Genomic DNA, 576,716 nt, shown 5'->3' on the forward strand with positions numbered 1-576,716 from the left:
GCATACCTATTTCTGAAATATTCCTGAGGACATTTATTTTTTTAGACTTTGACAACTGAGGCTTTTCCATAGTAAAATTACTACATTCTTTAAAGATATTATGAAACATAGCTGGAAGGAAAAATAACACCAACAACCCTGTTTTGTTTTTCACCAAATGTTTTGGAAATGCTATCCTATTTTCAAGGGACAAAATATTTCATGTCTAACCAGTATAACTTTAATGTATTTTTAAAGTTTTAAATAAAAGAGGCAAAACATTATGGAATCCCAGAATTATCAAACATTATCATAAGATATCTTGCCACACAACTTAATCCTTACTAGACCATCAATAATATTTAATTCTCAACCAATATTTAATTCTTAAAAAACAAATCTTCCTTATGAATATCAATTTCACTGATCAATTTCCCACTGTTAAAAATCTCTTTCCCAGAGTGAATATAAATGCTTCACAGTGATGATTATTTCTCTTATTCTAGATTTAGTAATGGTAGCCATAGTGGGTATTTATCCTTTATTAACTTTTCTTGAAATCACTACTGTACCTCTTCTTTAAGCTAATGTATAATCTTTATAAATAGGTCTCTTCTTAATTATTTAATAACTTTTCATTTTCTCCAAGTCCTCCAAATTATTCTTATTGAAACAGAACTGTATATGAAAAAAGGATCTGACGAATCATGAGTTGATTGGAAAGATTAATTCTAGGGTCCTGTATACCCCTGTGCACCCAGACCAAAGGCAATTTATTGCTCCTTTTTATTTTTTTACCTAAGAAAATTCTCAATAGGAAAGCATTTCTGAATTCTATTCTTTCCAGTATGGTAATTGTGCTTACTTTTTAAAGTCTTGCCAGTTATTTTTAATCTTTGCCCACTGTGTTTGTAATAATTAGCCAGTATTTTCATTATAGTTCTATAGTTGGTTTTTCTACCCCAAGTCTGTCTTCAACTAGCCTTACTGAGATTCATTCTTTTTTTGTTTTCACTAGTTCTTCAGTTTTCCAATTTCTTTTTAAATCCTGATGTTTACAGGTACTGATTTTTATCAATGCTACACATATCTGGCCATTTTAAATGCCTATAAACAAATATAGATATGGCTCAGTTTAAACTATACTAAGTGATGCCACCATTTAAATACATGGAATTCTCTCTTACTGCTTAGGGACTATTATCTATTTTTGTGCTGAAAATGAGAAATTTATTTCCAAATTTCTATATATTTTTGGCAAAATTTGCTAAAATTAATATTTTCATAGAATTGCTATTTCAAAACAAGCATTCCCCACTCTATTAATATAATGAATTGAAATAAAACTAGTATATAATAGACTTAATGATGAACTTTTATTGGAAGAAATAAATGTTTTATCTATGGCCCAGCTTTTCAGCTGGTCACAAATACACAGTGGGGAAGCACAAACGCCCTGTAGTTACACATAGACGATATGTACTTTTTACTGCTGAATTCCCTGTACCACCAATGAAACTGAGGAGGCAAAATAGGAAAATGTTCTGAGGTACTTTTTAAAAAGGCATATTTTCCCTCAGGCACAGTTTTTACTAAAAGTCAACTTAGCAGCTATGCCACTTTTCAGGTCCAAACACATGATACTTGAAAAAGAAAAAGCAGGGGCAGGGGTGGGGGAGCTTCCTTTAATTGAACTCTAATAAAATCCATGCTGTCTCACTAAGACTAGTACCAGGCGGATACACCACCAACAAAATAAAGAAAATGTTTAGGTACAGCAAGTCAGTGCAGGTGGAAAGAGCAGAAGGTTAGGTTGCCATGATCAGGGCTTTATGAAGATTTGTCTCTTTTCCCATATTTTAACCTGAATCTCTATTTGGATAAAGATTTTCAGCTACTGCAAGTTGCATAATAAATGACACTGTTGAAAATAGCACACATGTAAGGAACTCAAAATCTCTTGGTGGCTTTGGTAACAGTGACTACTTAAAAGGTGTATGACTGATAGGGCTCCTGCTCTGTGCTTTAAGACTTGCCGACTGGCTGCCACCTTTGATGGGTCACCCTGCTAGTGCTCCAATACTTCCACTCAGTCAGCTGAGTGACTCCTACTGGGTCGTCATTATTAGAGCCCTGCATTGTTAACTATCTTTTGTTAACAGTGAGGATTCTTTTGTTTTAAAGAGAAGTTACAGATATCATTACAGGAAAAGGTCAAACCATTATGGATTTAAACAAGTTAAGGCTACCTGACTAGACAAGGAATCAGGGCTAGGAGCAGGTGTGTGGGCAGCACTTGATATAAGGAGCCCAAGAGTATTAGACCTTTCAGCTCAATTAGCTGTTTTCCTTGTTTGTCAGATTATGTGCAAAATAAATTTTGCTGTGAAAATCCACTGCCTTAAATTAAGTCATAAAAGTTACCCAGCAGAATCTGTAAATTAACTAGGAACATGAATTATCTTAATATAATATAATGATTGTAGGCACCTGAGTGTTTGTCAAAAGTAGACAATGAGCTAAGGTTTATTACCTCTTGTTTTTTTTGGCAAGGAAGATTCATTATGAGAAAAACTAACAACAATAAAACATACAATTTTAATCAAAACTTGAACACTTTCTGGGTAAGTTAATTAACCAAAGGCTAACTTACATCTGTATATGTATATATTTCCCATTTATACTTGATATCTTATAGCAGGAAAGACTCTTATTAGGACCCTGAATTTGGGAGAAGTAAAAAAAATTCTGGTCATTAAATAAACACACCATTTTTTCCCATCATGTTATTTAGCCTTCTTTAACGTTATTACATACGCTCACACACACACACACACACAAAGGAGCAGCACCAGTGCGTCTACTGATCTGCAATTAAAAAAAATTAAAGACGCCGTCAAAAGTTGAATAAGTCAATGAACCATAACATAGTCTCTTTTTGAGATTTACTTAATAACGTCCAATGAAGAATTCTATTTAAAAAACAAAACAAAAACAACCTAGCGGTCAGTGAGCTACTGATTAGAAAGTAAGTGCATAAACAATATCAGTGTAGCAGCAAAATACAGTTATTGTTAACATTCCGATGCACCTCGTTTATCATTTTGTGCAAGAAAAATGACCAGTCTGGCCAATTCCAGATTTCAAACTAAATTAAAACTCATACTTAATTGAGCATATTATGTATATCTTAAAATAAATGAAGTTCACCTCTCACAGAAATGATTTTTACAGACATATATATGTGGCAAGTAAAGTACAAAATAAATATCAATGACCAAAAAATTAGAATTAACTTCTATAGCTGAAATTGAAGTATAAGGAAAGATGATTTTACAATATATGTATTTTACATTGTCTTAGGTCTCTCTTATGCTATCGAGGTAAAGCCAGCCATCTGAGATACATATTTCCTGGTTCGTTTTATTTTGATTTAATTTAACTGTAGCCATTTGATTACAGAAGTTTATCTGTGATTTAGAGAAACCATAAAGTATTTTGCTACACTGGAGTCTGTGCTTTGTGTTTTTCTTCCCAGCTTCCTCTTATCTTCCAAAATGATGGCCATTAATGCAATCAAACATCTAACCAAAGAGAAGAAACCAGCCGCTGGATCTTGGGCAGTATCCTGTGTATGGCTACAAAACGTTCACCACAAGTGTTTGTCCGCGGGAGATGAAGACTAGGGGTAAGGAGGCTTGGAGAGACAGTGGAGAGGGGCGCACTGCGAGCTGGAATGTGGCTGCTCATCAGGCAGAGCTACGTCAGGACTGCAAATGAGAAACAAGCATGTCAGCAAGAGGCAAATAGCAAAGGGCTATGCACAGTGGTAAAGGTTCGACAGACATTATTTTCACAGGAATTTTGCACAGAAAATGGCCTAAATCTAAAGCATGCCAAGACAACTGTAGATTTAAAAAAAAAAAAAAAAGCCCTCCAGAAGAAAAATGAAACATATTAGGGAAACAACATATGAACTCCTTCCCGGCAGTCACTGTTTTCAATTTCTGCACCCAGTCATTCCCCTAGGTCTCTGGGTTAGTTGCAAGATTAGTTCTTTTCAAAATGTAATGATTATATAGCAATTACCTGGGAGTGATTCTGATATAATAGGTCTGAGGTGGGACCTGAGAATCTGCATTTCTAACAAGGTCCTGGGGCCATGGACCTACTGAACCAAGGCTTCTGAGGATTCTGCATTGCTCAAGTAGATCCAGATTCAGTAGAAATAATTTGCCTGTGGAAGTCTAATTTGCTCTAAGGGTTCCCTCTACCTGTTCTAGCTTGGTGGTGTAAAGATGATAGAAGAGTAACTATATGATGCATGTGGTTGTTCCCACATGACCACTTCTGAGAGCCTCTAGTTTAAATGAACACAGAAATGCTCAGGCTCATCAATGGCTTGATGAATAATATTGCAGCATAAGGATGCAAAATCATTGCATTTTCTAAGGTAATATTACAAATACATTTGGGTTCAGACCTTTTAAAATGTGGCTAATTGGGGGAAATCACATTATGGGGAATTTTTTCAATTGAAAAAGACTGGCATTTTTCTAAAACTTTGCTTTTTTCCTTTATACTTTGGAACTCAGTACCACAGAATAATTTCTGCCAGGAGTGTTATTTGAGAAAGCTATTCAAGGTTTATTATTGTTATTTATTAACTTAATCATAATTTTAAAAAGCTAATATAATCATTCAAGTCATCAAAAATGAGCATTAACAGTTTTTATGTTTGCTTTTTCATGTATATCTCTTGAGTTTTAATACAAAATCATAATTATGTACAATACTACTCTACTTGGGGTCTCTCTTCCCAAAATCTTTGAACTCTTGTAAATGTAGTTTAAATGGAGATATGCTCTAGTTAGGACAACCAGTGATAAAAATGATTTTTCTTTTCTATTTTTAAAATGTAGTAAGTAAACACGGGAGAGCTGGAGGTTCAGCACGAGGACTAAGAAAATACTGCATGGCAGGATGTTTCCTCCATCCTCAGACGACCTGGAAATAGAGAGGCAGACTTTCCCACGGACCTGAGTTTCTGTCTCTTAAGTTTGCATGATTTAAAACAAGTTTCTTTTTAGGGAAGGAAATATATTATTCAGCATAAGTTATGGCAAGTAGCATAAGGTGGTCACATCATACAAGAGGGATAAGTGTTTGAAGACCCATGGAGTTCAATAATCTTCTGTATAAAGGAAGGCAAGCATTTCTGTTTGACCCAGTGAAGTGTATAGCGGCAGTGACTTCCCTAGTGTATTAGATGGTAAAGCATCTGCCTACAATGCGGGAGACCCGGGTTCAATCCCTGGTTTGGGAAGATCTCCTGGAGAAAGAAATGGCAACCCACTCCAGTACTCTTGCCTGGAAAATCCCATGGACGGAAGAGCCTGGTAGGCTACAGTCCATGGGGTGGCAAAGAGTCGGACACGACTGAGCAACTTCACTTTCACACACAGGTTACAGCTCACTTGGCCCAACACATGTTGTTGTTCATGATAATTAAAATTATTTTTCATTATTTCTGATTTCTTAAAGTGACAGGTTACAAATATTTCATATTATACTATTACTATTTTTAATTTGCACAAAATATAATTGTACTGTGTATTTTATGTGACAGAGGCATATTTTTGGCTTATAGATTAAGGAATCACTTCTTGAATATAAATACTGTATTTGATAAATTCTAATAAAATAATTTAATCATAATGATCATAATCACTTAATCATAATAAGTTCTAATCATTTAGTCAAACTGGTTCTCAAAAAAAAAACAGAAAAAAAACAAAAGTGAAGTAAAATTAAACTTAGAAAGATTCCTCATTAGCCTTTCCATTTCTTATCTAACTGAAACACTTAAAACAGTAGCTTTCTCCACTCTTTGCCCAGGCAAGTTAGAGAGATTATGAGAGATTGCAGATATCTGTCTTGAGAAATGGTTAGGTACTAACAGTGGTTAGTAGTAATTAAAGATATTGAGAACACACTGTGGGCCAGGCCTGTGCCTCCCTGAATCCTCCCAATATCCATTCTCTTTCTCATTTTACAAGTAAAGAAATGGAATCTTAACCAGCAAAAGCAACTTCCAAGATTACACAGCTAGTAGGTATTAGAAGTGGGAACCAAACCCAGATAATGTGACTCCAGAATTCATTCACTCACTGAACTTCTGTCATGTGCCTGGCACTACCCCAGCCTTGGGTGGGGTGAAGGTACTTTTCAGAGAACAACTAAGTTAAGAGCCCATGTTCTTCTGCCTTACAAACAGAGAATTCCACTGAGATGGATTTGAACATTTGTTATTATATTAGTTACTTAGTAATTGAAATTGCTTTACAGTTGGCTGCTGTTATTAAATAGCATTTGTATGTTAGTGAAGAACTTTCCTGAAGTAAAAACCTTGTTGCTGGAAGGGGTGGGAACAGCAGGCTGAGACATCAATTGGAAGACACTGGCTTGGGGCCTATTTAATCACATACTTTCTCCTGCTGACTTGATGTTCCACTTAAATAGCTGGCTGCCCAGCTGCCTCAGAGACCAAGTCACACTGGGGCTTTGGCTGCTGCTGCTTGTGGAAAACATCTGCAGCTCTCAGCTCTAACCCATGACCAACATGCAGCCTGCTACTGATGTCTACTCCTCAGACACACATGGAAGTACGTCTGGGCCTGCCCTTACTCAAAAGAAACCTTGCCCTGGAAGAAGAGCAACAGTCATATTAAAATAAGGAGAGAACAACAAGCTGGCTACAAAAGCCAGAGCCAGATTTTAAAAACTAGATACCATCAGAGGCCAGTAACTGGAGATGAAGGATTTCAAGAAAATGTTTAGGTCTTGATGGGGTGCTCTGATGCTTGTGTCAAAGTTTGCCCATGAAATTTACCATGAAAGTAAATTCATGATGTATTTGCAATGCTTTCATTGGAATAGAAATCGTTTAGCTTACTCTCCAGGTTACCATCCAGGGAGTCTGTAGATTTGCCTTTAAAATTGTTTAGTGAATCTTACATAAAGGCACTGTCACTGAAAATATTCTTTTTTGAATGCCAATTACAACGTTCTCTTCATCTTTCGATTTCAGTTTCACTGAGGGTACTGAGTGGACAGAAAACGGAAACACTTCTGTAAAATTGTCTTGGAACAGACATTAGATATGCTTTTCACTTTCCTAATTGTTTGCCTGAGTAATATATTCTAAAGCAAAAGACAAACAACTCCAGGTTTTATGTTTTGAAAGGTAATGAAACCCTGGACTAATCCAAGGATTTACTCACAAAAGGAAGCTGAAGGCAGCCTGTGGTCTACCTGTTAGTGACAGGTAAAATAAATTCTAGCTCTCTTGTATTTTCAGTGGGCACATGTGAATTTCAGGAATCCAATGTGTGTTTGTATAGTCCATGTTTGAAATAAAATGTGGCAAGTATAAGAAGTCATCATGTGGGAAAGGAGAGCTTGCGGTCTGTGGAACTGACATGCGGCTGTGTGGGAAGAGTAAGGACGTCTGAATTTACCTGACAGTTGGGCAGTCTTGCCTCCCGGCTAGTTGTGAGCACTGTGGCGGTACGGAGGCAGCAGGCTGCTGACAATCTATAAGAAACTGATAAATTAGACATGTATACAAACAGATGGCAGAGCAACGTGTTAGTAACAGTAACTTAGGCAGTTGCCTGAGAGATTTAGTGAGGAATGTGTAGTCACACAGAAACATCTGAATTAAGCTTTTTTTCCCTGAATGATGCCAATAGAGAAGACAAGGCTTTTTCCTTAATTAAACACAGTATTTAAAAATTAGTGAAACAAAATTAGTAGTGAGATTTCTCAAGTACATTAGGACATACATAGCCATTCATATTTGATGCTGTTACATCTAAAAATAAAAGATGTATTAACATAATGAAAGATCCTCAAGTTCTAAACTTAGATTTGCTATTCCAAAATGTTTTATATTCAGATAGCTGACTTTATATTTGGACACACAGGTATATTGTTAATCCCACAGGTACATTGAGAAAAGCATGCAATACACACTTTTCCATGATTAACAGAAGGATATCTGAGAAGAAAATTAGCTTCACAGTTTTCTGAAAATAGATTTTATTTATCAAAAGTAAGACTTGTTAGAAGTCTTAGAATGTTTATCTTATTATATTAAATTGTTAGTAACTTGGATTGATGGAGAAAGCTACCCTGAATGAGAAGTCTTTTATTTTTGTCTTCTGAAAATCACATAATTCACATTAGGTTGACAAATCACTAGCTGCTAAAAATTCATTCTTTAGCTGATCAGGTATGTTACTAATCTACTCCAAGAAAGACTGTGTTCTGAAATAATGAAAGAGCAGTCTGTTTGCTGATGTACTATAATCACCTGCTAAGCTAGTTAGAAATGCATATATTATATTTCTACAAAAAATTTTGCAGAAGAAGTTCAAATTAAAACAAAAATTCAATTATTTTTAATTGCAGAATTTCTTCTTACTAATTGCTTAGACTATAAAATATCTTTCCCTATATGTAATATAGGTAATAGTTAAGCCAAATTAATTACAAATTCTGGATTTAAAGTCTTGAATTAATGAACTTTTACTGAAATTTACATTCAAAGGCTTGAATCTAAGCACTACTTGTTCTAAAGTCAATATATTCTCTGTTACAACAAAACTTGCTGTATAACTTGAAAATATTAAAATTCATGATGCTTTTATAGAAGACATTGCAAATACACTAAAGTTGTCTGTGATGGAAAGTAGAATATAAGATAGGCTTGATTTAAATTCATTCAAGAGAACATCACTGAAGAGAGAGGACCTTTTCATAAGCTGGTCTTGGTTCCAGAGTAACTTATTAATTACTGTTTTTTAATAGGGACAATATCTGATTAGTTGAGTAGCTGTTGTTCAGATTATCATACTCAGTAAAAAGTCTTTCAAATATAACAAATATTTCCATTTTCTTAGCTTTGGCAAATTCTTTTCATTTTTGTCTTTAAGTCTTTGTTTCTCCATTTTGCAGCTTGATTAGCTCAATGATTCCCTTTTGTAGAACCTCAGGAGTCTTAAAGGATGAATTCCTTTATGCGCTTTTCATTTTTTTCAATAGCCATGATAAAGGATAATTTTAGACAAAGCTGTACAAATTTAGACAACTGTTTTAATCTCGCCAGCAGACCTAAGTTAAACAGATGTATGCTGCCCTCTTATGTTACATTTGAGTAAATGCAATAAGTACAAATACAAACACTTAGGAGTCTCGCTTGCTTTTTCCTATTGCCAGCTCTTCTTGCCATTCTGCGGAATGGCAAGCCTCAGAATTAGAGTTTTTAAATGGTTTAAATTCTTTTCTATCTCATTTCCATAAGATTTTTCTTTTCTTTTCTTTTTTTGTTGTTACAGTCAGAGATTTTTGTTCCTTTGAAATATACTTTGTGATGAAATTCAGAAAACAGGCAAGCAGGACCACAATGCACCTTCTTAATGAATTGTTTGATATGTGGTGGATATTTCTTACATTTGTAGTGAAATTATAATGCTTCCAGCTAATTATTATTATTATTTTGTATTTATTATTTACAAGTACTTAGCTAAGTGTTATACTTAAAGAATTAAAAACAAATTCTATAGATAAGGTGGTAAAAGATTTTAAAAAGAAATCTGAAAAATAATTAATTGCTCTGACTCAATTGTCTTCTGAATTCCTCTTCTGTGGTCAACAGTCCTCCAACGTGGACTCGGCCAACCCAGTTGAACAGCAATGTGTATTTACCATGTACTTTGAAAATGAAAGGGGAGGTTGGGAGGTTGAGAAAATCCCTTCCAGCTACGAGATGCTGTGGGCTTTACATGATCTCATGTGTTCTTTGTACGTTCTACTCTGGTAGACTTATTCACAAAGGAACTAGGCCTCATCTCATTGCTTTTGAGGACATAGAAAAGTAGAATTATGTGACTTAAGGAGGAGGAGTCTCAGAACATTGGAAGTCACTGCTGTCATCTGGGGCCACCAGAATTTGTTTCAACCATTCAGCAATTTCGTTACTAAACTCCCATTGTGTGTCTGAAACTGTTAGGTGGTAGAGATAAAAGGAAAACAGAAAATATGGTCCCTGGTCAATTGAGAAAGATGAGCATATTCAACAAACAAAATAAACTGTCATGACGATGATGATGATGATGAGATGTAGCGGTGGTGGTAACACCTAGTAGTACTCATTCATTGCTTATCATGTACCAGGCACTGTGTAGGCGCTTAATATGTGTGCTCTCCTTTAACCGTGTTTTATTAATCCCAATTTGTGGATTACAGAAGGGGGAGAAATAGGTTAAATAACTTGCCAAAGTTCACTAAGAGGTGGAGCTGGAATTTAAATCCAGGATTGAATGATCCAAGGGCTGAGTTATATTTTGAGACACTTCACTGCATTGTTTCCCATGACAGGGAAAAGTTGGGCTCTTAGAGCAGAAACAATTCACTAATCTAAGTGGTCAGGAAATGCTTCTTGGAGGTTGTAATATCTAGGTTGTACACCTAGAAAAGAAATTAGTTAAAGAATTTAGCAACTATAAGCTGTTTATGGCCTCTACTAATAGTAATACAATATTTTACAAAATTAAAGTGCTTACTCAAAATGCCCAGAATTTGATAACACTGAACATTTATATTATAAAGCTATAGGCCTGAGAAATGTCATAAAACTGAAGAGATTGTTAGTGCCTCAAGGGCAGAGATGAATAAGGGATATTATTGTTTAACACGTCTATATGTCCTGAGATACATATGAACTTATTTTACATTCCTCCATAAACAAAGACTCCAGTAGAAAGGAAGATAGAAAAGTGGAGAAGGAAGGAAGGAAATTATTTCATGAATCAATATGATGTTACTTCTCCTAGGAACTAAATTATTTCATGAATCAATATGATGTTACTTCTCCTAGGAACTATATATAAGTTTTAAATCTTAACAACACTCTGCAGTTGTTATTTTCACTATTCCTAAGAGGAATAGTAAGTATTTTTGATCTATGGGACTCTACTGAAATCTCTTATCTACCGAGACTATTTTTTCTCTACATTTTTCATGATCTCTCCCACCAAAAACAAATACAGAACTTGGCATCATGGTAGGTTCTCCACAAACATTCGTTGATTTAGTTAATACATGACTACTTGCTAGGAAGCGACTGAGCAAAGATATAGACTTTTCTGATGTTAGGGCTTATTTTCTACTCACCACTCTGGTTGTCTCTCTGATTGATGCCAGCTACCTCTAGAAATACCTCTAGATACCTCTGGCATCACTGATTCAATGGACATGAACTTGGGCAAACTCTGGGAGAGGGTGAAGGAAAGGGAAGCCTGGCATGCTGTAGTCCATGGGGTCACAAAGAGTTGGACACGACTTGGCAACTGAACACCACCAACCTCTAGAAAATATCAGACCCATATTGCCAAAGAAACATAAGAACTTCATTAGACAGTTGACAGCAATTTGAAGGCAGCTAGTTACCTCAAAAACACAGAGAAAGATAAAAGGTACAAGAATGAGGATAATATCCAGTTTCTATAAGGAGGTGGCTGAAAGTGGCGAATTTCATTGGCAGGAAGGAAAGTCTTGTCGTATGGTTTTCCTTCACGTATCTACCATTTTTAAACTTTTCCATGCAGTTTAGAACACCAACCAATTTTCTAAAAGTCAATACCTTTGGGAGTCCATGAGCCCACTGGTGACTGTTTGGGAGAGCCTCTTGAGGAAGGAGGCTAGGAACACCTCTATGTTTTTGGCCCCATGTGTGTCTCAGATGGCAGTGAGAGGAGTTGGTAAGGACAGTGTGCAGCTTCAGGGGTGGCTTCCTACAGCCAGGATATTCTGATGGGGGCAGAGCAGCAGCTCCTTGTGGCTAACAGTTTCCTACAGAATGGCCTGCACTCCAGTGCCTGGTTTTCCTGACTTAAGAATTAATGCATCCTTATTATTTCATGAGGTATTTTCTATACCACATCTCCTTCCCTCATGACCATACACTGTGTCAGATGCTTCATACTTTACCCTGGAATGATTTCTATCTCCTGAGTTTTCCTCAGGCTAAATAATTCAAGTTCTTCCTCGCAGGACATAATCTCAACCTCCCATACCCTCCTCTTTGCTCTCTGACCATGCTCCAGTTTGTGTACAATCTTCTAAAACTGAAGTGCTCAGAGAGGAAACCATGCATAATAAGATGTAACAGCTTGACTGGGGTGGCAGCATCCTGCCTCACCTGAGACACACAAAAAAAACAGAAGCCTGTGTGTCATTTTTTGGGGCAGCAACATCAGAATACCAACTTCACAGGAGCTTAGTTTGTTTGAAGATGGTGCTGTCAAGTCATAGCTCCTCCATCCTGTACTTACAGTGTCAGGAATTCCAATGCAATATTTTATATACTTTTAACTTTAAGTTAATTTCTAATAAGTTTCACCTCTTCCTACCTGGTGCATCTCTTAGGTCCTATTCTGTCATCTACCATATCAACTTCCTCTTCCTTTTTTTCTCAAGTTAGAAAATCTGACAGTCATGACCTTGATTCTTCTCAACTCTACGCAGGTGAAGGGTTGAAATAAGCATTTTTAATTCAAGGAAACTCACAGAAAAAGATATACACAAGCACAAACTCTAAATGAAAATCCATACTCCAATTTCAGCTGACTTTCTTTTTAGCAAAAATCAAAATAGAGTGAAGTTAAAGTGATCAAATCAGTCTTGGAGAAAACAAAATTGATGATAGAATGTGAAATTTGAGTTGGTAGAAAACAAATTTTTAGGCATTGTGTACCAAAGTAGATACATAAAACTCGCATATTGTATGTTTTTAGTCTCCCAACTTAGGAACTCTGAATATTTGTGGATAATAGCACAAAGGTGTTCTTCACAATTAATTACTGATATACTTAGGCACACACTCAGCTCTTAAATGAGGGTTTTACACAGTAACCCATGGGACTGGATAGTGAGTACATCACAATTTCCTTCCATTGCCCAGCGATGCTTCTGCAGCAATTTTTTTTATGGTCTCTTTGCCTTCCTCTTTATTCTTTCTCTTCTGTGCTCTTCAACTTTCATCCATATCAGCATAAGATGTAGGTCCATCAGAGAGATCTTAATGTTTAGACTCCCTGCTCCACAAACCAGTAGGTGAGGGACATTGAAGAAGTGAATTCAGTCCTAGCCTCAGCTTTTCTGTTAAGTGAGGACATTAAATATCAATCCTGCAGATCAGGTGAGAGGATGTTTGTGGAAGTATGAAGCCCAGGGCCCATGGATAAGAAATGGTCATTGAATAACACATGAGGGGCCAAAAGGAGAAGTCAAGATGACCTTGAGATTTTCAGTTTCAAGAAACAAAGTCACTGCCATTAAAACAGAAATTAAAAGGCCAAAATAGACCATATGATAAAATCATCTCAGCAAGTCTTTGCTCCTTTTATTACATTCATCTAAAATACTCTTTTCTTCTCTTGGACTGTTCAGAACTAACAAGTTTCAATTTTTACTCCTGACCACCCCAGAAGGAAGTATCTGCTTCCTCTAAACTCCGTTAGTACTTATCTCATTGTCTTCAGCTTTTGAACACTGCTTTCCTTGCAGTGTATCTAAATTCTTCAGTCATGCTACGCAATTGACAGAGAAGACCCTGCCTTATAATTCTTTGTTTTCCCACAGTCCTTTACTTTAAGAATTTGCACATGATGCAGAATACCTGCTAATATACTGATTTTGCCTTCCCTAAAGGATCACTAGATTTGTTTATTAGTTACATTATCAATGTCATTGTGTGATGGGTTGATTTGAGAAAGAAAGAGTACAATTTAGACATTCCTGTCATCATAACATCCTCCTAACAAAAGGAATAGGAAAGAGAAAATACTCGCCAATACTCTCCAATAAAGATTTTAATGCTAGTTTAGTGATATCAGGTAACTAATGATTCTTTAATAAATTTTAAGTCTTTGATGTATAAATCTTGAAAATAATTATAATTGCTATTATTTAAAATAGGTCAAATACATCAATACTAAATTATTCCTCACTAAATCTATAAAATGAGTAATAGTGTGTTAGTGAATAAACAGAAAAGTAAATGGAAAGAAGCATGAAAATACATTCTTCTTGTAGTAATAACTTGAACACTTAAGTAGTCTTATGGATGCCTATACACATAAACTGAAAAAACAGACATATACAGTAGAGAATTTAAGAAAAATTTAAGATAGAAACATCATATAAAGAAAAATGAAAGCATGAGATAGAAACATTTACATGAATATAAACAGTAGATAAGAAAAGTTGAAATACTTTAAAAAATCTAACGATGAACTTAATGGTACATCAGCACTAGTAAAAATGGATAGCTGTGAACAGCTTTTAACATTTGATAATCAAACACATAGAGCTGGCTATCTCATCCCTTTTTGCCAAACATATCACATGAATTTCTCTGGAAGTACCCAAAAATAAAAGTTACATAATTTCCGGCTACTCAGGAGTGTAGTCTACAATTTATGTCACCAGTCACTTCAGCCTTAACTTTACATCAGCGTTTAACACAGCAAATCCCCTTATTTGTTTATACCCTTATTATAGTCAGAAACAATAACTATTCATTAAAAATTTCCAGGGAAAAAAGCAGAATTGTTGAAACACATAAAAATATTTCAGTATAGACAATGAAAAACTATGATCTTTAAAAACATATGACTCTTTAAAACATCTGGCTCTGCCTTCATATAAATGACAACTGTGCATAGGTTATCATGCTTAGGGGACAAGCATTAAAATTGTCTTCAATAATACAGAATCAGAGCATGACTTGCTAAAGACAGGGAACATTTATAGACTTTTCAGTGATTATAGATTAGATAAAAACTTTCACACAGCTTTCCACTTGCTGTCCTGAGGAATATCACATGACTAGCTGATAAAACAAAGCAATATTAATAAACCTGTATTTATTTCAAACCTTGAAAAAGAGAAATATAAAAATGCCCTGCAGTATTGTCAACTTTCTGCTTCTGAACAATTTACAATTAAACCATGAGCATGTGTGTAATTAACAGCCTATGTAGGAAGACATGGAAGATAAAGGGGAAGAGGGTAATTAGATACAGTGGCACCAAGAGGTAAAAGTACATTTTGCTTCCAGATTCTTACATCAATTAAGTACCTTTTAGAAAATAACTTTGTTCAGAAATGGCCTTCTCAAGAACAGTGTCAGCTGGTACAAAGTTAACTCAGGATGGTGTGATGGTCTATTCTCATTAAACAATCTCAATAATAGCATGTATCAGATGAAGACCATCTACTCCTTTGAAATGTCAGAATTAATTCATCATCAAAAAGAAGAGAGAAATAAGTTAAACTACAAATAAGAGGCCACTAAAAAAATCAAGTGAAAATATATCCCAAACAAGAAAAATATATAAAAGACCACTCAGTGAAATGGGTTTGATTTTCTTATTTTATAGCCATTTCAAAAAAATAGGGGCTCTGTATCAACCCAGAGGGGTGGGATGGGGAAGGAGATGGGAGGGAGTTTCAAAAGGGAGGGGATATATGTATACCTATGGCTGATTCATGTTGAGGTTTGACAGAAAACAGCAAAATTCTGTAAAGCAATTATCCTTCAATAAAAAATAAATTAATTTAAAAAATAACACACACACTAAAAAATAATCACACTAGAAAATATTCTGAGAGGTTCAGGGCATCCTCTTCTGTAAAGCAATGGATCAGAAAATTATACACTTTCACCAATATCAGTTGTTTCTTGGCTTTTTTTAAGTAAAGAAGAACTACTTATAACATGTAATCCTCCATATGTGAGGAGGAAGACGACTCAGAAACCCCAAAACTAAACCAACGTTCCTCACGAGAAAATTAAACCATATGTATAACTTGGTTAAAGGAAAAGCAGTCTGTTTGAATATTAAATATTTTTAAAACCCAAGTTTACAGAAGGTGCTTATTCAGCTTTCAAAGAAAAGATTAAAGATCTACAATAAGTTCCTAATGCAAAAGTACTTGATTTGTAGAAAACTGAAGCAAAGCTCTTTCAGAAATAAATCTATTAAATAAAATAAGGTTCACTCAGGTTTATAGCCAACTTACCTCTTTTTGCTTTTGATGTCAAGTAGTGCATAAAAAGAGAAAAACATTTATGTTTAACTGATTCTCTGATCATAATGGCTTATTCCATAAATACCTACTCAGAGTAAATGACTATACTATACTTTTTGTTTGTTTGTTTGTTTTACAGAATCCTACCAATAGTGGTGGAGCTGGGGCTTCCTGGAAAGTCAGAATAGGTATTTAAGATGAATTAAACAACATCCACATTGGGCATCTCTTCCTACTCTAAATTTCTGATTTCAGTTCTTATGACCCAAACAGATCATAGGCTGATTTTCCATTATTAATAAGACAAAATCTTAAGTGCAATGAAGGACTGTCAGTTTAGAGCAAAAATGGACTAGATGAACAGCATCAGAGCAGCAAAAAAGTCCTTAACATGAGGAAAGCATATCTCCTTAAACTAAAAAATGTACCAATTATATAGCCACCAAAAGCATGTTTAATTAAAACCACTGTCCTGCTCTAAACCATTATCCTGCAAAGTAAATGTATATAATTTCATATAAATTTTTAAATCATATAAATGCAAATATTTGAAGTTATCAAAGTTTCTTTTAAATAATTATTTTAAGAGTAACAATCTAACCTAGCCCATCTTTCAAGAACATTCACTGACAATGGAGGTTACATGAGGGGCTCAGCTCAGGAAGCAGTCCCCCTAAAGGACACTTGATTTATGAATTGGACACACTGAAGTGACATAAAAATAATGTATACACCAAAAAAAAAGAAAGAAAAGAGGACATCTACACTCTAGTAATGAACATAGCCAAAACAAATTTGGCTCTTATATGTACAGTTTATAAAAACTTTAAATTTGTGATATGGAGAGTATACCAATGACTTCTTTTTTGGCTCAGAGGTGACTATGAAATTAATGGTTATATGACATCTTTATAACTTTACATTTACTTTTTTAGTAAACAATAGAAAGCAATAAAGTCAACCATTTTGAGTTGTGTTTGTTTGTTTGTTTTTTTGTCCTCTCATACCTTTTATGCATAATACACTGGGAAACAGCCAAGAAAACCAAACAAGCATCAGCAGATGGCTAAAGAGAAGGATGTGTGGAAGAAGGCACATACAGCTATGCAAGAGCAAAACAAGAGGGTGGCAGGGCGTTTCACTGTTGTACAATGAATACAGTGCACTGTGAATCTTTCTGGTTGGTTAGCTGTATGAGTTCAATGCCTAAGTCCCTTTAAGTAGTCTAAATTTAGTAAGTGTAAGGAACTATATTACATAATTTAAAACAAAGGAATAGGAAGTAGCAAGTGTAGGCTTTTTGTGAGCATCAGAACTACTTATCATTTGTACCATGCTTTCAGCCAGAATTAAGCTGCTCCTTCAGACCCTGCCCAAGGAGGGGTCTCAGGGAGCCACTGGAACCAGGTTTAGAGTGTACAAAGGCCACTCCCCAAACTGCTAATGTGCCTCAGAAGAGTCTGATTGGCTGCCATGTTGATGAGTACCAGAGAAGCATTTCTCAGTTAAGTCAGTGGCCCCCGTAGCCAGTGTAACAATATAGATATACCTTTAGAAACTGAATCTCATATGTTTTGGGAAAGAAAGCAAAATGTTAGCACGCTTCAAGAATTCAGCATTAATTCTGAATTAATTCTGAGTTTCGTGCCTTGTAGAGTCAGATTATAACACTTAGACACTTTAAATTGTACCAAAAAAAGTTTGCATTATTAGATAATGGGAATTTTACTTTTTCTTGATGAAAACTATACTATCCGGTACTGATATATTTTAATATATTTAAAAAATGGATTGTACACAATAAGACCCAGTCCCAGTCATGGAAAGAAGAATTTGTATTCATTGAATCAGAGAGACTCAGAGTTGAGAGAGCTCCCTCACTATTCCTTCATTGTAGCTGTTCACGTATCCTCATAAATGTAAAGGAGAGCCTGCAGTTGTTAATTTAAAGATTAGCTTTCCTGGGTATCCACTGTGTCTTTTTAAATTATGTTTTCCTTATTAGTCCTTGTAGGTGAAAGACATTCCTTTGAAAATTGCAGTTTGAATATAACATCCCAGGGAATGCTCATAATAGAGCATTTTTATAATAGAGTAGTTACAGTGAGGACATGTATACAGTAGAAATCAATAGTCTGATGCCAGCAAGTTAGATTAAATAGTGTCAGGAGCATAGCATAGCTGATGGCCTTTTTCCTGGGAATACAATGAGGGAGAGGCCCTACTGGCCATCACAATGGAGTATTGTACATTTTCTTTGCATATGGAGGGCTTTGGGATCTGAAGGCAGGGCCATGCCAATGGCAGGCCGTTATACACCTGACTCCCTGACGCAAAGGATACCAAAGAAACCAAGGGTTAAGTGCAGTAGGTAAGTAATTGAGTGTAGTCTGGTAGAATAAAAGCTGTTCTCTGACTTACAGGTGAGGAGCATGCATAGTAGAAGGTGGTGAGATAATGTGCAGTTTTAATATTCAGTATCTGGACAAGTCTGTCCTTTGGTGGCAGAGGTTGGTCACTTCCGTGAGTCTGCTTGCAGACCTAGGTGCTTATCTCTTTGGAGTTTTCTACCTGCCTGTCGATACTTTGTAGTGAGCCAGAAGTATCATTTGGGCAGGGTCAAGGAGGGATAATCCCCTACAATGTCCTGGGCCTTCCATGTGTCTCAGCCCACCTGTGCCTCCCCATTATTTCTCCAGACTCAGCCCCCTTCTGGAGGCTTCTCTCTTCATACCACATGGGTGAATTCTGGTGGACACAAGCATGATGTGATCACTTTTGCCCTAAATATGTAATAATTAGAAATGTCAAATAAGTGTATTTTTTTTTCACTTAATGGATATATTAGAGAAAGATTGTAGTTATTTTCCCTTGAGGATTTTAATTAAAAATTTTAAATTTCCATGGGTTTATTAAAATATTAATAAAACTTAGAAGACTCGAAAGCATATAAAAGACTTATATGACAGTTATATTAGAAGAGTCAACATGGATTGAAAGTATGATCTAATTTAATAGGTACATTCCTATTACAGTGTTGGTTTTCATGTTGATCCTCAGTAATTAAGTAATTCCATCATTTTATCATAACTTATTTTGCTTACGATGCTTAGGTTTTGGAAATGAAATCTTTTAAGAAAACACAAGTTCTGGATAGTGTACCTGCCAGAGGAGGTAGTAGAAGACAAAAACCAAAAATAAGACAAAGATGCTGCTAGAACTGTGGTCATCAAATGTTCCATTCATCATTGCATTATTTATTGCATGGCTCTAAGTTGTACCATGGAATAGTTTACTTAGTATTATCTTTATCTTCTCTTTTATCCAAAACACATGGAATACACCTTGGAAAAGTGTGATGTGTTTTCAGTCTAAATATGAAGTAGTTAAATGCTGCCATTTAAAATTGGCAGGAAATATTTTCCAGGCACTCCTTGCTTTGAATAAATAACATAGACTTTTTACAAGCTTGATTACACATACACACACAAATTAAGCTGTTTTTTACTATTTCAAGAACATTTAAAAGTAGGGTTTCCTAGGATATCTAAACAATAGGAATTAAATTCTTAATGACAAGGACACCTAGTAAACAAAGGGGATGTACAGAGAAGGGTACACAAACATTTGATATGTATCTATTTGAAAGAATATTGCTACCAGAGACAAATAAAGCAGAATCAATTAGTAACAACAAACATTTGGCCCAATATTTCATTTTAAAAGAAAACCGAAGTGTGTTACCTTAAATCTGTTAGTGATTAGATTTCACTGTAGAAATTAAATCTAGTTGGAGCCATTGGTAAGTAAGGTCTATAACTGCATTGTCTAATAGTAGCTACTAGCCAAATCTGGCTATTGGGCACTTGAAATATGGCTAGTTCAGATTGAGATGTGCTGTCAGTGCAAAATACACCCTGCATTTCAAAGACTGAGTAAGAAGAACAGATGCAAAATCTCATTAATAATTGCTTCTACTTAGTCCATGTTACAATCGTAGTATTATGGACATATTGTGTTAAATAAAATATATTACTAAAATTAAGTTTATCTGTTTCTTTTTACTTTTTCTCACATGGCTACCACATTATTAAAACTGAACAGCTTTGGTCTAGAAGGTGAAACATTCTTGTCGCTGTCATTTTATTGTTTGGCAAGATATATTTCAATTCTACACGTAAAGACATTTCAAACTTTCTTAAAGGGTTCAAGTATATCTTCCTTCTCCTCCAGACATCTAGTTAAAAATAAAAAAAGATGAATAGTAATATGAAAGGAGAAAAAAGTCAAGATGGATTAAGTGGAAAACAATAGCATGCATAATGATGTTTGTGGTTGTGCCAATGTTATTGTAATGCATATATAAAACACATATATGTGATTATATATGCATATATTTACATATATTTGCTTGTATATGTACAGAATGTTTCTGAAAGGATACCCAAATTTGGCTGGGCACAGTTGTGGCAGAGAGAACTACTTTCTATTTGTATACCCTTTTGTAATTATACCTTTTCAATTTTGAATAACTATTATCTATTGAGAAATATACTTGAAAAATATAAAACACATAAAATGGAATAAGAGAAAGTAATAAGTAAGGAAAGCCTATATATTTATATACAGCCTTTTGGTGTGTATTACATGGGTCATACATTGTTGCTCTGTAAAATGAATATTTTCAGGGGAATTCCTTGACAGTCCAGTGGTTAGGACACTGTGCTTCCACTGCAGGGAGCATGGGTTCAATCCTTGGTCAGGGAACTAAGATCCCACATGCTGTGGGGCCTGGCCAAAAATAGTGAGTATTTTCTTATAACTGCCTTGATTTTTAGGCATAATATATTAAAACAACCAAATCAAGAAACTTTAAATGATACATATGCTGCCTAAATTAAATGATAAGCGAAATGAATAACTAATTTGAAAATTTTCCTAATGCAACTGTTATTTAGATCTTTATTACATCACCTACTTTAAACCACATCTGAAATGTACTATATTTCTGTACATGAAGAATTACATGTAGAGATGATAAACCACAATAAAGCTGTATATTTTGAGATACTGTAGAAAATTTGGATTAATTACCAATTATCCAACAAATTGAGGGCCTACTATGTGCCAGGTACAGTGGAAGATTCTGGGGATTAAAAGAGACAAGGTTTCTGCCCAAAAGCTTACAGACTTATAGAGGAATTCATTTTTAACACAAACTTTGAGTTATCTGTAGTGAGGCATAGAGGGCTAAGCGTGGAGGCAAGGGATAAGAAAACTTAAAAATTTTGTGCATTTATGCACACAATTTCAAAACTGGTATAAAAGATACATCTAGCTTAAACTATTTGCAAGAAAAAGTAAAGAAGGGGAAAAAAACCCCTAAAATTCCAAAATATTTTTATATGAAACTAGTTATCTGGATGAAAATCAAAATATTCAGCTAAACTGGAGGATATTTGAGATTTACTTAAACAAAGCAAATACAGAGCTATTTGAGAAAGATGAAATAATTTCTTATATTTTTCCGTTTTCCATTAGGTATCTGTCATTATGTGCTTCCCTAGTGGCTCAGTGGTAAAGAATCTGCCTGCCAATGCAGGAGACATGGGTTTAATCCCTGGGTCAGGAAGATTCCCTGGAGAAGGAAATGGGAACCCACTCCAGTACTCTTGCTTGAGAGAGTCCCATGGACAGAGGAGTCTGGCAGGCTACAGTCCATGGGGCTGCAAAAGAGTTGAACACAATTTAGCAACTAAACAACATCTGTCATCACATAGATGGACAGAATCTAAAGATGAGATATATTTCTCCAATGACATTCTTTGCACATTCCAACCCAAGATCATTCTATACTGAAAGATTTCTTGCACAAATGGAATTGCTACTTGAAGAAATACTGAAAGAATTAAAATTTGATGATATGCACATTTCCACTGTGCAATGAATCAGAGCTAACCCAGAAGAAGAGAGAAAATACTCTTGTAGCATACATAATTCCTTGGTGAAGGAGGCAAGTGAAAAAGCTGGCTTAAAACTCAACATTAAAAAACTATGATCATGGCATCTGGTCCCATCACTTCATGGCAAACAGAAGGAGGAAAAGTGAGAGCAGTGACAGATTTTCTCTTCTTGGGCTCCAAAACCACTGCGGATAGTGACTGCAGCCATGAAATTAGAAGATGCTTGCTTCTTAGAAGGAAGGCTGTGAAAAACCTAGACAGTGTATTAAAAAGCAAAGACATCACTTCGCCGACAAATGTCCATATAGTCAAAGCTATGGTCTTTTCATTAGTCAAGTAAGGATGTGACAGTTGGACCATAAAGAAGGCTAAGCACCAAAGAATCGATGCTTTTGAATTGTGGTTCTGGAGAAGACTCTTGAGAGTCCCCTGGACAGCAAGGAGATCAAACTAGTCAACTGTAAGGGAAATCAATCCTGAATACTCACTGGAAGGAGTAATGCTGAAGCGCCACTACTTTGGCCACCTGATGCAAACAGCTGACTCATTGGAAAAGACACTAAAGCTGGGAAAGTTTGAAGGCAAAAGGAGAAGAAGGAGGCAGAGGATGAGACGGTTGGATAGCATCACCAATTCAACAGACACGAACTTGGGTGAATTCTGGGAGATGGTGAGGGACAGGGAGCCCTGGCATGCTGCAGTTCATGGGGCAGTCCATGGGGTCGCAAAGAGTTGGACACGACTTAGGGACTGAACAACAACAACAAGCATACAAGATTCAGTAAAATTTAGAAATCTGAACAAATTTTTGATTGCATATTACATTGGAGCAAGATACAAAAATGTATTTTTAAACATATAGTTGATAATTTTGTGAAGTAGCATTTTAAAATTAATTTTTGTTTCAGCAGATTCCAAACTAAGGGCAACACGCTCTAGCATGAGAAAATGCCCAAGCTTTCCTCTGGAGGGAAAACTGCAGAAGCTGTGTTAAAAGCAAATACAACCCTAAAAGATTACAGGTTCAACAGAATGCTGTTCACTCCTGCTATTTCAAGAAATGAATCCTGTGAACAAAGAAAGTATATGGGGAAGTAGAACACACAAAAATGAAGAAGCCTCTATAGGGAATAAAGACACTTTAGGCAAAAAACCAGTAAGGCTGTTAGTTCAGAAAGTCAGTTCAATTAGCATTAGCCAAGCTCCTTCCATACATGACCACTGGAAAAATCATAGCCTTGACTAGACAGACCTTTGTGAAAGTGAAGTTGCTCAGTCGTGTCCGACTCTTTGCGACCCCGTGGACTGTAGCCTACCAGGCTCCTCTGTCCGTGAGATTCTCCAGGCAAGAATACTGGAGTGGGTTGCCATTTCCTTCTCCAGGGAGATCTTCCCGACCCAGGGATCGAACCCAGGTCTCCTGCATTGGAGTCAGACACTTTAACCTCTGAGCCACCAGTTCCTCACTTCCTAGACAGACCTTTGTAGGCAATGTAATGTCTTTGCTTTTCAATATGCTATCTAGGTTGGTCAGAACTTTTCTTCCAAGGAGTAAACGTCTTTTAATTTCATGGCTGCAATCACCATCTGCAGTGATTTTGGAGCCCCCCAAAATAAAGTCTGACACTGTTTCCACTGTTTCCCCATCTATTTCCCATGAAGTGATAGGACCAGATGCCATGATCTTTGTTTAAGCCAACTTTTTCACTCTCCTCTTTCACTTTCATCAAGAGGCTTTTTAGTTCCTCTCCACTTTCTGCCATAAGGGTGGTATCATCTGCATATCTGAGGTTAGTGATATTTCTCCCGGCAATCTTGATCCCAGCTTGCGCTTCTTCCAGCCCAGCCTTTCTCATGATGTACTCTGCATATAAGTTAAATAAGCAAGGTGACAGTATACAGCCTTGACGTACTCCTTTCCACAGACAAATCATGAGAGGATGAATGAGCAGTTAGAGTAGGTTGCATGCACACAGGACACTCTGGCTCAAGCACAGAGTTGAACCTGTCTGATTTCAGACACTTACAAACATTCATATTCTTCACAGTTTCCTTTCTGAGTCTCTGCCACCTCTCATCTCACATTTCATTAGACTCTATAGTTGCTTCTTTATCTCAGGTATTGCTGTAAGCAGTTAGGGCAGGAGGGTTGAAGAGAAAGAGAACCAAGACAGCTTTCTTGACAGAAGAGAAACCATTTTGGCCCTAAGCCATTTTGTGATCTAAGCCAGGCCTTAAACAAGTCTCAGTAATTAACATCTTAAGGGAACTAAAGAATGCAGAAACATTGCCTGTTATCAAGCAAGAGAAGTAAGGACACTCCCAGTTCTGTGTCAGTGGTAAAGATTGGCCTGGGGCACTCAACTACCAGATCAACTGGAACCTAAGGAATGATGATGTTGACCTTTTTCTGACCCTCCTGACTTCAACCAGCTATAGTTTGGACTCAATCAAACCCCTTCATGAATACACTTATACTTAAAACTTTCTCAATTTTACTGTTGGGGAGACACTGCTTTGGGCAAGATCCCTAGTATTCTTACTTGCTGCAAGTAATAAATCTTTCTTTCCCAAATCTTTGATTTGGTTGTAAAACAGGAGGGAAGGGGGCAGGGTACAACCTTTAAAAGAAACATAGCCATAGGACATGACAAAAACTGGTTAGAACTAACAAGGTCCAAGGTGGCAAAAGATTTGACTTCCAGTGGACCTTGAGCCACATTTCATGCTCATTGTACCACATTAGCCCTCTGATGGATACTGATAAGAAACTTACAGAAATTCCTGATGGGAGAGACTGACTGTGGGAGAAACTGGGTCTTGTTCTGATGGGTGGGGTCATGCTCAGTAAATCTTTAATCCAATTTTCTGAAGATGGGCAGGGCTGTGTTCCCTCTGTTGGTTGGCCTCGGGCCAAACTATGGAAGGGATAATGAAGGTAATGGCAATCTCCTTCCAAAGGATTTGTACATGCACTGTGGTAGTCAGTGCCCCTGACCCTACAGCAGGCCATTATTGACCTACGCCTCTGCTGGAGACTCCTGGACATTCACAGCCTTGTCTAAATCAATGAAACTATGAGCCACGCCATGGAGGGCCACCCAAAATGGACGGGTCATGGTGGGGAATTACGACAAAACGTGGTCCACTGGAGAAGGAAACGGCAAACCACTTCAGTATTTCTGCCGCGAGAATCCCATGAACAGTATGAAAAGGCAGAAAGATATGACACTGAAAGATGAGCTCCCCAAGTCAGGAGGTGCCCAATATGCTACTGGAAAAGAGTGGAGACATAACTCCAGAAAGAATGAAAGTACAGAGCCAAAGCAAAAACAACACCCAGGTGTGGATGTCACTGGTGATGGAAGTAAAGTCCGATGCTATAAAGAACAATATTGTATAAAAACCTGGAATATTAGGGCTATGAATCAAGGTAAGTTGGAAGTGGTCAAACAGGAGATGGCAAGAGTGAACATTGATATGTTAGGAATCAGTGAACTAAAATGGACTGGAATGGGCGAATTTAATTCAGATGATCATTGTATCTACTATCATGGGCAAGAATCCCTTAGAAGAAATGGAATAGCCTTCATAGTCAACAAACGAGTCTGAAATGCAGTACTTGAGTGCAAGCTCAAAAACGACAGAATGATCTCTGTTTGTTTACAAGGCAAACCATTCAATAACAGAGTAATCCATGTCTATGCCCTAACCACTAATGCTGAAGAAGCTGAAGTTGAACAGTTCTATGAAGACCTACAAGACCTTCTAAAATTAACACCCAAAAAAGATGTCCTTTTCATCAGAGGCGACTGGAATGCAAAAGTAGGAAGTCAAGAGATAACCTGGAGTAACAGGTAAGTTTGTCCTTGGAGTAGAGAATGAAGCAGGGCAAAGGCTAATAGAGTTTTGCCAAGAGACCACACTGGTCATAGCAAACACCCTCTTCCAACAGCACAAGAGAAGACTCTACACATGGATATCACAGATGGTCAATACTGAAAAAGATTGATTATATTCTTTGCAGCCAAAGACGGAGAAGCTCTATACAGTCAGCAAAAACAAGACTGGGAGTTGACTGTGGCTCAGATCATGAACTCCTTACTGCAAAATTCAGACTTAAATTGAAGAAAGTAGGGAAAACCACTAGACCATTCAGTTCAGTTCAGTTCAGTCGCTCTGTGACCTAAATCAAATCCCTTATGATTAATACAGTGGAAGTGACAAATAAATTCAAGGGATTAGATCTGATAGAGTGCCTGAAGAACTATGGATGGAGGTTTGTGACACTGTACAGGAGGCAGTGATCAAGATCATTCCCAAGAAAAAGAAATGCAAAAAGGCAAAATAGTTGTCTAAGGAGGCCTTACAAATAGCTGAGAAAAGAAAAGATGTGAAAGGCAAAGGAGAAAAGGAAAGATATACCCATTTGAATGCAGAGTTCCAAAGAATAGCAAGGAGAGATAAGAAAGCCTTCCTCAGTGATCAATGTAATGAAATAGAGGAAAACATTAGAATGGGAAAGACTAGAGATCTCTTCAAGAAAATTGGAGACCCCAAGATAACATTTCATGCAAAGAATGGTACAATAAAGGACAGAAATCATATGGACCTAACAGATGCAGAAAATATTAAGAAGAGGTGGCAAGAATACACAGAACAACTATACGAAACGATCATTATGACCCAGATAACCATGATGGTGTGATCACTCACCTAGAACCAGACATCCTGGAAGGTGAAGTCAAGGGGGCCTTAGGAAGCATCACTATGAACAAAGCTAGTGGAGGTGATGGAATTCCAGCTGAGCTATTTCAGCCTAAAAGATGATGCTGTGAAAGTGCTGCACTCAATATGCCAACAAATTTGAAAAGCCCAGCCGTGGCCATAGGACTCCAAAAGGTCCGTTTTCATTCCAATTCCAAAGAAAGGCAATGCCAAAGAATGCTCAAACTACTGCACAATTGCACTCATTTCACATGTTAACAAAGTAATGCTCAAAATTCTACAAGCCAGGCTTCAACAGCACGTGAACTGAGAACTTCAGGATGTACAAGCTGAATTTAGAAAAGGCAGAGGAACCATAGATCAAATTGCCAACATCTGCTGGATCATTGAAAAAGCAAGAGAGTTCCAGAAAAACACCTACTTCTGCTTTATTGACTATGCCAAAGCTTTTGACTGTGTGGATCACTACAAACTGTGGAAAATTCGAGGGTAGGAAATACCAGACCACCTTACCTGCCTCCTGAGAAATCTGTATGCAGGTCAAGAAGCAACAGTTAGAACGGACATGGAACAATGGACTGGTTCCAAATTGGGAGAAGAGTACATCAAAACTGCATTTTGTCACCCTGCTTATTTAACATATGCAGAATACATCATGTGAAATGCTGGGCTGGATGAAGCACAAGCTAGAATCAAAATTACAGGGAGGAATATCAATCGCCTCAGATATGTAGATGACACCACCTTTAAGGCAGAAAGCGAAGAGGAACTAAAAACTTCTTGATGAAAATGAAAGTAGAGAGTGAAAAAGCTGGCTTAAATCTCAACATTCAAAAAATGAAGATAATTTCATCTGGTCCCATCACTTCACGGCAAATAGATGGGAAACAATGGAAATAGTGACAGACTTCATTTTGTTGGGCTCCAGAATCACTGCTGTGGTGATTGCAGCCATGAAATTAAAAGTCGCTTGCTCCTTGGAAGTAAAGCTATGACCAACCTAGACAGCATGCTGAAAAGCAGAGACATTACTTTGCTGACAAAGTTCCATCTAGTCACGGCTATGGTTTTTCCCGTAGTCATGTATGGATGTGAGAGTTGGATCACAAAGAAAGCTGAGCGTAGAAGAATTGATGCTTTTGAACTGTGGTGTTGGAGAAGACTCTTGAGAGTCCCTTGGATTGCAAGGATATCAAACCAGGCAATCATAAAGGAAATCAGTCCTGAATATTCATTGGAAGGACTGATGCTAAAGCTGAAGCTCCAATACTTTGGCTACCTGATGTGAAGAACTAACTCACTGGAAAAGACCCTGATGCTGGTAAAGACTGAAAGCATTAGGGGACAACAGAGGGATTAGATGGTTGGATGACATCACAGACTCAGTGGGCATGACTCTGAGCAAGCTCCAGGTGATGGGGATGGACAGGGAAGCCTAGAGTCCTGCAGTCCATGGGGTTACAAAGAGTCAGACAGGACTGAGCAACTGAACTGAACGGAGTATACTAGCATATGCTAAATGACACGCCCACCAGCACCATCACAGTTCTGAGGCTGATCATCAAAGGCAAAACAGAGGACAGCAACCCAACTCCTGGAAAAACCTGCCCCTTCCCCAAAATAGTTGGAATAATCCTTCCAGTCATTAGCCTATGAAATTACCCAGCCCATAAAAACACTAACCATGCCATACTCAGGGGCTGCTCTTGCCTTCTGAGATGGCCCACACTCTGTGGAGTGTATTTCTCGCAAAATCCATTTCTTACCTATTTCTTTGTCTCTCACTGAATTATTTCTGTGATGGGACTTCAAGAAACTGAGTTTCATTAAGTCCTGAAATTCAGTGTGATATCAGTTAAAAGACCATGGTTCAAGTCCCAATCTGAGTTATATGGTTTCAGTTGTGTTTTGGCTTGACACTCATCAAGAGGAGAACCCAGTTTTTTGGGTAACATTCAGTCAGTCAACCAGTCAGTTTAGTCACTGAGTCATGTCCAACTCTTTGCAACTCCATGGACTTCAGCATGCCAGGTTTCCCTGTCCATCACCAGCTCCTGGAGCCTACTCAAACTCATGCCGATCACATCAGTGATGCCATCTAACCATCTCATCCTCTGTTGTCCCCTTCTCCTCCTGCCTTAAATCTTTCCTAGCATCGGTTAACATTACCCACATCTAATCCACTCTCCACCTCGTTGTCAGGTGGAGACTAAATACACTATGTAGACTTATAAACTAAAAATCTTCTCCTCTTCTGAAAACTTATCTGTGCCCTTGGAATAAAGTCTACTCTCACTAACCTGGCCCTCTACCTTCAAGTCCCTGTCTGACTTCCTAGAGTCATTCCCATCACTCCCAAGTCCTGATCCAGTTTCTAGCCCCTAATTCATCAGCCTTTGTGCAAGCTGATCTCCTATAAGGCTTTTCTCTTTATCCACACCTGCGCCTCTGCCTTCTGCCTATTAAGGTCTACAGTTACCTCTCATGACCAGTACTTGCATTTCTTTGGGCAGGATTTCCTCATCACCCCAATCCTTCTATTTACCAGGAATATTTACTAATATCATTACTTATTTGCCTATCTACTGCCCCTTAAAGGGGATAACAGAGGTGAGGTTTTACTTGAATATCACTGGGTTGGGAAGATCCCCTGGAGAAGGAAATAGCAACCCAGTATTCTTGCCTGGAGAATCCCATGGAGTGAGGAGCCCAACAGGATACCATCCATGGGGTTGCAAAGAGTCAGACATGACTGAGCAACTAACACTTTCACATTATACGTAAGTAAATGAAAATCGCTCAGTCATGTCCAACTCTTTGCAATCCCATGGATTATACCAAAAGCAAAAAAAAGTGCCTGACACATAGTAGGTGCTCAATATACTTTGCTAAATTTTGACAAACAAGTGAATGAGAAAATGAGTTAATGAAAGAAATGTGATTTGGGTACATATTTAAGAATATAGGCTTTGCAATACAACAAACACATAAACATTTATTATTTGAATGTAGGGAAATGCAAAGGCAATTTTCACTAATGAACATGTTTAGTAACGTGTTTGTTACTAAAGGAGTGAGTACATACTAAGGTTAATATATTTCTATGAGCTTCTTTAAAAATTGGTAAGATCTAAAATATCATAGAAAAATTTCAGATTTCAAAACCATTCTTTCACATTAGTTCAGTAATGGTCTCAGAGAGAGAGGAGGAAGGAAAATAGTGAAGTAGGGAGGAACAGAGGAACTGAAATGACACCGGGAAGCAGAACATTCAAAAGAAAAAGCTTCTACAGGGAAAACACAAGTTCATGAAGAGCAAACTGCTCAGGGTATTACTTCAAGAAGAAAGTTCAAGCTTGCTTTTTGAAGTTTCAGATTTCTTATTTATCCTGTTGCGATACTATGATTGATAAGAAATGTATATTTGGTCTTTGTCCAGGATTCCTGGCTCTTAGCTCCCCAAATGTTGGAACTTCTTAAGTGCTAAGAATGACAAAAGTGTCTCTTATTGTGTTAATGAGATGACTTTAGGACCCCACCTAAGGGTGGAGGCTGGTTGCCAGGGGAACCAACCACAGAATTAGAGAGTTGGAACTTTCTGTTTCAACCCCTGAAGGTTGAATCATTCATCAAACGGCCAATGATTTAATCAAACTCATGCTTCTGTAATGAAGCCGCCATAGAAATCTTAAAGGACAGGGTTCACAGAACTTCTGGGTTGGTGAACACGTGGAGATTACAGGAGGAGTGTCACACTGGAAGAGTAGGCAAACTGTGGCACATTTCCCTGTTTCTTGCCCTTCAAATCTCTTCTGTCTGGCTGTTCCTGAGTTACTTTAAAAAATAAAAAAATAAACCAGTGATTGAGGAAGTAGCAAATTAACTGAACCTGAAGAGGGGTCGTGGTAACCTTTGGTTTATAGTCAGTCGTTCAGAAGGAAACAACCTGGACTTTGGACTGGCATCTGAAGTCTAAAGAGGGGTCATGGGAACTCCAATCTATAGTGGTGGGTCAGAGACACAGGTAATAAATAGCCCAGGCTTTTGATTGGCTTAAGAAGTGGGGATAAGGGTGTGGGGCAGTCTTGTCAGATTGAGTCCTCAGTGTGTGGAATTGGATGCCATCTCCAGGTAGCTAGTGTCAGAATTGAGTTGAATCCTATGGCAACCAGCTGATATCAAAGAACTGCTTGGTGTGCTGAAGCATTTCCCTTCTCCCCCTCTTCACGCTGCAATCGGGTCCAGGAACCTAATACACTTGTACAAATGGTGCAGTTAGGTCTTTACCACAGAAGTAACATCTCTGGCCTATGATCTGAACAGATTCCTTTCATATACTCTGGTAGATTGATTTTAATTATTGATTAAATTGTAAGTTTCTATTAATTACATAGACCTAGGTAGTTAAGGCATTGAGATGAATTGTTGGCTACAAAATAACCACTAATATTATGCAGATATACTATCTGCTGTCTGATTGTAAACTTGATATCAGAAGGGAACACTTTGATTCAAGTTCTTCAGTGCTACATGTTGAAGTTTGTATGCTGGATGAGGATAAGTCAGGAGAAAGAGAGTCAGTAAGTCACGGCCAGAAACTCTGGAATTTCTAGAGCTGAGGTAGCAGAGGCTGAGCCATAGCCAGAATTTTCCTCCACAAAGTTTTACTAATATTAGAAATCAATCAGAACAATGTACTAATAAATTAGCACAAAACAGTCTACTAATTTTGAAAATTAATGCCCTATTCTAGAACTGATTTTCCAGAAATTGAGAAATTGTGCCTTGAAGATGATGGGGTTTTCTGCTAACCATCTCATAGAAGTGAAATCTATTTGTAAATATTCTATATATGGTAAATAATATTCTATGTTTTAATTTAAAATTTACATTAGATTTATATCTCTTGGAATTCCTCAACCAAAGAATCCAAAACAAATTAGACTAATATAATTTACATTGATTTAATTTCTTCAATGATTCTCAATAGAAACAATCTGTATATAGACTTACTAGAATAATTAAAAACACCTAAAAAATAAACTAAAAAATATATTATAGAAAACATTAAAAATATATTTTAGAAAACAATGCCTATCAAAAAATTCTGATAAATTAACAGGAAATCATCCTTTTAAAATGATGAATATAGATTGTTACCAGCAAGTAAATCTATAATAATCAATAAATTATATTAAACTCAAGAATAAAAAATACTCATAAAACCTATTACTTGCCATGGGTTTAAGATATTCTTGCATAGAACATAGGATTGGATATAAATGGCACACTTTCCTTCTCTCAGCTTAATGAAACATTTTATATAGTGAAAGCATTGTAAATAATATTTAATATTCCTTATCCAATATAATTTATTCTAGGAAAAATATATACTGTCAATAATGCAAATATTTGTAGAAGGTACAGTTTGATGTAGACGGCTAATCAGTTTCTATTTATTTAAACAGAACCTTTCAGAAAATGTTGCTAGGTTGATCTAAGAATTTATTAAGGACTAATCTGGTTGGTTCCATGACATAAGATTGAAAAATCTTTAGGCTATAATAACAGATTTACTTCCTTCATACTTTTATTATTTTAACTTCAAATAAATGGTTAAAATATAAGTTTCATCAATATGCTAAGTTGTAATTAAAATGCTTTTCTGGCCTAATGATGATTCTGAATTCCACATTATTTATATCTCATCTTATATATAGCAATCATTTCTAAGGTCTATGGCATTTTCTTATTATTCAAAACTAACGAATTTCAGGCCACATAATAGTATTCTTATTCAAGTATTCTGACTAGCAGTAGCAGAAAGATTCAGAATGTATGAAAATGGGGAAAATGTAAGACTTTCAGCACATTGATATGCCCTTTTGGACATCACATCAGAACATCAAAATAGACCAAAAAACATAAAGATGTTCATACTTTAACCCAGTGATCTCACTCTTGAAAAAAGAATGGAATAGATGAGAAGTTGAATGCATATTTCTAACAGCATCTTATAACAAATAATGGAAAACCATCTAGTGGTTAACAGAGAGGAAGTGGTGATTAATGCAATGATAATATCTGAAGTAAAATTTATGATACAACCTTTAAAAATAAAAATAAGACTAGATAGTAACAGAAAAATTTATGATATCTGTTAGTGGTTTGATGTAAAATAGATATTAACATAAGCAAGGATCAAATAGTCATATACAAAATGAAAATAGCTGTTATTAATATTTATTAATTTTAGTATTATTGATATGTCACTTTAAAAATTAAAATACAATAGGTTTACTTATTAATCACAGAATTTCTTTTCTAAGTTCTAGGAGATAATGCTACTAAGTCCAGTTGGAACACAATAAGATCTTTGGATTTTATTTAACTTAGGTGTTCTGATGAATCAGGACCACTATGCGACTCACAGATACTTCAAGGTAGCTTCCAAAGGGGTCTAAAACAACAGCAAAAGGATCACGAAAGGAGGAACCTCCAGGAAAGTCTGGCTTTTTATTTTAGGTGAACATTTTGGCTGTTAGTCTCCTCCAACTCCTTATCACACTACCTATGTCCTCAAAGATTCTTAGAATGTTTAACTTGTTCTATAAATTTTCACACCATATCTTTTAATCCCAATCAGTAGGCTGATTCATGAATGAGATAAGGGAAGTACAGTATTGGAGATCCAAAGGCTGAGGTTTCCAAAAAGGAATTAAGATAAAATTGAAGTAATTAAAAAAAAATTTTTTTTTGTGGCAAAGGTGACAAACTCAAAGGTTACATTAGGGGCCAGATGACAACAGAAACAAGTGCAGCAGGATGGGTATATGTAATTGGCAGTGAGGGGACCTGTGGTAAACTGCAGTTTGCCCTGTGTAAAAGCAGCAGCTACTACAGAGCTCCAGCAAGTTGCTGAAATGCATGAATGCAGACTTAAGCCTGCCAGGATCATTCAAGGGAGACCAGAAATACAGCTGTCCCGGTGAAATCTCTTGAATTTCTAACTGTTGACAACTAACTAGAATTAGCTTTTAATTTTTCATTTATTAGATAGGCTAATAACAGCTGCCTTTGGGCATATTTTGTTTCACAGAATTAAAGTGCACCACCTCTTGACCTATAGTTAACATGTGGGGATTTCCCAAAAGAATGATGTTTATCTGCCAGAAGTCATATTTTCAAATGAGGCCCTTCAGAGAAAAAATAAAAAATATTAGAAAAATGCAAAACAGTGAAGCTAAAATAAGTTGTGAGCATGCTGATAAGCACAAATCAATAAGGGCTTACAAACTATAAGAACATTATATTAAGACCTAAATGTTCCTGAGGAGCAAAACCTCAGAGGATTTTACTTTTATATTTTCAATAATTGAGAAGACATTCTGAGTCACTGCAAAAGGAGATCAGCCCAAAGAGCTTTTCATAAAGATGGCTCCCTTGACTGAAATTATGTTAAAAATGATCAGAAGAAAATGTCAAAATTTGACCAAGACAGAATTGCTAGGAGCTACCAAACTGCAAATAGGACTGTGTGTCTTGCATTGTGCCTGTTGCTAGTTTCCCTTCATCTATCCCATTCCTTCCAACTCTCATTTTTCATCCTTGGCTGCTAAAAAGGGAAGTCCCTGGAGACACCTAAGAAATGACTGTCTGGCTGAGTAAAGAAGGAATCAGGAAGCAAAGTATAAAGATGTTTTTACTTTAACAGTAGGAATTTATCATCATGAAAGTTAGACTCTGTGGATGGGTGGGTGTGAGTAGCTGGAAGGAAGGGGAGAGTTGGTCTATTCAACTCATCATTTGCATCACATGCACCCAAGGAAAAAGTGTTTACCTGGTGGAGCCACGGTTAACCTTTTTTCCTTGCTGAGCCGGTGCCCTTGGATGAATTCACTCATGGAAGGGGGGCCCTTCAGAAGAAATGACTCTGTGGAGGTGGGATCAGGGGGAACTCTTAATAAATTCTGTAGGTAGGAAGCCCCTGAAGTCCTGGGACGGCTCTGATCACAAAGGGAAGGTGAAAATTGTCTTGCAGGAGATCCAAGAAAATACATATAGGAAACAAAAAAGTTTTACTTTAATTACCTTTCAAAGCCTCACCAGTGACAACATTATTTATATTGGCATTTAATTTTTTTAACAAGTAAATCAAGATTTTCACTAAATGTTTAGTTTCCATACCAGGATACAACCCTATTTGGAAATTGTACTGGATACTGGAAAAGAGATTTATTATAGTTAGTCAGTTTGAACCACAAACAGAAAATATTTATATTGTTTGATTCTTAATTGAAAGCTCCTAAAATAAAATTTCACTTTTAACTGAAAAATACAGGGTAAGTAATTCAACATCCAGGACTCTAGAGAAAGGTCATAAAATCAAGCCATTAATAACCTTATGAGTGATTTTTTAAAACAATATTCATATACTAAAAGAAAAAGCACAAAAACCTGCTTTTAAGAAAAACGCTATACATATTCCATTCTATTTGACTGAAATAGAGACATCTTTCAGTCAGTCATCAGTTTTCAGCATATGAACAAAAGCTCCCCTAAAAGAACACATTCATCTTCTTGCCTCATTAGAGAGAAGCTGGTAAATAGCACCATTACCATTCAAATTATCACCCATGTAAAACATAGCTTCATTCTTAATATCCACTTTTCATCTACCAATTTTTAGGTTGGAGGTAAGGGAGAGGCATATTTATGCATACAAGGAACAGCAAACATGTTAACAGACACTTGAAAAGTATATTATGGTTAACCAAGAGATGGGGTGTGGGGGACAGAAACAAATAAACACAATGATCAAAAGGTTTTAATTTGGAAAAACCAACATTGGCAAGGCCCATTTATACACCCACTCCCACTTTTTCTCTTCCTTCCCTTCCTCCATCCTCCACAATAACAGCACATTAATTTTTGCAGTTAACTAAAATCTGGCCACTGCACCATACTATGAAGATCGCTGCATGCATACCTTTTCCTCTGAGTGCCACTGCTGACCCGAATGTTGGGTGTCTGTGGGCCCTGACTATGCAGGAGGTAAGTGTCTATGGTGGGCACGGTGACTGATGCCTCCCCACTTACTTTAGGGCTGCCGATCTTGCTCTTCCCAAGTTTGCCTTTGCTGCGACGGGACTGCTCATGGTCAAACTCTAAGTCCTCCAGCCGCTGGGTCAGGGCGAGTTTTTGCTGGATAGCCATTCGTAACAAAGTGTTTAGAGTCTTCTTTTCATCCTCTGCAGCTGCTAACTGTCTCTGCATCTCATCCAACTGTGTGACATATTCATCACATCTAGAACCACCAACAGAAAAGTGGTCAGGAGAAAATCTTTGTGCAATTAAATCTGGAGCTTCAGTTGAAAGTAATGAATTTTGCTAGGATTTGGAAGTAATGGATGTAATCCCATTACAATGGAAGTAATGGAATAGAAGTAATCTATTTCAGTAGAAAGTTGGAAACAGAGCAGGTTCAATAACTGATAGTTCATCTATACGATGAAGTACATAGGGGGGCATTCTTTCTGTTTTGTTTCGGCCTTGCTGTGAAGCATGCAGGATCTTAGGTCCCTGACCAGGGAACCAGGGATTGAACGTGCACCACCTGCAGTGGAAGCACAGAGTGTTAACCACTGGGCTGCCAGGGAAGTCCTAGGGACATTCTTAATAGGCAGTATCTTAAACTCCAGAGATAGAATTATTGTGAGGGCTGCTCCATGACGCAAAAAAACCAACAGTAAAGTCTCAGGTAATGTACACAGCCTCATAGATGTGTTATAATAATTGTATAGTCTTGCCTGTAGCATAAAAATAATAACAATATTTATAAAGAAAACATGTAGTTTATTTATATTTTTGAGTTCAGATTATAGTTGCTACTGATTTCAACATGGCACATCTGCCTGAACTAGAAACCTGAGTATCTTCAATGATTTCCCAACCAAATGATAAAGCAATAGGTGTCAGAGAAGACCAAGATTTGCAGAGGGTTTGATACAAATATAGTTGGCTTTGTTCAGGTTTGATACTGCTGCACCAGGAGGATAAGCTCAGTGGTCTTTTTTCCACCAAAAGTGACACCTGAGCGAGCACATGTTCATTTGGAATGAAGAATTATTCACACAATTATTCAGAGCTTTTTCTGAGTTTATTTACCCACTAAGAACACTCTTCACAAATCAGAAGATAGTTAATGACTTTCCAGAGTTACCAAATGTATTGTATAAACTTTGAAATTAACACAAGACTTATGGCATTAAAAAAAAAATAGACTTTGTAGTGAAAGAACTTGAGCTCCAGGTGGGTCTCAATATTTTTTAACACTGAATGTCAAGAAGCACAGTAGGAATATTATAAGAAAAATCAGGGCTTAGTAAAATAACATGTGGATTTCGGGACCCTGGATTTATTTTACTTGGTTAGATAACAATATTTTTAAAAATACAATGGAGTAGGCAGTTAATAACCTGAAAAAACAAATTTCTGTGAGAATACATTACTTTGGGGTAATAATTCTTATAGAAGCCAGATCAAGACATTAAGTCAAGTCAAGTCACTCAGTCGTGTCCAAGTCTTTGCGACCCCATGGACTGTAGCCCACTAAGTTCCTCCTTCCATGGGATTCTCCAGGAAAGAATACTGGAGTGGGTTGCCATTTCCTTCTCCAGGGGATCTTCCCGACCCAGGGATCGAACCTTGGTCTCCCGCATTGCAGGCAGACGCTTTAACCTCTGAGCCACCAGAAAAGCCCAAGATCGAGATATTAAATGTCCCTTTAAAATTTTTTTGATTTCCTTTTCAAAGAGGGAGGCGTTATGCATGAAACCCATTCTCCTGTCCCTACCTCCCCATAGAGGCCAGAGGTATGCAAACTCTTCTGTGCTCAGACCAAGAAGTCAGTTCCCTTCAGTTCTCCCATACCCTTGTGGTCTCTTAGGCACTTAGCCTCCTCATTGCCACGTCCAGGAGTCGATCAAAAAGTATGAGCTTGAGCCTTTTCTCTCCTGACACAAAAAGGAAGCTGGACAGATTTCAGGGCCTAGGATTTATTTTTACATTTATATTAGCTATATGCAAGTAATTTACTGAATCTGCAAATAAAGCATAACATAGTTATGCTTTGTGAATTTTATACCATTTGTATCATATAAAATATAGAATTATTTTTATTTTGATACTGAATTGTGACAGCAAAAAGGAAATTGCATCACTATACTGAACATCTCAAGATTTTGAAACCACTGAATCAATACTTTCTTTTTTTGAATCAATACTTTTTGAACAATCATTTCAAGTCTAAAAATAAAATACAGTGGTGCTTCATAACAAAACTGGTGGGGGGAGGTAGTAACTAACATTTGTCTAAATAATTAGTTGGGTAGTATGAAAAATTTGGTGATATATATTATAACATCTTAGAAATCATAATTTAATTCACAGTATATTAAATCTAGGCTTCCCTGGTGGCTCAGTGGTAAAGAATCTGCCTGCTAATGCAGAGACATGGATTCAGTCCCTCAGATGGGAAGATTCCCTGGAGAAGGAAATGGCAACCCACTCCAGTATTCTTGCCTGGGAAATTCCAGACAGAGGAGTCTGACAGGCTACAGTCCATGGGGTTGCAAAAGAGTTGGACACAACTTAGCAACTAAACAAGAACAACATATTAAGTCTAAGTAATTAGCTGATATGATGAATATTAATCTTCATTATGAAGATATCTTTTCATACAAATACTTGCTAATGATAAACACTTTTATGTACACAAAAATAAATGTCAATCGTGATAATGTAATATTTAGCTATTTCAGGAAGTGGGTTTTTCCCCCTTATTGGAGGTTTTGTTTTCCTTGGTCTAATTCTTTTGGGTACAGAAGGCTCTAGAAAAAATCTATTATATTAACTTAAAAACGTTTGTATAGGGAATTCCCTGGAGGGCGAGTGATTAAGACTCTGTGTTTCCACTAATGGGGGCCCGGGTTCGACCCTGGGCTGGGGAACTAAGGTTTTGCAAGCCACGTGGCATGGCCAAAAAAAATAAAATAAAAACACCTTCATGTAAAAGAATTGCTTGATCCAGGGTGTCCAGTAGAGGGCTTTGGAAAACAGCACAAAAGGTTTTATTTTAGATTTGTTAGAGTGGAATCTCATGTATTTACTCTACACTTTGCCTTTTTAGATGACACACTAAATAACACTCATTCTGCAGGAAGATGAACAAATACATTTTAAAGTCTTATCCCCATAAAGGAAAGTGAAGTTGCTCAGTTGTGTCCGACTCTTTATGACCCCACGGACTGCAGCATACAAGGCTCCTCCGTCCATGGGATTTTCCAGGCAAGGGTACTAGAGCGGGTTGCCATTTCCTTCTCCAGAGGATCTTCCTGACCCAGGCATCGAACCCGGGTCTTCCACATCGCAGGCAGATGCTTTACCATTTGAGCCACCAGGGAAGCCATGTACCACACCTTATCCCCATGTACCACACCTAAACTTGCAAGAGAAAAGTGTTACCTTGTTGCAAACATTGCTCTCAGGGATGAGAAAGTTGCTGCATCTTCTTTCAAAGCCTTCAGTTCATTTCTAAGTTTTGTCATAGTTTCAGTCACCATTGCTTTTTCATTTTCATATTTGTTCTTGAGATTAGCTAATGCCACCTCAGCTGTCTAAAGCAGAAAAATGATAGGGCTTACAATTTTCATATCAGGAAAATCTATCATATACATTTCTTCATGCTGGGTCTATTTCTTTCATAAATAAAAAGTAAAATTGTCTAGGTTGAATTTAATATAAACATGAATTTCATATAAACATACTTTGCATATAGGGCAATTTTTTATGTCAAAACATAAATATCAATCTATAATATGGATAAATTGCCCTAGAAACCAGCTGTGAACCAGAGTCATTATCAGTGACTAAGGGAAAGATATATAATAGTTCAGTAAATATTTAATGCAGATTGTTGAGAATATGGGATTTTCAGATATGAATGAATCAAAATGAAACTTTATATAAGAAGGATTTTATCAAGAAGTTAGGGAAGAAGCACATCTTCCAAATGAAATACAACAGAACTCAAATATTCTTGTGTCATCCGTGCACAGTGGATCTGAAACATAATAGAATAAAAGGCACAAGTCATTGCGATTTATAACATGAGTATGACAAACTATAAACCTGTATTGTATATTTAAGGAAAAGAATTAACAAAGAATCAATTCTTTCCTACGTCTTAGTATATAACTTCTTTACTAAATTACAGTCAAATTCTTTTTCACAATCTTCATAGAAGCAGATACGTACATATATATATATATATATATATATATATATATATATGCATGCTCAGTTTCTCCATCATGTCCAACTCTTTGTGATCTCATGGGCTGTAGCCCTCCAGGCTCCTCTGTCCATGGAATTCTCTAGGCAAGAGTGGGTTGCCATTTCCTACTCCAGCTATATATATATATATATATATATGTAAAATTGGATGTGCTACCCAAGCAAGCACCACAATATTGAATGAATTAAAATATTTGTTTGAATTTGGGCATGTTTAAAGTTATTGGAATTAAGAGTGTTTCTAAGTGAGAACTAGCCTGACACAGAGTATGAAATAAAAACAAACAAACAAAAAATGCTGGCCAAATCAATGTATGAAATCAATGTACATTTAGGGACTGCCTGTTTGAAGCATAGCCTCCATGGTATTCATACTGAAGCCAAACTAGAAACACACCATTTTTACAAACTACTAACTACAGTTTTTCAGAGTATGTAAAATATTCAATGCTAATGAAAAAAGCTCATCACTAATGAAAAAACCCACTAGTAACAGGATTTCCCAGAAAGACTACCATGGTTTCTTAGCATTTCTTTTCGTGCTTCAAGTGGATAGCTTCAACTTTCTTATACAAAGTGCCAATCCACCCATAGAGATAGATTCTTTTTTAAATTAAAACAATGTTAGGATAGCAGTGTAGTTGGTTAATGTTTTTATTCTAAAGTCATAACTTAATAGCTTTAAAAATTTCTATTGTTAACATAACAATAATTTTGATAGAATTTAACTTTAGATTAAAAGAAGTTACTCATAAAATACTTCAGTATGTTCTGTAGTGCTGTAACTCAGTGGAATCTTTAGAAACATTATACATTCAGAAAGTTATCCATAATGCAGAAATCAACCTGGGGACAATGGGAGCTGTTTAAATTTTTTAAAAATTTACACACAAAATCATTAAGAACAGAGAGTGAAGTTGTGAAAATGTAGATGTAACGAGTTTGTAAGCATGTGGAAGCACATGGTCAGTTATCTAAGAAGAGAAGAGAAGAAAGTGACGGTAGAGCAAGATCTGAAATAGAAGTACAAAGTCATTTATTATTTGTGAAAAATGCCCCAAAGGACTCAGGATCGTTTGTAGATTTTTGTTCACAAGACTGCACAAAGCTTTTTGGAATTGAGGAAGTCTAAGACCCATTAGCAGACTTGCTGACATCTGCATTTACCACATTCTCCTGAAGTTTATTTTTTAAACAAAAAAATCTTGTTTCTAGCCACAGAGATCTAGATCTAGGATTCATTAGTTACTTTCTTTGCAATGTTCCCATAAATTGGATTATAGTATATCCAATATCAAACTGTAATTATCTGTTCAACTCTGACATCCCCATAAGTCTGTGAATCCTTTCCTGGAAGGCAGGGACCATGTACTGGCCTTCTTTGAATCTTTGGCATTCATCATAGCATAGTAGTATACAGAGGGTCCTTTCTAAACATTTATTTATTTCATCAGAAGACACTGTGCTTACAAAAAACCCTAAGATATATGAAAAGAGTTATAAAGAATGCAGAACACTTAATAAAAACAGGATCCTCTTTTTTTCCTCTATGACAGAATTCTTAGCTTAGCCTTAACGATAAACATTCCACAATGTCTAAATATAGTGGATGTTCTCTGTAGATACCTCAGCCATTCATGGCACACAGCATCACAGCAATAGCCCTAACATCATTAAAATGTAAACTAAAGGCATGGCTAGAAATGTGTTTACATTTAATTTACTGAGGCCATATGGGATGTGACAGTAATGTAATGCAAATAGTACCACAAACCACTGTGAAAATTAAAATTCACCCAGAAATGCTTTGTACTGCTCTTAATTCCTACAGCACTGTTTACACCACTCTAAGGTGCTTGATGATTGGTCCTATCTTGTAAACAGTTACAGGCATATGCTGAAATTCTACTAGATTACTAATCACTTATTTTTGCATCCCTACTTACTAACTGCCATGAAATATGCAATTAGTGAATGCTTATTTGACAAATTCTCTTGGTTGATCAATCATGCTTACCTATACATCTATGTCAGTTAAACATTTCAATACTTGTATTATAGACCTCCAAATTATACCAACAGGTTTATGGTAACTGAAGACAAAGAGGGTAGAAAGCTTCATTGTAGATACCCATTTAAATGCAAACAGAAAAGGACGTCTGAATCTGAAATTAACTTTCACTTTCCAACACTGCTGCTGCTACTGCTGCTAAGTCGCTTCAATCGTGTCCGACTCTGTGAGAGTGGAGCAGCTCATCAGGCTCCACTGTCCCTGGGATTCTCCAGGCAAGAACACTGGAGTGGGTTGCCATTTCCTTCTCCATTCCAACACTAGTATTGTTTACATTTGCAAGAAGGTATTTGATGCTCTGTTGCTTTTCTTTATTGATATTCTTTATTCACCACTCTTTTCAAAGGTGTTTGTCAAGTCTCACTTTCCAGAGAAACTAGACGGAGGTTAAAAATATCTTCCCACCTGTATTTCACAGCACTGTCACTCAGGTAAAGTTTGAGGGAAAAACACAAATACAGACATCAAAGAGATCTAGGAGTTGGTAGAATCATGTGGTAGCATTCCTGCTTATGTCCTAAGGACAAGATCTATGATTAGGAAATTTTTTCTACTTTTTAAGCTGTGACTCAGGTGAATTAACATTCCAAGTGGAACTAAATTTCAGATAAGTGGTCACTGACAGAGTTAGTGCATAATTTATTTTCTCTCTCTGCCTCTCTCTCTGCTCCAACTGCCTACCAGAGAGCCTTGCCAGCCTATTCTGCATCCCTCCATCTCCCTTCTCTACTCAATGATTGCTGGGCTCCAGGTAAGTACCGCCGGGACTGCCTTTCTACATATGCACCTGGATTTTCTCTGTTCCTGCTTTAAATTCCTCACTTCTACCTTAGTAAGGCAGCGCTACTCTCCTGTCTCATCCATTCATGCACTTCAGGGAAACTATTACGTTCCGATCTGGCTCTGATCACAGTTCATTTTATTTCTCTGCTGACCGGGAATCTGAACTCTCATCCTGATGGTAGTAATAGTAGTGTTAGTCACTTAGTCGTGTCCGACTCTTTGTGACCCCATGGACTGTAGCCCTCCAGGCTCTTCTGTCCATGAAATTCTCTAGGTAAGAACACAGGAGTGTGTTGCCATTTCCTTCTCCTATCCTCATGGTAGTGGATACTAAAAGCATTCAGGCATAAACTAAAGTGTTGGCTAGCATAGCTCATCAGTAGAATGAGATCACCTGTTTGTTGGCTTTCAGCACTGCTCTCAGTGTGGCGATCTGCTCCCGTTTGGTGCTCAGTAGGGACTTGAGCTTGAGGATCTCTTCCATTAGGGCTTCCTTGTCTTTATCGATCATGGGGGCCAGTTCCCGTGCTGCAGCTCTTTGACGAGACAGTTGCAAGGACCGGTCCACAGCTTTCTGCAGATGTTTGATTTGGTCCCGGATTATGGCATTAAGGTTATAGATATTCATTGGCTCTTTGCGAATGTCACTTGTATCTAATACTGGAGATGATGGTGGGGCAGTAATAACAGGAGAGACGGTGGGGGTCTTAGTTGGACTTGGTTCTTTGCTGGCCTCTGTGTTTTCTTTTGAAACTGGTTCAGGTGAGGTCCTTGTTTCTACCGGGGATGACACACCCCGCCTGACCAACCGTGGAGACAAAAGTCCCCTGGGATCATCCGGGCCTTTCAGGCTGCCACTACGGGTGACTCTACTTTGCCTGTAGTAGTCCAACATGACCCTGTTAGGGGTTTCATTATTACACAGACATACATGATGGTAAAGCTGAGCAAGCTCCTCACTAAATGTCACCAATTCATCCTGGGCTGTATTAAGGGTACTGTGATTTTCATTGGCGATGCTGGTCATCTTTTGCAACTCATTCTCCATGTGGGCCATCTTCTCTCCACTCTCCTTGGTGGTCTTCTCAAGGCTTGTAACCTGCTCATCATACATTTGGATCTTACTCTCATACTTGGCCTTCTCTTCGGTATAGTTTTCTATAGATTTATTATATTTCTCCTTTAAGGCCTTAATTTCAGCTTTCAAATCGATCACCTCAGTTACTGCCACCCTGTATTTGCATTCAAGGATCTCTAAGCCATTGATGTCCACCTCATAGTCATGGGCCTCCTCCCCTGAGTCCTGGCCCTTTTCCCCATCTAGCTCCTTGAGCTCCTTGCTGCTCTGCAGGCCCCTCATGGCATTAACATGCTCCGTGAGCCGGTGCACCCGTTCGTGCTGCTCCGTCAGTGCCCCCTTGGTGTGTTCCAGCTGTGTCTGTGACTCCTGGAGATTGGCCAGAAGAATGGCCTTTTCCCGTTCTACCTGCAATGGTAAAAGAAAGTCTTTGAGTGACTTCAAGGCAATGCCAGTGATGAACTTGACCTATTCACATTTGGACATATACACATTTAAAAAATGCAGAAGAGACAATATTCCCATTACTACAAATTGAATTGGAGTGTGTTTTCTTATTTCAGTTCTGGTAGGTCAATCAATCAAAAGGTACATCATTCCAAAAGAATTATGCTCTGTATATTTACCTATCCAAATTCTTATGCCTTATACACAAGTAAATCTGGGTAAGCTTCAGTTTGATAATCTATAAAATGAGCATAACAACCCTTGTCTCCTAGGGACGTTTGGGTGATTCAGTAAGACAGTGAACTTAAAGATCAAGGTATTATAATGCTGGGCTTCCCTGATGACTCAGTGGTAAAGAATCCACCTGCCATTGCAGGAGATACGGGTTCTATTCCTGGGTCAGGAAGATCCCCTGGAGAAGGAAATGGCAACCCATCCCAGTATTCTTGTTTGGGAAATCCCATGGACAGAGGAGTCTGGTGGGCTACAGTCCATGGCGTCACAAAGAATTGGACACCACTTGGTGACTAAAAAACCACAACAATAATTATAACGTTAGATCTTATTAACATTTGGGTAACTGTGGTCCAGTTCCCATACCTAAATGGTTCTACATGACAAACACATTTATTTTACAAATTTGTATTTGTATATGCAAAAATAACTCATCTCAGAGTTAGGATACATTTGAATACAAATCCTCTTAGCTGGGTTTCATTAGATACAACAGACTGTATTTGTATATAGCTGAAGATGAACTGATTTAGTCAGACTACTAAGCAATAATTTCAAGTGAAAATCCATATGGTATTTGATGAAAAGTCAAGACATTTGAATTTTTGATGATAAAAGAGACGGAAAATCTCAATTGTTGGTATTGTACACAATCTCAGTGAAATGGATTGTTTCAGGAGCTTAGCACCTCCAGAAAACATCAGATAGAACACTGTCTCTGTCATATATATATGCTCCACATACAGTACTAATTTCCACACTTAATATATTTCTGGTGGAATCTTTTGAATAGGGAATGATATCCAAATTTTATACACACATACACACATATGTATATGTGTGTGTGTATATTTTTTCTGGACAATAAGGTTGCTCTGCCCTCTTCCAAAAAAAAGATAACTAAATTGTGGATAATTTTGTATAACTCTGGCATTACATTTTCACTCAGCTATTGAGGCTTGAAGTACTACTGAGGCTTGAAGTACTAAATTGTATTTGAATTTCAGAGCAGAGTTTAAACTATTTAAAATACATGGTGCTTTGAATTATTAAATGCAAAGCACTTTAAAGTTTAAAATTACTATTCATTTTAATTGTATATTTTAATCTCCATTTGTGAAGAACTTATTCAAGAGAGACTTGCTGAGTTAATTATAGTCTTCTATAATTATATATATAAATAATACATAATCTGCAGTGACTAAGAACATTTGCTTTATTTCTCTTCCTAAAATCTCTATCTTCTATCTGAAACTGAAGATTTTATTTTGTGTAGTAGGGCTGGTTGTTTTGCCAGAAAACCTGAATGAGTAATTGTTTGGCCACATGGCATGCAGGACCTTAGTTCCCTGACTAGGGATTGAACCTGTTTACCCTGAAGTGGAAGCACAGAGCCCTAACCACTGGACAACCAGGGAAGTCCCATCCCATAGAAATTATTTTTAATTTCACTGAGTGTTTACTTTTAAATAAACACATTAACATGTATCAAGTACTGATAAATTCTTTTGTGAAGGAACAAAAGAAAAGACAGCGGAATTTGCTCATTAATATTAGGACTTTCACAGGAAGAGAAATAAAAGCTGTTCTATGAGTTATTAACCTCCATAAAGTCTTTATCCTGGTTATCTGACTCTCAATTTGACACCTGAATGACTGGTGTGATTTTTGTAATGGGATACATAGTAGGGCTTCCCAGGTGTGGTAAAGAACCTGCCTGTCAATGCAAAAGACAGAAGAGACTTGGGTTCAATCCCTGGATTGGGACGATCCCCTGGAGGAGGTCATAGCAACCCATTCCAGTATTCTTGCCCGGAGAATCCCATTCCTGAGGGGCCTGGCAGGCTATGGTCCATAGGGTCACAAAGAGTTGGACATGACTGAAGCGACTTAGCATACAAATAGTATGAGTATGCAAAACAGAATTCAGAAATAAATAATTTATTCTTCTCTGCTTGAAGTGAAGCAACCCTGGCAAATCTGCGCCCTGAGAAACAAGAGCATGAGAGCTATGAAAACAGATCAGCCCAGAACCAAGAAACTGAGGAGAGGGAATCTAGTAGTTGGGAAAGAAGGGAATATATTTTGGACAGTGTGGTGAGACAGAATCTCTTCCTCTCTCTTTCTGTCTTTCTCTCTCTCACACACACTCACACACATGTATATGCAAGTTAGTAAGCTGGACAAAGACTCGAAAAAAAAAAAAAGGGGTTGGGGGAGGGGAGGGACTTTTTCAAGTCATTTTAAGAGCCAGTATTACTCTGATACCAAAACCAGACAGAGAAAAGAAAACCCCAGGCCAGTGTCTCTTATGAATACAGACAAAAATCTTGAACAAAATACTTGCAAACTGAATCCAGCAACATATAAAAAAGGGCTAGAAAACATGACCAAGTTGGGTTCTTTTTGGTGTAATGAATTGACTGTGGTGATGACTGTACAACTGTGTGATTTACTAAAAAACACTGAATTATACTCTTTAAATGGGTGGATTGTGTGAATAATCACCATAAAGCAGTTCTTAAAAAAAAACTGTATAGACTCATCCCTTGTTGTTCAATCATGGATGATTTTATTATGTTTATTGGTGGATGGTTTAAAAAAAAGTAAGACTTCTGAGAAATATGTTTGCCTAAAGCTTATTAAAGGTAATCTTTAACTGTAAAGTTTATAATAGTTTGACAACTTAAGCTGTCAACTTTGTCCTAGGAAACTGTATTTGTCACATTATGTTTTAAAAACCAGGAACTGACCAATCTTATCTTAATTAATTTCATCTCATAAATATTCTGTGAGTCTTTGTTAAACACAGATAATTGATTGGTTTGACTCTCTTTCTGTGTAGCAACTCTACTTCCAAGGCTTTTGACTTTGAGCAAATGACATAATATATTTGTGCCTCAGTATCCCTGTCTGTAAAATGGGATAACACCATATACCTCTTAGCTGTTATAAACACCCACCAATAAAGCAAACATACATAAATTGCTTTGAACTCTTTGGAGACATACATAAAATTTTCATTACTATAGGGAAAGTTAAAATTACCTTTAACAACCTGTATCTGAACACAATATGAATTGTGATTTCTTCCACATCCAGAAGGAAACAATAAAACTTATTAATTTCAATTTTACAGAAATATTACTGTTTTCTCACATGACACGTGAAATTACATAGCTAGAATGATATTGAAGAAAACAATCCAGAGTTTCTCCTGTTTAGTCTGACTCTGTGTGATATGAAGTTGAGTTCAGTTCAGTTCAGTTGCTCAGTCGTGTCCTACTCTTTGCGACCCCATGGACTGCAGCACGCCAGGCTGCATGAACAGAAGTTCACAGTGAACAGAGGTTATTTATCAAAGGTACAAATTTTAGCACAAGCATACAGACTCCTTTAATAGATTATATTATTTAGTGTTCCCAGGCAGGATCTACTTATTTTCATTCTAATAAAATGAATTAAGCTACTTGTCACTGGGAATTATTATTATACTCTATTTGAAATAATTGAGTTTTGTCAGTGATCCAATTTCGGGAGTCACTATTTACATTGTAGTCAGTATAGGTTTTTGTATTTATTATTACCATTTCCCAGCAGATGGCAGTATGATACCTTGGAAAAAAACAAAAAAGGCCTACTTCCTCAAGATATAATACTGCCATCTCCATCTGCTGGGAAATGGTAATTATAAATATAAAGGGGATCTCCCCTACCTGCCCCCAACCCTCGCCATTTCCAAGCAAGGTATCATAGAGACTAGTGATGGGGGCTAATTTATTACCTTCCCCTTTGTAAATGCACCTCAGAGAAGTAAAGCAATTCACCCAACATTCCTGATACCCACAGCTGAAACACAGGGTTTTTTTTTTCTTTTCAGAAAGAAGTTAAGTAAATACTGTTAGATGGGAAAACAATTTATATGCACAGATGGAATCTTATAAGTTAAGAAAAAGAGGATAGGCTTTGACTCAGGCCTGCTGTTTTCAAAGGGTTTCTTTAACCCTAAGAAAGAAAATCTTAAAAGCTGCATATTCCTTGGTAGAGGGTGTTACATCCCTGTCTCTGCCCTTCTACAAATGAAATTAAATTTGTTTTTCACTTGTGAATCTGTTTTCACTTTAATTATTAGACCAGCCAAAGAACCTAGAAGGGAAGAGGGGAAATCTTTTCCGTCCCTACACTTTCTATAGTCAGAATATTTAATTTCAAAACACATCTGGCCCGAAGTGTTTCAGATGGCCATAGTGAAAGTGCATTTATTGCCTCCTCTGAATGTCCAAAACAATGATACTGACACAGTATGTGTTACAAGGGGCTGAGAAATGGAATACTTCCTGTCATATCAAGAAACAAAAGATGTCACAGCCATCAGCGATTGTACCCACAACTCAGATGAACTGGTGAGCCCTGAGGGAACTCAGGAAGGAAAGAATACCTGCTATCTAGCAGCCATCAGACTGCAGCCACTTCCAACAGTGAACCCTGAGAAAAGTCAGGATGTGAAAGCAGAGGATACCGGCCCCAGACAGCTGAGGTGCATATCAAAGGAATGATTTCAGTGAGCCCAGCCTCTTGCATCTTCCCTTACATGGAAAAGTGCTAAATTCCTTGAGATATCTGGTTTTCCTTTAATCAACAATAATCTTTTGACATTCAGACCATTTGCCCTTTATTGCAAAACTTCTGTATAACTTGGCTCATTCCCTTGCCTCTTCAGAGCAATTCTTTCAGGGTTACCTTTAATGATGCTTCCCAGGCTTGAAGTCCTAAAAATTGTCGCTGTATAAAACATAACTCTCAACTTTTGAGAGGCTCAGTTGGTAAAGAATCCGCCTGTAATGAAGGAGACCTGGGTTTGATTCCTGGATTGGGAAGATCCCTGGAGAAGGGAAAGGCTGCCCACTCCAGTATTCTGACCTAGAGAATTCCATGGACTGTATAGTCCCGAGGGTCGCAAAGAGTCAGGCATGACTGAGCGAATTTTACTTCCTTCACTAAATGTTATTAGAATTGCCATTTTATTTTCAAGGCTTATTCACATCAGTGCCAACTGCAATAACTTCTAGGTAACGTCTACTGTAATGTTTATATAATTTACAGGAATTAAACAAAGAAACACACAGCTAAGGAAAAGTTCAGATTATAAAGAAATTATGCACAAGAGTATACGTTCTGCTATACTTGTATTCAACAGTTCAAATGAGATAAGTTCTTACAAAAAATGCTGATTACAAGAAAAACAGGTGTTCACTTTACTTACAACAAAATTAGAAGTTAGTGTTCCTAGGGTGAGACTGGAAGCTTCAAATTCATTCCTGTGTTAAGCCTGGCTTTTTAACTAAATTAGAAGCATACTTTGGGAATAAAAGGCCCTATGCATGTCCCTCTACAGCTTAACAAATTGTCACATCAATTAAGCGCCCATGAAAGATTCAAAGGTACAAAGTTTTCTCATATCCTAAAGAATAGTTTACCCAGCCAAGTTTTTCTCACTCTAACTTTTTGCTGAATGAATATCTCTTTTCAGACTGTTTCATACTCTGAGTTTTAGCTGTCACCTTTCTGTATTCCTACCAGCGACGACATTACTCCCATGTGAGATTACAATCCTTGAGCTAATCACCCGTAGTAACAGTTAATAATAATAATAGTTAAATAAATGGAGTGGTTAACAAATTAAAGATACTGTGGAGTTGAAATAGTGATAATAGTTCATAATTATTGAGCATTTATCATGTGTTTGGCCTTGTTCTAAGCACTCTATGTACATTAATTCATAAATTCATGACACTTTGAGGAAAGTAAAATGTGTCCCAATTTTATGCGAGAAAAAGCTGTCCTTCTAAGAATGACTCTCAACTAGAGTCTGACCCTTGGGACATCTGAAAAGTGTGGGACTTTTTGGTCAGTACATCTATGAGGAGAGGTAACTACATTTAATGGTTGGGAGCAGAGATGCTAAACCTCCTGTAAATCATCAGCCAGGCTCAGACAATGAGGAACTACCCCATCACAAAAGCTTCAAGGTGGTTCCCACTGAGAACCACTCTCTTACTGAGAACTTGTTCTCCAGCATTCTTTTATTAAACTACTCTTCTCTTTTGGACTTTTGTATTTCCCAGCTCAGATGATATTTAGTATTACATAAAACTGAGAACAACTCTGAGCCTTCAACCAAATAGGTGATCTGGTTGAAAACTTTAAAGCTCTTTTACATGTAAAACCCCTACTTCCTTATATATTTTACACACTATCACCAAAATAAAAAGAAGCAAAAGCTTCCATTCAGTAACCTTTCATCCTAAAGCAACAAACATGATAGTTTCAGAAAAAATTTTACATTAATTCTATTCAGTTTGAGGGCATACATTCTTATAAATACATGTCACATAAAGTTTTTTTTACAAGGAAATATGTTTTTTTATTCACTTGCATATATTAGTGTAAACTAATAGAAAAGTATTAACTACACGGAACTGGACTTTGCAGCCAATTAAATCTTTAAGAAATTAATTTTCTTCCAGTGTCTATATTTTCTTACCTTGATTGAAACTGAACACTGAGAAAACAAATTCTCACTAATTATCTTTCAGCAGCTAAAAGCACTGGGCAGGTAAAGTTAAAAGTAAAAGGCTATGTTAACTCTTGATATAGTATTAAAAATGAGTCTATCATATTAATTTCATTGGTTCTCTAGTCTCATTTCTTTCTGCTAACTACATTTTCAGTCATCATTTCTATAGATGCAGAAAATTATAAGCCCTGTTTGCTATAAAAATAAGTGATTGCCAGAGTCTTAAGGCCTCTAAAAACCAGCTTTATGCAAAGAACCTTGGCAGGATAACAGACTGAAGAATAAGTCTTAAACTCATCACCTGATCATCAAAAAAGCAAGAGAGTTCCAGAAAAACATCTATTTCTGCTTTATTGACTATGCCAAAGCCTTTGACTGTGTGGATCACAATAAACTGTGGAAAATTCTGAAAGAGATGGGAATACCAGACAACCTAACCTGCCTCTTGAGAAATCTGTATGCAGGTCAGGAAGCAACAGTTAGAACTGGACATGGAACAACAGACTGGTTTCAAAAAGGAAAAGGAGTATGTCAAGGCTGTACATTGTCACCCTGCTTATTTAACTTCTATGTAGAGTACATCATGAGAAACGCCGGGCTGGATGAGGAATGAGCTGGAATCAAGATTGCTGGGAGAAATATCAATAACCTCATATATGCAGATGACACCACCCTTATGGCAGAAAATGAAGAAGAACTAAAAAGCCTCTTGATGAAAGTGAAAGAGGAGAGTGAAAAAGTTGGCTTTAAAGTCAACATTCAGAAAACAATCATGGCATCTGGTCCCATCACTTCATGGGAAATAGATGGGGAAACAAGAAAACAGTGTCAGACTTTATTTTTCTGGGCTCCAAAATCACTGCAGATGGTGATTGCAGCCATGAAATTAAAAGACGCTTACTCCTTGGAAGAAAAGTTATGACCAACCTAGATAGCATATTCAAAAGCAGAGACATTACTTTGCCAACAAAGGTCTGTCTAGTCAAGGCTATGGTTTTTCCTATGGTCATGTATGGATGTGAGAGTTGGACTATAAACAATGCTGAGCACTATGAATTGATGCTTTTGAACTGTGGTGTTGGAGAAGACTCTTGAGAGTCTCTTTGACTGCAAGGAGATCCAACCAGTCAATCCTAAAGGAAATCAATCCTGAATATTCACTGGAAAGACTGATGCTTAAGTTAACACTCCAATACTTTGGCCACCTGATGTGAAGAGCTGGCTCATTTGAAAAGACCCTGATGCTGGGAAAGATTGAAGGTGGGAAGAGAAGGGGATGACAGAGGATGAGATGGTGGGATGGCATCACGGACTCAATGGGCATGAGTTTGAGTAAACTCTGGAAGTTGGTGATGGACAGGGACACCTGGCATGCTGTGGTCCATGGGGTAGCAAACAGTCGGACATGACTGAGTGACTGAACTGAACCGAACTGAATCACCTGACAAGCTGGTTGAACTGGATTCCTGGCTCAGTAGATCTGTGAAGAACCCAACAACTGTCTCCTAAAAAGCCCCCACATGATGGTGGCTGTGGTGATGCTGTTCCTCAGACAACATTTCCATTATCACAGGATTAAGGTATGGTCATGAGGCAAGACTCTACACTAGCAACAGAAAGCCATTTCACAGAGACATAAGCTTAAAGACTGGGACTCTCCCCAAGATGTTTGATTTGAAGATGCTAAAAATTTAAGGCTTAGCTCAAGTATGAGTAAGAATGCCTTGCTTTCAGATTTATACCTCTTCTGTATTTTTAATCATACAATATCCTAGCTAGTTTATATATAGAAAATCCTTCTTGTCTTTTAGAGCTTAAAATACTGTTGTGAAGTATAACCATTAATCTTGAATATATACATAGAGTTGCTTGTGACAGGAAACTTCATTTTGTATCATTTTTCCCATATAAAGTTTTTGAATTTTTTTTGTGAGAAATGCGTCAAGATGCCATCTTTCTCCCTTCATACTCAATTGCCATCTAATTTATCTAAGAGATAAATTTCATAAAACAATGTAAATGAGAGATTCCTTTAACACCACTTTTGTATCTTGCTAAAATATTGTGCTTTCAAAGTGGCTAGTTAAAGAATATTAAAAAAAAAAAATTGGGAAGTAAAATATGACAATAAGAAATCCCACAGCATGCTACACATAACTTCCAGAAAAGTCACTAAACAAGCCCTAAACAAAATTCTTACCTGCATAAGTTGCTGCTTCAATTTCTGTATTTCTGAAATGTTCAGCTCACTGAACAAGTCAGAAACAGGGTGGAGAGACTCTCCTTTCCTTAAAGTGGGAGTCCGATAGTCTCCATTCAGTTTCACAAGGGGCCCATGGATATGTCCATTCATTTTGTCATCATTGTTGGGTTCACTCCCATCCTCAGCAAACTTGAGCCCATCAACTGAGATGCTGATATGGTTATCATTGAGGGTGATGTACTGGGAGAGCTCCTTCCGCAGGCTGTTCTTTTGCTCCCTTTCATTTTTTAAGGTCTCAAGGGCTTCTTCCAGTTGGTGCTCAGCGATCTCTTTCAACCGGATGGCATCTTCCAGTTGGCTGTTCAGCAGCACTGTCTCCTCCTCAAATCGCTTAATCTCATGCTTTAAGCCTTCATATTCAACCTGAATCAGATAGGATAAAGAAGATTCATAAAACTAAAATTTGGGTCTTACAAAACTGCCATTAAACACGCTAGTGGACCTAACATTTAAAAAATTAAAAGTCTACAAAATAAATCTAAAAAGCATGTGATATATATACATTTAAGGTAACACAGAATGATTTCTCTAGAAACTCATATATATAAATTCAGTTCCTAGCAGAAATGAAAAAGGTACCTCTCTTAGAATTTCTTTTATAGGTTCCAATGATCAAAAGGAGACACTATTTGCTTAATAAATCAATAACATGTTTTGTAACAGTATATCAGAATACTCACAATCCAAGAAAAGGCTTTTATCATCACTATTACTTTGTTTTAAATTATTAATAATGAGGAAATTTTTATACTCAGGGCTAAGTTAAAAGATCACAGTATGAATATAATCTCAATAAAATATGTATGAGTGTAAGATGAGAAAGCAAAGAAATACTTCACATGCTTAAGGAAAGAATCTGGAATAACAGTGTCAATTACTCCAAAACAAAAGTGGAAGTGGATCAAGATAGCAGAGCAGGAGGACATGGACCTCACCTCCTCCCCAAACACATCAAAAATACATGTGCATGTGCAACAATTCTCACAGGAAACCGACTGGAGACTGGCAGAAGATCTCTCACACAAGCAAAGCTGCAAGAAAGAGCCCCCAGTAACCAGGTGACTGTGCACCAGCCCTGGCAGCTCTGCTTCAGGATGCCAGCTGGACAGACTTGGCGTCAGGCTTCAGACTGAGCTCAAGCCTGCTGTACACATCTTGTTTTAGGATCAAACTTGAAGGGTCACGCTCCCTGGGGTGTGGTTTCCTCATTGTGATACAGGAAAATAAGGGGATTAGTCAAACCAAGGCTGGATGTCTGAAATCTGTGCTCCATATGTCTGCTAATATTCCAATGTCAACGGAGCCGACGAATACTATTGTCAATGGAGCAGATGAATTTACTCTGCTACTTTTAAGGCACTGCCAGGTTATGGCAGTGGGAGAGAGTAAAGAATCGAGAACAATATAAATCTACCACACACTTTTATAATCATATAATGAGACTTTAAAAAAAAAAACTTTTTATTGTGGGTAATGTAAAAATACTCAAGTAGTGAGAAGAGTTCAATAACTCCCAGGAAACCTACCACTCAGTTTCAACAGTCATCAACTCCCGGCTATTCCTTTCATTTATATTTCCATTCAGTCTCCTAGTTGGATTTATTAACTCCAAGATATCACATACTTTAGGATCTATTTCTAAAAGATGACTTTTTAAAAAAAGCATAGCCGTAATTCCTTAATTTCTTAAGAACAAGATATAATCTTAGTTATCAAAAACAATGTCAACAATTAGTTTGTATTGATATAGGAAATAAATAAAACTCAGTGAAAAAGGATAATATATTATTACAACTGTGCAATACAAGAGAGCAATTGGAAATTAAAGAATATGTTAACAGTTGATCTTTAATGGTGGGAATAAAGGTGATTTTTAAGAAAAAAATACCTATATATTGTTATCAATATAATATTCTTTTGAATTACAACTAAATAAGAGTCTGTTCAAACACCTCCTTGGCTGTGAAAGTCCACAAATGAAAGAGATATCCCACTCTGAACACAACTGCCTTCTTTGGGCCCTTTTCCATGGCTCTTGCCACAGGCCATCCTTTAATAAGTGTTTTTATCTCCGCAACAACTAAGAGGAAATATTTTTTATGCACCTAGGTGTCCCTCAGAGTGCTTTAATATCCCTTCTTGTGTCTCAATAAAATTCTGCTCTTGATAAATATTTGCTGAATAAACTATTGTGAATGAAAAAATGAAATAGAAAACAATATGACAATGTCAATTATGATTTTAGATAGTAATATGAACTGTGTTTACCTTTAAATATATTTTAATATTTATATGATTTTAAACCTTTGTTTTGTAAAGGATTTTAAAAACTAAAGGACAAGGCTTCCCTGGTGGTCTAGTGGTTGAGAATCTGCTTGCCAATGCAGGGGTCACAGGTTTGATCCCTGGTCTGTGACGATTCCTGTAGGTCCCAGAGCATCTAAGCTCATGTGTCACAACTACTGAGCCCATGTGCTGCCATTACTGAAGCCCACATGCCTAGGGCCAGTGCTCTGCAGCAAGAGAAACCATGGCAACGAGAAGCCCGTGAACTGCAATGCAGCAAAGAATAGTTCCCCTTCGTCAGAAGCAGAGAAAACCTGCGCACAATGATGACCCAGCACAAACAAAATAAATAAATCTTAAAACAAACAAATAAACAAATGAAAAAACCACTAAAGGATAGAGATCACAAATAATGATCATTTTCATATATTTGTATTCCTTCCCACACCTCTACCCCTTTTTCACATAATCTTAATTCAGTGACTTGTCTTGCAAACTTTAGATAAGAGTCTTGATACGGATTTAATTAGGGTGTAGGTTTGGCTGATGTGAGAGACCTAAGTAAGAGTGACTTATTTGAGAAAGAAATTTGTTTCTCTTGCATGTAATTGTACGGAGGTAAATAGTCAAGATTCAACATTCAAAAAACTAAGATCATGGCATTTGGTTCTATGACTTCATGGCAAATAAAAGGGAAAAAAATGGAAATAGTGACAGATTTTATTTTTCTGAGCTCCAAAATCACTGAGGACAGTGACCAAAGCCATGAAATTAAAAAGATGCTGCTCTTTGGAAGAAAAGCTATGACAAACCTGGACAGTGTATTAAAAAACAGAGACATTATTTTGCCGACAAAGGTCCAACAAAGGTATAGTCAAAGCTATGGTTTCTCCAGTAGGCATGTACGGATGTGAGAGCTGGATTATAAAGAAGGCTGAGCACAGAAGAACTGATGTTTTTGAAATGTAGTGCTGGAGAAGACTCTCGAGAGTCCCTTGGACTGCAAAGAGATCAAACCAGTCAATCTTAAAGGAAATCAACCTTGAATATTCATTGGAAGGACTAATGCTGAAACTCCAATACTTTGGCCACCTGATGTGAAGAGCCGACTCACTGGAAAAGACTCTGATGCTGGGAAAGATTGAGGCCAAGAGGAGAACGGGGCAAGAGAAGATAAGATGGTTGGGTGGCATCATCGACTCAATGAATATGAGTTTGAGGAAACTCTGGGAGATAGGGACAGACAGGGAAGCCTGGTGCACTACAGTCCATAGGGTTGCAAAGAGTCAGACACAACTTAGTGAGTGAACAGCATCAAACAGTCAAGAGTCAATATAAAATCTCTGTTTAATGAGGTCATCCAAGAATCAGACTCCTCCCATCTTAGCATTGCCTCCTACACTAGTCTACATGATCTAAGGTTGCTTGACTTCTTGATCATGTTCCAAGCAGTGGGACAAAATAAGGGTACACCCTCCTGTCTCTCTAAAGACCTATCTCAAAGTTGGCCATATCATTTCTCTTCACATCCCATTGGCTAGTACCAGTTGCAAAGAAGGTGAAGAATGTAGTCTTCACTCTCAGTAGCCTTGCGCCCAGTTAAAAATTGGGTAATATATTGGAAAAAGGAAACAATGGATATTGATGGATAGTCAGCACTCACCACCACTCACTCAGACAGTGGTGGTGACCTGTGGAAATTCACAGGTCCATGATAGAATCACTTAAAAGAGTCAAATCATAAAATTTACTAGTATAACAGTCTGTTTCCTTGTATCATGGCTTCTTCCAGGCCTTACATACTGTAGAGTCATTTTCCTCCTGACCTTTACCTTTTCTATCCTTGGACAAACTGGGACACTGGCTTGCCAGTCTTTCCCAGTATTTCAAGCAATCTTCTGACTGGCCTCAGATTATGTCATAGCTTACATTTGCAGATATTAATTTAGTTGGCAATGCAGAAATTTTATCCTGTAATCCTTGATAGACTGATGTCTTAGACCAGGCATTTTCAAATATTACTGTGTCCTCTGGACTAAATCCAGCTCACAGCCTATTTTTGTAAACAAAGTTTTATTGGAATATAGTCACATTATTTTGTTTTTATATTGTCTATGGCTGCTTTTCATACCAGAACAGCAGAGTAGGGTAGTTGCAAGAAAGACTATATGGCTTGTAAAACCTAACATATTTGCTACCTAACCCTTTATAGAAAAATTTTGCTGACTCCTGGTCTATAGGAGGAAGGAAGGAAGACATTAATTAATGAAGTAAGACATTAATTTAGTTTGTATTGTAGATTTTTTTATTCTGTAACTTTTACTTAGTTGATAGCAGACTTCCTTACTTGATCTCTTTGATCTCTTGATCTCTTCCAGACTTGATCTCTTTCTATCTGGTCAGCTTCACTCATACTCACTCAAATGTGGTTTGTGCTTCTATTTACCCAGCTGTTTCATGTTTCTCTGCCTAGGCAAAGACAGTATGCTGGAAAACTCTTATTCATTCTTCAAGACCCAAATCAAGACTGATACTATCTGAAGTCTTTGTTGACCCACTCAGGCAAACAAATCACTCTATTCTTCTACCATTATAGCAAGGCTGCATCATAGGATTAGAATCACAGCAAAGTGGAAGCACCAGAAATAGAATGGGAGGGCACTTAAAAATCGGTAATTGACATTTTGAAGACAGCATCAAAGTAGTCACCATTATAAAAATCAATACTTCGTTGCATTTCCTTACAACAGCTTCATAGTTTAGTAATTCTATTTTTAACTACGTGAGGATTGGAGACAGCATTTAACACTGTAATCTTTTCAGAGTTTAGGAACTTTTGTTCCTAAACTTAAAATCTTTTGTTTTCTTTTGGGGTTTTATTTGGCAATTGTGAAGATCTTAATTTCAACCTATATTGCTAAACCTAACAGATAGCTTTACTCTTCAATTACATGGGACCCTAAGCTCTTTGAGCCAGTAACAATGTTTTTTGTCCTCAAAAAAGTACATGGCTTCTGTATGACAAACCCACAGCAAACATTCTCAGTGGTGAAAAACTGAAAGCATTTCCTCTAAGATCAGGAATAAGACAAGAGTGCTCACTCTTGCAACTATTACACAACATAGTTTTGGAAGTCCTAGCCATGGCAATCAGAGAAGAAAAAGAAATTAAAGGAATCCAGATTGGAAAGAAGAAGTAAAACTCTCACTGTTCAGTTGCTCAGTTGTGTCTGACTCTTTGCGACCCCATGGACTATACAGCACACCAGGCCTCTCTGTCCATCACCAACTCCTGGAATTTACTCAAACTCATGTCCATTTAGTCAGTGATGCCATCCAATCATCTCATCCTCTGTCATCCCCTTCTCCTCCTGCCTTCAATCTTTCCCAGCATCAAGGTCTTTTCCAATAGTCAGTTTTTCACATCAGGTGGCCAAAGTATTGGAGTCTCAGCTTCAGCATCAGTCTTTTCAATGAATATTCAGTACTGATTTTCTTTAGGATGGACTGGTTGGATCTCCTGCACTCCAAGGGACTCTCAAGAGTGCTCTGCAGTACCACAGTTTAAAAGCATCAATTCGTCAGTGCTCAGCTTTCTTTATAGTCCAACTCTCACATCCATACATGACTACTGGAAAAACCATAGCTTTGACTAGATGGACCTTTGCTGGCAGAGTAATGTCTCTGCTTTTTAACATGCTGTCTAAGTTGGTAATAACCTTTCTTCCAAGGAGCAAGCATCTTTTAATTTCATGGCTGCAGTTACCATCTGCAGTGATTTTGGAGCCCCCCAAAATAAAGTCTGTCTCTGTTTCCATTGTTTCCTCTTCTATTTGCCATGAAGTGATGTGACCAGATGCCATGATCTTAGAGCTAATCAATGAACTTATTAAAGATGCAGGATATAAAATTAACAGAAATTCTTTGAATTACTATGCACTAACAATGAAAAATCAGAAAGAGAAATTAAAGAAACAACCCCATTCACCATTTCAACAAAAGAAGAAAATAAAATACCTAGGAATAAATCTACCTAAGGAGAAAAAAGATCTATATGCAGAAAATTATAATACAATGATGAAAGAAATAAAGATGGCACAGATAGAAAGATATATCATGCTCTTGGATTGGAAGAATCAATATTGTGAAAATAACTATACTACCCAAAGCCTTCTACAGATTCAGTGCAATCCCTATCAAATTACTAATAGCATTTTTCACAGAACTAGAATAAAAAATTTTACAGTTTGTTTGGAAACACAAAAGACCCTCAATAGACAAAGCAATCTTGAGAAAGAAAAATGCAGCTGGAGGAATCTATCTTCCTGACTTCAGACTATACTATAAAGCTACCATCATCACAAAAACAAAATATAGATCAATGTAACAAGACTGAAAGTCCAGAGATAAGCTGATGCACTTATCGTTGACAACGGAGGCAAGAATATACAATGGAGAAAAGACAGCCTCTCTTCAATAAGTGGTGCCGGAAAAACTGGACAGCTATGTGTAAAAGAATGAAATTAGAACACTTCCTAACACTATGCACAAAAATAAACTCAAAATGGATTAAAGACCTAAATGTAAGGCCAGAAACTAAAAACTCTTAGAGAAAAAAGGCAAAACATTCTTTGACATAAATCACAGCAAGGTCCTCTTCGACTCATCTCCTAGATAAACGAAAAAAAAAAAAAAAACCCAACAACCAAAACTAAACAAATGGGGCCTAATTAAATGTAAAATCTTTTGCATAGCAAAGGAAACTATACACAAGATGAAAAGACAACCCTCCGAATGGGAGAAAATAATTGCAAATGAAGTAACTGACAAAGGGTTAATTTCCAAAATATACAAGCAACTCACGAAGTTCAATATCAGAAAAACAAACAACCCAAACAAACAAACAAAAAGGGGCCAAAGTCCAAAGGCAAGGGTGGGAGCAGTCAGTGCCAGGACCCCGCACTTACTGAGTACCCTCCAAGATTCATGGTGAGGAGGATATTCTCCCTGTAAACCTCTCTTCTGAACTCGGATGCCCTGGGGGAGAAGTTTGTGCTTTTCAGTTCAGATGGTAGAGTAGAGGGATGTGTGTTCATCTTCTCCTGTGAGAACACCAAAATTGCAACTAGCTGCTGAACAACCATCGACAGGAGGATGTTGGCAAAAAAAGATACCCTACATCCAAGGACAAAGAAGAAGCTGCAACAAGACAGTAGAAGGGATGCAATCATGTTAAAATCAAAACCCATATCTGCCAGAGACTCTTATAGGGTACAAACAAAACCTTGTGCACACCAGGATCCAGGAAAAAGGAACAGTGATCCCCACAAGAGACTGAGTCAGACCTGCTTGTTAATGTCTGAGGGTCTCCTGTGGAGGTGTGGGTCAGCAGTGGCCTGCTGCAGGAACAGAGGCACTGGTAGAAGCAGTCCTAGTAGGCATGGCATGTGGCCTAAGTCTTCTTGGAGGAGATTGCCCTTAGCCCTACCATAGAGCTTGCAGCCCTAACATAGAGCTGCTGGCTGGGCAACCCACAAACTGGAGAACAGTTATATCAAAGAAGTTTCTTGCACTGTTGCAAAGGTTCTAGGCCCCACATCAGACTTCCCAACCTGGGGATCTGGCAAAAGGACTGGTAATCCCAAGGGAATCTGACTTTGAAGGTCAGAGGGATTTGATTACAGAATTTCCACAGGACTATGGGAAATGGAGATTCTTGGAGGGCACAAACAAAACCTTGTGTGCACCAGGACCCAAGGGAAAGGAGCAGTGACCCCACAAGAGACTGAGTCACACTTCCCTGTGAGTGTTTGGGGGGTCTTCTGTGGAGGTATAGCTCAACAGTGGCCTGCCGTGGGGTCAGGGGCACTGGCAGCAGCAGTCCAGTGAGGCACACCTTGGCATCTCTTGGAGGAGGTCATCATTAGCCCTACCATACAGTCTGCAGACTTCAGGACTGGGCTGCCTCAGGACAAACAACTAACAAGGAGGGAGCACAGCCCCACTCATCAACAGAAAATTGGATTAAAGATTTACTGAGCATGGCCCAGCCCACCAGAGCAAGAGCCAGTTTTCTCCATGGAACACAGCCAGTCCCTCCCATCAGGAAGCTTGCACAAGCCTCTTATCCTCATCCATCCGAGGGCAGACAGAAGAAGCAAGAACTACAATCTCATGGCCTACAGAATGAAAACCACCATCACAGAAAACTAACCCAAATGATCATGTGGATCACAGCCTTCTGTAACTTAGTAAAGCTATGGGCCACATAGTATAGAGCAACCCAAGAGGGACAGGTCTCATGGAGAGTCTGAGATGGGTCATGGTCTGACAAAATGTGGTCCACTGAAGAAGGGAATGGCAAACCACTTCAGTATTCTTGCCTTAAGAACCCCATGAACAGTATGAAAAGGCAAAAAGATATGACACTGAAAGATGAACCCCCCAGGTCAGTAGGTGTCCAATATGCTACTTGGGAAGAGCAGAGAAATAGCTCCAGAAAGAATGAAGAGGCTGAGCCAAAGTGGAAACAACACTGAGTTGTGGATGTGTCTGGTGGTGAAAGTAAAGCCAGTGCTGTAAATAACAACACTGCACAGGAGCCTGGAATGTTAGGTCCATGAATCAAGGTAAACTGGATGTGGTCAAACAGGAGATGGCAAGAGTGAACATCAACATTATACGAATGAATCAGTGAACTACAATGGAATGGAATGGATGAATTTAATTCAGATGACCATTATATCTACTACTGTGGGCAAGAATCCCTTAGAAGAAATGGAGTAGCCCTCACAGTCAACAAAAGAGTCTGAAATGCAATAACTGGATGTAGTCTCAACAATGACAGGACGATCTTGACTTGTTTCCAAGGCAAACCATTCAAAATCACAGTAATCCCAGCCTATGCCCCCACCACTAATGCCAAAGAAGCTGAAGTTAAAAGAGTCTACAAAGACCTACAAGACCTAGAACTAATACACACATAAACAAAAACATCCTTTTCATCAGGGAATTGGAATGCAAAAGTTGGAAGCCAAGAGATAACTGGACTAACAGGCAAGTTTGGCCTTGGAGTAAAAAATGTAGCAGGGCAAAGGTTAACAGATCTTTGCCAGGAGAACACACTAGTCAAAGCAGACACCCTCTTCCAGCAACACAAGAGATGACTCTACACATGGACATCACCAGATGGTCAATACTGAAATCAGATGGATTATATTCTTTGCAATTAAAGATGGAAAAGCTCTATATAGCCAGCAAAACAAGACCTGGAGCTAACTATGGCTCAGATCATTTGAGCTCCTCATTGCAAAGTACAGGCTTAAATTGAAGAAAGTAGGGAAAACCACTAGGCCATTCAAGCATGACCTAAATCACATCCTTTATGATTACACAGTGGAAGTGACAAATAGACTCAAGGAATTAGATCTGATAGAGAGAGTGCCTGAAGAACTATGGACGGAGGTCAGTAGCATTGGACAGGAGGCAGTGATCAAAACCATCCCCAATAGAAAGAAATGCAACAAGGCAAGATGGTTGTCTGAGGAGGCCTTACAAATAGCTTAGAAGAAGAGAAATGAAAAGCAAAGGAGAAAGGGAAAGATATACCCAACTAAATGCAGAGTTCCAGAGAAGAGCAAGGAGAGATAAGAAAGTCTCCTTAAATGAACAATGCAAAGAAATAGAGGAAAACAATAGAATGGGAAAGACTAACAATCACTTAAAGAAAATTATAGATTCAAGGGAACATTTCATTCAAAAACAGGCATAATAAAGGACAGAAACAGCAAGGACCTAACAGGAAGCAGATGAGATTAAGAAGAGGTGGCAAGAATACACAGAAGAATTGTACCAGAATGATCTTAATGAACTGGATAATCATGATGGTGTGGTCACTCACCTAGGAGACATCCTGGAGTGTGAAGTCAAGTGGGCATTAGGAAGCATTACTACAAATAAAGCTAGTGGAGGTGATGGAATTCCAGCTGAGCTATTTCAAATCCTAAAGGATAATGCTGTTAAAGGGCTGTACTCAATATGCCAGCACATTTGGAAAACTCAGCAATGGCTACAGTATTGGAAAAGTTTTCATTCTAATCCCAAAGAAAGGCAATGCCAAACAATGTTCAAACTACCATACAATTGTGCTTATTTCACCTGCTAGCAAGGTAATGTTCAAAATTCTTCTAAAAAAAAAGCAAGGCTTCGAAAGTATGTGAACCAAGAACTTCCAGATGTACAAGTTGGATTTAGAAAAGGTAGCAGAACTGGAGATCAAACTGCCAACATCCACCAGATGATATAAAAAGCGAAAGAATTAAAAAAAAACCACATACTTCTGTTTCACTGACTATGCTAAAGCCTTGGCTGTGTGGATCACAACAAACTGTGGAAAATTCTTAAAGGGACAGGAATACCAGACCACCTTACCTGTCCCATGAGAAACCAGTATGGAGGTCAAGAGTCAACAGCTAGAACTGGACAGGGAACAACAGACTGGTTCCAAATTGGGAAAGGAGTATGTCAAGGCTGTATATTGTCACCCTGCTTATTTAACTTCTATGCAGATTACATCATGCGAAATGCCAGCTGGATGAATCACAAGCTGGATACAAGATTGCTGGGAGAAGTATCAACAACCTCAGAAATGCAGATGATACTACTTCAGTTGCAGAAAGTGAAGAGGAATTACAGAGCCTCATGATGAGGGTGAAAAGAGAGAGCGAAAAAGCTAGCTTAATCTCAGTATTCAAAAAACTAAGATCATGGCATCTGGTCCCATCACTTCATGGCAAATAGAAGCGGAAAAAGTGGAAGCAGTGGCAGATTTTATTTTCCTAGACACTAAAATCACTGAGGATGGTGACTGCAGCCAAGATATTTAAAGACATTTGCTCTTTGGAATAAAACTACAACAAACCCAGACAGCGTATTAAAAAGCGAAGACATCACTTTGCTGACACAGATCCATATAGTCAAAGCTATGGTTTTCCTAGTAGTCATGTATGGATGTGAGAGTTGGACCATAAAGAGAGGGCTAAAGTTTTGATGATTTTCCATTGTGGTACTGGAGAAGACTCCTGATAGTCTGTTGCACTGCAAGGAGCTCAAACCAGTAAAGGAAATCAGCCCTAACCATTCATAGAAAGAACTGATGCTAAAGCTGAAGTTCCAATACTCTGGCTACCTGATGGGAAGAGGAGATTCATTTGAAAAGACCCTGATGGCAGCAGAGATTGAAGGCAAAAGGAGAAGAGGGCAACAAAGGATGAGATGGTTAAATAGCATCACTGACTCTGTGGACATGAATTAGAGCAAACTCCAGGAGATAGTGAAGAACAGGAAGCTTCTTGTGCTGCAGTCCATAGGGTTGCAAAGAGTCGGACACAACTTAGTGACTGAACAACAACAGCAATATGGAATCTATAAAAATGATACTGATGAAACTATTTGCAGGGCAGGAATAGAAACACAGATGTAGAAAATGGACTTGTGGACATAGTGGGGGAAAAAGAGGGTGGGAGGAATTGAGAGCATAACATTGAACTACAAATATTGCCATGTGTAAGAGATAGTGGGAAGTTGCTGTATAACACAGGGAGCTCAGCCTCGCTTTCTGACAACCTAAGGGAGTGGGATGGAGGCTAGAGCGAGAGGGAGGCTCAGGATAGAGGGGATGTATGTATACTTGTGGCTGATTCACATTGTTGTATGGCAGAATCCAACACAACATTGTAAAGCAATTATCCTCCAATTAAAGATAAAGTAAAATAAATTTAAAAAATATGGCTTCATAGAAAGCTACATCTGAAATATTGGTTAAATGAAATCAAACTGCATTGATTCCAGGGTCTCTTATGACATAATTACTTGATATAGAAATAATATCAGATATTATATATCTGATTACTTGATATAGAGGAAATATTCTTCATAATAAAAATATGATTAAACTGGTAATTGAAAACTATAGTTTTCAGTGCTCAGACAATAAATATTGAGTGTCTTAGTTCAGTATGTGAGACAGGAGGGACATGGAATTTATTATTTCTCTCTTCTACCATCACATCTCTAAGAATTGAATATGATTTCCTGTCCTACGTTAGTCTTTCCTCTATGTTAACCAATAACTGGGATGAGGCATAAAAAACTAGCTACTTGAATGAAAAACATGCTCCTGGAAGATAACACCCAACTAAACCAGCTTCTTCAAGACTCGAATCAAGACCCTCACTTTGTTGTACCTCCTTACTCAAAGCTATTATGTCATAAACTCTGTCTATCCCAACCACTTTCCCACCATGCAAGAGCCACCACTTCAGATCCTCAAATCATATGAACATCCTTCCCCTGGACACCCCATTTTGAGATTCTGCTAAATCTCTATTGAGGTGATATTTTACTGCAAGAGGTCTAATTATCAGCTTTTTAAAATAATCAATGAATTTTTCTGATGGTTTGTTGGGAACATGACAATTGATACCTTCATATGACTTCTTCTGCTTATTGCACTTTTGGATATTTGGGTTTGAAAAGCATAAAGGTATAAAGCATATTTAATATAAGGCAAGGCCTGGTTTTATTTTAGACAAAGTGAAGTGAAAGTCGCTCAGTTGTGTCTAACTCTTCGCGACCCCATGGACTGTCCAAGGAATTCTTCAGGCCAGAATACTGGAGTGGGTAGCCATTCTCTTCTCCAGGGGATCTTCCCAACCCAGGGATCAAACCCAGGTATCCTGCATTGCAAGTGGATTCTTTACCAGCTGAGCCACAAGGGAAGCCCAAGAACACTGGAGTAGGTAACCTATCCCTTCTCCAGCAGATCTTCCCGATCCAGGAATTAAACCAGTGTCCCTGCATTGCAGGCAGGTTCTTTACCAACTGAGCTATTTGGGACATAGACCCAAACGTGAGGAATATGGCTAAAGGGTGTTTCTATACTTCATAATTAGGATCACAGATAAAAATTGACATGGTTAATAATAACAATCTTAAATTTTAGTTTCCTTTCTAAGCTGACTGTGGATGTAAGATAAAGAAAAAAAGTTTACATATTCTTTAACAATTATTTAACGCCTACTATCGGAGAAGGCAATGGCACCCCACTCCAGTACTCTTGCCTGGAGAATCCCAGGGACGGTGGAGCCTGGTGGGCAGCCGTCTACGGGGTCGCACAGAGTCAGACACGACTGAAGCGACTTAGCAGCAGCAGCAACTATGGACCAGGCCCTGTTTTAGGTGTTATGTTGTAATGAAGAGAGCTAGAAACAGACTATAAAATATAGAAACTACATAGGGAGTAAGAAGTGCTATTTAAGCAACTATTTAGAAAATAATCTATTGATTGTTTAGTTCTTAGAACTAAACACTTCACAATCCTAGCAGCTTTGCTATTTAGGGAAACCTCAAACCAAGCTGGAGGAGTATATTGTGTATAGGAAGCTTCAGTACAAAGCAACATTCAGACCAATTCTGAAAGTGAAAGCCAGCCATTGTTATGTATTTGAATGCCAGATTCTGTAAGTAAAGGCCAATAGGAAAAAAAAAACCAAAATCAGTGTTTCGTTAATTAGGAGAAACATGTGGTACTACAGTGCACTCACTTGTTAAGTAAGCCAGAATGACCCTTTGTATGGAAAATGATTTTACATTAATTAATTCAACACTTAATTGGGAAAATTACCATGTTATATCTAGAAAATAAAATTTAAAAGATGTATATATTTTCCTGTTTTGTTTTTCCAACTTCTGAGTTAAGCATTTGATTTCCATGTTTCAATTACTCATGGGAGGGCATGAGTACACAGTAAACAGAAATCAGCCAAACTCGTAGTACAAATTCCCATAGAAATGGCATCTGGGCTAATGAATTCTCACAAGATACCTTGGCAGTCTTTCAAGAATACCTAATACTGGCCTAAATTAACCTCCTGAGGACATCAGTCTACCACGTCCAGTGATGGGGCTCCCTACAGTGCAGATGGGTGCTCTCACACTCTGGCCCGTGCAGAGAGCTGTGAGGGCTTTAGGGATCAGGAGAAATGACCACTTTATTTGCACTTCAAGTCCTCTACATTCTTCACCAATAACAAAAAACCAAAACAACAAAAAATACCCTTCTTATTTTAAGACATTTCTGAGAAACAGTTTTTTTTTCTAATTTTCTCCACTGTGAGCTTACTGACCTCAGCCAAATCAAGAGCTGGGACCTCAAGTACTGCCAGCCTCAGCACACACAACGATTCAGTGCTTAAAGGGAAAGGAATGAGGTAAAAACACATGGAATATGCAGGTAACTCTTTTTTTAATGGTCTAGAACCACCTCCTGCACTCCTTAGCAGACATCTTGCTCCCCAACACTGGGGGGAAGTGGCAATGATCAGAAATCAGATTTCAATTGTGTCAATACATGGATTTTTTTTTCCTTCTGGATTTTACCACTCCCCTCTTCATCTTTATATCTATCAAAACCACACCACTGTCCCTCAGTATCCATGGGGTACTGGTTCCAGGAGCCCCCACAGATACCAAGTTGTGTGGATGCTCAAATTCCTTAGATAAAGCAGTCATAGTATTTGCATATGACCTATGAACACTGGCACATCTTTAAATCAATTCTAGATTATTTAAAAATACCTAATACAATATAAATGCTATGTACCTGACAGTGTGAGGCAAATTCAAGTTTTGCTTTTTGGAATTTTCTGGAATTTCTTTCTTTCTTTTTTTTTTTTTTTTAAAGAAAAATTTCAATCTGTGGTTGGCTGAACCCATGGATCAGTTCTAGAGGGAGATGCTAACTTGGGAAGGGAGAGAAGTGGAAGCATACATCTGGACTGACCTCCAAATTGACAGAGGATGAGAATCCTACCTTTTGGATTCTGAATTCAGCCTAGCACAGTGCCTGGTGCAGTTTGTTGACCTGATCTGAGAGCTTATGACAACGTTTAGACCAGAATAGGGTTGTGGTGGAAAAACCACCTTTAAAAACACCCTGAAATCCAGCTTACCTTTGCTTAACTACCTATAAATTTTACTCATAAGTAAATCCTACTAAAAGTACAGACTCAAGAATGCTATTACTAATAGCTATAACAAACCAGAAAGCAAACTGATCAGGAAAATTAAATGATTAAGTTTTCTAAGCCTCATTACTCACAAAATTATGCAAATGTACACATGCAATCTTTTTTGTCAGGTTACAGCAGAACAAAGAAATTAGGCATCTTCTTGTTCTGACTGATTTACGTTTCATAATACCCTTCCTTGCATGATTTGAAAACAATTTACGAGATGGAGAGTGAAAGAGATAGATTGCAGGGAAACTTTAAGCTTGTATTACAAGTTTATAATAAGGCTTTTAGTAAGTCATCAGGTTAGATTAATTACAACACATTTAGCTTACTCCAGAAATAAATAAACATATAACTAAAGAATAAAGTAAATTTTTTCTATCCAATAAAGTTTTTTTGGTTAATTATAGTACTTCTAGGTTTGCCTTTTAAATTTTAGCTGAAATAGGAGGGTTGGGAAATTCAGCACATAATTAATGTTGGGAGATTGAGGCAAATTTCAATAGTTTATTTTCTGATAAAGTCTCCCATACTCCTATATGATTACCTTTATTGATCAGAATTTTAGTATAGAGATTTTAAAAGGGTTAAGATTTAAGATTAAGAAGGAAGAAGATTTCAGATTTCAGAAAGTGTGAATCCAGTGGAGTGCAACCAAAAATCTTAAACCTCACCTGATTCTGTTTTAATGTGGACACCAGTTTCTGCAGCGTGATGTTTTCCTCCTCTAGTTCAGTGTAGTCCTGAAGGAGACGGGCCTCTCGGAATTTATATTCTCGGATTTCATCCTTCATCCGTATTCTTTGTAGCTCCCCCATCTCATTATTCTGAAACAAGAGAATAAACAGTAAATACAAAAGTTTCTTATAATAGATTTTAATAAGTATAGATAAAGTCTTGGTAGTTAATAATAATAAAAATATCACATGGAGTGTAAATTGGTACTGGTACCATCTTTTTTAGAGTAACAATTTAAAATCTGTCAAACTTTACAAGCACATACACATAACCCAGCAATTCTAAAATCATTCTTAAGCATACTCTCTTAGAAGTAAACAAAAAGAAAAATGCAGTCATGCCTATTTACACAAAGAACAGGAAAAGTCTAAATGTTTGCTAATAATAGAGAACAATGACATGATCATGCATCCTTTAGTGGAATAATATAAAATTATTTAAAATAATGAGAAAAAGGAATGAGTAGTAGTTTTATGCACTAAAATGGAAATAGAGCTACAATATATTTAGAAAATTATAGATTAATATGCTTCCCAAGTGGCACAGTGGTAAAGAATCCACCTGTCAGTGCAGGAGATATGGTTTGATTCTTGGGTCAGGAAGATCCCCTGGAGTGGGAAATGGCAACTCACTCCAATATCCTTGAAAGGAGCCTGGCAGTCTACAGTCCACTGGGTTGCAAAGAGTCAGACACGACTGAACACACACACATACACACACACACATGCATAAAACACCAATTTTCCAAACTCTGATGGGGGAGTCCTTCTACAAGTTTCAAAATCTTCCAACTAAAGCCACATGGCCTAATTCTGCCTTGCTCCAGCTACCCTGGCTTTAGCCACAGAAACTTCTTTCTGCTCCCACGAGATGTTGAACTTGGCAGCTCATTCCTGCCTTCAGACTTTTGCATTCCCCCTCCCAGACTCCCTGCCTCCAGATTAAGGTGCCATGAGCCTCTTCGACAATGTGGTAAAGCTGATAGACTACTTCTCAGAATATTTTAAAGGGCATTGAAAGAGTTCAGATCCTCCAATGCCAAAATATGGCACTTTAGTATATTGATTATTTTGAGCTGAAGGCATTTGACAGACAGCAGATTCAGGAAGGGCTCTCTGCCCTCCCCTTTTCTACATAAAAGCTGGACACGAAATTTCCCTTGGAAAGGTGCCCTCCTTGTACTGGAAGAGAACATTCTTATCGCCAGAGACTGGGAGTCAGTGCGAAAATGGACCTGTGCAAACAGGCCTACTAAAATGACCTTCCATTCATTCCCTCTATTTACTTCCTAGTCACTGTCCCATGATATACTACCCCTAGTCCAAGCTCCTTTGTCTTCTCATATCCCCATAATTTATCATTCTTTGTGCAAAAAAGGTATATAAGTTTTTGGGCCTAATGATTTCTGGTCTTCATTTTCCTTTTGACGACTCCCATGTACTTGTAAAAAAATTCAGTAAGTTTATATGCTTTTTTTCCTGTTAATCGGCTTTATGTCAGTTTAATTCTTCATCCCAGTCACAGAATCTAAGAGGATAGAAGGAAATTTTCTTCCCTTACAGCATAAAAGACAACATTATAAAGGACATTATGTTAAAATTAATGTAATATTTTATAAAATTATGATATGGTAATCAGATAATTATTTACGGTAAAAAGAAAGTGTTAGTTGCTCATTCATGTATGACTCTTTGCAACCCCATGGACTGTAGCCCACCAGGCTCCTCTGTCCATGGAATTCTCCAGACAAGAATATGGAGTGGGTAGTGATTCCCTTCTCTAGGGTATCTTCCTGACCCAGGGATGGAACCTGGGTCTCCTGCATTACAGTCAGATTCTTTCCCACCTGAGCCATCAGGGAAACCCCAGATTATTCATGGTAGTGGCCCTCAATTAATCATACTTTCCTGTGGCCACACGCATAGAGTCTCCTTTCAAGTCAACCCTGAACTGGCCTACAGAATGCAGTGGAAGCCTTAAGAGGCCTTGAAGCTATTGTTCTTCCTCTCTTGGAACTCCACCACCACGTGAAGAAGCCCAGGCTAGCCTGCTGGAGCATGTGGCCAGCAAACAGTCAGCACCAGCTGCCAGGCATGGGAGTGAGACACCTTGAATTCTTCGGCTCAGATGGCTGCGATGATGGCTGCCACATGAGTGACCCCAGGCTAGTTGGTAAGAACTGCCCAGCTGAGTACAGCTTGAATATCTGATCTATTGAATCATGGGGTATTATTTTAAGCCCTTAAATTTGGGGTGACTAGTAATATATAACTGACACACTAATACATGTGACTCTTTATTAATGGAATGTATAATCAGATCCAGTGGTAGATCTAAGAAATATATTTTCAAAGCAATGATGATATTTAAAGATCCTGCAATATGATATGATATGAAAATACACAAAGTAACGGTGTTGCTAATGCTACTGAAGTTTGTTGCCTACATTCAAACAGAAGAAAACATTAAATTTTAGTTTGAGTCTAGAGAAAAAGGAGATGTAATAATTTTTCCCTCCAAGTTTATAGGTCTTCTGCATTTGATCCACAGATTCCCTTGACCCAAGTTAGGAAACTCTTCTGCTTCTATTTGTCATTTAGGTCTCAGTTCAAATGTTATTTCCTCAGAGAGGCCTTCCCTGAACAACTCCCCCAACCCTGCCCTTCAGTCTCCCATATTCCAATATGGTTTCCTTTATAGATCAGAATTTTAGTATAGATATTGAAAAAATAACTGTTGAAAGAATAGCACTAAACATTACTTGAAATTAGTAATTTACATACCTTTTACATTTTTAACATCTGAATATAATCAATCTTTTCTATAGTGTTGCTCATGTGTCCCTAATACCTGACATATTTTAGGTCTTTATAACCATGGAATGAATAAACAGGTATACAAATAGCTGAAAACAAGATCTAAAAAATATTATTGTAGGGATTATGGTTTTTTTCTGGGTTCTTAGAGCAGGGAACAAAGTAAGAAAACACATTTTCAAATAAACATACCTAAATCTGTGAAATGCCTTGACTTGTTACAATTCTTCAATATACTGTCCAGCTATTTGGAGGCAGAAACATTACTTTATTCCCTGCTCCTTGAAAAATACTTTAAGCATATATGTTCAATAAGTATAGAATGAAAAACAGAAGAGTTTGGAGGTAAAGCCAAATTACAATATTTTATTAAAGTCTTTTATTTTGTAGAAATAGGAAATTTTAAATAATATTTTTCTGTATCTTTAAAGGTCTACCATTAACTGAATGATTTATAGTTATTTAGTTTTCCTCATTTATATGCATGAACATATGGCGGAAACTAACAAACTGGATGCCAGTCATTTACATAAAATTATAGACAAAAATGTTATAAGAGATTCTGTAAAATGTGACTGTATACAATGCAAATATAATGGCCAGGAAATCTAGCTCATATAAACTCAGAATTAACCATAAAATCTTATATAGTGAGACAGGAAATGCAAGGACAAATTTAAGGTCATGGCAAAGCTAATAAGGGTCACCAACAAATAACTCATAAAACAGTGAATGAAAACTTCTGATGTTAATTAAGGAAAAGGAAGAGCTTGGTGTGGAGACTGGTTAAATTGAAAGACTTTCTAGCAATAAAACACACATAAGATCCAGAGGGAGGCCTGGCATGCTGCGATTCATGGGGTCGCAAAGAGTCGGACACGACTGAGCGACTGAACTGAAGTGAACTGAAGATCCAGAGGAAGAAAACTGATCTCATTTATTTTGCTAGAAACTCATGTTTTTTTGAATTGCCAAAGGTTAAATTTTCGGGTAATGCTTCCACAGCAAATTTAAAAATTTGCTATGTTTGTTTTTTGCATACTAACCATCCACTCATCACTGACTTTTTTTTTTTTTTTCCTTTCTGGGATAAGATGATGCTGAGCTCTACTAAAAACCCTTATCAAGAATAATTAGAGTGAGGAAAATAAAGCATGAGAAAGTAGAGAAAATGGCATAACCAGGGAATACTCTAGGCTTTCACCTCCAAAGACCTGAGTCCCAGCCTCTTCTCAAGGGACAGGGGAGTCCCAGGAATGTTTGGGGTAGACGATCCTCATAGTATGCATTGCACTTGACTGTAGCAGCATTCTGAGAGTTTTATTTTAATTAACATTAAGAGGATTTCTTTTTGTGGGAATAATAAATTCCCTCTATTATTGGCCAGAGATATGAAAATATAAACACTTATTATTACACAAAGGCTAAAAAGTATAAACACTAATAGTGCCTTCCAGGTCTATAGCTCTTAGCTTTTTATAACTTAATTATATTCATTGTCATATTAGATCTTAATAATAGCTTGTGTGAGTTGGGTGACAAGTTCTTGCCCACAGCTTACTCATCTGTAAAGTGGGGATACTAATACTTAATATTATATGGTAGTTATGAGTATTTAATGATATAATATGGGGAAATGAGCAGAGATGCCCAGCACACAGAAAATTTCCCTAACAGTGGAATATGTGCTTCTACAGAGAAACATTCACATCTAAAGGCTGAAAGCAATTATTATTATTTCTAATTACTCCTGGATGAGTCAGGGGTAGCTTTATAATGGACATAATATTTGACTAGAACCTTGAAGGACAAGTAGAGTTGACTAAATGGGTAAAGAGGTGGATGAACCTTCCAGTTGAAAGTAAACTTTTGGCCAAAAGGAGAGTTTTATTTGTGTTGAGGACAATACTAAAATAGCCAATAGCCAGACTGAGTATTTCCTTAAGGCACCAGTGAAGCTGGAGCACTGATAGAGAGAAAGAGAAGAGAGAAATTCAGGAAAATCTAAAAAAGCTAATTATTTTCAACTTATGCCTACATTTGGTGTTATTTCATAAAATAAAATTTTAAATTACGATCTAGTGTGGTTAACCTATGAGGCAGTAGGAGGAACCAAAACATTGTCATTACTTGGAATCTTTCAAGTTCTTTACTAGGCTGTGGTTTAGGAAAAAGGGCAGTTTGGTGTGGTTGGTGCAAAGTAACAAGATAGATTTTACAGGAAATTCTACATTAAACAAAGGAATTTGGGGAATCATCAAAGTCTTTTAAACAAAGTGGTCATGTAACAAGACCCATGTTTTGAAAAGTCACTCTGAGAGGTGGGAAGGTGGACAGGAGAACAAGCTAAGCCATCGGCTAAAAGTCAGCATGAGGGAGAGGATAAGGAATATTGAGGAACATCTCAGCGTGAACAGCATTTGGTCACTGACTGATGCAACAATCAATGAAAGAGGAAGAAGAGTAGAGTGAAGAAACAACAGCCTAATAAGGATAACAGAACTGTAAGAAAGGAAGAAATTTTACAACAAAGTGAACATGAGAGTTAAAGATGTGTCTTCTTAATAATTACATGTAATATTAATTTGGGTAGTCAAACCAGGAATTTCTGGATCTGTGAGTGGAGGGAAGACAACTGGAGAGGGGAAAGAATGGGATAGGCAGTACTGACCTTCTTACTTCTCTCCCATAGAGTTGCTGCTGATGGGGAGTTCTGGCACTTCAAGACCTTAATATTTATTTTCCTTCTTTTGGCCAAAAATGAACTCTTCTCTTGTTGGTGAGAGGAGTGGATGACAGTTCTTCTTGCCTGACCTCTCATGTCCTCAGTGTCCTCAGCTCAGGTGATTTGTTCTCTGTCCCACATAACGAATAACTTACTTCCTATTTTTCTAAGTCATCTCCAGTTCTCCCCAGAGGAAAGAGATTCTTCCATCAAAGTTTGTTATGCTTTGATCTCCAACGTTCTCATTATATGCAACCCTGTGTCTTAACTTCCATCTTTACCCAGGTTTGATTCCACTGTCATCACATACTGTCTTACAAACACATTTTACTCTCTTGCATCTCTTTCCCTTGATCACAGAACCCAACTTTCTGCCTTGTTATGCCCAAAGAAGGACAGAACTGGACAAAATACAAATCCATGCCCTGTGGTTTCAATTACAACTCATAAAGAGGTAGTGGGATGTGGTGGTGAAGAGCCCTGACTCTGGACCAAACTTCCTTGGGTTCAAACCCCTGCTTCAACACAGTAACTTTGGTCAAGGTTACTAATTCTCTGTGCCTGTTTCCTTTCCTGTCAGGGCAATAACCTCCAGGAAAATAACCTCCATCCGTTAGGTGGATCAGAATGGTGCCTGGTATGAGTGGACACAGATGTACAGAACAGTCTTTTGGACTCTGTGGGAGAGGGAGAGGGTGGGATGATTTGGGAGAATGGCATTGAAACATGTATAATATCATATATGAAACAAGATGCCAGCCCAGGTTTGATGCATAATACTGAATGCTTGGGGCTGGTGCACTAGGATAACCCAGAGGGATGGTACGGGGAGAGAGGAGGGGGGTTCAGGATGGGGAACACGTGTATACCTGTGGTGGATACATGTTGACGTGTGGCAAAACCAATACAATATTTTAAAGTAATTAACCTCCAATTAAAATAAATAAATTTATTTTAAAAAAGTAAAAAAAACAAACTAGTTCTGAATCTCTAAAACAAGCCTTCAGTTCAGTTCAGTTCAGTCACTCAGTCATGTCCGATCCCATTTGTGACTCCATGAATTGCAGCATGCCAGGCCTCCCTGTCCAACTCCCAGAGTTTACCCAAACTCACATCCATCGAGTTGGTGATGCCATCCAGCCATCTCATCCTCTGTTGTCCCCTTCTCCACCTGCCCTCAATCCCTCCCAGGATCAGGGTCGTTTCCAATGAGTCAACTCTTCATATGAGGTGGCCAAAGTATTGGAGTTTCAGCTTTAGCATGAGTCCTTCCAATGAACACCCAGGACTGATCTCCTTTAGAATGGACTGGTTGGATCTCCTTGCAGTCCAAGGGACTCTCAAGAGTCTTCTCCAACACCATAGTTCAAAAGCATCAATTCTTCAGCACTCAGCTTTCTTCACAGTCCAACTCTCACATCCATACATGACCACTGGAAAAACCACAGCCTTGACTAGACGGACCTTTGATGGCAAAGTAATGTCTCTGCTTTTCAATATGCTATCTAGGTTGGTCATAACTTTCCTTTCAAGGAGTAAGCATCTTTTAATTTCATGGCTGCAATCACCATCTGCAGTGATTTTGGAGCCCCCCAAAATAAAGTCTGACACTGTTTCCACTGTTTCTGCATTTATTTCCCATGAAGTGATGGGACCTTAGGCATTCTTTATTGGTCATTCATATACATATCCACAGTGTGGTAAGTTCCCAACTTCTCTCTTCCTACTATCAGTCTCCTCTCTCCTGAGAATCTTGCCTCATGTTTACTTGGATTGGAGGTAGGACAGAAGATAAGAGGTATGGTTCATATTCCCATTCTCATTATTTTCTTCTAAGCTACTGTATACAGTTTAAAGACTAAATCCAGTCTTAAACAAACTCTAACTTTTACATCCATATTTCAATTTCTACAGTCATGATTTTTTTTTTTTAATCCATTCCAATGAACACTGCATCTGCTCTTGTCAAAGCCATCAATAACTTCCATGTTGCCACTGGATTTGGTGGCTATGCCTGTGTTTTCCTCTCACCCCACTCCTTCAACAGTGTTTACCAATCCCTCCTTTCTGAAACTCTTTATGCTATTGGCTTTTCAGACATCTAAACTCTAATCTCATTGGCTGTTTCTTTGCAGTCCTTTCTGACCTGCTCTTCTTCTCAGCTCAACCTCTCTACTATCCAGTGTACCAAATCTATACGGAGCCCCTCCCTTTTCTGGCTACTCTCCAAAGGTAACCTCATCCAGGGCTCTGGCTTTAAATATACCACTGATATGCTGATGACTCTCAAATCCCCACTAGGGCTAACAGAACCCTACTGGGCCTGATTCTTGCCTTACTTAAAGTGCTCATACTATAGCTTTCTCCAACAAATACATCATGCTCCCACTTCCTGAGCTTCTGATTTCCAAACCATCTCAAGCTGGGGCCTGCTTTAGAGTCCTTGCACCAGGTGTCTCCTCTGCTTGGATTTCCCTCTTTGTTCACACTTTTTTGGTCTCTTTATTAGGATCTCAAATGTCATCTCCACAAGAGATGACCATGGAATCTAAAGTACCCAATAGCTGCCCAGTCACACTCACATAACCCTGTTTTAATGGTCGGAAAAGTGCTTATCACTATTTATTTGTTTTCTGGGTACTGGTTATTTTTCCTTCACTAGATGTCAGAAGGACCAGATATCCTTCACTAGTTTTCAATAATTGGTCCCCATGTACCCCAGAATGTCACTTATGGTAGTCATATCCCACAGCTCAGACTCATCACTTCCAGCCTGGGGTGGATTGCTGGTAACTGTGAGGAAAGTTGGGAAGTCTTTGAATGGATGAACTTAGCTGGGTATAGCCAAAAAAGTACAGGTATATTTGTACATTTCATATATGTGAGTTTATAGACTGGAAAAAAATTCACATATACAAAGCAAGCCACAGGTAAAATTCTCCAGTGTTTAAAAACCCTTTTAATGACATCCAACCCATGTATATTTATACTTTATTCCATCTCTGTAGAAATTTGTAACAAGAAAAGGGTTTGATAAACATCTATAGATGCAGATATATAGGACTGACACAACTTATTATGTAATCTCTCTTAAGAATGGGTATAATCCTGTGTGCACACAACAGTGCTATTTGTTTGCAGCATCCCCCCTCCCCACAGCGCGACTGAACTAGTGAGCCTAAAAACCAGCAAACAGAAGAAGTTAAACAGAGGGAACCACCTTGGAAGTGAGCCCACACGGCCCATAACATCAGAGAAGAGCCAGATATATTTTTAATTTTTTAATATTTTTAAAATCATTCTTTTTTTTTTTTTTTGCTTTTTGCTTTTTTTTTTCATTTTTTTCCGAGCTTTTTTTTAATTGTTAAGTCTTCTATTTCTCCTCTAATTTTTATTTCTATAACCTAGTATTACTATTTTTAAAAAAAAAAGACTTTTTTTTTTTTTTTTAAGGCAAACACCATATATACTCTTTGGATGGTTGTTGGTGTTTTTTTTTTTTTTTTGTTTGTTTTTTAATAATTCTTTTTTTTTTCTCTCTCTTTCTTCCTTTTTCCTTCTGCTTTTCTTTAATATTGTATCTTTGAAAATCCAAACTCTACTCCAGATTTTTAATCTTTGCTCTTAGGTTTTTGCTGTCAATTTTGTACATTTAAAAACCCAAACTTCACTACCCAAGTTTACCTGAGAGCGAGATTACTGGCTTGACCACTCTCTCCTCCTCTGGCCTCTCCTTTTTCTCCACAAGGTGGCCTCTGTCTCTTTTCTCCCCCATCTCTTCTCTATCCAACTCTGTGAATCTCTGTGTGTTCCAGACGGTAGAGAACACCTAAGGAACTGGTTACTGGCAGGATTTGTCTCTCTCCTACTCATTCCTCTCTCTTATCCTCCTGGTCACCTCTGTCTACTTCCTCCCTCTCCTCTTCCCCGTATAACTCTGTAAATACCTCTGAGCGGTCCAGACTATAGAGCGCACATAAGGAAGTGACTACTGGCTAGCTTGCTCTCTCCTCTCTTGATCTCACCGCATCTCATTCCAGTTACCTCTAACTACCCCCTCCATCTTCTCTTCTCCTTGTAACTCAGTGAACCTCTCTGAGTGTCCCTCAAGGTGGAGAAACTTTTCATCTTTAACCTAGATGTTTTATCATCAGTGCTGTATAGATGGAGAAGTCTAGAGGCTACTGTAAAAATAAAACTGAAAACCAGAAGCAGGAAGCTTAAACCCAAAGCCTGAAAACATTAGAGAACTCTTGAATTCAGGGAACATTAAGCAATAGGAGCTCATCAAATGCCTTCATACCTACACCGAAACCAAGCTCCACCCAAGGGCCAACAAGTTCCAAAACAAGACATACCACCCAAATTCTCCAGCAACACAGGAACACTCCCCTGAGCCTCAATATACAGGCAGCTCAAAATTATCCCAAAACCTTTGATGTCTCATAACCCATTACGGGTCACTCCACTGCACTCCAGAGAGAAGAAACCCAGCTCCACCCACCAAAACTCCAACACAAGCCTCCCTAACCAGGAAACCTTGACAAGCCACTGATAGAACCCCACCCAAAGTGAGGAAGCTCCATAATAAAGAGAACTCCACAAATTATCAGAATATAAAAAGGCCACCCCAAACGCAGCAATATAACCAAGATGAAGAGACAGAGGAATACTCAGCAGGTAAAGGAACAGGAGAGTTGCTCACCAAACCAAACAAAAGAGGAAGAAGTAGGGAATCTACCGGAGAAGGAATTCCGAATATTGATAGTGAAAATGATCCAAAATCTTGAAATCAAAATGGAAACACAGATAAATAGCCTAGAGACAAGGATGGAGAAGATGCAAGAAAGGTTTAACAAGGACCTAGAAGAAATAAAAAAGAGTCAAAATATAATGAATAACACAATAAATGAGATCAGAAACACTCTGGAGGCAACAAATAGTAGAATAACGGAGGCAGAAGATAGGATTAGTGAAATAGAAGATAGAATGGTAGAAATAAATGAATCAGAGAGGAAACAAGAAAAACGAATTAAAAGAAACGAGGACAATCTCAGAGACCTCCAGGACAATATGAAACGCTCCAACATTCGAATTATAGGAGTCCCAGAAGAAGAAGACAGAAAGAAAGATCATGAGAAAATCCTTGAGGAGATAACAGTTGAAAACTTCCCTAAAATGGGAAAGGAAATAATCACCCAAGTCCAAGAAACACAGAGAGTCCCAAATAGGATAAACCCAAGGCGAAACACCCCAAGACACATATTAATCAAATTAACAAAGATCAAACACAAAGAACAAATATTAAAAGCAGCAAGGGAAAAACAACAAATAACACACAAGGGGATTCCCATAAGGATAACAGCTGATCTGTCAATAGAAACTCTTCAGGCCAGGAGGGAATGGCAAGACATACTTAAAGTGATGAAAGACAATAACCTACAGCCCAGATTACTGTACCCAGCAAGGATCTCATTCAAATACGAAGGAGAAATCAAAAGCTTTACAGACAAGCAAAAGCTGAGAGAATTCAGCACCACCAAACCAGCTCTCCAACAAATTCTAAAGGATATCCTCTAGACAGGAAACACGAAAAGGGTGTATAAACCCGAACCCAAAACAGTAAAGTAAATGGCAACGGGATCATACTTATCAATAATTACCTTAAACGTAAATGGGTTGAACGCCCCAACCAAAAGACAAAGACTGGCCGAATGGATACAAAAACAAGACCCGTCTATATGCTGCTTACAAGAGACCCACCTCAAAACAAGGGACACATACAGACTGAAAGTGAAGGGATGGAAAAAGACATACCACGCGAATAGAGACCAAAAGAAAGCAGGAGTGGCAATACTCATATCCGATAAAATAGACTTTAAAACAAAGGCTGTGAAAAGAGACAAAGAAGGCCACTACATAATGATCAAAGGAACAATCCAAGAAGAAGATATAACAATTATAAATATATATGCACCCAATATAGGAGCACCGCAATATGTAAGACAAATGCTAACAAGTATGAAAGGGGAAATCAACAATAACACAATAATAGTGGGAGACTTTAATACCCCACTCACACCTATGGACAGATCAACTAAACAGAAAATTAACAAAGAAACGCAAACTTTAAATGATACACTAGATCAGTTAGACCTAATTGATATCTATAGGACATTTCACCCCAAAACAACGAATTTCACCTTTTTTTCAAGTGCTCATGGAACCTTCTCCAGGATAGATCACATCCTGGGCCATAAATCTAAACTTGATAAATTCAAAAAAATCGAAATCATTCCAAGCATCTTTTCTGACCACAATGCATTAAGATTAGATCTCAATTACAGGAGAAAAACTATTAAAAATTCCAACATATGGAGGTTGAACAACACACTTCTGAATAACCAACAAATCACAGAAGAAATCAAAAAAGAAATCAAAATATGCATAGAAACTAATGAAAATGAAAACACAACAACCCAAAACCTGTGGGACACTATAAAAGCAGTGCTAAGAGGAAAGTTCATAGCAATACAGGCATACCTCAAGAAACAAGAAAAAAGTCAAATAAATAACCTAACTCTACAACTAAAGCAACTAGAAAAGGAAGAGTTGGAGAACCCCAGAGTTAGTAGAAGGAAAGAAATCTTAAAAATTAGGGCAGAAATAAATGCAAAAGAAACAAAAGAGACCATAGCAAAAATCAACAAAGCCAAAAGCTGGTTCTTTGAAAGGATAAATAAAATTGACAAACCATTAGCCAGACTCATCAAGAAGCAAAGAGAGAAAAATCAAATCAATAAAATTAGAAATGAAAATGGAGAGATCACAACAGACAACACAGAAATACAAAGGATCATAAGAGACTACTATCAGCAGTTGTATGCCAATAAAATGGACAATGTGGAAGAAATGGACAAATTCTTAGAAAAGTACAATTTTCCAAAACTGAACCAGGAAGAAATAGAAAATCTTAACAGACCCATCACAAGCACGGAAATTGATACTGTAATCAGAAATCTTCCAGCAAACAAAAGCCCAGGTCCAGACGGCTTCACAGCTGAATTCTACCAAAAATTTCGAGAAGAGCTAACACCTATCCTCCTCAAACTCTTCCAGAAAATTGCAGAGGAAGGTAAACTTCCAAACTCATTCTATGAGGCCACCATCACCCTAATACCAAAACCTGACAAAGATGCCACAAAAAAAGAAAACTACAGGCCAATATCTCTGATGAACATAGATGCAAAAATCCTCAACAAAATTCTAGCAATCAGAATCCAACAACACATTAAAAAGATCATACACCATGACCAAGTGGGCTTTATCCCAGGGATGCAAGGATTCTTCAATATCCGCAAATCAATCAATGTAATTCACCACATTAACAAATTGAAAAATAAAAACCATATGATTATCTCAATAGATGCAGAGAAGGCCTTTGACAAAATTCAACATCCATTTATGATAAAAACTCTCCAGAAAGCAGGAATAGAAGGAACATACCTCAACATAATAAAAGCTATCTATGACAAACCCACAGCAAACATTATCCTCAATGGTGAAAAATTGAAAGCATTTCCCCTAAAGTCAGGAACAAGACAAGGGTGTCCACTTTCACCGCTACTATTCAACATAGTTCTGGAAGTTTTGGCCACAGCAATCAGAGCAGAAAAAGAAATAAAAGGAATCCAAATTGGAAAAGAAGAAGTAAAACTCTCACTGTTTGCAGATGACATGATCCTCTACATGGAAAACCCTAAAGACTCCACCAGAAAATTACTAGAGCTCATCAATGAATATAGTAAAGTTGCAGGATATAAAATCAACACACAGAAATCCCTTGCATTCCTATACACTAATAATGAGAAAGTAGAAAAAGAAATTAAGGAAACAATTCCATTCACCATTGCAACGAAAAGAATAAAATACTTAGGAATATATCTTCCTAAAGAAACTAAAGACCTATATATGGAAAACTATAAAACACTGATGAAAGAAATCAAAGAGGACACTAATAGATGGAGAAATATACCATGTTCATGGATTGGAAGAATCAATATAGTGAAAATGAGTATACTACCCAAAGCAATTTACAAATTCAATGCAATCCCTATCAAGCTACCAGCCACATTTTTCACAGAACTAGAACAAATAATTTCAAGATTTGTATGGAAATACAAAAAACCTCGAATAGCCAAAGCAATCTTGAGAAAGAAGAATGGAACTGGAGGAATCAACTTGCCTGACTTCAGGCTCTACTACAAAGCCACAGTCATCAAGACAGTATGGTACTGGCACAAAGACAGACATATAGATCAATGGAACAAAATAGAAAGCCCAGAGATAAATCCACATACATATGGACACCTTATCTTTGACAAAGGAGGCAAGAATATACAATGGAGTAAAGACAATCTCTTTAACAAGTGATGCTGGGAAAACTGGTCAACCACTTGTAAAAGAATGAAACTAGATCACTTTCTAACACCGCACACAAAAATAAACTCAAAATGGATTAAAGATCTAAATGTAAGATCAGAAACTATAAAACTCCTAGAGGAGAACATAGGCAAAACACTCTCAGACATAAATCACAGCAGGATCCTCTATGATCCACCTCCCAGAATGCTGGAAATAAAAGCAAAAATAAACAAATGGGATCTAATTAAAATTAAAAGCTTCTGCACAACAAAGGAAAATATAAGCAAGGTGAAAAGACAGCCTTCTGAATGGGAGAAAATAATAGCAAATGAAGCAACTGACAAACAACTAATCTCAAGAATATACAAGCAACTTATGCAGCTCAACTCCAGAAAAATAAACGACCCAATCAAAAAATGGGCCAAAGAACTAAATAGACATTTCTCCAAAGAAGACATCCGGATGGCTAACAAACACATGAAAAGATGCTCAACATCACTCATTATTAGAGAAATGCAAATCAAAACCACAATGAGGTACCACTTCACACCAGTCAGAATGGCTGCGATCCAAAAATCTGCAAGCAATAAATGCTGGAGAGGGTGTGGAGAAAGGGGAACCCTCCTACACTGTTGGTGGGAATGCAAACTAGTACAGCCACTATGGAGAACAGTGTGGAGATTCCTTAAAAAATTGCAAATAGAACTACCTTATGACCCAGCAATCCCACTGCTGGGCATACACACCGAGGAAACCAGAATTGAAAGAGACACATGTACCCCAATGTTCATCGCAGCACTGTTTATAATAGCCAGGACATGGAAACAACCTAGATGTCCATCAGCAGATGAATGGATAAGAAAGCTGTGGTACATATACACAATGGAGTATTACTCAGCGGTTAAAAAGAATTCATTTGAATCAGTTCTGTTGAGATGGATGAAACTGGAGCCGATTATACAGAGTGAAGTAAGCCAGAAAGAAAAACACCAATACAGTATACTAACACATATATATGGAATTTAGGAAGATGGCAATGACGACCCTGTATGCAAGACAGGGAAAGAGACACAGATGTATATAACGGACTTTTGGACTCAGAGGGAGAGGGAGAGGGTGGGATGATTTGGGAGAATGACATTCTAACATGTATACTATCATGTGAATTGAATCGCCAGTCTATGTCTGACGCAGGATGCAGCATGCTTGGGGCTGGTGCATGGGGATGACCCAGAAAGATGTTATGGGGAGGGAGGTGGGAGGGGGGTTCATGTTTGAGAATGCATGTAAGAATTAAAGATTTTAAAATTTAAATAAATAAATAAATAAATAAAAGGAAAAAAAAATAAAAAATAATAATAATAAAAAAAATGACTTGGAAAAAAAAAAAAAGAATGGGTATAATCAATGAGGGACATTGACACTGTGATGTCTTTGTGAGATCAGCCAAAAACAAGCCTATAGACAAAGAGGTCTTTTTCCAAAATCACAATAAAGGAAGACCAGTTGCTCTATCAGGCAGTCATGTGGGCTTCGCAGTCTTCAGGAGAGCTATCAATGAAGAAAACAAAGATACCAGAGCACCATACAGACAGCATCTCCAAGTGCAATCCAGACTAAACAACTGGGAAATAGCTAGGAAAAACAAACAAGGTGAGTTTAAAATGTGGCTTAAAACAAAAAAGCTCAGTGAGGGAAAAAAAGCATGTAAAGAGATTTGCCTTGGCTGGGAAAGAGAAATAGAGAAGATTACCACTTTAGGACAGCATTGCCCATTAGTGAGCTCCACATGAGGCTAGTTCTGTTACTGGAATATTAAAGTTACACACATCGTTTTTCTGCTAGACTTCTCAGAGCCCTTAATATGCTAGCATGCATTGAGACTTTGTAAGAGTAAGATGTGGTATGTAGCATTTGCTAAATTTTTTTTTGACCACATATCTTTGCCTTTCAAAAGGAGCATTTTTATCAATCCACAGACCAAACCATTGAAAAATGTTACACTAAGACAGTAGAAAATGATAGTGCCTATACAGTTGAGTGGAGAAGGCAATGGCACCCCACTTCAGTACTCTTGCCTGGCAAATCCCATGGACAGAGGAGCCTGGTAGGCTGCAGTCCATGGGGTCACCAAGAGTCAGGCACGACTGAGCGACATCACTTTCACTTTTCACTTTCATGCATTGAAGAAGGAAATGGCAACCCACTCCAGTATTCTTGCCTGGAGAATCCCAGGGACAGAGGAGCCTAGTGGGCTGCCGTTTGTGGGGTCTCACAGAGTTGGACACAACTGAAGTGACTTAGCAGCAGCAGCAGCATACAGTTGAGTGGGGGTAAACCACCAAGCTCTTTACAGCACAACTCCAGATTCCTCCAATTGCCAAGCACTGACTGAATGGATCATCAGATTTAAATAATGGAATAAGATTAAAAGCAAACGAGTGAATAGGTATGAAAAGGGGTGAGACAAGATGATCAGGTATACAAGAGTAATATAGCTATAACAAAGCAAGACTCTGTAATCTTCACTTTAAAAGTACCTGCAAATCTTGTTCTGAAGAACGTGGCATCATGAAGAGTTATCTATCCTAGATTGCATTTGAAGCAATATCAGCATCTTTCCCATGGGATATCAGCCTCCATTAGAAGTCAAGGACCAGCCATCTCACAAGCAGTTCACATTTCAATGCCTCATTTTAAACATTCTTCTTAAGCAAAATCTTGACAGCAACATAAAATCCACCTTTTTAGTGTAAACATTTGAGATGGCACAAAATAACTAAGAGATGACTGAATTTCTTATACCCTGATTTACCATTTTTCCCTTCTTTTACTTATATAAAAGGACATTAAAATAATATAGATATTATTCTAATAGCTTAATAAACATTTATATTGCATCTTAATTGGGTGGAAGATGTGTTTTACAGGAGAACTTTTTGTGTAAAAATTTTTTGGTATCAACTTTATTAAAGATGTAATTCACATACCTAAAATTCACTCATTTAAAGCATACAGTTCAATAGTTTTTAATATAGTCACAGAGTTGTGATCATAACCACACTCAATTTCAGAACATATTCATCACCGCAAAAAACAAATTCCAGGGACTTCCCTGGCAGTTCCAGTGCTGAGGACCCTGTGCTTTCACTGCTGAGGGCACAGGTTCAATCCTCAGTCAAGGAACTCAGATCACAAAAAGCTGTACAATGAGGTAAAAAGAAAAAAAAAAATCCATGTATTTTAGCCCTCGCCACTCCCATCCCCTCTAGCTCAAGGCAACCACTAATCTACTTCCTATTTGCTTATAGTCTTTTGAGAGACTATAACATTTTTAACTGCTGATAAAATACTTTTTTTTGCAAAGTTGATATGAAACAGTGCAGTCCTTACCCCTCCCTCCCCATGTCCTTTGCCTGCCTTTTGTCTGTAGAAAACTTTAGTCAAAGAATAAATTTAATAAGATAAATGAAACATTTAGAAACAAAGGAAAACAGTCAAAGGAGACCAAATAATAATGCAGTCACTAGTCAAGTCGCTCAGTCATGTCCAACTCTTTGTGACCCCATGGACTGTAGCCTACCAAGCTCCTCTGTCCACGGGATTTTCCAGGCAATAGTACTGGAGTGGGTTGCCATTTCCTTCTTCAGGGGATCTTCCCAACCCAGGGATTGAACCCAGGTCTCTTGCATTGTAGACAGACGCTTTACCGTCTGAGCTACCAGGGAAGCCCAGTCACTAAGTATAGTCAAAGACCTTTAGTTCTTTCTCAAAGATTATAGATGATATTCTGAGCCACATCCTGTGAGCTGTTTTATAGATACTAAAACACCAGGGGGAAGAAGTTAACTATATAATCGACTGTACCCACGACATAAGCTGCCACAATTCTGAGAACTGACCTCAGAGAAATGGAAACAAATGGACCTGAAACTGAAGATTAACTGTACCTAAAACAACCAAGATCATGATGGTCAAGCCACAGATGATCAATTTGAAGATGACTGTCGGAACTGACTGTCCTGTTTCTGCATATGCCCCCTCCTTCTGTCTATAAAAGCTCTTGCCCCAGTGGCTGCCACTGGGGGGAAATCAGTCTTTGGACAGATGTCCGCCCTCCTCCCGGCGCCACCTGGAGGCATATGAAATAAAGCAAACTTTCCTTTCCACCACCTTGGACTGTTTATTGGCTTTTGGGAGGTGAGCAGCCAGACCCTCCACATTCTTTCAGTAACAGATAGAGTTTTCCTGCAGCATGAATACTCCACATGATATCAGCAAATTGTGCTGGCAGTGTCCAGTACATATCAGATCCAGTAACAGAGAACTGTGTTTCACAAAGTAGTATGTTCATTTGAAGTTCACTTAAGGAACTGTTGCTGCTGCTACTGCTGCTGCTAAGTCGCTTCAGTCGTGTCCGACTCTATGCAACCCCATAAATGGCAGCCCACCAGGCTCCCCTGTCCCTGGGATTCTCCAGGCAAGAACACTGGAGTGGGTTGCCATTTCCTTCTCCAGTGCATGAAAGTGAAAAGTGAAAATGAAGTCACTCAGTCGTGTCCAACTCTTAGCCACCCCACGGACTGCAGCCCACCAGGCTTCTCCATCTGTAAGTTACTTTTTAATCAGTGAAAGTGTGGCTTTGAGAGGTGGGTATTGTAACCAGGATATACGGATTTATTTTGGAATTAGCTTTTGTAGATATTAAATACTGGAATCTTTCTTTTTTCCATAATGAAACTTGAAGTCAGGAAACCATGATCATTTCCCAAAATAGTCTAGTTACCTCTTACTTACTACTTTGGTTTTTCTTTTTAAAATTTCTCTTTTTTTAACTTTAATGATGCAAGACATCATAATGAATGATGGTATGACAGTTTTCTTTTCCGATAGTATCTCCTTATAATTATGAATATCCATGCTGCCCTGATTACACAATAACTGTAATAATTCATTAAATGGAAAAGGGAAATTTAGGAAAAGGGAAACGTACACTAAGCAGATTTGAAATTTAGATTGTACAATAACCATCAAGGCTCAACTGACAAATATTCCAGAGATAGTTCGATCTCTAGCACCTCACCTATTTCACCTCAGCTTCACAGACTTTCTTGTGACCTTGCTGTAAAGAATAACCTCAATAGTTTCAAAATCATTGATTATAATAATTTAGTTTCCATTTCCAAGGGAACACCCTATATAAAGATTTTTAATGAGAAGAAAGACCATGAAAAGGAAAGAAGTGAACAAAAGTGGAAGTAATGGTATGTATTTAAAACAATTTTTTAAAATAGCAGTGAACACTGAAATAAAGAAAAAATTAGAGGAATGAAAAAGAAGTGATTGAAAAATGACAAAATATGAGCTAAGTATCAGGGGGATAAAACCCTGAACAGAAAGGGAGGTATTGATACAATTTATAACTTGATTGAAAGATACAAGTTAACCCCTCAGGGGGCTGAAGGTTATTAGAGACACTGTTTATATTTATTCCTTAAGTATATGCATATAGTAGAAGCTGACTGATTCATCCATATGGTTCTGAAACTTTTACAGGGTCTGACTGGTCTGATTTACTTGCTTATTTTTGTTAATGTGTGTGTGTGTGCACGTGCACACACATGTGCTTGGTCACTCTATCTTGTTCGACAATTTGCAACCCTATGGACTATAGGCCGCCAGGCTCCTCTGTTCACGGGATTCTCCAGCAAGAATACTGGAGTGGGTTGCCAATTCCTTCTCCAGGGGATCTTCCCAATCCAAGGGTCAAACTTGGGTCTCCTGCATTGCAGGCAATTCTTTACTGTCTGAGCCATTATAAAGCACCTTTATTACCCAGGAAACAAATAACCCAAACATTGGTAATAAAGAAGAAAGTTTAAACTAATAGAGAATATAATTACTCAAATGAAGTTTTCAATATATAGAATAGTATGAAAAATAACACCTTCAGAAAAACAACTATTTTACAAAGAAGTGGGTGGTAGAGTAAAAATAGCTCTGGACCTGGATTTGAATGCTAGCTTACACCAAAAAAGTTCCAGGACTTTCAATTTTCTTACCTCTAAAAACATAAAAATACCTTTCTACTCCACTCCAGAGTAGTCAGAAATAATGAGATAATATTTCTAAAAGCACTTTGTAAATTGTAATGAGCCATCCTACATCCTTATTAAGAGGCAGTTTTTTTAAAAGGTCAGTTAAACACTTTTATAGAACAATGTTGGAAATTCTTCAGAATGTTCTTTATCAATAATCATTTGAAGATTCTTTAAAAAAACCCCATCAACATGTAGATATGCTTCTAGCCCAGCATATGAATAATTTAAAATGAGGAGATATTGATTCCAGACCCAGAAATTATAAAAATATATGCAATGAATAAAAATCTCACTCTCAACTTGTTCTATCCCTCCAACCCACTGTTCTTAGTATCTTATGTATATTTGCAGAGTTTCTTTACATTTTGCTTATTTCAAACTGTATCTACAAAGCCAACTCATTCCCACATGAGAATGAACATGGTTAACATAATTATATAATAGACCAATCATGATAAAATTATTTATATATATATGTGGTATATGTATACATATATATCACATACACATCTAGTGATATACATACATATCACTAGAATCCATATCTCATATAGCATTCGTCAGTTACAAGCTAGAATTTATTTATTTAATAAGCACTTACCTAATGTTTACAATGTGCCAAGACCATTCTAAGCACTTCAGAAATATAACACTCTTTTAACTTTTTGTCTCCATAACAACTCTATGAAGTAGAGCCCATTATAAACCCATTTTACAGCTAGGCTAATGGAGGCATGGGTAGGTTATAGAATGATTTCCTCCAAGTTCAAGAATAAGCACAGAGTTAGGAGTTCAATCTAGCTCTAGAACATGTGTTCTGAACCATTAAATTCTGCTTTCTTCTTCTTTTTATAAATTATGTTTTTTTTATTTGGCTGCGCTGGGGTCTTAGTTGCATGCAGTATCTTTAGTTGAGATATGTGAACTCCTAGTTGTGGCATGTAGGATCTAGTTCTCTCACCAGGGACTGAACCTGGGACCCCTGCACTGGGAGCATGAAGTCCCAGTTACTAGGCTACCAGGGAAGTTCCAAGCCTAAAAACGGCTTATTAAGTGAATTGTTGCTTGAATGGCTTATGATGGCTATTATGAAGCAGATGATTGTAAATTCTCTAGGTTTTAGTTTCCTTCTATGAAATAAGAAATGGATAGAAATACAAATGCCTCAGTAAATTTGCTCCATTTTATAATAAGTTAGTGGATACTATTTCTGAAAAATAAATTATTTTATTATTTTCAATACATAACTTCTTGCAAAGAACTGATTCTACAGATAATGATGTAATAGTAGCAAGAGGTGCCCAAGTTTTAAAACATTCACTGTCTCTTAAGTTTCAGAGTAAAACCTCTGACTGCTAAAGCAAAGCCATAACTTTGACCCTGACTGTTAAGTGTCTCTAGAATCTTTCCCTTCTGAAGGCTTTCAATATTCTGGGCATGTGAGTACTATAGGTTAACTAATACTACAGGAATTCAGTTGTATATGTGCTTATTAAGATGTCAGCTCCAAACCCTGAAGTATCTTAAGATGCCCAGCATTCTGCTTTTCAACACATATTAAAAGTCTAAGAAATTCAAGATATATTTTTTTAGGTAATTATTAAAGATGATCAATTTGCTACCATTACAATCTATATTAACCTTTCAAAAAGATGTCTCCTTACCAACATCTTCCTGGTACTGGCTTTTCCTTTTGTTTCAAAATAAGTGGAAATTGAACTTTAGAAAAACCTAGAGAAAGGAATTTTGCTATGGCAGGAGTGATAACTTGAGAGATAGGTGAAGACTTAGTGAAATTTAAAACTGATAAGCTCAAGGTGTGAGGGAAGCAATACTGGCAAAGAATATGGACTATTGTGTAAGGTTGGGGTTAATCAGTAGTTAAAGGTCACTCTTCACTCATCTTCAGAGACCCCAGACATCTGCGACTGACCCTGGCCCCTAATAGGATGAACTAGTGACTAATTAGTGACTTACCAGTGACTTATAATGTGCTGCTTAAACCTGAAACTCCTTTGACACACACTCTACTAGTACAACTCCATTACTTATAGAAAATTTGTAAGCTGATGATTGGTACTTGGCTCCACAGGTTATACCTCATGTGAAGAGTTGACTCATTGGAAAAGACTCTGATGCTGGGAGGGATTGGGGACAGGAGGAGAAGGGGACGACGGAGGATGAGATGGCTGGATGGCATCACTGACTCGATGGACGTGAGTTTGAGTGAACTCCGGGAGTTGGTGATGGACAGGGAGGCCTGGCGTGCTCCGATTCATGGGGTCGCAAAAAGTCGGACACGACTGGGCGACTGAACTGAACTGAACTGAACTGAATGAGCAGCTGGGTATAAAAGATTCTTCTGTAAAATCATATGAAAACAGGTATCTTTTGTGTTTCTTAGTGGTTCACAACCTGAAAACAAAACACATCCAGTGGTATTAAGAAAGGGCCCTGCAGCTGCGCTGGAAGTCTCAGACCTCTGTCTGACTGTTTCCTCTCTCTCCTGCTGTACCAATTCTTCAGTTGATCAAAGTTGAGGGAGAGCGGAATAAGTCATCCCAGTATATGCCACTTTGGAACATGGATTACTTTGAGCTGAAAACAATGGGGATCCAGCAGACTTAGGAAGAGCTTTTAATCTGCCTCTTACTTGTTTAAAAGAATTTAGATCAAGGGCTTAAATCAGGAAAACAGCTATTATCAGAAATAACTTTTTGTATCAGAAAGATTCGTCTGCATGGTGCAGCAAAAAATTGCTCATCAAACATTTGCTCTTCTAATCTGTGAATTGTCTTTCTCCCCTTTGAACTTCCAGACCCACAATTCCTCCTGAGCTGAGGATAGTACAAAAGCTTTGATAATCTGGCTTCTGGGGAGTCTCATATTTTATGGGGTCTCCTTATGTTTTTTTTTTTTTTCTTAGGGATGGTCTTGATCACTGCCTCCTGTACAATGTTATGAACCTCTGGCCATAGTTCTTCAAGCACTCTGTCTATCAGACCTAATCCCTTGAATCTATTTGTCACTTCCACTGTATAATCGTAAGGGATTTGATTTAGGTCATACCTGAACGGTCTTGTGGTTTTCCCTACTTTCTTCAGTTTAACTCTGAATTTGGCAATAAGGAGTTTGGCAATAAGCTAATCTGAGCCACAGTCAGCTTCCAGTCTTGTTTTTGCTGACTGTATAGGCTTCTCCATCTTTGGCTGCAAAGAATATAATCAATCTGATTTTGGTATTGACCATCTGGTGATATCCAGATGTAGAGTCTTCTCTTGTGCTGTTGGAAGAGGGTGTTTGCTATGACTGGTGCATTCTCTTGGCAAAAATCTGTTAGCCTTTGCTCTGCTTCATTTTGTACTTTGAGGCCAAACTTGCCGGTTACTCCGCTGTCCCTTGACTTCCTACTTTTGCATTCCAGTCCCCTCTGATGAAAAGGACATCTTTTTGGGTGTTAGTTCTAGAATATCTTGTATGGTAGTTGGGGCATAGACTTGGATTACTGTGATATTGAGTGGTTTGCCTTGGAAATGAACAGAGATCATTCTGTTGTGTTTGAGATTGCACCCAAGTACTGCATTTCAGACTCTTTTGTTGACTATGAGGGCTACTCCATTTTTTTTTTAAGGGATACTTGCCCACAGTAGTAGATATAATGGTCATCTGAATTAAATTCACACATCACAGTCCATTTTAGTTCACTGATTCCTATAATGTCAATATTCATTCTTACCATCTCCTGTTTGACCACTTCCAATTTACCTTGATTCATGGAACTAACATTCCACGTACCTATGCAAACTTGTTCTTTACAGCATCGGACTTTACTTGCATCACCAGTCTTACCCACACCTGGGTATTGTTTTCACTTTGGCTCCATCTCTTCATTCTTTCTGGAGTTATTTCTCAACTCTTCTCCAGTAGCATATTGGGCACCTACTGACCTGGGGAGTTCATATTTCAGTGTCATATTTTTTTTGTCTTTTCATACTGTTCATGGGGTTCTCAAGGCAAGAATTACATGCCAGCAAATTTGGAAAACTCAGCAGTGGCCACAGGACTGGAAATGGTCATGTTTCATTCCAATCTCCAAGAAAGGCAATGCCAAAGAATGTTCAAACTACCACAAAATTGAAATCATATCACATGCTAGCAAAGTAATGCTCAAAATTCTCCAAGCCAGGCTTCAACAGGACATGAACTGTGAATTCCAGATGTTCAAGCTTGATTTAGAAAAGGCAAAGGAACCAGAGATAAAATTGCCAATATCTGCTGGATCATTGATAAAACAAGAGAGTTCCAGAAAAACATCTATTTCTGATTTGTTGACTATACCAAAGCCTTTGACTGTGTGGATCACAAAAAAAAAAAAAAATGTGGAAAATTCTTCAAGAGATGGCAATACCAGACCACCTTACCTGCCTACTGAGAAATCTGTATGCAGGTCAAGAAGCAACACTTAGAACTGGATATGGAACAATGGACTGGTTCCAAATCCATGAACTGCAGCATGCCAGGCTTCCTTGTCCATCACCAACTCCCAGAGCTTCCTTAAACTCATGTCCATCAAGTCAGTGATGCCATTCTACCATCTCATCCTCTGTCGTCCCCTTCTCCTCCTGCCTTCAATTGTTCCCAGAATTCTGCCCTCAGTCTTTCCCAGCATCATGGTCTTTTCAAATGAGTCAGCTCTTTGCATCAGGTGGCCAAAGTATTGGAGTTTCAGCTTCAACATCAGTCCTTTCAATGAACACCCAGGACTGATCTCCTTTAGGATGGATTGGTTGGATCTCCTTGCAGTCCAAGGGACTCTCAGGAGCCTTCTCCAACACCGCAGTTAAAAAAAAAAAAGCATCAATTCTTCGGTGCTCAGCTTTCTTCACACATCCATACATGATTACTGGAAAAACCATAGCCTTGACTAGACGGACCTTAGTCGGCAAAGTAATGTCTCTGCTTTTGAATATGCTGTCTAGGTTGGTCATAACTTTCCTTCCAAGGAGTAAGCATCTTTTAATTTCATGGCTGCAATCACCATCTACAGTGATTTTGGAGCCCCCCAAAATAAAGTCAGCCACTGTTTCCACTGTTTCCCCATCTATTTCCCATGAAGTGATGGGTGGGACCAGATGCTATGATCTTAGTTTTCTGAATGTTGAGTTTTAAGCCAACTTTTTCAGTCTCCTCTTTCACTTTCATCAAGAGGCTCTTTAATTCTTCTTCACTTTCTGCCATAATGCTGTGTCATCTGCATATCTGAGGTTATTGATATTTCTCCCTGAAATCTTGATTCCAGCTTGTACTTCTTCCAGCCCAGCATTTCTCATGATGTATTCTGTATATAAGTTAAATAAGCATGGTGACAATATACAGCCTCGACATACTCCTTTTCTTATTTTGGATCCAGTCCATTGTTCCATGTCCGTTGTGACTGTTGTTTCTTGACCTGTATACAGATTTCTCCGTAGGGAGGTAAATGGTCTGGTATTCCGATCTCTTTAAAAATTTTCCATAGTTTGTTTGGATCCACACAGTCAAAAGCTTTGGAATAGTCAATAAAGCAGAGGTAGATGTTTTTTCTGGAATTTTCTTGCTTTTTCTATGGTCCAACAGATGTTGGCAATTTGATCTCTGGCTCCTCTTCCTTTTCTAAATCCAGCTTGTACATCTGGAAGTTCTCAGTTCATGTACTGTTGAAGTCTAGCTTGGAGGATCTTGAGCATTACTTTGCTAGCATGTGAGATGAGTGCAGTTGTGTGTAATCTGAACATTTTTTGGCATTGCCTTTCTTTGGGATTGGGATGAAAACTGACCTTTTCCAGTCCTGTGACCACTGCTGAGTTTTCCACTGCTGAGATTCATTTGCTGGCATATTGAGGGCAGCACTTTCACAGCATCATCTTTTAGGATTTGAAATAGCTCAACTGGAATCCATCCACCTCCACTAGCTTTATTTGTAGTGATGCTTCCTAAGGCCCACTTGAATTTGGACTCCAGGATGTCTGGCTGTAGATGAGTGATCACACCATTGTGGTTATCTGGGTCATGAAGATCTTTTTTATATAGTTCTTCTGTGTATTCTTGCCATCTTTTCTTAATATCTTCTGCCTCTGTTAGGTCCATACAGTTTCTGTCCTTTATTGTACTCATCTGTGCATGAAATGTTCCCTTGATAGCTCTGATTTTCTTGAATAGATCTCTAGTCTTTCCCATTCTTTTGTTTTCTTCTATTTCTTTTCATTGATCACTGAGGAAGGCTTTCTTATCTCTCCTTGCTATTCCTTGGAACTCTGCATTCAGATGGGTATGTCTTTCCTCTTCTCTTTTGCCTTTAGCTTCTCATCTTTTCTCAGCTATTTGTTTTTAAAATAGTTGTTTTAATGCTTACAAATTACTTATCAGACATAGGATAGAAATTTCTTGGGCATAAAAGAAAAGACCGCAAAAGAATGCTATGATTCAAACATATTCAACTAATATATAATATTAATTGCTGGTAATTAAATATGGTACAAATAGTTAAATAAAAAGAACTCGTAGTATATATTTTACTACAATATACACCAGTAAATCTCTTTGGGATTAAGGAAGGAGATTAAGGAAATTGAAGTAGCTCATAGAAGTAGGAAATGATAGCTCTAGGCTTTGATCCAAGTACTCCACACTCTAATTCTGAACTCTTCATTAAGACACCTTGACTTTGCCTCCTGGGTTCATGCCAAAAGCCAAAGAAAACAGACTGAAACAAAAAGAAAAAAATACGCAAAGGGAAAACTAAGAATTCTCTCCAAATCAAAACGAATTCCTCATTTTCCAGGCCTCCAATCTCAGGAGAAGGCTGGGAGTACTATAAAACAGAGAACAAAGGGGCCATAGCCTTAAGTTCTGGGAGCTATCTAGTTTGGCTCAAAGTTTCAAAGGACATTAACTCAGGGACAAAATAGTGTTTGGGGGATGAAAACATGATTTCCTTCCCTGGAAATTCAAAGTTCTGTACAGAAGCTCAAAAGATGGCTCCCATCCCCCAGCCCTGGGAAAGAAGTTTAGATAGATGAGTGGGCGTCTTCTTTTGGCACCCGATGGTCAGGGGCTCCCTGCTGAGCAGTGTGCATGAGGGCTTCTGGCTGGTGAGCGACTGGTGTCTACATTGTTCTTGAAGACACGACTGGACACACTTCACACATAGGGTCCCTCTCAGTTTGCAGAGAAGAGAAGATTTTGCACTGAACAAAGTCTAATAAGAAGGCCTTTCATAGACACACAAAAGCCAGTGATGTAGTTTTCCCTGCCCTGAATTTCAATTAGCATCCTAAGCAACAAACCTGAAAATGACTGAGAAATATCTGCATTTAGTCTGTGGGTCCAAGCCAAAGACATAAAATATATATTAAGATTCACGATTAGACAAATGAATTCTCAGAGTGTACATAAGAGGAATATTGCCTAAGAGCATTCTGTTGGAGTTTCATATTTTTTAAATCTTTCCTAAAAACTCCTGATAATGACTTTTTTTGTTTTACCTATTTAACATTTTACTGAGTTACACAGTGGGATAAAATATGTTTCCACTCACCATTTGTTTAATCAAAGTATGTGTGAGATATATTTGATTCTTTGGTGGCACCTCAGTTATTTAATTCTGCTCTTGTTAATTTTGTATACTTTCAGTAAAGCTCACATTCTCCAGAAACATTTTACTGAGCCTCTCAGGGTATCAGAAAAAAAACAAGGACTACCTTCTCCCAGGCCCCTCTCCCCCACCATGTCTTTATCAAGAATTCTGCTTTTCTCTGGAGAAGATTTCTCTTTGGAGAAGTGGTTCCACTGACAAACACATATTTGAAAAATACTGAACTTGAGGATCCCTCATAAGGAATAATGGGTAGATTCGATCCCATTTTCATGAAGAAAGGCAAGCTGTGGGCTGAATCAAAGTATCACATTATTAATCTCAATTTTCTATGATATAAACTCATATGGTTCCCTGATCTGGGACCTCCAGCTTACAGAAATAAATGTCTGTTCATTGAGTCCCCCAGTCTGTTACTCTGTTAGAGCAACTGAGTGGACAGAGACCCCCGCCACAGCCCTCCAGTCCCTGACGGTCTTGGATGGGGGCTGAAACTGGTGCTGGGGTGGGGGTAGCAGGGCCTCAAAGGTCAGCTCTGAATCAGGAAGGTCTGCCTCTCTTTGGGCTGTGAGCATACTTACGGACTTTAACTTGTGTGACTTGGCTGAAATTCTGAGATAACAGAAGGCAGCTAAACACCAGTTATTTACACAGCTCAGCAGAGGAAAAAGCCCTGGTTCCTCGGAAGTGAAGAGTTTGAAAAATGCCTTCTGCAATATGCCAATCGGAAGCACTTTGCCAAGGTGTTCACTTCTGTGTGTTGGCACCACTTTATGGAACCTTGTGTGCATAGGATTCGGTGAAAATGAATGAAAATAATTAATTCCCTGCTATTCAGTGAGAACCCAAACCTAGTCCAGAAGAAGGACCAAGAAAACCCTTCCAAGGAGAGATGTCATATTTCTCTTCCCTCTGAGGCTCATTCCAACAAAGGCACCAGACCCAGGTTGCATGGCAACATCGCCTCGCGTGGAGGATGACTTGCAGACTCAGGGTGTTTCGTGTCCTCTTGTTGGGCTCAGAAGAACTGCAGTGTCTCAGGTCTCTAGTTTTGTCATTTTCCCCCTCACAGCTTTTCATCCCTGCTCCAGTGTTTGACAGTTTCATTTCTATAACTCATTAAATATTCAATGATTCATAAAAAAAAAAAGTTTTAATTAAGTCAGAGATGCTTTTTGTAAAGAATCAGCCATAACACAAATATGTTATCAGTTATGTTCAGATTTTGAAGATATATTGTATTATTTTATTACTATCCATATATTTTATTCATCATTATTTTAATATCTTTCATTAGTGAATTGAGGATATAAGTCTAAATAACAATATCTTGAAGCAATCACAATGGTAAATTAATATACTCCTGGGCCCAAGATATGATTGGTTTAAAACAAGCCAAATTTAGGGGAATATAAAATTAAAGATCATTTTTAAAAAAAGGAAATAATTTTAGCATGTATTCCTAATGAGTTACCGACCAGTGTCTCAGCCATCAGATTTATGGTGATACTCAAAAGGTACTTTTAAAGTGTTATAAACCCAGAGAATTTAATATTTCTCTATAAAACTGCATCATAAATACCAAAATGATGTACTATTTACCTATCTCTGCTGATAAGTTTTTCTGTGTAATTTTTTTCTTTTGGATTAAGATCAAATTAGAAAGCTGTATTGACTAGTAAAAATGATTTTTTTGCATATGAAGAATATACTATTAAATTATTTAACTTATATTTAGCTCCTATAATTAAGTCTGAAGAGAAATATCCTCTACATTTCAGTCTAAGAAGATAGTTTGCAGTAAAAAAACCAACAACTCCTACTATTAAAACCTGGGAGGACACTATTCATATTTAAATTCCTTAAAAAAATCACGGCAACATTTACTTTCATATTATGTATTCATGTGTTTATTTTTGATATTATATTTTAAATAAATCTGCCTTTCTAATATCATATTCCATCTTAATATATACACTACTGTTTAGATCTAGTAACATATTAATTCTAGGGGAAAAGGAATTAATAACGACTACTTGAAATCTCCCAGTGATCTGTGTTTTAATAAGCAATTGTGATGCACCTTAAATTTGACAACCACTAGTCCAGATAAAAAAGATCAACTCACAAATGCTGAAGTTCATCCAGAAAACAAATGCTCAGAGCAGGTTGGTCTATTATCTACTCAATGACATAAACAAGACAGACAAACAAACAATGGAGCAAAATAGAGAGCCTAGAAATAGACCACATTTATATTGAAACTTAATAAACAACAGAAATGTCACTGCAGATCAACAGGGGAATGATGGGCTATAAGAAAATTCAGAAGAACATATTTATGACTTTGCAGCACAGAATTTCTTCAATAATAAACAAAGATGGCTTACTTATAGAAGAAAAGACTGATATACTTGAGTGTGAGTGAAATAGCTCAGCCATGTCCAACTGTTTGCAACCCCATGGACTGTAGCCTACCAGGCTCCTTAGTCCATGGGATTTTCTAGGCAAGAATACTAGAGTGGGTTGCCATTTCCTTCTCCAGGGGATCTTCCCAACCCAGGGATCGAGCCCAGGTCTCCTGCATTGTAGGCAGACACTTTACCATCTGAGCTACTAGGGAACCCTTTTACTTGTAGAAGAAAAGGCTGATATACTTAACTATACTAAAATTTAATATTTCTGTCCTTCTGAGTATCACTTACAATAAAGTTAATGATAAGACAATAGTATAACTAAATATATTTCTCATACATATTGGCAAAGACTCGTATTTAGTATTTATTCATTCAACAACTATTCATAGAATGCTTACTATGTGCAAGACACTATTACAAGTGCTAGGGATGAGATAGTTTGGGACCTGGGACCCTTTGCTGCAGTGCTGCAATGCTCCTACCTGGACACACCTCTCCTCTAGCACAAAATAGAAAGAAACTATATGGGACTAAAAATAACTGCATGCATGTGCAGTTAGATCAAATTTTGGATAAAAGATACAACGAGACCAAAAAACCCAACTGTCACTTCTGAAGAGCCTAGAACAAAAGCAGAGGGTTGAGAGCAAAGGTGGGAGACTGCACATGTCCCTGAACACGAGACCACCTAAGGGGTAAGCAAATCACCTAAGCCACCCTCTAACCTGACCCCTGGAGACACACACCTACCCAGGAGCAGGCAAACAAGAGAACCTGTTACTTGTTCTTACTCCTTCCTGCTATAGCAGGGGCTCCAATAAAGCCTTGCCTGAATTTCCTGTCTGACTTCTGATCAATTTCTATGGATTAAGGAGGCCAAGAACCCTGGTTGGTAACAGGGATACAGTAAACAACAACAAACTATGACAATCTGTGTTCTTAAACTTATATGCCTTGCTTACAACAGACATGAGTAAGTTATGTAGTTTATTTACTTGAATTATATGTATATATTATACACACACACACATATACATGTATACAGGGACTCAGAAGAAAGTTTATATTGGGGAGGTCTGGACAAGAGGTGTATAGATAGATGGGTATGTGGTAGTGCTCACACAGTATGGAGACTTTTGTCTCCATTAACACTTAGAGAACATCTACCCTGGAAGAGACGATAAGCAACCTGGCAGAAAGAATGCCTTATATGTTGACATCTGCCAGTCTCTGTCACCAGCAACTCTCGTGCTGACAAACGGAACCATGAAGGTAGTGTGATACAGGGAGGTCCTATCTGTAGATAACAGACTTCAAGCCTCAGGGCCAGAGTTCTCCAGCCAGGGCTCAATTCCCCTGAAATGACAGAGGTTATTATTCATTAACTTCTTGTTCATTCTATTCCAGCTATCATTATGTTGGATTTTGGACCATATGTGAACCCCAGATTTCTTAATTGATGGGGCTCATTCGCTGTTCTGGCAGCTCACGTAAAGGAGCTTTTAAGAGTCAGATCAAAATTAACAAGGAAATGAATATTCAGAATGTGGCCTGATTGCTATCACAGTAAATAATCATTATGCTGAAAAGAAAATAATCTTTTATAAAATTGAAAATTGTAATAAAATTTGAAATCTTGGGAAAACATAATTTCAGGAGTGTTCTCAGACGAGAAAATCCTCCAGTAGATATAATGCACTTCTTTGATGAAATGACTCCCGCAACAATCTATTAACATAGATTGTTTATGTATGACATGGCTATAGGGCTATGACCTTGAAGGGGAAACGACTGACTGCACAGAAATAACATAAATAGAAATGGCCTCTGTGCTCAGCTGAGGAAATCTGTATCTATCATTGTTAAAAGTTGAAACCAATTTGTGAAAAGCAATAGAGGATCCTAATAGAATATGACCATATGAAAAGGAATGCACAAATAAATGGGAGAGAGATAACATTCTTACTACTCTGCCTAACAGGTTATGAGATATGTGCTTTGGTACAGGCAACAGTATACAATCTTTACTTATACTTTAGAATTCTCTTCTCCACTCTTATTTCTTTAAGCCAGAAGTAAAGATGGAAGGGTGTATCCCTGAAGCAAACTGCTGACATAGCCTGAAAAATTCCCTAGCAAAACCTCTTCAAAACTAAGGAAGGGCCCTGTAGTTCTTCATCAACAAAAGAACCAATGAAATAAAGGTAGAAGTCTTAGTTTATAGTTACTCTTTTTTTTTTTCCCTCTTTTAACCAAGATACCTGCTTGGTTAAAAGCAACAAAAACTTCACTCTCACTGTGAACAATTAGAAAACTAAACAAAACACATGAAACAGCTGTTTTCAGACACTGAACAAGAGGCCTGTAAGACTGACCTCCGGGAGAAGGGAAACAGAGGAGATGAGTGCTATGAACATCCTGGAGGCAATTCATGGACTGCAGATGTAGGGAGGGGGACCCTAGAGAACCTAGAGGCCTCGCTGAGGTGAGGAGTTCAGAGCTCAGGAAGCTGAGGTGGAAGGAAGCTGCAGGGTAGAATTCCGGAAAGGACTGACAAAGAGAAAGACCTCCAGAAATCTGTGTGTTTCCTGTGTTCTTCCTGGGTTGGAAGCAAAACATGATGCACAATTCTAGAATTACAAGGAAACGTAGGACAAGTTGCCAGAGTCCAGGGGCTAAAATAGGATGAACAATTTCACATTGGTAGTATTTTTTTACTTTTCTTAATTATATTTGTAGTTCTTTTCATTTAACCATTTAATTTCTTAATACATTTTTATTGCAACATGTCAACAAATGTTTATTGATTCTGTATGATTTGTGGGCAAGAAAGTATTATAAACAGGTAACCATTCACTCATTCATTTCTTCTATTAGTTCAACAAATACTTATTAAACAAATATACTATGCAAAAAATTGTGTAGGTTCTGAGATTATGAAAAACACTGGGCATTTCTCTATCTCAAAGAGTTTGTAATTTAGTTGGGAAATGTGTTTAGTGCTAATAATAGTTAACATTTATTTAATCCTGGTATGCAGGTACTAGTCTTAATTCTACGAACTTTCTATGTAATATGGAGTAGAAAATGGCAACCCATTCCAGTACTCTTGCCTGAAAAATTCCATAGACAGAGAAGCCTGGCAGGCTACAGTCCAGGGGGTCGCAAAAAGTTGGACACGACTGAGCATGCACTCTATATGTAATAATTTACTAACTCCTCACAACATTATGTGGTAGGTATAATTATTATTATTCCAACTTGATAAACAAATAAATTGAGGCACAGAGAGTTTACATAATTTGCTTAAACATTCTGGAGGTGGCAGGGCCAAGATTTTTAGATTCCAGAACAGATGCTATTAAACACTATTGTATGATGCTTAAAAATGAACTATTCAAAGAGAGTTTATTGGTACTGGGGGTGTCTATCATATGCAAATCAGTCTGCGTGGTAGTGAATTTATATATGTACAGCATAATCCCGAGTTTTAGGAAATCTATAGTCCACACGTGACTACTATTAAAACAATTATTATGGGTTAATATCTGGAAAATATCCATAATATATCACATGACTCCTGCAGGAAAAGATGTATTATGAGTCTCAAACAATTTGTTTATGCCTTAACTTTCATTTCAGTTCAGTTCAGTCACTCAGTTGTGTCTGACTGTCCGACTCTTTGTGACCCCACAAACGGTAGCACGCCAGGCCTCCCTGTCCATCACCAACTCCTGCAGTTCACCCAAACCCATGTCCACTGAGTCAGTGATGCCATCCAACCATCTCATCCTCTGTCATCCCCTTCTCCTCCTGCCCTCAATCTTTCCCAGCCAGCATCAGGGTCTTTTCAAATGAGTCAGCTCTTCACATCAGGTGGCCAAAGTATTGGAGTTTCAGCTTCAACATCAGTCCTTCCAATGAACACCCAGGACTATTAACTTTAGGAGCACTTTATTGTCAGATGAGAACTGGCTCTATAATTGGGTTAAAAATAATTATTTAGCAAATGTTAAAAATATTTAGCAAAGTCTTTTAATTAATAATGATTGAAAATATGTACATATTCTTTTCTAGAACATTTTTTATTATTTTAAAATATTCACCAATTGTGAAATAAATGTTTCTTTGGTGCTGTTTGGTGTTTCACTGTCCAAGTTTCCCAGGCCCGCCATAACTAACTGCAGAAAGTTTGGTAGCTTAAACAACAGAATTTATTGTCTCACAGTTCTAGATCCCGAAGTCTGAAATTGAGGGGTGGGGAGGGCCGCCCTCCTTCTGCAGGCACTAGAGGCGAATCCTTCCTTGAGTTTTCCAGCATTGTGTGGCCCCCGGCATTCTTTGCCTTGGTCAGCAGAACTGTGATTTCTGCCTCTGTCTTCACAGGGCTTCTTCCCTGGGTCTCTGTCTGTCTTCTCCTTATCTGTCTCTTATAAGACACTTGTCATTGGATATAAGGCACACTTTAATCCAGGATGATCTCATGTCAAGATCTTTACAGTAATTGCATTTGCAAAGACACTTATTACAAATAAAGTCATAGTCTGAGGTACTAGAGGTTAGCATGTGTTGAGCCATACGACATTACTTTAGGAGCTGTAATTCTGTCAACTATACCCACCTTAGCTATTATTTTTTGCTGTTTTGCTAACTGAGGATAGTAGGAAGATAAAGGGGATATGGCCAGGACATCAGGGAGGGACTTGTTAGTAATAAGAATAGAGGCGAGGGAGATGAATGAGTAGAAAAGGCAGATAGAAGTAGAAGACACAAGTAACAGCACAGCCAAGGAGTTCATGACTCTCCTCTCCTTAGGCCTGGATATAGACACGAGACATCAAGGACAGGTGGGCAGAAAAGGAGACAAGTTTAAGAGAAAGACAAAAAAAAATGTCAAGGTAATGGGAAAGGTTTGGGGACAGTGTTCAAGGATTTTGGGTAATGAGCTGCATTCATGCTTCTATAAAAGGACATTTTTAGGTGAAGCACATACATAGAGAAGGAGAAATAATCTTGCTGTCTAATCCATGACTTACCCTGGGGTCACATTACTAATAGTCCGTATATTACTGGTTCTCGCCTCTATCAGCTACTGCAATATCTCTAAATATAAACTCATCTCATCCTTATAATTATTTCTGGGAGTCTCCTTTAGCTGTCCTCCTGGAATCAGAAACATGTTAGCCATTTCCTTCCTCTCCAGTTCTGGCCCTGTCCCGCAATGTCCACTGTGGGGCTTCCACTGCCTCCAGCTGGCAGGAAGGGGCATTACTACTGCTTTGAACGATCCTGGTAAGCCCCTCTTGCCATGTTCCACCAGGCCTTGCTGCCCGATTATGCTGGGTACACCTGACACCAACGCTACTTAGGTGGTTGAATTGCTTCCAGAGACCAACACCATGGAGATGGTGGAATCCTCTAGGTATCACAAGTGCACTGCTCCTGAAAATGCAAAGCTTCACCAAACCCTATGAAAACATGAAGATACTTCTTTCCCTCTAGTACAACCCTTTTCACTTGGTTTTATATCAATACTGCTTGTGTCGTAGTGGCCAAGAGACTTTTACTTGGTGTCTCATCATCTCCATACCCTCTACCTACAACATCACACATAAATACAGACAGACAGCAGTTAGAATCAACAAACATCTGAGCAGGAGGACACATCTGAGTAACAAACCCTTAACTAGAACTGCCCTCTGACAATGGATGAATTTCTGGGTCAAGAGAAGAAAACAGCAAACAGCAAGGCCATAAAACACAGAAATAAATGATTACTATCTACACCAGGTAGATCTAGACCTATTCTAGATCTTTGTACAAAGTTTGGATGAGTTCCCTAGGACAGGGAACACAGATGAACAATAAATATTTGTTAAGTGAATCCATGATACAGAGGAATCGATCTGTGGAAAACATGTCCTTGGGTCCCCCGAGGTAATACAGTCATCATTCACAGTCCCTAGGCTCTGAGAACGCTCCTTCCTGAACCCATGGTAATACCCGCTTGTGCTGCTCACTTGCTCAGTCGTGCTCTGTGTGACCCTATGGACTGTAGCCCACCGGGCTCCTCTATCAATGGGATTCTCCAGGCAAGACTACTGGAGTGGGGACCTCCTTCAGGGAATCTTCCAGACCCAGGGATCGAACTGGCGTCTGTCTTCTGCATTGTCAGCCGGGTTCTTTACCACTAACACCATCTGGGAAGCCCAAGACTTACTTACATTTCATCCTTTATTCCCTAGCCCAGCCAGGAAGTTGTGATAGTTTGAACTGGAGATCTATTTGCCTAAAAAGCTATTTTGATTGAAACAGAAAGTCAAATAAGGGAAGGGTAATCATAGTAACTTGCAGGTATTCAAGCAGTATACATTTTATTTATTTGGGCTTCCCTAGTGGCTCAGATGGTAAAGCGCGTGTCTGCAATGCAGGAGACCCAGGTTCGATCCCTGGGTTGGAAAGATCCCCTGGAGAAGGAAATGGCAGCCCACTCCAGTATTCTTGCCTGGAAAATCCCATGGACCGCGGAGCCTGGTAGGTTATCGTCCTTGGGGTCACAAAGAGTCAGACATGGCTGAGTGACTTCACTTTAGTCATAGTAACTTGCAGGTATTCAAGCAGTATAAATTTTATCTAAGACTTTTGGGCAAAGCCAGTAAATGCACAGGCTTAAATCACTGAGGGAAAGCAGCTGCTGCTCACCCACACAACAAGCTGTCCCAGGAATCTGGAAATGTTTACACAGAAATTCAATCGCCAGTCTATGTCTGACGCAGGATGCAGCATGCTTGGGGCTGGTGCATGGGGATGACCCAGAGAGATGTTATGGGGAGGGAGGTGGGAGGGGGGTTCATGTTTGGGAACGCATGTAAGAATTAAAGATATTAAAATTAAAAAAATAAAAAACTAAAAAAAATTAAAAAAAAAAAAGAAAAGTAACCGGTGGCATTCAGAGGAACAGCAGACAGTAATATGATCGAGAGCAGTGTTTTCAACTTGTGGCCTGTGACCTAGCAATGGTTTGTGATATCAATTTAGAGGTTGATTTCACATTTTAAAGAAAGGAAAGAATGAGGTAAAGTAGGATAGAATAGAAGAGACGATATCAGCATGCACTGTAGAAAACAGTAAGCATTATTTCATGGATTTGCTTTGGAAATATGTAAGTATATGCACGTGTATACCTGTACCTGAACGTGTACACCTGCATATGTACACATGTGAGGAGTAATGCAAAATGCGTTGTTTATTGTGGGTTATGTAAGAAATGTTTGCAAGGCACTAGTGCAGTGCACATCCCATCTAGAATGGTGATGCCACTCAGCTCCAAATGGTTCTTCCTGTAACTTAGATTTCCAAGAAAAGCCAGAAACCTGCATCTTTGTGAAATGTCATGATTTTTAAATGATGACAACTAATTAACAAAACAGACGTGCAGCACAATATGTGTGTTGAAGACAGCCCACCCATAGACAAACAGTTTGAGTGCTCCATCCTAGACTATTATTGTTACAAACTTCCTCTGCAGAAAGAGATGCTATGGGTCACTTTCTTGTTTACAAATATTTAATGCCCTTTCCTCTGAGCCTCTTCTTTGTGGAAGATCACACAATGCTCTCACTGATGTTAATCAGGGCCACAAAATTTGCTTGGGCCAGTAGAATGTGAGGAAGTAAAGTACATGTCGTCTCTAAGCAGAAGCTTTAGGAGCTTGTGTGTGATCCACTGCATTGCCACCTCTTTTTTTACTCTGTCTGGAGGCCAGCAATGACACAACTAGGGGCTGTCCCTTCCCAAGCTACCATAATGGTTGGCATGTGGAGCAGAGCCACCGACCATCAGAAAAAGACATGTGGCAAGAGCAAGAATTAAATCTTGCTGTTTTAAGCCACTGAGATTCTCAAGTTTTATGTTATCGTAGGCTGCTGCTGCTGCTGCTAAGTCGCTTCAGTTGTGTCCGACTCTATGCGACTCCATAGACAGCAGCTCACCAGGCTCCTCCGTCCCTGGGATTCTCTAGGCAAGAATACTGGAGTGGGTTGCCATTTCCTTCTTCACATTGTAGGATAATTCAGCTTTAATTCACTGATATGATGATTTATATAAACATTTCATAATCAACTTTATTAAATAGTGCTTCTAAAGATCTTTTATTAATAATATCTTACTTTTAACATAATAGCATACCAAATGACCAACAGACATACCAAAAGAACTCCGGTTTTATTAGTCATCAGGAAATTGCTCATTAAAATCATGGTACACTACCACTGTACACTCACTATGACTAAAATGAAAAAGAAAGAAAATACCAAGCACTGGTGAAGATGTGATATAACCAAGCTCTCACTTCCTAGGCATGTACAATCACTCTGGAAAATTGTTTGGCAATCTCTACTAAAGCTGAACAGGCATAGTCTGCTGGAGTACTACTACCAGGCACGTAACTGACAGAAACGTACATATACATGTTCCAAAATACACAAACAAAGATGTTCATAGCAGTCTTATTCCTAATTGCATGCTCGTGTTCTCAGTCGTGTCTGACGTTTTGTGACGCCATGGACTGTAGCCCGCCAGGTGCCTCTGCTCATGGGATTCTCCAGGCAAGAATACTGGAACAGGTTGCCATTTCCTATTCCAGGGGACCTTCCTGACCCAGGGATCTAACTCGCATCTTTTGAGTCTCCTATATTGCCAAGCGGGTTCTTTCCCAGCTGAACTGCCAAAAATCTCAACTCAAATGTCAATTGACAATGGAAAAATAAATTGATATATTCATATAATGAGATATATGCATATATATATGTATAATTGATATATAATGTATGTCATGTACAAAGTTGCTATGAACTTTGTTGTGTACATCTCCTGACTCAAAAGTGCAGTTTTCTAGGGTATAGACCTAGGATTTGGAGAAGGAAATGGCAACCCACTCCAGTGGTCTTGCCTAGAGAATCCCAAGGACGGGGGAGCCTCATGGGCTGCTGTCTATGGGGTCGCACAGAGTCAGACACGACTGAAGCGACTTAGCAGCAGCAGCAGCAGCAGACCTAGGATTGGAATTGCTAGATCTTAGGATCTATACAGCTTTAGTTTTACTAGATAAGACCCACCAGTTTTTCAAGGCTGTTGTACTAAATTGCTTGCCCACCCTTAATGTTCCTGAGGGTCCCAACTTCACTTACATTTGGTGTTATCCATACCTTATTTATATCCTGGTGCAGCTTTGAAGAGACAGAGAGGCTCAACCAAATGCTACACAAATGTGTATGATCATTGGATCTATACTAATACAAGTAATATATTTCATATTCCAGAATAAATAAAATAACTTTATATAATTGTATATATTTCTACTTCCCTAACACAATACCTGATCTTTTCTCCATAGCTTGGACATTTCCAGAAAATTTACATTTCTAATTTTAGTGATGCTTAGAAAAAGGTTTATATCATTAAAAAGAAATTATTGAATGCATATTTGTGCTTTGTGGTGAACTGCACAAAATAATTAGGTACTTGAATTTTGTTAATATCCAAGGAATCAAATTATCATTGAATGAATCTGTTAGTTCCAGTGTTTCTTTTATTTTTTTTACATTTTTATTGGCATATAGCTGATTTAATATGTTGTGTTAGTGTATGCTGTACAGCAAAGTGAATCAGCTATGCATATACATACATCCAATCTTTTTTAAGATTCTTTTCCCATATAGGTCATTACAGAGTATTAAGAGTTCCCTTGCTACACCCTAGGTCCATATTAGTTATCTATTTCACACACAGTAGTGTATATATGTCAATCCTAATCTAATTTATCCTTCTTCCCTTTCCCCAATGATAACTGTAACTTTGTTTTTTACATCTGTGACTCTATTTCTCTTTTGTAAATAAGTTTATTTGTACCTTTCTTTAAGAATCCACATATAAGTGATATCATATGACATTTGTCTTTCTCTGACTTACTTCACTGAGTAAGACAGTCTCTGCTGCTGCTGCTAAGTCGCTTCAGTCGAGTCTGACTCTGTGCGACCCCATAGACGGCAGCCCACCAGGCTCCCCCGTCCCTGGGATTCTCCAGGCAAGAACACTGGAGTGGGTTGCCATTTCCTTCTCCAATGCATGAAAGTGAAAAGTGAAAGTGAAGTCACTCAGTCGTGTCCAACTCTTAGCGACCCCATGGACTGCAGCCTATCAGGCTCCTCCATCCATGGGATCTTCCAGGCAAGAGTACTGGCTGCTGCTGCTGCTAAGTTGCTTCAGTTGTGTCCGACTCTGTGCAACTGGAGTGGGGTGAATATAGTCTCTAGATGCATTCATATTGCTGCAATGACATTAAGTGAGTAAGTAAGTAAGTAAAGTCACTCAGTCGTGTCAGACTCTTTGTGACCCTGTGGACTGCAGCCCACCAGGTTCCTCAGTCCATGGGATTCTCCAGGCAAGAATACTGGAGTGGGTTGCCATTTCCTTCTCCAGCGGATCTTCCCAACCCAGGTCTCGAACCCGGGTCTCCCACATTGGAGGCAGATGCTTTAACCTCTGAGCCACCAGGGAAGCCCTTATTTCGTTCTTTTTCAAGAAAGCCAATGTTTCACTTAAGTCACTCAGTCATATATGATTCTTTGAGACCCCATGGATTGTCCATGGAATTCTCCAGACAAGAATACTGGAGTGGGTAGCCTTTCCCTTCTCCAGGGGATCTTCCCAATCCAAAGATCGAAGCCAGGTCTCCCACACTGCAGGAGGATTCTTTACCAGCTGAGCCACCAGGGAAGCCTAAGAATACTGGAGTGGGTAACCTATCCCTTCTCCAGTGGATATTCCTGACCCAGGGATCAAACCAGGATCTCCTGCATTGCAGGTGGCTTTTTTACCAGCTGAGCTACCAGGAAAGCCCTCTTTTTCATGAGAGCCAATGTTTCTTATCTCATGTAATCTCATAAATTCCTTTTTACACATAAGAAACAGATGATAAAAGAAGTGACAGAGCCAGTTGGTGGCCGGGTCAGAATTCAAAGTCATGTCTGTCTGATTACAAAATACCTTTATCTTTATGAATCATTGCTGCCTCTTTTCATAATTTTGTTTCTGAGCTATTATTTTCCAAGTCTTTCAAAACAAAGATACATTGTAGTTTTTATTTTTGTTTATCATTTGGCAAAAGAGAAATCCTGTTGGGCTTAAAATTTGAAGCCCAAGGAAACTGAATAAATCCCTGCTCTATTACTTTCTTGTGAATGGCCTTTGGCAAGTGAGTGAATCTCCTTAAACTGCAGATTACTCATGTGATGAAACATGAGGATAACAATCATATGTACATCAGAGGATTAAATCAGAGAAATAATCGTAAATCTTTGGCATAGTACTTCATACATAGTAGGTGTTCAATATATGCTAGCTATTATTAATAACACTACAAACATGCCAACATTTACTAAGGGTAACAGTTAGAACTGGACATGGAACAATAGACTGGTTCCAAATAGGAAAAGGAGTACGTCAAGGCTGTATATTGTCACCCTGCTTATTTAACTTCTGTGCAGAGTACATCATGAGAAACGCTGGACTGGAAGAAACACAAGCTGGAATCAAGATTGCCGGGAGAAATATCAATAACCTCAGATATGCAGATGACACCACCCTTATGGCAGAAACTGAAGAGAAGCTAAAAAGCCTCCTGATTAAAGTGAAAGAGGAGAGTGAAAAAGTTGGCTTAAAGCTCAACATTCAGAAAACGAAGATCATGGCATCCGGTCCCATCACTTCATGGGAAATAGATGGGGAAACAGTAGAAACAGTGTCAGACTTTATTTTTCTAGGCTCCAAAATCAGTGCAGATGGTGACTGCAGCCATGAAATTAAAAGACGCTTACTCCTTAGAAGAAAAGTTATGACCAACCTAGATAGTATATTCAAAAGCAGAGACATTACTTTGCCGACTAAAGTCCGTCTAGTCAAGGCTATGGTTTTTCCTGTGGTCATGTATGGATGTGAGAGTTGGACTGTGAAGAAGGCTGAGTACCTAAAAACTGATGCTTTTGAACTGTGGTGTTGGAGAAGACTCTTGAGAGTCCCTTGGACAGCAAGGAGATCCAACCAATCCATTCTGAAGGAGATCAACCCTGGGATTTCTTTGGAAGGAATGATGCTAAAGCTGAAGCTCCAGTACTTTCGCCACCTCATGAGAAGAGTTGACTCATTGGAAAAAACTCTGATGCTGGGAGGGATTGGGGCAGGAGGAGAAGGGGATGACCGAGGATGAGATGGCCGGACGGCATCATGGACTCGATGGACGTGAGTCTGAGTGAACTCCAGGAGATGGTGATGGACAGGGAGGCCTGGCATGCTGCGATTCATGGGGTCGCAAAGAGTCGGACACGACTGAGCGACTGAACTGAACTGAACGCTATAAAGACAGGGAAGCCTGGCGTGCTGCAGTTTATGGGGTCACAAAAAATCAGACATGACTTTGCAACTGAACAACAGTAACAACACTATAAGAAGCCTGGCTTTTTACTACTGATCTTTGCCTTCTTTTATATACAGCAAAGCATCTGGCACAGAGCAGCAAGCCAGGGAAATTGTGATTGGGTGTCAGGGATGTGCTATGCAGGATGACATTTAGTTAAAGTTAGAAACAGACAGCTTTGTTAACGTCTCCATTTTACCCCAGGGAGATGAATTTCAGACTTCTGAACTACAGATCTATAAGAATGTACTTTTTAATCCACAAAGTTTATGGTAATTTGTCACAACAAACTAATAGAAGTGGTTACTTCTGTAGAGTGGGGCTGGAGGTTGGGCAGCATGAAGAAAGATTTCATGTTTATGTCATTCCACTTTAGTTAAGTATTTTGACATGTATATATAACTTTTAAAATACATAACAACAATGAAGGGTTGAGTTAACTGGCACTTCGAGAACTGTATTTCCCTTTATAGCAGCAATAACTTAAAAGAAAATTCTCTATTATAGACAGAAATAATGAGGTAAACATAAGAAAAAATTTAAAGAGGGGAAATTTTGTACAGGTGCTAATAAACTCAAAGAGACAAGAAACTGAGTTTGCAATTTCACCCTTACAAATTACACAAGGTGACCTAAACATACTTAGAGTATGTCTGTGTGTAATAAAGATTAAAATAACACAATTTTTAAAAGTAGGTGGATTGGGAACTCATGTACATCTGTGGCGGATTCATGTTGATGTATGGCAAAACCAATACAGTATTGTAAAGTAAAATAAAGTAAAATAAAAAATAAAAAAAGTAGGCGGAATACCTAGTGAAAGGCAAAAACAAAACAAGATAAGATTAGAGTTTCCTTTCTCATCCCTGGGTATTCAATAGGTTTGCTTCATTGCCCTATAGTTTCACTATCTCTTAAAATTAACCAAGTGATAAATATGCACTGCTAGTTGCACAATGTTTTCTAGACAGTCATTTCGTGTGTGTGTGTGTGTGTGTGTGTGTGTACACGTATGTGCTCTCAGTCGTGTCTGACTCTATGCAAACTCATGGACTCCTCATGAGTCCGTGGGCTCCTCCTCCTCCCATCAGGTGCCCCAGTCCATGGAATTTTCCAAGCAAGAATACTGGAGTGGGTTGCCACTTTCTACTCCAGGGGATCTTCCTGACCCAGGGATCAAACTGATGTCTCTTGAGTCTCCTGCACTGGCAAGTGGATTCTTTACCAATGAGAAGCCAGACAGTCATCCTATTATATCACAATGCAATAATAATAAAAAAAAATCTAACCCATGCCATTGATATTATTCTAATTATTCACTATGTATTGCATTTTATCTTCATAGTACCCTACTAAGGTAGGCACTATTATCATGCCTATTTCTTTGAGGCACAAAGAAGTTACCTGCCCCAAATCCATATAGCTAATAAATGATGACACCCAGATTTGAATAGTAAGAGGAAAATTGCAGAGTGTACAGTATTGCCTGTACTTAACCAGTCCATTCTGAAGGAGATCTGCCCTGGGATTTCTTTGGAAGGAATGATGCTAAAGCTGAAACTCCAGTACTTTGGCCACCTCATGCGAAGAGTTGACTCATTGGAAAAGACTTTGATGCTGGGAGGGATTGGGGGCAGGAGGAGAAGGGGACGACAGAGGATGAGATGGCTGGATGGCATCACTGCCTCTATGGACGTGAGTTTGAGTGAACTCCGGGAGTTGGTGATGGACAGGGAGGCCTGGCGTGCTGCGATTCATGGGGTCGCAAAGAGTCGGACACGACTGAGCGACTGAACTGAACTGAATATAGTCAGGAAAGTCTGACTCAGTGTGTGCTTTGTGATTAATATAGTGTAGGAAAAGCTTTAGTTTTAGTGGTACTTTAAACATCACAGATCTAAGGCTGTGGAATTAACATAACGATAAGCTTTTTAGTATTTTTCGTTAAAATAGTTTAGCGCCTCTTTCATACAGGTTCTCCCAACAATCCTTCTTGTGTCTCCTATTTCAAGGGGTGGATCAGTAAACTAAAATGGACTGGTATACCAACATTTATTATTAACTCCCATTTTTGTCCTTTTCAAGTCTCTATCGTAGGACCCATGCTTCAATATTCCTGGAACCCAACCTAGTGCTGCAACACAATCACTTGCAAATGACCGGTATTATCAACTCACATAGGAAGATATTTGTGCATAAAAATAAACAGAATAAAATAATGGAAAAACTTCAATTCAATGCTGCCAATTAAACAAATAAAATTTAAAATATGAGAGAGCAAACAAACTCATCCTCAGATCCCCTTAGTGATCTCTAAGAAAACAGTCCCAAACACATAGCATTTTAACTTAGACTCCATTTGAATGTTGTCAGAGACAACTATATTCCCTCCCTCCCCAGCCATAATGATCTCTATCATTTTCCTCTGTGAAAATCACACCAGAAAGTCTCTTCTCTCTTGTTTTAACTCTAGATGAGAGAGGAAGAGACAAAAGGAAAGAGACACTCACAGACAAATCAATAAACAACTTTAAAGTAGATTTATATTTTGAGTGAACTCCAGGAGTTGGTGATGGACAGGGAGGCCTGGTGTGCTGTGATTCATGGGGTCGCAAAGTGTCAGACGTGACTGAGCAACTGAACTGAACTGAACTGAACTGAACCATAATACAGGATCAATGACATCATTTGAAAGATCAGGCACAAGAATATATTTTGTTTTCAAGAGATACTTGTACATATCAGGCTTCCTGCCAGACCCACTTTTTCATCCCAGGTCACCAGGAAGTTTGCTTGTTTAAATCTTTTTTTTATTGGCCAGCTGTTACCATACTTTCTAGGCTTCCCTTGTGGCTCAACTGGTAAGGAATCCGCCTGCAGTGCAAGAGACCTGGCTTCGATCCCTGGGCTGGGAAGATACCCTGGAAAAGGGAATGGCAATCTACTCCAGTATTCTTGCCTGGAGAACTCCATGGACAGAGGAGCCTGGCGGGCTACAGTCCATGGGGTCACAAAGAGCCAGACATGACGGAGTGACCCTACCTATGTGAGGTTCTTCTCCCTAGAAAATAGTACTGAGTAACATACTGGCGCCTCAGTTTCCCAGTTCCCCCTTTCCCCTACCCACATCATCTTCACCCTGTCCTAACTTAGAGTTCTTGAAATCTGTACAAGTATTTTTGGTTTTCATTTTAAGATTTGCATTTTCATGCGTATCAGGAAGGCAGATTTCAGCTGCTCAAGGACTTCACTTTTGCAATTACCCCCTCTACCTCTCTTCTCCAATTTATCCTTCTTTAAGGTTTTTCAGTTAACAAACATCTCCCATTAAAAGAAACCACCACCACAGAAAGAAATAGTAACCAAGAAAGCAAAATAATAACATCCCCATCCCTCTGCTGCCTTTCATGCCAAAATCCTCAATTAAATTTGCTTATACCTGATATCTCCATTTCTTTGCATTCTCTCTATGGCCCACTCTAATTAGGCCTTGACTCCCTCTACTCCAGGGAAATCTCTTGCCAAGGTCATTGGCCACCTCCATCCTCCCAATCTAATGATCAGTTGTTAGTTTCATCTTATTTGCACAGTTCTTTATTTTCTCCGTTTGGAAGCACATTTATCTCTAGGATTTAGTCTCCTTTAATGACTCCTTGTTTTCTTCACTGACTTCTGTATATCGGAGTGTCTGAGGTCTGATTGGCGGATGTCTTCTCTTGTCACTTCATAGGTGATCACATCTGGGCCCATGGCCTGGATTATCTGCCTCACTTGGATATCTAATAGGCATCTCAAAACCTAATGTGATCAAAACAGAACTCCTGATGTCCAACCACCCCCCAACACACCAACCCAGTCCCTCCATGAAGATTTCTCATTTTATAATGTGACATTATATTTGCTCTCCATCTCACCCACACAAATTTCATGAGAACAAGGATGTTGTCTTGTTTCTTGTCTTGTCTTGTCTTCAGGGCCTAGACCAGTATCTGGCAACTAAAACACGTTCAATAAATATTTGATGAATGCAGTATAGTGGGAGTAAGAAAGTAAAAACAATAAGCACTTGAAAAACTACAAGTTTCAGTTCAGTCGCTCAGTTGTGTCCACCTTCTTGCAACCCCATGGAATGCAGCATGCCAGGCTTCCCTGTCCTGCACTAAGTCCTGGAGCTTGCTCAAACTCATGTCCATTTAGTCAGTGATGCCATCCAACTATCTCATCCTCTGTCATCCCCTTCTCTTCCTGCCTTCTATCTTTCCCAGCATCAAGGTCTTTTCCAATGAGTCAGTTCTTCACATCAGGTGACCAAAGTATTAGAGCTTCAGCTTCAGCATTAGTTCTTCCAATGAATATTCAGGACTGATTTCCTTAAGACTGACTGGTTTGATCTTCCAGTCCAAGGACTCTCAAAAGTTTTCTCCAACAACACAGTTCAAAATTATTAATTCTTTGGCACTCAGCTTTCTTTACGGTCCAACTCTCACACCCATACATGACTATTGGAAAAACCATAACCTTGACTAGACAGACCTTTGTTGGCAAAGTAATGGCCCTGCTTTTTAATATGCTATTTAATATTTATTTAATATCAAATATCAAATAAATATAAAATGTTTTCCTAGTAGTTCTTCCTAATCAGTAGAAAAGTGGATTTTAAAAAAGGGTTTAGTAGAAATCTGCCATATAAATATAGTGGTATTTCTGAAGGTAAAGATAATAAATTTTCCTCTTTAAAGACTAATCTCTCCCATCCTTCTCCTAGTTATCCTGAGAAGGAGAACAAATAACTGAACTGAAAGGCCATTCAAGTGTACCTAGACTCAAAGGTATTAATTGCCTTATTTACCAGTGGGCAGTTGCTTTTCAATCTAAATGTTCTTTCTACACTAAAATGGAAAAGTCAAGTTAGGCAGCAGTTCATAAATTTTCCATTTAGTAGAGAAAGAAATGGAAGCAATGTTGGCTGCTCCTTGGATATCCGGATATCTTTATTTTAAAACTAAAGTGAATACCAGGTCCATTTCCAGCTCTGGAATTTGGAATTAGACTATCTCAGAAAATTTAACCAAAATCAGGGCTTTGTGATATTCTTTAAATAATCCTTAAACTTAGCAGGACCAGGTTAAAGTTAAGCACTTTTTTGTCTACTGCAGTTCATGTTTCTTGATTTAAAAATGCCAACGGACACTTTTTCTCTCCAAATCTCAATTTTGCTTCAACACAATACTCAATCTTTAAAATGCCAAGTTGTGATTTCATCCTTTTTTCTTAAACTGTTTATTGGAAACTTAACTACTCCAAACATTATCTCTATCTTATTTAATCCTCAAAGTAGCCCTATTTAGCAATATTATGCTCATCTAACAAATTAAGAAACTGAGACAGCAAGAAGTAAATAACTTGCTCAGGGCCATGATTAAAACCCATGTCTGACCAAGATCCCATACATTAACCATTATAGCATAGAGCCTCTTTTGCTTTCTTTGCACCTGCTCATGGTTTGGATACTATCACTTTTATTATTATTATTACCACTTATAACTTCTGCTTTAAATGTTTTGAGGCCATTACAGTAAAATATGTGTACATAACAAGGCAGTTAAAACAGGAAATTGGGGGGGAAAAAAAGCAGCAGCAAATATCCTTGAGAAGCATGACCAGTCTATGGCCATACCACCATGAATGCACCCAATCTCGTCTGTCTCAGAAGCTAAGCAGTCAGGCCAGGTTAGCATTTGGATGGGAGAAGCATGACTATTAGGACTTCCCTGGTGGCTCAGACGGTAAAGCGTCTGTCTACAATGCAGGAGACCCGGCTTCGATCCCTGGGTTGGGAAGATCCCCTGGAGAAGGAAATGGCAATCCACTCCAGTACTACTGCCTAGAAAATCCCATGGACAGAGGAGCCTGGTAGGCTATAGTCCGTGGGGTCACAAAGAGTCAGACACAACTGCGTGACTTTATTTCACTTCATTTCACTTCAGCATGACTATAAACACTGACATGATGGAGATATTGGGACTGAGAACTGAAGCCCTTGTGTCAATATGGCTTAGTTGTTTGTTCCAGGGAAACTGCTCAGGGCAGGTAAGATTATGGAAAATCCATTGATCTTAGACAAAAGACTGCTCACCTTACCAAATAGTGATATCTTGACCAGATCTCAAATACTCATTTTAATTGAGCTTTAAACAGAGTGAGTTCTTTGTTTCCCAGACAACAAGTAAAAAAGGAAATACAACAGTCATAACAGTTCTAGTTATTTGCTTTAACAAAATACCATTGGTTTATCGAGAGAAATATATTTCTTCACCATTATTTTTTGTCCCTATTTTGAAGATAAAGAAATGAAGTTTAGAAAGATTATGAGATTTAGATAAGGTTCCACTGAAAGTAAGTGGTGGGGTCTCATTCTGAACTCAACTCTTATCTGACTTCTGAGTCTCTATTTTTAAACATTACATCATACTGCTGATAAGTGTTTACAGCTTTCTAACACTTTATATCAAGAGAAGGCTAAAATTTAAGACAAAATTGTGGGAATTGGCAGGTTGCATGTCACTTGGGCTATGACCTTTGAATATCTGTCAGCTGAATTTCTGATGGGAATAGAATAAAAAGTAGGCCACTGACGATAACTCTCTCTGATGACAGCCTTTGTTGACTAGTTTATGTTGCAGACTGAAGGGGGATAAAAGCAGGTGGCAAAGCTGATATTCCATTAAAAATGATGAAAAGCCTGTTGTGATGATTTGACTAGATGTAAGAGTCATCTTATTTACATAAGGGGGAAGGGTGAAGACAGTCACAGGGTGAAATGGTCCTTAAGACTTCTGTCAGAATGATTATCCATTAGCAGAAAAAGAGATGAGGTTGGAAATTTCTATGAGTAGATATTACTAGCTTTCTATTTCAAATATGAAAGAATCTTAGCACTGATTTGTGCAATTTCTGGTTGTGAATATGATTTTGTGTCCATATTTCATTTTAGAGAATGTATATGAAATCAATGATTTTAATTTTCCAACAGTTGATGAAGGATAATTCTTCTTACCTGGAGACAACTGAACTAATGTTTAAAGTCACTCCTAGAAAAAAATATTAAATCAGCACAGGAAAAAAAAAAAGCAGGAGAGCCTAAGCTTGTCTTACAAATCAAGCATACAAGTATACTGATAATCTAAAAACTGAACCTGACCATTTCAGTTCAGTCGTGTCCGACTCTGCGACCTCATGAATCGCAGCACGCCAGGCCTCCCTGTCTATCACCAACTCATGGAGTTCACGCAGATTCACGTCCATTGAGTCACTGATGCCATCCAGCCATCTCATCCTCTGTTGCCCCCTTCTCCTCCTGCCCCCAATCCCTCCCAGCAACAGAGTCTTTTCCAATGAGTCAACTCTTCGCATGAGGTGGCCAAAGTACTGGAGTTTCAGCTTTAGCATCATTCCTTCCAAAGAAATCCCAGGGCTGATCTCCTTTAGAATGGACTGGTTGGATCTCCTTGCAGTCCAAGGGACTCTCAAGAGTCTTCTCCAAAACCACACTTCAAAAGCATCAATTCTTCAGCGCTCAGCTTTCTTCACAGTCCAACTCTCACATCCATACATGACCACAGGAAAAACCATAGCCTTGACTAGACAGATATTTGTTGGCAAAGTAATGTCTCTGCTTTTGAATATGTTATCTAGGTTGGTCATAACTTTTCTCCCAAGGAGTAAGCATCTTTTAATTTTATGGCTGCAGTCACCATCTGCGGTGATTTTGGAGCCCCCCAAAATAAAGTCTGACGCTGTTTCCTTGTTTCCCCATCTATTTCCAATGAAGTGACGGGACCAGATGCCATGATCTTCGTTTTCTGAATGTTGAGCTTTAAGCCAACTTTTTCACTCTCCACTTTCACTTTCATCAAGAGGCTTTTTAGTTCCTCTTCACTTTCTGCCATAAGGGTGGTATCATCTGAATATCTGAGGTTATTGATATTTCTCCCAGCAATCTTGATTCCAGCTTGTGTTTCTTCTAGTCCAGCGTTTCTCATGATGTACTCTGCATATAAGTTAAATAAGCAGGGTGACAATATACAGCCTTGATGTACTCCTTTTCCTATTTGGAACCAGTCTGTTGTTCCATGTCCAGTTCTAACTGTTGCTTCCTGACCTGCATATAGGTTTCTCAAGAGGCAGGTCAGGTGGTCTGCTATTCCCATCTCTCTCAGAATTTTCCACAGTTTATTGTGATCCACACAGTCAAAGGCTTTGGCATAGTCAATAAAGCAGAAATAGATGTTTTTCTGGAACTCTCTTGCTTTTTCCATGATCCAGCAGATGTTGGCAATTTGATCTCTGGTTCCTCTGCCTTTTCTAAAACCAGCTTGAACATCTGGAAGTTCACAGTTCACATATTGCTGAAGCCTGGTTGCAGAATTTTGAGCATTACCTTACTAGCGTGTGAGATGAGTGCAATTGTGTGGTAGTTTGAGCATTCTTTGGCATTGCCTTTCTTTGGGATTGGAATGAAAACTGACCTTTTCCAGTCCTGTGGCCGCTGCTGAGTTTTCCAAATTTGCTGGCATATTGAGTGCAGCACTTTCACAGCATCATCTTTCAGGATTTGAAATAGCTCAACTGGAATTCCATCAGCTCCACTAGCTTTGTTCAGATTGACACTTTCTAAGGATCACCTGACCATTTAACATGAAATAAAAATGAAAGGGCCACCAAAATAACTGAAATATTAAAAAGAAAGGGAAAGAGAAACAGTACCAGTAATCTTTAACATATTGTTACATGGCAATCATTACAAAGTGAATCTCTGGCATAAGAGTAGGTAGAGAGAATAACAGAATATGATAGAAATAAGACAAAATAGGCCAGAAATAGGATAGATAGGTAGACAGGATATAAGAACACAATACAGTGACGATAGAGTACTGTAGGAGTTCTTTTAGAAAATAAAAGTGTCTTTTGAAACAGGAATCCATTTTAATTAAAGAAAAATCATGAAGAAACTCATTCAGGCCAAAAAGAATGCTTTATTTATTCAGAAACCTGATAAGAAACCCGTAGGCTAGTGAATATTTAGGTCACAGGAAGCTAATCAAATCCTACTGCTGATGAATCAGGCTGGGGAAAATAAGATTAAATCTGATTATTGATTATACTTTTATGTTTTCCTGAGATTGAAACTTATCAGAAATGGAAATCCTTAACCCCAGCCTTAGCACATTCTTTGGTACTACCCTTCCTGGGGATTGGGATGAGGACCATTTCCAGTCCTGTGGCCAGTGCTGAGTCTTCCAGATTTGTTGACATAATGAATAAAAAACCTTGATGGCATCATCCTTTAGGGATTTGAATAATTCTTCTGGAATTTCATCACATCCACTAGCTTGATTAACAACTGTGCTTCTTAAGGCCCACTTGACTTTGCGCTCCAGAATGTCTGGCTCTGGGTGAACTTTTTGACACAGTTCTTCTAAACCCAGTCCAAAGTGGGTTTAGAAAAGTTAGAGAAACTAGAGATCAAATTGCCAACATTCAGTGGATTATAGAGAAAGCAAGGGAATTTCAGAAAAACATCTATCTCTGTTTCACTTACTATGCTAAAGCCTTTGACTGTGTAGATCAGGACAAACTGTGGAAAGCTCTTAGAGAGATGGGAATACCAGACCATCTTACTTGTCTCCTGAGAAACCTGTATGTGGGTCAAGAAGCAATAGTAGAACCCTGTATGGAACAACTGATTGGTTTAAGATCGAAAAAGGAGTGCCAGGGCTGTCTGCTGTCACCCTGTTTGTTAAACTTATATGCTGAGCACATCATGAGAAATGCTGGGCTGGATGAGTTATAAGCCGGAATCAAGGTAGGAAGGAGAAACATCAACAACCTCAGATATGTGGATGATATGACTCTAATGGCAGAAAGCAAAGAGGAACTAAAGAGCCTCTTGATGAGGGTGAAGAAGGAGAGTGAAAGAGCCGGCTTGAGACTAAATACTGAAAAGACGGAAGATCATGCGATCTAGTCGCATGGCACGTAGAAGGGAAAAGGTGGACATAGTGACAGGTTTCCTCTTCTTGGGCTCCAAAATCACTGCAGATGGTGACTGCAGCCATGAAATCAGAAGACATTTGCTTCTTGGTAGGAAAGCTATGACAAACCTAGACAGTGTGTGCAAAACCAGAGACATACTCTGCTGGCAAAGATCCGTGTAGTCAAGGCTATGGTCTTCCAAGTGGTCACACACAGTTGTGAGAACTGAACCATTAACAAAGCAGAATGCCAAAGAATTGATACCTTAGAACTGTGGTGCTAGAGAAGACTCTTGAAAGTCTCCTGGGCAGCAAGGAGATCAAACAAGTCAATAATAAGGGAGATCAGTCCTGAATATTCACTGGAAGGACTGATGCTAAAGCTGAAGTTCCAGTATTTTGGTCATCTGATGTGAATATAGGACTCATTGGAAAAGTCCCAATGATGCTGGGAAAGACTGAGGGCAGGAGAAGGGGGGGGGGGTCAAAGAATGAGATGGCTGGATGGCATCACTGATGGAATGAACATGAAGTTGGGCAAACTCCAGGAAATGGTGAGGGAAAGGGAGGTCTGGCATGCTGTAGTCCATGTGGTCAAAAAGAGTCAGAAATGACTGGGCAACGGAATAACAACAACCACCCCAGGACTAGCACTTAACTCTAAAACAAAATATAAAGCTTTTAACTTCAATGAATCACAGCCTTGTCATGGTGAAGGTATTTGCATAACTCAATGAACCTATGAGTCATACCATGCAGGGCCACCAAAAACAGACGGGTCACAGTGGAGAGTTCTGACAAAACATGGTCCACTGGAGGAGGGAATGGCAAACCACTCCAGTATTCTTGCCATGAGAACCCCATTAACAGTATGAAAAGGCGAAAAGATATGACACTGGAAAATGAGCACCCAGGTCACAAAGTGTCCAAAATGCTGCTGGGGAAGAGTGGAAGGGAATTACTAATAGCTCCAGAAAGAACAAAGTAAGTGGGCCAAAGAAGAAATGACGCTCAGTTGTGGATGTGTCTGGTGGTGAAACTGAAGTCTGATGCAGTAAATACAATATTGCATAGAAACCTGGAATGATAGGTGCATGAACCAAGATAAATTGGACATGGTCAATCAGGAGATGTCAAGAGTGAACACTGACATCTTAGGAATTAGCGAACTAAAATGGATGGAAATGGGTGAATTTCACTCAGATGACTATATTTTATTCATAATTCATCTGAATTTCATTCAAATGACCACTGTGGCAAGAATTCCTTAGAAGAAACAGAGTAGTCCCTAGGTTCAACAAAAGAACCCAAAATGCAGTACCTTGAGTGCAATCTCAAAAATGACAGAATGATCTTGGTTTTCTTCCAAGGTAAACATTCTTTATCACAGTAATCCAACTCTATACCCCAAACACTAATGCCAAAGAAGCTGAAGTTGATTGGGTCTATGAAGACTTATAAGACCTTATAGCTGCTGCTGCTGCTGCTAAGTCATTTCAGTCGTGTCTGACTCTGTGTGACCTCATAGACGGCAGCCCATCAGGCTCCCCCATCCCTGGGATTTTCCAGGCAAGAACACTGGAGTGGGTTGCCATTTCCTTCTCCAATGCATGAAAGTGAAAAGTGAAAGTGAAGTCGTGTCTGACTCTTTGCGACCCCATGGACTGCAGCCTACCGGGCTCCTCTGTCCATGGGATTTTCCAGGCAAGAGTACTGGAGTGGGTGGCCATTGCCTTCTCCAAGACCTTACAGAACTAACATCAAAAAAAGATGTCCTTTTCATCAGAGGTGACTGGAGTGCAAAAGTAGGTCAAGAGACACCTGGAGTAACAGGCAAGTTTGGCTTTGGGGTACAAAATGAAGCAGGGCAAAGGCTAACAGCATTTTGCAAGAGAACACATTAGTGACAGCAAATACCTTTTTCCAATAGTACAAGAGACAACTCTATACATGGACATCACCAAATGGTCAATACCAAAATCAGATTTATTACATTCTTTGCAGTCAAGATGGAGAAGCTCTATAGAGTCAGTGAAAACAAAACCTGGAGCTGACTATGGCTCAGATCATGCATTTCTTATTGCAAAATTCAGACTTAAATTGAAAGAAGTAGGGAAAACCACTAGGCCATTCAGGTATGACCTAAATCAAATTCCTTAGGATTATACAGTGGAAGTGACAAATAGATTCAAGGGATTAGATCTGGAAGACAGAGTACCTGAAGAATTATGGACAGAGATTTGTAAACTGTACAAGATGTAGTGACCAAAACCAATCCCAAGAAAAAGAAATGTAAGAAAAGAAAATTGGTTGTCTGAGGAGGCTTTATATATATATTAAATATAAATTTATTTATTTTAATTGGATGCTAATAACTTTGCAATATTGTATTGGTTTTGCCATACATCAGCGTGAATCTGCCACAGGTGTACACGTGTTCCCAATCTTGAACCCCCCTCCCACCTCCCTCCCTGTACCATCCCTCTGGGTCATCCCAGTGCACCAGCCCCAAGCGTCCAGTATCCTGCATCGAACCTGGACTGGTGATTCATTTCACATATGATAATATACATGTTTCAATGCCATTCTCCCAAATCATCCCACCCTCTCCCTCTCCCTCTGAGTCCAAAAGACTATTCTATACATCTGTGTCTCTTTTGCTGTCTCGCATACAGGGTTATCATTACCATCTTTCTAAATTCCATATATATGTGTTAGTATACTGTATTGGTGTTTTTCTTTCTGGCTTACTTCACTCTGTATAATAGGCTCCAGTTTCATCCACCTCATTAGAACTGATTCAAATGTATTCTTTTTAATGGCTGAATAATATTCCATTGTGTATAGGTACCACAGCTTTCTTATCCATTCATCTGCTGATGGACATCTAGGTTGCTTCCATGTCCTGGCTATTATAAACAGTGCTGCGATGAACACTGGGGTACACGTGTCTCTTTCAATTCTGGTTTCCTCAGTGTGTATGCCCAGCAGTGGGATTGCTGGGTCATAAAGCAGTTCTATTTCCAGTTTTTTAAGGAATCTCCACACTGTTCTCCATAGAGGCTGTACTAGTTTGCATTCCCACCAACAGTGTCAGAGGGTTCCCTTTTCTTCACACCCTCTCCAGCATTTATTGCTTGTAGACTTTTTGACAGCAGCCATTCTGACTGGTGTGAAATGGTACCTCATTGTGGTTTTGATTTGCATTTCTCTGATAATGAGTGATGTTGAACATCTTTTCATGTGTTTGTTAGCCATCTATATGTCTTCTTCGGAGAAATGTCTGTTTAGTTCTTTGGCCCACTTTTTGATTGGGTCTTTTATTTTTCTGGAATTGAGCCGCAGGAGTTGCTTGTATATTTTTGAGATTAATTCTTTGTCAGTTGCTTCATTTACTATTATTTTCTCCCATTCTGAAGGCTGAGGCTTTATAAATAGCTGAGGAAAGAAGAAAAATGAAAGGTAAAGGAGAAAGGGAAAGATATACCCAACTGAATACAGAGTTCCAGACAATAACAAGAAGAGATAAGAAAGCTTCCTTAAATGAACAATGCAAAGAAACAGAAGAAAACAATAGAAGGGGAAGGCTAGAAATCTCTTCAAGAAAATTGGAGATATTAAGGGACCATTTTGTCCAAGGATGGAAATGACAAAGAACAGAAATGATAAGGATCTAACAGAAGCAGAAGAGATGGCAAGAATACATTGAAGAACTATACAAAAAAGGTCTTAATGACCTGGATATCCACGATGGTATGTTCACTCGCCTAGAGCCAGACATCCTGGAGTGTGAAGTCAAGTGGGTGTTAAGAAGCATTATTATGAACAAAGCTAGTGGAGGTGATGGAATTCCAGCTGAGCTATTTCAAATCTTAAAAGATGATGCTGTGAAAGTGTTGCATTCAATATGAACAAATTTGGAAAACTCAGCAGTGGCCACAGGACTGGAAAAGGTCAGTGTTCATTCCAATCCCAAAGAAGGGCAATGCCAAAGAATGTTCAAACTATAGTACAATTGTGCTTATTTCACACGCTAGTAAGGTTATGCTTCAAGGTAGGCTGTAGCACTATGTAAACTTAGAACTTTCAGATGTACAAGCTGGGTTTAGAAAAGGCAGACGAACCAGAGATCAAATTGCCAGTATTTGTTGGATCATGAAGAAAGCTGAGCACTGAAGAATTGATGCTTTTGAACTGTGGTGTTGGAGAAGACTCTTGAGAGTCCCTTGGACTGCAAGGAGATCCAACCAATCCATCCTAAAGGTGATCAGTCCTGGGTGTCATTGGAAGGACTGATGCTGAAGCTGAAACTCCGATACTTTGGCCATCTCATGCGAAGAGTTGACTCACTGGAAAAGACCCTGATGCTGGGAGGGATTGGGGGCAGGAGGAGAAGGGGACGACAGAAGATGAGATGGCTGGATGGTATCACTGACTCGATGGACATGAATTTGGGTAAACTCCGGGAGTTGGTGATGGACAGGGAGGCCTGGTGTGCTGCGATTCATGGGGTTGCAAAGAGTCAGACATGACTGAATGACTGAACTGAACTGAACTGAACTGAAAGAAAGCAAGGGAATTTCAGAAAAACACCTACTTCTGCTCGACTGACTATCCTAAAGTCTTTGACTGGATCACAACAAACTGTGGAAAATTCTTAAAGAGATGGGAATACTAGAGCACTTTACCTGTCTCCTGAAAAACCTGTATGCAGGTCAAGTAGGAAAGTTAAAACTGGACATGAACAACTGGTTCAAAATTGAGAAAGGAATAAGACCAAGGCTTGCTTATTTAACTTCTATGCATAGTACATCATGTGAAATGCCAGGCTGGATGAATCACAACCTGGAATCAAGATTGCCAGAAGAAATATCAACAAGCTCAGATATGCAGATGATACCACTCTAACAGCAGAAAATGAAGAGGAATTAAAGAGCCTATTGATGAAGATGAAAGAGGAGAGTGAAAAAGCTGGTGTAAAACTCAACATTCAAAAAACTAAGATCATGCATCCACTCCCATAAGTTCATGGCAAATTGAAGGGGAAAAAGTGGAAGCAGTGACAGATTTTCTGCAGCCATGAAATTAAAAGACACTTGCTCCTTGGAAGAAAAACTATGACTAACCTAGACAGGGTTTTAAAAGCAAAGACATCACTTTGCCAACAAAAGTCCATACAGTCAAAGCTATGGTTTTTCCAGAAACCATGTATGGGTGTGAGATATGGACCATAAAGAGGCTGAGCACTGCAGAATTGATGCTTTCAAACTGTAATGCTGGAGAAGACTCTTGAGAGTCCCTTGGGAAGCAAGGAGATCAAACCAGTCAGTCCTAAAGGAAATCAACCCTGAATATTCATTGGAAGGACTGATGCTGAAGCTCCAATACTTTGGCCACCTGATGAAAAGAGCCAATAACTGGAATAGACCCTGATGCTGGAAAAGACTGAAGGCAAAGGAGAAGGTAGAGGCAGAGGATGAGATGGTTAGACAGCATCACTGACTCAATGGACATGAATTTGAGCAAATTCTGAGAGATCGTGAAGGACAGAGGAGTCTGGTGTGCTGCAGTCCACGGGGTCATGAAGAACGGGACATGAGTTAGTGACTAGACAACAATAACAAGGAATTTTACTGAATACAATTATTTTTGTGCATCTGCTCTATCCAACATGAAATATATTACTAGGCTTCAGTAACATTCTCTGACAATCTTGTTTTTTTTAATATTTATTTATTTATTTGGGTCACACTGAGTCTTAGTTGAGGCATGTGACTTGTGGGATCTTTAGTTGTGGCTTGTGGGAGCTAGTTTCCTGACCAGGGATTGAACCCGGCTCTCCTGCATTAGGAGCATGGGGTCTGTATCAGGGAAACTGTATCTCCAAAAGCAGCTAGAGCAGAGTACTAAGAAATCAGTTGACTTCAAAAGTATTCTTGTTGAATTCAACCTTATTTTTATATTAAATATATTACTCAATCTCCATGATAACCTCTATGCATTTCAAATGAGAGTATGATACATGGATTCTTAATAGAGAAGAGATCAATCAGCCCCATCTAAGATCACCATTACAATAAACAAAGAAGACGTTGGCATCGAGTCTTTAATTAATAATACTTAGGTTGGAGAGCCAACTGGTATCCACTGGATGTTTCCCAGAGGGCTCTAATCAGTCTGCGTGCTTAGAGGATGTCAGGTAGGTGTTTCCTGTTTTACTTCAGACAGCTATCTTCAAAGAAGTAGCCCAGGGGGAGAGACATGCCTTCCAGTACTAGAATTAATTACGTATTCATTTTATTCCTCAACATTCTAATAGAGGCTGATTTGCAGAGTGGTGCTCACTAGAATGGTTGTTCTTAAAGGAGAAATTTTGCAGCAAATTAAAATACAGCACAGAATTTTCATTTCTCTTTGCCACAGAGTCTGAAAAATTGTGGTTACATATGATGATCTACATATATACATTGAAAACATTTGCCAACTCAGTAGAATTTCTATCAATCTGAAGCTTAATGGCGGATTTGCCCATTATAATTAGAGTTAGGTAGTAACACTGTCTGACCTTGGAGTGTCATTGCCCTTCTCTGCTGACTGACTCCAGCAGAAACAGTGATGCAAAGTAAATGGATGGGTTAGTACATCATAATAAGATGGGCATCACCAACTATTTGGCTTCTGAATCTTACTAATGTTAATCATATATTCTGTTCTAATGGCAAATGCCCCAAGAAGATTAGGATATAATAAAAAATCGATTACTAGCAAAAGTTACAGGGCTTCCCTGGTGGCTCAGCGGTAAAAAAAATCCACCTGCCAATGCAGGAGACACGGGTCTGGTCCCTGATCCGAGAAGATCCCATATGCTGGGGAGCAACTAAGACCGTGTGCCTCAACTACTGAGCCTGTGCTCTAGAGCCTGGGAGCCATAACGACTGAGCCTGAGCACCCTGGAGCCTGTGCTCTGAAACAAGAGAAACTACTGCAGTGAGAAGCCCATGTACCGTTAACTGGAGAGTGAGCCCCTGCTCTTCACATCTAGAGAAAAGCCCCCACAGCAAAGACCCAATACAGCCACAATAAACAAATAAAATGAAAAATATATATATTTTAAAAGCTACATATTTATTATCTTTATTCTTTCTTTCTTTTCTTTTTTAATGGTGTAGATATGTATTTCCAGTAGGGGTTGGTATCACCTCTGTGGTAACCTGAATAAAGGCCTCCAAAAATATCTAGGTCCTAATTCCTAGAGTCTGTGGATGTGGTGGCTTATGTGGTAACAGAGGCATTGCAGATGTGATTAAGTTAAGATTTTTGAGTCAGAGAGATTATCCTGGATTCTGGGTAGATCAATGTGGTTCAGACGGTAAAGAATTTGTCTGCAGTACAGGAGGCCTCAGTTTGATCCCAGCATCGGGAAGATACCTGGAGAAGGGAATGGCAACCCACTCCAGTATTCTTGCCTGGAGAATTCCATGGACAGAAGAGCCTGGTGGGCTACAGTCCATGGAGTCACAGAGTTGGACACAACTGAGGGAGTTAACACTTACACTTATCAGAGGGAAGCAGAGGAAATTTTGACACAAAAGAGGAAGGTGATATGACACTGAAATAAGATGCTATAATGCCGGCTTTGAAACATGGAGAAAGGGGCCATGAGTCAGTAAATGCAAGGGGTGCAGTCCTAGCAGCTGGAAGAGGAGAAGGACATTCTTTTAGCACCTCCAGAGGAAGTAGAGCCCTGCCAACAACTTAGCCCAGTGAACTGCAGACTTCTGTCCTGCAGAAGTGTAACACAATAAGTTTGTATTTTCATTAAGACACCAAATATTAAGTATTTCATTACAGTATCTCTCAAGAATTAATACAGCCCCCAAAGAGGTAAAAATTAATTCTTGGGGAAGCAAAAAAATTCATATATTACAACAGCTTCTGATACTCTCAAGCTCAACACTACCCTACAAAATCTTATTCCTCAGTATTTTGTTTTGTGGCAATTAGGGGAAAAAATATCTGAACTGCTCTTTTTTTTTTTCCTGTGCTGGGTCTTCTTTGCTGCACACAGGCTTTCTCTAGTTACAGAGAGTGGGGGCTACTCTCTAGTTTCAATTTGCCAGCTTCTTATTCTTGTGGCTTCTCTTGTTGTGGGTCGAGGACTCTAAAGCTCAGGCTCAATAGTTGTGGAACTTGGTCTTGCCCCATGACATGCGGGATCTTCCCAGATAAGGGATCGAACAGGTATCCCCTGCACTGTAAGGTAGACTGTTAACCAAGGAAGAGTCTATAACCAAGGAAGCCCCCAAACTGCTCTTTAAGGAGTTGAAAATGAAAAACATGTTGTGAAACAATAGTTCATTGGCAAGCACTGTCAATGACAGTTTGATTCAAATATTGATGCAACACTTTTATTACTCTCAAGGCCCATTTCATCACCATTAGCAGTTAGATAATGCTATTAGACAAAAAAAGTATTGCTACCTTGACACCATTAGACAAAATAGATATTACTATCTTGACAGGTTCTTCTATACTTTCATTCTAACAGAATTTACCAATCCAGAAAAGGCTTGCTGACCACTTCTTTGTGCAAGTAGCCAAATCTCTACTTCATTTTTAGACAGGCGTTCTCTCCTATACTCCACAACAAGACACAGGAATAATTTGGCTCATAAATAGTGTCAATCTATTAATGTGTATGTTTGAAATTGTGTGCCAAAGCCCATTACAAAGTACATTTTAATATTCCAGATTTTAAAAATGTAACACAGGAAGGTTTATGACTATTGTGACAGCCTCAGAAGAGATTGTTTAATCATAATCCTACCTTTGGCATAATTGTTTTAGTGAAACCAAAACTCTATCAGAAACCTATTTCTAATGTACTTTTAGCATTACTGAACAAATGATGATGAAAAAGCTATATAAGTGGTTAACCAGTGGATAGCCTTTCTTATGGGATACATTCAGCTTTCACACAAATTGAAAGTTAAAAATCTGGGTATATTAATGTATCCAGTATGATTCAGTCTACAGTTATTTTTTAAAATATCTTTATTGATTAAGCATTAAAAAATATAAGTCAAGATACATATCAACATTCATTATATAACTAAGCTTACTCATTAATTTGCTCTTTCTGCCTTGCTCAAATAAAAGTTTCCTGTAACCTTCAAGAAATTAAGTTCTGAGTAGATTCAGGTATTGTTGACTGTTAGATTAAGCTATAAATTCCCTTAGGAGCATTAAATGCCTGAATAGAATCTTAATCAGGCTAGATCTGCCAACTAGGGTCTTCTATGGAAAGAGGTCAAGATGTAAAAAAAAGATTAAAATTGTCCACTAAGCATTCTAGCAGACATGCTGATTGTGCATTACTATGCCTTCTACCCAGTCCACACAGGGAGCAAAATCTGAGCCTGTGGTGGGAGAAAATTTTTGAAACAGAATCAAGCTATTTATAGTCCAAGAAACAGTGTGTACAAAATGGATTGTGCACTGATCTTTATTCTTATGTTCCAAGAGGTAAGAAGTCTGGTGTTTGACCATAATTCACAGGACAGGAAAGAGAAGGGAGGGAGGGTAGGTAGGAGGAGGAAAGAAGGAAGGAAAGGAAAGGAAAGATAGCTATCTATATATTATATATATCTCATATATATAACCTATATATATATATGATATATACATCAAGTATATACCATACCAGTTCTACATTTTAAAAAAGTAGATTGGCTTTCACTGCTTTTTTTTTTTTTCATGCTGAATGATAACTGATAAAACCTGATTACCTTAGAAACTGTAAAGAAACTACACATGAATATTTGAAAAAAAAAAGATTTTATTTTTTAACCTATGCCAGCTCCAGAGTTGCCATTTCTGCCTCCTGCCCCAAGGGCATCCCAGGTGGCTCAGTGGTAAAGAAACCCCATGCCAAGCAGGAGATGTGGGTTTGATCCCTGAGTTGGGAAGATCTCCTAGGGAAGGAAATGGCAATGCACACCACTGTTCTTGCCTGAAAATCCCATGGACAGGGGAGCCTGGTGGGCTACAGTCCATGGGGTCGCAAAGAGTCGGAAATGACTTGGTGACTAAAGAACAACATCCTGCCCCAAGCAAAGCTCCCTCGCCATTTCTAACATTAGCTTGACTGCGGTGAAGTTTCCCATTTAATTCTATATTTGGCACTAGTTTAATGACTGGCTGTTACACAGGAAGTTGATCCAACTGTCGTTATCAGGCCAGAAGTTTATGCCTCTTCTTATTGTCTAATGCAGAAAGAAATGATTCACAAATGAAAATGGTAGTATTTTGAACCTGTGTCCTAATGCTGTTCAACATCTGGATACTGGATGCAACATTTACACATGCCTTCAATTTTGAAGGTTCCCCCAGAATGTATGGGATTAAAAGACTAAAATCATTTTTGACTAAAGATCAATTGATGTTGTTTTGAGAGCTATTTAAAAGTTGTCTTGTTATTTCTCATTGACAAATACAACAACTCAACTGTCTAAATCATAGGGAAAAAGTATTTTCAACTCTTAAAAAGAGAAATTATCTGAAGATGACCAGAATCTACTTGCTGGCTATAAAGACAACCCGGTAGGAATGTGGCAAGTGACCATCAGCACCTTCTAGAAACAAATATGGCAGAGCTTTCAAAATTAAAACAAACAAACAAACATACAAACAAATAAAAAACTGGTTTTCTGACTTTAAAAACAAAGAGAAATTAAATGTATATGCTCCTTACAATGAGGCATGCATTTTAATCAGCATTCACTGACTCCATGAGCATATGGGATTACAGCAGGCATGATGATTTTACTGATGTCAATAATGCACTCCTCAATTAATGGAAACCTGATTCTCCCTTGGGGACATTGTTTCCCCTGCAACTCTCTTGAGCATGGCCCTGGAGGTGAGATGGGTGCTCCTCTTGCCTCTCATGGTTGTTTCATTCGTCCTCCTTCTCCTTCACCCCTAAAACTACCTGCTTTAAATCTCATGTCATCATGAGATTTTTTAAGTTAGCAAATGTATATTTTTAAAAGCCAAATTAACACTAACTTCCTCAAGGGACAGGGTAACAGCAGTCGGAGAGGCTCAGACACTGCATACTATCCGCTGCTCAGCACTGTTCTTGTCCCTTAGCAAACACCAACTCACTCCCCCTCATTCTTCTAAGACTTTAGCTTCTGGTTCACTGCCAATGTTTCCTAACTTCTGGTCTTAATTCCTAGTATTCTCAATATGCATAAAGATGATCTCAATTCCTGGAATTCCTCCTCTTGGGGGATCCGCTCCTGTCAACCACTCATTTCCAAGATCATGCCTTAGTGACTCACGCTTTTCTAAGTAATTATGTCACCACTTCTCTATCCTCAAATACCCCACACCCCATCTTCCCTCTCAGCTGCTGACCTTGCTTCCTTCCGTGAAAAAACTGAAGCAACCTGAAAAGAACCTGCAAAGACTCTCTTCATTCAAACCTGCGAGGGTACCAGTGATGCATCTACAAACTCCTCTTTCCCTGGCTGTCTACCATAGAAAAATGATTACTTATGTTCACATTAAAATATAAATGTACATGAATGTATATAGCAGCTCTATTTGTAATTGCCAAAATCTGAAAATAACCCAAATGTTCTTCAATAGGTGAACTGATTAAAAAGTAAAAACTGTGGTATATGCATACGGCAGTATTTGACAATAAAAAGGAAGGAAGACAACTGACATACAACAACTAGATGAATCTCAGAGGCATTATGCTGCGGGAAAGAACCCACTCTCAAAGGGTACGTATCATACAGTTCCATTCACATGATATGCCTGAAAAGACACAACTACAGTGATAGGAACTAGATGACTCTCAGAGATTGAAGAGGGGATTTTATGACTGCAAAGGAGTAGAAGAGGAGATGGGAGATTTTGGGGGTGAGAAAACTTCTGCATCCTAAGTGTGGTTACATAAATCTATATTTGTTAAAATTCACAGAACTACCCACACATACATTTTAAAAATTCTGTGACCGTGTAATTTTAAATTAATCCTATAAACAAACTCATTAATGTAAATTATTATTCCCAAAGGCACAATGAAATCACAATAATTCAAAAGTGAACTGTTTGCATATTGTTGAACTTTCCTTTCAAATTCTTTTCTTTTTTTTTTTTTACTTTATTTTACTTTACAATACTGTATTGGTTTTGCCATACGTTGACATGAATCCACCACGGGTGTACATGATGGTAATAGGGATGTCTGTTTACTGCAGCTCAGCAAGTGTGGGAAAGAAGCAAGGACTCTTAACCATGCCTGGTTTAGGAAAACAGTCTGACTGCTTGGTGGACAAGTTGTTAGCCTCTCTGTCTCACCTGTAAAGGGGGGACAGAAACAGTACATGCCTCATAAGTTTAAGAGAATTAGGTGAGATAATTGAAGGAATGTAAAATGCTAAGTATTGTGCTTGGTACATGATAAGCTCTCATAAATGTTAGGTATCATGTTATTTAAACCAATTAAAAAGAATGAGCATTCTTTTAAAATTAAATTTAAAAGATCACTTTTTGACACTTTAGAACATTCCAGGGAGGTGTGAGGTCCATTCCCAACAAGTACAAAGAGCAGGACAGAAACTGGAATATTTCAGGGAAATAACTTTTCAGCTATGGCCAAGCCATGCCTTTACAGAATGGAAAATCATCATTCATTGGGAGTGTCAATCTTATTCAGCTGTGTGTAAATCCAGCTCTCACTGACCAATCATTTAACCAGATCTCAGAGACCATAAGAAAAGCTTTGCTATTATTGGAGGCCTTAATTTAAATAGTTCAACTTCTCCCCACCAGTAAGCACATTCAATGTTGTACTGAGAAATAATGCAGTGACCCTTTTGAGAACCAGCCAGGTACAGCAGGCTATTTACACTGATAGTATTTAAAAACACCTAGAAGACTCTCCTCTTGCAACCTATGGGCTTTCTTTTTTTTTTTTTCACTTGGTAAGATGACAGTTTATTATGAAAAATTGGAGAATGCACATATTCTCCTTATCCTTAGCATCAAAAATGAATCATTGAGATACTTGTTGACAAAAAAGTAACTTGCTCTTCAATATATTTTTTTGTTTTTTTTTACATGTTATTAGTTTTTTATTTTTTTAATTTTAAAATCTTTAATTCTTACATGCGTTCCCAAACATGAACCCCCCTCCCACCTCCCTCCCCATAACATCTCTGTGGGTCATCCCCATGCACCAGCCCCAAGCATGCTGTATCCTGTGTCAGACATAGACTGGCGATTCAATTCTTACATGATAGTATACATGTTAGAATGCCATTCTCCCAAATCATCCCACCCTCTCCCTCTCCCTCTGAGTCCAAAAGTCCGTTATACACATCTGTGTCTTTTTTCCTGTCTTGCATACAGGGTCGTCATTGCCATCTTTCTAAATTCCATATGTATGTGTTAGTATACTGTAAGCCAGAAAGAAAAACCTATGGGCTTTTAAACATGTGATGTTTCTTATTTTGGTGTCAGGATGTCAGCCATTACTTCTTGCTGTCAGAAGGTGCTGGGGCCTTCTGACAGTAGACCCCAATACATCTTTCTACATTTATTGTTTCCATCTTGCCGTGTATAAATAAGCCTGATTACCAAACTTTGAGACAATAAATAACACTAACATAGTCCTCTACTTCCTGTGAAGCACTTTCATAAAAAATATAAATATAAATATCATGAGGAGTAGGAGAGGGGTTATTATAATGTTTATGTGGAAAAATGAGAAGTTTAATCACACATCTGATTGATTGTTTAGATGCTTCTTGCTTAGTCACAGCAGGTACCATCTATCTGTGGTTTTAATGAGACTAAGATGAGGGTAATTTACTGTACAAAATGTTATACGTTTTTTTAGTCCATGTGAGCTGCTCTAACAATAACACAATAGGCTAGGTGGCTTAAACAGACATTTATTTCTCATAGCTCTGGAGACTAGGATGTCTAAAATTGAGGCTCCAGCAGATTCAGTGTCAGGTGAAGGCCCACTTCCTGGTTCAGAGACGGCCATCCTCTTGCTGCGTCCTCACATAGTAGGAGGGGTAAGGGAGCTTCTCTGCAGTATTTATAGCGTCTCATTCATGTGGGCTCCACTCTCATGACCTACTCATCCCCAAAGGCCCTACCACCAAGCACCATCACATCAGGGATTAGGTTTCAACATATTAACGCTGGGTGGACACAAACATTGAAGTCGCTCAGTCGTGTCCGACTCTTTGCGACCGCATGGACTGTAGCCTACCAGGCTCCTCTGTCCATGGGATTTTCCAGGCAATAGTACTGGAATGGATTGCCATTTCCTTCTCCAGTGGATCTGCCTGACCCAGGGATGGAACCCAGGTCTCCCGGATTGTAGACAGACGCTTTACCATATGAGCCACCAGGGAAGTCATCTATAGTACATGTTGTCTAAAACACAGCTCACTATCTCTGGAGATACTAAGGTATAGAAGAAAGAGTTTCTGAACACACTGAGTTGCCTTAGCATTGAAAACAACCACTCATTGTTGAATTTTTGTTCACTGATGCTTTCAGGTACCCAAGCATCTGACTCATAGCAAGCACTGGAGACCTCTGTTGAATAAATTAATGTATGATTTCAAAGTAGAAAATCTAAGAAGATGAAAACCCTAATATAAGAAACTCAAACCCTACATTCAGCAGTTCACATTTTCAAAAATTTCCAGTGGGGTAAAGACAGTCAATACTATGTCGTTAAAGAGCAGACACACATTTTTAAGAGACACTGGATGTCAGTCTAAGAAGGTAATGACGAGGATGCTCAGGCATCCTGAAACCATGCCACATGAGGAAGTGCTAGTGGATCCAGATATGTTTAGTTTGAAAAAGAGAAAATAAGATTGCTCTTTCCAAATATTTTAAGTTGTTGGACATGGGCTACAATTGTCAAGTGGAATAGAAAACTTAAAAAAAAAAAAGTATTCTCTGTAGATCCAGTGGCTAGAAATATGACCAGTTAGTGAAAACTACAAAGAATCAATTTTTCACTGAACAAAACAGGGCAGATTAACAATTGGAGCTGCCAAGCACCAGGATGGGCAGCCTTGGGAGGGAGCTGGAAGACAGGAGTGAACAGTAATTTAACATCTCCATAGGACATAGGACCTGTATAATGTATAGGACTTTACATTAGTATTACCATCTCCAGGTCAGAAGTGAGGAAAGTGATGCTTACAGAACAAAAGTGACTTGTCCAATATCACACAGTTGCTAAGTGGCACATCTGGAATTCAAACCAGAGGTAGCTAACTCCTAACATAAGTTATTTCTGTTCAGTTCAACTCAACAAACATTCTTTTTTTAATGTCTGCTTTTGACCAGGAACTATACTGAGTCCTGGGAAATACCAAGATAAATGACAGACAGAAGATAGTCCCTTCCTTGGAAAGATTCTGAGTTTACCATCTCCACAGTGCTAGAAGTATTTGAATAAAGGCTACATGACCATTAGCCTTTAATGGAGACTGGAGAAAGAATTACTGATCTAGGAGTAGTCTTTATCAAATAATCATTTAAGGTGCCTACATGCCCAAATTCATAGATGTGGCTATAACAGATTTCTGGAAATTGAGCTGGTATATTATAAAATCTGATTATTCCACTGAGGGGAAAATGGAGCTTCAGAAGTGATAAAAATCAGATGAATTAAGCAACTTTTGAAATATGAAATGACCATATCCTAATGCTACCAATAGGTAACATTTTGTTACTGGACTTGAAGGATTAACACTTAATTTGATTAACTCCCATTTGGTCCTTTGATTAGGTGACATTTTTCCTTTATACTCCCTGTCCATAAACATCTTATTTACTTCCCTGGTGGCTCATATGGTAAAGCATCTGTCTACAATGCAGGAGACCTGGATTCGATCCCTGGGTGGGGAAAATTCCCTGGAGAAGGAAATGGCAACTCACTCCAGTACTCTTGCCTAGAAAATCCCATGGATGGAGGAGCCTGGTGTCCATGGGGTCACAAAGAGTCAGACACGACTGAGCAACTTCACACTTTCACTCTTTAAAAACACATACAATAATTCTGTTTAAAATGTCTAAAAATGAGAATTACATGAAAAATCTCAGTTAGGTTTTACAGTCACACATAGTGCTGGAGCTTTCCAACAACTAAAGCAATAATAAAAACATATTGTAATTCCTACCATCTGATTCATATCTCAACAGCAAGAATTTTCAAGGCAATAAATTCAGAGAGGTATTTATCTAATATTTCTTTAACCTAAGAATATGGACTTACATGATAAATGATATCTTCAACGATATTTTTATGGAGGATTTGTAAAGTTATTAATGATAACGGTTTATGTTTATTATATATTCACAATACAATAAAATAATCTTTAACAAATACCACAAGTATAATTCTAAAACTTTTAGCAGAGCTGAGACTAGAATATTGATTTTCTGACGCCTAATTCAGAAGTGCTTCCATTTTTTTTCGCTATACTATCCTATACATACCACATATAGAAAAGAATTTGGCCATGGAATTACAGATACATACACACACACACGTGCACACACGCATGCATGCAAATGTGAGTGTAAGATGTCCATAACACACACAGCACACATACAAACACAGGTACCTTGACCAGTATTACTCAGCCGTTAAAAAGAATTCATTTGAATCAGTTCTGATGAGATGGATGAAACTGGAGCCAATTATACAGAGTGAAGTAAGCCAGAAAGAAAAACACCAATACAGTATACTAACACATATATATGGAATTTAGGAAGATGGCAATGACGACCCTGCATGCAAGACAGGGAAAGAGACACAGATGTGTATAATGGACTTTTGGACTCAGAGGGAGAGGGAGAGGGTGGGATGATTTGGGAGAATGCCATTCTAACATGTATACTATCATGTGAATTGAATCGCCAGTCTATGTCTGACGCAGGATGCAGCATGCTTGGGGCTGGTGCATGGGGATGACCCAGAAATATTTTATGGGGAGGGAGGTGGGAGGGGGGTTCATGTTTGGGAATGCATGTAAGAATTAAAGATTTTAAAATTTAAAAAATAAAAAAATAAATAAAAAAAAAAGAAATTAGAGATTAGTTCTTTTAGCAAATAAAAATAATTGCATTAATTAACTTATCAAATTCACACAGCATCTGTCAAGCTGATGATTTACTATGCTTTACATTGGTTATCTCTGTCTACTTCTCATGGTCCTATCATGTCTCTTTCAGTCACTATGCACCCGTCCATAGCCAGAATACAAAACGACCATTAAAATTGAGCCTACAATAAAAACAAATCTGGGATTTCAACTTAACACAAGTCATCAAAAGTCTATATCAACATACCAAGAAATAGAATTTATTCCTTTTCTCCTTTTTCAAATGTACTCAACCCTGCATGCTAATAATAATTTTATTAGTGACATTGAAACCTAAGGTCTGTATGAAAAACAGCAGGGCTCCAGGGTGTAGTAATACCACTCACTAGCTTTCAGCCCATCAGAAAGAATATTAACAGATACACTGTTGGCACACTTAGAAAACCAGGAAACTGACCATCTGATTTTTTCTTTTAGTTACTGACAAACCCAAATGGCTACAGTGCCTTGAGCTGTTTTAGACTGACAAAATACATAAATTCGGATGTAATAAGAATGCATAGAAATCAGAGGATTATAACCAAGTAATCATTCAGCAATTCCCCCAAACTGTGAGCCTTATGATACTCCAATACCCAGCCAAAAAAAAAGTCTAAATTAATGTTTCTTAAAGTGTGGTCTCTTTGTGCTGTGAATGTGTTAGAAATGCAAATTCTTGAATTCCACCTAGACTTTGAATCAGAATTTTAGGGGGTGGAGCGCAAGACTAGGTTTTGATGAGTTGTCTAGGTTTCTCTGGTGCTCACTAAAATTTGAGAAATGATCTGAATGAAGGGGTTCTCAGCATTTTGTTTCCTTTATGGCCTCAGTTCATTTCTACCTTGCATGCTCATTCATAACCAACTCCTGTATCATAAGCCTACTCTTTGGAAACTGCAATCAAGCACAGTGTAAGTGAGGATGCTCTGTCAATCCCCATAGTCTTGCATCAACAGAAAAACATCTATGGATACCCTTTCCTCAACCTTTGCTATTCTTCCCTCAGCTGCAACTGCCACGCACAAGACGGGGTGTGCAGCTTTCAGAAGATCCATCCAATTGGCAACCAAAACTGCCCGACTCACTGGTTTCAGTCCTATACAAACCACCTGCGCATGGGTACCCAAGGCCCAGGTTGCCCATGTCACAGCCCCCCTGCCAACCTGCTATGTGAGCCTGCTGTTCCTGGTGGCTGAGGGCCCTGCCTGTGGATGTTTTGGGTTTTGCTTAATCCAGGAAGGTAGCCTATGGCACCTTGAGTCCACTTGGAGGAGGAGGTTTGATACTCCAAAGGATAAGTAAGTGATGATGAAAACCCAGCACATACAGATGTGACAGATGAAGAACTGGAGATGGGCTTTGTTTTTAATAATCATTTAGAAAAGTGAGGCAGAGTGTCCTGAAAACTCTCATGCTCTTCTCGGTACCCAACACTTAATTCCCCTTGGTTGGCTCCTTTCTTTGTCTCCAGAGTCATACTGCTATATTTGGGGCATGCCCAAAGGCAACAAGCTAGGTAAAGCAGATACTTTACTGTCAATTTTCACTGACTTCATCGTAATATAGATGCAGGCTAATGTAAATTATTTATTAAATTTAAGTAAATTTGGGGCAACTTATATCTCATAATAATGAAACTTTACTTGTAATACTCCACTAATTTCAAGAGAAGGGTATCAGTGGGTTGCTTTGGATGCATTTCACAGTATCAAACAATTTTTTCATCCACTGTTTTTCTATTATTATGCTCGGTTAAGGAGCCTACTTGGTAGTGTACCCGGCATTTGTTCATTAACCTCCACTGCACTGGTGTAGGAATTAGAGGATACCTGCACCTCTTCTACAGCTTTCTTAATCAAAAAATGGAGTGAACAATTTAATATGAAGTTTTCAAAACTACTCCTAAAAGGGTAGTGGATGAAGCTGCTTTTGGCTATTTCTGTCCCCGGGATCACCTCCTCCGCGCAGGGCAGAATGACTCTGCCACTCTGAAACCATCTGGCATGAGACACTGCTAAGTACAAAGCTGAAGGGAAAGAGTGAGTTCAGGGGAGGCCCTGGGAATGAAGAAGGCTCCTAATCTGATTCATACCAGCTATAATTTGCTACTTGTCTACAACCAGCAAAACAGTTTATGGTTCTCTAATGCCAGACTCTCAGACTCCCTCAAAACACTCCTCTGCCAGTCTCTCTCCCTCAGTGAGGAGAGTCCTGTGCTAACACCACTGTCATTTTGAATTAGTGCTGACACTGAGCGTAAGAACCAACCATTCCTCTCCACATTGTATTGAAACAGGTAAAGGGAAAGAAGTGTTAAGGTCACTATATTTTTTAAGTACCTCTGCAGAAATAGCAAGACCAGGTCCCAAGTACTCAATAAATAAAGGCTTTAACTCTCAACAAATGATAAGAGAGAGAAAAGCTCACCTCAGAACAAGCTTTCATTTCACTAAAAAAGCAGAAAAAATTGCTAGCATTGACATTATGTGCTTCTTGTTTAATATAGCTCCTCTGATTAGTGAAAAAGTTTTACTCCTCTTTCCTAGCAAGAATTTTATCTTCTTTCTCCCACAGCTCTCTCACAGGGAATATGTTTGCTATTTGTTTACCTCCTTCAGATCCTGCACGACAGCTGTGAGCCTCTCATTTTCTGCCTGGACATTAGTGACCACAGCCCGGCTCTGTTTCAGTTCGTTCTGCATATCCAAAATCTTCCCCAGGTAGTAAGCTTCCTTTGATGCTGACTCCTGCAGAAGCGTTTCCTCCCGAGTCTCTCCATCCTCAGCAACCTTACGGTGGATGGAGAAGGACTGCCCAAACGCCTGCAGAGGATTTGGAAAGAGAAAGGACACAAAATGAAACGCACCGCTGCACTACTCAACTGAACTGGGAACATGATTCATTTTGCTTTGTGTACAAGAAAAGCTATTCAACAAGACTTTCAGAAGCAAAAACTACATGGTTCATGTAACAGGCTAGCAGCTCTCACTGACACTTGAAATAATTCAATTTAATAAGGAGAAAGAAAAACTTTAAATATTTTGCTAAAATATAGATATAATGTGCTAAAACTTGAAAAACATTACTGCTTGTTTTATGTTACCATTTTTTAGACAAATCCTATCAAGGAATAGACAGCTAAGCACTAATGAGACCATAAAAATTCATATTCTAATTTTCAGTCTAGAAAAAAATCCCCAAAATAATTTTCAAGAAAGAAAATGATAGTTTCATTAGCTTTCTAATACATTAGTGGTAAGAATATATCAATTACAAACAATACCTTTAAGAGAGAAAACCACCAAACAGCATTCAAACTTCTGGTACCACAAAAAGACACTAAAATGCGATCAATATATAAGAAAACATATCTATGTACAAAGAAATAAAAAACAGGAATTAATGAAGTTGATAAGCTACAGTTGGTGAGTGGGAACAGGGTAGAAAGGGTGAGGGAATGAAATGCTATACAACAGATCACGTTTCATAGGAGCGACACTTTTTGAGACTGTCTTATATCATTCTGACTCTTAGCACTACAGCATATAGTTTCACATTTTGTTGTTCAGTCCCTCAGTTGTGTCGACTCTTTGTGACCCCATGGACTGTAGCACGCCAGGCTTCCCTGTCCTTCACGATCTCCCAGAGTTTGCTCAAACTCATGTCCATTGAATCGATGATGCCATCCAACCATCTTGTCCTGTCATCCCCTTCTCATCCTGCCTTCTTTCCCAGCATCAGGGTCTTTTCCTGTGAGTCAGCTCTTTGCATCAGGTGGCCAAAGTATTGGAGCTTCAGCTTTAGCATCAGTCCTTCCAATGAATACTCAAGATTGATTTCCTTTAGGATTGACTGGTTGGATCTCCTTGCAGTCCAAGGGACTCCCAAGAGTCTTCTCTAAACCACAGTTCAAAAGCATCAATTCTTTGGTGCTCAGCTTTTCTTTATGGTGCAACTCTCACATCCATACATGACTACTGGAAAAATGATAGCTTTAACTAGATGGACCTTTGTTAGCAAAGTAATGCCTCTACTCTTTATAATGTTTCACGTACCTCCCAAATGAATAATAATTAGCATCAACCTCTATGTGTCCAGGGACCCAATGGAATACAAATAGTAACAAATGGACCCAGTTGTACTACAAATGAACAACATGACTACATTGAAAGGAGTTGAGAAAAAAGATCTAACCTGAGTAATTTTGGAAATTGGTATTTTTGCTATACATTGTAAAGCTAAAGACAAAACGAATTGTACCCAAACACTATAGTCTATTTAGTAAATTTGCTTCTCACGGGGATTATAGAGGCACAATTCTACAACTTCTTTACATGTATACTAGGTTTGAGGAAATAAGTAAACATATTATGGATAATGAAAGCCAAATTTCTCCCTGCTGGAGAAAGGCATTACAAATAAAGAAAGGGAGAAGGAAACTAGTGGTATTAAGTTGTAATTAGAAGTATCAGGATAGTCTTTAATAGGGAAGTAGTTCAATAGATGGAGACACAAAGGTGCTTATGTGTGGTTGTATACACAGATTGTCTAGCTCTGTCAGCAAACCTTGCAGCCAAATTTTGTTTCTAAATATCAATCCTCGATTAAAAGAACTAGGGCTCTTTGAAGAAATGACTGAGTCCCTGGCTGGAGCAAAAAGAACTTGGTGAAAGCTGTGGTGCCAAACAGTAATACAATGCTTTTAAAAAATGATGTGGATATGTCAAAGGAAACAAGAGTCTAACTAAAGAGTCTCCCAAATGGCCAAATCTGGGATAATTGGGGGGAACAAAATAGTTACAGTAGTGAATTATAATCCATAGAACAAAATCCATATTCATGAGTCTACATTGATGTAAAGCTGAATAAATAAGGGAAGACAGAACAGCTTTTCTTCACAGTAGAATTCTAATAATTTAATTCTAACAGAAATAAAATACATCAGCATTACTTGGCATATACTAAGTAATAATTATTGCAGGTAAAGATTATCAATGAAACACATGGAATATAAAATAATAGGCAAAAAATATGATGAGAAACAGGATATTTGCATAGCCTTAAAGCATTTTCTCCCAAGATATTTATTAATTCCAATGGGAAAAACAGTAACTTTGTAATGGAGTAACCCAGTAGATCTTAACTAAGTGACCAAAACTTAGTTCAGCAGCAACAAGACATCCTGACATTGTGTACCCTCTAATCAACACATGAGGCGGGCACAGGGTCATTTCTGTGATATTCTTGCCAAAAATGCATAAGCCAGTTTTTACCACAAGAAAGCATGAAGCAAATCAAAATGGAAACATTCTACAAAATAACTGGCCAGGACCCTTCAAAAGTATTAAGGTTAGGAAAAAGAGAGAAAGACTTCTCCAGACAAGATGAGACTAAGGAAACATAACAATTAAATGCAGTAGAGGAATCTGGATTGGAGCCTGCCCTGAAAAAAAGATATTAGTAGGACATTTGGCAAAATCAGAATACACTCTTAATACTGGCTAATAATATGTAGCAATGTCAATTTCTGGTCTCCATAGTTGTACTCTGGTTACATTAGGGTAGCTCAGACGGTAAAATATTTGCCTGCAGGTTCAGTCCCTGGGTTGGGAAGATCCCCTAGAGAAAGGAATGGCTACCCACTGCAGTATTATTGCCTGGAGAATTCCATGGACAGAGAAGCCTGGTGAGTTACAGTCCAAGGGGTTGCAAAGAGCCACGCATGACTGAAGTGACTCAGCACACACACACACACACACACACACACACACACACACACACATTTTAAAATTTCAAATGTTATTAAATGGTGCTTCTGGACTGTGTACAGATCATGAAGAAATAAGGCTGGAATTAACAGAGAAGGATACTCTTGGTGTTTAGCTTCTTCTGTCTCAGGACAGAAAGACATACTTTATTGGAGTAGCCAAGATTCTACATGTGATAATAAGCATATAGACTTATTAAGAGATGAAAAATTAACTTTGCAGGTGCCATTGACCTTGCTTTTCCATTGGTAATGTTCAGGTTCTGTGAGAGCAATTCTGAATTCATTATTCATTAAAAAGCCTTTGGAAAGATGTCTGGCAGCACATCTCTCCATGGTGACCTGGGGACATCTTCAGGAGACCCTCACCCTGGCAAAGGAACCTTAACTATTTCTTCTTCTTAGTTTAGTCACTAAGTCATGCCCAACTCTTTTGCTACCCCCATAGACTACACCCCACCAGGCTCCTCTGTCCATGGGATTTTCCAGGCAAGAATACTGGAGTGGATTGCCATTTTCTCTTCCAGTAGATCTTCCCGACTGAGGGATCGAACCTGGGTCTTCTGCATTGTCAGGTGGATTCTTTATCACTGAACCACCAGTGAAGCCTGACTATATACTTAAGTACTAGTAAAATTTAAAATTAGCATGAACTCTGTGTCAAGCACCTCAGCCTGCCTCTTTTTCCACAACTACTTCCTCACTTCTATGTAACAGAAAACTTCCACAGGCCATTTTCTTAACTCTGCCTGAGTAAAATCAATAGACTAAGGCAACCTATGGTTCTCACATTATTCTCAGCAAACAGGCAATGCTCCTTTGGTGGCTAAATTGACCCCTAAGATCTTAACAGCACGTGTACTCTGGATCCAGCACCAAAGGAAATAAAACATTTCAGTCATACACACAGACCAGATCTTCAAAATACAGTCAAGAATTGAAACTGAAAATACAAATTGATGAATTCATTTTTGACAAATTCATCTTTGATGAATCCTTAACTCATATTTATTATAGCTCAGAAACTTTAACTGAGCATTTTTATGAGGAATGTGCATTCACTAGGCCTGATTTAAAACCAGTGTAAGTATGGAAGGTTATCCAAGAACACTTATTATGGTGTAATTTTTTTTTTACTTGAAATATAAAAATAACACCAATCCAGCACAGGCTACAGATGTTCCATCATCTATATTTGCAAATTCTTTGTGAACTAACATGACTCAGAAAAATCTGCATTAAGGGAGAGTGAAGGAGAAAACACTCCTATTTTACCCAATTCCTAACTGTTGGTAACCGGAACTGGCCGTGAAAGCCAGCTGGCAAATATCGTGCAGCTAATTGTTGAAGCTGATTTACCAGGCCCTCCCTCCTCCACCACCATTCCAAGTAACTCCTGACAAAGTTGGACCCAAGAGAAGAGAGGCAATCTCTTATAAGACTATTGAAGCTGCATGCTTGGCAGAAATCACAAAACTAGCTTTGCTATTTATAGGCAAACCTAGGGCAGTCATGCTTCTAGTTATCTTTTGTTCAGATAGCAAATTCTTTTTAGGCACTGCAGTCATTTCATGGACGATCTTTATCTGAAATTCATTTGAGATAAACTGACATTTCTATACAATTTTAGAATGTACTAGGATTTCTCATCATATGTGTAGCTATAATTCCACAATTATCACCTTTAATATAGTGCATTGCAGTGTATCAGTTGATTTCAACTGTAGGGCAGTCAAATCCATTTAACTATATAATAAGTATACCTTGCTTTCTTATTCTACTCACATGACCTCTTAATCCATGAAAACTGGTATATTTTACCTTCATATTCAAGACAATATGTTAACTGTAAAGCAGAATTTTCATGCTTCTTGTCTTTCATAATATGAAAGACAAAGTTCAGCTAGTATATTTAATAATATCCTATCATCTCTCAAATATGATCCTTGTTTCAGGATTTTCATTCTTTTATCTTAAAAATTGTGACAAAATGGTACACTAGGTTATTCAAGGACATTAGACAAAATATTTTTACTTGAAATGCTAAAACTTGTTCATACATTTGTTTGTTCATTAAATAAGCATTTACAGGCATTGCTATAAATAGGCATTGCTTGAGGCGCTGAGGATTCAGCAATATTTTAGAAAAAAAATCTCTGCTATTGTGAGAATTCTAGTGGAACACAAATAAATAAATAAGTATGTGGTATAATGTTAGCAAAATTTAAAAAGAAAATAAAATCCAGGGTAAGAGCATAAAACAGCACTGCCAAATAGAACTTCCATCAATGATATATCTGTGTTGTCCAATATAGTAACCACTGTCCACGTGTGGCAAAAGAGCTCTTGAAATGTGGCAATATGACCGAAGAAATAAGTTTTTAATTTTATGTACTCTAACCCATTTTGGAGAAGGAAACAGCAACCCACTCTAATATTCTTATCTGGAGAATCCCATGGATGGGTCGCAAAGAGTCAGTCACGACTGAGCGATTTCACTCATTCAATCACAGTAATCCAAGTCTATGCCCCAAGCAGTAATGCTGAAGCTGAAGTTGAATCATTCTATGAAGACCTACAAGACCTTGTAGTACCAGCACCCAAAAAAGATATCCTATTCATCATAGGGGACTCTAATGAAAAAGTAGGAAGTCAAGAAATACCTGGAATAATAGGCAAATTTGGCCTTGGCATACAAAATGAAGCAGGGCAAGGGTAACAGAGTTTTGTACAGAGAACGCACTGGTCATAGCAAACACCCTCTTCCAACACGCTGGTCGTAGCAAACACCCTCTTCCACAACACAAGAGATGAGTCTACACTTTGACATCACTAGGTGATCAATACTGAAATCAGATTGATTATATTCTTTGTAGGCAAAGATGGAGAAGCTCTATACAGTCAACAAAAGACAAGACCCAGAGCTGGCTGTGGCTCAGATCATGAATTCCTTATTGCCAAATTCAGACTTAAATTGAAAAAAGTAGGGAAAACCACTATACCACTCAGATCAGATCAGTTCAGTCACTCAGTCGCGTTCCTACTCTTTGCGACTCCATGGACTGCAGCACACCAGGGCTCCCTGTCTATCACCAGCTCCTAGAGGTTACTCGAATTCATGTCTATTGAGTCAGTGATGCCATCCAACTATCTCATCCTCTGTCGTCCCCTTCTCCACCTGCCTTCAATCTTTCCCAGCATCAGGTCTTTTCAAATAAGTCAGTTCTTCGCATTAGGTGGCCAAATTACTGGAGGTTCAGCTTCAGCATCAGTCCTTCCAATGAATATTCAAGACTGATTTCCTTTAGGATGGACTGGTTAGATCTCCTTGCAGTCCGAGGGACTCTCAAGAGTCTTTTCCAACACCACAGTTCAAAAGCAACAATTCTTCAGCACTCAGCTTTTTTTTACAGTCCAACTCTCACGTCCATACATGACTACTAAAACCATAGCCTTGACTAGATGGGCCTTTGTCAGCAAAGTAATGTCTCTTTTTTTTATATATGCTGTCTAGGTTGGTCATAACTTTTCTTCCAAAGAGTAAGTGTCTTTTAATTTCGTTCAGGTATGACCTAAATCAAATCCCTTAAGGTTATACAGTGGAAGTGATTAATAGATTCAAGGGATTAGGTCTGGTAGACAGTGCCTGAAGAACTATGAACAGAGGCTCTTGACATTGTACAGGAGGCAGGGAGCGAGACCATCCCCAAGAAAAAGAAATGCAAAAAGGCAAAATAGTTGTCTGAGGAGGATTTACAAGAGCTGAGAAAAGAAGAGAAGCTAAAGGCAAAGAAGAAAAGGGAAGATATACCCATCTGAATGCAGAGTTCCAAAGAATAGCAAGGAGAGATAAAGCCTTCCTCAGTGATCAATGCAAAGAAATAGAGGAAAACAACAGAATGGGAAAGACTAGAGATCTCTTCAAGACAATTAGACATAACAGGGGAACATTTCATGCAAAGAGAGGCACAATAACGGACAGAAATGGTACGGACCCAACAGAAGCAGAATATATTAAGAAGAGGTGGCAAGAATACACAAAAGGACTGTACAAAAAAGATTTTCATGACTCAGATAACCACCATAGTGTGATCACTCATCAAGAGCCAGACATCCTGGAATGTGAAGTCAAGTGGGCCTTAGAAAGCATCACTACAAACAAAGCTAGCAGAGGTGATGGAATTCCAGTTGAGCTATTTCAAATCCTGAAAGATGGTGCTATGAAAGTGCTTCACTCAACATGCCAGCAAATTTGGAAAACTCAGCAGTGGTCACAGGACTGGAAAAGGTCAGTTTTCATTCCAATCGCAAAGAAAGGCAATGCCAAAGAATGCTCAAACTACCACACAGTTGCACTCATCTCACATACTAGCATAAGTAATGCTCAAAATTCCCCAAGCCAGGCTTCAACAGTACATGAACCATGACCTTCTGGATGTTCAAGCTGGTTTTAGAAAAGGCAGAGGAACCAGAGATCAAATTGCCAACATCTGTTGGATCATCAAAAAAGCAAGAGAGTTCCAGAGAAACATCTACCTCTTCTTTCTTAACTACACCAAAGCATTTGACTAGGTGGATCATAGGAAATAGATTATGACACATTCGCCTCAAAAGCTTCTGTATACCCTTCCTTGATCCCATCTCCCCTGCTGTACCCCAACCTCTCTTCAGGGAAGTAATACCCTATTTTGTAGTTACCATTTTCTTGCTTTTCTTTATACTTTACTATATATCTATGTACTTGGAAGCAACAAATAATTTAATATTGTTGTTGTTGTTCAGTTGCTCAGTCGTATCCAACTCTTTGAGACCCCATAGACTGCAGCACACCAGGCTTCCTTGTCCTTCACCATCTCACGGAGCTTGCTTAATCTCGTGTCCATAGCATTGGTGATGCCATCCAACCATCTCATTCTCTGTCATCCCCTTCTCCTCCTGCCTTCAATCTTTTCCAGCATCAGGGTCTTTTCCAGTGAGTCAGCTCTTCACATCAGGTAGCCAAAGTATTGGAGCTTCAGCTTCAGCATCAGTCCTCCCAGAGAATACTCAGGATTGATTTCCTTTAGATTAACTGGTTTGATCTCCTTTCTGTCCAAGGGACTCAAGAGTCTTCTCCAACACCCCACTTAAAAAGCATCAATTCTTTGATATTTAGCCTTCGGTATGATACAAGTCTCACATCCATACGTGACTCACTCCATAGCTGTGACTATATGGACATTTGTTGGCAAAGTAATGTCTCTGCTTTTAAAAATATTGTCTAAATTCCATATATATGTGCTAGTATACTGTATTGATGACTTTTTCTGGCTTACTTCACTCTGTATAATAGGCTCCAGTTTCATCCACCTCATTAGAACTAATTCAAATGTATTCTTTTTAATGGCTGAGTAATATTCCATTGTGTATATGTACCACAGCTTTCTTATCCATTTGTCTGCTAACGGACATCTAGGTTGCTTCCATGTCCTGGCTATTATAAACAGTGCTGCGATGAACACTGGGGTACATGTGTCTCTTTCAATTCTGGTTTCCTCAGTGTGTATGCCCAGCAGTGGGATTGGTGGGTCATAAAGCAGTTCTATTTCCAGTTTTTTAAGGAATCTCCACACTGTTCTCCATAGTGGCTGTACTACTTTGCATTTCCACCAACAGTGTAAGAGGGTTTCCTTTTCTCCATACCCTCTCCAGCATTTATTGCTTGTAGACTTTTGGATCGCAGCCATTCTGACTGGTGTGAAATGGTACCTCATTGTGGTTTTGGATTTGCATTTCTCTGATAATGAGTGATGTTGAACATCTTTTCATGTGTTTGTTAGCCATCTATATGTCTTCTTTGGAGAAATGTCTGTTTAGTTCTTTGGCCCACTTTTTGATTGGATCTTTTATTTTTTCTGGGATTGAGCTGCAGGAGTTGGTTGTGTATTTTTGAGGTTAATTCTTCCTCTGTTGCTTTGTTTGCTATTATTTTCTCCCAGTCCAGGTTTGATGCATGATACAAGGGTGCTCGGGGCTGGTGCACTGGGATGACCCAGAGGGATGGGATGGGGCGGGAGGTGGGAGGGGGGGTTCAGGATGGGGAACACATGTACACTCATGGTGGATTCAAGTCAATGTATGGCAAAACCAATACAATATTGCAAAGTAAAATAAATAAATTAATTAAAAAAATAAAAATAAGAAAATCAGTTTATATAAATGAGTTTTGGGATACTCCAATGCTTGGAGGTCCATTAGATTTGAAATAAGATGTTCATGAACTATATAACTGTATTAATCTTTAATCCACAATAAATCAAGGAAGAAACAAGATTGTCATTGCATAAAAATAAATAAATAAATAAATAAAATATTGTCTAGGTTTGTCATAGCTTTGCTTCCAAGGAGCAAGTGTCTTTTAATTTCATGACTGCAGTCACCATCTGCAGTGATTCTGGAGTTCAAGAAAATAAAGTCTCTCACTGTTTCCATTGTTTCCCCATCTATTTGCCATGAAGTGATGGGACTAGATGCCATGATCCTAGTGTTTTGAATGTTGAATTTAAAGCCAGCTTTTTCAGTCTCATCTTTCACTTTCATCAGGAGGCTCTTTAGTTCCTCTTCACTTTCTGCCAGAAGTATGGTGTCATCTGCATATCTGAGGTTACTGATATTTCTCCCAGAAATCTTGATTCTAGCTTGTGCTTCATCCAGCCCAGCATTTCACGATATACTCTGCATATAAGTTAAATAAGCAGAGTGACGTACTCCCTTCCCAATTTTGATCCAGTCCATTGTTCCATGTCCAGTTCTAACTGTTGCTTCTGGACCTGCATACAGGTTTCTCTGGAGGCAGGTAAGGTGGGCTGGTATTCCCATCTCTAAGAATTTTCCACAGATTGTTGTGATCTACACAGTCAAAGGTTGTAGCATAGTCAATGAAGCAGAATTAGATGTTTTCCTGGAATTCTCTTGCTTTTTTGATGATCCAATGGATGTTGGCAATTTGACCTCTGGTTCCTCTGCCTTTTCTAAATCCAGTTTGAACATCTGGAAGTTCTCAGTTCACGTACTGTTGAAGCCTGGCTTGGAGAATTTTGAGCATTACTTTGCTAGCATGTGAAATGAGTACAGTTCTGTGGTAGTTTGAACATTCTTTGGCATTGCTTTTCTTTAGGATTGGAATGAAAACTGACCTTTTCCAGTCCTGTGACCACTGCTGAGTTTTCCAAATTTGCTGGCATGTTGAGTGAAGCACTTTCATAGCACCATCTTTTAGGATATGAAATAGCTCAACTGGAATTCCATCACCTCTGCTAGCTTTGTTTGTAGTGATGCTTTCTAAGGCCCACTTGACTTCACACTCCAAGACGTCTGAGTCTAGATGAGTGATCACACCATCTTGCTTATCTGGGTCATTGAGATATTTTTGTATAGTTCTTCTTTGTATTCTTGCCACATCTTCTTAATATTTAATATCATTTTCTTTTAAAATTTGCATAATGGAATCATTCCACAGGCATTCTTTTGCAATTTGCTTTTTAAACTCAACTTTCAATTTCTAATATTTAACCATTTTGATAAATGTAGCTATTATTGATCTATTTTCATTGTTATATTATTCTGAATAAGTATATACCTCATTTTAATATTCCATTCTCCTAATCCTAACAATGGATGATTGGATCCATTGCATCCAGTTATTTTGCTATCATAACCATGTGCATATCTCCGTGGTTAGTACGTATCAAAATACATTTTGGGAAGGAACTGTTTTATTTCCAATCATTGGTGGACTAACACTTTTGCAAAATACAATAAAAATGTACTACTGTAACCATGTATCTATGACATGACCCAACCATGTCCATATAGATTTGTACACAAATGTGCACACCTTTATATGTAATAGACAAAAACTGAAATGCCCACCAACAGATGAATGAACAAAGAAATTGCAGTATATCCATAAAATGGAATATTACTCAGAAGTTAAAATGAATGAACTATTGATACATGCAACATGGTTGAATTGTAAAATAATTATGCTGAGCAGAATAGGTCAGACAAATCTTAACTACAGTGACAGAAAGCAGATGAACGGTTGCCCTGGAGAGGGGTGTGGGTGGCGGAGAGCTGGGGGAGCTTAAGGAAGCAGCGAAGCAGTGTGGAAAGGAAAAAGGAAGGATTATGATGGTACACAAAAACATTTTAAAGCCTAATGGATATATTCATTATCTTGTCTGTGATGATGATTTCACAAATGTATACATTCCCTGGTGGCTCAGAGGTTAAAGAGTCTGCCTCCAATGTGGGAAACCCAGGTTTGATCCCTGGGTCGGGAAGATCCCCTGGAGAAGGAAATGGCAACCCACTCCAGTATTCTTGCCTGGAGAATCCCATGGACAGAGGAGCTGGGTAGGCTACAGTCAACGGGGTCACAAAGAGTTGGAGACGACTGACTGACTTCACTTTCACTTTCATACATATGTCAAAATTCATCCAGTTGTACACTTTAAGTATGTGCAGTTTGTTGTATGTCAATTATACTTTAATAAAACTATATAAATAATAAATTACTAGAAAAATATTAGAAGAAAAGCACAGAATGTAAGCCCCAATGATTTTTTTAAAGACTTCCTTTAGAGTGGTTTTGGTTCACAGCAAAATTGAGAGGAAAGTACAGAGATTTCCCAAATACTCCCTGCCCTCCGACATGCATAGCCTCCCCAGCCAGAGAGCTACTTTCATTACAATTCAAGAACCTACACTAACACGTCATAATCACCCAAAGTCTACCGTTTACATTAGGGTTCACTCTTGGTGGTGTATATTCTGTGGATTCAGACACAGCCGTAATGACATGTATCTACCATTATAGTATCATACAGAGTAGTTTCACTGCCCTAAAAACTCTTTGCTCTATCTGTTCTGCTATACTCTCCAATTCCTGCCAATTACTGACTTATTCACAGTCCTAGAATTTTGCCTTTTTCTGAACGTCATATACTTGGAATCATATGGTATGAGGTCTTCTCAGATTGGCTTCTATCATTTAGTAACATGCATTTAAGTCTCCTCTATGTCTTTTCTTGGCTTATCTCTCATTTACTTTTAGCCCTGAATAATATTGCATTGTCTGGATGTATCACAGTTTAGTTGTCCATTCACCTTACTGAAGGACATCCTTGGTTGCTTGCAAGTTTTGACAATTACGAACAAAGCTGCTATAAACATATGTGAGCAGGTTTCTATGTAGATATAAATATTCAACTTCTTTGGGGAAAGCCAAGGATTATGATTAGTAGATAGTATGGTAAAAGTATGTTAACTTTTGTAAAACACCACCAAACTGTCTTCCAAAATACCTGCACCATTTGGCTGCAATGAGTGAGTTCATGTTGTCCAACTATCCATTCTTTTTATTATTATTGTTTTATTATTAGATTTAACAGTCAGGAAATTACATTTCAATAAATTTAACCAGAACAAATGTAACATAGGGATAAAAAAAGATGACAAAATCTGTACCATTATTCACTGAAGATGTGATTAATACAAACTACACCTTGACAAAGACCTGTAGAAAATCACGTGCAAAACAGCACTGGTCCCCAGATATACTTTGAATAGTGTTATCTTTAGCCACATGTGTATGAGTTTCCCTAGCAGTGCTTCTCAGTTCTAGGGGCCATTGGAATCACCTGGGAAGTTTTTCAAAAACAAAGACACACAGACTCCAACCCCAAATATTCTCAGTTAACTAATTTGGGATAGAGATTCTCAAACATTCTTGGTTCAAGATACACTTGGTGTTTCAAAACTTTTTTTAAATGGCACCCCAGGACAAAAGAAATACCAAACCAGTCCATTTACTAAATAGTTCCAAACAACTTACTAAGTCTTCATCTCCAAATGAGGCACTGTGTGTGTTAGCAGCTCAGTTGTGTCTGACTCTTTTCAACCCATGGACTGTAGCCCCCCAGAATCCTCTGCCCATGGAATTTCCCAGGCAAGAATACTGGAGTGGGTTGCCATTTCCTTCTCCAAAATGATGCAAAAGCTGTCTGAAAAACTAATGTGCAAAAACTGAAAGAAAAAATATTTTAGTTTCATTCTTAAAAAACCACAATTGCTTAGGAATGGTATACGTGTACCTGTTCGGCTCTGTACAACTTCTCAAACCCTGGAATCAGAGTGGACTAAGCCATCTTTATTTCCTGTTCCACAGTGATTTTCCTATGGTTTTCCTATCTGCTTTTTATTTAAGCAACCACTGAAAGATCTAGTTTTGCAAAATACTGCATAGTAGAAAAGAATGGAGCAAGTCTAACAAGGAAACTGACCTGAACCATCTTGAGTTAGTAGTTCATACAGTGTCCAGCAGAGTACCACAGTATTCTCTTGAACATGTAAAATACCCCACAGTCCTCTGTGAGTTTGTGGTAGTGCCCCTGGGCACCTACAGACACAATCTGGTAACTACACGTCTGGGGTAATGTCCAGCCAAACTATTTCTGATCAGCTCATTTTTAGATTCTAACACAAGGGTTGACCCTGATGATCAGAAAAGACCGTGATGCTGGGAAAGATTGAAGGCAGGAGCAGAAGGGTACGACAGAGGGCAAGATGGTTGGATGGCATCACTGACTCAATGGCCATGAGTTTGAGCAAGCTCTGAGAGATGGTGAAGGCCTGGCGTGTTGTAGTACATGGGGTCGCAAAGAGTTGGACATGACTAGCGACTGAAAAACAGCGTTCTTAGATTCTAACATAAGGGTTGAGAATCACTATTCTAGAGTGTGGGCTAGGAGCTAAATGACCAGCCTATAGATCACACACAGCTTCAAAGGGGCTGCCCTGATTCACATTGCCACCAGCGTCCTATTGTTTCATGTTCTTACTGTTGACTTTTCGACTTTAAAGTTTTTCCCGCTCTGGGGAGTGTGACATAGTGTGACATCTGGTGGTTTTAATTTGAAAGTGAAGTGAAAGTGAAGTCGCTCAGTCATGTGCTCTTTGTGGCCCCATGGACTGTAGCCCACCAGGCTCCTCTGTCCATGGGATTTTCCAGGCAAGAGTACTGGAGTGGGTTGCCATTTCCTTCTCCTAATTTCTAATGAAACTAAAGTACTTAGTATTTGGTATAAAGTATATACTTTATTTAGTATAAAGTATTTCATATTTTATTGACCATTCACATTTCCACTTCTGCATAATTTCTATTCAAGGCTTTTTTCAATTTTCAATAGAGTGCTTTTTATCATATTTAATTATTTGTCAGCCATATGCAAAACAAATATCTCTCCCCAGAATTTATGGCTCGATTTTTCACCCATATCGCAGCATCTTTTGATGAAATCATTATCTGAAGGACAGTTTCCTGTATCTTTATAATTTTTCAGTTACATGGGTGTCAAATACTTTCTGACAGTTCACGGTTTCTACCTCTCCCAGCTCTTTTTAGTGATGTCTTTTAATGAAGTAATATCCTTGATTTTAAAGTAGTCCAATGACCAATCTTGCTTTCTGGCTAGCACTTTTCCATCTCATTTAATAACTTTCCATCTTCCAAAGTCAAAAAGCTATTCTATATTTCTGCTTACAAAACTTCTATGCAGAGTACATTATGCAAAATGCTGGGCTGGATGAATCACAAGCTAGAAGCAAGATTGCTGGAAGAAATATCAATAGTCCCAGATATGCAGATGATACCCCTGTAATGGAAGAAAAGTGAAGAGGAACTAAAAAGCCTCTTGATGAAGGAGAAAGAGGAGAGTGAAAAAGCTGGCTTCAAACTCAACATTCAAAAAACCAAGATCATGGCATCCTGTCCCATTATTTCATGGCAAATAGATGGGGAAACAGTGGAAGAGTGACAGGCTATTTTCTTGGGCTCCAAAATCACTTTGGACAATGACTGCAGCCACAAAATTAAAAGATGATTGCTCCTTGGAAGGAAAGCTATGACAAACCCAGACAGCATATTCAAAAGCAGAGACATCACTTTGCCAACAAAGATCCATATAGCAAAACTATGGTTTTTCCAGTAGTCATGTATGGATGTAAGAGTTGGACCATAATGAAGGCTGCTGCTGAAGAATTGAGGCTTTCGAACTGTGGTGCAGGAGAAGACTCTTAAGGGTCCCTTGGACAGAAAAGAGATCAAACCAGTCAATCTTAAAGGAAATAAATCCAAAATATTCATTGGAAGGACTGATGCTGAAGCTGAAGCTCCAATACTCTGTCCACCTGACGTGAAGAATGACTCACTAGAAGAGATGCTGATGCTGGGAAAGATTAAGTGCAAGAGAACGAGGGGACGACAGAGCATGAGATGGCTGGATGGCATCACCGACTCAATGGACATGAGTTTGAGGGAACTCCAGGAGTTGGTGATGGACAGGGAGGCCTGGCGTGCTGCGATTCATGGGGTTGCAAAGAGTCAGACACGACTGAGCAACTGAACTGAACTGAACTGACTTTAGGGTTTATATGGTACCTCTGTTTTCTCATCTGCAATATTATAATATCCCATTTACTTTAGGAAAGAGCTTTTGAAAAGTACAATACTGTGTTTCCTGAGGAAAGGCTCATCAACTTTTTTCCTTGCCAGCATTTTCAGTATAAAATAATTCAAACATACAGACAAGTAGAAACAACTGTGGCATGAACACCACTCTGTATATTACACCTAATTTCTATCATTTCCATCACATTCTTCATACTTTAAACCATCTTATTTTTTTGATACATCTGTTGCAGACTTCAGTATCCTTTATCTTCAAACATTTCAGCATGTACATCCATTAACTAGAGTTCAAAGTTTATTCATTGTTCTTTTATTGAGGTGACATTTATATTCAATGAAATACACAAATCTTAAACAGGACAATTCTGAGTTTTGACAAATGTATACACCTGCAAAATTTGAACCCCTGTTGAGAGGTTACCATAACCCCAGAAAAAACTCTCTCCTATTCCTTCCTAGGCATGCACCATCCACACTGTTCAGAATTTTTCACTCTAGTCTTACCTGTCCTAGAATTCCATCTAAATAAAATCATACTGTGTGTCCTGTATATGTATGTGAAAGACTTATTTTGCTTTAAATGTATTTTAGACTGATTCATATGTTCACGTAAATAAGTAGGTTGTTACTTTTTACTGCTGAGTAGTATTCCATTTAGAAATACTATTCTGTTGAACACTTGTTTCAGTGTTGGCTCTATACATAAAGGTGCATTGAATGTTGCTGTTTTTCTGTCATTCAATCATGTCTGACTCTTTGCAACCCCAAGCAGTTTGGCAAGCTAGACTTCTCTGTCCTTCACCATCTGGAGGAGCTTGCTCAAACTCATGTCCATTGAGTCGGTGATACCATCCAACCATCTCACCCTCTGTTGTCCCGTTCTCTTCCTGCCTTCTATCTTTCCCAGCATCAGGGTCTTTTCCAATGAGTCAGCTCTTCACAACATGTGGCCAACATATTGGAGCTTGAGCATCAGTACTTCCAATGAATATTCAGGGTTGAGTTACTTTAGGATCAATTGATTTGATCTCCTTGCAATCCAAGGGACTCTCAAGAGGCTTCTCCAACACCCCACTTCAAAAGCATCAATTCTTTGGCACTCAGCCTTTTTTATGGTACAACTCGCACATCCATAAATGACTTCTGGAAAAACATGGCTTTAACTACTCAGACCTTTGTTGGCAAAGTAATGTCTCTGGTTTTTAATATGTTGTCTAGTTTTTTCATAGTTTTTCTTCCAAGGAGCAGGCGCCTTTTAATTTCATGGCTATAGTCACCACCTGCAGTGATTTTGGAGCCCAAGAAAATAAAGTCCATCACTGTTTCCATCGTTTCTCCATCTATTTGCCATGATGGGTGCTATGAATATATGTGTTCAAAAGAAGAAGGGGTAGATTGTACCAACTAAACTTTATACATTAAGTTATTTAAACCTTGAAATATCTCCATCAAACTGGATGTCTCTTCTAAAGTACACTACTGGCAATGAAAACAACATGTTTCCTAGAAAAGGACTGAATCCACATTGACTCCACTGACACACTGAAATTTAGTCAGTGAATACATAAAACCCAGAGGTTTTCCCTTTATGTAAGTGATATAATGACCACTTCCTATATGATCAATGCAAAGACATAGAGGAAAACAATCGGATGGGAAAGACTAGAGATCTCTTCAAGAAAATTAGAGATAACAAGAGAACATTTCATGCAAAGATGGGCACAATGAAGGACAGAAGTGTATGGACCTAACAGAAGCAGATTATTAAGAAGAGGTAGAAAGAATACAAAGAACTATATAAAAGAGATCTTAATGACCCAGATAACCATGGTGGTGTGATCACACACCTAGAACCAGACATCCTGGAGTGCAAAGTCAAGTGGGCCTTAGGAAGCATCACTATGAACAAAGCTAGTGGAGGTGATGGAATTCCAGCTGAGCTATTTCAAATCCTAAAAGATGGTGCTATGAAAGTGCTGCACTCAATATGCCAGCACATTTGGAAAACTCAGCAGTGGTCACAGGACTGGAAAAGGTGAGTTTCATTCCAATCCCAAAGAAAGGCAATGCCAAAGAATGTTCAAACTACCGCAAATTATATTCATCTCACACACTAACAAATTAATGTTCAAAATTCTCCAAGCTAGGCTTCAACAGTACACGAACTGAGAACTTCCAGATGTTCAAACTGGATTTAGAAAAGGCAGAAGAAGCAGAGATCAAACTGCCAACATCTATTGGATCATAGAAAAAGCAAGAGAATTCCAAAAGACTATCTACTTCTGCTTCATTGACTATGCCAAAGCCTTTGGCTGTGTGGATCACTACAAACTGGAAAATTCTTAAAGAGATGGGCATATCAGACCACCTTACCTGCCCCCTCAGAAACCTGTATGCAGGTCAAGAAGTAACAGTTAGAACCAGACAGGGAACAAAGGACTGGGTCAAACTGGGAAAGAAGTATATCAAGGCTGTATTTTGTCACCCTGCTTATTTTACTTATATGCAAATTATATCATGTGAAATGCCAGGCTGGATGAAGCACAAGCTGGAATCAAGATCACCAGGAGAAATATCAATATCCTCAGCTATGCAGACGACACAACCCTTATAGCAGAAAGTGAAGAGGGACTGAAAAGACTCTTAAAGAAGATGAAAGAGAGTAAGAAATGGCTTAAAACTCAACATTCAAAAAATGAAGATCATGGCATCCAGTCTTATCACTTCATGACAAATAGATGGGGAAACAATGGAAACAGAGAAAGACTTCATTTTCTTGGGCTCCAAAATTACTGCAGACGGTGACTGCAGCCATGAAATTAAAAGACACTTGCTCCTTGGAAGAAAAGCTATGACAAACCTAGAAAGCATGTTAAAAGCAGAGACATTAGTCTGTCAACAAATGTTTGGATAATCAAAGCTATAGTTTTTCCAGGAGTCATGTATGGATGCGAGAGTTGTACCATAAAGAAGGCTGAGTGTCAAAGAATTGATGCTTTTGAACTGTGCTGTTGGAGAAGACTCTTGAGAGTCCCTTGAACTGCAAGGAGATCAAACCAGTCAATCCTAAAGGAAATCAATCCTGAATATTCATTGGAAGTACTGATGCTGAAGCTCCAATAGTTTGGCCACCTGATACAAAGAGCCCACTCATTAGAAAAGACCCTAATGCTAGAAAATTAAAGGCAGGAGGAGAAGGGATAACAAAGGACAAGATGGTTCGATGGCATCACTGACTCAATGGACAAGAGTTTGAGGAAGCTCTGGGAGATGGTGAAGGATAGGGGAATCTGGTGTGCTTCAGTCCATGGGGTCGCAAAGAGTCAGACACGACTGAGCGACTGAACAACGAAGTGATATATGTAAGTATTAAAATATAGTTAATACAAAAATCAGAAAAAGAAAATTTACCACTTGTGTCCCCATCCTTACAATACAGGCAAATTGAGGACCTTCAAATCTTAGACAACCATTGCTTACCAGGCCCCTGGATATCCTGAACACTTCTGACTTATCAGGGTTTGGGCCTCAAATTAGCATCTGGTCTTCTATCCTTGAATACTTGGCTCTACCAAAAAGACTATATTTGCCCAGGCCGGCAGTCCCAAATGTTCCCACTCCCTTAGCTCTCCTGAGGTTTCTAGTTTTTCTTTTTGTTGCTAGAATGAGATAAACTATAAGAAATCTTGGGATCAAAAGTATGGGACAACCACTGTACCCTAATTGTTGTTTCTGATCGATGTTATTTCTGATAGTTCACTTCACTGCCTTTGGATAGGTTGGAATCTAGTCTCTTTCTACAAGAGCTACTATTCAAACTACAGAGACATTAATTATCAGCATAAGGAAAAATATATGTGCTCAGCAAGCAATGCCAAAAGAGATTGCTAAGCAGAATACGTCTGCCCAGAAGCAAAACTCAAATGTTCACATTTTGTGAGAAAAATAGCCCAGAAAGAAATTCTTCAATTTTTCTTATAGATTCTTTTTTTTTTAACAAAACATGTATAAAAAATGAGTAAATTGTTTTTCTGTGTCTTTACATTTAAATGTAGATAAAAGGCAATTACTTCCTAAGCCATCATAAATTATATTCTGGGTTCACAAGTATAACAATAACAAATTTCATATTCCTTTTGCCAATTAAAAATCATATCTATCTCCAGTGAAAAAAAATTTTTTCTGCTAACTTTTCCTCCCTTCTCTTTCTTGCTTTCTACCACCCTTCCTTCCAGCAAACACTTTTTGAGTGCCTATGCTAGCAACAGCAGCAGCAGCATGCTATTTACGCAGAAAATGTCTGAAACGTCAAGACCTCATTACACTGTATGAAGAAATTTGGTGGTTTTACTTATATGCAAGTTCATCCCTTTAGAAGATATCATGTGAAGCCATTCATACAATTCAGCTCAAGAAAATGAACTGAAATCAGCTCAGGCAGTGACCTCACTATAATCCCTCTAAATAAAAGGGATTCCCCAAGGAAATTATTTCAGTTCAGGGCTCAGAAAAGGAAAGCTTTGTTTCAGGAGAAAGAACTATATAAGGAAGGTCTTCACTCAGGAAGAGGGTTATTTGACACTATTCCAGGAGAATAAATACAGTAGGCTTTTTTGAAACCTAAAGAAGAATGAGTGAACATTTCTGATCTTGCAAAAAGCAGTATTGACCTGGAGTTATCAATATGAACTGAATTTTCTTATAATTTAGTTGTGACTAGGAATGTAAAGAGAAGGTAATGGTACCCCACTCCAGTACTCTTGCCTGGAAAATCCCATGGACAGAGGAGCCTGGTGGGCTGCAGTCCACGGGGTCACTAAGAGTTGGACATGACTGAGCGACTTCACTTTCACTTTTCACTTTCATGCATTGGAGAAGGAAATGGCAACCCATTCCCGTGTTCTTGCCTGGAGAATCCCAGGGACGGGGGAGCCTGGTGGCTGCCGTCTATGGGGCCGCACAGAGTCGGACACGACTGAAGTGACTTAACAGCAGCAGGAATGTAAAAGAATAGATAAGTGACCTTTATTTCTAATCTCAACCTGCAAGCAAGACTGGAAAAATACATAATTTAAGAAACTGTCTCCAACCTGGATGGAAGGGCCTTTTTATCAGGTGGCACTAGGGGTAAAGAACCCACCTGTCAATGCAGGATATGCTAGAGATGCAGGTTTGATCCCTGGATTGGGAAGATCCTCTGGAGGAGGAAATGGCAACCCACTGCAGTATTCTTGCCTGGAGAATCCACTGGACAATGGAGCCTGGCAGGCTATCGTTCATAGGGTTGCAAGAGTTGGACATGACTGAAGCAACTTAGCAGCAGCAAGAAAAGAAAAACGTTTCTCAGACATGTTTCCTTTACTCTGTACATGGGCACTTAGGACTTACTGGTTACCGAAGTGAATGAAACATAAGCTTGGCGTGTGTCTTCTCCTGACAAGAAGCAATGTGATCTTTCAGTTGAAGGTTTTAAAATTGCCTCAGTTTATTAAAGACTTTAAATATAAGATATGATACCACAAAACTATGAGAAGAGAACATGCAGGCAAAACATTCTCTAATGTAAATCAGATCAATGTTTTCTGAGGTGAGTCTCGTAAGGCAGTAGGAAAAAAAAGGAAAAATAACAAGTAATCTCAAAAGAGACTGCCAAGCAGAATATGTCTGTTCAGAAGCAAAACTTAAATGTACACATTTTAGGAGAATAATAACCAGAAATTATTCAACTTTTCTTATAAATTCTGTTTTTTTGAACAAAACGCGTATAAAATATAGGTAAATCTGTTTTTCTGGGACCAAATGAAACAAAAGCTTTGCTGTACAAATGGAAACCATAAAAAAACTGAAAAGTCAACCTACGGACTGGGAGAAAATATTTGCAAATAATGAGACTGACAAGGACTGAATTTCCAAATATACAAATAGCTCATACAACTCGGTAACAAAAAATATCAACACAATTAAAAATAGGCAGAAGGTCTACACAGACATTTCTTCAAAGTAAACATACAGATGGCCAAAAAGCACACGAAAAGATGCTCAACATCACTAATTACTAGAGAAATGCAAATCAGTGCTGCAGTGAGGAACCATCAAACTCTGGTCAGAATGGCCATTGTTAAAAAGTCTATGAATAACAAATGCTGGAGAGGGTGTGGAGAAAAGGGAACCCTTCTATACTTTTGGTGAGAACATAAATTGAAACAGCCATCCAATGTATCCAACAGCCACTAAATTGGAAATCAGTATAGAGGTTCTTCAAAAAACTCAAAATAGAGTTACTATATGATCTAGCAATTCCACTCCTTGGCATATATCCAGACAAAACTATAATTCAAAAAGATAAAGGCACTTCAGTGTTCATAGCAGCACTATTTACAATAGCCAGGACATGGAAACAACCCAAATGTCCATCAACAGATGAATCGATAAAGAAGATATGGTATATAAATATATATATACCCACACAATGGAATACTAAACAATAACAAGAAGAAAATAATGTCATTTGCAGCAACATGGATGGACCTAGAGATTATCGTACTAAGTAATAAAGTCAGAAAGAGAAAGACAAATACCATATGATATCACTTATACATGGAATATAAAATATGGCATCAATGGACATTTTTACAAAACAGAAACAGACCCACAGGCATAGAGAACAGATTTGTGGTTGCCAAACTGATGGGTAGAGACAGATTATGAATTTGGGGTTAGCAGATTCAAACTATTGTATATAGGATGGATAAACAAGATCGTACTATACAGCACATAGAACTATATTCAGTATCCTACAATAAACCATAATAGAAAAGAATATGAAAAAGAATGTATATATATGTATAACTGAATCACTACTGTACAGCAGAAACTAACACAACATTCCAAGTCAACTATACTTCAATAAAAAAATCAATTAAAAACTGATTCAGCCTAAAAAGCATTATTTATGATAACAAATAACATTATTTCCTATTTTGCATCTAACTTGCCAAGTCACAAGCTGATAAGTGGCATGGCCAGGATTCAAAGTCCAGTAAATTGTCCCATCCCAGAGCCGGTGCATCAACAGTCCCACGCTGTGTATAGCAGAACTACAGCAAGAGATTAGACTTAAGGAATATAATAAGAAACATTAATTAAATAACATGAAACTTTTGCTATGAACTTATAGGAAGTTAAGAAATGCTGAAGTAGCTTAAGCAGAGAAAGATATGAGCTTGTTTAGGCTAAACTAGAGCAAAATCATCATCAAATTATCTCTGCCCTAGTTTGCAATTGTAGAAGGGCCTGTGAGCTACCTATACAAAATGCACTCTTCTCTCTTCCCTAGTAAGAAATGCTGATGTTATTTGGGGTGGCAATGTGCCCAACTATAAGACTAATTTTCTTAATCTCCTTGGCTTCTAGGGATATTCAAGGAAATGTAAGCAGAAGTCAAATTAGTAGAAACCAGGAAATCTCTTTCAAAGGCGGCTGTATCAGTTGAGAGAGATGCACTTTTGCCATTCCATTTTCTTTTAGCTTGGAATGTGGACATGATGACTGGAGCACTAGGAGCATCTTGTGACCATGAGGAGACTTCTGGCAAGTAAACTGGCACTAAGGATTGTAGAAAAGAAGATAAAAAGGAGCCTGGGTCCCTTGTGACTATGGATTTGCCATATGAGGCCTGAACTACTTACCTTTGGACTTTTATGTTTAAACTGCTCCTGTTTGAGTTTTTTCCATGAAATGCTGCTGAATCCTAGGTGATTACATAATGTAATCATATTACAATCAGATTACATATATATCTTACATATTTTTTAAACTTTTAATTATCCTCAATACTTTCTTGCCAGAAATATATAAGAACTCTTAATAAATTTTATTCTAATTCACAATAACTTCCTTTTTTTCTTCCATTTATTTCTCTTTACAACTCATCCCTACTAACATCATCTTCACTTCTTCTTAAAGATGTGAATTTCTCTCAGTCCTACTCAGGAGCATAGTAACACTGACCTTTCACGGGGTTCATAGTATATACTGTTAATAGGAAAAAACTGAAAATCAGTAAAGGCAGCAATGAAAGGTAGATGCAGAAGTCAACAGCTTGACTCATGATGTCAAAGGGAAAACAGATCACGGGAAATTAAAGTTAAGAATCTTGTCCAGAAACACAGGTTCAGTAACTGATGAAACCAGGGCTGAAACATAAAGACTCCTTTATGATGTTGGTCCTCCAGTACTCTTGCCTGGAAAATCCATGGATAGAGGAGCCTGGTAGGCTGCAGTCCAGGGGGTCGCTAAGAGTCGGACACGACTGAGCGACTTCACTTTCACTTTTCACTTTCATGCACTGGAGAAGGAAATGGCAGCCCACTCCAGTGTTCTTGCCTGGAGGATCCCAGGGACAGAGGAGCCTGGTGGGCTGCCGTCTATGGGGTCACACAGAGTCAGACACGACTGAAGCGACTTGGCAGCAGCAGCAGCATGATGTTGGTCTTAAAGGATGCCACTGACTGAACCAGCAAGAAGGAAGTGGAAAGAAGTTGAGGGTGACAGGTTTAGCAAAGGCCTTGGAGGGAGGGGAAGAGGGTAAAGAGTCCTTGCTATGGACCATCAGAAGCCATGAGAGTGGTGGCTAATTTAAGAAAAGCAGAGCCTGGCGAAGTACAAGGAACTAAAGGTGTAGTGTGAGATAATAAAGTAAGTAGGCTTAGAGGTACCTAAGCATGGGAAGGATGCGGGTGGCAAAACAGAATAACAAGTGGGAGCACCCAGCTACAAAGCAGGGTATTAAGACAGTCTTGTCAAAATGCACAATTGCTGTTTGTTTTTTTTTTTTAACCAAATAATGCAACATTCATCTCTAACCCTGTTCTGAGTATGGAGGACTTCCACCCTCCTCATGAATTTTTTTTTCAGTACTTTTGGAGCAGTTTTCAAAATGTATTACTCTTATAACCATTCCTCTCCCAAAATGTATTTACAAGTCTGTGAGAATTTCAAGGACATTTTGGACCTTTCCCAAAAATCATTATAAAAGATTTTTGAAAATATGATTCACATTAGTTATTCAGAGATTTGTTTTACAGCTAGATGATACAGGTGGAGGCCAGTCAGACTACTTATTTAGGAGAGAAAGTTTCTAAGACTATAAATCCTAACTCATGCTGGTGAAGGCTCTTTCTTTCCTATGGCTGATTTTTATCTTGTCATCATAAAAAGTGTCTTAACTAGCTTGTGGCAAGTTACTTTGAGATATCTAGACTTCATAAGGTTAATCCTATTTCTTGGAAAATATAGTCATTAATTTTGAAGGAATACATAATCAATGGTCTGTCAAGAAAGCTGTCTTCGGCTTTCTATATGTTCCTCTTTGGTAACTGCTGAAAATTCCTTTAAGAAAACATTAAAAGCTTTTTCTCATGGGCCTGACTGCAGTAATTTGATAATCATAAGCAGATTCTTTTCTTTGAACAAATATTAATATGAGGACTTCCCTGTTGATACACTGGATAGGAATCCACCTGTGAATGTGGGGGCAGGATTTCAATCTCTGGTCCAGGATATTCCACATGGTACAGAGCAACAAAGCCCAAGTGCCACAGCTACTAAATCTGTGCTCTAGCGCCTACAAGATGCAACTAGGGAGTCCAAAAGATACAGCTACAGAGCCCACATGCTACAACGATTGAAGCTCACACGCCTAGAGACTGTGCTCCATGATGAGAGAAGCCACCACAATGATGCCTGCACAGAGCAACAAAGAGTAGCCCTTGCTTGTCGCAACTAGAGAAAACATGCCCACAGCATCAAAGACCCAGTGAAATAAAAAAATAAATACTAATATGAACTTTTCTTCCACAGGCCCAAACGTTTTCACCCCACCCCTACTACCATCAGTGACTTTAACTTTTGGCTAGAAAAGAGAGAAGTGGAATTTGAGGTAAGGACATAATAAGTAAAATCTCAGATAGGAGAAGATCCTTTGCTTTGAGTGACAGACAGCTTTTCCTGAGATGGTGGCTGGTAAACTGACAGCTGGTAAATTTCTAATGTCGATCATATGTGGTTGGCCTGCCAGATGTTAGTTAACTATCAACCCATCTCACACTTCCTTTTGATTTTAAGTCACCACATCTCTAATCCACCATAGTATCAAAATGGACAGGGCAGGGCAGGAAGTAAGGGAACCGGGGGGAGGAAGAGAAAGGGCTGGTCAACAGTGAGGCGGGAGGCTTGTAAAGTGAGTGTGTACACTTTCTACATTTAACTGAAAATCCATGTGTTCTCCAGTCTATATCAAATGCTTCCAATCAAAATGGCCATGTCAAAGCAATCGATCTGAATGTCACGGAACTCTTTCTCAGGGCACATTCCAAGTTCTAACTTCATATCCTCAACAAGCCACTCTCAGATCTGTGATTAAACTTCCTGAGGAAAAGGTGTGAACCTAAAGACAAAGCTTTTCCTATTGAGCTTCATGAAGAAATAAAAACCAGAAACTTGAGAACAATTTAATTTAGCCTTAGTGAAAATTAATGAGAACTCATGAATGAGAAAGGTATTTAGTGAGAAACTTCGAGAAAAATAACTCAGGTTATTTAAAAATTCAGAGTACTTTCTTAAGAGCATGTTCAGCAAACAACACTTAAGCAACAGGCACAAACTTCTGCTCTAAGTTTAAATTTGCACCTGCTCTGTCTCTTGTCGAAAAAGTAGCTCTTAACATTCGGGAAGTAATGTCAGGGAATCTCTGGGGTCTGTAATTTCAAACTACAAAGTCTTTAAGCTTTAACTTTACTCTCCTCAATGTTATGTGACAGCCTGGATCAGAGGAGGGTTTGGAGAAGAATGGATACATGCATATAAATGGCTGAGCCCCTTCACTGTTCACCTGAAACTACCACAACATTGTTAACTGGCTATGTCCGTGTGAAGTCGCTTCAGTCGTGTCTCTTTGTGACCCTATGGACTGACTGTAGGCCATCAAGCTCCTCTGTCTATAGGATTCTCCAGGCAAGAATAATGGAGTGGGTTGCCATGCTCTCCTCTTGGGGATCTTCCCAACCCAGGGATTGAACACATGGCTCCTGCACTGACAGGCAGATTTTTACCACTAGCACCATCCACACAAAATAAAAAATTTAGTTTGGTGACAAAAAAAGAGTATGTATATCTGCCATAGAAAACTGAATATTTTAGAATGTATATTATAGACAAGTGGTTGTTTATGTAAGATTATAAACTACATTTGACAAAGGAAACTGATTTTGCTCACCTACCTTGTTACAATTAACTCAATGGCTATGACTTCACTCATCTTGTTATAATTAACCTCATGCATACACAAACAGTGTAGAGTCTCAGGCCAGACACGAAACACATGCTAGACTCACATACTAAGATGTTTTCCTCCCAGGTAGATAATAAAAAAAGATAGCATCTACAGTAGATTCACTTTCAAGACCACAATGCATATCATCCTTCCATGTACTTGTCAAGTTGTTTACCCAGGTGAATGATATATTATTCTAATAAGAGAGCTGTTTGCCCAGATGAGCAAACTGTTTGTCCTGATAAATTGATTTGCAAGAATTCTGTAAAGCAAACAGTGGAGTTATTTATTAATTTACTGTCTCATGTCTATGGGCAAGAATCTTCTGGAGTAAAGAGTCAAGTCATGTTGACATGGGTGGGCTCATTCTAATACCTCCCTTTCCACATGTGAAAATAAACGGTTAAGGAGGAAAAAAGGGACTGAAACAGAGATATGTTCAACCCTGTAGTTTTAGAGGTTGATGAATAGCCCAGAAAGAATGAAGAGACAGAGCCAAAGCAAAAACAACATCCAGTGTGGATGTGACTGGTGATGGAAGTAAACTCCAAGGCTATAAACAGCAGTGTCGCATAGGAAACCTGGAATGTTAAGTCCATGAATCAAGGCAAATTGGAAGCGGTCAAACAGGAGATGGCAAGAGTGAACATCAACATTTTAGGAATCAAAAACGAAAATGGACTGGAATGGGTAAATTTAACTCAGATGACCTTTATATCTTACTAGTGTGGGCAAGAATCCCTTAGAAGAAATGGAGTAGCCATCATAGTCAACAAAAGAGTTTGAAATACAGTACTTGGATACAACCTCAAAATGATAGAATTATCTCTGTTCATTTCCAAGGTAAACCATTCAATATCACAGTAATCCAAGTCTAGGCCCTGACCAGTAATGCTGAAGAAGCTGAAGTTGATGGTTCTATGAAGACCTATAAGACCTTCTAGAACTAACACTCAAAAAAGATGTCCTTTTCATTATAGGGGACTGGAATGCAAAAGTAGGAAGTCAAGAGATACCTGGACTAACAGGCAAATTTAGCCTTGGAGTACAGAAGGTAGCAGGGAAAAGGCTAACAGAGTTTTGCCAAGAAAATGCACTCGTCATAGCAAACGCCCTTTTCCAACAACACAAGAGAAGACTCTACACATGGAGATCACCAGATGGTCAATACTGAAATCAGATTGACGAGATTCTTTGCAGCTGAAGATGGAGAAGCTCTATACAGTCAACAAAAGACCAGGATCTGACACTGGCTCAGATCATTATTGCCAAATTCAGACTTAAATTGAAGAAAGTAGGGAAAACCACTAGATCATTCAGGTATGATCTAAATCAAATCCCTCATGATTATACAGTGGAAGTGACAATAAATTCCTGGGATTAGATCTGATAGACAGAGGGCCTGAAGAACTATGGATGGAGGTTCGCGACATCGTACAGGAGGCAGTGATCAAGACTATTCCCAAGGAAAAGAAATGCAAAAAGCAAAATGGCTGTCTGAGGAGGCCTTACAAATAGCTGTGAAAAGAAGAGAAGCGAAAAGCAATGGAGAAAATGAAATATAGACCCGTTTGAGTGCAGAGTTCCAAAGAATAGCAAGGAAAGATAAGAAAGACTTCTTCAGTGATCAATGCAAAGAAATAGAGGAAAACAATACAATCGGAAGGTCTAGAGATCTCAATGGCACCCCACTCCAGTACTCTTGCCTGGAAAATCCCATGGACGGAGGAGCCTGGTAGGCTGCAGTCCGCTTCTGCACAACAAAGGAAAATATAAGCAAGGTGAAAAGACAGCCTTCTGAATGGGAGAAAATAATAGCAAATGAAGCAACTGACAAACAACTAATCTCAAAAATATACAAGCAACTTATGCAGCTCAATTCCAGAAAAATAAACGACCCAATCAAAAAATGGGCCAAAGAACTAAATAGACATTTCTCCAAAGAAGACATATGGATGGCTAACAAACACATGAAAAGATGCTCAACATCACTCATTATTAGAGAAATGCAAATCAAAACCACAATGAGGTACCACTTCACACCAGTCAGAATGGCTGCGATCCAAAAATCTGCAAGCAATAAATGCTGGAGAGGGTGTGGAGAAAAGGGAACCCTCTTACACTGTTGGTGGAAATGCAAAGTAGTACAGCCACTGTGGAGAACGATGTGGAGATTCCTTAAAAAATTGCAAATAGAACTCCCTTATGACCCAGCAATCCCACTGCTGGGCATACACACCGAGGACACCAGAATTGAAAGAGACACATGTACCCCAATGTTCATCGCAGCACTGTTTATAATAGCCAGGACATGGAAACAACCTAGATGTCCATCAGCAGATGAATGGATAAGAAAGCTGTGGTACATATACACAATGGAGTATTACTCAGCCGTTAAAAAGAATTCATTTGAATCAGTTCTGATGAGATGGATGAAACTGGAGCCAATTATACAGAGTGAAGTAAGCCAGAAAGAAAAACACCAATACAGTATACTAACACATATATATGGAAATTAGGAAGATGGCAATGACGACCCTGTATGCAAGACAGGAAAAAAGACACAGATGTGTATAACGGACTTTTGGACTCAGAGGGAGAGGGAGAGGGTGGGATGATTTGGGAGAATGGGAATTCTAACATGTATACTATCATGTAAGAATTGAATCGCCAGTCTATGTCTGACACAGGGTGCAGCATGCTTGGGGCTGGTGCATGGGGATGACCCAGAGAGATGTTGTGGAGAAGGAGGTGGGAGGGGGGTTCATGTTTGGGAACACATGTAAGAATTAAAGATTTTAACATTTAAAAAATAAAAAACTGAAAAAAAAAAAACTAAAAATAAATAAAAATAAATAAATTTTTTAAAAAAGAATATGCATTTAGTTCTTATACAAATTGTTAAGCATCTTTAACATGTCAAATATTTTAAATAAAGTTATTTGTCCTTATTAAAAAAAAGAAGAAGAAGAAGAAATGGAGTAGCCATCATGATCAACAAAAGAGTCCGAAATGCAGTACTTGGGATGCAGTCTCAAAAACGACAGAATGATCTCTGTTCGTTTCCAAGGCAAACCATTCAATATCACGGTAATCCAAGTCTATGCCCCAACCAGTAATGCTGAAGAAGCTGAAGTTGAATCGTTCTATGAAGACCTACAAGAGCTTTGATTTTTTTTTTTACAAGACCTTTTAGAACACCCCAAAAAAGATGTCCTTTTCATCATAGGGGACTGGAATGCAAAAGTAGGAAATCAAGAAACACCTGGAGTAACCAGCAATTTTGGCCTTGGAATGCGGAATGAAGCAGGGCAAAGACTAACAGAGTTTTGCCAAGAAAATGCACTGGTCATAGCAAACACCCTCTTCCAACAACACAAGAGAAGATTCTACACATGGACATCACCAGATGGTCAACACCGAAATCAGATTGATTATATTCTTTGCAGCCAAAGATGGAGAAGATCTATACAGTCAACAAAAACAAGACCAGGAGCTGACTGTGGCTCTGATCAAGAACTCCTTATTACCAAATTCAGACTCAAATTGAAGAAAGTAGGGAAAACTGCTACACCATTCAGGTATGACCTAGATCAAATTCCTTATGATTATACAGTGGAAGTGAGAAATAGATTTAAGGGTCTAGCTCTGATAGATAGAGTGCCTGATGAACTATGGAATGAGGTTCGTGACACTATACAGGAGACAGGGATCAAGACCATCCCCATGGAAAAGAAATGCAAAAAAGCAAAATGGCTTTCTGGGGAGACCTTACAAATAGCTGTGAAAAGAATGGAAGCGAAAAGCAAAGGAGAAAAGGAAAGATATAAGCATCTGAATGCAGAGTTCCAAAGAATAGCAAGAAGAGATAAGAAAGCCTTCTTCAGCGAACAATGCAAAGAAATAAAGAAAAGAACAGAATAGTAAAGACTAGAGATCTCTTTAAGAAAATGAGAGATACCAAGGGAATATTTCATGCAAAGATGGGCTCGATAAAGGACAGAAACGGTATGGACCTAACAGAAGCAGAAGATATTAAGAAGGGGTGGCAAGAATGCAAAGAAGAACTGTACAAAAAAGATCTTCATGACCAAGATAATCATGATGGTCTTATCACTCACCTAGAGCCAGACATCCTGGAAAGTGAAGTCAAGTGGGCCTAAGAAAGCATCACTATGAACAAAGCTAATGGAGGTGATGGAATTCCAGTAGAGCTATTTCAAATCCTGAAAGATGATGCTGTGAAAGTGCTGCACTCAATATGCCAGCACATTTGGAAAACTCAGCAGTGGCCACAGGACTGGAAAAGGTCAGTTTTCATTCCAATCCCAAAGAAAGGCAATGCCAAAGAATGCTCAAACTACTGCACAATTGCACTCATCTCACATGCTAGTAAAGTAATGCTCAAAATTCTCCAAGCCAGGCTTCAGCAATACGTGAACTGTGAACTTCCTGATGTTCAAGCTAGTTTTAGATAAGGCAGAGGAACCAGAGATCAAATTGCCAACATCCGCTGGATCATGGAAAAAGCAAGAGAGTTCCAGAAAAATATCTATTTCTGCTTTATTGACTATGCCAAAGACTTTGACTGTGTGGATCACAACAAACTGTGGAAAATTCTGAAAGAGATGGGAATACCAGCCCACCTGACCTGCGTCTTGAGAAACCTGTATGCAGGTCAGGAAGCAACAGTTAGAACTGGACATGGAACAACAGACTGGTTCTAAATCGGGAAATGAGTACGTCAAGGCTGTATATTGTCACCCTGCTTATTTAACTTACATGCAGAGTACATCATGAGAAAGGCTGGGCTGGAAGAAACACAAGCTGGAATCAAGATTGCCGGGAGAAATATCAGTAACCTCAGATATGCAAATTACACTACACTTCTGGCAGAAAACGAAGAAGAACTAAAGAGCCTCTTGATGAAAGTGAAAGAGGAGAGTGAAAAAGTTGGCTTCAAACTCAACAGTCAAAAAACTAAGATAATGGCATCCGGTTTCATCACTTTATGGGAAATAGATGGGGAACAGTGGAAATAGTGACAGACTTTATTTTTGGGGGCTCCAAAATCACTGCAGATGGTGACTGCAGCCATGAAACTAAAAGACACTTGCTCCTTGGAAGAAAAGCTATGACAAATCTAGATAGCATATTAAAAAGCAGAGACATTACTTTGCCAACAAAGGTCCATCTAGTCAAATTTTTGGTTTTTCCAGTCAAGTATGGATGTGAGAGCTGGACTGTCAAGAAAGCTGAGTGCTGAAGAATTGATGCTTTTGAACTGTAGTGTTGGAGAAGACTCTTGAGAGTCCCTTGGACAGCAAGGAAATCCAACCAGTCCATCCTAAAGGAAATCAGTCCTGAATATTCTTTGGAAGGACTGATGCTCAAGCTGAAACTCCAGTACTTTGGCCACCTTATGCAAAGAACTGACTCATTTGACAAGACACTGAAGCTGGGAATGATTGAAGGCAGGAGGAGAAGGGGACGACAGAGGATGAAATGATTGGATGGTATCACCAATTCCATGGACGTGAGTTTCAGTAAGCTCTTGGAATTGGTGACGGACAGGGAAGCTTGGCATGCTGTATTTCATGGAGTTGCAAAGAGTCAAACATGATTGAATGACTGAACTGAACTGAACTAGAGTAGTCCAAGCTCATTAAGTTCACTGTGGAAGAAATTGAGACTCAAAGAGTTTAAATAACCTACCCAAATTCATATAGACATATAGAGAGAGTGGACAATAGATATTTTGCTCTGAATCTAATGTTCTTTCATTGCATGACTCAGCTCCTTGATATAGTCTTTTAAATTAGAAAAACTTAGCCTTTTATAATACTTGTAAACAGTTCCCTGCATTGCAACCACCCCTACAAATGTAATACAGAAATTTAAGCAAGGTTATCAACTCTAACACCTCACATACTTCACAATGTGAAACGCAGAAATGAATGTGAAGTCTCATTCATTTTACATTTATTTTATGTCACTAAAGACCACATTTATCCTTTGGGGAAAAAAGGTCCATTCCACCATTTGCCCTTCTGCACTTTACATTTGGAAGCTAATTAACATATACCCTTCATATCAATTTGTACTAGAAAAGAACTTTGACTAGTACTCTAATGTCACAACCATCACAAATAAAACATTATATGAAGACATAGTTATTTTTGATGCTCGCTTTTATGGTGTCTAGTCATCCATAAAGTGTCTAATTTAGACAATGTGTTGGTTTTATGTTTGGATTGCTGAGATGGTGGTAAGATTTATAATACATCACATAGCCAAAAAATCTTTCTACTCTCAAGGCTATGTGGTCCAATAAGGTAGCTATTCGCCACCACATGTGGCCTTTTAAATTTAAACTAATTAAAATTAAATAAAAATATAAATCAATTCTTTGTTCACATATTTATATTTCTACAGTAGAACTGTTCATGTACATTAGCCATTTTAGGGGGTATGTTGTATTTGGCCACTTTGCTACAAAATGTTCATCACACCAGTAAATGCATATCATTAAATAAACCCAGAAAGCAAGGTTATATTGATAAGGATAGCATAACACAGAACCATGGAACCACAGAATCTCAGTGTCTTACTTAACAAAGGATGTTCTAACCCATAGTTCAAAGTAGATGTTTCTGGACAGATAGTTCTCTTGGATACTGTCTCTGAGCAGTGATTTGAAGAGACAGGCTCCTCTGTATTCACCTAGTCAATACTGAGAAAGAGAGAGAGAGAGGAAATGGATTTTTTCAGATGTATGGGAGCTAGGTCCAAACATGCCACGTGCCATTTCTTCCCACAATCCACTGGGCAAAAATAGTCTTCTAGCCCCACACATATGTGAAGGGGTTGAGAAAGGTTATCTTCCAATAGACTGAGAAAGAAAATAAAATGAGGTGGTGAGTATACAGGGCTATCTCTGCCATAGAAGTCAGATACATTCAGATCTTATCACACAAACAGATGAGAACTTATTTACAGCAAGTCTCAAGATTTCATAACTGTAATAGACTATGTCCTTATTCAAACGTAGTCATTGTCCCTCACCATGGAATAATTATACATCCCTGACCCACTGACACCAAGCCTCACTGTTCCTCTCTGTAGGACTACACATCCCCAGAGCCATCTGACTGGGTTTGGAAACGTGTGAGGTATGACATGCATCCCTTTCAAGCAGAAGCTTTAAGATGTGTCACGTTGCCACCTTTCTCTCCCTCAGAGAGGGACTGCTCCTTCAGCTCATGTCTCAAGAATGACACTGACGTATTAATAGAGTCTTAAATTTCCTGCAATGGAGGTACAGCATGAGAGTTAAACCTTTGTTGTTTCAAGTCTCTAAAATGCTGAAGTTTGAAGAAAATTTAATGGGTTCATAAACTTTTCACACAACAATGAAAATCAAGAAATCAAGAGGATTTAGCTATCTAATTTATCTACCTATTTCCAAAGTTTCAGACAAAAGGAGTCTTACAGCAAAAGGATTTTTATCATTCTCATTTTGCTTTTCTACAGTCTAAGTCTCTTTGCTGTTATTTTAAGCAAATCCTCCTTAGGTATTCACCTAGGATGAAAACAACCATATTTCATATAATACTTTCATTACAGTCAATTACTGATTGTTCAAGGCCACAGAGTAGCAAGAGATCAGTGCATAGTATACCATGAAATCAAATCAATAAATGTTTTCTCCATACAAGGCACTGCACTGGATACCATCAGAGTGGCTCAGATGGCAAAGCATCAGCCTGCAATGTGGGAGACCCAGGTTCAATCCCTGGGTCAGGAAGATCTGCTAGAGAAGAAATGGCAACCCACTCCAGTATTCTTGCCTGGAAAATCCCATGGACAGAGGTAGGCTATAGTCCATGGGGTTGCAAAGAGTAGGACATGACTGAGTGACTTCACTTTGCAAGAACCTAAAATGTCAGCTTTCTTTTCAACTAATAGCAAAATGGCCTCAAAGACTGTAGAAACACAGAAAATAAGAAAATTCACACAGATTTCTTTCAAATCCATTGAACAAATAAAGCTCTGTGGATGATAGCCACAAAATTTCATGATAAATTATAATAATACTTTTAATTCTCCTTCATTTCCAACCTTTTGGTTTTCTCAAAACAATTCTAAAATTTCTCATGAATGGAAATACTACATATCTCATGTATTTTCTATGCACAGTGCCAGACAGTGGGGACTGCAAAGATCCTTTTCTTTGGGAATGAATCATCTGCTTAGGACAGAAATTTACATATATAAAAACTGGAAAACTATAATACAGAATGTAATTGTCTGTACCTTAGGAAACTGAGTTTTTCTCCTTCCCATAAAATCATAAGGGTATATTCAGATATTTACCACCAACTTCTTTGAACCTGGGCTTCCCTGGTGGCTCAGCTGGTAAAGAATCCACCTGCTATGCGCAAGACCTGGGTTTGATCCCTGGGTTGGGAAGATCCCCTGGAGAAGGGAACGGCTATCCACTCCAGTATTCTGGCCTGGAGAATTCCCTGGACTACAGTCAATAGGGTCGCAAAGAGGCGGACAGGGCTAAGAGACTTTTATTTTCAATAACTTTTCCTTGAACCTGATTGTTAATGTACAGTTTCTTCTTCTACACTAATATCTTTAAATTCTCCTTTATTTGGAATGGAATAAGTTTAACTAGATCTAAAAAGCATACACCGGCAATTTTTCATTTGCAGCAGCTAATTAAAAACAGCTGCAACATTAGTCTTTGTAAACAGAATGCATCTTAGAGCAATTACTATCATAATTCCACCAGACTCCAGGGTCTTACAGTGCAGAAACATCAGCAAAATACCTCTTCCCCTGCAATCTGCTGCAGGGACTTCTAGCTTTGCTTTTGTTTTGGCTAAATTGATGAGGTACAAATAAATGTAAAAGACAAATTTAATGACACTAAGTCCAACTCTTTGTGACCCCAAGGACTATAACCCACAAGGCTCCTCTGTCCGTGGAATTCTCCAGGCAAGAATACTAGAGTGGGTTGCCATTCCCTTCTCCAGGGAATCTTCCCAAACCAGGGAGAGAACCCAGGTCTCCCAAATTACAGGCAGATTCTTAACTATCTGAGCCATCAGGAAAGCCCAAAATTACATAGGTCAGTGTATTTTTTTTTTGTTAGAATTATAACAAGCACCTCCCACTAATAAGCAAAATTTGCTAAGAAAACTGAATCTTGTTCCAAAAGCCTGTAAGTAAAAAATATTTTCTTTATAATTAGCTTAGCTGACTTTGAAAATGTGTTAAAACATAATCCTTCCTATAATGCATAAGATAACCAGCTGTCCTGTTGCATTTATATGCATAAAATGAAGGGCTCCTAATAGTAACTTCAAATGATTTCAAATGTTAATTAGAGAAAAAATCAAGTCTAAAAATAATTCTTTTCATTTTATAGCCAGAATGACTATATACCTTGGCAGAGGATGAGATGGTTAGATAGCATCATTATGACATGAATCTGAGTAAACTCTGGGAGAGAGTGGAGGACAGAAGAGTCTGATGTGCTGCAATACACCAGATTGCAAAGAGTAAGACACAACTTAGTGACTGAACACATACACACAGCATTCAATTTGACAAATTAATAAAAAGTAGACTCTTTCATAAACTCTTTACTTCTTTTATACACCTGTTCAAATGCCAAAAATATTTCTAAATTCACTTCTGATCCTACTGTGAAAGATAATACTTCAACTTCTGGATAAAGATGGATTAAAAACATTTTTTTTTCTACCTCCTGAAACTCCTCTAAAGCTACAGTAGAAAAAAATTTAAATGTGCATGTATATATAGATACATATATACACACACAAATATAAAAGAATGTGATAGGAAGCAACAGCAACAATCTGTTAAAAGCTGGGATACACGGGAATGAGGAGTCACTGACATCCCAGACTGAGAAAGCAAATATCTCTTAATAACATTAACAACAGAATGGGAAAGACTAGAGATCTCTTAAAGAAAATTAGAGATACCAAGGGAACATTTCATGCAAAGATGGGTTTGATAAAGGACAGAAATGGTATGGACCTAACAGAAGCAGAAGATATTAAGAAGAGATGGCAAGAATACACACAAGAACTGTACAAAAAAGATCTTCATGACCTAGATAATCATGATGGTGTGATCACTCACCTAGAGCCAGACATCCTGGAATGTGAAGTCAAGCGGGCCTTAGAAAGCATCACTACGAACAAAGCTAGTGGAGGTGATGGAATTCCAGTAGAGCTATTTCAAATCCTGAAAGATGATGCTGTGAAAGTGCTGCACTCAATATGCCAGCACATTTGGAAAACTCAGCAGTGGCCACAGGAAAAGGTCAGTTTTCCTTCCAATCCCAAAGAAAGGCAAAGCCAAAGAGTGCTCAAACTACTGCACAATTGCACTCATCTCACATGCTAGTAAAGTAATGCTCAAAATTCTTCAAGCCAGGCTTCAGCAGTACGTGAACTGTGAACTCTCAGATGTTCAAGCTGGATTTAGAAAAAAGCAGAGGAACCAGAGATCAAACTGCCAACATCCGCTGGATCATGGAAAAAGCAAGAGAGTTCCAGAAAAACATCTATTTCTGCTTTATTGACTATGCCAAAGCCTTGGACTGTGTGGATCACAATAAACTGTGGAAAATTCTGAAAGAGATGGGAATACCAGCCCACCTGACCTGCCTCTTGAGAAACCTGTATGCAGGTCAGGAAGCAACAGTTAGAACTGGACATGGAACAACAGACTGGTTCCAAATAGGAAAAGGAGTATGTCAAGGCTGTATACTGTCACCCTGCTTATTTAACTTATATGCAGAGTACATCATGAGAAACACTGGGCTGGAAGAAGCACAAGCTGGAATCAAGATTGCCGGAAGAAGTATCACTAACCTCAGATATGCAGATGACACCACCCTTATGGCAGAAAGTGAAGAGGAACTAAAAAGCCTCTTGATGAAAGTGAAAGAGGAGAGTGAAAAGACTGGCTTAAAGCTCAACATTCAGAAAACAAAGATCATGGCATCTGGTCCTATCACTTCATGGGAAATAGATGGGGAAACAGTGGAAACAGCGTCAGACTTTATTTTTTGGAGCTCCAAGATCACTGCAGATGGTGATTGCAGTCATGAAATTAAAAGATGCTTGCTCCTCGGAAGGAAAGTTATGACCAACCTAGATAGCATATTAAAAAGCAGAGATATTACTTTGCCAACAAAGGTCCGTCTAGTCAAGGCTATGGTTTTTCCAGTGGTCATATATGGATGTGAGAGTTGGACTATGAAGAAAGCTGAGCACCAAAGAATTGATGCTTTTGAACTGTGGTGTTGCAGAAGACTCTTGAGAGTCCCTTGGACTGCAAGGAGATCCAACCAGTCCATCCTAAAGGAGATCAGTCCTGGATGTTCGTTGGAAAGACAGATGCTGAAGCTGAAATTCCAGTACTTTGGCCCCCTCACGTGAAGAGTTGACTCACTGGAAAAGACTCTGATGCTGGGAGGGATTGGGGGCAGGAGGAGAAGGGGACAACAGAGGATGAGATGGCTGGATGGCATCACCGACTCGATAGACGTCTGTCTGAGTGAACTCTGGGAGTTGGTGATGGACAGGGAGGCCTGGCGTGCTGCGATTCATGGGGTCGCAAAGAGTCAGACAAGACTGAGCGACTGAACTGAACTGAAGGATTACATGAAATAATGGATGTTAAAAAATGTGTTCAATAAATGCAGTTTTATTATTAATAAAATGTTTTCAAACAGTGACCTTTTGGAAGATGGCATGATATTTGATTTAGCAGGACGCTTAGGAGGAAAATATAACCTCTTGATACCAGTTGTGAATTACTGAAGGAAAGGCTCTATTATAGACTCCTCTAGGGGACTGTGTACCTGCAGCAGGATAAGGGTAATCTTGTGTAGGAAACCCTTTGCAGAAGGGAATGAAGAGACCCAAGGGAAAAGTATCTTTGGAAATCTGATAAAGTTCAGAAACAAAAAATATGACCACAGGAATTATCAAGAGAGGGCCTCACTCCAGAATCATAAGTAGATGTGTACCAGGTACCTTTTTTAAGGCATCTGAGTCCCTCTTTAGATGGACAGCTATATGCAGCTGGCACTTTTGCAGAAGATATCAGAGAAGACACCCATACACCCACAAGGAAGGTGGGAAAGCAGACCTGGAAGGCAAATCTCAGTGGGTGACCTCAAGGTCCAGACAGAAATCCTCAGGGTTCTCTGAGCACACTAGAGCTATCAGGCCAAACTGATAGCTCGAAGCCTACATCTGAACATCTCCAGCTGTGCACCGAATAAAAGAAAGGATGAATTTGGAAAGAAATTCTGGTTTGGGCTCAGTGAATATACAGGGCTTTGCTTCTTTGCCTCGTAGAGGGGAATCCTCCACTTTAGGTTCCCCTTTAGTCTTACTACAAAAATATGGATTACTTCAGCCTAATACACAAACTACATATATACATATATTTAAAAAATCAGTATTATAGCTATTAAAATATTTTGCTTATTTTCATAGTTTTAGTATCAAGAAAGTGGAAATTTAAATTCCTTTACTATTTAACTTACTGTTGGGATTCAGTACATGCTATCTGAAAATATGGTACCTTGGTATATAAAATATTTTAGGATAAAGGAGTTTAAGAAAATGACAGAGGCAGGGAAGGTCATAAAACTCTCATGTGAGACATGCCCTTCTTACATGGGTAGAAAGGCACATCCTTCATTCTGGACACAGAGGGACCCAGAAGAATCCAAAGAAACAGTCCTTGCTAAGTTTCCCCCAGCTTACTTCAGTAATCTCATACTCTGACATACCATATTTCTCCACAAATGTTCACATTTCATCAGACTTACTCAAAATACTGAGTATTATAAAAAATACTCAGGTATAATAGTTTCTATGGGTCTTCACTTCCTGATAAACATATCACGTAAATAAAATTTGTATTCTTTTCTCCTGTTAACCTGTCTTTGTTAGTTTAATTTTCAGACCCTGTCAGGGACCCTAAGAGAGTTGAGGAAAGCTTCTTTTATCCCTGTACTATCCTATCATTAGATTTTAAGCACTGGCACAAATAGGAAGAAAAATAATTTACTTCAAAATATGTTTTACCTATTTTAAGAAGGGGTCAATATTTTCTGTTAGCTTTAACTTTAGTTAATATGGATTGATAAAAACACCAATAACACAAAGTTTCTATCTTGCAATGTGCACATCATCTAGAAATTGCTTTTATCATTTATTTAAAATGTAAGTATTTTCTTGGAATTGGTTCTGGTGGAAATGGCATCCGGAATCTTGTATAAATGGCTTTCTCTGCAGAATTGCTTTATCACTTGAGGTGTGGCCTGCGGTTTCTATTAAGGCATAAACAGATTACACAGAAAAATGCAAAGCACAGTCTGTTCACTTGTGGAGTAATCCCTCTTAAAGAATTATTTACTTTTCAGTGGGCTTAAAATAACTATGAAGTACTTCGCATTCTACTGGTTAATATTTTACACTCTCCAAAGCTTATTCCTGTCATATGCGGAAAGAAGTGGCTGCTCTCTGTTACAAATGGTGTGCTTGCTTTATCTAAGAAACAATGATTTTAGTGGAAATGAAGCCCCTTACACACAATGCAAGACAAAGCCTCACCCATTCCAGGGGAAAGGTATTGAACTGAGTGACCCCCAGATGCCAGCCTGCAGTGCTCCAGGACAGTCACCGCAGTAACAGAGCAACTCCCTACATCAGCAGTGGGGAGGGCTACCTGCTTTTTACCAGCCTGACCAGTTCCCAGGCTCCTGCAGATGTAGAGACCACTGAGAACCAATCAGGGCTTCCCCAGTGGCGCAAGTGGTAAAGAACCAGCCTGCCAGTGCAGGAGATGTAAGAGATGCAAGTTTGATCCCTGGGTCAGGAAGATTCCCCTGGAGAAGGGCATGGCAACCCACTCCTTTATTCTTGTCTGAAGAATCCCTTGGAGAGAGAAGCCTGGTAGGCTATGGTCCACAGACTCACAAAGTGTTGGACAAGATTGAGTCAACTTAGCATGCGTGCACGAGAACCAAACCTGCCTGACTTCTTAATATTTCAAAGTCATGAGATTCATGCTTTTGTGGTCTGTCTACTAGACAGTATATCCTGGAGTATCTCCAGTTTGACTCAAACTGAAGTTAATCAAATTTAAATAAAATCCAATCTTAAGTTTCTGTAAATCAGGGGTTGATTTGCTGACCTGGCAAACAGATTAATTCCATTTAACCCTGGTCCTGCCCTGTGTCACCTTTCTGTCCTCTTCCCAGGAACTGAACCTTAAGTCCCAGTGAGAACTGCAGTTAAGACTTATAATCACAACAGGCAGGCAGCCAGCTCTGCAGTCAGTGGGTAATACTTTCGCCATGACCTACTCTTTTTAAAGCTCCTGTCTTGATCTCTTTGATGCTGAGCCCATTCTCACATTTACAATGTACAATTGTGATCTCTTGATATTATGAATCAGAATTGCTCTGAGTTCTGAGTGACACACAGAAGTTATTCTTCTCCTCAAGCAGCTTTCTAGACAAATTAAAGATATGACTAAATCTAAATGACTAAATGAAATTACAGCTATACCAGGAAGAGTATAATTCAGGTAATACAAACTACAAGTGGTTTAGTAGTTCATATCCCTAGAAATGACTTTTGTGCATTTTCTCTATAAAATTAAACAAACAAACCAAAAAATGCCCACCATCACAAACCACATTAGCATATATATATGTCTACTTTGTAAACTGGATCATCATATATATATACACTTCTGCAATCTAAATATTCATTGATACACATTCTAAACACATTTATATCATTATTTATAACAGCTGCAAATAACTTCACTAATCATTAATGCTGTTTCCAAATTTTTACCATGATATGAAGTTATTTTATATAAATATTTAGACTCTTTTAAAATCACTTTTTTTCCAATATATTTTTACTCGTTTCCCTTAAATAAACACTCAGCTTCTTCCCTCTTCTCTTTAGCCATCCTCACTCCTCCAGCCAGAAAACCAGGGTTAGCATCCCAGTGGACAGGTTTGAATCTTTTCCCTTGCCTGTAAGACTGTAAACACTCACCTACAAATTGGCACTTGCCATCTACCTCCACAAGGATCCAACTAAGAGCCACTGCAGCTGCTGACTTTCAACACCCCCTGAAAGGAGTTCAAGAGTGGAGATCAGGAATGAGGCACTCTGTGCTCTGGGAAATACTGGCAGAACAGGTCTTCAGATAGGTAGATATTTTCAGGAGACTACATTATGAGTCCAATTCTTAACACCTCCTAGTATCTAGAAAAGCTCTAAAATCCTTCAGTGGCATCTGCTCCTCATGACTAGCATTAACTTTCACAAAACTAGAAGAAACCTTCTGCAAAAAGATGTGTGCCTGATTGCATGTTCTCCTCCTATACCAAAATTGTATATACACTGACCTTCCCTCCTATCTCTTTGGAGCAGTTTCTCAGAGCTACCTGAAATCCTGTCTCCTTGGCTACAATCCTCAGCTCCGTTCAGTCATTCAGTTGTGTCCGACTCTTTGCAATCTCATGCACTGCAGCATGCCAGGCTTCCCTGTCCATCACCAACTCCTGGAGCTCGCTCAAACTCATGTCCATCAAGTCGGTGATGCCATCAACCAGCTCATCCTCAGTCATTCCCTTCTCCTCCTGCCTTCAATCATTCCCAGAATCAGGGTCTTTCCCAATCAGTCAGTTCTTTGTATCAGGTGGCCAAGTATCTGAGCTTCAGCTTCACCATCAGTATTTCCAATAAATATTCAGGACTGATTTCCTTTAGGATTGACTGGTTTGATCTCCTTGCAGTCCAAAGGACTCTCAAGAGTCTTCTCCAACACCACAGTTCAAAAGCATCGATTCTTCAGCGCTCAGCTTTCTTTATAGTCCAACTCTCACATCCATACAGGACTACTGGAAAAACCATAGCTGTGACTAGATGAACCTTAGTTGGCAAAGTAATGTCTCTGCTTTTTAATATGCTGTCTAGGTTTGTCATAGCTTTTCTTCCAAGGAGCAAGTGTCTTTTAATATCATGGCTGCAGTCACCATCTGCAGTGATTTTGGAGCCCCCCAAAATAAAATCTGTCACTGTTTCCATTGTTTCCCCACCTATTTGCCATTAAGTGAAGGCACCAGATGCCATGATCTTCGTTTTCTGAATGTTGAGTTTTAAGCCAGCTTTTTCATGCTCCTCTTTCACTTTCATCAAGAGGCTCTTCAATTCTTCTTCGCTTTCTGCCATAAATGTGGTGTCATCTGCATATCTGAGGTTATTGATATTTCTCCCAGCAATCTTGATTTCAGCTTGTCCTCATTTTGCCCCAAATAAGACTTAGCTCACTTAAATGCACTCTAATGTGTATTTTTACAGTCAACAAAACAAATGCATATTAATGCTTGTCTTATAAAATTTGTTTTATATTATATACATTTTCAAAAATATACATAGCATATTTACTCAGCAATTGCTTATTTCATTAAAAAATAAATCCTAGGGGGCTTCCCTGGTGACTCAGTGGTAAAGATCCATCTGCCAGTGCAGGAGACATGAGTCCAATCCCTGGTCCAGGAAGATCCCACATGTCAAGAAGCAACTAGGCCCATTCACAGCTACTGAGGCTGTGCTCTAGACCTGTGAGCCACAGCTGTTAAGCCCTTGTGCTGTAACTACTGAAGCCCTCAAGCCCTAGAGAATGTGCTCAGCAACAAGAGAAGCCACTGCAGTGAGAAGCTTGTGTACCTCCACTAGAGAGTGGCCCCTGCTCTTCACAACTATAGAAATCCTATGCGGCACAAAGACTCAGTGCAGCCCCCACGAAAATTAATTAATTTAAAAAAGTATTCAGAAACTATTCCTAATCAATAGATAAAGATCTAGCTCATTCTTTTTATTACCTGTATAAATTCCATGCTATGGATTTTATTCAACCATTCTCTTACTGATGGGCTTTAGATATTTTTTAATTCTTGACATTAAGAAAAATAACATAAAATTGACTTTGCATACATACACTTGAATCCTGGCACTTTTATTTCTTTAGGATAGATCCTTTTTTTTTTTCTTAACTGTACAAAGTTTTATTTTGTTGGAATGATATGAACAGAAAAACTACCCATAATATTAATATTGAAGAATATAAAATTTAGCTGGAGTTTTAATCCAAACATTACTATTACTACTATTACTGTATACAATAAATCTAAATAAATAGAAATCTAATATGTAAAAGGGGAGAAAATGCACAGTTTAAGAAAAATATACAATGTTAAAGAAAGAGAATTGTAGAAAATAAAGAATATATGCCATCTTTAAATTACTCTTACTTAAAAAGTATGAAAAATAAAGCATTTTTTCTTTCCTATTGTAAAACATTTTTACTAGAAGCCAGGAGCACGTAATACAAGAAACTTTTATGTACATGTAGGAAACTTTAAACTTATAAACATTAATGACTCCTTTACAAAACAATTATCTCATTAACTCCTGGACTTGTCCATTTTGGAAGACCATTATCATTTCTATTACAAATTTCTTAAAGGATGCCACTCTTTAATACTTACTTCACTCATTCTCCCTATTCTATTTATTACTATACAAAATCCTAGTGTTTATTACACTATAAAAATAATGACCTGATAATTAGAATTTTGACTATGCCAAAGCCTTTGACTGTGTGGATCACAATAAACTGTGGAAAATTCTGAAAGAGATGGGAATACCAGACCACCTGACCTGCCTCTTGAGAAACCTATATGCAGGTCAGGAAGCAACAGTTAGAACTGGACATGGAACAACAGACTGGTTCCAAATAGGAAAAGGAGTACTTCAAGGCTGTATACTGTTACCCTGCTTATTTAACTTACATTCAGAGTACATCACGAGAAACACTGGGCTGGAAGAAGCACAAGCTGGAATCAAGATTGCTGGGAGAAATATCAATAACCTCAGATATGCAGATGATACCACCCTTATGGCAGAAAGTGAAGAGGAACTAAAAAGCCTCTTGATGAAAGTGAAAGAGGAGAGTGAAAAGGCTGGCTTAAAGCTCAACATTCAGAAATCGAAGATCATGGCATCTGGTCCCATCACTTCATGGGAAATAGATGGGGAAACAGTGGAAACAGTGTCAGACTTTATTTTGGGGGGCTCCAAAATCACTGCAGATGGTAACTGCAGCCATGAAATTAAAAGACGCTTATTCCTTGGAAGGAAAGTTATGACCAACCTAGATAGCATATTAAAAAGCAGAGATATTACTTTGCCAACAAAGGTCCATCTTGTTAAGGCTATGGTTTTTCCTGTGGTCATGTAAGGATGTTGAGAGTTGGACTATGAAGACAGCTGAGTGACAAAGAATTGATGCTTTTGAACTGTGGTGTTGGAGAAGACTCTTGAGAGTCCCTTGGACTGCAAGGAGATCCAACCTGTCCATTCTAAAGGAGATCAGCCCTGGATGTTCTTTGGAAGGAATGATGCTAAAGCTGCAACTCCAGTACTTTGGCCACCTCATGCGAAGAGTTGACTCATTGGAAAAGACTCTGTTGCTGGGAGGGATTGGGGGCAGGAGGAGAAGGGGACGACAGAGGATGAGATGACTGGATGGCATCACTGACTCAATGGAGGTGAGTTTGAGTGAACTCTGGGAGTTGGTGATGGACAGGGAGGCCTGGCATGCTACGATTCATGGGGTCACAAAGAGGTGGACATGATTGAGCAACTGAACTGAATTAGAATTTTATTATAATGTTATTTCAAAACTATCAAAAGCCTGGATATGTACTATCACTTTATGTGCTAATCAGAGGTAGCATTAATTCTTCAAGAACTCAGTGTTCTGATTTTAAGACTGTCTCATTCACTCCCAAGATCAAATTCAACTCTTATATGGCATAAAAGTCATGAAAAATATAAAGCTACTCCAACATAAACAAAAATGATAATTATTAGATCACAGATCTTAGATATATGATCTAATAATTGTATATATTATTAGGTTTTAAATATTTCCCAGCTAGCTTTCCCAAAAGGCTGTAATTCCCAAAAGTAATTCACATTCCCTCCAGTAAATATGAGTGTGTTCTCTTCTTAAATTCTCACTACCACCAGGTATCATTACTCTTTTTGCTAATCTGACAGAGATAAACAATAGTATTTCAACATTACATTAATACACATTTTTTTTTTTTTAGTAAAACTAAGGCTGAGCCTCTTTTTATGTTTGCTGGTCATTTAGATTTCCTCTTCTGTAGAATCCTATTCTTATTTTTTGTCTTTGGTATGATTTATTTCAGGAATGCTAAAATAGTTCACTTTCAGGAAATCTACTAACATAATGTACTATATCAACAAAAAGAGAAGAGACACAAAAAAACACTGAAAGAGTCCCACAATATTTTGGTAAAACTCGGCAGTTAGGAAAAATAGGGAAAGCTTAAAAATTTAAATATGATAAAGACAATCTGCCAAACACAAACATCATACCAAGTGACGCATCAAAACCATATCCACTAAAATAAGCAACAAAACAAGAATGACAAACATCATCATTACAACTGAATTTTTAAGAAGTTCTATACAAGAAAATAAATACTCAGTTGTTGTTCAGTCATTCAGTCATGTCCAACTCTTTGCTACCCCATGGACTGCAACACACCAGGCTTCCCTGTCCTTCACCATCTCCCAGAGTTTACTCAAACTCATGTCCAATGAGTCAGTGATGCCATCCGACCATCTGATCCTCTGTGGTCCCCTTCTCCTCTTGCCCTCAATCTTTCATAGCATCAGAGTCTTTTCCAATGAGTCAGCTCTTTGCATCAGGTGACCAAAGTACTGGAGCTTCAGCTTCAGCACCAGTCCTTCCAATGAATATTCAGGGTTGATTTCCTTTTGGATTGACTAGTTCGATCTTGCTGCCCAAGAGACTCTCAAGAGACTTCTCCAGCACCACACCTGGAAGGCATCAATTCTTCGGCACTCAGTCTTTTTCATTGTCCAGCTCTCACATCCAAAAGGGCTTCCCTGTTGGCTCAGATGGTAAAGAATCTGCCTGCAATGTAGGAAACCCAGGTTCAATCCCTGGGTCAGGTAGATCTCCTGGAGAAGGGAATGGCTACCCACTCCAGCATTCTTTCCTGGAGAATTCCTGGAGAGAGGAGCCTGGCAGACTACAGTCCATGGGGTTGCAAAGAGTCAGACATGACTGAACGACTAACACTTTCATTTTCACATCCATACATGACTACTGGACAAACCATAGCTTTGACTATATGGACCTTTGTAGGTAAACACTCAGTAAAATATCGTAGAAGATAAAATTATATATCAGGAAATTGTACAATTATTTAGAAAACCAAAGACATGATATTTCAAAAACTGTGATCCTTTTTTAAAATTAATTTTCATTGGAAGATAATTACTTTACAATATTGTGATAGTTTTTGCCATATATCAACATAAATTGGCCACAGGTATACATGTGTCTCCCCCATCCCAAACTCCCCTCCACCACCTTCCCTACCCTATCCATCTGGGTTGTCCCAAAGCACCAGTTTTGGGTACCCTGCTTCATGCATTGAATTTTCAATGGTCTTCTAGTTTACATATGGTAATGTACATGTTTTAATGCTACTCTCTCAAATCATCCCACCCTTGCCTTCTCCTACTGAGTCCAAAAGTCTCTTATTTACATCTGTGTCTCCTTTGCTGCCCTGCATGTAGGGTTGTTGGTACCGCCCTTCTAAATTCCAATATATGCATTAATATACAGTATTTGTCTTTTTCTTTCTGACTTACTTCACTCTGTAAAATAGGCTCTAGGTTCATCCACCTCATCAGAACTGACTCAAATGCATTCCTTTTTATAACTGAGAATCCCAACTACAACTTCCTTATCCATTCATCTTCTGATGACATCTAGGTTGTTTCCATGCCCTAGCTACTGTGAAGAGTGTTGCAATGAACATTGGGATACGTGTGTCTCTTTCAATTCTGGTTTCCTTAGGGTGTATGCACAGCAGTGGGATTGCTGGGTTATATGGCAAAAAACTGTGATTCTTATAGAATTTTGTAAGATGACTTAATGTTACATACATATCAGTAGATACCATACAAGTGTCTTACTACTACTACTAAGTTGCATCAGTTGTGTCCGACTCTGTGCAACCCCATAGACGGCACCCCACCAGGCTCTGCCATCCCTGGGATTCTCCAGGCAAGAACACTACAGTAGGTTGCCATGTCTTAGGACCTAGAAATTACACTCTTGCCTATTTACAAAAGAAAAATAAAATCATGTCCATCAAAAGACTTATCCAAGAATGCTTCATAGTATCTTTGTTCCTAATAACTATAAACTAAGGTCCATCAGTAGGTAGACTGATAAACAAAATGTGATGCATTAGTAAACAGAAATACTCTCAGCAGTAAAAAAAGAACTACTGAGATAAACACAGTAATACTGATGAACCTCAAAAACCTTATGTTAAGTGAAAGAAATCAACACAAAAGAGCAGATCTCTGTGAGTTGGTTTATACAATATTCTACAGTAGATAGTACCAATCTATAATGATAGGAATAGAAACAGTAATTACATCTGAGGGGCAAGAGACAAGGGGACTTTCTAGATGATGGGCATGTTCCATATCTTGACTGACGTACTGGTCACTGAATTGTAAACTTAAGATCTGAGTACTGTGGCATGTAAACTATACCTCAATGCAAATAATATCTCAATCATACATTAATAAAATTGAGAGGAAAAAGTTAAAGGAGAAACTGAAAAACTGGTATTGCATATAAAACGGTGTAGTCACTTTGGAAAACAATTTGGTAGTTTCTCAAAAACCAGAAAATGAACTAGCAAGTCTATTCCAAGGTACCTATCCAAGAAAAATGAAAACATGTCTACAAAAGGCTTGCATGTCAGGATTGTTCACAATAACCAAAAAGTGGAAACAACAATCCAACAACTAATGGATGAATAGGCAAAATGTGGTATATCCTTTCAATAGAATATTTTTAGCAACAAAGGAAGAAAGGACGGCTACAACACATGCTACATGTATGAACCTTAATTAACACTACGCTAAGTGAAAGAAGCCAGTCACACACATCACATATTATATGATCCCATTCATATGAAATGCCCAGAAAAGGCAAACCCAAGGAAACAAACCCCAATGGCTTGGCGGTGAAGAATCTGCCTGCAATGCAGTAGCTGCAGGACATGCGGGTTTGATCCCTGGGTGGTAAAGATCCCCTGGAGAAGGAAATGGCAACCCACTCCAGTATTTTTGCTGGGGAAATCCCATGGACAGAGGAGCCTGGTGGGCTACAGTCCATGGGGTGGCGAAGAGTCAGACACGACTGAGCACACAAGGCAAAAGATACATAAAGATCCAATAGAGAAATAGTATACCAGGAAAAACTATTTTTGAGACAAAGTTATAATATCCATAATAGACAAAGAACATCTATGAATTATGGGGGAAAACAATGAAATACCCAAAGGAAAAATGTGATGATGCCTTTTCATGTCAACCATAAACAAGATCAAAATATGTTCAAGATTATTATGCAAAAACTGGGAAGAAGCAGACAGTTTCTTTGTGTTTTCTTTTTTGATATAATACAAAAATAGTTTTTGAAAATCTTGGTGAGGGATAATTTATGGAATAAGTGGTTCCTACAGACTTCACATTCCTTTATTCAATATTTATTGAATCCCAAATATGTACAAGTTTCTTAAGAAATGTTTGATGGCAGCTGTATTTAAATAATTTTTCAGAGGGAAACTAAAATGAAAAAAGTGGCTAATAATTTCTAAAGAGTTGGTAAGAATTGCGTATGGAGTGAGAGATTACTTTAGGGTTGATCTAGCTCTGAGCTACTGCATTTGTAAGAAAAGAGACAACACTCTAAAGTTAAAATTAGGTGAGCATGACTCCCTAGCTGTTGTCTGTTTACTCTGTCTTTTCTTTTCTCTCCCTCCCTCCCTTCCTTTCTCTTATTTTCTTTCTTTTTACTTTGTCTTCCTCCATCCTTTCGCCCTTCCTCCCTTCCTTAAGAAAGTATTTATAAAAATGATCTTGTAAGCTAAAGTTCTCATTGATAGCTGAGAAATAAGTCAACACTAAGCTTATCTCCAGAGAAGGCAATGGCACCCCACTCCAGTACTCTTGCCTGGAAAATCCCATGGACGGAGGAGCCTGGTGGGCTGCAGTCCATGGGGTTGCTAGGTGTCTGACACGACTGAGCAACTTCCACTTTCACTTTTCACTTTCATGCACTGGAGAAGGAACTGGCAACCCACTCCAGTGTTCTTGCCTGGAGAATCCCAGGGACCAAGGAGCCTGGTGGGCTGCCATCTACGGGGTCGCACAGAGTCAGACACAACTGAAGTGACTTAGCAGCAGCAGCAGCAGCAGCAGCAGCAAGCTTATCTCAACAGCAGTTAGTGTTGAGATAGCTAATCAGGTAAGCAAGATAGAGCTTTAAGGAATTTAAGGGGAAATTAGTAGCTCTAAATGGAGTAGCAGCCCTAGCCAGAGAGTTGAGAGCAGAGGTAGGTAGTAAATTCATGCATTTTATGTTGCTGGTATTAGTTGGATTATGCTGTCATAACCCAACAGCATAACCATATAGGCATATCCATACCCAGTGATGCTGGCTGAAAAACTGAACAATGCATAATTAATGATAATAATCACAACAGACAATGACTTGGCCTAGGGTATAGTATAGAATAGAGATTAATATAATTAATGTCTAGAACATAAGCACCTTGAGGGCAAAGACAAGGCCTGTCTTATTTAGCAGTGTATCCCCAATTTTGGTGCCGGCAAAGCACATGTAGGAATGAATAGATACTCTGTCCTACCCACCAACCATTCACAAAAGCATAAGAGCATTAAACACTTCAGACTTCTCTATACAGGAAAGAGGTAAGAAGGCCTGAGCCTTGGGACTTCTCCACCCCTTCAAAAGATGCGAAATGGTGAGTAGGACTAACGGTGGGCAGGAGGTGAGTGAGAAGAAGGTGAATGGAGCCAGATCTACTCTTAGAAAGGTCTTGACTCTGACTTTGCTACTACCTTTTCTCTGAAAGGGCTTTTTCTTCCACAGCAAAGTGCTATGATCCGATATTCAAATGTGAGGTTAGGGATAAAGAAGCAAAGTAGCTTGCTGGCAAGTCTATTTCCCATGAAAAAAGACTCTAAGGTTTTTGGGTAAAGAAACCTTGTCTTTCCCTCTGTTTATCACTAGTTACCTAGTATAAAAGAAAACCAATCCCTCCCGCTCACAAAGATCCCAGCAGCAGTGGTGACCCCAACTAACAATAATCCACCAGCCACTGACTCTGTCCTCGTTGGACAACTGGTTGTTCTACACTTACCACATGGACACAGATAAAAGCCAGCCAGTACTGAATATATTAGCACTCAGTCCTAAGTAGAAACAAATTTTAAAATAAGGAAGGGAGGAAGGCAGGGAAAACTGATGCAAAGAAGGGAGAAAGGAAAGAAAAGTCTATCTTAAAGACTAGTGCTCAGTTCTAGCAGTTTTAGTAATTTAATTTTAAAAATACAAATACATAAATAACAAAAAAAGAAAAGCATTTACATTGCTAGCTCAGCCATAACATAACTGTGATGTAAGCCTTACTGTTTATTCCAGATGGGGAAGAACAAAGGGTATCCTGAGTGAGGTACCGTAGAAAAAAAGCGAAAAGAAAAAAAAAAAGTACTGACTGCTGCATGTAGATCTTAAGTTATTAAGGAAAGGAAAACATCAAAATCTTGTTCTATGTGGGAATACTATGTATCACACTTCCTAGGGACCTAATTTATGATGTGATTACATTTTCTAAATGACAGTCAAGTCTTAACTTTTAGTGCTTACCACATCCCCATCAGGAGTTGGCCGTGGCCCTGAGTAGGCCAACAGACCTGCCCTGCCCGGAGCACCGCCAACGATGCTGGCAGAGGGAGAAGAAACATGGCACGTTGTGCGAGCTCCCAAGGCTCCCACCTGAGAGGGATGTCTGTCTCACATTTCACAGGTCCAAACTAGTCAAGGTGCCATGTTTGAGCTCAGCAGGGCAGGCATGTACAATGTTCCTACAGAGAGGCACCCAAAGAGAGGGTCTTCTTCCATAGTGAACATCTTTGTTTTGATCTCAGTCTCTAAAAGGAATTTCTTATCATTTTACTATTTTAAGAACGAGTCTGGGTGATTATTTGCAATCTTATATTTGAAGGACAAGTCACTTAACTTCTGTGGGCCTCAATTTGCCTGAAATACTGGGACTGGACTAAATCAGGGTCTCCAACCTCAGCAGTATTGACATTTGGGTGTGAGCGCTTCCCTGCATATTGTGGGTGTTTAGGAGCATTCCCGGCTGGCCTTTACTTCTGGACACCAAAGCTCCCAACCCAGAAGAGACAACCAAAATGTCTCCAGACATTGAGGGCTACATTCTCTTTTATGTCACTTCAAATTCTCAAATTCAATGCTCCACTAACCTATGTTTAAACCAATAAGACTCTTTGCCAAATTTTGGGCATACAAAATATGCCAGTCCAGGAAAGTAGTAACTACAATCTGTAAATAACATTTTGAAAGTGAGGCTTCATTTGCTGTAAACACAAAATATAGATCCATGAGCCTTCTATTATGCTAACTAAAGTTCTTTAACCTTTAAAAAATAAAGTACACTACAAGGAAATGAGCAAACAATATTTCTGCAGAAGGCGGGAAACCAGATCCTTTTATGTGAGTAATCTTTAGGCTCTGTCCCAAAAAGGTTTCAAACATTTAAGTGGTTTAGACATATTTTATTTATTGAATTTATATCCTGCCTTAATTCCAAAAAGCATCTGTGGCAGGTTTCAAAGAAGCATAGATAACAAAAGTGGAAATAACATAATAAAAATAGAGGGAAATATGTAATGATCAAGAAGAAACAAATATTCTAGTCCTACAAGTCAGCATTATTTCTGCAATTGCGCATAAAATGTAGCTCAGAATTTCAGGATGTCCAAGTAAAAGTCAGAAATAAAACAATTATATAATTTGCATTATTGGTTGGTAAAGAATCCACCTGCAAAGCAGGAGACCCAGGTTCAATCCCTGGGTCAGGAAGATCCCCTGGAAAAGGAAATGGCAACCCACTCCAGTATTCTTACCTGGAGAATTCCATGGATCGAGGAGCCTGGTGGGCTATAGTCCATGAGGTCGCAAACAGTTGGACATGGCTTAGTGAGTAAGCACACACAAGCACACATTTGCATTGTCAGACAGAGAAGAAAAATTATTCTCTAGAGAAACAAGGTTTTATTTAGGATTAAACTCAGAGATATGTTTCATCTGAGAAGGACTCATATTCTATGGTTTCACAGGGAAAGGTGCTTCTTGTATAATAGCTGAATATAATTTAAAAACATAACTTTAAAACACAATTTGGTGAAGGTGTTTCTTTGGGAAGCTAAAGCAACATGAAGAGCTTTCCATAAAAGCTTCCAGTGACCTAGACGATCCAAGGATGAGATGTCATTTGCCTACAAAAGTGGTTTTCAAAATGTGGTTGGTGGAGAAAACTTTTCTTCAGAGAGAACCTTCTAGAGAAGTCAGACTGAGGTAAAGCTGCACTTTCCCTCCCATCACTGTCTGTCCTGCTCGGAAGGCTCCTGTAACAGAATTCAAAAGGCACCAACCTAGAGAATAAAACTTTAAATGCCTAGAATGGATTCAACAATTCAACAAATATATGTTATGTTCCTGCTAAGTATCAGAGTAACCATTGTTGTATGTATTATTATCCTTAAAATATTTTTTTCAGTTACACTTCTAATGAGAAAAGTGACAGTTCCCAATACAATTCCAACAGAGCCTGAAGTGCTAAATAAGCCCAGATGCTTAGACTTAGAGTTTATCACTGAGCCCACTTGTATCACAGAAATGAAAGCTCCTGACCAGGATTCACTCCAGGTGCAGGCAGCCCCATTTCCTTAGAACAGACAGGGCACAAAGTCAGGATTCTTCTCACGAATCTATTTTGGATCCACTCAGGACCTAACCTAATGATTGTTCACATAAAAATCGCCACATTGCTGAGAGTTGCTGAGGCAATCTGAGCCTAAAAAGTTTTCTACATTAATGTTACCAGCGACCATCCACTGTTTTGACTTTCTGGCCCCTGTCAGCCAAATGCCAAGTAACTGTTCTCACCTCAGCCTCAAGGACTGCCTCCCTGACCCCTCTCCCTCAAGGTCAGGCTAGAACCACCCTGAGCAGCTGGCTTTCATTCCCTGCCCTGAGTCCCTCACCAGGCCTTGTTCCTCTGTCCTGAATGGGATCTTTTAAGCAGAAGGCTCATCAAGGCTGTCTTAACAGGTAAGTAGAAAGCAAGGGGCTTGCATAGAAAACAATGGAGCTTTCCTGGTGGCTCAGACAGTAAAGAATCTGCCTGCAATGTGGGAGACCAGGGTTCGATCCCTGGGTTGGGAACATTCCCTGGAGAAAGGAATGGCAACCTACTCCAGTATTCTGACCTGGAGAATTCCATGGACAGAGGACACTAGTGAGCTACAGTGTATGGGGTTGCAAAGTGTCCAACACAACTGAGCAACTAATGTTGCTCATACACACACACACACACACACACACACACACACACACACATACAAAACAAGGAACAAAACACTGAACTGGGGAAAGGGAACTTTGAAACCTTCACTCTCCCTCCCACCAAGAATACAAAAGTATGCATTCTCAGATTTATTTTATGATTCAAATGTAAATTCAAGGTCCTCTTTGAGAAGAGTGGGAGAAAGGTGTTTGACCAAGAACTATAACTTGGCAAAGCTTAGTCACGTGTTAGTAGCTAGTTCTAAATAACACTACATAATCTGATGTAACTGTCAGCATGAATAAGCTGCAGAATGCAATCCTGTAACTGAACTAAATAACACAGAGCAGTCTGATACTTCTCATTCACACACTGAAAAGTGTCAATCAAAATTATCTTTGCTTTATCAAAATTAGTATTGCCAATTTCTTCTTTGTAAATAGGCTTAAATACATCGACATTAAAAAATATATCCAGGGACTTCGCTGGTGGTCCAGTGGTTAAGACTCTGCACTCTCAATGCAGGAGGCATGGGTTCCAACCATGGTCAGGGAACTAAGATCCCACACGCCTCTCTTTGTGTCAAAAAAAATTTTTTTTAATAAAAAACAAAACCCAACTTTCAATAATAATAGCAAACACTTACAAACACTTACATAGCCAGACATTATTTAGAGGGAAGAACATACATTTATTTACATAAATATAAATACATGCCATCTCCTTTAACCTTAATATTATTGAGTACATTATTATTTCCTTTTTAAATGTGAGGAAACTAACCCACAAAGAAATTAAGTTATTTCCCCAAGATCAAAAAGCTTATGAGTGGTAGCCCTGGGATTGGTTTGCAGACATTTGGTTCTGTTCAAAACGTCCCTAAGTCATTTGGTCCACACCAAAAGGTCCTTGATATTTAGTCCTGCTCAAACCCCTTGGCAAAGACCACATATGCTCATGGACATTTGGACAAAATTTCAAGCACTTTTTTGGCATGGACCAAATGGATCGCGGATGTTCTGGACAGAACCAAATGTCCTGCAAGGCTGGGATTTGATGCAAGGAAGCTGGGCTACAGAATCTGTGCTTTTAACCAGTATGAAAGACCCTCTCTGGATTTCACATGTGACCTAACATTAGGAAGATCCATGTCAATAAGAATGACTCTCAGCTACTTCCTTATAACTGCTGCTACTGCTAAGTCACTTCAGTCGTGTCCGACTCTGTGAGACCCCATAGACGGCAGCCCACCAGGCTCCCCTGACCCTGGGATTCTCCAGGCAAGAACACTGGAGTGGGTTGCCATTTCCTTCTCCAATGCATGAAAATGAAAAGTGAAACTGAAGTCGATCAGTAGTGTACGACTCCTAGCGACCCCATGGTCTGCAGCCTACCAGGCTCCTCCATCCATGGGATTTGCCAGGCAAGAGTACTGGAGTGGGTTGCTATTGCCTTCTCTAGGTGCCCGTAAAAGGGGAAATATGTTTAAATTCTAAGCAAAACATGAATACATATGAATAACTTCAACCAAGCCAGGCCCTGTAATCTCTTCTCCAGTCTGTCATAAACGCATCTTTGCTCTTCTATTTCAGAATACTGGCAAACATTTTACTTCTCATTTTCATTTCATTCCAGTAACACAGCTTTTGCACACTTATGAATTAGGTAGTAGCTGAAAATATCTGATTATCTGGTGATCTACATAACCTAGACTTGATTCTGGAAAAGGGAAAAGAATATCTAGAATTTAAGAAATGGAATCTGAAGCATTCTTTTGAATTTATTTAAAACAAGTTATTTTCTTCTTATAAAAATAATGCATGTTATGGTAGAAATTTTAAAAATACGATCTGAGAAAAACAAAGTTAAAACTTATGGCCTAGTGATAACCAATGCAAACACTGTCACTTTTATTTCTATGCTGAAACCACCTACCACTTGGAATTTAAAGATGGTAAGGTACCATGCCAAGCCCTTATGTTTTCTTGTTAAATCTTCACAAAAACCTACAAGGCAAATATTATTATTATTCCCATTTTGGAGGGTAACTGAAGCTTAGAGAAGTCTAGAAACCTCAGCCAAGTGTTCCAACCTAGGACTAGAAAATTGCTAACACAATGAGTCCAAAGAGGCAGGCACCCCACCTACAGCTCCGCTTTAGGCACTGTGTTGGATAGAGGTTTAACAAATGTGGTTAGCTATCATTCTCCCCCAGTTTTATCCCTTTTTTCATTTAAACACAGGTTTACTTTAACTCAGGATTTCTCAACTTGGGCAGTAATGACATTGTTGGCTGAATGACTTTGCTGTGGGCCCTGTCCTATGCAATGCAGGACTTCGGATGTTTAGCAGCATCCCTGGCCTCTACCCACTAGATGCCAGTAGCGTTGCTCCCCTAGTTGTGAAAACCAAAAATGTCACCAGACACTGCGGAAGGGGGAGGGTGGACAAAATAGCCCCCAACTGTTATAGCCTGATTTTAAGATAGTCTGTTAACTGAAATAGACTATTCTCATAAAACTAATTCAATAAAAATTACCTACAAATCTCCTTTTATAAATGTGCCCTTCAGAGTTCTTAAAGGGGTCCACATGTACTTCTCTCTAGTTTCTAGGTATTCTGCATCATTTTAAAGTTTAGTTTTTGAATAGTCGAATCCTTACAAATCTTCAAATCAGTCAAATTATAAATCAGTTTAAGGCTAACTGCCAAATCTTGAAAAATGAACTTTGCCCAAGTATCTCCTCAGATACCTTTATAGAAATCTGAACAGTCAATTACTGCAGTCTCTTTTCAAAGAGACTTCTAGTAATTCCAGTTTTTGTTCTCATAATATTCTATGAGTATATATACTCTCTCTATACATTCTATATCATGAGTTTATATACTCACGAACCCCATTCATCTTTATTGCAGTTCCTGAGTCTGAAATGAAATACAAGCTCCCAAGGAATGCTTTGTCTAACCTATCATGATCCCCTTTGGATCCTTCTTAGGGAAGATCTCCCTCTGGTTTAGCAAAAGCAGGGTAGTGTCATCTAATTATGCCCTGATGATCCTAGACTTGCCATTTCCCCCACACTGTCAGGATGCACAGCTATTAGGGAGCTCATAAAAAATAATTTTGATTAAGAGCAGAAACACTGACAATTAGCTCCGGTGACCTTCTAAAATTCATTTTACCGCTTGATTTTTTTTTTCCCACCGCAGCAGTCAGATTGTTTTCTAGACTGTTAATGGATTCACTTTTGTCCTTTGAGGCCCTTGAAGAACAATCTTTTCCTCTTTAACTATCAATGTGCTATTGAAGGGGATTTTTGATCTATACAGCAATGTTCCCCCTTTGACTCTCAGAAATAAGGAACAGAGATAAAGACAGGTTATATTTGGCTTTCTCTAAGTACCCTAATTGCCTCTATAACAAATACCATAGAGTTTCATTTAACAACAAGGTTTTTCCCAGTCCATTCACTTTCCTCCATGCAGTGAACATCTGTAGTCTAAAATACTGACTGCTTTGACATCAATAAAAAAGAGAAAAAAGAAAACATAAATTATGTGGTAGTAAACTTTCTTTAGTCTCTCACTTTTGAATCACCTATTCTGATTTATCTTCAGTTTACACAGTCGAAAGAACTGATTGTTAAGTGAACTCCTGATAATTGGTACATAATAACCCCACTCCAGTACTCTCGCCTGGAAAATCCCATGGACGGAGGAGCCTGGTGGGCTGCAGTCCACAGGGTCGCTGAGAGTCAGACACGACTGAGAGACTTCACTTTCACTTTTCATTTTCATGCACTGGAGAAGGAAATGGCAACCTACTCCAGTGTTCTTGCCTGGAGAATCCCAGGGATGGGGGAGCCTGGTGGGCTGCCATCTATGGGGTTGCACAGAGTCGGACACGACTGAAGCGACTTAGCAGCAGCAGTAGCAGCAGCCTGTCCATTAAAGTCACCAAAAAAAAAACCAAACAAACAAACACCTGTAATAGTAAGTCTCATTGATAAAACAAGATAAAGTCTGTAAATTATCAGGGTAATTAACAGAAGCTGCTATAATAGACAAACCTGTAAATTTCAATGGTTTAACTCAACAAATGTCTATTTTCCACTCAGGTAAAGTCTAAAGTAGATTGGACGGCCCTCCTCCAGCTATGCCTCTCCAAGTTCATTTCAGCAGGGGAAGAAAGGAACAAAGGAAACACACTGTCTCCCAACACCTTGGCCTGTAAGTGACACTAGTGAATTCTGCGAATTCTATTCACAGGTCATAGTCTAAAACTAGTCTCAGGACCGTAATTCAACTAAAAGGGAAGTGGGCCATGAACAGGCACATGGAGTATTTGGTAAGCACTAGAATCTATGTTCAAAAGATGTTACTATAATATTGAAAAACTGAAAATAGAAACTTTTCTATTCCACTTAAATATTATGATCAAACCATTAAAATGTTTTCCAAGCTCCTAATATAACCTCGGGAGAAGGCAATGGCAACCCACTCCAGTACTCTTGCCTGGAAAATCCCATGGACGGAGGAGCCTGGTAGGCTGCAGTCCATGGGGTCGCTAGGAGTCAGACACGGCTGAGCAGCTTCACTTTGACTTTTCACTTTCATGCGTTGGAGAAGGAAATGGCAATCCCACTCCAGTGTTCTTGCCTGGAGAATCCCAGGGACGGGGGAGCCTGGTGGGCTGCCTTCTATGGGGTCGCACAGAGTCGGACACGACTGAAGCGACTTAGCAGCAGCAGCAGCAATATAACCTTGAGTAAATAAGCAAGATACAAACTGAATATATATTATCTTTTAAAGGAAAAAAAACGATAGGAAAACAATGTTGTTGTTACCAACAGTTATCTCTGTATACTATGATTCCAAATATTTAATGTTATCCTTTATATACATCCTTATTGTCAAATTCTCCACAATGAGCAAGTATTAAGAATTTATATCAATCAAATAAAATTAGAGTATCAACCCACTTCAGTACATTGTGCATAATAAACCCTCTATTACTGCATGAATGAAACGGAAAAAGAAAGAATTAAATAAGATTTGTTACATTCTTACATAAAAATCTATTACAATAGAACTCAAATTTTATTTTTTAATCAAATAATTTCTATTTCCTATTAGAAAACAAAGCTTTGATGAATATGGGTTAGAATTACAACAGGTAACATTATTGGCAAGTTACCACTGGCCAGGCATGTGCTAAGCATATCACGTTCTTTACCTCATTTATTCCTCAAACTTATATTTTGAAACAAGATTATATCCAGTTCCAGATTTGGAAGTTGGGGCACACAGAAGGGAAAGAGGATTTGATTTCAGATAGCATGACTTTGGAGCCTGCCCTCTTAACAACTACCCCATACATATTAATTATTTTTTGACACTGAAAAATCATAATTTACATTGCATTCTTCCAGAGATTGCTAAATGAATATAAACTTTCAAGGAGGCAAAATGGATACTGTAGGTTGGTGCTTAACATTCATTCTAACTTCTTTCTAATGAGCCTTCTTTCCAAGTAGAAGCTGGAATATTAAAAATTACATTTTCTAGGACTGCCTTGCTGGTAGGTTTTTGAGTGTGATTTAGAGTCACTGTAGACACACTTTTGTGGGATTTAACTGGAGGAAGTAAGGCTGAGGTTAACGCTGGTTCTGCTGTCTAGCATGGTCATGGTGGAATTTTCCTTCTCAGTTACAATCCTACCAGAGACTGCAGCATCAACTCCCTTGCTTCACGGATGTTCAAGGGTGTGACGAGGGACATCCTTTTACTGGGCATATTACAGCAGGCAGGGCATGATTCTGCAACTAGCAACAGTATCTGCAATTTCCTGATCATGTTGGCATCTTTACTACTGTCATGGTGGTATAACTCTGAAGCTGACAGCTTCCCAATATCAGAAAATTGGACAAAAATCCATGAAGAGTCACAGACACATTAAAAAATATTCATCAGAGCATTCTATTTGTAGACATTATTCCATTGTATGTGATGGGAATACACTCACAAGTAAAATATACATGTCCCTGTACTTAGGGAGCTTTCAGCCTAGTTGGGTGGGGGGAGCAGAAATTAACAAATTAATTATACAAATAAATGTTTATTTACAAATACTAATTACCCTTGAAGTTCAGCCTTTCATCTTACTCTCTGGGCAGTGAATACCATCAAGAATTTCTAGAATTCACTTCAACTTACTCAATGTTTAGTCCAGTTTATCGATCAAAAATTTCAAGTTAAGGTAAGTTATAATCAGGAGTTTAGATATCAAATAAAGACAAATTCAAGCCAGTAATGATGACAATGCAAAACTTCCAAGAAGATCTTCTGGCAAATAGCTACAGTTCAACAGTTACCGTGAGCAAAAGCATTCTCTCCTAAAGACAAAGAAAAAAAATATAATCATGATGTCAGTGCTGTGGAAAATAATTGGTCATATTGACATGCCTTTAATGGAGTCTATGTCTCTGGTTGAATGACATTGATCTCACTAATGTTCTTTCTAATGTCAGCTCCCTTTCATTTGTTATACTGCATGCCATTTTTCAGCTTGGAAGGATTACTACTCAGCATTAGGATAAGTAATAATTTGGCAAGGTTGTCATCAGGCTCAAATTTTTGACAATGAGGTGGGGAGGGGTTCTGCAAGTCAAGTAAAAGATTGGATTTAGGTGAGTCTCAAGAAATATTGTCATCCAAATCTTCTCCTTTCTGGATCTGAATAGATTATGGGCAATATCAGGTAATATTGTACATTAAGACTTCCAGACAAAAGATAAATATATTGCTCATAGAGTGGTAGAGTTGACCTATCCCATTAAAATATTTTTTTAAAAAATAAATGATGTTAGATATTTATAAGGTTTTATCATACATAGTTTTGTTGCAAATAAAGCAAATTTGGGTAGAGCTTAAGTACAAGTGAAACATTATCCACGTTCATTTGTTTTAACTTAATTATATAAGGAGGAAAATGGAAAATTAGTACAGGTATGTATATTTGTGTGTGTGTGTGTGTGTGTGTGTGTGTGTGTGTACATCTGAAAGAGAGAGAGAGGGAGAGATCTGAAACTTAATTATACTAAAATAGCTTTCACCAATAACAGGAGAATCTACTCAGTATCTTATATATAATATACTCTAAATTATTGCATAAATGAATGAACATGAAAGACAAAAACGATTTTAACTGGCACCACTGTATTTTGAAATAATTCATATTTTCATACCAGATTAGAAGGATTAAAATTGATTTCAATAAACTAGCTCTTCTTACCTAGATTTAATATTGAAAAACTCATGCTTCCTGACTGTTCAAAATCTGTACTGAGGCGCAAAAAAAAAAAATTTTTTTAAGTGAGGCACTTTCATTTTCAAGATAAATGAACAAAAACATCTCAACAAGACTGGTTACTTTGAACCATATTTATGGAATATGACATGACAGATTTTTAAAGATGCCTTAGCTTTCCTGGTGGTTCAAAGGTTAAAGCGTCTGCCTGCAATGCAGGAGACCTGGGTTCAATCCCTGGGTCAGGAAGATCCCCTGGAGAAGGAAATGGCAACCCACTCCAGTATTCTTACCTGGAGAATCCCATGGACAGAGAAGCCTGGTGGGCTACAGTCCGTGGGGTTGCAAAGAGTTGGACACGACTGAGTGACTTCCTTTCACTTTCTTTAGCTTGCAACAATTTAGTTTTGTGTTAGAGGTGTCAGATGCCCATACACACATGTCATTGTCACAACTGGGCAATATCCTCCCCATTTTGCAAGTGAGAAATCCGAGGCTTGGAGAAATCAATACTTCCCAAGAGTGACAACTTCACAGGCTGATTTGAACTTCAGCCTGTTAGGCCCAACGCATCCTATACAAAGAAAGCTCTGTGTTCCAAGTGGGCAGCCATGTGACTCCTGCTGAAGGGGAAGCCCAACTATAGGTAGGAATTAACTGCCCTACTTCCCGCCTGGGCATAGGGATGGCAAGACAATTGGGGAAGAATGTCAATACACCAGGGAAACAGAGTTCAAGCCAGAGTCCCAGTAAGATGGTTAACATGGTGACTTTTGCCTGGGGACATATATAACCAGCAATCATGGTGACATATCAAACACGGGGTCTTTGGATTCAAGACAATTCCAAATCCCACCTGCTGGTGAACTGTTTCTCTCTGAACACTTTGCCAGGATGGGCTCTTGGAACCAAGATGTTGGAGCAGCATTGACAGATGAAGAACAGTAAAGGCTGAAGCTAACAGGACTGGGAGGACACACAGACTTTGGTTACTGTACCATGATGTTACAGGAATGCCTGACAGGGCTACAGGTATGTGTAGCATTACTGAGTCTACAATAAATGGCCCTAGACCACTACATTTCTTGTAGTTTTTCTCTCTTCCTTCCCTGGCAGCCTACTGGGAGTCACTTTTTGCTGTCAGTATGCCTGATGAGCAGCTTCTCTCTCCCCTACTCTCCCTATCAGCCTCTCCAAAAACAAACATCTTACCAATATAGCTAAATCTATATTCTAGAAAACTTGTAAACCAAACTTGTTTGATGGTATACAAATTATACTCATATCACTGGTCCCATTCTTTCATTCATTCACACAACAGACATTTCTTAAGCATTTTTAATCAAAAGTGGCAGGCATTGTGCAAGACCCTAGGAAAAGAACACCAAAGACCAAGTTCCTGCATTTGAAGAGCTCATAAACCAGCAGGGACAGAGAGGAGGGACTATAAAATGACACTTCGGGACCTCACAGGGGCTGTAACAGAGTTCTGTACAAGTGTGAAAGTTGCATAGAGTTGGAAGCAAAGCTCTCATGAGACTCATGGAGGGTTGCTGGCAAATAAATTACATGAACTTCTCTGCATCCTGGGACAGGGGCCAAATCCGCCACCATAAGAATTTAAAGAAGATGAATAGCTAACATTTGTTGAATGCTTACTCTGTGTCAAAGGTATTCTTTTCACATATTAACTCATTTAGTTCTTATGAAACCTTAATGTGTTGCTATTATTTTTATTTTCCTTTTACATCTGGAAAATGAGCCACAGAGAAGTTAAATAACATGCCCAAGCTCATACCACTAGAGATGCCATGATCTAAAACCAGGCAATCTAATTCCAAAGCCCACACCTTAACTACTTAACTATATTACTGCCTCAATCCTCATTGGGCACACAGTAGGTACCCAATAGTTAATGGTCATATTTAAATTAAATAAACTTTGTGACATCTGTTGGCTAAAGGTCCTTTAGGTACTAAAGGTACAACTGTAGAGGAGACCACCCTTATTACCAACCTTCATGTATATTTTCATTCGGCATCAAAACCCTTTGGGGATTATTATCCCCATTTTGCAGATGTAGAGACTGACACAAAGGGAAGTTAAACTTGCCCAGAATCACACAGCCAGTCCAAGGCAGACAGTGAATTTGGTCCAGGCAGTCAGTGTTCAGAACACTCTTAATCATGACAGCAAAATGAATATGGGAATTTTTTTTTAAGTGAATAGATGAAATAGTAAATTTCCAAGGTAAAATTCATTAAGCTACACCCAATGAACACAGGAATAAAAGGAGAGAGAGACTGAAAGAATACCTAGGAAATAAACTATCATGCTGAGAAGACAAATGGCTAAGAAGATTTAGGGCTGGATGCCTCCTAGTACCTCCCAGTAGGTACCCTTGAGCCCCCAGAATCTTGTTTCCTTCCAAGAATGAGCAGGAATGGGCACCCTTGATTTATCACTTTTAATATCTGGACATAGACTGTGCAGGCTTCTGTTTATCCTCTTGTCCTAGGCCCCCAAAGTGCTTAGGGGTGGCTCTGAAAATCTATTAATGTAAACTAGCCAAAATAATAACACAACACATGCATTTTGCTCCCAGACAAAGAGGTTCGTCCTACTGACATTTCATCCATTCTACAGAAGTTAGATTCCTCAGCATCCATAAGAGTGAATCTGAGTTCTTCATTAACATTTGTTTCTGTACACAAAGGATACTACAAAAAGGAATAAGCATTAAAAAATGAAATTCAAATGGACACAGAGAGGCAGGAATCAAGTACTTATTTCTGAAAATAAGGCTCTAGACTCAAAATAATTAGAATAGTACAGAAGTGTGACTTCTAAAGAACTTCATCTGTTGAATTAACACCTAATATTTTAAAACATATGCCAATTACACCCACATTTGCTAAATCTGTAAAAACCAGACCTTTCATTTAGAAAAATAATAATTATAACTAATACACACATACCAGTAATTATATTTCAGGCAACAGTTTAAAGTATTTTATATTTACTAACTCATTTAGTGTATGTACGTGTGTACCTGTCTCTCTATATATGTATATACATGATACACACTCACACAAATATATTTAGATTGACAATAGCTAATTTATGCTAATCCAGAGATAGTCACCTTAGCCATATTGACATTTTTGGTCAGATCAGTCTTTGTTTTGGAGGGATGTCCAATGCATTGTAAGACATTTAGCAGTCAGCAGCAATGTCCAATTGCCACGGCCAAAAATGTCTCCAGACACTGCCAAATGTCTCCCAAGGTGGAGGACGGAGACGAAGAGGGCAAATGACTCCCAGTTAAGAACCACAAATACATACTAATCCATTCTATATATGTATATAGGGGTGGAGATGTATATATATATATCTATATTATACATCTATAGAGAGCGAGGAAAAATGATGTATAAATATGCAAGTGTGTGTGTGGCTAAGTCACTTCAGCTGTGTCCAACTTTTTGTGACCCTATGGACTGTAGCCTGCCAGGCTCCTCTGTCCATGGGATTCTCCAGGCAAGAATACTGGAGTGGGGTGCCATGCCCTCCTCCAGGGATCTTCGCTGACGCAGGGATCGACTCTGCATCTCTTCCATCTCCTGCATGGGCAGGTGGGTTCTTTACTACCAGTGCCACCTGGGAAGCCCTATGTATAAACAGATAAATGGTGGTGGTGGTTTGGTGGCGGTTTAGTCACTATTCGTATCTGACTCTTGCGACACCCTGGACTGTAACCTGCCAGGCTCTTCTGTCCACAGGATTCTCCAGCAAGAATACTGGAATGGGTTGCCATTTCCTTCTCCAATAAATAGATAAATATGTATAGATAAATATGTAAAACGCCACAAGGTAATACATATATTTTACAAATAAGACTGAGGCACAGGGATGTAATGTCCCACAGTTTAGCAAGTAACAAACCTAGAATTAAACCCATACATTTTTACTCTGGAAGCCATGCTCCTAAACACTCAACTACACTGTATGATATAAACAATTTAAGAAATAAATAAAAGTCTAAACTGCAGTCTACAGCTCCTTCTTGGAAGACAACATGGTACAAAAGATCACAGTATTTGATGTCTGGAAAATCTAGTTTTGGCTCCTATCTCTTCTGGTTATGTACCCTCAGGCAAATTATTTACTATGTTATAGCTCAGTTGGTAAAGAATCCGCCTGCAATGCAGGAGACCCCAGTTCAATTCCTGGGTCAGGAAGATCCGCTGGAGAAGGGATAGGCTACCCACTCCAGTATTGTTGAGCTTCCCTTGTGGCTAAGCTAGTAAAGAATCTGCCTGCAATGCGGGAGACCTGGGTTCGATCCCTGGGTTGGGAAGATCCACTGGAGAAGATAAGGCTGCCCACTCCAGTATTCTGGCCCAGAGAATTCCATGGACTGTATAGTCCATGGACAGTCCATGGGGTCCCAAAGAGTTGGACACAACTGAGGGACTTTCACTTTCACTTCAAACACAAAAATAACAATTACACCATAAAATAATTTTGAGGATTAAATGATTGTAAAAAGTAATCTACAAGTCAGAGAATTAGCTTGACTACGAAAATACTACTTGATTTGCAAACGTCAAGTTAAAAGATATTTTTAATATAAATTTATTTATTTTAATTAGAGGTTAATTACTTTACAGTATTGTATTGGTTTTGCTATACATCAACATGAATCCGCCACAGGTATACACGTGTTCCCCATCCTGAACCCCCCTCCTTCCTCCCTCCTCATGCCATCCCTTTGGGTCGTCCCAGTGCACCTGCCCCAAGCATCCAGTATCATGCATCGAACCTGGCCTGGCTATTCATTTCATATATTATATTATACATGTTTTAAAATAGGCCAGTGGCATTTATACAGTCAGCAAAAAGCTCTATACAGTCAGCAAAAAAACGACCAGGAGCTGATTGTGGCTCAGATCATGAACTCCTTATTGCCAAACTCAGACTTAAACTGAAGAAAGTAGGGAAAACCACTAGACCATTCAGGTGTGACCTAAATCAAATCTCTTACAGTGGAAGTGACAAATAGAGCCAAGAGATTAGATATGATAGAGTGCCTGAAGAACTATGGACGGAGGTTTCTGACATTGTACAGGAGGCAGTGATCAAGACAATGCCCAAGAAAAAAATATGCAAAAAGGCAAAATGGTTGTCTGAGGAGGCCTTACAGATAGCTGAGAAAAGAGGAGAAGCAAAAGGTAAAGGAGAAAAGGAACGATATACCCATATGAATGCAGAGTTCCAAAGAATAGCAAGAAGAGATAAGAAAGCCTTCTTCAGTGGTCAGTGCAAAGAAATAGAGGAAAACAATAGAATGGGAAAGACTAGAGATCTCTTCAGGAAAATTAGAGATAATGAGTTGGTGATGGACAGGGAAGCCTGGCATGCTGCAGTCCATTGGGTCACAAAGAACTGGGCACGACTGAGTGACTGAACTGAACTGAAGGGAACATTTCATGCAAAGAAGGGCACAATGAAGGGCAGAAATGGTATGGACCTAACAGAAGCAGAAGATATTAAGAAGACTTGGCAAGAATACACAGAACTATACAAAAAAGATCTTCATGACCCAGATAACCACCATGGTGTGATAACTAACCTAGAGCCAGACATCCTGGAATGCAAAGTCAAGTGGGCTTTAGAAAGCATCACTACAAACAAAGCTAGTGGAGGGAATGGAATTCCAGTTGAACTATTTCAAATCCTAAAAGATGAAAGTGCTGCAATCAATATGCGAGCAAATCTGAAAAACTCAGCATTGGCCTCAGGACTGAAAAATGTCAGTTTTCATTCCAATCCCAAAGAAGGGCAGTGCCAAAGAATGTTCAGACCACCGCCCAATTGCACTCATCTCACATGCTTGCAAAGTAATGCTCAAAATTCTCCAAGCCAGGCTTCAACAGTATGTGAACCGTGAACCTCCAGATGTTCAAGTTGGATTTAGAAAAGGCAGAGGAACCAGAGATCAAATTGCCAGCATCCGTTGGATCATAGAAAAAGCAACGGAATTCTAGGGAATTCTGTTATTGTATTCTGTATATTGTTACCTTGCTTATTTAACTTATATGCAGAGTGCCTCATGTGAAATGCTGGGCTGGATGAAGCACAAGCTGGAATCAAGATTGCCGGGAGAAATATCAATAACCTCAAATATGCAGATGACACTACCCTTATGCCAGAAAGTGAAGAGGTAAAGGGCCTCTTGATGAAAGTGAAAGAGGAGAGTGAAAAAGCTGGCTTAAAACTCAACATTCAGAAAACGAAGATCACGGCATCTGGTCCCATCACTTCATGGCAAATAGATGGAGAAACAATGGAAACAGTGACAGACTTTATTTTCCTGGGCTCCAAAATCACTGCAGGTGATAACTATAGCCATAAAACTTAAAGACGCTTGCTCCTTGGAAGAAAAGCTATGACCAACCTAGACAGCATATAGAAAAGCAGAGACATTACTTTGCTGACAAAGGTTCATCTAGTCAAAGCTATTGTTTTTCCAAAAGTTGTATATGGATATGAGAGCTGGACTATAAAGAAAGCTGAGTGCCAAAGAACTGATGCTTTTGAACTGTGGTGTTGGAGAAGAGTCTTGAGAGTGCCTTGGACTGCAAGGAGATCAAACCAGTCAATCCTAAAATAAATGAGTCCTGAATACTCATTGGAAGAACTGATGCTAAAGCTGAAACTCAATACTTTGGCCACCTGATGCAAAGAACTGACTCATTGGAAAAGACCATGATTCTGGGAAAGATTGAAGGGGCCGATAGAGGATGAGATGGTTGGATGGCATCACCTACTGGGTAGACCTGAGTTAGATAGGGTGATAGACAGGGAAGCTGGTGTGCTGCAGTCCGTGGGTTTGCAAAGAGTCAGACACAACTGAGTAACTAAACTGATTGAGTAGCATTTACGGGCTGTGCTTCCCTGGTGGTTCAGGGCTAAAGAATCTGCCTGCCAGTGCAGGAGATGCGGGTTTATTCCTGGGTCAGGAAGATCCCCTGGAGACGGAAATGGCAACCCACTCCTGTATTCTTGCCTGGGAAATGCCATGGACAGAGGAGCCAGGTGGATTACAGTCCATGGGTCATAGGAGTCAAATACAACTTAGCAACTAACCACCAACACCAGCAAAGCATTTATCCAGTATAAAACAGTACTATAATTTTTGAGAAATTGTTTTGAGAGCTAAAACGTAAGAATTTCCTGAGATTTATTCTTATATCACAACATTATAGTGCCAATACTGTCAAATGGGTAGTAATCTTAAGATACAAAATCAAAAATACATTAGTAAACAGTACATCACACACACATCACAAAACAGTATCACACACTGCATGACATGAAACAAAATCTCTTATATGCACATATTTAAATTTATGTGTGTTAGTATTTACATTTATATGTACATGTATATGTAAGAATTTTTTACTTTGCAGAAGAGAATTCAAATAGTTAGAGTTTTTCTTGAAAACAAGAAATGATTTCAAATGATTTGTTAAGAATACAAAAAGTTTCAACTGCTTCTAGCTTCAATTGCTGTGTTACAGCAGCTCTCCTGGTTGATCTAAACATATGTGTTCTGAAATACATACATGTTTTGCCTGTGGTAAGTAACACCAAGACAAGCTTAGAGATGTCATCACAGTATAATCTCAAAGTGTAAACTGACAGGCAGCTCATAGCTCTTTCAAAAAGAATAATACCAAAACACCAAAAACTATTTGAAATTTTAGGGGAAATAGTCTAGGCTTCCAGTACCAAATAACTCCCACAAGGCTGTTCACACAGTGATCTCCCAGAGTGTCCCATCTGGAGCCAATACGATCCTGCTGTGCTTTGCTTCAGTACCCTGGACTTCACCAGCATGACAGCTGGGAACCCGAGCCATGGCTAAAACCGCCCTCGGCTCTATCCCATTACTAATTCATCCCTGGGGCTGGGCCTGAGCTGTGCTGAGGAGCAGAGATGATGGCATTGCATCCCTGTAGGTACAGGCAGGCACTTTGCACACACAGATATTCAATGAGAGCTGTTTACCTGCTGCCTGGACTGCAGTGAGTCTTAATAGCGCACACAAAAACCCTGGAGGAGCAACCATTTTTAAGTGCAGTTTTACTGCAGAAAGGCCTGAGTCTGCTTCTGTCTCTTTACAAATGTCTGATAATCCACTCCTGTCACGGACTGACAGGAGCTGCTATTTTCCTTCCAGCCGTTGGGACAGACCTCAAGAGAGTAGTTATCTCTCAGTGGGCAGCAACAGCAATGGCTATTTCAAGACCGCACTGCAATTTGAAAATGTTATTCTCCAGAGTTAAAAAAGTCACCACGGAACTACTTCTCTGAACTATATTGGTCAGTAGGATTCCTGGATAATTCCCAATAGGCTGGTGTCACTGGAAGGGAGGGCTTAGTACCTCTAGCCAGACAGTTGAATTTGAGACTCTTTCAGGGTTACATGTTGTAATAAAGGGGCAGAAAATTTTCAACAATTTTAAGTCATTGTTATAAAACCCATTTAATATAATCAAATATATCTTACTATCTAAACACATACTGCTCCCAACAGTTTATTTTATTTTAATGCAGTTGAAACATTAAAAATAAAGCTTTTTTTTTTCTCTTAGGATTTGGTGTGCAAGCAGATGTATGAAAGAAAGGCACTGCTATTGTGATATTCTAGAACACCAATAGCAATCTTGCTTTTTACAATAATTTACCTTTCTTTGTAGGGTTCGAATTTTTTTTTTTACCATAAACATTTATTAAAGAAGATACTTTCATTTTGAGATGTTCTTATCTCAGTGGAGAAGAGGGCTATATTATTCTTTTTGAGAATCTTAAAACAGTGGGTCCTTGAAATAGATACTACAATTAAAAAAAAATTCAGCTGAAATAGCCTACTAAAGGTTGAATTTTAATCTCCATAGCTGGACAGCTGAAACCCTCCTTTTTGCATATCAATTAGATGGAGCTGCTCATCATTGTACCTTATGGTGTTACAATTCACAGATGGTTACGCCGGGGATGGATGCATTTCAGTAACAGTTTGAAATGCCCCTGGGTAATAAAGAGTGTAAATGATTGCTATGTCTTTGAAATAATGTGGACTGTTAGTGGCTGATAGGGTACAGCTGTGGACGAAGTTCACATTTGCTTTTAGGCCCTGTCTGCATTGTGAATTAAATAAATTAAAAAATATGTTGATTAACTGGAAAAAATAACAATAAATTGTATTCCAGATACTTGATTTTAAGAAAACAACAACTTTTTTTTCATTGCATTTCAAGTAAGAAAAGCAAAAAGGTTAATTTTGCAGATGCAGAAACAATATGGGGTAAAACGCTTGAATTAGGGGAAAGCCTTAAATGGGTTCATTTTAACTGGATGCAGAGTAAAGCAATAGTTTTATCCACAGTACAGATATTATTTAGTGTATGATTAAGTTCATTTATAGTACCAGGCTATGCTGAACTATATACAGGATATCAAATACTTTCCTTCTCTTAAGAAACTGAAAATCTGCTTTGATAGAAAAGAGTCATGCATACAAGACAAAACATAATAAAGTATTAGGTTACAAGCACTACAGGCCGTAAGACCCCAGGAATTTGAGGAGAGGAGAGGAGAATATGAGTGAGCTACACTCACTGGAAAAGCTTTGAGGAGAAGGTGGGCCTTGAGGGAAGTTAAAAAAGACCTACTTTTCTGAGGCCAGTAAGGTCATGGAGTGAACGCAACTGTGGCAGACAAAGGAAACACTAGCTCCTCAGAGTTCAGGGCTCACTTGCAGGAATAGTGAGCAGCAGTGACTGTCAGATTAAGAAACTTGACTTTGAGCTGACAGACCGGAGGAGACTGTTCACAAAGGAAGGTTTTAAGTGGTATTAAAACAACAGATCTAACAATGGTGAGTATGATAGACTGGAGTGGAGACCAGAGCAGTAATTCTTAACCCAGGGTATATATCAGAATTACCTAGGAACATTTCTACTCTAAATCTTGCTTTTATTTTTCAAGATCACTCCAGATATTGTGATTAGAATGGAGCTCAGAGCAATTCTTCAAGTAATTCTGTTATGATTCGTGTCTGAGCTACTTAACTAAACCAGAAGTTTTTAAAAAACAAAACAAATGCCCCTCCCTGCCAAAAGAAAAACCCAACAACAACAAAACCCTCTTGGGAGAACAGGGAAGACATTTCAATGAGAATACGTAGCCATGGCAACAGGAACGGAGAAGAAGGAATTATTCCTACAGTCACTACCTAGGAAAACTCAACTGGACTTGGTAGTGGGACTCAATGAAGGAAAAGCTGCCAAAGATAAATGAGTTCACGGTATTAAACATAGGTAACTGGGAAAATTTCACTGGCATTGATAAAATTATAGGAATGTTAGTAATTGAACGACATGAAGCCACAGAGTTGTCACTCAGTTGGCATCTGTGTCTAACAAAAAATGGTTAAATGAAAGGTCAAGCCTAGACACGTGCCTCCTTAATAAGATGTTGGAAAAACTCATGAAGAAGAGTAAAAATGAAGAGCAGAGGCCAAGGGCTAACCTGGGTCCCTATTCACAGAGGGGAGAGATAAAGAGCATTTGGGGAAATTTGGAGGAAGAGACTTAGAATGAGGGAAAAGAATGTCATAGAAGCTCAGAGAAGAAGGAAATAATTTTAAAGTGTTAGGTCCAGAACACTCAACACTGAAAAAACAATATTCCTGACTTTAAGATAAGGTCCGTGATGAACTTGGAGACTTAACCAAAAAATCTTAGCATAGGTTAAGTTTTGACTCATGTCTCTGATTTCAAGCACTAGGCATCTGGTAAGTGTTAACTGATTTAAGGTTTTGAATTTCTTCTCCTGTCAGGTGGGCTTTGTGGACTGACTTCTTAAGAGCAGTTTACTGCGAAGCTTCTCGAATGAACTGAAGAATCTGCTCTCAGACCCAGGTGTCAGATGAGCACTCAAATCTAACCAGATAGAGCTGTGCATTTCTTTGATGATATTATTACTATATGAAGTAGGTTTGATTTCTTTAAAAGAAAAAATAAAGAAATAAAAGATTAGGATATATGCTTGTTTATATCCTTAAACAGAAGAAATAACTCCTTAAACAGGAGAATTTATTCTCACTTTGCTCATATTTCTGTTTTCTCAGGACTGGGTCCCAGAAGCCATGTTTGCACACACAAATCTCCCTGGTTATAGCTAAATGGACCAACTGCTTATCCCAGGTGGGCCAACCCATTTCTCTCTCACTGGCAGGTGCAGTTGGGATTTGCACCAGCCTCTGCCAACTGCTTAAACTAGACATCTAGTCTCAGGAATTATGGAGCATCCACTTTCCACCATGGAAAGTGAAAGTTAAAGTTAGTCACTAAGTCATGTCTGACTTTTTGTGACCCCATGGATTGTAGCCCACCAGGCTCCTCTGTCCATGGAATTCTCCAGGCAAGAATTCTGGAGTGGGTTGCCATTTCCTTCTCCAGGAGATCTTCCTGAATCAGGGATCAAACCTAGGTCACCCACATTGTGAAAGACTATTTACCGACTGACCCACCAGGGAAGCCTTGGAGAAGCCTTCCACCATGAAGAAAACGGCAAACCCGAGGCAGGAAAGAGAGGCAGAGTTGGGGACGGCCCTCAGCGTGAGTCCACTGAGATATTCATTGCGACTCAGCTGCTCTCAGGGGCTGCTCCTCTTCCTTCTACAGCCTCTGCTTCCACAGCTGGCACTTCTGCTCCTCCCTGTCTCACAAACTCCCAGGAGGAGAATCTGCTAAAGCTTGGTTAGTCATCACCCAACACATAGTAACCACAATGGACAGGTAAAAGCCTAAGGATGCCTGGAAATATGACCATCACAAAGCTATGACAAACCTAGAGAGTGTATTAGAAATCAGAGACATCATGTTGCTGACCAAGGTCTGTGTAGTCAAAGCTATGATTTTTCCCAGTATTCATGTACGGATGTGATAGTTGGACCATAAAGAAGGCTGAGTGCCAAAGAATTGATGCTTACAAATTGTAGTGCTTTAGAGTCCCTTGGACTGCAAGGAGATCAAAGCAGTCAATCCTAAAGGAAATCAACTCTGGATATTCACAGGGACTGTTGACCTGATGCTAAGAGCCGACTCATTAGAAAAGACCCTGATACTGGGAAATACTGAAGGCAGGAGGAGATGAGGACAACAGAGGATGAAATGGTTGGATGGCATCATCAATTCAATAAACATGAGTTTGAACAAGCTCCGGGAGATAGTAGACAGAGGATCCTAGCATGCTGCAGTCCACGGGGTTGCAAAGAGTTGGATACGACTTAGCAACTGAACAATAACAACACACTGTTACATGCTTTGAGCAGAAATTCCCAGACACATAAATCTCAGTATTCTTTTACATCAAGGAAATTTTATATCTTTAAGCGACTGTGTCTGCTCCATTTTTCTGACAATGCCACCACCATCTGTTTTGATGCCTACAGTAAAGACATAAGCCAGCAGACCCTACATTTTTGGGGAATATTTGCTGAAGTACAAAGATTTACCATAATTGCTGAGAAGCACAGTGCAGTTTATATGAAGATTACAAGTAAGAGCTATAATGAAAATGACAGGGAAATGCTCAGAAAGAAGAGTCAAAGAATTTATTTGAGTCTTGTCTGCTTCCTTCACTATGGAAAGGGCTCTCCTCTTTAGACTACTGTCTCTAAACAACAGCCAGCATAGTCTTATCTATTTCATAAGATACGAGAAGACCTCTTCTCTAGTGGGATATCGGACTATCATACACTCAGCACCCACCATGGACCCACCAAGGTTTCTGTACCAGGCTGTGCAGACTTGCATTGCATAATATCTGGGGTAGCATTTCTGTCACTACTCTGCAAAGCTGTGCAACACAGTAGCCCTGGAAATTACATGTCTATAGCATGGGAAAGCAAAAACAGGAATTCAGAGATGTTAACAAGCACTACATGGGTGCAGCTAAAGATAAGCATCTTCCTGGGTGTCCTTTCAGATCATCATTCTCTCTGTTCAGCCCCAAAGCCCAGTTCTTCTAATCCCTATCTTTATCCACATGCCTTTCTAAAACTGAGTAGGGCAACTCCTAGGATCGTCCTGTTTGTACACAGCAAACCAAGCTAAATTCTCCAGGTCGAGAAGAAAATACATGCATTTTCTCTTATTTCTTTTGACAAAACCCTTTCAGACAGACCAAAATGCTAGGACTACTGCAGAATCTCAAACTGGTTACTCACATGTCTTAAGATCACGTGACCAGAATTCTTCCAAGTCAGACAGGGTTGATGTTTTTGCCTTTATTCTTGTTTTGCATCTTTTTAATTCTGACATTAGTTTTTTCTTAGTTCACCTAAATCATCTAAAGCCCCAACTTTATTTCTACATTTCAGATGATTTTCTGGCAGTACTTCTCTGACAAAGCACACAAATTTAGCAACATAAAACAATATGTATTTCTTGACTTCAGAAAAAAAATGGTTTGTCAGGTAACACATATAGAAACATATAAAAGGCAGACTGGATAATTAAGTAATGTGGCTTATGCAACTTATTACAAAGCTACATGCATTATTAAATAATGTCAATATACAAGAACATATAGCTGTACAAATGCTGTCATTCATAAGAAACCAGCCCATCACCACAGAGAAAATCTTTATTGATGACCAGCACTGACTCCAGTACTACCCAGGATCTATACTTAATACGTGTTTAGGAACATCATTCAAAGGATGATTCAGAAGACCTATTCAGAGAACCATGCTATAGAAATGGCCTGGCTCATACAATTGAGCACAAGGAGATACAATGCAATATGGGAACAATTATGACATTTACAACTGATCAGTCATTCAAGTAATATCTGTTTCACATTTTTACTATTACAGAATTGCTGCTGCTGCTAAGTCACTTCAGTTGTGTCTGACTCTACGCGACCCCATAGACAGCAGCCCACCAGGCTCCTCCGTCCCTGGGATTCTCCAGGCAAGAACACTGCAGTGGGCTGCCATTTCCTTCTCCAATGCATGAAAGTGAAAAGTGAAAGTGACGTCGCTCAGTCATGTCCGACTCTCAGTGACCCCACGGACTGCAGCCCACCAGGCTCCTGTGTCCATGGGATTTTCCAGGCAAGAATACTGGAGTGGGGTGCCACTGCCTTTTCCAATTACAGAATTAAGTCTTACTATATTAAATTTTATCATTTTTAGAAAAATAACTAACATGTAATTGGCCAGTGGAAGGCCTTATGGTGAAACAGAGGAATCTCTCCAGGAAAGTGCCTACCTGCCTGCTGGCCTAGAGATCTTAACAAGGAGCATAACTTGATGAATCTTATGATCTAGGTCATGAGTCGTGGACGAGGAAACTATCCCTTTCCAGACTCATTCAGGCCCATGATACTCTGGCACACAAATTAAACCCACGGGAGATTGATGCACAAAACCAGAACAATTTTTTTTTTGGCCTTACGGCATATGGGATCTTAGTACCCCAACCAGGGATCAGGCCCAATGCCCCCTGCATTGAAAGCATGAAGCCTTAACCACTGGACCACCACGGAAGTTCTTAGACATTTATTTTACAGTAAAACTTAAAGAACCGCCAAGAGGGCAGGGAAAGACATCAGTAGAAAAATCACATTTTCTCTTCAAAGCCAAGCTCTCCAGAAACTAATTAACCAAGTATGCAGGTGGGGAGAGCATGGGTGAAGAGTCAGCATGAGATCTGCCCACTTTAAATGTAATTGCATCAGACCCTAACAACCCAACACACCTGTCTCCACAGCACAGGTCTCTTAGGAGAACTGACCACTACAGGGTCCAGGCAGGGTAGCCACCCCTGCTCAGATCTTGGATAGACATGGCAAACAACTGCTTCCAGATCCTTTTGGTTCTTTGCTTCTTTTTTTAAACAAAGCTGCCTTGGATTGCTGCAGTCTTAATACAGATATTACTTTTTCTTAAGATTGTAGTCAAAGCTTGCTGGCCATGCTGTCTCTCTCAGATATTTCCTTCTCTTCTCTGGCCCTTTAAGTGTTTGTTTGTTTGTTTTTTTAATTTTTAATTTACACAATCATTAACAGCTGCTGTCAAAAGTTGCCTTTTTTCAATTTGCATATGGTATCCTTTATTTACATATCTACATATAAAAATTAGTAAAACTTAAAACCAAATGTGACTTGTATAGAAATCTTTTAATTTGATTTATTTTTACACATTAAGTAGTGAAACTATACAAATGTTTTTTCACAGCAGATTACACATGGGTCCATTTAGACTTGCTCTCAAAGTGCTGCCAATACTTAAGTGCCGCCTGAGATGGCAGCTGTTAATCACAGAGCCAGTTACTCACTGCCCACATTCACTAAGCCATTGTGCATTTATGTTTCAAGAAAACTTGAAAAAGCTTTAAAAATTATCACCATGGAAACTATAAAGATAGTAGCCTTGAAGCAGATGTTAAAAAGCAAAACAAAAGAAAGAAACTGAGTGAGCAGTGAACAATGAACTTGAATGATTTTAATCACAAATCATTTAAACAGCACAGAAATTCTCCTTGGTAAATCTTAACTACCAAGAAATAGGAAGTTTAGCTGTCTAATAGGTAATCAAATATCCAAAATGGTGGCCAAGGAAAAAAATCATCACCCAATCTCCCTTTTAGTAAAATGAGAGCTGGGTTTCAGAATTCAGAATTCTGTGAACCTCCAATCCAGCTGCTTTCTAGCTCTGCTTTTCCTGGCCTCTTTCAGCTTTGGTTTTTCTCATGAAACACTTGAAGTGTTTTCTCTTGAAACACTTCACATGTTGGTTTCCATTCACCACTCCCGCCTGGTCCTTCTCACAGCTCTCCTTTCCCTGCATCCTCTTCCTCCACCAGCTCTGAGAAGGTGACCCCCAAGACTCCACCTATAGCTCTTTCCTTTTTCCTCTGCTTTCATCTCATTCACTCCATGACTCCAAGAATGACGTATATGCAGTAATTTGACATCATATATTGCACAATCAGAGCAAGATACCTGTTAATGGCTCCTTATTGTTAATTTTCTTGCTTTTTCATTTGGTGAGATTCAGAAGTGTATTTGCACTAGCCTGTTCAGTACTGTTCAGTACCTTCACTCGAATGTCTTATAGTTCCCTTAAACTCCATCTGTTCAAACATTTTTTTCTTAGTCTCAAACCTTTTCCCCTATGTTTTCTACTTCAGTTGATGACCTCTTCATCTACCTGCTTTCCCAAGTTGAAAATCTGGAAGCCAACGTGGCTATGATGCACTACTGGCCAAGAGTGATTAAAACAGCAGCAATTGTTAGCAAAAATGTGCAACCTGGTTGATAAATAAGCCTGACATATAACTGTTAACTTATACATATGGTATAATTAGGAAGAAGATTGAAAGAGAAGAATGGATGGGTTATGAGAGAGCCTTTACTTCTATGTGTATGTCATTTGTAATTATAAACATGGAAAGCTGATTAATTCCATTTTTCCTACTCTAAGTGCTAGGAAGACAGAACTCACGCCTGTTTTGCTCATCTTCGTGTGGCTAGCACCTATACAGTGTTTCACATATAGTAGGTGCTTAGTAAACTCCTGCTGGGATATATAATTGCTAACACAATTAGGTGAAAACACAATGGATCTCTACTTTCACTTGTCAAATTAGATAAAAGTAGGCTTACAGAATGCCAATATATAATATCAGTCTAATACCACCACAAAAAAAGAAAGATGTTTAGTGGGACAAATAAAACTGTCTCAGCACATCTGCTGAGTCTTCAGTTCATCATTTGACCAGAAATTTCTCTGTTTCACTAGCTCAAAGACTCAAATTGTGACAGTGATCTTCACTTCAACAAAACTGAACTGGCTTTGAGGGTCATTTCAAAGATTAAACAGGTCTAAATGTCTCTGTTATCAGATTTCCTGGACATCAATAGATCAGGAAGGTATGACACAAACAAAATATCTAATCAAAATCTTTGAACTTACGGAAAAATAGAAAGAACTAAAAGAAAGAAGCTTCTCTGAAAGCATTCCACCCAAACACCCACTGGAGGAAGACCTGGCTCCCTGTTCTCTATGTCCAAAGCTGACAGCTCAGACTGAGAGAAGGTAAATATTACATGAATATTTATGTACAAGGGTGAGCATGTCTGTAAGTGAATTCTCATAATTTATAAATATGCAGAAAATAGAAATCTGCTGTCTTCTAGCACTTTCATCACTCAGAAATAATATTCATCCAGCCGTAAAACAACCAAATGAAAAAACCTCTCCATAACACATCAAATCTAACTGAACATTAAAGTTTATCAAGCTGGCCCTTCAAGATCAGTTCAAAAACTGTTTTCTCTGTGTAAAATTACAGGTTCTCTGTGCTCCCAACACATTCTTCACATTATGGTGTATGATAAGAATGTATTATAATTATTTTAGCATCTCCCTCCTCCTCTCCTCTTCTCAGATTCAGTTCAGTTCAGTCACTCAGTCGTATCTGACTCTTTGCGACCCCATGAACTGCAGCACAGCAGGCCTCCCTGTCCATCCCAGAGGCCACCCAAACCCATATCCATTGAGTCGGTGATGCCATCCAACCATCTCATCCTCTGTCATCCCCTTCTCCTCCTGCCCTCAATCTTGAAAAGAGCATCAGGCTCTTTTCAAATGAGTCAGCTCCTCGCATCAAGTGGCCAATATATTGGAGTTTCAGCTTCTACATCAGTCCTACCAATGAACACCCAGGACTGATCTCCTTTAGGAGCTACTTAAAGATGTTCAGGATCTCCTATGTAATAACACGGTGTCTGGTAACTTAATTGGTAACCTCTAATTGAAGAAAGCAGGGAAAACCACTAGACCATTCAGGTATGACCTAAATCAAATTTCTTATGATTATACAGTGGAAGTGAGAAATAGATTTAAGGGACTAGACCTGATAGATAGAGTGCCTGATAACTATGGATGGAGGTTCATGACATTGTAAAGGAGACAGGGATCAAGACCATCCCCATAGAAAAGAAATGCTTTTTTGCATGGGGAGGCCTTACAAATAGCTGTGAAAAGAAAAGAAGTGAAAAGCAAAGGAGAAAAGGAAATATATAAGCATCTGAATGCAGAGTTCCAAAGAATAGCAAGGAGAAATAAGAAAGCCTTCCTCAGTGATCAATGCAAAGAAATAGAGGAAAAGAATAGAATGGGAAAGACTAGGGATCTCTTCAAGAAAATTAGAGATATCAAGGGAACATTTCATGCAAAGATGGGCTCGATAAAGGACAGAAATGGTATGGACCTAACAGAAGCAGAAGATATTAAGAAGAGGTGGCAAGAATACACAGAAGAACTGCACAAAAAAAGATCTTCACAACCAAGATAATCACAATGGTGTGATCACTCACCTAGAGCCAGACATCCTGGAATGTGAAGGCAAGTGGGCCTTAGAAAGCATCACTACGAACAAAGCTAGTGGAGGTGATGGCATTCCAGTGGAGCTATTTCAAATCCTGAAAGATCATGCTATCAAAGTGCTGCACTCAATATGCCAACAAATTTGGAAAACTCAGCAGTGGCCACAGGACTGGTCAGTTTTCATTCCAATCCCAAAGAAAGGCAATGCCAAAGAATGCTCAAACTGCCACACAATTGCACTCATCTCACATGCTAGTAAAGTAATACTCAAAATTCTCCAAGCGAGGCTTCAGCAATATGTGAACCGTGAACTTCCTGATGTTCAAGCTGGTTTTAGAAAAGGCAGAGGAACCAGAGATCAAATTGCCAACATCCGCTGGATCATGGAAAAAGCAAGAGAGTTCCAGAAAAACATCTATTTCTGCTTTATTGACTATGCCAAAGCCTTTCTGCTTTATTGACTATGCCAAAGCCTTTGACTATGTGGATCACAATAAACTGTGGAAGATTCTGAGAGAGATGGAATACCAGACCACCAGACCTGCCTCTTGAGAAATCTGTATGCAGGTCAGGAAGCAACAGTTAGAACTGGACATGGAACAACAGACTGGTTCCAAATAGGAAAAGGAGTATGTCAAGGCTGTATATAGTCACCCTGCTTATTTAACTTCTTTGCAGAGTACATCATGAGAAACGCTGGGCTGGAAGAAGCACAAGCTGGAATCAAGATTGCCGGGAGAAATATCAATAACTTCAGATATGCAGATGACACCACCCTTATGGCAGAAAGTGAAGAGGATCTAAAAAGCTGTTGTTTTAGTTGCTAAGTCATGTCCAGTGCTTTTGCTTCCCCAAGAATCACAGCCCACCAGGTTCCTCAGTCTATGGGATTTCCCAGGCAAGAATACTGGAATGGGTTGCCATTTCCTTCTCCATGGATCTTCTCCACTCAGGGACTGAACCCGAGGCTCCTCATTGGCAGGTGGAGTCTTTACCACTGAGTCCCAGGGAAAGTCCAGGAACATGTATCTGAATACAAAAGGAGGAGGACTCTGAGCTCTGGGATGGCTGATAATGCAGCTTGGCCTCTCTTGCAGGAGAATGGGGAGGGGTGTCAGAAATGTGAAGTAGACAACATGATTTTGAGTAATTTGGATTAATATTTGAATCTTAATGAAGGAAATAAACACCTAAACCTGCTGTATAAAAGGTTTCAGTAGATGAGAGATTTTTTTGACATTGTTACGCAAGTAGACAGTAAATTAACCTGCTTTGATTAATGAAAGCAATTACTAAATGCTGTTAGCCTAAATGGATTCATTTTACTATGTAACATCTCTGGGTGATTTGTCAAGTGGCCCAGATATAGCTATAGGCTATCTGACAAAATATTTCTTGTATCTCATAAAGTATATTTTGCTGATTTAAACCATAATATTTGGCATTCACCCCAAGGACTAGAGGAGAAGGCGATGGCAACCGACTCCAGTACTCTTGCCCAGAGAATCCCAGGGACAGCGGCGCCTGGCAGGCTGCTGTCTATGGGGTAACACAGAGTCGGACACGACTGAGCAACTTCACTTTCACTTTTCGCTTTCATGCATTGGAGAAGGAACTGGCAACCTACTCCAGTGTTCTTGCCTAGAGAATCCCAGGGACGGAGGAGCCTGGTGGGCTGCCGTCTATGGGGCCACACAGAGTCAGACACAACTGATGTGACTTAGCAGCAGCAGCAGCCAAGGACTAGAATTCAGAATATATATAAAGAACTCCTAAATCTTTTTTTAAAAAAGACAGATAACCTAATATTTCAAATGGCTAAAGAGTTAAATAGGCATTTCATAAAACAGGAAATTCAAAACTATGCATTACCTGGGGTGGAAGAATTGCAATGGAGGAGGGGCACAAAGGGAGATTTTGGGATGCTCACATACTCTATTCCCTGTATTCTATTCAGTTACTTGGGTGGTGACTACATGAATAGTGGCTTTATATTATTTATTAGACTGTACATTTGTGTTTGTGTACTTTTCCTGTACATATAGCATATTTCACAGTTTAAGATGTTTTTTATATGCAGAGTACATCATGAGAAACGCCGGGCTGGAAGAAGCACAAGCTGGAATCAAGATTGCCGGGAGAAATGTCAATCACCTCAGATATGCAGATGACACCACCCTTATGGCAGAAAGTGAAGAGGAACTAAAAAGCCTCTTGATGAAAGTGAAAGAGGAGAGCGAAAAAGTTGGCTTAAAGCTCAACATTCAGAAAACTAAGATCACGGTATCTGGTCCCATCACTTTATGGGAAATAGATGGGGAAACAGTGGAAACACTGTCAGACTTTATTTTGGGGGGCTCCAAAATCACTGCAGATGGTGACTGTAGCCATGAAATTAAAAGACGCTTACTCCTTGGAAGGACAGTTATGACCAACCTAGATAGCATATTAAAAAGCAGAGACATTATTTTGCCAACAAAGGTCTGTCTAGTCAAGGCTATGGTTTTTCCAGTGGTCATGTATGGATGTGAAAGTTGGACTGTGAAAAAGCTGAGCGCCGAAGAATTGATGCTTTTGAACTGTGGTGTTGGAGAAGACTCTTGAGAGTCCCTTGGACTGCAAGGAGATCCAACCTGTCCACTCTAAAGGAGATCAGTCCTGGGTGTTCATTGGAAGGACTGATGCTAAAGCTGAAACTCCAGTACTTTGGCCCCCTGATGAGAATAGCTGACTCTTTGGAAAAGACTCTGATGCTGGGAGGGATTGGGGGCAGGAGAAGAAGGGGACAACAGAGGATGAGATGGCTGGATGGCATCACCGATTAGATGGACATAAGTTTGGGTGAACTCCGGGAGTTGGTAATGGACAGGGAGGCCTGGCTTGCTGCGATTCATGGGGTAGCAAAGAGTCCGGCACGACTGAGCGACTCAACTGAACTGAACTGATGCAGACATATACGACTAGTTCTGGAAACTAGATGGGAGGAGACAAATGACAAAAAATACAGTCAAGAGATAATAACAGCCACAAAAAAACAGAAAGCAGGATAAGGGGAATGGGTGGAACTGAGAGAACTATTTATAGTCAGAGAATCAGTGTCTCTGCAGTGATTTCACGGAGTGCTGCTGTGGACATAGCAAAGGCAATCCAAACAGAATTCACTATAAAATTTCAAATTGTTCAGGATTTCATAAGGTCCTCAAAAGATGCAGGATTTCATAAAACCCACAAAATACGGCTCCAGTAACACCCCAATTCCCTGATAGATAAGAATTTTGCAGACTTAAGACTGTTCATAATTGAAGAAAAGAAAATAAGAAAGCCTGTTTATATTTTGGATGCTTCATAAGAAAATAATTATAATGATTTAAGAATTTTTTTAACCCTTGGAAAGTTAATGAAGTCCTCAAATTTAGTTTGAGATCTATTTAAAGAAATGCTTGCAGAGTCATATGTGAAGTGAATTCTGTTGCAATGTGCTTTTTTGTAGAGGAAAAAATGCCATATGTAACAATAAACCATTTTCAATTTGAAAATTGGTTTACTTTTATTTTTCCAACATATTTCCACATATTAATGCATAGTTTCACATGTATATATATGTGTGTATATATATATATATTCTTTAATAAAGAATTCAAATTTTTTTCTTGACTATCCACTACGAAATATTGGTCCTAATTTTTAAGTAAATTATTTTGCTTTGACTTTTTACACTTACCAGTTGTTCTCAGATAACAGAGATTCCCAAAATGGATTAAACTTTAAGCCCTCACATCTATAACTTTTTCCTTATTATATTAGACTGAGCTATTTGGGATTAAAATGTTCTATCATTTTCGATCTATAAAAATGGAAATTTCATACAATTCATCCCTCCTGCACAGGTCTTGCCCAGTGATGCCTGAAGAGTTGACTTTATGCAGAGAAAAGTGATGGAGAAGGCAGCGGCAACCCACTCCGGTACTCTTGCCTGGAAAATCCCATGGATAGAGGAGTCTGGTAGGCTGCAGTCCATGCAGTCGCGAAGTCAGACACGACTGAGCGACTTCACTTTCACTTTTCACTTTCATGCATTGGAGAAGGAAATGGCAACCCACTTCAGTGTTCTTGCCTGGAGAGTCCCAGGGACGGGGGACCCTGGTGGGCTGCTGTCTATGGGGTCAACACAGAGTCGGACACGACTGAAGCGACTTAGCAGCAGCAGCAGCAACAGAGAAAAGTGAAGAGACTTTTATATTTTTTATTATGACTTTTCCTTCCTATTAGGGAGATAGTAATAATAGGAGAAAGGAATCCATTATCTCCTCTTTTGTTCAGCAAAATGGAAAACATTGATAAAATTTAGACCTTTTAAAAATGAGACCATGATTTAGGTCTTCATTTAATAAACATTGGTTGACCACCTTCTGTGTACTAGGCCCTAAGGAGATACAAAACAAGAAAGGCAAGGCTGCTGACTCATGAAGTTCACAAAGAATGGGGAATGAAAAAGGGAAGGAAACCAACATGTAGAGGATAGTGTGGTATGCGCTACACAAAAGTTTGTCCAAAGGAGGGGACTCCACATCGAAGTTCTTATTGGGCATTAGAAATACAGGATACTGTTCTGAGACATCTTTTCATACATGTTTAACCTAACAAAAACAAAACAATTTGTCAAAAGCAGATTAAAAGGGCAAAAAATAAATCAAAAATATAAATTCTGAATAAGTCACAAAGAAGATAGCAAGGTCTTGAATAATTCTATTGTCTTAAATTTTAAGACATGAGTATAAGATCTAAACGCTGTCCTGTTTGAACTGTAAATCTTCACTTTAAAACGGCAGATGGAGCGCCTTCTGTTCACAGAAAGAGAGCCAAGGACTCAGAAAAAGTAACTACTTGTCAGGGCAAAGAAACAAAACAGAGAACCCTAGTTCTGCACTTTTATACCCTCAGGAGGTAACAGATTTTTACAGAATTATAAGGTAACTAGTGTTACCCAACATATTTTCCGAGTCAAGGAAACAAGTACATTCTAAGGAAGATTTCAACTACAATGAAAAATCAAGTTTCTTTTTTTTTTTTTTGTTTTTATTTGTTTTTATTTTTTATTTTTTAGTTTTTTATTTTTTAAATTTTAAAATCTTTAATTCTTACATGCATTCCCAAACATGAACCCCCCTCCCACCTCCCTCCCCATAACATCTTTCTGGGTCATCCCCATGCACCAGCCCCAAGCATGCTGCATCCTGTGTCAGACATAGACTGGCGATTCAATTCACATGATAGTATACATGTTAGAATACCATTCTCCCAAATCATCCCACCCTCTCCCTCTCCCTCTGAGTCCAAAAGTCCGTTATACACATCTGTGTCTCTTTCCCTGTCTTGCATACAGGGTCGTCATTGCCATCTTCCTAAATTCCATATATATGTGTTAGTATACTGTATTGGTGTTTTTCTTTCTGGCTTACTTCACTCTGTATAATCGGCTCCAGTTTCATCCATCTCATCAGAACTGATTCAAATGAATTCTTTTTAACGGCTGAGTAATACTCCATTGTGTATATGTACCACAGCTTTCTTATCCATTCATCTGCTGATGGACATCTAGGTTGTTTCCATGTTCTGGCTATTATAAACAGTGCTGCGATGAACATTGGGGTACATGTGTCTCTTTCAATTCTGGTTTCCTCGGTGTGTATGCCCAGCAGTGGGATTGCTGGGTCATAAGGGAGTTCTATTTGCAATTTTTTAAGGAATCTCCACACTGTTCTCCATAGTGGCTGTACTAGTTTGCATTCCCACCAACAGTGTAAGAGGGTTCCCTTTTCTCCACACCCTCTCCAGCATTTATTGCTTGTAGATTTTTGGATTGCAGCCATTCTGACTGGTGTGAAGTGGTACCTCATTGTGGTTTTGATTTGCATTTCTCTAATAATGAGTGATGTTGAGCATCTTTTCATGTGTTTGTTAGCCATCCGTATGTCTTCTTTGGAGAAATGTCTATTTAGTTCTTTGGCCCATTTTTTGATTGGGTCGTTTATTTTTCTGGAGTTGAGCTGCATAAGTTGCTTGTATATTTTTGAGATTAGTTGTTTGTCAGTTGCTTCATTTGCTATTATTTCCTCCCATTCAGAAGGCTGTCTTTTCACCTTGCTTATAGTTTCCTTTGTTGTGCAGAAGCTTTTAATTTTAATTAGATCCCATTTGTTTATTTTTGCTTTTATTTCCAGAATTCTGGGAGGTGGATCATAGAGGATCCTGCTGTGATTTATGTCTGAGAGTGTTTTGCCTATGTTCTCCTCTAGGAGTTTTATAGTTTCTGATCTTACATTTAGTTTCTAGTCATTGAATTTAACTCACCACATTTCCTCTGGTGTATATCATGCTGTTAATGCAATTATTAATGTCTTTTTCTTTTCAGTTCTGCTTTCTCAAATGACAAAACTGCTACTCTTATATAACCCCATGAGAATGAGGATACACATGTAAAATTTTATTTTTCCAAACAAATTAAAACTCAACATTTTGCTTATTTGAGGATCTAGTTCTTATAAACATTTAATCAAATAATCTGTCTGCTTAGAAAATAAAAGTCCTCTCAAACTATATGGCACTTCTTTCAGTGGAAGCATTGACATGCAGTCTGGTAAGACAAAGGACACACCCCCAAAACAATCTAACAACAGAAGACAAATTTAAAATGGTAAGCAACATGAAAAAAATTGTTCAACTTTATTAATACTATAAAAATTCAAAATAGCATGACATTCTATGTTTCATCTATCCAGTAAGTAAGGATTTTTGGCAAAGAAGGCAGTAGATTTCTATTTCTTATGTGACAGGTCAGTAACACTTGTAACCACAAATAAATTCCAGCATTTATTATAACCTACATTTCTAATCACATGTTTATTCCTACTGATACACCCTCAGAGCAAAGCAGGCTTCCAAAGGTCAGCCCTGGGAAGACTTCCGGCAAGAAATGAAAGTGCCATAAAACGCTTCCTGAAAAACTGAAGTCCATTTTTGACTTGATTTACCTGACATTTTAAGATAAGATTATGCATCTTACCAGTGGACTAATACTGTTTCTACCTTCAACTTAAATATCCAAACTTTATATTATTATTCTTGGAGCTGCCTTATACTCAGCCATGTTAGTCAGATCTGTGTGCTTATGAATGCAGTGATAGGTTCTCATAAAGAAGTAAAAGCATTACATCATAATGTATTTGCTGAAGAATTCTCCCCCTGTGTCTCCTCATCTGAGTACTTGAGTCTATTCTTTCTCACTGAATGATTCAGTCAAAAAAGACTAACGACAAGGATGCATAGCAAAAGTAGAGGCAGTGATAGAAGAATAATGGCCTGGAGATTGCAATGGGGGTTGAGGGGAGACGATGCCACTGGCTCTGGAGTCTTAGATTTGTAGGATATGGGAGAAAACGAGCACTATCTTCTACAGGGCGCAGCAGGGACAGACAAGTAAACCCAGCTGAGGTGATGGAAAGAATATCCTGGGAGGAGATTAAGACACAAGAAAGTTTTCTTACCATGGAGAAGGGTAGCAAACAGGTAAGTAGAAAGTTTGGCAAGAGATGGGTGAGAGAGTAAGAAAATGGATGAGAGGAGGGAGGCTTGCTTACGGGAGAGAACATAAGGCTTTATGAAGGTAAGAATAAGAGAAAAGATGAATAAAGGGTATTCAAATCCAAGTATAACCATCTTATTTATAGCCTTTCCTTTTATTAGCCCACAGTGAGAGGTTAATAAGGATATTATGTTCTTTTAGGCATTTTTTAAAAATATTACATTTTTATAAAAATTTCTCTGCCATAAAAAAACCACTTTTGCCAGAGCAGGAAGGAAGCCAGTGAACCAAGTTACTCGCTGGGAGCATAACTATAAACATTTAGGATTGTTTTGAACATGAGAAACAGAAAAGCTTTTATTTATTTTCAGAATCTCAAGAAAGAATTCATCCTCCATTTATTTTCAGGGAGATGCGGTGCTTCTTGGAAGAAGCCCCAAGGATCCTGCTGTTAAATCAAGACCTGTGCGGGGGAAAAAAAATTATCCACTCCACAATAACATGGCATGTAACACAAAGGCAGTGGTACTTATCCAGCAGGGAGAGAACCCCTTCAATACCGGGACCCCACCGGCTGACTTAATTACAACGCAGCAAGGCGATCCACTACAAAGACAGTGCAACCCAAAGGAGACCACTGAGATCCACCCGAGGTGCAGGGACAGATGGTTCCTTTGCTTCTTGTTTAGTATGAGACCTTCTAGAAAAATCTGAAAATGGATACATGCCAACAAGCTTTCAACTACCAGTATTTTTTTTTAAGCCTACCATATGTTACTATAAAAATAATCCATAACTTGAGAGTCAATCAGCAAGGATTTACTGAGCTGGGACTGTGTATAAGGGATAAGAAAAGGCCAAAATCAGCTTACCATAGAGTTTAAGGACATGGATTAAACTCTGATTTAATTTAAGGGCTTTTGGTTTTTTTTCATCATGCTGCACACACACACAAAATTACAGCAGAAGCCATGAAACAACTGCCTTAAAATATTTTAGATGATAACAAACACAAATTTACAGAAACAGAGTGGTTCCACACTGGGAAACATGGTTTTAAACAAGTGATGGTGCACTGGAACTTAATTCAGCAGTCAAGGTAACTGAATGTTATTAAAGCAGTCACCATAGTAACCACAGCGACTAGGGCACAAAACAGATAATTAGCCCCTCCAATTATGAAGTTATAATACAGTCACTAAATAATAGCCCTGAGTAAATCCTATCTTGTAAAAAGTCTTAAGGAAAATGAAAATTTAACTACAAACTTACTAAAGGACCAAGCTATTACTGTCATACTTTTTAAACAAACAAATCACAAATGAAGCCTTTCTGCATGCAGCAAATTCTACCTTCCTGGTCACTTCAAAGGATATGAATTAATCAAAATAATAAAATTCATGCTTTTTTTTTTTTGTAGTGGCTTACAGGATCTTGGTTCCCCAGCCATGACACTGAAAGTTCCAAGTCCTAACCACTAGACCACTAGGGAATTCTCAAAAATCATAAAATTCTTCATTCCCTATGTGTGAGTGTACAATAATGCCACCCAAGAAATTGAGTTAACTTAAAATTTCTATAGTATACACAATTCATATTTAATACTTGTAACAAATCTAAGAACTAAGAAAGCACAGTTCAATACATTTGAATAAATTAAATGAATGTGTAACACCTGGAAAAATGCCTGTCACACAACCAGCACTTTGTTAGTCCAATTATTACTCCTACCATTACAGTAATATTATTGCTGATATTACCATTATTGTTAATGCAAGTTTTGAAGTCACACTGCCTGACTCAAATTTTGGTTCCATCATTAACTGGACAAGTTACCTAATCGACCTGACTCAATATTCTCATCTATATAATGTAAATAATAAACATCTATTTCATAGACTATTTAGGGTGTTGAGATCACACAGACTACATATTTAGCAGACTACCTGGTATGGTAGGCAGTGAACACAGTTTAGCAGTTTTAACAGTTTAAATATTTGGTCTTGGTCTCCTAGCAAGTACACAGGGAACTGGAATTAAAACTCAGGTTTCCTGACAAAGTTTAGATTAGTTTCTATAGCCACACTGCTGGGAAACATATAAACAGTCCATTTAATCAAACAGATACACCCAAATATTAATATAATACAGAAACAATAAGTAATATTGGTTGCATATGCTGACACTAGGTGTGGAAAGGCTTTATATGATGTAAAATAATCAAGCCAGATGCCCCAGCTGAAACATACACCACCAAACATGCTACCCCATTCTCTTTTTTTTCTACTATGATTTGTTTCCTTTTTGAAACACAGAGAAAAATTATATATCTAAGTAATGATTCACCACAGTAAAAATCTGAGAGTATTTCAGGCCACAAAAGCAAAATAACTTGTTAATAAAACAGCCACTTTAAAATGCTAAGTATTCAGTGAAAACCAGAGTCATGATAAACCAAAACAGTGTATATAGTAACTGTTTCAGAAGCCTTAAGCAAACCTGATAATAAAGCTCCTGATACACTTAACAAAGAACCACCTTCCTAATTTCTTTAAGAATGTTCGACGTGGGCACACTGTGGTCCAGGGTACGGGTGGACATCCATCTAGAGACTGGAGCTCAGGGCAGACCTAGGAGACTGAGGATCCAGGAAGGAGGGGAGGAGCATCTAAGAAACAGGGAAGGAAGGAGATGCCCAGTCATACATTTTCTCGGTTCTCTCTTCCCTCTCAAAATTCACTCCATTCATTCATCAAAACGTCAAGTTCAGTGCTTGGTGATATAAAGTTGAATAAGACAGAAAGAGAAAACAGACATGAAAATCAACAATCACTGAACAGGGGAACACCAGAGATGCCTTCAGTTATACAGGAAAGCATAGAGAGACATTAGCTAACCAGAACATGTACTTTGAGCAAAGTCACGTGCCAGGCACTCCTGCACTTACCAGCTCATTCAAAAGTAAACATAGACCTGTTTACTGTCCTTATTTAGTAGATGAAGAAATGGAGGCTTTGAGATATGAGGAAGACTCAGAGTAAAATTTGAGTCCTTTTAACCCAAGTCCAGAGCTCTTGGAAATGCACAATGATTCGATTCTAACTCCTCTGCTTTCTCATTCTTGACTTTGCTTTCTTCTTTCTTTCTGTTTTTCCATAGAAAGTCAAGAGTGTCAGCATCTAGATCAGAAGTCAAAACTCAAATGTCAGGGACTTCCCTGGTGGTCCAGTCGTTAGGACTCCAACTTTCACTGCACGGGGCATGGTTTCTATCCCTGGTCTGGGAACTAAGATCCTGAGAGGAGCCTGGCCAAAACACAAAAACAAACATACACACACACACACACACACACACAAAACCTAACAACTTTCAAATGCCAACAAGGAAGTGACAGATAATGCAAATAAGAGGGCAGACAGTAAGGTGTTATGGATGAGATAGAATGGTGGTGACTGTGATGAACTGGAGACTCCATGCCCTTTCTGAAGAAAAGAGACTTGGCTCCAGCCCACTGTGTTCATAAAGAAATGAGGGCCACAGGCTTTGTGAAACCTTCCAGTTTTTTGAAAGAGCTTTCAAATCCAGATTTTTCACATGACTTTCCTTTTTGTAAATAAAAAGAGGCTCCCTACATCAAATGTTCCTAAGTCGATGGGCTGGCTGCCTTTCGCCTATGAGAGTAGAGTGTGTGATCTCTGCTCTGGCGAGGCTGGCCAATCTCATGGACACTGCTCTCCACTGTTCTCTGTCACTCTGGTATTTCACCTGCAGAGTTTAACAACCAAGCAGCCATTGCAAAACAGCACTGGTACAGCTGTTGTCATCAGGATTTTAATTCTGCAGTATCAGTGAGACAGGCACGTTTAATGATAGAGTTACAATGCTGAAAACAATTTAGATGACCTCTGTTCCAAAGTCCATCAGTGCCTGACTCACTTCCTTGACATTCCTACCAAACAGTTTCTTGGCTTCTACTTAAACATCTCCATTAGCCAACAAGAAGTCTCTCTCCTCAGAAAATCTGCTACTTCTCCCCTCTGCTCTTAGTCTTCCATAAAGGAAGGTCCTTCTTCATATTAAGTTGAGCTCTGTTCTCTTGTTTCTGCTGTCCATTGTTTCTGCCTGGATCATGATACCTAGAACAAAATATTTCTGGAGTGGATGGACAGACATTTACCATCACCTTCTGGACAGCATTTCTGTTCCTGCAGACTAGGGTCACATCAGCATGTTCACAGTTGGGTACACTTGCCTCCCGGGCCCTCAGGGACTATAATATGATCTAGCACTGCAAGCAAGCCAACAAAGACCCACAGCAGAGGAAAACGAAAGCTGTTAACTTGTACCAGTCGCATTTTTTACTTTAATTCCAGTTTAACGATATATCTATGCCCCACTCTCCTTGTTTCTAATCTACAGTATACACATTGCTTCCTATAAATAATTAACTCTTTAGTTTAAAAAACACTGATATCCATTTTAGTAACTGGATGGGGTTGCTGTCACAGAAAATCAGGAGAGTATATATGGCTAGCTTGCTTTATTTTATAGGAAGAAAGATGACAACATTTTAGCTTTGTAATAAAAGGAAGAAAAATGGCTACATAATGTGTATTGTGAAATGTAGCCAACTTAAATCCAGTAAATTACATCATTGAGCAAAACAACTATAGGATGCTTGTTTTTCTGTCAAAGTCATGACTCCTTTCCAAATGTTAAATGCTTTTGGCAGACACATTTTAAAATTCTTTTCTAAACAAAAGCATCAACATTGGGATCCATAAGAATTTTCAAATTCAAATAAATATGGAATATTTCATTTCATAAATTTAATTGTGAAATATTATTCCTTTACTTTCGTATCTCATCATATATATATTCCTTTATAATCATCTTAGCTTGTTACAAAGACTCTTAGGAGCCATCCTGATTTCTCCCTTTCTTTTGCTCTTACAATCAATTAATCAGCAAATTCTTCAGCATGCATTCTTAATTATTCTTTTCTCACCCCCAAGCCACCATCACCTGGCACTGGAACTACTGTAATAGCTTCCTTACTTGGATCACTCCTTTGAGAGTCTGCAAAGAAGAGACAGAGTAATCTTTCCTGAAATATTTATCAGATCACACCACTCCAGTGGCTGCCCGTTATGCTTAAAATAAAGTCCAGCCTTCTTGCCAGGGCTCAAGGATTTGTTTGCTGTCCCCTGCTCCATCCTCCTAACATCCATACTATCCCCTCGTTCCAGACTGTATGGGTTCTCTACTGAGGGTAGTCTAGCTTCACCCTGGGGGTGGGGGGAGGGAGGGGAAAGTGTGAGGGTGGTTTTTTTGTTTATTCTTTGTTTTTTAAAATTTTATTTGAGACATAATTGATATATAACATCGTATCAGTTTTTAGGTATACAACACAATTTGTTATATGGTAACTGCAAAAAGATCACCACAATAACTCTAGTTACTAAACTCCATCACCTCACATAGTTTTATTTTTTCTCTAGTGATGAGAACTAAGATCTACTTTCTTCAGTTCAGTCGCTCAGTCGTGTCCGACTCTTTGCGACCCCATGAATCACAGCACGCCAGGCCTCCCTGTCCATCACCAACTCCCGGAGTTCACTCAGACTCACGTCCATCGAGTCGGTGATGCCATCCAGCCATCTCATCCTCTGTCATCCCTTCTCCTCCTGCCCCCAATCCCTCCCAGCATCAGTATCTTTTCCAATGAGTCAACTCTTCACATGAGGTGGCCAAAGTACTGGAGTTTCAGCCTCAGCATCAGTCCTTCCAAGGAACACCCAGGACTGATCTCCTTTAGGATGAACAGGTTGGATCTCCTTGCAGTCCAAGGGACTCTCAAGAGTCTTCTCTTAGCAACTTTCAAATATATAAAACAGTAACATTAACTATAGCTACCATGCTGTGCGGCAAGAATATTTCTGTAATCACAATGACCTGAGAGTGGGGACACCCCGGCAATATTGTGGGTGAGGCCAGGGGTGCTAACATCCTCCAGGAGCCCCAAAGTCCCACAGTGCATAGCACAGTTCTACCCTACAAAGGACTGCTGTACCCCCAAATGCCAGTAACACCAAGCTCATTCACATCTCAAGGTCTTCACATTTGCTGTTACCTTCAGCCCAGGACATTGAAATCTTTTCCAGGCTTGCTGTTTCTTATCACCTGAGATGCAATCTCCTTTGAAAGGCCATATCTGGCCCTCACTTCTGAAATAGCCTCCCCCACCAGTATATCTGGCATAATAATAGTCTTATTATTTCTTTACCCTGCTTTCTTCACTGTTTGGCACACATCATCATGCAAAATTATTTATTTCCTTACTCTTTTATGCTTTTCTCCCCCATTGGTATGTCAAGTCCCTCCAGCAGGAACTTTGTACTCCACAGCACCTAACTGCAATGCCTAGGACATGGCAGGTGTTCAATTATCATCTGTGAAAAAATAAGTGTCCATAATAATTTTTCCTGTTTAGGATTAGGAATGAAAAAAACTTCATTTGGACCTAAAGGATCATCTAATCTTCATTTCTAGTTACTTTTTCCTATGTTAAGTTTTCCTTTTTGTAATGGATTCTCAGTCAAAAGTTGCTTTTACATGCCACAACTTTTATTATTACATAAATACAGAGAGGTAACAGTAAGCTTAAAATATCTCAAATCAGCACCTAGCTTGTTCACAGAGTGTGAAAGAGAGTTTTCTTATAAATATTTTTGTAAATCTCAGAGTGAATGTGTTACTTCTTCAGTCCGTAGGGTCAGGAGTCCAGTGGTAGTACTGCTCCTGAGGACAACAAGCACACTGGTGGTGGTCCCTTCACTTTGAGAGTAGCAGCCCCGAACCCACCAGAATAGAGAATAAGTATCACTTTTTTTGTCAAAAATGCTCACAAACATATTTTCAAGACCAAGAAGAGTTGAAAAGTATAAATGTTTTAAAAGTCACACTCCAAGAGCACTAAGCCAAAAGCTTAAACCAGGTCTATGAAATGGGCTAAGAGAGGAGTGATAAGTAGGGAATTAATGCTAGATTTTAAGATAGGATTCTACCTACACATATAGCAATCTGCTAGGATACCTAAGAAAAAAGAGTATAATTTGATTTCTCTTATGTTCCACACATATACAATACATGTTTAGAGTTATGAGGGTCTGCTGCTGCTGCTGCTGCTAGTTAGGTAGCAATGCTAACCAGTGCTTCGCTTTATGCATGGTATTTGAGAACTGGTATACACTTGCCTATGGTTTGTGAGAGACTGTTGGGCCAGAATACTACATGCATTTAACACCTTAATATAGACTGCTAAATCACATTCTCAAAGCTCATAGCAATTCATACTCCCACAAACAATGTATAAGAATGCTCACATTTCTACACACTCTGCAATCTGTATGCTATCAATATTTGAAATTTTTGTAAGTTGCTTAGTAAAAAAGTGAAAACTCCCTATTATTTAATTTGCATTAACTGACTACTGACATAGAGCATCTTTTACACATTTATTATCTGCAAACCCTCTTCTGTTTGTCTAGTTACAGTCTTTACCCTTTTTCTATTATTGCTGCTTTCAATCAACTCAAGGGTACCTGGATATGAGGGGTAATAATCCTTTGTAAATCAATCATATTGCATTGTTTTCTAGTCTGTTGTCTGTATTGCACTTCTGCTTATGATGCCTATCCACTTTCAAAAAACATTTCTATGTTGCTGAATATGTCAGTCTTGCCTTTTGAGTCTAAGTTCTATGTCTTGCTTAGATTTCTTCCACACTGACATATAAAATTCTGGGAATTTTCTCCTAATTAGAGTTCATTCTTTCATATTCCATTAAATCCCTGATATTCTGGTATGAAGTTAATGTAAAGTGAGGGGATAAAAGAAGATGAGAAAGAAAAGTATACAAGGAGAAAGAAAAGTATACAAGGAGAAAAAAGGGACTGGAGAAGTCTAATTTTTTTTAACATTAAATAGAGAGTTTTAAATGTGATGCTGGATCACTGAGTTTTTACTCTCCATATTATTAATATTAGATTATCAAAGAGGAAACCCTCAAGTAGTTTTGACTTGAAAACATAATTAAGCTATAAACATAAGGGGAAAAGTATTGATTTATAACTATCTGAACACAAGTAACACTATGAAGTATTTTTAAATAAAAAGAGAAACTATTATATTTTTCATATTGTGAAAAATGAAATAATATAAGATGATAAAAATAAATTTCAGCTCAGGTAATAGTTCATCTAAGTCTTTTTCATAAAAGTTTTAAATTTTACAGGAGTATAATATTATTTATTATTAAAGAGATCAGTTAATTGAGAATTAGTGTAGAAATTTATTTTTCCAATGACTGAGATAAGAAAATAACTAAGGGCAGAATTTTTATAGAGCTACAGGTAATAAATACCTTTTGCTACTCAAGGCAAAAGTGTTGATGCACTGCTTTCTTCTAAAGGTTCTTGCTTGAATTCCATTTAACCTCTGAGCACTCTTACTAAGAAATCAATTCATTCATGCATTTTATATTTTTATATATTATATAAAACTATATATTATAGTATATATGCATATATTCTAGTTTTATATTTTATCTAGTATTTTTAATTGTTTCCAGCAGAAGGGTTAGTCAGAGGTCCTAGACTACTGTACAATCAGAATCAAAAGTCAAAAATCACTGTTATCAAACATAAAGTTAATGATATTACTGTCCTGCTTTGACACTATCAGTGCTTTTCCCATGGTAAATAGATGAAGCTCCTTATCACTCCCACAAGTGACCTGACTCCATTCTAAAGGTATAAAGGAGACTCCCAGAACAGCTGCAAAATGGAGGTTGAAGCTGAGTCAATGGCAACCGAGAGAAAAGACAAGAGAGGAGGCAAATAGCCATTAGTCCTAAGCAGCAAAGCCAAGGAGCAAGGAAATATTAAGTCTAGTATGAACAGAACTCAACATCTGAGGCTTCATCACCAGGTTTGAATCCAGGTCAAGACCACAGGGCATGAGACTCTCAGAGCCAAGAGAATCAGGAACTAGAGGGAGTGGGAGTGATGAGGGCTGTAAGGAACAGGAGCAGCCCAGCCTCAAGGAAGGCCAGCGGCACTGAGGTCCCAGAAAGAAGGGGCAATTAGGCGATCTGTTCACAATGGAGGTAAGACTGAGAAGCTGCCAGTCTCCAGTTGACAAGAGGCCAGGAGGCTAAAACAAATGGGGCACAAGAGCAGCAGAGACTTGAAGACACCTTGTTAGTTGGAGGTACTTCTCACCCTATCACGAAGTCCGGCTCTCGGGGCAAAGCCTTCCCTGCAGAGGTCACAGAGTTAGCCATGCCAAGCCTCATTACAAGGCCCTCTGTGGTCAGGCCCCAAACCACCTCCCCAGGTTCACCTCCCACCCTTCATCCCATTTCAAATACCACCTGCAACAACACAGATGCTGATGAGCAACAATCTCTCCAATCCTCCCTTCTCTGCAGGCTATTTCTCTCCTGAATGACTCTGCCCCTTACCTGCCTGGAAAATCCGTCCTCACATGTTCTTTACAACTCCTCACATGTCCTCCTGATCAGAAAGTTTCCTGATTCCTTTGAGTTTACTGCTCTCCACTCTGGTGGCCTATCAAACACAGCCAAAAACCTATTGTTTTTACTATTTTATTATTATGATGAATTATCATTACCACATCCACCATTTATCAAGTGCTTACTATGTGTCAGGGATTGTATTAAAGGCTTTACATGGACTTTTCTTTAACATTCATAGTTACTATCTTCCTCCATTTTACAGGAGGAAAGTGAGATTCATAAAATTTTAAGTATTTGCCTAAGATCGCAGAGCTACTAAACAGATTTTAATGCAGTTTGTTCTGACCCCAAAACCTGTGATCTTTCCAATAAAATACCCTAATCATATTTGCTCATGTCTTCCCTTCTAAAAACAAATAACAAACTTAAAGACCATATCTTCCTCATTTTTGGATTAATACACTCAGTAGAAACTTGGCATATAACCGATGCTCTCTAAATAATAAATCCATGAATGAATGAATGACCAAGCATCCATTCCAGTCCCTCAGGGACTAGAATATCATGGCACAGAACCAGTAATCAATATAAAACTGTCCTTACATCACATTAGACTAGTGGCTACCAAGTGGCTCAGATGGTCCAGAATAAGGGACAGAGAGTAGAAGAAAGCAGGTAAAGATTCTGGTTCAAGGAACAAGGCAAGACAACACAGTATCTTTTTTTGGAAGGTGGTTTACTTCGTCAAACAAATAATTATTTTTAAAACAAGGAGAGTCTAGTTCAATTTCTTTTCAAAATAACTACTTTAATTACTTCATCTCTTTTTTCACCCTAAATGAACGCAATACCATAAACATCTCTTAAACACTTGCTATAGGTAAGGCAGAGAGGAGAATACAACAAATCTCATAAATTACCAGATTAATTTAAATTCCTTTCCCTGAAGGAGGTTATAGTCTCCTTGAATGTACACACAGGTGAGGGGAGGGAAGAGTAGGCCATTGTGACTCTTGTACTCAAATCCTCCAGAAATTTCCCATGTAACTCAGGACAAATGCCAAAGTCCTGGTGATAATTTAAAAGCTGTTGCCTCACTGATACTCATTCCTTCTCTGACCTCATCTACTGCGCACACCGCTCCCCACCTCCCTCCAGCTATACACTCTCTTTGGCCATCCCTCTTGAGGCTTCCTCTGGCCTTTCCCCACTTCTCATGCCATTTCCCCCTTCCCTGCTCTATTTTTCTCTATCTAACATTCTACTTTACTTATTTGTTTATTGTCTCCTCTTCCATTCTCCTGCAGAATCTAAACTTCATGAGCACGTATATTCCTGTTGGTCTTGTGTCTGCTGCATTCTCAGCACCTAGATTTATGCTTAACACATAGGAGGTATTAAGTATATTGTAATTGTAGAAAAGAATGAATGAACCTTAGCCACCTTTATGCAATAACCTACTTGTTCTTGGTATTTACTTTTGTGTCTATTGTCCACATTTCTAAATCACATTTAGCATCACAAATTAAAAAGCAACTTATAAAATTTTCTCTTGGAATTGACGATTCTTTTCATTGTCATTTCCTGAAATGTCTTACTGTAACCATTGTCTAAAAATATAATTGTGGTTTGAGATCCTGGTCTCAATTTTAGCAAATAATAGCTCATATTATCCCAAAGGCTTCAATGTGACTTGCAAAGATATATTATCTATTTGGCTAAAATGAAAAAGCACATAAAACTTGATTAGAAATAACTGCAGTGATTAAGACAGAGAACCTAATAATTCTTTAAAAAAATGATTCTAGTTCTAAATTATTTTAAAATATTAACAAAAGGGTTATTGCTGTTTAGATCATTAAAATGAAATCATTAAATCATAGTTAATTGTGAATTACCAACACTAATAATCTTTATCAACTTAAAATATAAATCAAAGGGCCCAAAATTCAAAAGTATTTATAATTTGTTTTCAAGTGTATTATATCCTTCTTTCTAATGGTTGCTTTTTCTCCTAATTGTATGTCCTTGAGGTTTCAAGCTTAAAGGTTTCATGCATATATCAGCATTAGCAGAAAGAATATCAGATTACGATTTAAAGGGGAGGAAAATGGCCATGTATGCCAGAAAGATAGTCTGTAAGACGACATTACTTTCAGCTCATCAAACAAAATCATGTACAAGATTAAATTTATCCTGTCTCCATCTAGTTACCTCACATCGAGATCAACTTCAAAAAATCTTCTAATACTATCTAGAGAACGGCAATCAGTGAGGCTTATCAACAAGGCACATTCATGTTATAAACCTTTTTCAATTTCAAAAAATTGATGGCTAAGAGCTCTTTAGCAGTGGCATTTGATTCCACATTAGTCTGCAGTGTGCCAGAGTAAAACAAAGACCCATCATTCTGAGCCTTCTATTTACAGACTCAGGCCAAACTGCAAAAAACATTCTTAAGGAAATTGCTACTGTTATTATGCACTGCCCATGAATGTAAACAGGTCTCTTTATTTCAACTCTAAATAGAAAGATAGAAACACAACAGTTAAACATTACATTTTAGAGTTGTGCTATTTCTCCATAAAATATTGAAAACACTAAGCATAACTAAAAGAACAGGTAAGAATAACCTCTGGAAGTTAAAGATCAACCCATCAAAGCAATTCTCTTAATAAATATTTATGAATTTTCAAAGAAATAGAGGAAAACAACAGAATGGAGAAGACTGGAGACTTCAAGAAGAAAATGGAGATACCGAGGGAATATTTCACGCAAAGATGGGCACAATCAAAGACAGAAATGGTAAGGACCTAACAAAAGCAGAAGAGATTAAGAAGAGGTGGCAAGAATATACAGAGGAACTATACAAAAAAGGTCTTAACGACCCATATAACCATAATGGTGTGGTCGCTCACCTAGAGCCAGATATCCTGGACTATGAAGTCAAGTGGGCCTTAGGAAGCATCACTACGAACAGAGCTAGTGGAGGTGATGGAATCCCAGCTGAGCTATTTCAAATCCTAAAAGATGATGCTGTTACAGTGCTGCACTCAACATACCAGCAAATGTGAAAAACTCAGCAGCAGCCACAGCACTGGAAAAGGTCAGTTTTCATTCCAATCGCAAAGAAGGGCAATGCCAAAGAATGTTCAAACTACAGTACAACTGTGCTCATTTCACATACTAGCAAGGTAATAGTCAATATCCTTCAAGGTAGGCTTCAACAGTACAAGAACCAAGAACTTCCAGTTGTACAAGGTGGATTTCGAAAAGGCAGAGGAACCAGAGATCAAATTGCCAACATCCACTGGATCATAGAGAAAGCAAGGGAATTTCAAAAACACATCTACTTCTGCTTCATTAACTATGCTAAAGCCTGTGACTGTGTGGATCACAACAAACTGGAAAGTCCTTAAAGAGATGAAAGTAGCAGACCACCTGACCTGCCTCCTGAGAAACCTGTGTGCAGGTCAAGAAGCAACAGAACCAGACATGGAACAACGGACTGGTTCCAAATTGGGAAAGGAGTATGTCAAGGCTGTGTATTTCACCCTGCTTATGTGACCCTTACATGCAGAGTACATCATGTGAAATGCTGGGCTGGATGAAGCACAAGCTGAAATCAAGATTACTGGGAGATTCAAAAGGGAGGGGATGTATGTATACCTATGGCTGATTCTTATTGAGATCTGCCAGAAAACAACAAAATTCTGTAAAGCAATTATCCTTCAATTAAAAAAAAAAAAAGATTGCTGGGAGAAATATCAACAATCTTAGATATGCAGATGATACTACCCTAATGGCAGACAGTGAAGGGGAACTGAAGAGACTCTTGATGAAGGTGAAATAGGAGAGTGAAAAACCTGGCTTAAAATTCAACATTCAAAAAATTAAGATCATGGCATCTAGTCCCATCACTTCATGGCAAATAGATGGGGAAACAATGGAAACAGTGACAGACTTTATTTTCTTGGGCTCCAAAATCACTGCAGATGGTGACTACAATCACAAAATTAAAAGACGCTTGCTCCCTGGTGGCTCAGACAGTAAAATCGGCTGCCTACAATGTGGGAGACCTGGGTTCATTCCCTGGGTCAGGAAGATCCCCTGGAGAAGGAAATGGCAACCCACTCCAGTACTTCTGCCTGGAAAATTCCACTGATGGAGGAGCCTGGTGAGCTACAGTCCATGGGGTCACAAAGAGTCAGACATGACTGAGCAACTTCACTTTCACTGGAAAAAAAGGTATGACAAATCTACACAGTGTATTGAAAAGCAGAGACATCACCCTGCCGACGAAGGTCTGTATAGACATAGCTATGGTCTTCAGAAGGCTGAGCGCCGAAGAATTGATACTTTTGATTTGTGGTGTTGGAGAAGACTCATTGAGAGTCTCTTGAACTGCGAAGTGATCAAACTAGTCAATCCTAAATGAAATCAACCCTGAATATTCATTGGAAGGACTGATGCTGAAGCTCCAATACTTTGGCCACTTGAAGCAAAGAGCCAATTCATTGGAAAATACCCTGATGCTGGGAAAGATTGAGGGCAGGAAAAGGGGATGACAGGATGAGGTGGTTGGATGGCATCACCAACTCAATGGACATGAGTTTGGGCAAACTCCAGGAGCTAGTGAACGACAGGGAAGCCTGGCATGCTGTAGTCTATGGAATCGCAGAGTCGGACACAACTTAGTGACTGAACAACAACAAAATTTGTAACAGAGCAAAAAAACAGACACAACAAAGGAGACAAACAACTTTTAAAAGAAATTTCATACAAAAGGAGACAACTTTTTTAAAAAAACTTTAAAGAACCCTGAAAGATCAGAAATTACACACTTTTAGCACACATCTTCACTGTCTGATGCAATTAAGTTTCTGATGATGTTTGTTGGTTTCTCATGTCTTCACTTACAGAAAAAAAGGCTTTCCTGTGTCTTCATTTATAGAAATTAAAGAAGTAAAAACACGCGTGACTTAGGTCTACGTACTAGCTTATAACTTTCCAGTTTTTCTTACTAAACACTCACATTTCTACAGAGTCACTTACTCCTAGAGTTGGAAGTTTGTAGGAGAGAGGCTATCAGCCCTGGCTGCACCCATGAGGGGAGTGGGGTTACCATGCTGAAGCCCCACTCTACCTCCAATGACTGAACTGTCTCAGATGGGGTCCAGGCAGCAGTAGCTTTACAAATCACCTGCCAACTGATCCTAGTGAGTAGTCTGTCACCTCTTCAAAAAGAAGACCACAGCGGGTATCCAGGCTCTGTACAAACACTTCCAATGTTGACCTCCAAAATCTTATATGAAGAATCTAAAGACAATATACTACTTTATAGATGGTCATTTTTCAAATGAATGTTTCTAATTTTCCTTTTTTCACTGAGGTATCATTGATTTACAATATTATATCAGTTCTCAGATGTATAACATAATGAATCAAATTTTTTATATATTACACTCCACTTAAAGTTATTATAAAATATTGGCTATAGTTGTTGCTGTTTGCAACAACATGGATGGACCTGAAGGGTATTATGCTTAGTGAAATGTCAGACAGAGATAGGACTTCCCTGGTGGTCCAGTGGTTAAGACTTTGCTCTTCCACTTCAGGGGGCTTGGGTTCAATCCCTGGTCAGGGAACTAAGATCTCGCATGCCACATGGCATGCCCTATGTTGTACAATATATCCTTGAAGCTTATTTATTTAATACATAATAGTCTGTATTTCTTAATCCCCCGTCCTTGTCTTGCCCCTCTCCACTGGCAACCCCTAGTTTGTTTTCTATATCTGGGAGCTTGTTTCTGTTTTGATACATTCATTCATTTATTTTTTAGATCCCATATTCAAGTGATAATGGGCTTCCCAGGTAGCTTAGTGATAAAGAATCTGCCTGCAATGCAGGAGCCATAGGAGATGCAGGTTTGATCCCTGGGTCGGGAAAATCTCCTGGAGGAGGGCATGGCAACCCGCTCCAGTATTCTTGCCTAGAGAATCTCATGGACAGAGGAACCTGTGGGCTACAGTCCATACAGTCACAAAGAGTCAGACATGAGTGAAGCGACTAAGCATGCACACGTATGTGATAACACTCAGTCTTTGTCTTCCTCTTTTTTTTTTTTGGCCATGCCATGTGGCATGTGAGATCTTAGTTCCCTGACCAGGGATTGAACCCAAGCCCCCTGAAGTGGAAGAGCAAAGTCTTAACCACTGAACCACCAGGGAAGTCCCATCTCTGTCTGACATTTCACTAAGCATAATACCCTTCAGGTCCATCCATGTTGTTGAAAACAGCAAAATTTGTCATCCTTTTTATGGCTAAGTAGTATTCCATTGTACCACATCTTCTTTATATGAACGGCTGATTTTACAGGGCACAATGACCCACCATTTCCCCTAACAACTACCAGCAGAGTTCCACAATCTTTGTACTTGTCCCTTTTCCTAAAATTCACTTCCCTCAATCTCTACCTGACTGGCTCATTCTAACCACTCAGATCTGGGCTCAGATGTCGTCCCTGGGAGAGGTTTTTCCTGATCATGTTTTCCCCAGCAAGCCTTCATCTCTTCACTCATGGCACTTCTCACATCTGTGTGTGTGTGCTTGCTGACTCCCCATAAGCTTCATTCAGGGAGTCCCATCTTGCTATCTTCAGAAAGCAGCACAGTGCTGCCAACATAGTAGCCACGGAGTAAAAATTTTTAAATGAATTAATGAAATAGAACAAGAAGTAATGGACATGCCTCTGATGAAGCCTGTGTTTTTTAAAAAAGAAGTAATGGACAATCTAAAGAAAAAAAAAAATCCAGTTGGTACAAAATGTAAAATAGTTGACAATGTAGATTATAAAATACTAGGCCAATAAAAATTATGGATGGTTTTAATTTTCTTCATGCTTTTGTGTACTTTATTGTCTCCAATAAAAGTAAATTATATTTATAATTATAACCAATATAGTATTATAATAAAAGTAATTTTTTTCTGAAAAGTTAAAAACAAAAAAACCCTCAAGTATTACAGGGCAAAGATGGGATCACGTAATGAGTCCCAGGTGCTTCTGCATCATCTTGGCTTCTCCCCAGGACCCGGCATGGACAGGATGTGGCCATACTGCAGGATGCAGGACCAGCTCTTGCGGGCCCTGGAAACCAGCCACCTACTATGGTGATCCATGTAGCTCCAACACCAACCAAGAAGACAAGGAATCAAAATCACTGCTAATTCACCCAGAAAACTTTCCATCATTTCCCTTGGTATTATCACACAGGCCTGTCATAGGGCAACCCAACAAATTCCACCAGTTTCTATGACACACACACGCATGTTTTCTCTCTCACAGACCACCCAGGCTATCCTTAGGGCCAACTCTGGCCACCTCCCCCCGCTCCAGCCTCCAGTGCCAACCACACTCCCTGAGGCTCTCTGGTTTCCTTCCCGAATCAGTCCCATTTGCTTCACACTTGAAACATCAGTGCCTTAAAAATACAGTCCTGCCCTAGAAATACTTCATTTTAAAAGGATATGCTATTAAATTTAAATGTCAGGTTACAAAGTAATATGTATGACATTATTCCATTTTAATAAAAACAAAAGAACAACAAAAAACTTGCATGTGGATTCACACGTTTAAAGATATTTAAAACAAGTATAAGAGAATACTCACTAAAGTGCTAACACAGAGACAGAACTGGGAGGAAAGGAAGGGGAAACTACTTAACTGTGTACACTTTTACTTGACTAGGATCATTGCCACAAATGGTCATAATTATACAACTATAATTCTTAAAGAGCAGTCAAACTCTCATGGCCAAAAAAAGAAAAAGTGCTAATGCACTCAAGTCAGTGAGGGTTGGGGTGCTGTTGCTCCTACCACCCCTAACCCACGAGGTCTGCAAGGGCTGGTTTTCCTCCCTGGGCCAGCCCAGCTTCTTGCCCACTGTTTATGAGTTGGCACATCTCCTAATTCAAAATGCAATAAGAGTAACTGGTGAAAACATTGTTAAATTATTTGTATATTCCATATTCTGGAAATTAGGACTGAATGACAACCAACTGCACAAATTATTCATTTGTTTTATTAAACTAAGAGTTGAGTATTTTAATTTATCAAGCAACTTATGCCTCCCCTCAAGGAAAACATGAATTTTAAAAACTCATATAACACAGGCACCAACTTTGCCTTCTAAAACTTTCCCCCTAGAACCTTCCTTTGTGAATGAAACCACCTTCTAATCCACCCTGGTATTCTCACACCTACTCTCTTCTTCGCTTTCCACAACCAGTCACATCCAACACCACCTTCCACCCTACACCCCCTTAACAGCCCTCAGGTTTGTCCCCCCTCACACCACCACCCCTACTGCCTCTGCAGTTCCAATCCACCCTCTATGACCAACACCATGACCTTCTTAACCACATGCTGACTCAGGTGTTGGAGCCTCTCAGGTAATAAGTGCAAAGAAAGTGGTTTCTTCCTGAACCAGGTTTCACCACTTCACTTTGTGGCCTTGGGAAGGACCCCTAGCTTCCCAAAGACTAGGTTTTCTCTTTCGTATGATACAAGCCATATCTATGGAGAAGGCAATGGCACCCCACGCCAGTGCTCTTGCCTAGAAAATCCCATGGACAGAGGAGCCTGGTAGGCTGCAGTCCATGGGGTCGCTGGGAGTCGGGCACGACTGAGCGACTTCCCTTTCACTTTTCACATTTCATGCATTGGAGAAGGAAATGGCAACCCACTCCAGTGTTCTTGCCTGGAGAATCCCAGGGACAGAGGAGCCTGGTGGGCTGCTGTCTATGGGGTCGCACAGAGTTGGACACGACTGAAGTGACTTAGCAGCAGCAGCAGCCATATCTATCTTGTAAAAAGATTGCTGTAAGAATTACAGATAAGGCATACAAAGTGCCTAGTCCTAAATGGGGCTGTATACATAGTTCAAGTCTTTATTACTTTAATTATTTTCTTATCTGTTAAAAAAAAAGGCAATAAACCTCTGAGTTACTTTGAAGATTAAATAAGATGTAAGGCACCGAACAGTTACTGTTTCCTTTCATTTCCTTTTAATGGTTTCCCATCTCCAAGACAAAATACAGTCATTGATACTTTCCCAATTTCATTTTCTGCTACTTCTCCTTCAGCACAGTGAATTATTTAACAGTCAGACTCTGCACCTCTTTATACTCTCCTCTCCTTCAAAGCCATGTTTACAGGTAATATCTTAGGTGTGGAAAAGTCCTTTACTATGTATTTCAACATGGAAGCTAATTATCATATTTTCAAATTTGGAATGCAATATCATACAGTACAAGCATATTTAAGGGGAAGACAGGGGAGAATATTTGTAAGTATTAAATTTTGAAAACCATCTTCAAATCATGGCTGCTGTACATGTTCATGCAAATATAATTAATGTGATGAGAGATGATAAAATTTTGCTAAGTGGTATCTGAGGAATAACTTCGCTGAGACGAAATTTTGAGTTGAAATAAAAAGAAAAAAATGGTGCAAGTTAGAGAAAAAGTGAAAGTTGCTCAGTCGTGTCCGACTCTTTGCAACCCCGTGGACTATACAGTCCATGGAATTCTCCAGGCCAGAATACTGGAGTGGGTAGCCTTTCCCTTCTTCAGGGGCTCTTTCCAATCCAGGGATAGAACCCAGATCTCCCATATTACAGGAGGATTCTTCACCAGGTGAGCCACAAGGGAAGCCCACAAGTTAGAGAAACTAGGTAAAATAAAAAAGAAGAAGAAATATGATTGAAAGTGTGGTTATGTTTGCTTGTTGAGGTTGCTTTCCAGAAGTATATGTCCACATACTTTGGATGTTTTCATTAACTTGATAATAAATGCAGCAGTAAGTATAACATTTCTTCTTTAAAAACAATAAAACTACTAGCTTAGATAAATAAATTAAATACTTTCTCTATGTTTCTTCATAGACTGGAAAATAAATTTGGGTTTTTCCGCCCATATGATTTTATGATTTAGAATTTACAAAGAGAAGAGTAACTAACAATCTTTCTAAGCATAAGAGGGGTAAAAATGAGTTCTGTTTACAGCTGAACTCAGGTACTTAAATGACTTTCGTCAGGTCCCTAATATGACAATCTCTAAAAACATGTAAGTTCAGTGTTTATTTCTTGGACAATTTAATTAGAATCCTGAAAAAGCGTCAAGTTGGCTATAAGAGGAAAAACTGCTCTGTGTCCTCAAAGTGCTTCCTCAGCACAGGGTATCTACCCTTAGCGTCAGGCTGACAAAACGAGGAAATGAGGTAAAGATTCTTAGTAGAGAGTGCACTGTAACCTAGCTGCAAAACTTTTCTAAAGTTGTCACATGGATGTTTTCTAAAATGCTACCAGGAATGCTGAATCATTCCTTTTGAAGAGGATCTTTTAACACTTCTCTACATTAAAAAAAAAAAAAAAAAAAACTTCTCTAGATTTTAAACATTTTTAAAGCCAAAAAACAAACAAAACTCTTAAAGTTAAATTTTAGGTTTGTTTTTTTTTAATGAATGTTTAATTTTCAAATTATTTTAGAACCATGACTCTTCTTCAGATACTATTTTGGCCTGGGTGACAGGCACAGTGCTCATTTACACACATCCCAAAATTACAACCAGGCAGGCCCTCAGGTCACTGAAAAGCAAGCATTATCCGTGAAGTCATAAAGCCATGGTCAAGTATTTTAGTGGACATGTATTTTTTCCAGCTCTCCAAAGATAATGAAAAGGAGAGCAGTATGATGATGTCAGAAGTCCTTCTTTTTTCACAGCATTAGTACTCTTTTTTCTTCAAGTATGTTCTTTTGTAACTACAATAGTCACGTAGGCACAGGGCAGAGCCCTAATGTTATGAAGCCAAGACAAAGAGCATTCCAGGCTTAGGAAAGAACGTAACTAGATAACAACTAAGGAATGAATCGCTTTGATTCTGCACATCTTCAGCGATACTGCTCACTTGCATTACAGTCAGAACTGTACCCAGCCTGGGAAAGGGGGGCAGCAGCATTGCTGGTGCTGACTCTAGAAAACAACATGGCCTGTAGGGACAGAGCCATGCCGCGACACTGCAAATTACTAATGTCCAACTTGAACTCAGCGCAGTATTTTTCTGTTGACTGGTCCAGTTACTTTTAGATAGATTATATCTGTTGAAACAGCTTGGAAATAAACCAAAGATTTTATACTTGGCTTTATAGTTTAGTGCAGCAACATCATTTCCTATATATACCTTCAAACGAACAAAACTTCCTTTTGAGAAATCAGAGCACCAACAATATGTGGTTTTCAAAAATGGCTCCTATGTGATATCATCACTGCAATATTTTAGTTTCCACAATTATTTTATATTTACTTTTCATACAGGAAATATTATTGAGACTGATTTAGCTCATTTAAATAATACTCCCACCTAAAGGATACATCATGTTTAAAGGGTAAAAATAACAGGTCTCACTATCAAATATAATGATTAATTTTATTACCCTAAAATATACTTTTATATAATTGTATAAGCCAGTTCACTGGGAACTTTCAATTACATTTATGCTAAATGCAAACTCAAAATACACATGTAAACAAGTATCATTTGCTGAAAATAATTTTAATAAAGTTTTGTTAATCTCCTGATATACAGAGCAAAATACACCTCAATTTTTGTAGAAAAAAATTGTAATTGGTATTTGCATTATTCTATATTAGGAAAAATGTCACACTATTCTTATAAAACATTTTTTCTCATTTTTCCTATGATGCTGATGAGGGTAATACAGGTAGCTTTTAACACTAGTCACTTCGTATACTTCCTCATTTTCTTAGTCTTTCTCTGACACTAACCAATACGGACTGGTGAATGCTTGATAAAGTATATATTCTTCCAGTATAAATTTATTCTTTCATAAAATATTTACTGTACACTCACTATGTGGTGGGCTTTGTGTTAAAGACTTTGGATGCAGTATTAATTAAGACAGATTCCTTGCCTAGAGAACACACGGTCTAGTAAAGGCAGAGGACAACTGCATTAAAGTTTACTATATATGTTGAATGCAATGACACAGAAAAACCCTAGTAGGGTTATTTGAATCAAGCAGGAAAGCTAGTTAACTGTTGTATTCCATTTCATTAAATTAAGTCTACCATCTTTATCAAAGAGGTGATGGCTTAACATTGCCTGGTTTGCACTTCTTGTCTTGGTAAAACAGTGTTGATAAGTGTAGACAACATCAAAACACCTCTGAAAATTACATTCACCATCCTGTTTCCTGACTTCACCAGGTTTAGCATTATTGAATTTAAACCTATCAGGTAAAGACCTAATATAAGTTGGAAAATACCATTAAATCTAGTTGTAGTTAAGAACAGACACATACTTGGTAAAAACAAAAACAAAAGACAAAACCAAAAGAACATAAACTAGAAATTTACAGCCTAACACACAAAAAATCAGATTTCCAATTGCGGTTTTTACCATATATTTATTTTTTTGACATTTTGGCATAAGAATAAAAATAATATATATCTGAAAGTATAAATGTTTTCCATATTATGTATTAAATTAGAAGGCAGGTTGATTAGATATGTCATAGATCACGCTTACAAAATAAGACAGCCCCTGAGAAACTGTTTGAGTACATTATAAGAAAAACATGTATGATTAACATTATATACCAGATTAGAATTAACATTTTAAATGCCAATGGGCACATAAAAATAAAGACATGCCACACAGAAAAGCAGTGTGTACATTTTCATTTATACTACACATAGTCCCTCAGGAATTGGGTAAAACAGACTGAATTTCTTCAACAATATGTATATTCCTCTAGTCTTTTGATAGGAAATCAAAGCATATTCACTACATATTTTTTTCCAAACATTAGCTAGTCTTTAAAAGAAGCCAATACTAAAAGATTAAAGAGGACAACTGTTATATATACATGGTCCATTTGTGACATTCTGGTTTTATATATAGAGTCATTTAAAACAGAAGAGCCTTATCTGAAATGCACCGCTGCTCATGCATTTGATATATGCCATTCTTTCAGACCATCTGTAGGGGAGTTAATTTTCCCTGGTCAGGGTGACCTTATAAGACTTTGGGTATGGCCCATCCTCACTCAGAGGGGAAATTGAGGCAGCAGCAATCCCCAGCAGTAGAGTTGTTTTTCTCCTGCAGCCAGACAAGAATAACTAAAGCCAAGGAGAAAGAGTGCTCACTCTTTTTCAAATGGGATTGGCGGGGAATTCTCTTAATAACGGTTTCCAATCTTACCAAGGAGTGGCTACATTCAGCAGAAGGCTGAGGTTCTACATCCTTTGAAACTGTGGCTCCTCAACACAATCCTACACAAAGCCTTTGTGGATTATGGGATTGTCACTGAAACCTGAGCTTGATGGAACAGCAGTTTTGAGAAGTTTGATTTATGCATTCCGACCCGGCTGAATGTCGCCTCTGAGTGCTGAGACTTGAGGACTCTTACGAATCTCCCTCCCCCACAGGCCAAACAGCCATCGCCTCCAAATTCCAGATTATACATTCATTTCCTGGGCAATTTCCCTCTTGGGGCTAAAACAATGGACTCTTTCAATCTTCTCTTATCTACAAGGGTTCTAAGTGAAGAAACAGTCCTTTCAATAGTAAGCTTCCCGACTACTTTATAAATGATGAGTGGGCGCCGAGGGTGGGGGGACCAGGCCGAGCGGGCAAGAGGTGACAGGCAACTCACCTCTTTCAGCTGCTCCAGCTCCTGTTTGAGGCTGTCGTATTCAGCCTCCAGCTCATCATACTGCTGTTTGAGGGTCAGCTTCTCCTCCAGTACCACCAGTCCGTATTCGGCCGCCTGGATCTTTTCGTGGGTGGTCTCCGTGAGCTCCTTGGTCAGCCTCTCTATCTCGGTCTTATAATGGTCCACAGTCTGCAATACCTCTTCCGCGGCCATAGCCCCGGTGGATGGAGGTAGGAGGGGTAACCGGGTGGAGGAGATGGATGCAAAGCAGGCGGGGGAAGGGAGAAGGAACTAAAGAGGGAAGGATGAAAATGGGAAAAGAATTGCCTCTCCGGCAGCCGCAGCTACACTTCCCGAGAACCCGGCGAGAAACGCAACATGGAGAATGCAGGGGAGAGGATCAACGGCGAGGTGGCAGCTGCTGCGGCATGTGTCCTCCGGGCCGGACCCTGCCTGCGGTCAGCAGCGGTGCGGCATGGTCCAGCTGCGGCGGCCGGGGGCGGCAAGGGGCTCCGATTCTGCTTATTCAGAGGCGCGCGGCCGCCATGTCTCGGGGCAGCGTCACTGCAGTCTCCCCACGTCCCGCGCTCCGGCTCGCCGCGCCCGCCCGCTCCACCTGCTCCCTCCGGCCGCGCCGCAGCCGGTGCGGAATGATGCAGCGTCGGCCCGCTCCCTCCCTGCGTGCTGGCCGGGGCTCCGAGCGGGAGGCGGGGAGGCGGACGGAGTCGGCGCGGGGGGAGGGGGAGGGACCAGACGGAAACCTCCAGAGGCGCCTCCCGCCGGTCCGCACCGCGGGTGCCGGGGGAAGGCTGGACGCGTGCGGGGTGGGACCCCAGCCCGGCCTGGCCCTGCCCGCCCGGCTGGCCGCCGGATGGGTGTCGAGGCCCCGGAGGGTGGCTTAGGCGCCTGGCTCTCGCTGAGACGTGAGCCCAAGCTCAGGGAGCTGCCTGGAATCGGTGCCTTCCTCGAAGAGAAGCAAACGGTAACTAGCGCGCTCGTGCCCGGGGCCCGAGCATTCTCTTTCAGACCCCCTGGTCTCGCAGCACCCTTCCCGGTCTTCTGCACCCAAACGCTGTGCTTCCAAAGCCTTCTAGGAGCCCCCCGCCCCCCGACACACACACAGATACACACACACAAGGTTCCTGCTTCGGCCCCTTCCGCCTCCTTCGTCTCCCCTTCTGCCCGCTCCTTTCCCTATCCTTCACCTCTGCTCTCTCCAAATAACCTTACTGTCTCAGGACAGTCTTTGCTAAAGATTGTTTGCCCTCACCCAAGCTTTCTGTGTCCAGTTTATCACATCACTGCTTAGAAAAAGATCTATAATGTAAGCCTCTGGGTACTATTATTTCTTGCCCCAGTAGTTCTACTTCACAGATTCTTCAATAAAGGAGAACTGCATGAAATTCCCTCTATATAGTATTAACAGTACCCTACAATAGTCTTAAAAAGAGCTAATACTTCTGGAGACCATGTGCCAAGCATTCTTCTAAGTATGGTACATGCAATCTCTCCCATCCTAACAGCAACTCTGAGGTCTGGAGCATTACAATTCACAGGTGATGAAAGAAAGGCACAGGGAATTTGAGTGATTGGCCCAAAGTCAGGCAACTCTTAACTGATGAAGCCAAAATTTAATCATAACTCTAGAGCTGTAACCTGAATCATTATGTTTATTCACCTTTACTCATTACTAATGCAAAACCAAAAACTATATATTACATGCTCATAAAATGACCACTGTAATCAACATGAAGAGTGATAATGAAGAGTCACAAAAGGAAATGAAGGCAAGGTCAGAGTGAAAGAGAATAAAGAATGAAGAAGAAATGGGAATTGAGAACAACCAAGAAGAAAGGCAGCAATAGGAACAGAAAATGAGCTATTCTGTGTAACTAGGCACCCCACCCCAGTACTCTTGCCTGGAAAATCCCATGGACGGAGGAGCCTGGTAGGCTGCAGTCCATGGGGTCGCTAAGAGTCGGACATGACTGAGCGACTTCACTTTCACTTTTCACATTCATGCATTGGAGAAGGAAATGGCAATCCACTCCAGTATTCTTGCCTGGAGAATCCCAGGGATGGGGGAGCCCGGTGGGCTGCCATCTATGGGGTCACACAGAGACACGACTGAAGTGACTTAGCAGCAGCAGCAGTAGATTGTGGAGGCGCTTCCCAGGTGGAGCTAGTGGTAAAGAACCTGCCTGCCGGTGCAGGAGATGTGGCAGTAAAAGACGTGGGGTTCAATACCTGGGTCAGGAATATTCCCTGGAGAATGAACAGCAACCCAATCCAATATTCTTGCCTGGAAAATTCCATGGACAGAGGAGCCTGGCAGGCTACAGTCCTTATGGTTGAAAAGAGTCGTACTTGATTGAAGTAACTTAGCATGCAGTAGGCTATGGAGTCAATAGATCAAGGACCTGACCAGTTTCTTCCCTCTCTCCTGGTGACACTTATTGCAGAGTTGTTTCTAAGTGGCCAAGAGGTGTTCAAATACACACACACACACACACACACACACACATGCTGCTCTTTAAGCAGGACTCTCCCTTCATTGTGTACAAGGTGAAGGGGAAAAAGACAGTGGTTGATGGTGTGGGAGGAGGAGCAAATGACAATGTCCTTATAAAGCCTTGACTAATAGGTTCTCTGGATGTGATTCTTCAAAAATAGACCAAAACAAGAGATTCCTTCCACATGCTCACAGTTACGACAAGATATTCTCTTGTGATTATCTGATCAAGAAAGAGAAGAGAAGGTAAGGGAAGGAGAGGGGAGAGGAGGAAAGGGAAGGGAAAGGAAAAAGAAAACACATGAAATTTGTTTTGGGTTTGGGTCACCATAAATTCTATTCCAGCTTTGCAGCCTTGATCTCACTGCAGTTAAGAAGCCCATCCACACCCCATGTTCTCCTGTAGAGCCTAGTCTCCGTGACAATGATGAATGACCATGAACTGCTGAAGAAGAGGAGAGGAAACCTGTAATTGCAGTTAGCTAAACTGCCTTCTTCCCAAAGTATAAGCACAGCTCTTCAAAGGGATCACAACACTTGGGGTAGATTGCTGTGTCTCTTTTTCCTCTGGACAGAACAAAGAATGGAGTCTTCTTCTGTAACTTTCCTAAGTTTCCATTGCCACCCATTGCCTATGCCCCATTTTCCTGATTGATACAGTTTTGTTAATATATTCAGCCTGACTTCATTAAGACATGTATACTAGTTTAATAGTTTAAGATTTGATTACAACTTTTATCCTTTCTAAGTCAGTATTTAACTTGAAAAAAGTAAGCATTTCCTTATACATCATACTCTTCCAGTATTGCAGTTATATTTCTCTCTTTATTCATATATGTGTCATAGTGAAAGAAAGTGAAGTTGCTCAGTTGTGTCCGACTCTTTGCGACCACATGGACTGTAGCCTACCAGGCTCCTCCATCCATGGGATTTTCCAGGCAAGAATACTGGAGTGGGTTACCATTTCTGTCTCCCATATCATATATACATGCATACATATATATATGTATATATAAATCAATGTCAGGTAGCCAGAAAATGATTTCTTAAATCATTTGTAGAAGCACAGTTCCCTCATATTTATCTTTGCAGCCTCCAATCATTTATGATACTTTCTAACAAATATATTTTTAAAAGTTGTGTTTTTGTGGTCTAGTACCTCAAACCAGAGCTTCCCAGGTGGCTCAGTGGCAAAGAATCTGCCTGCCAAACAGGAGACATGGTTTTGATCCCTGGGTTGGGAAGACCCCCTGGAGAAGGAAATGGCAGCCCACTCCAGTATTTTCACTTGGGAAATCCCATGGACAGAGGAGCCTGGCATGACTTTGCAACTAAACTGCCACCACCACCACCTCAAACCAACCTTTCACCAACTTTGTCAGCATGAATATTGTTTTCTCTTGCTCTCATTCATTCATTCAGTGATTAAACCAATGTTTATTAAGTACTCATTGTGTCCAAGGTACAACAGTTAAGCCTTGTGAAATCAATGACCAATAAGATGTCAATGCTCAAATATCCCTGACTCACAGAGTTTATGTTCTGGGAGGGATAGAGAAAGAATAACGTAAATAAAAAAACAGCAACAACAAAAGGAAATGAATACAATAATTCTAAATTTTGACATTGACAGGCTGCTGCTGCTAAGTCACTTCAGTCGTGTCCGACTCTGTGAGACCCCATAGACAGCAGCCCACCAGGCTGCCCCAACTCTGGGATTCTCCAGGCAAGAACACTGGAGTGGGTTGCCATTTCCTTCTCCAATGCATGAAAGTGAAAAGTGAAAGTGAAGTCGCTCAGTCATGTCTGACTCCTAGCGACCCCGTGGACTGCAGCCTACCAGGCTCCTCCATCCATGGGATTTTCCAGGCGAGAGTACTGGAGTGGGGTGCCATTGCCTTCCCCTATTGACAGGCAGAATACAGCATAAATGGTTAAGAGCACAAGCTGGTTGGCTTGGGGCAAAACCCAAATTCGCCACTTACTCATTATTGTGCCTCAGTTGCCTCATCCTTAAAGAGGGAATAATTAATTAATCAACTAGTGAGATTGCTGTGAATAGTATTTGATACCTAATACACAGCATATGGGCTTCCCTGATGGCTCAGACAGTAAAGAATTTGCCTGCAATGCCGGAGACCCAGATTCAATCCCTGGGTCGGAAAGATGCCCTGGAAAAGAGAATGGCAATCCACTCCAGTATTCTTACCTGGAGAATTCCATGGACAGAGGAGCCTGATGGGTTATACAGTCCATACTGACACAAACAGTTGGACACAACTGAGCAACTAACACTTTCTGCTTTCAAGCAGCATGTGTGTGCTTGTTTCTTTAAATTTTTGAAGAAAAATAAGGATAAAATTGGAGTTTCCCAGGTGGCACAGTGGTAAAGAATCCACCTGCCAATACAGGAGACAAGGGTGTGATTCCTGGGTCAGGAAGATGCTCTAAAGGAGGAAATGGCAATCCACTCACTCCTGTGTTCTTGCTTGGAAAATTCCATGAACAAGAGGAGCCTGGAGGGCTACAGTCCACAGGGTCGCAAAGAGTCAGACATGACTGAACATACACATAAGGATAAAATTGAGATAGAAAAAATAAATAACAGGATAATCAATGGAGATCTCTCTGAAGAAGTGATTTTATCTTGGTATCTATGGAACATGAAGGAATTAGATACGGAAAATGCAGGGGAAGACCTTTCCAGGGAGTGGGAATAGCATGTGTAAAAATCTAAGGCACAAAATAACTTGGTGAGTGCAAAGAATAAAAATCAGAGGCTGAAGTTGATTAAGCAAAGGGGACATGGTTTAAGACTACGCTAGAGAGACAGGCAACACTGGAACATACTCGGAAATACCTTGCAGGTTAGGATAGGGAGTTTGGCTGTTGCCCACCTGAAACTAATACAATGTTCTATGTCAATTATATCTCAATTAGAAAAATAGAGTCTGGTGTTTCAAAGTATAAATGTTCACAGAGGAAAAATTTTCCAAGGGAAATGAGTTTCAAATCACAGAAACAAGAAGAGACAAGATAGTTCTGTTTAGCTTCTCAACATGAACTAGAAAATTTGTTAAATAGCCCTACTAACTCAACCTGGGCTTCCCAGGTGGCACTAGTGATAAAGAACCCATCTGCTGATGCAGGTAGACATAAGAGACGCGGGTGCAATCCCTGGGTTGACAAGATCCGCTAGAGAAGAACACAGCAACCCACTCCAGTATTCTTGCCTGGAGAATCCCATGGACAGAGGACACTGACAGGCTACAGTCCACAGAGTCACAAAGAGTCAGACATGACTGAAATGACTTAGCACAGCTGAATCAGCCTTAAAGTCAGAAGAGCTGATGGATTATGAGTTATGATTTTTGAGACTCCTAGAAAGGACTTTTTAAACCCTCTGCCCTTCTTTCTGCTGCTGCTGCTGCTAAGTCGCTTCAGTCGTGTCCGACTCTGTGCGACCCCATAGACGCCAGCTTACCAAGCTCCCCGCATCCCTGGGATTCTCCAGGCAAGAATACTGGAGTGGGTTGCCATGTCCTTCTCCAAAGCATAAAAGTGAAAAGTGAAAGTGAAGTCGCTCAGTCGTATCTGACTCTTCGCAACCCCATGGACTGCAGCCCACCATGCTCCTCCGTCCATGGGATTTTCCAGGCAAGAGTACTGGAGTGGGTTGCCATTGCCTTCTCCGCCCTTCTTTCTAATCCCCCTCAATGACATCTGAAACTTCTTTGGTAATAAAAAAGTCTATTATCTCATAATTAGAAGTACATTTTTAAAAAATGCAAAAAGTTACTAAACTTACAGTTATAATTGCTTTTTTCCCCCTGATTCTGATAGTTACACCAAAGAAGTAACAGAATGGTTGAAAAGGAGGAGGCTAGGAACACTGAAGACAAATATCATTTGTGCCTAAGGCAACTTTTCAGGGCTTCCCTGGTAGCTCAGCTGGTAAAGAATCCACCTGCAATGCAGGAGACTCCAGTTCGATTCCTGGGTCGGGAAGATCTGCTGGAGAAAGGATAGGCTACCCACTCTAGTATTCTTGGGCTTCCCTTGTGGCTCAGAATCTGGTAAAGAATTCTGCCTGCAATGCAGGATACTGCAGTTCAGTCCCTGGGTTGGGAAGATGCCCTGAAGTCGGGAAAGGCTACCCACTCCAATGTTCTGCCTGGAGAATTCCATGGACTGTATAGTCCAAGGTGTTGCAAAGAGTTGAACACGACTGAGCGACTTTCATTTCACAACTCTTCAAAATTTGAGTAGAATTCCTTAAATGCTTCTTTTTATTAACATATGTTCTTTTCTCTTGGTTTTTGGTGGCCTCAGAATTTATACAGAGATCCCAAATCTGTTCAGAAGCTTTCCTTTGCCTAACAGTCAAAAAAAAAAAAAAGAATAAGAAATTTGGGTTTTAGTCTCAGTGCAGTGGGATATTATTGGTTATTCAGCCAGGAATGAAATTATTTGATTTGTATCTTAAGAATATCACTACTATGCACAAAAAAGTTTGGAGGAGATAGAAGTAGGGTCACTAGTTAGGAAGCTGTTGAAATTGTCCCATAGGAAAAAAAATGGTGGCCTGAATTAAGGTGGTGGCAGTAGAAAAAAGAAGTGGATGCATTCAGAATACACTGGGAGAGGGGATGGAAAAAGTCTCAAGACTTGGTTGGAGATTAGATATAGGATGGAGAAAGGAGAAAAAAGAACCATTAATAAATTCTAATTTCCTGACTTGGGCAGTCAGGACAATGGTTTGCATTAGTTAGATTGGAAGGCTGGGGCAGGGGAGTTGCTGGAGATTAAGAGCTCTACTTTGGACATATTAAGTTCAAGACACTTTTGAGACATTTGAATAAAAATATTTAGTAGATAATTGGATGTAAGACCAGATTTAAGAAAGACTTCTTGGGAGATACAAAAAATTCTCCTCTGAAAAATCACTAGTATTAAATGGTATTTAAAGCAAAGAAAATGAATGGGATTACCTAATAAAAGAATGTAAATAGAGAAGAGAAGGGATCCAGGACCTATCCCTAAGGAACCCCTAGTAAATGTTGAAGAGGAAAAGCCTGCAGAGAGGGGACCACTCAGTGTGGTAGGAGGAAAATCAGGAGAGAAAGATCTGAAAGGAACAAAAGATGTATACACAGAAATGTTACTGAATTTGGCAACACGAAGGTAAGTACTCTTTTTTTTCCTTTAATTTCTTTCTCTTTTTTTGGTGGGAGGGAGTGTAATACACTTTATTTTTTTAATTGAAGTATCAGTTCAGTTCAGTTCAGTCGCTCAGTCGTGTCCAACTCTTTGCAACCCCATGAACCATAGCACCAGGCCTCCCTGTCCATCACCAACTCCCAGAGCTTACCCAAACTCGTGTTCATTGAGTCAGTGATGCCATCTAACCATCTCATCCTCTGTCATCCCCTTCTCCTCCTGCCTTCAATCTTTCCCAACATTGGGGTCTTTTCAAATGAGTCAGCTCTTCACATCAGGTGGCCAAAATATGGAGTTTCAGCTTTAACATCCGTCCTTCCAGTGAACACCCAGGACCTGTTTCCCTGAGGATGGACTGGTTGGATCTCCTTGCAGTCCAAGGGACTCTTAAGAGTCTTCTCCAACACCACAGTTCAGAAGCATCAATTTTTCTGTGCTTAGCCTTCTTTATAGTCCAATTCTCACATCCAGACATGACCACTGGAAAAACCGTAGCCTTAACTAGACTGACCTTTGTTGACAAGTATAGTTGATTTAAAATATTGTGTTAGTTTCAGATATATACCAAAATGATTCAGCTATATGTATATTTTTTCAGATTATTTCCCATTATAGGTAATTATAAGATACTGAATATAGTTCCCTGTGCTATACAGTAAATTCTCTCTTGTTTTTTACATATAATAATGTGTATCTGTTAATCCCATATTCCTAATTGATCCATCCCCCCTGCTAACTTCCTCCTTTGGTGACCGTGTTTGTTTTCTGTGCTTGACTCTGTTTCTGTTCTGTATATAGGTTCATTTGTATTATTTTTTAGATTTCATATGTAAGTGATACCATATATTTGTCCTTCTCAATCTGACTGACTTCACCCAGTATGATAACCTTTAGTCTAGTCAAGGCTATGGTTTTTCCTGTGGTCATGTATGGATGTGAGAATTGGACTGTGAAGAAGGCTGAGTGCTGAAGAATTTATGCTTTTGAACTGTGGTGTTGGAGAAAACTCTTGAAAGTCCCTTAGACTACAAGGAGATGGAACCAGTCCATTCTGAAGGAGATCAGCCCTGGGATTTCTTTGGAAGGAATGATGCTAAAGCTGAAACTCCAGTACTTTGGCCACCTCATGCGAAGAGTTGACTCATTGGAAAAGACTCTGATGCTGGGAGGGATTGGGGGCAGGAGGAGAAGAGAACAACAGAGGATGAGATGGCTGGATGGCATCACTGACTCGATGGACGTGAGTCTGAGTGAGCTCTGGGAGTTGGTGATGAACAGGGAGGCCTGGCGTGCTATGATTCATGGGGTCGCAAAGAGTCGGACATGACTGAGCGATTGAACTGAACTGAACTGAGGTACATCCATGTTGCAGATGGCATTATTTCATTTGTTTGTGCTAAGTTGCTCAGTCAAGACCACCTGTTTGTGACCCCATGGTCTGTAGTCTGCCAGGCTCCTCTGTCCATGAGATTCTCCAGGCAAGAATACTGGAGTGGGTTGGCATTTCCTCCTCCAGGGGATCTTCCTGGCTCAGGGATCAAACTCTTAATCTTATGACTCTTGCATTGGCAGGTGGGTTTTTTACCACTAGCACCACCTGGGAAACCAATATTCCATTGTATATGTATACATCTTCTTTATACATTCATCTCTTGATGGGCACTTAGATTGATTCCATATCTTGGCTATTATAAATAATACTATCATAAACATTGGGATGCATGTAGTCTTTCCTGGTTTATTTTATGATTTCCTTTGCTGTGCAAAAGCTTTTAAGTTTGATTAGATTCCATTTGTTTATTTTTGCTTTTACTTCTTTGGTCTTGGGAGATTGATCTAAGAAAATATTGCTACAGTTTATGTCAGAGAATGTTTTCCCTGTGTTCTCACCTAGGAGTTTTATAGTATATGGTCTTACATTTATGTCTTTAAGCAACTTTGAGTTTATTTTTATATACTGTGTGAAGACTTCATGGATTTATATGTAGCTGTCCAGCTTTCCCAACTCCACTTGCTGAAGACACTGTCTTTTCTTTATTGTATATTCTTGCCTCTTCTGTTGAAGATTAATTGATCATAGGTGTATGGGTTTATCTGGGGGCTCTCTATTCTGTTCCATTGAGGTAAATGTCTGTTTGTGCCAGTGCCATGTTGTTCTGATTACTGTAGCTTTATAATATTCTCTGAGGTCTGGGAAGGTTATACCTCCAGCTTTATTCTTTTTCTTAGGATTGCTTTGGCAATTTTTGGTCTTTTGTTGTTCCACATATGTTTTAGGATTATGTGTTCTAGTTCTGTGAAAAAATATCATGGGTAATTTAATCTGTAGATTGCTTTGGGTATTATGGCCATTTGAACAATATTAGTTCTTCCAATCCAAGAGCATAGGATATCTTTCCATTTCTTTGAATCATCTTCAATTTCCTTCATCAGTGTTTTATAGTTTTCAGATTATAGATCTTTTTAAAAAATTTCCCTATAAGTTTATTTTTTCTTCTAGTCTTATTGAGATATAATTGATATACAGCATGGTATAAGGATAAGAAGTACAGCATAATGGTTTGACTTATATACATCATGAAGTAATTATCACAGTAAGTCTAGTGAACATCTACCATCTCATATAGATACAAAATTTAATAAATAGAAACAAAACATTTTTTCTTGTGATGAGAATTCTTAGAACCTACTCTCTTAATGACTTTCATATATAATATACAGCAGTGTTCATTATATTTATCATATACATATATTTATCATATACATATACATATATTTATACATTATATTTATCATAACATATATTTATCATGTTACATCCCTCAGAGGTTCATATTCTTGACAAGAGTAGCTTGCATGGAACATAGATGGTAGAAACCAGATTGCTGCAGATTAATTCATGAAGAGAAGTTTAAGATGTGGAGACAGCCTGAGCAGACAATTTCATGACTGCAGAAACATGGAGGGGAAAACATACAATAAGAAGGTGCATCTGTGGTTCATTGGAATCCTCTGCTATGAACTGCTGGTAGGAAATCCAAGCTTCAAAACAACCTCATGCACTGAGACCTCCAAGTGAATCCTCAAGGTAGATGTGAAGTTCCCCCATCAATGCCTTCTGAAGTTGGGACTTGATTTTCAAGCTGCTCAAATATAAGCCCTCTGGGCAGCTGCCCTTGGCCCAGATCCTGGAGCACCCCTGGGTCCAGGGGCACTCCCAGAGGATGCTGGCTCCCTCTGCTCACATGACTTCCTGAGTCCTATCTGCCCTATTTTGTGTGTTTATTCAGAGAGCCTTCCCAGTTCTGCTACCTCATCTTTTGTCTCTTCTAAGATGCCTGATACTAATTAATAAAAGCTGGAATATTTTGTGTCGGGGGGCAGGGGGGAAAAGCCACATGACTGTTTTCTCCCTGTTTTATATATTCAAAATTAGTGGTGATTAGATTCTCTAGGTTTGTCTCTTAGCCACAGCCTGAATACTTAAGCATCTTCCCGCTAGAACAGCACTGGTATTCTCAAAGCACTCAATTTAATTTTAGTTGGGATTGCATTTTTCCATCTTTTTTTTTTTCATTTACTTTCTAAATGATGTTTTGTTTTGTGTTTTCAAAATTCTTGGTTTTTACCATTTTTGTTATCAGCATTTGCCTATTTGGGGGGCAGTGTCATCTCATTAGTTCTTTCTTCATTGTTAAATCTATCCTTCATTTATTTCATCTGGAAAGAATCAGAATCTACAGCACACTACAGCACACAAGCTAATATAACTACTCTTTCATTAATAGAAGACTAAAAAATTCTGACTGCTGCTGCTGCTGCTAAGTCGCTTTAGTCGTGTCCGACTCTGTGTGACCCCAGAGACGGCAGCCCACCAGGCTCCCCCGTCCCTGGGATTCTCCAGGCAAGAACACTGGAGTGGGTTGCCATTTCCTTCTCCAATGCATGAAAGTGAAAAGTGAAAATGAAGTCACTCAGTCATGTCCAAATCTTTGTGATCCCATGGACTATGGCCCACCAGGCTCTTCCATCCATGGGATTTTCCAGGCAAGAGTGCTGGAGTGGGGTGCCATTGCCTTCTCTGAAAATTCTGACTACCAGGTCTTATTGTTACTGAGTCTGTGCTCACTCTGCTTGCCACATGACAGGCCAGTTAAATGAGAGATGAGGTGTGGAGGCAAGGAATGCAACTTAATTCTGAAAGCCAACTGACCAAGAAGATGGCAGACTAATGTCTAAAAATAGCCATCTTATCAGGGTCTGGACACTAGATTCTGTTATAGAAAAGAGATGGGGGGAGGTGAGGAAGTAAAGTAAAAATTTCATTAATCTTGCAGTTATCTCCTGGAATGGCCAGCCTCGGAAAGGGGATGTGTTAATTTCTTCCTTCCTGTAGCCATCTACAGTTAGACAGGGTTTTGAACAAAGGCATTTTGGTTTAAAGGCATTCAGGCAGAGAGGCAGCATTCCCCAAGGCAGGCTGTTATGTATGAACAGTATCCTTTCAATGAACAAAAGCAACAAGAAGCAAAAATTAAAGTAAAGGAAACAGATCCAAGATGGAGTCAGTTCTTCCCTGTAACATTATTTCTTTAGAATTTATCCTCTGATGAGCCTAGATTTTCCTGATCTGAGACAATGTTCTGAGTCACCTGCTTTAAAATACCAATTCCTCTTTTTTATAAAGCTTATTTTCAGAACCACTTTAGTGTGCAGAACCATATGTTAGCAGTTCAAGTGATAAATCCATCTAAGGTTTTACAAGGTGCTGTGGATCAAAGACAGAGTAGAAAATGGCAACCCATACCAGTATTCTTGCCTGGAGAATCCAATGGACAGAGGAATCTGGGTATCTGCAGTCCATTGGGTGGCAAAGAGTTGGACAGGACTGAAGCTACTTGGCATGTACATGGATCAAAGAGTGGCTTCCCAGGTGGCGCTAATGGTAAAGAACCCAGCTGCCAATATAGGAGACATGGGTTCTGTATAGAGGAGCCTGGCGAGATACAGTCCCGGAACTGCAGAGTAGGACACAACTGAACCAACTTAGCACACATGCATGGATCAAAGAACTATATATGTTTTTAAATAAATGTTATGTCACCCAGTTGAGTCAAAAGTCCAGCTGAAATTAAAAACAATTTATAGAAGTGCTAAAAACCGCATAGTTGTATGTTTTTTTTTCCAGAGGACCGAGTTGTAACAGTAGAGATGATATTAATAGTAGTTGTATCAATGTAGAATTATAGTTTTGTCTGTGAGTGTGCAAGGGGACTAGGATACATGGAAACTGAAGATATTGATGAAAAGATAGCTGATGAGTTAAATCATGGCATATGGCTGTTTCATGTCTTTCAACATCTATTCCCTTCTATAATGATTGCATTTCCAATTTCTCACTATGTACATGGTCATGTAATAAATATGGCCATTTAAGTTAAGACATTAGGTCACTTGCTAGTGACTAAGATCTGGCTGTGTTTAAAAGTGTGTAGAACTGCTGGTAAGTGTCCTTCTTTTCCCCTTCCCTTTCCTTTTAGTGTCATATCTAAGAATCCATTACCAATTCTGAAGTTATGAAGATTTAAACCTATGTTTTATTCTAAGTATTTTAGTAGTTTTAGCCCTTATGTTTCGGAGAAGGCAATGGCACCCCACTCCAGTATTCTTGCCTGGAAAATCCCATGAATGGAGGAGCCTGGTAGGCTGCAGTCCATGGGGTCACTAAGAGTCAGACACGACTGAGTGACTTTCACTTTCATTTTTCACTTTCATGCATTGGAGAAGGAAATAGCAACCCACTCCAGTGTTCTTGCCTGGAGAATCCCAGGGATGGGGGAGCCTGGTGGGCTGCCGTCTCTGGGGTCACACAGAGTTGTACACGACTGAAGCGACTTAGCAGCAACAGCAGCCCTTACATTTAGGTCTCTGATCGACTTTGAATTTAATATTCATATGCTGAGTGAGGTAAGGGTATAACTTCCCTTACCTGGAAGGGAATGTGAAGGGAATGCATCCTGGAATGTAAAGTCAAGTAGGCCTTAGGAAGCATCACTATGAACAAAGCTAGTGGAGGTGATGAAATTTCAGTTGCTGCTGCTGCTAAGTCACTTAGCAGGCTCCCCTATCCATGGGATTTTCCAGGCAAGAGTACATGAGTTTCAGTAAACTCTGGGAGTTGGTGATGAACAGGGAGGCCTGGCGTGCTGCAGTCCATGGGGTCACAGAGTAAGACACAACTGAGTGACTGAACTGAACTGATAGCCGATTAACAAAAAACTTTGTGATAGTTGCTGGTGAACAGTGAAGAGACTCAGCCATAGATATACCTATATCCATTCTCCATCAAACCCCTCTCTCATTCAGGCACCACATAACATTGAGCAGAGTTCCTTGTGCTATACAGTAGGTTCTTGTTGGTTATCCATTTTAAATACAGCATTGTGTACCTGTCCATCTCAAATTCCCTAAGTATTCCAGCCCCCTTTCCTCCCCCCAGCAACCATGAATTTGTTTTCTAAGTCTGTGAGTCTCCTGTTTTGTAAGTAAGTTCATTTGTATCATTTTCTTTTCCATTCCAAATATAAGGGATGTCATATGACATTTCTCCTTCTCTGTCTGACTGACTTCACTCATTATGACAATTTCTAGGTCCATCCATGTTGCTACAAATAGCATTTATTTCATTCTTTTTAGTGGCTGAGTAATGTTCCATTGCATATATGTACCACATTTTCTTTATCCATTCTTCTGTCCATGGACATTTAGGTTGCTTCCATGTCTTGGATGTTGTCAACAGTGCTTCAGTGAACACTGGGATGCATCTATTCTTTCAGATCATGTTTTTCTCCCGATATATGCCCAGGAGTGGGATTGCAGGGTCATATGATAGCTCTATTTTTAGTTTTTTAAGGAACCCCCATATTATTCTCCATAGTGGCTGAACCAATTTACATTCCCACTGATAGTGTAGGAACATTCCCTTCTCTCCACACCCTCTCCAGCATTTATTTTTTGTGGATTTTTTGATGATAACCACTCTTGCTGGTGTGAGGTGATACCTCATTGTAGTTTTGATTTGCATTTATTTAATAACTAGCAATGTTGAACATCTTTTTATGTGTCTCTTGGCTATCTGTATGTCTTCTTTAGTGAAATGTCTACTAAGGTCTTCTGCCCATTTTTGATTGGATTGTTTGTTTTGATGCTGTTAAGCATCATGAACAGTTAGTAAGTTTTGGAGACTAATTCTTTGTCAGTCACATCATTTGCAATTTTCTCTTAATCTGTGGGTAGTCTTTTCACCTTGTTTATTGTTTTGTTTGCTGGCATAGAGCTCTTTAAACCCTTGGAATTTCCTAAGTGATAAGAGCAGTGGGAGCATCTTTGGTTATATTATGTGGTCTTTGGTACTGAATAGCTCCAGATCCATAAGGGTGAAAGAGTATCTTGTTGTTCATAACAAGCCCCTCTCAACCACATCTGAGTTTATGTTAATGAGGTAGGTGACTTTTGAAGTGTTCCTAAGGAAAGGGGCTTGTTGCTAAGGGGATCAATCAAAATTAGAGAGTTGGAACTTTCAGCCCCACCTCCAAGGAGGGGAGAAGGATTGGAAATTGAATCAATCACTGTTGGTCAATTACTTAATTAATCCTACATAATGAATCCTCCATAAGAACCCAGAAGGATGTGGTTTGGGGAGCTTCTGGGTTGGTGAACATATCCATGTGCCAGTAAGGTAGTATACAACCCACTTCCATGAAGAGAGAAGCTATGTTTGAGGCCCTTCCCAATCTTGCCCTATGTAGCTCTTCATCTATTTATCTATATCCATTATTATATCTTTTATAATAAATCAGTAATTGGGCTTTCCTGGTGGCTCAGTGGTAAAGAATCTGCCTGCCAGTGCAGGGGACATAAATTCAATCCCTAGTCCAGGAAAATCCCACATGCCATGGGACACTAAGCCAGTGCACCACAACTACTGAGCCAGTGCTCTAAAGCCCGTGCTCTAAAGCCCGTGCTCTGCAACAAAAGAAACCACTGTAACGAGAATCCCATGCACCACAGCTAGAGAGTAGCCCCTGCTTGCCACAACTGGAGAAGGCCTGCATGCAGCAACAAAGACCCAGCATAGACATAAATTAAATAAATAAAATCTCTTTTTAAAAAGAGAGATAACACTTTATAAAATATATTCAATGTTTTTAAAAATCAGTAATCTAGTAAGTGGGCTTCCCTGGTGGCTCAGAGGTTAAAACGTCTGCTTCCAATGTGGGAAACCCGGGTTCGATCCCCGGGTCAGGAAGATCCTCTGGAGAAGGAAAAGGCAACCCACTCCGGTATTGTTGCCTGGAGAATCCTATGGATGGAGGAGCTTGGTAAGTAAACTATTTTCTTAAATTCTGGAGCAACAAACTAATTGAAGCCGAAGACTAGGGTCTGGAAACCTCTGGTTTATAGCTGATGGTGAAACCAAGCCAGACCATGTTCCCTATTTCTTGTTTGTAGGGGAAAGAGCTTCAGCCTCCTAGACCTTCTGTGCATTACAAAGGAGATTCAAACATTTTGATAAAAAGCCTTAGTTCCTCCTCAAGGGATATAAATACATAACAATCTGATGCATGTCTGAGTTCTTCTACAGGAACTAAGGCCTCCATCCAGGTGGAGGATGGTAACTTTAGGCTGAACTTAAGTACATGGACCCCAGACTGGTCAGAACCAGAAGACTGAGGACTGAGATTCTTGGAACACCTCCTGTTACCTCACCACCAGTGAATCAAAAGAAGGTCACACACCCTGTGGCTCTCACTCCAAATTTGCTTTTAAATACCCTTCCCTGAAACACATTGGAGAGTTCAGTCTTTTGAGCATGAGTGGCCCATTATCCTTGATTGGCTCTTGTAATAAATTTTTCTCTGCTCCAAACTGATGTTTCAGTTTGTTTGGCCTCACTGTGTGTCAGGTACACACACTTTGGTTCAACCACAGTGGGAAGCACAGGTAACAACCTAGACTTTCAATTGGTGTCTGAAGTGGGGAGCAGAGAGGACAATCTTATGGAACTGAGCCTTTAACCCTGTGGGATCTGATACTATCTAAAGGTAGGTAGTGTCAGAATTAAGTTGTAAGACATCTAGCTAGTGTTGGAGAATTGTTTGATGTATGGGAAACTGACACATCTGGTAGTAATTGAGGGTAAAGCAGACACAAGCAGAGAAGTGTTTCTCTTTATAGCTGATTTCTTTTTGCCAGATAGCCTGAGGTCCCAGGTAATATCAGAGGATAGATGAAGCTAAAGAGTCAGAGCCTTTACTCAGTATTAAAAGGTTATGGTGACTTAGTCTCACATATAACATGTCCTCAGAGAATAATTAGTATTTCATGATTAACATATTATCCCAAATCCTGGGAACAAAGAATTTGATTCCATAACATGAAACCATCAACCTTCTTTCTTAGGTGGATACATAGACCTGGCTTTAATCCTTAATCATCTTCCCTTCAAGCTCTTTGATCTTGCACGAGGTATTTACCTGTTCCAAGCCTCAATTTTCTCAGATAGGAATGAGTACACTTCCTTCACAGAGTGGTTAAGAGATTTATGAGACATCATTTCTTTTTCTTCCCAAGACTCTCCTTCTTAGAACAAAGCAATATTCATCAAGAATTTAGACATTGAGAAACAAAAGCAAAGACGAAGGTAAAAAGTTTATAGATGAGAAACTAGATGTGTTTCTGTGTGGTAACTATTATAGATGTCATTAAACTATAAGGAGGCTCATATTGGTGATTTCAGATTTAGCATGCATCAGAATTTGTATGGCAGCTGAATGAGCCCAGGGAAATGTATCTAGAATGAAGAAGAGGGCTAAGAGTAGATCTTGGGGAACACTCATATTTAGGGGCAGAAAGGGAAGGTAGGTAGGCTCCTTGCAGGAGGTATAGTTTTTTCCTAGTACTTTGTGTCCTGTGTGAATGTGTGTGTGCACAGAGGTGCACAAGTACTATTAAAATAACCTCAAGATTGTCTAACTCAACCTTTTCTCTCTAGATAAAGGAGTTTCCCTCCCCCTACCCCCATCTACCCACTGCCCTCCTGTACTGGTGTCCTAGGGCATGTTTATAGAGGATGCTTATTCAGGGTAATGAATGAGGGAGCCAGCAAAGCCTTCTGATGAGGCAGTTATCCATTTAATGCAAATTCAGGAAGGAGCAATATCTCTCTATATCTAAGAAGAAACTGGTCTAGACTCTGGGGTGCTGATGAGCATGTTGTTGTTCAAGTGGTAGGTCTATCTGATTGGGTATCAGGACTCAGCAACTAACCTCTCCTGAGCACAGAAATCTCCTAGCCTTAAACCCTCACTTCATGGGCAACTTTAAGGACCAACTTCTAGGTTTCTGAAGGCCCGTCTGAAAATCTTGCTCATTGCTAGTCTACTCTCCATTGTTTCCTCCACATTGTTATTATGCCTTCCTGCATTTTCTCCTGCACCCCAAATAAATCAAATGAATATCCGTTTTCTCCTTCTTTCTCCTTAGTTTGTTGAAAATCAAACCTAGAGTCAAGCAATTAGGAACCAAAACTAGTGCCTGTTTCTGAGATATTCCAATTCAGCTAGAAAGTATCTTCCATTCTTCTATTGCAATAAATAGAAGGAAAAAAGATTCTGGGTTTCCCTGGTGGTCTATTGGTTAAGAATCCACCTGCCAATGCAAGGGACACAGATTCAATCCCTGGTCCGGGAAGATCCCTTATGCTGTGGAAACAGCTAGGCCTGTGAGCCACAACTACTGAGCCTACGTTCCAGAGCCCAGGAGTTGCAGCTACTGAAGCCTGTGTGCCTAGAGCCCGTGCTCTGGAACAAGCGAAGCCACCGCATTGAGAAGCCTGCACACCACAACAAAGAGTAGCCCCTGCTTGCTGCAATTGAAGAAAGCCCATGCGGCCAAAAATAAATCTTTTAAAAAACAATTGCATATTAAGAAAAACTGAAGATTCATATCTTGCTAACATATATTTTAAACACAGTTGAGATCATGTTATACCTAGTTTTGTATCCTGCTTTATTTACTTAATAGTATAGTCTGAAAAATTTTTTCACATTATCAGAACTCTTCCTAAGTATCATCTTTAAAACCTGCATAATTGACCACTTTATATCATACTTTTTGAAACTATTCCTACCTCCAATCCAGTGGTCCTAATGCAAATAAAAACTGTATAGCAAAATAAGTACTGAATTCTAGGTACTTGCTGAAAGACATAGTCTCAATCTCAGGCCTTTGATCAAAGGAGGGTTATTAAGACTATCACCCCAGTCACTCTCAGGTACTCTATAATCTTTAGACCAGTACAGAACAAGGTGGTTGGCCCACATCCAGCTGCCTGTTACCATGTTTTAATGTTGGGTCATGTGTCTTATGAGAAAAGCTGGGACACTCAACCCACCAAAAGTGGTCGTCTTGTCTACACAAGGATGCCATTGAGGTCATTAACCATGACCTTACATACTGTCTCTCTTTATGAGGACCTTATGTGTTCTGTGGAATAAATCTGCATCTGTATTACCAAGAATAGTTGGTCTTTCCTGGAGCAATTGATCTGCTTTTACTTCATGAATACTGTGAACTGTATAACAGATCAGATGTTGTGTTATTCAAAGGCTGATAGAAAGCTTCCAGGCAAATTTGTGGCGTTCTTTTAGCAAGTGTATAGCTTGCATAGTATGTATTTCAGCCTCACTCCTAGCCCTGTTTTGCATCCCCACCATTGCTTTCCTTTATATATAACTCCACCTGATGCCTTAAGTCTTTTCTAGAATGAAGCAGTAGAGCATAGTGGTTCAGGGTCTGGTTCTAGAGCTGGAGCCACTTCCTGTCTGTGTGACCTTGGGCAAGTAAATTACTTACCCTCTCTCTGTACCTCAGTCTCTTATTTGTAGAAAAGGAATAATAGTTTCTGCCTTGCAGAGTTCTGATGAAGGCTAAATGACAAAATAAATGCAAAGACCTGATTTGTCTTTAGCTCATAGTCAAGTGCTTAAGAGAAATTGTAAAATAATTTAAAAGAAATCATTATAATCATTCTTCTATTATTAGAGTGTCAGTTCAGTTCAATGTCAGTAGCTCAGTTGTGTCTTACTCTTTCTGACCCATGGACTGCAGCACACCAGGCTTCCCTGTCCATCACCAACTCCCAGAACTTGCTCAAACTCATGTCCATCAAGTCGGTGATGCCATCCAACCATCTTATCTTCTGTTGTCCCCTTCTCCTGCCTTCAATCTTTCCCAGCATCAGGGTCTTTTCGGGTGAGTCAGTTATTCACATCAGGTAGCCAAAGTATTGGAGTTTCAGCTTCAGCATCAGTCCTTCCAATGAATATTCAGGACTGATCTCCTTTAGGATGGACTGGTTGGGTCTCCTTGCAGTCCAAGGGACTCTCAAGACTCTTCTCTAACACCACAGTTCAAAAGCATCAATTCTTTGATGCTCAGCTTTCGTATGGTCCAACTCTCACATCCATACATGACTACTGGAAAAACCATAGCTTTGACTAAATGGACCTTTGTTGGCAAAGTAATGTCTCTGCTTTTTAATATGCTGTCTAAGTTGTTCATAGCTTTTCTTTCAAGGAGCAAGCATCTTTTAATTTCATGGCTGCCGTCACCATCTGCAGTGATTTTGGAGCCCAAGAAAATAAAGTCTGTCACTATTTCACTGTGTCCCCATCTATTTGCCATGAAGTGCTGGGACCAGATGCCATGATCTTAGCTTTTTGAACGTTGAGTTTTAAGCCAACTTTTTCACTCTCCTCTTTCACTTTCATCAAGAGGCTCTTCATTTCCTCTTCACTTTCTGCCATAAGGAAGAAGAACTCACTCCAAGTGAAATTACTGGGTCAAAGAACATGCATGTTTTGAAGGCTGTGTGCTAAATTTCACATCAATTGAAGTAGAAGAAGCTTCAGGTTTTTTAAAAAATAATTAATTTTAATTGGAGGCTAATTACTTTACAATATTGTGGTGGTTTTTGCCATACATTGACATGAATCAGCCATGGGTGTACTTGTGTCCCGCATCCCGAGCCACCACCTCACCCACCTCCCTCCCCATCCCATGCCTCAGGGTTGTCCTAGTGCACCAGCCTCGAGTGCCCTGTTTCATGCATTGAACTTGGACTGGTCATCTATATCACATGTGGTAATATACACTTTTCAATGTTATTCTCTCAAATCATCCCACCCTCACCTTCTCCCATAGAGTCCAAAAGTCTGTTCTTTATACGTGTGTCTCTTTTGCTGTCTCATGTATAGGGTCATTGTTACCATCTTTCTAAATTCCATATATGTGTGTTAATGTACTGTATTGGTGTTTTTCTTTCTGGCTTACTTTACTCTGTTTAATAGGCTCCAGTTTCATCCACCTCATTAGAACTGATTCAAATACATTCTTTTTAATAGCTGGGTAATATTCCATTGTGTGTATGTACCACATCTTTCTTATCCATTCGTCTGCCGATGGACATCTAGGTTGCTTCCATGTCCTAAATATTGTAAACAGTCATGTGATGAACATTGGGGTACTCGTGTCTCTTTCAATTCTGGTTTCCTTGGTGTGTATGCCCAGCAGTGGGATTGCTGGGTTGTATGGAAGTTCTATTTGCCATTTTTTCAGGAATCTCCACACTGTTTTCCATAGTGGCTGCAGTAGCTTGCATTCCCACCAACAGTGTAAGAGGGTTCCCTTTTCTCCACACCCTCTCCAGCACTTGTTGTTTATAGACTTTTTGATAGCAGCCATTCTGACTGGCATGAGATGGTACCTCATTGTGGTTTTAATTTGCATTTCTCTGATAATGAGTGATGTTGAGCACATCATTGAGCACATGATGTTTCATGTGTTTTTTAGCCATCTGTATGTCTTTGGAGAAATGTCTGTTTAGTTCTTTGGCCCATTTTTTGATTGGGTCATTTATTTTTCTGGTGTTGAAATGCATGAGCTGCTTGTATATTTTTTGAGATTAATTCTTTGTCAGTTGCTCCATTTGCTATTATTTTCTCCCATTCTGAAGGTTGTCTTTTCACCTTGCTTATAGTTTCCTTCATTGTACAAAAGCTTTTAAGTTTAATTAGGTCTTATTTGTTTAGTTTTGCTTTTATTTCCATTACTCTGGGAGGTGGGTAATAGAAGATCTTTCTGTGGTTTATGTCAGAGAGTATTTTGCCTATGTTTTCATCTAGGAGTTTTATAGTTTCTGGTTTTACATTTAGATCTTTAATCCATTTTGAGTTCATTTTTGCGTATGGTGTCAGAAAGTGTTCTAGTTTCATTCTTTTACAGGTGGTTTACCAGTTTTCCAAGCACCACTTGTTAAAGAGATTTTTTCCCCATTGTATATTTTTGCCTCCTTTGTCAAAGATAAGGTGTCCATAGGTATGTGGATTTATCTCTGGGCTTTCTATTTTGTTTCATTGATCTATATTTCTGTCTTTGTGCCAGTACCAAACTGTCTTGATGACTGTAGCTTTGTAGTGTAGTCTGAAATTAAGCAGGTTGATTCCTCCAGTTCCATTCTTCTTTCTCAAGATTGCTTTGGCTATCTGAGGGTTTTTGTATTTTCATACAAACTGTGACATTATTAGCTATAACAAATTGTATTCTGTGTAAAATACCATTGGTACCTTGATAGGGATTGCATTGAATCTGTGGATTGCTTTGGATAATATACTCATTTGAAGAAGTTTTAGTTTTATCTTATTTTTATCTGTGCATGCATGAATCTGCAGTCGCTAAGTCGTGTTTGACTTTTTGGGACTCCATGGACTATAGCCTACCAGGCTCATCTGTCCATGGGATTTTCCAGACAAGAATACTGGAGTGGGTAGCCAGTCCCTTCTCCAGGGGATCGTCCTGATCCAGGAATAGAACCTGCAACTCCTACATTGGCAAGCGGATTCTTTACCACTGCACCACATTTTGTTGATAGCTAATGAGAAGGACTGATGCTGAAGCTGAAACTCCAATACTTTGGCCACCTCATGTGAAGAGTTGACTCATTGGAAAAGACCCTTATGCTGGGAGGGATTGAGGGCAGGAGGAGAAGGGGACAACAGAGGATGAGATGGTGGGATGGCATCACCAACTCGATGGACGTGAGTTTGAGTGAACTCCGGGAGTTGGTGATGGATAGGGAGGCCTGACGTGCTGTGATTCATGGGGTTGCAAAGAGTTGGACATGACTGAGTGACTGAACTCAATTGAACTGAATGAGAATGAGCCTTTTGACCAAAACTGCTATGTTTATTTATTTATCATTTATATTTCTTCTCTCTCTTCCCATCATTCACAATTTTCTTATTGAGGTCTTTGTATTTGCCCTTTTATCTGTTTAAATAGATTGTTATTGTTCAGTTGCTTCAGGCATGTCCAACTGTTCATGACCCCATGGACTGTAGCCCAGCAGGCTTCTCTGTCCATGGGATTCTCCAGGCAAGAATACTGGAGTGGGTAGCCATTTCCTTCTTCAGGGGATCTTCTTGACCCAGGGATTAAACTAGGGTTTCCTGCATTGCAGACAAATTCTTTATTGTCTGAGCCACCTAAACTCTATACTTTAAAATACGACCAATTCCAGAAAAAAAAAATAGTTAAAGATTAAGTTTTAACATTCTTTGTTATTTCAAAGAAATAACATTCTTTGAATTACAATACAACTGTAAAATCATAATCAAAGACTTCTCTGTTGCAAAGATTGTAGGAGAATAATTATTTTTCATAACCATGGAAACCCAACTGATGCCATGGCTACACAACCAGCTTGCACAGACAATTTTTAGTAACAAAGTCAAACAAATCACTATATCTACTAAAATCATTCCACTTTACTTTTTTGTTTTTGGCCTTACAACTTGCATGATCTTTCTTTCCCAACCAGAACAGTGAAAGCACAGAGTCATAAGCCCTGGACCACCAGGGAATTCCTCTAAAATCATTTCGTTTTAGATAAGCTTTCTCTCATTGCCAGTGGAGGGAAGTTAAATGGTTTGGCATTGTGTTGCACACCTAACTCAACTTCTTAGTTTCTCTTCTGTGACATTTTAGCTTTTTGTCTTCTTTCTAAAGATTCTTAATAAGTGCAAAGCACATGCTATAACAGCTCTCTCATCTGTTTTCTGATTTCTCCTAATAAGGGCCCTGTGTATAGCAGCAGCCTATTTTCATGAGGCTACTTTGAGAAAAAGATGTACCCAGCCCATAGCCAAACTTGACAAACCACTGGCAGTTTATTTCATGTATAAATACAGTCTTTGGGTACTTAAGGAAAACCCAGTTACAAGCTTTTGAAATCCAATTTGGAAAACAGGTATAAAGGTTAATTCCTTCCTAACTCATGGTTTTTTCTTCAACTTTTTTTTAAAAAGATAATTTGTCTTGAATACCACTCTATGCCAAGCCCTGTTCTAAGCGTTTTACATATATTAACTAAGGAGATTGAAGGTTATTATAACGATAGGGTAATATTCCAATTTGACAGAGGAAATGAAGGCACAGAGAGATTAGGTATCTTGCCAAAGATCTCGCAGCTGGCGAATGATGTTTACCGGCTGTTAATACAAACTTCTCTCCTAGGCCATGTACTCCTTGCCTACTGAATTTTCTACCCCTTTCTCCTCTATCACCAATGAATAACTATGTTTGCTACCACAATGTTGTAGTGTACAAAACAACAGACTAGTAGTCATAGGACTTGGATTCATGTCCTTTGTGGCTTCAGTAAAGTTTTAATCCTGCTGGGCTTTGGTCTTACCATCTGTCAGATGGGAATAATAATAATAACCTCCCATGGCAGTCATAGAAGTCAGATGAGATGATAGAGAGGAAAGGTCTTTGATAAGGTGAAAAAGCTTGAGCAACCCAGTGACTTTTTATATCCATGCTCTTGGGAATTTGTCAAGGAGGCTTCACAGAAGAGGCAATATTGGAGCTAAGTTTTGAAAGATGTATGTGTGTCCTGATATGATCACTGATAACATTTACTGAGCAATTACTAAGTTCTAGGCTCTGTGCAAAGGATTTTACGTGCATTATCTCACTTAACTCTTACAGCAACTCTATGAGGTCATTCAGTTAGTTCCTACCTACCTTACTCATGTAGATACTGTTGGCATGATTCAAGAATGGATCTGCCATGCCATCCACCAGTCACAGCCCAAAGAGAGAAGTGCTGGTGGCTGAAACCACAAACTGCACAAGCCTTGAAGGTGGTGAATCTTGTCCCAACCATGGTCTGATGAGCTGAATAAAGACATGATGGGAACAATTCACTTTGGTTAGCAGACACATCCTGAGACATAACTGGCATTGGGAGACTTAAGAGGCTTTTCTTTACTAGTTTTGACAATCATTCTGGCTTAAGCTTTGCCTGCTCAGTCAGACCAAGGGCACAACAAGAGACCCCAGTGAAAAGTCTAGAAACCGAGTTGTCCAGAGAACACACTCCTAACTGACATAACCACAAATTTGGGGATGTATTTTAAGCAATGTGGAATGAGTCAAGTGAAAAGCCATTGATGATTTTTGTTCATGTTTCCAAACAACTCTCCTGAAGCAGTTAATATGACTAAAAATTGAAATGGACCATTGAAGCAATTGTTGCACAAAATAGGAGTCAGTAAGAACATGAGGGGCAGGTTTTTCAGACTATGGAAACATAATGAAGCTGAACATGTCCCAAGAAAGGACAACTAGATGAAGTATGTGAGTCATATCACAACACATCAAATTAATTTTTAAAAATCATTTTTTTCACTTCAATACCAGAAATTGTGTCACTTAGCCCCAAGACAAAGTTAAAGAAATCTCAAACTCTTTTGATTTTTGTTTACCTGAATGTGACAAGTAGAATTCTCTTGAGATGAGTGAGTAAGGTTGGCTCTGTCTCAAATGTGGCTCAGGCAAGATTGATGCTTTCAGGACCCATCTTACCCTATGGAAAGCATTCTCCATAAATACTTATTACACCTTTCAAAAGTGCCTGGGAATAGACAGAAGCAGAGCAGCAGGCAAAACTTGTTCTTCTATCAGAGTGAGGGTGTGGGCTAAGAAGGACTCCTAGTGGAGAACATGGGAGGTGAGTAGAAGAAATTTTAATCCTCAGGAGAGTCCCTGTACCAGGCCACACTGAAAGTGAAAGGCGCTCAGTCATGTCCGACTCTTTGTGATCCCATGGACTATACAGGAATTCTCCAGACCAGAATATTGGAGCAAGTAACCTTTCCCTTCTCCAGGGGATCTTCCCAACCCAGGGATCTAGCCCAGGTCTCCTGCGTTGCAGGTGGATTCTTTCCCAGCTGAACCACAAGGGAAGCCCAAGCTAACTTTGTCCTAAAAAGAATTCTCTTACCCAGGGAGATCTTGTAGATACAACCAATCCCTATCGTGGTGCTAGTAGTAAAGAATCTGCCTGCCAATGCAGGAGATGCAGTTGGATATCTGGGCTGGGAAGATCCCCTGGAGTAGGAAATGGCAATTCGCTCTGGTATTCTTGCCCAGAAAACTCCAAGGACAGAGGAGGCTGGGGGGCTACAGTCCATGGGGCCACAAAGAGTCAGACACGATGGACAACAAAGGGAATTATTTTAATTATGCCTTCATTGAGCTCACCAGTTCACAACTTGGGCTCCTATAAATCATTCATTTTGAGGGACACAATTTGCCATCTTTAAAACCTGTGCAAGATGATGTTACTTCACAAGGGCACTGCAGTGTTTTTCATAATAAACTTGTGAACTAGGAGCTAGGAAAAAAAAGACCCTGTGCAAAATGCTATAATTTTTGAAAAAAAAAAAAATGAGACACAGAATAATTTGAGTTAGAGAAACCAATGAAATGGTAGTTATGATAATAATGGTATTGAACCAAGCCTCCAGTGAAAATTGAACTATGGCCACTAATTTGCCTGAGGAAAAATTAAAAATGTTAGGGGCAGGCAGCAGGAACTAAGAAATCCTAAATCATTCAATTAAGCACAGGCGGAGGCGGCAACCGACTTACTAAGCGTGGCCGAGAGATACCCCATGTCTGAGGTCAGGGACAATGGCCTAGAGCGCCAGGCTGTGAAGGCGCAGGAAGGGCCGAGAGAAGCTACCCCGCGTCCAAGGTCAAGGGCAGCGGCCGAGAGGAGCTACCCCGCATCTGAGGCCAGGGACGGCAGCCAGGAGGAGCTACCCCACATCCGAGGTCAAGGGCGACTACCGAGAGGAGCCACCCTGCGTCCGAGGCCAGGGCAGAGACCGGGAGGAGCAACCCCACGTCCAAGGAGTGGTGGCTGTGTGGGCACAGGAGGGCCTAGAGGAGCCACCCCACATGGAAGGTCAGGAAGGGTGGCAGGAGGAGATACCCCTCATCCAAGGTAAGGAGCAGCGGCTGTGCTTTGCTGGAGCAACCGTGAAGAGATACCACATGTCCAAGGTAAGAGAAAGCCAAGTAAGATGGTAGATGTTGCAAGAGGGCATCAGAGGGCAGACACAGTGAAACCATACTCACAGAAAATTACTCAATCTAATCACACTAGGACCACAGCCTTATCTAATTCAATGAAACTAAGCCATGCCTGCAGGGCAACCCGGGCGGGTCATGGTGGAGAGGTCTGACAGAATGTGGTCCACTGGAGAAGGGAATGGCAAACCACTTCAGTATTCTTGCCTTGAGAACCCCATAAACAGTATGAAAAGGCAAAATGATAGGATACTGAAAGAGGTAGTCCCCAGGTCAGTAGGTGCCCAATATGCTACTGGAGGTCAGTGGAGAAATAACTCCAGAAACAATGAAGGGATGAAGCCAAAGCAAAAACAATAACCAGCTGTGGATGTGACTGGTGATAGAAGCAAGGTCTGATGCTGTAAAGAGAAATATTGCATAGGAACCTGGAAAGTCAGGTCCATGAATCAAGGCAAATTGGAAGTCATCAAACAGGAGATGGCAAGAGTGAATATGGACATTCTAGGAATCAGTGAACTAAAATGGACTGGAATGGGTGCATTTAATTCAGATGACCATTATATCTACTACTGCAGGCAGGAATCCCTCAGAAGAAATGGAATAGCCATCATGGTCAACAAAAGAGTCCAAAATGCAGTACTTGGATGCAATCTCAAAAACGACAGAATGATCTCTGTTCGTTTCCAAGTCAAACCATTCAGTATCACAGTAATCCAAGTCTATGCCCCAACCAGTAACTCTGAAGAAGCTGAAGTTGAACGGTTCTGTGAAGACCTACCAGACATTTTAGAACTAACACCTAAAAAAGATGTCCTTTTCATTATAGGGGACTGGAATGCAAAAGTAAGAAGTCAAAAAACCCCTGGAGTAACAGGCAAATTTGGCCTTGGAGTGTGGAATGAAGCAGGGCAAAGACTAATAGAGTTTTGCCAAGAAAATGCACTGGTCATAGCAAACACCCTCTTCCAACAACACAAGACAAGACTCTACACATGGACATCACCAGATGGTCAACACCGAAATCAGATTGATTATATTCTCTGCAGCCAAAGATGGAGAAGCTTTATACAGTCAACAAAAACAAGACCAGGAGCTGACTGTGGCTCAGATCATGAACTCCTTATTACCAAATTCAGACTTAAATTGAAGAAAGCAGGGAAAACCACTAGATCATTCAGGTATGACTTAAATCAAATCCCTTATGATTATACAGTGGAAGTGAGAAATAGATTTAAGGGCCTAGATCTGATAGATAGAATGCCTGATGAACTACGGAATGAGGTTCGTGACATTGTACAGGAGACAGGGATCAAGACCATCCCCATGGAAAAGAAATGCAAAAAAGCAAAATGGCTGTCTGGGGAGGCCTTACAAATAGCTGTGAAAAGAAGAGAGGCGAACAGCAAAGGAGAAAAGGAAAGATATAAGCATCTGAATGCAGAGTTCCAAAGAATAGCAAGAAGAAATAAGAAAGCCTTCTACAGCAATCAATGCAAAGAAATAGAGGAAAAGAACAGAATGGGAAAGACTAGAGATCTCTTCAAGAAAATGAGAGATACCAAGGGAACATTTCATGCAAAGATGGGCTCTATAAAGGACAGAAATGGTCTGGACCTAACAGAAGCAGAAGATATTAAGAAGAGATGGCAAGAATACACAGAAGAACTGTACAAAAAAGATCTTCACGACCTGGATAATCACGATGGTGTGATCACTCTCTAGAGCCAGACATCCTGGAATGTGAAGTCAAGTGGGCCTTATAAAGCATTATTACGAACAAAGCTAGTGGAGGTGATGGAATTCCAGTTGAGCTATTTCAAATCCTGCAAGACGATGCTGTGAAAGTGCTGCACTCAATATGCCAACAAATTTGGAAAACTCAGCAGTGGCCACAGGACTGGAAAAGGTCAGTTTTCATTCCAATCCCAAAGAAAGGCAATGCCAAAGAATGCTCAGACTACCGCACAATTGCACTCATCTCACATGCTAGTAAAGTAATGCTCAAAATTCTCCAAGCGAGGCTTCAGCAATACGTGAACCGTGAACTTCCTGATGTCCAAGCTGGTTTTAGAAAAGACAGAAGAACCAGAGATCAAATTGCCAACATCCGCTGGATCATGGAAAAAGCAAGAGAGTTCCAGAAAAACATCTATTTCTGCTTTATTGACTATGCCAAAGCCTTGACTGTGTGGATCACAATAAACTGTGGAAGATTCTGAGAGAGACGGGAATACCAAACCACCTAACCTGCCTCTTGAGAAATCTGTATGCAGGTCAGGAAGCAACAGTTAGAACTGGACATGGAACAACAGACTGGTTCCAAATAGGAAAAGGAGTATGTCAAGGCTGTATATTGTCACCCTGCTTATTTAACTTATATGCAGAGTACATCATGAGAAATGCTGGACTGGAAGAAACACAATCTGGAATCAAGATTGCTGGGAGAAATATCAATAACCTCAGATACGCAGATGACACCATCCTTATGGCAGAAAGTGAAGAGGAACTAAAAAGCCTCTTGATGAAAGTAAAAGAGGAGAGTGAAAAAGTTGGCTTAAAGCTCAACATTCAGAAAACGAAGATCATGGCATCCAGTCCCATCACTTCATGGGAAATAGATGGACAAACAGTGAAAACAGTGTCAGATTTTATTTTTGGGGGCTCCAAAATCACTGCAGATGGTGACTGCAGCCATAAAATTAAAAGACGCTTACTGCTCAGAAGGAAAGTTATGACCAACCTAGATAGCATATTCAAAAGCAGAGACATTACTTTGCCAACAAAGGTCCGTCTAGTCAAGGCTATGGTTTTTCCTGTGGTCATGTATGGATGTGAGAGTTGGACTGTGAAGAAGGCTGAGCACTGAAGAATTGATGCTTTTGAACTGTGGTGTTGGAGAAGACTCTTGAGAGTCCCTTGGACTGCAAGGAGATCCAACCAGTCCATTCTGAAGGAGATCAGCCCTGGGATTTCTTTGGAAGGACTGATGCTAAGGCTGAAACTCCAGTACTTTGGCCCCCTCATGCAAAGAGGTGACTCATTGGAAAAGACTCTGATGCTGGGAGGGATTGGGGGCAGGAAAAGAAGGGGACGACAGAAGATGAGATGGCTGGATGGCATCACTGACTCGATGGATGCGAGTCTGAGTGAACTCCGGGAGTTGGTGCTAGATAGGGAGGCCTGGCGTGCTGCTGTTCATGGGGTCGCAAAGAGTCAGACATGACTGAGCGACTGAACTGAACTGAACTGAGATGGATCGAAGCTATTGTTTTTCCAGTAGTCATGTACAAATATGAGAGTTGGACCATAATGAAGGAGGGCGCCAAAGAATTGATGCTTTCAATTTGTGGTGCTGGAGAAGACTCTTGAGACTCCCTTGCACAGCAAGGAGATCAAACCAGTCAATCCTAAAGGAAATCAACCCTGAATATTCATTGGACGAAAGGATGCTGAAGCTGAAGCTGGCCACCTTTTGTGAAGATTCATTGGAAAAGATCCTGATGCTAGGAAAGATTAAAGGTAAAAGGAGAAGGGGGCAGCAGAGGTTGAGATGGTGGGTGGCATACTGATTCAATGGATATGAGTTTGAGCAAACTCCAGGAGATGGTGAGGGACAGAGAAGCCTGGCATACTTCAGTCCCTTAGGTTTCAAAGAGTCAGACATGACTGAGCAACGGAACAACAGAAACAACAGGCTATGTGGAGAGATTAAGTGTTTTATTCACTCTTTGCTGGAACAGAGATTTTCTTGCTAATAGAGAAATGGAAATCAAAACCACAATGATCACCTCACAACAGTGAGAATGGCCATCATCGAGAAGTCTACAAATGAATAATACTGGAGAGGGTGTGGAGAAAAGGGAACCCTGCTGGTGGGAATGTAAATTGGTGCAGCCAGTATGCAAAATAGTATGGAAGTTCCTTAAAAACTAAAACTAGAATTACCATATGATTCAGCAGTCCTTCCTACTCCTCGGCATATATGTGGAAAAGACAAAAACTCTAATTCAAAAAGACACGTGAACCCCAGTGTTCATAGCAGTACTATTTATAATAGCCAAGACATGAAAACAACCTAAATTACCCATCTGATTGATTTAAGAAGATGTGGTATATGTATATATATATATATGAAATGAAATATTCAGTTCAGTCACTCAGTCGTGTCTGACTCTTTGTGACCCCATGGACTGCAGCACGCCAGGCTTCTCTGTCCATCACGAAATCCCGGAACTTGCTCAAACTCATGTCCATCGAGGCGGTGATGCCATCCAACCATCTCATCTTCTGTCGTCCCCTTCTACTCCTGCCTTCAATCTTTCCCAGCATCAGGGTCTTTTCAGATGAGTCAGTTCTTCACATCAGGTGGCCAAATATTGGAGTTTCAGCTTCAGCATCAGTCCTTCCAATGAATAGTCAGGACTGATTTCCTTTAGGATGGACTGGTTTGATCTCCTTGCAGTCCAAGGGACTCTCAAGAGTCTTCTCCAACATCACAGTTCAAAAACATCAATTCTTCTATGCTCAACTTTCTTTTGGTCCAACTCTCACATCCTCACCTGACTATTGGAAAAACCATAGCTTTGACTAGATGGACCTTTGTTGGCAAAGTAATGTCTCTGCTTTTTAATATGCTAAGTTGTTCATAGCTTTTCTTTCAAGGAGCAAGCGTCTTTTAATTTCATGGCTGCAGTCACCGTCTGCAGTGATTTTGGAGCCCAAAAAACTAAAGTCTCTCACTATTTCCCCATCTATTTGCCATGAAGTGATGTGACTGTATGCCATGATCTTAGTTTTCTGAATGTTGAGTTTTAAGCCAGCTTTTTCACTCTCCTCTTTTACTTTCATCAGGAGGCTCATTAGTTCCTCTTCGCTTTTGGCCATAAGGCTGTCATCTACATATCTGACAGGCATTTCTCCTGTCAATCTTGATTCCAGCTTGTGCTTCACCCACCCAGCATTTCACATGATATATTCTCCATATAAGTTAAATAAGCAGAGTGACAATATACAGCCTTGATGTACTCCTGTCCCAATTTGGAACCAGTCTGTTATGCCATGTCTCGTTCTAACTTTTGCTTCTTGACCTGCATACAGATTTCTCAGGAGACAGATAAGGTAGTCTGGTAGTCCCATCTCTTGAAGAATTTTCCAGTTTGTTGTGATCCACATAGATATACCCATTTGAATGCAGAGTTCCAAAGAATAGCAGGGAGACAGAAAAAAGCCTTCCTCCGTGATCAATGCAAAGACATAGAGGAAAAAAATAGAATGGGAAAGACTAGAGATCTCTTCAAGAAAATTAGAGATAACAAGGGAACATTTCATGCAAAGATGGGCACAATCAAGAACAGAAATGATATGGACCAAATAGAAGCAGAAGATTTTAGAAGAAGTGAAACAATATACAGAAGAACCATACAAAAAAGATCTTCACAACCCAGATAACCATCATGGTGTGATCACTCACCTAGAGCCAGACATCCTGGAATGCAAAGTCAAGTGGCCTTAGGAAGCATCCCTATGAACAAAGCTAGTGGAGGTGATGGTATTCCAGTTGAGCTATTTCAAGTCCTAAAAGATGATGCTATGAAAGTGTTGCACTCAATATGCCAACAAATTTGGAAAACTCAGCTGTGGCCACAGGACTCAAAAAGGTCAGTTTTCATTCCAATCTCAAAGAAGGGCAATGCCAAAGAATGTTCAAACTACTGCACAATTGCACTCACCTCACATGCTAGGAAAGTAATCCTCAAAATTCTTCAAGCCAGGCCTCAACAGTACATGAACTATAAACTTCCATATGTTCAAGCTAGATTTAGAAAAGGCAGAGGACCCAGAGATCAAATTACCAACATCCGTTGGATCATCTAAATGAAATATTACTCCACCATAATAGGGAACAAAATATTGCTGTTTGTAGCAATATGGATGGACCTAGAGAAAATCAGAAGTAAGTCAGACAAACATTATATGATATCACTTATATATAGAATTTAAAAAATAATAATAAAAATGAATCTATAAATGAAACAGAAACTGACTCACAGACATAGTAAACAAACTTATAGTTAAAAAGGGGAAAGTAGGGGAGGGAAGGGGTAAGTTAAGAGTATAGGACTAACAGATACAGAAGGAAAGGAAAGAAAGGAAAGTGAAGTCACTCAGTCGTGTCCACCTCTTTGCAACCCCATGGACTGTAGCATACCAGGCTACTCCATCCATGGGGTTTTCCAGGCAAGGGTAGTAGAGTGGGTTGCCATTTCCTTCTCCAGAGGATCTTCCCAACCCAGGGATCGAACCCAGGTCTCCCATATTGCAGGCAGACACTTTACCATCTGAGTCACCAGGGATACAAATACAAACTACTGTACAAAAACTGGATAAGCCACAAGATTTATTGTATAACACAGAGAACAATATTCAATATCTTATATTAATCTGTAATGGAAAGTAATCTGAAAAATATGTATGTATAACTGAATCACTTTGCTGTATACCTGAAACTAACAAAATATTGTAAATCAACTATATTTCAATAAAAAAACTTTAAAATTTTAAAAGTAAAATAATCTTAAAAATGGAAAAAGAATCTAGGAATTTTAGTGCCTGTGCCTAAGGGATGGTGCCCAGTTTTGACCCTCAGCCTCCTATGTTCAGCCATTGCTTCAGAGGATACAGCTGCCTGAGGAACAGTGACGAAGTTACCCACATCCTGACTCCAAAATGCTGACACCCATGCCTCAGAATGAACCTTTTATGTGAGAGATGCTTCAGAACTTAAGGAGACAGACTGGGCCTCCTTCTAACCAAATAGGACAGACTGTATGAACTTTGTGTGCCCGCTTGCTAATAAGTTCATGCTCCATGACATCTGTATGGGTGGTCTAATTTTGTCTGAAACTTTCTTTCATTATAACCTGGTAGTGAGGGATGGGGAGTACTTAACCCTGACCTATTTCTAACTAAGGGCAGTGAACCAGTTATTTATCAAGAAATAACTTCTTGTATACCAGTTAACAACCACGTCCAATATTCATTTTATTCCTCTTCATTTGTGTGAAAGTCATGACATTTTGAGGAGATTGATTATTCTAGGGGGTTGCTATTGATCAAATCTTTGAAGGGAACTCACAAATAGGCCTAAATGGAGCAAGACCCTATGGTCCTTGTCCCTACCCCATGTCCTTTTCCCTGCCTTTTATCTGTGGGAAGCTTTAGTCAAAGAATAAGTTTAATCATAGAAATGAGAACATATAAAAACAAAGGAAAACAATAAAAGGAAACCAAATAATAATAATATAATCATTAAGCATAGTCAAGGAACCTTAGTTCTTTCTTAAAGACAATAGGTAATATTCTGAGCCATGTCCTGTGAGTTGTCTTATACATACAGAAACCCCAGGTGAGAGAAATTAACTGCATGATGACCAGACTGTACCCACGACATAAGCTGCCACAGTTCCGAGAACTGGCCTTAAAGAAATGGGAACAATTGGACCCTGGAACTGCAGATTAACTGTACCTAAAACAATTAAGATGCTGCTGGTCAGACCACGATGACCAATTTGAAGATCAGAGCTGACTATGCTATTTCTGCATGTAGCCCCCTCCTTTTGTCTATAAAAGCTCTTGCCCCACTATTTGCCAGTGTGGGGTAGTTAGCTTTTGGACAGATGTCCGCCACCCTCCTCCACCAAGGTTGCAGACATCTGAAATAAAGCCAGCTTTCCTTTCCACCAACCTGCTTGTTTGTTGGCTTTTGAGGGCCAAGCAATGAGACCCCACACTCCTTTTGGTAACACTTTTTCTCTTCCCACCTGGGTTCTGGACTAACTGAGAAATATTACAAAGGAATAAGAAACCCAAATATACATTTAGTGCTGATCAAGTTTGATTTGGAAGATGAAGCTTTGTGCAGAGGACAAAATGATTTATTAACTCTTCATCCTCCAGTCTAGACCTTAGAATAGCTTCCCTGAGGACAAGTTTGGCACAGTAGAGCAGATACATATACCTAGTGACTCCCTTCATTGACCTGGAAAAAGAGGGAGAGAGAATTAAATCAAAATTGCCATGCATGGGACCTTATATTATTTTCCCCAAAGTGGGAACAGCCCAAATGTCCATCAACTGATAATTGGATAAATAAAATGTGGTATGTCCATACAGTGGACTATTATTCAGCAATAAAAGGAAATGTGTACTGATACATACTACACAAGGGTGAATCTTGAAAACGTGCTGTGTGAAGGAAGCCAGTCACAAAGAACTGCACATATCATGTGATTTATATGAAAGGACTCCCCCACAGTCCCATACCATGGCTCTCAAGGAACAGTACCCAGTTACCCACGACCAGCTCCATCAGTAGCCCTTCCACCTCCAAGGTACTGCAGGGAGGAGATCTATGTTCTGTGCCAGCTATAAAGAAACTCTCACTCTCTGCTCCTTCCAGACTCAAAGGGCTCCCTCCTTCTGCTCTTGATGCTCCCTTTATGCTATCATGAACCTGGGATTAAGATTGTGAAATTAAATTCATTCTCACTTCATAAAGATGAAAAAGCAAAGCTCGTTCTAATTGTCAAAGCCTAGTTTTGACACTAGGACTGAGTCTATTTAGCAAAAACTCTAAACATTATCCAAAACTTAATATTTAATATTATCTCTAGAGATCAAATATAAAAATATACATATATATGTTGCTGTTGTTCAGTCACCCAGTCATGTCCGACTCTTTGTGACCTCATAGACTGTAGCACGCCAGGCCTCCCTGTTCCTCATCATCTCCTGAAGTTTGCTCAAGTTCATGTCCATTGCACTGGTGATGCCATCCAGCCATCTCATCTATATACATACATATATATAGAAATCATGGTGAAAACTTTTGTTAGTATAAAAGAAAACTGTATTTTAAGTAAATTTCCTTCTCAAAAAAAAGGAACCAGGTTTATAATGTTATTTTAAACATTATAATGTTTAGGTCATTAGATTATGATGTAAGTATGGTTCAGCTGTTGTCTGTTTTAGCAAAATAGACTCAGAATTCATGGAATGAACTAAGTTATCACTGTGGCTTCAATCCAGAACAAAAACAAAGCTGAGATATAACAATAATCATGGAAGCATTTTTAACAGCAAGAACTTTGTTAAATACTTTTTGGCATAGCAAAACAGAGTAGCACTTAAAAAACACAGCAAATTGCTTAAGGTTTACAGTATATCTTTAAGAGCAAATGGTCACAACTATACTCCAATAAAAATTAATTTTTTAAAAGACGAGCATATGGTCAAAAAATTTCGGGGCATTTTGGTAAAAAAAATTGTGTTAAGAGTGACCAGGATCTTGTTTTAGGGATATCCACCAAAAAAAAGATATAGGATAGTGAGATTCATTGTAAATGTAAACTTAGACATACATTGTTTACTTTTTAAAAAGAGCTAATGGACATGAACACAAAGTTGATGAACTTCAGCAAAACAGTGAAAAGTCATTAAAGACACAAATTCCACACATCAGCCACAATATTACTTTGCAGGCAGACTTTCTCAGACCTATGCTAAAATCGCCTTAGTGCAGTATTGAGAGAAATTTCACTTAAGCCAGAAATGCTGTTTTAATCAACCCACTGAGAGAGGAGCCAAAGGAAAAACCTACTCCATGGAGTTCTTTGTCTCCATACCATCTCTATAAATTTAGGCCAACAACCACAAGCATGGAACACAGGGAAACAGAAAGGAAATTTGTATTTTTTGCAAAGATAGTACATATCAGGCTGTACAGAGTCAGTTTTTTTGACTCCACAGTACACATCTATGAAGTATTTTACTGCTTTATGGATGAAAAAACTGATGTTCATTAAGTAGAGATATTTATCCAGCTCAGCCAGAATCCAAACCCAGGTTTGTCTTCTACCGAGTTCTCTGCTCTTAGGGAATTCTGCTCAATGTTATGTGGCAGCCAAGATGGAAAAGGAGTTGGGGAGAATGGATACATGTATATGCATGACTGAGTCCCTTTGCTGTTCACCTGAAACTATCACAACATTGTTAATCAACTATAATATAGAATAAAAAGTTTTTTTAAAAAGTTCTCCTCTGCACTTTCTGAATCTCACCCACTTCAGACTTAGGTATAAACCAAGACCCTCACTTTAACTAGACTGCCACCTCTGATCAGATTGAGACCTCCTGAGAAGTACTTAGAAAGGAGGAACATAGGGAAGGAGAAGCGAAGAGAGAGAGGTAGCAACATTTAAATTCAGAACTCTAGTCCAGGTCCACAACCTTTTGCCATAATAGGCCACTTATAGTGAATAGTTTAGGGTTTTCAGGTTGCATGATCTCTGTCAGTACACCTCAAGCCAACTAGCACAGTATGAAAACAGCCATAGACCATGTTCACACAAACACAGCAGCTATGTTCCAATAAAAGTTTATTTATGGACCTTGGAATTTGAATTTTTTATAATTTTCACAAGCTACAAAATAGACCTGTTTCCCCCAATCATTTAAAAATATAAAAACCATTCTTGATTCATGGGCTAAACAAAAACAGGCATTGGGCCAAATTTGGCCCAAAACCCCCAGCTTGCCAACTCCTGCCCTGGGTTAAACCAGCCCTCAGTTAGTAACAAGTGTTCAATCAAACATTCAGGCTTAATAAAAATAGCATGAAACTCTTAACAAAAGACAATAGAGCATTTTATCTATCTGATATACTAAAGATAGTGAGACCTGTTGTACAAACAGAAACCTTTAACGAAATAAATCAAATTGATGAGCAGACAGTAAAACACAGACTCCTTTGAAACAAATGGCTAAAAACAATAGATCTGAGATTTTAAAAGGGTTACTTATTGGTGAAATAAAAATTCATATTTTAAGGCCAGACAAGAAAAATTTAAACATAATTTTTTTCTCTGTCTATTTCAGGCTCCTCCCTCCCCTCTAGTGTGAATTGTGCATCTGCATAATGTGTTAATAAGACCTTCCCAAAGGCAGAAATACCCACTCAAACATAAAGGTCAATTTTTTTTTTCTGGCACCAACCATAGACAATAATATTCCTTTCTCAGTTCTTAAAGGGATCACAGTGACTCACCACTTGCCTTGTATGTGTAGACATCTTTGGTGAACGTCATGAAGAATGCCAATATATCATTTCCCTTAAAGATAGTGGTTGGTGCAGAACAGACTGGTCAGGCCTGGGGAGATATTATGCCCTGGGGAGATACTGGGCCATACCTAATGGAAGTTCTTAGCTTAAATACTTAATTGTGACCGTATAAATGTTACTAGCTATATTACTTATATTCTCCCTACTTTTACAAGATTATTATTTCTTGCTTTGCCAAGGGTGACTGAGCCTCAAAATGATGGATCAAATATATGGTTCAATAAGATCAATGATTCAGTTCAGTTCAGTTCAGTTCAGTTCATTTGCTCAGTCACTCAGTCATGTCCGACTATTTGCAACCCCATGAACTGCAGCACGCCAGGCCTCCTGGAGTCCACCCAAACCCATGTCCATTGAGTCCACCCAACTCCCGGAGTCTACTCAAACCCATGTCCATTGAGTTGGTGATGCCATCCAACCATCTCATCCTCTGTCATCAGTCAGCTCCTGCCCTCAGTCTTTCCCAGCATCAGGGTCTTTTCCAATGAGTCAGCTCTTCGCATCAGGTGGCCAACATATTGGAGTTTCAGCTTCAACATCAGTCCTTCTAATGAACACCAGGACTGATCTCCTTTAGGATGGACTGAGATCAATGATTGTAATACTGCAATTCTAGATATAGGAGGAAGCAATGAAAGGGAACCATTCCCAGGATCATAACAGCCTAGTAAAGCAGGTGGTCCAGAGACTTTTGGTTACTTTTAACAAGGCCTAGTCCAGCAATGAGGAGCTTCCCAGGTAGCTCAGTGGTAAAGAATCTACCTGCCAATACAGGAGACACAGGAGACATGGGTTCAATCCCTGGGTAAAGAAGATGCTCTGGAGAAGAAAATGGCAACCCACTCTAGTAGACTTGCCTGGATAATCCATCGGACAGAGGAGCTTAGCTGGCTCCAGTCCATGGGGTTGCAAAGAGCTGCCCATGACTGAGCATGCATGCACACATTCCAGCAATAACACATTGAGTGGCCTATCAACAAAATCTTCCCTGACATGGGAATGAGCATTCCTAGCATCATGGGCCAAAAGGGTCATAAGACGCTTCCTGAATTTTGGTCAAAATTAAGAATGAAGGAGAATTGTAAAATAAAGAATGTTGGGGAAAGAAAAAGCATGTTTCCCACCATCCAGTTCTACAAGAATCAAGTCATTAGCTACTGCAACTATTGAACAACAAAGATATACCCTGAAAGAAACTCAGGGCAAAGATGAGGATGAGGCACTTTTGGCTCTGGGAAAACAGGAAAAAACAAGCTCTTGGTAGTTAGAAACATTTCAGGAGAAATTTTTTGTAAACTTGGACTCTTGCATCTTCCCATACTTCGAACAGTGCTAAAACCATTAACTAAGATATCTGTTCCTCATGGCTAGCAGCAACCTTCCACTGAGAAGTCAGCTTGGTTGTATGTACCCCTTCACCAAAATCACATGTATACTGACCTCCTCACTTTTCTCTCTGAACTTTCTGAGAAACTGTCTCCCATAATCCTCGGTTTGGCTGAAATAAAAAATTCCATTTCTTCTCAGGCTATTGATTAAATTTTTGTTGAAATTATTCAGTTCAGTTCAGTCACTCAGTTATGTCCAACTATTTGTGACCCTATGGACTGCAGCACGCCAGGCTTCCCTGTCCATCACTAACTTCTAGAACTTACTCAAACTCAAGTCCATCTATTCGGTAATACCATCCAACCATCTCATCCTCTGTCGTCCCCTTCTCCTCCTGCCTTCAATCTTTCCCAGCAGCAGGGTCTTTTCCAATGAGTCAGCTCTTTGCATCAAGTGGCCAAAGTATTGGAGCTTCAGCATCAGTCCTTCCAATGAATATTCAGGACTAATATCCTTTAGGATTCATGGAATTGATCTCCTTGCAGTCCAAGAGACTCTCAAGAGTCTTCTCCAACACCACAGTTCAAAAGCATCAGTTCTTTGGTGCTCAGTTTTCTTCATGGTCCAACTCTCACATCCATACATGACTACTGGAAAAACCATAGCTTTCACTATATGGAACTTTGTTGTCAAAGTAATGTCCCTGCTTTTTAATATGCTGTCTAGGTTGATCATAGCTTTTCTTTCAAGGAGCAAGCTTCTTTTAATTTCATGACTGCAATCACCATCTGCAATGATTTTAGAGCCTAAGAAAATAGTCTGTCACTGTTTGCATTGTTTCCTCATATTTTCCATGAAGTGATAGGATCAGATGCCATAATATTAGTTTTTTGAATGTTGAGTTTGAAGCCGGCTCTTTTACTCTCCTCTTTCACTTTCATTAAGAGGCTCTTTAGTTCCTCTTCACTTTCTGCCATAAGGGTGGTGTCATCTGTGTATCTGAGGTTATCGATATTTCTCCAAGCAATCTTGGTTCCAGCTTGGGCTTCACTAGCCAGGCATTTCACATGATGTACTCTGCATATAAATTAAATAAGCAAGGTGGCAATATGCAGCACTGATGTACTCCTTTCCCAATTTTCAACCAGTCCATTGTTACTGGTTCAAACTGTTCTAATGCACAATTCTAACTGTTGCTTCTTGGCTTGCATGCAGGTTCCTGGGAGGCAGATCAGGTAGTCTGGTGTTCCCATCTCTTGAAGAATTTTCCAGTTTGTTGTGATCCACACAGTCAAAGGCTTTAGCATACTCAATAACGCAGAAGAAGATGTTCTTCTGGAATTCTCTTGTTTTTCCTATGATCCAGTAGATGTTGGCAATTTTATATTGGTTCCTCTGCTTTTTCTAAATCCAGCTTGAACATATGGAAGTTCTCAGTTCACATACTGTTGAAGCCTGATTGGAGAATTTTGAGCATTACTTGGCCAGCATGTAAGATGAGTGCAATTGTGTGGTAGTTTAAACATTCTTTGGCATTGCCTTTCTTTGGGTTGGAATGAAAATTGACCTTTTCCAGTCCTGTGGCCACTGCTGAGTTTTCCAGATTTGCTGGCATGTTGAATGCAGCACTTTCACAGCATCATCTTCTAGGATTTGAAATAGCTCGACTGGAGTTCCATCACCTCCGCTAGCTTTGTTCGTAGTGAATCTTCCTAAGGTCCACTTGACTTTGCACTCCAGGATGTCTGGCTCTAGGTGAGTAATCACACCATCGTGGTTATCTGGGTCATGATGATCTTTTTTGTATATTTCATCTGTGTATTCTCGCCACCTTTTCTTAATATCTTCTGCTTCTGTTTGGTCCATATCATTTCTGTTGTTGATTGTGCCCATCTTTGTATGAAATATTCCTTTGTTATTTCTAATTTTCTTGAAGAGATCTCTATTTCCCATTCTATTGTTTTCCTCTATTTCTTTGCATTGACAACTTAGGAAGGCTTTCTTATCTCTCCTTACTATGCTTTGGAACTCTGCATTCAGATGGAATATCTTTCCATTTGTCCTTTGCCTTTTGCTTCTCGTCTTTTCTCAGCTATTTGTAAGTCCTCCTCAGACAACCATTTTGTCTTTTTGCATTTCTTCTTGGGGATGGTTTTGATCATCACCTCCTGTACAATGTTACCAACCTCTGCCCATAGTTCTTTAAGAACTCTATCAGATCTAATCCTTTGAATCTATTTGTCACTTCCACTGTATAATTGTAAGGGATTCGATTTAGGTCATACCAGAATGGTCTAGTGGTTTTCCCTACTTTCTTCAATTTAAGCCTGAATTTTGCAATAAGGAGTTCATGGTCTGAGACACAGTTAGCTCCCGGTCTTGTTTTTGAAGACTGTATAGAGCTTCTCCATCTTCAGCTGCAAAGACTAAAATCAGTCTGATTTCATATCGACCATCTGGTGATGTCCATGTGTAGAGTCATCTCTTGTATTTTTGGAAGAAGGCATTTGCTATGACCAGTGGTTTCTCTTGGCAAAACTTTGTTAGTCTTTGCCCTGCTTCATTTTGTACTCCGAGGCCAAACTTGCCTGTTATTCCGGGTATCTCTTGACTTCCTAATTTTTTATTACTCTCCCCATGATAAAAAGGATACAGTTGGCATTATTGTTGTTCAGTTGCTCAGTCGTATCTGATTCTGTGACCCCATGGACTGCAGCAAGTCAGGCTTCCCTGTCCTTTACCATCTCCCAGAGCTTGCTCAACCTCATGTCCACTGAGTCGGTGATGTCACCCAACCATCTTGTCCTCTGTCATCCCCTTTTCCTCCTGTCTTCAATCTTTTCCAGCATCAGGGTCTTTTCAAATGAGTCAGTTCTTTGCTTCAGGTGGCCAGAGTGTTGGAGTTACAGCTTCAACATCAGTCCTTGCAATGAATATTCAAGACTGATTTCCTTTAGTATGGACTGGTTGGATCTCCTTGCAGTCCAAGGGACTCTCAAGAGTCTTCTCCAACACCACAGTTCAAAAGCATCAATTCTTCGGCGCTCAGCCTTCTTTATAGTCCAACTTTCACATCCATATATGACTACTGGAAACACCATAGCCTTGACTAGATGGACCTTTGTTGGCAAAGTAGTCTCTGCTTTTTAATATGCTGTTTAGGTTGGTCATAACTTTCCTTCCAAGGAGTAAGTGTCTTTTAATTTAATGGCTGCAATCACCATCTGCAGTGACTTTGAAGCCCCCAAAAATAAAGTCTGACACTGTTTCCACTGTTTCTCCTTCTATTTGCCATGAAATGATGGGGCCGGATGCCATGATCTTAGTTTTCTGAATGTTGAGCTTTAAGCCAACTTTTTCACTCTCCTCTTTTACTTTCATCAAGAGGCTCTTTAGTTCCTCTTCACTTTCTGCCATAAGGGTGGTGTCATCTGCATATCTGAGGTTATTGATATATCTCCTAGAAATCTTGATTCTAGCGTGTGCTTCCTCCAGCCCAGCGTTTCTCATGATGTACTCTGCATAGAAGTTAAATAAGCAGGGTGACAATATACAGCCTTGACATACTCCTTTTCCTATTTGGAACCAGTCTGTTGTTCCATGTCCAGTTCTAACTGTTGCTTCCTGACCTGCATACAGGATTCTCAAGAGGCAGGTCAGGTGGTCTGGTATTCCCATCTCCCTCAGAATTTTCCACAGTTCATTGTGATCCACACAGTCAAAGGCTTTGGCATAGTCAATAAAGCAGAAATAGATGTTTTTCTGGAACTCTCTTGTTTTTTCCATGATCCAGCAGATGTTGGCAATTTGATCTCTGGTTCCTCTGCCTTTTCTAAAACCAGCTTAAACACCTGGAAGTTCATGGTTCACGTATTGTTGAAGCCTGGCTTGGAGAATTTTGAGCATTACTTTACTAGCGTGTGAGATGAATGCAATTTTGTGGTAGTTTGAGTGTTCTTTGGTATCGCCTTTTTGGGATGGCATTATTAACTAGGCCTAATAACCAAGGGAGATTAATCTTCATACAGCATGATTTGTTTTCAACAAACGTTGAATCTTATATTTATGCCATAGCAAATATATGTTATTAACATAAATAAATGTTATAATTCGTGTTCTTTTTTCTTTTAAGGGCTTCCCTGTTGGCCCAGGTGTTAACGAATCTGCCTGTGACTCAGGAGACTCAGGTTCAGTCCGTGAGTTGCGAAGATCCCCTGGAGAAGGGAATGGCAACCCATTCCAGTATTCTTGCTTGGAGAATTCCATGAACAGAGGAGCCTAGTGGGCTACAGTCCACGGGTTGCAAAAAGTCAGACATGATTGAACAATTAACACTTTCACTTTTTTCCTTTAAAAATCTATATATCTTAATTTGCCATGTTCTGTTGAGTATTTCTGTGTTCAGACTAGTCTTTTTTTACACATGAAATTCTTCCTTCATAAGATGATGTTAATAAGAAAAGCATGATTCAGTTTCAACTAACTTCTTAGTAATTTCTATGAAAGCTATGCAATCCTACAGAGACACATTGTATCTTCTGAGATATTCACTAAAGAAAATTTGATTAGAGAACCCTAGTAGAGCTACCATAATGGATACATCAAGAAAATGAACTAGAAGCTGCTAAGTTTGAGGATTTAAGACAGTAGACATATTGCTGTACTTCAAAGTAGAAAATAGACAGTTCATTTGTACACTTGTCATAGTTCTTTCTGGGAAATACTGTCAAAGGAAAAACAGGCTCTGAAAATGAATGAATAGGGGTGGTACTGAATGCAAATAAGAGCTTCACTCTGTGGTATCTGCTTTCTGGCAGCAGCAGGAAATGTTCAATCTGCCATTTGGGAACTCTTCATCAGAGAGTACTGACATTCTCTACTGTCAGTACCCTGTTCTTGGGGGATGAAGAGCCCCCAAGAATCCTTCAGGAAAAGCAATATCCTTGTCGATTGTCAATGCCTTTGACAGGCTTTAGGACAACCTGTCAGCTAGCTGGTGGTACTAAATTAATGAATAACGACCTTGAAAGAAAAAAAACCCCGCAAAACTAACAATTTAGCATAGAATAATCAATGAAAAAACTTCCAGTTTTTTTTTTTAAGGTGTTAAAATGTCCCCATTACTGAAGTGTTGAGTGTGGGAGCAGTTAGCAAGCATTCTTCTACATTTCAGTTCTACAAGACCTTTTATTTAGCATGTCTTAATCATAGCAACCGGAGAAGGCAATCGCACCCGACTCCAGTACTCTTGTCTGGAAAATCCCATGGATGGAGGAGCCTGGTAGGCTGCAGTCCATGGGGTCGCTGGGAGTCGGGCATGACTGAGCGACTTCCCTTTCACTTTAATCACAGCAACACAAAATTCTTCCTTTGTAAGGAAGGAAGATCTCAGGATCACATCCCAAGATCACAGCAACACAAAAGGTATGTCCACAGGTTGGATTTTTCATACACACAAGGTAGGAGCAGACTTTATTTGGCCATATTCCTTCAGAAATCAATTTAAAACAAGTTAAAATTTGTAAGCTTTTAATTAATTTGAAACAGATCATCTTTTCAAAGATACCATATAAATTATATCTATTTTATATTTATATAATTATATTACAATTATTTAAACATTTATAAATATTTTAATTAATTTATATGCTGAGCTACCTAAAGGAAATTTCTCGGGAATAACTCCTAGCCTATAGCAAGAATCCACATTACCTCCTCCTCAGGCCATGGGAGGTATCATGCATTCGTCATGGCCAACATCATGAAATTCCATCTCAATCACTCTAACACAGCTGCTTTTTCAGAGATACTGCTGAATTGCAATCCATTTGCGTTCCCTGTCTTGTGGCAGTCACTAAGTTTACAAAGTACCTCCTGTAAAGAATAATCTTTTCTTAGGAAATCTTGTGGAAGAGCTTCCTATTGGTTCATTTAGTGCTATTTCCAACCCCTTCTAGCTTTCATCCTGCACTGTGTATGCTGGAAAACTTAAAACTCCGTTTTCTAGACTCCCTGTGGCCACAGCTACATATATGACCCAGGTTTTGCCAAGCAAGCATGGGAGACTTGGAAAGTTGACAAAGGTCTGATGAAAAGTCTGTATAGTTGTTGTGGAGGCATTTCTTCTAGGCAGAGGTTCTACTGACCAAGCCACTCAAGTATCATGGGCCCCCAGTGCCTACGTGCATGAGTAGCAGTGGGGTTTCTGTGTTGGCAGCCCATGGTGTTGTAGGGTATTTCTTTGAGCTGTGCATCATTCAAGCTCTTGGAAATTCTAAAAGCCACCCTATATTCTAAAATAAAGAGGTAGAGTACATTACTTTGTTTCAATTAAAATCTTGACAAATACAAGCTTGGTCCCTAGATGCAAGGGCATTTTGAGGATCCAGTATACCTGAATGTGAAAACTGGCTCTATAATTGTCAGCTGAGATGTCTTGGGTAAGTTTCCCAAACTCTCTGTGCTTAAGTTCCACTGTTACAAAAGGAGGTTTGAGGGAGGCTAATATCTACCACATGGGGATGCTATGAAGAGACAGTGAGGTGATGTCTATAACACAACTGGTGTAGGGATTGGTGTAGGGGGAGGATAACTCATTAATAATAGGTTCTTCCTACATCATTGTGTCCTACATATTAAAAACATAATGTTTATATTGGAGTAGACTACAAAACTATTTAAAGACATCCAGTGGTGGGCAAGGAAAAGTATTCAGTTCACACTAGGACAAAACAAAAAATAAAATTTCAGGAGAGGATTGGGCCAGGAATATGTGAATGTGAGGCCACAGTGTCAGGTGAGATAATGTTTAGAAATAAGACCAGACTGATGTGCTAAAAAGAGAACGTTAACTACAGGTTAGGAATTCATGGTTTAACAAGTAAAAGAAAATTTAATTTCACTTTTAAACAAGTAACAGATAAATCTTCTCATAAAACATGGCCAGAGGTAGATTGTTGCTGCATCAGTTCAACTGCAAAATGATGCCATGAGGGATTCAGCTCTCCTCTGGCTCTGCTGTGCTTATCATTGGCTTTTGTCTTCTACATGTAGCAGGAGGGATACTGCTCCAGGCAGTCCCCCAATTCAAGCTAATAAAAGAGGGAGGGGGCAGGAGCGTTTTCCTTCGGTATGCTTGTTTTATTTTTCAGGAAAGGTATCCCTCCTAGGTCAGCTCTACTTCCATCTCATTTGCTGGAATTGGCATATGTATTCACTTTAAATAAATTATTAGCTAAGGAAACAAAATCATAAGGGACTCTTTAATTTTAAAAAATATCATGTTAGCTGTTTGGTTTATAAAGGGAAAGCAAAACACTCCTGTTTTGAAGAAGTGGACAAATAAGGGTGAATTGAAACAATAAAGGCAAGCTTTTTTTTTTTCTTTTCTATTTATCCCTGAAAGTTCTTGTGCAGTGCCAAGAAGAGAAATGTTTTTTATAACCATATATAGCCCTGTCTTGAGATCTGCTGGGAATCCAACATGAACTGGCAGAGAGATGGAGATATGCCCAAGAAATTAATGAATGTGACTAGGAAGCATACTGGTAATAGAACCACACCCCAAACTATTGATAGCTCCTTAAACTTAGGAAGTCCGAAGTTGTCTGTGTGTGTGTGTGTGTGTGTGTGTGTGTGTGTGTGTGTGTTGTGGGGGTAGGGGTTGATTCATGTCTGATTCAGGTCAAGTAAGTAGCTAAGGAATCCCTTCTGATAGACAGGGCCTTTGGTGTAAGAGTCAATGCATACTGGCAAAACTTGATGTCAAAATTATAGCACCATTGTGGACTCAGGGATAGTCAAGAGACAGGACAAAGCTGGAGTGTTTGGGAGCTGAGACCAATTCTACTAGGAAGAAAAAAGAAGGTTAACTAGAGCTATGCAGGGGATTTGGTCCATCACCAGATGGACTGGTTGATGGTAGGACTCAAATCCCGATAAGCACAGCCTCCCATTCAATCAAATTAGACACACAAAATATGAAGCGAGGAAGGGAAAAGCGCTGTACATCTGAAATTTGCCCTGGGCTCCAGGTAAGCAAATCAACTCCAGATCCTATCCATGTGAGATGCTGGAGGCCCTAATCCAGTCAGATTTTTTTTTTCATTGACTTGGAGACTGTGCAGGTGTAAAGCAAGGCTGTGACACTCAGCTGTTGAAAGAGGGAAATATGTTCCTTTAGCAAATTGATCACCCAGTGAGCACCGAACGCTGTTCTAAGTGCTGGACATACAACAGAAGGCAAAGCATGTAATCCCTACCCTTGGGAAGTTCACCAGCTTCCCCTGAGCAGTAACTACTGGGCAAGGCCACAACTTACCAAGGCTTCAGCACCCTCTAATATGGAAGGAATGAGTTGCGTGTAGGAATCAAAAGTGTACAGGACAGGGGTCTTGTCTTCAAGGACCTGACAGTCTAAAGGGAAAGTTTCAGTCAGGAGACTATTTCAGGAGATTCCCAAAGGGACGGACCACTCACACTAAGACCATGACAGCTTCAGGAAACTAGTATCCCTGCTTCTCAGAAAGTGTTCCCACCCTTTCACAAAGGGAAAGGGTCACAACTAGAGCTACTCTTACTCTAGTACAAGGAGAGTCAGCTGGGGCACCCTGCACTGGTCACCTGTCCCCAACCTCTGCATCTTACCAGTTAGGTTTTCAGAGTCCAATATTCCCCTGGTAAAAGTGGGCATTACCAGTTTAACTGATAATCAGGATACACTGAGAACAGGAGAGTCGGCGACATATGTCATTAATAATAAACTGTCAGTGCAGGTGTCCATACTTCCAACAGCTGTGCCTGGGTCTTCATTTTCCCTCCATGTTACCTGACATGGCCTGAAAACTCTGTCAGTGATGGTTCACTTTACTAACAAGATAACCTAAATTACAGTTATGAATAGAGCTGAAAAACAGTTTAGAAATGTAAACTCACTCATGCAAACCACCACTTTCTTATTCCATTCTCCAGAGAGTCTGTTAAAGCATATGTTATCAGGGCACATGTATCTTTCAGACAACACTCAGCTTTCCAAGGTGGTAGAGTTAACATGCACTATTAAAATGAAAAATGCAGGGGGAAGTTTACAGTTTAACTAACTGTAATGTTGAATAATCAGTACACAGTGAAATTGATTAGTTAAGTTTCCATTATTTTCTTTACTGACTGCTAGTCAGCTAATGAGAAAAGCATTAATTATTGGTAAAATAATTATAGATAATATGACAGAAGAAGGAAGAAAGGAAATATGGATTTAGCTAATCCGTGGTGTAGATAGCCAGTCTCTGAATTTACATTAATTAATATGTAGTTAGCATATAATTGATTGTTGATCAAGAATTCAACACAGAAGGTAATTAATGTCAAATCCATGTAATAAAATCCATTTCCCTTTCCAAGGATCAGCAGTACCTGTTAAAAGGCAAATTTTGTAGCATCAGCAATATTTTAAAAATATCTTTGAAATATGGTATAAAATATAAATTAAATCATATTGAAATACCATTTCTTAACTTTTGGCAAAACCCCTGAATCTGGCATTATACTGCTAGCAAGGTTGTGGGAAAACTAGGCTCTGTCATACACTTCTGATGGAAATGAAAACTAGTTTAGGATTTATAAAGCAGAATTTGTCAATATCTAACAAAATTACAATGTATCTATCTTTTGGTCCAACATTCCCATTTTTAGTAGTTTATCAGAAAGATGTAAGCATAAATAAAAAATATTTGCTTATATTTGCAGAATCCACCAATTAAAAGTTAATGAAATGCTGAAGAAAATAGTTGCCCATGAAGAATAGGCTAGAAGGAGAAGTTATGGAAATGAGACTTATCTGAATGTGTTTATTTAGTTTTAACTTTGTCATAATAAAAATGTTCACATAATAATAAATTAAATGAAAAATCAAGGTACAGAAATTGAAAATAAATCAAAACAAATGAATTTAACTATATTCACTATATGCACAGTATATTTGAACATTGTTATTGTTAGTAATGACATTAATATTGATACATTGGTACAAATATATTCATATTGCAAGCTAAAATAAGTAATTATGCTAATATTATTTAGAAACAGAGTTTTCAACTTGAGATACAACTCATTTAAATCAAAGGTTTGATGTAAAAACCTCGTAATCTGAGATCTGAGTTGGAAATATCAATGTATACTTGCAATTTCTTCCTGTTGCCATCCAACAAGGCCTAGAAACAAGGACAGCCAAGTATTATTAGCAATGAATATTCCCCAAATCTAGACTGCAGTCTTCAAATATCATTCTTCATCTGCAAAAAGTAACTAAAGCTAATAAGTGAATTTGGCAAAGTTACAGGATACAAGCCTTTATATATTAGCAATGAACAACTGGAAACTGAAATTTAAAATACCATTTATAGCAACATCTGAAACATAAAGTATTTAGAAGAAAATTTAGGGACTTGCCTGGTGGTCCAGTGGTTAAGACTCTATGCTCCCTACACAGGGGACTCAGGTTCAATCCCTGGTATGGGAAGACCCTACATGCTACATGGGGTGTGGCCAATTTTAAAAAAGTTAATAAAATACTTATGAGACCTGTACACTAAAACTATAAAACATTTCTGAGAGAAATTAAAGAAGATCTAAATAAATAGAACATAGTGTATGTTCATAGATGGGAACAACCAATATTATTAAAATGCCCATACTCCACAAGTTGATCAATAGCCTCAATGCAATTCCATTCAAAATTCTGAGAGTCTCTTTTATAGATATTGACAAACTACAATTAATATAAAAATTCAAAGAACCTAACAATTTTGAAAAAGAAAAAGTTCAAAGACTTATACTACTTGATTTCAAGACTTGCCATAAAGCAAGAGCAATCAAAACAATTTTATATTAGCATAAGGGTAGATATATAGGGCAACAGGACAGAACAGAGAGAGTCCAAAGACCCATACACATGTGGTGAACTGATTTTCAAAAATGATGGGAAGAAAAGTCTTTTCAACAAATGAGTGGAAAGCAGCATATCCATACAGTAAAAAATAAACATCAATCTTTACCCTCATACCATACACAAAAATTAACTCAAAATGGGTCATAGAACTAAGATAATAGCTAAACTCATAATATTTCTAAACCACATAGGGAGAAAAATGTTTATAATCTTATAGTAGGGAAAGATATCTTAGAACATAAAAAAGCAGAAACCGTAATAGAAATAATTAACAAGTGGGACTTCATCAATTAAAACATCTACTCTTTGAAAGATACAATTAAAGAAATTAAATGGCAAGCCACAGACTGGGAGAAATACTCATAATACACATTTTGTCAAAGGACTTGTATTCAGAATATACATTTTTTTAAAAAAAGAAATGCTTGCAACTTAATAATAAAAATGCAACCCAGTTTTTAAAATAGGTGAATGATTTGAACACTTTCACCAAAGAAGATGTATTAATGGTCAATTAGCACACAAAAAGAGGTTCAAAATCATTATCTTTCAGTGAAATGCAAATTAAAATCCAAAATGAAATACCACTATACCCCTCAATTAGAATAGCTACAATTAAATATGATTTTCACTAAAAGGCACCAAGCTTAATCCATTTCTGTGGCAGAAAATATACAAGATGAGCTTGGAACAGATTGTTGTACCAGAAAGCAAAGAAGCTATCAAAGGCTAATAATGGGTACACATCCAAAAACAAAAACAAAAAACTCACGAGTCAGATTGAGGAAGCTCCCATTGGTCAAAGGTGAGATGATTTGATGATTCAAAAACACTATTATTCCAAGTGATTAAAATGAATGAAAAATATAAAAAGAGAAAGGAAAAAAATAAGCCTACATGGCCATACTTAAAGGTTGTTGGGCACCAACTCATTCTTTTTAAAACTGCTAACTAAAGCGAAAGAATTGAGATTTTATATTGTTTTTGCAGTATGAATAGTACTTCCTGGAAATCTAATAGTTTTATTGGGTAAGAGTCATACTAGAATTAGAAAGTCAACATTTTGCAACTCCTAATGAAATGACTCAAACTATGGTGATCAATAGATGATAAAATCATTAAGTAAAAGATAAATGGAAAACTACAATAAAGGAATCAAGTTGCCAACACTTGAACTCGTTGATCAGTCTTAGCATCCACTAGAAGTGAAACAACCAGATATAACATGCTTTCAAATACAATGCAATATGAAGTATACAGCATCACCCATGAAATAGTCTTAGCAAAACAAAGTTAAACCCTTGAGCCTGAATCCAATCAATCCTAATGTCTATAGGAAACATGGAGAACAGAGGAAAAAGTTAAGGATGAATCTTGGGTTAAAACCAGAATTTAGGACGTTATGCAGAGCAACTGACCTGGCTTTGTAATCAAGTCAATAGCATTCTTTTTTAAGAGTGGTGGGCTATGGGAAATCCCTGGTGGTTCAGTGGTTAAAAATCCACTTGCCAATGTAGGGAACACAGAACTGATCCCTGATCTGGGGAGATTCCACATGCTAAAGAGTAACCTGGAGAAGGCAATGGCACCCCACTCCAGTACTCTTGCCTGGAAAATCCCATGGACGGAGGAGCCTGGTAGGCTGCAGTCCATGGGGTCTCTAGGAGTCGGACACAACTGAGCGACTTCATTTTCAATTTTCACTTTCCACTTTCATGCATTGGAGAAGGAAATGGCAACCCACTCCAGTGTTCTTGCCTGGAGAATCCCAGGAATGGGGGAGCCTGGTGGGCTGCTGTCTCTGGGGTAGCACAGAGTCGGACGTAACTGAAGTGACTTAGCAGCAGCAGTGGCAAAGAATAACCTTGCTCCCGCCCCACCCCCTAGCAACTAGAGAAAGTCCAAGAGCAGCAACAAAGACCCAGCACAGCCAAAAACAAACAAGCAAACAAAGAAGTGGTGGGCTATGATAGGTCAAAAGAGGCTGTGAGAAACTGAATGCAACCTAATTTTACTGAAAAATGTTGAATAATGGGACTGGCCATATATACTGTCAAGCAAATAAATGTACTTTCAGGGGCAACTGTAGGGAGCATTGATAAAGAATTATGAAAATAGGACATCAAAACAATGTCCAGTGTTACAGTGTTAACGCAACATGCAAACTACTGAGTTCACCAACAGTAGGATGGTGTATAAAAACCGTAGCTTTAATTCTAGGTAAACAGAGCTGAAAATCCTCCACCAAGGAGGAGTGCATGACCTTTTTTTTTTTTCCTTAGTGCAGTGGGGGGGGGGGTGGGGGGGTGGCGGATAAACTAGAAGTATGGGATTGGACTTCCCTGGTGGTCCACTGGTTAAGAATCTGCCTGCCAATGCAGAGGTCATGGGTTGGATCCCTGGTCTGGGAAGATTCCACATGCAATGGGGCAACTAAGCCTGCGCACAACTTCTGAGGCACTCATGTCTGTGCTCTACAACAAGAGGAGCTACAGCAAGGAAAAGCCCAAGAACCACAACTAGAGAGCAGCCCCTGCTCATTGTAACCAGACAGCACAGCAACAAAGACCCAGCACAGCCAAAATCAAATAGATAAATAAGTCTTTTTTTTTAATGTGAAAAATGGTTACAAACTTCAGCACTGAAAAACTAAACAACAACAAAAAAAAGCATGGGACTAATAGATACAAACCACCATACATAAAATAGATAAACAACAAGGATTTAATGTATAACACAGGGACTACATTCACTATCTTCTAATAACCTATAAGGGAAAATAGTCTGAAAAATATATAATACATGTAACTAAATCACTTTGCTGTACATCTGAAACTAACACAATATTATAAATCAACTATAATTTTTAAAAGTAAGAATTCTCATACACAAAAAAGTGAGGTGACAGATATGCTGATTAATTTGATGGGGAAAATTCTTTTACAATGTTCAGTTCAGTTCAGTCGCTCAGTCATGTCCAACTCTTTGCGACCCCATGAGTCGCAGCACGCCAGGCCTCCCTGTCCATCACCAACTCCCGGAGTTCACTCAGACTCACGTCCATCGAGTCGGTGATGCCATCCAGCCATCTCATCTTCTGCCGTCCCCTTCTCCTCCTGCCCCCAATTCCTCCCAGCGTCAGAGTCTTTTCCAATGAGTCAGCTCTTCGCATGAGGTAGCCACAGTACTGGAGTTTCAGCTTTAGCATCATTCCTTCCAAAGAACACCCAGGGCTGATCTCCTTTAGAATGGACTGATTGGATCTCCTTGCATCAAATTATCACACTGTACATTTTAAATATCTTACAACTTTGTCAATTACACCTCAGTAAAGCTAAAAAATTTAAATCTTTTCATTTTTTTCCAGTTTTTAACATTTTACTTTAATTTTTAAAAATAGCTAAATTTTTTAAAAATAATAAACTTAGCTAATTCTATGTTTATGAATTTGAGTCTTCCTTTGGGTGTAAATTTCTTGTTTCTCCAAGAAAGTTTAAAAACACTTTTAAGAGACAACAAATGTGATAAGTAAACTTTTTTGTTGGAGAAGGACATGGCAACCCACTCCAGTACTCTTGCCTGGAAAATACCATGGACGGAGGGGCCTAGTGGGCTGCCGTCTATGGGGTCGCACAGAGTCGGACACGACCAAAGAGACTTAGCAGCAACAGCAGCAGAATTTTTTGTACCCTGATTCAAGAAAACCAATAATATAGATTTTTTTTAGACCCTTGAAAAAACTTGAATCAAGATTAACTAGTAGAAATTTGAATATGGGTATTGGGTGATATTGAAAGATTATTGTTACTTTTAGCTCAGTTCAGTTCAGTGGCTCCGGAGAAGGCAATGGCACCCCACTCCAGTACTCTTGCTTGGAAAATCCCATGGACGGAGGAACCTGGCAGGCTGCAGTCCATGGGATCACGAAGAATCGGACACGACTGAGCAACTTCACTTTCACTTTTCACTTTCATGCATTGGAGAAAGAAATGGCAACCCACTCCAATGTTCTTGCCTGGAGAATCCCAGGGACGGGGGAGCCTGGTGGGCTGCTGTCTCTGAGGTTGCACAGAGTTGGACATGACTGAAGCGACTTAGCAGCAGTAGCAGCAGCAGCAGCAGCAGTTCAGTCGCTCAGTCGTGTCCGACTCTGCGACCTCATGAACTGCAGCACGCCAGGCCTCCCTATCCATCACCAACTCCCAGAGTTCACTCAAACTCACCTCCATCGAGTCAGTGATGCCATCCAGCCATCTCATCCTCAGTGTCCCCTTTTCCTCCTGCCCCCAATCCCTCCCAGCATCAGAGTCTTTTCCAATGAGCCACTTCTTCGCATGAGGTGGCCAAAGTACTGGAGTTTCAGCTTTAGCATCAATCCTTCCAATGAACACCCAGGACTGATCTCCTTTAGAGTGGACAGGTTGGATCTCCTTGCAGTCCAAGGGACTCTCAAGAGTCTTCTCCAACATCACAGTTCAAAAGCATCAGTTCTTCGGTTCTCAGCTTTCTTCACAGTCCAACTGTCACATCCATTCATGACTACTGGAAAAACCATAGTCTTGACTAGATGGACCTTTGTTGGCAAAGTAATGTCTCTGCTTTTGAATATGCTATCTAAGTTGGTCATAACTTTTCTTCCAAGGAGTAAGTGTCTTTTAATTTCATGGCTGCAGTCACCATCTGCAGTGATTTTGGAGCCCCCCAATAGAGTCTGACACTGTTTCCCCATCTATTTCCCATGAAGTGATGGGTTCCTCAAAGGCTTAGCTGAATCATATTTATGCTGCAGACTGTGTAAGGTGCTTCCTGGGCCAGTTTTGCATCAGTCTGATGTTTCTGATCACTCTCTGTCTTCCTCAGCTCCCTCCCTATTTCCTTTCACACTAGCATCTTCTCTAATAAAATACTTCTTGTTTAAACTCATCTTGATGTTTGCATCTAAGAGGAGCCAGACTCATAGGCAATACTATATGCTCACTTCTGTTTGAGATGCTTTTACCACTTCCACATTTCTTTCCACTTGTGTCTTTGTAACATCCCCTAACTCCTGCTGGGGAAGGTTGAATTTAAGGGGATTTAAGATATAAAACAGGAAGTAAATGTGCAGGCATCTCTCTTCCAACTGATGTATACATGAGAATCCCCAGCATCCATCGCCTTGGTTCTTTGATTATAAACAGAATAGATTTGGGTTAGAACAAATTTAAGCCATGGAAATCGGTTTATTCAAGGACTTTGCATATGACAAAACCTTATGCCTGCTGTGTCTGTAACAGTCAAGTGTCAGGCAGCCAAGAGCTTCATCCAACTTGAGCCCTAGATCTTCATATTCAAATAATCCACTTAATTTGCATTCAAACAGCCCCTCTAGCATAGGCAGGCATTTAAGCCCATGCTATTCTTTTCCCACGCTGATCACACAACTTTTAAACACCACCGAGTATATAACATGTACAAGAAGATTTTCTCTGAAGCACAACAAAATGCAAGCATAGATATTCTTTCTGTCCCCGTGCTTCTGGCTCCTCTCACTACACGGCAGTCACCTCAGCACAGCCTATATTTCACATACGATTTCTTTCCCCATACCAACCTGGTAGAAAAAAAACCCAACACTGTTCTGTCATACTCTTTTCGGAGGCTGTAGGGCTTGAAGCTATGGTCAGTTTTCAGAAACATAATCTGGATTGAAATCCTAGTCCCGCTTCTTCACACTTTATAAACCTTACTTTCCTGGTCACTAGATTCACATCTGTAAATTAGGTTCCTGCCTCATAATGTTGTGAAAATTAAATAAGGGAATGTTTGATAGTGATTGGCCTGTGCTCAGAGCACCATGCTGCTGCTCCTGCTGCTAAGTTGCTTCAGTCGTGTCCGACTCTGTGTCACCCCATAGACGGCAGCCCACCAGGCTTCCCCATCCCTGGGATTCTCCAGGCAAGAACACCGGAATGGATTGCCATTTCCTTCTCCAATGCATGAAAGGAAAAGTGAAAGTGAAGTCAGGAAAAGTGAAAGTGAAGTCGCTCAGTTGTGTTCGACTCCTAGAGACCCCATGGACTGCAGCCTACCAGGCTCCTCTGTCCATGGGATTTTCCAGGCGAGAGTACTGGAGTGGGTTGCCATTGCCTTCTCCTCAGAGCACCATAAATGCTTACAAATATGTTCTTTCGATACTGTGGCCCAGGCATCTCCACTCACTCTTTCCTGCCCTCTAGTGTTGACTTTGTTCACTGAGACTTTTCCGTGGGAGAACCATCTCCATTTTGGAGGTGACAGGAGACACAGCACACAGGAGATAGGATTAGCAGATGCACCTCTGGCTGAACAAAGTGGGAAAGAGTGATTTTCTCAGCAAGTGACTAGTGATGGCTCCAAAGGACATTGCAGTGAGTTTCTGCCTACCTGACATTCCATTTGTGAGCCACAGCAGTCAATTCTGGCTGATAAAAGCAGATAGAAAGTTTACTCAACAGATATCACTTTTCTCAGATAATTATCTGGAGGGCTAGAGGACCATGTTTAAATCTGAGCAGCCAGCAGATGCTACAGAGAAATTTCATTATATCTGTTTCTTCTACCACTCAGTCTAAAATTAAAAGTCAAACAGGAACATTGCCAGACATTCCCGTGACATGTCTGTGCACTTGAGTTAACATGGACTGAGAAAATACTAGTATCTAGCCTGTTGTTGTCAAAGGTAATCTCTGCCTCCAAGTAAAAGTCATTGGAGAATTTCTCCCAGTCGTATCAAGGAGTTCCATTGCTGGGTAGATCCAAAAAATGGACAAACCCACCATCCAGAGCCTCCTTGCAAACATTCACAAGAATAATTGAACGAGTGGTCATAGCTATGGATAGCTATGAGTAGGAACCTGATTGCATGAAACATCTTCTTCAGGACCTTTATGCATTAATTGTTCCCCATTCATTTATATCCTTAACTTCTATCTGTTGGTTCATCCTTTGTTAAAATTAAAAATTTTCTACTCTCTCCAATCATCAAAACACTCCTTTCCACCCAACATTCCTATCCAAGTTCAAGTCCATGTAACCTCTCACCTAGAAAATACCCATAGTCTGATGACTGATGCTTCTCTTGTCTTCCCTAAACCCATCTGCCACATCTGTTAGACTGAACTACCCAAAGTGGAAATTTTCACTGTATTACTTCTTTGCCTAAAACTCTTCAGAGTTTATTAACTTAATAAACTTTTTATTTATTTTTAATAAATTTTTTTATTAATTTAAAATCATCCTCTTCAGTAAGTCTGCAAAGCCTTCAGTGAACTGTGCCCCCTAGGTCCCCAGTTTCATCTCCTTCTTCTTCCTACGATAAACTTTAGTCTCAATAATATTGCTATCTACTCAGAGCTTCCTCTCGTCCAACATCTTTAGATTTATGGTATGGCTTGTGATTGTTCTCATCTTACAATGTCTTCCCAACTTTATTTGCTAGCCAACTTTTGCTCTTCTAAACCCATCTCATTCACTGAACAGCAGCTCAGGCCTCATCTACCCTAGAAAAACTTCCCTAATTTCCAAGACTGGATTTATTTCCCTTCACAATGCTATTAATGTATGTGTACACACATTTACCTTAGCACTTACCTTACTTGTTGAAATTTCTATTCATGTCGTTGCCCAAACCAGTACACTCTTCCAAGGCACTGAAGTTATTATAGCAAATTCCATTGGAAGATATAAGTATTAATCAGTTGGTGGCTGATTAATATATATTGATAGAGGCATTGTGAACTTATTAAGTGATTTGCCCCTCAAGTATAAGTAATTGGAGAAATAGGGTGGTTTTTGGTAGCATGTTTTCTAGTCAATTTAATTTTTCACTTAGCTAAGAATTGTAATTGCAGTATTTTTTCTTCTGAAATGATTGATATATGTGGAAATCTTATATGATTTCAAGAACAGTTATTATAACATTAAAAATAAAAATCATGGGGACTTCCCTGGTGGTCCAGTGTTAAGAATCTGGCTGCCAATGTAGGGGACACAGGTTCAATTTCTGGTCTGGGAAGATCCCATCTACTGCAGAACAACAGAGCCTGTGGGCCACAATTACTGAGCCCACATGTTGCAACTACAGAAGCCGGCACACCCTAGAACCCCTGCTCTGCAATAAGAGAAACCACCAAAATGAAAAGCCAGGACACTGCACCAGAGAGTATCCCCTGCTCGTCGCAACTAAAGTTGGCATGCAGCAATGAAGACCCAGTGAAGCCAAAAAATAAATAAATTAAAAATTTTTTAAATGCAAGTCATGACCTGTTAAGGATTGTTCTGCTAGCAATATTAAAGTTAAGAGTGCCTAAAGATTCAGATAAAATCTAAAATAGATACCATAATGAACTAAGCAAACTAATTCTCTTCTGGGTAACTGCTAGCAGAGCCTATTCAATTAAAGATTTTCCCCTCTGCTGCCATCTTTTGGCCGAACAACAGTAGAAAATATTAAGCAGAAATTAAGGAAAGAAATTTAATTTTAATCAACACATATATTATGCCAGTCACTAGCTTAGGGAATTTCACATATTTCATTTTATAATCATAGCAACTTTCTGTAGGTATTACCATCCTCCTTTTGATAAGGGAGAAAACCGAGGATAGCAGACATTGTTATAATCTTTCCTAAGCCTGATTTTGTTTATCATGTAGACAAATCCTTCATGAAAATCTGAGCCCCTTGTCAGATAGGAGAGAAATCTTAATTGGCCTGAGCATTCATGGAGCTTGACAAAAGGCTTGTGTGAACAAGGGTACGGAATGAAATTCTAGCCAGTGTAATCCACCACTGGGAGGGTGGAGAGAACAGGTGTGAGAGGGAACATTTAGAAAGGTTTTTTCTGAGCTCTTAAAAAGGAGAGTCAAGTAGAGGTAAATGATTTTTTCTGCCTATGAACATTATTATTCTTATGTGACCATGAAATTGTGGCAGCCGTCTTGGAACCATGAGGGGAGCAGTCTAAGGAAACAAACCAATACGCTGAAAATGGCACAGTGGAAAGATGGATGAAACCTGGTTTCTTGATAGCATTACTGAGTAGCTGCTCTAATTCTAGAATTTTTAAAATATGAGATATTAACTGTAACTAAGTCATTTTTATTTTGCATTTTCTGTTACTTGCAACCAAAAGCATCTTAACAGATTTACTGAGGCTTAGTGAAATTAATTTGCAAATATAAAGATTTGAATTTAGTACATTAAGCTATGATCTACCTGTTTCTTTCTTTATACTTTTCTATATAAAGCAGAAACTCTGACTGAGGAAAGGTTAAAGTTGTAAGCTCTTATCAAGCCAATAGAGGGTTTAAATTCCTAAAGAAGTGTATAATGCTGGTTGGATCCTGAAGCAAAAAGAAACAAAAGAAAAGCTATAAAAAAGATTATTAAAACTATTGGGAAAATTATGAATATGTATGTTAGATAATAAGCAGGCTTACTATATAAATTCTAAACTTTCTGAGTGAGATCACCGTGTTTGGATGTGTAGGAGAGTGCCCTTACATTTAGCATCTAAAGTAAAATATTTATTAAAAAAAAAAATAGAGAAAGGATTCACAGCCTTTCTCACAGAAATGCTCTAAAGAAGGGGAATAGGAAAACAAACAACCCAATCAAAAAGTGGGAAAAAGACCCAAACAGATATTTCTCCAAAGAAGAAATACAGATGGCTAACAAACACATGAAAAGATGCTCAACATCAGTCATTATTAGAGAAATGTAAATCAAAACTACAATGAGATATCACCTCACACCAGTCAGAATGGCCCTCATCAAGAAGTCTACAAACAGTAAGTGCTGAAGAGGGTGTGGAGAAAAGGGAACACTCTTGCACTGTTGATGGGAATGTAAATTGACACAGCCACTATGGAAGACTGCATGGAAATTCCTTAATAAACTAGGGATAAAACCACCATATGACCCAGCAATCCCACTCCTAGGCATATACCCTGAGGAAACCAAAATTGAAAAGACACATGTATCCCATTGTTCATTGCAGCATTATTTATAATAGCTAGAACATGGAAGCAACCTAGATATCCATCAACAGATGAATGGATAAAGGAGTTGTGGTACATATACACAATGAAATATCACTCACTCATAAAAAGGAATGTCTTTGAGTTGGTTCTAATGAGTTGGATGAACCTAGAACCTATTATACAGAGTGAAATAAGTCAGAAAGAGGAAGATAAATGTCATATTCTAATGTATATATATATGGAATCTAGAAAAATGGTACGGAAGAATTTATTTTCAGGGCAGCAATGGAGAAACAGACACAGAGAATAGACTTGTGGACATGGGGAGAGGGGAGGTGGGGGTGAGATGTATGGAAAGAGTAATATGGAAACTTATATTAACATATGTAAAATAGATAGCCAACGGGAATCTGCTTCATGGCTCAGGAAACTCAAACAGGGGCTCTTTATCATCCTAGAGGGGTGGAACGGGGAAGGAAAAGGGAGGGAAGTTCAAAAGGGAGGGGATATATGTATACCCATAGCTGATTCATGTTGAGGTTTGATAGAAAACAACAAAATTCTGTAAAGCAGTGATTCTTCAATTAAAAAATAAATTAATTTTTTTTAAAAAGAAGGGAAATAGGGGAAAATTCTTTCCTTCCCTTCCTGGCCACTGGGAAATTTTATCTTTTAAATTATCTTTACTAATAGACTAATTATCTTTCCTATAGACTAATAGGTGAATGGAAAGAGAGAGAGAATTGGTTAGAGCAAATGTGGTAAAATTTAATGATTGAATCTAAGTAAGTGGTATAAGAGTGCTCACTGCAGTATTCTTGCAACTTTTCTAAAATTTTGGAATTTCTCAAGATAAAATATTGAGAAACATCAAAGTATAACTTTCAAATATTTACAAACATGAATTAAAGAAATATATGGTGAGAAACTACCAAAGGTGAATCTAGGTTAAAAGTTTATTTAACTAATTAATGAAGGGGACCAACTGGATGGAAAAACTGATTCAAAGGAGAATTTGAGGAACTGTGTGTATATACGTATACACAAACACACACACAACCACTAAGGGGGGAAAATGTGAACATTTGATTGCTAAATTAAATAGAAAACTGTTTAATTAAAATGAAAATTGTAACCTTTTGAGTTATCTTTTCTCCCAGACAAAAATCACTTAAATCTGTACTAGAAAATACATTGGGGCTTCCCTGATAGCTCAGCTGGTACAGAATAGCTCAGTTGGTAAAAAATCCAAAAACTTTTCTTTTGTTTCTTTACCAACTGAGCTTCCGTGATAGCTCAGTTGGTAAAGACAATATATTGGGGGCCACAAGGAGGCCCAGTGAGGAAAAAGAAGATGTCATTTGGAAATTTTCCATCCACTTAACATTTAACTTCACAGGGTCTGAATCCTAACTTTGTGTTCCCCTACAGCAGGAGTTCCAAGTTTGGTCTTTGAGACCCCATGATGGTAGGGGCCACAAAATCCTTTAAGGAGGTCTGTGGAGTCAAATTGTTTTTGTAATAATACTAAGACATTATTTGCCTTTTTCTCTCTCTTCCATGAGTCTATGGAGTTTACATGTGATATTGCTGCAGATTGTATGTAGAAGCAGATTAAGGCAGATATTAATGAGATTTGAAAACATGTAAAATGATGCCATTCTACTCAGTAATTATTTTATTTTGGGGAAATATAAGTTATTTTTAAACAATATGTTACTTTTGCTGATCTGGAATGCATTTATTATTATTGTGTTTAAATAATATGTTAAATATTGATTGACATAGCCCATCTAAACAAAAGTTTTTGAGATTGTCAATAATTTTTAGAATTTATGGGAAGTATAAGGCCAACACATTTGAAAACCATTGCCCCAGAAAATAAGGCAATATTTGGCAGAACTTATTTTTGTATAACTTTGAAAGTACAAGTTGTAGATAAGTTTTCTTAGAAAAAAGTTGATAAAAGAAAAAAGTTGAATTTATTTTTACTTTAAAAAATAAAAAATGATATCTGGACATGTATGCATGCATGCTCAGTCACTCAGTCATGCCCAGCTCTTTGTGACCCCATGGCTTATAGCCCACCAGGTTTCTCTGTCCATGGAATTTTCCAAGCAAGAATACTGGAGTGGGTTGCCATTTCCTACTCCAGGGAATCTCCCCAACCCAGGGATCAAACCCACATCTCCTACATCTCCTACATTGGAAGGCAGATTCTTTACCAACTGTGCCACCCTTAAAATCTTGAGAAAGAAAACCAAAGCTAGAGGAATCATGTTTCTTGATTTCAAACTGTATTACAAAGCTTTAGTAATTAAGTGGTGTTGGAATAAAAATACATACCTAGATCAGTAGAACAGAATAGAGAGCCCAGAAACAAACTCACACATATGTGGTCCCCTAATTTATGAGAACAGAGCCAAGAATACACAACAGAGAAACCACAGTTTCTTCGGTAAGCTGTGTTGGGGAAAAGTGGACAGCCACTTTGCAGCCACTTACAAAGAAAACTGGACCACTAAATTACACTATACATAAAAATCAACTCAAAATGGATTAAAGACTTGAATGAAGAACCATAAAAACTGAAAAACTCCTAGAAACCATAAAAACTCCTAGAAGAAAACATACAGGATAAGGTCTTTGACATCTTGGTAATGGTTTTGTGTGTGTGTGTGTGTGTGTGTGTGTGTGTGTGTGTGTGTTTGATTTGGCAGAAAAAGTAAAAATAGACAAATGGGTTACACCAAACTTAAAACCTTCTGTATAGTAAAGGAAATGAAAAGCTACTGAATGGAAGAAAATATTTGTAAATTATCTATCTGATAAGGGGCTAATGTCTAAAATGCAAAAAGAAGTCATACAACTTAATAGAAAAAAAATCTGACTAAAAAATGAGCAGAGACTGTGGAGAAATGTGTGCAGATTTCTTAAAAAACTAAAAATAGAATTACCATATGACCCAGAAATCCCTACCCTGGGCATTTACCTGAAAAAAAATGAAATTCCAAAAGATGCATGTACCCCGATGGTCATTGCAGCACTACTTAGAATAAACAGGATATGGAAGCAACCTAAACGTCCATCAACAGAGGAATGGATAAAGAAGATATGGCGCATATATGCAGTGGAATATTATGCAACAACAAAAAGGAATGAAATGATGCCATTTGCAGAGATGTGGATGGACCTAGAGACTGTCATAAAGAGTGAAGTAAGTCAGAAAGAGAAAAACAAATATTGTATATTAACACATATACGTGGAATATGGAAAAAATGGTACAGATGACCATATTTGCCAAGCAAAATAGAGGCACAGATGTAGAGAACAAATGCGTCGATACCAAAGTGGTGGGGAGGGGAGGTGGGATGAACTAGGATTTGGGATTGACATATATACACTGCTGCTGCTGCTGCTGCTAAGTCGCTTCAGTCGTGTCCGACTCTGCGTGACCCCACAGACGGCAGCCCACCAGGCTCCCCCGTCCCTGGGATTCTCCAGGCAAGAACACTGGAGGGGGTTGCCATTTCCTCCTCCAATGCATGAAAGTGAAAAGTGAAAGGGAAGTCGCTCAGTCGTTTCCGACTCTTAGCGACCCCATGGACTGCAGCCTGCCAGGCTCCTCTGTCCATGGGATTTTCCAGGCAAGAGTATTGGAGTGGGTGCCATTGCCTTCTCCGCATACATACACTGCTATGTATAAAACAGATAACTAATGAGAAACTACTGTATAGAACAGGGAAATCTACTCAATGCTCTGTGGTAACCTAAATGGGAAAAAATCCAAAAAGAAGGGATACATGTATTTTAATGGCTGATTCACTTTGTTGTACAGCAAAACTAACACAACATTGTAAAACAACTATACTCCAATAAAAAAATTTTTTTTAAAGTGGGCAGAGAATCTGACTAGACATTTCACTAGACAAGACATACAAATGGCCAAAGATTACATGAAAAAGTGCTCAACATTACTAATCTTCAGGGAAATGCAAATTAAAACCATAATGAGCTATCACCTCATATCTGTTAAGATGGCTTTTATCGAAAAGACAATAGAAAATGACCTTTGCAAGGATGAGGAGAAAAGGGAACCTTGTAAATGTAAATTGGTGCAGCCTCTAGAAAACAGTATGTAGATTGCTCGAGAAATTAAAAGTAGAGCTACCATATACTCTGGCAATTTTACTTCACAGTATTTATCTGATAGAAATGAAATCACTATCTAGAAAAGATATCTGTACATCTGTGTTTATTACAGCATTATTTACAATGGCTAAGACTTGGAACCTAAGGGTCCATTGATTAGTGAATGAATAAAGACTCTGACACATATAATGGAATACTACTCAGCCAATGAAGAGATAAGATCTTGCCATTTGCAACAACATAAATGGAAAATCATCAGGTAGGATAGATTCTGGAGCCAAGTTATTCAGATTCAACTCTCAGCTCTACCACTTAATAATTTTATGAAATTGGATCTAAGACCATAAGTGTAACTCATCTCATAGGCTTGTCATGAATATTAAATGAATGAATACTTGTAAAGCACTAAAACAATACCTAGAACATAATTAGAGCTCTGTATGTCTACAGTATTATTTCACAAGAAAACTCACGCATTTGTATTTATCTCACTATCTACCGATTTCTTCAAATTCTGCTTTCTCTGAAAGGTGTAGCAAAATAGTTCTCAAAGAATCTCACATGAAAATAGAGGTTCATAGTCACATAAATTTGAGCAATATTGGAAAAAGAAAAAAAATGAGAGAGATCAGATTAAAATTGAGATATCACACATGGCTTTCTGTGGCTTGTAGTCATGACTTACAGGGTCATTGTACTGTAAACCTCCCAACATTTCCTGTAATTTTCAGATTATAGAATAACTAATCATAATATGTTACTACTAATATGTTAACCACCAATATGTTAGTTTGTATTGTTTCAATTCAATTTCTACACATATCAAATTTATAGTGTTGTTGCTACTGAGAAAATTCTTCAAAGTCAGTGAATTGATATACATCCCTTTTTAATGGCTACTGTGACACAGTCATACCTCATTTTATTGTGTTTATTTTATTGCACTTTACAGATATTACATTTTGTTGAAATTGAAGGTTTGCGGCAACCCAGCAACCAGCAAATCTGTTGGTGCCATTTTTCCAATAGCATTTGCTTGCTTTGGGTCTCTGTGTCACATTTTGGTAAGTCTCATGATATTTCAAATTTTTCATTATTATTTTATTATGGTGATCTGTGATCAGTGATCTTTAATGTTACTATTGTGATTATTTTGGAGGACTATGAACTTCATCCATGTAAGATGATCAATTTAATTGATAAATATGTATATTCTGACTGCTCCATGGACCAGCCATTCCCATCTCTCTCTGCCTTCTCAGGCCTCCTGATTCCTTGAACCACAGCAATATAGAAATTAGATCAATTAATAACCCTGCAAAGACCCCGTAAGTGTTCAAGTAAAAGGAATGATTAAGCTCAGTGAGGAAGGCATCTCAAAAACTGAGATAGGCTGAAAGCCAGGGCTCTTTGCCAAACAATTAGCCAAGTTATGAATGCAAAGCTAAGGTTCTTGAAAGAAATTAAAAGTACTTCTTCAGTAAACACACCAATGATAAGAGGGCAAAACAACCTTCTTGCTGATATGGAGAAAGTTGTTAATGGTCTAGATGGAAGATTAAATCAGCCACAACATTCCCTTAAGCCAAAGACTGATTTAGAACAAGGTCCTAACTATCTTCAATTCTGCCAAGGCTAAGAGAGGTGAGGGAGCTACAGATGAAACATTTGAAGCTAACAAAGGCTGGTTCATGAAGCTTAGGGAGAGAAGCCATTTCTAAACATAAAAGTGCAAGGTGAAGCAGCAAGTGCAGATGGAGCAGCTGCAGCAAGTTATCCAGATGACATAGCTAACATCGTTAGTGAAAATGGCTACACTACACAACAGGTTTTCATTGTAGATGAAACAGCCTACTGGTAGAAGATGCCATCTAAGACTGTCATGACTAGAGAGAAGTCAACGTCTGGCTTCAAGCTTCAAAAGACTGACTGTCTTGTTAGAGGCTAATGCAGCCAGTGATTTTAAGTTGAAGCCAATGCTCACTTTCCATTCCAAAAATCCTACGGCCTTCAGAATTATACTAAATCTAGTCTGTATGTACTCTATAAAGGGAACAACAAAGCCTGAATGACAGCACATCTGTTTACAACATGGTTTACTAAATATTTCCAGCCCACTGTTGAAAGCTACTGCTCAGAAAAAAAAAAAAAAAAAAAGACTCCTTTCAAAATATAACTGCTTAAGGACTTCCCTGGTGGTCCAGTGGTTAAGAATTTGCCTTCCAATGTAGGGGATTCAGGTTTGATCCCAGGTCAGGCAGTTAGATCCCATATACCTTGCAGCCAAAACAGAAACATAAAACAGAAGCAATATTGTGACAAATTCAATAAAGACTTTGAAAACGGTCCACATTAAAAAATATTTTTAAAACACATATAACTGCTCATTGACATGCACCTGGACACACAAAAGCTCTGAAGGAGATGTACAACCAGATTAATGTAGTTTTCATATCTGTTTCAGTTCAGTTCAGTTGCTTGGTCATGTCCGACGCTTTGCGACCCCATGAATCGCAGCACGCCAGGCCTCCCTGTCCATCACCATCTCCCGGAGTTCACTCAAACTCATGTCCATCGAGTCAGTGATGCCATCCAGCCATCTCATCCTCTGTTACCCCCTTCTCCTCCTGCCCCCAATTCCTCCCAGCATCAGAGTCTTTTCCAGTGAGTCAACTCTTTGCATGAGGTGGCCAAAGTACTGGAGTTTCAGCTTTAGCATCATTCCTTCCAAAGAACACCCAGGGCTGATCTCCTTCAGAGTGGACTGGTTGGATCTCCTTGCAGTCCAAGGGACTCTCAAGAGTCTTCTCCAACACCACAGTTCAAAAGCATCAATTCTTCGGTGCTCAGCTTTCTTCACAGTCCAACTCTCACATCCACACATGACCACTGGAAAAACCATAGCCTTGACTAGACGGACCTTTGTTGGCAAAGAAATGTCTCTGCTTTTGAATATACTATCTAGGTTGGTCATAACTTTTCTTCTAAGGAGTAAGCATCAGTTACGCAACCCATGGATCAAGAAGTAACTTCAAATTTCAAGTCTTAGTATTTAAGAAATACACTTTCCAAGACTGTAGCTGACTTAATTAGTGATTCCTCTAATAAATTTGAGCAAAATAAATGAAAAACTTGGAAAGGATTCACCATTCTAGATGTCATTAAGAACCTTTGTGAGGGCTTCCCTGGTGGCTAACTGGTAAACAACCTGACTGCTGATGAAGGAGAGGTTTGACCCTGATCCCAGAAGATCCCACATGTCACAAAGCAACTAAGCCCATGCGCCACAACTAGTGAGCCTGTGATCTAGAGCCCAAGAGTCACAACTAGTGAAGCCCACACCTCCTAGAGCCCATGCTCTGCAGCAAGAGAAACCACCTCAATGAGAAGCCTGTGCACCACAACTAGAGAGTAGCCCCTGTTCTCCAAAGGAGAGAAAAGCCTCTCTGCGTAGAAGACCCAGCACAGTCTACAGAAATAAATAAAATTATATATATACATAGATAAAACATTTGTGATTCATGGGAAGAGGTCAAAATAGCATTAACAGGAGTTTGGAAGAAGTTTATTCAAACCTTCATGGATGACTTTGACGAGTTCATGACTTTAGTGGAGAAGTCACTGCAAATGTGGTGAAAATAGCAAGAGAACTGGAATTAAAAGTGGAACCTCAAGCTATGGATGAATTGCTGCAACCTCATGATAAAACTCAGATGGATGAGGAGTTATTTCTTATGAATGAGCAAAAAAAAAAAAAGTGGTTTTTTGAGATTGAATCTCTCCTGGTGAAGACTGTTGAAATGACAGCAAGGGATTTAGAAAATTATACAAACTGAGTTGATAAAGCAGTGGCAAGATTTGAGAGGATTGATTCAAATTTTGAAAGAAACTCTCCCATGAGTAAAATGCTATCTATTGACAACAGCATTGAATGCTGCAGAGAAATTGTTCATGAAAGGAAGAGTCAATTGATATGGCAAACTTCATTGTCTTATCTTTAAAAAATTGCCACAGCCCACCCCAATGTTCATCATCCACCACCCTGATCAGTCAGCAGCCATAAATTACAAGCAAGACTCTCCACAAACTAAAAGATTATAACTCACTGAAAGCGCAGGTGACGGGTAGCATTTCTTAGCAAATAAAGTTTTTCTTTTTTTAATGTAGCCAATGAACATTTAATTCTTTTTTCTGGAGAAGGGGCACACCACATCTCAATTCCCTGACCAAGGAGTAAACCCAGGCCATAATACTTTAAAGCACTCAATCCTAACCACTAGACCACCAGAGAACTCCCAGCAATGAAGTATTTTTTTTATTTTTTTTGAAGTATTTTTAAATTAAGGTATGTACATTGGTTTTTAAGATGCAGTGCTATTGTGCACTTAATATTACAGTGTAAACATTATTTTTATACACACTGAGAAACCAAAAAATTCTTGTGACTTGCTTTATTGCATTATTTGCTTTATTACAGTGGTCTGGAACAGTACTGAAACAGAGCATATGGTCCTTGCCCCCCATGTCCTCAGCCTGCCTTTAGTCTGCAGAAAAATTTTAGCTAAAGAATAAGTTTAATCAGAGAAGTGAGAAAATGCAGAAAAGAAAAGAAAGGAAAACAGTCAAAGGAGATGAAACAATAATAGTATCATTATTAAGCAAAGTCCAGGACTTTTAGTTCTTCCTCAAGGGCTATAGAAAATATTCTAAGCTATATCCTGTGAACTGTCTTATAAATATGGAAACCGTCATCAGGTGGAGGAAATTAACTGATAATCAGACCATAGCCATGACAGTTCCAAGAACTGGCCTCAAAGAAATAAGAACAAACCGATCCTGGAATCAAAATTAATTGTACTTAACCCAATCAAGATGACACTGATCAGACCACTACATGACTGTCAGAGCTGACTGCTGTTTCTGCATGTAGCCCCATCCCTCCATCTATGAAAGCTCTTGCCCATTGGTTGTTGGTGGGGGTGAGAGGTGGGTGGGGGTGAGAGGTGGGAGGGGGTCAGCCTTTGATTTGCCCTCCTCCAACCCCAGGTTGCCCTCCTCCAAAATAAAGCATTTTCTTTCCACCTGCCTTGTTTCTTTAGTGACTTTTGAGCAGCAAGCAGCTGAACCCTCACTTTTGGTTACTATACTTGAAATATCTCCAAGGCATTCCTGAATTTCATTTTATTGATGTGTCATAGGTTTGTTTTTTCTTTTTAAAACCAACTCTCCTGTACACAGACATTTAGATTGCCTTCACTTTTTCTACAATACAATGACACAATCAACACGTGTGAGTGTATGGATACAATATGCATATATGTGTATCCCCACATATAGATGCAGATGGAAATCCCTGCATTTATTCCATCCTTTTTTGTAGGGAAAGGTTTTAGACCCTAGATTTCTATGCCAGGCAAACTGATCAAAGAAAACTTAAAAAGCAGGAGAAAGGTATCAAATGTTACCTTTGGCTTTCATTTCTGTGGAAGCACCAAAACTCCAGCCTTCCCTGGGGACTATGTGTGTGTTATACGTGTTAGTCATTCAGTCGTGTTCAACTCTTTGCGGCCCCAACTCTTTGCGGCCAGGCTTCTCTGTCCATGGAATTCTGCAGGCAAAAATACTGGAGTGGATTGCCAGTCCCCTCTCCAGAGGAACTTCCCGGGGGGCTAGGCAAAGAAAAAAATATACTTTTGATCCGACCACTCACCTTCACCCTAAGTCAGCCTTCCAGGCAGGAGAATAATGCTCCCTACCTAAACCCCGAAGGACTTCCCTGGCGGTTCAGATGGTAAAGAATCTGGCTGCAATGCAGGAGACCTCGTTTTGATCCCTGGGTCGGCAAGATCCCCTGGAGAAGGGAATGGCAACCCAGGGCGGTTTAGCCTGTAGTAGATCTTTTTTTGTTTACGGTGATATTCCACAGGAACTGTACTGCCCTCTAGAGGGCAATGTGGAAAATTTAGGAAGTCTTTTGGATTGTCTCAATCCCTGAGGACTCAGTTGGTAAAGAATCCTCCTGCAATGCAGAAGACCCGGATTTGATCCCTGGGTCAGGAGGATCCGCTGGAGAAGGGATAGACTACCCACTCCAGTATTCTTGGGCTTCTCTTGTGGCTCAGCTGGTAAGAATCCGACTGCAGTGTGGGAGACCTGGATTCAGTCCCTGGGTTGGGAAGATCACCTGGAGAAGGGAAAGGCTACCCACTCCAGTATTCTGGCCTGGAGAATTCCATGGACTGTGTAATCCATGGGGTCACAAAGAATTGGAAACGACTGAGTGACTTTCACTTTATTACCTTCAGTTCAGTTCAGTCAGTCAGTCATGTCCAACTCTTTGTAACCCCATGGACTGCAGCACACCAGGCCTCCCTGTCCATCACCAACTCCCGGAATTTACTCAAACTCATGTTTATGGAGTTGCTGATGCCATCCAACTTTATCATCCTCTGTTGTCCCCTTCTCTGCCCGCCTTCAATCTTTCCCAGCATTAGGGTCTTTTCAAATAAGTCAGCTCTTTGCATCAGGTGGCCAAAATATTGGAGTTTCAGCTTCAACACCAGTCCTTCAAAAGAATATTCAGGCCTGATTTCCTTTAGGATGGACTGGTTGGATCTCCTTGCAGTCCAAGGGACTCTCAAGAGTCTTCTCCAACACCACAATTTGAAAGCATCAATTCTTCGGCACTCAGGTTTCTTTATAGTCCAACTGGCTCAGACGGTAAAGCATCTGTCTACAATGTGGGAGACCCGGGTTTGATCCTTGGGTCGGGAAGATCCCCTGGAGAAGGAAATGGCAATCCACTCCAGTACTATTGCCTGGAAAATCCCATGGACAGAGGAGCCTGGTAGGCTACAGTCCATGTGGTCGCAAAGAATCGGACATGACCGAGCGACTTCACTCACTCACTCACTCACTCACATCCACACATAACTACTAGAAAAACCATAACCTTGACTAGACAGACCTTTGTTGGCAAAGTAATGTCTCTGCTTTTTAATATCCTGTCTAGGTTGGTCATAACTTTCCTTTCAAGGGGTAAGTGTCTTTTAATTACATGGCTGTCTTTTAATGTCATGTCTTTTAATTTCCATCTGCAGTGATTTTGGAGCCTCCCAAAATAAAGTCAGCATGAGTAGGTATGTAGTAAAGTGGATGTTCCAATATATTTATTACTGAAAGGAGACACATGTGAAGACATTTTACAGTCCTGAGAAAAACAGCTTAGATTTGCATTGCCTGATACATCTCCATTCCAAAATACTACTTTGATTTTACTTTTGGTCTTAATGACCCAGATAACCATGATGATGTGATCACTCACCTAGAGCTAGCCATCTGGGAGTGCGAAGTCAAGTGGGCCTTAGAAAGCATTACTATGAACAAAGCTAGTGTAGGTGATGGAATTCCTGAAAAGCTATTTAAAATCTTAGCAGATGGTGCTGTCAAAGTGCTATATTCAGTATTCCAGCAAACTCAGCAGTGGCCACAGGACTGGAAAAGTTCAGTTTTTCATTCCAATCCCAAAGAAGGGAAATGCCAAATAATCTTCCAACTACCACAAAACTGCACTCATTTCACATCTAGCAAGGTAATACTCAAAATCCATCAAGCTAGGCTTCAACAGCATGTGAACTGAGGACTTCCAGATGTACAAGCTGGATTTAGAAAAGGTAGAGGAACAAAGATCAAATTGCCAACATCCTGTTGGATCACAGGAAGAACAAGGGAATTTGAGGAAAACATCTACTTCTGCTTCATTGACCAGACTAAATCCATTGACTGTGTGGATCACAACAAACCGGACAATTCTTAAAGAGATGGAAATATCAGACCACCTTACTTGCCTCCTCAGAAACCGTATACAGGTCAAGAAGTAGCAGTTAGAACTGGACATGGACCAATGTACTGGTTCAAAATTGGGAAAGGAGTATGTCAAGGCTGTATATCATCACCCTGCTTATTTAACTTATATGCAGAGTACATCATGTGAAATCCTGGACTACATGAAGTACAAGTGGAAATCAAGATTGCCAGAAGAAATACCAGTAACCTCAAATATGCAGGTAACACCACCCTAATGGCAGAAAATGAAGAAGAACTAAAGAGCCTCTTGATGAAGGTGAAAGAAGAGAGTGAAAAAGCTGGTTTCAAACTCAACATTCAAAAAGCGAAGATCATGGCATCCAGTCCCATCACTTCATGGCATCCAGTCCCATCACTTCATGGCAAAAAGATGGGGAAGCAATGGAAACAGTGACAGACTTTATTTTCTTGGGCTCCAAAATCACTGCAGATGGTGACTATAGCCATGAAATTAAAAGACACTTCCTCCTTGGAAGAAAAGCTATGATAAACCTGGACAGTGTACTAGAAAGCAGAGACATCACTTTGCCAACAAAGTTCCAAATAGTCAAAACTATGATTTTTCCAGTAGTCATGTACGGATGTGAGAGTCAGACCATAAAGAAGGCTGAGCACTGAAGAATTGATGCTTTCAAACTGTGGTGCTAGAGAAGACTCTTGAGATTCCCTTGGACTGCAAGGAGATCCAACCAGTCAATCCTAATGGATATCAGTCCTGAATATTCATTGGAAGAACTGATGCTAAAGCTGAAACTCCAATAATTCGGCCACCTATGTGAAGAGTAGACTCATTGGAAAAGACCTTGATGCTGGGAAAGATTGAAGGCAAGAGAAGGAGGTGACAGAGCATGAGATGGTTGGGTGGTATCATTGATTCAATGGATGTGAGTTTAAGCAAACTCTGGGAGATAGTGAAGGACAGGGAGCCTGGCATGCTGCAGCCCATGGGGTCACAGAGCTGGACGTGACTGGGTGATTGAACAACCACAATCAAAAGGCATATTGATGTGATTTTTTTTTCAAAACCAAAGGGATCCCAATAGCAATTCAAATTTCTCCTCTAGCATCTTATTGACTGTGTCTCATTTTCTTTTTTCCCCCTGTCTCCAGTCTTCACACATTTAGGGTGTCTTTCTCAGACTGACTCAGATTTGCCCCTAGAGAAAACCTTTTTACCATAACATGTATGACTTCCTTACTATACTCTGCAAGTAACAGAGAGAGGTCTATTTGTTGCAGTATCTATCTGGCTCATAGTATGTGTTCCATAAACATTCATTTGCTGAACAAAAACTTAGGGAACTGGGAGTTTCCATATTGGTAAACATGGAGATTGGGTGAGAGATGTGCACTCAGAGAATGTGGAGGCTCTGCACCCCTTCTCACATACCTTGCTGTTATGCATTTCTTCCATCTCTCTGGTGCTGAAGTATATCCTCTTACAATGAACTGGTGATCTGGAAAACTAAAGAATACATCAGTTCAGTTCAGTTGCTCAGTCGTGTCCGACTCTTTGAGACCTCATGAACTGCAGCACACCAGGCCTCCCTGTCCATCACCTACTCCCGGAGTTCACTCAAACTTACGTCCATCAAGTCGGTGATGCCATCCAGCCATCTCATCCTCTGTCATCCCCTTCTCCTCCTGCCCCTAATCCCTCCCAGCATCACAGTCTTTTCCAATGAGTCAACTCTTCGCATGAGGTGGCCAAAGTACTGGAGTTTCAGCTTTAGCATCATTCCTTCCAAAGTAATCCAGGGCTGATCTCCTTCAGAATGGACTGGTTGGATCTCCTTGCAGTCCAAGGAACTCTCAAGAGTCTTCTCCAACACCACACTTCAAAAGCATCAGTTCTTTGGTGCTCAGTTTTCTTCACAGTCCAACCCTCACATCCATACATGACTAGTAGAAATACCATAACCTTGACTAGATGGACCTTTGTTGGCAAAGTAATGTCTCTGCTTTTGAATATGCTATCTAGGTTGGTCATAACTTTTCTTCCAAGGAGCAAGCATCTTTTAATTTCATGGCTGCAGTCACCATCTGCAGTGATTTTGGAGCCCCCCAAAATAAAGTCTGACACTGTTTCCACATCTATTTCCCATGAAGTGATGGGACCAGATGCCATGATCTTTGTTTTCGGAATGTTGAGCTTTAAGCCAACTTTTTCACTCTCCTCTTTCACTTTCATCAAGAGGCTTAGTTCCTCGTCACTTTCTGCCATAAGGGTGGTGTCATCTGCATATCTGAGGTTATTGATATTTCTCCCGGCAATCTTGATTCCAGCTTGTGCTTCTTCCAGTCCAGGGTTTCTCATGATGTACTCTGCATATAAGTTAAATAAGCAGAGTGACACTATGCAGCCTTGACGTACTCCTTTTCCTATTTGGAAAGAATATATGGGCACAATTAAATGTTTGATTAAGACTGAATGAAGAAAGCTACATAAGATCAGGGGGAAAAAGGAGCTGGGGGAACTAAGTACATAAATTAAGATAAAGTTAATGCTATTGCTGAAATTGCTTTGATTATACAAAGAAAAGTGACATTGTAACAAATGTAAAGCAATAACCTGGAAGAAAGCTTGTGGAAATTACATCAATTATAAAGAAAATGTACAAGGTGATTCACGTGACTTACAGGAAAATGAGAGAAATGAAAAATAGATAACATAATACAGAACAATGATGGGTGTATAAACTCAAGAAAACATACCAAAGGAAATATTATTGAATTAGATGTATAGATGGAAGTCTCATTGTACCCCATGAAAGTGAAATAATACAATACATATCATGGTGTGATCAATTAAACTTCAAAGTAAAAAATGCAAAATTTTATACTTTGAGAAATGTTGCAGTTCGTTTAAAAGGATGGAAGTAAATGCCCTTTGAATTACTTATACTTAATAAAGCAATATAGAGAAAACTCATATCTAAAACACTTTGAGGGAAAAAATACTAAAAAATATAAAACATGGGAAATTTGAACAGAAAGACCTATCTGAAGATAATGGAAATGGATAAGTTAACTATTAAGAATTCTCAAGCAGCTGTCAAGAAAATCACCAAAACTTGGAAATAAGGCAAAAATGATGAGTAGAAACCCTTCCAGTATCATATGGAGGCAAAACCTGCCCAAGGATTGTCCAGGCCAAGGGCTAACATACTTTATCTGTAAAGGTCCAGGTAATAAATATCAAGGATTTGGTTGCTTTAGGACCCTGTGTACTCAGTGTTTCCAAGATAGCACAAAAGCAGTCATAGATAATAAGTTAAGAAATGACTGAGATCCAATAAAAATTTATTTACAAAATACATGGCCTGAATTTGGCCAGAAGTTTATGGTAACATAAATTTATCCCATTCTTTACTATTGATTAAAGGTCCTAGAATTAGTGAAGTTACTTGTTGCTGCTGCTAAGTCACTTCAGTCGTGTCCAACTCTGTGTGACCCCATAGACGGCAGCCCACCAGGCTCCCTTGTCCCTGGGATTCTCCAGGCAAAACACTGGAGTGGGTTGCCATTTCCTTCTCCAATGCATGAAAGTGAAAAGTGAAAGTGAAGTCACTCAGTCTTGTCAGACTCTTAGCGATCCCATGGACTGCAGCCTACCAGGCTCCTCTGTCCATGGGATTTTCCAGGCAAGAGTACTGGAGTGGGGTGCCGTTGCCTTCTCCAGAAGTTACTTGTTAGCTTGGAGATTTTTGTCTGGTAGAGCTGAAAGTAACTCTGTTGGTAGAATAGATAACTCAAAGATTTGTGGCCAGTTAAACATTAATCAGTTTTGTACTCCAAAAATCTTATCATATAAATTACCTTGCTTCTAAGATGGTCTTTGAATTGATCATAGCATTTTTATTGGTCCCTATATTAATTAATGAGTTAATTAAATCTTTGACATGAGTTCATTTTATATTTGCCAGAGTGTCATGATTTTACCTTTTCAAAAATTATGCTTAACCTATAGTTTATACTTATATCTCCTAAGTGTGCATAGACTCTAGTTACTGGTCTTCTCCACTATAATGGGGACAGGACCAGTGATGGAATATGTTGCATTTCACAAATTTTGAAAAGGCTGTGTTAACACTATGAAATATAGACATAAATTCAGCTTATTTCAAATCTTGGTGGGCAAGTGGCTGTAATAACCAAAACATGTATCTCATGAAACCTCTTCAATTAGGTTACACTATAACAATTAGGGTGAGGCTCACATTAACAATACTGGAAAAAAAAAAAAGTTCATAACATGAGAGTTGTGAGTTAAGTTTTATTTGGGCCAAAATGAGAACTGCAGCCTGGGAGATAGCATTTCAGGTAGCCCTGAGAAAGTGCTCCAAGGAAGTGAGGGGAGGAGCCAGGTTATATAGAAGTTTTGCAACAAAAGGCAAGTAGTCTTAATATCAAAAGATATTGTTAACTGAAGAAAACCAGACGAATCAAGTTAAGGAATTTAGCACTTTCCTGTGCAAGGGAAGATACAAGAGTCTGAGTTCACTGAAATCATTCCTTTCATATGCAGCTCAGCTATCTGGGGCCAATATCCTGTGTTTTCACATTCTGAACTTCCTCAGGGCTCACCTTAGGGAGTGGCTGCAGTCTGATGGCTGCTAGACGGCAGGTATATTTTCCTTCCTGCGTTCCCTCCAGGCTTACCAGCTCACCAGCCATGGTAGCTGCAATTGCTGATTACTATGACATCCTTGTTTACTGATATGACTGGGAATATTCCATTTTTCAACAATGTTAAAGTAAGTCCATATTTCAAACAGTATTGACAATTTTGAATGTTTTAATCAGCTTCTTGTAAAACATGCTAGTTTTTTTTTTGGTCAAGTAGCTGTCTAAGAGCTTCTACTATTGTAGGAATATTTGTCAGTGATGTCACAGATTCCTGTTTATTGGTACATGCACTATTCAAGTTGTTTTTATAAACCAGTAGATTCTCTGCAAGTGTTTCTTAAAGCTGCTTGTCCATTGTGTAAGACTAGATTTAGTTGAAACTAAGGTAATATTAGGATCATGGAAAAGGCAAGAGAGTTCCAGAAAAACATCTATTTCTGCTTTATTGACTATGCCAAAGCCTTTGACTGTGTGGATCACAATAAAATGTGGAAAATTCTAAAAGAGATGGGAATACCAGACCACCTGATCTGCCTCTTGAGAAACCTATATGCAGGTCAGGAAGCAACAGTTAGAACTGGACATGGAACAACAGACTGGTTCCAAATAGGAAAAGGAGTACGTCAAGGCTGCATGTTGTCACCCTGCTTATTTAACTTATATGCAGAGTACATCCTGAGAAACGCTGGGCTAGAAGAAGCACAAGCTGGAATCAAGATTGCCAGGAGAAATATCAATAACCTCAGATGTGCAGATGACACCACCCTTATGACAGAAAGTGAAGAGGAACTAAAAAAGCCTCTTGATGAAAGTGAAAGAGGAGAGTGAAAAAGTTGGCTTAAAGCTCAACATTCAGAAAACGAAGATCATGGCATCTGGTCCCATCACTTCATGGGAAATAGAAAGGGCAACAGTGGAAACAGTGTCGGACTTTATTTTGGGGGGCTCCAAATCACTGCAGATGGTAATTGCAGCCATGAAATTAAAAGATGCTTGCTCCTTGGAAGAAAAGTTATGACCAACCTAGATAGCATATTCAAAAGCAGAGACATTACTTTGCCAACAAAGATCTGCCTAGTCAAGGCTATGGTTTTTCCAGTGGTCATGTATAGATGTGAGAGTTGGACTGTGAAGAAAGCTGAGCACTGAAGAATTGATGCTTTTGAACTGTGGTGTTGGAGAAGACTCTTGAGAGTCCCTTGGACTGCAAGGAGATCCAACCAGTCCATTCTGAAGGAGATCAGCCCTGGGATTTCTTTGGAAGGAATGATGCTAAAGCTGAAACTCCAGTACTTTGGCCACCTCATCCGAAGAGTTGACTCCTTGGAAAAGACTGATGCTGGGAGGGATTGGGGGCAGGAGGAGAAGGGGACGACAGAGGATGAGATGGCTGGATGGCATCACCGACTCGATGGACGTAAGTTTGAGTGAACTCTGGGAGTTGGTGATGGACAGGGAGGCCTGGCATGCTGCAGTTCATGAGGTCTCAAAGAGTCGGACACAACTGAGCAACTGAACTGAACTGAAGGTAATATTAGGGGCTTCCCTGGGAGCTGACTGTGGCTTAGATCATCAGCTCCTTATAACAAAATTCAGGCTTAAGCTAATGGAAACTGGGGAAAACACTAGGCCAGCCAGGTATGACTTAAATAAAATCACATATGAATTCACAGTAGAGGTAATGAACAGATTCAAGGGACTAGATCTGATAACAGGGTACCTGAAAAACCATGGACAGAGGTCCGTAATATTGTACAAGAGACAGTGAACAAAACGATCCCAAAGAAAAAGAAATGCAGGAAGGCAAAGTGGTTATCTGAGGAGGCTTTACAGATAATTAAAGAAAGAAGAGAAACAAAAACAAGGGAGAAAGGAAAAGGTACATCCAATTAAGCTCAGAGTTCCAAAGAATAGCTAGAAGAGACACGAAGGCCTTCTTCAATGAATAGTGTTTAACAGTAGAAGGAAACAACAAAAGGGGAAAGACTAGGGATCACTTCAGGAAATTTGAAAACATCAAGGGAACATTCTGCCCCAAAATGGGCACAATAAAGGATAAAAATGATAGAGACCTAGTAGATGCTGAAGAGATCAAGAAAAAAAGAGATGGAAAGAATACACAGAAGAACTGCATAAAAAAGATCTTAATAAACCAGATTACTATGAAGGTGTGGTTAGTCACCCAGAGCCAGACATTCTGGAGTGCAAAGTCAAATGGGCCTTAAGAAGCACTGATGTTAATAAAGCTAGTGGATGAGATGAAATTCCAGCAGAACTATTCAAATCCCTAAAGGAAGATGACATCAAGGTTTTGCATTCATTATGTCAGCTAATCTGGAAGACTCAGCAGTGGCCATAGGCCTGGAAAAGTTCAATCCTCATCCCAATTCCCAAGAAGGGTAGTACCAAAGAATGTACTAACCATCAGACAGTTGCACTCATCTCCCATGTTAGTAAGGTCATACTTAAAATCTTGCATGCTAGGCTTCAGCATTATGTGAACCAAGAACTTCCAGATGTCCAAGCTGGGTTTAGACAAGGAAGAGGAACTACAGATCACATTAACAACATTCACTGGATTATAGGAAAAGCAAGGGAATTTCAGAACAACATCTATCTCTGTTTCATCAACTATGCTAAAACCTTTGTGTAGATCATGACAAACTGTGGAAAGCTCTTAGAGATGTGGGAATACCTGATCATCTTACTTGTCTCCTGAGAAACCTGTAGGTGGGTCAAGAAGCAACAGTAGAACCCTGTATAGAACAAATGATTGATTCAAAATAGAGAAAGGAGAATGATGGCTGTCTGTTGTCACCATGTTTATTTAATCTATACGCTGAGCACATCATGAGATATGCCAGACTGGATAAGTTACAAGGTGGAATTAAGATAGGTGGGAGAAACATTAATAACCTCAGAGTGGATGATACCACTCTAATGGCAGGAAGTGAAGAGGAACTAAAGAGACTCTAGATGAGGGTAAAGAAGGAGCATGAAAGAGCTAGCTTGAGACTAACTATTCAGATGAAGAGTCAGACACAACTGAGCAACTCAACTGACTGAAGACTAAATATTAAAAAAACTAAGATCATGGCATCTGGCCCAATTACTGCATGGCAAATAGAAGGGGAAAAGGTGGAAGTAGTGACAGATTTCCCCTTCTTGGGCTCAAAATCACTGCAGACAGTGACTGCAGCTATGAAATCAGAAGACAACTGCTTCTTGGCAGGAAAGCAATGTCAAACCTAGACAGTGTGTTGAAAAGCAGAGATGTTACTCATCTGACAAAGGTCCCTATAGTCAAGGCTATGGTCTTCCCAGTGGTCACGTAGGGTTGTGAGAGCTGGACCATAAAGAAGGCAGAAAGCCAAAGAATCGATGCCTTCAAACTGTAGAGCTGGAGAAGATCCCTGAAAGTCCCTTGGACTACAGGGAGATCAAACCAGTTAATCTTAAGGGAGATCAACCCTGAATAGTTTAATGGAAGGACTAATGTCGAAGCTGAAGCTCCAATATTTTGGTCATTTGATGCAAACAGATGACTCATTGGAAAAGTCCCTTGTGCTGGGAAAGGTCAAGGGCAAAAGGAAAAGAGGATATCAGAGTATGAGATGGTTGGACAGCATCACCAGTGCAATGAACATGAACTTGGGCAAACTCTGGGAGATGATGAGGGACAGAGAGGCCTGGTGTGCAGCAGTCCATGTAGTTGCAAAGAGTTGGACATGACTGGACATGACTGAACAACAACAACAAGGTAATATCGTCTGCCCTTAATCAGGCACTTACAGTCTGCAATGTTACTACACTTAGAGGAGTTCAGAAAGGAAAGCTACCACAATGTGAAGCTTCATCTCCTCCCTGAGAATGTGACTTGTGACACCTTCACAGATTCAGAGGAACCCAGCATGAACGGTATGTTAAATATCGGTACCTAATTTTAAATTCTTCTTGCTTTTTTGATACAAGTAAAGTAGAAACTGGTATTTTCTTACTGCATCCCAGTGGTTTTTCTTGCATGCTCCTGGGGTAGACACAACCTGAGGTTTGGCAGTCACTAAGTGGAAATCACCACTTGGTGGCAGTGGCATCCTGGAACTGTGGAATTGTTTTTTGCAAGGATAAATACGCCTCTTCTTAAAAGAGAACTGTGAATAGTTAAAGGCAGGCAATGACAAGATGCAGTCAGCCATACATGGGTCCTTTCTTCTGACAATTAACACTGTTGAATTTTATCCTGTGCTTCTGGAAAGCAGCAATGGTAAAGAACACCGCCTGCAATATTCTGTTTTCCAAAATCCATCCCCATTCCCAGCCCCCACATTCTTTTGTGTTCTAGGAAAGGGCTTACTCAAAGAATCACTCTTCCCCCTTTGACTCATAAAAGTCCACTATGCACTCTGTCTCATGACTCCCATAATTGTCTCAAAATCCTCTGTGTACCTGCGATGAGGCCAAACACTGATATTTCTTTCTCCTTTTGTCTGAACTTGCCAACAAGACCAGGCAGAGATCCTCCAATTTCCCATTCTTTGTTATAATTGATTAGCTATTTATTTGTTCCCCTGAAACTACCTAACCTCAGTTGGCTCTGACTGAGATTTCTCCTGCTTACAAAGCAACTTCAACTGTAACACCCGCCACTATGACCTCTTTATGTCCTCTCCCTATGTAAGTTGTCAACTACAAATTGGCACTTGCCATGGGCACTTGCCATCTACCTCTACAGGATTAAATCATGTGCTGCTTGCAGCTGCTGACCTTCAACATCTCCTGAAAGGAGTTCAGTGTGGAGAACATAAATGAGGCACTCTGTGCTCAGGGAAAAACTGGCAGGACAGGTTTTCAAATAGATATTTTCAGGAGCTAATTTTTATGAGCCCAATTCTTGTATTTCCTCATATTCTCAAAAAGTACTAAAATCCTTCATGTTGACTACTGTTTTTCATAAGTAGCAAAATCTTCATAAGACTAGCAGAAACTTTCTGGAAAAATATATGCATAACTGTATGAATTCCCCCTTCATGAGAATCACATATATACTGACCTTTCCTCACTGCCTCTTTGGAGCAGTTTCTCAGAACTAACTGAGGTGCAGCCTCCTGGGCTGCAGTCCTCATTTTGCTCCAAATAAAATTTAACTTTCAACTCTCATGTTGTGCATCTTTTTTAAATTGACAAAGTCTAAGGCGAAACCATCCCATAGAGGCACTTTGATGTTGGATCCGGGTGTTCTTACCACAACAGTGTGAATAAAGTCAACCTCCTTACTTGCTTGGTTTTGTCTTTGACATATTTATTCCTTTATTCCTCCTTAAAGAAGCGTCACCTTCACCAGACCTAACCCGTTGTCCAGGCAGAGTACTACCTACCCTGCGCAGTGTCTTCCAGGTAAACCTTCTCCCCAGAGAGACAGACGCCTCTCCATTTTTAATATGCAAAGTTTGTAGACATATGTATTTCTCAATATAGCGTTCCAGCCAACAGACAAATCTGTTTGCATCTTAAACATGTTACCAAGCCCAAACTTGCTCTGCTCGCTGAAAGACAGGTCAATGAATCTTAGAGACAAGGTGTTGAGTCAAGGAAAGTGACTGTATTCATAAATCCAACTGACTGAGAAGATGGCACAGTAATGTCTCAAAGTAACTATCTTGTCGGGGTCTGGAAGCTGGGTTCTTTTGTAGAGCCAGAGAGAGAGGCAATGAGAAACTAAAGTCAAAAGGCAGTATAAAGAGGGAGAGGCAGTGGGGAAGTAAAGTGAAAGGGAGAGACAGGCAGTGGGGAAGTTAAATGAAAAGGCACTCAGTCTTTCAAAACATCTCTGGAAAGGGCCAGCCTTTGGAAGGGGTGTGTTAGTCTCTTCTTTCTTACAGTCATTCGCAAGTATGCAGGGTCAGATTATCTCCCTGTGAGCTAAACAAAGGCACTTTGGTATAACAGTCAGGCAGTTATAGCAGGTATAATAGTCAGGCAGGTATAACAGGCAGAAGGGCAATGTCCCTTGAGGCAGACCATTATGTATGACTGTAATAACAAAAGCAACAAAAAACAAGGGTTGAAGTAAAAAGAAACAGATCTAACATGCAGGCAAAATAGACTCTCCCCTGTACAAACATAATACAATATTTTAACAAAATATTAAATACAGGGGAAGCCTTTTATTCTAAATACTTTTGATGTTTCTTCAGTGTGAGTTTTGGGTTGCCTTGTGCCCCCTGAAAAAAATGTGTTGAAGTCTAAACCTTGGTACTTGTGAATGTGACCTTATTTGGAAATAGGGTAACTGTAGATATAATTAAGATGTAAGTTAAGATGAGGTTATAGGAAAGTAGTGTGGGCCCTTGATTCAGTTTAACAGGTGTTCTTATAAAAAGAGAAAAGACAGAGAGAGAAATGCATTGGGAGAATGCAGCAAGACCATGAAGGCAGTGATTGGAATGATGCAACTTAGTTAAGAAGCACCAACAGTTACTGACAACATTAGAAGCTAAGAGAGAGGCATGAAACAGAATTTCCAGGAGCCTTCAGAAAGGGAATGGTCCTGTCAACTCCTTTGCTTTTGGGCTCAGGCCTCCAAATTTTTGAGAGAATAAATTTGTTTGTTTCTTTTTAAGCCATCCAGTTTATTGTGCTTTCTTATGATAGCCACAGGAAACTAATACAGTCACTTCAATCAGTTCAGTCACTCAACTGTGTCCGACCCTATGCAACCCCATGAATCGCAGCATGTCAGGCCTCCCTGTCCATCACCAACTCCCGGAGTTTACTCAGACTCACGTCCATCGAGTCGGTGATGGCATCCAGCCATCTCATCTTCTGTCGTCCCCTTCTCCTCCTGGCCCCAATCCCTCCCAGCATCAGAGTCTTTTCCAAAGAGTCAACTCTTCACAAGAGGTGGCCAAAGTACTGGAGTTTCAGCTTTAGCATCATTCCTTCCAAAGAAATCCCAGGGCTGATCTCCTTCAGAATGGACTGGTTGGATCTCCTTGCAGTCCAAGGGACTCTCAAGAGTTTTCTCCAACACCACAGTTCAAAAGCATCAATTCTTCAGCACTCAGCTTTCTTCATAGTCCAACTCTCACATCCATACATGACCATAGGAAAAACCATAGCCTTGACTAGATGGACCTTCGTTGGCAGAGTAATGTCTCTGCTTTTGAATATGCTATCTAGGTTGGTCATAACTTTTCTTCCAAGGAGTAAGTGTCTTTTAATTTCATGCCTGCAATCACCATCTACAGTGATTTTGGCGCTCCCCAAAATAAAGTCTGACACTGTTTCCACTGTTTCCCCATCTATTTCCCATGAAGTGATGGGACTGGATGCCATGATCTTCGTTTTCTGAATGTTGAGCTTTAAGCCAATTTTTCACTCTCCTCTTTCACTTTCATCAAGAGGCTTTTTAGTTCCTCTTCACTTTCTGCCATAAGGGTGGTGTCATCTGCATATCTGAGGTTATTGACATTTCTCCTGGCAATCTTGATTCCAGCTTGTGCTTCCTCCAGCCCAGCATTTCTCAGGATGTACTCTGCATAGAAGTTAAATAAACAGGGTGACAATATACAGCCTTGATGTACTCCTTCTCCTATTTGGAACCAGTCTGTTGTTCCATGTCCACTTCTAACTGTTGCTTCCTGACCTGCATCTGGGTGAATTTAACTCAGATGACCATTATATCTACTACTGCAGGCAGGAATCCCTTAGAAAAAATGAAATAGCCATCATGGTCAACAAAAGAGTCTGAAATGCAGTACTTGGATGCAGTCTCAAAAACGACAGAATGATCTCTGTTCGTTTCCAGGGCAAACGATTCAATATCACAGTAATCCAAGTCTATGCCCCAACCAGTAGTGCTGAAGAAGCTGGAGTTGAATGATTCTATGAAGACCTACAAGACATTTTAAAACTAACACCCAAAAAAGATGTCCTTTTCCTTATAGGGGACTGGAATGCAAGAGTAGAAGTAGAAGTCAAGAAACACCTGGAGTAACAGGCAAATTTGGCCTTGGAATGTGGAATGAAGCAGGGCAAAGGCTAATAGAGTTTTGCCAAGAAAATGCACTGGTCATAGCAAACACAAGAGAAGACTCTACACATGGACATCACCAGATGGTCAACACTGAAATTAGATTGATTATATTCTCTGCAGCCAAAGATGGAGAAGCTCTATATAGTCAACAAAAACAAGACCAGGACCTGACTGTGGCTCAGCTCAGATCATGAACTCCTTATTGCTAAATTCAGACTGAAATTGAAGAAAGTAGAGAAAACCATTCAGGTATGACCTAAATCAAATCCCTGATGATTATACAGTGCAAGTGAGAACTAGATTTAATCAATCCCTTATGATTATACAGTGGAAGTGAGAAATAGATTTAAGGGACTAGATCTGATAGACAGATTTCCTGATGAACTATCGAATGAGGTTCGTGGCATTGTACAGGAGACAGGGATCAAGACCATCCCCATGGAAAAGAAATGCAAAAAAGCAAAATGGCTGTCTGAGGAGGCCTTACAAATAGCTGTGAAAAGAAGAGAAGTGAAAAGCAAAGGAGAAAAGGAAAAATATAAGCATCTGAATGCAGAGTTCCAGAGAATAGCAAAAAGAGATAAGAAAGCCTTCCTCAATGATCAATGCAAAGAAATAGAGGAAAAGAACAGAATGGGAAAGACTAGAGATCTCTTCAAGAAAATCAGAGATACCAAGGGAACATTTCATGCAAAGATGGGCTCGATAAAGGACAGAAATGGTCTGGACCTAACAGAAGCAGAAGATATTAAGAAGAGGTGGCAAGAATACACAGAAGAACTGTACAAAAAAGATCTTCACGACCCAGATAATCATGATGGTGTGATCACTCACCTAGAGCCAGACATCCTGGAATGTGAAGTCAAGTGGGCCTAAGAAAGCATCACTATGAACAAAGCTAGTGGAGATGATGGAATTCCAGTTGAGCTTTTTCAAATCCTGAAAGATGATGCTGTGAAAGTGCTGCACTCAATATACCAGCAAATTTGGAAAACTCCACAGTGGCCACAGGACTGGAAAAGGTCAGTTTTCCTTCCAATCCCAAAGAAAGGCAATGCCAAGGAACGCTCAAACTACCACACAGTTGCACTCATCTCACATGCTAGTAAGTAATGCTCAAAATTCTTCAAGACAGGCTTCAGCAATACGTGAACCATGAACGTCCAGATGTTCAAGCTGGTTTTAGAAAAGGCAGAGGAACCAGAGATCAAATTGCCAACATCTGCTGGATCATGAAAAAAGCAAGAGAGTTCCAGAAAAACATCTATTTCTGCTTTATTGACTATGCCAAAGCCTTTGACTGTGTGGATCACAATGAACTGTGGAAAATTCTGAGAGGGATGGGAATACCAGACCACCTGAACTGCCTCTTGAGAAACTAATGCAGAGCCTCCATAAAAATTTTTTGAAAATTGAGAAATTGAGTGTTCACAAAAAGGATGATACACAGGACAATTGATAGAGTTTTTTGTTTTTGTTTTTGTTTTTAATTACACTGAACAAAGTTAAACAGGTGATGGCAGATAGAAGGAAGAGTGCTCATCTCCTCCTGCAAGAGCACCAAAATTGCAACTAGCTGTTGAATAACCATCAACAGGAAGATTCTGGAACCCACCAAAAAAAGATACCCCACATCCAAAGACAAAGAAGAAGCCACAGTGAGATGGTAGGAGGGGCACAATCATGATAAAATCAAGTCTCATACCCGTTGGTGGGTGACCACAGACTGGAGAACAATAATACCAAAGAAATTCACCCACTATTGTAAAGGTTCTAAATCCCATGTCAGGCTTCCCACCTGGGGATCTGACAAAGGAACTGGGAATCCTTGGAAATCTGACCTTGAAAGCCACTGGGATTTGATTACAAGACTTCCACAGGACTGGGGAAAACAGAGACTCCAGTCTTGGAGGGCACAATCAAAATCTTGTGTGCATCAAGACCCAGAAGAAAAGAGCAGAGACCCCACAGGAGACTGAAACAAAACTACCTGCTAGTGTTGGAGGGATCAGCAGGGTCTCATCACAGGGATGGGGCACTGGCAGCAGCAACCCGGGAAGGTCTGTCTTAGCATGATCCCTTTGGAGGTTGCCATTAACCCTACTATAGAGATCATAGACTCCAGGGCTTGGTCACATCAGGCCAAACAACTACCAGGGAGGGAGTGCAACCCCATCCATCAGCAGATAATTGGATTAAAGCTTTACTGAATGAAGCTTTGCCCACCAGAGCAAGACCCAGGTTTTCTTACTGCCAGTCCCTCCCAACAGGAAGCTTACATAAGCCTCTTAGTCTCCTGCATCAGAGGGTGAACAGAAGAAGCAAGAAGAACCACAGTCCCACAGCAGCTAAAAAACACACGCACACACACACACATACACACACACACACATTACAGAAAGTTAATCAGGATGAAAAAGCAGAAAGTTATGTCACAGATGAAGATAAAACCCAGAAAAACAACTAAATGAACTGTAGATAAGTCAGTCAGTTCCGTTAGTTCAGTCACTCAGTTGTGCCTGACTCTTTGTGATCCCATGGACTGTAGCACGCCAAGGCTTCCCTGTCTACCACCAACTCCAGGAGCTTGCTCAAACTCATGTCCATCCAGCCAGTGATGCAATCCAACCATCTCATCCTCTATCATCCCCTTCTCTTTCTGCCTTCAGTCTTTCCCAGCATCAGGGTCTTTTCCAATGAGTCAGTTCTTTGCATCAGGTGGCCAAAATATTGGAGCTTCAGCATCAGTCCTTCCAATGAATATTCAGGCCTGATTTCCTTTAGGATGGACTGGTTGGATCTCCTGGCAGTCCAGGGGACTCTCAAGAGTCGTCTCCAACACCACAGTTCAAAAGCATCAATTCTTCAGCGCCCAGCTTTCTTTATAGTCCAACTCTCACATCCATACAAGACTACTGGAAAAACCAGTAGGTTTTTTTTGGAGATAGGTAACCTTCCAGAAAAAGAATTCAGAATAATGATAGTGAAGATGATTCAGGATCTCAGGAAAACAACAAAGAAGTTGAAAGAATTGTTTACCAAAGACTTAGAAAAACTAAAGAACAAACAGAGATGAATAATACACTAGAAAGAATCAATAGCAGAATAACAGGAGGACAGACTAGAGGAAGTCACTGCTGCAGAACAGAATATAGAAGAAAGAACGAAAAGAAATGAAGATAGTCTTAAGAGACCTCTGGGACAACATTAAACACACCAACATTCACATTATAGGGGTCTCAGAAGGAGAAGAAAGAGAGAAAAGACCTGAAAAAGTATTTGAAGAGATAATAGCTAAAAACTTCCCTAACATGGGAAAGGAAATAGCCAATCAAATTCAGGAAGCACAGAGAGTCCCAAGCAAGATAAACACAAGGAGGAACACACTAAGACACATAGCAATCAAATAGACAAAAATTAAAGATTAAAGACACAGATAGAATATTAAAAGTGACAAGGGGAAAACAACAAATAACATAGGTTATCAACTGATTACTCAACAGTAACTCTACAAGCCAGAGAGGAATGGCATGATATATTTAAAGTGATGAAAAGGAAGAACCTATAACCAAGAATACTCTACCCAGCAAGACTCGTCTTCAGGTGTGATGGAGAAATCAAAAGCTTTACAGACAAGCAAAAGTTAAGAGAATTCAACACAACCAAACCAGCTTTACAACAAATGCTAAAGGAAATTTAGGAAACACAAGAGAAGGGAAAGATCTAAAGAAAACAAACCCCCCAAATTGTCAATAGGATCATACATATTGATAGTTACTCTAAATCTAAATAGATTAAATACACCAAGCAAAAGACATAGACTGGCTGAGTAGATGAAAACATGTGCACGTATGCACTCTCATTTACCACATCACTCTGTTTGATTCCCCCTGCCGCCAATTGTGTGTAATTATTTTTTATTTTTAAGTTAATTATGTTCCCATTGTGGCTTGCAATTGTAATTATCTTATTTTTCATCTGGCAATATATTGATTGGGAAAACTGATAAACATCTTTTACTCACTTAATACCATTGTATCATGATTGGTCAACGGAAAAATAATAGAACTGTGTATCACCAAAACTATAATTAATAGAAAAACCTGTAATCACTTTTAAAAATCCAGATGCATATCAGAACTATCTTGGAATTTTTTGAAAGATACAAATGCCCAGGTATTGCATTTTTTTCTCTAGAGCTCCAGATGTGTTCCTAATGAGCAGCCATGTTTAAAAACAACTGGATGATATGATGATTTTTTACTTTTATCTAGTTTGTTTCAGTTTTTCTATTTCATAATTTTTTTAATGATGTTCTTTCTCAGGCCTTTATCAGATGTGGTAGAAAGGCTTTCGTATATATATAATATGTATAATATGTATAATATATACATTTTAGAAAGTTTATGAATTTTTGCTTAAGAAATTTTGACATTTTGATTCCAATTGTTTGACTTAGTGTGAATGCTAAATTTCTAGTTTAAAAAAAAAGATATGCAATGAGCAACAAATTTTATTGTATAGCACAGGGAACTATAGTCAATATTTTGCAATGGAAAATAATTCAGAAAATTATATGTGTAAATGTAAAACTGAATCACCTTTCTGTGCACCTGAAACATTGTAAGTCAACTATACTTCAATAAAATATGTATCTCTTTAAGGAGGGAAAAAAGAACAACAACAACAAAAAGTTAAACAGGTGAAGACTTTACTCAATGCTACTGCAGCTGGAAGGAGAGGCCAAAACTAAGTCTGAACTCAACTCCATGGCAACAGTGAGGTAGGGGTTTTTAAGGGCTGAGGTGAGCTAGTAGAAAAATGCTAGAGGACATTATGGGGAAGTCACAAGCCATCTGTGTTTGCTAATAGGCTTCATCCAAAGGAAAAATAAAATTTTCATATTTATGGCAAGAGATAGCTGTGGAACCTGGAGTAAGGATATGTGGAGTTGGTGCCTACCCTCCTTCAGTAGCTGGAAAATAAGGGCAAGGCAATCTCCTTTGCTGATTACATTTCAAAAGGAGGGTTCCCAGGTTCTTGAGAAAGACTTTCCTGGGTTGTAAAACTAAGAGGCTATTAAAAAGATTTACATATCAAAAGGGTAGAGAAAAAAAAATTTACAAGTCTTCCAATGTAAAAGGAGCCCAAAGGCCTCAATTTTTTTTAAAAAAAAAGCCTGTTTAAGTTTAGTTAGGCTGAAAGTGAAAGTGTTAGTGGCTCAGTCTGACTCTTTGCAGCCCCATGGACTGTAGCTTTCCAGGCTCCTCTGTCCATGGAATTCTCCAGACAAGAATACTGGAGTGGGTTTCCATCCCCTTCTCCAGGGATCTTCCTGACCCAGGGATCAAACCTGGGTCTCCTGCATGCAGGTAGATTTATTACCGTCTGAGCCACCAGGGAAGCCCAAGGGGAACATTAAAGCCATTTTGGTAGTGACCTCCTGCACAAAGGCTGCTGCTTGTTATCAACCATATTAATAATTTGGTGATTAAGAAACAAGGTTTTAAGCACTTGACACTTAACAAGATGGTTTGGATTTCTAAGTTATATTTAGGTATATTGGGACACTTTAGCTAACTGTTTAAGAAATTGCTTGAGGAATTGGAGTTGACATGCTAATTTTTTTTTCCCACTTGAATAAATGTAAAAAGGCTCTAGATAAGCATTTTCATGCAGAACTAAATTTTTAGTAACAGATTACTGATATGCAGCAGGAGGTGACTACATTTCTAAATTGGTTAATTTTTTTAAAGAATTTTAAAAACCATAGATCCAATTTTTTTTTTTTTTTTGGTCCTGCCACATCTTATGAGATCTTAGTTCCCTGACCAGGGACTAAACCCAGCCCCTCAGCAGCAAGAACATGGAGTCCTAACCACTGGTCAGCCAGGGAATATCCCCAAATTTCCTTTAAGGAACTACCTATTTGATAGGGTGATTTAGAGCACACTCATCACATTCTGAATCCTGGAACAAGGCCACATCTAATGAGCTTTCTCTGTGAGTACCCCACTTCTAATCCCACTCTCATCAAGAGCCAGGACAGATGAGCCATCAGTACTCAAAGACCAATAGCAGGACAACCACACTGGCAAATAGCGTAGGAAGCTTGGAAGTGAATAACAAACATCTGTTCTAAAATCCACAGCCCAGGTCCAAGAAGGAGACAGCTGCTAGCCATATTCCCTCTACCCCAAGACAATGCTTTTAAATTGCTATTGGATACCAAAAATTAAAAAACAGAAACAAACAACAGAATAGAACAGAACAGAATGCATTGTATGATGTCAGGGCTAAGTGTTAAATCAATCACATGTGGATGTATTTGCCCTAGAACATAATATAAGGCATATTCCTTTGAGAACTATTGTAGGAAATGCCCAGCCATTACTTGAAGAGAAAATAAACAAGGTAATACTAGGTGTCATAGAGATCTAAAGGCCAGGACTTGAGATCCAGTCCTATTCCCTTCAATTCACCTACCAATCAATATTACTGGTAATCATTTGGGGAAATTTTGGCTGTCCCAAGTTTTGCATATGAAACTCAGTACTCATTTGATTACCACTCTCCTCTTGTTTCTCTCACCTTGTGGCAAGCAGCCTTTTTCACTTGCTTCTGGTAAACAGGAGGGAATAAAGTGGACAGATATGAATGAAGAAAAATCATATCAATTCTTGTCTTGTAACTGAGCAGGACCCTATAGAGTTTACAGGAACAGACCTCTGCCCATTATCCTCTGCTGTTAACTACTCTTCAAGGTACCTAGATAACAGTATCTGATACATACTTCCCAAGTTATTTTATAGATGCTAAAACCCCCACCAAATGGGAGAAATTAACTACTTGATGATGCTGAACACTCAGAACTACTGTGTCTAAGGATTGATACTTCATCATCAACCAATCAGAGAACTGTGCAAGAGATGATCACATACCCTGTGATCCCCCCTCCCTCACCTGAGATATAGACAAAAATAATCCTGAAGGACTGTAAAGAATATCTTAAATCAAGCTCCATTACTTTTACAAATGAGAAAAAGTTAATGCCATTGACATGAAGTTATTTACTCAAGGTCATATATTAATAGAAACAGTGGTCAATTCAGAATGAGAAACTTTGTCTTCATATTTTGCCACCAGAGTTCTTCCTGCTAACATCATGCCCACTGATTGAGAGGTGTGTGAATAGCACGTAGATGTGAATATGTTTTTATTGAATTTTACTCGAGTTTGCCCTCTGGACAGTCTAGAAGACATTAGATGGTGGTAAGTGTAGCTGGTGTTCCTCTCCATTATTCCTCAATTTACCTGAAGTCAAAGCATCTGGAGATTAGACTCTGAGTCCACTTTGGCATCACTAATCACACAGCAGTTGTCTTACTAAGGCTGAGGAAGGTGACTCCCAAGGGTGTTCTGAAGATTGTGTTTCCATATCTGCAACTTACTGACAACTGATGGAAAGTTTATCCACAGTTTATTAAAACACACAAAGACATAACAAAACCCCCCAAAAAAACACACACCCGAAGTTCAAGTAGTATGAAACTTAAAATTTTCCGTCATTTTTACCTCAATAAGACAGAAAGAAGAAGGGAAAGTGGAAGAAGAAAAAGAGGAAGACAAGAAGAAGGAAGGAGAAAGAGAAAGAGGAGGAAAAGAAGAGAATTTTCTTCGCTTAAATTCCACAGCAAAATTCTACAATGTGGAATTGATCTTTAATTTTGTTGTCAGAGTTTTGTAGTTGCCTCACATAAATCTTGTACATATTTTATTAATTTATATATAATTATTTTATTTGAGGGGTGCTAAAGTTAATGGTATTGTGTTTTAATTTTAAATTCCATTGTTTATTTCTTGTATATAGGAAGTTACTCACTCATGTCTGGGTGCCTCAGATGGTAAAGCCTCTGCCTACAATGTGGGAGACCTGGGTCCAACCCCTGGGTTGGGGAGATCCCCTGGAGAAGGAAATGGCAACCCACTCCAGTATTCTTGCCTGGAAAATCCCATGCACAGAGGAGCCTGGTAGGATACAGTCCATGGGGTGGCAAAGAGTTGGACAGGACTGAGAGACTTCACTTTCACTTTCTATTATGTTTAAAATATGTACATAACAATTTAAAAATACTTTATTGCTAAAAAGATGTGAAGCATTATCTTAGCCTTCAGCAAGTCATAATCATTTTTGCTGGTTGTTGTCATTCAGTTCCTCAGTCATGTCCAACTCTTTGCAACCCCACGGACTGCAGCATGCCAGGCTTCCCTGTCCTTCACTATCTCCCAGAGTTTACTCAAACTCATGTTCATTGAGACAGTGAGACCATCCAAACATCTCATCCTCTATTGTCCCCTTCTCCTCCTGCCTTCAATCTTTCCCAGCATCAGGGTGTATTCTAATGAGTCAGCTCTTCACATCAGATAGTCAGAGTATTGGAGTCTCAGCTTCAGCATCAGAACTTTCAATGAATATTCAGAGTTGATTTTCTTTACTATTGACTGGGTTAATCTTGCTGTCCAAGGGGCTCTCAGGAGTCTTCTCCAGCATCGCAGTTTGAAAACATCAATTCTTTGCTTAACCTTCTTTATGGTCCAACTCTCACATCCATACATGACTACTGGAAAAACCGTAGCTTTGATTATACAGACCTTTATTGGCAAACTGATATCTCTCCTTTTAATACTGTCTAGGCTGGTGAAGATCCCCTGGAGAAGGAAATGGCAATCCACTCCAGTACTATTGCTTGGAAAACCCCATGGACAGAGGAGCCTGGTAGGCTACAGTCCATGGGGTCGCAAAGAGTCGGACACAACTGAGCGACTTCACTCACTCACTCACTCAGGCTGGTCATTGCTTTTCTTCCAAGGAGAAAGTCTTAATTTGGTAGCTGAAGTCACTGTCTGCAGAGATTTTGGAACCCAACAATATAAAATCTGTCACTGTTTCCATTGTTTCTGCATCTATTTGCCATTAAGTGTTGGGACCAGATGCCATGATCTTTTGTTTTTTGAATGTTGTGTTTAAAGCCAACTTTTTCACTCTCCTCTTTCACCTTCATCAAGAGGCTCTTTAGTTCCTCTTCATTTTCTGCCATTAGGGTGGTATTATCTGCATATCCAAGGTTATTGACATTTCTTCTGGCAATCTTGATTCCTGCTTGTGCTTCATGTAGCCCAACATTTCGCATGATGTACTCTGTATATAAGCTAAATAAGCAAGGTGACAATATACAACCTTGACATTCTCCTTTCCCAATTTTGAATCAGTCTGTTGTTCCATGTCCAGTTCTAACTGTTGCTTCTTGACCTACATACAGGTTTCTCAGGAGGAAGGTAAAGGTGATCTGGTATTCCCATCTTTTTAAGAATTTTCCACAGTTTGTTGTGGTCCAACAGTCAAAGGCTTTAGGGTAGTCAGTGAAACAGTAGATGCTTTTCTGGAATTCCCTTGCATTTTCTGTGATCCAATGGATGCTGGCAATTTGATCTCCAGTTCCTCTGCCATTTCTAAATCCAGTTTGTACATCTGGAAGTTCTTTGTCCTTGTACTGTTGAAGCCTAGCTTGATGGATTTTGAGCATTACATTGCTAGCATGTGAAATGAGCAAAATTGTGCAATAGTTTGAATATTCTTTGGCATTGCTCTTCTTTGGGATTGGAATGAAACTGAACTTTTCCAGTGCTGTGGCCACTTCTGAGTTTCCCAAATTAGCTGGCATGTTGAGTATAGTGCTTTAAAAGCATTATCTTTTAGGATCTGAAATAGCTCAGCTGGAATTCTATCACCTCCACTAGCTTTGTTCTTAGTGATCCTTCCTAAGGCTCTAGGTGAGTGATCACACCATCATGGTTTTCTGGGTCATGAAGACCTTTTTTGTACAGTTCTTCTGTATATTTTTGCCACCTCTTCTTAATATATTCTGCTTCTGTTAGGTCCATACTATTTAAGTCCTTTATTGTGCTCATCTTTGCATGAAATGTTCCTTTGGTATCTCAGATTTTGTTGAAGAAGTCTCTAGTCTTTCCCATTCCATTGTATTCCTCCATTTCTTTGCCTTGTTCACATTTTGCTGGTAGTGGGGTTTGAAATGTTGTGAGGATTACCACAATGTGACACATATACATAAAGTAAGCAAATACTGTTGGAAAATGCCGCGGCCAGCACAAGCAAGAGTCACACCTGCACAGGGAGAGAACGGAGCGTCCCCGCTAAGAAAATAAGAGATAGACAAAAGATGGGGTTGAGAGGATCAGACCAAAATGGCTGATACCTTGCTTTATTGTGCTGCGGTATATATAGGGTAAAGTACGTGACTTAAGGCACTCACAAGGTTGTTTTTTAATCTCAGGATACAATCACCAGACCCTTACCATTGTATACAGAACACAATCAGAATATCTATCTTCTATGAAATATACACAATAAGATAATCTATCTTCTATGAAATGTTGCCGAAACCAAACATCTTGGAGCCTTAAGGGCTATAAAAATTCTTGAGGGTGGCGGGACAGGGAGCTTAGGCACATGTCCTAGGGCCCGGCATACCTGCCAGGGAGCTCCCAAGACTTAACCCTTCACGGGTCGTCCCCCGCAGGAAAAATGTTATCAGTAGATTTTGCTCAACACAGGGTTGCCAAAAATCTTCAATTTTCAAAGGAAAAAACAAAACAATGTCAGCAAAACACAATGAAACACAATGCAATTAGATTGAATTCCTGCATTCTGCAAACTCGCTATAAGCATTTATTAGTTCCAAGAGATTTTTGGTTGATATTTTCACATTTTCTATATAAATATCATGTACAGAGACTTTATTTCTTCTTTCCTAAACTATACCTTTTATTTCATTACTTCTCTTAAGATGCATTAGCAAGGACTTCCAGTACAAAGTCGGCAAGGAGTGGTGAGTGAGGATTTCTTTGCCTTGTTTGTGATCTTGGTGGGCAAGCTTCTAGTTTTTCACAAGAAGCATGACATTAGCTGTAGGAATTTGTAGATATTTTTTATCAAGTTAAGGAAATTACCCTCTGTTCATAGTTTATTGACAGTTTTAATCATGAGTGGGCGTTGGATTTTGTCAGATGGGTTTTCTGCACCCATTGACACAATTATCTGACTTTTCTTCTTTAGCCTCTCTATTTGATGAATTATATTGATTTTTGAGTGTTGAACCTGTCTTGCACACCTGGGATAAATCCCACTTCATCATGGTATGTAATTCTTTTCATTCATTAATGAATTCAATTTGCTAATGTTTTGTTGAGGACTTTTGCATCTATGTTCATGAGAGTTAGTGGTCTGCAGTTTTTCCCCCCCTACTATTGTCTTCGTCTAGTTTTGTCATTAGTGCAATATGAACCTCACTGAAGAAGTAGTCACTCTGCTTCTCTCCTCTGAAGAGACTGTAAAGAATCTGTATAATTTCATCCTTGAATGTTGGGTAGGATTCATCAATGAACCGCACGGGCTTGGTGCTTTCTGTTTTGGAATATTATTAGGTACTGATTCAATTTATTTAATAGATATGGGTCTGTTCAGAGTGCCTGTTTATTCTTGCTTGACTTTTGCCAGATTGTGTCTTTCATGGAATTGGTCCATTCCATCTAGTTTAGCAAAATTGTGGGCAAGAGTTGTTCTTAATATTCCTTTAGTATCCTTTTAATGTCCTAGTGATGTTCTCTCTTTTGTTTCTGACATTAGTAATTTGTGTCCACTCTCTTTTTTCCTTAGTTAGCTTGTTTAGAGCCATATTGATTTTATTGATCTTTTCAAAGAAACTGCTTTTAGTTTCATTGATTTCCTCTACTGATCTCCTGTTTTCAATTTTATTGATTTCTGCTCCAATTTTTTTTCTTTCTTTACTTTTAATTTGCTATTTTTGTTCTAGTTTCCTAAGGTACAAAAAGATCATTGGTTTTAGATCTTTCTTTTTTTCTCCTATATACATTCAGTACTATAAATTTCCCTCTGAGCTTTGCTTTCATTACATCCTACATATCTTTATAAGTTTTCATTTGTTCAAAGTATTTTAAAATTTCTCTTGAGATTTTTTTCCTTATTGTTGTTTAGTCACCCAGTCATGTCTGACTCTTTGCAACCCCATGGACTGCCACACACCAGGCCTCCCTGTCCTTCACCATCTCCCAGAGTTTGCCCAAGTTCATGTTCATTGCATCAGTGATGCCATCCAGCCGTCTCATCCTCTGATGCCCTCTTCTCATTCTGTCCTCAATCTTTCTCAGCATCTGGGATTTTTCCAATGAGTTGTCTGTTTCCATCAGATGACCAAAACACTGGAGCCTCAGCTTCAGCATCAGTCCTTCTCGTGAAGATTCAGTGTTGATCTCCCTTAAGATTGACTGATTTGATCTTGCTGTCCAAGGGACTTTCAGGTGTCTTCTCTAGCACCACAGATCAAAGGCAGTAATTCTTTGGTGTTCTCCCTTCTTTACAGTCCAGCTCTCACAGCCATAAATGACCGCTGGGAAGACCATAGCCTTGACTATATGGACATTTGTTGGCAAAGTAATGTCTCTGCTTTTCAACACACTGTCTAGGTTTGTCATCACTTTCCTGCCAAGATACAAGCGTCTTTTGATTTCATGGCTGCTGTCACCGTCTGCAGTGATTTTGAAGCCCAAGAATAACATACATAAACTGTATGTTATTTAGAAGTGTGATGTTTAATCTCCACATATTTTAGTATTTATAGTTGTATTTCTAGTATTAATTTCTAGTTTAATTTTATTGTGTTTAGAGAGGAGATTGTATGATTTCTACTTATTTAAATTTGTTAAGGTGTGTCTTATGGCCCAGAATGTGGTCTATTCTGGTGAATGTTCCATATAAGCTTAAAAACAATGTATATTCTGCTGCTGCTGGGTGAAGTAATCCCTACATGGAAACTACATCTAGTTGAGTAATGGTTCTATTGAGTTCAACTGTGTTGTTACTGATTTTCTGCATGCTGGATCTGTCCTCTTCTGACAGAAGACTGTTGAAGTCTCCTACCATGATAGTGGATTCATCTATTTCTCTTCGCAGTTTTAACAGTTTTTGTCTTACATTTTTTGCCTGTTGTTAAATTTATACACATTTAATATTACTATGTATTCTTGAAGAACTCATCCCTTTATCACTATGTAATGCCTTTCTTTTCCATGGGGATGATCTTGATCCCTGTCTCCTGTACAATGTCACAAACCTCTGTCCATAGTCAATCAGGCATTCTGTTTATCAGATCTAGTCCCTTAAATCTATTTCTCACTTCCACTGTATAATCATAAGGGGTTTGATTTAGATCATACCTGAATGGTCTAGTGGTTTTCCATACTTTCTTCAATTTCAGTCTGAATTTGTCAATAAAGAATTCATGATCTGAGCCACAGTCAGCTCCTGGTCTTATTTTTGTTGACTGTATAGAGCTTCTCCATCTTTGGCTGCAAAGAATATAATAAATCTGATTTTGGTGTTGACCATCTGGTGATGTCCATGTGTAGAGTCTTCTCTTGTGTTGTTGGAGGAGGGTGTTTGCTATGACCAGTGCATTCTCTTGGCAAAACTCTGTTAGCCTTTGCCCTTCTTCATTCCGTATTCCAAATTTGCCAGGTGTTTCTTGACTTCCTACTTTTGCATTCCAGTCCCCTATGATGAAAAGGACATCTGTTTTGGGTGTTAGTTCTAAAAGGTCTTGTAGGTCTTCATAGAACCATTCAACTTCAGCTTCTTCAGCGTTACTTGTTGGGGCATATACTTGGATTACTGTGATATTGAATGGTTTGACTTGGAAACAAACAGAGATCATTCTGTAGTTTTTGAGATTGCATCCAAGTACTGCATTTCGGACTCTTTTGTTGACCATGATGGCTACTCTATTTCTTCTAAGGGATTCCTGCCTGCAGTAGTAGATATAATGGTCATCTGAGTTAAATTCACCCATTCCAGTCCATTTTAGTTCCCTGATTCTTAGAATGTTGACGTTCACTCTTGCCATCTCCTATTTGACCACTTCCAATTTGCCTTGATTCATGGACCTAACATTCCAGGTTCCTATGCAATATTGCTCTTTACAGCATCGGACCTTGCTTCTATCTTCTGTGAGAGAGATGGGAATACCAGACCACCTGACCTGCCTCTTGAGAAACCTATATGCAGGTCAGGAAGCAACAGTTAGAACTGGACATGGAACAACAGACTGGTTCCAAATAGGAAAAGGAGTACATCAAGGCTGTATACTGTCACCCTGCTTATTTAACTTATATGCAGAGTACATCATGAGAAACGCTGGGCTGGAAGAAGCACAAGCTGGAAACAAGATTGCCAGGAAAAATATCAATAACCTCAGATATGCAGACGACACCACCCCTATGGCAGAAAGTGAAGAAGAACTAAAGAGTCTCTTAATGAAAGTGAAAGAGGAGAATGAAAAAGTTGGCTTAAAGCTCAACATTCAGAAAATGAAGATCATGGCATCTCATCCCATCACTTCATGGGAACTAGATAGGGAAACAGTGGAAACAGTGTCAGACTTTGTTTTGGGGGGGCTCCAAAATCAGTGCAGATGGTGATTGCAGCCATGAAATTAAAAGACGCTTACTCCTTGGAAGGAAAGTTATGACCAACCTAGATAGCATATTCAAAAGCAGAGACGTTATTTTGCCAACAAAGTCCGTCTAGTCAAGGCTATGGTTTTTCCAGTGGTCATGTATGGATATGAGAGTTGGACTGTGAAGAAAGCTGAGCACTGAAGAATTGATGCTTTTGAAGTGTGGTATTGGAAAAGACTCTGAGAGTCCCATGGACTGCAAGGAGATCCAACCAGTCCATTATAGAGGAGATCAGTCCTGGGTGTTCTTTGGAAGGAATGATGCTAAAGCTGAAACTCCAGTACTTTGGCCACCTCATGCGAAGAGTTGACTCATTGGAAAAGACTCTGATGCTGGGAGGGATTGGGGGCAGGAGGAGAAGGGGACGACAGAGGATGAGATGGCTGGATGGCATCACTGACTCGATGGACGTGAGTTTGAGTGAACTCCGGGTGTTGGTGATGGTCAGGGAGGCCTGCGTGCTGCAATTCGTGGGGTCACAAAGAGTCGGACACGACTGAGCTACTGAACTGAACTGAATGCCTTTCTTTATCCCTGATACCCTTCCTTGCTTTGAAGTCTGCTCTGTGTGAAATTAATTTAGCTAGGTCCTCCTGCTCTCTTTTGATTAGCGTTTTTATGGCATATTTTCTTTACTTTTAATCTATGTGTGTTTTTAATGAATATATTTAAAGTGAATTTCTTGTAGAAAGCAAAATTTTTTGTGTGTTTTGATTCATTCTGACAATCTGTCTTTTAACTGGTACATTTACACTATTGGCATTCAAAGTAATTTAAAAAAAATTTTTAGGTGCTCTGTGCAGCATGCGGGTCCCTGACCAGGGAAGATGCTCAAAGTGATTATTGATATAGTAGATTAATACCTATCCTATTTATTACTGTTTTCTATATATTTTGCCCCTGTCCTTTGTTCCTTTTTGTTTGTTTGTTTTTCATTCTTTGCTTTTTGTCATTTTAACTGAGATTTTTTTGATTCCATTTTCTCTCCTTTCTCCTGCACAGATATATGTAAATACTCACACACAGATATTATCTTTTTTTGTTTGTTTACCATTTTTAGTGGTTTCCCTAGAGTTACCAATATATGTTTATAATTAATGCAAGTCCATGTTCAAATAACAGTAGTATACCTTTTCTGAGGTAGTATGAGTACCTAGTATAATAAAATAATCTTAACTCCTTCCTCCTATCCCTTGTATCATTGCTGTCATTCATTTCACTTATTAAAAATATATATAGCATATGTATAGGGCTTTCCAGATGGCACAGTGGTAAAAGTATTCTGTCTGCCAATGCAGGAGATGCAAGAGATGTTGGTTTGACTCCTGGACTGGGAAGATTTCCTGGACTATGAAATGGCAATCCACTCCAGTATGTTTGCCTAGAAAACTCCATGGATGGGGGAACCTGGTGGGCTATATAATCCATGGGGTTGCAAAGAGTTAGACATGACTGAGCACAACAACAATATAAGCATGTATATACATATATAAGACATATATATAAACATACGTAATCAAGTACATTGCTGCTATTATTTTGAGCAGCTGTTATCTGTTAGATCAATTAAGAATATGAAAAATAAAAGTTATTGTTTTACTTTCATTTGTTCTTTCTTCAGTGCTATTCCTTTCCTAATGTACCTCTGAGTTTCCAACCTATACAATTTTCCTTGTCTCTGAAGAACGTCTTTTAGTATTTTGCATGGCAGGTGTACTGGCATCAGGTTCCCTCAGTTGTTATTTGTCTGAGTAAGTCTTTATTTCTTTTTCACCTTTGAAGGATAATTTCACAGAGTACAGAATTCTAGACTGGTGTTTTTTTCCTCTCAATACTTTAAGTATTTCATTCCACTCTCGCTTGCATGTTTTCTGAGAAGTCAGATGTAATTCTTAGCATATTATAGATATTTTAAGTTCCCAGTCTAATAAATTTAACATCCTTGACGTATTTGGCTCTGATATTTGCTCTACCTCTTCAAATTGTGTTTTTTGCCTTTTAGAGTGCCCTGAAATTTTTTTTTCTTGATAGCCAAACAGTATATACAAGGTAAAAACTACTATGAATGGGAGTTTAGTAATGTGGTGAAGTGTGACAGGGATAAGAAGCATTCCATAGTACTATGGGTAGGTCTCAATCTTAGTGAGCCTCTGCCTCTGAACTATGAACTTCACAAGTGTTTCTCAGCCTTTTCTCCCTGCTTAGGTGGGACAGCATGACTAGAGTGTGTGGGAGTTGGTTATTTTCCTTCTCACAGTTCAGTTAGTCTCTGATATTAATAACATCCCAGCTCATTAAGATCTGGTAACTAGTTTCCCCTGAGGGCAGGCCTTGTTAGAACAGAGTGCTCTGGTATATTTCAAGATAGTTCCTGTCCCATCCCCTGGCCAGAAGCACTGATATTTTCTCTGATATTTACTGTGAGAAGCTGTTTGAGCTCCTGGAGGTACAACTCACAAAAATGTAGTGTCCCCTCTATGACTGAGTCCCCCTAGAGTTTCTAACTTACATACTTGTTCATACTGAACCTCCCCAACAATTTGTCAACTACAATTCAGGTTTCCTGTCTGGGCTTCCCTAATGTCATGGGAAACATCATCATTTCCCATGATGCTTTCACTTTTTAGTCTCTTCTCTGCAAGGCCTGGATTCCATGTGTTTGTCAGTCTATCTCTATAGTCTTGGGGGAAGAGTTTGCCCTCTGCCCTCTCCTCTTACAGATCCAAGAAGACTTGATTTTTCTGTCTCTTTAGCATTTTAATTGTTGTTACAACAGAGTGGCAGAGAAGGCAATGGCACCCCACTCCAATACTTTTGCCTGGAAAATCCCATGGACAGAGGAGCCTGGTAGGCTGCAGTCCATGGGGTCGCTAAGAGTCGGACACGACTGAGCGACTTCACTTTCATTTTTTACCTTCATGCATTGGAGGAGGAAATGGCAACTCACTCCAGTGTTTTTGCTTGGAGAATCCCAGGGACGGGGGAGCCTGGTGGGCTGCTGTCGCAGAGTTGGACACGACTGAAGTGACTTATTGCAAAACTCAGACTTAAATTGAAGAATGTAGGGAAAATCACTAGGCTATTTAGATAGGACCTAAATCAAATTCCTTACAATTATACAGTGGAAGTGACAAATAGATTCAAGGGATTAGATCTGATAGAGTGCCTGAAGAGCTATGGACAGGGGTTTATAACATTGTACAGGAGGTGGTGGTCAAAATCATCCCCAAGAAAAAGAAATGGAAAAAAGCAAAATGGCTGTCTGAGGAGGCTATACAAAGAGCTGAAAAAAGAAGAGAATGAAAGGAAAAGGAGAAAAGGAAAGATATACCCATCTGAATTCAGAGTTCCAAACAACAGCAAGGGGAGACTGGAGAAAAAAAAAAAAAGCCTTTCTAAATGAACAATGCAAAGAAATAGAGGAAAACAATAGAATGGGAAAGTCTAGAGATCTCTTCAACAAAATCAGAGATACCAAGCAAGGGAAACTTTCATGCAAAGACGGGTACAATAAAGGTAGATTTATTTCTAAGTATTTTATTTTTTTCATTGCAATGGTGAATGAAATTGTTTCCTTAATTTCTCTTTCTGTTTTCTCATTGTTAGTGTATAGGAATGCAAGGGATTTCTGTGTGTTGATTTTATATCCTGAAAATTTACTATATTCATTGATTAGCTGTAGTAATTTTCTGGTGGTGTCTTTAGGGTTTTCTATGTGGAGGATCATGTCATCTGCAAACAGTGAGAGTTTTACCTCTTCTTTTCCAGTCTGGATTCCCTTTATTTCTTTTTCTTCTCTGATTGCTGTGGCTAAAACTTCCAAAGCTATGTTGAATGGTAGTGGTGAGAGTGGGCACCCTTGTCATGTTCCTGACTTTAGGGGCAATTTTTCACCGTTGAGGATAATGTTTGCTGTGGGTTTATCATATATGGCTTTTATTATGTTGAGGTATGTTCCTTCTATGCTTTCTTTCTGGAGGGTTTTTATCATAAATGGATATTGAATTTTGTCAAAGGCTTTCTCTACATCTATTGAGATAATGATATGGGTTTTAATCTTTCAATTTGTTAATGTGGTATATCACATTGATTGATTTGCAAATATTGAAGAATCCTTGCATCCCTGGGTTTAGGTTTTAGGTTGTTGTGTTTTCATTTTCACTTGTTTTTATGCATATTTTGATTTTTTAAAAAATTTCTTCTGTGATTTGTTGGTTATTCAAAAGCGTGTTGTTGTTTAGCCTCCATATGTTTGTATTTTTAATATTTTCCCCATAGTTGACATCTAATCTTACCACATTGTGATCAGAAAAGATGCTTGAAATGATTTCAATTTTTTTTAATTTACCAAGGCAAGATTTATGGCCTAGGATGTGGTCTATCCTGGGGAATGTTCTGTGTGCACTTGAGAAAAGGTGAAATTCATTGTTTTGAGGTGAAATGTCCTATAGATATCAACTAGGTCTAACTGGTTCATTGCATCATTTAAAATTTGTGTTTTCTTGCTAATTTTCTGTTTAGTTGATCTATCCATAGGTGTGAGTGGGGTATTAAAGTCTCCCACTATTATTGTGTTACTCTTAATTTCCCCTTTCATACTTGTTAGCATTTGCCTTACATATTGCAGTGCTCCTATGTTGGGTGCATATATATTTATAATTGTTACATCTTATTCTTGAATTGATCCTTTTATCATTATGTAGTGTCCTTCTTAGTCTCTTTTCATGGCCTTTATTTCAAAGTCTATTTTATCTGATATCAATATTGCTACTCCTGCTTTTTTTTGGTCTCCATTTGTGTGAAATATCTTTTTCCAGCCCTTCACTTTCAGTCTGTATGTGTCCCTTGTTTTGAGGTGAATCTCTTGTAGACAGCATATATGGGGTCTTGTTTTTGTATCCATTCAGCCAGTCTTTGTCTTTTGGTTGGGGCATTCAACCCATTTACTTTTAAGGTAATTATTGATATGTATGATCCCATTGCCATTTACTTTATTGTTTTGGGTTCGAGTTTATAAACCTTTTCTGTGTTTCCTGTCTAGAGAAGATCCTTTAGCATTTGTTGAAGAGCTGGTTTGGTGGTGCTGAATTCTCTCAGCTTTTGCTTGTCTGGAAAGCTTTTGATTTTGCCTTCATATTTGAATGAGATCCTTGCTGGGTATAGTAACCTGGGTTGTAGATTTCTCTTTTTCATCACTTTAAGTATGTCCATTCCCTTCTGGCCTGAAGAGTTTCTATTTAAATATCAGCTGTTATCTTTATGGGAATTCCCTTGTGTGATATTTGTTGCTTTTCCCTTGCTACTTTTAATATTTATTCTTTGTGTTTGATCTTTGTTAATTTGATTAATATGTGTCTTGGGGTGTTTCACCTCGGGTTTATCCTGTTTGGGACTCTGGGTTTCTTGGAGGTGGGTGGCTATTTCTGTCCCCATTTTAGGGAAGTTTTCAACTATTATCTCCTCAAGTATTTTCTCATGGCCTTTCTTTTTGCCTTCTTCTTCTGAGACTCCTATGATTCGAATGTTGGGACGTTTAACATTGTCCCAGAGGTCTCTGAGGTTGTCCTCATTTCTTTTAATTCTTCTTTCTTTTTTCCTCTCTGCTTCATTTATTTCCACCATTCTATCTTCCACTTCACTTATCCTATCTTTTGCTTCAGTTATTCTACTGTTGGTTCCCTCCAGGGTGCTTTTGATCTCAGTTATTGCATTATTTATTATTGATTAACTCTTTTTTATTTCTTCTAGGTCCTTGTTAAACATTTCTTGCATCTTCTCAATCCTTGTCTCCAGTCTATTTATCTGTAACACCATTTTGTTTTCAAGATTTTGGATCATCTTTACTATCATTATTCTGAATTCTTTTTCAGGTAGACTCCCTATCTCCTCCTCTTTTGTTTGGTTTATCATGTTCCTTTACCTGCTGAATATTTCTCTGCCTTTTCATTTTTTTTAGATTGCTGTGTTTGGGGCGGCCTTTCTGTATGCTAGAAGTTTGTGGTTTCTCTTTACTGTGGAGGTTGCTCCCTATGGGTGGGGTTGGACTAGTGGCTTGTCAAGTTTTCCTGGTTAAGGAAGCTTGCATTGGTGTTCTGGTGGGTGGAGCTGGATCTCTTCTCGCTGGAGTGCAATGAAGTATCCAGTAGTGAGTTTTGAGGTGTCTATGGGTTTGATGTGACTTTTGGTAGCCTGTATTTTAATGCTCAGGATATGTTCCTGTGTTGTTGGAGAATTAGCATGGCATGTCTTGCTCTGGAACTTATTGACTCTTGGGTGGAGCTTGGTTTCAGTGTAGGTATGGAGGCTTTTGGATGAGCTCTTGTCAATTAATGCTCCCTGAAGTCAGGAGTTTTCTGGTGTTCTCAAGTTTTGGATTTAAGCCCCTTGCCTCTGGCTTTCAGTCTTATTCTCACAGTAGCTTTAAGACATCTTCATCCATACAGCACAGATGATAAAACATCTAAGCTAATGGTGAAAAGATTCTCCACAGTGAGGGACACCCGGAGAAGTTCACAGAGTTACATGGAGAAGAGAAGAGGGAGGAGGGAGATAGAGGTGACCAGGAGAAGAGGGGGAGTCAAAAGAGGGGAGACCAATCTAGCCAGTAATCAGTTCCCTAAGTGTTCTCCATAGCCTGGAACACCCAGAGAAATTCACAGAGTTAAGCAGAGAAGAGAAGGGGGAGGGAGGAGATAGAGGTGACCTGGGCGAGATAAAGGAGAGTCAAAAGGGAAGAGAGCAATCAAGCCAGTTCAGTTCAGTCGCTCAGTCGTGTCTGACTTTTTGCGACCCCATGAATCGCAGCACTCTAGGCCTCCCTGTCCATCACCAACTCCCAGAGTTCACTCAAACTCATGTCCATCGAGTCAGTGATGCCATCCAGTCATCTCATCCTCGGTCATCCCCTTCTCCTCCTGCCCCCAATCCCTCCCAGCATCAGAGTCTTTTCTAATGAGTCAACTCTTCGCATGAGGCAGCCAAAGTACTGGAGTTTCAGCTTTAGCATCATTCCTTCCAAAGAAATCCCAGGGCTGATCTCCTTCAGAATGGACTGGTTGGATCTCCTTGCAGTCCAAGGGACTCTCAAGAGTCTTCTCCAACACCACAGTTCAAAAGCATCAATTCTTCAGTGTTCAGCTTTCTTCACAGTCCAACTCTCACATCCATACATGACTACTGGAAAAACCATAGCCTTGACTAGACAGACCTTAGTTGGCAAAGTAATGTCTCTGCTTTTGAATATACTATCTAGGTTGGTCATAACTTTCCTTCCAAGGAGTAAGCGTCTTTTAATTTCATGGCTGCAGTCACCATCTGCAATAATCATACCCCTAAGTAAAAATGAGTACTGAAGATTAGATTCTTAAAGGTACAAAATTGATTTTAAAAATACCAAAAAGTAAAGATTAAAAATCTAGAGGTTAGACTCTCAAAATTACAATATTAAAAATACAAAACAAAATCAATCATAAAAATTATAAAATATATATATACGAAATTTGCCTTTAAAATAGGGTCTTTTTTTGTAAGGTAATAGTAGGTTATAAAAATGGAAATTAAAGGAGTAATAAAGAACTTAAAATTTAAAAAATTAAAAATTAAAAAATGATAATAGTAAAATATAGCTAGGAATTTTTCTGGAGCTGTTGAGGGCAGTGTGGGGTCAGTTCAGTTTCAGATGGTTCCTTGTTCCAGCTTATACTTCTTCTCAAGGTCTATAGGCCCCTTTCAATGCTTAGTCAATGTTAACTACAGGGTTTTAATCTGTTGCACCTGTCACTTCCAGAACAGTTCCCTCTTCTTTGTTTATTTTGGCTTCCTCTGTTTGTTCAGTGTCTAATTTCCACCCAGACACAAGGGGGCGAAGGTGGTCACTTATTTAGGCTCACTTGTTCAGTTGTGCTGTGGGTAGAAAGAAAGACTGGAAACAAATATCGCTGGTGTGGGTAGGGAGTGCTCGCAGTGTATAGATCACATTGGGTTTTCCCCCACCTTCGGTGCATGTGCTGTCCCAGTCTACACTGCTCAGGCTCCAGGTTGCTCTGCAGGGGAGCTGTCTAAGGCAGACCCTGGATTTTCTGCCCTTCCCAGGTCCAAGCAGCTCAGGCAACCGGGTGCTTGGCGAGTGCACTGTCCCAGGTGTTCTGTATGACTTAATCACCTTCCCAGTCCCGGCTGCTTGGTTTCCTGGGTGTGCTGCCAGAGTGCCGTCTCAGGTGTGCTGTGTGTCTCCTTTGGGGGAGCTGATCTCTGGCTGCAACCTTCCTGGTAGATGCCAACCATCCAGGATCCCATGAAGACTTGGTTAACCACTGGAAGCCTGCTCACAGTGTGGTGGAGGATGCTGTCTCTGAGCCCAAGATTGCCCCTTGCCTTCTGGCTCTGGCTGTCACCCACTGCCTCTCTGCCTCCAGCAAAGGGATGAGCCAGTCCACAGCCAGCTATCTCTCCTTTGGTATTCGCTCAGTCCTTTGTTCTGTGAGCAGGTCAGGCTGTGCCTTAGGTTAGAGTTTTTTGCGGGAAAGTTCTCTCTCCCTTTTTTCTCTCTCTGGCTATCCCTCAGTTTGGGTTTCTATCTCATGTTAGCTCCCTCAGATTGTCCTCAAGGCATTCAGGCCCAGTGTTTACCCTAAGCATGCAACCCACGCCTCCCTGTTCAGCCCCCACTCGCTGGTGGTGGACGTGAGCATCTGGGCTACTTCTCCACTGGAAGTTGTGGTTGGGAGTGTATTCTGTGTGTGTGTGTGTGTGTGTGTGTTTTCCTCCCAGTTATGTTGCCCTCTGAGATTCCAAAATTCCCCACAGACCTGCAGGTGAGAGAGTTTCCTGGTGTTTGGAAACTACTTTACAACTCCCACCCCAGGATGGGTCTCCATCCCTAACTCTTTTGTCTCTCTTTTTTGTCTTTTATATTTTGTCCTACCTCATTTTGAAGAAAATGGGCTGACTTTCTGGGTGCCTGGTGTCCTCCACCAGTGTTCAGAAGTTGTTTTGTGGAAGTTGCTCAGCATTTAAATGATCTTTTGATAAATTTGTAGGGGAGAAAGTGGTCTCCCCGTCCTATTCCTGCACCGTCTTAGGACCGTCCTAGAGTTGTCTCTTGTCTTGTTGGGAGAGGGTGTTTGCTATGATCAGTGCATTCTCTTGGCAAAACTCTGTTAGCCTTTGCCCTGCTTCATTTTGTACTCCAAGGCCAAACTTGCCTGTTATTCCAGGTATCTCTTGACTTGCTACTTTTGTATTCCAGTCCCCTCTGATGAAAAGAACATCTTTTTCGGTTTGTTATAGAAAGTCTTGTATGTCTTCACCTTCAGCTTCTTTGGCATTAATGGTTGGGGCATAGACTTGGATTACTGTAGTATTGTATTGTTTTCCTTGGAAATGAACAGAGATCATTCTCTTGTTTTTGAGATTGCTCCCAAGTACTGCATTTCAGACTCTTTTTTGACTATGAGGGCTACTCCATTTCTTCTAAGGAATTCTTAGAAGTAGATATTTATCTACTACTGCCCGCAGTAGTAGATAAATATCTACTTCTAAGATATTTACTGCCCGCAGTAGTAGATAAATGGTCACCTGAATTAAATTCATTCATTCCAGTCCATTTTAGTTCACTGGTTCCTCACATGTCGATGTTCACTCTTGCTATCTCCTGTTTGTCCACTTCCGATTTTATCTTGATTCATGGACCTAACATTCCAGGTTCCTACGCAATATTGTTCTTTACTGCATCAGACTTTACTTTCACCACCAGGCACATCCACCACTGGGTGTTGTTTCTGTTTTGGCTCAGCCTCTTCATTCCTTCTGGAGCTGTTTCTCTGCTCTTCTCCAGTAACATAGTGGTCACCTACCAACCTTGGGAGTTCATCTTTCAGTCTCATATCTCTTTTTCTTTTCATACTGTTCATGAGGCTCTCAAGGCAAGAATGCTGATGTGGTTTGCCATTCCCTTCTCCGTAGACCACTGGAGTTTTATCAGAACTCTCCACCAAGACCTGTCAGTCTTGAGTGGCCCTACATGCCATGGCTCATAGTTTCCTTGAATTAGAGAAGGCTGTGATCCATGTGTTTATTTTGGTTAGTTTTCTCTAACTGAGGTTTTCATTCTGTCTGCCCTCTGATGGATGAGGATTTCTCAGCAAAGGGAAAAATTATGTTATATTTTTAAAGCATATACTATATCAAAATAAGAAATCCTCTATGAATTTCACTGTACTGTTTTAGATTTAAAACTCTTCTTGAAACAAATATAGGCTTATCATAAGTACAGACAACAAACTAGTGGTTATCAGAGGGGGGAGGGTGAGAGGAGGGACAAAATAGGTGAAGTGGGTCAAAAGCTAGAAAGTACTAGTTGTGAAATACATAAGTTACAAGGATATAATGTACAGCACAGAAGATATATTTTACAATATGTTATAAAACTTTGTATGGACTGTAATCTATACAAACATTGAATTACTTTGTTATATACCTGAAACTAACGTAGTGTTGTAAGTCCACTATAAACTTCAATAAAAAATTAAGCAAATAAGATAAATAAATCTTGAATCAAAGAAGAAATTGCAGTGGATTTGTGGACAAAGAATGTTATCTACCTTATCAGTAAACAAAAGACATTGTAATCATCAGGCCATCAGCCCCTGCAGCCATCCACCTCCTGATGGTGCTTGCTGAGGAATTCAGGACGGAGAAAAACAGGATTCTGGCCCTAGACAAGGTGCATATCAAAGGAATAATTTCATTAAGGCCTGACTCCTTCATCTTCTCATACATAGAAAAGTGTTAAATTAACTTGAGATATCAAGTTTTTTTTTTTATTGTGTGGATGTATGCTCAGTCATGTTTGACTTTTTGCTGTAGCCTGCCAGGTTCCTCTGTCCATGGAATTTTCCAGGCAAGAATACTGAAGCAGGTTGTCATTTCCCACTCTAGGGAATCTTCCTGACCCAGGGATTGAACTCATGTCTCTTGCATCTCCTGCACTGACAGGCAGATTTTTCACCACTGTGTCACCTGGGAAGACCTTGTCTTTAAGTGGCAGTTATCTTTTAATGGTCAACTACTTACTTTTTTTTTTTCAAAAATGTCTATGTATCCTTGTTCCTCTCTTGCCTCTCTAAAACAGTCTCTCAGAGCTACCTAAGGCTTAAATCTTTGGTAATTCCCCACATAAAACATAATTCTCAACATTTACATTGTGCTTTTTTTTTTTTAGTTGACAGATACTAGAAAACATTTTTAAGAGAGAAAAAAACTCTTCCTCTAAAGCCTCTTTATCTTGAAAATGTATTTAATACTAAGGACTTAATGCAGTTTTTTAGACTTTTAAAGACAAATACTCCTTTCATAAATTAACTGCATGAGGAAAAGTAGCTTAGTTACTAAATAAAATAAATTTTGCTTTAGGAAAGAGCAATATAGGAAAGTAGACAACTTTTTTAGTAGTCACTCATGAATATATCTTTTTTTTCCTTCCTTATTAGGGTGTGCAGAGGAAGTATTAGAAACAAAATCTTTCTCCAACCCAAGAAATCTATTGACTTAAAAGAAATCTATTGACTTAAAATCTTCAGCCCCAAAGTTGAGAATTATGTTTCATTTGGTGGGAATTTTTAAGACTTAAAGCCCAGAAGACACTATTTTGAATAACCCTGAGAACACATGCTCTGAGGAGGCAAAGGAAGGAGCCAGGTAATACAGAAGTTTCACAACAAAAAGCAGATAGTCTGAACATCAAAAGATTATTGTTAATTAAAGAAAATCAGATGTCTCAAATTAAGGAATTTAGCTCTTTTCTTTGTATGGGAAGATGCAAGAGTCTTGGCTCACTGAAATCATTCCTTTGATATGCACCTCAACTATCTGGGGTCAGTTTCCTGTGTTTTTCACATCCTGAGCCTCCTTTCCTCAGGGCTCACCATAGGGATTGGCTGTAGTCTGAAGGCTGCTAGATGGCAGGTATTCTCCTTCTTAAGTTCCCTCAGGGCTCACTGACTCACATTGGAAGGCTGCAATCACTGATGAGTGTGACATCCTTGTTTACTTATATGGCAAGAAATATTCTAGTTCTCAAACCTCTCCATGAAGGTAGTAGAAAAAGAAACCAGTTTTTTTTAAATTGAATAAGTATTAAACTAGAATGTAATGTGTATCACAGGCAGTGTCCTGTTGCTGCTGCTGCTGCTTCAGTCCGACTCTTTGTGATCCTATAGACTGTAGCCTGCCAGGCTCCTCTGTCCATGGGATTCTCCAGGCAAGAATACTGGAGTGGGTTGCCATGTCCTCCTCCAGGGGATCTTCCCTACCCAGGGATCGAACCCATGCCTATTATGTCTCCTGCATTGCACTCAGGTTCTTTGCCACTAGCACCACCTGGGAAGCCCAGGTTGGTGTCTTAAGAGATTGCAAAGATAGAAAAAAAACCTCACCCTTTTATATAGCCAGACAGATACAACCCATCAAACACATGTTCTGAAGATAAACAATAACTAGCCCTCAAGTAAGAAAACACAATTTGGCACACATTCTAAGTTTACCTGGAAATTGCAGTAGCCATCTGCGTTAACTGACTTTATATGGAGAAAAATGGACTTATCATATCTTTCTGAGAGGATCTAGTTTTGCAGTTTGGAGCTAAGCACCCACCAAAGGTAGGCTCCTAGAATCTCAACTGCTAGACAAAGGCACTCTCTTCCTTGATATTTACACTTCAAAGAGATGGCTCCCCAGCTCCTTGAGAGAGTGTCCCTAGGTTACAAAATTGGTAAAAAGTCTTTTTAAAAGATTTACATACATCTCAAAGAGGCAGAGAAGGAATTTACACTTACAAGTTTTCTAAAGAAAATGCTCTAAGAAAAGAGAGGAGTTTCTTCCCTCACTTTTTTTTTTTTTTTTTTGGTCTTGCCCTGTGGGATCTCAGTTCCCAGTCCAGGTGTTGAACCCAGGCCATGGTGGTAAAAGCCCAGATCCTAACCACTAGGCAACCAGAAAAGTCCCTCTTCTCTCATTTTTAAGAGGGAGAATTAAGTCTCTTACTATTTATATTTACCCTTAAACACCAAAATACCTGCCTCCCACAATTAGCAAGTATTAAGTTAGTAATGTTTGCTTTGAATTTTTTTGATAAAAGAAAAATATACTGACGTTAAAGTCCCTCTGGAATACTTTCCACCCTCAGTCTCAAACCACCACTATTTTGTATTTGATGTGCTTTATTCTGTCAACTACAAATTGGCACTTACCGTGGCATCACCTATCTACCTCTATGAGGTAGGTACCTCATAGGTACCTCTATGAGGATTGAATTATGTGCTGCTTGCTGCAGCTGCTGACCTTCAACAACCCCTGAAAGCAGCTCAGGGTGCAAAGCAGAAATGAGGCACTCTGCTCAGACAAAAACTCGCAGAGCAGGTCTTCAGATAGTTAGATATTTTTAGGAGCCGATTTTATGAGCCCAATTCTTGTTATCCTTCATATCTAGAAAAGCACTAAAATCCTTCAAGGTGACTACTGTTTCTCATGACTAGCAAAGCTTCACAACACCAGCAGAAAACTTTTGGGGAAATCATTACTTAATTGCATCTATTCCACCTTCACCAAAATCATATATATACCAACCTTTCCCCCTTAGCTCTTTGGAACAGTTTCTCAGAGCTCTCTGAGGTGCTGTCTCCTGGACTGCAGCCCTCATTTTGCCCCCAGTAAAACTTAACTCTCAAGTTGTGCATTTTTTTAAGTCAACAGTTCCAATTGCAGTTGTACGTTTTGTTTACTCTTACAATTTTGGAGTTACCGAATGTCTCTCTTCTACTCTCCACTTCTGCTTGACATTTTTAGATTTCACATGCTCATGAGATTATAGTTTTTTTCTTTCTGTGTCTGGTTTCTTTCACTTAGCATACTGTGTCCAGGTTGTGGCAAATGGCAAGATTTCCTTCATTTTCAAAGCTGAATAACATTCCATTCTCCATGTGCATATATGTGCCTGTGTATATCACATTGCATTTTTCTTTATCCATTCATCTCTCAACAAATACTTGGGTATTTTTTTCTTTTTCCATTTCTTGACTATTGTGAATAATATTGCAATGTACCTGGGTGTGCAGATGTCTCTTTGAGGTACTGATTTTATTTTTTTTGAATATATATATAGTGATACATTGTTGGAGCATATGGTTCTATTTTTAGTTTTTGGAGGGAGAGAGAGGTGAGGGAAATGGAGAGATGTTGATTAAAGGATACAAAGTTGCAGTCAGTAGGATGAATTAGCTTGTTAGAAAGATACACTGAGCTTCCCAGGTGGTGCTAGTTGTAAAGAATCCACCTGACAATGCAGAAGAAGTAAGAGATGCAGGTTCAATCCCTAGGTTGGGAAGGTCCCCTGGAGGAGGGCATGGCAACCCACTTCAGTACTCTTGCCTGGAGAATCCCATGGAGAGAGGAGCTACAGTCCATAGGGTCACAAAGAGTCTGACATGACTGAAGTGACTTTAGCATGCAGGAATATTTTTGCTACATATATGTATATCATATCAATTTTAATTGAAATATAAAAGTAAAAGAAAGATAATGTTTCTCTTTTGTAATGAAAAATATGGAATATAAATGAGATAACTTCCCTGCTGCCTAGCCTGTATTAAGAAGGGAACAATATGGATAAACAACAAGGTTCTACTGCATAACACAGGGAACTATATACAATATCTTGAGATAAACCATAGTGGAAAAGAATATTAAAAAAGAATACACACATACACACACACACACGTATAAATGAATCACTTTGCTATAAGAGAAAGAAGCTTGACTCTTCCTCCATGATCCAACCAAAGAAATGTGGTCAAGTCATGTGAAGATTAGTCATGCTTCAAAAGCTAGGCCTGTCAGATTCCTACCAGCCGCTGGCATATTTCCCCTGCTCCATTCCTCCAAGCCTCTGTGCTTCAGAAGCTGGAAAGTTCTCATCTTTATGCACAAGGTGCATGTGCAGCAGCAATAAATAGCAACAGGAAGAATATGAGCAACAGATGTTGAAGACTTGTCAATTAGCAAGAGGGTGTTACTTCCTTATAAGGAGATAATGACATGGCTCCTGAGGTTAGAAAGGTACCAAAGGCCAAGATAAGAAAGACTGGGTATCTCAACATCTACCTCCTATGGTGTAACAGTATTCACTGGAATGTGTGTGCCCTGATTTGTGTATCCTTTAATGCAACAGTTTTTCCAATGTAGTTCAGAGACCCTGGGGAACACTCAAATCTTTACAGGGGTTCCATAAGGTCAAAACTATTTTCAAAATAATGCTATGCCATTATTTGTTTTTTCACTTTCTTTCTCTTATGAATGTAGAATGAAGTGTTCCAGAGGCTGCATGACATTGGTATCATTAACAGAATGAATCTATAGCAGATGAAAATCAAGCTGTTTTTTGGTTGGCTAAATGTCAGGAAGCATTTAACAGGAGGCTTCCTGTGTGCTGTTCTGGATCTGTCAGGAATTCTCTGTTCCTTATTAATTCCTGAATATTCAGGAATTAAGAGGAGAGACAAACCTCTCCTGGGGGGCTGAGGAATCCAGGCATTTCCTTTGTTAGTTTTTCTATAGGGTGATAAGTATCCTCTTCCTTTTTATGGACCATATGGTAAAAGTGATTATTTACAACTCTCTCTCTCTTTAATATGGATCGCCTATGTTTTGTAAGTCTAGACTTTTAATCTTTATCTTTGCTGAGAATAACTACCTTGTAAGACAGTATATGGCATCTGGTCCCATCACTTCATGGGAAATAGATGGGGAAACAGTGGAAACAGTGTCAGACTTTATTGTTTTGGGCTCCAAAATCACTGCAGATGATGATTGCAGCCATGAAATTAAAAGACGCTTACTCCTTGGAAGAAAAGTTATGACCAACCTAGACAGTATATTCAAAAGCAGAGACGTTACTTTGCCAACTAAGGTCCATCTAGTCAAGGCTATGGTTTTTCCTGTGGTCATGTATGGATGCGAGAGTTGGACTGTGAAGAAGGCAGAGTGCTGAAGAATTGATGCTTTTGAACTGTGGTGTTGGAGAAGACTCTTGAGAGTTCCTTGGACTGCAAGGAAATCCAACCAGTCCATTCTGAAGGAGATCAGCCCTGGGATTTCTTTGGAAGGAGTGATGCTAAAGCTGAAACTCCAGTACTTTGGCCACCTCATGCGAAGAGTTGACTCATTGGAAAAGACTTTGATGCTGGGAGGGATTGGGGGCAGGAGGAGAAGGGGATGACCAAGAATGAGATGGCTGGGTGGCATCACTGACTCGATGGGCATGAGTCTGAGTGAACTCCGGGAGATGGTGATGGACAGGGAGGCCTGGCGTGCTGTGATTCATGGGGTCACAAAGAGTCGGACACAACTGAGTGACTGAACTGACTGACTGAACTGAAGACAGTATATATGCCCACACCATGTTGATTGAAACACCTTTGTTCCATCAGAGTTTTGGTCCCCGTGTCTTGCTTTCTCTCTCTCGCTTTCTCTCTCCCCAGCTATTTCTTTGGAGCACAGAGGTCCTCTGTGTTCACTTTCCTACCTGGGCTTCTAAGACCCTCTCAAGAAGGTGCTCTGCACCTTCACTCCATCGAGAGGGCACCTGAGGCCTTCGTGAACAGAGCAAGCCCCATGCAGGGGCTTTATTGTCTTTCTGCATAAACCAAGGACTATCAGCCTCTTTCTCTCTCCTTTACTTTCTTATCATCTACCCCGGACCACCAGGTTCCAGTCTATTAAAGGACCTCAAGAGCTAAACATCAAAGAGATTTGTAAAAATGTAAAACAATGCCTCCATTCTCAGAGAAAATTGTTTTGGGAGGTTTATTATTTTTCAATAATAAATTGTGTTTTCACAATTATTTATTGCAACTTAAGATGGATTATTAATAAGCCTTTTAAGTTCTTAGTTTAATTTGTAATACAATAGATATTGATAAATGAAAACTATGTAAATAAAATTTTGTTAAAGTTCTCAATAATTTTTAAGAGTATTAATGTGTTCTAAGTCAAAAACATTTGAGAACCACTGCTGAAACATTGGCTTCTTTATTTAACTATTGGTGAAACTCCCCATTTACCATAAATGATAGATTTCTGGTCGAGTTTTCTTCCATTCCATGAAGAAATTAAACTGTTCCAAAACATTGTTTTTGCTATTGATTCTGTCTTTAACCATTTGCATTGAAATCTTCTACAGTTAATTTTGTGTTAATTTGAAAGTCTTAAATAATTGCATAGAGAAATACGCAATTCTCATTAGAAAATTATTTAATGAATAAGACACATGTTATACTTTAAATTATTATGGCATTACCAATTCCCTTCTTTTTCTTTTCTTTATTTTTTCATGACGTATATTGCAGTGAAAACTTATTGGGGGCTTGCCTCCTCTTCTTTCTCCAGTTGTTAGTTATTAGAATAAAAGTGATTTGGGTTATTCTTAGTTCAAACGCTATATTCGCTTGGGTTTCCACTGAAGCAGATGCTAAAGAAAGGATTTGAAAGCAAGTGATTTATTTGGGATGTGATCTTAGGTTAGAGGAATAAAGAAGTGAGACAAAGATGAAAAGGAAGGCAATTAAAGGAAGGATGAGTTATCAAGTCAGTTGCCATTGTGAGCAACTGCAGTTTAATCCTGCTGGGAAACTCTGGGAATTTGTGTAGAAAGCAGGCCTCTCATTCATCCCACGAGAGGGGTGAGAGAGCTGAGGTATTTATACACCAATTGCCTTCAGTAAGTGGTCACGGACTCCTGGGCAGATGTTTAAACGTAGGCCATCAGAGAAAACCCTCAGAGCACTGGAAATCAGCTAAGGATACACTATAGTGTCAGGAACACGGATAGGGGCACGAACAGTGGCAGCTACAAGTAAAGCAACACTGAATTATTTTGTATGCTTTAGAAGATTTAGACATGGGCATGAGTGCATGCTAAGTTGCTTCAGCCATGTCCAACTTTTTGTGACCACATGGACTATAGCCCAACAGGCTCCTCTGCCCATGGGATTCTGCAAGGAAGAATACGGCAGTGAGTTGCCATGCCCTCCTCCAGGGGGTCTAGAGATTGAACTGCATCTCTTACATCTCCTGTATTGGCAGATGGGTTCTTTACCACTAGCACCAGGTAATTGGTATCAATTTATATTATTGGAGGAGGCAAGAGTTGAAGAGGAAATTTGAGGAGGTCCAGATAGTAGCTTAAACTTGATTGTGTGGAAATAAACACAGACCACCCAAATGAGAAAAAGAAAAGGCTCTTTATGCAGAGCTTGCTATTGTGGAGTCAGCCACAACTACTTGCAATTTAATAAAGACAAGGCAGGCTGAGGAGAGGGAAATCTTTATAGTGGAAAAAGGGAACCCACAGGTATGTTATAATCAGAGGTTGTTGGCATGGAGAAGCTGGTGACCAGCTAAGTAGAAATGAAACATCCTATGTGATTGGTTAGAAGAGCATAATTGGCTTTCTCTGGTTGGTTCCTAGCTGGAATCCATGGCAAAATTTAGGGAAGCTGGCAGTTACTGACCAAAGTCTTCTCTTTTTTCCACAATAAAATTTTCCCACTCATCTGCGTGCCTTTGAGTCTCTGCCAAACGCAAGGAATGGTGACTGATTCCCTTGCTATAGCAAGCTCTGAATAACTTTTGCTTGTTCTCATTCAGTTGGTCTTTATTTTCACAAACAATTTTTACTTTCACCCCATGCTCCAACGTCATGGCTTTTGTGTGTGTGCCAGCCATATTAAACTTCTCACTTTCTCCAAATAAACTAATAAATCTCGGGTATGTAGGAACATCTTTGCTCATGTTGTATGTCTCCCTATCTATTAATTTATTTTACTGCTTCTTCAGCTGATAAAGTGAAAGTGAAAAGGAATATGCCAGGACTGTATATTGTCACCCTGCTTATTTAACTTATATGCAGAATACATCATGCAAAATGCCAGGCGGGATAAAGCACAAGCTGGAATCAAGATTGCCAGGAGAAATATCAATGACCTCAGATATGCAGATGATACCACCCTTATGGCAGAAAGTGAAGAGGAACTGAAGAGCCTCTTGATTAAAAGTGAAAGAGGAGAGTGAAAAAGCTGGCTTAAAACTCAGCATTCAAAACACTAAGATCATGGCTTCCAGTCTCATCACTTCATGGCAAAAAGATGGGGAAACGATGGAAAGAGTGACAGACTGTATTTTCTTGGGCTCCAAAATCACTGCAGATGGTGACTGCAGCCATGAAATTAAGATACTTGCTCCTTGGAAGAAAAGCCATGATGCTGCACTCAATATGCCAGCAAGTGGTCATAGGACTGGAAAAGGTCAGTTTTCATTCCAATCCCAAAGAAAGGCAATGCCAAAGAATGCTCAAACTACTGCACAATTGTACTCATCTCACATGCTAGTAAAGTAATGCTCAAAATTCTCCAAGCCAGGCTTCAGCAATACGTGAACCATGAACTTCCAGATGTTCAAGCTGGTTTTAGAAAAGGCAGAGGAACCAGAGAACAAATTGCCAACATCCACTGGATCATCGAAAAAGCAAGAGAGTTCCAGAAAAATATCTATTTCTGCTTTATTGACTATGCCAAAGCCTCTGACTGTGTGGATCACAATAAACTGTGGAAAATTCTGAGAGAGATGGGAATACCAGACCTGCCTCTTAAGAAATCTGTATGCAGGTCAGGAAGCAACAGTTAGAACTGGACATGGAACAACAGACTGGTTCCAAACAGAAAAAGGAGTACATCAAAGCTCTATATTGTCACCCTTCTTATTTAACTTCTATGCAGAGTACATAATGAGAAATGCTGGACTGGATGAAACACAAGCTGGAATCAAGATTGCCGGGAGAAATATCAATAACTTCAGATATGCAGATGACACCACCCTTAAGGCAGAAAGTGAAGAGGAGCTAAAAAGCCTCTTGATGAAAGTGAAAGAGGAGAAAGAAAAAGTTGGCTTAAAGCTCCCCATTCAGAAAACGAAGATCATGGCATCTGGTCCCATCACTTCATGGGAAATAGATGGCGAAACAGTGGAAACAGTGTCAGACTTTATTTTGGGGGGCTCCAAAATAACTGCAGATGGTGACTGCAGTCATGAAATTAAAAGATGCTTGCTCCTTGGAAGAAAAGTTATGACCAACCTAGATAGTATATTCAAAAGCAGGGACATTACTTTGCCAACAAAGGTTCATCTAGTCAAGGCTATGGTTTTTCCTGTGGTCATGTATGGATGTGAGAGTTGGACTGTGAAGAAAGCTGAGCACTGAAGAATTGATGCTTTTGAAGTGTGGTGTTGGAAAAGACTCTTGAGAGTCCCTTGGACTGCAAGGAGATCCAACCAGTCCATTCTGAAGGAGATCAGTTCTGGGTGTTCCTTGGAAGAAATGATGCTAAAGCTGAAACTCCAGTATTTTGGCCATCTCATGTGAAGAGTTGACTCATTGGAAAAGACTCTGATGCTGGGAGGGATTGGGGGCAGGAGGAGAAGGGGACGACAGAAGATGAGATGGCTGGATGGCATCACTGCCTCAATGGATGTGAGTCTGAGTGAACTCCTGGAGTTGGTGATAGACAGGGAGGCCTGGTGTGCTGCGATTCATGGGGTCGCAAAGAGTTGGACATGACTGAGTGACTGAACTGAACTGAACTGAACCTAAACAGCATATTAAAAAGCAGAGACATTACTTTGCCAACAAAGGTCTGTCTAGTCAAGCTATGGTTTTTCTGGTAGTCATGTATGGATGTGAGAGTTGGACCATGAAGAAAGCTGAGCACTGAAGAATTAATGCTTTTGAACTGTGGTGCTGGAGAAGACTTTTGAGAACCTTGGACAGCGAGGAGATCAAACCAGTCAATCTTAAAGAAAATCAGTCCTGAATATTCATTGGAAGGACTGATGCTGAGGCTGAAACTTCAATACTTTCACCACCTGATGTGAAGAACTGACTCTTTGGAAAAGACCCTGATGCTGGGAAAGATTGAAAGCAGGAAGAGATGGGGATGACAGAGGATGAGATGATTGGATGGCATCACATTATTCGATGGACATGAGTTTGAGCAAGATCCAGGAATTGGTGATGGATAGGGAGTCCTGGCATGCTGCTGTCTACGGGGTCACAGAGTTGGACACGACTGAGAGACTGAATTAAGCTTAACTGATATTTGTAGTCTATTAGGTGTACAACCATATTATGTCTAAAAATATATACATACCTCTGTTTAGAAATACCTCTAATTTTAATTCCTTTGCTATTTGCATTGCATCTACAGTTACCTCCTCCACTGAAGTTTTAAACCTTTGAAAGTCATCCATGAGGACTGGAATTACTTGCCTCCAAACTCCTATCAATGTTGATATTTTGCCCTCTTTTCATGAATCACAAACCCACTCCAGTGTTCTTGCCTGGAGAATCCCAGGGATGGGGGAGCCTGGTGGGCTGCCATCTATGGAGTCACACAGAGTCGGACATGACTGAAGCAACTTAGCAGCAGCAGCAGCAGCAGCAGCATGAATCACAAATATTCTTCCTGGCATGTAGAATGGCACTCATTATCCAAAAGCTCTGATGGAAATGTACAGCCAGATAAATGTTTTCATGTCTGCTAACATAACATCCATTCTACAACCCATGGATCAAGGAGTAATTTCATTTTCCTCAATTTATTATTTAAGAAGCACATTTTGTGAGGCTATAACTTACCGTAGATGCTGATTCCTCTGATGAAATCTGGGCAAAGTAAATTGAAAACCTTCTGGAAAATATTCACCATCCTAGATTCTAGAATTAGAAGTGGAGCCTAAAGATGTGGCTGAATGCTACAACTCGTGATAAAACTCCAATGAACAAGGAGTTGCTTCCTATGAATGAAGAAAGTGGTTTCTTGAGATAGAATCTCTCCTGGTGAAAATGCTGTGAAGACCATTGAAATGACAACAAAGAATTTAGAACAGTATATACATTTAGTTGATAAAGCAGTGGCAGGGTTTGAGAGAATTGACTTCAATTTTGAAAGCATTTCTACTGTGAGTAAAATGTCATCTAACAGCATTGTATGCTATAGAGAAATCATTTGTAAAAGGAAGAGTCAATCAGTGTGGCAAACTTCACTGTTGTCTTATTTTAAGAAATTATCACAGCCACTACCCTGATCAGTCAGCAACCATCATCACATTTGGGCAAGCCCCTCCACTTGTCCAAACGTGACTATGACTTGCTGAACGCTCAGATGATGGTTGGCATTTTTTAGCAATGAAGTATTTTTAAATTAAGGTATGTCCATTGTTTTTAAAGACATGCACACTTAAGAGTATACAATATAGTGTAAAGATAACTTTTATATACACTGGGAAACCAAGGGGGAAAAAAACATGGATTTGCTTTATTGCAACTTTTTAGTTCAGTGGTCTGCAACTGCAGTCACAATATCTTTGAGGTATGCTTGTATCTGAAAGAAACCTTCATTATCTGAAAGAGGTGGCTACACTCCCATGTTCATTGCAGCATTGCTCACAGTAGCCAAGATATGGAAACAAACTATGTGTCTGTCAACAGATGAATGGATAAATGGATAAATGGATCTCTCTCTCTCTCTCTCTTTCTCTCTCTCTCTCTCTCTCTCTCTCTCTCTCTCTCTCTCACACACACACACACACACACACACACACACACATACAATGAAGAAAAAAAGAAAGTCTGCTATTTGCAAAAATAGGAATGAATCCAGAGGACATAAGGCTAAATGGAATTAGGCAAAGAAAGACAAAAACTGCATGATCCCACACATTTGTGGAATCATTTTTTTTTTAAATGTTGATTCATAGAAATAGAACAGAATGATGTTTACCAGGGCCAGAGAGTTGAGGGGAAAGGTGGATGTAGGGAAGATGAGAAATGCTAGTCAAAGGATTCATTTTTCAGAAGCATAAGTTCTGGGGAGCTAATGTACCACATGGTAACTCTAGTAAATATAACTTTGTTGTGTGCTTGAAATTTGCCACGAGTAGACCTTAAGCATTTTTACCACACACACACACACACACACACACACACACACACACAAACACACACACACACAGATAACTATATGAGTAGATGGATGTATTAGTTAAACTGATTGTGGTGGTTATTTCACAAAGTATATATGTATGTCAAATCACCATGTTGAAGTTTAAATATGAACAATTTTATCTACATATTATTCCTCAGTAAAGCTGAAAAATAGAAGAAAACTTGATTAAGATATGTGAATATGTACCTAAGATAATTATTTTGCTCATGTATTTTTAATATTTGTATAATCAATATAAAATTTTTAATTTTTGGTCTAACATATACAGATAGATTTTATTTTTTATTTCTTAGAATACTATTTTGAAAATCAGTTCAGTTCAGTCACTCAGTCATGTCTGACTCTTTGTGACCCCATGAATCGCAGCACACCAGGCCTCCCTGTCCATCACCAACTACCAGAGTCCACACAAACCCATGTCCATCAAGTCAGTGATGCCATCCAACCATTTCATCCTCTGTCGTCCCCTTCTCCTCCTGCCTTCAATCTTTCCCAGCATCAGAGCCTTTTCAAATGAGTCAGCTCTTCACATCAGGTGGCCAAAGTATTGGAGTTTCAGCTTCAACATCAGTCCTTCCAATGAACACCCTGGACTATCTCCTTTAGGATGGATGGGTTGGATCTCCTTGCAGTCCAAGGGACTCTCCAGAGTCTTCTCCAACACCACAGTTCAAAAGCATCAATTCTTTTGTGTTCAGCTTTCTTGATAGTGCAACTCTCACATCCATACATGACCACTGGAAAAACCATAGCCTTGACTAGACGGACCTTTGTTGGCAAAGTAATGTCTGCTTTTTAATATGCTGTCTAGGTTGGTCATAACTTTCCTTCCAAGGAGTAAGCGTCTTTTAATTTCATGGCTGCAATCACCATCTGCAGTATTTTGAAGCCCAGAAAAATAAAGTCAGCCATTGTTTCCACTGTTTCCCCATCTATTTGCCATGAAGTGATGGGACTAGATGCCGTGATCATAGTTTTCTGAATGCTGAGCTTTAAGCCAGCTTTTTCTTTCTCCTCTTTCACTTTCATCAAGAGGCTCTTTAGTTCTTAGTTTGGAATTAATTTTTTTTTCATAGATCCACCAAAGTAATATAATTAATTTGTTGATCAATATGCATATATTTCAAAAATCTTGGAAGTAACCATAAATTATTTTTCCCACCTCCTTTTAATCTCAAAATGGTACTGTTTGGAAGATAATACACGTGGTGAACCTCCTTACTCATAGATTCATGCTCTGTGACTCTGTCTAACTGGTCGTCCACTCTATCTGACTCAAGATAAAGCACCGTAAATAGCACACAGACGCATTGCTGACAAGTTATTTAAAGAAGGTGTCTCATGAAGGAGCTGGGAGGGTGAGAAAGGAAGAAGGGAGAGCAGGAGCAGACACTATTGCAATCAGAACTTATAGAATTTTAAGATCTCCTCCCCTTCATATCATTCTTAGTCCACCAACAACATGCTAAGCTAAATCGGAATATACCCTGGGATTTCCCTGGTGGCCCAGTGGTTAGGACTATGTGCTTTCACTTCGGAGGTTTGATCTCTGGTCAGAGAACTAGCATTCCATGAGCCACATGCCCCCCCCCAAAAAAAGAGTATACCCCACTTTCCATTATATCTGTGAATATTATCTTTCCTCAACTTTATTAAAAATCATTTTTTACTTTTGAAATTTTACTGTATCTATTAGGATCCACAAGGGGCTCATAGTGAATTGTTTTAAAAAATGGCCCATTGTGGTGACCTGACAAACAAGGGATGAAGTCACAGTGGCCACATTGCCCTGGTGGCATCCTCTTTTTTCCTTAAGGAGACAGCCTGTTTTTCCCTGCTGGTGCCAGTTTCTCAAGACTACAAGACCACCTGACCATGAGACCCTTCCGACTATGTGATCACAAGACCCCAGCTGCGAGCTAAAGTTAAGCTGAGGACACCTTCCTTCAGGGCACAATTTCCCATCAATAGGGTACAAGAAAGATAGGCTGTAAAAGGGGGAGCGCTGATTTCTCTCTAAAGCCAGTCACTCTTTTTCTTCCTGTAATTAAATCTTTCTCTGCCTGACTGCCCGGCTCACTCTGTTTTTCTTGTGCTCACCTTACAATGTCTTGTGACCCTTACAAAGTAATTGTCATCAAACACATTAGGATAAGCAGAGTAGTTGTCCTATCGGGTAGCGCAGCAAGGGGGTTATCTAGCATTTTACTAGGAAGGCTATAATCTAGAAGATAGCACTACAGACTTGAGTTCTTTGCTTGTAAAAGCCCAGCATCTTTACAAATTATCATAGTGAGTTTTAAAAATGGATTTTTATTAGTGTAATTAGTGATATTCAAGAAAAGTGGATTGGCTGAAATATTTTAGGAATGTTCCCATGCTTTCATGAACAGAGCTCTGGAAGCCTGTAGACCTAAAGGACAATATCCAAATCTTGATCCCCAGACAACCTGCATCCAGCCATCAGCTCAGAGGATTTGGGGTCTGTGAGCCTGACTCTTATCCTGATTAACTGAAAGAACTTGCTGGCTAGGTGTGCTCTGGGCCTCTGAAGTGACAGCAGATTGAACTTATAGAGCAGGGCCTCACAGACACGCTTTCACTGTAACTTGGTAGGGAGAGTGCCCATGAGTGGCTGACCCTCGCCCACCTCTAACTATGTGAGACTCAGTTAAAAGGACCTCATGGTTGAGTATGCCCTGCCCCTCCATTTGCTTCTTTTTAATTTTTTCAGGTTTCTAGGATCTAGACAAGTGGTTCTCAAAGTGCAGTCCCCAGGCTAGCAGTACCAGCATCATCTAGGAACTTGTTAGAAGTATGAATTCTCAAGATCCAACTTGGATCTGCTAAATCAGAAGCTCTGGAGCTGTTTTTATTTTTTCAGGTGATCCTTATGCCTGAATGTTTGAGAAGCCCTGGACCAGATTGCATTTTGCCATCTAGCTATCTTTTCTTGGTTGCTTTCATTTTTACTTCATTTACTGCCCCAGTTGGGCCTTATTTGAGATTCTTCACATTGCTACTTCTCTCTTACCATTATGTGTTGTTCAAGATTCTCCATAAATCAAGACCCACAGGCAACTTTTAATCAGAATTCCTCACTAATCAGGTTCCTTCATATTCCTTGTATTAAGTTGATTTTATGAACAATAGTTTCAGAAATTCATGCTCCTCTGTGAAGCAGCAGCAACAGTGCAGTGACTGCCAAGCTCTGTTCTTTGGAAGCTGAGGTATTTCTCTGAGTCTCCTGAGGGGACACCTGGAAAGCTGAGAGAGGAAGAATAAGGCTTCTTATTCTTGTCTTTTCTGAAGCCAACATTTGTTGAGTACCCATTTATGAGCCAGGCATAGTTCTGGTCCCATCATGTGCTAATGCATTCATTTAGGTCATATTCCGCCCAGCTTTTCCATCATAGAAGCTGTTGTTTAGTCGCATTCGACTCTTTGTGACACTATTGAATCTAGCCCACCAGGCTCTCTGTCCATGGGATTTCCCAGGCAAAAATACTGAAGTGGGTTTTCATTTCTTTCTCCAGGGGATCTTCCTGACCCAGGGATCAAACCCACATCTCCTGCATCGGCAGGCAGATTTTTTTTTACCACTGAGCCACGAGGGAAGCCCCAGAGAAGAGGGTATTCTCAGGTATTTTATTTACTGGGTTGCAGCATAAATTTTTTTTTAAAGGATGCTAAAGACAAAACAAGCTGCACCCTTTACTCACTGAGCTCCTAGTATCCAGGCTTTTCCTCTAGTCCTGGAATACACAGGTTCTTTCCTATCCCAGGCTTTCACATGGTCTTCCCTCTTCCTGAAGCTTTTCCCTGAAGCAACCGTAGTAGTCTCTCTAGCATACTTTAGTTTTCTACTTAAATGTTATCCCTTTTAAGAGAAACTTAGCCACCTGATCTGTTTTAGTTATTTCCCCTCCTTTTTTCTTTTATAAAGCACTCTTACTTTTATCTTCATAGCATTTAATGCAATTTATTATGATACAGTTTCCTTATTCAATTTTTGTAATCTGTTCCCCACTGGATTGTAAGCTTGGCAAGAGCTGAAACCTTATCTATCTTGTTCTTTTTGTCTGTGAGCACTTACTAGTATCTGGCACAATGTTGTGCTTAATAAATATGTGGTAATTCAATGACCAATGAGTATAATGAGGCAACTTGAGTTCTCATTCAGGCTCTTTCATTAACTAAAAGTTTCATCCTTAAATGAAGGTTGGATGAGATGATTTTGCTTCAGTGTCACATGGTTCAAATTTAACTTTTAATTTTATACTTGTGTGCTTATGCTTTTGGTGGGCAGGTGTGTTATATCCTTCCTTAATTGATCATTGTGTAAGGGAAAGCATTTAAGTTAATTTCTCCAGTGAACAAGAATAAAGATGTTAAAATACAAAATTGAGATCACACTTGAAAATTTCCTGAGCAGACAGAACCAGTTAAGCTGCATAAGCAACACCTAGTATAGCTTATTCTGCAGAGTAAACGAAACTTAACTTGGATTGTAAATGCCCCTGAAAATCATAAACTAAACCTGCTTTGGCCACCTCATGCGAAGAGTTGACTCATTGGAAAAGACTCTGATGCTGGGAGGGATTGGGGGCAGGAGGAGAAGGGGACAACCGAGGATGAGATGCCTGGATGGCATCACAGACTCGATGGACATGAGTCTGAGTGAACTCCAGGAGTTGGTGATGGACAGGGAGGCCTGGCATGCTGCGATTCATGGGGTCGCAAAGAGTCGGACACAACTGAGTGACTGAACTGAACTGAAACCTAAATTGACCTAAACTGTTTTAGGTTGCCTAAAATGGCATATGAAGACCACTTTTAACCAATCCCTTGTCATTTGGAAAAACCCCACTGCTATAACCAATGATTATAAAGATTAAATAGTTTTTGTGTTTTCAATATATAAGCCATCCTATAACATGTCTCTGTGCTTAACAACACTGTTCACTTGAAAACCCCCAGTTTTAAAACTATTCTTCTATGCACAATAAACTCTTACTGCATACAGCCTTATTGATTTGGTTTTATTTTCAACAGTATGGATTTTGACACGGGCTGCCTGAAAACTTTATATTAGACCAGCCATAAGAATTGGAATCTGGACCTCATCCAGTCATGCTACACAGACATTAACTGTAAAGAGAAATTTAGAAAAACTTTGATCTGGGTCAAAGAAAAGAAGTATGGAAATAATGTGCATTTACATTTTTCAATGAATTAGGATTTATTTATAAAATCATAATTATGACCAACCTAGATAGCATATTCAAAAGCAAAGTCATTACTTTGCCAACAAAGGTCCATCTAGTCAAGACTATGGTTTTTCCAGTAGTCATGTATGGATGTGAGAGTTGGACTGTGAAGAAAGCTGAGCACCGAAGAATTGATGCTTTTGAACTGTAGTGTTGGAGAAGACTCTTCAGAGTGAGAGGGTAACAGGCAGGAAGGCCGGGGTCTCCAAATGGAGGAAATAGCCTGCAAGTGTCAGGCATTTTTATCTCCCTTAAGCGGCAGGAGGAAACAAACTAGCGATATTTTTTTCCTTCTCTATACAAATTTAAAAGGAGGTTTCTCTTAAAATTCTGTGTTGCCATGACACGTGGTTTCACCTGAAGTTAATCGATGCCTTTTTCTTATGGAAATGTTTATCTTAAGCTATGCTAATGTACTATGCATTTACCCCAAACTGTCTTCAAATCGGTTCAGCCTTTTGGGCTCAGAACCTACTTGATAAACCAGTCTGTTATACCCCGATATTGTTCCTCTAATCTATGTAAATGAAACTATTTGTATGGTGCTCTGCCCTTCTTCAAGATTCAAGTTAATCCTTTTATGGCCCAAGATAAACCATTTGGAGCCAAGATTATCCCAAAATAGATCTTATGGGTGAGGGGCATGGTGCCATTCTAAGTTTTGAGACATTCCTTTCTTTCATTAACTGACTGCTGATGACTATATAGCATCCAGCTGAAGACTAGCAGGGGGATACTCTTTCTGCCCCCTTCTGATGCCTATGTCAGAAGCTTTCTCTATCTCCTTTATGCTTTAATAAAACTTTGTTACACAAAAGCTCTGAGCGATCAAGCCTTGTCTCTGGCCCCGGATTGAATTCTTCTCCTCCGGGGGCCAAGAATCCCGGCGTCGTAATTCAACAACAACCTTTCAAGAGTCCCTTGGACTGCAAGGAGATCCAACCAGTCCATTCTAAAGGAGATTGGTCCTGAGTGTTCTTTGGAAGGAGTGATGCTAAAGCTGAAACTCCAGTACTTTGGCCACCTCATGCAAAGAGTTGACTCATTGGAAAAGACTCTGATGCTGGGAGGGATTGGGGGCAGGAGGAGAAGGGGACGACAGAAGATGAGATGGCTGGATGGCATCACCAACTCGATGCATGTGAGTTTGAGTGAACTCTGGGAGTTGGTGATGGACAGGGTGGCCTGGCATGCTGCGATTCATGGGGTCACAAAGAGTTGGACATGACTGAGTGACTGAACTGAACTGAACTGAACTGACATATTTATTAATTGAATTTTAAAATGAGCAGAGGATCTGAATAGAGATTTTTCCAAAGGATACACAAAAATTGCCAACAAGTACATGAAAAGGTGCTCAGCATCATTAATCATCAGGGATTTCCCTGATGCAAGTCAAAATGACAATAAGATACCTATCACTTCATGTCTATTAGAATGGCTATCATCAAGAAGACCAGAGATGACAAGTTTTGGCAAAGGTATAGAGAAAAGGGAACTACTGTGCACTGTTGGTGGGAATGTATAGGGTATAGTCCCTATAGAAGCAGTATGGAGGTTTCTCAAAAATAAAAAAATAGAACTACAACATCATCCGGTAACCTGACTTTTGGGTATATATTCAAAGGTAATGAAAACAGAATATCTAAGAGATATCTGCACTTGCATGTTAATTGCAGCATTATTCACAATAGCCAAAATATGGAAGTTACTTGTGTCCAATAGACGAATATATAAAAAAGATACATACATGGAACGTTATTCAGCTAGGAGGAAGAAGAAAATCCTCCCATTTGCAACAACTTGGATGAAACTTGATAGTGTTGTATTAAGTGAAACATGAAAGACAGACGAAAGACACATTTGGCATGGTATCACTTATACTCAAAATACATTAAAAAAAGAAAGTTAAATTCATAGAAACAGAGTAGATAAGTGTTTACCAGGGACTGGGAGGTGGAGGAATAGGGAAAATGTGATAAAAGTACAAACTTTCAGCTATGAAATGAATAAGATAGAAGATCTAATGTAAAACATGGTGACTATGTTGATAACACTATGTTAAATAGTAATTGAAATTGTATTATATAACTGAAATTTGCTAAAAGAGTAGAATTTAAATGGCTTAACAACAAAGAAGACAAATATTTGAGGTGATGGATGTGCTAATTCAGTACATGATGGGAGGCAAGAATGTACAGTAGAGAAAAGAAAGTCTTTTAGATAAGTGGTTGTAGGGGAAAAGGTCAGCTACATGTAAAAGAATGAGATTAGAACATTCTCTATCATCACATAGAAAAATAAACTCAAAATGGATTAAAGACCTAAATGTGAACTATAAAACTCCTGGAAGAAAATACAGGCAGAACATTCTTTGACATAAATTCCAATATTTTTTTGACTCTGTCTCCTAGAATAATGGAAATAAAAACAAAAATAAACAAATCGGACCTAATTAAACTTAAAAGCTTTTGCACAGCAAAGGAAACCATAAACAAAATGAAAACAGAACCTCCAGAATGGGAGAAAATATTTGCAAATGATGCAACCGACAAGTGCTTAATTTCCAAAATACACAAACAGCTCATAGAACTCAATATCAAAAAAACCAAACAACCCAATCAAAAAATGGGCAGAAGATCTAAATAGACATTTCTCCAAAGAAGATATACAAATGGCCAACAGGCACATGAAAAGATGTCTGGAGAGGGTATACAGGTGGGATGATTTGGGAGAATGACATTCTAACATGTATACTATCATGTGAATTGAATCGCCAGTCTGTCTGACGCAGGATGCAGCATGCTTGGGGCTGGTGCATGGGGATGACCCAGAAAGATGTTCTGGGGAGGGAGGTGGGAGGGGGGTTCATGTTTGGGAATGCATGTAAGAATTAAAGATTTTAAAATTTAAAAAATAAAAAACTAAAAATTAAAAAAAAAAAGAAAAAAGAAAGAAAACAGAACCTTCCTACACTGTTAGTGGCAATATATTAATAAATTTGTGCAGACAACAATGAGAACAGCATAGAGGTTCCTCCAAAAACTAAAAACAGAGTCACCATGTGATCCAGCAATCCCACTCCTAGGCATATATCCAGGAAATGCAAAAACGCTGATTTGAAAAGACACATGCATCTTAATGTTCCTCTTGTTCCTAATGTTGTTCAGTCGCTCAGTTGTGTCCTACTCTGCAACTCTATGGACTGCAGTGCACAAGGCTTACCTGTCTTTCACCATCTCCTGGAGCTTGCTCAAACTCATGTCCATTGAGTCAGTGATAACATCCAACTATTTCATCCTCCGTCTACTCTTCTCCTCCTGCCCTCAATCTTCCCCAGCATCAGGGTCTTTTCCAGTGAGGTAGCTTTTCACATCAGGTGGCCAAAATATCGTAGCTTCAACTTCAGCATCAGCCCTTCCGAAAAATATTCAGGGTTGATTTCCTTTATGATTCACTGGTTTGATCTCTTTGCTGTCCAAGGGACTCTCAAGAGTCTGCTCCAGCACCACAATTCAAAAGCATCAGTTCTTCAGGGCTCAGCCTTCTTTATGGTTCAACCTTCACATCTGTACATGACTACTGGAAAAACCATAGCTTTGACTATGCAGACCTTTGTCAGCAAAGTAATGTCGGGTTTTTAATATGATGTATTGGTTTGTCATAGTTATTCTCCCAAGGAACAAGTGTCTTTTAATTTCATGGCTGCATCACTGTCCACAGTGATTTTGAAGCCCAAGAAAATAAAGTCCTTCACTGTTTCCATTTTCTCCCCGTCTATTTGCCATGAAATGATGGGACTGGATGTCATGATTTTAGTTTTTTGAATGTTGAGTTTTAAGCCAGTTTTTTTTTTTTTCACTCTCCTTTTCCACCTTCATGGAAAGGCTCTTTAGTTCCTCTTCATTTTCTGCCATTAGGGTGGTGTCATCTGCATGTCTGAGGTTATTGATATTTCTCCTGGCAATCTTGATTCCAGCTTGAGCTTCATCCAGCCTGGCATTTCACATGATGTACTCTGCACATAAGTTTAATAAACAGGATGACAATATACAGCCTTGACGTACTCCTTTCCCAATTTTGAACCAGTTCATTGTTCCATGTCCCATCCTAACTGTTGCTCCTTGACCTACATATAAGTTTCTCAGGAGGCAGGTAAGGTGGTCTGATAGTCTCATCTCTTCAAGAATTTTCCATAGTTTGTTGTGATTCCACACATTAAAGGCTTAACCATAAACAAGAAGTAGAAGTACATGTTTTTCTAGAATTCTTTTGTTTTCTCTATGATCCAGCAAATGTTGGCAGTTTGATCTCTGGTTCCTCTGCCTTTTCCAAACCCAGCCATACATCTGGAAGTTCTTCATTCACGTACTGCTAAAGCCTACCTTGAAGGATTTTGAGCATAACCTTACAGGCATGTGAAATGAACACAACTGTACGATAGTTTGAACATTCTTTGGCACTGCGCTTCTTTGAGATTGGAATGATAACGGACCTTTTCCAGTCCTGTAGCCATTGCTGAGTTTTTCAAGTCTGCTGACATATTGAAGGTAGCACTTTAACTTTGGGGATTTGAAATAACTCAGCTGGAATTCCATCACCTCCACTAACTTTGTAGTAATGCTTCCTAGGACCCCCCCCCCCCCCCCCCCCGCGCCTTGACTTCACACTCCAGGATGTCTGGCTCTAAGATGAATGATCACCCCGTCGTGGTTATCTGGGTCATTAAGACCTTTTAGTACAGTTCTTCTGTGTATTGTTGCCATCTCTTCTTAGTATCTTCTGGTTCTGCTAGGTCCGTACCATTTCTGTCCATTATTGTGCCTATCTTTACATGAAATGTTTCCTTCATATTTAATTTTCTTGAAGAGATTGCTAATCTTTCCCGTTCTATTGTTTTCCTCTATCTTTGCATTGCTCACTTAAGAAGGCTTTATCTCTCCTTGCTATTCTTTGGAACTCTGCATTCAGATGGGTTTCTCTAATGTCTTCCTTTTCTCTAATGTCTTTCTCTTCTCTTTTCTCAATTATCTGTAAGGCCTCCTCAGACGACCTCCTCAGCACTATTTACAATAGCCAAGACATGGAAGCAACCTAAATGCCTGTTGACATATGAATGGATGAAGAAGATGTGGATAGCATGTATATGCAACAGAATGTTACTCAGCCTTTAAAAAAGAATGAAATAATTCCATTTGCCGCAATATGGACGGACCTAGAGGTTATCATATTAAGTGAAGTAAGTCAGACAGAAAAAAGACAAACATTATGTGATACCACTTTAGTGAAAGTGAAAGTTGCTTAGTTGTGTCCGACTCTTTGTGACCCCATGGACTATACAGTCCATGCAATTCTCCAGGCCAGAATACTGGGATGGGTAGACTTTCCCTTCTCCAGGGGATCTTCCCAACCCAGGGATTGAACCCAGGTTTCTCACATTGCAGGTAGATTCTTTACCAGCTGAGCCACAGGGAAGCTCAAGAACACTGGAGTGGGTAGTCTATACATTCTCCTGCAGATCTTCCCAAGTCAGGAATCGAACTGGGGTCTCCTGCATTGCAGACAGATTCTTTACCTGCTGAGCTACCAGGGAATCCCGTAATGGAAAAGAATCTGGCAAAAATATATATGTCAATATATATATATGACTAAATCACTTTACTGTAACACCTGAAATTAACACAACATTGTAAATCAACTATCAGTTCAGTTCAGCTGCTCAGTCGTGTCTCTTTGAGAACCCGTGGACTGCAGCATGCCAGGCCTCCCTGTCCATCACCAACTCCAGGAGCCTGCTCAAACTCATATCCATCGAGTCAGTGATGCCAGCTAACCATCTCATCCTGTCTTCCCTTTCTCCTTCTGCCTTCAAGCTTTCCCAGCATCAGGGTCTTTTTCAATAAGTCAGTTCTTTCCATCAGGTGGCCAAAGTACTGGAGTTTCAGCTTCAGCATCAGTCTTTCCAATGAATATTCAGGACTGATTTCCTTTAGGATCAACTGGTTGAATCTCTTTGCAATCCAAGGGACTCTCAAGAGTCTTCTCCAACACTACAGTTCAAAAGCATCAAATCAACTATCAGTTCAGTTCAGTCGCTGAGTCGTGTCCAACTCTTTGCGACCCCATGAATCGCAGCATGCCAGGCCTCCCTGTTCATCACCATCTCCCAGAGTTCACTCAGACTCATGTCCATCGAGTCCGTGATGTCATCCAGCCATCTCATCCTCGGTCGTCCCTTTCTCCTCCTGCCCCCAATCCCTCCCAGCATCAGAGTCTTTTCCAATGAGTCAACTCTTCGCGTGAGGTGGCCAAAGTACTGGAGTTTCAGCTTCAGCATCATTCCCTCCAAAGAAATCCCAGGGCTGTTCTCCTTCAGAATGGACTGGTTGGATCTCCTTGCAGTCCAAGGGACTCTCAAGAGCCTTCTCCAACACCACAGTTCAAAATCAACTATACTTCAATAAAAATAAGTAAAAACCTTCAGATCATTTAAAAAAACATGAGATTATGAAAGTTTTAATAGACTTGGTGGTGGGAATATTTTCATAATTAAAATAATAATAATAAAGCAATGAATTCATATTGTAATCACTGAACAATGAAAAATGAATTTTGATGAAAAATAGTAGAAACTTTTCTAGATTTTCACTAGGCCTTTTGTTATGCATGTATGTGTGCTAAGTTGCTTCAGTCATGTCCTGTTCTTTTTGACCTTATGGATTGTAGACCAGCAGGCTCCTATGCCCATAAGATTCTCCAGGCAAGTATACTGGAGTGGGTTGCCATGCCCTCCTCCAGTGTGTCTGCCTCACCCAGGGATCGAACCCCTGTCTCCTTTGGTTTCTGCAATGCAGGCGGATTCTTTTCTGCTAAGCTACCAAAGAAGCCCCAGGCCTTCTGTTACAGAGAACAAATCTGACTCCGTAGGATATCTGTTGTTGTTTTTTTTTTTAACTTTAACTTTTATTTTCTATTGCTTTTGCTTTGAGTTAGTAATGTTGCATATAGCCTGAAATATACAGGGCATTTTATTCTCAAAGCTCTAATCTTTGAGATTCCATTCATATAGAGGTAAAAAGTTGCAAAACAGAGAACAACATTTGTCTTGTTGGAGATTTATGGAAACTTCATGACCTGACCTTCTCTGACCTCTGCAAGAACACAGAATTCCTGCACCAAGAAGTCTGCAACAACAAACCTCACCCCTGCCTCACTTGCCTTCAAAATTCCTTTGCTGAAACTCCTCTGGGAGTTTGGGGTTTGGGAAGCAGGAGCCACCCATCTTTTTGTATGGCCTTGCAATAAACCTTTCTTAGTTCCCAACTTCAATGTTTTGGTTTGTTTGGCCTTACTGTGCAGGAAGCACATGAACTTGTGTTCCTTAACACTTTCACATTGTAGTCTTTCTTTTTTTTTTTTTGGCTGTGCCCTGCCTCTTGCAGGATTTTATTTCCCCATCCAGGGATTGACCCGTGCCCCCTCCATTCAGAGTGGAGTCTTAATCACTGAACCATGAAGGAAATCTCTCAGTTCTTTTTAGATGTTTCAAAGAATCTTGGAGAAAACAAAATGTATGAATAGTTAATTTTTCTGGTCAGATTCAAGTACACTGTTTATTAATTAACCCATACTCATTGTCTCTCATTAATGAAAAGTTAATATTCACAGTAAACCAGGAAGTTACATTGTCCTTGTTTATACATATGAGAAAACTGAACTATAGAAAATTAATTTAAGATTAAACAGCTTTTATGCTAATAAAATAGCACCTAAGAATATAATCATCAAAAATCTTCTAATTTGACCCCAAATACTCAAATCAACAATAGCGTACAGTTACCAAGAAGCATTTCTGTTCCATGGTGAATGTTATCAACACTTGCCATTTCTCCATGAATATAAGTATGGACTAATTGGCCAGAATATGCCTTCTAAATAATCCCAGCATAGTACTCAGACTGTCCTTCAGCTTCCACCTGTATTTGGCTTTGCACTAAAAATTTCTAGTGGCCTTGTGTTTTTCTGCCTTACCTTTTTCCTGTGTCAGTGTGACCTTAACTTTGCTTACTGCCTCTCTTTCTTCATTTACGACTCAGTACAAACTACCAACTTTCTTTATTTGGAATGTACGATCAGCTCATTGTTAGATCCTTACATACATTATTGTCATCGTGCAGGGATCAAAACAATAAGCATTTACTATGCCACAGTTCTGTGGGTCAGAAGTCTGCAACTGGCTTAACTGTGTGCTCCTCAAGGTCTGTCATAAGGCTGCCATCAGTGTTGGCTGGGCTTGTGGTCTCACCTTAAGGCTTGAGGATTCAGGCTTCTCAAGCTGTTAGATTGACTGAGAGCCTCAGTTCCTTGTAGGCATTGGCCTGGAAGCTCTTTCAATTCTTTGCCACGCAGGTCTCTTCATTCTCTACCACAGTTAGCAAGTCCAAGCTCACTTCGCTTGCCACACGACAGGACAATAATTCCAAGAGATGAGCTGTTGAGGCAAGGAATACAACTTTATTCAGAAAGCCAAGGAGATGGCAGACTAATGTCTCAAAGTGAAAGTGAAATTCACTCAGTCATATCCAACTCTTTGCAACCCCATGGACTATAACTATTAACTCCATGGAATTCTCCAGGCCAGAATACTGGAGTGGGTAGCCTTTCCCTTCTCCAAGGGATATTTCCAACCCAGGGATCGAACCCAGGTCTCCTGAACTGCAGCTGGATTCTTTACCAGGTGAGCCACCAAATAGCTATCTTATCGGAGCCTGGATGCCAGGTTCTTTATAGAACCATAGAAAGAAGTGGTGAAGAGCTAAAGTTGAAGGCAGAATAGAGAGAGAGAGAGACAATGAGGAAGTAAAGTGAAAAGGGCCATCAGTCCTGCAAAACATCTCTGGGAATGGCCAGCTTCTAGAAGGGATGTTTTCATCTTTTCTTTTTTACAGCCATTCACAGGTGGGCAGGCTTAGATTATCTCTCTATGAGCTGAACAAAGTCACTTTAATTTAACAGTGAGGCACTGATGTTTGAGTATCTCAGCCGTGTTCAACTCTTTGCAACCCCATGGACTGAAGCATGCCAGACTTCCCTGTCCTTCACTATCTCCCAGAGTTTGCTCAAATTCATGTCTGTTGAGTCAGTGATGCTATCTAACCATCTCATCCTCTGCTGCCCTCTTCTTTGCCTTCAATCTTTCCCAGCATCATGGTTTTTTACAATGAGCTATCTCTTCACATCAGGCAGCCAAAATATTGGAACTTCAGCATCAGTTCTTCTAAGGAATATTCAGGGTTAATTTCCTTTCAGATTGACTGGTTTGATCTCCTTACAGTCCAAGGGACTCTCAAGAGTCTTCTCCAATACCACAGCTCAAAAGCATCAATTCTTCAGTGTTCAGCTTATGTTATGGTCCAACTCTCATGTCCATACATGACTACTGCAAAAACCATAGCACTGACTAAATGAACTTTTGTTGGCAAAGTAAATGTCTCTGCTTTTGAATATGCTGTCTAGGTTTGTCATAGCTTTTCTTCCAAGGAGTAAATGTCTTTTAATTTCATGGCTATAGTCACCATCTGCAGTGATTTTGGAGCCCCCCAAAATAAAGTCTCTCACTGTTTCCATTTTTTTCCCCATCTATTTGCCATGAAGTGATGGGACCAGAAGCCATGATCTTTGTTTTTTGAAAACTGAGTTTGAAGCCAGCTTATTCACTCTCCTCCTTCACTTTCATTAAGAGGCTCTTTAGTTCCTCTTCGCTTTCTGACATTAGGGTGATGTCATCTGCATATCTGAGGTTATTGATATTTCTCCTGGCAATCTTGATCCCAGCTTGTGCTTCCTCCAGCCCAGCGTTTCTCATGATGTACTCTGCATAGAAGTTAAATAAACAGGGTGACAATATACAGCCTTGACGTACTCCTTTCCCAGTTTGGAACCAGTCTATTGCGCCATGTCCAGTTCTAACTGTTGCTTCTTGACCTGCAAACAGATTTCTCAGGAGACAGGTAAGGTGGTCTGGTATTCCCATCTCTTTCAGAATTTTCTACAGTTTACTGTAATCCACACAGTCAAAGGCTTTAGCACAGTCAATGAAGCAGAAGTAGATGTTTTTCTGGAACTCTCTTGCTTTTTCTATGATCTAATGGATGTTGGCAATTTGACCTCTGGTTCCTCTGCCTTTTCTAAATCCAGCTTGAACAGCTGGAATTCTCAGTTCATGTAATATTGAAGCCTTGCTTGGAGAATTTTGAGCATTACTTTGCTAGTATGTGAAATGAGTGCAATTGTTTAGTAGTTTGAACATTCTTTGGCATTGCCTTTCTTGGAATGAAATTGGAATGAAAACTGACCTTGGGATTGGAATGAAAACTGACCTTTTCCAGTCCTGTGGCCACTGTTGAGTTTTCCAAATTTGCTGGCATGTTGAGTGAAGCACTTTCACAGCATCATCTTTTAGGATTTGAAATAGCTCAGCTGGAATTCCATCACCTCCATTAGCTTTGTTTTTAGGGATGATTCATAAGGCCCACTTGACTTTGAACTCCAGGATGGCTGGCTCTAGATGAGTAAGCACATCATCGTGATTATTTGTGTCATTAAGATCTTTTTTGTGTAGTTCTTCTGTGTATTCTTGCCATCTCTTCTTGGGGCAGGGTCCTCTGAGGCAGGCCATTATGCATGATTATAATAACACAAGCAATGTAAAGCAAGTCAAAGAAACAGTTCCCACATGGATTCAGAATTGGCTCTTCCCTGCAACACAAAATGGCAGCTAACTTTTGTCAAAACAATAGAACATGGATGTGAGAAAGAGCAGGCAGGATCAAAGTCGCAATCTTTTTGCAACTTATTCTCAGAAGTGACATCCTATAATTTTTGCTGTTTTATTTGTTAGGAATAGATCGCCAAGGTTCAAGGTGCACTCAAGGTGAAGGGGTTATCCAAGGGTATAAATAAGGGAGACTTCCCTGGAAGCCCAATGGTCAAGAATCTGCAATGCAAGGGATACAGGTTTGATCCCTGGTCAGGGAACTAAGATCCTGTATGCCAGGTGCCACTGTTAGAGAAAGCACACTGACTGAAACTGCCCACCCTGGCCATGCACCATAGTAACCACTTGCATGAGTTACTTTATGACAGGAGGTCCTCATAAGGACTTGGACCTAGTAAGCCACCACCAACCAGAAGAGTTTGGGAAAGGTCAAAAGGAGACACCTATCCAATCACCTCCCAGAATCCTTCTCACTGGCATCCATCTTGGCTGAGGACTGCGTGCACCACCAGGAAGGACTCTGAGTCAGAAGGACTGGCCAAAGACAACCCGGAAGCTAATCCCATCACCATAAAACCTGAGACTGTGAGCCACATGGCAGAGCAGTTCCCTGGGTTCCCTTACCCTACTGCTCTCCACCTGAGCACCCCTCCATAATAAAATCTCTTGCTTTGTCACCATATATGTCTCCTCGGACAATTCATTTCTGAGTGTTAGACAAGAGCCCTATTTGGGCCCTGAAAGGGTCCACCTTCCTGCAACACCTCAAATATTAATGTATAAAGAGTCTGTGTGCAACAACTGGAGAGTCGGCACCTCAATGAAAGATCCCCCGTGCCACAACTAAGACCCGATACAGGCAAATAAATAAATATTAAAAAAAAAAAAAAAAGAAGGTGAAGCAATCACTATGGACCATCTTAGAGGCTACCTAAGAGTTTTTTCCTAAATGAAATCCTACATTGTTTATTCTCTGGGGATGGAAGGCTAAATGGACACATGAACTTTCTGTGTAATTTGAGTAACTCTATGCTTATTCTAGAGAAGCCTGGAAGTCTGGCTCCTGGGCCAAGATAAGGATAGACAGTGATACACCTGGTTAACCAGCTGCATAGACTGGTTTGAGTTATCTAGTGCAGAGGATAAAAGACCCCTGGATAGACCTGTTCCTCAGCATCCCTGAGATTGCTGCATCTCGCTCCTGTCTTGGTGGTTCATAGTCAGTCCACAGACTAAGAAAGGGCCCTGGGAGCTGTGCCCAGAAGACCCAGCTTTCTCTGGCTGCCTGCACTTTGTACCTCTGCTGTACTACATACTTCTTTTTAAAAATTACCCAAGTGTATCCTGCAAAGTCACAGGAACTCTTTCAATGATCCAGTCCCATAGAATTGCTTCAGTTGGGCAGAACTGTCACCACACTGTGTGCACTTGAGATATCGCCACTCTGTCTAAATTCCACTGGTATTCAAGGGGCTTTGGAAACTCCATTAGCATCAGTCAAATCATCGGCAAAAAAACCTCATCAAATGCCTTTCCCTAGAATCAGTTTTTCTCTTAGACTTCTTTCTGCACTGCTCTTCATGACATTATCTCTTACTGTTTCTCTCTTTGTACATTACCCTTCTGAGTTTTCTACTGCTGTGGGAGTGCTTATTGCATTATATTATAATTACTCTCAGTTTCTACCTGCTCCTTGAGTACAGGAGCCCTGAGTTAGTTATATTTGTATTCACAGTGCCTGTTGTCTAGCACAGTGCTGTCCAGTAGAAATGAAATGTGCACTACATATACAATGTTAAGTTTTCTAGCTGTTGTGTTAAAAAAGAGTAAAAAGAAACTGGTGAAATTAACAATATATTTCATCTAACTCAATATATTTTAAATGTATTATCAATATGTAATTAATATAAAAATTATTATGAGATATTTTATATATTTTTCTTTTCTTTTAAATTCTTGTGTATATATCTTCCATGCACAGCTCATCCTAAGTTGTATGAATTTCAAATTCTTAAAAGCCGTATGTGACTTGTGGCCACTGAATTGGACAGCACAGGCTAGCACATAAAAGGTGCTCAAGTATCTGTAAGTACATGAAATGTCCTCATTTTTTTAGGATTTGTCAAGTGCTATGCCAATTTATTATTCAACACTTCGCATATATTATCTCGTTTAATACACACACCACCTTGAGATGCAGGGATCTTTATCCCCAGTGTCAAACAGAAAAAGCACTTGTTTTCCTCACCATTATTTACCCAATTCCCAGTTTATTCTTTAAAAACTATTTATTTTATGAATAAGTGAATGACTATTAAAGAGTGAATATTTGGGCTTAAAAGGTTAGATAACTTGTGTTAAGTGAGTAATAGAGGCCAAGTTTCAAAGCCAGCTCTCTGACTTGACTCCAGAGCACCTCACTCTTCTTGATGCCTCCTCTATAGATAGATGAAAGAACTGATATGTTAATTAATAACCATCACATTGATAAGAACATGAAACTTAACCAGAAATATAAGAATCCATCATGTATCACTTATGTGAAGCACTAGTGGATCCAAAAATTTTTTTAAGTAGGATTATTAAAAAATAAATATTAAGACACATATGACGTGGTGTCATGTGACTAATAAAAAGTGAATCCTAATTGCAACCAACATCATTATATCTATCACTAGAAAGAAAATAACTCTTTTAAACAGCCCTGGAGTTTCTTAGAGTGCAATATCCCAAAGCCTTTTAATGAGAAAAATAAATTCTTGGATGTAATTAAATCTGAAGCAGACAGAGGACTGGTTCATTTACCTGTGTAGCAACTACAAGTAGGCATGATCTTGACAGCCAAAACCAAGACTAAGTGACCAGCAGAATCTGTATAAAGATTTCCTATGCGGTTTGACAGACTTTTACTTTAAATTTTTTTTTGGGGGGGGGGGGTGGGGTGGGAGGAGCAGTTGCTGAAGAAGCTGAAGTTGACAGATTTTACAAGACCTTCTAGAACTAACACACAAACAAGATGTCCTTTTCCTCATATGACATTGGAATGCAAAAGTAGGAAGTCAAGAGATACCTAGAGTAACAGCCAAGTTTGGTCTTGGGGTACAAAATGAAGCAGAGCAAAGGCTAACAGACTTTTGCCAAGAGAACATGCTGATCATAGCAAACACCCTTTTGCATAACACAAGAGATGACTCTACACATGGACATCACCAGATGGTCAATATTGAAATCAGATCGTTTATATTCTTTGCAGCCAAAGATGGAGAAGCCCTATACAGCAGTAAAAACAAAATCTGGAGCTCAGCATGGCTCAGATCATGACCTTCTTGCAAAATTCAGTCCTACATTGAAGAAAGTAGGGAAAACCACTAGGCCATTCATGTATGACCTGAATCAAATCCCTTATGATTATATAGTAGAGGTAACAAGCAGATTCAAGGGATCAGGTCCAACTGTAACATTGTACAGGAGGCAGTGACCAAAAGAAAAAGAAATGCAAAGAAGGCAAAGTGGTTGTCAGAGGAGGCTTTCAAATAGCTGAGGAAAGAAGAAAAGCGAAAGGCAAGAGAGAAGGGGAAAGATAAACCCAACTGAATGCAGAGTTCCAGTGAATAGCAAGGAGAGATAAGTCCTCCTTAAGTGAACAGTGCAAAGAAATCAAGGAGAACAATAGAATGGGAAAGACTAGAGATCTCTTTGAGAAAGTTGAAGATGTGAAGGGAACATTTCATGCAAGGATGGGCACGATAAAAGACAGAAATGGTAAGGACCTAACAGAAGCAGAAGAGATTAAGAAGTGGCAAGAATACAGAGAAGTACTGTACAAAAAAGGTCTTAATGACCTGGATAACTATGATGGTGTGGTCATTCATCCAGAGCCAGACATCCTGGAGTGTGAAGTCAAATGGGCCTTAGGACGCATTACTATGGACAAAGCTAATGGAGGTGATGTAATTCCAACTGAGCTATTTCAAATCCTAAAAGATGATGCTGTAAAAGTGCTACACTCGACATGTCAGCAAATTTGGAAAACTTAGCAGTGGCCACAGAACTGGAAAAGTCAGTTTTCATTACAACCCCAAAGAAGGGCAAGTCAAAGAATGTTCAAACTACCATACAATTGTGCTCATTTCACATGCCGACAAGGTTGTGCTCAAAATCCTTCAAGCCAGGCTTCAGGAGCACATGAACTGAGAATTTTCAGATGCACAAGTTGGCTTTCAAAGAGGCAGAGGAATCAGGGACCAAACTGCCAACATTCATTAGGTCATGGAGAAAGCAAAGGAGTTCTAGAAAAACATCTACATATGCTTCATTGACTACACAAAAGCTCTGGACTATGTGGATCACCACAAATTGTGGAAAACTCTTGAAGAGATGGGAATACCAAACCACCTTACCTGGCTCCTGAGAAACCTGTAGGTAGGTCAAGAAGAAACAGTTAGAACTGGACATGGAACAACAGACTAATTCAAAATTGGGAAAGGAGTACATCAAGACTGTATATTGTTACTCTGTTTAGTCCTGATGTTTATTCCCAAGATTCTTCCTGATGAGGGTAAAAGAAGAGAGAAAAAGCTGACTTGAACCTCAACACTCAAAAAACTAAGATCATGGCATACAGCCCCATCATTTCAGGGCATATAGAAGTGGAAAAAGTAGAAGCAGTAAGAGATTTTCTTTTATTGTTCTCCAAAATCACTGTGGACAGTGACTGCAACCATGAAATTGAAAGACGCTTACTTCTTGGAAGGAAAGCTATGACAAACCTAGACAGCATATGAAAAAGCAGAGACATCATTTTGCTTACAAAGGTCCATATCATCAAAGCTATGGTTTTTCCAGTAGTCATGTAAAAGTTGGACCATGAAGAAGGTTAAGCACTGAAGAATGGATGATTTCAAATTGTGGTGCTGGAGGACTCTTGAGAGTCTCCTTGGATAGCAAGGAGATCAAACCAGTCAATCCTAAAGGAAATCAACCCTGAATAGTCATTGGAAGGACTGATGCTGAAGCTGAAATTCTAATACCTGATTGCAAAGAACCAACTCATTGGAAAAGTTCTTGATGCTGGGAAAGATGAAAGGCAAAAGGAAAATGGGGTGGCAGAAGATGAGATGACTAGATAGCATCACTGACTCATTGGACGTGAATTTGAGCAAGTTCTGGGAGATAGTGGAGGACAGAGGAGCCTCGCATGCTAGAGTCCATGAGGTTGCAGAAAGTCGGACATGACTTAGAGGTTCAGTTCAGTTCAGTTGCTCAGTCGTGTCCGACTCTTTGCAACCCCATGAATCGCAGCACGCCAGGCCTCCCTGTCCATCACCAACTCCCAGAGATCACTCAGACTCACGTCCATCGAGTCAGTGATGCCATCCAGCCATCTCATCCTGGGTCGTCCCCTTCTCCTCCTGCCCCTAATCTGTCCCAGCATCACAGTCTTTTCCAATAAGTCAGCTCTTCGCGTGAGGTGGCCAAAGTACTGGAGTTTCAGCTTTAGCATCATTCCTTCCAAAGAACACCCAGGACTGATCTCCTCTAGAAAGGACTGGTTGGATCTCCTTGCAGTCCAAGGGACTCTCAAGAGTCTTCTCCAACATCACAGTTCAAAAGCATCAATTCTTCGGTGCTCAGCCTTCTTCACAGTCCAACTCTCACATCCATACATGACTACTGGGAAAACCATAGCCTTGACTAGATGGACCTTAGTCGGCAAAGTAATGTCTCTGCTTTTTAATATGCTATCTAGGTTGATCATAATTTTTCTTCCAAAGAGTAAGGGTCTTTTAATTTCATGGCTGCAGTCACCATCTGCAGTGATTTTGGAGCCCCCCCAAAATGAAGTCTGACACTGTTTCCACTGTTTCCTCTTCTATTTCCCATGAAGTGATAAGACCGGTGCCATGATCTTCGTTGTTTGAATGTTGAGCTTAAGCCAATTTTTCACTCTCCACTTTCCCTTTCATCAAGAGGCTTTTTAGTTCCTCTTCACTTTCTGCCATAAGGGTGGTGTCGTCTGCATATCTGAGCTTATTGATATTCTCCCGGCAATCTTGATTCCAGCTTGTATTTCTTCCAGTCCAGCATTTCTCATGATGTACTCTGCATATAAGTTAAATAAGCAGGGTGACAATATACAGCCTTGACGTACTCCTTTTCCTATTTGGAACCAGTCTGTTGTTTCATGTCCAGAGGTTGAACAACAACAAAGCTGTGTTGGGTCTTCCTTGCCATGCACTGGCTCCTCGTTGCTGCACGTGGGCCTTTTTCTAGTTGCAGTGAGGGAAGTCTACTCTCTAGTTGTGTGGTGGCTTCCATTCTTGTGAAGAACTGGCTCTAGAATGTGTGGGCTCAGTAGTTGTGTTGCACAGGTTTAGTTTCCCAGCATGAGGGATCCTAGTTCCCAGACCAGGGATCGAACCCATGTCCCCTGCATTGGCAGGTGGATTCTTAACCACTGGACCATCAGGGATGTCTGCCTTTTCAACATTTAGAAAAAAATAATTTTATCAGTATATAGTTGATTTATAATGTTGCATTAGTTTCAGATGTACAAAGTGATTCAGTTATATATATCCATATATCCATTCTTTTTCAGACCCTTTCCCATACAAGTTATTAGAGAATGTTGAGTAGAGTTTCCTGTGCTATACAGTAGTCATTGTTGGTTATTTATTTTATATATAGGAGTATGTGTATGTTAGGTCCAAGTTCCTAATTTATCCCTCCCCACCAAGTTTCCCCTTGGGTAGTCATTAGTTTGTTTTCAAAGTCTTTTGAGTCTGTTTCTGTTTTGTAGATAAATTTTTACTGCTTTTTAAAATTAGATTCCACGTATGAGTGATATCATATGATATTTGTCTTTCTCTGTCTGACTTACTTCATTCAGTATGAAAATCTCTAGGTCCATCTATGTTGCTGCAAATGCCATTACTTTGTTCTTTTATAGCTGAGTAAGAGTCCATTTACATAGGTGCCACATCTTCTTTATCTGTTACTTTGTCAACGGACATTTAGGTTGCTTCCATGTCCTGTCTATTGTAAATAGTGCTGCAATGAACACTGGGATGCATGTATCTTTTTGAATTTTCTTCAGGTATATTCCCAGGAGTGGAATTGCAAGATCATATGGTAATTCTCTTTTTAGTTTTTCAAGGACCCTACAATCTGTTCTCCATAGTGACTATACCAATTTACATTCCCACCAGTAGTGTAAGGGGGTTCCCTTTTCTCCACACTGTCACTCGCATTTATTGTTTATAGACTTTTTGATGAGGGCTCTTCCGACCAGTGTCAGGTGATTTAGCTCATTTTAGCTATAATTTGCATTTCTCTGATAATCAGTGATATTGAGCATCTTTCATGTGTTTTTGGCTGCCTTTATGTCTTCTTTGGAGAAGTATCTGTTTAGATCTTCTGCCCATTTTTTGATTGAGTTGTTCTTTTGCTTTGGGTTTTTTTTTTTTTTGGACAAAGAGCTGCATGAGCTGTTTGTATATTTTGGAGGTTAAGCCCTTGTTGGTCACTTCATTTGCAACTATTTTCTCCCATTCTGTAGGCTGTCTTTTCATTTTGTTTATGGCTTCCTTTACTGTGCAGAAGCTTTTAAGTTTAATTAGGTCTCATTTGTTTATTTTTGTTTTTATTTTCATTACTCCAGGAAGCAGATCAAAAAGGACAATGCTGAGATTTATGTCAAAGAGTTTTCTGCCTGTTTTCCTCTAAGAGTTTTATAGTCTCTTGCCTTATATTTAAGTCTCTGATTCATTTTGGGTTTATTTTTGTGTATGGTGCTAGAGGATATTCTAATTTCATTCCTTTACAAGTAGCTGCCCTGTTTTCCCAGCACCACTTACTGAAGAGATTGTCTTTTTTCTATTGTATATTCTTGCCTCCTTTGTCATAGATTGATTGACCATAAGTGTGTGGGTTGGTTTGATAGGCCTTTAGGAATCTTGTTTGTTGGTTATGTAGGGGGATATCATTGGCTACTTCCACTGTGACTTCATAGTAGCACCGCCCAGTAGATCTATATCTGGCTAACAGTGTAGCTTCTAGGCACATGTGTCTATTGAAGAATTGAATTTTTAACTGTATTTAATTTTAATTAATTTAAACCTAAATACTTCATGTGGCTATTTGGCTATATGTTTCATACTAGGTGGTATAGAGTTAATAAAATGGGTGGGAAATTCCCACAAGTGGATCTCTCAGTCACTAGGATTCCCATAGGTTTTTGCCAGATAGGATTAAGACCTGGCAAACCCCATCAGAGGCCTTATCTAGGTTCCTTGTGGGTCCCAGGTCCCTTGTGGGTCCAATCTAGGACCTGGCAGCCCTCCTGCCTCCTGATCTTAATTTTTTCAACTTCCAGTGAAAATTTGAAAACTTGCACCCAGCTAGAAATAACCTCATGCTCATTCTGCTTCTGCAACTTAGCTAGCTCCTTGCAAAGTCATGTACCTTAAATAGTTTTGGGAAGACAGAAGCTTGCAACAACGCTAGGAGCTGAAATTTACCTCACTCACCCTTGTCAATTACTCAGCCCCTGTAATCCTGTTTAACCATGTTTGTATATAGGTCAGGCATCCCGCCCCACTGCTGTGTTCTAACCCTTGTTCTGGAGTGAGCAGAACCCCTAATTTGAACTGACCTATCAATAGTCAGCACTGCCCACTAAAGTCTGGTGTTATGAACTGTCTATAAAAACTCTGTAACTTCTTTATCTGCGGGCTCAGAGCTAGAAGTGTTAACCCCTCTGGGCCTGCTAGCATAATAAACCTGAGTTATCCAATTCTCTGAGTGCGATGCCTGGTTTCTCCACAGACCAACTTCTGCAACATTTCTGGAGGTACCAGCGAGATTCCAACCATGCGGGCCTCTTGAGCTGCCAGACCAGTGGCTTGACCAGGCCAGAGTGGAGGAACTCCAAGACAAATAAGGAGACGCACCACCTGACGATTTTCCGGGTTCTCTTTCTGACCAGGATTCCAACTCGCCAGATGGCCGAGCCCCAATTGGACTTACTGGAGGGATGGACCAACTCACTAGGAACACAGCTACATAATAAGGTAAGACCCCGGGGCACAGAACCCAGTCAGGTCCCGTCTCTGGATGGTAGAGGAGCTTGATCACCTCCTGTGGTCTTCAGTAAGAAGACCACCAGTTAGGGACCTTCCCAGGGAGGGGAGGTACTATATGATAAGCTCTGGCCTGAATGTGTGTGTGAGTGAGTGCCCTGGATCATCTTGTTCCAGTGCAATTGTGTGGCTTCACAGCCTTTGTGGCTACGGAGTCCAAGTGGGCCCTAACCTGTGGTTTCATGGTGACCTCATATGGCTCAACATGGTGTCTGTCTCTGGGGGACCCAGTCCCTCCCTGTGAGTCAAATCTGAGTCAGGGGTTTATACTGACCCATCGAAGCTAGTTCAGTTCAGTTCAGTCACTCAGTCGTGTCCGACTCTTTGCGACCCCATGAATCACAGCATGCCAGGCCTCCGTGTCCATCACCAACTCCCGGAGTTCACTCAGACTCACGTCCATCGAGTCCGTGATGCCATCCAGCCATCTCATCCTCTGTCGTCCCCTTCTCCTCCTGCCCCCAATCCCTCCCAGCATCAGAGTCTTTTCCAATGAGTCAACTCTTTGCATGAGGTGGCCAAAGTACTGGAGTTTCAGCTTTAGCATCATTCCTTCGAAAGAAATCCCAGGGCTGATCTCCTTCAGAATGGACTGGTTGGATCTCCTTGCAGTCCAAGGGACTCTCAAGAGTCTTCTCCAACACCACAGTTCAAAAGCATCAATTCTTCAGCACTCAGCCTTCTTCACAGTCCAACTCTCACATCCATACATGACTACTGGGAAAACCATAGCCTTGACTAGATGGACCTTAGTCGGCAAAGTAATGTCTCTGCTTTTGAATATACTATCTAGCTTGGTCATAACTTTTCCTTCAAGGAGCAAGCGTCTTTTAATTTCATGGCTGCAGTCACCATCTGCAGTTATTTTGGAGCCCAAAAAAATTAAGTCTGACACTGTTTCTACTGTTTCCCCATCTATTTCCCATAAAGTGATGGGACTGGATGCCATGATCTTCGTTTTCTGAATGTTGAGCTTTAAGCCAACCTTTTTCATTCTCCTCTTTCATTTTCATCAAGAGGCTTTTTAGCTCCTCTTCACTTTCTGCCATAAGGATGGTGTCATCTGCATATCTGAGGTGATTGATATTTCTCCCGGCAATCTTGATTCCAGCTTTTGTTTCTTCCAGTCCAGCGTTTCTCATGATGTACTCTGCATAGAAGTTAAAATAAGCAGGATGACAATATACAGCTTTGACGTACTCCTTTTCCTATTTGGAACCAGCCTGTTGTTCCATGTCCAGTTCTAACTATTCCTTCCTGACCTGCATACAGATTTCTCAAGAGGCAGGTCAGGCGGTCTGGTATTCCCATCTCTTTCAGAATTTTCCACAGTTAATGGTGATCCACACAGTCAAAGGCTTTGGCATAGTCAATAAAGCAGAAATAGATGTTTTTCTGGAACTCTCTTGCTTTTTCCATGATCCAGCGGATATTGGCAATTTGATCTCTGGTTCCCCTGCCTTTTCTAAAACCAGCTTGAACATCAGGGAGTTCATGGTTCACGTATTGCTAAAGCCTGGCTTGGAGAATTTTGAGCATTACTTTACTAGCATGTGAGATGAGTGCAATTGTGCGGTAGTTTGAGCATTCTTTGGCGTTGCCTATTTTGGGGATTGGAATGAAAACTGACCTTTTCCAGTCCTGTGGCCACTGCTGAGTTTTCCAAGTTGGCTGGCATATTGAGTGCAGCGCTTTCACAGCATCATATTTCAGGATTTGAAATAGCTCAACTGGAATTCCATCACCTCCACTAGCTTTGTTCGTAGTGATGCTTTCTAAGGCCCACTTGACTTCACATTCCAAGATGTCTGGCTCTAGATTAGTGATCACATCATCATGATTATCTGGGTCGTGAAGGTCTTTTTTGTACGGTTCTTCCATGTATTCTTGCCACTTCTTTTTAATATCTTCTGCTTCTGTTAGGTCCATACCATTTCTGTCCTTTATCGAGCCCATCTTTGCATGAAATGTTCCCTTGGTATCTCTAATTTTCTTGAAGAGATCTCTAGTCTTTCCCATTCTGTTGTTTTCCTCTATTTCTTTGCATTAATTGCTGAAGAAGGCTTTCTTATCTCTTCCTGCTATTCTTTGGAACTCTGCATTCAGATGCTTATATCTTTCCTTTTCTCCTTTGCTTTTTGCCTCTCTTCTTTTCACAGCTATTTGTGAGGCCTCCCCAGACAGCCATTTTGCTTTTTTGCATTTCTTTTCCATTGGGATGGATCCCCGTCGAAGCTAAGAGACCCCTAAATTCCCCACGAGGATGTGGCCAGGTGGGCACCTGAATGATCTCTTCTTTTGAGGAGGCATCCATCCTTGTTTGTCTTCACGCCACTGACACAGGGCAGGATACACGAGGAGGGGGAACAATTGGTTACTGATTTTATTTAAAATTGTGTTATGTCCAAACAGCCCTTTGCCCTAGGGCCCTCCAACAAAATTATTTTCCTAAAATTTTAAGCCTCACTCTCCCCTCCTGTCAGATGACTCTTTGAGCTAATGTGTTGAAAAATTAGGTTTCCCTTGAAAAACTTGCCCCTTTTGCCAGACTGATTTGTATCCCTCTCTCTTGATTCCCTGAGCCAGCCTGTGTGGAGTGGCACATTCTGACGTGCTCCTGCACACTTTTGAATTCTCACTAAGAAGCTACCTTCCTTTGTCACCTTTGCCTTCATAATCCCCTGATTCCCAAGGATTTCAGGCCCTTCACCTAAGCAAGGAGTACATATACTGCTCTCTCCACCTGCTCAGTGCCCTTGAGATGGTCAATCATCCCAGACTCTCTCTGGAGCCCTGCCTGAAGTTATTCCTCCATGAATCCCATTACAAGGGATCACCTCCTTTCAGTTCCGACCCCCTGAGGCACTTAGCAATCAAGGCTATCTTCAAGGAGGCACGTAATGTTGCTGTCTGGGAATACTAGGCCTTCCAGGAGTGGTGACATCAGTGCTACCTAGGATTTAAGGCACTAAGACAAGGCGCTTCCCATGCACACCCCTCTCCTTCCTGGTCAGAAAGGTAGATTATATTTGTCAACATGATGGGGATGGGGGGCAAGTTCCTCTAAGCCAGTGGTTTTAGATTGTATGCCCTATTGGCCCTACTCTCCACCATGGGTTACAAGGTGTTATGGAAGAAGGCCCAGATCTGCAAACAGGAGGTCAAGTACCTTGGATTTGTCATTGAGAAAGGGCATCGGGTGCTGGGACATGAGAGGAAGCAAACCATCTGTTCAATGCCCAGGCCAAGTACCAAGAAAGAAGTCTGTGAGTTATTCAGGGCTGCTGGATTCTGCTGGATCAGATACCAGCCTTTCCTGAAATTGCTTAACCATTGTACGAGCCACAGCAGGATCTGGTAAGGACCCCCTAGAGTCGGGGCCTGAACAAGAAAAAGCCTTCAGGGAGATAAACAGACCCTTGACCAGCGCTCCAGCATTAGGGCTGCCAGATGTGACACAGGTCCGTCTAGTCAAGGCTATGGTTTTTCCTGTGGTCATGTATGGATGCGAGAGTTGGACTGTGAAGAAGGCTGAGTGCTGAAGAATTGATGCTTTTGAACTGTGGTGTTGGAGAAGACTCTTGAGAGTCCCTTGGACTGCAAGGAGATCCAACCAGTCCATTCTAAAGGAGATCAGTCCTGGGTGTTCTTTAGAAGGAATGATGCTAAAGCTGAAACTCCAGTACTTTGGCCACCTCATGCAAAGAGTTGACTCATTGGAAAAGACTCTGATGCTGGGAGGGATTGAGGGCAGGAGGAGAAGGGGACGACAGAGGATGAGATAGCTGGATGGCATCACCAACTCGATGGACATGAGTTTGAGTGATCTCCGGGAGTTGGTGATGGACAAGGAGACCTGGCATGCTGCAATTCATGGGGTCACAAAGAGTCGGACACGACTGAGCAACTGAACTGAACTGAACTGAACTAATGTGACATGGGACTTTAACCTCTTTGTGCATGAGAAAAACTACACTGCACCAGGGGTCCTCATGCAAACAGTTGGACCATGGGAGCTCCTGGTCATGTGCCTGTCCAAACAACTGGACTGTGTGGCCACGGGATGGCTGCCATGTCTCTGGGCATTGGCTGCCACTGTGGTCCTGGTCAGAGAAGCAGATAAGCTTATCCTGGGACAAAATATAGATGTAAAAGTTCCCCATGCTGTTACTGTGCTGATGAACAGCCAAGGGCACAAGTAACTAACCAACACCAGGATGACTCACTGTCAGGGACTGCTTTGTGAAAACCCACAGGTCCACCTCGAGACTGTGCAGATGCTAAATCCCACCACCTACTTACCTACAGAGGTGGGAACCCTCGATCATAACTATGAGGAGGACCTGCTGGACACTCCCCTCTAGAACCCGGCACTGGAACTATTTACTGACGGAAGCAGTTTTGTCCAGGATGGCTATGCAATAATGACAACAGATGAGATAGTAAAGGCTGAGGCTTTGCCACAAGGATGATTGGCATAGGGGGCTGAGCTGTGGGCACTCAACCAGGCGCTAAGGCACACTGAAGGAAAGCAAGTTAACATCTACACTGTCTCAAGGTACACCTTTGCTGCGTTACATGTTCGTGGAGACGTTTATAAAGAAAGGGGACTATTAATAGCAGGGGAAAGGAGATCAAAAACGAAGAAGACATCCTTCAGCTGTTAGAGGCAGTCTGGACGCCTTCCCAAGGGGCAGTCATCCATTGCAAAAGCCATCAAAGAGGAACCAATCTAGTCAGCAAAGGGAATCAGTTGGCCGACAAGGCAGCCAAGGAGGTGGCAACACAACTGAGTCCCACAGTGGGCCCTAAACCAATCTCTAAGGTCCTCTTGGCACCAGAATTGCCTCTGTCCCTGAGATATACCAAGGAAGAAGATCAAAGGGCTTTAGATGAGGGAGGAACAAAAGGAGAAGAAGGCTGGTAGAAGATTCCAGACCTGTCCCCAGCAATATACAGTCCAGCTGGTGAAACAGCACCATGAGACAACTCACTTAGGGAAAACTGCCTGGAAAGTTTACTGAGTTATTACTATTTCATTCCTAAGTTCCCAACCCTGTGTGCCCAGATCAGTGCTAGACGTGTGAGTTGTGCGCAAAACAATGCCAGTCAAAGACCAAGACCCAGCCCAGGGGTGCAGATAGTTGGGACACTGCCCTTTAAAGATTTAGAAGTGGACTTTATTGAAATTAAGCCCTACAGGGGCTATAAGTATTTACTTGTGGTAGTCTGCACCTATTTGGGATGGGCTGAGGCCTACCGCATGTGCACTGAATGGGCATGACAGGTGGCCAAGGCCCTACTGAGAGACATAATCCAGAGATATGGGCTACCTCTCTTCATAGGGTCTGACAATGGGCCAGCCTTTGTGTCTGAGATAATCCAGACCTTGTCCAAGATACCAGGAGTCAAATGGAAGCTCCACACTGCTTAAAAGCCACAAAGCTTTGGGCAAGTTGAGCACATAAATCGGACCCTCAAGACTATGTTAGCTAAGCTCTGACAGGAGATCCAGTTACCTTGGGTCAACATGCCACCCCTGGCCTTACTCTGAGCCTGATGTACCCTGAGGTCCTCAGGCCTCAGGTTTTCCCTTTGAGATCTTATATGGGAGACCACCCCTAGTGATAGGAAAGCTCAAGAGAGACCCCCAGCAACTAGATGACCTGGAGATGTCCCAACACCTCCTGGCCCTGGGAGAAGTCTTATGCCGTATCACCTGGGAAACCTTAGAAAGGACTCCCATTCCTTTTTGTAATTGGTTCATCCCTATCAGCCAGGAGATGAGGTATGGGTTAAAGACTGGAAAAAGGAAGCACTTCAACCAGTTTGGACAGGCCCCCCTACTGCTGTTAAAGTTACAGGTGTCACCCCTTGGATCCACCACACCAGAGTCAAGACAGCAGCAGCTCCCCACAATAAGGAAAGCAGTTCGAGACTCCAAGAACCCACTCAAGGTCTGAATCCAAAATCAACAGCCCTGCTCTAGTCACTCCGGGAGCTGACCAGTCAACACATGGCAGAAGCTTGAGGATTCTTCAGCCCTGCTCCAGCCACATCCTGTCAACTGGCTGGTCGATGTACAGTGGAAGCTTGAGGATCCAGTTATCAGGATCCAATGCATGAAAGTAAAAAGTGAAAGTGAGGTTGCTCAGTCGTGTCCGACTCTTAGCGACCCCATGGACTGCAGCCCATCAGACTCCTCCATCCATGGATTTTCCAGGCAAAAGTACAGGAGTGGGGTGCCATTGCCTTCTCCAGTCTGAGTCACTAGGGAAGCCCATATCCTGCTAAGCTGTAGTGTATTGGCTTAGCTGTAGTGTATTAGAGTGGAGAAGGCAATGGCACCCCACTCCAGTACTTTTGCCTGGAAAATCCATGGACGGAGGAGCCTGGTGGGCTGCCATCTAGGGGGTCGCACAGAGTCGGACATGACTGAAGCGACTTAGCAGCAGCAGCAGTGTATTAGAGAGTAAAACAGACCCCACATGTATTTCATGCATTCACATGACTAGATCAGGTCAGGGGGTCACTTGGACCTTGCTTTACCATACTCACTTCTCTTGCCAAGGAGAGGTAAAGGAAACTTACGTACATAACAAAACAACCTGCTCTGTTTGTCAACAAGAAGACCAATATATTTGTTTTGACCCCTGGTTTCCTCCTCAATGAAAATTCATTAGAAGTTTGCCAACTAGAAGGAAGGCTCCTGATTAACTGAATACAAATTACTAATTTAGAACACCTGCTGTTGGTGTACTTTGATGTATGCACTGCTGCTGACAAAAACCCTAATTCTAAATTGCAAGGGCTTATCATGGGAACAAGAGTATGCATTCAATGACAAATATATGTGTAACCTGGCATGCCATAACACCAGGTGTTGTGAAGATATGTGGTATTGCTGCTGGACCTGGGCCTGTGTCAGTTGCGAAAACTTGGAAAATATAGAAGCATGTATGGACGTGAGAGTTGGACTGTGAAGAAAGCTGAGCGCCGAAGAATTGATGCTTTTGAACTGTGATTTTGGAGAAGACTCTTGAGAGTCCCTTGGACTACAAGGAGATCCAACCAGTCCATTCTGAAGGAGATCAACCCTGGGATTTCTTTGAAGGACTGATGCTAAAGCTGAAACTCCAGTACTTTGGCCACCTCATGAGAAGAGTTGACTCATTGGAAAAGACTCTGATGCTGGGAGGGATTGGGGGCAGGAAGAGAAGGGGATGACCAAGGATGAGATGGCTGGGTGGCATCACTGACTCGATGGACATGAGTCTGAGTGAACTCCGGGAGATGGTGATAGACAGGGAGGCCTGGCATGCTGCAATTCATGGGGTTGCAAAGAGTCGGACACAACTGAGCGACTGAACTGAACTGAACTGAACTGAACTTGGGAGAATAAGGACAAAGTAGCACTCCTCCAAAAGAGAAATGTTGATCCCAAATGTAAGCTGGGGGCATGTAACCCAGTCAATTTCACTATTTTCAACCTCAGAGACCTAAAATGGAAAAAGGGTAATCAAATCAACATCTGTATTAATGGGAAAGGTAGTGACTCAAGAATTGTGTTGATATTCAGAGCGTTTCTGTTCCACTCTGAATTTCCACACACAGGCTCTTCCATTCCTTTTATGAAGAGATGGAAAGTGGCCCTCCCCCTATTTCAGCCAAGACTAAAAATCTGTTTCTAGCCCTAGCAGAGACCATAGCCCAGACTTTGATGGTTACTTCTTGTTATGTGTGGAGGAACTAATATGGGAGACAAATGGCCCTGGGAACTAAAGAATTAGATCCACAAAGACCCTTCAACAATTCCGAAAAATTCAAGAAGACCAGGGTCAGAATTTGGCATTTAAAGACTTCCATAATTGGCAAACAAAAACAAAAACAAAAACAACTGCCTGACACGGTGGGGCCCATGTCAATGATCTGGTAGGAAAACTCACTTGTCTTGGCCAAATACAATTACTCATACTTCTATTTGGTGGGGAAGCCCACACTATACAGAGCCTAATCCTCAACCTCTAGCAAGCTTCCCCAATTTAAAGACCCAATGGGATTACTTATCCACTGAAGGCCATTGGCCTGCACCAGAAAGATTATATTGGATTTGTGGAACAAACACATATTCAGTTTTGCTAGCCAACTGGTCAGGGGCATGTGTACTGGGGACTATCCGTCTCTCCTTTTTCCTATTCCCCCTAGCCCAAGATGAATCACTGGGAGTCCCAGTTTATAAAGAGAGAGGCCCCACCAAAAAGCACAGGTCTCTACAGATTGGAGACTGGAAAGATGATGAATGGCTTTCTGAATGCATAATCCAGTAAGTACTACAGGCCAGCCACATGGGCAGAAGATGGATTCTGGGACTACCAAACCCCAATTTACATGCTTAACAGAATTATCTGGCTCCAGGAGGTGATTGAAATTATTACTAATAAAGTGACCAAGGCTCTTAATTTACTGGCAGAACAACAAACCAGCATGTGGCAACAAACCAGGATGCTATTTATCAAAATTTCCTGGCCCTAGATTACTTATTGACTGCAGAAGGGGGCATGTGTGGAAAGTTCACTGTTGCCTACAGATAGATGATAAGGGCAAGGTTATAGAAGAAATAACCAGAGAGATGACTAACATAGCTCATGTTCCAGTCCAGACTGGAAGGGATGGAATCCTGGAGAGTTATCTGGGGGATGGTTTTCTTATCTAGGAGGATTCAAAACTCTAAGATTCAAAACAAACCTCCTCCTCTTTGCTTGTCTCTTGCCATTATTCGTGAGGACAATTTCCAGCCTAGCTGAGGCTGTTGCAAACAGGAGGGCCACCACACTCTTCCTAGCACTGAAAAGTTATCAGCCCTTGAGCCAAGAAGATCAAGAGGTTGATGCCTTATAAGCTTTAAGGGGCATCAAGAGGGGAGATTGAAGAGGAAAATTTTAAAACTTCCATCCAGCTAGAAATAATCTCATATTCTGCTTCTGCATCTCAGCTGCTGCTGCTAAGTCACTTCAGTCGTGTCCGACTCTGTGTGACCCCATAGACGGCAGCCCGTCAGGCTCCCCCGTCCCTGGGATTCTCCAGGCAAGAACACTGCCGTGGGTTTCCATTTCCTTCTCCAGTGCATGAAAGTGAAAAGTGAAAGTGAAGTCACTCAGTCGTGTCCGACTCTCAGCGACCCCATGGACTGCTGCCCTCCAGGCTCCTCCATCCATGGGATTTTCCAGGCAAGAGTACTGGAATGGGGTGCCATTGCCTTAGCTCCTTGCAAAGTCATGTAGGTTACATAGTTTTGGGAAGACAGAAACTTGCAACAATGCTAGGAACAGAAATTTACCTCACTCTCCCTTGTCAATTACCCAGCCCCTGTAATCCTGCTTAGCCATGTTTGTTTCTGTAAAGGTCAGGCATCCCCTCTGCTGTGTCCTAACTGCTGTTCCCTCCTGAGTGGAACTCCCCGTTTGAACTGGTCTGTTAACATTCAGCACTGCCCACTAAAGTCTGGTGTTATGCACTATCTATAAAAACTCTGTAATGCCTTTGTTCAGGGCACAGAGCTGGAAGTGTTAGCTCCTCAGGGCTTGCTGGCGTAATAAACCTGAGTTCTCCAACTCTCTGAGAGCAGTACTTGGTTTCTCAACGGACCAACTTCAGTAGCACTAGGATGTGGGTCCATAACAGCACATGTACCTGGTTGTAACTTATACATCTGCCTTCAAGCACTTTGCTTTCTGTTATAGAGAGAAATTTGTCATATTGACATCCTATAGAACATTAGTCCATTTCTTGGATGATATGCTAACTGGACCTGACAAGCAGAAACTAATGACCATTCTGTAAGACCTATTAAGGATTTCTCTGGTAGCTCAGATGGTAAAGAATCTGCCTGCAAGGCAGGAGACCCAGTTTCAGCCTCTGGGTTGGGAAGATCCACTGAAGGGAATGGCTACCCACTCCAAAGACTTAATAAAGCACACGTATGCCAGAGGATATGAAATAAACCTTGTTAAAAATTCAAGGGCTGGGTACACTAATTATGTTTTGGGTGTCTAGAAGTAGTCTAGTGCAAATGTACCACTTCCAGAGAAAAACAAAGCTGACACCATATTGGATCTGTTCCTTTAGCTGTAACCTTTGTGTTCTGTTGCTGTGCTTAGTCATGCTGGCTCTGCACCTTGGTCTAAAAGAATGTTGCCTACAGCGTGAAACGTGCATGATAGCCCATTCTCAAGACTCTGCCTCCCAGGCTTGACCTTTAAAGGTATAACATTTTCCATTCAAATAGAGATAAACTGTTGCAGAACAGAATAACAGTTGTCTTGTTGAAGGCTCACAGGAACATTATACAAGACTATGTGGATAGCTGCAAGAATAAAAGATTATCACATCTTCTCTGGGATATAACCTACACCAAGAAGTCTGCAACAACTAACCTCTCTTATTAATATAAAAGAAGCCTGAATTCTAACTCATGTAAGATGGTAGGGATACTAGCCTGCTATCTTTGCCATTGCTATTCCTTGCCCCAATACCTTGTCTCTCAATTTGAGCTTGGACTCAGTAACACTACCCCAAAGAGGCATGGTATTTGATGGGCCTCTGGATGTGTTGCCCTAAGCAATTTATCAAGTAACTCACAGGACTCCAGATCTCTGCAGGGCCTCAGATAAGAGAAAGTTCCCCAGCAGGCCCAGGGGGTGGTGCAACCTGCCCTGCTCCTCAGTCTAGTGGCCCCACAAGCCCATTGGTACAAGGAGTTTCAGTGCTGTCTGAAACCTCCCACAAGCATCTTTTAGGAGAATCCTAGCAAATTCCTTAGCACTATGTCCTCTTTTGTTAACATATTTTCACCATTTGAGAAGAAGCTCCTAGGTTGCTACTGTGCCCTGTTCTTTTTTTTTTTTTTTTGTGCCCTGTTCTTAGGACACGAATTGACTATACAGACTCAGCTGCCCAGGAATGCAGTGTTATCTGATTCACAAAGCTCTGTAATTGAACCAGTGCCGCAGCAAAAGCTGAGCGCCGAAGAACTGATGCTTTTGAACTGTGGTGTTGGAGAAGACTCTTGAGAGTCCCTTGGACTGCAAGGAGATCCAACCAGTCCATTCTAAAGGAGATCAGTCCTGGGTGTTTTTTGGAAGGAGTGATGCTAAAGCTGAAACTCCAGTACTTTGGCCACCTCATGTGAAGAGTTGACTCATTGGAAAAGACTCTGATGCTGGGAGGGATTGGGGGCAGGAGGAGAAGGGGACAACCGAGGATGAGATGGCTGGATGGCATCACCGACTCGATGGACATGAGTCTGAGTGAACTCCGGGAGTTGGTGATGGACAGGGAGGCCTGGCGTGCTGCGATTCATGGGGTCGCAAAGAGTCGGACACGACTGAGCAACTGAACTGAACTGAACTGAGCAGCATTTTACTGTTAAGTGGAAATAGTGTGTGCATTACCAGCTCATACAGGTCTTGAAGGCATAATTAAAACATAAACATGAAGCCCAGCATTCTGTCATAAATGCTCCTTCTGTACTAACTTTCCCTCAGACCGCATGTACGGCCTTAGGAGGGGTGAGGAAAGAAATTAGGGTCCTGGTGTACCCTACAGTATTTGGGTACACCCATATATGGTTTGTACAGTATGCTGACTTCAGGAGAAGTATTTTATAGCTTATCTCAGAGATGATATGAAAAGACAGTAGTGAAGCCAAAGTCATTATAGCCTGCCACCAAGAACAGAGAAGAATCAATACTCTAAATCATTTCTAGTTACTTATACTCCAATACCCCACAGCCTCTACAAGAGCAAATTCTTGGTTGGGATTAAATGTGGAGCAAAAACAGAAAGTACTGCTTCATTTACCTGGGTAGCATCTACAAACTAGTCCAGACAGGTCAAAACTAACAATAACTACCAGAAATCTGTACAAAATGCCAGAGTATATGGTTTGATAAACCTATTAAACAAGTACCAGAGTGCCTGAAGAGCCAGTGTATTTGGTTATTAACTTTGGAAATAGATGGCTATGTATCCTATTTTGAAAATGTTAATTCATGGACAGTGACTAATGGGTTGACCTACTGGTGAAACCTTAGGAAGAACAAAATTGCAAGACTGGTGAAGTCTAGGGGAAAAGTTATGTGGAGGACTTCTCAGAATGGGCATGTATGACAAATCCATGACCCATATCAATGCTCATCAGAGGACATCTATGGCAGAAAAGCTCTCAATAATCAGATAGACAGTATATTCTGTCGTATGGATGTCAATCAACCTCTTTCTGCAGCTACCTAGTACTTACTTAACAGGCCCATTTATGAAGTGATATGACAACAGGAAAGGAGGCTGTGTATGAGCTTTTCTTCACTGAGGTTGATCTGGCTTCTGCCTATTCTGAGTTCCCATGTGATAAAAGCCAAGGCCATGCTGAGCCCCTGATTGAACCCACCATTCTCCCAGGAACCAGTGAGCTGCTTGGAGGCAAACTGATGCATTGGACACTTTCAATCATACAAGGAGCAGATATTGTCCTCTTGGGAATAGAAACATTTTCCAGATACGAATTTGCCTTTCCTGTGTAAAATCCTTCTACTGGCACTAAACAGAAGGCCTCATTCATTGCCATTCATATTCCATTCAAACCACCTCAGACCAAGGAATCTGTTTGCAGAGAAGGACATAATAGATTGAAATTATACTTACAGAATTCATTAGCATTATCACAAGCCCCAGCAACCCAGAAGCATCTGGCTTGACAACGTGGTAGAATGGCTCAGTGACCACATCGGCTAAAAGAAAATTACCTCACAGGACTGTTATACAAGATGAATGTGTGACTTAAACCAGTGGAAATACATCGCAACCTCTCCCTCATAGCTAAATACATGAGCCGAGGAGCTAAGGAATGGAGGTTCACAAAGGTTCTATTAATTTTTCCCCTTCAGATCAGTTCAGTTGCTCAGTTGTGTCTGACTCTTTGCGACCCCATGAACCACAGCACACCAGGTGTCCCTGTCTATCACCAATTGCTGGAGTTCACCCAAACCCATGTCAGTGATGCCATCCAACAAACTCATCCTCTATCGTCCCCTTCTCCTCCTGCCCCCAATCCCTCCCAGCATCAGAGTCTTTTCCAATGAGTCAACTCTTCACATGAGGTGGCCAAAGTATTGGAGTTTCAGCTTCAACATCAGTCCTTCCAATGAACACCCAGGACTGATCTCCTTTAGGAAGGACTGGTTGGATCTCCTTGCAGTCCAAGGGACTCTCAAGAGTCTTTTCCAACACCACAGTTCAAAAGCATCAATTCTTCGGTGCTCAGCTTTCTTTATAGTCCAACTCTCACATCCATACATGACTACTGGAAAAACCATAGCCTTGACTAGATGGACCTTTGCTGAGAAAGTAATGTCTCTGCTTTTTAATATGCTGTCTAGGTTGGTCATAACTTTCCTTCCAAGGAGTAAGCGTCTTTTAATTTCATGGCTGCAATCACCATCTGCAGTGATTTTGGAGCCCCCAAAAATAAAGTCTGACACTGTTTCCACTGTTCCCCATCTATTTGCCATGAAGTGATTTTTCCTCTGCTTTTTAAAAATTGAGACACAATACACAATACATATAAAGTGTACAATTCAGTGATTCAGTATTTTCATTAAGTTTGTGACCATAACCACTATCTAATTCCAGAATACTGTCATCATCTCCAAAATAAATCCTGTACCATCAGCAGTCACCTCCATTCCTCCTCCCCCAGTCCTAAGTAACCACTACTCTACTCCCTGTGGATTTAGTTGCCTATTATGGATATTTCATATGAATGAAATCATGTAATAGGTGGCCTTTTGCATCTGGTTCCTTTCATTTCAGTTCAGTTGCTCAGTTATTTCCAACGCTTTGTGACCCCATGGACTGCAGCACACCAGGCTTCCCTGCCCATCACTAACTCCCAAAACTTGAGCCATGATGCCATCTGGTGATGCCATCCAACTATCTCATCCTCTGTCATCCCCTTCTCCTCCTGCCTTCAGTCTTTCTCAGCATCAGGGTCTTTTGCAGTGAGTCAGTTCTTCGCATCAGGTGGCCAAAGTATTGGAGCTTCAGCTGCAGCATCAGTCCCTCCAATGAATATTCAGGACTGATTTCCTTTAGAATTAACTGGTTTGATCTCCTTGTAGTCCAAGGGATTCTCAAGAGTCTTCTCTAACACCACAGTACAAAAGCATCAGTTCTTCAGTGCTCAGCCTTCTTTATGGTCCAACTCTCACATCCATACAGGATTACTGGAAAAACCACAGCTTTGACTATCTGTACCTTTGTTGGCAAAGTAATGTCTCTGCTTTTGATCCTGATTACCAAGGGAAAGTCAGATTGCTGCTAGCTAATGAGGGAAGGATATCAGTTCATGTCTGCAATTCATGGAAATGGGGATGACAGAACAGATTTAAGAAATGTAGAGGAAACTATATTTCCAAAACTTTGTGACTGATGAGGCATACAGATTGAGGACAAGGAAGGACTCTTGACTTTGTCATTCTTTCTTTAAGTTTTCTTTATCTTTTTCTGTTTTTTTTTTTTGGTTTCTATTTTTCTATTAATTATTAGGAGAGGGGTGAAAAAATAACTGAAAACCATTTCTAATAATAACTGAGAAAGTCAAATTCTCAGTTTTGTCACTTTCATTCCTACATAACAGTCTGCTTTGAAACTCTGTTATTAAGTACATATATATTTTGCATAGTTTGCATTGTTATGTTGTCTTAATGATTGATCCTTTTGTGATCATGAAATATATTTCTATCTCTGCTAACATTCCTTGTCCTGAAGTCCACCTGTCTGACACACACAGCCACTCCAGTTTTCTTAAGACTAGAGTGTGCATGGTGTAACTTTTAATGTGCTTTTAATTTTAACCTATTTGAGTCTTCATATTTAAAGATTACATGAATAATATATAGCAGCATATATATTTAATATTAATATCATTTTATACATTAAGATATTAATCCTTTACTGTACTTGTAGTCCAAATACTTTCCTGAACTACATCTCATCAATTTCTTGTATTAGTGGATTTTATTTATTTAATTTTTGGCCATACCACATAGCATGTGGGATCTTAATTCCCCTACCAGTGATCGAACCTGTGCCCCCGTGCATTGGAAGCATGGCGTCTTAACACTGGATTGCCAGGGAAGTCCTTATTAGTGGATTTTGAAAGGAGAATTTTTGAAGGGAAAGTGAAAATAGAGACTACATGCCTTAATTCTTGTTCCAGGAAATTTTTACCCAGGGAGATAGGACTAAGAGGAATGAATAACTTCACTGCTTACCCCAGGATATGTCTGCCAAGCAGTGTGTCTGGGCAGATCATCCACAGGAATAGCTTTCCTATTAAAATAACAGCTTGGTAACCTGGACAAAGAGCTTGCTTCTCTGACACCAGTTTGCTTATCAAAAATTATTTTAAAATCTTCACTTTGCAGTCATAAACTTTGCCTAGCTCCAAACAAGTCCCTACCTTGAAGGACCATCTTTAAACCACAAGTCTAGACCTTCAAACTCTTAATCTTCAGTCCTATCCTAATCAGCAGCCTCGCTCCTGGGTCACAGTTGAATACAGGGGGTCTCTTCTGTGCTGCAGGAACATCAGTGAACTCAGCTTGATTGAGTAGATTTCTTTGGTGGTCTTATGGGAAGCTGAGAAAATTTTGACAATAAAATGGGTATTTTTTTCCACAATTTTTAGATAAATAAAATTCTGTCAAATAGAGAATAATTAATTATAATATAATTGTTTTTTTCAAAATTTTTATTGGAGTATATGATTTACAATATTATGTTAGTTTCAGGTGTACAGCAAAGTGAATCAGTTATACATATACAGAGTCACCCATTCTTTAAAATTCCTTTTCCATATAGGCCATTAAAGAATACTGAGCCATGTTTTCTGTGCTATACAGCAGGTTCTTATTATAGTGTGGGTATGTCAATCCCAATCTCCCTATTTATCCCTCCTCCCTCTGATCCCCTGGTAACCATGTTATTTCCCCTATATCTGTGACTCTACTTCTGTTTTGTGAATAAGTTCATCCGTACCCTTTTTCTAAGACTCCACATATAAGTGATATATGATATTTGTCTGTCTGTGTCTGATGTACTTCACTTAATATGACAGTCTTTCAGTCCATCCATGTTGCTGCAAATGGCATTGTTTTGTTCTTTTTTATGGCTGGGTAGTATTCCACTGTATACATGTACCACATCTTCTTCTTCATTCCTCCATTGATAGACATTTAGGTTGCTTCCGTGTTCTGGATATTGTAAACAGGGCTGCAATGAACATTGGGGTTCATGTATCTTTTTGAATTATGCTTTTTTGTAAGTATATGCCCAGGAGTGGAATTGCTCAGTCATACAGTATTTCTTTATAAGGAACTTGCATAATAGTGGCTGTATCAATTTACATGCCCCCCAACAGTATTGAAGGGTTCCCTTTCTTCCACACCCTCTCCAGCATTTATTGCTTGTGGATTTTTTGATGATGGCCATTCTGACCAGTATAAAATGATACCTTGTTGTAGTTTTGTATAATCTATTCTTTTATATCCTACTCTCATTTTTTCCTATTACTTATCAAAATCAAATTAAAATAACAATCCCTTGGTAATTCCCTGGTGGTCCAGCAGTTAGAATTCCACATTTTCACTGCTAAGGGTCAGGGTTCATTCCTTGGTTGGGGAACTAAGATTCTGCAAGTGGTTCAGCCAGAAAAAAATTTCAAAGATAAATAAAATGATAGCACTTGGCCTTTTGAGGCCAAATAGTACAAATTTGTTAACATTCTCAAGGTCAGGTTTTTTTTTTTTTACTAGTATAATTACTAGTATGCTCTCAGCTGGTAAAGAATTCATCTGCAATTTTGGAGACCTGGGTTCGATCCCTGGGTTGGGAAGATCCCCTGGAGAAGGGAAGGGCTATCCACTCCAGTATTCTAGCCTAGAGAATTCCATGGACTGTCCATGGGGTCGCAAAGAGTCAGACACAACTGGGCGACTTTTGCTTTCACTTTCTCAATATAACAAGTAAACATATTTAGTCAAGATTAGGACTTGCATCTTTGAAGGGAGAAGCTGAACAATTAATTTTACCTGCTTTACATCTAAAATATCCCTAGTTACTTTAACTTAATGTGAGAATTTATAGAAAATAGAATATGGTAGGTCTGCTACACTTTGATTCTTCATTTATTCAGAGGGATGTTTTAGAGTACAAATATGAGCTTGTCAGCACTTTTGTGCATGGTTTCTAATGAGTTTCTATTGCTCCAAAAGTAATTTGTCATCATCCTTAGTATGATGCAGTATCAAAGGCACTGCATTCTGTGACTTCTGCCTAAGTGTCAGTTTTCATGTCTCAGTTTGCTCTTCTCTCACTGTTTCCCAATGCCCCAAAGTCCTGTGGCATTTCTTCAAGCACCCCCAAGTTCCTCTGACATGCAAGGCCTTCACATTTGCAGTGCCCTTTCCTGGAATGTTTCCCCACTTCCCTTCTACATTCCTTTTTGCTCCTCTAAGCCTTATCCTTTAGATTTCACCTTAAATATCATTTCCTAGGACTTTTCCCCAGGCTTCCCAGTTTAGATTGTCTTCCTTCTATGGTTTTCTTTGCACTCTGCCTTCTCCCTCCTGGCACAAACCTCAGTTGTTAAGTTTATGGTTATTTGCATGCTTATTCCATGCTGTCTTTCCTACTGGGCTCTAAATTTTTTGACACTTTGTTTACTGGACAGGACAATGCCTGTCTCGGAGGAGGACTCTATAGATATTTGTGGAGCAGATGAAAGAATTTCTAAAACTGACATTTAAATTAGTGCTTTATTTCATAATCTTCCTCTCAAAATAGGAAAAGTGTGTTAAATAAAATAAATTGTTTCTTTTCCACACCAAGTGCGGTGACCCAAAGACTAAAGAGCAGATAAAATGAAGGAGGGTCTTGGAATTCAGGACAGAAAAATCAGACCCTTATTGTCCTTCCTTCCCCCATGCTGTTAACTATTAGTGGATTTCAGGTCTTCCTGAGCAGTATAACTTGTCTCCCTTCCTACCCTACACAGAGAAAAGGTATTTCCCCCACCCAGTACATGTGCCTCATTCAATCAGCAAATGATCCACAAGACCCCTATCCCACTCCTTGTACTCTGGGTATAAAAGTGGACTAAGGACCCCTGTTCAAAGTTGGCTCTCCCTTGAGCTGGCCCACTGTTCTAACAGCATCTCCTACCTTAATAAACTTTATTTACCTCTCATTCTGTCTTACATCTGGAAATTCTTTTCCAACCCACTCCTGGACCATGACACCAAGGTCCTGATAGACAGATTTTAAGATTAATTTTTAACAAAACCTTATATATAATTTCCGATGTGCTAGGCATTGTCTTAGTGAAAGTGAAAGTCACAGTCATGTCTGACTCTTTGCAACCCCATGGACCATACTGTCCATGGAATACTCCAGACCAGAATATTGGAGTGGGTAGCTATTCTCTTCTCCAGGGGATCCTCCCAATACAGGGATCAAACCCAGGTCTCTTGCATTGCAGGCAGATTCTTTAGCATCTGAGCCACCAGGGAAGCTCAGGCCTTGTCTTTAAGTCCTTTATAGTTAGGAACTCATTTTATTATAATGCTCTGAGGTATGTATTGTTATTATTTGCCCCTTTATTTAACTTTTAAAATAAATTCTCCACCCAGCTTGAAGGATCTTAGTTCCCTGACCCAGGGATGGAACCTCTGCCCTTGACAGTGAAAGCACAGAGTCCTCACCACTGGACTGACAGGGAATTCCTATTAGTGCCCTTTTATAGATGAAGAAAGCAAAGCAGAGAGAGGTAAAGTATTGAATAGATTGTCCAAGGTAGCACAACTAGTAAATGACAGAGCTAGGATTTGAACTCCGGGAGGCTGATTCCAGAGTCTGTACTTTTGACCATGATTCCATGCTATGAAGAATAGTGTCTGGCGCACGGTAGGTGCTCAGTGAATGCTAGCGAGATAAAAAGTGTTTTTCTGTAATCTTTCTTTGCCTGGGTTGCCAGCTAGTGTTTAATTTTAAGGTGTTACAGCAGGCAGGTAGTTAGAGAAGAGCAGAGAAATGGGGGCAGGGGCCAGGTGGCAGGAAATCATGCATCTTGTAAACAGCGGGGGTTCATGGGCAGACAGAGGAAATCAGGAACAGGCAGACTGAAAGGAAACCACACCTTTTGGGCAATAAGTGTCCTGGAAGCAGATAAAGAAAGATGAAGGCAGGAATTTCCTGCATGTGAATGTAACTTGTTGTTAAATATGTTCTCATTGCAATAAAACTAGCCTTGCAGATAAGAAGTACCCATCATGCACCTATGCTGTGACACTTACCATCTAAGCTAAGTAAGAAAAAAATCCCTCCTGCCCTCAGGAAGATAGAGTGGGGATGAAAATCAGGAATATGACCCCCAGACTCCTCCTTCCCCAGTGAATGTTTTGCCCCTTCATTTGCATGGCCTTCATAACCAGCTGGCCAAAGAGAAACAGGACAGCAGCTCCTCACCTGTCTACCTGCTCTCCCTCTGAGTATTCTTGCTTAAATAAATTCACTTTACTTTTTAACCTCCCTGTTTCATCTCTGAATTCTTTCACAATGAGGCAAAAACATTAAATTCTTGTTCTGCCAGGAACAAAGGCAAACACTACATCTTTGAATTCTGTATCTCGGTGCTTAGCAGTCACAGCCTAACTATCAGCTCATTGAAAAGTCAGGATGAAATCACTACTCTCTGACTCTAAATCCTAGATACTTTAGCTCCTGCTGAAGTTGGGTTCACAGGCCATTGAGAGGGCTAGTAGCTTTATAGTGCATGAATGAGATTGAAATCTTTGAAAAACAGGTTTAATTTGTCAAATGCCTTTTCTGCATCTATTGATATAATAACATAATTTTTATACTTCAGTTTGTTAATGTGGTGTATTATGTTGATTGATTTTTGAATATTGAACCAGTTCTTGCACCACTGGAATAAATACCACTTAATCATAGTATATAATCCTTCTGATGTATTTTTAATACTCAGTTTTCTAATAATTTGTTCAGGATTTTTGCATCTATGTACATCAGGGATATTGGCCTGTTAATTTCTTTTCTTATTGTCCTCACTTAACTTTTGGTAATATTGGTCTTGTAAAATTTTGGAATTGTTTCCTCCTCTTCAATTTTTGGAAAAGTTTGAGAAGAATACAGGTCTTATATCTTTTCTGAATTGGGGAGATAACTCACCAGTGAAGCTGTCTGGTCCTGGACTTTGATTTTGGGGAAGTTTTTGATTACTGTTTCAATCTCTTTGCTAGTGATTGGTTTGTTCAGATTTTCTATTTCTTCATGATTCAGACTTGGAAGATTGTGTGCTTCTAAGAATTTGTCCATTTTTCTTTCTGTGGTATCAATTGTAATTTCCCTGCTTTTTTCCTGACTTTATTCTTTCATTTCTTAGTTAGTCTAGCTAAAACTTTGTTCATTTTATTTCTCTTTTCAGAGAACCAGCTCTTAGTTTCATTGATCTTTTTTGTTGTTTTTTTACTCTCTATTTTATTTACTTATGTTCATATCTTCATCATTTCCTTCTCTCTATTGACTTTGGGCCTTGTTTGCTCTTCATTATCTAGTTCCAGTAGGTGTAAGGGTAGAGTGCTTATTTGAATTATTACTTGTTTCTTGAGATAGGCCTGCATTGCTATAAACTCCCCTTTTAGTACCACTTTTGCTGCATTCCTTAGATTTTGATATATCATGTTTTCATTTTAGTTTGTCTTCAGATATGTTTTTATTTCTCTTTTAAGTTCTATGTTAAATTCAATGCCTGTTAAATAACATGCTGTTTAGTTTCCACATATTTGTGATTTTTCCAGCTTTCTTCTAGATTATAATCATTGTGGCAAAAAAAAAAATGCCTGATATGGTTTTGATTTTCTTAAATGTATTGAGACTAGTTTTGTTTTCCAAATTATGATTTATCCTGGAGAATTTTCCATATGCACTTGAGAAGAATGTGTAATCTGCTGCATTTGGTTGGAATGTTCTCTGTGATTCTATTAAGCCCATCTGATATAAATTTTTATTTTAAAGCCACTGTTTCCTTGTTGACTTTCTGCCTGAATGATCTATCCATTGATATAAGTATGGTATTAAAATACTCCACTATATTGTGTTGCTGTCGTTTTCTCCCTTTAAATATGTTAATAATTAGCTTATATATTTTGGTGGTCCTATGTTAGATGCATATATATGAATAATCATTATGTCTTCTTGATGAGCTGTCCCCTTTATCATTATATAATGTCCATCTTTGTCTCTTATTATGTTTTTTGGCTTGAAGTTTATTTTTGTTGGATATAAGTATGGCTACATTTGCTTTATTGGGCTCTCATTTACTTGGAGTATCATCTTTCATCCCTTCACTTTTGGGCTTACATTTGTCTTTAGAACTAAGTGTTCTGGAGTCTGCATTTAGTTGGGTCTTATTTTCAAACTCATCAGCTACTTTCTGTCTTTTAACTCATGGATTCAATTTCCAGGATGATTTTTGATAAATGAGAACTTAGTACTGCCATTTTATCTTTTATTTTCTAGTTGCTCTATATCTCCATTGTTTCTTTTTTTGTTTGTATTTCTGTCTGCCATTTTAGTTTCAGGGCTTTCTATTTTCTTTTTCTCAGTTTCCTCTTCTTTTTCACTGTTAAATAAGACACAATAGAAAAACAAATGGCTGATATTTTGTACATTGCATTTTCTTTAGAGCAAAGAATCGTTTATATTTCCATAATAGTTCAACACCACAGATTGAAAACAGAACTAGAGAGAAAACAGCTGAATTTGCACTTGAAGTCAACTTCCCCTTGACTGCAAAATTCAAGGTTTCTCAGATGTCAATACAGTGTTGAAAGCAGTGGATAAAACTTTACAGATTGCTTGTGTTTTTCCCAGGCTATTGCACTAGTAAACCCACAGGCTGTATTCTTCATTGTTCGCATCTGTAGTCTTCAAAGCCAATAAGCTTTTTCCTGCACCCAGATCATCATCATAACATACCATTCAGGTGATTAAATACAGAGCATACCCATGTAAAACATCATACTGATCTGATATGGATACTTCTATACCAAACTTGGTAAGCTGCATAGTAAATTCTTCCTCCAAAGGGATGAAAGGCAATTTTTAATCTTTCTGAGTGACACCTATATGATTTATCAGTTCTAGTGCCCCCTCAAGACTTTACCCTTCAGAGAGTTTCAGTTTCTCATTTGCATCAATGTATTTTCCTTTTTTTAAAAAAATAAATCCTGCACAGGTATCTAAATTATTGTTGCTTTGTCCTGAGGTCTTGGTGGAATTGGTGTCAAGGTTTGCCACCTTGCTGGACAGTGAAAGCCCCCCAAGGCTGGAATCTATAGACTTGCCCTTAGTACCGATTTCTCTGCTCTGGGAATTGCTGCTATTATATTGCTTCCTGTCTTTCTGAAACATCTTACCACATAGCTGATCCAGAGGCTCTCACTGCAGAATCCAACACTATTTTATCATCTTCAAAGACTCCACAGACAGTGGTCTGCGCAGATAGCTTCTTTTCATTCTAACATGGTCATTTCTCATCAGAAAAACAAGGGTACCTTACCACTGTCTGCACTCAGGGTCATAGACTCACCGCCTGGGCAGCTTGAGCCACTGTTGCAACTCCTGTTCTACTCAGTTTCCTCTTTTAATAGGCTTTGTGTCTCTCTCTAGACTTGTGGTTAACATGTTCAGTTCAGTTCAGTCGCTCAGTCGCGTGCGACTCTTTGCGAACCCATGAATTGCATCACGCCAGGCCTCCCTGTCCATCACCAACTCCCGGAGTTCACCCAAACTCATGTGCATTGAGTCGGTGATGCCATCCAGCCATCTCATCCTCTGTCGTTCCCTTCTCCTCCTGCTCCCAATCCCTCCCAGCATCAGAGTCTTTTCCAATGAGTCAACTCTTCACATGAAGTGGCCAAAGTACTGGAGTTTCAGCTTTAGCATCATTCCTTCCAAAGAACACCCAGGACTGATCTCCTTTAGAATGGACTGGTTGGATCTCTGTGCAGTCCATGGGACTCTCAAGAGTCTTCTCCAACATCACAGTTCAAAAGCATCAACAAGAGGTTTCAATAAAATGTCTCAAATAGTCCTTTTTCTGTCAATGACATGTTCTCTTCACTTGCCTATGTGAGTTCTGTCCTGTTCCTCTTACCTTTTTATGGTTTTGTTGTCGCAAATTGTCTCATTTTATGTTGTAAGTTTGTTACCAAATTGAAGTACCTATAGTCCTGGGTCAGGAAGATCCCCTGAAGAAGGAAATAGCTACTCACTCCAGTATTCTTACCTGGAGAATTCCATGGACAGAGGAGCAGGTTGGGCTACCATCCACGGGCTCGGAAAAGAGTCAGATGTGACTTAGTGACCAAACAACAGCAAAATAGTTATTTTTACTGCTCCCCCGACTTTAACCTTATAATTGTTGAACAACCTATACTGATATAGAGTTGTAATTTTCTGATTCAGAAATTATATTTATCACCTTATTCAAAGTTTTGTATACTTTTGCTTTCAGGTGGTTGGTGGCTAGGATTGCAAGCATGGCCTCCACTTTTCCCCTAGTTCTGCCTCCACTATGTATTCCAGTGCACACCTTTTTGAGGTAGTGATGTGTAGAACTCTGGTGTCTTGGTATGTTGGTCAGAGGGATCTTGGTTTAGTTATGGATGTTTTACTGATTGTAAATTGAAGGGAGAGACAAAAGGAGGGTATCATGCCACTGTAGTGCTGATGTCACTCCCAGACTTTATTTTTTAGTAGATTTAAGATCACAACAAAATTGAGGAAGGAACCCCAAGTACCCCCTGCATAGGTTCTCCCATTACTGATATCCCCACCAGAGTGGTACATTTGTTACAACTGATGAATCTGTAGTGATCCAAAATCCACATTTTACCTTAGAGTTCACTCTTAGTGTTGTATATTCTGTGGATTTGGACAGATAATGACATGTACCTATTATTATAGTATCATATATAGAATTTTCATTTGCCTTTTCCAGAATATCTTAGTTGGAATTGTGTAGTATGGAGGTAGGTTTTTCAGGTTGGCTTCTTATTCACTAAGTAATGTGCTTTTAAGATTCCCTCATATCTTTTCATGGCTTGGTAGCTTGGTTTTGTTTGTTTTGTTTTGTTTTGCATTGAATAATATCCTGTTGTCTAGATGTACTATTATTTATCTATTCACCTACTTAAGGCAATGTTTTTGCTTGTAAGTTTTCACATGAATAAAGCTGTTATAAGGCTTCCCTGTGGCTCAGATGGTAAAGAATCTGCCTACAATATGGGAGACCCAGGTTCAATACCTGGGTCAGGAAGATCCCCTGGAAAAGGGAATGGCAACCCACACCAGTATTCTTGCCTGGGAAATCCCATGGACAGAGGATCCTGGCGGGGTACAATCCATGGGGTTGCAAAGAGTCTGTTATAGACATCTGTGTGCAAGTTTTCAACTCCTTTGGCTAAATACCAAGGAACATGATTGCTGGCTTATATGGTAAAAGAGTTTATTTCTGTAAGAAACCACAAACTCTCTTCCAAAGTGGGTGAAATGCATTGCATTCTGACCAGCAATATATGAGACTTCCTGTTGCTCCAAAGGCTCTCTAGCATTTGGTTTTGTATGTTGAATTTTGTCCCCTTTAATAGATGTATTGCCATTGTTCAGTTGCTCTATCATGTCAGACTCTCGTGACCCCCATGGACAGCAGCATTCCAGGCTTCCTTGTCCTTCATTATCTCCCGGAGTTTGCTCACTCATGTCCATTGAATCGGTGATGCCATCCAACCATCTCATCCTCTGTCAGTTGACAGATTTTCTTGAGCTCCAAAATCACTGTTGATGATTACTACAGCCATATTAAAAGACGGTTGCTCCTTAGAAGGAAAGCTATGACAAATCTAGACAGCATATTAAAAAGCAGAGACATCACTTTGCCAACAAAGGTCCATATAATCAAACCTATGGTTTTGCCAGTAGTCATGCGTGGATGTGAAAGATGGACTATAAAGAACACTGACGCTGAAGAATTGATGTTTTTGAACTGTGGTGTTGGAGAAGACTCTTGAGAGTCCCTTGGACTGCAAGGAGATCAAACCAATCAATCTTAAAGAAAATCAACACTGAATATTCGTTGGAAGGACTGATGCTGAAGCTGAAGCTCCAATACTCTGGCCTCCTCATGTGAAGAGCTGACTCACTGGGAAAGACCTTGATGCTGGGAAAGATTGAGGGCAGGAGGAGTATGAACTCACTGAATGGCATAACTCAATGGACTTGAGTTTGTGCAAACTCTGGGAGACAGTGTAGGACAGGGAAGCCTGGTATTTCAGTCCATGGGGTCGTGAAGATTTGGACATGACTGAGCGACTGAGCAACAACTTCTGGTCTCTCTACTCTGCTTCACTAATCTACTATTTTTTCTTTGATATCACACTATTTTGATTATTGTGACTTTATAGTAAGTCTTCAAGGCAGGGAATGTCAGTCTTTCAACTCTATTCTCCTTCAGTATTTCATTGAGTATTCTGGGTCTTTTGCCTGTCCATAAATTTTTTAGAATTAGTTTGCTGATATTCACAAATAACTTGTTTTGATTATGATTGGGAGCACTTTGAATTTATAGATCAATTTTAAAGAACAAAAAATAAAAAGAACTGAGTTGAGGTAATTTCCCCAAAACCAAACAACTTGATATTTTACTCAGGCTATACAGTCATGAGTAAATAAATGATTTATACTTGATAATTTGATATCTTAAAAATAGAGTTTGGAAAATATATTAGGTTGGTACAGTAACTGTGGTTTTGAATTGTTAAAATTTGCCATTTGATATTGGAATACACTCTTAAATAATGTGGTTATGTTGTATATCACTTTAATATGCATTTCCTGCTTTACAGTTTTTAATGACATATTACTTGTTGCTTATTTTATATTTATTTTACGCTATGGAGGTGATGTTCAACAAAAAGCAAATTTGAGCAATTTTTTAAAATTCAAGTTCAAAATGGATTGTAAAGCATCAGAGACAACTTGTAACATCAACACAACTGGCCCAGAAACTGCTAATGAACGTACAGTCCAGTGGTGGTTCTAGAAGTTTTGCAAAGGAGACGAGGGCCTTGAGGATGAGCAGGGTAGTGGTCGGCCATCAGAAGTTGACAACAACCAACTGAGAACAATTATCAAAGCTGATTCTCTTACAACTACATGAGAAGTTGCCTAAGAACTGAATGTTGACTATTCTACGGTCAACAATTTGAAGTAAATTGGACAGGTGAAAAAGCTCGATACATTGGTGCCTTATAAGTTGACCACAAACCCAAAATATTGTTGTTCTGAAGTATCATCTTTTCTTATTCTCTGCAACAACAACAAATGATTTTAGATTGTGATGTGTGATGAAAAGTGGACTTTATATATGAACCAGTGATGACCAGCTCAATGATTGGACAGAGAAGCAGCTCCAAAGCACTTGCAAAGTCAAATTTATACTAAAAAAAGACAATGGTCACTTTTTGGTGGTCTGCTGCCCATCTGATCCATGACAGCTTTCTGAATCCCCGTGAAACCATTACATTTGAGAATTATGCCCAGAAAATTGATGAGAAGCACTGGAAACTGCAGTGCTTGCAGCCAGCTTTGGTCAACAGAAAGGGCCCAGTTCTTATACATGACAAAGCCCAACCACATGTCACACAACCAACACTTCAAAAGTTGAATGAATTGGGCTACAAAGTTTTGCTTCATCTGCCATATTCACCTGACCTCTCAAAACTACCGCTTCTTCAAGTATCTTGACAACTTTTTGCAGGGAAAAAAACTTACACCACCAGCAGGATGCTTTCTAAGAGTTTGTTGAATCCCAAGCACAGATTTTTACACTACAGGAATAAATAAAGTTAATTCTCATTGCCAAAAATGCGTTGAATGTAAAGAATTGTTTCTATTTTGATTAATAAAGAAGAGCTTGAGCCTAGCTATAATTATTTAAAATTTACGGTCCAAAACTGGAATTATGTTTTCACTAATCGAACAGTATCCCAAGGTAGGAGCCACATTTTGGATATGTTCAGTTCAGTCACTCAGTTGTGAACAACTCTTTGCAACTCCATGAACTACAGAACGCCAGGCCTCCCTGTCGATCATGAACTCCGGAAGTCTACCGAAACTCCTGTCCATTGAGTCAGTGATGCCATCCAACCATCTCATCCTCTGTCGTCCCCTTCTCCCCCTGCTCTCAATGTTTCCGAACATCAGGGTCTTTTGCAGTGAGTCAGCTCTTCGCATCAGGTGGCCAAAGTATTGGAGTTTCAGCTTCAACATCAGTCCTTCCAATGAATATTCAGGCCTGATTTCCTTTACGATTGACTGGTTTGATCTCCTCGCAGTCCAAGGGACTCTAAAGAGTCTTCTCCAACTCCACAGTTCAAAAGTGCTCCACAGTTCTTCAGTGCTCAGCTTTCTTTATGGTCCAACTCTCACATCCATACATGACTACTGGAAAAACCATAGCCTTGACTAGATGGACCTTTGTTGACAAAGTAATGTCTCTGCTTTTTAATATGTTGTCTAGGTTGGTCATAACTTTTCTTCCAAAGAGTAAGGGTCTTTTAATCTCATGGCTGCAGTCACCATCTGCAGTGATTTTGGAGCTCCCCAAAATAAAGTCTGACACTATTTCCACTGTTTCCCCATCTATTTGCCATGAAGTGATGGGACCCGATGCCATGATCTTAGTTTTCTGAATGTTGAGCTTTAAACCAACTTTTCCACTCTCCTCATTCACTTTCATCAAGAGGCTCTTTAGTTCTTCACTTTCTGCCATAAGGGTGGTATCATCTGCATATCTGAGGTTATTGATATTTTTCCCGGCAATCTTCGATTCCAGCTTGTGTTTCCTCCAGCCCAGTTTCTCATGATGTACTCTGCATAGAAGTTAAATAAGCAGGGTGACAATATACAGCCTTGAACATACTCCTTTCCCAATTTGGAACCAGCCTGTTGTTCCATGTCCAGTTCTAACTGTTGCTTCCTGACCTGCATACAGGTTTCTCAAGAGGCAGGTCAGGTGGTCTGGTATTCCCATTTCTTTCCAAATTTTCCAGTTTTTTGTGATCCACACAGTCAAAGGCTTTGGCATAGTCAATAAAGCAGATGTTTTTCTGGAACTCTCTGGCTTTTTTGATGATCCGGCCGATGTTGGCAACTTGATCTCTGGTTCCTCTGCCTTTTCTAGAACCAGCTTGAACATACGGAAGTTCAAGGTTCAGGTACTGTTGAAGCCTGGCTTGGAGAATTTTGAGCATTAATTTACTAGTGTGTGAGATGAGTGCCATTGTGCGGTAGTTTGAGCATTCTTTGGCATTGCCTTTCTTTGGGATTGGAATGAACACTGACCTTTTGGAGACCTGTGGCCACTGCTGAGTTTTCCAAACTTGCTGACATATTGAGTGCAGCACGTTCACAGCATCATCTTTTAGGATTTGAAATATTTCAACTGGAATTCCACCACCTCCACTAGCTTTGTTTGTAGTGATCCTTCCTAAGGCCCACTTGACTTCACATTCCAGGATGTCTGGCTCTAGGTGAGTGATCACACGATCGTGATTATCTGGGTCATGAAGATCTTTTTTGTACTGTTTTTCTGTGTATTCTTGCCACCTCTTCCTAATATCTTCTGCTTCTGTTAGGTCCATACCATTTTGTCCTTTATTTAGCCCATCTGCATGAAATATTCCCTTGGTATCTCTAATTTTCTTGAAGAGATCACTAGTCTTTCCCATTCTATTGTTTTCCTCTATTTCTTTGCATTGATCACAGAGGAAGGCCTTCTTATCTCTCCTTGCTATTCTTTGGAACTCTGCATTCAAATGGGTATATCATTCCTTTTCTCCTTTGTTTTTCTTTTCTCTTTTCACAGCTATTTGTAAGACCTCCTAAGATAACCATTTTGCTTTTTTGCATTTCTTTTTCTTGGGGATGGTCTTGATCCCTGTCTCCTGTACAATGTCACAAACCTCCGTCCATGGTTCATCAGGCACTCTATCAGATCTAGTCCCTTAAATCTATTTCTCACTTCCACTGTATAATCATAGCAATCAGAGCATGCCATACCATTGACCAATGGAATGTAACATATCTAAAATACAGCAGTTCCCTGATCACTGGATCTCCACAATTGCCTGGAATCTCAAGCAAATCACCAACTTGGAGTTACAGAGAGAGAAGAGAATAAAAGACAGGAAGGAAGCAACTAAAGGACTTAAAACAGAAAAGGCTAAATTTTCTTTCCTGCCCTTCTCTTTCAATTCAGGTTAAGAGTGTAGGTTTTTGGGTATCTTAAAAAAAAAATCTGTTTATCTCATAGATCAATCTATCCTAATTAGACAAAGCAAATGGTAGGATAAATTATAAAGGTCCCTTTTAAACCTCAGACATTCTATTAAAATTTTTCCTAAAATACCATCCAAGAAAATAATGTTATCTGTGAAGATGGTGCCCTGGTCCAAGTTCATAGCTCCATTCCTCTCTAAAATCTATACTGGGTTGACTCAACACTAAGAAGTGTGGGTTAACTTGTTTAAGACTGTTGCCTTACAGCCTGTCCTCCAGGAAAAGGAGTTGGCCACTGCAAGTTCAGTTCAGTCGCTCAGTTGTGTCCAGCTCTTTGCGACCCCATGGAATGTAGCACACCAGGCCTCCAGGTCCATCACCAACTCCTTAAGCTCTCAAACTGATGTCCATTGTGTCAGTGATGCGATCCAACCATATCATCCTCTGTCATCCCCTTCTCCGCTGGCCTCAATCTTTCCCAGCATCAGGGTCTTTTCAAATGAGTCAGTTCTTTGCATAAGATTGCCAAAGTATTCGAGTTTCAGCTTCAGCATCAGTCCTTCCAGTGAATATTCAGGTCTGGTTTCCTTTAGGATGGACTGGTTTGATCTTCTCCCAGTGCAAGGGACTCTAAAGAGTCTTCTCTAAAACCACAGTTCAAAAGGATCAATTCTTTGGCACTCAGCTTTCTTTATAGTCCAACTCTCATATCCATACACGAGTACTGGAAAAACCATAGCTTTGACTAGACGGACCTTTGTTGACAAAGTCATGTCTCCACTTTTTAACATGCTATCTAGGTTGGTCATAACTTTCTTTCCAAGGAGTAAGTGTCTTTTAATTTCATGGCTGCAATCACCATCTGCAGTGATTTTGGAGTGCAAAATAATAAAGTTTGTCATTCTTTCCACTGTTTCCCCATCTATTTGTCATGAAGTGACAGGACAAGATGCCATGATCTTAGTTTTCTGAATGTTTAGTTTTAAGGCTAACTTTTTAACTCTCCTCGTTCACTTTCATCAAGAGGCTCTTTAGTTCTTCACTTTCTGCCATAAGGGTGGTGTCATCTGCTTATCTGAGGTTATTGATATTTTTCCTGGCAATCTTGATTCCAGCTTGTGCTTCCTCCAGCCCAGAGTTTCTCATGATGTATCCTGCATATAAGTTAAATAAGCAGGGTGACAATATACAGCCTTGGTGTACTCCTTTCAATATTTGGAACCAGTTTGTTGTTCCATGTCTAGTTCTAACAGTTGTTTCCTGACCTGCATAGATTTCTCAAGAGGCAGGTAGGGTGGTCTGGTATTTCAACCTGTTTAAGAAGTTTTCAGTTTGTTGTGATCCACACAAAGATTTTGGCATAGTCAATAAAGCAGATGTTTTTCTGGCACTCTCTTGCTTTTTCGATGATCTAACAGATGTTGGCAATTTGATCTTTGGTTCCTCTGCCTTTTCTAAATCCATCCTGAACATCCAGAAGTTTATGGTTCACATACTGTTGAAGCCTGGCTTGGAGAATTTTGAGCATTACTTTACTAGCATGTGAGGTGAGTCCAATTGTGCAGTAGTTTGAGCATTCTTTGGCATTGCTTTTCTTTGGGATTGGAATGAAAACTGATCTTTTCCAGGCCTGTGGCCACTACTGAGTTTTCCAAATTTGCTGGCATATCAAGTGCAGCACTTTCACAGCAAAATAGCTCAACTGCAAAAGCGCCATTAAAGCTGGCCACTTACTTAAGACAATCAATCCCTGACTCAGCCACTAAGTGTGGGTTAACTTGTTTAAGACTGTGGCCTTACAGCCTGTCCTTCAGGAAAAGGAGTTGGTCACTGCAACACCTCCATTAAAGCTGGCCACTGGCTGAAGAAAATCAATCCCCAGTCCCAAGATATCTGGTCCTACACAGGAAAGGCAGACCTCTCCACCCACTCAGTGGCACCCACTCTGTGGCACAATCCAGAAACAAGATTCCTCCCTTTTTACCCTTACCCTGTCTACCTACTATTAAGTCCTATTGGGTCTCACTCCAAAACGTCACCATTCAGATGGATATTTTTACTCTATATTTCTCCTCTAAAATTAGTCTTCATTAATTACAGTTTACTTTCTGCAGTCAATTCTTTCAGTTCAGTTCAGTCACTCAGTTGTGTCCAACTCTTTGCGACCCCATGAATCACAGCACACCAAGCCTCCCTGTCCATCACTAACTCCCAGAGTTCACTCAAACTCACGTCCATAGAGTCCATGATGCCATCCAGCCATCTCATCCTGGGTCGTCCCCTTCTCCTCCTGCCCCCAATCCCTCCCAGCATCAAAATCTTTTCCAATGAGTCAACTCTTTGGATGAGGTGTCCAAAGTACTGGAGCTTCAACTTTAGCATCATTCCTTTCAAAGAAATCCCAGGGTTGATCGCCTTCAGAATGGACTGGCTGGATCTCCTTGCAGTCCAAGGGACTCTCAAGAGTCTTCTCCAACACCACAGTTCAAATGCATCAATTCTTCGGCACTCAGCCTTCTTCACAGTCCAACTCTCATATCCATACATGACTACTGGAAAAACCATAGCCTTGACTAGACGGACCTTAGTCAGCAAAGTAATGTCTCTGCTTTTGAATATGCTGTCTAGGTTGGTCATAACTTTTCTTCCAAGGAGCAAGCGTCTTTTAATTTCATGGCTGCAGTCACCATCTGCAGTGATTTTGGAGCCCCCCAAAATTAACTCTAACACTGTTTCTACTGTTTCCCCATCTATTTCCCATGAAGTGATGGGACAAGATGCCATGATCTTTGTTTTCTGAATGTTGAGCTTTAAGGCAACCTTTTCACTCTCCTCTTTCAGTTTCATCAAGAGGCTTTTTAGCTCCTCTTCACTTTCTGCCATAAGGGTGGTGTCATCTGCATATCTGAGGTTATTGATATTTTTCCCGGCAATCTTGATTCTAGCTTGTGTTTCTTCTAGTCCAGCATTTCTCATGATGTACTCTGCATAGAAGTTAAATAAGCAGGATGACAATATACAGCCTTGACTTCCTCCTTTTCCTATTTGGAACCAGCCTGTTGTTCCATGTCCAGTTCTAACTGTTGCTTCCTGACCTGCATAAAGATTTCTTAAGAGGCAGGTCAGGTGGTCTGGTATTCCCATCTCTTTCAGAATTTTCCACAGTTTATTGTGATCCACACAGTCAAAGGCTTTAGCATAGTCAATAAAGCAGAAATAGAGGTTTTTCTGGAACTCTCTTGCTTTTTCCATGATCCAGCAGATGTTGGCAATTTGATCTCTGGTTCCTCTGCCTTTTCTAAAACCAGCTTGAACACCAGGGAGTTCATGGTTCATGTATTGCTGAAGCCTGGCTTGGGGAATTTTGAGCAACACTTTACTAGCATGTGAGATGAGTGCAATTGTGCGGTAGTTTGAGCATTCTTTGGCATTGCCTTTCTTTGGGATTGGAATGAAAACTGACCTTTTCCAGTCCTGTGGCCACTGCTGAGTTTTCCAAGTTGGCTGGCATATTGAGTACAGCACTTTCATAGCATCATCTTTCAGGATTTGAAACAGCTCAACTGGAATTCCATCACCTGCACTAGCTTTGTTCGTAGTGATGCTTTCTAAGGCCCACTTGACTTCACATTCCAAGATGCTGGCTCTAGATTAGTGATCACATCATCATGATTATCTGGGTCGTGAAGATCTTTTTTTGTACAGTTCTTCCGTGTATTCTTGCCACCTCTTCTTAATATCTTCTGCTTCTGTTAGGTCCAGACCATTTCTGTCCTTTCTCAAGCCCATCTTTGCATGAAATATTCCCTTGGTATCTCTTAATTTTCTTGAAGAGATCTCTAGTCTTTCCCATTCTGTTCTTTTCCTCTATTTCTTTGCATTGATCTCTAAAGAAGGCTTTCTTATCTCTTCTTGCTATTCTTTGGAACTCTGCATTCAGATGCTTATATCTTTCCTTTCCTCCTTTGCTTTTCACCTCTCTTCTTTTCACAGCTATTTGTAAGGCCTCCCCAGACAGCCATTTTGCTTTTTTGCATTTCTTTTCCATGGGGATGGTCTTGATCCCTGTCTCCTGTACAATGTCACGAACCTCATTCCATAGTTCATCAGGCACTCTATCAGATCTAGACCCTTAAATCTATTTCTCACTTCCACTGTATAATCATAAGGGATTTGATTTAGGTCATACCTGAATGGTCTAGTGGTTTTCCCTACTTTCTTCAATTTTAGTCTGAATTTGGCAATAAGGAGTTCATGATCTGAGCCACTGTCAGCTCCCGGTCTTGTTTTTGTTGACTGTATAGAGCTTCTCCATCTTTGGCTGCAAAGAATATAATCAATCTGATTTCGGAGTTGACCATCTGGTGATGTCCATGTGTAGAGTCTTCTCTTGTGTTGTTGGAAGAGGGGCATGAGGTGGCCCAAATCCTGGAGTTTCAGCTTTAGCATCATTCCTTAGGTAGGTATTTATTGATTTATCTTTCACTCTTGCATCCTACTTTCTATTTTTTTTAATTCCCTTCTTCCTGAAGGTCCTCTTCATCCTTTCTTTCCTCGGGGTTTTTTCTTTGTATTATGCATAAAGTAATATTCTACACACAATTGCCCTGAACCTCATAACACTTAAAAGATTGAATTTCTTTTTACTAAGTTAGTGCAGTCTTCCTTCATTCTCTGCTGAAATTCAATATCATTAATTATTCATTGGTACTTGTAAGTGTGGTACTGGAGAAAACTCCTGAGAGTCCCTTGGATAACAAGATCAAGCCAGTCAATTCTAAACAAAAAATAGTGACAGCAGTCAATTGAACATTAAAAAAATATATATTTCTTTACTTGTTTGGTTATGCCAGGGCCTTAGTTGTGGCATGCAGGATTTTTAGCCGAGGCATGTGAACTTAGTTGCAGTGTGTGGGATCTAGTTCCCTGACCAGAGATTGAACCCAGAACCCCTATTTTGGGAGCAGGAGCCTTAGCCGCTTAACCACCAGGGAAGTCCCTCAACACTGTTAAGTACACATGTGCAACTCTAAATGTCTTACCTCATTTGAGAAAAATATTTGCAAGTTATTTGATAGAGGTGAGACCAAATTTATCCATCTAATTGTGCTTGTTCCAGAATCACTTTAACCACTATTTTTTTTTTACAATCTTAAAAACTGAGGAAACTCAATAGATATTTTTCAAAATTTAATCTATGACAAATTGAAACACATTTTTAAAAGCATTTTTCATTTAAAAGTAACTCCATTACATGATTAAATAAATAACATTTTGGAACTTCTCTTGAAGTCCACAGATTAGGACTTTATGCTCCCTCAGTTGGGGAACTAAGATCTGCATGCTGAGTGGTACAGCCAAAAGAAAAAAAAGTTACGAAAAATAATTACCTAAACAAATTTAAGAAAAGCATTGTTTTACATTTTTGCAAATCTAACTTTATAGCATACAATTGAATTGTCTAATTTACTTGTGCCTTCTGTTGCTCAGATATATTGTGTTGACATCAACAAAATCCAATCTCAAATATAGATTTTATATAGTGTTCATAGCCTTTTCAGATAATCATGCATCATTCTTGATACTGTATCAAAAGTTGACAAGCAACTGTTTCATTAAGACTTGGTGGTGATGGTGAAGTCGCTCAGTCGTGTCTTACTCTTTGCGACCCCGTGGACTGTAACCTACTAAGCTTCTCCGTCCATGGGATTCTCCAGGCAAGAATACTGGAGTGGATTGCCATTTCCTTCTCCAGGGGATCTTCCTGACCCAGGGATAGAACCCGGGTCTCCCGCATTGCAGGCAGACGCTTTAACCTCTGAGCCACCAGGGAAGCCCTTAGTGGCAATGAATTTAGCTTTACTTCTCAGCTGGTAAGAAGCTGATACCATAAAGAAATTTTCACATTGTTTTATTAAAATCCACTGGTCTACCTGGCATTTTGAATGGATCTCTTTCTCTCTTTGCATTGGTCATCAGAAATATTGGTCCACTAAGCTATATAGATGTTCCAAATACTGGCACTTTGGTGCACAGTATCAAAAATACTTATGTTCATTAATATTCTCATTGAGTTGAATATGGGTCCAGGTAGTGGGATGCTATCAAATGCATGGTCTTAGATAAAAAAAATTCCCCCAATCCCAATTTTTCTTTGAAAGCTTAAATTTTATTACTGACAACAAATACTTTTATTCACCTTGAATTATCAGGATGATGTAGTTTGAGACAAACATGTCAGATGACTTCAAGTAAAAATGATGTTCCATGGGTCTACTTCTCAATGGCCATAACATCACCATTGCTTTTATATCTCTCTTGCTTTACATCATTCTGGAATGTATATAGTTCATATGTGCTTGCTATTTCCTGGGACATTTAAAAGATGTATATTCAGGGGTTGAGACTTAACAACTTGCACTACTTTATCAAAGACATTCTTAAGGGAGACTTTTTTTGGAGAGATCCCAGCTGTAAAGAAGACAACGACCAACAATGAGGACCACTATTAGTCTAGAACTATTGCATTGCCTCAACTGATGCCACTTCACAACTTTGCTTTTCTAATGGAAACTTCTACTAACATTTAAACTCATGATGAGCACAGTGACTTTTCCTATGGAAGCATGCTGCTTAATATTTTGATAAGCCCCATCTTCTGAACTCCTCAGAAAGTATTTTTAAAACTTGTGAAAAATGAGTTACCACCTCACAGATGTTTATTAAACTGCGTATTTCTGCAGTGCTAAGAATATTGACACTAGCAAAACTGAAACTATACATCAATTAAGTAACTCCCCATTTCTCCCTTGTTTTTCAGTTGGTCTGTCATTTCTGACTCTGCAGCTCCATGGACTGCAGCACACCAGGCTTCCCTGTCCTTCACCATCTCCTGGAACTTGTTCAAACTCATGTCTACTGAATCAGTGATACCATCAAACCATGTGGTCCTCTGTCATCCCCTTTCCCTCCGGTCTTCAATCTTTCCCAGCATCAGGGTCTTTTCTAATGAGTCAGGTCTTGGCATCAGGTGGCCAAAATATTAGAGCTTCAGCTTCAGCATCAGTACTTCCAATGAATATTCCATTTCTCCCTACTCCCAGAAAAAATTTTAAAATGTATTTTAAATATCTTGTAACATTAAGGTTTTATGAAAACAAATTTGTACTTCTAGTTGTCATATAGAGTAAAGCCCAGTAACATTTGAAGAATTTTATTTTGCCTTCCTTGAAATTTTCTAAACCTAGAAAAATTTTTGCTCCTCTTCTGAATAAACCGGAGAATATTTAACATTTATTTTAAAAACACCTTTCTAAAATGTGCTGCTGTGAGGGTAGGCAACAAAATTAAAATCAAACCATTTCCAACCTAGTTTTTAAAAAATAAATGTTTATTTCAAGTATGAAAAGTAATGTTTAAACATTATTCCAAAAACTGTATTCAGTTTAACAAGTATAAAACAAGACTTCCGACAAAAAGTTAACAATTCAGTATAAAATACTAAAGAATATACTTCGACATTCACAGTGAGCATTTCTGAAAAAATAAGTTTTGCTAGAAAGTTTTAAAACCAAAAATACAGTCCCAGAGGAAATAAACTAGTCCTTAAATAAGGAAGAAATCTCCCTTAGGATGGATAGTTAGCATTTCAAAACAAGATTTGTATAAAATAATGGTACACTTGGTTCAATAATGTCAGAATTCAATAGCTTATGGTTTCCTTGACAAATACCGCCTATTTCTTATGTCTGCTACCCACAAAATAAGGTTCTCAAGCCAATTTAATTAATTTCAATGATATGTATAACCTAAGGGGTAACCAGACTCAGAAATTTTATCATGGCAATCTTGAGTATTTCCAGAAAAATATTTAACAGAATTTTTCTGGTGGTAATTACAGAACCACCAGAAGAATTAAAGTCTCAAAATTATTCTAAAGGACTGCTACCAAGACTTCTGCTTCTCTTCTCCATATACAGCTTTTTGTAGGTTTCAAACATTGCTTTTGAATCTTTTACTGGGTTTTGTAGTATCTCAAATCCATCTGCACTGCAGTTTCTCTTGGAGAGCCTTGAATTAGCCAAAACATTATCATCTAAGGAAACAAAAATTTTACTTTGTTACTCTTAATGTTAGTGAACAGTACAATCAATATAAATCGAGAGGGAAAACATGCATTCTTATCTGCAATAAAGAGTAAAGTGTAACAAACAATGGCTCTTTACCTATAGAATTATAAAGTATATGAACAGGACATCTTGCCTCTCCTTTAGGGGTCATTTACTACCCCATCCCCATCTTCACTGACCAGGGCCATTCTCCTTTACCTATACCCCTACCCAGTAAAATCTCTTTGTCATTTGCATACTATTAAGAATGTGACTTTCCTAACAGCCATCTAAACTAGCAATATAAAATGAACCAAGGTAAGCCAGTTCCAAAGAGCGCATATAAGTACAGTTTGCATATTCTGGCCTTATTAGGCATCAGGTATTCTAAGAAATAGCTGTATTTCTGTTTCTTTCAACTATAGTGCTATGATTAGTCTTACTATCCTTTTTGTGATGGGCCCAACCAGCTATTCCTCTTTCTGTGCATTTTAAAATGTACCTCTTTATCTGAGAAGCTATTCCAATTCTGAGTTCCTATACTTTGCCTTCCTGCTCTAGCCATTCCTTTCTGGATTAAAAGTCCTATTTTACTTCTTTCAGCCTGGATGGGTCAAGTACTCTGTCCTGTTAATTATTATTCTTCATTTTTTGGTAACAGAGTATGGTCACTGTTAAATTCTTATTGTTTGAAGTTCTTCTCTGACCACATTAGTTTTCTGTCCTGAATGCTGATCCTTAAGGTGGGCTGTAAGTGGTTTTCCACTGGATTCTGTCATCTCCTCCTTTACCTCAGCCTGACAATTTCACCACTTGCTCCATTTACATGCCAACCTTTGCCCCCAAATTTACTGTCACTTATCTAAAATGTATTTTTTATAGCCATCTTTAAGAACTGAAAACCTTTGCTTTAAGCTTGTTCTAGGTCTCTAGCCTCTTCATCTTGGTATGCTTTTTCATGATTTTCTAAAGTCTCATTAGACTTTTGACAGAGCTCCAAACTTGTTTCTTAGCTTTCCTCTCACCCTGCTGCGTGCAGCCCCTCTCTGGGCCCTGGTCTGTGTCTTTTTCATCATGAACCTGAGCACTGATGTCCCACCTTCACTGTTTATTGCTCATCCTGTCCGCAGTTATCTTCTTGTGTGTTGTTTAGCTCATGACGTTTCCTGAGCCTCTCTGGTCACTCTGCGAATGTGTCTGTCTTCTGAGTATTTTCGGACTCAGGTTCCAGTTATGCCTCTCATCTCTGAGGCAATCAGGCAAGTTTTGTCCCCTCCCACTTCCAAAGACCTTTCTCGCCCCAGCTGCCACACCCATTACATCTTTCTCATGTCTGTGTTCCAACTTTAGGAGTGTGTTTTCTACTTTCTCACTAATTCATTTTTTGCACTTTCCACTGTCTTCCTATTCCAATTAAGACTTCATTCCTTTTTCTTTCAATTAGATTCAGCTGAATTTTTGTCCTGTACACATCTTCAATGTAGAAGACTCAAATTATACATGCCTGTTTATATATATTTGTTTTTTAACTCTTCTGTGGGCTTCCCTGATGGCTTGGCAGTAAAGAATCCACCCGCCAATGCAGGAGACATGAGTTTGATCCCTGGGTCTGGAAGATCCCCTGGAGAAGAAAATGACAACCCACTCCAGTATCCCTGCCTGGGAAATTCCATGGACAGAGGAGCCTCGTAGGCTATCATCCATGAGGTTGCAAAAGAGTTGGACACACCTTAGCAACTAAACAACAATAGTAAACCTTTGTCACACTTCCTCTCTTGCTTCTCTTTATTGCTGCTACGTAACTTTAATCACATGATCTAACCTCTCACTGATACTTATGAATCTCTGTCTACTTGATTTTGAAAATTAAATTAATTTGCAAATAAATCTAACTGAGGGTAGGCTAATAGGCGTGTGGGCCAAGCCCAGCCTCTACAAGTTTTAGTAAACTTTAATTGGAACATAGCCCATATTCATTTGTTATTTTACAGCCATTTTTTCATGTTATCATAACATTAGAGTCTAGTATTTAGGAAACATGATTTGCAAAACCTAATATTTATTGGGCATGGTTTACATAGGAAAAGTATGCCAACCCCTTGCCTAAGTCAAGGGGAGAATTTTCTTCTTAAAAGGAAACAGATCACTACTTTTCTGTCCAAAGCATGACAGAAAACATAGCAGAATGTCTTCCCACTACTCAAACACTGAATCATTTTTTAAAAGAAATATGGATAAAAACCAAGCTTCACGACAGTTTCAGAACTATAATCCAGTTTAGATATGAGTGTCAGGTAAGTAAAATAAAAACTTCAAATAGATAGTTTTACCTATTTCTTGGTTGGCTTCCGGCATCCTTTTCTCCTCAGTCACACATTTTAACCAGTCTTCTTTTGTACTTTTTATTCCTGAAACTATTTAAATATTCATTTTCAGATCTCTAGACTTTGCTACTCATCTCTTCTAGTACTATAATGAAGGAAAACCACGTAAGCCTAAAACAGATTTTAGAAGGCATTAGGTATACTCACACATTAACTCTAAAAAGGGCCTGGAAAAATGCTTTCTCCGTATGAGGTGACTGAATCTCACAATTAAAAATAATGATAATGTAATTATGTTTCTCTCACCTGGACTGAACACCAACACATGTCAATGTACTTAAAGGCATGACACAGAACATATCTCACACTGCTGTAGCTATACCCAACATTTCTGTTACAATCAGGTTCTCAGATTCTAATAATCTAGTTTCAAGAACCAAGTGTAATCAATACAAATTTATACTCTATATACTCACATATCCATACACCTTCTAAGAAAAAGTAACTTATTCATTGTAACGTTATACACACCAACACTGTCTGAACAGTGCAAGAGAAACTAAGATTTCCATTCAAATCCTTTAGTTTTCCAATCTGGGTTTCCTCAACACAAAGTTTTGCATATACTAACCACCACCCTTAAATATTTCCTTATTGAGTCCCCTATTTTCTCCTTCCATCTTGCACTATGTTGAGAATTCTATCCTTCAGCTAACAAACAGATATGATTGCCATTCTGGAGTATATGAGAAGGTACCACTTTAACCTTAGTGATATAATAGTCACCAACTGACTCAAAGATGGCAAGAAGTCGAACTACTTCTGTATATACAAAAAGACTTCATTAACAATTACAGCTATTAATATTTAGACCAAAACTTCAAAATCACTGGGGGTCTGAAATTGTAAGCCCAAAGAACTGAACAAAAAGCAAGACTTAAAATAATGTATACTTGATACTTTTATAACTGCTCAAAGCATGTTCTTCACTCCTTAGTGAAAAGGGAGATCTTTTGTATTTGGAAAACCTTGCAAATTTTATAAACCTTGTCATTAATGTGCATGTAATATAATTTACAGCAAGTGGGGCAGAACTTTTAAAACAAATATTGACCAATGAACTATCAACATACCGAGAAAACCTCAGTAAATGCAAAATAATTTTAAGTGTTTCCTAGCTACCCAGACGTCGAGAGGTGCTCTGCCACTTGCTGACCTACAATGCGTTACACTTTTGCAGACACCAGCAAAAAAAAGTCATACTGGACCTTGCACAGGGGCTTGCTCCTTCCTAGTTGTGTGCTGCAGATCCTTCCGGTCTTCAACAGTGTTTGTATTTTTAAACACTCCATCTGGACATAATTTAAACTCCAGCATGCTTAGTTTTTCTGGGGTGTCTTTCACAGGTAATAGGTTCTTAGATTTACCTTCTGGTCTCTTTTCTTTAAACTTCCTGGGTGAATTGTCTAATTTTGTGAGACAAATGCGCTCACGTTCAGTGCATTTAAATGCAACTCTGTTCAGATACAGCTTCCTTTGATCCTTTGTTTGGGAAGACATTCGGCTTAATTCACCTTCATTATTTATATTATTTAAGTTTTTGTCTAGCTTGGTCCTATCAATCCACATTTTATCAGACTGCTTTCCCCCAACTGTTCCTTTAATATTCCTTGAAATATATGTTTTAGACTCTTTGGAATGATGGGTTTTGATGCTTTTACCATGGCCTGTACCAATACTTAATGATTCCTTGCAGGTCTGTACACTGCCATTGGGTCTCTCATTTGATTTCCCAGAACTTTCCACTTGCACAGAAAGTTTACTGGGCCTCATATGCTGCGAATCACTATTTTTCAGCAAGTTTTTCTTCAATGCTTCCTTATGCTTCTGCCTTGATAAATACTCCTTTGGTGACAGAACTCTATTCATTTTAGATGAGCTATCCTTAGAGCCCGAGGATTTAACATTTGATACTGTCTTTTCTTTAATCCAAGTTCTTTCATTTGGGGTTGAAAAATTACAGAATTTAAATGCACCACCTCCTACATTTTTATTCTGCTCTTGTTTATCATGTTTCTTCCTCTTTATCTCTGAATCAAGTACGATCCCTTCATCTAATTTCCTTTCTTCCATAGATTGTTTAGAACCTCCTGATTTCAATTTTCTCTTTTCTGGTGATACTGACTGTACCAAAGAACCATTCTTCATATTCAAATCTTTTTTGCTTGTCAAAAAACTCATCTTTGGTTTTAGTGGCCCTAAGTTTTGTGCCATGAACTTCCTCTGCAGGCTCTCCTGAGAAAATTTTGTAATTTTACTAGCAGAATGAAAAGTTTCCTCATGAAATTGCAGATTTCGCTTTCTTTTGTGACTCTGCCAAGAATCCAGTTTTTTATCACCTTTAGATAAAAGTTGACTGGATAATCCTTGCTCTGTTCTTAGTGAACTGTTACTTTCTGTTTTGGATTTGTCTTTTATATTGCTGCTTTGCTTTGTTTCAGGAAAATGTTTTTTCTCAACTGGACAAGTAAGAGGAATCTTTGGAGGATTATTTGGAGCACTGTTAAATGCAACAGGAACATCTCTGTCAGAGGTTCTCTCTCCTTGTTTATAACTCTTGGCCTCTGAAGGAGAACATGGATTTGTCTGTTTTTTTTCTTCTGAAGTTGACTTCTTAATGGAATTACACTGGCATTGAGGTACTCCTTCATAAACCATAGAGAGCCACCCCAAAGCACAGCAACGGATATCATCTTTTTCTGAATCCAATGGTACAGAAGCACAATGTTCTTCAACTCTGCGTGCCTGTGGGTCACACTGGTTCTCTTCCTTTGTTACAGGCTTTTCTTTCTGAGGTTCTGTCAATTTGTCAACCTCATTGGGCTGATCGTCCTGTTCAGGAAACAATTCTTTCATCTGATCTGTGTTTAATATTGTAATTTGTATCTGGTCTGTTGAACCTTTGGAGTCACAATCAGTTTTACCACAAGTTTGAGCTTCGGAGATTTGGTCTGCCATCTGCTGAACCACAGAACTTTCATGCATGTTCACAGGTTCGATACCATAGGGAAACTCTTTTAAAAGTTCTGACAGCTGATCATGTAGGTATAAGATAGATGTCTTATCATGGAGACTTTCATCTGTTGTAGGATCCTGTTCAGTATAACTGCAGGACAAATCAGCTTCCTGAGGGTAACTATCCTGCTGAATAGCAGCTGATGAACATGTATCATTTGCCATGTTTTCATTTTCAGTGATATGCTCCAAACTGCTTTCCTCTAGAATTCCACTCTTTGCTTCAACACATTTCAAAGGCGACAGTGCTGGAGGTTGCAGTGATTCTGACTGATCTGTTATTTTATTTGAAGCATCTGTGCACTGCACAAATTCATCTTCTTTAAAGACAAAGTCTTTACTTTCAGTGAAATGTTCATTTTGTTGTCTACTATTCATTATTTGGTGATTGGGTAGAGGTTTCTGTGACTCAGCTTTTTGCAAAGGGAGCAAGTTGAATATCTCTGCTATTTGGGAATCATAAGAGGTATCACCTTCAACAAGAGAACAAATACTGCCAATCTGTAATACATCACTGCCCACACTACTACTGTTCTCTGAAATATATGAGGCTTGCTGATCACTCACAGGACACTGGATATCTGGTTCTGATTCATTGTGCTTTCCTTGATTGGTATTAGGTATGCCTTCTGAATTAGTATTAGTTGACTGACTTTGCTTGTCCTCAATTAGTGGGAAAATCGTGATGCCTGTAGTACTTGTTACTGGTTCATTAACATTAATCTTCAAAACAGCAGTATTTTCTGTCAATTTATTTTGTAAGCTACAAACACTGCCTTCTTTAATAACTGGATATGCTGTTTCAGGTAAAGCTTCAGATGTATCTTTCACAGACAATGTATTGACATCTGAAAGAATTAAGGGTGATACTACAGCAATCCCTTTTGTAGTAGTTGTTCCTGAAGACTCATAATTTTGTGCTACCACTGATGAAATAGTTTCTTGTGAAGTGTTTACTATCTTATTCTGAGAATTTCCCATAGGTGAAAATGGACTACTCTCACAGATGGGCGCAGGCTTTGAAACTGCAATGGCTGGTGTGTTTGTTTTTGACTCATTATCCTGTTTTTCTTTGGTAGGTTCTGAAGGTTGCTTTTTCCACAAAGACAGACATGTTGCTAGCAATTCCATGGAAAAGGGAGAGCCACTGTTAGAAGACACCCCATTAAACGATTTATACTCAAAGCAAGAAGTGTCTGCAATTTTGGCATTTATATTACAAGTCCTTGGAGGATTTACATTTTCCATGGTTTTCAGTTGGTTACCAGTGTTTTCAGTATTTGGATTCATTTCAAAATTATGCAGTTTAGAATCTTGAATACATTCACTACTATCTTTTAATAATTTCTTCTGAGTTTTACCTCCAGAAGTAAGTAAACTGAGAATTAGCCTATTTTTATTTGGATATTTTGAAATATATTCCTCAGATGATGTAGAATGAGGAAGAAAAGTTATTTCAGAATTTGTTGACACATTTTGTGCAACGCTGACGAAATTTCCTGATGAAAGTTGGGTGTTATTTAATGGTGCCTGAGTTACCTCAGCAGTTGATGTCTTTAAAGGATTCACAGCTTCCGAATCATGGACTTGTTCTGGTATTGGCAACTTTTCTGAACAGGAAGAATTCAGTAAAACAGAACTGACTTGGTTAAAATTTCTGTTCTGAAGGTTGGAACTCAACACACGATGTGGTCTATTAGTTTCTTCTGCAGATTCCATTACTGTTGGTGGTTTATCCTCCACAGTCTCTGGAGTGACTAGGGTTAGTTGTGGTCCAGACTGGATTTTGGCAGTTTGTTTCAAAGACAATCCAGAATTTTGAGCTGATTCACTATAAGAGGTATTAGGTGTTTTAATACAGCCTGCTGCCATCAAGAGACTTTTATTAATTTTAATTTTCCTTGCAAGATCTGAAAACTTCTTTTTTATTTCTACTAATGTTTTAATATCCCTCACTAACTTCTCTTTTGTGACACTTGTGTCCAGTACTTGATTTGAAGTTAGATTTTGAGAATCCACTCTTCTCTCCTGATTATTTTGAGCAAGAGCCTGAGCACCAGTCACAGATGATCTAACAGGTTCATTAAAAGAATGATTGACACTGGTATTTACTTTCAAGTTACAGGAACTTCCCATCATACTGAAATTTTCATTCAGGTTTTGCCACTGCTGTTTAAAGTCTCTACAAAAGTCTTTCCTCATTTCAGGTAAGTGCATTTCTTGACTCTGAGGAACTTCCACAGAGGATTGTTTAACAACACGTGGAGTACTCTGCAAAGACTGGCTTGCATATCTACAGTCATAAGGAGGAGGAGGTCTTTTGTCAGTTTGAGTAACTGTATATTGATATGATGGTACAGCTGCAATCTGCTTTGACTTAAATGTCAGTGCAGGATTTGGAGATTGACTATTTTTAACTTGGAATGATACAGATGACATAGGGTTTTGTTTCTGAAGAGTAGGCTCCTGCGAAAAGCTTCGTGATGAATAACTGTATTGCTTTGGAAGTGGTCCTGAGTGGTAATCCTGGTAAGTCAGTCCACTGGATGCTTGCTGAGGTGCCCAATCAACCTGTTGCTCTGACAAAGGTAGGTTTCGTCTTGGGTTTCCTTGGTAACTTATAGGAACTCTTCCAGAATTAGAAGGGATCACATGTACTTGCATAGAATAAGTATCTGATGTTAGAAACTGATTCTGTAGTGCATGCACATTGGGTATATTCGTTCCAAAACCAGTTTGATGAGATACAGTTGCCCCTGTATGAGAAAGCGTAGAACTCCCCATTGGCGAGTTCAACCATACATCTTGTGTAACTCCTGAAGAAATCTGCAAATCATGACTTAGTTGTTTGGGTCCTTTAACATTTGCATATGTTATTCTTTCTACTGAAGTTTGTGAAGTCACAATGGTTCCACTATGCAAATCAGAAATAGGGATTTGTGGAGGAGTCTTCTGATTCCTGATGTTGAGCAGTGGCTGTGAAACTGGATGTGAATTACTGAGAAATAGGCATGGTTCTTGGTTACTTCCAGTATGGAAAGAACTTTGAGATGTTGTGCTAAGTCCTTGCTCCAAAAAAGATGCTTGTTTTTTAGGATACTGGGGTGGGAAGGAGAGACTGTCTGGTTTTGCATTCCAATTCATTGTCACGTTGATGCAGTATCAGTGTGTTAAAAGCCAACTGTTTTGAATGCCAGGAATCTGTAGGAAATAAACATCTTTTATTAAAAAGCTGAATTTTTTTAGCTTACCTTTATTACTAATGCTGACCATGTCAAACAAAATTCCTTACCTCACACTAGACAAAGCTTCATCTTCAATTCATGTAAGATAAAGAGCAAAGGAAGATGTAACAATAAATGGAAAATCTCAATAAAATTTTTGGTGGTGTTGCATAGGAACCTAGAATGTCAGGTCCATGAATCAAGGCAAATTGATTTGCCTTGAAGTGGTCAAACAAGAGACGGCAAGAGTAAACGTCAACATTCTAGGAATTAGCAAACTAAAATGGACTGGAATGGGTGAATTTAACTCAGATGACCATTGCATCTACTACTGCGGGCAGGAATCCCTCAGAAGAAATGGAGTAGCCATCATGGTCAACAAGAGTCCGAAATGCAGTACTTGGATGCAATCTCAAAAATGACAGAATGATCTCTGTTCGTTTCCAAGGCAAATCATTCAATATCACAGTTATCCAAGTCTATGCCCAAACCAGTAATACTGAAGAAGCTGGAGTTGAACGGTTCTATGAAGACCTAGAAGACCTTTTACAACTAACACCCCAAAAAGATGTCCTTTTCATTATAGGGGACTGGAATGCAAAAGTAGGAAGTCAAGAAACACCTGGAGTAACAGGCAAATTTGGCCTTGGAATGTGGAATGAAGCAGGGCAAAGACTAATAGAGTTTTGTCAAGAAAATGCACTGGTCATAGCAAACACCCTCTTCCAACAACACAAGACAAGATTCTACACATGGACATCACCAGATGGTCAACACCAAAATCAGATTGATTATATTCTTTGCAGCCAAAGATGGAGAAGCTCTATAGAGTCAACAAAAATAAGACCGGGAGCTGACTGTGGCTCAGATCATGAACTCCTTATTACCAAGTTCAGACTTAAATTGAAGAAAGTGGGGAAAACCGCTAGACCATTTAGGTATGAGCTAAATCAAATCCCTTATGATTATACAGTGGAAGTGAGAAATAGATTTAACGGCCTAGATCTGATAGAGTGCCTGATGAACTATGGAATGAGGTTCGTGACATTGTACAGGAGACAGGGATCAAGACCATCCCCATGGAAAAGAAAGGCAAAAAAGCAAAATGGCTGTCTGGGGAGGCCTTACAAAGAGCTGTGAAAAGAAGAGAGGTGAAAAGCACAGGAGAAAAGGGAAGATATAAGCATCTGAATGCAGAGTTCCAAAGAATAGCAAGAAGAGATAAGAAAGCCTTCTTCAGTGATCAATGCAAAGAAATAGAGGAAAAGAGCAGAACGGGAAAGACTAGAGATTTCTTCAAGAAAATTCGAGACACCAAGGGAACATTTCATGCAAAGATGGGCTCGAGAAAGGACAGAAATGGTCTGGACCTAACAGAAGCAGAAGATATTAAGAAGAGGTAGCAAGAATACACGGAAGAACTGTACAAAAAAGATCTTCACAACCCAGATAATCATGATGATGTGATCACTCACCTAGAGCCAGACATCCTAGAATGTGAAGTCAAGTGGGCCTTAGAAAGCATCACTACGAACAAAGCTAGTGGAGGGGATGGAATTCCAGTTGAGCTGTTTCAAATCCTGAAAGATGACGCTGTGAAAGTACTGCACTCAATATGTCAGCACATTTGGAAAACTCAGCAGTGGCCACAGGACTGGAAAAGGTCAGTTTTCATTCCAATCCCAAAGAAAGGCAATGCCAAAGAATGCCCAAACTACTGCACAATTGCACTCATCTCACATACTAGTAAAGTAATGCTCAAAATTCTCCAAGCCAGGCTTCAGCAATACATGAACCATGAACTTCCTAATGTTCAAGCTGGTTTTAGAAAAGGCAGCGGAACCAGAGATCAAATTGCCAACATCTGCTGGATCATGCAAAAAGCAAGAGAGTTCCAGAAAAACATCTATTTCTGCTTTATTGACTACACCAAATCCTCTTACTGTGTGGATCACAATAAACTGTGGAAAATTCCGAGAGAGATGGGAATTGACCTGCCTCTTGAGAAAGCTGTACGCAAGTCAGGAAGCAGCAGGTAGTACTGGACATGGAACAATGGACTGGTTCCAAATAGGAAAAGGAGTATGTCAAGGCTGTATATTGTCACCCTGCTTATTTAACTTCTGTGCAGAGTACATCATGAGAAATGCTGGACTGGAAGAAACACAAGCTGGAATCAAGATTGCTGGGAGAAATATCAACAACCTCAGATATGCAGATGATACCACCCTTATGGCAGAAAGTGAAGAGGAACTAAAAAGCCTCTTGATGAAAGTGAAATTGGAGAGTGAATGGCACCCGGTCCCATCACTTCATGGGAAATAGATGGGAAACAGTGGAAACAGTGTCAGACTTTATTTGGGGGGGCTCTAAAATCACTGCAGATGGTGACTGTAGCCATGCAATTAAAGACGCTTACTCCTTGGAAGAACATTTATGACCAACCTAGATAGCATATTCAAAAGCAGAGATATTACTTTGCCAACTAAGGTCTGTCTAGTCAAGGCTATGGTTTTTCCAGTAGTCACGTATGGATGTGAGAGTTGGACTGTGAAGAAGGCTGAGCGCTGAAGAATTGATGCTTTTGAACTGTGGTGTTGGAGAAGACTCTTGAGAGTTCCTTGGACTGCAAGGAGATCCAACCAGTGCATTCTGAAGGAGATCAGCCCTGGGATTTCTTTCGAAGGAATGATACTAAAGCGGAAACTCCAGTACTTTGGCCACCTCACGCGAAGAGTTGACTCGCTGGAAAAGACTCTGATGCTGGGAGGGATTGGGGGCAGGAGGAGAAGGGGACGGCAGAGGATGAGATGGCTGGATGGCATCACTGACTCGATGGACGTGAGTCTGAATGAATTCCGGGAGTCGGTGATGGACAGGGAGGCCTGGCGTGCTGCGATTCATGGGCTTGCAAAGAGTCAGACACGACTAAGCGACTGAACTGAACTCAACAGAAACTCATTCTACTCAATATAATTAGCAATTTTTTTGCTACACTTAAGAGACAATTACTTTCTGTATTTATTTATTTTAACCCGCTCTTTATTCTAAGATACCCATAATCACTGTAAAAAAATTAAAAACATAATCAAGCATATACTATAAAGTCTTTACTACTACTGTTCATCTCCAATGTCTAACTCCCTAGGGCTATCTACTACTGTTAACTTTTCTTTCAGAAAATTTCTATACAGAAAAATCACCAAAGCATAAAATCTCATTCTTTTTAAACAGAATCCTACCAAACATGCTGCTTACAGTTTGCCTGATTTTCATCCCTATAACTAGGACATCTTATCATTCCACTACACATATACCTACTCACTGTCTGCATAAACATTCCCCTTTTGAGTGGATCAATATTTAACCATTTCTCTACTTATGAATATTTGGTTTTCTTAGGTGTTTTTACTTATAAACTATCCTACACTAAAGCATGTATTTATGCTTTTATATTTGTGCTAAATGTTCCTGGAAATTTCCAGAAGTGAAATTCAAAAGACATTAGAATTGTTTTCATAATCAGTGACAAACTGCCTTTCAAACAGATTGAAATAAATTATACTCTCACCATCACTTACATAAAGTGAAGTGAAGTCACTCAGTCGTGTCCGACTCTTTGTGACCTCCCGGGACTATAGCCCACCAGGATCCACGGGATTTTCCAGGCAAGAATATTGGAGTGGTGTTGCCATTTCCTTCTCCAGAACACTTACATGGACATATCTAAAAAATGGACAAATCTGTAACCATAATGGGATTCCCTGATGGCTCAGCTGGTTAAAAAAACACCTGCCTGGCAATATAGTAGACACAAGAGACATGAATTCAATCCTTAAGTCAGGAAGATCCCTTGGAGAAGGAAATGGCAACCTACTGCAGTGTTCTTGCTTGGAAAATTCCATCGACAGAGGTGCCTGGTGAGCTACAGTCCATGAGGTCACAAAGTCAGACATGAATGAGTGTGTGTGTGCATGTGTGTACACACACACAACTGCATTAAATGACAGGGTAAACAAATTTGACTCAAATATATTAACAGTATGTCAAACAACTGCAGAATACACATTCTTTCCAAGAGCAAAGGGAATTTTTACCAATATTGACCATATTGCTAGGACATAAACAGATCTCATTTTTGAAGGATATTTCAGATTAATTCACAGTGGAATTAATCTAGAAATTGTAGAAGGAACTAGGAAATTGCCAGTAATCCAGAAATAAACAATGCAGTGGGCTCTGGTGTCTCTTCCTCTAAATATCCAATAGGATATCAGTCCTACTGAAGAAGATTCCACCCTTGTTGTCAGGGACGTTTAACTTTAAGGGATCCAGTATGTTGCATTTCCTTTCTTTGTGTCCCATTTCTCAAGGACTCTCTGTTCCTTATCAGTTCCTGGAATACAGGAATGAGTAGAGCTGCACACAGTTCTCATGACTGAGATCACCAGAAAGAGCACCTGCTTCAATTCCCTTCAGTGACTCCCTTCAGCGACCTTGTACTTAATAGACTATCCATTTTGTTGCAACTGGTGGAATTTCATTCTTTTTAACGGCTGAGTAATCATTTTACTGAAGATATATAAGCATGCATTTCTGCTAATAAAATACCCTTGCTTCACTAGAGACTTGGGTCCCCCACGTCCTTCTTTCTGTTTCTGGATAGTTCTTCAGAGCGTGGAAGCCTACCGATCTCACTTTCTCGCCCAACCGCTCACTTCCTCGTCCTTTCAAGACCTCCTTGAGAGGACACTGTGGGCCTCCGTGAGTGGTGTAAGTCCTATGTATGGGCTTTATTGGTTTTCCACATAACCCGAGGGATAATGCTCCTTCTCTTTCTTTTCGTTTACTCCAGTCCCCAAGTCCTGGTCTGTAAAAGACCACAAAACTTTATGACCTCATTAAACCTTAATTATCTCCCTTAAAGGCCCCATCTCTAAAAGTCTCACTGAGGTTAGAGCTTCAATATATACATTTGGTGGGAAGGTAGGAATAGAGGACAGGAAACACAGTTCAGTCCATAACAGGTCCCATCCTTATATTAACATAAGACTTGATTTATTTAATAGAAGACTGGGAGACTATGGAGGAGGTGGTGAGGAATGATTAGAATCTGTGTATGTTGTGAAGGAGGAAATCACAGAATTTGCTGGACATGTGAAACAGAGAGAGAAGTCAATAAAGGAGAAATAAAATGAGTTGATGTATGTTTAAAAAAAAAAGACTGGGAGATAATCATATAAATTTAAGAATGACAAATTAATCCAAGGAAAAGACAGAGTGAAATAAATAATGAAAACAGAGATAAACAAGTGACAAGTTAGTGAAGAATAAAAACTAATAAGCCTCTGTCAACACTGGTCATTAAAAAAAACCCTGTATTGGGAAATGAGAGTATCCCTAGACCCTATAGACATTAAAATGATAGTGTATTTATTAACTAATTTTAAAACATTTAAAATTTATGTGGAATAGAGAAATTCCTTGAAAAAAACATACCTTAACCAGAGTTGACATAATAAAAATACTACCTCTTTAAAAGAGGGGACACTTCATAACTTATTTACTGAGTCTCTGATACCAAAGCTGAAAAGAAAGACAATTAAGATGTCAATCTCTCAGAAACAAACACAACAATCCTAAGCAAAATGTGAGCTTAGGACACAGTGACAGACTGTATTTTCTTGGGCTCCGAAATCACTGCAGATGGTGACTGCAGCCACAAAACTAAAAGACACTTATTCCTTGGAAAAAAAGCTATGACCAACCAAGACACCTGATACAAAGAACTGACTCATTGGAAAAGACCCTCACGCTGGGAAAGATTGAAGGCAGAAGGAGAAGGGGGCAACAGAGGATGAGATGGTTGGATGGTATCACCAACTTGACAGACATGAGTTTGAGCAAGCTTTGGAAGTTGGTGATGGACAGGGAAGCCTGGCGTGCGACAGTCCATGGGGTCTCAAACAGAAACAACTGGGCAACTGAACTAAGAACAGTTGATAAAATTCATTAAAAGGACAATTGTATGAAACAAAAAACAGAAGTTTCCTTAATTTTGATAAATGGTAACTTTTAAAAAATTTAGACTAGCAAACAGTAATGTTATTAGTAATAAAACAATTTAAATAAAGGCGCCACTATCACCCACTGCTGTTCATTGTTGCACTGAAGATCATAAAAAGTGTTAAGAATTGAGAAGGAAAATATACAACAAACGATTCATATCAGTTATGTAGAATGTCCAAAACAATCTGTAGATCTTTTAGACCTATGACATTATGGATCATAGTGCACTCAAACTAGATTGAAGAAGGAACAAGTTTTGGTTTTATGTGTATTATTCTTGGGAATATATATGTTTACTTTTGTATTTGCTCATAACTAAATAGTCTTTCCTGATGGTTCAGAGGGTAAAGAATCTGCATGAAATGCAAGAGACCCAGGTTCAATCCCTGGGTTGGGAAGATCCGTGGAGAAGGGAATAGCAACCCATTCCAGTATTCTTGCCCTAGAGAACTTCATGGACAGAGGAGACTGGTGGGCTGCAGTTCATGGGATCATGAAGAGTCAGACATGACTGACTCACTCACGCACACAATGTAATAGGAGGGAGCCTTTCAAGGCCTTGTGAAATCTGTATGTCCTGACCTGTCATTTGATCAAGGTACTAAAGAAACCTCCTCTCTTAGAGATTTTAATTTGTCAGGGAACCAGATTATCCGTATCCATCAAGACAGCATATATTTTGGTTTAAAAACAGGTGCTAAGAAGAAAGAGCTATATTTTCCTCACAGGCCTTCTCTCAGCAAAGCTCCTTGAATAAGACAAGTGACCAGGGAGAAGTATAATACAAACTAAAAAGCTTTAAGACTTCCCTAGTGGTCCAGTGGTTAAAAATCCACTTGCCAATGCAGGGAAAGGAGTTTGATCCCTGATGTAGGAAAATTCCACATGCCACAGGGGAACGAAGCCCATGCACTGCAACTTCTGAGCCCGTGCATACCCAGAGTCCATGGTCTGCAATAAGAGAATCCACCGTGATGAGAAGGCCGCACACTACAACTAGAGAAATCCCATTCACAGCCAGAAGACCCAGTGCAGCCATAAACAAACAGCAGTACTGAAAATATTGGTGGTGAATTCCCAATAATTCCCTATTTCTTATGTGAGCTTGGGGGGGTAGGACACTGTTACAGGCTGAATTCTGTCCCCTCTAAATTCATATATTGAAGTCATATCCTCCAGTGTGAGGATATGGAGATACGTATTTGGAGATACGGCTCTCAGGAAGGCAAGGTTAAATGAGGTCAAAAGGGTTAGGACCTTAATCCAACAGGATTAGTGACCTTACAAGAAAGGCACCAGGTACATGCACACAATGGGAAAGACTAGATCTCTTCAAGAAAATTAGAGATACCAAGGGAATATTTCATGCAAAGATGGGCTCGATAAAGGACAGAAATGGTCTGGACCAAACAGAAGCAGAAGACATTAAGAAGAGGTGGCAAGAATACCCAGAAGAACTGTACAAAAGAGATCTTCACGACCCAGATAATCACGATGGTATGATCACTCATCTAGAGCCAGACATCCTAGAATGTGAAGTCAAGTGGGCCTTAGAAAGCATCACTACGAACAAAGCTATTGGAAGTGATGGAATTCCAGTTAAGCTATTTCAAATCCTGAAAGATGATGCTGTGAAAGTGCTGCACTCAATATGCCAGCCAACTTGGAAAACTCAGCAGTGGCCACAGGACTGCAAAAGGTCAGTTTTCATTCCAATCCCAAAGAAAGGCAATGCCAAAGAATGCTCAAATTACTGCACAATTGCACTCATCTCACATGCTAGTAAAGTAATGCTCAAAATTCTCCAAGCCAGGCTTCAGCAATACGTGAACCGTGACCTTCCTGATGTTCAAGCTGGTTTTAGAAAAGGCAGAGGAACCAGAGATCAAATTGCCAACATCTGCTGGATCATGGAAAAAGCAAGAGAGTTCCAGAAAAACATCTATTTCTGCTTTACTGACTATGCTAAAGCCTTTGACTGTGTGGATCACAATAAACTGCGGAAAATTGTGAGAGAGATGGGAATACCAGGCCACCTAACCTGCCTCTTGAGAAATCTGTATGCAGGTCAGGAAGCAACAGAACTGGACAGGGAACAACAGACTGGTTCCAGATATGAAAAAGAGTACGTCAAGGCTGTATATTGTCACCCTGCTTATTTAACTTCTATGCAGAGTACATCATGAGAAATGCTGGACTGGAAGAAACACAAGCTGGAATCAAGATTGCCAGGAGAAATATCAATAACTTCAGATATGCAGATGACACCACCCTTATGGCAGAAAGTGAAGAGGAACTAAAACGTCTCTTGATGAAAGTGAGAGAGTGAAAAGTTTGGCTTAAAGCTCAACATTCAGAAAACAAAGATCATGGCATCCGGTCCCATCACTTCATGGGAAACAGATGGGGAAACAGTAGAAACAGTGTCAGACTTTATTTTTTGGGGATCCAAAATCACTGCAGATGGTGATTGCAGCCATGAAATTAAGACGCTTACTCCTTGGAAGAAAAGTTATGACCAACCTAGATAGCCCATTCAAAAGCAGAGACATTAGTTTGCCAACACAGGTCCATCTAGTCAAGGCTATGGTTTTTCCAGTAGACATGTATGGATGTGAGAGTTGGACTGTGAAGAAGGCTGAGCACCAAAGAATTGATGCATTTGAACTGTGGTGTTGGAGAAGACTGTTGAGAGACCCTTGGACTGCAAGGAGATCCAACCAGTCCATCCTAAAGGAGATCAGCCCTGGGTGTTCTTTGGAAGGAATGATGCTAAAGCTGAAACTCCAGTACTTTGGTCACCTCATGCGAAGAGCTGACTCATTCGAAAAGACTTTGATGTTGGGAGGGATTGCGGGCAGGAGGAGAAGGGGACGGCAGAGGATGAGATGGCTGGATGGCATCACGGACTCGATGGACGTGAATCTGAGTGAACTCCAGGAGCTGGGGATGGACAGGGAGGCCTGACGTGCTGCGATTCATGGGGTCGCAAAGAGTCGGACACGACTGAGCGACTGAACCGAACTGAACGTGCACACACAAGAAAAGACCATGTAAGGAGACATAAACAGATAGCTGTCTACAAGCCAAGAAGAGAGACCTCAGAAGAAACCAGAAACTTTTATCTTAGACTTCCAGACTCTAGAACTGTAAGAAATTTATTGTTTAAGCTCAGCTGGTGAAAAAAATGACGAAACTGTGGTCATTTTGTCAGAGCAGTCCTGGCAGGCTAATAAGAGCCTATAGTAGTGTACCATTAGTCCCTCTGTTGTGTCCGACTCTTTGCAACCCCACAGACTGTGGCTCACTAGGCTCCTCTGTCCATGGGATTCTCCAGGCAAGAATTCTGGAGTGGACTGCCAATCCTTTCTCCAAAAGAGCCTATGGGTAGGAAGAAAAATGCTCTTTACGAGTAATTTGGGGTTGTCGGATTTCCTCCCCCACTCCACCTCTCGTGCTGGCACAGAAAAACTCAACATTGAACTAATTAAATTAGAAGGAGTTACGGGAATTTCCTGGGAGTCCAAAGGTGAAGACTCTGCACTTCCACTGTAGGGCTGCAAGCTCCATCCCTCGTCTGGGAACCAAGATCCTACATGCTGCTTGGTGTGCCACCCACCCCCCACAAAACGGAAGGAGTTCGAAGTTTTCTGATCTTTTTCCTGACTACAGTTTCTACTTCTGGATATAATACATTCTTAGATATTTCAAAATATATTTTAATGGAGATTACCAGAGTCAGGATTTCAATGGTGTATCATTTAACTTTTTCTTGGAAAAAAACTTTTGCCCCCAAATCTCCATACCCTCTGATCACCCCCAACTTGTGACAGCCATGGCACTTACCTAACAAATTCCAACGAAGGCTGAACTTTAAGAGCCTCTCTGCACAGGAGTAGTCAAAGTTATCTGGGACGGGGGGGAAATCACACAAGCCAACGGAATGAGTTTATATAAACATCAACAGGTGAACAATAATTCTATTTTATTTTGCTGAAATTCTAAAGTAGTTTTATTTTTCCCACTATTCTCTCCTCCCTGCTCCCCAGAGACACCAACCCATAAACCTGCTCCCGCTACTCAGGGGCTTATATTTCAGAGGGGGAAAAAAAAATAGCACTATCTGCCACCATACTATCACCAAATCTATAATATCACAGCCTTGTAAATGTAATCTGTATTTACAGTATCAAATCTCTGTATTTAAAATCCTACCTCTGGGAATTCCCTGTGGTCCAAATGTTAGGACAGCACTTTCGCTGTTTGGGGCCTAGGTTTGATACCTGGTCAGGGAACTAAGATCCCACATGGCTGCCTTGAGCTATGGCATTAAAATAATATAAAATGACAAATACAACAAATCAGATTTTAGGATGCTTACTTAACACCCTTAAAGATAGAAACAAAAATGGTTTTTAAAGATAATTTTCTTTATTGTTTTTGGCTATGGTATGTCTTTGTTGCTGCAAGGGCTCTTTTCTATTTGTGGTGAGGGGGCTACTGTCTAGTTGCAGTGCTTGGATTTCTCATTGTGGTAGCTTCTCTTGTGCAGCATGGGCTCCAGGGCACGCAAGCTTCAGTAGCTGCAGCGCATGGGCTGGGCAGTTGCTGCTCCTGGACTTCAGAGCACAGGCTCAAAATCTGTGATGCACATAGGCTAGTCATAGGGCTTCTAGAATTTGTGAAAGATGTTTTCCATGGCCCGTACGGAAACTTTCTCACGTGTTACTCTGTAGCATGTGGGTTCTTCCCAGACCAGAGACTGAATCCACATCTCCTGCATTGGATTCTTTAACACTGAGTCACCAGGGAAGCCCCCAAAAATGACTTTCAAAAGTCATCTGTGCTTTTATAAAATAACTTTTAAAATATACATTGAAAAAATTATTAAAGCAGCTAAAATGATACATTAGAAAATATTCACTTAATGCAAAAGAAAATACTGAGAAACAAAAACACGAGACAGAAAAAAAGTATAAACAGCAGATATAAATCCAACTATATTAACAATTGCACTAAAAGTGAGTGGATTAAACAATTCAAATGACAGAATGTCAGATTATTTTAAAAGGGCTAGCCAACTATATATTTCAATAGGTATACCTTTGATTCAAAGATAAAAAAGACCACAAGAAAGGCAGAATAACTATATACATTATCAGAAAAAAGACTAAAACAAAAAATTTTTCTCTACATAAAGAGGGACATTTTATAACCATAAAAGGGTCAATCCACCAATATGTAACAACTATGTATATGTACTTCAGAGAGCATTAAAACGTAAGTAAAACATAGACAAGTCAAAAACAGGCAATTCACCAAAGTCAAAGACTTCAATTCCCCACTTTTGATAATGAACAGAATTGGCAGGGAAAAAAAACACACACAAGGAAATAGGAGTTTTGAACATACTATACACTCCCACCTTTCTAGTTTATAGTGGAGATTTTTAAAAATTTTAAAAACTATAGTACCTTAGGTTGTAGTACACAGCTGTCCATTGGATGCTTTGTAGTTTTAAGGTTGTCTGCTCTCTGGCAGTTACTATAGATTAGGTTCAACAGTTCAGGTACTTTTGTCAAGTGGTAAAAGGGTCAGCAAGCAGTCTAGTGATGGGTGCACATGCCAGCAAGCCACCTAGCTCTACATGTTTATACTCTGCTGTAGGGAATGCTCCTAGCTATGAATAGCTATAGGTAAATTAGCAAGCCCTAAATAATGATCCTTGATATAGCTGGCACAAAGTTTGGCTCTACTAACACACCCATCTGAATGTCGGTTTTACAGTTTGGAGAACAAGCAATATTAATCTGTTGATGCTGATAAGGTGAGGTGGCCCTCACCAGGACGGGAGGCAAGCAGTCCGGGTGTGTTGATATTGATAAAGCGCTAGGGGGTCTACACTGGCGGGGGGTGGTTCACAGTCGTAATTCATATACTCCTATTTCAAAGAGAATCCATGGAAATGTTCTGTGTGTCATTACAAAAAAAAAAAATCTTTCAAATGTCTTAATTAAAAAAAAACTTTTATCCTGAAAACAGATAAAAATTTAGCTTTGACGATCCCTACATTTAAATCTTACATATTATTAGTATTACTTGGTCTGAGAAAAAGTGGGAGGAAAGCAAGTCACTAAAATCCGTGGCCGAGTAAGTAATGAACAGCAAGCTGTAAACTGCAAAATTAAGATCAATTTGTGAAGCAGGAAAAAGAAGAGAAGTCAATGGCTGCAGTAGACTAAATGTAACAATGCCTGTGCATTTCCACATAAAATTTTCATGAAGACCTCACTAACATTAAGACTTGTAAATATTTTAAAAATATTCTATATCCATACAAAGCAAAGAACATGGTTTAACTGGAAAGCCTCCTTTATTTTAAAAGCAGCCTTATCACAGAAAATTACAAACCAAAAAATAACCTAAAAATCATACCTTTAAAGAATAATCATATTAACACCTATCTTACGCACAAGCACATACAACCACCAACAGAAAGAGCTCTACTGAAATGGATCTTTTATGGTTTCTCATGGCTAGGCCTACTTTAGGTTATACAAAATAGTAGAAACAGAACATGAGAGGACAAATTAGGCCACATGAATAATCATTTTACATGCAAGGGTAACCATTAATTTATCAAAGAAACTGGAACATTATCATAGTGAAAGATAAAGCTATTAAAATCAAGAGAGATGGGTTTTTGAAAAGGCTGTTTCAGGGTAACCTAAAAGATGCATATATAAGGGCTTCCCTGGGCTTCACTTGTTAAGACTCCATGATTCCATGGCAGAGGTCACAGGTTGGATCTTTGGTCAGGGAACTAGGATCCCACATGCAGTGCTGTGTGGCCAAGAAATATTTTTAAAAGGATACATATCTATAGTAGTTGTCTAGCAAGCTTTGATAAATGTTTGTCAAATGAATAAATAATAACTGCTGAAGACCAAGTTAGAGAAATCCCTATTTAAAGTTATAGATGGGAAAGTCTCCACCCCTCCCTTCACATCTGTGTCAACCATAAACATTGCATGATTTCATCTGTCAGCATTCCAATACCTCAAAAATATAGATTTCTTAAAAAAATATGATACTCTTCTCATACCTCAAAAACACTTGTATCTGTTCTGGTATTTTAAATTGGACCTTTTCCTTATAGCTTTCATTCTGCTTCTGTTTCTTTGGAGAGTCCCCTGATGTGGTTAAATTGAGGAAAACTAGTATTTTTCATTTAAAAACTGATCTGCAATGGAAAAAGGTATAGATACTTTAAAAAAACTCAACGAAACCACAAATACCAGCAAATATAAAACCCACTTCTGAGGAATTCTAAAGCATCAAGATTTATTCAAGCTATTTCAGGTCTGGCTTTTTGTGTCCCTGTCCTTGAATTAGGCTTTCAAGAATAGACTATCCTAAATTTTACATTTTATAATACAACTCTATAATTAGTAAGAGCTAACCTTTGAAATTTATGTCAACTGTACTGAATGCTTTGAATGCACTGTCACATTTAATGGTTACAACAAATGCATGAAGCCAAGCAGTCCTAAGCAGAAGGGCCAGGGCTGGCAGGGCTGGAAGTCCCACTGTCCTGGCTTTTAGGCTGGCTTTCTACGCTACTGCAGAAAGAAAGCAGATTAAGACTGAATGGATTCTTATGAAGTGTTTTTTCTAACGTAAATAGCAAAACCAACATCAGTGTCCTTAGGCCCATAAGGCAATACAGAGGCGGATGAGAAAACAGACTGCTGAGAATTCTAAACTGCAGTCATTTCATAGCCTGCAGCTATACCCCAAAGGGAAGGAGGCTGTCAAGTCTTTGGTGCAACTGAATCAAGGGAGGCAGAGAGAATCACCTTGTTCCATTTTTCAGGAAGCTGCTTATCAATGTCTGTACCAGGGGGACCTGTGGGGTGTCTTGTCAAAGTATCAGTGGCCTGAGATTAAACAAAGCTTTCCTGTGAGGCCCTACAAAAGAAAGGTCACCAGAGCACCAAGGTGAAGCTGTTCACGTCCATCCCTGCTCTCCAGTCTTTCAGGTATCCAGTTCCAAACGGGATTCAGAAGCACAGGTCAACTCAATCAGATGCCCTCTTCAGTCACTCAGTGGTGTCTGACTCTTTGCGACCCCAAGGACTGCAGCACGCCAGGCTTCCCTGTCCTTCACCATCTCCTAGAGTTTGCTCAAACTCATGTCCACTGAGTCGGTGATACCCTCCAACCATCTCATCCTCTGTTGTCCCCTTGTCCTCTCTGCTTTCAATCTTTCACAACATCAGGGTCTCTTCTAATGAGTCAGCTCTTCGCATCAGTTGGCCAAAGTATTGGAGCTTCAGCTTTGGTATCAGTCCTTCCAATGAATATTCAGGGTTATTTCCTTTAGGAGTTCCTTTAGGTTTGATCTTACAGTCCAACGGACTCTCAAGAATATTCGCCAACACCACAGTTCAAAAGCAAATTCTCTGGCACTCAACCTCTTATTTAAGTATATTTCCACTTAGTTAACACTGAGTAAGGATGACTAGACAGTAAGTCCCAGCAAGATGATGATCAGGCCATAACCAGGCTCCCAATATGTCCCAGAGGCCACTAAGGTTCACCATTCAGCTCCCATAAAGTTATGACGAAATGCCTCTAAAGGGACAACTGATATAATCTTTTACTGTTAATTATTCCTGCCATTACAGGCACATTATAGTGATTGCTTTGGTAGTCCCAGGTTGTTGACAGGATTCTAAGAACTGCAATGGAGGCATTTTGTTGTCATGGGGTTAAGATCCAGATTTTATAAAACCAGAGGTTGACATTAACGATGCAAAGAGACCCCCAAGTACCAGAAGAGACATACAGGACATAATCTACCTTATCTTCAGCAGGGTCAAGTAAAGGATGACAGATCCAGCAAACAGTTAAATTCAGAGCCAAAACTACATTCTAGAAAATTTATACAAGAGAGTTCTGCTTCCCCTTAATCAGAAAACCATGAGAAATCATGACTAATAGGATGAGGTTTTCAGGGCTTTGCCCAAGGACACAGCTCCAAGGACACAGCTCCAAGGACATCCACTCCCCGAATCAGCAGCTGCTGAGTTTCCAAGTGTCCTTATAATTAAGATTTTCATTTGGCCTGCAGCTATGTTGAAGATAGTGGTAACAGTCTAGAGTAAATCAATGACTTCTATGCACCCCCAATCCCCTGATCAGTACTGTCTTCCTTCTCCAGCAAGCATGGGGGAGCCATTCAAATTCTGCTGCATGAGAAAGAATGTGATATAAAGTGAACAGTCCCATGCACCTGAGCCACAGCACTTTGTCAAATAACATGATTGTATAGAAGGAAACAGTAAAACCTGATAGAATTTGTGGCAGTGACTCTTTAGGGACCTAATGAAGCAGTGACCCACTGGAGATTTCCATCATCTTGTAAAATACTAAGGTAGAAATCATTAGGGAGTTAGTATAGGAACTCTGAGACCTCAGCCTGTTTCAACAATCATCCCACTCCTTAACCTAAAACTATATCCTTTGTCTCAAATTCCTGGCTCTCAGAGGAATGTGTCCTTGGTCTGATAAATTATCAGCTCTTAGATCCAGGAAAGGGTAGTAATTAACTTCTGTTCCATATGCCTGAGAGAAAAACAACTGGTGATCATTAAACTTTAGCCCTACATCTGGTCCACTGTAAAATGGTTGGGGGTCATGAGAAAAGGTCAAGGGATGGCGACTTAATGTAAAAGAAAACTAAGGATACCAAAAGCAGAAAAGGGGGAAAAAACAAACAGTAAAACTACAGACCAATTTATTATGAATATAGATGGAAAAATCTTCAACAAAATGCTAGCAAAACAAAGATAACAGCATATAAAAATAATGATATGCCATAATGAAATGGGACTTATCCCAGAAATACAAGACTGACTTTTCTTTTTTTTAATGTAGAGCCAATATCCTGTAACACATCAATACAATAAAGGACACAAACCACATGACCATCTGAAATGGAGGTATAAAAAGCATCTAACATGACTGAAATTAAATGCATCCTAAAATCCAACATCCTTTCACATAAAAACACTACAACTAGAACAAAGGGGGAACTTCATCAATTTAATAAGACATCTAAAAAAAAAGCCACAGCTTTAAAGCCTGAATGTTTTCCCTCTACCTAGTAAACTACCTTTACTTGCATATGGCATCATCTTGTATATCGAAAATTATAAGGAATCCACTAAAAAAACTAACAGAACTACTTTGACTAGGTTGCCTAGTACAAGCTCAATATACAAAAATCAAATGTATTTACAGTTAACAGCAAAAGAATGAAACACTTTGGAATAAATTGAACAAATGTGGAAAATTTACAGAAATTATTATACATAAATTATATAACTTCAAAGGAAACTAAAGACCTAAATGAATGAGTGGAAAAGTATGCCACATTCAGACACTCTCAAAGTGGCAGGCAATACTTCTCAAATTGATCTACTGATTCAGGACAACCCTTACCGAAGTTCCACATGACTTCTTTGCAGAAATTGAGAACCCAATCCTAAAATTCATTTTGAAAAAGAGTATAATATATTGAAGGACTCACACCTCCCAATTTTTAAACTTAAACTACAAAACTACAGTTAAAAAAGCCATGTGGGACTGAATTAGGATAGACACTAATCAATGGAACAGAAACCAAGAACAAATCCTCACCATGATCACTAGCAAGAAACCAGAATCCAGAATATACAAAGAAATGGTGACAGTGTTAGTCACTCAGTTGTGTCCAACTCTTTGCAACCCTCACGGACTGTAGTCTGTGGATTGTAGCTCCTCTGTCCATGGAACTCCCAGGCAAGAATACTGGAGTGGGTTACCATTTCCTTCTCCAATGCATGCAGTCACTTCAGCTATGTCCGACTCTGTGTGACCCAATGGACAGCAGCCCACCAGGCTCCTCCGTCCACAGGACTCTCCAGGCAAGAATACTGGAGTGGGTTGTCAACTACCATGGTAAAGCAATAAAATCACAGGATACCACTTAATGCTCACTATAATAGTTGTAACCAAAAACACAAGTGTGGTAAGCATGTGGACAAACTAAAATTCCTATATGTTGCTATTGACAATGTACATGGTTCATCAAAAATAGTCTGGCAGGGACTTTCCTGGCAATCCAGTGATTAAGACTTTGTGTTTCTACTGCAGGGGGCACAGGTTTGATCCCTGATCCTGCATACCACAAGGTATGGCCAAAAAAATCTGGCAATTTCTCAAAAGGCCAAATATAGTCACCAAATGATAAGACAGATCAGTTCCACTCCCAGGTATATACCTAAGAGAACTGAAAATGCATGTCCATACAAACACTTGTACACGAATGCTCACAGCAACATCATTCAGAGAATCCAAAAAGCATAAACGATCCAAATGTGTGTGAACTGATGAAAGGAAAACAAAATGAGGTATATTCATACAATGGAATTACTACTTTGCAATAGAAAGGAAGGAAAGACATATGCTTCAATATGAACGCATCTTGAAAACCTCATGCAAGGTGTTCAGGGTCATAAGAGACCACATATTATGACTTCATCTATAAGAAATGTTCAGAATACACAAATCTAGAGACAAACTAGATTAATTAAATGGTTGCCTGCAGATGGGTAGAATGGAGAGTGTCCGTTAATGAGTACAGAGATTCTTTCCGGGGTCAAGAAAATGTTCCAAAAGTGACTATGGTATTAGTTACATTGTATTGAGTATATGCAAAACCACTGTACATGGTAAATGGATAAACTGAATTGCATGAATGACATATGAATTATATCTCTAAACTGTAGCTTAAAAAATTTTTTTCCCAGTTATTAGCACAGACATGGGCACATGACACAATGAAGTACAGGCTTTTGGCAGAGCACACAGACCAAAGGCATATTCTGTACAAGTTGAAGCTGACTGATCATATACATGGAGATGTTAGGGCTATCCAATGAAGGGATGTGTGCCTGAGAATGAAGTCAATGCCAAAGCAGAGAGCAGATCTCAAAGACAGTGTTTCAAGTCTTTAAAACTTTCAGATTCAAATGTTGGATCCAGTCAAACCTGAAAGTCAAGCCACATGGAACTCTTTAAGTTATATGACCCAATAAATTCTCTTTGGGAGCTTAAAAACTAAAAACTTGCTTATGACTGTTTGTTTTTTAAAACCTAACTGGAAAATGCAATAATTCCTTATAATACTCTGCGATTTTAACCACAAGATTTTATTTACAAGTGATTTCAGTTCAGTTGCTCAGTTGTGTCTGACTCTGGGAGACCCCATGGAATGCAGCACATCAGGCTTCCCTGTCCATCACCAACTCCCAGAGCTTGCTCAAACTCATGTCCATCGAGTTGGTGATGCCATCCAACCATCTCCTGCCTTCAATTTTCCCAGCATCAGCGTCTTTTCCAATGAGTCAGTTCTTCACATCAGGTGGACAAAGTACTGGACACAGTTTTCATTTACAAGTGAAGCCCTGCAATTTAATACACCTCAAGAGAATCTTGGTGATTGTCACAAAATCTCTGCAATCATTACATATATGTTTCACTTGAGACATTTACAACAGGCTAGCCTCTAACACTGCCCCTCAGTTTATAAGCACTCTTATGATATTAAGGATGGACATACCACAGAGCTGTCTCTCAACAACAAAGCACTTAGAATTCTTCAAAGGTCCATAAGATACTTCTTTACAAGGTTTATTACAAAGTACATTTTAATTTGCATTTCAATAGATTGGGTTGGTAAACTGTCTGGTTAAGGGGGCACGAAAGGATGAGATAGTTGGGATGGCATCACTGGACTCAGTGGACATGAATTTGAGCAAACTCAGGAGATAGTGAACGAAAAGGAAGCTTGGATGCTGCAGAGCATGGGTCACAGAGTCATACACAATGGAGGAACTACATAAAAGTCTCAAATTGAATGTTTTCTGAGCCTGTTTCACACAGAATATGCCTTTGTGGGGCTAAGGGTGGCGGTGCAGAGATGACTAATTTAAAATGAAAAGCAATTCCTGAAATTCACCTTTCTAAATCCTTTTTAAACATTAGGTAGGATCACTTGCACTGAACATTTGCACTTTATCACATCTAAAACATTGCTAATCTAAATGGGAAGTGGTGGTGGTTTGGTCGCTAAGTGGTGTCCGATTCTTGCAAGTCCATGGACTGTAGCCTGCTGGGCTCCTCTGACCATGGAATTCTCCAGGCAAGAATACTAGAGTGGGTTGCCATTTCCTTCTCCAAAAATGAAAGCGAAAGTCACTCGGTCCTGTCCAACTCTTTGCAACCCCATGGACTATACAGTCCATGGAATGAATTCTCCAGGCCAGAGTACTGGAGTGGGTAGCCTTTCCCTTCTTCAGAGGATCTTCTCAACCCAGGGATCAAACCCAGGTCTCCCACATTGCAGGCGGATTCTTTACCAGCTGAGCCACAAGGGAAGCCCAAGAATACTGGAGTGGGTAGCCTATCCCTTCTCCAGTGGATCTTCCCGACCAAGGAATTGAACCAGGATCTCCTGCATTGCAAGCAGATTCTTTACCAACTGAGCTATCAGGGAAGAAGGGTCCTGTATATCCAGAACAGGGAACATAATGCTTTTGGACAAATCTGCCCTGGCTGGAAAATTTTGTAGAAGCATTACTGACTTCAAACATGCCTGCAGGTAAAAACTAGAGTTGTGCCTGATACTTCCTTACAAAAATAGAACTTACAGGATCTACAGGGAAGGGTTTAATCAACACAAAGCTGATAAACTGATTTAGAGTTTAAATGAGTGAACCATCTCCTATAAGACAGGCCATAAAATATATTTCCTCTAACATGACAACAGCTAAAATTTATTAAGTACTTACCATTTACCAGGAGCTGTTCCAAGTGTGTTATATCTACAAAACTCATTAACTTACCGTAACAATACCATGAGGTTGATACTATTGTTATCTCTATTTTACAAACGATGAGGAAACCGATACAGAGAAGTTTAATAATTCTCCCAAGGCTGCATAGATGGTAAGTGGAAGAGCCAAGATCTGATGCTCAGCAGTGTGACTGCAGGGACCATGGTCTCAAATCATTACAGCAAGTTTCCTAATACTACTTGGGAGTTTACAGAATGGACACCCCAGAAATGATCACTTTGGCTGTACAGGTCCCTATTTTAGAGATCGGTTCTCTCAGAATTCTGCTCTGTGCTGCCTTATCCCATGTGCCACAAGAAATGAATTTGAATAATAAAATAAGAAACAGACCATGTAGAGAATAATGTTAAGTAGACCTCTTCCTCAGTAATTTAGACCATCATCTATTCCTTTTCTAGTAAAGATGAATAATATGAATTCCTTGCTATGTCAACTGTATTATTTCTCCTCAAACTTTGTCATCAAATCCTTTGTAAGCTGGTGGTGGTCTTAGCCGCTCAGTGCTGTCCAGCTATTTGTGACCCCAGGTACTGTAGCCTGCCAGGCTCTTCTGTCCACAGAATTCTCCAGGCAAGAATACTGGAGTGGGTAGCCATTCCCTTCTCCAGAGGATCTTTCCAAGCCAGGGATCGAACCCAGGTCTCCTGCATTGCAAGTAGATTCTTTACTGTCTGAGCCATTGTAGTTTAATACTGAACCAATACTGGTTCAGCTTAATCATTCTGTTCCATAACAGATAAATTAGAGTAGACTACTCAAAGCTGACTCACTTACCTTTAAATACATTACTCCTTTATTACTGTATGTTACCATTTCCCTCCAAACTTGTCAGTACCACTCCACACAGTGTTTACTTCTTTGGTCCTAGGGACAGCAGTAAACATTTTATAATTGACAATAAATTCAATATAAAATTTGTAATTGTATTTTTATTTATATAAAATTCATATTAAACTTATAATAAAGATACATACTAATTTGCTTACTTGATATGACATTGCCGCTCAAACTGTGTTAAGGCTGGATCAAAAGCAAACTAAGCTTACTGAATTCTTAAGAAGACAAAGTAACAAACAGAACTGGGTCTGCTGTAAATTACCATTTACTTTTTAAGTTATAATTCAACTGCACGCCTCCTGATCCACTCCTTCTATCACTCTGAACACTTTCAACTTAACAATTCTTTATCGAATTAGTAAATGAGAATCCAACTGCACAGGAAAAAATAAAACGGTAACTCTTTCATGTTAACACCGATTAGAACTCATCTGATTTAGAGTTAACGCATCAATCAGAAAAATCCCCGAACAAGCTCCGTGACCCGTCTATTTAAATGCACCCCAGCTCATCCCCTTCACCTACTCTTTTTATTTTGAAGGCAAGCATTAAAATATTACAAATAAATTGTTTTCACTGAACCATTCTCTGAAAACTTGCTGTTCCCAAAGGACATCTGCTTAGGAAATTCGTATCCCTCGAGAACATCTAAAATCGGTACGCATTTGTGCATTTAAAAATGCCTCGAGGGACTAACTACTGCTGAGGAACGGAAAGCGACTCCAGCACAAACGTTGTTTGCGGGCCACTTGGAGACGCAAGCTGAGCAATTTTGTTTTGGGAGGTTCGGCCTAATGGGGGTGGGGAGGAAGGGAATACTGGAAAAATAATTCAAAACAAAGATTTTTTTTTTCAAGCCAGCGACAGGAAATCATTAAAAACATAAGCCACTCTCACATCCATCAGTCTAACCAATCGCCTTGCAGTTTAACAAAATGCGTCCTCGCAGTCGCCACCCGCGACCTCTATGGTGAGGAAAGGCGTTCTGCAGAAAACACCCGGCGAGGCGCCGCCCTCCGATTAGGGGTCGACATCCGCCCCGGTTCCCGGCCCTCCCCGCGCGGTGGGCGGGCACCAAGCCGAGCCCGACGGGCCAGCCCTCACCGCTGGCCCGAGACCCGAGCCCCCGGAGCTGCCGCTGAGTCCCCACCACAGAACAAAAGCACTCGCCGCCGCACACCCAGCCCCCGCCTGCGGGCACTTGGGCTGCCGGTGCCCCACCCCGCCGCGCCGAGAACCCGAGGAAACGTGCGAGTGCCGGCGGGAACCAGGTCCCCACTTACCTACCGGAGCTGAACCCAACCTGGGCGAGCGGGGAAAACGCAGCGCCTCTCGGCCCCGGAGTTTAAGTCAACTCGGGTCCGCCTCCAGGGGCGGGTCGAGGGGGAGGCCCACTCCCGGAAAGCCAACCCCGCCCCGGCGCAACGGCAGTAGCGAGACCTGGTATCCGGTACCGGGGTCCTAGTGCCGCTCGGATGAAGTAGAGTCCGGGGAGCCCGGTCCTCCAGTTTCTCCCAAGCTTGCACAGCCAGCTCATGTATCTGAAGAAGAAAACTTCTCCAACAGTGGCTGTCTTTAACTTACATCAGAATCTTTTGAAGGTTGTTAAAAAGGGACTAAAAAGCACCACCTACAAAATTACCCATTCAGTAAGTCTAACTCCGGGGTGAAAACGTATATTTCTAACAAAGGGGAACATCCTTTAACAGAGAAACTTTCTCGAAGGAAATAGACTCTTTTTGCCTGAAGGTTTCTATAGATCAAAGTTGTGAAAATTAATACAGTAAAGGGAAACCTCACCAAAATAGAGTTGAGAGGCCAGAAGGGGGAGCTGTCATACAGTTCGGTACCACTCTCAGTAAATTACAGAAAGAATTGTCAATTACAGGGCCCAACAGGAAAAGATGTAAGCTGTCCAACAAACTTTTTGACCAACCCATACATTGCGGCTCCTAAAAGAAATAGACTACCCCACAACTCAGCCAATGAGAAACTGTCACCCTCACTTTTCCCCAATGATATTTCCTTCAAAAGAACTGCTCCCAAACTCAATTTTCTCCATAAAGTAACTTTGCTTTGTTTGTTGGACTCTGGCTTTTGCTACAGTTTGCTTGACCCAAATTGCAGTTTAGTTACCAAATGCAAACTGACACTGCCTGCTGCATGACTTGCCAATAAATCGAGGGGCCAGTTGTTGGAACAAAGAATAGTGACTTTATTCAGAAAACCAGCAGACAGAAAAGATGGCAGACCAGTGTCCCGAAGAAACATCTTAAACCTGAATTAGAATTCAGGCTTCTTTTATACTAAAGGGGGAGGGAGTGTGGTTGGCTGTTGCAGGTATGAAGGTGTGACCTTCTTGGTGCAGGTCATACCCCCAAGGTGATGTGATAACCCTCTGCTCCTGCAGCTATCCACATAGGTCTGGTTATGATGGTCCTGTAAACATAAAACAAGACAATTGTTATTCTCTGTTCTGTAATTTTTTATCTCTGCATAAAAGAAAATTGGGCTTTCCTGGTGGCTTAGTGGTAAAGACTCTGCTTGCCAATGCAGGAGAACCAGATTTGATCCCTGGGTCAGGAAGATCCACTGGAGAAGGAAATGGTAACCCACTCCAATATTTTTTGCCTGGTAAATCCCATGGACAGAGAGACTGGTGGGCTATGGTCTATGGGGTCATAAAAGGGTAACAGTAACCAAACAGCAAACGAAAACTGTCACATATTTAAAGGTCAAGCCTGGGAGGCAGAGCCTTGAGAACAAGACTATCATGTACATTTCAGGCTACAGGCAACATTCTTTTGGACAAAGCTGCAGAACCAGCATGACTGAGCACCAGCAAAAGGTTAGAGCTAAAGGAACAGATCCAGTACGGTATCAGGTTTGTTCTTTGTGTTACAAGCCCCTGCTATTCTAGAATAAACCCATTTTTAGCTGGGAAAATAACTTTCATTTTTAAAGTCAACAAAGTAAACAAGTGAATCTGAGTGAATAAGAATGAGAAAGGGCAGAGGTGCTTAGTTCTTGCAATATACAGGAAAGGGTATTCCTTTGCCCTCATGACCCTGCCACTCACTAGACATACAGCTTTGGGGAAATTACTTAACCTGTCTCTGCTCAGATTTCTCATCTGTAAATTGAGAATAACATTAATATTTACCTCAGGATCGTTGGGATACTTACATCAACTAATACATGGCTAAAAGCAGTTCTTGGAATATGGGGTGGTATACTTGGGTAACATAAGCGGTTTTCTAGAACCTAAGCCACACAAGTCAGCAAACAGAAATGAACCCAAGAAACAAGGTGTTTTGTTGCAGGAAAGTCTGACACAGATCCCACTCCTATAGTCTGTCTCTCTGTTATCGCTGAGTTGTGTCCAACTCTTGCAACCCCATAGACTGTAGCGTGCCAGCCTCCTCTGTCCATGGGATTCTCCAAGAAAGAAAACTGGAGTGGGTTGCCATTTTCTTCTCCAGGGGATCTTCCTGACCAGGAATTGAACCCACGTCTCCTGCATTGCAGGGAGATTCTCTACCAACTGAGCTGCAAGGGAAGCCCCCTATAGTGCCTAAGGAAGGAAGCCTAAGGAAGATATTAGTCCAGCAAGATGTAGTGCCCCGGAAGCTACAACTCTATTTGAGATGGAGTTGCTGATCTCTGTGCTGTGTATCCTTGCCTGTGTTTGTGCTGACTTTCTCCTGTCTCCTTTAGACAATGAAAGCCTGTCTGATTTTCCAAAGTGTAGTCTTTCCACCACTTCTAAAGTACAACTGACGTTTGTCAATACAACAGCCCTGAAGGGTCACCAGCAAGGAGACTTGCACGGGGAGGACACAATCTCCAGGACCTGAAAGTTGTTTAATCAGGGGCTGGACTATAAGTTGCCTTCTCTTTAAGACATTTATAACTCAGTATGCCAAATGAGTAACTTTGTTATCTGGTCAGGCTGGGGAAAGAGCCCTCAAAAGATCAGATTGTTCTGTGCTGTGTCCCCTGTCATAAATTACAGATGCTCTCCCTGTGTTTTACAATATTCAAAAGAAAGTCTCTCAAGTCAAATTACTTTGCTATAGATGTTATCTCAGTCTTTCAAGAGCATAATACTTAGACTCAAGGCTTGTTAATGCCTTAACTTAAAAAACATGTTTTGGAAAAGTGCATGACATCATTAGCAAGTCCATAGTAAGAAATTTGTAAAAAATAAATAAAGATGCCTATTATTCATTTAAGAGATAAATGAGGTCGTTGATTTTCTTTTCTTGTGCTTAGTCGCTGAGTTTTGTCTGACTCTTTGTGACCAAACAGACTGTAGCCCACCAGACTTCTCTGTCCATGGGGATTCTCCAGGCAAGAATATTGGAGTGGGTTGCCATGCCCTCCTCCAAGGGATCTTCCCACCCAGGGATCAAACCCAGATCTCCTGCATTACAGGCAGATTCTTTACACCCACCAGGGAAGCCCTGGTTGTCTCCAATATTCTGTTTCTCCTTGTTAGTAGTATTTAGGTACAAGGTCACTTTCCTGGAGAATACATCCCCCAAGCCTCCCTTGCAGCTAAATATTGCCACATTTCAGATCTCACAATGACAAATGAGCAAAAAATGTTGTATGCAACTTCTGTGCGAAGGAATGTCTTAACCCTGAAATTCCTCTCTCTGATTTGTTTATACTGGAATGTAGAAATGGCAGTAACCTAATTTCAACCTCAGAAAGGAAAACTGTTCCTGAAGGCAAAAATTCTTTTCCTTTCTTGTGCCATGAATTTTTCTGGCAGTTTGGTGGAGCCTATAGACCCCTTCATAGAATAATGTTTTGGAATGCTTAAAATAAAATATATATGATTACAAAAGAAATTAATTGAGTATAAAAACTTAACAAAATATTTTAAAAAACAAATGTGTGATATGATAATGTTTCTGTATTAACAAAACAAATAAGATCTAGTAGCAGATCTAATAACAACTGTGATTTTGAAAGTGATGGACATAAAATGCCATTTCAAGATTATCTGCATTAACTCTAATAACATAAGAATACCTGTGATTTTTATGGTGAAAAAACATTAATAGTACTATATTTCTGTGGCTTTGTTGCCAACATTACATTTGAAGGAAATGGTATCTTTCAATAAAATGTTTAGTGAAAATAAAGTTAATTGTTTGCCATCCAAATTCATGGTATTCCTAAATTCTATACATGGATGTGGTAGGCATAAGTTTGCACCATGTGACTTTCATCTCCTGGTGTTACTACATGGTTATTATTTAGTTCAGTTCAGTCACTCAGTTGTGTCTGACTCTTTGCAACCCCATAGACTGCAGCACGCCAGACCTCCCTATCCATCGCCAATTCCCGGAGTTTACTCAGATTCATGCCCATTGAGTCGGTGATGCCATCCAACAACCTCATCCTCTGTTGTCCCCTTCTCCTCCTGCCTTCAATCTTTACCAGCATCAGGGTCTTTTCCAATGAGACAGTTCTTCACATCAGGTGGCCAAAGTATTGGAGCTTCAGGATCAGTCCTTCCAATGAATGTTCAGGCCTGATTTCCTTTGGGATGAACTGGTTGAATCTCCTTGCAGTCCAAGGAACTTTCAAGAGTCTTCAATACCACAGTTCAAAAGCATCAATTCTTTGGTGCTCAGCTTTCTTTACACTCCAACTCTCAAATCCATACATGACTACTGGAAAAACTATAGCATTGACTAGATGGACCTTTGTTGGCAAAGTAATGTCTCTGCTTTTTAACATGCTATCTAGGTTGGTCATAACTTTTCCTCGAAGGAGCAAGCATCTTTTAATTTCATGGCTACATTCACGATCTGCAGTGATTTTGAAGCCCCAAATAATAAAGTATGTCACTGTTTCTACTATTTCCCATCTATTTCCCATGAAGTGATGGGACCGGATGCCATGATCTTAGTTTTCTGAATGTTGACTTTTAAGCCAACTTTTTCACTCTCCTCTTTCACTTTCATCAAGAGGCTCTTTAGTTCTTCTTTACTTTCTGCCATAAGGGTGGTGTCATCTGCATATCTGAGGTTATTGGTATTTCTCCCAGCAATCTTGATTCCAGCTTGTGCTTCATCCAGCCCAGCATTTCTCATGATGTACTCTGCATATAAGTTAAATAAGCAGGATGACAATATACAGCCTTGACATACTCCTTTCCCAATTTGGAACCAGTCTGTTGTTCCATGTCCAGTTCTAACTATTGCTTCCTGACCTGCATACAGGTTTCTCAGGAGGCAGGTCAGGTGGTCAGGAATTCCTATATTTTTAAGAATTTTCCAGAGTTTGTTGTGGTCCATACAGTCCAAGGATTGGCATGAAATAGATGTTTTTCTGGAACTCTCTTGCTTTTTCAATGACCCAACGGATGTTGCAGTTTGATCTCTGGTTCTTCTGCCTTTTCTAAAACCAGCTTGAACATCAGGAAGGTCACGGTTCACGTATTCTTGAAGCCTGGCTTGGAGAATTTTGAGCATTACTTTACTAGCATGTGAGAGGAGTGCAATTGTGCGGTAGTTTGAGCATTCTTTGGCATTGCCTTTCTTTGGGATTGGAATGAAAACTGACCTTTTCCAGTCCTGTGGCCATTCCTGAGTTTTCCAAGTTGGCTGGCATATTGAGTGTAGCACTTTCACAGCATCATCTTTTATAATTTGAAATAGCTCAACTGGAATTCCATCACCTTCACTTGCTTTGTTCATAGTGATGCTTTCTAAGGCCCACTTGACTTCGCATTCCAAGATGTCTGGCTCTAGATGATTGATCACACCATTGTGATTATCTGGATCGTGATGATCTTTTTTGTACAGTTCTTCTGTGTATTCTTGCCACCTCTGCTTAATCTCTTCTGCTTCTGTTAGGTCCATACCATTTTTGTTCCTTATTGTGCCCATTTTTGCATGAAATGTTCCTGTGGTACCTCTAATTTTCTTGAAAATATCTCTAGTCTTTCCCATTGTGTTTTTTTCCTCTATTTTTTTTTTTGCATTGATCACTGAGGAAGGCTTTCTTATCTCTCCTTGCTATTCTTTGGAACTCTGCATTAAAATGGGTATGTCTTTCCTTTTATCTTTTGCCTTTTGCTTCTCTTCTATTCATAGCTATTTGTAAGGTCTCCTCAGACAACCATTTTGCCTTTCTGCATTTCTTTTCCCTGGGGCTGGTCTTGATCCCTGCCTCTTGTACAATGTCATGAACCTCCTTCCATAGTTCTTCAGGCACTCTATCTAAGAGATCTAATCCCTTAAATCTATTTGTCACTTCTACTGTATAATCAAAGGGATTTGATTTAGGTTATACCTGAATGGTCTTTTCATACTGTTCATGGGGTTCTCAAGGCAAAAATACTAAAGTGGTTTGCCATTCCCTTTTCCAGTGGACCACATTCTGTCAGACCTCTCCACCATGACCTGTCCGTCAGTCTTGGGTGGTGCCACATGGCCTGGCTTAGTTTCATTGAGTTAGACAAGGCTGTGGTCCATGCGATCAGATTGGCTAGTTGTCTGTGATTGTGGTTTCAGTCTGTCTGCACTCTGATGACCTCTCTCAGCACCTATCATCTTACTTGGGTTTCTCTTACGTTGGACGTGGGGTATCTCTTCATGGCTGCTCCAGCAAAGTACAGCCACTGCTTCTTACCTTGGACGTGGGATAGCTCCTCACAGACACCGCTCCTCACATTGGAGTGGGATATCTCCTCTCGTTGACTCCTGCACCTCACAACCACTGCTCTTGCACCACGCAGCCAGGTCTGTAAGTGCCCAATATGGTACTGGAGATCAGTGGAGAAATAACTCCAGAAAGAATGAAGGGATGGAGTCAAAGCAAAACAACACCCAGTTGTGATGTGACTGGTGATAGAAGCAAGGTCCAATGCTATAAAGAGCAATATTGCATAGGAACCTGGAATGTCAGTTCCATGAATCAAGGCAAATTGGAAGACGTCAAACAGGAGATGGCAAGAGTGAACATCGACATTCTAGGAATCAGCTAACTAAGATGGACTGGAAAGGGGAATTTAACTCAGATGTCCATTACATATACTACTGTGGGCAAGAATCCCTTAGAAGAAATGGAGTAGCCATCATAGTCAACAAAAGAGTCTAAAATGCAGTACTTGGATGCAATCTCAAAAATGAGAGAATGAACTCTGTTCGTTTCCAAGGCAAACCATTCAATATCACAGTAACCTAAGTCTATGCCCCAACCAGTAACGCTGAAGAAACTGACGTTGAACGGTTCTATGAAGACCTACAAGACCTTTTAGAACTATCACCCAAAAAAGATGTCCCTTCATTATACAGGATTGGAATGCAAAAGTAGGAAGTCAAGAAACACTTGGAGTAACAGGCAAATTTGGCCTTGGAATACAGAATGAAGCAGGGCAAAGGCTGATAAAGTTTTGCCAAGAGAATGCACTAGTCATTGCAAACACCCTCTTCCAACAACACAAGAGAAGACTCTAAACATGGACATCACCAGACGGTCAACACTGCAATCGGATTGATTATATTCTTTGCAGCCAAAGATGGAGAAGCTCTATACAGTCAGCAAAAACAAGCCTGGGAGCTGACTATGGCTCAGATCATGAACACCTTATTTCCAATTCAGACTTAAATTGAAGAAAGTGGGGAAAACCATTAGACCATTCAGGTATGACCTAAATCAAATGCCTGATGATTATACAGTGGAAGTGGGAAATAGATTTAAGGGACTAGATCTGATAGACAGAGTGCCTGATGAACTGTGGACGGAGGTTTGTGACACTGTACAGGAGACAGGGATCTAGACCATCCTCAAGAAAAAGAAATGCAAAAAAGCAAAATGGCTGTCTGGGGAGGCCTTGCAAACAGCTGTGAAATGAAGAGAAGCAAAAAGCAAAGGAGAAAAGGAATGATATACCCATTTGAATGACGAGTTCCAAAGAATAGCAAGGAAAGATAAGAAAGCCTTCCTCAGCGATCAATGTAAAGAAATAGAGGAAAACAATAGAATGGGAAAGACTAGAGATCTCTTCAAGAAAAGTAGAGATACCAAGGGAACATTTCATACAAAGATGGACAGTAAAGCACAGAAATCGTACGGACATAACAGAAGCAGAAGATATTAAGAAGAGGTGGCAAGAATACACAGAAAAACTGTACAAAAAAGATCTTCATGAGTGAGATAATCACAATGGTGTGATCACTCACCTAGAGCCAGACAACCTGGAATGTGAAGTGAAGTGGGCCTTAGGAAGCATCACTACGAACAAAGCTAGTGGAGGTGATAGAATTCCAGTTGAGCTATTTCAAATCCTAAAAGATGATGCTGTGAAAGTGCTGCACTCAATATGTCAGCAAGTTTGGAAAACTCAGGAGTGACCACAGGACTGGAAATGGTCAGTTTTCATTCCAATCCCAAAGAAAGGCAATGCCAAAGAATGCTCAAATTACTGCACAATTGTACTCATCTCACACTCTAGTAAAGTGTTGCTCAAAATTCTCCAAGCCAGGCTTCAGCAATATGTGAACCGTGAACTTCCAGATGTTCAAGCTGGTTTTAGAAAAGGCAGAAGAACCAGAGATCAAATTGCCAACATCCGCTGGATCATCAAAAAAGCAAGAGAATTGCAGAAAAACATCTATTTTTGCTTTATTGACTATGCCAAAGCCATTGACTGTGGATCACAATAAACTGTGGAAAATTTTGAAAGAGATGGGAATACTAGACCACCTGACCTGCCTCTTGAGCAATCTGTATGCAGGTCAGGAAGCAACAGTTATAACTGGACATGGAACAACAGACTGGTTCCAAATAGGAGAAGGAATACGTCAAGGCTGTATATTGTCACCCTCCTTATTTAAATAATATGCAGAGTACATCATGAGAAATGCTGGGCTAGATGAAGCACAAGCTGGAATCAAGATTGCTGGGAGAAATATCAGTAACCTCAGATATGCAGATGATACCACCCTTATGGCAGAAAGTGATGAAGAACTAAAGAGCCTCTTGATAAGTGAAAGGAGAGTGAAAAAGTAGGTTTAAAGCTCAACATTAGAAAACTAAGATCATGGAGTCTGGCCCTATCACTTTATGGCAAATAGATGGGGAAACAGTGGCTTACTTTATTTTGGGGGTCTCCAAAATCACTGCAAATAGTGATTGCAGCCATGAAATTAAAGATGCTTACTCCTTCGAAGGAAAGTATGACCAACCTAGACAGCATATTAAAAAGCAGAGACTTTACTTCGTTTACAAAGGTCTGTCTAGTCAAGGTGATGGCTTTTCCAGTAGACATTTATGGATGTGAGAGTTGGACTATAAAGAAAGCTGAGTGCAGAAATTGATGCTTTTGAACTGTGGTGTTGGAAAAGACTCTTGAGAATCCCTTAGACTACAAGGACATCTAACCAGTCCATCCTTAGGGAAATCGGTCCTGGGTGGTCATTGGAAGGACTGTTGTTGAAGCTGAAACTCCGATACTTTGGCCACCTGATGCGAAGAGCTGACTCATTGGAAAAGACTCTGATGCTGGGAAAGATTGAGGGCAGGAGGAGAAGGGGATGACTGAGGATGAGATGGTTGAATGGTATCACTGACTCAATTAACATGAGTTTGGGTGTACTCTGGAGTTGGTGATGGACAGGGAGGCCTGGCGTGCTGTGGTTCTTGGGTTCGCAAAGAGTTGGACACGACTGAGAGACTGAACTGAACTGAACTGAATGAGCTACTGGTTTTCCCTACTTGCTTCAGTTTAAGTCTGATTGGTTATTATTGCTTACAAAGAAAAAGGACTTTGCAGATATAACTAAAATTACTAATGAGCTGACCTTCAAATAGGCAGATTAGCTTGAGTTATCTGGATCTAGGTGAAGCAGCCAGCATAATCATTTGAACCTTAAAACCCAAACAATGAGGATAAAAGAGGAAGCCAGAGAGAGGTGGCACAGGTGTGGTGGTGGGTGGTTTAGTCACTAAGTCATGTCCAACTCTTGTGACGCCATGGACTGTAGTCTTCCAGGCTCCTCTGTCCATGGGGTTTTCCAGGCAAGAATGCTGGAGTGGGTTGCCATTTCCTTCTCCATCACAGGGAGTATGTGAGAATGAAAGCATGAGGAGGGCTCAACTGTTGCTGGCCTAGAATTGGAGGGGCCATGTGCAAAGCATGAGAAGGAAATAAATTATGCCAACAACCTGAATAAGCTTGGAAATGAAACTGTGAGGTAATAAGTAGGTGTTAGTCAAGCAGCTCAGTTTGTGGTGATTTGTTGTGTCAGCAACAGAAAAGTCAATATAATGGACTCAATGTTATAACCTCTGCCCAAGGGAATGTTTAAGGAACAAAATAGAAGTAAACTAGGTACTGAAAGTCCTGTAAAGAAGAGCTTTCCACCAGCTGGGGGACCAGCTACACTATTACTATTGTTTAGTTGCTCAGTTGTATCCAACTCCTTTGCAACTCCATGGACTGTAACCCACCAGGCTCCTCTGTCCATGGGATTTTCCAAGCAAGAATACTGGAATGGGTCGCCATTTCCATTTCCAGGGACAAACTGGCATCTCCTGCATTGGCAGGTGGATTCTTTATCACTAAGCCAGCCACCAAGAAAGGACTATTACAGAGAAAAAATAAATTTCTCTCACTTATAAGTTGATAAAGTTCTGGTTATGAAACAGTATTAATTTATGTAAAGTGTGTAATAAGGAAAGTGTCCAGACCAAGTCTTGAAAAATTCTAGTGTTTAATAGAAAGGGAGGAAGATACACCCTGAAGGGAAATGGGAATAGCCAGAAAAAACAGAAGGAAAACTAGAAGAATACTCCGAGAGGCAGAGAAAGAGAGCAGTTCATGTAAGCAAAAAAAAAAAAAAAAAACCTTTCAGTCCTCTGAAAGATCAAGTAAGAATAAACTGGAAAATATTCTTTGGATTTGACAAGAAGGGGAATAATTGGAGACCTGAGCCTGGAAATGCAACGGACCAAGAACAATGAAAACAGTCCTGAAGAACTGTTTAAAAGGACTTTCACAACCTGATTTAAAGACATGCTATATGATAACCAAGAAGTGTGATATTGGTGTAAGTATAAACCACTAATACAAACCACTAATTCCCCCTAATCCATGTGTACATCAGTACTTTTATCCATGCTCATTTAACCATATATTAATATACATATACAGAGATATTACTCACCATTTTATTAAATAGAATATGGTTCACTCTTTTCTGATTCTTACTTTATGCAATAAGCCATAGCAATCCCTCCAGGTTATAGTAATAGCTCTAAGCCATTTTTAATAATTACCTAAAATTCATTATTATTCTAATGAAACTTGCTTTGTTTCCAACTTTTGCCACTTGTGAACAATCCACAAGTATTCGAAGAATTCCCAGGAAGAGAATTGCTAGGATGAACTGTAATTTCAACATAACAGATATTGCCAGATTACTTCCTTTAAAGGCTAGAACAGTTTTCAGTAGTGCCAAGAAAGTTATTCTTTTGCTATGATTGACAATGGGTGTTAACATCTCAATCTAGGTAAAGTTATCTCATTGTTGTGTGTATTTGAATAGTCAAAAAGATCTGGTGAGTTGAAATACCAACTGGAAAACAAAATTCAAGGTTAATTTGGAAAACAAAGAACAAAAAGTGAGAAGGTAGCCACAGGATTCAGCAATCAGAAAAGAAAATAGCCCAGCAATTCAGGTGCTAAAAGCTTTGAGTCCTGGAGACTGATGCTGCTAATCAATTCACTCTTTGTTGAAGCTACTATTCTTTCAAGATTCATGATTAAGGAGGATAAATTCAACTTGTTTTTAAAGGCCTTACTTTAACCCCGTTCTGTCAGGTCTGTTCCTTCTCAGTGGTGATATCCAAGGTGATACTGAAGGTTGTGAGAGATTGAAAGACATAAGTGGCCTTCTCATCTCCTTGTCCCCACAGTGGTTCCTCCTTACCCCTACTTGCACATGACCATAACCCTTACCTATCACCACCCCTCAATTCCTCTTGACCAAACAGTGGCTACCAGTAGTTAAGAATCATTTCTCTTTCTCAAGGACCCATCTTTGGCCATCTGTTTCTCAAACTGGCTAAATTTCAATGGGCCCCTCTTGCTAAAATGCCATCCTTGCTCATACCCAGCATTCTTCAATAAAGGTTTATGCAAACAGTGTTCCGGCCCATTTTCTAATATTGTGGCACTTCAGTTCCAGTGAGGACTGGACCCCTTGCTACTCAGACCCCGGGCACAACAAGGAGACAAGAACATGCCTGAGACCCCTTTTCACGTCCCCTCATGTTGCAAAGAGCCCTGCTCCTGATCTTGCTGTCTGTATCGAAGCATCACCTAAAACTTTATTCTTTTCATTATCTGTGGTGCAAGCCTCCTGATTTGTTTTCACTATTTCAGGTTCTCACAGATGAACTGGGCTCATAGCTCCAAGACACCTTCCTGGCCCACTTATTCTTGTTTGCTCTTGTCATTTGAAAATGGCATCAAAATTTGGGGGGCAACAAGTATTCAATATTGGAAGCTCTGGCAGGATATTACCAAGGACACTTTCTTTCTTTTCGGTTGTACCACATGCATCTGGGATCTCAGTTTCCTAATCAGAGATCGAACTCATGCCTCTGCAGTATAAATGGGGAGTTTTAACCACTGGACAACCAGGGAAGTCCTTCACAAAAGACACTTCAGAACTTCAGTGGTTATTCTGGGGAACTTGGGATATGAATAAGAATTTATTTGCTTACTACCTTAGAAACAGTGGTTGAAAGATTCTAAAAGTTTAACCATTTGCATTTTCAAATGAGCATTGTTAGTAAGGAAGGGATGGGATTGAACCAGATTGTATCATATCTTGCAGAAGTAGAATAACAGGTAAAAGAGAAATACTATAGTAGCATACACTGGACAAGCTTATTTCAGAACCCCTCTGTGTTCTTTTTGCTGATGATTGGGGGAAAGATAAAAACTATGGTTTCCTTGGTGTTCCTGTGGAAACAAAGAATAGATCTCAGCAATTAATCATTTTAAAAGGAACAAAGAATGCAGGAGCAAATGACTATTAGCAGGAAGGAGAAGTAGCCAAAGCAAAGATAATAAATCAGTCATAAAGACTTTTAGTTCTGTTTCAAAGGTAAAGATCAGTTTGAACCACATTCATGAGCTGTTTTGCAAGATCCAAACCCCCCAGGGCACTCAACCACCAGACTAAGTGGAGCCTAAGGATTGATGATGCTGACCTTCGCTGACCCTTCTTTCAATTAGATGCCTGGATTTTGTCAACCTAGAGTAACCTTTGCCTCATTTTAAAGTTAAAATCTCTGCCCCAAGGGCGGGATAGCTGCTGTGCTTTAAACAGCAACATCTGTCTGACTGAGCCAGCTGTCACACTGCACAATCACCTCTAGAACTCCACCTCTAGTGGAAGATCACACTCATCCATTCTTGAATATGCAGATGCCCTTAGCTTAGAACTCCCCCGGTCCTGCTGTTTGGAGAGACAGTGCTTTGAGAGCGCTATTTTCTCACCTCTTTACTTGTCACAAGTAATAAATACTCCTGCTTTGACAGAAAGTACTGGACATGGAACAACAGACTGGTTCCAAATAGGAAAAGGAGTACATCGAGGCTGTATATTGTCACCCTGCTTATTTAACTTCTATGCAGAGTACATCATGAGAAACGTTGGACTGGAAGAAACACAAGCTGGAATCAAGATTGCCAGGAGAAATATCAATAACTTCAGATATGCAGATGACACCACCTTTATGGCAGAAAGTGAAGAGGAACTGAAAAGCCTCTTGATGAAAGTGAAAGAGGAGAGTGAAAAAGTTGGCTTAAAGCTCAGCATTCAGAAAACGAAGATCATGGCATCCGGTCCCATCACTTCATGGGAAATAGATGCGGAAACAGTGGAAACTGTCAGACTTTATTTTGGGGGGTTCCAAAATCACTGCAGATGGTGATTGCAGCCATGAAATTAAAAGACATTTACTCCTTGGAAGGAAAGTTATGAGCAACCTAGATAGTATATTGAAAAGCAGAGATATTACTTTGCCAACTACGGTCCGTCTAGTCAAGGCTATGGTTTTTCCAGTGGTCATGTATGGATGTGAGAGTTGGACTGTTAAGAAAGCTGAGCACTGAAGAATTGATGCTTTTTAACTATGGTGTTGGAGAAGACTCTTGAAAGTCCCTTGGACTGCAAGGAGATCCAACCAGCTCATCCTAAAGGAGATCAGTCCTGAGTGTTCATTGGAAGGACTAATGCTGAGGCTGAAACTCCAATACTTTGGCCACCTCATGCGAAGAGTTAACTCATTGGAAAAGACTGTGATGCTGGGAGGGATTGGGGGCAGGAGGAGAAGGGACAACAGAGGATGAGATGGCTGGATGGCATCACCAACTTGATGGACATGAGTCTGAGTGAACTCTGGGAGTTGGTGATGGACAGGGAGGCCTGGCGTGCTGATTCATGGGGTTGCAAAGAGTCAGACACGGCTGAGCAACTGAACTGAACTGAACTGAACTTAGCGCATTTGTTGGCACAGATTCATTGAGTCTGGCAACAGCATGAAGAACCCTCTAAAAGAAAATTTGAAAATTCCTGCCGTTAATGATGCCTCAGGAAAGGCTAATAAACATGTGGAAGATCTAAAATCCAACCTTAAAATCTCTTCTCTTTCTTCTGATCCAAACCTAAACTGATTTTCCTCCTTGACCCCTGTACCACCTCTTCCTCCTACCTCTCATTCTGCTCATCCTCTTTCTCCTGTGCCTTCCCTAGATTCTCTTCCCTTCTCTCCATTGCTCCTTTTTAAACATACCCCTTTCACCAAATGATGTCCCTTCATAATGTCTTATATCAGAGGTAAAGATGATGACCAAGTGTGCTGACCTCATAGCTTTAAGCTTGGTCAAGGTCAGGTTTGCATAATGTCATTAACAACTATCTACAGGATTCATGGCGTCGCAAAGAGTTGGACACGACTGAACAACTGAACTGAACTGAACTGATGGAGAAGCAAATGGCAACCATTCCAGGATCCTTGCCTGGGAAATCCCATGGATGGAGAAGCCTGATAGGCTACAGTCCATAGGGTCTCAAAGAGTGGGACATGACTGAGAAACTAAACAACAACGGATGCAGTGCCAGCCGTCCCCCTATACCAGACAGGGCCCCGATGGGGCTCATCTTTCTGGCAGAAATCCAAGAAAGCTAAGAATTCTAAATTAATTAAAACTGCCTTCCAAGTTATCAAGATGGAAAGGTGGAACAAGTTTCATGTCACTGTTCCCTGGCTTGGTTTACAATCTTTCAGTTCTGTAGATGATGGTATGCGGGCTCTGGCCGTGTTCTCTGCCCAGGGCAGGGTCAGGCTTGGATTCTTCCAACTGAGTGTAAAGAGAGGCCAGTGTCCTCTGATAATACCAGTTCTTGCCCACTGGGACTCTACTGTGTACCAGCTACTCACTTTTTCTCTAACCCTCAAGATAACCTTGAAAAGGTAAAGTTTTATCCCTTTCCACTGGAGGAAGTTGAGGCTCAAAGAGCCAAGGTCACCTGCGGAACGCCACGTGGCTGGAAGTGGCTGTGGTCAGGCCTTGCGTCAGGTCCCCCCTTGGCTGCCCCCACCCCAGGTTCTGGGCAAGAATGGCGAGCTATGGATGTGACACTGTACGCTGTGCCCACTGCTCAGACCAAGTCCGTGGCTTGACCCTCGGATGTCTGGGGAAAAGGTCCCTTCCATTTGCTCACCTGTCCCTGGTGCTGCGGGATGTCCCCAGCCTCGCCCTGCTCTTGTGCATTGCAGCAGCCTCCGCGAGGGCTCTGAGCCCCTTACTAGGCGCCGCAGCACTCAAGGGGCGTCGCGCACGCTTCCGGTGCTGGAGGATCTCAGTGAGGGCCTGACCAATGAGGGAGGAGGGATTATTGAGCTTCACGGCGCTTGCGATGAGCATGATCTCTAGGACACAGAAGCACCTCAGCGCCGTCCCCACCCAGCCCAGTTCAGTTATACAGAGAGGTGGGGCAGTGGAAATCCTGCCCCAGGACAGCTGCTCCAAGGGCTGGACCAGAGTGGCTACTCCTTGAGGCAGCTTGACACACTTTTGTCCCCCCATCCCCTTTAAGAATTGATACTCTCTTATCACTCCGCGGATGGACAGTGCTCTTTGCTGGGCGAGCTGCTCAGGAAGGCGCCTCTGTGTTCCTGCCGTGCACGGTGAGCAAGCCCGGAAGAGGCTGTGTACCCTCCGGGGCCCTCCGCTGGCTCAGCCACCATCCTGAGGAATGATCTGCCTTTTTTTCCCCTGAAATTCACCTGTGTCTGTGGGAACGTACCCGGAAATGGAGGGGTGGTGTGCTCAACTCCTTGGAGCCGCCAGACCAGGAGACAGGAAGCAGTTCTCACTCACATTTCAGACGAGCAAATGGAGCCACACGTCCGCCTTCCTTCTGCCCCTAAGACTGCTTCCCTAGCGCCCACTTCCGTGAGTGCTGCCCCCAGCAGCTTTAGGACCAACCTGCCCTCGTAACGGAGGGGAGAGGTTTTCTAAGAATGAATGCACCAAGGCTATTTTTAAGGCTAACAGGGCAGCATCATTAAACACCATTTTCCCCAGAACAGAGTTGGCTTTTCTATCGTCTGTCACTGAAGCTAAACAATGACAAAAACACCGGGTCCGTGAGCACACTAGGAAGCTGGGGAGGTGGTCCTGCAGAGAGAATAGGAGCCCTGTCAGGAGTATGGCGAAGCAAAGGGCTGAGTCCCCACAAACCCTGCAGTACCTTCTGTGGGACCATATGGGGGTTATTTTAAATATATAAATGAATATTGTATATATATTTTTGCTATTAAAACAATAAAATGGTAAGTGTTTGAGAGAGAGAGAGAAAAAAAAGAACTGTCTAAATCCTCCTAAAGAAAGAGAGAAATTTATCTTGTTGCTATTTAGTGGCTACGTTGAGTCTGACTCTAAGACTGTACCTGGCTAGGCTCCTCTGTCCATGGGATTTCCCAGACAAGAATACTGGAGTGGGTTGCCATTTCCTTCTCTAGGGGATCTTTCCCACCGAGGGTTGGAACCACATTGGCACTGGCGAACGAATTCACTGAGTCACCAGGGAAGCCCTCTATGGAATCTCTCAACTCCACCAATTAGTTCATCTATTTATGAGACCCAGAGATGGGGAAACTCTAATATAAGGTGTAGGTCTTCTGTTATGCTCTCCAGATAGAAAGTTCTTGAAGAATTGATTCTGTCCACTCGCTCATAGTATTATCAAATGAGAGATGCAAGTTTTCAATGGATAAACTACAATCTTCAAGTCAAAGTTCTTTGTGTTAGTCATGATATCACCATATAAAATGGAAAGTATTTTTTGCTTCAGAGAATGGATACTCTTCATAACTTTATTTGGCTAATTACCAAAGCATAATTTGGAAGAGTTCTTAATTCATGGGGCGTGGTAGACATAGATTCCTAACTTTCTCTACTGGCTGTCTCTTTGTAAGATCTTAACTAGTAGACGGATCTGAATCCTTGCCATGAATAGATTCACCACCCTTGGACTCCCTAATTATCATAAGCCTTTATTTCTATTTGTATATAAAATATCAGGACAAATTCTAGGGCTCTTAACAATAGCACAATGGAATCAGAGACCAGTTGATTATATCCCCCTATTTTCACCCCATAGCAAAAGCCCATCCAACAACTCTGGGTGCAACGGCAGCAGCTGGAACTAAACTTTACTATTTATATTTAACTTCATGGTCCCTGATGAAGTTCAGACCTTATTATGTTTTTTTGTTTGTTTGTTTCTTTTGTTTTGTTCAGACCTTGTTTTTTAATTAATTAGTTAATTATGGGATAAGGGATCTTTTTTGCATCATGCAGGATCTTTCATTGAGGTGCACAGACTCTCTAGTTTTGGCCCATGGGTTCTGGAGTGTGTGAAAGCAATAGTTGCAGCACCAGCTTAGCCGCCCTGACACATGTGGGATCTTAGTGATTGAACTTGTAACCCCTGCATCACAAGGTAGATTCTTACTGGACCCCTGGACCATCAGGGAAATCCCCAGATTCTATTTTTGACAAAAATACCTTTCATCTTTTTGCCTCTAAGATTGCCTTCCTAAAAAGCCATATCCTCTCCTCCTGCACATATGTCATCTGTTGCAAAAATATGCTAGGCTCCACTGCTGTTCTATCTCACTCAGTGGAAGGCAGACGTCACAACTGTCATGTGCTTATTTGGGAATTTATCTGCCTCATTCTGACTTCTTTGAAACTCATTTAAATGTCCACATCTGTGTGGATGGGCACTAGTTGAGTACCAACCAATGATGCAGTCAAGCTAGACATGCTGGCACAACGCACTCAGCCTTGCTTTCCCAGTGGCTCAGCGGTAAAGAATCTGCCTGCAATGCAGGAGCTGCAGGAGCCATGGGTTTGACCGTTGGGTCAGGAAGATCCCCTGGAGGAGGGCATGGCAGCCCACTCTAGTCTTCTTGCCTGCAGAATCCCATGGACAGAAGAGCCTGGCGGGCTACAGTCCATAGGGTTGCAGAGAGTTGAACACTTAAGTCTTCAGTGACTTAGCATGCACTCAAACCCTCTACCAGAGGCCAAATCTGCACAAGAGTTTGACAGTCTTTTCTGAAACAAATTATGTGATATGATAAAAATTACATCTTTGAAGTACCCTGGAGGCTCAGTAGTTAGGACTCAGGGCTTTCACTGTTGGGGCCAGCAGCCCAACACCCTGAGCAAGGTGTTCCTGATCCCACAAATCATGTGGCATGACCCAAAAAAACAAAAATTGTATCTTTTGAAGAAATATTTGCTTTCTTAACTAAAAATTCATTAAATGGAACAAAGAAGGTAATGGTTTTTGCTATTTTAAGGCCCCAAATTTCAAAATAAAAGAATGCTAAATGCTGTGGTGTGTTTTTTCCTCCAAGTTTTCAGTTCCAGACCAAAGCAGACAGGATCATAAACAATACAAGTAGTATGATGTCTTTGTAGTATGTCAACTTAGCTAAGTTCAAGCTAACTTTCCCAAAATTTCTTTCCCTGCATGATTCTGAGTTACAGTTGGCCACAGGAGAAGCATGAGCATTTTTTGGAAGGCCTGAGTGAATTGACTGTCATGTTGTTTCACACTGAAAATCAGTATACTGTGTCAGGCATCGTCATAGTGAGCACATATTGTCACTGATCTGCTAATGCACGTTGTGAGGGTTACAGTGGTACCCAATGCATAGTTCCTCAAGCAAACCCATATCTCCTCATTCAACTTTTCCTAGTCCTGGGTCAAATGCATAGGTAGTTTCATGGTGAAGGGCACCAGCTTCTCCTGCAGTTCACTCAACATCATGATTTACCCTTGTGGTTTCTAGTTTATCCTTATAGATTCTAGTTCTTGCTCATCCCTGCTTTAATATCCAGCTCCCTTGGTTACTAGCCTGAATGACTTCAGGTCCTACGCAATACAGAGCCAACAGCCTTGCACAGACTTCTTAATTGGCTACCATAATTGTCTAAGGTCTAATGCCTATAATAAATTTCTTATTGAACTATCCATGGTGTTTCTGCTTCTGTCTTCAAACTCTGCCTGATACAAGAAGTCAGTATACATATGCAAAAAGCATCTTAAAAGATTCTTGCTCCTTGAAAGAAAAGCTGTGACAAACCTCAGTTCAGTTCAGTTCAGTTCAGTCACTCAGTCATGTCCAACTCTTTGAGACCCCATGGACTGCAGCATGCCAGGCAAACCTAGACAGTATATTAAAAAGCAAAGACATTATCTTGCCAATAGAGGTCCAGATAATCAAAGCTATGGTTTTTCCAATAGTCTTGTATGGATGTGAGAGTTGGACCATAAAGAAGGCTGAGTGCCAAAGAATTGATGCTTTTGAGCTGTGGTGTTGGAGAAGACTCTTGAGAGTCCCCTTGGGCTGCAAGGAGATGAAACCAGTCAATCCTAAAGGAAATCAGGTCTGAATATTCACTGGAAGGACTGATGCCGAAGCTGAAGCTTCAATACTTTGCCCACCTGATGCGAAGAGCTGACTCATTGGAAAAGACCTTGATGCTGGGAAAGATTGAAGGCAGGAGGAGAAGGGGATGACAGAGGACTCGATAGTTGGATGGCATCACCGACTCAATGCACATGAGTTTGAGCAAGCTCTGGGCCATGGACAGGGAAGCCTGGTGTGCTGTCCATGGGGTCACAAAGAGTCAGACATGACTGAGCAACTAAACAACAAAGAAGGAACATAAAATTACATTTGGTACATTCATTGAGTGCTATGCACCAGACGTTTTACTAAGTGTGCCTTATCTGTTTTGATCTCTACTACAACACTATTTTCCAGGCAAGGAAATTGAGCTCAAAGAGATTAATAAATTTGCCCAAGAACACACTGCTAGAATATCAAAAGCTGGGCAATTGAGAGCTTCTACTCAAAACTACTGTGTCATTCTGCCTCCCCAAGAGGCATAAACTCTGCACAGCAGTGATTTCTGGGCACAGAATGGTAATTTCTTTTTTCACTTCATGGGTATTTTGACTTCATTCATTTTTGTTTTTTGAAGCAGAATAAAAGAAACCTCATTTTAAATGGAGTTAAGGGGCCAGGATGGGGAGCCCTCCTGTACTACCACTTGTCATCAATTACAAATCCCAACAGGAACCATCAATTACAAATTTAAACAGGAAGAGTTCTTCTTGCCCAGCAATAAGTCCGGCAGTTGGGAAAAGCTCGGCCACCCTGATTCTCACTTTTTTCCGATGGACTTTTGTTCAAAACTACACCTCCCAACTTCCTCGTCATTCTCTATAAAATAAAATTTCCTCTCCTTTGCTAATTGGGCTTGCCTATGGTTTTTGCTATAAATTTCTTGTCTCTAATTGCAATTCCTCTCCTATTCCTGAATAAACCCATTATACTGGTCAAATAACTGGTTGTTTTATTTTGTAGGATAAAGGTTTGAAAGAGATCAGAATATGACACCTCTAAATATGCCACATTGATATAAAGACTATTTTGAGCTGAAGGCATTAAGAAACACTCCCACCCCCTATCCCCACCAGGGAGAGAAGAGTGTCAATTTGCATAAACAAATTCTTTCTAAAATAGCCTTTGTCTTTCACTAGTTTCATTTCCCTAGGAGTTTTTGTCCCTTGAAGTTCAATCCCTCCCAGGCTCCACTTTGTTTGTTTGGCTACCCTAGTGGCATGTGGAATATTAAATTCCTGACCAGGGATTGAACCCATGCCCACTGGAAGTACAGGCTTTTAACCATTGGACAACCAGGGAAGTTCCTCAAACCCCTTTTCTTTTGATGAAACTCTGCTTCTTTGAGTTTCACTTATTTTCTGTGAACTCCTACTCACATTTAAAAACAAAACAAAACTTTTCTCCTGTTAATCTGTCTTTTTTAGTTTAATTAGCACACTTCCAGGCAATAAACCTTTTCAAGTAGGGTTTTTTCCTCTCACTGCCCTAAGTTAAAACTAACTGTTTTCCAAGTAAATCATCCAAAGAAGTTGCTTTGATTAACAACACAGTACAGAAATGTCTTCCTAGTCAAAACTTGGAAAAGACCTGCTGTCTGTGTAATTCAATCACACTTTAAAGCATTAACTTGCCCTGTTTTACAGACCTAACTATCAAATGTTCATTATATGAGGTAAAATTCTCAGGTATGGGGAAGAACACAAACTACATGTTTTTGTAAACGCCACAAGAGACCAGCTTATTGCATCACCCATCTTAAAAGAAGAGTCAGGACACGCTGAAACATGCTGTGTTTTGTTTGTACCACCATTTTCCTTCTTATAAAAATAATAGGACTTTCTGTGTCTGATCGCTGGTGCAGAAAGATTCCACATGCAGTGGGGCAGCTAAGCCAGTGAGCCACAACTGCTGAATCCTATGTGCCTATGCTTCAAAACAAGGGAAGCCATCACAATGAGGAGCCCATGAACTAAAACTAGAGAGATGCCCCTACTTACCACAACTGGAGAAAGCCTGTGCACAGCAATGAAAACCCAGCACAGCCAAAAATAAATAATTTAAAAAATAATAAATGCTCATTAGACAATGAGAAAAATTTTTTAAATAAAATGTTATTAATAATCTATTTCTCAAAGAAATACATTAATATACTGATCGATGAAGTAAAATTCATGTTTTAAGCCAAGTTAAGAAAATTAAGCAGAACATATTAGCTGTTTGTATTGGGTCTTCCCTAAATGTACAGTGTGCATCAGCATTATACATTAACCAGACATCCTTAAAGGTGGGAATGTCTGCTCAGCCGTAAAGATCAATTTTTTCCCCTTCTTCTGACTCTAGAAACATAACTACTTATGTTGAGGCCAGTGTGAAGACAGCAGGAGAGACTCCATCTTGAAGCCTGTCATCCACCTTAAAGACAGGATGTGAACTGGGCCTGAACCCTGCCCAGAGTGAGGAAACCATTGCTAGTGAAAACCATGTCTCTTGAAGACTTCCCTCCCTACAGATGACAAACGGAGATTGTAGTTGAGGTCAGGCTGCACATGTTAGATTAACCATGGAGACATCCCCCCTTGATGTATACTCACTGTTACCCCCCTTTAACCTTAATTGTTCTGCTAGCACCTACTTGTTGTAAAACTCAATCATATACAACAAAGAGGTTGTTAACATGTAACTAGTCATGTAGTGGGGGGTATAAAACTGGGCCTCTCAGAAATATCAGGGTCCTTATAGGGAACTGATTCCCCTTGTACCCGCTGGTGTAAAAAACTGTACTCCACTGTCTTGAGTGTCCTCCGAGGTGTGTTTTGTGACCCCGCATTCCACAACACTTAGAAGATAACATTCTTTTCTTAATGCTCTAAGTAATCATGGTGACCTACTACACTCTTGGTACCTGTAGGTCGAGACTAAGTATCTTTGGTGAACTTCATGTAAAATGACAGTGGACATCTTTTGTGTCCAAACTGTATAAAACTGTATCTTTGACTTCTAACAAATGGAACAGTCTTCAGAGTTTCCTAAAAGACTGTCACCTGGGTTACAATCCTCAAGTTGACTTGAATAAAATTCTCTATTTCTCCCATAAATCAACTATTCATTAATTTTTCTTTGTTGTGATGTTTTTTCTCTCATGTTTTCTTTATTGTGCATAGTTTTATTTTTATTTATTTGCAAAATGTATTTATGTATTTAGCTGCTATGGGTCTTAGTTGCAGCATGACGAATCTTTGATCTTGGTTGTAGCATGCAGCATCTTTAGTTGTTGCATGTGAGCTCTTAGTTACGGCGTGTGGAATCCAGTTCCCTGGCCAAGGATCAAACCAGGCCCTCTGCATGGGGAGCACGAAGTCTTAGCCACTGAATCACCAGGGAAGTCTCCAGTGCTGTTTCCTTAAGAAAACAGTTCAGGGACTTCCCTGGTGAGCCAGTAGTTAAGACTACACACTTACAATGCACGGGGTACATGTTCAATCCCTGGTTGGGGAAGTGAAACCAAATGAGGCCCTGTGGGGCTTCGAGGCATGAAGACCGTTTTCTGTCCTCCATTTCTTATAGGCAAAACTCCAGCATCCTTGATCTTTCTTTATATCCAAAGATGAATTCCAACAGTTGCTAATCTAGGGAAGAGTAGCCAAGAAACCACCTGAGGCAAGATTAAAGGGACCAGAGAAGTTCATCAAGATTAGGAGACCAATCACTAGAGAATAAGGGGTTACAAGTCCCACTCACACCCTAATCTTGTCAAAGACCCTACTTTGAACTACTGTTATAAAACTCTTCATCAAATCCTCTGTGATGGGGACACATAGTTTTTTGGGGCAGAATCCTGGCATGTCTCCCTTTATGTGAATTTACTCTTCCTGATTTTTTTTTTTTTAATTAACAAATCATATTATTTTGAAGTGATAGAAGAAGAATTTTAGAGTTATTGTGTATGTTCAATTTCAAACTGTTTTTCAAAGGTGTATCAGTTTACACTCCCAACAGCAGAGCATAAAGTTTCCTATTGCCATTTTTTTTTTTAAACCAGTATGTGGGTTTTTTATCAGCCTTTTAAAAATCAGTCATTCTGGTGCATATATAGACATAACTTATTGTGATTTTACTGATTATTATGGGAATTGATTAGCACCTTAACCTATTTGCTGTTTGGAATTTCTGTTTATTTTTATTTATTTTTTAAGTATAGCTAGTGTACAATGTTATATTAATTACTGCTATAGAGCAAAGTGATTCAGTAATACATATTTATACATTTTTTCTATATTCTTTCCATTATAACTTATCATAAGATATTGAATATAGTTCTCTGTGCTATACAATAGGCCTGGAGGAGGAAATGGCAACCACTCCAGTATTCTTGCTAGGAAAATCCCATGGATAGAGGAGCATGGTGGGCTACAGGCCATGCACCCCAAAGAGTCAGACTTGACTTAATGACTGAGCAAGCACACATGCTACATAGTTGGGCCTTGTTGTTTATTTAAGTTTACATATGCTAAGGCAACCTTCCACTCCATTCCTCCTCAAGGAATTTCTATTTGATGTTGAAACTGGGCAGGACCCTTTGGGGCTCCTGGGCACAAAAAGCCTTCAGTGTCCCCTTCCCTGAGTTCCAAAGAGCAAGTTCAAGAAGTTGCTAATCAGGGAAGGGAGGGGATACAGAGACAGGGAGGAGAAACAATAGGGCAGCCTTGGGGCAGATCCTTGGTTTCTCCTCAGGAAATATACACAACAGTATCTTTGAGCTTTTCTACAGCTAAAAACTAAAACCTCCACCAAATGGAAGATATTCAAGAGAAGGTCACAATTCAGGAACCTCAGGAACAACAGATCAGGAGACCACCCAATTCCAGAAAATCTTCAGAAGGAAGAAGGAATGCAGGCCCTGGACACACCTTGATCCTTATCAACAACTCCACCCCTTGACCATAAAACTCCTCACATCTCATCCCTCCCCACAACCTGAACTGGGACACCGGGGCTCCCTTTCCCTGCAAAGCAATAAAGCTGTTCTTTTCTAATTCACCCAATGCTTTGTATCTGAGATTCAATCCCAGGTGGTGCAATGGTAAAGAATTTGCCTGCCAATGCAGGAGACACAGGAGACTTGGGTTTGATCCCTGGGTCAGGAAGATCCTTTGGGGTAGGAAATGGCAACTCACTTCACTATTCTTGCTATTCTTCACTTCACTATATTCCCATGGACAGAGGAGCCTGGCAGGTTACAAGTCCACGGGGTTGCAGAGAGTCGGATGCGACTGAGCACCCACTAGTGTACAGAGACCAAATTTCACTATCAATGTGATGCCTGTTTAAGCTTTTAGTACATTTGGAGAAAAAAGTATCTAGATTTTCTTTGTTTTTATTGATCATCCTGGAATTGATTTTTGTGCAAGGTAATTTGTAAAGCAGGACGGAAGAGGGCAGGGCACAAACTTTAAAATAAAGCATAGACCAAAGACACAGCATAAGCTGATTAGAACTAAATGGGTCCAAGATGGCAGACTTCCACTAGACTTGAGCTTCAGTATACAAGCTCATTGTAATATATCAACAAGCTAAGTGACATATCCACAGGCACCATGACACTTCCATGGGCAACCATCACAGACCACAAAGCAGGTGGTGACCCAATTCATGGAAATCTCCACCCTTTCCCCAAAATAGTTGGATTAATCCTCCCACTCACTAGCGTATGAAATTACCCAGCAGATAAAATTAACCACAACGCATATCAACGCTGCTCTAGCCCTTTGCAATGGTGCACATTCTGTCTGTGGAGTGTATTTCTCTCTCAATAAATTCACTTACCTATCATTTTGTCTCTTACTGAATTATTTCTGTGATGAGACATCAATAACATGAGCTTCATTAAGTGTTAAAACTAGATGTGTCATCTCAGTTGGAAGATCATGGGTATGGCCAGGTTTGAGTCCCGGCCAAGAGGGTTCAAGTCCTAGTGTGAGTTACACGGTTTCAGTTGTAGAAGTTCAATGATCACTTTCCAGTTAGTCACTCTTCATAATACTACTCATTGAATAATTCATTCCCAATAATTGATAATATAGAATCAATACTTGTACATGTTTATGTATGCTTATCTATCAATAGTGGCAGCTAGTCAGTCATTTCAGTCGCTCAGTCATGTCTGACTCTTTGCAGCCCCATGGAATGCAGCACGCCAGGTGTCCCTGTCCATCATCAACTCCCGGAGTACATCCAAACTCATGTTAATTGAGTCGGTGATGCCATCCAACCATCTCATCCTCGGTTGTCCCCTTCTCCTCCTGCCCTCAATCTTTCCCAGCATCAGGGTCTTTTCCAATGAGTCAGCTCTTTGCATCAGATGGCCAAAGTATTGGAGTTTCAGCTTCAACATCAGTCTTTCCAATGAACATTAAGGACTGATTTTCTTTAGGATTGACTGGTTTGATATTTTTGCAGTCCAGGGGACTCTCAAGAGTCTTTTCCAACACCACAGTTCAAAAGCTTCAATTCTTCTGCACTCAGCTTTCTTTATAGCAAAACTCTCACATCCATACATGACCACTGGAAAAACCATAGCCTTGACTAGATGGAATTTTGTTGGCAAACTAACGTCTCTGCTTTTTAATATGCTGTCTAAGTTGGTCATAACGTTTCTTCCAAGGAGTAAGCATCTTTTTATTTCATAGCTAAAGTCACCATCTGCAGTGATTTTGGAGCCCAGGAAAATAAAGTCTGCCACTGTTTCCACTGTTTCTCCATCTGTTTGCCATGAAGTGATGGGGCTGGATGCCATGATATTAGTTTTCAGAATGTTGAGCTTTAAGCTAAATTTTTCACTCTCCTCTTTCACTTTCATCAAGCTCTTTAGTTTTTCTTCACTTTCTGCTGTAAGAGTGGAGTCATCTGCATGCTGCTCCTAAGTCGCTTCAGTTGTGTCCGACTCTGTGCGATCCCATAGACGGAAGACCACCAGGCTCCCCCGTCCCTGGGATTCTCCAGGCAAGAACACTGGAGTGGGTTGCCATTTCCTACTCCAATGCATGAAAGTGAAAAGTGAAAGTGAAGTCGCTCAGTCGTGTCCAATCCTTAGAGACCCCATGGACTGCAGCCTACCAGGCTTCTCCATCCATGGGATTTTCCAGGAAAGAGTACTGGAGTGGGGTACCATTGCCTTCTCCGTCATCTGCATATCTGAGATTATTGATATTTCTCCTGGTAATCTAGATTCCAGCTTGTGCTTCATCCAGCCCAGCGTTTCTCATGATGTATTCTGCATAAAAGTTAAATAAGCAGGGTGACAATATACAGCCTTGATGTACTCCTTTTCCTATTTGGAACCAGTCTGTTGTTCCATGTCCAGTTCAAACTATTGCTTCTTGACCTGCATATAGGTTTCTCAAGAGGCAGGTCAGGTGATCTGGTATTCCCATCTCTTTCAGAATTTTCCACAGTTTATTGTGATCCACATAGTCAAAGGCTTTGGCATAATCAATAAAGCAGAAACAAATTTTTTGCTGGAACTCTCTTGATTTTCAATGATCCAGTGGATGTTGGCAGTTTTACCTCTGGTTCCTCTGCCTTCTCTAAAACCAGCTTAAACATCTGGAAGTTCATGGTTTACGTACTGTTGAAGACTGGCTTGTAGAATTTTGAGCAACACTTTACTAGCGTGTGAGATGAGTGCAGTTGTGCGGTAGTTTGAACATTCTTTGCTATTGCCTTTTTTAGGGGCTGGAATGAAAACTGACCTTTCCCAGTCCTGTGGCCACTCTTGAATTTTCCAAATTTGCTGGCATATTGAGTGCAGCACTTTCACAGCATTGTCTTTCAGGATTTGAACTAGCTCAACTGGAATTCCATCACCTCCACTAGCTTTGTTCGTAGTGATGCTTCCTAAGGCCCACTTGACTTCACATTCCAGGTTGTCTGGCTCTAGGTGAGTGATGACACCATTGTGATTATTTGGGTCATGAAGATCTTTTTTGTACAGTTCTTCTGTATATTCTTGCCACCTCTTCCTATTCTCTTCTGCTTCTGTTAGGTCCATACCATTTCTGTCCTTTATTGAGCCTATCTTTGCATGAAATGGTCCCTTGGTATCTCTAATTTTCTTGAAGGGATCTAGTCTTTCCCATTCTCTTGTTTTCCTCTATTTCTTTTCACTGATCACTGAGGAAGGCTTCCTTATCTCTCCTTGCTATTCTTTGGAATTCTACATTCAAATGAGTATATCTTTCCTTTTTTCCTTTGCTTTTCCCTTCTCTTCTTTCACAGCTATTTGTAAGCCCTCCTCAGACAGCCATTTTGCTTTTTTGTATTTCTTTTTCTTGAGGATGGTCTTGCTCCCTGTCTCCTATACAGTGTCACGAACCTCTGACCATAGTTCATCAGGCACTGCGTCTATCAGATCTATTCCCTTAAATCTATTTCTCACTTTCACTGTATAATCGTAAGGGATTTGATTTAGGTCACACCTAAATGGTCTAGTGGGTTTCCCTGCTTTCTTCAATTTTAGTCTGAATTTGGCAATAAGGAGTTCATGATATGAGTCACAGTCAGCTCTCAGTCTTGTTTTTGCTGACTGTATAAAGCTTCTCCATCTTTGGCTGCAAAGAATATAATCAATCTGACTTCATGTTGACCATTTGGTGATGTCCATGTGTAGAGTCTTCTCTTGTGTTGTTGGAAGAGGGTGTTTGCTATGACCAGTGCATTTTCTTGACAAAACTCTATCAGCTTTTGCCCTGCTTCATTCTGTATTCCAAGGCCAAATTTGCCTGTTACTCCAGGTGTTTCTTGACTTCCTACTTTTGCATTCCAGTCCCCTATAATGAAAAGGACATCTTTTGGCGGTGTTAGTTCTCAAAGGTCTTGTAGGTCTTCACAGAACGGTTCAACTTCAGTTTCTTCAGTATTACTGGTCTGGGCATAGACTTGGATTACTGTGATATTGAATGGTTTGCCTTGGAAATGAACAGAGATCATCCTGTCGTTTTTGAGGCTGTATCCAAGTACTGCATTTCAGACTCTTTTGTTGACTATGATGGCTATTCCATTTCTTCTAAGGGATTCTTGCCTGCTGTAATAGATATAATGGTCATCTGAGTTGAATTCACCCATCCCAGTCCATTTTAGTTCACTGATTCCTAAAATGTTGATGTTCACTCTTGCCGTCTCCTTTTATTCACTTTCAATTTGCCTTGTTTCATGGACCTAACATTCCATGTTCCTAAGAATTATTGCTCTTTGTAGCATCGGACTTTGCTTCCATCACCATTCACATCCACAACTGGGTGTTGTTTTTGCTTTAGCTCTGTCTCTTCATTCTTGCTGGAGCTATTTCTCCACTGACCTCTAGTAGCATATTGGGCACCTACTGACCTGGGGAGTTCATCTTTCAGTGTCCTATCTTTTTGCCTTTTTGTACTCTCCGTGGAGTCCTCAAGGCAGAAATACTGAAGTTCTTTGCCATTCCCTTCTCCAGTGGACCATATTTTGTTAGAACTCTCCACCATGACCCGTCTGTCTTAGGTGGCCCTACATGGCATGGATCATAGTTTCACTGAGTTAGAAAGGTTGTAGTCCATGTGATCAGATTGATTAGCTTTCTGTGACTGTGGTTTTAAGTCTTTCTGCCCTCTGATGGGGGCTTCCCTGGTGGCTCAGAGAAGGACAAGAAGCTTATGAAAGCCTCCTGATGGGATAGACTGACTGAAGGGGATACTGGGTCTTCTTCTGTTGGGCAGGGCATGCTCAGTAAATCTTTAATCCAATTTTCTGTTGATGGGTGGAGCTGTGTTCCTCCCTGCTATTTTCCTGGGGCCAAAGTATGGTGGAGGTAATGAAGCTAATGGTGACTTCCCTCAAAATATCCCCATGCATGTACTGTTACAGTCTGTGCCCCCAACCCTGCAGCAGGGCATCACTGACACACGCCTTTGCCCGAGACTCCTAGAAACCCACAGGCAAGTCAGGGACAATCTCCTGTGAGATCACTGTTCCTTTCTCCTGGGTCCTCGTGCACAAGGTTCTCTTGTGCCCTCTAAGAGTCTATTCTCAGTCCTGGGTAAGTTTTGGCAGCTCTCTGGTGGGGTTAATGTTGACCTCCTCCAAGAGGACTTATGCCATACCCACACCCAGAGTCCCAGTCCCTGTGGCAGACCACTGCCGATCCGTACCTCACAGTTCTGTCTCAGTCTCTGTGGGGTCCCGGGTCTGGGTGTGCACAAGGTTTGCTTGAGCCCTCTGAGCATCTGTGCTGGGAATGGGTGTATATAAATTCTATTAAGACTTCCTTTCAGTTGAGTTCAGTTCAGTTCAGTCGCTCAGTCGTGTCCGACTCTTTGTGACCCCATGAATCGCAGCACACCAGGCCTCCCTGTCCATCACCATCTCCTGGAGTTCACTCAGACTCATGTCCATCGAGTCCGTGATGCGATCCAGCCATCTCATCCTGGGTCGTCCCCTTCTCCTCCTGCCCCCAATCTCTCCCAGCATCAGAGTCTTTCCAATGAGTCAACTCTTCGCATGAGGTGGCCAAAGTACTGAGGCTTCAGCTTTAGCAACATTTCTTCCAAAGAAATCCCAGGGCTGATCTCCTTCAGAATGGACTGGTTGGATCTCCTTGCAATCGAAGGGACCCTCAAGAGTATTCTCCAACACCACAGTTCAAATGCATCAATTCTTCGGCGCTCAGCCTTCTTCACAGTCCAACTCTCACATCCATACATGACCACAGGAAAAACCATAGCCTTGACTAGATGGACCTTAGTCAGCAAAGTAATGTCTCTGCTCTTGAATATACTACCTAGGTTGGTCACAACTTTTCTTCCAAGGAGTAAGCGTCTTTTAATTTCATGGCTACAGTCACCATCTGCAGTGATTTTGGATCCCCAAAAATAAAGTCTGACACTGTTTCCACTGTTTCCCCATCTATTTCCCATGAAGTGATGGGACCAGATGCCATGATCTTCATTTTCTGAATGTTGAGCCTTAAGCCAACTTTTTCACTCTCCTCTTTCACTTTCATCAAGAGGCTTTTTAGCTCCTCTTCACTTTCTGCCATAAGGGTGGTGTCATCTGCATATCTGAGGTTATTGATATTTCTCCTGTCAATCTTGACTCCAGCTTGTGTTTCTTCCAGCCCAGCGTCTCTCATGATGTACTCTGCATAGAAGTTAAATAAGCAGGGTGACAATATACAGCCTTGATGTACTCTTTTTCCTATTTGGAACCAGTCTGTTGTTCCATATCCAGTTCTAACTGTTGTTTCCTGACCTGCATACAGATTTCTCAAGAGGCAGGTCAGGTGGTCTGGTATTCCCATCTCTTTCAGAATTTTCCACAGTTTATTGTTATTCACACAGTCAAAGGCGTTGACATAGTCAATAAAGCAAAAATAGATGCTTTTCTGGAACTCTCTTGATTTTTCCATGATCCAGCAGATATTGGCAATTTTATCTCTGGTTCCTCTGCCTTTTCTAAAACAGGCTTGAACATCAGGGAGTTCATGGTTCACGTATTGCTGAAGTCTGGCTTGGAGAATTTTGAGCATTACTTTACTAGCATGTGAGATGAGTGCAATTATGCGGTAGTTGGAGCATTCTTTGGCATTGCCTTTCTTTGGAACTGGAATGAAAACTGACCTTTTCCAGTCCTGTGGCCACTGCTGAGTTTTCCAAATTTGCTGGCATATTGAGTGCAGCACTTTCACAGCATCATCTTTCAGGATTTGAAACAGCTCAACTGGAATTCCATCACCTCCACTAGCTTTGTTCGTAGTGATGCTTTCTAAGGCCCACTTGACTTCACATTCCAAGATGTCTGGCTCTAGATTAGTGATCACATCATCATGATTATCTGGGTCGTGAAGATCTTTTTTTGTACAGTTCTTCCGTGTATTCTTGCCACCTCTTCTTAATATCTTCTGCTTCTGTTAGGTCCAGACCATTTCTGTCCTTTATAGAGCCCATCTTTGCATAAAATGTTCCCTTGGTATCTCTAATTTTCTTGAAGAGATCTCTAGTCTTTCCCATTCTGTTGTTTTCCTCTACTTCTTTGCATTGATCGCTGAAGAAGGCTTTCTTATTTCTTTTTGGTATTCTTTGGAACTCTGCATTCAGATGCTTATATCTTTCCTTTTCTCCTTTGCTTTTTGCCTCTCTTCTTTTCACAGCTATTTGTAAGGCCTCCCCAGACAGCCATTTTGCTTTTTTGCATTTCTTTTCCATGGGGATGATCTTCATCCCTGTCTCCTGTAAAATGTCACGAATCTCCGTCCATAGTTCATCAGGCACTCTATCTGTCAGATCTAGTCCCTTAAATCTACTTCTCACTTCCACTGTATAATCATAAGGGATTTGATTTAGGTCATACCTGAATGGTCTAGTGATTTTCCCTACTTTCTTCAATTTAAGTCTGAATTTGGTAATAAGGAGTTCATTATCTGAGCCACAGTCAGCTCCTGGTCTTGTTTTGGTTGACTGTATAGAGCTTCTCCATCTTTGGCTGCAAAGATATAATCAATCGGATTTCGGAGTTGACCATCTGGTGATGTCCATGTGTAAAGTCTTCTCTTGTGTTGTTGGAAGAGGGTGTTTGCTATGACCAGTGCATTTTCTTGGCAAAACTCTGTTAGTCTTTGCTGTGCTTAATTCTGCATTCCAAGGCCAAATTTGCCTGTTACTCCAGGTATTTCTTGACTTCCTACTTTTGCATTCCAGTCCCCTATAATGAAAAGGACATCTTTTTGGGCTGTTAGTTCTAAAAGATCTTGTAGGTCTTCATAAAACAGTTCAACTTCAGTTTCTTCAGCTTTACTGGTTGGGGCATAGACTTGGATAACTATGATATTGAATGGTTTGACTTGGAGATGAACAGAGATCATTCTGTCATTTTTGAGATTGCATCCAAGTACTGCATTTTGCACTCTTTTGTTGACCATGATGGCTACTCCATTTCTTCTGAGGGATTCCTGCCTGCAGTAGTAGATTTAACGGTCATCTGAGTTAAATTCACCCATTCCAGTCCATTTTACTTTGCTGATTCCTAGAATGTCGACGTTCACCCTTGCCATCTCTTGTTTGACCACTTCCAATTTGCCTTGATTCATGGACCTAACATTCCAGGTTCCTATGCAATATTGCTCTTACAGCATCGGATCTTGCTTCTATCACCAGTCACATCCACAGCTGGGTATTGTTTTTGCTTTGGCTCCATCCCTTCATTCTTTCTGGAGTTATTTCTCCACTGATCTCCATTAGCATATTGGGCTGTGGAAAATTCTGAAAGAGATGGGAATACCAGACCACCTAACCTGCCTCTTGAGAAATCTGTATGCAGGTCAGGAAGCAACAGTTAGAACTGGATATGGAACAACAGACTGGTTCCAAATAGGAAAAGGAGTACGTCAAGGCTGTATATTGTCACCCTGCTTATTTAACTTGTATGCAGAGTACATAATGAGAAACGCTGGACTGGAAGAAACACAAGCTGGAATCAAGATTGCTGGGAGAAATATCAATAACCTCAGATACGCAGATGACACCACCCTTATGGCAGAAAGTGAAGAGGAACTAAAAAGACTCTTGATGAAAGTGAAAGAGGAGAGTGAAAAAGTTGGCTTAAGGCTCAACATTCAGAAAATGAAGATCATGGCATCTGGTCCCATCACTTCATGGGAAATAGACGGGGAAACAGTAGAAACAGTGTCAGACTTTATTTTTGGGGGCTCCAAAATCAGTGCAGATGTGACTGCAACCATGAAATTAAAAGACACTTATTCCTTGGAAGAAAAGTTATGACCAACCTAGATAGCATATTCAAAAGCAGAGACATTACTTTGCTGACTAAGGTCCATCTAGTCAGGGCTATGGTTTTTCCAGTAGTCATGTATGGATGTGAGAGTTGGACTGTGAAGAAGGCTGAGCACCGAAGAATTGATGCATTTGAACTGTGGTATTGGAGAAGACTCTTGAGGGTCCCTTGGACTGCAAGGAGATCCAACCAATCCATTTTGAAGATCAGCCCAGGGATTTCTTTGGAAGGAGTGATGCTAAATCTGAAGCCCCGGTACTTTGGACACCTCACGCGAAGAGTTGACTCATTGGAAAAGAGTCTGATGCTGGGAGAGATTAGAGGCAGGAGGAGAAGGGGACGACAGAGGATGAGATGGCTGGATGGCATCACGCACTCGATGGATGTGAGTTTGAGTGAACTCCGGGAGATGGTGATGGAAATGGAGGCCTGGTGTGCTGCAATTCATGGAGTCGCAAAGAGTCGGACATGAGTGAGTGACTGAACTGAACTGAACTGAATGACCTGGGGAGTTCCTCTTTTGGTATCCTATCATTTTGCCTTTTCCTACTGTTCATGGGGTTCTCAAGGCAAGAACACGGAAGTCGCTTGCCATTCCCTTCTCCAGTGGACCACATTCTGTCAGGCCTCTCCCCATGACCCGCCTGTCTTGGGTTCCCTCTCAGGCACGGCTTGGTTTCATTGAGTTAGACAAGGCTGTGGTCCTAGTGTGATTATATTGACTAGTTTTCTGTGAGTATGGTTTCAGTGTGTCTGCCCCCTGATGCCCTCTTGCAACACCTACCATCTTACTTGGGTTTCTCTTACCTTGGCATGGGGTATCTCTTCATGGCTGCTCCAGCAAAGCACAGCCGCTGTTCCTTACCTTGGACGAGGGGTATCTCCTTACCGCTGCCGTTCCTGACCTTCAACGTGGGATAGCTCCTCTAGGCCCTGCTGTGCCTGCTGCAGCCACCACTCCTGGGGTTGCTCCTCCCGGTCGCCGGCCCTGGCCTTGGGCATGGGTGGCTCTTCAAGGTCACCGCCCCTGGCCTTGGGTGCAAGGTGGCTTCTCCTGGCCACCCCTGATCTCGGACGCGGGGTAGCTCCTCCTGGCCGCCACCCTGACCTCGGACACTGGGTGGCTCCTCTTACATTACATAAAGTGCATAGGTAAATTGGAGAACTTCCTTGCTTGTTCATTTGTTTTAATTTTTAGCCATACATCATAACATGTGGCAGAGAAGGCAATGGCACCCCACTCTAGTACTCTTGCCTGGAAAATCCCATGGACGGAGGAGCCTGGTAGGCTGCAGTCCATGGGGCCGCGAAGAGTCAGACACGACTGAGCGACTTCCCTTTCATTTTCACTTTCATGCATTGGAGAAGGAAATGGCAACCCACTCCAGTGTTCCTGCCTGGAGAATCCCAGGGACAGAGGAGTCTGGTGGGCTGCCGTCTATGGGGTAGCACAGAGTTGGACACGACTGAAGTGACTTAGCAGCAGTAGCAGCATAGCACGTGGAACTTCCCTGTCTAGTAGAAGCCTGAAGACTTACCAATAGACTAGGTTTTCCTTTTATTTTTTACATGGAGTCCTCTAATCCAGGAGCATAGTAAATCTCTCCATCTGTCTTCATGTTCTGTTATTCTTTTTTTTTCTCTCTCTCTCTTTTGTTTTTATTCTTTATTTATTCTTTTATTTTTATCTTTGTGTTCTTTTAAGCCTTTTTATACAGTTATAATTTTCTTCTGAGATGGTCTAGTTTCTCTTGCTGTTATAAAGATTTTTCCAATTATGTTTTCTGATTTCATCTTTTTTCTATACACAACAGAATTGTGGTAAAATACTTGTGACAAAAATATACCATTTTAAATGTATAATTTAGCATCATTAAGTACATTCACAATGTGCAACTATCACTACCATACTATCCTCTGATTTTTCCTTTTTAAAGAAATAAATTTATTTTTGGCTGTGCAATGTCTTTATTGCTTCATGGGCTTTTCAGTAGTTGTGGCAAGCAGAGGCAACTTTCTAGTTTGAGCTCACTGGCTTTTCACTGTGGTGGCTTCACTTGTTTCAGAGCATGGGCTGTAGAGCAAGGGCTCAGTAGTTGTGGCACACAGGCTTAGTTGCACTGCAGCATATGGGATCTTCCTGGATCAGGGATAGAACCAGTGTCTCCTGCATCGACCCACAGATTCTTTACCACTGAGTTACCAGGGAGGACCTGATTTTTTTTCTATGTTGTATTTATGTAATTCCTGCATACATTACTGAAGCCTATCTACTCTGAGAGCTCTTTTTAGACAATTTCAATTTGCAAAAACATTGATAACTAAAAACTTAAAAGCATTCACAGCAAACTGTTCTATTTTCCATAAATTAATTTTTTAACTGAGAGCTTTCCATCAAACTTAAAGCAATGAAGGATTTGATTACTTGAGGAATCTAGTTTAATGAAGAAAATAATCAGTGATTCAATAATTGTTGACTGGGAAAAGGCTGCAACAAGGGCAGACACAGTCTCTTCTCATTTGCCTGAACCTGCTTTGTATCCAACCAACTTCTCATTCTTTGCCTTCTCAGCTGGTAAGTGTCCCTTTTGACTCAAATCCCAAAGAAGGGCAATGCAAAGTGAAAGTGAAGTCGCTCAGTTGTGTCCGACTCTTTGTGACCCCATGGACTGTAGCCTACCAGGCTCCTCCCTCCATGGGATTCTCCAACCAAGAGTCCTGGAGTGGGTGAATCTTCTAACTACTAGGGATTTTCAGCTAAGATTAGAACTATTTGTCTCCCTGAAACTAGCTAACTAGAGCGAAAAATATTTGTTCCTGTAATTGACTAAGACTTACCTTGATTACAAAACAAGGTCAATGGTAAATCACCCCCAACAATACCTACTTATCCCTACCTATAAAAGTCTAAGGCAAGACCACCTTGCTGAGGTACTCCGATCTGAATAAAATCAATCTCCTTTCCTGTCTGTTTCTTATTCTTAAGTTATTTATTAATTTTTGGCAGTGCTGAGTCTTCATTGTTATGCCACTCTTCTCTAGTTGCCCACCTTTGTCAGCAAAGTGATGTCTCTGCTTTTTAGTATGCTATTTAGGTTTGTCATATCTTTTCTTCCAAGGAGCAAGCATCTTTTAATTTCATGGCTGCAGTCACTGTCCTCAGAGATTTTGGAGCCTAACAATATAAAATCTGTCACTGCTTCCACCTTTCCCCTTCTGCTGCTGCTGCTGCTAAGTCGCTTCAGTCATGTCTGACTCTGTGCGACCCCATAGATGGCAGCCCATCGGGCTTCCCCGTCCCTGGGATTCTCCAGGCAAGAACACTGGAGTGGGTTGCCATTTCCTTCTCCAATGTATGAAAGTGAAAAGTGAAAGGGAAGTCGCTCAGTCGTGTCCGACTCTTCGCGACCCCATGGACTGCAGCCTACCAGGCTCCTCCGTCCATGGGATTTTCCAGGCAAGAGTACTGGAGTGGGGTGCCATGATGAGACTGAATGCTATGATCTTAGTTTTTTTAATATTGAGCTTTAAGCCAGATATTTCACTCTCTTATTTCACTTTCATCAGGAGGCTTTTAATTCTTCTTCACTTTCTGCCATTAGAGTAGTATCATCTGCATATCTGAAGTTGTTGATATTTCTCCCTGCAATCTTGTTTCCAGCTTGTGATCCACCCACCCCAGCATTTTCCATGAAGCAATATAAATTAAATAAATAGAGTGACAATATACAACCTTATTATACTTCCTTCCCAATTTTGAACCAGTCAGTTGTTCCATGTCTGATTTTGTTACTTCTTGACCTGTGTACAAGTTTCTTAGGAGACAGGTAAGATGTTCTGATACTCTCATCTCTTTAAGAATTTCCACATTTGGTTATGATCTACACAGTCAAAGGCTTGAGCATAGTCAATGAAACAGAAGTAGATGTTTTTTTGGAACTCCCTTGCTTTCTCCATGATCCAATGAATGTTGGCAATTTGATCTCTGGTTCCTCTGCCTTTCCTAAATCCAGCCTGTTCATCTGGAATTTCTTGGTTCAAGTACTGCTAAAGCCTAACTTGAAGGATTTTGAGCATTACCTTGCTAGCATGGGAAATGAATGCAACTATACGGCAGTTGGAAGATTCTTTCACATTGCCCTTCTTTGGAATTTGAGTCAAAAGGGACATTTACCAGTATTATGGCCACTGCTGAGTTTTCCAAATTTGCTGACATATTGAGTGCAGCATTTTCACAGCATCAGATTTAAGCATTTGAAATAGTTTGCTGGAATTCCATCACTTTCACTAGCTTTCTTCATAGTAATGCTTCCTAAAGCCCACTTGACTTCACACTCCAGAATGTCCAGATCTAGGTGAACAACCACACCATCATGGTTCAGTTCAGTTAAGTCACTCAGTCATGTCCGACTCTTTGTGACCCTATGAATCGCAGCATGCCAGGCCTCCCTGTCCATCACCAACTCTTGGAGTTTACCCAAACTCGTGTGCATTGAGTCGCTGATGCCATCCAGCCATCTCATCCTCTGTCATCCCTTCTCCTCTTGCCTCCAATCCCTCCCAGCATCAGGGTCTTTTCTAATGAGTCAACTCTTCACATGAGGTGGCCAGAGATCTAACCATAAAGAACATTTTTGTATAGTTGTTCTGCGTATTCTTGTCATCTCTTCTAATCTCTTTTGTTTCTGTGAAGTCCTTATTGTTTCTGTCCTTTATCATGTCCATTCTTGCATGAAATATTCTCTTGATATCTCAAATTTTCTTGAAGAGAGCTCTAGTCCTTCCCATTCTATTATTTTCTTCTATTTCTTTGCATTGTTCATTTTAGAAGGCCTTTTAATCTCTTCTTGCTATGCTCTGGAACTCTGCATTCAGTTGGGTATATCTTTCCCCTTTCTCCTTTGCCTTTTGCTTCTCTTCTTTCCTCAGCTGTCTGTAATGCCTCCTCAGACAACCACTTTGCCTTCTTGCATTTCTTTTCTTGGAGAACGTTTTGGTCATTGCCTCCTGTATGATGTTATGAAGCTCCATCCATAGTTCTTCAGGTACTATGTCTATCAGATCTAATCCCTTGAATCTATTTGTCATTTGTACTGTATAATCATAAGGGATTTTATTTAGGTCATACCTGAATGGCCTAGTGGTTTTCCCTACTTTCTTCAATTTAAACCTAAATTTTGCAATAAGGAGCTCATAATCTGAGCCACAATCAGGTCCAGGTCTTATTTTTGCTGACTATATAGAGCTTCTCCATCTTTGGCTGCAAAGAACATAATCAATCTGATTTCTATATTGACCATTTGGTGATGTCCATGTGTTGAGTCATCTCTTGGATTGTTATATGCTATACCTATTCATTATTTTGCCTTTTCATACTGTTCATGGGGTTCTCAAGGATGACAGAGGATGAGATGGTTGGGTGGCATCACCAACTCAGTGGACATGGGTTTGGGTTAACTCTGGGAATTGGTGATGGACAGGGAGGCCTGGGGTGCTATGGCTCACGGGGTCCCAAAGAGTCGGACACAACTGAGCGACTGAACTGAACTGAATTCATTATTTTGCAAGTTATAGGAAGAAAGGCTACATTTGTTAGAGTCATCATAAGTGATTTATCTTCTTCCTCAGTCGGTTTGGTTCATTTGCCACATCCAACTCTTTGTGACCCCATGAATCGCAGCATGTCAGGTCTCCCTGTCCACCACCAACTCCCGGAGTTCACTCAGACTCACGTCCATCGAGTCAGTAATGCCATCCAGCCATCTCATCCTCTGTCGTCCCCTTCTCCTCCTGCTCCCAATCCCTCCCAGCATCAGAGTCTTTTCCAATGAGTCAACTCTTCTCATGAGGTGGCCAAAGTATTGGAGTTTCAGCTTTGGCATCATTCCTTCCAAAGAAATCCCAGGGCTGATCTCCTTCAGAATGGACTGGTTGGATCTCCTTGCAGTCCAAGGAACTCTCAAGAGTCTTTTCCAATACCACAGTTCAAACGCATCAATTTTTCAGTACTCAGCTTTCTTCACAGTCCAACTCTCACATCCATACATGACTACTGGAAAAACCATAGCCTTGACTAGACGGACCTTAGTCAGCAAAGTAATGTCTCTGCTTTTGAATATGCTGTCTAGGTTGGTCATAACTTTTCTTCCAAGGAGTAAGTGTCTTTTAATTTCATGGCTGCAGTCACCATCTGCAGTGATTTTGGAGCCCCCCAAAATAAAGTCTGACACTGTTTCCACTGTTTCCCCATCTATTTCCCATGATCTGATGGGACCGGATGCCATGATCTTCGTTTTCTGAATGTTGAACCTTAAGCCAACTTTTTCACTCTCCTTTTTCACTTTCATCAAGAGGCTTTTTAGTTCCTCTTCACTTTCTGCCATAAGGGTGGTGTCATCTGCATATCTGAGGTTATTGGTATTTCTAGGGCCTAGCACAATTTTATCATATGAGGTGCATAAGAAATTAAAAATTTGACTTTAGTACTCCTGGGAAATATTAATTTACGTTCTTGGGAATTCATCCAAAGGGATAATCTTATGCAGAATCTTTAAGATATAGCTGAACATCTTTGTTTAGCTGAGTTTTTCCTCTCTTACTCATTAGCTGTTGAGGTTCAGGAGTGCAATAAAGCATACTGTAAAGTACTGCGGGGGACTGCCCGTGAAGGGTTAAGTCTTGGGAGCTGCTCGGCAGGTATGCAGAGCCTTAGGCATGTTCCTAAGCTCCCTGTCCTGCCACCCTGAAGAATTTTTATAGCCCTTAAGGCTCCAAGATGTCTAGTTTCGGCAACATTTCATAGAAGATAGATTATCTTATTATGTACACTTCATAGAAGATAGATCATCTGATTGTGTTCTGTATACAATGGTAAGGGTCTGGTGATTGTGTCTTGAGATTAAAAACAATCTTGTAAATGTCATAAGTCATGTACTTTATCCTATATATACTGCAGCACAATAAAGAAAGGCATCAGCCATTTTGGTCTGATCCTCTCAACCCCATCTTTTGTCTCTCTCTTATTTTCTTAGCGGGGGCGCTCCGTTCTCTCCCTGTGCAGGTGCGACTCTTGCTTGTGCTGGCCGCGGCAAAGTACCTGCTATTAGTTTATAAATCAGAAGATCTCAATTAAAGCTCCAACTCTGGTACTAAACTTTCATGGATAACTTAACCTTTGAGCATTTGATTCTTTTCTTTAAAAAATTCAACTAGGTTGAACTAGGTTACTTCCAGATATTTTTGCCTGTCAAAACACAGCAGTATAATTAGCCTATAATAGGTAGAGCACTTTTCTTAAGGAAACCCAGATTCTAGGCCTCTCTCCTTTACATCTACCAATTAATTGAATGTGAGTTTTCATTTCTAAGCTGCTTGCTTTTCCTTTTGCTTCTCTTTCTTTCCTTCCCCTTTCTCTCCCTTCTTTGCTCTTTCCCTTTCTCTTCTCTTTTTCCCTCCCTTCCCTCCTCCCCCTTCCCCTTTCTTTCATCGCCATGTGGAAATTTTTTATCTTATGTAATGTGAGGTCTAGATGTAGGCCTTTCTGCCTTTTAACATAATACAATATTCACAAATTTTTTTGAGAATTTTTTTAGGAATGGAAAGCAACTTTTCATTTTACTTATCTGTAGGGATGTCCTAGTTGTGACTTAGGGATTTATACATCTTTGGGAACCACCCCAGGGTAAGCACACTAATCATGATTACTTTTGTAGGCTAGGTTTAGAATAGCCATTTAAATAAAGCTGCCACCTGAGTCGTCAGTCTCCTAATCCTCCCTGAGGATTTATTAAGTTCAGATTTTAGGGGCTCTTTTTGCAAGACCAGTCTTTATGCTTAATCATCTTCCCTTACTAAAATCCCACAGGAAGACTCCATTATTTGCAATCTACTGAACTAATGCCAAATAAAGGGCAGAATTTTTTTAAAAATATGATTGAAATTTGTGTTGCCCAAAAGAACAAGTTTTGTTGACCAGTTGAATTGTATCAAGTCTGAATCCTCAGTTATCCCTTCCAGAATCTTTTCCCACATCCAGCTGTTAGGGGGGATGCACACTGACTGAAATCGCCCACCCTGGCCAGGCACCTTAGTAACCATTTGTGGGAGTTACTTTAAGACAAGAGGTCCTGGTAAGGAACACAGAACTAATAAGCCACCTCCAGCCAGAAGAGTTCAGGAAAGGTCAAAAGGGACACCATGTATCCAACCACCTCCTAGAATCCTTGCTGGTATCCATCTTGGCTGAGCAATGTGTGCACACCAGGAAGTTCTCTGAGTCAGAATGATTGGCCAAAGACAACCCAGAAACTAATCCCATCACCATAAAACCCAAGCCAAAGGCAGGGCAGTTCTCCTGGGTTCCCTTACCCTACTGCTCTCCACCTGGGCATTCCCTCCCAAGAAAATCTCTTGCTTTGTCAGCACATCTGTCTCCTCAGATGATTCATTTCTGAGTGTTAGACAAGAGCCCACTTTCGGGCCCTGGAAGGGATCCCCCTTCCTGCAACACAACTTACCCTTGTTTTACATCAGTCCTTACTAACTCTTATCCCACTTGATAGTCTATTATTTCTCAAGTTTATATCAACTAAAAAATACATGCCACATGTTGGGAGTTAGGTTTTATTTAGTGGGAATTTTAACACTTGAGCCTGGGAGACAGTATCTCAGGTGACCTGGAGAGAGCTGACTCCAAGGAGACTAGGGAGGAGCCAGGCTATATGCAAGTTTGCAGCAAGGCACAGATAATCCGAATATTAAAAGGTTACTGTTAATGAAGAGAAAACTAAATCCCTCATATGAAGAGATTTAGCTATCTTCTATGTATGGGAAGAAGCAAGTGTCCAGGTGTGCCAAAATCATTTCATTCACATGCCTCTAGAAAGGGGCCAATCCTGCTTTCTTTATTGTTCACATACTAATTCCCTGTTTACTGTAAAATATGGTGAACATGGGGATGGCCACCTCCCCCCAACTCTTCAGTGTTTACTGAGGAGGAAGTGGCTAATGGCTTAAATAGCTGGCTTTATTTCACCTGGGCTCAGAAATTTGCATTTGGAAAAGGCTTGTTTACTGGTAGAGTATAGAGCAGAAAACATTTCATTTTAATTACATACTCTGTATCATCCCAGGCTTCATACTGCAGTCTCATATACCTCACATACACATAATATGTGCTATGGGAGGAAAAATATAATAGAAACCCTGATCTCATGGAGCCTGGAACTTTAGAGGAAGGAAGATATGGAGACATGAAGCTATTATAAATCAATATAAAGAGTTGCTTTGAAAATGAATTAATTATTTAAAGTCGAAAATTCCACATCTCATGCCATTAGTAGTGAAGGATTTTAAACTAAAAAGATAGGAAGCATAACAAAGATAAGGAGGGACTTCCCTGGCAGTCTAGTAGTTGGGACTCCAGTCTTCCACAGCAGGGGGCATGGGTTCAATCCCTGGTCAGAAACTAAGATCCTGAAAGGTGCAGGTAGGTCTTGGCCAAAAGTGAAAAAAATAATATTTGACATACTGTAGATTTTTACATTTGAAGAGTCTCTAAATTAAAAGAAAAAGTGAAAACAAGAGTTTATACAACATGACAAAAGCTTAATATCTTTAATATGGCAAGCTGAATATTATAAAGTCCTTATGCTCCCAGTATAGACTAATAGTTTCATAGCTATGATATAAAGTAACCCTCTTAAATCAATTTGCTTTCCTGGCAATGCCTTTGAAAGCTGACCAATCAGAGACAGCCTAGTTTTCCTGAATTCAGCTATTCAACAAGTCTTGCCAGAATGACCAACTCTCATCTCAGGAACTAGCACAAGTCACATTTCTACAACTAGTGTAAACCCACTTTTACCTCTATAGTCAATAAAACTGCTAGAACTCTGCTTCCCAAAGCCCTCCTAAGACAGGAAGTTAGCTTGTCTCAAGGATATTGTGCTCAAATAGCATAGTTTTGTTGCAGGAAAGGGCACTTCTTCCACGGCCCAAGAGTGAGCCCTTATCTGTTGTTCAGTTGCTCAGTCTGGTCTGACTCTTTGCGACTCCATGGACTGCAGCACACCAGGCTTCCCTGTCCTTCACCATCTCCCGGAGCTTGCTCAAACTCATGTCCATTGAGTCAGTGATACCATCCAACCATCTCGCCCTCTGGCATCCCCTTCTCCTCCTGCCTTCAGTCTTTCCCAGCATCAGGGTCTTTTCCAATGAGAGGGCTCTTTGCATCAAGTGGCCAAAGTATTGGAGCTTCAGCTTCAGTATCAGTCCTTCCAATGAATACTCAGTGTTGATTTCCTTTATGATTGACTGGTTTGATCTCCTCACGGTCTAAGGGACTCTCAAGAGTCTTCTCCAACACCACAGCTCAAAGCATCAATTCTTCAATATTCAGACTTCTTTATGCTCCAACTCTCACATCCATACATGACTACTGGAAAAACCATAGCTTTGACTATCCAGACATTATTCGGCAAAGTAATGTCTCTGCTTTTCAATACCCTGTCTAGGTTTGTCATAGCTTCCAAGCAACAAGTTTCTTTCCCTCGGATGCAGTCACCAACTGCAGTGATCTTGGAGCCCAAGAAAATAGCCTGTCACTGTTTGCAGTGTTCCTCCATCTATTTGCCATGAAGTGATGGGACCAGTTGAATGGTCTTTGTTTTAGAATGTTGAGTTTAATCCAGCTTTTTCAGTCTCCTCTTTCACCTTCATCAGAGGCTTGCTAGTTCCTCTTCTCTTTCTGCCACAAGGGTGGTGTCATCTGCGTATCTGAGGTTACTAATATTTCTCCGGGCAATCTTGACTGAAGCTTGAGCTTCATCCAGCCTGGCATTTCATATGATGTACTCTGCAAAGAAGTTAAATAAGCAGGGTAACAATATACAAACTTGATGTACTCCTTTCTTGATTTGGAACCAGTCTGTTGTTCCATGTCTGATTCAAACTGTTGCTTCTTGACTTGAATGCAGGTTTCTGAGGAGGCAGGTAAGGTGGTCTGGAAGGAGATGCAACCAGTCATTCTGAAGGAGATCAGCCCTGGGATTTCTTTGGAAGGAATGATGCTAAAGCTGAAACTCCAGTACTTTGGCCACCTCATGCGAAGAGTTGACTCATTGGAAAAGACTCTGATGCTGGGAGGGATTGGGGGCAGGAGGAGAAGGGGACAACAGAGGATGAGGTGGCTGGATGGCATCACTGCCTCAATGGACATGAATCTGAGTGAACTCAGGGAGTTGGTGATGGACAGGGAGGCCTGGCGTGCTGCGATTCATGGGGTCACAAAGAGTCTGACACGACTGAGTGACTGAAATGAACTGAACTGAACTGAAGAATTTTCCACAGTTTGTTGTGATCCATATAGTCAAAGGCTTTAGTGTAGTCAATGAAGCAGAAATAGATGCTTTTATGGATTTCTGTTGCCTTTTCTATGATCCAACATATGTTGGCAATTTGATCTCTGGTTCTTTTGCCTTTCTGAAATCCAGCTTGTACATCTGGAATTCTTGGTTCACTACTGTTGAAGCCTTGCTTGGAGGATTTTGAGCATTACCTTGCTAGCATGTGAAATGAGTCCAATTGTGCAGTAGTTTGAATATTCTTTGGCATTGCCTTTCTATGGGATTGGAATGAAAACTGATCTTTTCCAGTCCTGTGGTCACTGCTGAGTTTTCCAACCTTGCTGGCATATTGAGTGCAGCATTTTAACAGCATCATCTTTTAGGATTTGAAATAGCTCAGCTGCAATTCCATTACTTCCACTAGCTTCAGGATGTATGGCTCTAGGTGAGTGACCACCCCGTCATGGTTATCTGGGTCATTAAGATATTTTTTGTATAGTTCTTTCATGTATTCTTGATACCTCTTCTTAATATCTTCTGCTTCTGTTAGGTCCATACCATTTCTGTCCTTTACTGTGCCCATCTTCACATGAAATGTTCCTTTGGTATCTCTAATTTTCTTGAAGAGATCTCTAGTCTTTCCCATTCTATTGTTTTCCTCTATTTCTTTGGATTCTTCACTTAGGGAGGCTTTCTTTTTTTTCCTTGCTATTCTTTGGACCTCTGCATTCAAATGAGTATATCTTTCCTTTTCTCTTTTGCCTTTCACTTCTTTTCTCAGCTCTTTGTAAGGCTTCCCCAGACAACCATTTTGCCTTTTTGCATTCCTTTTTCTAACCCTTGTCTAACACTCTGAAATAAATTGTCTGAAAAGACAAATGTACTGAGAAGGCCAATGACTTTATTGGGAAGGGGGCACTCAGGAAGACAGCCTCAGTGTAACAGAACCCAGGAGAACTACTCTGTCATGTGACTCTCAGTCTCAGTTTTTATGACAGTGGGGTTAGTTTCCAGATTGCCTCTGGCCGATCATGTTTCTTGTACCTGTACTTGATCTGACTCAGGGTCCTTCCCTCTCTCAATCAAGATGGATTCCAGTTCCATGGCTTCTGAAAAGTTGACAGGATATATTGTCTCTTCCCTCTATCTTTTGGCCCCTCCCAAATTTTCAGGTTAGTTTTATAAGACATACAATAGGCTAGTGCCTCCTTCCTCCTTTTGGTCCCTCCTGAATTCTCCAGGTTGGTTTTCAGAGGCAGCTGCACCTTCTTTATCAGAACCTCTTGTTGTGAGACAAATCAGACAGGTAGTTGTCACCCTGCCTGGCCAAAGCGAACTATTTATGTCAGTGGTTTCTTAACAGTTCTGTCTTTCTTAAGTCATAAATTCATCTGTTTAGTTACAGGTATAGAGTGGCAGTCTCCCCTTTTGAATAATTTACATATAAATGTGTAATTATGCCATTAGATATATATGTAAAGTCTGTGAGACAATAATACAGAAAGGAGGAAATCCAAATGCCAAAAAAAGATAATATGTTCAGGACTTCCCAGGTGGTCCAGTGGCCAGGGGCACCCTGTTTGCAATGCAGAGGGCATGGATTTGATCCCTAGTCAGGGAGCTGGATCCCACACACCACTGCTGGGCATTCACACACTGCAGTGAGTATTTAGGATCCTGAGGGAAAACCAGAGAAGCCAAATAAATAAAAATAAATATTAAAAAAGAAAAAGAAAAAATGGCCCAGTCACTTTTTTCCAACCTTACAAGTAATAGTAGAAATTCAAAGTAAAATGTTGAAATGCTTTTTTCCCTGTAAGATTAATATTGGTGGTTTATCGAAATAAAAAAGAAGGAGGATGGATGGAGGATGAAGAAGAAAAGGAAGAGGGGGAGAGGGAGAATAAGAAATTTGAAGAAGAAAGACAAAATTTTATGAACAAATCTTTGTTTTGATAATGGGGAGTATGACATACCACCATGTTGGATCAACTTATAAAATGACAAGAATTAGTGAGCCAATAACAATTTTATGTTTTTATCTTTTAAAAAATATATTTATTTATTTTTGGCTGTGCTGAATCTTAATTGCTGTGCACTGGCTTTCTCTAATTGCAGTAGGTGGGAGTTAACTCTCTAGTTGCGGTATTCAGGCTTCTTATTGTGGTGGCTTCTCATGTTGCAGAGCACAGACTCTAGGAGCTCAGACCAATAGTTGTGACACATGGGCTTAGTTGCCCCAAGGCATGTGAGGTCCTCCAGGACCAAGGGTCAAACCGGTGTCCCCTGGATAAGCAGGCAGATTCTTAACCACTGGACCACTGGGAAGTCCTTATGCTTTTATCTCAGTCAGTGTTAGCACCTGTTTGTTTCTAATAATTCTACTTATATTGAACTGTATTGTTTTCTCATTTTAATGTGTATATACTGGCTTTATTTTGCCTGGTAAAATTTTTCCATCTATTTATTTCTATTCTATTCTTTCCTATTTACTATTTTCTTTCAACATTTCTAAAGTTATGCAGGCAGACTCTAGAATGGATTTTAAAACCCAGCAAAATTGCACTCATCTCATACATTAGCAAAATAACGCTCAAAATTCTCCAAACCAGGGTTCAACAGTATGTGAATTGTGAACTTCCAGATGATTGATCAAGCTGGATTTAGAAAAGGCAGATGAACCAGATATCAAATTGCCATCATGCATTGGATCCTCAAAAGAGCAACAGAATACCAGGAAAACATCTGCTTCTGCTCTATTTACAACAAAGCCTTTGACTGTGAAGATCACAACAAACTGTGTAAAATTCTGAAAGAGATGGGAATACCAGATCACCTTACTTGCTTCTTCAGAAATCTGTATGCAGGTCAAGAAGCAGCAGTTGCAACTGGACATGGAACAACTGAGTAGTTACAAACTGGGAAAGGAGTACATCAAGGCTGTACATTGTCATCCTGCTTATTTAACTTATATGCAGAGTACATCTTGCAAAATGCCCGGCTGGTTGAAGCACAAGCTGGAATCAAGATTGCCGAGAGAGATGCCAATAACCTCAGATATGCAGATGACACCACCCTTATGGGAGAAAGTGAAGAAGAGCTAAAAAGCCTCTTGATGAAAGTGAAAGAGGAGAGTGAAAAAGCTGGCTTAAAACTCAACATTCAAAAAACCAAGATTATGGCAATCAGCCCCATCACTTCATGGCAAATAGATATGGAAACAATGGAAATAATGAGAAACTTTATTTAGTCATGCCCGACTCTTTGTGACCCCATGGACTGGCAGCATGCCAGGTTTTCCTGTACATCACCAACTCTGAAAGCTTACTCAAACTCATGTCCATTGAGTTGGTGATGCCATCCAACCATCTCATCCTCTGTCGTCCCCTTCTCCTGCCTTCAATCTTTTCCAGCATCAGGGTTTTTTCCAGTGAATCAGTTTTCACATCAGGTGGCCAAAGTATTGGAGTTTCAGCTTCAGCATCAGTCCTTCCAGTGAATAGTCATAACTGATTTCCTTTAGGAATGACTGGTTGGCTCTCCTTGCAGTCCAAGGCACTCTCAAGAGTCTTCAACACCCCAGTTCAAAAGCATCAATTCTTCGGTGATCAGCTTTCTTTATAGTCCAAATCTCTCATCCATACATAACTACTGGAAAAATCATAGCTTGACTAGATGGACTTTTGTTAGCAAAGTAATGTCTCTGCTTTCTAATGTGCTGCCTAGGTTGGTCATAACTTTTCTTCCAAGGGACAAGAGTATTTTTATTTCATGGCTGCAGTCACCATCTGTAGTGATTTTGGAGCCCCAAAAAGTAAAGTCTGACTCTGTTTCCACTGGTTCCCCATCTATTTGCCATGAAGTGATGGGACCAGATGCCATGATCTTAGTTTTCTGAATGTTGACTTTTAAGCCAGATTTTTCACTCTCTTCTCTCACTTTCATCAAGAGGATTTTTAGTTCTTCTTTGCTTTCTGCCATAAGGGTAGTATCATCTGCATGTCTAAGGTTATTGATATTTCTCCTGGTAATCTTGATTCCAGCTTGTGCTTCATCCAGCCCAGCATTTCTTGTGACGTACTCTGCATATAAGCTAAATAAGCAGGGTGACAATATACAGCCTTGACGTACTCCTTTCCCGATTTAGAATCAGTCTGTTGTTACATGTCTGGTTGTAACTGTTGCTTCTTGACCTGCATACAGATTTCAGGAGGCAGGTCAGGTGGTCTGGTATTCCCATCTCTTGAAGAATTTTCTACCATTTGTTGTGATCCACACAGTCAAAGGCTTTGGCATAGTCAGTAAAGCAGAAGTAGATGTTTTTCTGGATCTCTCTTGCTTTTTTGCTGATCTAATGGATGTTGGCAATTTGATCTCTGGTTCATCTGCCTTTTCTAGATCCAGCTTGAACATCTGGAAGTTCATGGTTCATGTACTGCTGAAGCCTGGCTTGGAGAATTTTGAGCTAATGTCTGAGATGAGTGCAGTCGTGTTAGTTTGAACATTCTTTGGCATTGCCTGTCTTTGGGATTGGAATGAAAACTGACCTTTTCTAGTCCTGACTTTATTTTGGGGGCTCCAGAATCATGGAAGATGGTGACTGCAGCCATGACATTAAGACGCTTGCTACTTGGAAGAAAAGCTATGACCAACCTGGACAGCATATGAAAAAGCAGAGACATTATTTTGCTAACAAAGTTCTGTCTAGTCAAGGCTATGATTTTTCCAGTAGTCATGTGTGGATGTGAGAGTTGGACTATAAATAAAGCTGAGTGCTGAAGAATTGATGCTTTTGAACTGTGGTGTTGGAGAAGACTCTTGAGAGTCTCTTTGACAGCAAGGAGATCCAACCAGTCACTCCTAAAGGAAATCAGTCCTGAATATTCATTGGAAGGACTGATGCTGAGGCTGAAACTCCAATACTTTGGCCACCTGATGTGAAGAACTGACTCATTGGAAAAGGCCCTGGTGCTGGAAAAGATTGAAGGCAGGAGGTCAAGGGGTTGACAGAGGATGACATGTTTGGATAGCATCACTGACTCGATGGACAGGACTTTGAGTAAGACTTGGGAGTTGGTGATGGACCGGGAAGCCTCTGTGCTGTGGTCCATGGGGTTGCAAAGAGTTGGACATGACAGCAACTGAACTGAACTGAACTGAACTGATTTTTAACTATTAAAGAATCAAGTTCATTCATCTTTTAGGAAATTAGTCACCTAAAAATCTCCTATCCTAGTTTATGCTCTTTTAATTCTTATTCTCTTTTATCTTCTTTAAGCAGAATTTTATTATTTTCCTATTACTTGAAAGTTTTACATCATATTTGTATTTAGAATGTGGTTTTTGTTCTCTGATGGTATTTATTCTATACATTGCAATATGATTACTTAAATTATAATGTCTAAAGTTAATCAATCATCTTCCAAAAGATGAACCTAGTGTATATTTTAATTTTATTTTGGATTTTTTTCTTTTAAATTTAATTACTAGTATATTATTATTATGTAGTTGACATTTGTTTAGATTTATCCAATGTTGATATATATTTTTTACCTTTACTATCTCCCAGAGTTTCAGACTCATGTCTATTGAGTGGTGATGCCATCCAACCATCTCATCCTCTGTCATTCCCTTCTCTTTCCCTCAATCTTTCCCTATATCAGGGTCTTTACTAATGAGTTGGCTCTTAGAATCAGGTGACCAAAGTTTTAGAACTTCAGCATCAGCCCTTTCATTGAATATTCAGTGTTGATTTCCTTGAGGATTGACTGGTTTGATCTCCTTGCAATTCCATGGACCCTCATTCTTTGGCACTACAATTCAAAAGTATCAGTTCCTTGGTGCTCAGCCTTCTTTATGGTCCAACTCTTACATCTGTACATGACTACTGGAAAATCCATGATTTTGACTATACAGACCTTTGTCAGCCAAGTGACTGTCTGTTTTTTAACACACTGTCTAGCTTTGTCATATTTTTTTCTTCCAAGAAGCACGTGTCTTTTAATTTTATGGCTGTAGTCATGGTCCACAGTGATTTTGGAACCCAAGAAAATAAAACCATAGCCTTAAAATACACACACACACACACACACACACAAGTATATATATAAGAAAGACTGACATAATTACCAGAAGAAACAAGTCTATAATCACCATGGAAGAGTTTAGTAATTGACAAAAAATGTTTAGCAAGAACACAGAAGATTTTTGTACAGCACTGGGAAATACAGCCATTTTTAAATGAAGTATAATCTTTTTTCTTTTTTTTGCTACACAGTGTGGCATGTAGGATTCACACACCAAGGATTGAACCTACACCCTCTGCATGGGAAGCCTGAATTCTTAACTACTGGGTCACCAGGGAAGTCCCAGAAACTGACTTTGTTAATCAATAATACTTCAGTTAATCAATCAGTGAATCAATAAAATATTCATATTATCAAAAAAAGAACATAGATAATTTGATTTCTATGATCTACAAAATTTGATGTAATAGAAACATAGAACATTGTATTGCACTGCAAATAAATAAATAAATATCTCCTTAAGCACAAATGATACCATTTATTTGGCCATAATACAAATCTTAACAAAACTCACAAGATTAAAATCATATATATAAGATAACAACATGATAACTAGGGACTTTCCTGGTGGTTCAGTTGTTAAGACTCTGAGCTTCCACTGCAGGGGCATAGGTTTGATTTCCAGTTGGGGAACTAAGATCCCACCTGCTGTGCCACAAATTAAGAAAAAAATAAAATGATAACTAGAAAATCTCCTCTATGTGTTAGAAAATTAAGAAAAACACAATTTAAGCATTCAGAATGGAAGCCCAGGCTCTAGGCCTCTCTCCTTCACATCTGTCATGTCACTGAGGATGAGTGGTAGCGTGTGAGAGCCCTCTTTACAGGGCTCCCCAACGCTAACTTTATTTGAGGATTCCTTTGATTAGTTTTCAGTCTTGGTGCATTGTTCCTGGCAAAACCCTTGTAATTTCCAGTATAAGATTTCCAGTTGTTGTTTTAACATTTAGTTGTGTTCCCAGGTCCTGAAATAACTCTAGAGGAATAAAGGTAAAATGGGTGTCTTTTGTTATTCATATTACAATCCTCTCTCAATCAAGCAGGAGTTTATGTTAATGAGACAACTTTTGGTAAACTCCTAAAGTGGAGCTGGTGGCCAGGGAAACTAGCTGGTGATTTACACTGTTGGATCTTTCAGTCTCACCCCACCACCCATCTCTGGGGAGGGAAGAGGGACTGCACGTTGAATCAGTCATCAGTGACCTGTGATTTAACCAGTCATGTCAAAGTAATGAAGCATGAACTACAGGGTTCGAAGAGCTTCCAGGTTGGATGTATGGAAATGCTGACTGACTGGCACACTTAAGAGTGCATAGAAACTCTACACACTTTCCCACCTTTCTCCCCAACCTTGCCCTGTGTATCTGTTCATCTAACTGTTTACCTATATCCTTTAATAAACTGGTAAACTGAGTTCTATGAGCTGCTCTAGCAAGTTAATCAAACCCAAGGAGGAGGTGATGAGAAACTCTAATTTACAGCTGGTTTGTCAGAAACACAGGTGTTGGAGTCTGAAGTGGAGTTGAGGGAAGAGTCTTGTGAGACTAAGCTCTTAAAGGTTCTAATGCTATCTCCAGGTAGATACTGTCAGAATTATGTTGTAGGACACCCAGCTGGTGTCACAGAATTGCTGAGACCATGGATAAAAAAATTAATGAATAGAAACCTCAAGTAAACAGAATTGGGAGACCAGAAGGAAGAGCTCTCATGCCCTTGGATGATAGCAGAGGTCAGCAGGAAGAACAAAGTTTCCTCGTTTACCATCCTCCATCTTCTGGTTTAGTTAAACACACTCAGTTCAGTTCAGTAGCTCAGTCGTGTCTGACTCTTTGCAATGCCATGAGTCGCAGCACACCAGGCCTCCCTGTCCATCACCAACTCCCGGAGTTCACTCAGACTCATGTCCATCGAGTCAGTGATGCCATCCAGCCATCTCGTCCTCAGTCGTCCCCTTCTCCTCCCGCCCCTAATCCCTCCCAGAAGCAGAGTCTTTTCCAATGAGTCAGCTCTTCACATGAGGTGGCCAAAGTATTGGAGTTTCAGCTTCAGCATCATTCCTTCCAAAGAAATCCCAGGGCTGATCTCCTTCAGAATGGACTGGTTGGATCTCCTTGCAGTCCAAGGGACCCTCAAGAGTCTTCAACACCAGACTTCAAAAGCATCAATTCTTCGGCACTCAGCCTTCTTCACAGTCCAACTCTCACATCCATACATGACTACTGGAAAAACCATAGCCTTGACTAGAAGAACCTTAGTTGGCAAAGTAATGTCTCTGCTTTTGATTACACTATCTAGGTTGGTCCTAACTTTTCTTCCAAGGAGTAAGGGTCTTTTAATTTCATGGCTGCAGTCACCATCTGCAGTGATTTTGGAGCCCCCCAAAATAAAGTCTGACACTGTTTCCACTGTTTTCCCAATGTTTATCTTAAGCTATGCTAATGTACTATGCATTTACCCCAAACTCTGTCTTTAAATCAGTTCCACCTTTTGGCTCAGAACCTACCTGACAAACCAGTATGTTATACTCAGATATTGTTCCTGCAATCTATGTAAATGAAACTATTTGCATGGTGATCTGGCCTTCTTCAAGATTCAAGTTAATCATTTTATGGCCCAGGATGAACCATTTGGTGCCCAGATTATCTCAAAATGCATCTTATGGGTGAAGGGCTTGGTTCCATTCTGAGTTTTAAGACATTCCTTTCTTTCATTAACAGATAGCTAGTGACTATATAACATCCAGCTAAAGACTAGCAGGGGGGTACTCTTTCTGCCGCCTTCTGATGCCTATGTCAGAAGCTTTCTCTATCTCCTTTATACTTTAATAAAAGTTTATTACAGAAAAGCTCTGAGGGATCAAGCCTCGACTCTTGCCCAGGATTGAATTCTTTTCCTTCGGGGCCAAGAATCCCGGCGTCATGATTCAACAACAACCTTTCAATACTCTCACTCTTTGAGATGGCCACAGGACATTCAATCCACTTGGCTCCTGCTTCTTTTGACTCACAATTGATAAATGGAGAGATGCTCCAATTTTGCAAAGGCCTAATTGCTTCTATTCCATTCTGAAGGAGATCAGCCCTGGGATTTCTTTGGAAGGAATGATGCTAAACCTGAAACTCCAGTACTTTGGCCACCTCCATCTTGCCTCCTCTTCTACTCTTGTTACTTGAATGTGACCTCAGTAGGTTTCCAATCTATGTACTTTCCCTCTGATGTGAAACACTATACCCAAGAAAGGTCTTTCCTGTAGGCAGAGATACAAAAAGCTGCTAAAACTAGAAAACCTGACTCGATCTGGGATGCCTTCAGAGGAAGACCTTGATCAATAAGGTAAAATATTAAGAGACTCATAGACTTAGAGAATGAAATTATGGTCAACAAAGCAGGGGAAGGGAGGAGCATGGAGGAAAAGGATTGTTAGGGAATTTTGGGTGGACAAGTACACAGCACTATATTTAAAATGGATAACCAATAAGGGCCTACTGTATAGCACATGGAACTCTGCTCAATGTTATGGGGCAGCCTGAATGGGAGGGAAGTTTGGGGTAGAATGGTTATGAGTCCCTTCACCATTCACCTGAAACTATCACAGTGTAGTTAATTGGTTATACTCCAATACAAAGTAAAAAGTTATTTTGTTTTTTAAAGTTAAAATATAAAAAATTAATACCCAGAAACCTCAGTTAAAAAGAGCTGAGAGACAAGAAGGAGAAACTCTCCTATCCTGTGATGATAGCAGAGCCCAAGAGGAAGAGCAAAAACCCCTCTTCTTTCCTGGCAGTGATTCAGCCAAGGAAGAGCCATGGGCTTTTTTTTTTTTCACTAAAGGGAGTTGTTCTCCCAACTCCCTTTCCTTTTCATTAAAGTGTTGTCCTTTCCTTTGTGTGTGGAGACCTGCACATGGCTCCCCATAGTTGCAGACTTCAAATTGCAATTCTCTACTGATCCCAAATGAACCCACCTCTGCTGGAGAAATATCTGGTAGACTATTTCAGGTCAACACGTGGAAAACCCACATCAGAACCATTCAGTGAAGAATCCTAGGTACTGGCATGCTCTGAATATTCAGATTATTGTGTGTAATATAAATGAAAATAGTAGGATTTTCCTTTACAACCAGATTCCACTTTAATCCTTTATATCACTAATAGGAAAAAAATTTTTTTTTAAGTTCTTTATTAAAAAACAAAATTCAACTGTATCAATTGAAAATTGAATTGCTTTTATTCAACAATTTATGAATTGGGCTGCATCCTACCTAGCAAATAGGAAGGAATTCCAAAGAGCTATAGAAAAGGAAATATTTATTTTTAAATGGAAGTTCAAATTTCAATGTCAAAAAAATTGTTTTTAATATACTTATTTATTTGGCTTTGCCAAGTATTAGTTGTGGCGTGCAAACAGTTGCAGCATATGGGATTCTAATTTCCTAGCCAGGGATCAAACCCAGGCCCTTTGCATTGAGGGTGTGGCATCTTAGCCACTGGACCACCAGGGACATCCCATAAATGATTTTATTTGAATATAGCCGAGCTCATTCACTTAAGTTGTTGTTGTTAGTTTTGAGCTTTTTGTTGTTTTGTTTTAGGTTTTTGCTTTTTATTTTTTGGTGTGTGTGTGCCCTTTGAGGATGGTAGTATCTCAGTTCTCTGACCAGTGTTAAACCTGCATCCTTGGAGTGAAGGTGCAATCTCAGCCACTAGACTGCCAGAGAATTTCCTTACTTAAGTAGTACATGTAGTTGGTTTTGAGCTAAGATGGCACAGTTGAATACTTGTAACAGATACCGCATGGCCCACAGAACTGAAACTATTTATTACTTGGTCCTTTAAGAAAGGGGCTACCCAGGTGGCTCAGTGGTAAAGAATTTGCCTGCCAATGCAAGAGATGAGGGAGACGCAGGTTCTCTCCCTGGGTAGGAAGACCCTCTAGAGGAAGAAATGGCAATCCACTCCAGTGTTCATACCTGGGAAATCCAATGGACAGAGGACCCTGGAAGGTTGTAGTCCATAGGATAGCAAAGAGTCAGACATGACTAAGCATGCATGCACCTTCAAGAAAAAGTTTGCCTACTAGATTAACCCACCCACAGTGGTTTAGTGTGAAGATGATAGGTCAGCAAAGTAAATGTTATAAAAGATATAGTTCACAAGTTTTCTTTGGTGGTTTAGCAGTAGGGAAGAGGCTTTAAACCACAAACTTTAAGTATCCAGTTCCCTTTAACAAATCCTCTCTATTTTAGCCTGATATTCTCTGTTCAGTTGCTAAGTCTTGTCTGACTCTTTGCAAGCCCATGGACCATAGCACATGAGGCTCCTCTGTCCTTCACTATCTTCCAGAGTCTGCTCAAATTCATGTCCATTGAGTCGGTGATGCTATCTAACTGTTAGGTAGTTAGAATAGAAAAAGGAATCCAAAATAATGGCAGCTAAAAGACAGACAAAGAAAGGGGAAAAGCCCACGAGAGGGGAACAAAGGAAAAATCCAAGAACCGGAGTGAAAACCTCACGTGGAACAAATGCACCCCCTTCCTGATCAATGATGGGTGCTAGGCCTAATTTGCATAGGACAGGCTGGGAGTTGCAGGGGGAGAGTGAGAGGACAAAAAGTATAAAAAGAGTGAGTCAAGATGGATTGAGGCCTTTCCTTCAGGGTTGGGCCGCCCTCACAAGTTGGTGGTGTTTCTGTTTACCAAATAAAATTCTGAACTGTAACAGAGTTGTAACACTGGCCTGTCATTTCAAATCTTTGTTGTGGTGAGACTAAACCGAGGAAATTATGTACTTTCCTGACATAACCATCTCATCCTCTTCTGCCTGTCCCCTTTTCCTCCTGCCCTCAATCTCCCCTGCTTCCCTGGTGGCTAAGAGGTTAAAGCGTCTACCTCCAATGTGGGAGACCCGAGTTCGATCCCTGGGTTGAGAAGATCCCCTGGAGAAGGAAATGGCAACCCACTCCAGTATTCTTGCCTGGAGAATCCCATGGACGGAGGAGCCTGGTAGGCTACAGTCTACAGGGTCGCAAAGAGTAACTGAGTGACTTCACTTCACTTCAATCTCCCCCCAGCATCAGCGTCTTTTCCAATGAGTTGGCGCTTCACATCTGTTGACCAAAGTATTGGAGCTTCAGCTTCAGCATCAATCCTTCCAGTGAATATTAAGGGTTGATTTCCTTTTGGATTGACTGATTTGACCTTTTTGTAGTCCAAGGGACTCTCAAGATTTATCATAGCTTTCATTCTAAGGAGCAAGCGTCTTTTAATTTCATGGCTGCAGTCAGTGTCTACAGTGATTTTGATGCCTAGCACGGCCCTATGGGACTCCTAGGCATGGAGACCTTTTTGTCCCCCATTTCTTATAGGCAAGACTCTAGCCTCCATGACATTATCTCAATTCCAAATGGCAGAACAGTTGCTAATCAAGGGAAGAACAGCAACAAAACCACCTGAGGCAAGATTAAAGGACCAGAGAAGCTCATCAAAATTAGGAGATAGACCACCTAAGACCCAGCACACACCTTAACCAGTCAGCAACCCCACCCTTTTGAAACTTTCAGTTCAGTTCAGTTCAGTCACTCAGTCATGTTCGACTCTTTGCGACCCCATGAATCGCAGCACACCAGGCCTCCCTGTCCATCACCAGCTCCCAGAGTTCACTCAGACTCACGTCCATCGAGTTGGTGATGCCATCCAGCCATCTCATCCTCTGTCGTCCCCTTCTCCTCCTGCCCCAAATCCCTCCCAGCAGCAGAATCTTTTCCAATGAGTTGACTCTTCTCATGAGGTAGACAAAGTACTGGACTTTCAGCTTCAGCATCAGTCCTTCCAAAGAACACCCAGGGCTGATCTCCTTTAGAATGGACTGGTTGGATTTCCTTGCAGTCCAAGGGACTCTCAAGAGTCTTCTCCAACACCACAGTTCAAAAGCATCAATTCTTCGGTGCTCAGCTTTCTTCATAGCCCAACTCTCACATCCATACATGACCACAGGAAAAACCATAGCCTTGACTAGACAGACCTTCGTTGGCAAAGTAATGTCTTTGCTTTTCAATATGTTATCTAGGTTGCTCATAACTTTTCTTCCAAGGAGTAAGAGTCTTTTAATTTCATGGCTGCAGTCACCATCTGCAGTTTCACCATTTGAAACTTTACAGAAGACTGTTTGAGGCCTGGCGGGCTACAGGTCAGTCCATGAGGTCACAAAGATTCGGACACGACTGAGTGACTGACACTATCACAAGACAGTGCTTCCCTGGTGGCTTAGACAGTAGGAAGTCTGCCTGCAATGTGGGAGACCCAGGTTTGATCCCGGGGTGGGGAAGATTCCCTGGAGAAAGAAATGGCAACCCACTCCAGTATTCTTGCCTGAGAATCCCATGGATGGAGGAGCCTGGCAGGATATAGTCCGTGGGGCTGCAGAGTCGGACATGACCGTGCAAATTCACTCACTCATTCACAAGGCTGCTACTGCCTTGATCCTTATAACATACTCCTGCCTGACTATATAACCCTTTCCTACTCACCAGGGATGGGGGCACAGTTCTTGAGGCACCAGTCTACTGTGCTCCTCCTTTGTCTGGCAAAGTAATGAAGCCAGTCTTCACTTCTCCTTCATAACTCTGTCTCCGTATTTCTGTTTGGCATTGGGTGCAGAGAGCCAAGATTCTGCGAATAATTTTGGAGCCCAAGAAAATAAAATCTCTCAGTGTTTCCACTTTTCCCCCTTCTGTATGCCATGAAATGATGGGATCATTTAGGATCTTTCGTTCTAATTTTGACTTGGCTTTGTAGGTAGTTCTGTAGAGACAGTGTCCTCATCATCAAGTAGCTGAATATGTTGCAGGAAAGAGTCTATTCTGACTTCATGTTGGGACTGTTTCTTTGACTGGCTTTTTGTTGCTTTTGTTATTATAATCATACATAATAGTCTACCTCAGAAAACCCTGCTCCTCTGCTTGACTGTTAAACTAAAGTGCATTTGTTCAGCTCACAGGGAGATAATCTGACCCTGCCCACTTGTGAATGACTACAGGAAAGAAGAGTTTAATCCCTTACACAGGCTGGCCCTTCCCAGAGACATTTTGTAACTCTGATGGCCCTTTTTGACCATTCCCATGGAAAAGAAATGCAAAAATGCAAAATGGCTGTCTGAGTTGGCCTTACAAATAGCTGTGAAAAGAAGAGAGGTGAAAAGGAAAGGAGAAAAGGAAAGATATAAGCATCTGAATGCAGAGTTCCAAAGAATACCAAAAAGAAATAAGAAAGCCTTCTTCAGTGATCAATGCAAAGAAATAGAGGAAAACACCAGAATGGGAAAGACTAGAGATCTCTTCAAGAAAATTGGAGATACCAAGGGAACATTTCATGCAAAGATGGGCTCAATAAAGGACAAAAATGGTCTGGACCTAACAGAAGCAGAAGATGTTAGAAGAGGTGGCAAGAATACACAGAAGAACTGTACAAAAAAGATCTTCATGACCCAGATAATCACAATGGTGTGATCACTCATCTAGAGCCAACATCCTGGAATGTGAAGTCAAGTGGGCCTTAGAAAGCATCACTATGAACAAAACTAGTGGAGGTGAGGGAATTCCAGTTGAGCTATTTCAAATCGTGAAAGATGATGCTGTGAAAGTACTGCACTCAATATATCAGCACATTTGAAAAACTCAGCAGTGGCCACAGGACTGGAAAATGTCAGTTTTCATTCCAATCCCTAAGAAAGGCAATACCAAAGAATGCTCAAACTAATGCACAATTGCACTCATCTCACATGCTAGTAAAGTAATGCTCAAAATTCTCCAAGCCAGGCTTCAGCAATACGTGAACCATGAACTTCCTGATGTTCAAGCTGGCTTTAGAAAAGGCAGAGGAACCAGAGATCAAATTGCCAACATCTGCTGGATCATGGAAAAAGCAAGAGAGTTCCAGAAAAACATCTATTTCTGCTTTATTGACTATGTCAAAGCCTTTGACTGTGTGGATCACAATAAACTGTAGAAGATCCTGAGAGAGATGGGAATACTAGACCACCTAACCTGCCTCTTGAGAAATCTGTATGCAGGTCAGGAAGCAACAGTTAAAAGTGGACATGGAACAACAGACTGGTTCCAAATAGGGAAAGGAGTACGTCAAGGCTGTATATTGTCACCCTGCTTATTTAACTTCTATGCAGAGTACATCATGAGAAACGCTGGACTGGAAGAAGCACAAGATGGAATCAAGATTGCCGGGAGAAATATCAATAACCTCAGATATGCAGATGACACCACGCTTCTGGCAGAAAGTGAAGAGGAACTAAAAAGCCTCTTGATGAAAGTGAAAGAGGAAAGTGAAAAAGTTGGTTTAAAGCTCAACATTCAGAAAACAAAGATCATGGCATCCGGTCCCATCATTTCATGGGAAATAGATGGGGAAACAGTAGAAACAGTGTCAGACTTTATTTTGGGGAGCTCCAAAATCACTGCAGATGGTGACCTCAGCCATGAAATTAAAAGACGCTTACTCCTTGGAAGAAAAGTTATGACCAACCTAGACAGCATATTCAAAAGCAGAGACATTACTTTGCTGACTAAGGTCCGTCTAGTCAAGGCTATGGTTTTTCCTGTGGTCATGTATGGATGTGAGAGTTGGACTGTGAAGAAGACTGAGCACTGAAGGGTTGATGCTTTTGAACTGTGGTGTTGGAAAAGACTCTTGAGAGTCCCTTGGACTGCAAGGAGATCCAACCAGTCCATTCTGAAGGAGATCAGCCCTGGGATTTCTTTGGAAGGAATGATGCTAAAGCTGAAATTCCAGTACTTTGGCCACCTCATGAGAAGAGTTGACTCATTGGAAAAGACTGCTGCTGGGAGGGATTGGGGGCAGGAGGAGAAGGGGACAACAGACGATGAGATGGCAGGATGGCATCACTGACTCGATGGACATGAGTCTGAGTGAACTCCGGGAGTTGGTGATGGTCAGGGATGCCTGGTGTGCTGCGATTCATGGGGTCGCAAAGAGTTGGACATGACTGAGCAACTGAACTTGAACTGAACTGAACGGATAGCCCTTTTAACTTTACTTTCTCGCTGCCTTTCCTTAACTATTCTGCCTTTTTTTCTTTATTTCTTCATTTTCCCCTATCTGTGATCTATAAAAAGAGCTGGCATTTTGAAACATTAGTCTGCCATTTTATTGGTCTGCCAGCTTCCTGAATAAAGACAAAATATCCTTTGCCCCCACACTCATCTCTTGGATTTATTGGCAACAGTGAACTATCAATAACTGGTATTTTTCTTTCTTGTCTTAGTGATTTTACATTGCGATTTAATGATTTTATCTTGTGATTTAATGACTGTCATTGGCTTTGAAACTCTTTACCTCAGACTGGGACTCAAATCCACATGACCAAGAATTGAACCTAGTCAGAATCCTACTTGGACTCAAACTGCTTGGCTGGGACTCAGATCCAGCCAAAACCCATGATACTTGGTTTCAAGACCTAATGAAATTCAGGTTCTTGATGTCTCATTGCAGAAAGAATTCAGTGAGGTACAAAGTGACTGGTAGAAGTGGATTTATTCAGATTCAGAGAGGCTCACACTTCACAGGCAAAATATGGACCATTGCAGGGGGTGAATTCGGCTAAGAAATGCAGGGTAGTCAGTTTTATATGCTGGGTAAAGTTTTATGCTAATGACTGGGAGGATTTTTCCCTTCTGTTACAGCTTCCTTTTGAAGCTTGAGTGCTTGAGTGCTTGAGTGCTGAATGAGAATATGATCCTCATATAGAAGTGAACATTCTGAGCTCAATGAAATTGTAAATTAATACATTTGTAATGGGAATGAAAGGTGCAGGTCACAATTTTTTGAAAGAATGACATAGCCCAAGGACACAACATAAATCGATTAGAATCAAATGGGACCAAGTTGGCAGACAAGACTAGACCTTGTTCCTCAATCATCAAGTGAAATGACATACCCAGAGGTGCCACGACAGTTGCAAGACACTGGTAAAAGACCAAGGAGTGGGCAGTGGACCAAATCCTGAAAATCTCTGCCCTTCCCAAAAATAGTTGGAATAATCCTCCTACTCTTTAGCATATGAAGTTACCCAGCCTGTAAAAACTAACCATGCCAAATTTCAGGCTGCACTCAACCTCTGTGATGTCCCACCCTTTTCCATGGAGTGTGCTTCTCTTTGAATCTGAATAAATTCACTTCTTACCTATCACTTTATCTCTCACTGAATTCTTTCTGTGATGTGACATCAAGAACCTGAGCTCCATTAGGTCCTGAAACCAGGTCTTATGGTTTCGGCTGGGTTTGAGTTCCAGCCACAAGGATTTGAGTCCTAAAACTAGGTTTTGGCTGGGTTCATGTCCCAAGAAGGGTTTTGGCTGGGTTCGAGTCCCAGCCTTGTGAGTTTGAGTCACAAGCAATGTTTTGGCTAGGTTCAAATCCCAGAATATGGGTTCAAGTCCCAATCTGAAGTAAAAGGTTTCACAATGACATAACAGATCCATAAAGCAATTTCAAGGGCCTACCTAACATTGGTCCATTATCAAGAGATGGACTTGCTTTTTAAAAAAAGCAAACAAACTAACAAAAAGAAACCATTTAATTTGTACTGGAGTATAACTGATTAACAATGCCATGATAATTTTAGCTGGACAGCAGAGGGACTCAGCCATACATATACATGTATCCACTCACCTAGAGCCAGGCAACTTGGAATGTGAAGTCAAGTGGGCCTTAGAAAGCATCACTATGAACAAAGCTAGTGGAGGTGATGGAATTCCAGTTGAGCTATTTCAAATCCTGAAAGATGATGCTGTCAAAGTGCTCAATATGCTAGCAAATTTGGAAAACTCAGCAGTGGCCACAGGACTGGAAAAGGTCAGTTTTCATTCCAGTTCCAAAGAAAGGCAATGCCAAAGAATGCTCAAACTACCACACAATTGCACTCATCTAACATGCTAGTAAAGTAATGCTCAAAATTCTCCAAGCCAGGCTTCAGCAATACGTGAACCGTGAACTTCCGACGTTCAAGCTGGTTTTAGAAAAGGCAGAGGAACCAGAGATCAAATTGCCAACATCCGCTGGATCACTGAAGAAGCAAGAGAGTTCCAGAAACACATCTATTTCTAACACTATGCCAAAGCCTTTGATTGTGTGGATCACAATAAACTGTGGAAAATTCTGAAAGAGATGGGAATACCAGACCACCTGACCTGCCTCTTGAGAAACCTGAACACAGGTCAGGAAGTAACAGTTAGAAGTGGACATGGAACAACTAACTATTTCCAAATAGGGAAAGGAGTATGTCAAGGATGACAAGTATGTATATAATTAACTTATATGCAGAGTACATCGTGAGAAACACTGGGCTGGATGAAGCACAAGCTGGAATCAAGATTGCTGGGAGAAATATCAATAATCTCAGATATGCAGATGACACCATCTCTATGGCAGAAAGTAAAGAGGAACTAAAGAGCCTCTTGAAGAAAGTGAAAGAGGAAGAGTGAAAAAGTAGGCTTAAAGCTCAACATTCAGAAAGCTAAGATCATGGCATCTGGTCCCATCATTTCGTGGCAAATAGATAGGGAAACAGCAGAAACAGTGTCAGACTTTATTTTTGGGGGCTCCAAAATCACTGCAGATGGTGATTGCAGCCATGAAATTAAAAGACATTTACTCCTTGGAAGGAAAGTTATAACCAACCTAGACAGCATATTAAAAAGCAGAGACATTACTTTGCCAACAAAAGTTCATCTAGTCAAGGCTATGGTTTTACTAGTGGTCATTTATGGATGTCAGAGTTGGACTATAAAGAAAGCTGAGCACCGAAGAATTGATGCTTTGAACTGTGGTGTTGGAGAAGACTCTTGAGAGTCCTTTGGACTACAAGGAGATCCAACCAGTCCACCCTAAGAGAGATCAGCCCTGGGTGTTCATTGGAAAGGCTGATGTTGAAGCTCAAAGTCCAATACTTTGGCCACCTGATGCAAAGAGCTGACTCATTTTAAAAGACCTTGATGCTGGGAAAGATTGAAGGCAGGAGGAGAAGGGGACAACAGAGGATGAGATGGTTGGATGGCATCACTGATTCGATGGACATGGGTTTGGGTGGACTTTGGGAGTTTTGGTGGACAGGAGGCTTGGGGTGCTGGGGTTCATGGGGTCACAAAGATTCAGACACGACTGAGCGACTGAACTAAACTGAACTGATTTTCCCCCTTGGGGTTGCAAAGAATTGGACACGACTGAGCAACTAAACTGAACTGACTGATTTTCCCCCAAGCCCTCCACCCATGTAGGCTGCTGCATAACACTGAGCAGAATTCCCTGTGCTATATAATGAGGGGATGGACTTACTTTTGGTGAGTACAGGGCAGTATCCAGAACACATCAGGCTCCTAATAAATTACATTGATTATCACTAAACATTTTCCTCTGGGAGAGATAATGCATTTTTGATGCAAATAATCAACACACAATCTATAATAAGAATCAAAAAGAGTTTTATCTGAGTGAAACTGAGGATTATTGCCCAAAAGTGTGGTCTCCACCAAGGAAGAAAGTGCTCTGGAGAAGTATGGTTTCAGCACATTTTTATATCTTGTTGGAACAAAGAACAAACATCAAACGTAATGGGGAAACATTCCTTGAAAGTTTCAAAAGACACAGATTGCTTTGGAGGGCAGATCTGAGGTGTGACTGGCACCGTGTTCCTACCATGCTCCTGTGCCATGCTGCATCCAGGATGCCAGTGTATCAGAAAGCACCCAGGCTGAGGCCCGTGTACGTCTACCGTCTGGAGATTCAGGTGGAGAATCACTGCTGGCTGGAACCGCCCTTTGTCACAGCCCAGCAGCTGCATAGCCATGAGGCGGCCACAAGGGTGGCTGCCATCCAGGCCCTCAAGGCATGGAAGGTGGCTAAGTTCCCCCCACACCAGTGGCTGGAGGACCAACTCCCCAACTCAACATCACCAGGAAGTGGTTGTGACCCTGAGTCATGCCATTGTTTTGTTTGGTAGAAACTTTAGCAGGAGGAACAAGGGGTGACCTAACTGAAAAAGATTCAAACTGATCTCTAAACTCCACCTCCAGACACACCCCATTGCAGTCCAGGAGAGCTCACAGATATGCTACAAAGGTGACCACTTTTCCAACTCAAGCTCCTGTGCCCTAGCGGTACAGTGGATACAAACTAACCACAGGGAGTTCCAGTTCTAGCACATGTCTGCTTGGTGCACAGCTGTGTCCTCAAATGACCTTAGGCATCTGAGAGTGTTGCTGTTGCTGCTAAGTCACTTCAGTCGTGCCCAACTCTGTGCATGCGACCCCATAGACAGCAGCCCACCAGGCTCCCCTTGTCCGTGGGATTCTCCAGGCAAGAACACTGGCGTGGGCTGCCATTTCCTTCTCCAATGCATGGAAGTGAAAAGTGAAAGTGAAGTCGCTCAGTCATGTCCAGCTCTTAGCGACCCCATGGACTTCAGCCTACCAGGCTCCTCCATCTATGTGATTTTCCAGGCAAGAGTACTGGAGTGAGGTGCCATTGCCTTCTCCAAGAGTCTGTTAAGGGTTCATAAATATTCTATACATACACACATCTGATTATAACAAACTGAATTATGGGAAAGACATGCACAAGGGAGCCTTTTATTTTGTAACTTGTAATTGTCAATCAAAATTGTCAGCCCACACCCACCTAAATGATTATATAAAAGCCCTGTCTTGAAAACCCCTGTACTGCCTCTCTTGGCGTGGCCTGCCTCTCCCTTGAGGTGTTCTTTCTGTTCTTTCCTTAATAAACTTGTTTTTGTCACAGGTAAGTCCTCAGATTCTTCTTTGTGTTCTTATGAAGAGCCAAGGTCCCCAAGGGAGGGTCCTTGTCAACTGTTCCTATATCCGTTAACAGTTTTGGATGTCTGTGTTCTGGGCCAAGAGGCAGGAGCCCTTAGTCAAGCTGAGTGAGTGTGGAGGAGGTCCAGGCACTGTGTTCTCCACCACCTGCATGTCTGCTCTCGATAGCATCCTATATCTCTCTTCTCATTGCCTGCATCACAGATGTAACAAATGTAACTTGAAGAAAGCTTAAATAAATCTACACACTATACATATGTGTTAAGTCACTTCAGTTGTGTCCAACTCTTTGTGACTCTGTGTACTGTAGCCCACCAGTTTCCTCTGACTGTGGGATGTCCCAGGCAAGAAAATTGAAGTGAGTTGCTACTTCCTTCTCCAGGGGATCTTGTCAACCTAGGGATCAAACCTGCATCTCCTGCATTGGCAGGTGGGTTCTTTACAACTAGTACCACCTGGGAAGCCGCCACATGAAGTCAGTTCAGTTCAGTTCAGTCACTCAGTCATGTCCAACTCTTTGCAACTCCATGGGCTGCAGCATGCCAGGCCTTCCTGTCCATCACCAACTCCTGGAGTTTACTCAAACTCATGTCCATTGGGTTGGTAATGCCATCCAACCACCTCATCCTCTGTCATCCCCTTATTCTCTCGCCTTCAATCTTTGCCAGCATCAGGGTCTTTTCAGATGAGTCAGCTCTTCGCATGAGGTGGCCAAAGTACTGGAGTTTCAGCTTCAACATCAGTCCTTCCAATGACACTCAGAACTGATCTCCTTTAGGATGGACTGGTTGGATCTCCTTGCAGTCAAGGGACTCTCAAGAGTCTTCTCCAACTCCACAGTTCAAAAGCATCAATTCTTCGGCACTCAGCTTTCTATATAGTCCAACTCTCACATCCATATATGACTACTTGAAAAACCATAGCCTTGACTAGATGGACCTTTGTTGGCAAAGTAATATCTCTGCTTTTCAATATGCTGTCTAGGTTGGTCATAACCTTCCTTTCAAGGAGTATGTGTCTTTTAATTTCATGGCTACAGTCACCATCATCAGTGATTTTGGAGCCCCCAAAAATAAAGTCAGCCACTATTTCCACTGTTCCCCCATCTATTTGCCATGAAGTGATGGGACCAGATGCCATGATCTTAGTTTTCTAAATGTTGAGTTGTAAGCCAACTTTTTCACTCTCCTCTTTCACTTTCATCAAGAAGCTCTTTAGTTCTTCACTTTCTGCCATAAGGGTGGTGTTATCTACGTATCTGAAGTGATTGATATTTTTCCTGGCAATCTTGATTCCTGCCTGTGCTTCTTCCAGCCCAGCATTTCTCACGATGTACTCTGAATATAAGTTAAATAAGCAGGGTGACAGTATACAGCCTTAACGTACTTCTTTTCCTATGTGGAACCAGTCTATTGTTTCATGTCCAGTTCTAACTGTTCCTTCCTGACCTGCATACAGATTTCTCAAGAGGCAAGTCAGGTGGCCTGGCATTCCCATCTCTTTCAGAATTTTCCACAGTTTACTGTGATCCTTACAGTCAAAGGCTTTGACATAGTCAATAAAGCAGAAATAGATGTTTTTTTTTCTGGAACTCTCTTGCTTTTCAATGATCCAGCGGATGTTGGCAATTTGATCTCTGGTTCCTCTGCCTTTTCTAAAACCAGCTTGAACATCTTGAAGCTCACAGTTCACATATTGCTGAAGCCTGGCCTGGAGAATTTTGAGCATTACTTTACTAGCATGTGAGATGAGTGCAATTGTGCAGTAATATGAGCATTCTTTGGCATTACCTTTTTTAGGCATTAGAATGAAAACTGACCTTTTCCAGTCCTGGGGCCACTGGTGAGTTTTCCAAATTTGCTGGCATATAGAGTGCAGCACTTTCACAGCATCCCACATGCTGTACTTTGGGGGAAAAAAAGAAAGACAGATTAGCATACACAGTGAGTCAGTATGACCTTGGTGTCTGAAAAGGGAGTCTTATCTTTGAAGGAGTACTAGCATTGGTATCATAGAGAGGAAGGGACATTTATTCCTCTCTTCAAAACGGACACTATTAACCTCTGGATAATCTTTTTTTTTAGTGATTAAAGTAGAAGTACAATGCATGTTTGACAGGTTATAATATAGGCTGTTCTGGTAGAGGTCAAGTTCATGTATAAGCCAGAATAGCTTCCTCAAAACTCAATAGGGGAATGTTTCTTCCATCACACTGAAAGGAGTTATTTTTCAATAAGCTGCATTCTGTTTTACACACTACAATGACAGTCTATTTAGTGTGATTCAGTTCCCTTAAGCTTGTGTGTTCCTGAATGTTCAAGCAAATGAGGTCCAGGACCTGCAAAACAACAGATTAGAACTTGGAGGTAATTAGTTTATACATTTGTTATTTAATTATCTAGGGCTCTTTGAATGTCTACCATTTACAAATCACTGCATTAGTGTCTGGAGTTCAAAATATGAATTCGACATAATCTGTACTCCCAAGGAGCTCACAACATTTAAACTAACCAAGTCATCAGTACAAAGCTATAGAAAGGTATGAACAGGAGTTATGATAAGTACGAAAAAAACAAGTACCTTAATCCAGTCAATGGAGACTTCAGAGAGGAAGTAATGCCAAGGCTTAAGGTGAGGATAATGAATTAAGAAGAGAAGGATACTTCTGGGAGTAGAGGATGTGAAGGCATGACAAAGGCTGGGACTCAAGGAACTCTGTAGTTTGTAGAGGAAACTATCTGCAGTTTGGCGAAGCTGGAGAGATTGGCATGAGCCAGATTAGGAAAGTCTTTTTAAGAAATGCCATCTTCTCCCAGAATACTGGAAATAAAAGTAAAAATAAACAAATGGGACATAATTAAAATTAAAAGCTTCTGCACAACAAAGGAAACTATAAGCAAGGTGAAAAGACAACCTTCGGAATGGGAGAAAATAATAGCAAATGAAGCAACTGACAAACAACTAATCTCAAAAATATACAAGCAACTCCTGCAGCTCAATTTCAGAAAAATAAACAACCCAATAAAAAGAAGGGGGGTCAAAGAACTAAATAGACATTTCTCCAAAGAAGACATACAGATGGCTAACAAACACATGAAAAGATGCTCAGCATCACTCATTATCAGAGAAATGCAACTCAAAACCACAGTGAGGTATCATTTCATGCCAGTCAGAATGGCTGCGATCCAAAAATCTACAAGCAATAGATGCTGGAGAGGGTGTGGAGAAAAGGGAACCCTCTTACACTGTTGGTGGGAATGCAAACTAGTACAGCCACTATGGAGAAGAGTGTGGAGATTCCTTAAAAAACTGCAAATAGAACTGCCTTACTTACTTACTTAAAGTCGCTCAGTCGTGTCTGACTCTGCGGCCCCATGGACTGTAGCCTACCAGGCTCCTCCCTCCATGGGATTCTCCAGGCAAGAGTACTGGAGTGGGTTGCCATTTTCCTTCTCCAGGGGATCTTCCCGACCCAAGGATGATCCAGCAATCCCACTGCTGGGCATACACACTGAGGAAACCAGAATTGAAAGAGACACGTGTACCCCAATGTTCATCGCAGCACTGTTAATAGTAGCCAGGACATGGAAACAACCTAGATGTCCATCAGCAGATGAATGGATAAGAAAGCTGTGGTACATATACACAATGGAGTATTACTAAGCCATTAAAAAGAATACATTTGAATCAGTTCTAATGAGGTGGATGAAACTGGAGCCAATTATACAGAGTGAAGTAAGCCAGAAAGAAAAACACCAATACAGTATACTAATGCATATATATGAAATTTAGAAAGATGGTAATGATAACCCTGTTTGCGAGACAGCAAAAGAGACACAGATGTATAGAATAGTCTTTTGGACTTTGTGGGAGAGGGTGAGGGTGGGATGATTTGGGAGAATGGCATTGAAACAAGTATAATATCATATAAGAAATGAATTGCCAGTCTAGGTTCGATGCAGGGTGCAGGATGCTTGGGGCTGTTGCACTGGGATGACCCGAAGGGATGGTGTGGTGGGGGGAGGTGGGAGTGGGGTTTGGGATTGGGAACATGTGTACACCCGTGGCGGATTCATGTTGATGTGTGGCAAAACCAATACAATATTGTAAACTAAAAAAAAAAAAAAAAGAATTAAAAAAAAAAGAAATTCCATCTTGAGTTTTATCTTTAAGATTTTTAGGACAGTACTGGGAAGTTATTAAAACCTCCACTAATATTTATTGAGCATGGTACTAAGTGTTTGACATTCTTTATGTCATTTAATGTTCTCAGTGATACAGTGCATAGATATTATTATTTATCCCCATTTATCAGATGCAAGAGCTAAGGCTCAGAATGATTAAGTAACTGTGCCAACACCAGGCAGCAACTAAATGGCAAAACCAGAATTAAACCAAAGTCTTTCTAACTTCAGAAGCCATGTTCAATAACATTGTGAAATAATGCCAAACAATTCAAATAATATTTGAAGGAAATATTTCAAATAATATTGGAAGGAAAGTCACCCAAATACCTACCACTTATTTTTTTTCTGTCTCAAGTTAGACTTTGAAGAATTATTCTGCACCTACTACTTCAGTCCTTGAAAACAGCACACAAAACTCTTTTTGTTAGAGGAAGACACTGACTGAAACCACCCTTCCTGGCCAGGCACCATAGTAAACATTTGTGTGAATTATTTTATGACAGGAGGTTCTAGTAAGGAACATGGCACTAATATGCTACCACCACCCAAAAGAGTTTGAGAAAGGTCAAAAGCAGATGCCACATGTCCTACCATCTCCCAGAATCCTTCTCACTGGCATCCATCTTGGCTGAGCAATGCATGTGCACCAGGAAGGACTCTGAGTCAGAATGATTGGCCAAAGAAAGACAAGCCAGAAACTAATCCCACTACCATAAAACGTGAAACTGCGAGCCACAAGGCAGAGAAGTTCTCCTGGGTTTCCTTACCTTACTGCTCTCCACCTGGGTGCCCCTTCCCAATAAAATCTCTTGCTTTGTCAGCACATGTGTCTCTGCAGACAATTCATTTCTGAGCATTAGACAAGAGCTCACTTTTGGGCCCTGGAAGGGGTCCCCCTTCCTGCAACATTTTCTTGAGATGCAAATTTACTTGAGGAAACATATATGAAAGATACTTGAATGGCAAATATGAGAAAATTATGATTTTCTCATCTTGCTCCTTGATTGAAGATAATATCCAAGATGATAATGTCCCACGTAGATTTTGCCTTTCTTATTCCTTCATGAAGTCCTTCCCAAAAGGGGTCCACTCTTAAACACAGTTGAGGTTTGATGATTTGAAAATAGAAGAGCAAATTCCCTGGTGGTCCAGTGGTGAGGACTTGATGCCTTCAGTTCAGTTCAGTTCAGTCGCTCAGTCAACTTTTTGCGACCAAATGAATCGCAGCACCCCAGGCCTCCCCGTCCATCACCAACACCGGGAGTTCGTTCAAACTCACATTCATTGAGTCCATTGAGTCGGTGATGCCATCCAGCCATCTCATCCTCTGTCCCCTTTTCCTCCTGCCACCAATCCCTCCCAGCAGCAGAGTCTTTTCCAATGAGTCAACTCTTCACATGAGGTAGTCAAAGTACTGGACTTTCAGCTTTAGCATCATTCCTTCCAAAGAACACCCACGGCTGATCTCCTTTAGAATGGACTGGTTGGATCTCCTTGAAGTCCAAGGGACTCTAAGGAGTCTTCTCCAACAGCACAGTTCAAAAGCATCAATTCTTCGCGCTTATCTCTCTTCACAGTGCAACTCTCACATCCATACATGACCACAGGAAAAACCATAGCCTTGACTAGACGGACCTATACTGGTGAAGTAATGTCTGTACTTTTCAATATCCTATCTAGGTTGGTCATAACTTTCCTTCCAAGGAGTAAGCGTCTTTTAATTTCATGGCTGCAGTCACCATCTGCAGTAATTTTGGAGCCCCCAAAAATAAAATCTGACACTCTTTCCACTATTTGCCCATCTATTTCCTGTGAAGTGATGGGACCAGATGCCATGATCTTTGTTTTCTGAATGTTGAGCTTTAAGTCAACTTTTTCACTCTCCTCTTTCACTTTCATCAAGAGGCTTTTTAGTTCCTCTTCACTTTCTGCCATAAGGGTGGTGTCATCTGCATATCTGAGGTTATTGATATTTCTCCCAGCAATCTTGATTCCAGCTTGTGCTTCTTCCAGCCCAGCGTTTCTCATGATGCACTCTGCATAGAAGTTAAATAAGCAGGATGACAATATACAACCATGATGTACTCCTTTCCCTATTTGGAACCAGTCTGTGGGCCCATGTCCAGTTCTAACTGTTGCTTCCTGACCTGTATACAGATTTCTCAAGGGGCAGGTCAGGTGGTCTGGTATTCCCATCTCTTTCAGAATTTTCCACAGTTTGTTGTGATCCACACAGTCAAAGGCTTTGGCATAGTCAATAAAGCAGAAATAGATGTTTTTCTGGAACTCTCTTGCTTTTTCCATGATCCAGCGGATGTTGGCAATTTGATCTCTGGTTTCTCTGCCTTTCTTCGTCCCCTTCTCCTCCTGCCCCCAATCCCTCCCAGCAGCAGAGTCTTTTCCAGTGAGTCAATACTTCGCATGAGGTGGCCAAAGTACTGGAGTTTCAGCTTTAGCATCAGTCCTTCCAAAGACATCCCAGAGCGGATATCCTTCAAAATGGACTGGTTGGATCTCTTTCCAGTCCAAGGGACTCTCAAGAGTCTTCTCCAACACCACAGTTCAAAAGCATCAATTCTTTGGTGCTCAGCTTTCTTCACAGTCCAATTCTCACATCCATATATGACCACAGGAAAAACCGTAGCCTTGACTAGATGGACCTTAGCCAGCAAAGTAATGTCTCTGCTTTTGAATATGCTATCTAGGCTGGTCATAACTTTTCTTCCAAGGAGTAAGTGTCTTTTAATTTCATGGCTGCAGTCACCATCTGCAGTAATTTTGGAGCCCCCAAAAATAAAGTCTGACACTGTTTCCACTGTTTCCCCATCTATTTCCCATGAAGTGATGAGACTGGATGCCATGATCGTTTTCTGAATGTTGAGCTTTAAGCCAACTTTTTCACTCTCCTCTTTCACTTTTATCAAGAGGCCTTTTACTTCCTCTTCACTTTCTGCCAAAAGGGTGTTGTCATCTGCATATCTGAGGTTATTGATATTTCTCCCAGCAATCTTGATTCCAGCTTGTGTTTCTTTCAGTCCAGCATTTCTCATGATGTACTCTGCATATAAGTATCACAGGATATTGATTATAATTCCCTGTGGCATATAGTAAGACCTTGTTAAAAGCTATTCTTTTCTAGTTCACTGAAAACTCTGTGATTTAATTGCAATATTGGGGTATAAAGGTTGGATTTGGCTTCATTTTCACCCCAATTTTTACCTGTAAAAACTTCTCCCTGAAAACCATTAGGGAGTTCAGGGCTTTTGAGCAGGAGCCACCTGTTCCCCTTGCTTGGCCCTGCAATAAATCTTTCTCTGCTCCAAACTTCCATGGTTCGGTTTGTTTGACCTCACTGTGTCAGGCACATGAACTGGAATTCAGTAGCAAAATCAACATATTTCCCTGTCTTTGTGTTAAGTAACTCTGAGATGAAGGATTCTTTCCTGCCTTTGTGCTAAACAATGCTAGGATAAACAAAAATAACATAGTTACCCTTTCATAGAAATACTTCCTAGTAGGAAATGAAACTAGGAACCAAATAAAATAGTTTATTCATCAAGCTTGCTAGTCAGTACTTACATCAAGGCATTCATCTGGCCCTCCTATACAATTCAAAACCATTATAGAGTACCTTTGTCTAATCCCATTAAACTCTCTGCTTTGTGAGACCCATCATAAAACCCCTGCACTGGCCCTAAAAGCCTAAAAATATTGTTTAGAGACTTTGTCCTTTTGAGATACTACTGAGACTGGGTCAAAGTGGTGTCTTTTCTTATAGCAATAAGCCCAATAAACTTAGCTTTGTTTGATCATTGGATCTTTTTGGTGGTCTTTTAGGAAGTAAGAAAATTCTCTGTTCCTTGGAATTCTCAGCAAGCTAATTGTGCAGATGCACCTGATCATTTCATTATGCTGAAATGACCCTAAACATTCTGCAATTCAATTTTGGGTGACCATCCATCATCCATTAAGAAATAATTTGCTGTACTTTTGGTTGTGAAACACTGCATAGCAAGAACAAAATTAACTGGATAAGAAAATACAGCATTGCCACTGTTGAGTGAAAAATTCTCAGGCAGAGCTGAATGTCTTCTGAGAGTTTGTAAGAACCGCATCTGGGACAATATGAGGGCAGGGTCATGAATCCTGAAAAATGCAAGGGTGTGGTGTAGGCTCAGGAATGGACATCCAGCGGGAATATGGTAAGGGAGTGTGCAATGCTCTATATTTTCTATTTCTAGCTAACTGTGGCCTACATCTAGATCTCAGAAATAGATCAAAGCAGAACACTTCTATGGGATAAAATGATTCTCGTATGATCAGGCAGTGGGGGAGAAGCACAAGCAATACAAACAAGCCAAGTGAGACAAGATTCTGAGCTCAGGTCAAATAGGGCAGTAAGCATCATAGGGATGATTCTCAATGTGTCTGTCTCCTGAGCTACATTGCTCCCCGTCTGGGTCAGTTGCCTTCTACACTTGGTACCTAGTTTTTGAGGCAGGAAGTATATGGACCCCTACCCAGCATAAAGTGATTGGAGATCCATTCCCTGTGGACTGAAACTCGAAGGCAAGAATAGCAGGGCAGTTAAAGGGGGAGGGTGGGCCCTGTTCAGACCACATAGTTCTCGTGTGGAGACCTCCCACAGAGGTCAGGAGACCTCCCTCAGAAAAGGCTCCTTGAGGGTCAAAGGGGTAGTTATGTCAAGGGATACTCTATCCAGACGCCTTTTCAGTGAAATCCACCTTGGCTGAGAGATACATGCGCACACATGGGGGGATCCAGAGATATACCAAATACAGACTGTGAGCCAAGTAAATCAAAATGATTGGCCAAAGGAAACCTGGAATAAGTACCCCAAAAAGTAATTCAAACTGCCATGAGGGTGCACTTCTGACTCTCTCTCTGAGTATGCCTGTGTACTGTACTTTTTCCCCCTTAATAAACGCTTTACTTGCTTCACTACTTTCCGTCTTTGTGGAAATTCTTTTCTGCAAAGCCGAAGGGTCAGGGCCCTTGTCACTGACCACTGTTCTAGTGGCTAGAATCTGGTGCTTTCATTGTTGTGACACAGCCCAGTTTCCAGCTGGGAACCTAAGTCCCGTCCTAAGCCATTGTACATCAAGGCCACCCAAGATCAGTTTTCACCCTGTGATTTTCTGTCACCATCATCTCAGGCATCCCTTTGCCTCTTTCTCGTTTCTTATATTTCATATCTTCTTTTCTCTGTTTTATCATTTTTTGTAGCACATTTCCTTTAGCATTTTCATTAAGAAGGGCATATGAAAGTATTCTTTTTACTCTTCCCAAGTTTTTGTATAAACCAGCACTTGTTTGATTATTTGGTTGAATAGAGTTGTCTGCTGGAATAAATTGTTCTTCAGGATTTTTAAAGCATTGCAGTATACCAGGATGTACTACCCCCAAAATATGGCACCTTGGAATACATTTCCCCAAAAGCAGGAGATAAATCTTCTAGGTACCCTCCCTGTATCAGGAGAAAGACTTATTAGCAGAGACAGGAGTCCAGGGCCTGGAGGTCTGTATAAACAAAACTTGTTATTTCTTCGCTTTTTACCACCCATAGTCCAAAGCCTGTCTTGTCAATTCTTCAAAAGGTATTGTTTCTTTGTCTAAAAAGTATAAAAGCCTTCGGCTCCAATCACTTCTTCAGTTCTTTATTCTCCTGTGAAGGCTCCCATGGACATGTAAAATCCCTACAAAATTTGTATGTTTTTCTCCTGTAAATCTGTCTTTGTCAGTTCAATTTTCAGACCCAGTCAGGGATGTTTAGAGGATCATGAGAAACGTGTTGCTTTTCTTACCACTTTGTTGTTGAGAAGTCCAAAGCTATTCTAATTTCTTCTTCTCTTTTTTTGTTCCTTGTCCACTTTCACCTACTTTTCTGGAAGCTAGATAATCTCTTCTTTTGTTGTAAATGTTTTAAATTTTACAATCATATGTTTGGTGTAGAGCAATTTTAATCTGTTATGATGACTCTCAGTTTGAAAATTTGGATTCTTCAGTTCTGGGAATTTTCTTCGAATTTTTTCTTTCTTTTTTTTTTTTGTCTGTGCCTTGCAGCTTGTGAGGTCTTAGTTCCACAACTTGCAAAACAAATTGTTTCAGCAAGAGCTCAGCTTAAAACATGTGTTCAGGAAAGATAAAGCCACAGGCTTGTTCACAAGCAGCCTTGTCTAGCCTATCAAAGCAGTCAGAGACTCAACTCACTTGCAATCTGACTACTTCTTTCCTGTCCTAGCCTAACCTTCCTTCCTGCCCCTCCCTCACCCTTGCTAACTTCCATCCTTTGATTAACTCCTCCCCAACAAAACTATATAAAGTTCTCAGAGAGAGTTCATTTGACTGGTTTCATTTGTCCAATGTCTCCCTTGCCTGGCACGTTTCTAACAAACCAAGCTTGGTGTTTATTGTACAATAGTATGTGAACCAAGAACTTCCAGATGTTCAAGCTGGATTTAGAAAAGGCAGAGGAATCAGAGATCAAATTGCCAACATCTGTTGGATCATCAAAAAAGCAAGAGAGATCCAGAAAAACATCTACTTCTGCTTTACTGACTATGCCAAAGCCTTTGACTGTGTGGATCACAACAAACTGTGGAAAATTCTGAGAGAGATGGGAATACCAGACCACTTTACCTGCCTTCTGAGAAATCTGTATGCAAGTCAAGAAGCAACAGTTAGAACAGGACATGGAATAATGGACTGGTTTCAAATTGGGAAAGGAATACATCAAGGCTGTATATTGTCACCCTGCTTATTTAACTTATATGCAGAGTATTTGTGCAAAATTCTGGGCTGGATGAAGCACAAGCTGGAATCAAGATTGCTGGGAGAAATATCAATAGCCTCAGATATGCAGATGACATCACCCTTATGGCAGAAGGTGAAGAACTAAAGAGCCTCTTGATGAAAATGAAAGAGGAGAGTGAAAAAGCTGGCTTAAAACTCAACATTCAGCAAATTAAGATCATGGCATCTGGTCCCATCACTTCATGGCAAATAGATAGGGAAACGATGGAAACAGTGAGAGACTTTATTTTGGGGGGCTCCAAAATCACTACAGATGGTGACTTCAGCCATGAAATGAAAAGACACTTGCCCCTTGGAAGAAAAGCTATAATCAACTTAGGCAGCATATTAAAAAGCAGAGACGTTACTTTGCCAACAAAGGTCTGGATAGTCAAAGCTATTGTTTTTCCAGTAGTCATGTATGGATGTGAGAGTTGGACTATGAAGAAAGCTGAACACTGAAGAATTGAGGCTTTTGAACTGTGGTGTTGGAGAAGACTCTTGAGAGTCCCTTGGACAGCAAGGAGATCAAACCAGTCAATCCTAAAGGAAATTAGTCATGAATATTCTTTGGAAGGACTGATGCTGAAGCTGAAACTCCAATACTTTGGCTACCTGATGTGAAGAACTGACTTACTGGAAAAGACCCTGATGCTGGGAAAGATTGAAGGCAGGAGAAGGGGACGACAGAGGATGAGATGGTTGGATGGCATCGCTGACTTGGTGGACAAGTTTGAGCAAGCTTCAGGAGTTGGTGAAGGACAGGGAAACCTGGCGTGCTGCAGTCCATGGGGTCACAAAGAGTCAGACACAAATGAGCAACTGAACTGAACTAAACTAATTTCTTTTGGTCTCTTTGGGCTTCCCTGATAAGAATCCGCCTGCAATGCAGGAGACACTGGTTTGATCCCTGGGTTTGGAAGATCCCCTGGAGAAGGGAAAGGCTATCCACTCCAGTATTCTGGCCTGGAGAATTCCACGGACTCTATGGTCCATGAAGTCACAGAGTCGGACACAGCTGAGCGACTTTCACTTTTATGCTTTTCTTCTGGAAAGCTTTGAATGAACACAAATATTATAAAGTTTTCTTTCATCTACACAGTCTGCTTCCTTCAAGGTGTGTTTCTGCTCCTTCAGGCTTCATCTTGCATAATAAGAGACTTTCTCTAGAGTTCTGGTAATCTTGTGTTTATGCTGATGACTGAGAGAGATGGACTAAAGAGATGACTGGAAATTCTGAATACAAAGAGAACTTGCTTAAGAACTTATTTCTTAAATTTACCATAGGGCCATTTATTTGTTGGGCTTCCCAGGTGGCACTAGTAGTAAAGAACTGACCTGCCAATACAGGAGACTCAAGAGACATGGGTTCGATCTCTGGGTTGGGAAGATTCCCTGAAGAAGGAAATGGCAACCCACTCTAGTATTTTTGTCTGAAAAATTCCATAGATAGAGGAGCTTGTTGGGCTATAGTCTATGGTGTCTCAAAGAGTCAAATACTACTAAGCGACTGAGTGTGCACACATTTGGATAATCCCAAATGTTAGTTTTTCTACTTAGTCTGTTTTGGGTTGCCCACATTTCCCCAAGGAAGGGTGCCAATCTTGGCCCTAAAGGGTAAACATCTGACTGCCTTGGTATGGGGACAGAATCAGTCAGTTCAGTTCAGTTCAGTTGCTCAGTCGTGTCAGACTCCTTGCGACCCCATGAGTCACAGCACCCCAGGCCTCCCTGTCCATCACCAACTCCCGGAGTTCACTAAAACTCGTGTCGATCGAGTCAGTGATGCCATCCAGCCATCTCATCCTGGGTCGTCCCCTTCTCCTCCTGCCCCCAATCCCTCCCAGCAGCAGAGTCTTTTCCAATGAGTCAACTCTTCGCATGAGGTGGCCAAAGTACTGGAATTTCAGCTTTAGCATCAGTCCTTCCAATGGACACCCAGGACTGATCTCCTTTAGAATGGACTGGTTGGATCTCCTTGCAGTCCAAGGGACTCTCAAGAGTCTTCTCCAACACCACAGTTCAAAAGCATCAATTCTTCAGCACTCAGCTTTCTTCACAGTCCAACTCTCACATCCATACGTGACCACTGGAAAAACCATAGCCTTGACTAGATGGATCTTTGTTGGCAAAGTAATGTCTCTGCTTTTGAATATATTATCTAGGTTGGTCATAACTTTCCTTCCAAGGAGTAAGCGTCTTTTAATTTCATGGCTGCAGTCACCATCTGCAGTGATTCTGGAGCCCAAAAAAATGAAGTCTGACCCTGTTTCCACTGTTTCCCCATCTATTTTCCATGAAGTGATGGGACCAGATACCATGATGTTATAGTTGAGTGCTATGGAGCAGGAGGTGGAGCCTTAGCAACCAGAATACGTGTGACTATGTAAACCTTCACTTTCTCATGGTGTCAATGCCCTTAACTTGTAACAGAATAAGACCCCATGGGGCCTTGCAGGGGAGTGAGAGAGGATGATAGGCTTTCCCCCATATCCTCTGCCTTAGTTCCTCTCTGAAGTACCTAGATAAGCAGTACGTGAACTGTGAACTTCCTGATGTTCAAGCTGGTTTTAGAAAAGGCAGAGGAACCAGAGATCAAATTGCCAACATCTGCTGGATCATGGAAAAAGCAAGAGAGTTCCAGAAACACATCTACCTCTGCATTATTGACTATGCCAAAGCCTTGGACTGTGTGGATCTCAATAAACTGTGGAAAATTCTGAAAGAGATGGGAATACCAGACCACCTGACTTGCCTCTTGAGAAACCTGTACACAGGTCAGGAAGCAACAGTTAGAACTGGACATGGAACAACAGACTGGTTCCAAATAGGGAAAGGAGTACATCAAGGCTGTATATTGTCATCCTGCTTATTTAACTTATATGCAGAGTACATCATGAGAAGCGCTGGACTGGAAGAAACACAAGCTGGAATCAAGATTGCCGGGAGAAATATCAATAACTTCAGATATGCAGATGACACCACCCTTATGGCAGAAAGTGAAGAGGAACTAAAAAGCCTCTTGATGAAAGTGAAAGAGGAGAGTGAAAAAGCTGGCTTAAAGCTCAACATTCAGAAAACAAAGATCATGGCATCTGGTCCCATCACTTCATGGGAAATAGATGGGGAAACAGTGGAAACAGTGTCAGACTTAATTTTTTTGGGCTCCAAACTCACTGCAGATGGTGACTGCAGCCATGAAATTAAAAGACGCTTACTCCTTGGAAGAAAAGTTATGACCAACCTAGATAGCATATTCAAAAGCAAAGACATTACTTTGCTGACTAAGGTCCATCTAGTCAAGGCTATGGTTTTTCCTGTGGTCATGTATGGATGTGAGAGTTGGACTGTGAAGAAAGCTGAGTGCCGAAGAATTGATGCTTTTGAAGTGTGGTGTTGGAAAAGACTCTTGAGAGTCCCTTGGACTGCAAGGAGATCGAACCAGTCCATTCTGAAGGAGATCAGCCCTGGGATTTCTTTGGAAGGAATGATGCTAAAGCTGAAGCTCCAGTATTTTGGGCACCTCATGCAAAGTGTTGACTCATTGGAAAAGACTTTGATGCTGGGAGGGATTAGGGGCAGGAGGAGAAGGGACGATAGAGGATGAGATGGCTGGATGGCATCACTGACTCGATGGACGTGAGTCTGAGTGAACTCCGGGAGTTGGTGATGGACAGGGAGGCCTGGTGTGCTGCGATTCATGGGGTCACAAAGAGTCGGACACGACTGAGCGACTGAACTGAACTGATGCACAATACCTGAATTGTTTTGCAGATGTTAAAAACCTCCTTTCCAACAAATGGAAGATGTTAACTACTTGATGACCATGAGGCCCTAGCCCCAGGCCTCCTGGAGCCTAAGGACTCATAATGCTAATCCCCTTGACAGCACTGTGCTACCTCACCATCAACCAATCAGAGAACTGTGCACGAGCTAATCACAAACACTGAGACCCTCCTCCCTCACCTGACTTTTAAAAGTGCTTTGTGAAACTCCTTCAGGAAGTTTGGGGCTTTTATCTTGCTAAGCTCTGTAGTAGACTTATCTCTGCTCAAAACCCTGGCCACCATTTCAGTTTGTTTGGCCTCACTGTGCACACATCAAGCACATGAACTTGTGTTGGCAGACTGCCTGCTGTTCCCTGTCCATAGACTTTTCTCTTTACCCTCTCTAGAGACTCTGGAGTTTCTCCTGAAGTCAGGGACAAATGGTCATCCAGCAGTGTTGAGTTAGGGAGAGGATTTGAGTTAGTGGGTAATTCTTTCATGAAATTATGTCTATTTTCAATTTTTTATACTGTTGCTATAGATTTCCACTTTCTCAGTTTTTCTAAGTTAGTTTTCAGTGTTTGCTTTCCAGAAATTTATTGTTGTTGTCCCCTTCTTTGTGCATTCAAGTCTTTTCTTTTTAAAAAAATAATCACTATTGTAGTTTGGGGCTTCCCTTGTGGCTCAGTGGGTAAAGAACCCACCTGCAATGTGGGATACCTGGGTTTGATCCCTGCATTGGGAAGGTCCCCTGGGGAAGGGAAAGGCTACCCTCTCCAGTATTCTGGCCTGGAGAATTCCATGGACTGTATAGTCCATGGGGTCACAAAGAGTAGGACATGATTCTTATAAAAATTGTAGTTTTAGGGAGGGAACAATTATATTGATGTGTTCTTGTGGCCTCCCATTGGCATTCCACTGGAAACACATACGTAGAGTTTACCATTTTGTAAAGGCTTATACACCAATAGCAAAACTGTTTTCAGAACATTTTAAGCAAATCATAAGATTAAGTAATGAACTGGTTTAACTTCGGAAAACTCAGGTCTTTCATGTGTATATCATTAGGAAACAGAAACAACAGCTTCCTCTTTCAAAATTCTCTTACTTTGCATTTTCTGAATCACAAGTCAAATGTATTATAATGTAAAGCATGCACTGGGTTTGAAGGGGAAAGAAGAGGAGGAAAGAGAGGAGAAGAAGAGAGTAAAAGAAGTTGGAGGGTGAGTGAAAAGAATTAAATTATGCCTGGATAAAATGTATGAGAGGAAAGACTTTCTTTATACTCTTTTATGTTTGATAGCTAGATCTATGAAATACTATCAATAGGAAGATTAACAGGAGAAAAGACATACCAATTCATTAATTTTAGTAGTATTGAGCTAAGAGATAGATGGGCTCAGGTTGAGGGATTCCTATTTACCCTCTTAAAGGGAAGTGGCAACAGAAATAGGGCAGACAGCCAGTCTTCCTCTCTTATAAACATCTCAAGCTTATAATCATGTCAAGGACAAAGAGAGGCAAAACTCTATTTGAGTAAAGGATTAAGGGATTCTCCCTCTCCACCCTTTTTAGGACAAGGGAGACACTACACAAAGGCTCCTTGAAGTCAAAAGTCAGAGGATAATTCCAGGCCATAACTAGTCTTGTTCTTTCCAGAAGACTTCACTTTGACATTCATCTTGGCTGAGGAGAGGGTCTTGAGACAAATTAACCGGGGAGGTGGGGAAGAGACAAAGCAAGATGATTGGCCTGAAAGGAGATAAAGACCCAGAAAACTGCCCCCCTTATAAAGGATTTAAACTTCCCAAAGGGGCGACTCTTTCCGAGTTTGCCCTTTTGCCTTTCCACATGTACTTTTCAGTAAACTTCTCACTTTACCTTCTGCCACCTCACCTAAATTTGTTTTGGACTAGACAGGCAAGGACTAGGGACTCTAGCCCTAACTGCTGGCCCCTGTGCTCCAGCGCTTAGGACTCCTGGTCCGGGAAACTAAGACCTTATTTCCAGCTACTGCTTGCTACCATTTACTGCTGCACATGTCTGAAATCAGTATCAGCATGAAGACATCAGAGGGGAAAAAACTGAGTATCCCAAATAGCAGTGAGATTTGAACAGTTTATATATGGTCATAAGGGAGGTAAGGGAAGGAGGATTAGACCTCTTAATGGAGAGTAAATTGTTTTTAGAAAAATTGAATGAATCCTTAAAAGAGATAGTATAACAAATATATCAGGGTGTGATGTTGACTTCTAACATCCTCTCCTATGATAAGAGTCAATGTTACCTGGCTGATGAAACTTCTGGGGAAGAGATTTATGACAACTGAGTTTCCTTTGGAGGATCTGTCTTCAGACAGATAAGGGGCATTCCTGCATTTGCTATTTTTCAAGTACCTTCACCTCAAAATAATCCTCATGGCTAAAAATGCACATATGCAAATTCTGCCACTCTTCAAGGACAAGCAGACTTGTGCACAGCCTCCTCATGCTATCGTGCCAGGACCATCCAGTTCAAGGTCTGTTCTTTAGTTTACAAACTAAATTGTTAAATATACCCAAAGTTGATTGAACTAACTCAAGAGATTCGTTTAACTATTCTCTCATTAAATAATTATGTGTGCATCTTGGTGCCACGTGTCACCATGTCTTCACAGGATACAAAGTGAACAAAACAGACATAATCCTAGCCATTATGGTACATAGGCTCTATATAGAGATTTTGGCTTTTATATTTGTCGTTTTACTGTGATAAATATTACTATCAATGAGCATGCAGATGTTACTCTGAAAGTACATTACCTGGTTTTCAGTCAAGTCAAGCAGGAATAGAATCCTCTCCCTAGCATACTTCCCAGATTCTGTGTGCTTAGCTGCTCAGTCATGTCTGACTCTTTGCGACCCCATTGACTGTAGCCTGCCAGGCTCCTCTGTCCATAGGGATTTTCCAGGTGACAACACTGGGGTGGGTTGTCATGCCCTCCTCCAGGGGATCTTTCTGACCCAAGAATCGAACTGGGTTCAATTTGCATTGCAGGTGGATTTTTTACCAGCTGAATTAGAGTTTCTTATTCTGCAGCTTCCCTTTTATTATGCCTTACAGATCAATTCAAGACAGTTAAAAACATTCCTTCTGTAGAGTGAATGAAACACCGTTCATTAAGCCTCAGTTTTTTAGTTACAGTAACATTTCAATCATGCCTTTCTGATTGTGATTTAACTTGGGATAGTCCCAATCTTATTATTTACTTTTTTTTTTTTTGCCATGCTGTGTGGTTTGTGGGATCTTAGTTACCTAAGGATTGAACCTGTGGGACTAGGGATTGAACCTGTGGCCCCCATGATGGAAGCACTGAGTCCCAACCACTGGAATTCCCCAGTGTTTTTTTTTTCCTTCCAATATTTAAGATATGTAAAGAATATGTAAAGAATAGCTCAGCAAACACAGAAATACTCATTACCCAACCAAAGGAAAAAGTTATACCAATGTATTTAAATCCTTAGTTTATATACATCCCCACCTTTCTCTCTAAGAATTAAGTATTACTCTGAGTTTGTTGTTTCATCATTCCATTACATGTTATATTATTTCACAATATATGTATGTATTATTAAACAAAACATAGAATAATTTTGTGTGGTTTTTATTTTACATAGTGATATTATACTATATTCATTCTATCACAGCTTTTTGTTTTGGATGAACAGTACATACCTAGAGACGAAAATAATACAATACAGATACAATGTAAACACATCTTCAAGTTTACTAAATATTATCAACATGTCTTTCAGTTTTGCTTTAGAAATTTACAATCCCCATCATGTGCCCCACCCCTAGTATTATATAAGAGATCTTCTGCTTCAAAAATTTCCCCAAATTTGGTATTGTCTAACTTAAATTTTGCAACCATGGTGTGTTTAAAATTGTTTCTGATTGCCGCTTTGATGAGCAATGAGAATCTTTTCATGTTTATTGGCTATTTGTGTGCTTCACTTTTGTGAGTTACATATCTACAGGGATTTAAGTTCAGGAGTACAAGAACTTTGTAGCCCCAATACGAAGAGTAATGCCTAAAATATGGTGGATATTCAATACATATTTAGTTGAATATTTGGTTAACAAAGATATATAAGTTGACTGAATAGTGTAGAGGAGGAAAAAGTTTTCCTCAACCTTTTTAATGTCCCCAGCTGGGTCTACAAATAAAACTGACAGAAATAAATTAACAGAAGAAAAGCACACAAATTTATTTAGTATAAGTTTTATGTACAGGGGAGCCTTCATAAGAAAGTGAAGACTCAGAGAAACAGTATTTTTACAGTAGGTTTAATGAAGAGTGGATAGTTGTGGGGGAATATGAGAGGTTAAGGAGGATGAGGGAAGTGCAGTAAACTGGGAAAAGCTTAGCAAGGCTTGTTTGTTTACATTCTCAGTGTGCCTTCCTCTTTGGAGATAAAGATGCTTGTTTATAGGGAGAGACCTTTCACAGAAGGATTTTATGACCTGTTTTAGGGGAAGAAGGGCAAGGAAGGAAATCAAAGTGATCTTTCTGCTTCTGTTGTTCTCTCAGACTCTTTCAGCTTATGATATTTAGAATGCCAACCTGCTATATTTGGGGGTAGCATGTCCTGAACACCATCAATATCAATGACTGTTTATAGCTTTTGCCCATCTTAAAAGATGTCTTTTTCTGACTGATTTGTCAGATATTTAAAATATATTTTCAATACTAATCTTTCATGGATAATATGTGTAGTAAATATCTTCTCTTAAGATATTAAAAAAAAAACATATCTTTTCCATTTTTAAAAAACTGACTCTTATTCATTTTAATATAGTTTTCCATTTAATATGTTAAAGTCAAGGACAGGGGTCCTAACTTGCCAGGTGGCTCCAGTCCTTGTCATTCAGGAACCCAGATTTCTTCCAATTTGAGGATAAGCCAGATTTTAGGATTATGTTCCCTCTGCATGGTTGAAACAAGAGCTGCAGCTACATCCATGTTTCATCCAGCAGGAAAAGGTAGGAAGTGTGTGGAGTGGAGACACAAGCTGTATTAAGGGAAGGACATTGTACTTCTGTCTGCTCACATTCAGTTGAGGAGAACTTATTCACATAACTGCATCTAAGTGCAACAGAGGGAGAAACAGTCTCTGGCTAGGTGATATATGTCCACTGTAGCCTTCTTACCTTTGGAAGAAGGGGGAAAAGATTTTAAGCGTACACTTGACAGCTTCCCTACCAAGAGCTTTGTCTCTTTTCCTACTACTTGGAAGAGTCATATGATCGCAATGATCTATTTCTTAAAGGTCTAATACAATGCACTTAAAATTTAAAGGGTCTCATATTTTTTTCTGGACTTCCCTTGTAGCTCAGCTGGTAAAGAATCCACCTGTAATTCGGGAGACCTGGGTTTGGTCCCTGGGTTGGGAAGTTCCCTTGGAGAAGGAAATGGCAATCCACTCTAGTACTATTGCCTGGAAAATCCCAAGGACAGAGGAGCCTGGTAGGCTACAGTCCATGGGGTCACAAAGAGTTGGGCACGACTGAGCGACTTCACGTTCACGTTCACTAGTGATAGAACTACTTAAGTTTCTATTTCTTCTTGAATAAGTTTTGGTAAATTATCTTTTTTCTAAAATTTTTAATTTTTCTCTCTCTTTTTTTTAGCAGGCAGGGGCATGCCTCAAGGCATGTGGAATTTCCCAGGGATGGAACACTCACCACTTGCACTGGAAGTGCAAAATCTTAACTATTGGACCATCAAGGAAGTCTAGAATTTTGAATTTTTGATCTAAGATTTCAAATTCATTTGCATACAGTTATTTGTACAATTACTCTTTATTGATTAAATATGTGCCCAGTCTGTGATAACATTCCCTCCTTTTATTGATCCTAATGTTATGTGTTGTTTTCCTCTTTTTTACTTTTTTATCTTATCAGAGGGTGTCTACTTTATTAATCTTTTCAAGCTGCTAACTTTGGATGTTGTAGATCCTCTTTATTGTTTACTTTCTTCTACTTTCATTTATTCAGTTGCTCATTTTTTAAAAACTCCTTAAGCTTAATTTCCAGTCTTTCCTATTTCCTGATATAGACATTTTATAGACATAAAACCAAAAAAAGAAAGAAAGAAAGAAAGAAAGAAATTCTCTACATGCTGCTTTATTTTTTTAAAATTTGTTATTATTATTTTTTAAATTTATTTTGGCTACACTCAGTCTTCATTGCAGCATGCAGGCTCTAGATCCCTGACCAGGGATCAAGTGAGCCCCCTGTACTGGGAGCATGGAGTCTTAGCTGCTAGACCACCAGGGAAGAACCACTCACTTCTTGTTGCTTCAGATGCACCCCAATTTTGATATTTGGTATTTTCATTATCACTCAGTTTAAGATTTCTTAATTTTTATTAAGATTTCTGCTTGGTTCCATGGGTTATTTAGTGGTGTGTTTTAAATTACCAAATACATTTCACTCTATTTTTACAATAAATTTTTAATTGAATTGCACTATAGACAGAGATTGTGACTGGTAGAGTATACTGAGTATTGCATTGCTATTCTCCTTTCTTACCTGAGCCTCTTTTCCTTGAACTAAACATTTTCTTCTTAACCCTGTCTTCCTCTCAGAGGACAGAGAGGTTTTCAGGAGATTCTTCTCCTCCTCTTAAATCTGGCCACCGGTGTAGCACACCCACAACATTGTCCGATCCTAGAGTGAGCAGACCATAGGCTCAAACTGCAACTTGTGCCATGTAAGTCATTTTCAGCCCGTTACACAGTCCATCACTTGTAATACCATGTCATTCATTTGTGCCCGACATAGTACTAAAAATCTTATATGTGAAATGAAAATGCAAGCCTTAGTCACTTCATCATGTCAAACTCTGTGCTACCCAGTGGATTGTAGCCTGCCAGGCTCCTCTGTCCAAGGGATTCTCCAGGCAAGAATACTCAACTAGCCATTTCCTTCTCCAGGGGATCTTCCCAACCCAAGGATAGACCCTAGGTCTGCTGCACTACAGGTAGATTCTTTACCTCCTGAGAAATAAGAATCTTATATACATTATCTTATTTAATCATTCTAACAAGATGATTATTAACTGTCATTTTGTGGACAGGAAATTGAAGCAGTGAAAAATTAAGCAACTATTCCCAAGTTACGCAGCTTCAAATGGAGCCACTAGAAGACCCCATTGTCAGATTCCAGAGCTTGTGCCGTGTAAGCACTCACATGGAGTTTGTTGAATAAAGAGGTTTGTTTCATGGTTCATGGTCAAAATGAAGCTTATTGCCACTGGGTCAGGCACTCATGTCATACTCTTCACTTTCACATTACATGAAACACTTAAGACTTTTGAAAATACTCTGAAATCTGGAATTACACTTCTTTTGGACTATTTCAACTCATCCATAAAACAACGTGAAGAATTATAAGACAGTTAGTATGTATCTTTTAACCGTAGTTGTTTTGGTGTTATCTGACATGCTTATCTAAAAATCAGTTCAGTTCAGTTCAGTCACTCAATCGTGTCCGACTCTTTGCGACCCCATGAATTGCAGCACGCCAGGCCTCCTTGTCCATCACCAACTCCCGGAGTTCACTCAGACTCACATCCATCGAGTCGGTGATGCCATCCAGCCATCTCATCCTCTGTCGTCCCCTTCTCGTCCTGCCCCCTATCCCTCCCAGCAGCAGAGTCTTTTCCAATGAGTCAACTCTTTGCATGAGGTGACCAAAGTATTGGAGTTTCAGCTTTAGCATCATTCTTTCCAAAGAACACCCAAGACTGATCTCCTTTAGAATGGACTGGTTGGATCTCCTTGCAGTCCAAGGGACTCTCAAGAGTCTTCTCCAACACCACAGTTCAAAAGCATCAATTCTTCGGTGCTCAACTTTCTTCACAGTCCAACTTTCACATCCATACATGACCACAGGAAAAATCATTGCCTTGACTAGACAGACCTTTGTTGGCAAAGTAATGTCTCTGCTTTTGAATATGCTATATAGCTTGGTCATAACTTTTCTTCCAAGGAGTAGCGTCTTTTAATTTCGTGGCTGTAATGACCATCTGCAGTGATTTTGGAGCACCCAAAAATAAAGTCTGACACTGTTTCCACTGTTTCCCCATCTATTTCCCATGAAGTGATGGGACCAGATGCCATGATGTTAGTTTTCTGAAGGTTGAGTTTTAAGCCAACTTTTTCACTTTCATCAAGAGGCTTTTTAGTTCCTCTTCACTTTCTGCCAAAAGAGTGGTGTCATCTGCATATCTGAGGTTATTGATATTTCTCCCAGCAATCTTGATTCCAGCTTGTGTTTCTTCCAGTTCAGCGTTTCTAATGATGTACCCTGCATAGAAGTTAAATAAGCCTTGACATACTCCTTTTCCTATTTGGAACCAGTCTGTTGTTCCATGTCCAGTTCTAACTGTTGCTTCTTGACCTGCATACAGGTTTCTCAAGAGGCAGGTCAGGTGGTCTGGTATTCCCATCTCTCTCAGAATTTAACACTGTTTATTGTGATCCACATAGTCCAAGGCTTTGGCATAGTCCATAGAGCAGAAATAGATGTGTTTCTGGAACTCTCTTGCTTTTTCCATGATCCAGTGGATGTTGGCAATTTGATCTCTGGTTCCTCTACCTTTTCTAAAACTGCTTGAACATCTGGAATTTCACAGTATTGCTGAAGCCTGGCTTGGAGAATTTTGAGCATTACTTTACTAGCATGTGAGATGAGTGCAATTGTGCGGTGGTTTGAGCATTCTTTGGCATTGCCTTTCTTTGGATTGGAATGAAAACTGACCTTTTCCAGTCCTGTGGCCACTGCTGAGTTTTCCAAACTTGCTGGCATATTGAGTGCAGTACTTTCACAGCATCATCTTTCAGGATTTGAACTAGCTCAACTGGAATTCCATCACCTCCACTATCTTTGTTCATAGTGATGCTTTCTAAGGCCCACTTGACTTCACATTCCAGGATGTCTGGCTCTAAATGAGTGATCACACCATCATGATTATCCGGGTTGTGAAGATCTTTTTTGTACAGTTCTTCTGTGTATTCTTGCCACCTCTTCTAATATCTTCTACTTCTGTTAGGTCCATACCATTTCTGTCCTTATCGAGCCCATCTTTGCATGAAATATTCCCTTGGTATTTCTAATTTTCTTGAAGAGATCTCTAGTCTTTCCCATTCTGTTCTTTTCCTCTATTTCTTTGCATTGATTGCTGAAGAAGGCTTTCTTATCTCTTCTTGCTATTCTTTGGAACTCTGCATTCAGATGCTTATATCTTTCCTTTGCTCCTTTGCTTTTCTCCTCTGTTCTTTTCACAGCTATTTGTAAGGCCTCCCCAGACAGCCATTTTGCGTTTTTGCATTTCTTTTCCATGGGGATGGTCTTGATCCTTGTGTCCTGTACAATGTCACGAACCTCATTCCATAGTCCATCAGGCACTCTATCAGATCTAGGCCCTTAAATCTATTTCTCACTTCCACTGTATAATCATAAGGGATTTGATTTAGGTCATACTTGAATGGTCTAGTGGTTTTCCCTACTTTCTTCAATTTAAGTCTGAATTTGGTAATAAGGAGTTCATGATCTGAGCCACAGTCAGCTCCTGTTCTTGTTTTGGTTGACTGTATAGAGCTTCTCCATCTTTGGCTGCAAAGAATATAATCAATCTGATTTTGGTGTTGACCATCTGGTGATGTCCATGTGTAGAGTCTTCTCTTGTGTTGTTGGAAGAGGGTGTTTGCTATGACCAGTGCATTTTCTTGGCGAAACTATTAGTCTTTGCCCTGCTTCATTCCGCATTCCAAGGCCAAATTTGCCTGTTACTCCAGGTGTTTCTTGACTTCCTACTTTTGCATTCCAGTCCCCTATAATGAAAAGGACATCTTTTTTGGGTGTTAGTTCTAAAGGGTCTTGTAGGTCTTCATAGAACCATTCAACTTCAGCTTCTTCAGCGTTACTGGTTGGGGCATAGACTTGGATTACTGTGATATTAAACGGTTTGCCTTGGAAATGAACAGAGATCATTAGACAACATCTAACCATATCCTTCCACTAAATGGTCCTTGCTGATGCTGTTAAAGTTCAGGAAACTGTGAATTTTCTAAGTTGTTTAAGATAATTTGTAATCTTCCCTGAAAGTTACTTACTTTTTGTCACGTAACTTTTCTTTCACATGATATATGTCATTTCCCACAAATATATATTACATATATATTTTAAATTTTTGTAACATTTATGTTCATATGCATAAAATAAAAAAATAAGTACATGTTATGGAGTACATTTTATTAATCATTTTTAAAAGTATGGGGGGCTTTTCTCTTTTTTGGTGTTTTCTTCTCTAATATAAGTGATATTTGAAATTCTTTTAATCTCAATCATTGAAGAATCATTGCTTTAATATTTCTACCACAAAATGAAGGAGAAGCTTACATTATATATAAATTTATAGAGATAGTAATGATTGTCTGCATTTTATTGTGATAAAATGTACATAACATAAAATTTGCTATTTTTAATTGTAGAATCAGTAGCATTAATCGTACTCATAATATTGTACAACCACCATTCTTTTCTAGAACATTTTTATCATCCTAAATTGAAAATCCTTACCCATTAAACAATAGCTACCCATTCTCCTCTGTCCCCAGCCCCTGGTAACCTCTATTTTACTTTCTGTCTCTGTGAATTTGCATGTTCCTGGTTACTATATGAGTGACCACAGGACTAGAAAAGTTCAGTTTTCATTCTAATTCTAAAGAAAGACAATGCCAAATAAATTTCAAACTATTGCACAATTGCACTCATTTCACATGCTAGCAAGATAATACTCAAAATCCTTTGAGCTAGGCTTCAGCAGTACCTGAAACAAGAACGTCCAGATGTTCAAGCTTGGTTTTGAAGAGGCACAGGAAGCAGAGATTAAATTGTCAACATACATTGGATCATAGAAAAAGCAACAGAAATCCAGAAAACCATACACTTCTGCTACATTGACTATGCTAAAGCCTTTGACTGCGTGGATCACCACAAACCGTGAAAAATTCTTAAAGAGACTGAGAAGCCTATATGCAGGTCAAGAAGAATAGTTAGAACCGGACATGGAACAACTGATTAGTTCAAAATTGGGAAAGGACTACAACAAGGCTGTATATTGTTACCCTGGTTTTTTAACTTCTATGAAGAGTACATCATGGGAAATGCCAAGCTGGATGAATCACAAGCTGGAATCAAGACTGCTGGGAGAAATATCAACAGCCTGAGATATACAGATGATACCACTCTAATGGCAGAAAATGATGAGGGTGAAAGAGGAGAGTGAAAATGCTGACTTGAAACTCAACATTCAAAAAGCAAAGATCATGGCATCCAGTCCCATCACATCATGGCAAATAGAAGAGGAAAAGGTGGAAGTAGTGACAGATTTTCTTTACTTGGGCTCCAAAATCACTGCAGATGGTAACTGCAGCTTTGAAATTAAAAGACTCTTGCTCCTTGGAAGAAAAGCTATGATAAACCTAGACAGTATATGAAAAAGCAGACATCACTTTGCCAACAAATGTCCCTATAGTCAAACTTATGGCTTTTCCAGTAGTCAGGTATAGATCTGAGAGTTGGACCATAAAAAAGGCTGAGTGCCAAAGAATTGACTCTTTTGACTTGCAGTCTTGGAGAAGACTCTTGAGAGTCCCTCAGAGTCCAAGGAGATCAAACCAATCAATCCTTAAGGAAATCAATCCTGAATATTCATTGGAAGGACTAACGCTTAAGCTGAAGCTCCAATACTTTGGCCACCTGATGTGAAGAACTGACTCATTAGAAAAGACCCTGATGCTGGAAAGATTGAAGGCAGGAGGAGAAGGAGATGACAGAGGATGACATGGATGGATGGCATCACTGACTCGATGGACATGAGTTTGAGCAAGCTCTGGGAGATGGTAATGGACAGGGAAGCCTGGTGTGCTGGAGTCCTTAGGATCTTGAAGAGTCAGAAACGACTGAGCAACTGGACTGAACTGAACTGAAGGTCCTGTACCTGCGTTATCATTATAGGTTGAATTGTGTCTCTTCCAAATTTTATATGTTGAGTCCTAATGCTCTCTGCCTCAGAATATGGCCTTGTTTGGAAATATGGTCTCTATAGAGGTAACCAAGTCAAAATGAAGGCATTAGGTACACTCTAATCCAATATGACTTGTGTCCTTACAAATACAGAACACGCACACAGGGAGAACACCAAGTAAACACAAAAGCAGGTGAGACTATATTTCTACCAGAAAGAAATATCGGAGCGTCAACAAACCATCAGAACAGATGAGCAGTCTCTCTCACAGTTCCTGGAAGTAAACAGTCTTGCTGATACCTTGATGTTGGAGTCTAGTCTTCGGAACTGTGAGATAAACTCTATTGTTTATGCCACTCAATTTGTGGTACTTTATTACAGCAACCAAAGCAAACAAAGACATTTATGTTGGATATAACACTTACTGTGGGACTATAAAGAATGAAAATAGTACAGGGGGTTCAGAGAATTATCATGGTCTTGGGAAGTGAAGGTACATTCATTAAATGAATTTTATTCAGGGGAAGACCAGTTTCCTCAAACAGGTAAGGAGGATCTACTCTCTGTCAGGAAAATGGTTTGGTGGTGGGGACCAGTGGGTATTCAGGATTTTAAAATTCTTCACCTCATTCACATCTGCTTAATGATGGGACTGTATGCGGAGATCTTTGTTTTTTTAATGTTGAGTTTTAAGCCAGCTTTTTCACGCTCCTCTTTCACTTTCATCAGGAGGCTCTTTAGTTCATTTTCTGCCATTTGGGTGGTGTCATCTGCATATCTGAGGTTATTGATACTTCTCCCAGCAATCTTGATTTCAGCTTGTGCTTCAGCCAGCCTAGCATTTCATATGGTGTACTCTGAATATAAGTTAAATAAGCAAGGTGACAATGTACAGCCTTGGTGTACTCCTTGGAACCACTCCCTTGTGCTCTGTTTGGGTTATAACTGTTGCTTCTTGACCTGCATACAGATTTCTCAGGAGGCAGGTAAGGTGGTCTGGTATTCCATTTCTTGAAGTATTTTCCACAGTTTGCTGTGATCCAGTCAGTCAAAGGATTTAGCATAATCAATGAAGCAGAAGTAGATGTTTTCTGGAATTCGCTTGCTTTTTCTATGATCCAACAGATGTTGGCAATTTGATCTCTGGTTTCTCTGCCTTTTCTAAATCCAACTTGAACATCTGGTAGTTCTTGGTTCATGTACGGCTGAAGCCTAGTTTGAAGGATTTTGAGCATGAACTTGCTAGCGTGTGAAATGAGTGCAACTGTGCAGTAGTTTGAGCATTCTTTAGCATTGCCTTTCTTTGAGATTGGAATGAAAACTGACCTTTTCCAGTCCTGTGGCCACTGCTGAGTTTTCCAAATTTGCTGGCATATTGAGTGCAGCATTTTAACAGTAGCATCTTTTAGGGTTTGAAATAGCTCACTAGCTTTGTTTGTAGTGATGCTTCCTAAGGCCCACTTCACACTCTAGGATGTCTGGCTCTAGGTGAATGACCACACCATCTTGTTTATTTGGATTATTAATATCTTTCTTGCATAGTTTTTCTGTGTATTCTTGCCACCTCTTCTTATTATCTTCTGCGTCTGTTAGTTCCATATTATTTCTGTCTTTTATTGTGCCCATCTTTGCATGAAATGTCCCCTGTGTGTCTCTAAGTTTCTTGAAAAGATCACTAGTCTTTCTCATTCTACTTTCTTCCTCTTTTTCTTTGCACTGTTCACTTAAGAATGCTTTTTAAAATCTCTTCTTGCTATTTTTTAAAACCTGTATTCAGATGGGTATATCTTTCCTTTTCTCCTTTGTTTTTCACTTCTCTTCTTTTCTCAGCTATTTGTAAGGCCTCCTCAGACAACCATTTTCCCTTGTTGAATTTCTTTTTCTTGGAATGGTTTTGATCACTGCCTCCTGATAGTTCTTCAGTTCCTGCCCCTCTGCCTGCCTATAAACTGAAGTGCCTTTGTTCAGCTCATAGAGAGATAATCTGACCCTGGCCATCTGTAAGTAGAAAAAATCAACACACCCCTCCAAAGGCTGACCCTTCCCAAAGATGTTTTGCAAGACTGAAGACCCCTTTTTACTTTACTTCCTCACTGCCTCTCCCTCTCTGTTCTGCCTTTTGACTGTAAGCTCCTCTTTGCCTCTCTCTCTCTCTGACTCTATAAAAAAAAAAAAAAAACCTGGCATCTAGGACCCAGCAAAATGGTTTCTCTGAGATGTTAGTCCAATCTTCTTGATCAGCCAACTTTCTGAATACAGTCATATTCCTTGCCTCAGCAACTTGTCTCTCAGATTCATTGATCTGTTGTACATTAAGCAGAGTCAGCTTGGACTCAGTAACAGGATGATGATATACACTGAAAATAAGTTAATAGCATAAGATCTATACATGCCATGTCATCACAAGAGGAACACCTTTCCAAGAACCTTGAGTCATCACTCTTTAGGGTTTATGTATGTTGGAGAAGCAGGAGTCCTTCTGCCTTATGAGATCTTTTTATCAGTAAATATTTATTGAAGATCCTTAACATGTACCAGTTATGTACCAGGGATACATCAGTTAAACACAAAAACACAGTTGGTATCTGATTTTGTGGGGCTTATTTTTATTAACTTCACAGGACCAGTTAGGTTACTATCTCTAACCTTTTGTGGAGAAGAAATCTTTTGCAAATGTTAGAGTTCAGCCTCCACTCCTATCATGATACTGTCTTCAACTGGCTTTTAATTAAAGGTCTATGTCACATCCTTATGACAAAGCCAGACTCGGACCCTCTGAATTTCCATTCTTTGTCTCATAAATGATTAGCTGGACAGTCTTCACTGACCAATCTAAACAAAATGCCACTAATCTTGTTAGCAAGACAGTAATGAAGAAAGCATGTGCTTACATCAGTATGTCATATCTTGCAGAAGTAGAATACCAGGCAATCAGAGAAACTGTAACACATTGGACAAACATTATTTCAGAGTGAATTTAAAAACCCATCTTTTTTCTCTTTACTGATGATTTGGGGAAAGGTAAATTGAAATCTGTGTGCAGGCCAGGAAGCAACAGTCAGAACTGGACATGGAACAACAGACTGGTTCCAAAAGGAAAAGGAGTGCATCAAGGCTGTATATTGTCACCCTGTTTATTTAACTTCTATGCAGAGTACATCATGAGAAACGCTGGACTGGAAGAAACACAAGCTGGAATCAAGATTGCCGGGAGAAATATCAATAACCTCAGATATGCAGATGACACCACCCTTATGGCAGAGAGTGAAGAGGAACTAAAAAGCCTCTTGATGAAAGTGAAAGAGGAGAGTGAAAAAGTTGGCTTAAAGCTCAACATTCAGAAAACGAAGATCATGGCATCTGGTCCCATCACTTCATGGCAAATAGATGGGAAAACAGTGGAAACAGTGTCAGACTTTATTTTTCTGGGCTCCAAAATCACTGCAGATGGTGACTGCAGCCATGACATTAAAAGATGCTTACTCCTTGGAAGAGAAGTTATGACCAACCTAGATAGTATATTCAAAAGCAGAGACATTACTTTGCTGACTAAGGTCCGTCTAGTCAAGGCTATGGTTTTTCCAGTAGTCATGTATGGATGTGAGAGTTGGACTGTGAAGAAGGCTGAGTGCCGAAGAATTAATGCTTTTGAACTGTGGTGTTGGAGAAGACTCTTGAGAGTCCCTTGGACTACAAGGAGATCCAACCAGTCCATTCTGAAGGCGATCAGCCCTGGGATTTCTTTGGAAGGAGTGATGCTAAAGCTGAAACTCCAGTACTTTGGCCACCTCATGTGAAGAGTTGACTCATTGGAAAAGACCCTGATGCTGGGAGGGATTGGGGGTAGGAGGAGAAGGGGACGACAGAGGATGAGATGGCTGGATGGCATCACTGACTTGATGGACGTGAGTCTGAGTGAACTCCGGGAGTTGGTGATGGACAGGGAGGCCTGGCATGGTGCAATTCATGGGGTCGCAAAGAGTCCGACATGACTGAGCGACTGAACTGAACTGAACTGAAGTTTTCATACAGATCAAAGAATAAGTTTCAGTAATCAATGATTTTGAAAGAACAAAGCTGGTCAACTTTAGATCCAGCAGTTACTCGTCCCATCAGACTTCTGCAAGAGCAAAGAATTCAGGAAGAAATGCACTACTATCAAGCAAGAGCATTGACCACAGTAAATGCAATAAGTCAGTTACAAAGACTCCTGCTGCTGCTGCTAAGTCACTTCAGTCGTGTCCAACTCTGTGCAACACCATAGACGGCAGCCCACCAGGCTCCACTGTCCCTGTGATTCTCCAGGCAAAAACACTGGAGTGGGTTGCCATTTCCTTCTACAATGCATGAAAGTGAAGTCACTCAGTCCTGTCCGACTCTTAGTGACCCATGGACTGTAGTCCACCTGGCTCCTCCATCCATGGGATTTTCCAGGCAAGAGTACTGGAGTGGGGTGCTATTGCCTTCCAACAAAGACTCCTAGTTTCGTTTTAAAGGTACATTTCCCAGTCTTCTTGGGAAAAAAATTGTTTCGCTGAATATCAAGTTTTTGTTAATTGTTAAACTAAGTTTCTAGTTTTGTTAATTAAGGTCTAGTGTTTACTAAGACTCACTTCTGAGATAGTTCTTTGTTGTTATGTTATATTGCTGAAAGATTTAATTTAGTTACTAAAAAGGACACTCTAAGCTTGTTTCTAAAGCTTATCTCAGTAAGCAATCTTCAGATAAAAATCAGATGCTCCATGATATACAACCAGGAGATTAACACCAGAGTATCGTCATTTAACAAATGAAGTCAGATGACTGGAGGTATACTGGGTTCTACCTAATGAAAGTTCTTGACTTATAATTCTTACTTATGACCTTACTAATAACTGCTAGCTATATTATTTTTCTATGTTGCTTGTTTCAGAAGATTGTTTCTTATGTTACTAAATGTGTGATTAAGCCTGTGATAAAATGCTGGTATGCAATTTCATATGCGATCAATGATTGTAATAGTGTAACTCTAAATAAGGATATCTGTCCTGAATATTCATTGGAAGGACTGATGCTGAAGCTGAAGCTCCAATACTTTGGCCACCTGATGTGAAGAACTGACTTACTTGAAAAGACCCTGATGCTAGGAAAGACTGAAGGCGGGAGCGGAAGGGGACGACAGAGGATGAGATGGCTGAATGGCATCACCAACTCAATAGACATGAGTTTGAGTAAACTCCACGAGTTGGTGATGGACAGGAAGGCCTGGCGTGCTGCAGTCCATGAGGTCTCAAAGAGTCGGACATGACTGAGTGACTGAAGTGAACTGAACTGAATTCTAGATATGTGAAGAAACAACAAGAGGGAATCTTCCTGGACCAAGAGGCTAGTAAGACAGGTATGGTCCAGGGACTTTTGCTGCTTGCAAGGCCTCATCTAGTAACAACACACAGAGTGGCCTGTCAATGGAATCTTTGGTAGATCTGGGAATGAGCCTTCCCAGCACCATGGACACAATGACCATGAAATGCCCTAAAGCATGGTTGAATATGGGACTATGAAGAGGCCCTGCTGACTGGAAGTTGGCACTGGCCAGCTGCCTCTACAAAGATTACATCATGACCACTGCAAGCTGCTGACCTTCAACACCCCCTGAAAGGAGTTCAGGGTGGAGATCAGAAATAAGGCATTCTGTGCTCTGGGAAAAACCCAGAAGAATCAGCCTTCAGATAGTCAGATGTTTTCAGGTAAAGAATTTATGAGCCCAAATTCTTGCATCTTCTCGTACCTAGAGAAATACTAATGTCACGAACCAATGTCTGATCCTGGTTCTCCTGGCTAGCTCCTGAGCAGCTTTTCTATTTCTATTAATCTTTGGGCCATGTATCTTTAACTTTCTTGTTAAGTTTGTTTCTTCTCGAATACAACAAATCTGAACTGGTGGTACAACAAGAATATTCCCTGACCAACATCTAGACAATGCTGAAACAAGTCACCTTATCATCCCACGGACTCTCATCTCCCTCTATAAATGCACCCTGACAGAGAGCCAGCAAAGGGAACCCAGAGCCCCACAATGCCCCTGTATGGCCTGAAGAAGTCAGAGCAGTCATTGCCCCTTTTCCTTTGAGACTGTGTTCCCAAATGCCTGAGAAGGGAAATAGGTAGATAGTTAAACGTGAGCAGGGTATCAACAGGGACCAAAGAATTGGCCCTAAAAGAGGAGAGGAATGTGGTGATTCAAGGACGAAAGAGTAGATAAAATGCAGGAGGGTTTGGAATACAGGAACTGAAAAACCAAGCCTTTATAGTCCTTCCCTCCCCCATGTTCTAACTATTAATGGATTTCAGGTGCTCCTGAACAGTATAACCTGTCTCCCCTCCTACCCCATAAAGAGAAGGTATTTGCCTCATTCTTCCCCCTACCCAGTATACATGCTTCATCCAATCAGCAAATGACCTACAAGATCCCTATCCCACTCCTTCTATTCTGTCTATAAAAGTGGACCTAGGACCCCTGTTCAACTTTGGTTCTCCCTTGAGCCATTCTAATAAGCTTTATTTCCCTCTCATTCTGTCTCATGACTGGAAATTCTTTTCCAACCTGCGCCCAGACCATAACAGTACAGATCACCCTGAAGTACATTCTTGAGCTGTTTTGCAGGATCCAACCCCCCTGGAGAATTCAACCACCAGAGTAAGTGGAGTGTAAGAATTGATGATGCTGACCTTTGTTAACCCTCTTGACTTCACTCAATTAAATGCCTGGATTTTGCCAACCTAGAGTAATCTTGCCTCATTTTAATGCTAAAATCTCCACCCCAGGGGCAGGGATAGCTGCTGTGCTCTGTACAGCAAGATCTGTCTGAGTCTATTGTCCCACTGCCCAAGCACCTCTACAACTTCACCTCTATGTCAAAGATCACACTTGTCCTTTCATAAATATGAAGCTGCCCTTAGCTTGAAAGTGAAAGTGTTAGTCACTCAATCGTGTCCAACTCTTTGAACCCAAGGACTGTAGCCCACCAGGTTCCTCTGTTCATGGAATTCTCCAGGCAAGAATACTGGAGTGGGTTGCCAATTCCCTTCTCCAGGGGATCTTCCCAACCCAGCAGTTGAACCTGGGTCTCCTGAATTGCAGACAGATTCTTTTTTTTTTTTTTAATTAATTATTTTTTTATTGAAGGATAATTGCTTTACAGAATTTTGTTGTTTTCTGTCAAATATCAACATGAATCAGCCATAGGCACATATATATCCCCTCCCTTTTGAACCTCCCTCCCAGCTCCCTCCTCATCCCACCCCTCTAGGTTGATACAGAGCCCCTGTTTGAGTTTCCTGAGCTATATAGCAAATTCCCATTGGTTATCTATTTTACATATGGTAATGTAATTTTTCATATTTTCAGGCAGATCCTTTACTGTCTGAACCACCAAGCAAGCTCTTTTGGAACTCTCCTGATCTTGCTGTTTGGAGAGACAGTTCTTTAAGAGATGTTTCTTCACCTCTTTGCTTGGCTCAGTTGGTAAAGAATCTGCCTGCAATGCAGGAGACCAAGGTTCAATCCCTAGATTAGGAAGCTCCCCTGGAGAAGGAAATGGGTACCTACTCCAGTATTATTGTCTAGAGAATTCCATGGACAGAGGAATTATAGTCATCCAGGGCACTTCCAAGGTGGGCTACAGTCCATAGGGTTGCAAAGAGTGGAACACGACTGAGAGACTAAGATTTTACTTGTCACAAGTAATAAATGCTTCCACTTTGATGGAAAGTACCTGGCATTGTTAGGGGAAGCACACTGACTGAAATTGCCCACCCTGGCCAAGCATCATAGTAACCATTTGCATGAGTTGTTTTACTATAGGAGGTCCTGGTAAGGAACATGGAGCTAATAAGTCATCACCAACTGGAAGAGTTCAGGAAAGGTCAAAAGGAGACACCATATGTCTGAGCACCTCCCAGAATCCTTCTTGCTGGCATCCATCTTGGCTGGAGAAGGTGTGTACCACTTGAAGGGCTTTGAGTCAGAAGCATGGCTAAAGACAACTAATCCCATCACCATAAAAACCAAGACTGTGAGTAGGGTAGGTTCCCTTACCCTACTGCTCTCCACCTGGGTGCCTCTTCCCAATAACATCTCTTGCTTTGTCAGCCCATGTGTCTCCTTGGACAATTCATTTCTGAGTGTTAGACAAGAGTCCACTTTTGGGCCCTGGAAGTGGTCCCTCTTCTTGCAACAAACGGTGACTCTGATGGGGACTCTTCTCTGTTGCAACTGACATCCTGACCACTTGGGGTACTCAGGGAGCAGCTTGCCTGCCAATGGACCAGACCCAGAAGCCACAACAGGGACCCTTTTGTCCCTGGTCTCCTCCTGATGCAGACAGCTGGCCAGAATGCCCCGACCAGGTAAGGAACAAGAGACTTTACTGACCTCTCTCCCCTTTTCTCTCTCTTTCCTCTCCTTAACCCTTCCTATCCTATCCTACCTTTTTTTCTAGTCCCCCCATCTTGGACACAGGAATCTGACTGAAGGGCCTCAACCTGGCTGAGGATTGGAGACTGATCACCTCCTCTTGGCAGAGAACTTGAATTCTGGTTCTGTTCTGGTCTGGTTTCTGGTAGGGCCAAGTTTCAATCCTCCCTTCTCTGGAGGCTCAGGGTAAAGTCCTGTAATGCCTAGGTATCTGCAGGTGGCAGGAGACATCTGTAAGGCCACCCTTTTTGCCCTCCTTTCCCACCTCCTCCCCCCTCTTCTTTCAACCTGGCTTCTTTTCCTCCCTTTGAAATTTTTGAAGACCTGAGAAATTTTCATTTATTCTGTTAGTACTTGGATCTGAAGTTCTGTGTCTATAGGAAGTTTTCCGAGAGACTGTTATCTTGTATTTAAGGAAGGGTCTGATTAGGACTGCCAGGCCTATATGTGTGTTTTATACTCTGTGTTCTGCATTGTGATTTGTGATGGCCATTTTGCTTTGTGTGGCCACTATTTGGTTTAGACCTGCTGCCATTTTGTTAGAATTTGATTTTCATTCCCTGTGCCTTGAGACCAGGGCTCTCAGGAACTCTTTTCTAGACCATCTTTAACTCCTGACACAGAGGAAAAATGGGAAGAAGACTTAAATTTTTATTTATTCCAACTGTTATTTTAAAAATAGTGCATTTTATATTGTAATACTTAATTCATGACTAAGCTTAGAAAATGAAGCTAGATCTTGAGTTGTATCTGAATATGTGTATGTCTCAGTATGTCTTTGTCTCATATTTTTGAGATTAATTTGTAAATGAACTTATTTAATTGGCTTAAAGAAAAGCATTCTGAAGGAGATCAACCCTGGGATTTCTTTGGAAGGAGTGATGCTAAAGCTGAAATTCCAATACTTTGGCCACCTCATGAGAAGAGTTGACTCATTGGAAAAAACTCTGCTGCTGGGAGGGATTGGGGGCAGGAGGAGAAGGGGACGACCGAGGATGAGATGGCTGGATGGCATCACGGACTCGATGGATGTGACTCTGAGTGAACTCTGGGAGTTGGTGATGGACAGGGAGGCCTGGCGTGCTGCGATTCATGGGGTCGCAAAGAGTCGGACACGACTGAGCGACTGAACTGAACTGAACTGAAAGAAAAGCAAGCACTTACAAATCAAATAATTCTAAATTAAACAATGAATTCCAGGTTCATGTGAACTGAGAAATATTTAGTATTAAATTAATACCTGGTACTATCGTTTTTCCAGTAGTCATGTATAGATGTGAGAGTTGGACTGTGAAGAAAGCTGTCGGACATGACTGAGCAACTGAGCTTAACTGAACTGAACTGCTGAGGAAGGTGATAATGGTTTTACAGAAATAAACAAAGACCACTCAAATGTGAACAAGCTAGGGCTATTTATTCTGAGCTGACTATAGCAAAAAGAGTCAGCCAGCATCATTGTGTTTTGACAAAAACTCAGAGGTAGAAAGAGGAGTTCAGTTCAACTCAGTTCATTTGCTCAGTCATGTCCGACTCATTGCGATTCCATGGACTGCAGCACACCTGGAAACTTTTATACTGGAGAAAAGTAAAGGCTCTAGCTGTGCTGTGATTGGAGGTTGCTGGTATAGGAAAACTACAGGTGGACTAACTAGAAGTGAAGCATCCTTGATTAGGGTCCATATTTGGCTTCCTCTACTTGGTCCTAAGTTGAAAGCAGGGGCAAAAACTTGGAAGTTCAGTTCAGTCACTCAGTCGTGTCCGACTCTTTGCGACCCCATGAATCGCAGCACGCCAGGCCTCCCTGTCCATCACCAGCTCCCAGAGTTCACTCAGAGTCGCATCCATCGAGTCCGTGATGCCATCCAGCCATCTCATCCTCGGTCGTCCCCTTCTCCTCCTGCCCCCAATCCCTCCCAGCATCAGAGTCTTTTCCAATGAGTCAACTCTTCACATGAGGTGGCCAAAGTATTGGAGTTTCAGCTTTAGCATCACTCCTTCCAAAGAAATCCCAGGGCTGATCTCCTTTAGAATGGACTGGTTGGATCTCCTTGCAGTCCAAGAGACTCTCAAGAGTCTTCTCCAACACCACAGTTCAAAAGCATCAATTCTTCGGCACTCAGCCTTCTTCACAGTCCAACTCTCACATCCATACATGACTACTGGAAAAACCATAGCCTTGACTAGATGGACCTTAGTCAGCAAAGTAATATCTCTGCTTTTGAATATACTGTCTAGGTTGGTCATAACGTTTCTTCCAAGGAGTAAGCGTCTTTCAATTTCATGGCTGCAGTCACCATCTGCAGTGATTTTGGAGCCCAAAAAGATAAAGTCTGACACTGTTTCCACTGTTCCCCCATCTATTTGTCATGAGGTGATGGGACCAGATGCCATGATCTTCGTTTTCTGAATGTTGAGCTTTAAGCCAACTTTTTCGCTCTCCTCTTTCACTTTCATCAAGAGCTATCAGATATTAATCAAGTCTTAGACATTCTGTGCCAATTGTTATGGAGGTTTTTGTTTGGCTTCTTGGACTGTTTGTTAGAGATAGTAGTCTAATTTCCTAGATATCTGACTTGTATATACTAGTCTGACTTCCTGGATTGATTGCTGTAGATTGTGGGTCAGAGTTCTATTTTTACATGTGTAGTCTGGCTATGTCTGTTTGTATATACAGTCTTTCAGTAGATATCCCAGAAATTTTTAGTGTGACATCAAAGAATGACAATAAGATCTTTTCTGATTCTTGGACTCCACATGGAGTAGATATAACAAGTCAGTGATTTGACTCCAAAATTGGCAAGAAGCAGAGAACATTATCTACTAACACTTATGTAATAAAAATATTTTGTATTTAATAACATTTGTTTGTTTGTTTGTTTTTGACTTTACATTTTGCAATTACTCCTAGGATATTTGTTTGCTTAAATACAATATGTAGATATGGCTTAAGGGATTATTTTCTTATCATGTCCAATTTTGTTTGGAGAGGGGACATTTTTTGGTGATAAGAATCTGTGCAAGTTGGTACATGTGTATATGCAGTGAAAATAAATTGGAAAGTATTTCTATTAATAAGTCTTCCTATCCAGCAGAAACAAATGTTTACATTTGTTATGCTTCTGCCTATCAATGCAGAGAACGACTGAATTGCTTTGTTAACTTCTGTCATTGAAGAAACCTTTTCTTTTTTTAGCCACACTGTGCACCAGTCAGGGAATGAACCTGTGCCCCCTGCATCAGGAGCACAGAGTCTTAAACACTGGACTGCCAGGGAACTCCCAAGAGAACCTTTTTCTTTCTTCTTTAAGTATTTATTTATTTATTTTAAAAATGTATTTGGCTGTGTCGGGTCTTAATTGTGGCACGTGGGATCTTCCAGGATCTTTCACTGTGGCGTGTGGGCTCTTGGTTGCAGTGCACAGGCTTCTTTCTAGTTGTGGAGCACAGGCTCTAGAGCGAACAGGCTCAGTAGTTGAGGTGCAGGCTTAGTGGCCCTGCTGCTTGTGGGATTTTAGTTCCTAACCATGGATCGAACCTTTGTTCTCTGCCATTGCAAGGCAGATTCCTAACTGCTAGACCACCAGGGAAATCACAAGATTTTTTTTTTTTTATTGCCTGGAAATCCCATGAACAGAGGAGCATGTCTGGCTATAGTACATAAGGTCACAAAGAGTTGGACATTACTGAAGGGACTGAGCACACATTTTTTTAATTGGAGGAAAATTGCTTCACAGTGTTGTGTTGTTTTCTGCTGTACAACAATACAATCAGTCACAATTATATATATAAAACCTCCCTCTTGAATATATATCACCTCTCTCTTGAATCTCTCTCTCCTCCCCACATCCCATCAACCCATTTTTTCTTTAAGGTGCTCATAAATGAGTAGAGTATCTCTGGTCCAGTTACCTTTGATTTAGTTGCCTCCTCAGAACTAGATGAATTTCTTTAACTTGTTTTCTTCCCACTTTCAACATGTACATTTCTCTTTTCTTTCCTTTTTCAAATAGCTAGGTAACCCTTTGGTAGTATGCCTCCTGTTATTCAACCGGGGTCAGCAAGTTATTTCTAAAATACCCAGGTAGTGCTTGGCAGGCCATACAGCCTCTGTTGTTAACTACTCAGCTCTGTTGTTGTAGTTTAAAAGCAACCATAGACAATGCATAAATGAATGGTGTGACAATTTCCCAATAAAACGTTATTTGCAGACATTTGATTTATTCATAGAAAATTTGATTTTCTTATAATTTTCATATCATGAAGAAATTCTACTTTTAATTTTCCAATGATTAAAAAATGCAAAAGCCATTTTTAGCTAATGGGTTGTACAAAAATATTCAGAGGCTCAGATTTGGTTCACAGGCTATAGTTTGCTAATCATTGATGTAGACTAAGAAAGAAGTGAGATAAAGTGAGTGACTAGGCCTCTCTGTGTAAGGTTTGTTCACTCTTCCTAGCCACCTCATTCACATAGCTTAACTTTTGGGACAGAGAACATTTTCCTCAGAAATTTTTTCTAGAAAGATGATAAATCAATAAATAAATAACTACTTATTTTTGGACATTTTTGCAAAGCTAATTTTATTGAAGTAAGCAATTTGTTCATTTAGTCAAATAGTTCTTCTTCACCCACCTGGACAAAAATTTACTTACCAAGTAATAGTTGACTAATCAGTTCTCACTTTGAGGTCCTCATCTCACTGTATCCACCAATCCTAAACTATTATGTTGCAAATTTTGTCCAATCCCAGTCAATTTTCCTTCTTGAAAGATCAAAGCCGCTTGAACTCAAGGCTCCAAAACCCTGTAAATATCTTCCTCTGACTGCACTCTTCTGAAACATTATTAAAGTGGTGTTCTTCCTCACTGAAGAAAGTCTAATAAATTAAGGTTTGCATGATTAACAGCTTTTTCTAGCAGTCAGTTGACCTGAGGAACAACAGCTCCATCCTCAATTTCTGGTTTTGTATTTCTTGCCTGTTTTTTAGATTTCAAGATAGGCTAACTTGCATGTACTTAGTAATTATGTCATTCTTACCCTGGGTTCTAACTATTCTTACTAGCACACACAGTGTTGTCTCTTTTTCAGCAAGGTTGAAATTGTGAATGTCTTTTCCTCCTAAGTAGTTTTACTGCTGAAATATAATTCATACAGTATACAATTCACCTAAAGTGTATCATCAATGGTTTCCAGAAGTACTTTTAAAGGTTGTAGTTTATATATACCATAAAATGTACCATTTTAACCATTTTTAGCATATAATTCAGTGGTATTTTCTTTTTTATATAATTCAGTGGTATTAATAACATTCACAATGTTGTACCATTACCCCTACCTAGTTCCATAACTTTTTCATCTCAAAGAA

General features: G+C 39.8%; 2 protein-coding genes and 1 pseudogene across 16 annotated transcripts; all 3 read right to left on the bottom strand.

Annotated features, from left to right (window-relative positions):
• Nucleotides 1–979: 979 nt before the first annotated feature.
• Nucleotides 980–254,427, bottom strand: BICD1 (BICD cargo adaptor 1). Of its 4 annotated transcripts, XM_069585376.1 has the most exons (11): nucleotides 253,540–254,427; nucleotides 142,176–142,388; nucleotides 69,674–69,826; nucleotides 53,578–54,003; nucleotides 43,436–44,527; nucleotides 39,357–39,508; nucleotides 35,821–36,138; nucleotides 34,672–34,865; nucleotides 16,132–16,140; nucleotides 7,500–7,575; nucleotides 2,519–3,749 (listed from the first exon to the last, which is right to left on the bottom strand). In XM_069585376.1, exons 1-11 carry the CDS (start codon nucleotides 253,750–253,752, stop codon nucleotides 3,662–3,664), a joined length of 2,934 nt encoding a protein of 977 aa, XP_069441477.1. In that variant the 5' UTR covers nucleotides 253,753–254,427; the 3' UTR covers nucleotides 2,519–3,661. The 4 variants fall into 4 exon arrangements, with proteins under 4 accessions (XP_069441474.1, XP_069441476.1, XP_069441477.1 ...); XM_069585373.1 differs by lacking the exons at nucleotides 16,132–16,140; nucleotides 34,672–34,865 and having other exon boundaries at nucleotides 980–3,749; nucleotides 35,931–36,138; XM_069585375.1 differs by lacking the exons at nucleotides 7,500–7,575; nucleotides 16,132–16,140; nucleotides 34,672–34,865 and having other exon boundaries at nucleotides 980–3,749; nucleotides 35,931–36,138.
• Nucleotides 254,428–423,731: 169,304 nt separating this feature from the next.
• Nucleotides 423,732–424,371, bottom strand: LOC138437676 (integrin beta-1-binding protein 1 pseudogene; annotated as a pseudogene).
• Nucleotides 424,372–438,670: 14,299 nt separating this feature from the next.
• RESF1 (retroelement silencing factor 1) lies at nucleotides 438,671–470,487 on the bottom strand. 12 transcript variants are annotated; one of them, XM_069585387.1, is made up of 7 exons: nucleotides 470,189–470,312; nucleotides 468,843–468,932; nucleotides 461,207–461,344; nucleotides 457,948–458,010; nucleotides 443,002–448,009; nucleotides 441,740–441,823; nucleotides 438,671–439,396 (listed from the first exon to the last, which is right to left on the bottom strand). In XM_069585387.1, the coding sequence occupies exons 5-7, from the start codon at nucleotides 447,950–447,952 to the stop codon at nucleotides 439,230–439,232; spliced, it is 5,202 nt and encodes a 1,733-aa protein (XP_069441488.1). In that variant the 5' UTR covers nucleotides 447,953–448,009; nucleotides 457,948–458,010; nucleotides 461,207–461,344; nucleotides 468,843–468,932; nucleotides 470,189–470,312; the 3' UTR covers nucleotides 438,671–439,229. The 12 variants fall into 12 exon arrangements, 11 of the variants coding, with proteins under 11 accessions (XP_069441488.1, XP_069441490.1, XP_069441487.1 ...); XM_069585389.1 differs by having other exon boundaries at nucleotides 470,193–470,274; XR_011256106.1 differs by lacking the exon at nucleotides 461,207–461,344 and having other exon boundaries at nucleotides 441,740–441,904; nucleotides 470,189–470,487.
• Between the last annotated feature and the right edge of the window lie 106,229 nt (nucleotides 470,488–576,716).

The sequence above is a fragment of the Ovis canadensis genome, chromosome 3 (assembly GCF_042477335.2).
Source record: "Ovis canadensis isolate MfBH-ARS-UI-01 breed Bighorn chromosome 3, ARS-UI_OviCan_v2, whole genome shotgun sequence".
Taxonomy (NCBI): Eukaryota; Metazoa; Chordata; class Mammalia; order Artiodactyla; family Bovidae; genus Ovis; species Ovis canadensis.

What these genes read in the sequence shown, in the direction of transcription:
- BICD1 (XM_069585376.1), bottom strand. Translation starts at nt 253,752, where the DNA reads ATGGCCGCGGAAGAGGTATTGCAGACTGTGGACCATTATAAGACCGAG. An exon ending in TCGTGCAGGATCTGAAGGAG is followed by an intron (nt 69,827 to 142,175) that starts GTAAACAAATAG and finishes CTCTTGTTTCAG; the next exon opens with AATAATGAGATGGGGGAGCT. An exon ending in AGAGCAATGTTTGCAACAAG is followed by an intron (nt 36,139 to 39,356) that starts GTAACACTTTTC and finishes TGGTGGTTCTAG; the next exon opens with ATGTGATGAATATGTCACAC.
- RESF1 (XM_069585386.1), bottom strand. Translation starts at nt 447,952, where the DNA reads ATGAATTGGAATGCAAAACCAGACAGTCTCTCCTTCCCACCCCAGTAT. An exon ending in GGAGCAAGCCCCTGTGCAAG is followed by an intron (nt 441,824 to 443,001) that starts GTCCAGTATGAC and finishes ATATTTAAATAG; the next exon opens with TTTCAGGAATAAAAAGTACA. An exon ending in GGAAGCCAACCAAGAAATAG is followed by an intron (nt 439,397 to 441,739) that starts GTAAAACTATCT and finishes TTGTTTCCTTAG; the next exon opens with ATGATAATGTTTTGGCTAAT.